The following is a 576716-nucleotide window of genomic DNA, read 5'->3' as shown; positions in this document are numbered from 1 at the left end:
AGTTCTCTGGTATGTGGATGATATAGCAAATGCCAGGCACAAGCCACCAATAGTGGAACCAAGGATTACAGATCATCTGCACATTAATGAAATGGGAGTCCTTCATTAGATTGAACTCCACAATGTTGTCGTGTTGCTCCAGACATTGGAGAATACAGAGTAGTCCTGGAATCAAACCCAGGCTCTTCCAACCTTATTGCAAACATTGGACTGAATCATGCTATATTTTGACTAAATGTCAATTTCTTTGAGTTTCACAGAGGGTTTCTCTCCATGAGGCTCAGTGAGACTTTTCCCTGTTTCATTAACTAGGTAAAAACAATGACTGCAGATACTGGAAACCAGATTCTGGATTAGTGGGGCTGGAAGAGCACAGCAGTTCAGGCCGCATCCGTAGAGCAGTAAAATCAACGTTTCTGGCAAAAGCCCTTCATCAGGAATAAAGGCAGTGAGCCTGAAGGGTGGAGAGATAAGCAGGAGGAGGGTGGGGGTGGGGCTGGGGACAAAGTAGCATAGAGTACAATAGGTGAGTGGGGGAGGGGATGAAGGTGATAGGTCAGGGAGGAGAGGGTGGAGTGGGTAGGTGGAAAAGAAGCTAGGCAGGTCGGACAAGTCATGGGGAAAGTGCTGAGCTGGAAGTTTGGAACTGGGGTGAGGTGGGGGAAGGGGAAATGAGGAAACTGTTGAAGTCCACATTGATGCCCTGGGGTTGAAGTTTTCCGAGGAGGAAGATGAGGTGTTCTTCACTGTCTCCCCTGCCGTATGGTATCCCTCTCATCCAATGGCCATCTATGTTTTACCACCCTTTGCAGCTGCTCACTGCATATACTGGACTAGACTGGCAGTGCCACCTTTAAACTCTGGCTCAACATTTGGCGAAGCATCTGCTCCATCATTGCCCTGGTCAAGGAATGGGTGGCATGATATCAGCTATCTTCATCAATCAGGGATTTTCTTAATGGTATAATGACCAGTCCAGGAAGGCCCCTGGATCCTCGAATACAGCAGGTACACCAGAGTGCTCTAGTATGTAGACCCCCTGGCACATACCACAGTACCACCATGGAGTGTAGTTGTGGGTACAAAACTGAGAGATCCCACACAGGCCATGTGATCAAATGTCTGGATTGAGACCTTCATCCAGGACCTTCTGGCTCAAGTGATGTTGCTGCCAATGAGCTAAAAACTATCAACTGAAAGAGGAAAGAAGAATTGACAGGAACTCAGCGTTTTGGTATGAACAGAGAGAACCTTTTCATTCATTGGAACCAGTCATGTAAGAGTTCAAAGTGACTGCACCTCACAGCCCAGTGGAGAGGACAGTCTCTCACTCCTGCAAGAGTCAGCTCTTGAACCAGTGCCCAGCACAGATCCATCACAGTATCCCAGGACACACGGAGTCTGTGATAATGCTGCGCCTCACTCATCCCAAAAAGAATGGATTCAAGGGTGACCCTGATGACACTCCTCCATATAATAAGCCATGCTGCATCCCGAGCGCTATGTATGGCGTTTTTACGGTTCTGTGGGAAAGCCACCTACAGTACAGGTTCTACACTGGCTGAGTGAACAACACAGAACAGAGTATTGGGATTGTTTCAGATGCTGAACCCTTCCCAGCCCAGCCCCTTATTGGCCATGAAAGGTCCCATTGCATGAAGCACCGTCCATCATTATATCCAACAATGACCACTATCAAGCTACCTTGAACTCTAGATTTTGTTTCAATCAAATTCAAACTTTAATCATCTGTCATGGTGGGATTTGAACTCATGCTTTTAGAACAGTAACTTGTGGTTCTGGATTACTAGCCCAGCAACATACCATCATATAAAGGGGATTGGTTCCATGTCTTAGAGCAACCTTGGAAGCTGGCACGTATGGTTCAGCATTTGAATCCCACTCTCATTGTACATGCATTTCAGGTGCTCAATGACATGATTGGAAGCAAAGTGTAGCTGCGTTTTGATTGATACCTTTGCCCCCTCAGTGCCCTCTTGTCCAGCAGAAGTGGAGCACATGGTTTTTGCCCATCGGCATATTGCCGACTTTGCCTGCCCTGTTCCAGTTGCAGGTCACTTCCAGCTAATGACAAATGGTGGCAGAGGGCACAGCTCACAGAAGGCACTCCCAGCACTGGGCTCTGCCTGGTCACCACATTCTCCACCAGAACCTCCACATGCCTTTTTACCTTGCACTTCCTGGATAGCCCATCACAAATGATTTCTCCACATGTGGAAAAGCCCACCTAGATCAGCTGCTCCACCTCCAACTTTTCTCCATACCCCCAAGCACACTATGGACATGTACACTTCCCTCCATGGAGACCACTGTGGTGGTCTGTGCTAACTCAATTCCCAGACTAGCACCTTTACTCCTGGACAGTACAACTTTATAAAGAATGGATTAAGAGCAATCCAGACACTTGATCACACGATCCAAGCTTATCTTTCAATGCTGAAACTGCACTGTCAAAAGTACCATGTTACAAGTGAGATGATAAGGTCTAAAATAGAACAAAGAACTGTGAGGGCTAGAAATCTGAAACACTAAATAGAAACAGAAATTGCTGGAGAAACTCAGCAGGTCTGGCAGCTACTTTAGTCTGCAGAAGGGTCACTGGACTTGAAGCACTGACTTTACTTCCACCCCAGAGATGCTGCCAGACCTGCTGAGTTTCTCCAGCTATTTCGCTTTTTATTTGAGATAAACTAAGATTTGCCTGGTTGTATGTATAGTGGGTATGTAAACTGTCCCATGGCAAAACTTGAAGAAGACCATGATGTTCCCCTGAATTCTGGTTAACATTCCTTCCTAAAAGCCTATATAAGGAGGTGGTGGTATGATGGTATGTTGCTGGGCTAGTAATCCAGAACCACAAGCTAATGCTCGAACAGCATGAGTCCAAATCCCATCAGGACAGATGATTAAAGTTTGAATTTGACTGAAACAAAATCTAGAGTTCAAGCTAGCTTGATAGTGGCCATTGTTGAAAAAGCCCATTTAATTTACTTAATCCCTTTCAGGAAGGAAACCTGCTATCCATGCCTAGCCTAGCTTACATATGACTCCAGATCCACAGAAATGTTGCTGACTCCTAACCTCCCTTTAGGCAATACATGCTGAACTAACCAGTGACACCTCCATCTTGCGAATGAATAAAAATAGATCAATGATGGGTGTACTGGTCATTTTGCTGTGTGGGATCTTGCTTTGTATAATCTGATTATTTATTGCCCTTGTGTAGATAATAAGCAACTAATTCCAAATAGGCTCCTCCACCATTTCTACAATATGTATTAACATGCAGACTTGGCAATATAATCACAGTGTGTAAGGTGTATGGATCTGCATGGAACGGGCATGGTTTAACTACATGGGACATTGTTTATATTCATGTGCACACCATTTAAAACGTAGGAAGATATCCCCACTTGCAACATCAGCCACGTGCAGGTAGACTGAGTGAAGGGTTGGAATGAGGTGGTGATGTAGGGGACCAGTTACTGCTCATGTTTCATGCCAGTGGAGTTGACAAGGAAAAATCAAGTCATTGAGAAAGTGTTCAACATCGTGGGTATCTCAAAGAGAGCCGCAATAATGGTGACAGTGGAATGCACTGGTTCGGAAATGTTTTGATTGAAGTGACGCCACCAATCTCACATTTTGTCCATTGAATATTTTGGTGCAGGGCTCACTTGCTACTTTTATTAGCGATTGTTAACAGCACAGCTGGCTAAGTGCTGAAATACTCAAAAAAAACCCAGATTTTGCTGAAGAAACTCAGCACCTGTGAAGAGAAAACAGAGTTAATGTCTCGAGTCCAGTGATCCTTCTTCAGAACTGCTAGCAGTTAGGAAAATGTGGTATTTATGCTGACGATGTGGTGGTTGGGGAAGGGAAAATAGTCAATGGAGAGGTGGAGACGGAACCCAGAGAAAGGAAAAGAAAGGCAGACAAGGTCAGTATCCACAGTACTTTGTTGTATTTTAATTTGTACATGCTGGTTTATTTCATAGTTTCATACACAGTTTGGGGAATGATGGGGAAATATCGGAAGGATTAACAGGATCAACCATTCATGAACGGTCAGATGCTCGGCAAAATTATTTTGCTAAATCCTCCTGGTGCTTGCAAATTGAACTTAGGCAGCTGAATAATGGTGAAGTTATCAGCAATAACAAAAAAAGGCCACAGTTGGTTGATGGAGCACATTACTGGTCCAACATCCAAGGATCCTGCCTGAGCCATACAATTTTGATTCCTCGTGTGTTGTATATATGCAAACACAGCCTGTATTGAATACAGTGTGAAGTTCAGTGTTCAATGTGGGTCTGGGGTAACCAGGGACTCAGAACGCTGCAGGCACTCCCGTCTCAGAGATCAGGTGGTCTCACAGTTGTTGTGGCCCCTCCACCATATTAATGCAGACCCTGCTCCTGGATCATAGAGTCACAGAGGTGTTACAGTGTAGCAGGAAATCCATTCAGGCCATTATGTCTGCACTGGGCTCTTCAAATGACCATCATTACCTCTGGGCAACTTCCTCATACCCTTGTACATTTTTTCTATCTAATATCCTTCTGAATGCCCCAATTGAAATGTCTCCATCATACATCCAGGCAGTGCTGAAACAGTGGTTAAAAACAATGACTGCAGATGCTGGAAACCAGATTCTGGATTAGTGGTGCTGGAAGAGCACAGTAGTTCAGGCAGCATCCAAGTAGCTTCGAAATCAACGTTTCGGGCAAAAGCCCTTTATTTCTGATGAAGGGCTTTTGCCCGAAACGTCGATTTCGAAGCTACTTGGATGCTGCCTGAACTGCTGTGCTCTTCCAGCACCACTAATCCAGAGTGCTGAAACAGTGATGATGGAGGTTCATCCCTTGTTGTCCATTCCACCCTGACTCACTGTGCAGTGAAATGTGCTCCACCCACACTGCAGGCTCTGCCACTAATGATTGCTCTGAGATCTAAAATCCCTCCTACACAAGAACATAGAATCTAGGAGCAGGAGTAGGCCATCCGGCCCTTCGAGCCTGCTCCACCATTCAGTAAGATCATGGCTGATCCTCTCATGACCTCAGCTCCACTCACCCATCCTCTCTCTATAACCCTTAATTCCTTTACTGTTCAAAAAAAATTATCTATCAAACCTTTGAACGTATTCAGTGAGGAAGTCTCAACTACTTCACTGGGCAGGGAATTCCATAGATTTACAACTCTCTGGGTAAAGAAGTTTCTTCTCAATTCAGTCCTAAATCTGCTCCCCCTAATTTTGAGGCTATGCCCACTTGTCCTAGCTTCACCTGCCAGTGGAAACATCCTCTCTACTTCTATCTTACCTGTTCTCTTCATATTTTTATGTTTCAAAACGATCACACACACTCACACACACACACACACACACACACACACAACGTCCAATTCTTCTAAATTCCAATGAATATAATCCCAGTCTACTCAGTCTCTCCTCATAAGCCAACCCCCTCAACTCTGGAATCAACCTAGTGAACCTCCTCTGCACCCCCTCTAGTACCAGTACATCCTTTCTCAAGTAAGGGGACCATAACTGCATGCAGTACTCCAGGTGTGACCTCACCAGCACCCTGTACAGCTGCAACATAACCTCTCTGCTTTTAGACTCAATCCCTTTAGCAATGAAGGACAAAATTCTATTTGCCTTCCTGATTACCTGCTGCACTTGCAGACCAACTCTCTGTGATTCATGCATGGGTACCTCCAAGTCCCTCTGCACAGCAGCATGCTGCAATGTTTAACCATTCAAGTAATAGTCCTGCTTACTGTTATTCCTACCAAAATGGATGAGTTCACATTTATTAACATTGTATTCAATCTGCTAGATCTTTGCTCACTCACTTAAACAATCTATGCCCCTTTGCAAAGTTTCAGTCCTCTGCACACTTTGCTCTATCACTCATCTTAGTGTCATCTGCAAACTTTGACACTCTACACTCCAAATTGTCTATGTAAAATGTGAATAATTGAGGTCTCAACACTGGTTCCTGAGGCACACCACTAGTAACTGATTGTCAACCAGAAAAGCACTCATTTATCCCCAGTCTTTGCTTCCTGTTAGTTAACCAACCCTCTGTGCTCTTGTTCTTTCTATTCCTACTTTAGGTCTTTTGCAGTGAGAGTGTTGAGCCCAGCCACTGGTGGGATGCTGGGACTGAAGGAGAGGAAGATGGATATAAGGGGAGTAAGACTGATGGAAATCTGAGAAGCAGCAGCAGGCAGCTGTGATGGATAAGGAGCACTCAGCTCTGGGGGAGATCGTAGACACAGGGCCCCTCACGATATGTGGGGTGCACAGGCAGTCCACAGTTTACTAGCTCCTGCTTTACTTCCTGGCGATGAGTGAGGTTTAGGCCCTTATGTCCTGGGACACAGTGATGGGACTGTGCCGATTGCTGGAATGGACCCTGGGGGCTGCAGGAGTGGGAGGCCATCCTCTTTCAGTATCTGTCAAGGTCACTGTGGCACTGAACATCCATGGGTGGGGGTGAGGGGTGACTCTGGTATAGTGCAGACGGAGTATACTGCTCCATCCCATTGAGGAACCAGGGCAGCAAGAGCGGTCTCTTGAGGAGGAAGATGAGGACATTGAGGAGAAAGCTGTATTTATCCAGGACAAAGCCGAGCCAATAAGAAGTGGCACAGTGGTTAGCACTGCTGCCTCACAGCGCCGGAGACCCGGGTTCAATTCCCGCCTCAGGCGACTGTGTGGAGTTTGCACGTTCTCCCCGTGTCTGCGTGGGTTTCCTCCGGGTGCTCCGGTTTCCTCCCACAGTCCAAAGATGTGCAGGTCAGGTGAATTGGCCATGCTAAATTGCCCGTAGTGTTAGGTAAGGGGTCGATGTCGATGTCGATGTAGATGTAGGGGTATGGGTGGGTACGCTTCGGCGGGGCGGTGTGGACTTGTTGGGCCGAAGGGCCTGTTTCCACACTGTAAGTAATCTAATCTAATCTAATCTAATCTAAAACTGGGTGCAGCAGACAATCGTGGACGTGATGCTGAAACCTGATTTGCAATTTCAGGACAAAGATGAGCCTTTGTTTGCTCTGTTTCTGTTCCTGTCCGCTGCCTGTAAAGACATGTTTGTATCTGTCTGAACGGTTTCCTGGATGTGATGTCCCCCTCCTGGACAATGACAGGCTGTGGCTTTCACTGGGGACAGAGCAGTGCTGACATGGAGAGGGTGTTCAGGCAGGAGGTAGTGACAGGCAGGGTGAAACAGTGGTTAAACAGCGACTCCGGGTGAGAGAATCGGGTTATTTGTGTGGGAGGGAGTGTTGGCTCTGCTGGTTCTGTGTTTGGCTGTGTCATTACACTATCGGTGAAGGGCATTACCGAATTGCCGACAATTATCCAGCTGCATAGCAACCTCTTTAAGATGCTCAGTGTTTAGTGGATAGAGACAAAAAAAAACTGCAGATGCTAGAATCCAAAGTGGACAGGTAGGAGGCTGGAAGAACACAGCAAGCCAGGCAACATCAGGAGGGGGGAGAAGGGTTATACCCAAATCGTTGACTTCTCCCCCTCCTGATGCTGCCTGGCTTACTGTGTTCTTCCAGCCTCCTGCCTGTCCACAGTGTTTAGTCGATAGCCACTCAGCTACAGGTTCTTCTGGCAATGTCTTGTGCCAAGATGGAGCAGGAATTGGATGTGAGTCGCCATGGCAGTGTGGTTGCCATGGCAATGTAGTATGTCGTGCGTTTGGTAAGATATGGTGAGGGAACTCATTCAGCCTGGTGGCAAAAATCGTCCCAAATCTCAACCCAATTTGGATTTAGCCAAACAGAAAAGTAAAATTCAGCCCAATGACTCCTTCAACAATCTTGCTAAACAAAGCCCAAGTAATTTCCCCAAACATCTACTGGAGTCTTGTCGTTTTGTATCAGACAGAGGCCAACATGGAGGGTTGTTGGCTTGTATTATGTACAAGATGTTGCGAACATTGCAGGTCGTTAATGACGTTAATGACTAATGTTGATTTCAAATGACCTGAGGTCAGGGTAGTAGCTGTGATTCGATCTTGCTGAGCAGATGCTCCTACTTTGACATTTTAACAGAGTAGGCCGGTGCTGAATGTTTTGTTGCCTTGTTCCCCCTTACTGTGTTGTCCAATTTGCAGCATAAGGCCTGTGGTTTGAAAACCACACTTATGACATTGTTAGTTAATCTGCTTATTCTTCAGTTCGATTTGTTGGTTGCCTCAGTGGTTTTATCAACACATTGACTAGAATCACTGAAGGTATCTATGAATGGCCCTCCCACTCTGATGATGTAGTGAGATGCTATATCAATGCGAGCTTGTGCTTTGAGACCAGGATGAGTAGATGATGAAGATGTAGAGGGACTTTGGATAAGAATATAGGAGGCATGGTTGGTAAGTTTGTGGATGATATCAAAATTAGTGGAATTGTGTTCAGCGAAGAAGGTTATCTAAGAGTACAAAGAGACCTTGTACAAATGGCCAATGGACTGAGAAGTGGTTACAGACAAAAAAAAGACTGCGAATGCTGGAATCCAAAGTAGACAGGCAGGAGGCTGGAAGAACACAGCAAGCCAGGCAACATCAGGAGGGGGGAGGGGCTGAGAAGTGAGTTGGGAGCTGGGAGGAGAGGTTATTAGAAATTGGAGAATTCAATGTTGAGTTCTCCTGTCTATAGGCTGCCCAGGTGGAAGATGAGGTGATGTTCCTCCAATTTGCAGTTTGGTTCGTTGTGGCAATGGAGGAGGCAAAGGATGGTCATGTCAGAAAGGGAGTTGGAAGGGGAATTAAAATGGGCGGTGACTGGGAGGTCCAGTCGGCTACTGTGGGGCCGGGCGGCGATGCTCAGCGAACTGTTCCCTAAGTTTATTTTTGGTGACAGGCAGGAAGCTGGAAGAATACAGCAAGCCAGGCTGAGAAGTGGCAGATGGAGTTTAATTTAGATAAAAACAAGGTGTTACACTTTGATAGGTAAAACCAGGGCAGAACTTACACAGTTAGTGGTAGGACCCTGGGGAGTGTTGTTGACCGAGGGATACAGGTGCGTACTCCCTTGAAAGCGGCATCACAAGTGGACAGGTCAGTGAAGCAGGTATTTGTTATGCTTGCCTTTTTGGTCAGCACATTGAGTATAGGAGTTGGAATGTACTAAGGTACTAGTAAGGCCATTTTTAGAATGTTGTCTACAATTCTGGTCTCCCTGCTGTCAGAAGATGTTGATAAACTAGAAAGGGTGCAGTAAAAATCTACAAGAATTTTGCAAAACTGGAGAGTTTGAGTTGTAAGGAGATGTTGGATAGGCTGGGATTATTTTCCCTGGAGCATCGGAGGCCGAGGAGTGACCTTGTAGAGGTTTATAAAATCATGAGGGGCATAGATAGGATGAATAGCCAAGGTCTTATTCTGAGGGTAGGGGAGTCCAAAACCAGAGAGCATAGTTTTAAAGCAAGACGGGAAAGATTTAAAAGGGACCCGAGGGACAACTTTTTCATACAGAGGGTGGTGCATGTATGGAATGAGCTGCCAGAGCTGCCACAGGTGGGTACAATACAACATTTAAAAGTCATTTGGCAAGCACATGAATAGGAAAGGTTTAGAGGGATTTCGACCAACCACAGGCAAATAGGACTAGTTCAGTTTAGGAAACCTGGTCAGCAAGGAAGAATTGGACCCAAGAGTCAGTTTCCATGCTGGGTGACACTGGCTGTATGAAGGTGATAGCATTAGTCTGCATATACTGCATTTAGTCCGGAGTAACTACAGTGTCTCTGAGTTGAACAAGATTGCTACAGTTGACAGCACTCTCACTAGTAAGTTAGAAGCTCCAACACATTGATGGACCTCCGATTCAATCAGTACAGGCCTTGACCTGGAATGAGAATCTAAGACTCTTGTCTTTGTTATTGCATATGAATTTTACACATTACGTAACATTTTCCAAGTAGGCACCTTTCAGAGCTCTATGAATGCACAACCAATGTGCCCAGAAATGTTATGTTTGGATCAGAGCTTCCATTCAATGCAGATTCTTGGAAATGACCTGTTTGAATGATTGGTCTCGGAACATTTATCAGCCATTTTGTAACTGGCTTGACGTTTCGTGGAGGACACACTCTGCTTTCTCTACCCCCAGAAGGCAGGGTCTCTTGCTGAGATAGGTATTGACCAATTGGGCAAGATGGCAGAGGCAATTTTCACACATGGACGTCAGCAGCCAGTGTTGACAGATTAGTTTACCACAGAGAGCATTTTACCGAAAAATAACTCTGCCCTGATCTGAACTTAATTCTCCAAATGATTTACTCCCCGGTGGTGAACAGGGGAATAGCTGAATGCCTACAGATCACAGTGACTCTCTTTCTCTTGGTTTGGCTGAAAAGGGTGGCTGGTAATCATCTCAGTTCATAAAAGAAACCCTGTAGTCCAATCAAGAGTTTGGTAACTGAGTTACTGAGGTAAGTTGAGCTAAACGTTAAAAGCTTAACAACTGGAATGGAACAACAAATCTCGGATCACGTGACCATGGACTTCAGGCAGCTGAAAATGGCAGCTGAGAAGCACTAAAATAGATGCCAGACTCTAAGACAGGAGTTTGCTCGAATGTAATTTTTTTTTGAAAGAAAGGGGTTGGGATGGGCAAGTTGGAGGGGCTATTGCTGCTCTTTGAGATGGTGTCTGTGTAACACAGCCACATAACATAGGAACTGCACAAATGGAGTGAATAAAGTGTCCCAGTTGTCCGGTGTCACTCAATTTTATCGGGGCACATAGAGCTCTTGCAGTGAAAATGTCTGCCTCAAGAGTTTGCAGAATGACATTGCTCACAGCCCACAGAGACAGTCTGCTTTCCCCCTCGCCTATAGTTATCATTCACACATCACAACAATTAGTTTTGACATATTTTCCATTTTTCACCTTCCTGGTTCCTTTAAATTTTATAAAGCACTTCTGTTTGCGGAACAACTATTTTTAGCCAGTGAGCTCTCGGAGTTGATGGGAACCATATACTCGCACACTGTAAAAGTTCAATCTGCAGCTTCTCCTACATATTCTTGAAACATTCCAGCTTTATTTGATGGTTTTTCCCTCTCGTGTGTTTTCCAACGTTTTTGAACTGTTTTAACTTTCATGGTTATAAAACAAGCTTTTCATGAAAGCTGCTTTATTCACAGTGTTATCTCTGTTAACACTATTCAGCGCTGGAGTTCTCCTCAGGTTTTATTTCAACTGAACAAACTCCATCTGTTATTATTCCATAAACAGGAATAAAATGACCCCTCAATAAAGGGATTAGATGTGTGAGCTGATAACATTTCAACACTGCAATTTCCTGAGATAAATGAAACACAAAAACCATTTTACAGTTAGCTCTCAGCCTCAAGACCACCTCCCTTGCCAAACTAAACAAGATGGGTCTATAACTGTGTGGAGTTCATTAGCTCTGTGAGCCAAAATAAATGCCAACACACAAATACAAGGTACCTTATTGCCGCCAAGGTCTCTCTGCCACACTCCTTTGTGTAATCTCTGCCAGTAACTACTACTTTACACTGGGCTCCAGCCTCGCTATCTTACCTGTCTTTCATCTTCTTCACATTGTCACAGCTCACGGGGGGGAGGCCATTGGAAATCAAGCCCTACTATTCTCAGAGTCAGCACAAAAACTCAAGTTAAAAAAAACACTAAATACCCAATTTACCTGGGTATGGCAGAAAGCATAGACCAGATTTGTGCATGAAATAAATATTACTATTTATTACAAATAATTAGATTCTAGCTGCAGGTAAATTAGGAATTGTTGTCAAATAACTCCACTGTTAAAATTCTAACCACCTTACATATTCCACTTTACACACACACGGACATGGACGCACACGGATACAGGCACACACATACATGCGGACACACACAGACACAGAGGCGCATGTACATACAGAGAAACACGCACACACACACAAACACGCCTCGTGGTTACCATTTATAGTATCTATTGAAATGATTCTTGTACTGGCCAGAATGCTGTTTCTCAGTCGTCCTTCTCTACATACTTCCTCTGGATTGCAAGAGGCAAAATGTGGCTGGTTCACTTATTAAAATGTCTCTGACTTTTAAATAAAATCCACAGGTTACAGCAACTGCTGAATGAAAGATTAGCTGTTTTTGTTTCAGGCTTAAAGTGGCTTTTCTTCAGGGACTGACAACAGCTGTTGAGCTGGTGGTGGTCTGAAGGCTTTTCTGCATCTTTTTCACAGCTCCAAGCTGTGTAGTACCCAAGAACCAATGATAGAATTGTTGGCACAGCTTGATTTCAAACACACAGTAATCCTTCAGCACTCCTTGTTTTCAAAACAATTCTTCCCTCAATTCAATCCACAATTAAAAATGCAGAAAACTATAATGAAATGGTCTTTGCAATTTCTTCACTGCATCATCGCCCAACCTTAACTATTCCTGCATGTCAATGAACCTTTGCGCTGTAGTAGATAACCCCACTCTTATCCCTATACAATGTTTATGACAGTCCAGGGTCTGTGAAGAGTGGCACAACTCAGAATGTCTTAGTACCTACTCACTTAGCAGGACTCATACACTTAATGGTAAGGTCCCAGGGAGTGTTGCTGAACAAAGAGACCTTGGAGTGCAGGTTCATAGCTCCTTGAAAGTGGAGTTGCAGGTAGATAGGATAGTGAAGAAGGCGTTTGGTATGCTTTCCTTAATTGGTCAGAGTATTGAGTACAGGAGTTGGGAGGTCATGTTGCGGCTGTATAAGACATTGGTTAGGGCACTGTTGGAATATTGTGTGCAATTCTGGTCTCCTGTATCAATCGGAAAGATGTTGTGAAACTTGAAAGCATTCAGAAAAGATTTACAAGGATGTTGCCAGGGTTGGAGGATTTGAGCTATGGGGAGAGGCTGGACAGGCTGGGGCTGTTTTCTCTGGAGCGTCAGAGGCTGAGGGGTGACCTTGTAGAGGTTTATAAAATTATGAGGGGCATGGATAGGATAAATAGACAAAGTCTTTTCCCTGGGGTGGTGGAGTCCAGAACTAGAGGGCATAGGTTTAGGGTGAGAGGGGAAAGATATAAAAGAGACCTAAGGGGCAACTTTTTCACGCAGAGGGTGGTGTGTGTATGGAATGAGCTGCCAGAGGAAGTAGTGGAGGCTGGTAAAATTACAACATTTAAAAGGCATTTGGATGGGTATATGAATAGGAAGGGTTTGGAGGGATATGGGCTGGGTGCTGGCAGGTGGGACTAGATTGGGTTGGGATAGCTGGTTGGCATGGACAGGTTGGACTGAAGGGTCTGTTTCCATGCTGTACATCTCTATGACTTTATGACTCTATGACTTAGAGCAGCCTTGAAGATATTGACACAGGTCTAGGCACTCATTACCAATTCCCAAGCTAAGTCTGTTAGGACACCAGAAGAGACATATACGCTGCTCCCTGATAATCCTCACCCAATGCTGGTGATCAGAGGTCTGGGAGCTTTGGAAACTTTGCAAACTATATTAAAGAAGCAGCATTAAGATCGGTCGATTGGCTCGAGGGCACCCAGCTCCATCGGAATGAATGATAGTTCAGATGAACTTTATGTCTTGCATTCCCCTGGTGTAAAGTATCTGTTCTAGTTTACCACAGGGAGAGTGCATGCCACATCCACAAAACACAATTTACAAAATTGCAAACAACCCAAGTAAGTCATTTTGGACATTTTACACAACGTCTTTAATTACTTGGTAATTGTGGCATCTTTCATGTGAGATGGCAATTTGAGATAATGCAAGAGGCAGCTGGTCCACTGATCAAGTTTATTTTGGCTAACACACAAAGACCTTTGAAAATTGAAGTCAACTCATACAAATTCCATAAGTAAAGAGAGTAAACTTAGGACAAATTGAAGATTTAAAAAATCATTAGGGTAAGCAACTCGGGTGTTCCTGCAAAACTCTGCATTGGAGCCAAGATGTATGGTATTTCTCCATCCATCTGCATCAGTCAGGAGTGGAACAAAAGCCTATTGCCTATAAAAGTGCTACTCAGGCTGGTTAATATCGAGTGTGCAATTGGTCCCATCATAAATACTGTATATACTGGAGTAATTGTTGATCTTATGTAAAAGTCAACCTTCCTATTTTTGACCAAAAAGTCTGGGGTTTTCCATATATCTCGTGTAAAAGTCGACCTTAACAGATCAACATTTGTGAGCCAGTCCTCTGGCCGTTGCGCTCTGCTCCGAGTTTCCAGCATTCCCATAATTCTTGTTGCTCTATTTGTTTGTTTAGAGTTCAATTGGGCTTCTGCTAATGATATAGTTCAAATTTTGACAGGCATGAATTTCAACCCCTCAAAAGAAGCATCCACGTAAATTTAGCCTTAAAAAATAATCAAAAAAATATTGATGATTACTCAGGTATATACGGTAATTAGTCTCCTCTAGAATCCCTACAGTTCCCACTCAATCTATTTTGATTGAACCCCTGTCCTCCCCTTCACATTTTTGGCTTTGCCCTTAAGGAACGGGCACGATTTGTCACTGGCCACTCTGGTGTTTATTTCCTGCTGGTGGGATCTGAATAAAGTTTTGTTTCGTCACTGTGCCCTACACCTACATGCACACGACATGGGTGCTCGGGGGAAATAAGTATAACTAGGAGGTTAGAATCTCTTCATTTGAGGACTGACTCCCGGAATCCCTGCAGTGGGGAAGCAGGCAATTTGGTCCACCAGGTCCAAACCAACTCTTTAAAATGCATCCCATTCCCTTTCCCAATCCACAAAACCTGCACACGTTTGGACTGTGGGAGGAAACCCACAGAGGCACAGGGGAATGTGCAAACTTCACACAGACAATCAGTCAAGGGTGGAATTGAACCCAGCTCCCTAGTGTTGCAAGGCAGCAGTGTTAACCACTGGGCTACCATGCTGCCTAATGGAGCAGATAATTATTTTGGGGCGGGGTAATTTCAGAAATATGTGGTAAGTGTAACATGGTTGGGAAGAAGAAGGTTATATTTATCATAGACTCACAGAATCCCTACATTATATTTTTATTTTCCGCATACTCTTGGCCACTGGGGGTGTTCTGTGTGGGTCAGCTGTAAGCTAATTGGTAGACATTGGCCATATACTAGAAAAAGAAAACAAAATGTATTTATGTAGCACCTTTCACAACCTCAGGGAAATCCAAAGATTCACAGTTCGGTAAGTCCTTGAGAAATGTAGAGAAACTGGCTATACCAATTACAGCAGGTAAATATTTTGAATGCAGTTAATGAGTCACTTCTGATAATTTAGGCAACCAGTACTTAGTGATTTTAACTAAGGGACCAGGACACAAAGGGGGTAACTTCCTTGCTCTACTTTGTACTGGTGATCTCTTATATCCACTGCAGAGAGCAGACAGGGATCTGGTTTGGTGCCCCATCTGGCTGATAGTGCAGTGACTGCCTGTGCAGAGTTTATATATATTCCCTGTGTCTACATGGGTTTCCTCTGTGTGCCCTGGTTTCTTCCACAGTCCAGGATGTGCAGGTTAGGTGGATTGGTCATGCTAAAATTGCCCATAGTGTCTAGGGAGCTGTAGGTTATGTGCATTAGCTGTGGGAAATCCAGGGAAAAGATAGGAAGGGTCTGGGTAGGATGTTCTTTGGAGGGTCAATGTGGACATGATGGACCAAATGGCCTGTTTCCACACTGTGAGATTCTATGATTCTAAGTACCAGGCCATCTAACCTCTTTTGGCAAAACAGCTGCTTCTGACCTGTGACAATGCAGTAGATAGAAAGTGAGGACTGCAGATGCTCCAGATAAGAGTCGAGAGTGTGGTGCTGGAAAAGCGCAGCAGGTCAGGCAGCAGCTGAGGAGCAGGAGAATCAACGTTTTGGGCATAAACCCTTAATCAGAAACAAGATGTCCGAACCGTCGATTCTCCTGCTCCTCAGATGTTGCCTGACCTGCTGTGCTTTTCCAGCACCACACTCTCGACTGTGACAATATAGCAGCCTGTCAGTACATCCTCAGAAAGCTAGTCTGTGGAGAAGAACACCTTCCACCTCTCCTCATTGCCTTGAAACATCTGGGAGAAACACTATGGGGTGGTTTGCTACTGCTTTCCAAACACTAGCCCACTGTGATCCCATTTTGAGACTAAAATTGTGACTACTACTCTGTGAGAACTGAGAGTGAGGTTGTAGGGAGGGGAAAGACCTGTGTGACTGGTGAAAGGGCACAGAACTCGACCATGGCCATGGCTGCCTCAGAGAAAGGGGCTTTAGGAGGACTACCACTTTGGGAAGCCCTGTTTTATACCATTAGTTCCAGAGTTTGATAATCTCCTGTGTTCTGATCCCAGCTGATGTTAATATTGAACCTCAGAGAGAAACTTGGCTTCATCAAATGTAACTTTGTTTTTTATTTGAAAGGTGTTGGTCAATTTCTGAACACATTCAAACGTCTGCCACCATACTTTTAATACAAAGAGAAAAACCATTTATCAAACAAAAAAAAACTGTATCACACTCGACAAAAGATTTGGAAAGATTTTATTACTGACATCAGAAAATGTTTCAAACTCATGCTATTTCTTTTGTTCTAGCAGTCTCCTGCCAAACACTGCTACCGTGAGAGTTCCCAGTATTTTCACCAAGGTTTCTTGTAAAAGCAGGAATTGCCACATATCATTTTCTCCTAGTGAATTTATGCGCATTCACAAGATGTCTCTTCTTTCAAACTGCAAACTAAACTCACTTTTACTTTAACTTTAGAAAACACATACATTTGCTCTGAACTCAGGTCCCAACAGTCTTTCTTTAGAACATCCACACACTCGCTGACTGAATTCGAGATTTTTCTGTCTCACTGTGTCTCTGAACCATGGTCACTAAGCAACAGCATAGTACTTACTTGTGTCTTTAAAAGCGCACTGAATTGGTAAGCCCACTTTCTCATTGTATCAGAAAAATGCATGTAAAAGTAAACCTCCAGACTCCCTTGTACCAAGCTACCAGCCTTACAAAAAAATTGGAACAAAAATCATCTTTTCCCCTTAACACACACACAAAAAAAATCAATCTCAAAGATATCCATTGTTCTGAAACGCTCCCACACAAGAAAATGAAAGCATTTCTTATCTTCGACTACAATCTCATCACTTTACTTTCCACATACAGAATTTACTTCAGCAGTAGCAAAGCAATCACATCAAATACTCAAGGTTTTTTCCATCAAAAATATTCCTATACAAGCCCACAGAAAGATTTGTTTTCTTCTTCATTTGCACTTGGTAAAGCATGTGCTCTGACATTATCTCTTCTTGCTACATGAATGATTTTCAAATTGTAGCAATGGAGTAGCTTTTCTTTATTTGTCATTTCTACCCTATACAACTGATACAATAAAAATGAGACAGCATTCCTCCAGGACTGAGGGTGCTACATGGACTGCACAAACTACACAGTCATATGTGGCATAAAGTGCATAGGAAGTACGAAACACGCAAGTTACAGTGTAATGGAACAATGACAAATAGTAGACATTGTTCTAGCAGCAATTCGAAGTTGCGCAAAGAGTTTAAAATGGGAAAAAGTCTGATCATACAGTGTTAAGGAGCCTGATGGCTCAGGGGAAGAAACACTTGCACAGTCTGGCCATGAGAGACGGAATGCTCCGGTATGTTCTGCCAGGTGGCAGGAGGGAGAAGAGTTTGAGTGAGGGGTGTGAGGGGTGTGCGGGGTCTTCCACAATGCTGTTAGCCTTTCGGAGGCAGCGTGTGGTGTAAATGTCTGGAATGGAGGGGAGAGAGACCCCCCGATGATCCTCTCAGCTGTTCCCACTATCCGTTGTAGGGTCTTATGATCCGAGGTGGGGCAATTCCCGAACCAGTCAGTGATGCAGTAGCTCAGGGTACTCTCAGTGAACCCTCTGTCAAATGTGGTGAAGATGGGCTGGGAGGTGGGCTTCCCTCAGCCTGCTTAGAAGGTAGAGGTGCGGCTGGGCTTTCTTGACAGTGGAGCTGGTACTGAGGGTCCAGGTGAGATTCCCTACTAGGTGTATGCCAAGAAACGGTTGTAGCATTAAACTCTAACCAAACAGTCTCTAATTCTTGGTATCAACATTTGCTTGGAAAATGATCAGATTATGGTGCATGGAATTAACAGTCTCTGCAGAGTTATTGGATATTTTGAATTTCAAAATTTTTGTGGATCCAAAATCAAACCCAAAGTATTTCTCTCCACAGTTGAGTATATTTTTAGGCAAGATTTCAATATTTGAGAAAAGGAATTGACTGGCTATTCAATTCCTCTTTCATCGCCCTATAATAACATTGCTGGCATCATCAGCCAGTTGAAATGGTCTACCATAATTCGGCAATGCAACAACTTTAGTAGAGCCCAGTGCAGCTTTCAAGTTTTTAAAGCAACTGTGATACTCCCCTGTCCATTCAGCTTTCTTCTACTCTTTTATGACAGGCTTATCAGCGTAGCCGCTATAGTGCTGAAATACAGAATAAACATCAGATCAACATGAATGGATTCCAGAAAACTGTAAAATCTGTCATTTCGTCTCTGGCATAGAAAATCCAAACTGGACCTTCCTTTCTTCTTGAGGGCCTACTTGGCCTTGCCTCACCGCAAATCAAATACCCCAAATAAAAAGAAACCACTTGTGCTTTGGGCAAATTCATTTTTTCCCAAGTTGATGGCAAACTCGGATCCTTTAAACAATTAAACAATTTTTTCAGGTGTTGTACAGGTGTTCCTTCCAGGTTTGACTGGATACAGCCAAGTCATCAAGATATACAACACTGTTACATAATCTTTCAGTGACTTTGGCGGAACAATCTTTGAAAAATATTTTATCGTGCATTATCTATTCTGAATGGTTTGACTCTATATTGATGCAGTCCAGCTAGGGTTATAAAAGTGGCTATTGTTTTACATCAGTCAATGGAACTTACCAATATCCTTTTAATAAATCGATTCCTGTAATTCCTTTATTGGTCAGAGTATTGAGTACAAGAGTTGGGAGCTGAAAATGTGTTGCTGGAAAAGCGCAGCAGGTCAGGCAGCATCCAAGGAACAGGAGAATCGACGTTTTGGGAATAAGCCCTTCTTCAGGAATAAGGGCTGAAGAAGGGCTTATGCCCGAAACGTCGATTCTCCTGTTCCTTGGATGCTGCCTGACCTGCTGCGCTTTTCCAGCAACACATTTTCAGCTCTGATCTCCAGCATCTGCAGTCCTCACTTTCTCCTCCTCCAGGAGTTGGGAGGTCATGTTGCGGCTGTACAGGACATTGGTTGGGCCACTGTTGGAATGTTGCATACAATTCTGGTCTCCTTCCTATCGGAAAGATGTTGTGAAACTTGAAAGGGTTCAGAAAAGATTTACAAGGATATTGCCAGGGTTGAAGGATTTGAGCTATAGGGAGAGGCTGAATAGGCTGGGGCTGTTTTCCCTGGAGCATCAGAGGCTGAGGGGTGACCTTATAGAGATTTACAAAATTATGAGGGGCATGGATAGGATAAATAGGCAAAGACTTTTCCCTGGGGTGGTGGAGTCCAGAACTAGAGGGCATAGGTTTAGGGTGAGAGGGGAAAGATATAAAAGAGACCGAAGGGGCAACGTTTTCACACAGAGGGTGGTATGTGTATGGAATGAGCTGCCAGAGGCTGGTACAATTGCAACATTAAAGAGGCATCTGGATGGGTATATGAATAGGAGGGGTTTGGAGGAATATGTAGTTTTCTGCCTTGTGTCACTTTCCCTGTTGGAGTAAAAGAATAGCATTTGCTATCTTTGAATCTAATGAAATCTTCAAGGGTGTTTTGGAAAATAGAATCAACGCATTGGAAATCTCAATAGCGAATAATATGGGATTCAACAAGAAACCTGTTGGAATAGAAAGAAGTAGAATGTATGAGGATGTTCACTGATGATTATGCAATGTTCAGCACCATTCCAAACTCTGAGGATGAAATTTACCAGAACTGGACACTATCAGTTCACAACTCCAACAGTTCATTCAATATCACTTCTTAGATTCTTGCAATCTTCCCAAACTCCTTTCTCCCTTCCAATTCTGATTTGTGGCTAGTTCTGGAATGTTCCTTGTATCCTCTAGAGTAAGGTCAGTTGTAAAACATCTGCCAACTCTTTATTTTCCAAGTCTCCAGGCTCACTTTCCATAGTACCAACGCTCACTTTGTTCATCTCTCTTTATATATTTCTAGAAATTCTTACTGACGGTTTTGATATTTCTGACTAACCTTGCACAATTATATGCTTTTTCTTTAAGTTTATACTTGCAATGTTGGACCCATCCTTCAGAATTCTTTGTATTTGTTGGAATATGTCCAATCTATACTCGAAACCACCATCTTGATTGCCTGCCTCTATCTCTCTAATGACCGACCCTTTAACCTAATTTGCTGATTTACTTTAGCCAGCTCTGCTTTGAAGCCCTTATTTGTGTCTTTCTTTTTAAAAAAGTCTCAAACCCACTCCTCTCCCTCAAATGAGATATAAAATTCAATCACATATTGTTGCTGCTACCCAGGGCTGCCTTTACTGTGATACCTTTAAGCCTATCTTGTTGCTCAGTTACTCAGTTCAATAATCATCATGACCTTTATTTCTTCCTGTTGTTTTGAATGTCAATGGGAGATGGTTAGATTCTCTCCATTTTGAGATAGTCATTGCTTGCTAGTTGTGTGGCAGGCATGTGTCTTGCAATGTGTCAGGTTCATGCTTGAATGTTATCTGGGTCTTGCTGAATTTGGACATGAACTGCTTCAGTATCTGAAGAAGGGTGCTGAACATCGTACAATCATCAGTAAACATCCTCATGAATTCTACTGTCTTTTTTTTTAGATTAGATTACTTACAGTGTGGAAACAGGCCCTTCGGCCCAACAAGTCCACACCGCCCTGCCGAAGTGCAACCCACCCATACCCCTACATCTACCCCTTACCTAACACTACCGGCAATTTAGCAATGGCCAATTCACCTGACCTGCACATCTTTGGACTGTGGGAGGAAACCGGAGCACCCGGAGGAAACCCACGCAGACACGGGGAGAATGTGCAAACTCCACACAGTCAGTCGCTTGAGGCGGGAATTGAACCCGGGTCTCTGGCGCTGTGAGGCAAGAACAGGAAGGCAGATTACTACCTCAATGGTATCAAATTAGGTAAAGGGGCTGTTCAGAGAGATCTGGGTGTTCTTGTCCACCAGTCAATGAAGGCAAGCATGCAGGTACAGCAGGTCGTGAAGAAGGCTAATAGCATGCTGGCCTTCATAACAAGAGGGATTGAGTATAGAAGCAAAGAGGTGCTTCTGCAGCTGTACAGGGCCCTGGTGAGACCACACCTGGAGTACTGTGTACAGTTCTGGTCTCCAAATTTGAGGAAAGACATTCTGGCTATTGAGGGAGTGCAGCGTAGGTTCACGAGGTCAATTCCTGGAATGGCAGGATTGCCTTACACGGAAAGACTGAAGCGACTGGGCTTGTATACCCTTGAGTTTAGAAGACTGAGAGGGGATCTGATTGAAACGTATAGGCTTATGAAAGGACTGGACACTCTGGCAGGAGGGAACATATTTCCGTTGATGGGGGAGTGCCGAACCAGAGGACACAACTTAAAAATACGGGGTAGACCATTTAGGACAGAGATGAGGAGAAACTACTTCACCCAGAGAGTGGTGGCTGTGTGGAATGCTCTGCCCCAGAGGGCAGTGGAGGCCCAGTCTCTGGATTCTTTTAAGAAAGAATTGGATAGAGCTCTTAAAGATAGTGGAGTCAAGGGGTATGGAGATAAGGCTGGAACAGGATACTAATTAGGAATGATCAGCCATGATCATATTGAATGGCGGTGCAGGCTCGAAGGGCAGAATGGCCTACTCCTGCATCTATTGTCTATTGTCTATTGTCTATTGTCTATTGTCTATTGCTAACCACTGTGCCACCATGCCGCCCAGTTTATTCCCCCCAGTTTCCTTGTTGACTCCCATATTGCAATTTCCCTATATGGAACTGTCAGTGTGAAATATCTACCGGAACTGAACTTTGATACTTAATGCTCATCTAAATAAATCTCAAAGGTTATCAGAATACCATTTTAGAATTCTTCCATCACATAATCCCCCTCACTTTGTCAACATTTCCCTCTAAACTCTGCAATTTAAACCATTGATCCCACAACATTTCTTTTTCTTTTGCAATTTGCCCAAATATCTGATTAGTTTTCTTTATCATAATCCTAAATACCAATTGATAAACTTGAGGGACACTATCGTAAGCATACATTGCCTTCGTAGAAGTACCATAATCTGCAGCCTGTTCCTCTGCAGACTGGGTACACATTCCTAGCGGTAACTGTCAGAGCACTCGGAAACTTTAAGGTCCAAGCACCTTTTGTTGACTTCACAGCACTTCCTTCAAATGAAATGAAATACGTTTCAACTCCATCCTCTGCAATTTTAAGAACTGAACAAAACTTTTTACTTCAATCAAATATCTCAGCGGAATCAGAATCATCCTCAGAGCTCCTTTTGGTTTTTATCTTTCTAAGCTTTTCTCTACACAAGTCATGTTGTCTCTTTCTCTCTCTCTCTTGAAGTTTAGGCTTTGAAATTCCCTTTCCATTTTCTATTGCATTTTATTTGTCTTTTTCCACTCTCGATGATTCGAGTTTTTCTTTGTCATGTGTGGATATTTTTCTGTCTCAGCTCTGTTACTACCAGTTCAAAGATTTTCACTTCTCTTTCTTTTTCCTCCGGGTTAATGCATTTTTAAAAAAGAATTGGAAGCGAATCTTGTTTGATTTTATCTGTAATGTACTACTTTCAGGTTTTATTCCAAATACTAGTAATCACTTTAATCGTAACATCCTGCTTCAGTTCAGCCCTTGTCAACTATTTCAAACAATTCATTGTCCCATCTTCTTCTCCCAGAAAATTCTTAGCAACTGTCAAAGTCAATTTAAAAATTCCAACTCATTTAATATAATTCACAGTAGCTCGTGTTCCTATGCTTAGCACCTCCTCATATCTGTTACCATAAAGACTAACAGATTCCTCTTAAATTCAAGGTGTTTTGATTTCAGAAGATCCTTCCATTTTATTATACCAGCTGATGTTAGATTAGATTCCCTACAGTCCAACAAGTCCACACCGACCCTCCGCAGCGCAACCCACCCAGACTCATTCCTCTATTTACCCCTAACTAATTCACCTATGGGCAATTAAGCACAGCCAATTCACCTAGCCTGCACATCTTTGGACGATGGGAGGAAACCGGAGCACCCAGAGGAAACCCACGCAGACACAGGGAGAATGTGCAAACTCCACACAGTCACCCAAGGCTGGAATCGAACCCGAGTCCCTGGTGCTGTGAGGCAGCAGTGCTAACCACTGAGCCACCATGACAATGGAGGATAAACTAGAACAGAGGGATACAACAAACAAAGAACAGTACAACACAGGAACAGTTCCTTCAGGCCACCAAAACTGCTCTGACATATGATACCTCTCTAAACTAAAATCCTTTTGCCCCCACTTGGTGTTTATCCCTCCATTCCAGGAACCTGTCAAAATGCCTCTTAACTGTTGCTATTGCATCTTCCCACCACCTCTTCTGGCAGCATATTCCAGACACTTACCGCTGTCTATGTGAAAACTTTCCCTGTCATATTTCTTTTAAACTTATCACCTTTTACCGTGAACCAATGTCCCCAAGTAATCGACATTTCTACCCGTGAGTGAAACTCTGACTGTCTATAGTATCCATGCTCTTCATAATTTTGTAAACTCTTATCAGGTTGCCCCTCATCCTTCGACATTCACGTGAAAACAAACCAAGTTTGTCCAATCTCTCCTCATTGCTAACACTCTCCAAACTGTGCAACATTTTGTAAACTGTTTCTGTACCCTCTCCCAAGTCTCCAGATCCTTCTGGTAGTGTGGCAACCAGAACTATATCCCATATTCCAAATGTGGCCAAACTAAAGTTCTACACACGAAACAAAAAAACTTTCTTCAGTTCTGAAGAAGGGTCACTGAACTTGAAACATTAACTCTGCTTTCTCTCCACAAATGTTGCCAGACCTGCTGAGTTTTTCCAGCCATTTTTGTTTGTATTTCTAAAAGTTCTATTGAGTTGTAACAGAACTTACCAATTTTAATACTCTCTGCCCTGCGCGATGAAGGCTGTATGTCATCTTGACCATCTACTTCAGGGAACTACAGACCTTCGTCACTTCTTCAAGAACCACATTCAAGTTTGTGAGACATGATCTTCCCCATACAAAGCCGTACTATCACTAAAAACTCCATATTTCTCCAAATGTCAGTAAATCTTATGCCTGGGATCTTCTCCCATAATTTCTGTACTACTGACTTAAGCCTGTAACTTCCTGGATTTTCCCTGTTGCCTTTCTTAAACAGAGGACCATTGACTATTCTCCAGTCCTCTGGGACCTCTCCTGTGACTAAAGAGCATTCTGGGACAGATCCCATCAGGTCCTGGGGACATGTCTACCTTAATGCATTTCAAAACTCCAAACACCTCCTTTTTGAAACTGGCATCTCCCAGAATGTCAAATTACCCCTCCTGATACTCACCATCCACCAGGTCCTTCTCCTTTGTGAATACAGATGCAAAGTATTCATTATGGACCTCACTTACTTCTTCTGGTTTCACACTCCTTTGTCCTTGAGTGGACCTATCCTTTCCCTAGCTATTCTCTTGCTCCTGATTTATGTATAAAATGCATTGGAATTTTTCTTAATCCTGTTTGCAAAAGACTTTATGGTCTCTATTAGTCTTTGTAATTTCATGTTTGAGTTCTTTCCTGCTATCTATATATTCTTTGAGAGCTTTGTCTGTCTTCAGTTTCTTTAGCCTTACACATGCCTCCTTTTTCTTTTTGACTAAGATCTCACGTTCTCTTGTCATTCCAAGGTTCCTGAATCTTGCCATCCTTAACCTTAATTTTCACAGGATCATACTGGTCCTGAACTCTAATCAACTGGCCTTTAAAAGATTTCCACATGCCAGATGTGGAATTACCCTCAAACAGTCATCCCGCTCCACACTCCCCAGATCTTGCCTAACATTGTGGTGATTAGTCTTCCCAAGTTAGTACTTTCACCCAAGGATTACTCTTATGCTTATCCTAAATAACATCTAAATCACAGAATTGTGGTCACTGTTCCTGAAATGCCTTGATTTCATTGGTTAGGTTCATTCCCCAGTATGGTCTGGTCACTTCCCAAGTTGGAAAATTTATATATCGTTTTTAAAAAAAAAATCCTGGACACACCTAACAAATTCTCCAAATCCAAGACACTGGCACTGAAATTCTCAGTCAATATTGGGCAAGTTAAAATCACCCACCACAACAACTCTATTGTTTTGATCACTTTCCATATTTGATCCTCTATCTCCTGCTGGCTGTTGGGAGGCCTATCGTACAATCCCATCAAAGTGAATGCATTCTTTTTATTCCTGAGCTCTACCTATCTAGCCTTGCTGGCTGATCCCTCCAAGTTGTCCTTCCTGAGAATACCTGTGACATTCTCCCTAATCAGGAATGCAACTCCCCTACCTGGTTTACATCCCTCTCCAGCTCACCTGAAAAATTGAAATCATAGAACGTTAAGCTGTCAGTCTTGGCCCTCCCTCAACCAAGTCTCTGTTATAGTGACAACATCATCGTTATTTATCCCAGCTGGAAGTTCATCTGCCTGACCCAGCTTCATAGGCCCTAATTTTTCCTTAAAACTTGGAAGCCAGAATACATTTACAAGAGTCTGCCAGCGTACTTCTAACACAAATAATAAAATATGAATTAAGCAAGTGAAAGAAACAGCTATATTACACTCGACAAATTTGAAGCCATTACACTCAACAGTAAAGGATGAAATTCATACCAATCCTTTTATCCCAACAATATTCTTACCAACACCAAAACTCACTGCCTGTCACAGGCGGAACAATTACACAGCTGCCTTCAGGCGGATTTCTACACATTGACCAGCTCCTTTTCTTTCAGCTGGCATCTCTACCTAAGACACTCAAAACATACTGCAAACTAAACCCATTGTTACTTTAACTTCAGAGGAAACAAGGATTCCTGAACTCAAAGTCCATCTGCCTTTCTCAGACACACACACACACACACACACCCTTGTCCCAAGGGAACAGCATATAATATTTTTTAACACCTTTTAAGACTCTGAACTGAGTCATTAAGACATAATTAAAATGAATGTAAACAAACGTTCAGATTCCTCATCATTTCTCATAATGTGCCATTATTAAAGAAACGCTGCAAGGAAAGGACAGTGAACTACAGACCAGCGAGCCTGACGTCAGTGGTGGATAGGTTGTTGAAGGGGATTCTGAGAAACAGGATCTACATGCATTTGGAAAGAGAAGGACTGTTTAGGGATAGTCAGTATGGCTTTGTGTGTAGAAAGTCATGTTGCACAAACTTGGTTCAACTATTTGAAGAGATGATCAATGAGGCGAATGAAGGCAGAGCAGTAGACGTTGTCTACATGGACTTTAGCAAGACCTTTCACAAGGTTCTGCATGGTAGATTGGTTAGCAAGGTTAGATCACCTGAAATCCAGGGAGACCTGGCCAATTGAACACAAACATGGGCTTGATTGTAGTACAGAGAGGGAGATGGTACAGCGATTTTGTTCAGACTGGAGGCCTGTGACCAACGGTATGCTGTAAGGATTGGTGCTGGTTCACTGTGGTTCATCATTTGTATAAACGATCTGGATGAGAATAGAGGAAGTTTGATTAGTACATTTGTGGGACCCTGATCGACTGGACCAGTGAGCCGAAGAATGGTAGGTGGAGTTTAATTTAGGCAAATGTGAGGTGTGGCGTTTTGATAACCCTAACCTTAACTCTATTGCGGGGCCGAACTTACACAGATAATGGTCGGGCCTGGGGGGTATTGTCGAACAGAGGGACCTTGGGTGCAGGTCCGTAGTTCCTTGAAAGCAGTTTTGCGGACATGTCCCTGGGCGTGAAGCATTCATTCTGATTTTTCTCCACAGATGCTGTCAGTCCCACTGAGCTTTTCCAGGAATTTCCGTTTTTGTTGTTGATGATGAAGAAGGTGTTTGATATGCTTCTCTTCATCAGACAGAGCATTGTGTACAGGAGTTGGGATGTAATGTTACAGCTGTACAAGACATTGGTCAGCCCACATTTGGAGGGTTGAGTATAATTCTGCTTGCCCTGCTATAGAAAGGATGTCATTAAACTGGAAAGGGTTAAAAAAAAGGATTGACAAGGATGTTACCGAGACTGGAGGATTGAGTTATAAGAAGGGGCTGGGACTTTTTTCCCTGGACCATAGGAGGTTGAGGAGGTGGCCTTTTAGAGGTTTATAAAATCATGAGGGCATGTATAAGGTGAATAGCCAAGAACATTTTCCCCAGGGTGCGGAGACCAAAACTAGAGGGCATATGTTTAAGCTGAGAGGGGAAAGATATAAAAGGGACCAGAGGGGCAACGTTTTCACACAGAGGGTAGTACGTGTATGGAATGAGCTGCCAGAGGAAGTGGTGGAGGCTGGTACAATTACAACATTGAATAGGTAAATGGATAGGAATGGTTTAGACGGGTATGGACCAAATTCAGCCAAATGGGACTAGTTCAGTTTAAGAAAGCTGGTCTGCATGGAGTAGTTGGGCTGATGGGTCTATTTCCACGCTGTGTATTTCTATGGCTCACCACCAAATCAACTATAACATTTTAAAAATCTACAATTATCTGTCCCTCCTTACCCACAAGATAGCAGTTAAACTTAAGCTTATCTAACGCTCCCCCTCCACCATCTGTGAGAGAACCTTTGTGGATATCCTGAGGGTGAATGCTTGGGGTGAATGCATGGAGATAAGAGAAACACCAGCAAGGAATGCCCCAAGCTCAGCTCATGCTCTCTGTGCACTCTGAACGGAGACATCTGATTGCAAACAAGCAATGAAACTATTCTTGATGGAGGGGATATCGTATTGTTCCATTCCTCACTGCTGTTCTGTAACTCCCCCTGAACAACAATGCATGTGTGGGAAGTGGGTAATTGGTTATGATGCTTTCCATTGTTGTGCAATCCACCAAGATTTACTGCTAGGAATTGATGCACAGCAAGGATCGGTAATCGTTAGAAATTCTCAGAGTGTATGTCGGACTTAGGATGGATAAATTGTGAATATTAAGAGTACAAAAAACTGTACAGAAGTTCCTCAAAGCACAACACGGTACATGGAGACAAGTTTTATTGTTGCTGTTGTATCACCATAGTCTTACCAGACCATAGGGACTGCCCTCTTATTAGAAAGTTTGCAGTAACTTTCAATTTCAAAATACGTTGCCCTCAGTTTGTAGGCCAGACATGGATTGTATCTTGTATTAAGATTGTTATGACTGTACTGAGGCATCTAAAAGTGGAACGTGTTATACAGAGACAAGTTGAACTTTGCTGCACCCTCTGTAATTTTCAACTTGAAATTATTTATAATGTACATTGACAAACTTTATAAGGTATAATCATGAAATAAAAAGTGAGGAACAGTTACCGGCACAACAAAGAATATCTTTCACTGAGTTGACAGTCTTTTAGTCACAGTTGATGTTTGTGTCAGTGGGTGCCCCTGGGGACAGTTGGTAGATCCCAGTATGCTGTATCCCAGAGCTGAGAGTGTGCTGTTGGAAACACACAGCAGGTCAAGCAGCATCCAAGGAGCAGGAGAAAGGGCTTAAGCCCAATGAGGGACTTATGCCCAAGATGTCGATTCTCCTGCTCCTTGGATGCTGCCTGACTTGCTGTGCTTTTCCAGCACCACTCTCTCGACTTTGATCTCCAGCATCTGCAGTCCTCACTGTCTCCTATATATTCCAGAGCTGCACAGAATGAACATCCACATGAACCACTGCATTTCTCTGTAGATGTCCTTTTCAAAGGCACATTCCACAAGGAGGTGAAAGGCACTATTCATCTGCCTGAAACTTACTGGTCCTTCAGTGCACAGTGTAGTCCTTGACTGACCGTTGTAATCAGACATATTCCAAGGTCCATGACTATGTGCCAAGAGATACAATAAACTGCAGTCACCCAAGAGGTGCAATGGGGAAAGGTAGTTGCCTCAGGTCTTTTAACTTAGTGCACTGAGGGACTGGAAACTTTGTAGAACCTGTTAGGGTGTATAACTGACAAGGAACACACACTGTGAACATCAGAATATTGAAATGAGACAAAGAACTGTGGCTGATGGAGATCTGAAACAAAACCAGTAATTGCTGATGTGGTCTGGCAGCACCTGTGGACAGATGAAAACAAAACAAACGCTTTGAGTCCAGTGACCCGTTATCAGATAGTCATAGAGTCACACAGTGCGGAAAAGGCCCTCTAGCCCATTGAGTCTGCATCAACAATAACTACCACGAAAGATGCACTAATCCCAATTTCCTGCACTTGTTCCATATCTGTGAATGTTATATTTCAAGTGCTCATACATTTTAAAAGTTGCATGTTTTCCGGGCTCCACTACCTTCCCAGGCAGTATATTCCCACCCTCTGAATGAGAAAGGATTTTCTTTCTCCAAATCCCCCTGCATCTCCTGCCCCCTACCCTAAAACTATTCTCCCCTGTGATTGAACCTCTGTCTATTCACCCTGACCATACCCTTCATAATCTTATACACCTCAATCATGTCCCCCCCGAGTCTTCTCTGTTCTAAAGAAAACAATCCAAACCTCTCTCGTCTCTCCTAATAGCTCAACTGTTCCATCCCAGGCAACATCCTGGTGAAACTCCTTTGTACCTGCTCCACTGCTACCACAATCTTCCTGTATTGAGGTGACCAGAACTAGTGCTACCATAGATGATGAAGAGACACTGAACTTGTAACAGAGACTCTGTTTTTCTCTCAACAGATGTTGCCAGACCTGCTGAGTTTCTCCAGCAGTTTCTGTTTTGATTTGTGTCAGAATATTGAAACTGTATGACGGCACCTCTGAGTGGAACATACTGTATTGAGAAAACTGAGTCCTACTGCAATCTCTCTAATGGTCAGTTTGGAATAATTTGCCCTTGGGCTGTAAGCTTGATATGGAGGGTGTACCGTAAATATCAAGAGTATTGCAATTAGGATTGAAACAGGATGTATGCAAACAAATTGAAAAATAGAGTCCTATAAAATTCAAGTCGAAATTTTATTATGGTACTTATAGACATTTTAGAAATTGAGTAAATTTTGCAAGTGGAAAACTTTTAGCATCATATTCCACCATGAAGTAAGGCCTTACAGGAAGTCTTGTACCTCTTAAATTCTCACCTGAATGTTTAATACGTACGTAAACGGTACAGAACGAGGCTACTCTGTTTCATCCATTTAGTCATTCATTAAGGAGAAAGTGAGGACGGCAGATGCTGGAGATCAGAGTCGGGAGTGTGGCGCTAGAAAAGCACAGCAGGTCAGGCAGCATCCGAGGAGCAGGGGAATCGACGTTGCAGGCATAAGCTCTTCAGCAGGATTGAGGCCTGCTCCTCGTCCTCGGATGCTGCCTGACCTGCTGTGCTTTTCCAGCACCACACTCTCGACCGTGATTGTACCCATCAATGCACATGGTACTTACTTCTTGCATGGAACACTGTGATGCAGAGTTAAAATAAATAAACCTTCCAACTGCTGAGCAATCAATTCTTTCTGTGCCACACTAAAATAATCCTGACCACTACGGCAATAACACATGGTCTGACATACTAAAACACAAGCTAGATTTCAATTATTTCCCATTGTTGAAGTCTTTGTTTTGTTTTGGTTCCTCCAGACCATTCTGCTTTGTGAGTCGGTTTATTTTTGCTATTATCTCTGTAGGCTGTCATTGTGGAAGACAGTAAAAGGCCAAACATCTGCAGTTAAAATCACTGCACTCGACCTTAAATGCCATTGTGCATTTTGAACATTGGGTCTATTTTACTGTCTGTCGCCATAAGACCATAAGAAAAGAAGTCGGTTGTCCAACCTTTCATGCCTGCTGTACCACTCAATAGGATCCAACACTCCTCACATCCACTTTCCTGCCCTTTCCCCATAACCTTTAATTCCCCGACTGATCAATAATCCATCTATCTCTGTCTTAAATATACAGAAGGACACTACACCCATCATAGTTCTCTGCAGCAAGGAGTTCCAAAGACTCTCAACCTTCTGAGAGAAGAAACTCCTCCTCACCTCAGCCTTTATTCCAAGACCATGCCCTCTGGTCCAAGATTCTCCCATGAGGGGGAACATCATTTCAGCATTAACCCTGTCAAGCCCCTTAAGAGTCCCATATGTTTCAATGCGATCCATTTTGATTCTTTCAAACTCCAGTGAGTAGAGTCCCAATCTGTTTAGCCTTTGCTCCTAAGACACTCCCTCCAAACCAGGGATCATCCCAGTGAACCTTCTCTTAACTGCCTCCAATGAATTGATATACTTTAAATAGGGCGACCAAAACTGTCCACAGTACTCCAGATGCGGCACGGTGGCTCAGTGGTTAGCTCTGTTGCCTCACAGCCGCAGGGATTCCAGCCTTGGCTGACGGTTTATGTGGAGTTTGCACATTCTCCCAGAGTCTGTGTGGGTTTCCTCTGGGTGCTCCAGTTTTCTCCCACAGTCTAAAGATGTGTGGGTTAGATGAATTGGCCATGCTAAATTGCCCATACTGTTCAGGGATGTGTAGGTTAGGTGCATTAGTTGAAGGTAAGTATAGGATAATAGGGTAGGGAAATGGGTCTGGGTGGGTATCTCTTTGGAGGGTCGGTGTAGACTTGTTGGGCTGAAGGGCCTGTTTCTACACTGTAGGGATTCTAAAAAAATGATGTGGTCTCACCAGCACTTTGTACAGTGCAGCAAGACATCCTGACTCTTATACTCCAACCCCCTTGGAATAAGGGCCAACATTCCATTCAGTATCTCCCGCACCCTGTGTGCTAGCTTTCTATGCTTTGTGCACAAGTGCCCCAAGTCCCCTTCTGTTGCAGCTTTCTGCAGTTTTTCTCCATTTAAATAAGTGTTCTTTTGTTCTCCTTTCCAGATTTTTCCCACATTATACTCCATTTGCCAACATTTTGCTCACTTATTTAACCTATCAATATCTTTCTGTAATCTCTCTTGCAACTCATCTTTCCCCCTATTTTTTGCGTTGTCTGCAAATTTAGCTACAATATATGCACTTCCTTCCTCCAAGTCACTAATACATATTGGAAACAGTTGTAGTGCCAGCACTGATCCCTGTGGAACCCCACTGGTCACACATTGCCAAGCTGATTAAGAACCCCTCATCCCCACTTGCTGTTTGCTGCCCAAGTGCCAATTCTCTATCCACCCCAATCTCTACCTTCAACACCCAGGGCTCTAATGACTTAACTTTTGTGAGGTACCTTGTTGAATACCTTCTGGAAGTCCATATACAAAACATCTACTGGTTCCCATGTATCCTGTCTGGTTGAGACTTCCACATAAAAACTCTCACAAGTTAGTTCGACACCACATCCATTCCATGAAGTCATGCTGACTCTGCTTGATTAGGTTACAATTTTCCAAAAGGTTCTGCTTTTATTTCCTTAATAATTGATTTCAAAACTTTTGCAACTGTAGATGTTAGACTAATCGGCCTATAGTTAACTGCGCTTTGCCTGCCTCCCTCCCTCGTGAATAGAGCTCTCACCTTGGCAGTTTTCCAATCCTCTGGTACTTCTCCAGAATCCAATGACTTTTGGACAATTACAGCCAATGCACCCACTATCTCTGTTGGTACTTCTTTTAGGATCCTCAGATGCAGCCCTTTAGGACCTGTCAACGTATTTGCTCTTAGTTCCACTAGTTTATCTAATATTACTTCTATAGTAATTGTGATGATACTGAATTCCTCCGCTTTATTCTTCAGTATTAATAGGATATTTAAAGAATCTTACACTGTAAAGACTGATACAAAATATCTCTTTAACTCCTCTGCCATTTCCTTGCTCCCAAAACCATCTCCCCAGACTCATTTTCTCAGGGGCTATGTTCATTTTGACCTCCTCTCTGTTTTTATATATTTAGAAAAGCTCTTACAGTCAGCTTTTATATTCCTTGCCAGTTTGCCCTCGTAGTTTATTTTCTGTTTTTATTATCCTTTTAGGTCTCCTTTGCTGGATTCTGAATTTATTCCAGTCTTCAGGGCTATCACTAACTGTGATCTCCTTAAATACTTTCTTTTTCCAACTTAATACTTATCTTAACTTCCCTGGTTAGCCATTGTTGGTTTATTCCATTTTTGTAGAACCTTTCCTCTTCACTGGGATATATTTGTGCAGAGAGTTATAAATTACCTCCTTACATGTCTGCCACTGCTTGCTTACTGTCATTCCTGCTAATCCATCTACCCGGTTCACTTTAGCCAACCCTATCCTCATTTCATTGTAATTTCCTTTATTTAGATTAAACACTTGTTTCCGAACCACACTTCTCATGTAAGAGCTTTTCTAAATATATAAAAACAGAGAGGAGGTCAAAATGAACATAGCCCCTGAGAAAATGAATCTGGGGAGATGGTTTTGGGAGCAAGGAAATGGCAGAGGAGTTAAAGAGATATTTTGTATCAGTCTTTACAGTGTAAGATTCTTTAAATATCCTATTAATACTGAAGAATAAAGCGGAGGAATTCAGTATCATCACAATTACTATAGAAGTAATATTAGATAAACTAGTGGAACTAAGAGCAGATATGTTGCCAGGTCCTAAAGGGCTGCATCTGAGGATCCTAAAAGAAGTACTGACAGAGATAGTGGGTGTGTTGGCTGTAACCCTTCTCATCCTTGAACTGAATATTAAATTCTATCAATGTTATGATTGCCGGTTCCTCTCAGCTGGATCTATTTAGGAAAGCTAAATGGATCCAACTGAGAAATTGGGAAGAAAAGCCCAGGTTCCCAGTGCAAAACATGACCAAACTAGCAGTCATTGTTTTTACCACGCATTAAGGAACAGCCAACAGTCAACAATCCTAAGTGCCACTGTTTAATACCAAAAGGTTATTGCACAATGGGCAGATGACGTTAACAGAGATTGAGAGAACTCTTAGAAAATTTACAAAAAGAAGATTGAGGAAATGTTAAGGTGAAGAGCAGACGGTATGATCAGTCTTGATTTCAACTTCAAAGACACAGAAAGCAACAATACTGAAGTCAAACTTTGACTGAGCTGACATTTGCTGTGTGCTCAGTAGTGTCTCAGTCATGAATTTCGGCAGGAGATTTGAAGAGGGCAAGGTCTCAAACTCACATTCAGAAATACTAATGTGAAGCAGTGGTCTTACTGCAGACTTTCTTATGCTGAGAAATATTTTGGCAGGAAGTAAAACCCAGCCCTGAATGCACTCAAACCAAGGTAAACACAACCCTTCTCACATCATCACTGCCATTAGATGACAGATTAAAGAAAATTTATACCTTTCATTACTGTTTCCAATCCTCCTGTTTGTCACAATAGCAGTTCTGGCAGAAGATAAAAGCAACCTATTCATCTTTCAGCTTTCTAATTTACATCCATCAGATGAAACTGTAGCCAACATGTTACAGTTCATTTATAGACATCTCTGCTATGGTAAGGATCAACAACACTGCACAGTGTCCTGTGGCAAAGTGTCATTGGGAAGTGGCTTTGCAGGCTCCACATTCTCCAGCTCCCAGTCATTGAGCCATACAGCTCAGAAAGAGGACCTTCAGCCTATCATGTCTGCGCCAGGCATCAGTTTCCCTTTCTTTCTCCACTCCAGCCTGAGGATTAACAGCAATCGGGAACCTACTCTGCAATTTCTTTCTTAGAAATACTTGTGCGTTATTGCCTCTTTATACGTCTCAAAATGCACAATGTTCAATGCACTAGGATCCCACTAGCGTCAATCTGTGCATACAGCAATTAAACTAACTATTTGTTTTATTGGTATTGGCCAGCGCTTTCAGGAGGACTTTGTACTTTACATCAAACTATGCTCAAGGGCCTGAACTTCCTGCTGGGACAGAAGTCAGAAGTTGAGCTCAAGATTGCAACATATCGACATAGGTATGACTTTTATAGACTTAAAAACTACTATAAAGGGCAAAGTGGATTGGATCGTTACTAATTGTGTTAAAAACAGCGGACTATAAAAGTTAGATTGGGTGGAAGGGGAGGAAGAGGGATGACAGCAATACCTTCAGAGTGAGTCTCAGGAATGCAAGGTACGGTGGGCACTTGTGTCTGCTGTTTCACCATCCTGGCCTCCTGTCCCTGCCTCTGTTTCTTCACTACATATTATAATATCAAGCAATGGTAAAGGTGAAAGAGACTATTTTAATTCTTAAAAGGGATGTCAACTAGGACGAAAAGAGTTTCAACAGTTCCTATAGCAATGAATCTGTGCGGACTTCAGGTGATTATAAGGGTGCGCACATGTCTGAAAATCTGGTTATAATTTGAAGCCAGGCTTGGGGTCAATCGCAAGGAACCCACAGCCTGGTTTCTGTAATCTGAAGGGGTAGGCCCTTTAGCATTGAAACAGAAAGTGACAGCTCAAATAATTGAAAACAAAAATGGCAATTTGGAGGTGGTGCAAATGTTTAGGCCACAAGTCAATTTTGTGTCATGAGGAGACAGGCACCACACTGGGTGTACCAGGCTGAGATCTTTAATGGCTACTTCAATGGCAGACAAGGCTTCAGTGGAGTGCCTGATTCAATGGATGGTATTTCAAAACACATGCAGAGTTCCTCCAACACTGTGCTGACATGCCAGGCTGGACTATGGGCTCCATTTTGTGGAAGGGCACTTGAACCAACCCCATTTTGGCTCAAAGGCAAGGAAGTAACCAACTATTCCACGGCTGGCACACAACACACACACACACACAGAGACACAGACACACACACACACACACACACACACATAGATGAGGAAGCAGGTATGTAGCATTTGAAAGTGCTGCAGCTCTCTTAGCCATCACAATGTCTTTTAGCCTTAACCTTTAAATTGTTGACAGTTTGATGGAAATCCCTGCCTCCCTCTGCCACAGTCTGTGAACTGCAAATAATGGAAATAATTCCTAAAATTAGAATATATTGACATGGAAATAAACACTGATGGTACGGTAATAAAAATACTGTAACAACGAAATAAACATTAGTATTACGGCAATAAATCCACTTGATCAAGAATGCATTGAGATTTTTAATAAAATATTGCCATATAGCTGTGCTACACACAAAAAAAATTGGAAGCAATTTAAACTGAACATTCCCTCTGATTAGATTAGATTAGATTAGATTACTTACAGTGTGGAAACAGGCCCTTCGGCCCAACAAATCCACACCGCCCCGCTGAAGCGTATACCCCACCCATACCCCTACATCTACATCTACCCCTTACCTAACACTACGGGCAATTTAGCATGGCCAATTCACCTGGCCTGCACATCTTTGGAGTGTGGGAGGAAACCGGAGCACCCAGAGGAAACCCACGCAGACACGGGGAGAACGTGCAAACTCCACACAGTCAGTCGCCTGAGGTGGGAATTGAACCCAGGTCTCTGGCGCTGTGAGGCAGCAGTGCTAACCACTGTGCCACCGTGCTCTGACCTTAGTTACAGAAGGGAAGTTTAAATAAACTTCTTTTATTTACCTAGTTTATTCATTTTAATTATGATAAAATGAACAATATAAAACCTTCACCATCCAGGTTTCTTTTACCTCACTGGCCCCATTGTACATTATATTCAGAATGGGAACCTGTGCAGGGAGGCAGAAGAGCAGGAAACCAGGGCAAAAACAGAATGGGAATTTTAAAAAGTGTTAGCAGTGAATTCAAGGCTACAGTGCAAAATAATGCAAACAGCACAAAGAATGATTAGATTCCATATAGTGTGGAAACAGGCCCTTCAGCCCAACAAGTCCACACCGACCGCTGAAGAGTAACCCACCCAGACCCATTTCCCTCTAACTAATGCAACTAACACTATGGGCAATCTAACATGGCCAATTCACCTGACCTGCACATCTTTGGATTGTGGGAGGAAACCGGAGCACCCAGAGGAAACCCACGCAGACACGGGGAGAATGTGCAAACTCCACACAGTCAGTCACCTGAGGGTGGAATTGAACCTGGGACCCTGGTGCTGTGAGGCTGACCACCAAGCCACCATGCCATCCCTCCCACTACCTCTCGCATTGTTAAATGCAAAGTTAAAAACGCAAGCCTTAAGACATGTGTCTTAGTGCAGGGAATATTCACAGTAAAATGAATGAATTTGTCACATGAGAAGATATAAATAGTTATGATTTGGTTGGGATTACAGAGACATGACTACGGGGTGACCAGGGATGGGAACGGAAACTTCAGGGTATTCAGATTTTCAGAAGGATTGTCGAAAAGATAAAGGAAGTGGGGTAGCATTGCCGATTAAAGAAAACATTATAACAGTAGTGTGGAAGGATATTAGCTTCAGTGGAGTGAAAGCTGTATGGGTAGAGCTTCACAATACAAAGAGGCTAAAAACCATTGTGGCTGTTGTTTATAGACACCCAAAGTTTAGCAACTTTGGGGAAGGCATTAAACACCAAATCAGGGATGCAGCAATAAAGGTATGGGTGTAATTTTGGGCAACTTAAATCTGCATATAGATTTGTCAAATCAACTCAGCAACCACGTGATAGATGAGGAATTGTTGGAGTGTGTATGGGATAGCATTTTGGAGCAATACCCTGAGCAACCAATTAGAGAACTGGCCATTGTGGCCTGGTTATTGTGTAATGAGAAAGAAATAATTGGCCCTTTGGTGAAGAAGGACCATCACCTTTAACCCCTTTTTGTTATTAATTCACACCTGGCATACGGACATTATTGGCTGGACCATTTGAGAAGGTGAACTGCCTTCTTGCACCATTGCAGTTGGAGTGCTGTAGGTAGACCCACAATGCCATTAGGGACGGAATACCAGGATTTTGGCCCAACAGCTGTGAAGGAACAGCAATATATTTCAAAGTCAGGTGAATGGTTCACACGATGGAGTTCCAGTCTATCTGCTGTGCAAGACGGAAGTGGCCATGGATTAGATGATGCTTTTCTCGGAACTTTGCTGAATTTTCACAGTGCATCTTGGAGATTTCACCATCCCCATTTCTCTATTAATACTTATTTCCTCCCTCACTAGATCTCCTGTTTCCAACTTTTGGCATTTTACTTGTATCCTCCTTCATGAAGGCTGAATTAAACCCTAACAATTTAGGGTTTAGACAGCTGAAGTCAATGGTGGAGTGAGTATAGAGTGTGGGGGATGAATAAGAGGAAACAGTTGGAGCAATCGAGAGCTCTTGGAGACCATTAACATCCAACTAAAATGGATAAGAAAGATGAATAAGTATAAAGGCAAACTAGCAGTAGCTTCCTTTGTTGCATCATAGCTAAAACTATTAAACTGGGCAATCTTCATGCTCGTGGTCTGTGGCTTATCGTTCTCATTGGTGACTTCACTCAGTGAGCCATACTTGGGAGGTTGAATAGGACACTGCAGCACAAGCTTTCATTGTGGGGGTGGGGTCAGAACTGAGCACAAGATTTATACAGAGTGAGAGACGCTTCTCCAAACCAAGTGAGAGATGCAAAATCTGCAATCATGCATTTACAGAACTAATGACAAAATTAAATTAAAAGGGTTCATTATCAAGCAAGCATTCCAATTTGTGACCTAAATCAGTAGAAATTTCACAGCTGGATTTGCAGTCTCTCCATATTTGTAGAAGTGCTGTGTCTGTGTTGCTCCTTTAGGGGAACTCCAGGGGAACTCGCACTTACCAAGGTTTCCAGCTTATCCAGGATATAACCCGTCTTTCAGAATACCTTTCAGAAAAGAGATTACAGGTCTGGCAAAAAGAAAGGCTTTATTGGCAACTGATTTATTTAACTCTCTTACATTAATTCAACTGACTCCAATTTAATCCCATTTATTTCTATAACTGATGTAAGACTTGAAAAGAATTTAATGTCTTTTCCACCCCTAACCCCTTTAATCCCTAAACCATGGAATTTCTCCCTCCTCCTGATGACCTGGTCGATTCCCTAGCCTCGAGAAGCAGGTCATTTGCAATGGACCAACAAGGCTGTTCAATCACAGAAGGAACCATGACAAAGTCCCACTTAAGATCACATCTTTTGATTGTTCAGACATCTACCGTCAGGATGCCTCCCTCCTCAGATTTACCTCGAATATTTTTTAAAAAGTTGAAAACCCTTCACAAATCAATTTTAGAACACAGAGCAGGCAGCCAGCTGGCTAAGAGTTGTTTATTTGTTCACTGGGCTACACACATTGCTGGAGATCAGAGGCAAGATTAGAGTGGTGCTGGAAAAGCACAGCAGGTCAGGCAGTATCCGAGGAGCAGGAAAATCGACGTTCAGCACCACTCTAATCTTGACTCTGATCTCCAGTGTCTGCAGTCCTCACTTTCGCCTACTTGCATTGCTGGCTAGTTCGGTGGTTGTTGCCCAGCCTCACTTATCCTCGACAAGGTCGTACATTCTTGAACCGTTGCAAATGAAGTCACGTGTGTAAACCCACAGTGCTGTTAGGAAGTTCAAGGATTTTAACTCAACGTCCAGAAGCTCATGGAAGTCACCAGAGGGAAGGTAAGTGGGTGGTAGGTAGGCTGGCAAGTGGCCGAGGCTGGGTCAAGTCTGCGATGTCAGAAATCTAGTTACCCGGGAGATCATTCACACATTTCCTGGGTAACAATGCGGGTTACGTACAGTGGAGTCCTTTGTAGTTTCCATATTGAGCTCAGCTCTGGACACCTTCTCAGAAGGTTCTAGATACAGGATAATTGGCCTTCGGATACTGGAACTTCCTGAGCAATTCTCTTAGTCAGTGCAACGGAATACCAACCAGCTCCAGAGTCATGTACATTCTTGAAGACCCAGACGATCTGGGCGATGGTGTTAATTAATGCCAGTCAGCCTCCCCTGGCATGGAAATCAAACTGATACATTAGTGGGGGCCCATCTCTTCAGATTTTGTTGGGAGTTTATAAAAACATGAAAATAATTTTAAATTGTTAAGATACACCTTTTTGCTCTATCTTCACAAACTTTAGATTAGATTAGATTAGATTAGATTACTTACAGTGTGGAAACAGGCCCTTCGGCCCAACAAGTCCACACCGACCCGCCGAAGCGCAACCCACCCATACCCCTACATCTACCCCTTACCTCACACTACGGGCAATTTAGCATGGCCAATTCACCTGACCTGCACATCTTTGGACTGTGGGAGGAAACCGGAGCACCCGGAGGAAACCCACGCAGACACGGGGAGAATGTGCAAACTCCACACAGTCAGTCGCCTGAGGCGGGAATTGAACCCAGGTCTCTGGCGCTGTGAGGCTGTGCTAACCACTGTGCCACCGTGCTGCCCATTTAATCCCTTCGCTTTCTGTAGCTGATATAACATTAACTTCACTCAGGCCACCTTACACTTCCTTCTCCGTCATTTCTCTCTCTGAATCTTTCTGTCTGAAAGTTTGATGTTTGTCACCGCTGGTCTTGCGCACTCAGATACCAAATGCCTGGTTTCTCTGGCAGCAGTTATCAGCTCAGTCAATGCATGAAAATTAAGGAAAGGTCTGAAGCGCACAAACCAAGCCCAACTGCAGCTAGATGTGTTCTACGGTTAATTATGACCCATTGTCTCTTTGTTACGAGGGCAAAATCCACTCCGGGAACTGTTTATTATTGAGAGGAAATTACCACAGTGTTGACCACTTTCCCAGCACCAACAGTCCTACCTGCTGAATAAATGTATGGACCAGTCACTTTTAACAATGAAACTCTGAAGAGCTACATATTGTACAGGTAAGGGTTGCACTCGGTACGCAGGGTCACCCAAGCAACAGGCGCCATCAAGATACTCCGGTCAGAATTTCAGGAGTGGTGGTCACTTTGTTTCCCAAAATCGGAAGCTCATCTGTTGTGCAAGAACTGTACTGTGCAGTTGTTATTAAAGAGGATCAAGGTAGAAAATTAAAAAGACTTACTGGTAAGTATGCAAAGCCAATGAGTTCCATTCTCATAACATGAGGGACTTCACCAATTCTAGGAGTCAGGGTCAGCACGGTGCCTCAGTGGTTAACACTGCTGCCTCACAGCACGAGTGATCTGGGTTTGATTCCACTCTCGGGCAACTGTCTGTGTGGAGCTTGCACATTCCCCCCTGTGTCTGTGAGAGTTTCCTCTGGGTGCTCAAATTCCCTCCCACAGTCCAACAATATGCAGGCTGGGTGGAATGGCTATGCTAAATTGCCCATAGTGTCCCAGGATGTGACGTCTAGGTGGATTAGCCATGGGAAATGCAAGGTTACAGGGATCTGGGTGGGATGCTCTTTGGAGGGTCAATGTGGACTTCAAATGGGCTGAATGACCTCCTTCCACACTATGGAGACCTAGTACAGGGTGGCACAGTGGCTCAGGGGTTAACACTGCTGCCTCACAGTGTCAGGAACCCAGGTTAGAATCCAGCCTCAGGCCACTGTCGGTGTGGAGTTTGCACACACATCCAGTTGTCTGTGTGGGTTTCCTCCAGGTGCTCCGGTTTCCTCCCACAATCCAAAGATGTGCAAGTCAGGTGAATTGGCCATGCTAAATTGCCCGTAGTGTTAGGTGTGGGCATTAGTCAGGGATAAATGTAGGGGAATGGGTCTGGGTGGGATACTCTTCGGAGGATTGATATGGACTTGTTGGGCCGAAAGGCCTGTTTCCATTCTGCAGAGAATCTAATCTAATGTGTCATTGGTTTTGCGACCTGCCCAGCTTCATTCAAACTTGGAATCTGATCAAAGCTATGAACTGGAGAATCAGTGAGAGTGCAAGTAAGAGATTCTAGAAAGATCCAAGTATGAACTGAGATACTTCTCAGTAAAACAGAAGTTAAAAGCATTGCTACAAAATAATCGAAGCTGACCGAGACAGAGAGGTGTTTAATTTCATGAATAAAACCAGACAACCTGACTTGGATAGTGGGTAATGAGAAAAGACAGATGACAAGAGCACAGTGGGATTGTGAATGTCAGGCAAAGACAGCATCGAAATGCCACAGAGCTGTTCTCGTTATGAGCCAGTCGCAGGCAGAAACAGCCTCGGACTGGGTCCACTCTTCCCTTTAAATATGGCAATTCTTTTTAAAAATGAGGGACAATCTGCCGAGCAAGAACTGTACTTGTATGTCATTACAAAACAGAATCAAGTCGGCAACGTGAAAAGGCTTACTGGCAAATAGCAAACCCGATGAGTTCCATTCTCATAACATGAGCCAATTCACATGGACAGACAATTATACAGACTCCAGGCTGTGCATATTTTATCCATTTAATTGAAACTTTGCAAAGGCTAGACAACTTCAAGTAACCAAACCATTTATTTAAAATGAAACTCTCGACAATGGAATATACACAGAGAAGTGACTGCTAGTTCAGGCTGATTCATTCCTTCACTGTGTGACCAACGCCTCTCAAACAGTGTGGGAAATGAAGTCTGTTGTACCTTCAGCAACTACAGTGAACACTTCTCAAATTGAAAAAGTGTACCCATTGTTGAACTTTTAAATCAAATTCCATTAAAGTGGTAAACAAAAACAAAACAACAAAGAAGCCTGGATACTGGAAACCTCAAACTAAAACAGAAATTGCTGGAGAACATCAGCAGGACTGGCAGGGACTGTGGAGCTAAAGCAGGAATTAATGTTGCAGGTCGAGTGACCCTTCTGTGTTCTGAAGACATCAGTTCTGCTTTCACTCCACAGTTGCTGCCAGACCTGCTGAGGTTCTCCAGAAATTTCTGCTTTCATTCCATCAAAGTAGTCATGGTCTGAGCTAATATCGCTCACTGCACCAATGTTTCCAAATAATTTTGATTGGTAATAAATCATTAATCTTAAGAGTTTCTGAAGGAGACATATGAAAGAGTGTTATGTGAAGGCTCTGGTGTTAGCAGCTGTCACTGACTTGCATACCTGGCCCCAGGAAATATAAATAATCACAAAGTAAGGTGTTAAATGTGCTAGATTTACAGAAAACAATGCAGTCTTGTGAATCGTTTTAACATATTGAAATGTGTATTCCAGCTTAAACATGTGTAAGTTCCCTATTTACGGTCTTCTCTTTGTAAACTGGCCCCACTCCTCGACTCGACTGTCCAGGATTGTTGGAGGAGCCCTACCAAGAAAAGGGAAACTATTAGTAACTTTGTCAGAGAAAGAAAAATCACTCATAAAACTGAATACATTTTGGGATAACTTTAATCCAACCTAGACCTCAGGAAGCTGACAGGCTGTTAATTCCTGTTGGATGTACTGGCCAGGCAGCAGCAGAGAGCAACCCCATCCTGTCAGCCATTTACCAGGTGGGTTAGTTTCAACTTAATCCACTTTAATCTCAACTGATCTCTCTCATGGCTTTACCACCCCGCCTCCCCCCCCACCACCCCAACCCAAGTAAGATCCTGTCACATGATGACATCCTGTTCACATGAAGACCATTCTCAGTTACTTAAACAATGTGTGAAGATGGTAATGAGGCTCCAGGTTCATGTCCTGCTTGTCCCAGACAATGGGTCTGAACACACTTGATTAAAAATAGCAACCTTGAGAATTAATGTAATATCTCTGAGGAACCAAGAGACTCTTGTTCCAGTCCGACTTACTCCACAGCATCTCTGAACATGCTGATTGTATATTATCTTTAAATAAGGTGTATCTCTACCCTCCTTGCTGGAACTAGGCCAGCCTTCTGAGATATGTCACATTAAGAAGGCTCCAAGTGTTTTACACTCAATTATGCAGAAATGCATCTACAGTTGTGATGTAGGTGACCCTTGCAGCTAGATCTGACTCCAAATATAGATATGAGCAGACAGTTTAACTTCATTCAGTGCTAAGTGAGGAATGACAGGAGACTCTGTTAAAATGCTATTCTGCTTGACTAATATCATTGGGTCTTTACGGGAGTCTTGGTTTAACTCTTATCAGAAGTTAAACCAAAGGTGGCACAATGGCTCAGTGGTTAGCACTGCTTTCTCACAGCGCCAGGGACCCAGGTTCGATTCCAGCTTTGGGTGACTGTCTGTGTGGAGTTTGCATGCTCTCCCCTTGTCTGCGTGGGTTTCCTCCGGGCGCGCCTGTTTCCTCCCACAGTCCAAAGCTGGCCAGGTGAATTGGCCATGCTAAATTATCTCTTAGTGTTAGATGCATTAGTCAGAGGGGAATGGGTGGGTTACTCTTCGGAGAGTCGATGTGGACTTGTTTCCACAATGTGGGGAATCTAATCTAATCTAATCAGAACACTGTTACAACACCACTTCAGTACTATATCAGGTTGCCAGTTCTCCAGATGAGAAAATCTAACCATTTCTCTGACATTCAATGCATTACCCTCACTGAATCCTTCACCAACAACATCCTGGAGGTTACCATTGATCAGAGGTTGAACTAGACCAGCCACATAAATACTGCAGCTTTGAGGGTAAGTCAGAGGCAAGAAATTCTGGAGCAAGCAACCCGCCTTCTGATTCCTGAAAGCCTGTCTGCCATCTACAACGAACAAGTGTGATAGAATACTCCCTACACGCCAGAATGAACGTAACTCCGTAACTTAAGAAGCTGGCTACCATCTAGGCCAAAGCTGTCCATTTGACTGGTAGCACATCCACCATCTTGAATATTCACTTGCTTCACACAGCACAGTGCAAAAGTGCATGCAAGAAGCACTGCAAACATTCACCAACGCTCCTCCGGCAGCGCCTTCCAAACCCATGATCACTTCCATCTAGGACAAGGGTGGTAGACATTTCGGAACACCACCAGCTACAAAGTTCCTCTTTGAGCCACTCAGCATGCTGACTTGGAATTATATCATTGCTCCTTCACTGATGCTTGGTCAAGACCTTGAAGCTCCCTTCGTAACAGCACTGCGGGCATTTCTACACCCTAGGGACAGCTGCAGGTTAGGAAAAGAAATACAGCGGCTTCTTCTCCAGGAGGATTAGGACAGGCAGGAAGTGGTGAGCTGGCCAGCAAAACAGAGTGAAGTGCCCCAGGGATTAATGTTAGACCTCTCGGTCATGATCGTTATCTTGATAAAGAATGAACGTGCAAAAATACAGTCAAGAAAAGCAGAGAGCGTCATCTTGGCAAGCACAAACAAAAGAATTCAAGGAAGTTGCTGAAAACAGGAAGCAACTGGATTGGCAGTTCCTGAAGGCAGGAGCTGAACAAGTGGCCAATGTTACAACAAAGTAAGCCAGGTGTTAGAGTGGCTGAGACCCATGGGAGGATTCAGAACAGCTCAGCAGATCAGGCAGCATCCAAGGAACAGGAGAATTGATGTTTTGGGCTGATGCCCGCAACGTCGATTCTCCTGTTCCTTGGATGCTGCCTGACCTGCTGCGCTTTTCCAGCAACACATTTTCAGCTCTGATCTCCAGCATCTGCAGTCCTCACTTTCTCCTCGAGAATTCAGAACAAGTAAAGATCACTAAGGTAAGGCATGTATGGATTTGAAAGCAAATGGGTCTCAGGGAGCTGGAGCAAACATGGGGAGAGTACAGGAATTCGCATGGTTTGGTCATTGAAAACAGTTGCAATTAGCAGAGGATGGGAAACAACCAGGCAGCCAAGGAAGTGAGAGAGAAGAAGTTGCAACTGAATATGATCAATGCAGTATACTGTGATAAATGCATTGTGTTGCTCACTGGAAATAAAAATGAAGGAGAGGTTTATACAGCAAATTGTATCAAAGCAGCCGAAAGGAAAGTGAAAGGATTTAAGGAGCGATGATGGACTCAGCATTCACCACGTGCAGTACTGAAAACAGACTGAATGTTGAACTAGAAGGCAAAGATTATAGAGTGCAAGATAAATACTTTACTAACAAACTGCTCCGGGAGTGTATTTTTGCAAACACTCGCCTGGCAGGATTTCCTATTTTGTAAAATCTAGTTGCAGTTTGAGGCTGTCATACTGCACACTGACCTGGTCAGAAATACCTCCAGTAATGTGATCAGCCCTGAAGGAGAATTTACTATAGCCAATCCCCAGAACAGAAGAGTCACAAGACTGGGTCCTTGACTTGGAGAACAGAGATACAGAGAAAGGTTAGGAGAACATTGGATTCTCCAATTTTGAACACAGATGAATGAAGAGGGGCCTCAGGAGGTGTACAGATAGAAGGTGAAACAGGAAAAAAAAGAGAAATTTTGAGAACAGTTTAAAGGTAAACCATGTCTGTAGTTCAAACTGAATAAGTAGAAACTGGGGAATAAAAACAGCAGAGTTCGACACCTGAAATAACCTCTCAGTGGAAGTGAAAACACAAAAATCATTGACGTTTAATGAAAGCTCATAATTTATGATTGGGGAAACTTATGTTCAAAAACACAGCTATTTGGTTTTCATTTAAGTGACACTTGTTTTAAAATGGTCACAAACGTTTTTTTCCAAAGCAGGAAGCTATCGGGTGTAAAGAACTACAGGTGTGCTGTCGACTTTAAGGTTAGAGAGATGGATGCACAGCAGGGCATGGTCGTAGGAAACTATCAATACCAGAAGGACAGGCTCTTTTTGGCAGTGTCCAGGCCAGCAGAGTCAGTACGTCGTGTAAGCCACAGAGCTCGTAATATCTTTCTGCCCCTCAGTGCAAGGTCCGGGCACAGCAGTGACTTACACAACCAGATGGCATAGTGTAAGAAACCATTTACTGTGTACAGATACTCTGAGCGATTGCATGGCAGCCTGGAATGCTGGGTTGAAGCTGTTTCAGCTGCCTGAAGGGCTGAAAAAATATCCTGTCCTTTTCTTTCCTTCGAGTTCCGCGAGCTAGTATTATGTGTGTGGCTCGAGGAGAGACAGTATTGAAGGGAATCACATCCGGGATGTTTGAGAAGTTTAGTGAATTGAAAGGAAACATCTGTAATCTTGACAACCACCTGATGCTCCGAAAGCTAGTGTGCTTCCAATTAAACCTGTTGGACTATAACCTGGTGTTGTGTGATTTTTATATCTGTAATCTTGTTTGTTGGGTAAGGAATTTGAGAGTGAAGATATAAGTAACAATTCACTGGGGTTAAATCAACATAAAGATTGTTGTTTGGAAAAAGGATTGAACCTTTCCAAATTGTGCTTTTATGTATTACAATTATTTTATTCTATTCCTGTCAATATAAACTTTGAGGTTCTCTTATTAAAAGCAAATAGGTTCAGTGACTGACCAAATTGGAAAAATAAAACTTATGGTCTATCAAGACAGTTTTCACTTTGGGATCATAACCATGGTCCAGCAACAGGCAGACAGAAGGTTACAATGGATAGAGGAGCTAGCTGGACTGGGTGGCTTTCATCTGGGTTAGACCCAGAGGGTGGACAACCTTCAGCACCTGGCCCTCTAAAATAATAATGTCCATTATTGCCTGAGGGTTACTTTCTGATGCAGTCAACTTAGGGCTTTCAGATGATCCCATCTCTTCAGGGGTGTCGAGCAAGTTTACAGCAGACTTTAAGACAGCTTTTGTGCCTCCAAGCATGGAGATAGAATGAAGAAACACTGTGTCCATTGGCTAAACCAAATGGTCAGAACTTTTAATCTGCAGTCATATCAGCTTGAACTTTAAGTAGCTGTTTCTAAAATCAGAGACTAAGATGTGCTCAGGCCAGGCCAGTTTAATCTACAACACCAGCAGTAACGGGTCTTTGAGCATCCATAGCAGGCACTGACAGCTACACTGCACCTGCATCTAGATTTAATCAAATCTCACCCAACAACATGCATTGCTACACAGAAAATAAAATCACATTCATAACAAAGTAGGTTCACTTACTCTAGATGTGTCATCCCAGCACCCAATCTTGATCAGTGGCTCTCCATAATGTTTAGCACGTTATTCAAACACTCCAACCCCTGACTGATCTGCACTAACCCCACCATTCAATACTTGCTTTCTGATACTTGTCAAGTGTTGCAGAATTTGCAGTTTGGCTGAGAAAATACTCCAAGCCTGATCACAGTGGATGGAGTGCAGACGTCTACTCATTTGTGTGGAAATGTAATTGGTCATTTATCACGTACAACGGCCTTATATAATCTGCCAGTTAGCCAGCATTGAGCTACACGCCAGCTTCCAGCTGTAAATGTTCAAACCGTGTCAACTAGAAGACAGATTCCATAGATATTTCTCCATGGAACAGAATCTGCTTCAGGATTCAACTTGATGGAGTGATAAACTGCGGCTTAAACCAAGTAGGGTCAGAATTTATGGGCGATTTGTTTTTCTCTCCACTGATGTGTGAAGATCACAGGCTCTCCAGTTTCCAGTGTGTACTGACAGCACTCAGGGACAGCACCCCCAGTGGAAATCACTCGCTCGAGTCGCCACTGCGGTCTGTAACTGATATCCTAATCAACAAATCCCAACGTTCACACATGCTAAGTTATTACAGACATGCCAACTACAGCATGCTGACAGACCGAGGGATCAAGCTCACACTGATGCTTGTATAACTCCTGCTACATTACAAAACTGCTCAAGTATCGACAGGAGCTTTATTACTGCAAAACTAACTGGGCACCATTTTCATTTGTTTCTTCTCATTCACAACTTATGCTCCTATTTTAGCATTCCTTTTGATTTGGCTTCTAATGATTAAATCTTGACCATACCCTTTCTTCTAGCTCTTCGGTGCATCAAGCTCAATCAATATCTTTCCCCAATTTGAGCATCTAAGAGTTTTGAGGCTGTTGGTGACATCAAGTCGACCAGGCCTCTATTAAAAGCTCCCTTGGCAAATTAATTGGGGAGGCTCAGATTACAGCCAAAGGACTTTCTTTTTAGCAGATGAGGAGCAGCAATATTAAGGCTTTAACAATCAGGATTATTGTAGATTATTTTACAGAGATTCTATTGTTTGATTGGTAAGTTGCCCCATATTTTGAGCTTGCTGGTGTCCCATTACTGTGCTGCTTGATTTGACCAGAGATTAGATTAGATTAGATTCCCTACGGTGTAGAAACAGGCCCTTTGGCCCAACCAGTCCACACCGACCCTCTGAAGAGTAACCCACCCAGACCCATTTCCCTCTGACTAATGCATCTAACACTACAGGCAATTTAGCATGGCCAATTCACCTGACCTGCACATCTTTGGACTGTGGGAGGAAAGCGGAGTACTCGGAGGAAACCCACGCAGACACGGGGAGAACGTGCAAACTCCACACAGGCCGTCACCCGAGGCTGGAATCGAACCTGGGACCCTGGTGCTGTGAGGCTGCAGTGCTAACCACTGAGCCACCATGCTGACCCAAAGCCTGATGTTCAGCTAACTGCCAGCACAAGGCTGTTTCTGATCATTGACAGTGCTGTTCACCCTGACAAAATGAATGCTCGTCCCACCAGCATCCAGGACACAGTCGTCTCTGTAATGTGAAGATAGTTTGCTTGCCAAGAAAACGTAGTTGCTCGATTGGAAATGGATTCAAGTCAAGGTTATCTGTTTCAGCCCCTGACCTGAGGGGAGCCTCTCCTTTTGCCCAACTCCCTTTGATCAGTCATTCACTCAGTCGACAAACTCAGAATCATCTCATCGTTGGTAAATGAAACAAAGAATTAAGTTTACATTTGGCGGCTGACCCTTTGAATCCAGTCACACTACATGAGGAGAGAAGTCAGCTACAAGTAACTTCCATGTCTTGGCCAAAACTCTCATTAAAGTCACAAGGATGCTTTAAACCAGTTTTTTTGAATTACAGACCTGAAGGCAGTCCTCAACTGAATACATCGTCTGAATCGATCAAGTGTATGACAGCCAGCTACAGGTTATTCAACTTCACAACTGTTGTGGGAAAACGGAGAGGACGGGGTTGAGAGAACCACTTGAGAGAGTTCAGTCAGGTTAGCGCTGTCTCTGAAGTGCAGCAGCAAAAAAAAAGACTTGCACCTTTGATGAATGCAGGATCCCCTAAAGAGCTATACAGCCCAAGAAGCCATTTCAAAATGCAGTCATTGATGTTTCCATAAGATGCGAATATCACTGGCAAACAGCTCGCTGGGGCTCTGGAACCACGCGTCCATCAGACCAGGTATGACAGATTTCCTTTTCCCTAAAAGAACATCAGTGAATCAGATCGGTTTTTTGCAACAATTGATAGATTCATGTTCAGTTATGGAAATTCCAGATTTGTCAATGGAGTTTAAATCCCACCATTCGCAGTGGGGAGAATTTGGACATATAGCCCCCCAGAGGAATAGACTGGATTGTTAGCTCAGTGACACTGCCATCATTATCTCCCTCACAACATGGGAAATGGAATAGCCAAGTTACATACGGCAAGCTCCCACTAACAGCAATGAGACAAACACCAAACAGACCATCATTGATTTTTCTGATTTTGTTTAAAATAGCACAGCAGAATGTTTTACATTCACTTATAACGTTGGTTGAGGCCTCAGTTGAACTTCTCATCTGAAGTGGAGCATCATTCATCCTACACCTGTGCTCAGGTCCTGGGCTGGGAGTCGAACCCACAACCTCAGACTCCAAGGCAAGGAGTACTTATCAGAGAAAAATATTCAGTGCATAAAGAGTTTTAAATGCATACCAAATTAATATTGCCTTTGAGCCTTTAAAGGGAATGGTGTAACTTTATAGATATTGGATTGTTCTTATCTATTCACTCACTCCTGTTTAATTACACATTGCATGGTGTTTAATCCAGGAATGAGACCTGATGTTGCAGTCTGCTGCCCAGCTACGGTACAATGGGCCTGAGAGGCACACTTCAATCACTGTGGTTACAATAATTATTAGAAGTATTTTGTTTTATTATTACAGGCTCATTCTCAAACCGACATAAAGACTAATGAAGGATCTCACAATCATTCGGAGATGAAAGCCAATTAGTCGAACAGTGAGGGAGCTGGAAAGTATAAAATAAGAAAATGACATCGTCTTTAAAAAGTAACTTTCCAGATAAGGTACAAGTTCTCATACCTCCACTCGATCCCCAACTGGTCAGCACTTTGTTCTAACGTGCTTCATATTTATGCTCCATGGATGAGTGCCCCATCATTGATGACCAGGTACACGAGGTCAGTTTAACAGCCAGCTATATTTGAAGGCAGTTTGCTCAACAATATATCGGACGCTGGATCCTTTCCAAGATGGTGGTGGTAGGTGGTGTCCGCGCTCACTGGAGCCTGTGCACTCCAGGCCGGTGGCATCGTTTTCTCAATGTACTTTTCCTTTTTTCCTCCTCTTCCTCCTTTCTTCTTCATCTTTGAGATTGGAGCAGTGTCAACGGGGCGGTGGCTACAGCATCGGTGATGTGGAGACAGTGAGCACTGCAGACGCTGTATTGTCACAGTTGAGAGTGTGTGGAGCTGGAAAAGCACAACAGGTCAGGCAGCATCCAAGGAGCAGGACCAAGATTCTTGGCAACAGCAGCAGTAGGCCTGGAGCCTGGTCGCCCAGGGAGAGGGGCCCCAGACTCTTGGTGGCAGCACAGCCTAGAGTGGGAACTCCTGGCTGTGATGGTGCCCAGAACCCTGACACTTAGCAGTGGTGGCAAGGTGGCGGTGACATCAGAGCTGGCATCTCCTGGGGCAGTGGCATCATTGGGGAGTTCTGGAAACCCAGAGCACTTTCCAGAGCTCTGCAGCCTTGCTTAAAACTTCAGTTTGAACAAGAAGTGAACTCTTACTTCAGTAATTAAAAAAAAATCCTTTTTGGAACTGAAAAGGGTGCCTGATTGTGGCGAGTAAACACTTTTCAATGTATCTTCCAAGATAGATGTGATAATAAATAAATGATTCAAATACCCACATGTCTTGACAATCCTCAAGACCAAGGCCAGTGCCTCTTACCAGACCATGAGGAAAAGGTGAATTGGATTTATGGCGAGAGAATAGGAAGGAAACGCCTTCATCCCTTTCATTCATGATCCTGCCGACTGTTATAGTGAGGAGTGGGGCTTTCTCAGAGTCTGACTCAGTTCTCAGATCCATTCACAACTCTTCCTACAGAGAAGCAAGTCTTACCACAGGAGCTGACAGCCCACCTGGGACTGGTGGGAGGCAGGTAACATGGACTGAAATGACCCAGGCTTGCAAGTTAGGAGTGTGATGGAATACTCTTCACTCGCCTGGTTGAGTGCAGCTCCAACACTGTTCAAGAAACCCAACACCATCCAGGACAAAAGGCAGCCCACCTGACTGGTGTCCCACAGTGCCCGCAGTGTGTATTATCTACAAGATGCAGTGCAGCAACTCAAAAGTTCCTCTCCTCATGACCTCTACCACCTAGAACGACAGGTTGAGCAGATACCGGAGAGCATCTTCACTGACAAGCTCCCCTCCAAGCCTCACATCATCCTGACTTGGAACTATATCACCACCGCTCACTGTTAACAGATCAGAATCCTGGAACTCAGTTTCTAACATCACTGTGGATGCTCCGACACCAGATGGATTGTACAGGAACTCACGACCACTTTGTCAAGGGTAACTAGGGATGGACAATGATTGCAATGTTGCCAAAGTCATCTACACCAACAAGTAACACAGGAAGTGACCATGCATTTAACTATATATCCTCGAGTAATATTTGGCATTAAGTTTAAAAGTCTTGCCACCCACTTGCATGTGAAGTGAAGTTCTAACCCACTCCTTTGAAGGTGGCTATTCAGCTCGCGTCTGTGTGCAGGATAACAAAAACACTTTGTCGCCTTTTGCAGGAATTCCGGGGCTAGATTGGCAGGAACAGTATCTGACTGGGAAGTCTGTGACCAATTAATATACCACTGTCAACAGTTTGAAATAATTGCTTTGGCAGTGAGGAATTTAACCACTGCTGAAAGGAAGCAAAAAGCTCACACTTTTCATTTCGCACACGTCAGGTTTCAGACAGAAGAATAGGAGTTGGAAAGAAAGAAACCCATTTATCCAGCACGAGACAATGGTGCTGACTGGGTTAGGTGTCATTGATAGGAGGTGCAGCAGGAGCTGTTAACTTTCACACTAAGCAGACAACATCCTGAACCATCCGACACTACCTGCCTGCTCCTAGGAACATCATTAACAGGTAATCAGACAATGAGAGGCATTAGAGTTACATTTATATTCATGTATCACCTGATCTGTTACCTTTAGGGTTAATAAATTGACTTGATCGTTGCAGGAGTATAAAGTAAAAGACATTATAGCCAGTGAGGTACTTGCGAACTGAAGTCAGGGAAAGATTCACTATCCTTTCTCAAATAGTGCCATGGGATCTTTTCCATTTCCGATTTAATATTTCATCTTATGGCATTCCAAACAGTAATGTACTGCTCTCAAGAATCTGAAGCATGGCTTTCACCCACGGCCTCCTGACTCAGAGGTGAGTGTGTTACCACTGAGCACAGAATGGCAACTTAAGAAAGCTTTTGGAAAGATTTAAACGATCGAGACCCATGGCTGACCTAATCCTTCTACTTCCCCAGAATGACCCCAACAGGTATCTTGGTTGCTAGTCCCCACCTTCAGTGAGAATGAAGGCTACACAGTGCAGCTATTGAACTGAACCTCTCCTGTCAGCGATTAGAAAATTCACAAAAAAGCTGAGATGATGATTGGTGATCAGGGGCCTGGAGGCAGCAGGTAGTGGCAGAATTACACCCTGCACTTTATCCAGAAACTACCAGCTTCCATTAAAAAAAAGGATCTGTTCAATCCACTGGTGGCAACCAGCACTGAGGAATGGAGTACTGTGTGGGGTATAGTGCTGGCAGTGATGCCAGGTCAGAGTACCATGTGACTGAGGCAGGGGAATCAGACAAAGGCTAACATCAACCATCTGATGAAGGAGCAGCGCTTCGAAAGCTAGTGCGCTTCCAAATAAACCTGCTGGACTATAACCTAGTGTTGCATGATTTTTAACCTTGTCTACACTGCAGGCCAACATCGGCACCACCAAATCATAATATCAAGATCATCAATCATAGGCTCAGCCAGAGAGACCTGGCACATGTCGGGTCGAGAGAAGTTAGAATTATCGGCAGATTAGACTGCTGGATTGATAATGACCGGGAACAGGGACGTAAACGTGGTGACAAATGGAACATAGGTCTGTCTGTCTGTGGTAGTGGTGGAGGACACAGACAGAACAGTGACTCCTACAAGCCATGCAAACAGTCTGGGGCCACCGGCTGTGCGTGTGGAGCTCAAGGATTGATTAAAGTTGAAAAAAAAACTTCAACCCAGATGAATTGTGGAATAATACCACCATCCCCACCTCAAACTGAGCTGTGAATGTGTGGAACTGTAAACAAATCAGTCAAAGATCTCAAACAGGTAAAGTTTGAATTCAAAATAAGATCCATATCATTGCAGCTGAACCAGACAGAAACAAATACACCCACACGACAAGGCGGCCTTAGCTAGATGTATCTATGGATAAGGGCAGGAGTAGGTAACACAGCCCCTCGAGCTCAGTATTATGGCAGAGAGGCAAGGAAAACGCTGTAAGCCATAGGCAGTAGAAGCTGTGCCTGACTACACATAGTCTTTACAGGGTATTGAAGCAGGTTCAGGGTTTGACAGATTACAAAGAATGGGGTAAAGTCTATGATGGAAAACAGAGTAGTCAATATGCCGTATACTTGGCCCTTCCCTAAGGCTGTATTCAGTGCCCACTGGGAATGGGACAGAAATGGAAATCACTCAGTCTCTAATGCTATAGCAGGACAGCTCACCTTCACAAGTACAGTACCATCAGACAGGGTCCAATCAGGTCATATTGACAACAGGCAGTACCATCAGACAGGGTCCAATCAGGTCATATTGACAACAGGCAGTACCATCAGACAGGGTCCAATCAGGTCATATTGAGAACAGGCAGTACCAACAGGCAGGGTCCATCAGGTCATATTGACATGTACAAAGGTCACGCAGGAACACATTTAAAGCCTGCTGGGGGATTATCCTATTGAAACAGTGGGCCTTGTGATTTGGTGTCAGTTTTGAAACTAAAGTACTGATCTTGCAAATATTTGCAAGGCCCAGGTGATAGATAAATAACCAAATCCAGGGGGAGAAACCGTCAAACTTGTCAGTGAAGAAATTCCTCAGTGACTATTTTTTCAGTTTTATATTCAGGTGAACATTTGTGCAAGGAAGGAAAAAAGCACTTTTAAAGATTTCTAAAAGAATCTCTACATAAGTATGAACCAAAACTTTCACATGGTGTCATTCCTATATCCTTCAAAACTAGACCTTCATAACATAGCAACAGCCCCGTAACCACCGGTACTGTACCTCAGTAACAGGTAGACAGCCCCGTACCCACCGGTACTGTACCTCAGTAACAGATACACAGCCCCGTACCCACCGGTACTGTGCGTCAGTAACACAGAGACTGCCCTGTACCCACCGGTACTGTACCTCAGTAACAGATAGACAGCCCTGTACCCACTGGTACAGTACCTTTGTAACACAGAGACAGTCCTGTACCCACCGGTACTGTGCCTCAGTAAAAAAGAGACAGTCCTGTACACACTGGTACCGTACATCAGTAACACAGGGATGGCCCCGGACCCACCGGTATTATACCTCGGTAACACAGGGATCCGCAGCCACCAGTACTGTACCTCAGTCACAGTGGGACAGCCCTGTACCCACCGACACTGTTCCTCAGTAACACAGACACATCCCCGTACCCACCAGTACTGCACCTCAGTAACATAGAGACAGTCCGGCAGCTACCGGTACTGTACCTCAGTAACACAGAGACAGTCCTGTTCCCACCAGTACTGTACCTCAGTAACGCAGGGATAGCCCCGGACCCACAGGTATTATACCTCAGTAACACAGGGATCCGCAGCCACCAGTACTGTACCTCAGTAACAGATAGACAGCCCTGTACCCACCGGCACTGTTCCTCAGTAACATAGACACACCCCCGTACCCACCAGTACTGCACCTCAGTAACAGAGACAGTCCTGTTCCCACCAGTACTGTACCTCAGTAACACAGGGATAGCCCCGGACCCACAGGTATTATACCTCAGTATAACAGGGATCCGCAGCCACCAGTACTGTACCTCAGTAACAGATAGACAGCCCTGTACCCACCGACACTGTGCGTCAGTAACAAAGAGACAGTCCTGTACCCACCAGTACTGTACCTTAGTAACACACAGTCCTGTACCCACCGGTACGGTACCTGCATAACACAGAGACAGCCATGTACCAACCAGTACTGCACCTCAGTAACATTGGGACAGTCCTTACCCACCGGTACTGTGCCACAGTAACACAGAGGCAGCACCGTAGACACCGGTACTGTATCTCAGTAACACAGAGACAGCCCTGTACCCACCAGTACTGTACCTCAGTAACACAGGGATAGTCCCATACCCACCGGTAGTGTACCTCAGTAACACAGGGATCATCCTGTAGCCACCGGTACTGTTCCTCAGTAACATAGCAACAGTCCTGTACCTACTGGCACTGTACCCGAGTAACACAGAGACAGCCCAATACCCACCGGTACTGTGCCTCAGTAACACCGATACATTCCTGTACCCACCAATACTGTAAGAAAGTGATGACTGCAGATGCTGGAGAGTCAGAGTTGAAAAGTGTGGCACTGGATAACCACAGCAGGTCAGTCAGCATCGAAGGAGTGGAATAGGTGGGACAGGGGGATGAGATGGGTGTGGGTGGGGTTAGCGGGGGGTGAGGAGATGACAAAACTGATGAAGTTGATGTTGATGCTGTATGGCTGGAGGGTCCCATTGCACAAGATGAGGCGTTCCTCCTCCAGTCGTTGGGTGGCTAGGATTTGGCGATGGAGGAAGCTCAGGACGTGCCTGTCTTTAACGCAGCGGCAAGAGGAACTGAAGTCAGCCGCCAGGCGGTGGGGTTGATTGATGCATTTCTCCCAGAGATGTTCCCTGAAACATTCCACAAGTTGGCATCCTGTCTCCCCAGTGTACAGGAGACCACATCGAGAGCAACTGACACAGTAGATGAGATGTTTGGATTTTCTGGAAAATCACTGCTGGATGTGGAAGGATCCTTTGGGGCCTTGGGTGGAGGTGAGGGGGGAGGTGTGGGACCCTCCAACCACATGGCATCAATGTCAACTTCACCAGTTTACTCATCTCCCCTCCCCCGCCTCATTCCGATCGAACCTTCCAACTCGGCCCCGCCCTCTTGAACTATCCATTTGCCTTCCCACCAATCAGCTCCACCCTCCACTTCGGCCTAACACCTTCTACCTTTGCAGCTACCTCCCCCACCCCCTCCTATTTATCTCCCAGCCCCCTTGTTCCTCCACATTCCTGACAAAGGGCTTATGCCCAAAATGTCGACTCTCCTGCTTCTCGGATGCTGCCTGGCCTATTGAGCTTCTCCAGCTCCACACTTTTCAACTCCCACTGGTACTGTACCTTACGATAGCAACAGACCACCTGTGCCAAACAAAATGTTCACTTCCCCAAACAACGAGAACTCGGGCTGTCTGTCATTCCTTTCAGGTTCATTTCCAAAAAGACCTTTGGTTTATGGCTTTTTCGGAGTTTTTGGACACATGGCAATGGATACTGACTTGTACTACCTTCCAGAATTCTTCTTCCCAGAGTGCATCACCACATACTTCTCTGCACTGAATCTCAGCTGCCACCTACCCACCCACTCCACCAATGTGTCAATGCCCTTTTGGGAGTTCCACATTGCCCTCCTCACGGTTTATAATTGTTCCAAGCTCCGTGTCCCCTGCACGCTGAGATCCTGGCCATTTATTTTTGCTAGGGAAAGCAAGATTCCCACTACTGACTGCTGGGAAAACTCCACAACAAACCTTTCCCAAAGAAAAAGAAAAATCCATTGGCCATTACACTCCTACCTATCACTCTCTCAATTTACGTTTCTATTGTCTCTTTTATATAATGGTCTATAACTTTATCACAACCTGTCGTGTGGTACTGTATCAAACATCTTCTGGAAATCAAAGTACACCACATCAACAGTGTTACCCTCATCAAACCCTTGAAAATATTCCAGCAGGTTAATTAAATACAACTTCCCTTTAGAAATACATGCAGAATCTTCCTAATCAACCCACCTTTTCCCATGGGACTACTAAGTCTATCCTGAATAATTGCTTCTAGAAGCTTCCCCACAACTGACGTCAAACTGACAGATCTGTAATTGCTGGGATTCTTGCAGGTCTCTTGAGCAAGATCGTAACGATTGCAATTTTCCAATCGTCTAGCACTTCCCGAGTCCAGGGAAGACTGAAAGATCATTAGCCAGTGTCCTTGCAAATTCCAGCCTCACTTCCATCAAAATCCTTGGAGACATCCCATCTGGTCCTGGTCAACTTTAAGTACCAAGAGTCTGAAACCTGTCGGGGAAAGGCAGCCAGAGTCATCCAGAACCTGCAAACTTAATACATCTCTCTCTCTCTCTCTTCCTTGCTATTTTTCTCTCACTGCGTCTAATGTTCTGGGGATTAAAAGACAAAAGAACCACAAAAGCTCAAAGAAAAGACTCTGATGAAGAAAAAAAGACCTAATATCCAAACTAAATACCAACCCCCAATATCTAAAATAGAAATTACGAGATCAAAGTGCATTGTGCAGTTGTATAATACAATGTCTGTTAAGTTATTAACTAAGTGCATTGATTAGTCCCGATGTGGCCCAGAGTGCAGGAAATTCCCCAGTCAGCAGGAGCTCTAGAGATGGAGATTAGTCCCACCTTCTCCTCTCAGGCCCTTGATATTGACGACAGGTCATAGGTCAGTCCACTTCCATCCCATAACCCAGAGATCACCTGTGAAGGGTTACTGCTGCCTGTAAAATTGCAACACTCAGAACCTTCAGGGAGATCAGTGGCAACAAAACCACTTCCCATTCAGAGGCAGTGTAAAGAAGCCGTCACTAATTCCTGAAGCAGCACAGTGTCTGCTTTAAGCTCCAACTCCCATCCAAATCGGAGATGACTCACCTTAATCTTTCACTGCTGCAGGTTCCCAGGCAGCAAACATCCTGGTACACATCTCCTTCTCCTTCAAGCTCCACTCTCGGTAGCATCTAGAAAGGAGGGAAAGCAAACACATGGGGCAGATTCTTCAACACTGCAATTTACAGAAACATCGCCCTTCCCATTTGGCTGATGTTTTACCAGAACATGAAAATAATGTGGGTAACAGGCCTGGAATTGTAAAGGAAACCAACGTTACCCTGACCTTACCTGACAGTCTGAGTGGACAAATAAAACACTTGCATTTTCCAAATCTCTGCTTTGGTTGTAGTAGTAAAAGATTCAGAACAGACTGTAACAATTGCAGAACAGTATCTACATCCAGATCAAGTTTTGATACCCTGACACTAACTCTGTTCACAAAGTTAAAAATCACACAACACCAGGTTATAGTCCAACAGGTTTAATTGGCTCCTTCAGCTAGTGTGCTTCCAATTAAACCTGTTGGACTATAACCTGATGATTTTTAACTTTGTACACCCCAGTCCAACACCGGCATCTCCAAATCTGTTCACAATGTATACCTTCAACACTGTGCACTACCACCCCTGATGTCACAGTCTACTAGCCCCATCTAGTGCCGAAGCATGGGAATGCAAAGGTAAATTGCAGCAGTTCTCTGATTTACCATCACCAGTATCCCCTCAACCATACTGACTCATTCGCAATCTGCAAGGTCTTAACAACTTACAAAGTGCTGCTTCCTCCAGCTCATCAACTTCCAAAGTTTAAGGTTACAAACTCCCAAAGAGTTTCTGCAAAAGTAGTTCCTCACTCCCAGATTGTTAGTGTTCTGGCATTCCCTTCTCTTTCTGCATCAAATTGGTAACATAAACATTTCAGCATCTAAACAGACGTGTGGTAATCCATGTGTTTTACTGGAGACTCTAATTGTTCCCCAGCCCCAGCAAGTGTTCAATCCCCTTCTAACTCTCATCTCCCCCACCACTCCCCCTGCACCTCAAGAGACTAACCGAGAGGAGACCCCATTGCCATGTTAAAGCTCTTGGGACAAGAAATGGAACTAAATGAGCTATTGAGTCATACAGTACAGAAACAGACCCTTTGGTCTAACCAGTCAATATTGACCATAATCCCAAAGTAAACCAGTCTCACCTGCCTGCGCTTGGGCTCATATCCCTTTAAACATTTCTTATTCATTTACTGATCTAAACACTTTTTAAACATAGTAACTGTACCTGCATCCATCAACTCCTCTGGAAGTTCATTCCATACACAAAACGCACTGTGTTAAAAAAAAAATGCCTCTTGGCGTCTTTTAAAAATTTTTCTTCTCTCACTTCAAAGATATACCCCCTTGTCTTGAAATCCCCCACCCTAGGGAAAAAAACACATGCCAATCACCTTACGTATACCCCTCATGGTTTTATTAACTTCAATAAAGTCACCTCTTGGCCTCCTACACTCCAGTGAAAAGTCCCACCCTCTCCTCATATCTCAAACCCTCCAGGCCCACCAACCTCCTGGTAAACCCTCCAGGCCCACCAACCTCCTGGTAAACCCTCCAGGCCCACCAACCTCCTGGACCCTCTCCAATTTAATAATATCCTTCCTGTAGCAGGACGACCAGACTGCACCCAGTACTGGAGAAGGGGCCTCACCAACATCCCGTACAACCTCAACACGACATCCCAACTCCTATACTCAAAGGTCTGAGCAATGACGGCATGTCTGCTAAGTGACTCCTTAACCGTCCTGTCTACATGTGGTGCAAACTTCAAACAGGATGTACCTGAACTTCTAGGTCTCTCTGTTTGTACAACACTACCCAAAGCCCTACTTTAGCTGTATAAGTCCTGTCCTTACATTTACCAAAATGGAATACAGCGCATTTATCCAAATTAAACACCGTTTGCCACTTCTCAGCCCATTGACCCAATTGATCAAGATCTCTTTGTAATCCTAGATAACCTTCTTCAGTGAAGTCACTTTCTATGACTGTAAATGTGCATGGAAAAAACAGTGAATAATAATGGTGCCATCCTGTGATTGGGTCCCCCTAATGAGATTGGAAATGTCAGTGCTGAAAATGATCCGATACACATTGCCCGAGAGTGAAGCCTCTCGCTCAGTATGCATAAACTCATCATTTCCAACACCCCTTCACTTCAAACACACTGATTGTTTTGTCCCATTAAAACAGCCAGGAGAGGAGCGTGGGCATCAGGCGTCACCACCTACAGAGCCCAGAGGCTTTAACTCTGGGAAGGTTAGACTCCACTCACCTGTCCAGCTTCACCAGGGCACGGTTCACGTCAGGATTGAACGGCTCCAGTTTCTGTGCCCTCAGTAGGAAGTCCTTGGCTTTGTCATACTCCAGCAGCAGTATGCAGGCCTGGTATAGGGTGGCACCATAAAGAAAACTTGGTTAACCACTAGGAGGACTACTGTACCATGTCTTTTTCATTTTGTGGAGTTTTTAAACAACAGGGGACTGAAAATAAAAAAAAAAAAGAGGCTGCTTTAAAGCCAGCGTTTAAAAGGATGGCTGCAGCTTAGAAAGCAGATAACCTGACACCCACTCCAGGCAATGTGTAACTAACTGTTTAGGTATGCAATATGTGAAGCTTGAGTTGCAGATGACTGGGAGCCAACAGAGAGTACATAGACAGCTTTTGCTGTAACGAGTATCGATTTGTCTATGGACTAGTGATCAGTTATCAGTGGCATTGGCCTTTTCTATCTGCCAACAACAGTATGATTGGTTCTTTGGTACTGAACAGCTTGGAGTTGGGAACTAGTTACAGAGAGCAAAGTATTCCACTCCTGCTTCAGCTAGGTGACAGTCTCTCTGTTCTCTGCAGTCAAAACTCACTATAAACCTGAAAAAAAAACTGCTTTATCTTTCCTGGAGCAGTTTCTACAGACATTTTCAAATAAACCTGTTCAAAGATGTCATTATCCACCTCTGGAACAGGTGGGACTTGACCCCAGGATTCCTGGCTCAGAAGTAAGGACATATCAATGTACCATGAGAGCCTTGTAACAGTTGTTGCAAGCTGTAACTTTTAACTGATAAACCAGAGACTTGTTATAAAAGACACAGCCATCTTTAGTCTCTTACTAACCAGTGGAAGTGACCGGAGAAAGACAACGGAAACAACATGCGAAAGAGTCAGAAAAATCACCTCAACGACAGAACCTGGGTACAAAGACCAAAAGGACCACCTTTCCAACCTTTTCCCCTTTGTCCATACCAACTTATTGTCTGTCTGTCTGTCTCTGTGGGTAAGGGGGAATTTATAAGGAGAATTGGGTTTTAATTTGTCACGTTCTATGCTAACAGTTTTATGATTGTTTACCAACAGCTAGAGTCTAATTACTTTAAGAATTACTATTTATTAAATCAGGACAGAAACCTGGTCCATGATTTCTATTAACCTGGGTCTGAAAGTCAGGTGAAGTGGGAAACTTTACATACTTGATAAATCTTTGATCTTTGTGATGACCCTGGGAATAGCGCAGCTCAATTTACAGTGTGTTACCCAAGTGAGGTATAAAACTAAATTCACACTCGCTCACCCAGATCAGAGAATGGGTCTGTAAGTTCCTCCCAGCACACCAAGAGAAGCCACATGGGAAACAATACATGTACAAGATAAACTCACTCTTGAACTGGGAAGAAACTCTCTCTCTCTCTCTCTATACTCTCCCTACTTCCCTGATGGTGATGGTTGTTGCTGATCTATAATATAACCACACTTTATGCCAGCCTAGTTAGGTTGGTTTGGAGACAAGCAGATGAGTTTTTGACCTATTGTTTCCAAAGGTCTCCTTGACTGGGGATTGTCCGCAGCTCTGACCTGGGTCAGTCGTTCAAAATCAATCAATCAATCAGTTGAATAAGGGGAATTATGGAGCTACGAGGGAGGAGCTGGTCAAAGTTCAATGGTGCAATACCTTAGCAGGGATGACAGTGGAGGAACAATGGCAGATATTTCTGGGTATAATGCAGATGAAGGATCAGTTCATTCCAAAAAGGAAGAAAGATCCTAAGAAGAGGCATGGGTGGCCGTGGCTGACGAGGGAAGTTAAGAAACATATAAAGTCAAAAGAGAAAAAGTAGAACATAGCAAAGATAAGTGGGAAAACGGAGGACTGGGAAGCTTTTTAAGAACAACAGAGGATTACTAAGAAGGAAAGACACAGGGAAAAAAATGAGGTATGAAGGTAAATTGGCCAAAAATATAAAGGAGGATAGTAAAAGCTTTTTTAGGTATGTGAAAGACAAAAAAATGGTTAAGACTAAAATTGGGCCCTTGAAGACAGAAACAGGGGAATATATTACGGGGAACAAAGAAATGGCAGAAGAATTGAATTGGTACTTCACTATGTTCACTGGGGAAGACACAAGCAATCTCCCTGAGGTAACAGTGGCTGAAGGACCTGAACTGAAGGGAATTTATATTTGCCAGGAATTGGTGTTGGAGAGACTGTTAGGTCTGAAGGTTGATAAGTCCCCAGAGCCTGATGGTCTACATCCCAAGGTACTGAAGGAGGTGGCTCGAGAAATCGTGGATGTGTTGGTGATTATTTTCCAGAGTTCAATAGATTCAGGATCAGTTCCTGCAGATTGGAGGGTGGCTAATGTTGTACCACTTTTTAAGAAGGGAGCGAGAGAGAAAGCAGGAAATTATAGACCAGTTAGTCTGACCTCAGTGGTGGGAAAGATGCTCGAGTCAATTATAAAGGATGAAATTACGACACATCTGGATAGTAGTAACAGGATAGGTCAGAGTCAGCATGGATTTATGAAGGGAAATCATGCTTGACTAATCTTCTGGAATCTTTTGATGATGTAACTCTGAAGATGGACAAGGGAGATCCAATAGATGTAGTGTACCTGGACTTTCAGAAAGCTTTTGATAAAGTCCCACATAGGAGGTTAGTGAGCAAAATTAGGGCGCATGGTATTGGGGCAAAGTACTGACTTGGATTGAAAATTGGTTGGCTGACAGGAAACAAAGAGTAGTGATAAACGGCTTCATTTCAGTGACCAGTGGGGTACCACAGGGATCAGTACTGGGACCGCAGCCTTTTATAATATACATTAATGATATAGATGATGGTATTAATAGTAACATTAGCAAATTTGCTGATGATACAAAGCTGGGTAGCAGGTGAAATGTGAGGAAGATGTTAGGAGATTACAGGGTGACCTGGACAGGTTAGGTGAGTGGACAGATGCAGGGCAGATGCAGTTTAATGTGGATAAATGTATGGTTCTCCACTTTGGTGGCAAGAACAGGAAGGCAGATTACTACCTAAATGGAGTCAAGTTAGGTAAAGGGGCAGTACAGAGAGATCTGCGTGTTCTTGTACACCAGTCAATGAAGGTAAGCATGCAGGTACAGCAGGTAGTGAAGAAGGCTAATAGCATGCTGGCCTTCATAACAAGAGGGATTGAGTATAGAAGCAAAGAGGTTCTTCTGCAGCTGTACAGGGCCCTGGTGAGACCACACCTGGAGTATTGTGTGCAGTTCTGGTCTCCAAATTTGAGGAAAGACATTCTGGCTATTGAGGAACTGCAGCGTAGGTTCACGAGGTCAATTCCTGGAATGGCGGGACTACCTTACGCTGAAAGATTGGAGTGACTAGGCTTGTATACCCTTGAGTTTAGAAGACAGAGGGAATCTGATTGAGACATATAAGATTATTAAAGGATTGGACACTCTGAAGGCAGGAAGCATGTTTCCGCTGATGGGTGAGTCCCGAACCAGAGGACACAGTTTAAAAAAAAAAGGGGTAGGCCACTTAGAACAGAGTTGAGGAGAAACTTCTTCACCCAGAGAGTGGTGGGTGTATGGAATGTTCTGCCCCAAAAGGCTATGGAGGCCAAGTCTCTGGATACTTTCAAGAAAGAGTTGGATAGAGCTCTTAAGGATAGTGGAATCAAGGGTTATGGGGATAAGGCAGGAACAGGATACTGATAGAGGATGATCAGCCATGACCATAATGAATGGTGGTGCAGGCTCGAAGGGCAGAATGGCCTTCTCCTGCACCTATTGTCTATCAATTGAATTGAATCATGCCATTGCCAGAATTTCCCGTGTATAGAATCAGGAGCAGGACCTTTAGTGGATTTTTTCCCCTTGGGGATTTGGTTATGGTTCAGGAGGGCAGAGCAGCAGGGAACTGAAGCTGGGAGCTGCCTGGTCCCAAATACACTAAGCACTGCAGTCATCTCCTGAGACAGTGGGGTGCCAGAGCCCAAGCAAAACTATGCCAAGATATCATTCCCAGCATTCCTTGCAGCTTTTCTAAGGATGTTTAAAGTGGTCCAGGTTGCGAATCACTTGAGACCAAAAAAAAATCCTTGAAGCTCGGGAAAGTAACTAATATAATCAAAGACCCCTCCCACCCTGTTTACCCTCTCTGCCACTAAGTCCCATCAGGCAGAAGACATCAACATTTCAAAACACTTACCAACAGATTCAAGAACAGCTTGTTCCCCGTTGTTATCAGCCTTTTGAACGAACCTCTCATATTAAAGTTGATCTTTCTCAACACTATATTCTACATTCTATTACCCTGATTTACGTGAAGTATGATTTGTTAGGATAGCGCACAAAACAATACTTTTCACTGCACCTCAGCACGTGACAATAATCAATCAAATCAAAACATCTGCAGTCCAAGACAAAAAGCTATCCAAGTTTTCCAAGCAAGCTTAAAAATGGAAGGCATATTTGTGGATGATCTCGAAAACTCCCAGGATGGGTTATTGGACATGTCCAATCCCAGCGCCTTCTCCCAAAAGGATGTTCAGGCACTGCTGCACTTTGTGTCGATCCAAGTGTCTAGAATGAGTCCTTGACGAGAGGAAGATGTCTCGTATTTCCTGCTCTTATAACAGAAACGGTTCTGCTCCACAGCCTGAAGAACTCTCATATAGAATTCACATCAGTTAAAACAAACTAGTAACTTCTTCACATGGAACCATTTGGTCCTAAACGTTTTCTGTCCACTCACCTGGCCACATCTGAACAGAGCTTTGCGGTTCTTGCTGTCGATGCCGAGAGCCCTCTCCCCGTAAACCAGAGCCCGCCTGGGCGCATTCAACTTCAGACTGGCCAGAGACAGGTTCAGGTACAGCAATAATTTGGAGGAGTGAATTGCCTGAGTTTGCTCCTCACCAGTTTCGTGACAATGTGCAAACACCGAGAGAGCCTAAGGAGAAACAGCGAGCATGAGGAGAATGTGTCAGGGCCAGGGAAACGGGACACCACTCTTTAAAAACAGAATATCAAACTACCTCTACTTCCCAACAGATGCAACACCATAGAGAGAGGACCCTTGAAGAAGATAACGAGATCAATAATTTGTTTAGGAAAGAGAAGGGGATGCTCCAAATGAAGGTTGGAGCGATATTATTCCAACGTCCCACTCTCGCTGATGAGTCTCATCAGGAGACAGGGATCAGAGATCTGGGTGGAATTATGGAACCCTCTCAGGGCTTGGCCATGCAATAGTGGGCACGGTCATCTCCCCAGGGTACACAGCATGGCCTACATTGTCATGACAACAGATCAGAACCCTGAATCATATACGAACATGTTTTTTCCGTTAAATAAAGATTGCAAGGCAAGTGTGGCTCACAGTGCAAGTGCTGAAAGAAATCCTGTGAGAACCCCTGGAATATTGTACCTTGGGGCAGGTAAAGGAAGCTACAGAGAGAGAGAGAGCGTGCGAGAGACAGAGGCAGAGCGGGCGCACGAGGGAGAGGGCGCGAGTACAAGACGGACAGACAGACTGACCGACCGACCTCAAAAGCAGCAGAGGTGTAAGGCAAACTAATTACAAAGGAACCTCGATTATACGAAGGACACGGGCAGGGAGTATTTCGTTTGGATAATCGAGGTTCCTCTGTAACTCCTCTCAGCAGAAAAACGTCTATTCTGAGTTATATTCCAGGCTGGAGACACATGACAATTGAAATGTGTTATCCCTTTCAACTGCAGGGCTGTAACTGCAACAACAGCCCTGGCTGAGTGTATTTGTGGACTAATACACAATGAAAGTGAGGGATTGAGGGCAGCCACTAAACACCCCTGCACTGCAGGTCAAAAGGTAAAAGATACTCTGAGCCATCATCGAAAAGAAATAGGATAGAAGAATTTCGACTGACCTGCATCTTGAATTCAACTGCTTGCATGCCAACATGAGTGTTATTAGCATCACCCAACCAAACCGCCCCAACATCCTATCATCTATTCTTCAGATATCTGATTAACCTTTACCTTTGTTTTGTGGACTCACCTCTCACTTCTAATGTGTGTATCAATGTGCTTTTGTTAACTGAAGAATGCCTGGCAAAGTGGGCTCATTTTCAAACATAAGTTCATTTGGTCTGACAGTGAGGTATCCATAAGGGAAGAGATCCGTGCAAAACTGAACTAGCTGCAAGCCATCGAGGAAGTGGGTGAACAAAGAACAGGAGTGAGCCCATTTCTCTTCACCCACGAGCCCATGACAGGATCTGTATAGCACTGGGGATCCTCACTGGTCATAACATCCTTAACACAAACATGTATGTGCCGAATACCTTCAGCTCTACAAAACATTCCAAATATTTCCCAGGACTGGTATCAAGTCAGATGTGAGACAAAGCCACAGGACGGTGAACAACTGAAGGTTTGGCCCCGTTGAAAACTCTTCACAGTTGAAGAGGAGGGAGACCTTCCTTAAGGTTATGGGCAGCATGGTGGCTTAGTGGTTAGCACTGCTGCCTCACAACACCAGAGACCCGGGTTCAATTCCTGCTTTGGGCAACTGTCTGTGTCAGTTGGTTTCTGCATTGGTTTCCTCCAGGTGCTCCAGTTTCCTCCCACAAAGATGTGCAGGTCAATTTAGTCCATGCTAAATTGCCCGTAGTGTTAAGTGCATTAGTAAATGTAGTGGAATGGGTTTAGGTGGGTTGCTCTTCGGAGGGTCGGTGTGGCTTGTTGGGGTGAAGGGCCTGTTTCCACACTGTAAAGAATCTAATCTAATCTTAAACAAGGCTTGGACGGCCGAATGTATGACTATAAATGGTGGAGCAATTAAAACTGACAAAAGAGAACCGTGTTTGAGAAGCAGGGTGAGGGGTTGGATAAGAGAACCAGAGGGTGGTCTTTAAGGCAGCTTGCTGCTTCAGTTCAATTCCTGTGGTTCAAGCTGGTCCAAAAAATGGAGGCAGTGGCTTCCATTGATGATTATTTGAGTACTTTAAAGACAGACAGGTCCTGAGCTGCTCAATTCATAAATGGAGAGATTTATCTAGATATTGGTCAGGAAGATACACTCAACAGAATCAAAGGACAAAAGGATTAACTATAGATTGGTTGTTGCCATAACACTGTCAGGGTTTGAGTAAAGTTGTGGAAGATTGATTGGGATTGCCCTGCACAGAGCAAGCACTAACCCTGCCATCAGCTGGAGACAGAAAGCTCAAACTTGGATTATTCCGGAATGGCTAATCCTCCGGCCTATAAAAACCTGTTTGATAGGCTTGCAACAACTTGATATAGTACCTTTAACAATAGTATAAGACCCCACAGCATTTCATAGCAGCAGAATCAAATAAATTGTGACACTGAGCCAGACAGCCATTAGAGCAGGTGGCCACTGAGATGAATTTTGCCAGCAACTGAACAGAGAGCGCGGAATGAAGAAACTGCATACAGAGCTCAGGGTCTAGGACACTGAAGGCACAGTCACCAGTGGTTAGGGGATGTGATAGATAGAGCCCTGTAGAGGACTTGAGGAAGAGGCAAAAGACCATTAGACACAGGAGTGAAGGTAGGCCATTTGACCCATCAAAGAAATGATCTGTTCATTGTCTTGTAGGGCTGGAGGAGGTTGGTAGGAATATAATGCCCCCACCCCTGACCAGGGACAAAGATTCAGGAGACAGGCAGGATTCAGGCAAGTGCAAGACCTTTATTCAAGCAACAACTGGTTAATGTAGGGGAGAGGGCGAAAGACTTTACCAGAATCTGGCCTCGACATGAGAACCCAATCATTCCCTCAATCTACAGCTCAGGTCAAAAGTGAGATTAGTGACACACTCCGATTTTTAGTGAAATACTGCACTTTTATACATTTTGTGTTACAATAATCACTTACAACATGGTCACTATGTCCTTCCCTCTTAGTCCGTACACTCAATCTTGTGGAACACCTAATCAATGATGGCTGTTGCTATGGACAGCCCCATGGTGTTTAACAGACATTGTAATCGCCTGGAGAAAGTGAGGACTGCAGATACTGGAGAGTCAGAGTCATAATGTGTGGCACTGGGAAAAAGCACAGCAGGTCAGGCAGCATCCTAGGAGCAGGGGAGTCGAACTTTCCAGCATAGGTCCTTCACTCCTGATGAAGGGCTTACACCTGAAACGTTGACTTTCCTGCCCCACTGATGCTGCCTGACCTGCTGTACTTTTCCAGTGCCACCCTTTTCGATTGTAATCTCCAGGCCTTGAGATCCTATTAATTCACATTCCAAAGTTACTGGCTATACTCTTTTGGGACTTGCTTATCCCTGAAGATTGCTTGAATCCTGTTATTCATTGTATTCCCTATGCTCTCTCGACAAAATGCACCCATTCTTCTTATATTTTCCACTGTCCCAGTTATATATATCAAAAAAAACAAAGAAGTTGGTTTTAACTATGAGATTTGTAATATTAATATCTGTTGCAACATGTAAAGTTAGACAGTTGCTTCTACTGTTTGCACTTTGCAACTAACACGTTGCAAACAACTCATTTTGTTTAGGTCTACCAAGCAAATTTTTGGGGATAAAGAAAGCATTTCCTGGGACTAATTAACTTTCACATCTAGGTTTAAATATTTTTCTCAAAATGCTTCTATTATACATTGGTTATAGGTGTATCGATACTCATGTTGAAATCTTTGATTATCTGAAGAATCTTTAAGTAGACCCTATTTCTTCATATTATGAATAACTTCAAAGAAACAACTAATTACTACAAAATAACTTTAGCTGTTGTTTTCACAGCTACTTCAGAGTTAGGTTGACAGATTAACGAGCTGAGATTTACACCCTTTGTTCTAATTGTAGCTGTTCACCTAATGGAACAACATCCTTTCATTAATGAAGTTAGAATCGATCACTTGTCATATTTGAATGAGCTGATGACTATCCTGAGATATCCTTTGATCAATTGTTTCGGATGGTTGCTTGTAGGGCCTCCTGTTCACCTTGGAGTAGCAGTGTTCAAGGGTACCATTATGTTTCACTTAAATGACAGAGCAGGCTGTTTAATTCTACTGACACCTTGTCGGCCATTTTGTATCTTAATGCCGGAGCAGGCTGTTTCATTGGTTAACCATTGTCAGCCATTTTGTGTCTTTCAAACACAGGCTGCCCTTACAAGATTATAGAGATCAAGAAAACTAAAGCCACAGAAGCATTCAAAACTAGAAGAACAGCTTTAAAAATCAAGACATCATTCGGCCCAGAGCCACAGTAAACCAGTGAGCAGGGAACTCATAAATGGGCAAAGTGAATTTGGTGCAAGTTAGGATAATGTGCAGAGCTTTGGATGAGCTCAGTTGAAATGGGCAGGAGCACAGGGTGATTTCCACAAGCCCCAGTCAATACCAGGATACCACCTCAGCAGGGAAATACTAGGAATGGCCTCTCCAAGGGCATTACACCACTCATTCCTGCAAATACCGGAACACTGCGAAAGAGCCAGGCTATCGGCTAGTACTGAGAAACACATACACCCTCCCACCTTCCTGCTTTAAATACAGGAACTCATAGGAGGGATTCCATCAGCAAGCTTCCCAAACCCCCACAGATATATACTGACCCATCCCAGTAAACTGGATTCTCACCCTCCTCTAGCTTATCTCTCCACGCTTCAGGCTCACTGCCTTTATTCCTGATGAAGGGCTTTTGCCTGAAACATCGATTTCAAAGCTCCTTGGATGCTGCCTGAACTGCTGTGCTCTTCCAGCACCACTAATCCAGAATCCCAAGATCACCCACTGAGTAGTCAGCAGCAATGGAATTCCAACTGTCTCTCCAATTGGTCTCTCCCAGCCCTGCCCATTCAGTACCTTCTTGTACTGGTCCTTCGCATCCTCATACCGTTGCTGTTGGAAGAAATAATTCCCAAACTCTCGCTCCGTACTGGCCACTTTCAGAAGTTTCTCCACCGGGTAAATAATCTGCTCTTCCTACAGAAAAAAAAACATAATCCCATCAAACCAGGAACTAGCAGCTCCCACGCCTTTTACAACGCCTTAGCCCCACTCACTTTGAAACAAACACCTTCTTTATTTGAGATAGACGGGAGAATTGCACCCTAATGTGTCCTCACACTGAATCCTAAACAATGAGTGACACCATCAGAATCCTACATGTTTTCTACCTTATATTTCCTTTAGTAGTGTGAGAGCGAGACAGAGCCAGAGAGAGCTATGTATCCATGGGAGAGCTGCTCAGACCATATATTGATAAATACATATTAATTTATTAGTAATTTCATATATTTCTAGAAGGTTTATATTTATAGAGGGTTCTCCTCAGCACAGTTGTGTACACACTGATAAACTGAGACAGTGGCAGGCTTGTACACAACACTGTAGAGCTGGAGACTTCAGTATCAGAGACAAGGTGGCTTCCTGGAGATAGCCTGAAGTTACACAGAATGCAGGTGGAAGGGATAACTCTCCACGGGCAGGGATGGAGCTGCTTGACCTACAGTAAAGTGAATGAATCTGGCCCTTGTTTTCCACTGTCTATCTACTCCATTCAATCTTTAGAAATCTGGTCCAGCAAGGCTCCAGGTCCCTGTGCATTTTTTTTCCCCCTTCTCCTAACTCTCGCTGCCTTCCTCGCTTATGGCTTTCTGTCTGCCGGTGTCAGATTGAAATTTTGCAAGAGTGGTCAGTCTACAATGAGCACGCCCATGACCGGAAATGGCAGAGACCTGTCGCCAAAGTGCTGTGTTTTCCACACGTCGGACACAATCTGCTAACTTGTGTTTTTTTTTAAAAAAATCTAGCTTCAGATCTCTTCATACTGGCCAGACGGGTTGACAGGACTTTGGACCCGCTTCAATGCCAGCCTCAGGTGACTAACTGTGTGGAGTTTGCACATCCTCCCCGTGTCTACGTGGGTTTCCTCCAACAATCCAAAGATGTGCAAGTTAGGTCAATTGGCCATGCTATATTGCCCATAGTGTTCAGGGATGTGTAGGTTAGGTCAGTTTGCTATCTGAACCAGGCCCAGTGTTTTAAATCAGATTAAAGAGTGTTAAAATGCTTCAGTAATTTCAGCCCAATACATATACACACACAAAATCTGTCAAATTAATGATACCTTGAGCTAGTGTTACCTGACTCATGACAACAAATTACTTCCATCTGCTCTCACACCCAAAAGCCCTTTACCGCAGAACCTCAAATCTGCCATCACAGCTCTTTGATAATTCCCTGTCTTATGATGCTGTGGTAGTGTCCCTTCCTCTGAGACAGGAGGCCCGGCTTCAGGTCCCAAGAGATTCGCAATAACATCTCTGAACAGGTTGCATGAAAATATATATTGCTTCATCTGAGTGACTGGCTGAAGACTACAGAGGAACTCCCTGGCCTCACTGGAGATGTTCTGATTTATCTACCGATGAGAGTTGTGAGCGCACATAATGCGTTGCCAGTGGTGGCGGTGGAAGCAGTGTCACTTGGGACATTTAAGCGAATGCTGGACACGCACATGGATAGTAGCGAATTGAGGGATGTGTAAGTTAAGTTATTTTATTTTACATTAGGACTAACGCTCGGCACAACATCGTGTGCTGTACTTTTCTACGTTCTAATGGTGCGCGTGGTACTTAAATTGTAATTCATTTTCTAACATCATTAATGCATAACTCATTAATAACACATCATACAGGAACCTCCTCGAAGAACCTTAGAAATTCACAGCCTCCAGTTCTGAAATCCTTATTTCAGTATAGAAACTGACAATGCACAGATACTTATTCAGAACACGACAATATTATAGTCTCAGCCTTTACAATGCACTGCCCAGACCCCACACACACCCACACACACACACATACCCCCACCCAAACACACACCTAAAACACACACCCACATATCCCCAAAACACAAACCCACCCACACACACCCACCCATACCCCCCCAAAACACCCACCCATACCCCCCCAAAACACACAATGGAAATTGCGGTCTTTGAAGAAGGTGGCCTCCAATCGCCACCAGGTCAGAACCCCACTGGTCCTCACCTACCACCCCACCAACCTCCATATACATCGTATCATCCGTCGTCATTTCCGCCACCTCCAAACGGACCCCATCACCAGGGATATATTTCCCTCCCCTCCCCTATCAGCGTTCCAAAAAGACCAGTCCCTCTGTGACTCCCTCGTCAGGTCCACACCCCCCACCAACCCAACCTCCACTCCCGGCACCTTCCTCTGCAACTGCAAGAAATGCAAAACTTGTGGCTACACCTCCCCCCTTACTTCCCTCCAAGGCCCCAAGGGATCCTTCCATATCTGCCACAAGTTCACCTGCACCTCCACACGCATCATTTATTGCATCCGCTGCACCTGATGTGGCCTCCTTTATATTGGGGAGACAGGCTGCCTACTTGTGGAATGTTTCAGAGAACACCTCTGGGACACCCGGACCAACCAACCCAACCACCCCGTGGCTCAACACTTCAACTCCCCCTCCCACTCCACCAAGGACATGCAGGTCCTTGGACAACTCCATCGCCAGACCATAGCAACACGACGGCTGGAGGAAGAGCGCCTCATCTTCCGCCTAGGAACCCTCCAACCACAAGGAATGAACTCAGATTTCTCCAGTTTCCTCATTTCCCCTCCCCCCCACCTTGTCTCAGTCCCAAACCTCGAACTCAGCACCACCTTCCTAACCTGCAATCTTCTTCCTGACCTCTCCGTGCAACCCCCCCCTCCCACCAACTCCGGCCTATCACCCTCACCTTAACCTCCTTCCACCTATTGCATTTCCAACGCCCCATCCCCCAAGTCCCTCCTCCCTACCTTTTTTCTTAGACTGATTAGGGATGGTCAACATGGCTGTGTGTGGGGGAAATCATGTCTCACTGACTTGATTGAGTTTTTTTTTGAAAAGGTGACAAAGAGGATTAATGAAGGCAAAGCAATGGATGTTGTCTCACAGCTGGATGGGCTGCCCAAATGATGAATTTATGGTGGATTTAAAAAGATTGGACAATAACTAAGGCATGCTGGGGAAACTAAGGCAAGCCTTGCCCAAAGTGACTGTGCTAATAAACATGCTACAGAACTCAGACAGGCTGCAGCCATTAATAGACAATTTACAACCAACTTGGTAGCTGTAGACCCTATAGTACACACCCAAATCTGGTATTGTATGGAGTCAATGGAATGTCATGCGATTTGAAACATCGCAGGGTGTACCAGACACAGAGGCGTCTTACCCCCTTATTTGGAGATAGCTATGTGCACCCTGTACCTTCAGGAATGGAGGCCGAAGGACCACCCTGCCATTAAAATGCCAACGCCAGGTTGGGTCTGATGGATCAGGGAGATTGAGACCTGATCAATGTAATAGAGGACAGTCCAGACCCTCCCAAAAGGGCGTGAAGACCCTGGAGTATAAGAATCACCGCAACAGCATCCTTAGGAGCGGTAAATGGAGAGCAACTCCCGAGAAGAGAAGATACCCCTGAGACCATCGGGAGATGAAGGCCAGATGACATCACCACACAGAGTAAGCAGAAGTTCTAGTGTGTGATACGGTCATTCAGAGTTACGTTAAAGCACAGACAGGTTTGTAGAGTAAATTGTTAGCTTATAGTGCATTTTGTGATAGTATTAATTGTGTCAAATAAATGAATATTATTGCTTTTCATTCTTATTAAGAGTTGATTCTCAGTTCTGTTGCTAGATAGAAGAGTGAAAGCACACTGTGTGACAGGCACAATGGTCTCTGGCCTTCAGTAAGGCTTTTGACTCGGTTCCTCATGGTGGACTGGTTAGCAAGGTTAGATCACTTGGAATCCATTGAGAGTTGGATACAACACTGGCTTGGAGGTAGAAGGCAGAGGGTTGTTCATCAGACTAGAAACCAGTGGAGTGCCACAAGGATCGGTGCTGTCCACTGCTTTTCATTTATATAAACAATTTGGATGTGAATATAAGAGGCAATGGTTAGTAAGTTTGCACATGACACCAAAATTGATGGTGTAATGGACAATGAAGCAGGTTATCTCAGAGTACAATGGGATCTTGATCTTGATCAAATGGGCCAATGGGCTGAGGAATGGCAAATGGAGTTTAATTGAGATAAGTGTGAGGTGCTGCATTTTGGAAAGGCAAATCAGAGCAGGACGTACATGCTTAATGGTAAGGCCCTCGGGAGTGTTTCTGAACAAAGAGACCTTGGAGTGCAGGTTCATCGCTCCCTGAAAGTGGAGTTGCAGGTAGACAGGGTAGCGAAGGTGGTGTTTGGTAAGCTTTCCTTTATTGGTCAGAATATTGAGTACGGGAGGTGAGAGATCATCTTGTGGCTGGACAGACTTTTGTTAGGCCATTTTTGAAATACTGCATGCAATTCTGGTCCCCCTGCTATAGGAAAGATGTTAAATTTGAAAGGGCTCAGAAAAGATTTACAAGGATGTTGCCAGGGCTGGAGGATTTGAGCTATAGGGAGAGGATGAACAGTTTGGGGCTGTTTTCCCTGGAGCATCGGAGGCTGAGGGATGACCTTATAGAGATTTATAAAATCATGAGGGGCATTGATAGGGTAAATAGACAAGGTCTTTTCTCCAGGGTGGAGGAGTCCAAACTCAGAGGGCAAAGGTTTAAGGTGAGAGGGGAAAGATTTAAAAGGGACCCAAGGGGCAACATTTTCATAGAGGGTGGTGCGTGTATGGAATGAGCTGCCAGAGGATGTGGTGGAGGCTGGTACAATTACAACATTTAAAAGGCATCTGGATGGGTATATGAGTAGGAAGGGTTTGGAGGGATATGAGGCAAGTGCTGGCAAATGGGATTCGGTTAGGGTTGGATATCTGGTTGTCATGGACAATTGGATTGAAGGGTCTGTTTCTGTGCTGTACACCTCTGACTCGGTAACCCAGCAGAGTGGTTTGATCTCCAACAAATAAAAACAAGGTCAGACTGCAAATTCTTGGCTCCCACTTTTCGGGGCAACAGCCGAGCTCTCCTTGACCCAGAAGTAAAGTGCAGGTTGGATGGTAAAACCCTTAACAAGGTAAGGTGGAGATTGTACAAACTGGACGATTGGCAGAGTCCCTCACCTGTGACAGCATGAAGTATTCATCAGACTCCAAGGTGTCCACAACATGCAGGATCTCCAACTCAAACATGACCGTGGCGTTTGCAGGGATTCGCGGGGGACAGCCCATCTGGCCATACGCGTACTGCGGCTTGAACAGAAACCTGGCAAACTCGCCCTTCCTCATGGTCTGGATTGCCAGCTCCATACCCAGCAGAGTGATGTCTGGAAAAGACCAGCACAGCAGAATCGTGGCCAATCACCTTTCGGGGACAGGATGGGCGCATAACATGAACCGCAGAGACATCTCACAATCACTTTCACTAACGCATTTATAACACCCAGCGACAGACAAACAAACGCGATCACTCAGTGTTGTCGCCATAGAAACTCAGCAACCTCCAGAAACTTCTCCAAACTGGACTTTGTCCTCTCCCCAGCCCCAGAAATCAGTCATCTTCATCTCAGGCAGCACCTTGTGACAGACCATGCTCGTTTGGGTGGTTCAACATCAAATTCCCAGGAGTCTGTTACAATTCCTCCACAAAGACTTCGAGATGAACCATGAAGTGTTTTGGTTGGCTTCCTGGATCTTGTCATGTGTGGCCCACTCAATCTAACTCGATGTAACCAGTGCCTTGATGCTGGCCTGCAAGAGGACCCTGGTATTGGAGAGCCCATCTTGCCGGGTGGATTTGCTGGATTTTGGGGAGACATTGCTGGCGGTATTTCTCTGGGGATTCGTGTTGACTGCTGTACATGTCTTGGCAGTATAATGACAGGCAGGGAGTGTCTATGCCCCATAGCCCATGAGCTAGGTGCCACCAGATTACAGGCTTTGCTATCAAACTGCACTGCTTCTCAGACAGCCACAGGCTGAACTGGCACGGTGGGGACAATGTTGAACTCGATGGGCAGCTTTGACCTTCAATGAGAGAAGGTTCTCAAGGAATGAATACTGACCTATGTCAATAGACAATAGGTGCAGGAGTAGGCCATTCAGCCCTTCGAACCTGCACCGCCATTCAATATGATCATGGCTGATCATTCCTAATCAGTATCCTCTTCCTGCCTTATCTCCATAACCCTTGATTCCACCATCTTTGAGAGCTCTATCCAACTCTTTCTTCAATGAATCCAGAGACTGGGCCTCCACTGCCCTCTGGGGCAGAGCATTCCACACAGCCACCACTCTCTGGGTGAAGAAGTTTCTCCTCATTTCTGTCCTAAATGGTCTACCCCGTACTGTCGTCCAGTAGCTTGCCCTTGCTCAGAATGGAATGGAATGGAATTGGCAGCAGGAGGTTGGTCGGCCTCTGTCTTCCAAATGTCCAGCTCAGGGCCCACTGTCTACCAGGCCTCTGGGAATGCATCAACCACAGACTGAAGTTCAGCCTTAGGGACTGTACATGTAATCTTTGTCTGCAAACTGCAGCTCAATGCGATACATTGGGGTGCTGTTGGGGCTGGGCTGGAGGTGACACAACTTCAACAGTTTCCCACTTGCCCTTCAGTGGGAGGTGCTGTGTTGCAGCACTGAAGACAGACAAGAGCATTGGGGCGATGGTGAAGCCTTTGTGACTCCAGTCTGCAGAGGTACTGGGTGAAAATCACAGCTTGCATGTTGTCACGCAGCAGGCACAGGCTGGTGACAAAGTTTGAAGCCAACGCCCTAGGACTCCTCCCGCCTGACAGTGTCGGAGGTTCATTGCAAAGGTTGAAGGTTCCTGCTGCTCTCTGCACAGCCCAGTTCAGCCTCACAAAGGCGTTCCACTCAGTCAACCCACCACTGAGCCCAGAGTGATGACATTCTCAGTGACACAGTGTGCTGACACATCGCTTTCCAAATCCAGCACCAGTCACCATGACAACCACTGAACAGGAATGGAGATCTACTGTCGGATTGGGAAAGATTGGTGGAAGCTTCCAACATGAGGTGAGGGATATTACTTTTGTTCACTGACACCGAGTATATCACCATCCAGGAGGGAAATCCCATCTGGTTCACTAACACCCCACAGAGAAATCTGCTACCCTTACATGGTCTGGCCTACATGTGACTCCAGACCCACAGTAACGTGGCTGAACTTTAACGGCCCCCTGCACAATAAATGCTGGTCTAGCCAGTGATGCCCACATTTACACGAATGAATAAAAAAGAAAATACCACCCATTTTAGGCTCAAAAAATCAAACCAAACGTTTCCAAGTGAAAAAGAATGAAGTTCACTTGTGATGGCATTATTAAAAACTCCAGAAACTGGGTGGATCAGAGTCAAAGAAAAGTTGCTTCATTACATCTCAATGAAAAACAACACCCTAGTCAAATATGGCAGTATACTACACCAGTGTCACCTTTCTCTAATAGAAATACCAATTCAGTGCTAAATTAGGGAGATTACACCACCTCATATTACACAATGAACAGCTCTCAATAAGCTTTATTTCAGTCTAGGCTACTGTCTGATGCAGCATAAAAACTACTCCTCAGAATAAAGGCATTCTCTCTCAAGTCTGAAGGGTCAGTAGGTTCTAGATAGCCTGCACTTGCCTCATCATCACAGATATCTCCAATTCTCTCTCTCTCAGGAACACTGTGGGTTGGACACACAGACACATTGATGAGTTCTGTTCTCCAATGCAAGAGCTGACATTCTCACCTTCCATGTCTAGATGGTGCTGGTGCACCATGGACTTGCAAACAAACCAGAGTGCGACTGATCTCTCAGCCACTAAAATGTCAGTTTGTCAACAATTGCTACCCACTAATTAACACAGGAGATGTGGCACATTCGCTCAGAGGGAGTGAGATGTGGTTAGTGGAAAAGATGATGTATATCTTCAGCTTGGAGAATAGTTAGGGTGTCCAAACCCTAAACAGCCATCCTCACAGCAATACACAGCATCCCCATAAGGGGTTTCTACATCATGTCCAGGGGAATGACAGCCATGCAAGTGTCTTTTTTCAGGATTCGACAGAGTAGGGTCCAGCTGGTTCTTTCATTTTATGTTGGAGAGAAGCATATGGGCTCACCCAACAGAGCTTTACTCAATCTCCATTAACACCGGTTAACAGCTTCCTGGAACTGTTCCCTTGGTTGCACTGAATGAAAACAAGCAGCATTCACACAGACCATGGCTGTCCCGGTCAAAGTGCAGTCCCTTGGTTAGACCCACAAGCTCACCACCGTCGAGTCACTGCCATCTTACCGCAGGTTCACAATCCCCAGCGGAAACCTTTGCTCAGTGTTCACCTACAACAACATTGTATGTACCAGCAGGTGGCACTAAGCAATGCCTGCTGCGTGGCTGTGTGACAGACGTGCCACAGAATGCCAGTCTCCAGGTGCTTGGGGGTGGGGTAGGGGTTTGATGCAGCATAGGAGTGCTGTTCCCCTCAGGTTTACAGCTTCAAACCTGCCTAACCCCGGTAAAGAGTAAATCAGAACATACAAGAGCTGAACTGGAACGGACTCTCAGCAGAATCACCTTATGAATCTGTGCCAAGATACCATTGTAGCTAAGGTGGCACCCTAAGTGGTGATTTGTAGCCCTTTGACCATACCCATTTGAATACATGACCACAAAGCTAAATCTAATTCTTTAATCTCTACAGCCCTGACTGTGACAACTTTCATGAAGCTCTTAATAATAGTGATGAAAAGTGCTGAGGAACAGTGAATGGTACATCTAACCAACACTGGGTACTGCCGTGGATTGCAATGGTTTGTCTCTCGCTTGGGTAAACCCTGCAGCTTCTAGTCTCTGGAAGCCAAGGCAGCCCAGTCCCCTGCTGCTTTCTCTGTCTCTCTGAGGGGAGCAGAACCATGTAACATTATGCAAATCGTAAACAGAGGTGAAGCAAATGCACCAGGTGAAGGGGAAGGAGCGCTGTATGCTCTAACCCTGACGAACAGAAACACAGTCAGCAGCAAAACAAAAATTGCAGTGAGCCAACTGTATGCAGCTCAGCAATCAATGTTCACAGACACCAGAGTAGACCCAACTCACCTCGACCAAGCTTCATGAACCTTGGCACATCCCTCTGCAGGTTGGAATCGAAGGGTTTGTCCGTATATTCACTGTAGGCACTATAGTGAACTGCAGGAAACAAACAGAGTCAGGCTTTGGAAATGGGTCCCAACAGGATCTAGAAGGTTCCATCATAAACCTCAGTGACATCCATAACTAAATCCAACCCTGCCATCGCCTGGCCCATATGTAAAAACTCTCACAGGCTGTTCTTTCCTTCACTTGGATGTGAAAGCAGGGGGAGAGAGAATTCTGGAAAGTCTCTATCCTGGATGCCTTAACAAGGAAAGCACTACCACCTCCATGATTTACTGGGCACTCCTTCGAGGATGATATAGACTGCTCAGTCCTCATTGGGAGCAGGGAAGCAGGGTTTATTGATCTACACGTGGCTCATTGCCTTTACTGACTGAGCAAACATAAAAATGATGGAAGAACTAAACTGTGACAATAAACAATGGGTGATGAAAACCTGAGAAAGGAACAGAAAATACTGAGGTCAGTGTAGCTGTTTCCATTATTAAAAGGATGAGCTTGTATGATCAATGATGAACTGAATATGTGCAACTTTCATTTCGCTCAAGAAACTCAAATAAGTTTTTAAAAAACTCATTCACAGAGTGTGGGTGTTGCTGGCTAGACCAGCATTAATTCCCAATCCTAATTATCCAGAGGGCAGTTTAAGAGTTGACCACATTGCTGTGGGTCTGGAGTCACATGTAGGCCAGACCAGGAAAGGATGGTGGTTTCCTTCCCTGAAGGACATTAGTGAACCTTGGACATTAACACTCTTTTAAAGTTACTTAGATGAAGGCTGAAAAAGTATCGGTTCAGGAGGGTCTTTGGCCATTCCAACTGGTGCCAATGTAGACACCTATAATCTCTGCATCTGACTGCCTATCGTAAGATGCCCATAGATTTTGCCTCCATTAGCAGAGAGCTGTTATTGTAACATAATCTGCTTCACTGCTCTCTAACCCGGTCTGATCGGCTGGTGCAGATCAACAAACAGGAATTTGGAGGCCCCTCCTTATTGAGAAAGCAATTGCCCAGGTCACCCCACACACTCTTCACATGGCACAGGGCCTGACACTTAAACATGGACAATAAGAGGGGAACACAACTGGAAACAAAACTGTGCACAGAGGAACAAGCAATTTCTGCAGCAAAGGCAAGGTTCAACCATCTTGTTTCTGCTTAAAATGATCAAGATCCTCTTCGGAGAACTTCTGCCGCTAACAGGGGGCTCTCTCTGTGCTATTCTTCACCATCAAGACGGGCTTGCTCTGTGCCTCTGTCTAGATTAGAGTGTTGCTGGAAAAGCACAGCAGGCCAGGCAGCATCCGAGGAGCAGGAAAATCAACATTTTGGGCAAAAGCCCTTCATCAGGAATGGAGGCAGGAAGGCTGCAGGGTGGAGAGATAAATGAGAGGGGGATGGGGATGGGGAGAAAGTAGCAAAGAGTACAATAGGTGAATGGGGGTGGGGATGAAGGTGATAGGTCAGAGAGGAGGGTGGGGGAAGGTAGCAAAGAGTACAATGAGTGAATGGGGGTGGGGATGAAGGGGATAGGTGCCTCTGTCACCAACTCCCTCACTATCACTGAGCTCAGCGCTCCCACAAGGAATTGGAGACCGAATCAGGAATTATAGAGGATAAGAAATTTCTTCAATCAAAAAAAAAAAGAATGGGAGGTACTTCAGATTTCACCCTGGTTTCCATGGAGAAACTCCTCACTGTTGGAGGTTCATGGGATGATACACAAAAGGGTCAGAGTAGCTCCATGGTCAGCCCTACCAGACACTGAGGCAGTGGGTGGGATAACACTGCCTGAGCCACGTCGAAGGATCTCCTTCAGTACACCCCCATCACCGGTCACATCTTGCATTCTTTGAGACATGTGGTAGAAGGGACTCTGAAATCAAAAGACATTAAATATTGCTGAGATGTAGTGTCACACACCTGCAATACTCACAGCCAGGCTTACAATGAGCATTAGTCATAAAGTCACTGAATATTTACAGCATGGGGAAACCTCCTGCAGGCCTGCATACCATGTCGGTCTAATCCCATTTGTTAGCACTTGCCCTGTCTGTGATGGCATTTCAAGAGTTTATTCAAATTGTTCTAAAAATGTTTTGGAGGTTTCTTGCCTCCTCTGCCATTTCAGGCGGAGAGTTTCTGGATACCTACCACCATCTGGGTGAAAACTCTGGGAGAGGCCTCGAATCCCCTCGAAGCCTCTCACTCCTTGCCTTTAAAACAGCACCCTCTGGTTACCAACTCCTCCCCCATGCGTCCCCCTCAGCCTTCGCTGCTTTAAGGAAAGCAATCCCAGCCTCTCCTTTTCACAGTGGAGACACTCCACGCAAATCTTGGTGAACTTCCCCTGCACCTTCTCCAGTGGAATTTGCTGTTCCCAACACGGAAATGGAACACACACCTTGTGTAATAAACAGCTTACCCCCCTATTAATTCCCATCACCTCGAAAGGAGTGGAATCATTCTGGTGACTCAATCCATGGCAACCATGTTTCATATACGAGTATGGGCTTGCTATTTGACAATGGAGGCATCACAGCCCAGTTCAGGCCAAGCAGTACCCTCTCAATATCCCTACCCCACTTTAACAGGGAGTCAGCTGAATGTTGAGGATCAGGAGCCTACACCAATTCCTCAGCACAAAGTATTGAAGCCAATGACAGTGCTCCAGAGGGACTGGGCTGGTTAAGCAAACACAGGGAATGGTTTACCATCATGTTACATGGTTCAGTCCCCTCCTCCAAACCCTCAAATACTATACAAAGAACAAGATGATTATCACTCCCAGCACCATTTGGAAAGCAGGGTGCAACCATATGACAAACAGTGATAGAGACTGGTCCCTGCTCACAGCACCACAACACCAGCAGATCCAAGTTATAATGTTAGCCGCACTGTGTTCTAGCCAGAGATCGACTGCCAGCTCGGTTTTGAAGCAGAGAGTGCCTAGTAATGAAATAATCCAAATGACAGTGTATATAGTTACCAGCTGGCCACGCGAGCTGGGAGGAGGTCCATTCATTGTGTTAACACAGCCAAGGTCAGTCTCTGGTTGCTGTCAAACTCCGAAATGGAGAGAGCCCGGCCACTTGGTACCAAGTATCTAGCAGGTGAAAGTCTAGAAAGAAAACGAACATGAGTCACTATTGACCTTGTGTTTTGTATTTTTGGTGAATTCATGTGAAACTAGTTTCATTTTTGCTTAATCACTTGCAACTACAGGAACGATGTCCCTGGAGTATGTCACGTCAGTCAGATGAGAATGCTAAGCGATTACATTGAGATGCCTCAAGAGTTTTATGAATGGAACAAAGTCTTCAAATTCAGCAAGCGTGTGTCACATTCACAGATCAGTCCCAACCACTGCCCTCAATTACTCACTCTCCTGAAACACAGTCAGCTGCTTCAAGGCCCTGTACTCTGTATGGTCCTCCTGGTAACCTGCTTCACAACTTAAATGACTTCTTGGGTTTCTCCTGATTGTATTCTAATATTAATCAAACCCTTCACTACATTGAACAGAATCAGCTGTGACTATTCCCTTGTTCAAACAGAACACCTCAAGGTTTAATCTGTAGGTTAGCACACTATAACCTACATGTGGTCCCACCAGCAGAAATGGATTGCCCTTTACGACCCAAACAATCTGATAGATCTCAACTCTCCTTGGTTGTAAAATCTTGACTATAAGCCATTCATATTTCAAAATTACTCCTTCTATAAAGATTTGCATTTACATAGCACCTGCCAGAATTTCACAGCCATATCATTAGTACTTTAAGTCAGTGTTGCAATGTAGAAATTTAATTAATATTTATCACCCTAAACTAATGAAGAATGATAGTGGAGCACATTAGTACCCTGGCTGCAGTAAGTCTCAGGTAGACCGTGTCATGAAACAATTCTTAAAGCTTGAAACAGGACTCACTGACCCGCAATGTTTTATTAAAGGGAACTATACAAATCGGATGAACAAAACTCTCTGTTTGGGTAACTGCTGTGCAGAACACAATAAACCAAACTACATCGTTTTCAAATCAAATTCATGTCTCAAATAACAAAACCTCAGTACAACAAAGCCTGCCATTTTGATAGCATTACTTTGATTCTTAATCCCTGATGTAATTTCTGCAGGCAATTGCTTTCCATTTATCTACCCGATCTCAATCTCGCTCCCAGATATCCTTGTGTAAAACAGTGCAGATGCTAATACACTGCATGTAAACGCATTTTAATATCAAAATCTAATCTGGCCCAAGGTCTGTTGATGTAGATTCTTACATTACTGATGCTTGGCGTTTCATTTCTTACTGAAGGCAACCTCTTAATGTTTTACTTTAGGGCATTTTTGTAGCAGTAATCTTCATCTAAAAGCACTTCCTGACCTGCCAGGTAATGACACTGGATGTGTTCTTCATCTTATTGCATTTTGTACATTAAACTTTCATTTGAAAGTAAATGAATATGAGGGGTTATTGGCCAAAATTCTTCCCAAGGGGATACAGTGAGCTTTTAAGAGATGACTTTGGTTTGTCCCAAAGGTAACGCATTACATTTATGGTTTTCTGGACACAATCTATTTCTACCAGGCGGCATTATAATTGTTACATTGAATTCTCCATCTTAAAGCACAGCGCTTCTCATAATACAGCCCCAAAGTCATTTAGAGCCCACTGCCTATTCACCGGAAACCCTTTCAATAGTGTTTCTGTACCTCCCATGGGACACTGGCGAGTCATAACTCAGCGCTTGCTCTCTCTCTCTCTCCTCTCACGAGGAGATTGAATATCCCAGTAGCTACAGCAGATGTGAAAGGTCTCCTCTTCAACATGGACGTGTATTTCCACTGTCTTAGGGCAGCAAACAGCAAGCTCACTATCGAAGGAATCCCGAGCCCAAACCCACTCCCTTTCAGCATTCACCGCTACATCCTTTTGAGCGAGAAGGTGCTGACCAATCACTAAGTCAGTTTTAAGAGGACAGCACCGAGAAGGGACAACAGCAAATTCTGAAGGAGGGACATGGGACTCAAATCATTCAATCTATTTTCGCTCCACACGTGCTGCCAGCCCTGCTATGTTCCTTTAGCATTTTCTGTTTTTGTTCGGGTAAGGAATATGGTTATATAATCAGCTTTACTGTTATGCCTGTGCAGCAATATTTACCAGCTGCACTTAAAACATATTGAGCAGGATACAGTGTTTTATCTGATCCAGAGAATGAAAGGGTTTTGGGGTAGGATTCCCACTTGTTTCACACCTGAAGCAGCAAGAGTCTGACAAAAAGGAAAATAATTCCACAAATTCCACTTTTGGTATAAGAATACTCGCCCTGCGTTCAATTTTGGTCTCCTTATTATAGAGCAGAAATTGTGAAACTTGAGAGGGTTCAGAAAATATTTACAAGGACGTTGCCAGGGTTGGAGGGTTTGAGCTATAGGGAGAGGCTGAATAGGCTGGGGCTGTTTTCCCTGGACTGTTGAAGGCTGAGGGGTGACCTTACTCAGATTCATAACATCGGGAGGGGGCATGGATAGGATAAATAGACAAGGTCTTTTCCCTAGGGTAGGGGAGTCTAGTTTCCCCAGAGGGCATAGGTTTAAAGTGAGAGGGGAAAGGGACCTAAGGAGCAATCTTCTTCACACAGAGGGTGGTGCTTGTATGGAATGAGCTGCCAGAGAAAATGGTAGAGGTTGGTACAATTACAACAATTAAAAGAGATTTGGATGGGTATATGAATAGGAAGGGTTGAGGGGGACATGATCCAAATGCTAGGACTAGGTCAGATTGAGATATCTGGTTGGCATGGACGAGTTGGACTGAAGTGTCTGTTCTGTGCTATGCAGCTCTATGACTAAATGACCATCACAGAAACGTTTCTGTACCTGATGACAGGGCTCGACAGGGCTCAACAGGACAAAAGGTCTGCCCCATTTTGACCTCCAAGAGTGTTTCCGTAGCACACAGACTATTGATGGGGGCAGGAGAACTGCTGCGTAGCACACCAATCAACATAGCAGACTGGCCTCCACTTCCACAATTTTCTGAGCTGGCCTTCAGTTTTACAGAATGTGGAACTCTGTCCTGATTGTTCGTGGAGCCAAGTGATGAGCAGAATCACCCGCACTTGTTCCCAGGGAATCCGATAAATCCATGAAGGCATACAAGGGAAACAGGAGATGGGGAAAGAGTCAAAGAGTGGGACTATCTAAACAGGAAGTGCACACCTGATGGGTTGAACAGGTCTTCCTGCCCATCATATTCAGTGCTCCTATAATGTGTGCTGAAAGAATAGTTGGCACAGTGCTCCGGTCAGAGTGATGGCCTTTTGCAATCCTACCCACAAACAAACAAGAATTAACTAACTTGTCCTACACCTAGCAAGCGATATCAGGACAATACCAAAAACCAAACTTTAATAGATCAAAGTTTAACGATTACTTTTTGTTCCATTTATTTGCAAAGCAATCAATTTCCATTCAAATAAATTTTCACTTCAAAACGGCGTAGTTCTTCAGCGCCATTTCTTGCGAATCCTGGGGGACCCAGTGGCCCAGAGGCCAGTGTCATTGATCGCCCATTAATGACTCCAAACTTTCTGAACGTATTAATAGCCTGTCTCCAAAAGGTGAGACAGACGAGCTGTGTCAGGTCAAGAAGGTTACAGTGTAATCAATTCTCACCCAGACATTTGATCAATACATACACATGAAGATACATTAGCAGGCAAAGATGTTTAATATCTTCTCCTACTGTAACTGTCACTGTTTTCCCACTGCAGACAGCAACCACTCCCTGGCCTCCGAGTCAACCACACATCTCTGCGTGACACAATGGACAATCGGTCTTGGAAGAGGGTGGAATTGTGGAAAACAATATGGCGGAATAAGTGTAGACAAAGGATTTTCATTCACAACTGGGCTTGATGATGGCCTGAAAGTCCACATCCAACTTCAGTCAATGAGCTCAGAGGTTAGTTATAGTACTGTGGCAGCATAGACTAAGGATTAAAATAGAATCAGTGCGGTTCAGCACCAGCCTGCTGGGTAATTATTTAGCAAAGCAACATAGAATCTCAGTCAGTCATTAAACTTGGCGTGAGTATTCTAAAGGCCAAGACATTTGGGTTTTTGTTAAAGGTATCAAGGGATGTGTGGGTCAAAGACAGGAAAATGCAGCCAAGATGCAGATCTGAAACGATCCAATTGTATCAGACTCGAGGGACTGAATGGACGACTGATTCCTTTTGTTCTGAACTCCAGAGGAAAGAAACGAATAGCATATTCGGGGGATAGACCGTGTGTTCAGAAAAGATAAGAGCAGATTTAAAAATCAAGGAGGTAGTGCAGCCAAACATGTCAGGAAGGTAAATAAATTTGTTCTCCGAGGAAGATAAAAAGTGATCCATGTAACAACTCTGGGTAGGTGTTGCTAATATTAAAATACTCTAACAGAGGCATATGATCCACCACAATCACTTTATAAGGCTAGAAAGTTATCTAAGTTGGCAATTTCAACCTACCAACCGAGAGAAATGATTAAGTTGGTTAAGTGACCCACCAAGTTCCTTGGCCAAAGATATGCCACGTTCATCCTTATCTGGACTTGATATTGATGAACAGTGTACTGAAAATACAAGTCGTGACATCCCTGGTGACAGCTTTCACAGAATTATCAAATACAACATAAGCCAGGATTCAGAAAGACTGAAGACCAGGCGCTGGATATTGAACGCCATACTGAAAGACAGATCAATTCCAATAAAATGAAGGAACTCCGATGATTTGATTGGAGAAGTTGTTCAACTTCAGAGCAGAACAAGTGGGACCTCTTCAAAGAGACATACAATTATTCTCAAATATTTAAGGTATGTTTACAAGCAAGCTCAAACAGATATGGCCACAAATTAATCATACAACAAATTCAAAGGAAAAAGGAGATCTATAAATCCAGAAAGGAGATGAATAATAAATCCTTTACTATACATCAGTCAATATCAATTCAGAAACAGCAACATCCTTGAATTGATATCCCACGTGGTCATGAAAGAACTTGATTGTTGAATTGACTTTCGGAAAGGCATTTGGCAAAGTCTATTAAATTTAGTTCAGGAGGACAGATAAAGAATTAGCAGCTAGTTAGAAAGCAACAGATGTCTGTAAGAGGTATTGGATGGGAGATGAATAGGACGTTTCTGCTGGAGTAGTTGCTGGAACCACTCCTAATTCTGAGCGCTCATCAAATCTGTACATCAATCTCATCCAGCAGGGCTGTGCAATTGGACAAGGCAGTACAAATATTACAGAATGAGTCAGCCAAAAAAGGTTTCAAGTCGGCAGAGGAGGAACAGATGGGACTTAACAGAGACAAATGTAAAACACCACCCAAAGGGATGAGAAATGAGCAACCTATACCAACTGAAAGCTGCTGAAAGAGCAGAGTATGGAGAGATTAAAAAAAAGAACACTGTAACCTTAATGCTCAACCTGTCCAAGCTGCGTAGAGCAGCAATCAACAATCCAGCTCAATGCTGAATCGCCCAAAATAATAGAATACAAATCAAAAGGCACTTCCCACATAAATTGCACACTGTTCAGTCACTTCTCGAGCACCCATTTCCACAGAGCTTTGCACAATAATTGCGGATATATTATCAGGTGATGCCTAGAGGACCAACAATGGCACTACAGATCCATCAGGAAATCAAAAGGGAGACTGACACTGAACTGGTTACAACTCTTTGCATCTGACCCATTCGTGATGAGAGATGGCCATTTCATGCTCCTGCCAGTCACAGCACAATATTCAGTTTTCTAATGGGTCACCTTTCACCCTGGTTAGTGCAGCCCCCCCCTCCCTCCCCCAACCCTCCCCCATCCCCACACACACAATAGAAAAATCTTCAATATAACAAATGCATGCTTTTACAACTGCACTGTTCAACATATTCTATTATAATTTTGGTGCAAGATTTTCCAAGGGCTTTTCAAACCATTCAAACTTAAGCTGCTCCCATGTTGCTAGACAGCAAATTATAAGAGAGCAGTATTTATAAATGAGCTCTATTATAACACCCCTAGAGATATAAAGCATATCACAGCTCTGATTTGTAACAACCAATCAGCCTTCATGAAGCAGACAATGGCAATGAATACTTTCTCAGGGAATCCTTCCAAAAATGACCTTTTCCAAAATCCTGCATTTGCATTTCAATCAATACAGGAGATTAGCTGGAAACCTTTTGACGGAAAGCACAGTGAAGAAGTTTCTATATTGACAATGCTTCCTAATTAAGTGATATTACTTGGCATCATTTGTTGCTGCTGAACAATGAGTGGCAGATCACCATTTATTTCCTGTAGGATTACGATATTCTTGCAGGAAAATTTGATTAGCTCCAATCTCCTTTATAAATGCACCAGAAACACCCATTAGCAATTGTTTCTCCTAATTAAGTGACAGCAGACAAGCAAATGGGGGCAGAACTATTTCCGTCTTTGCAGCTGGTACCACTAGTCATTTTGGGAATATTCAGGTATTTGCTCCTGCATCATTCTGAAATCACCAAGTCCAACTCGGATAACAGGTGGCAGTGTACGCTCGGGGCTGGAACTGGATTCTGATGCTAAAAGAAAAATGTCAAGACTCAGAAATCTCAGTGCCCTCCTGGGAGACAAGACAGAGACAACCATTTTAGATTCCAATAAAAGCAAAATGCAGTGCACACTGGAAATCTGAAATAAAAACAGCAAGTGCTGGAGAAATTCAGCAGGTCTGGCAGCATTTGTGGGGAGAGAAACAGTTAAGGCTCGGAGTCTAATATGACTCTCCTTAAGTTCTGAAGGAGGGTCAGACTGATCTTGAAATTGTTCTCTCCACCAACGCTGCCCGACCTGCAAGTTTCCCCAAAACTTACTGTTTTTATTCCGATTTACGGGCAGTAAAATGGTCTTGATAGTTACCACCAGGTGAACATTTCACCTCAGCCAAATCTCCAGGATTGACCCAGCGATTCAGAACTAACCTCCTAGTCATTGCTGTGAATTATCCAGGAAAAGAAATGGTAAAGGCGTTGTAAAACAATTACATATTGGAGGTGTGCAACCTGGTGGTTCAAATGTCTAGAACATGCCCTAACTGGAAGGTTTAGATCACAGATCCTTTGGGATCCTGTCAATTGGTGGCTGTTTCTACTTTATCACAGATTTCAGGCAATTGGGAGTTTTTCTTTTAACTTTCCATTCCAATATGGAAAATCTGAAATGATCTCAGCAGTGAGTAACTTTCATAGACAGAGAAATATGGGGAGAAAAACATTAAGCTAGCTTTTGCCTGAAAAAAAATCTCTCAATTCCACTCCCCTCCCCTTGTCACACTGAGCTCAAACCAAGTCATAGAGATGTACAGCACAGAAACAGACCCTTCGGTCCAACCCGTCCATGCCAGCCAGATATCCCAACACAATCTAGTCCCACCTGCCAGCAACCGGCCCTCCAAACCCTTCCTATTCATATACCCATCCAGATGCCTTTTAAATGATGTAATTGTACCAGCCTCCACCACATCCTCTGGCAGCTCATTCCATACATATACCACCCTCTGTGAGAATAAGTTGCCCCATAGGTCTCTTTTATATCTTTTCCCTCTCACCCTAAACCTATGCCCTTTGGTTCTGAACTCCCCCACCCCAGGGAAAAAAAACTTTGTCCATTTACCCTATCCATGCCCCTCATGAGTTTATAAACCGTTAAGGTCACCCCTCAGCGTCTGATGCTCTAGGGAAAACAGCCCCAGCCTGTTCAGCCTCTCCCTGTAGCCCAAACCCTCTAACCCTGGCAACATCCTTGTAAATCTTTTCTGAACCCTTTCAAGTTTCACAACATCCTTCTGATAGGAAGGAGACCAGATTGCACGCAATATTCCAAGGGGCCTGTACAGCCGCAACATGACCTCCCAACTCTTGTACTCAATACTCTGACCAATAAAGGAAAGCATACCAAACACCTCCTTCACTATCCTATCTATCTGCGACTCCACTTTCAAGGAGCTATGAACCTGCACTCTAAAGTCTCTTTGTTCAGCAACACTCCCCAGGATCTTACCATTAAGTGTATGAGTCCTGATAAGATTTGCTTTCCCAAAATGCAGCACCTCACATTTATCGAAATTAAACTCCATCAGCCACTTCTCAACCCATTGGCCCATCTGATCAAGATCCTGTTGCAATCTGAGGTAAGCTTCTTCGCTGTCCAATTTTGGTGTCATCTGCAAACTTACTAACTATACCATTTATGCTCGCATCCAAATCATGTATGTAAATGACAAAAAGTAGTGCACCCAGCACCGATCCTTTGGTACTCCACTGGTCACAGGCCTCCAGTCTGAAAAACAACCCTCCACCACCACCCTTTGTCTTCTACCTTTGAGCCAGTTCCGTGTTCTCCCTGTATTCGGAGAGATCCAACCTTGCCAACCAGTCTCCCATGGGGAACCTTGTCGAATGCCTTACTGAAGTCCATACAGATCACATCTACTGCTCTGCCCTCATCAATCTTCTTTGTTACTTCTTCAAAAAACTCAATCAAGTTTGTGAGACATGATTTCCTACACACAAAGCCATGTTGACTACCCCTAATCAGTCCTTGCCTTTCTAAATACGTGTACATCCTGTCCCTCAGGATTCCCTCCAACAACTTGGCCACCACCGAGGTCAGGCTCACTGGTCTATAGATCTCTGGCTTGTCCTTACCGCCCTTCTTAAACAATGGCACCATGTTAGCCAACCTCCAGTCTTTCAGCACCTCACCGGTGACTATCGATGATACAAATATCTCAGCAAGAGGCCCAGCAATCACTTCCCTAGCTTCCCACAGAGTACTAGGGTACACCTGATCAGGTCCTGGGGATTTATCCACCTTTATGCATTTCAAGACATCTAGCACCTGTTCTGTAATATGGACATTTTTCAAGGTGTCACCATCTATTTCCCTACATTCTATACCTTCCATATCCTTCTCCACAGTAAATACTGATACAAAATAGTGGTGTACTATCTCCTGTGGCTCCACACAAAGGCTGCCTAGCTGATCTTTGAGGGGTCCTATTCTCTCCCTAGTTACCCTTTTGTCCTTAATGTATTTGTAAAAACCCTTTGGATTCTCCTTAACCTGCTTTACCAAAGCTATCTCATGTCCCCTTTTTGCTCTCCTGACTTCCCTCTTAAGCATATTCCTACTGCCTTTATATTCTGCTAAGGATTCACTCCATCTATCCTGTCTATACTGGACATATGCTTCATTCTTTTTCTTAACCAAGCCCTCAATTTCTTTAGTCATCCAGCATTCCCTATACCTACCAGCCTTCCCTTTCACCCTGACAGGAATATACTTTCTCTGGATTCTTGTTATCTCATTTCTGAAGGCTTCCCATTTTCCAGCCATCCCTTTACCTGCGAACATCTGCCCCCAATCAGCATGTGAAAGTTCTTGCCTAATACCGTCAAAATTGGCCTCTCTCCAATTTTGAACTTCAACTTTTAGATCTGGTCTATCCTTTCCCATCACTATTTTAAAACTAATAGAATTTTGGAATGCTCTCTTATCTTCTGGAAGACTCTGTCACAATCACTGCCTTCTCAGCGATGATTTTCTGAAGTGGATTGGAGGTTTTAAGAAACAAAAAGACCGAGCTCCTGATCTCTGGCTGCCCCCAGGCTGCACAGTGCACTGCAATTCTCTCCACTGTATCACACTGCAGTGGCAGACAGCCAATGGAGGAAGGATATTAATGATTCCTCTTGGCCTCTTCTACTCTGTGTACAGTACAGCTCTCAGCTGGAACCTGAACATACAATAAACATAACGTTTCTGCTTGATTATGCGGTATTTTTCAGAGCACATTTGACCAAAAGCAGTGTCAGGCAGTAGTGACCCCAAGAACAGACTTTGAACAAATGTAGACTGTTTAACTCTGGAAATGATCGGAGTCACGTCCAATCCCCACAAAAACCAGTTCCCACGGATGTATGCTTTCTATTCCATTCTGGGTTTGACATTCTGCTGAGTGTGGCAGGTGGGTTCAAGTAATAACCACGAAGGAGGTAAATGGCTCAGGAAGGAGGCCTACACTACATGAATATCATTAACTGTTTCTCGGACAGTAAACAGGGCTTCCAAAAAAACTTTGCCCCGCTCTGTCCCCCACTGAAAGCCTTAGAGTTTCCACCAGCTCTGATTGAGAACCGGAGGGGATGGTCACTGCGAGGGAGCAGCCGCCTGTTAGAGAGGGGGGGTAACCGCCTGTTTGGGGGGGCAAACCCACCTGCTTTGGGATGGGAGGGATACCCACTTGACTGAGGGGGTGACCCACCTGTTGGAGGGGGGTGGGGGCGAAGACCCACCCATTAAAGGTGAGGCAAAGCTACAAGGATTTACTTGGTGCTCCAGGGTGACGATTGGTGAGTCAGAGCTCACACGTCCACAATTTCAGCTCATGGTCCCACCTTAGGGTCCTGCCCTCACTTTGGAAAGCCCAGTTTTAGGAGCTACATACTTACAGGGACTGAACATAAATGTTAACAGTTTGTATTAACGTTGCAAATGATACCCATCACAGTAAGCATAACAGAGCAGGGCTCGGAGACAGTCTTCTTCAATCAATCAGAGATCAATCCTTTATGACCAGACAGGACATGTGCTTAGTAGTTGATAGAGTAATGGTACCATTTCTCAGCTATTTCTCTGCCCCACATCTCCCAAATCACTACCCCCATAAATGATGTACACCGCCTCCACCACCTACCCTGTCGGCCTCTGTTCTTCACAGGGAAAGTCCTCAGGAGAGTTTCACCAGCCTCTCGAAATATATGCACAGCTTTTTAGCTTCAGGTCTCTGAATCAAAACGAACAGTACTGAAGAGGAGGTGATAAACTGCCCATCTCTTGCGCTCAAAGAGATCAATGCCATGGTATTCCCATAGTCATGTTGGGACTATGAGAGCAGTATTGGTTCTCTGAGTGGTACAGCCAGGGACCATATCCTCAAGACAATGTGAGATACTGTCTGACTGTATCGCATCACTGCAGCCTGGCCTGAAACCTGAAAATACCAAAGGGGCCTCTGGTGTATCTGCTGGAGGCCACCAAGAGATCATCAGTAATGTTGATGTGATGATGTTGTTGGAGAAGCAGTGCCACAGGATAGAGATATCATGAGCAGACTCAGACTAGCCATCAACAGTGTGGATGTAATGGTGGGGGGTGCCCAAGTCCAGACAGACGAACAAAGGGGCCTTACCATACATGTGTGCCACAGGTTAGCAAGATCATAAAAGTTATTAACACAAGCCCCATGTTTTAATTTTGAAGGGACAGAATTTAGGGTAAAAACCCACTAAATTAAACAAAATCTATTATAACCTTGGTTAGACCATTGTACTATATGTAGTACCTCACCATATTATTCAAAAAAAAAGGGGATGAAGGAAATGAAAAGGATACATTTATAATAAGTGGGAGATTTCTAGGCCAGGTTCCTAGAGTGACATGGTGGCGCATTGGCTAGCACTGCTGCCTCACAGTACCAGATACCCAGGTTCGATTCCAGCCTTGGGTGAACGTCTGTGTGGAGTTTGCATGTTCCCCCTGTGTCTGCGTGGGTTTCCTGAGTGCTCTAGTTTCCTCCCACAGTCCAAAGATGTGCAGGTTGGGTGGATTGGCCATGGCAAATTTGCAGATGGGGTGGGGGTCTGGGCAAGATGCAATTCTAAAGGGTCAGTGCAGACTCAGTGGGCTGATGGCCCTTTCCCACTCTGTCGGGATTTGATGTGCATTGGCAAATTTTGAGCAGTTAAAAGGTTGTACAACTCCCCAACATCTTGGGCTAAACTTGCATCTGCTTCCCCTGGAGAGTTCATGGACATCCACAATAGAAGGTCAGCAGTCTGGAACTATTCCCTTCACCTGTGATGGTAGCAAACTGCATGAGCATCAAATGTAATCAGCATCTCTGGATTCTGGGTGGTATCATTGCAATTGCCATGGTATTCAACCATGTTGGCAGGTGTCCGAGGTCAGTTTTAACCATCAATGGAAGGCCTGAGATGTACAGTCAAAATTTCTTCAATACCCACTTTACTATGAATACTTCTTTCTCCATCACTGTTTGGATTAGCGGGAACCTCTGGATCGCAATGGAGACACAATGGCTTTGGAATTACTATTACCCAAAGTCCTGTGGATGACGGCTCTGCTATCATTGGAAGTTTGGGATCATGACATGCTTAGATCTCTGACAATATTAGCATTTGGTCAACTTCTTAAAAATCCATTTACGGGATAAGGGTGTCATTGACTCGCTGTTGCTCATCTAAGAAAGCGGTTAAGAATCAACCACATTGCTGTGGGTCTGGAGTCACTAGTAGTCCAGACTAGGTAAGGGTGGCTGTTTCCTTCCCTAAAAAGGACATTAGTAAACTAGATGGGTTTTTTTCCTAACAATGAGACTTTGACTGAATTCAAATGACACATTCTACCATGTTGATATTTGAAAACATATCCCCAGAACATTACCATGGTCTCTGGAATAACATTCTGGCGATAGTACCACTCACTGGCTTGTTTATTGTTGATGCTCAGTTTCTGATGCCTGATCTTATTTCAAACATTTCCTGATTGCTTCCTACATATTTACTTGGGCTAAGTGGAGTAAGGGTCTTCCCACCTGGTTCAACATATCCATAAATTGCTGGGAGCTGTGTAAGATGTCTAGGTAGTGGAAGTTTACCGATGGCTTTTGTCTTGAGAGAGTCTGCTGTGATCCATGGTGCCTAGAAAATGTGAGACAAACTGTTAATCATTAGCTTTGAAAATCCACATTGTTAAGCTTCAACTCAGCCTCTTGTTGCATTTCCAAGAGTCCAATGTTCTTTTGGTATGTTGTTCTTCAGTGGAACCAAGGAATAGGAACATTGTCTGTGTGATTTTCAGGTGACACCTTCCTTGCGTCCCGGGAGATTGGGCACAGCCTTGCTGGAAATTCTCCAATGCAGACAGGATTCCAAAATGCAGACTATTTTAACAATATCCAAAGGGGTTTAATGAAGGGTGGTTCAAAGTTTGGACTTATCTAGCAGGTGTTGTTAGAATCGATTTCTTGTATCCAACTTGGTGAAGATTGTGCTGTCCAAGGGTCTAGATATCATTGGTTGTATTTCTCATTGTATTGCCTTGTTCAAATGTATTAAGTTGATGTAAATTTCCATCGGTCTATTCATGTTGAGAATGGCACTGTAGCAGAATACTACAAGGGTAGCTCTGAGGGAGAAAGAGAGACCTTGCAAAGTGTGAACAAGCAGCAAGTTTTGGCATCAGTCTTCAGTGTGATCCAGTATACAGTGTTCAGTTTTCCTGTGCTTCTGAAGAGCTTTGATTTAAATTGATTTGCTCGTTTCAGTTTGTTGCCATCTTTCACTCAAGGCTTCAATGTCCTCCTTATGAAAAGGCTTCCCTGCTTAGGAGTGAGTATAACGGCTGCAGCTAGCAGTGTCGAGATCTTTGTGTCTTAACATTTCTGCAACGGACCTCTGACTTGGAGGTGGATTTTTCCCCAGCCCTTGATATTTGACAGGAAGGCTGCAGGCTAATTCTTCGCAGTAATTTATGTCCATCTGATAGAAGTGAGTCCAGCTCCTGTCTCGAATTTAGAGTCAGCACAGCATCTGTTGAGCTTGATGTTAACAGTCCAATATTGATTTTCATTCTCTGACTTTCTCGAGAGAAGCAATTTCTTATGTCATGGTTCCTTCAAAAAGCTTTTGTCTTGTGCTTCTTAAATAGAACCACAGGAACTGGAATAGGTCATTCAGCCCCTTGAGCCTGTTCCACTATTCAATGAGATCATGGCTGATCTGCAGCCTAACTCTATAGACCTGCCTTTGGCCCATACCCTTGAATAGCTGATTTTTAAAGATTACTTTAGATTAGAATCTCTAGTGTGTGGAAACAGGCCCCTCGGTCCAACAAGTCCACACCGACCCTCCGAAGAGTAACCCACCCAGACCCATTTCCCTCTGACGAATGCACCTTACACTATCGGCAATTCACCTGATCTTTGGACTGTGGGAAGAAACCGGAGCACCTGGAGGAAACCCACGCAGACATGGGGAGGATGTGCGAACTCCAACAGATAATTGCCTGAGGCTGGAATCGAACCTGAGTCCCTGGTGCTGTGAGGCAGTAGTTCTAACCACTGCACCACCATGCTGTCGATGTTTTGCTTCACAAAACATTACTGCACATTTAATAATTAATAATTGATCCTCAATCCACTGCCGTTTGTGAAAAAGAGTTCCAAACATCTACCACTTTGTGTGTAGAAATGCTTCCTAATCTCTCTCCTGGACAGTCTCATCCTAAATTTTAGAACTAGAAATGGACTTCCCAATCAGTGGAAATAGTTTATCTTTATCTATCCTGTCTTTTCCTGTTAACATCCTTCACATCACCTCCTAAGCTTCTAAATTCCACTGAAAACGGTTTGTATAATCACTCCTTATAACTTAACCCTTGAAGCCCAGGCATTATTCTTACATTGCCAAGGCCAATATACCTGTCCCAAGGTGTGACACACAGGACTGCTCACAGTACTCAGAGTGTGGTCTCACAAGGGTTTTGAATAACTGCAGTACAACTTCAACACCCTTGTACTCTAGATATGAGGGCCTGTATTCTTTTTAGCTTTCTTGAGTATTTACTGCCCTTACTCATTGCATTTTAAAGATCTATGCACCCAAACCGACAAGTCTCTGTGGACAGGCATTGTATTTATCTGCATACCTTTTAGACAGTGCATGGATTTATATTTTTTTCCAGTCCAAAATGGATAACCTCACACTTCCTTACACTGAACTCCATCTGCCACAATTTTACCCATTCACTTGGTCTGTCAATATCCCTTTGTAATTTTACACCATCATCTACCCGGTCTGCAATGCTGTCTAACTTGGCATCACCAGCAAATTTGGATTTATGATTTTTAATGCTATTAGTCAAATAGTTAATAAATAATGCTAAAAACCAGACTATTACATTTAAGAGACATTTGGTTAGGTATATGAATAGGAAGGGTTTGGAGGGATATGGGCCGGGTGCTGGCAGGTGGGACTAGATTGGGTTGGGATATCTGGTCGGCATGGACGGGTCGGACCGAAGGGTCTGTTTCCATGCTGTACATCTCTATGACTCTAATGTGAGCAATTGAGGTCACGAAAGGCAGTCATTTTAAAATAATAGATTGCTTCAATCCTGCATTTCCAGATGCTATTCTAAAATGACAGCTGTTATCACTGACACGGCTGGGCCTTCTCACCTTTGACCTCTTTGCACCATCACAGGGACCTTATAAAATGGCAGGTGGCACCTTTCCAAAGCACATCCACTGTCGCTGCTGCTTTTGAGGCAAATGACCAGAAAGGTCTTCCAGCCTCACCTGCCTTTGCTCAGCCAGTCAGAGGTCAGCTGCTTTCCAGAAAGTTCTTGGGTGGGGTAAGACAGAACTGATTGCTCACCTGAGTTGCAGTCCATATCTCCCAGGGTGCTGTCTCTGATAGTCACTGGGCTGTCCTAGCAATTTGCCCCCTTGAAGACTGTTTGCTTTGTTGGCCTCAACTCCCTTTGTCTGTAGCTCTGGGCATTCCTGGGTTACTCTTCCAGGTTTTTCTTGATGCTTACCACTGTATTTCTGGGTCTGGTCTCTGTTTGCCATCGTGAGAGAATATTGGGAGGATTTTCTAGGAGCTCCAGACACACAAGGGCTGAACACTGGGCTAATGCACAGTCTTAACATGTATTGGCTACACTGCCTTCTCCCAACAACTCTCAGTCCCATTTCATATGCCAGCATCATAGCTGCCAAGAATGTGCATCAGGAGCTATGGTGACAATATTGATACAATTAGTCCTTCGCTCCACACAATCTGCTGCTTTCCAAATTCCACAGTAAAGTGTGTGTTATCTCTTTCAAGTTGGCCCCATGGGCAACTCAGAGAGTGAGGACTGCAGATGCTAGAGAGTCAGAGTTGAAAAGTGTGGTACTGGATAAGCACAGCAGGTCAGGCAACCTCCAAGCAGCAGAAGAATTGATGTTTTGAGCATAAGCTCTTCGTCACAATGCTGGGGGTGGAGGGCAACTCATCGACATTATAAGCTTGAAAGCATGTGGCCCAATGGCTCAGTGTTAGCACTGCTGCCTCACGTTGTCAGGGACCCAGGTTCAATCCCAGCCTTGGGAGACTTTGTATGGAGTTTGCACATTCTCCCAGTGTCTGCGTGGGTTTCCTCTGGGTGCTCCAGTTTCCTCCCACAGTCCAAAGATGTGCAGGGTAGGTGGATTGGCCATGCTAAATTGCCAATAGAGTGCAGGGATGTGTGGGTTAGCCATGGGGAATGCAGGGTTATAGGGGAGGGGGACGGATCTGTGTAGGATGATATTTAGAGAGTTGGTGTGAGCTTTGAAAAGTCCAATGGAATTATGTATTTTGGGGCTGCAACCTCCAGCTCATATTTTGACTTAACAAACAATCAAGGTCTTTTTCAATGTATAATTTCAGTTACATCACACTGTAAACCTTTGCGATAAATTCTGTGTCTTACAATCTTATTCTCCACAACCACCTGATGAAGAAGTGGCGCTCCAAAAGCTAGTGCTTCCAAATAAACCTGTTGGACTATATCCTGGTGTTGTGTGATTTAATTCAACATTAGTCTGGATGTGCTAATGAGCAAATGTATATGCACTTCTTGGCTTGGATTCAAATATGAGTCAGCTTTGAAGGTCAGAGCCAAAGCACCAACTGCTCGTCACCTCTCCATTGCAGGTAATAAACTCTCTCACACCCTAAATGCTGCCAGCCAGCCACTGATGGAAGGAAGCAGAAAAAACAATTTCAGTCAACCTGCAAAGCCAAATCAACTGTAATCATTACACCTGTCTCCTTTTTACAAATTATCAATTTTTCTTTCTCTCTTCTCATTTTTAATAAGTATTTGCATTATTTCTCTTGTATTTAATAATTAATAAACTTTCTCTTCTGTTAACTCAGTCTCCTTTTATCTCATCCTTTGTAAATTAACCTTACTGAGACAAACCAAGGGGCAGCTGTATAAAGGAGGGGATGGTGCCAGTAAACCCCCCCACCTCCCAACACACCCTCACATGGGAACTTACTGATTTTAGGTATCTGGTCTGGGACTGTAATAACTCGTTCAGGGTCCAGTCAGAACAGTCCTTCATGTCGACAGTACACTGCAAAGCAATTCACTCGTAATGATTTGGAGATGCCTCACCTGATAATGGAGCAGCACTCCGAAAGCTAGTGCTTCTAAATAAACCTGTTGGACTATAACCTGGTGCTGTCTAATTTTTAACTCGATAAAGTAATTCGATATCACGCAAGTCAACAGAGGCAAGTTAGACAAATGACGAGCACATTCTGCTCTCCTAATCACACCTTGGGACCTCTCATTCAACTAGACAGAAGGGCCATGCCCTTCTGCCACTGGCATCACCTAGCTCGTACTGCACTTAGGTTAGACTCTCAAATCCTGGCATGAGGCTTAAAAGGCAACCATCTGAACCATCAGACAGAGCACTGTTAAAGTCAGGCTGACGTTAGTGGCTTTTTAAGTTTGCTCAGTAACATTGGTTAACATTAAGAGGAAAGGTTAAAAATCTCTTGCTTTAAAAGCATTGATATCAAATGCATAATTTTCCACTTTGTCCACACACTGAGCATCAAGTACAACCAAATCAGCCATGGGTTAGCTCTCAGATAATGGTACAACAAAGGCAGCCATTATCTGAGCACTTAGCCCCAGCACAGCAGAGTGCCCTCTGCCAATGCAATCTGACATTCTTGACTCTCATATTAAGTCAGGCTGGAAATTTGCATTGAATTCTTTCAGATGCAAGTACGGCCCACTGAAACCGGATCAACATGGAGTCAAACATATTTCATTTCAAATCTTGACAATCAGCAAGGAAAGGAGCTATAACTCAAATGTAAAATACAACATTAATTGACATACTAGTTGCTAGGATTAATACCCGAACCAAAAGACCATACATTCCGCAGCGCAGCCCTCGGCTGGTACAGCACACATTCCGCAACGCAGCCCTCGGCTGGCACTGCACACATTCCACAACACAGCCCTCGGCTGGCACAGCACACATTCCACAACACAGCCCTCGGCTGGCACTGCACACATTCCACAACACAGCCCTCGGCTGGCACTGCACACATTCCACAACACAGCCCTCAGCTAGCACGGCACTCCTTCATCAACACAGCACTTAGCTAGCACTGTACCTTGGTTACACTCTCAAATCTTGTTCAGAGAGTTGCTAGTTCAACCTCACACCCACAGGAGACAGCACTGTTGACATCAGGCTGATGTTACTGGGTTTTTAAGTTTGCTTGGTAATATATTTTTCAAAATTAATTCAAAGGATATAGATGTCACTAGCAAGGCCAGTATTTATTACCCATCCCTAATTGGCCAGAGGGTAAGTGAGAGTTAACCACATAACTGCACATCTGAAGTCACATGTAGGCCTGATTAGGTAAGAATGACAGATTTTCTCTCCTGAAGGGCTTTTCTGACAATAAACAATGCTTCATGATCATCAGTAATTTCTTAATCCCACACATTTTCTGTTGAATTCAAATTCCACCATCTGCCTTGGCAGAATTCAAACCCAAGTTCTCAGAATCTTAGTTGAGTTTTTGATTAACAGTGTAATGATAATACCACTAGGCCATTGTCTCCTCATTATTGGTCAATATTAGATGTTAACACAATTACCAGCATTTGCAGCCCAATTGGATTCAGGGTGGGGTCCTGCATATTGGTCACATGTCACTAAAATACTGCTTTTTAAAATCAGATTATGCCAGAATCCATCAGAACAGAAAAGTTATTATGAGTACACAGTGATACTGTGAACATCACTGAAACCAATTTGTCAGGACTTGCAGAATTGATATCTCAGCATCCAGGAAATGTATCTCCCCAGCTTGTTGTTATTACCATTAAGTTGTAGGCATCAAATAAAATAGTGAAAGGAGAAGTACACAATGGTTACCCTACATTTAATACCGCAGTCTGCCTGGCTTTTTCAGACAACCAGAAACTCACTGGAAGACTCTCAGAACCAGAGTTTCTCACATAGTAGGCTGCAGCTGGACAGAATCCTAACCACAGCCACCAGCAGCAGCCCCCCAATACACACAGGAGCTGACTGCAGCCTGTCAATCACAAACCTTGATGTTAAATACCACATCAGTGCAAACCTCCCTGCTAGCTTACTACCCAACACACTGACAGAGCTAATACATCAAACTACAAGACAGGATTTCCCTGCTTCCCACCTTCAGCTGCAGCCTGTGCATGTGACCACCTGCTCCATTTCCATTAGTCAGACAATTTGGGAGGTTGTATCAAAATGCAAATGAAACATATCTCCAACCAGAATGCAAACTATAATCTGAAATATTATTTCTTTCTTGGGCGGGGGACGCTATTAAAAGTTATTAAATAACCATGACCTTTGAACTGGAGGTCAAATGTGCATGACATAATGGTGCCTCTCAGAGGTGACTGTGAGTATTGCTGGTTCTCTGTTCAGTAAATGCACTGTATAGAATCATATATATTTATCACATAAGCACATTTTCTTTAAGTGAGAGCTTCCTTTCCTGCAGATCACAGAATTATTCCAGTGCAATTTGCACTGGCTGTCTGAGCATTTTAACTTTGTACCAATCAAAACTCAAAAAGGGATCATGCTGTAAGGTTGAGTGAAATAGGAGTTGATGGGAGGGGTGAGGGCAGTAACAAATTAAAAATACTATACATGAATGCACGAAGCATTAGAAATAAGATGGATGAGCTTGAGGCTCTTTTGGAAATTGGCAGATATGATATTGTGGGGATAACTGAGACGTGGCTTTAAGTGGACAGGGCCTGGGAAATGAATATTCAAGGCTACACGTGCTATCGTAAGGACAGACTGACGGGCAGAGGGGGTGGGGTGGCCATGTTGGTAAGGGATGATATTCAGTCCCTTGCATGGGGGGACCTAGAATCAGGGGATGTAGAGTCAGTGTGGATAGAGCTGAGAAATTCTAAGGGTAAAAAGACCCTCTTGGGAGTTATGTACAATAAGCTTCAATCTGCAATTTGAGAGGGAGAGGGTACAATCGGAAGTGACAATATTTCTGTTGAATAAAGGGAACTATGGAGCTATGAGGGAGGAGCTGGCCAAAGTTCAATAGTACAATACCTTAGCAGGTATGACAGTGGAAGAACAATGGCAGATATTTCTGGGTATAATGCAGAAGATGCAGGATCAGTTCATTCCAAAAAGGAAGAAAGATCCTAAGAAGAGGCTGGGTGGCCGTGGCTGACCAGGGAAGTTAGGAAACATATAAAGTCAAAAGAGAAAAAGTATAAAATAGCAAAGATAAGTGGGAAAACGGAGGACTGGGAAGCTTTTAAAGAACAACAGAGGATTACTAAGAACGAAATACACAGGGAAAAAAATGAGGTACGAAGGTAAACTGACCAAAAATATAAAGGAGGATAGTAAAAGCTTTTTTAGGTATGTGAAAGGCAAAACAATGGTTAAGACTAAAATTGGGCCCTTGAAGACAGAAACAGGGGAATATATTACGGGGAATAAAGAAATGGCAGAAGAATTGAATTGGTACTTCAGATCTGTGTTCACTGGGGAAGACACAAGCAATCTCCCTGAGGTAACAGTGGCTGAAGGACCTGAACTGAAGGGAATGTATATTTGCCAGGAATTGGTGTTGGAGAGACTGTTAGGTCTGAAGGTTGATAAGTCCCCAGGGCCTGATGGTCTACATCCCAGGGTACTGAAGGATGTGGCTTGAGATATCGTGGATGCGTTGGTGATTATTTTCCAGAGTTTGATAGATTCGTGATCAGTTCCTGCGGATTGGAGGGTGGCTAATGTTGTACCACTTTTTAAGAAAGGTGGGAGAGAGACAGCAGGAAATTATAGACCAGTTAGTCTGACCTCAGTGGTGGGAAAGATGCTGGAGTCTATTATAAAGGATGAATATTTGACACATCTGGATAGTAGTAATAGGATAGGACAGTGTCAGCATGGATTTATGAAGGGGAAATCATGCTTGACTAATCTTCTGGAATTCTTTGAGGATGTAACTCTGAAGATGGACGAGGGAGATCCAATAGATGTAGTGTACCTGGACTTTCAGAAAGCTTTTGATAAAGTCCCACAGAGGAGGTTAGTGAGCAAAATTAGGGCGCATGGTATTGGGGGCAAAGTACTAACTTGGATTGAAAGTTGGTTGGCTGACAGGAAACAAAGAGTAGTGATAAACGGCTCCATTTCGGAATGGCAGGCAGTGACCAGTGGGGTATCGCAGGCATCAGTACTGGGACTGCAGCTTTTTACAATATATATTAATGATATAGAAGATGGTATTAGTAATAACATTAGCAAATTTGCTGATGATACAAAGCTGGGTAGCAGGTGAAATGTGAGGAGGATGTTAGGAGATTACAGGGTGACCTGGACAGGTTAGGTGAGTGGTCAGATGCATGGCAGATGCAGTTTAATGTGGATAAATGTATGGTTATCCACTTTAGTGGCAAGAACAGGAAGGCAGATTACTACCTAAATGGAATCAATTTAGGTAACGGGGCAGTACAAAGAGATCTGGGAGTTCTTGTAGTCAATGAAGGTAAGCATGCAGGTACAACAGGTAGTGAAGAAGGCTAATAGCATACTGGCCTTCATAACAAGAGGGATTGAGTATAGAAGCAAAGAGGTTCTTCTGCAGCTGTACAGGGCGCTGGTGAGACCACACCTGGAGTATTGTGTGCAGTTCTGGTCCCCAAATTTGAGGAAAGACATTCTGGCTATTGAGGGAGTGCAGGTTCATGAGGTCAATTCCTGGAATGGCGGGATTACCTTATGCTGAAAGACTGGAGCGACTGGGCTTGTATACCCTTGAGTTTCAAAGACTGAGAGGGGATTTGATTGAGACATATGAGATTATTGAAGGATTGGACACTCTGGAGGCAGGAAACATGTTTCCGCTGATGGGTGAGTGTCGAACCAGAGGATACAGCTTAAAAATACGGGTAGACCATTTAGCACAGAGATGAGGAGAAACTTCTTCACCCAGAGAGTGGTGGCTGTGTGGAATGCTCTGCCCCAGAGGGCAGTGGAGGCCCAGTCTCTGGATTCATTTAAGGAAGAGTTGGATAGAGCTCTCAAGGATTGTGGAATCAAGGGTTATGGAGATAAGGCAGGAACAGGATACTGATTAAGGATGATCAGCCATGATCATATTGAATGGTGGTGCAGGCTTGAAGGTCGGAATGGCCTACTCCTGCACCTATTGTCTATTGTCTATTGTCTAATCTTCTGCCTTCTCCTGAACCCTGAGCATTATTTTTTAAAAATAGAAACATCCAATATGCCTCAATTGAATTATCTCCCCCTCACTTACTGGCAGTACAATCCATACCCTAAAGACTTAGACTCATAGAGATGTACAGTAGAGAAACAGACCCTTCAGTCCAACTCATCCATGCTGACCAGATATCCTCAATTAATCTAGTCCCATTTGCCAGCACTTGGCCCATATCCCTCCAAACCCTTTCTATTCATGTACCTTTTCAATGTTGTAATTGTACCAGCCTGTTCGAAGAGGGGTTTTCTCATCTTGCATTTGCTTCTTCAGCAAAATAATTGAAATCTGTGCTCTCTGGTTCGCAATTCCGTATCCACTCTCAGATTTTGAAACTTCCCATCAAATCTCCTCTTAGTCTTCAGCAGGAGCTCTCTCCTCCAGCGAGAGCTACTCATACAATCGTCGTCATAATGTTGCTATCAGTCAGTGATGCCAACACATTTACAGCTGGAGTAAGTCAGAGTGAAAATGAAGCGTAACTCAGCAAAGGGTGAGAAATGAATGGAGAATGAATCACAGGCTTACTTCACAGACTGGCTCCGAAGATTCCACAGACTCTCTATTCGCTCTGATGACGTCAACAATGCTCACTACCCAAACAAAAAAAAGGACAAAAAAAAACAGTAATGGACAAAGATGAACAAAATATTAAGGTTTAAGGTCACACCCTACACACAATTTGATCTCTGTTTTCCCATGAACCTTAGGCTGAAGAATAGGACAATGATCACACTGGAAATTAATGTCTGTTCAGTATTGGGTTGGATGGAGCTGGTAGTGTGTGTTGTAATCTCACAATGTTCAACAAGCCATTTACCTCACCTTTTAAGACATTTTATGCTATTGGCTGTGGTCAAACAAAATGAAAGATCAGTCAAAATTTTGTGCAGACCTAATATGGGTGTCGGAGCACAGAATGAAAATCGGATATGAAGATTTGTGTCCAGTGCTGCAGCTGAACTTTGATGAGCTACGCTGGGGATGGAGATGAGGTTAGATGATTTGTATAGGGGTGGAGATGGAGTTTGACGATTGGTTTTGGGATACAGGTAGGATTTGATGGTTTGTATTGGGGATATAAGTGGGTTTGAAGGGTAGGTATTAGGGGTTCAGATAGAATTTGATGGTCTCTATTAGGAGTACAAATAGAGTTTCCTGGTCTGTCTTGAGGTTCCTGGTAAGTTTTGATGATCTGTATTGGAGTTATAGATCTGGTTTGTTGGTCTGTACGGGGGTTATAGATGGATTTTTAAGATGTGCATTGAGGGTATTGAGGTGGGTTGATGATCTGTGTTGAGGTTACAATTAAAGTTTGATGGTCTGTATTGGGGATACAGATAGAGTTTGATTATCTGCTTTGGGCATATTGATAGGGTTTTATGTTCTGTATTTGGGGTGTAAATGGGGTTTGGGAGTCTGTATTACCAATCTCTTGCTTTCTCCCTAACCCTGCATATATTCTCAAATGGTACAAATAGGGCTTGAAGATCTGTTTGATTTTTGAAAAATTTTTAAAATGTTTGTCATTTTGCATACCACTACTTAGAGTTTCTCAGTAGCTTTTTAACTAACCACACTTACAAAATAGACACCAAGTTATAATCCCAGAGTTGTTGCCCATTTACATTACCGGCAACTTATTCTCAAGCTAAGAAAGTGCAGATTAACCCCGCAAAGATTGCTACATCATCTGTAGTACAATATCGTGACATTGAATTTCATACCAAAGTCCTTTGTACAGTACCACTGGGTGATTGGACTTTGGGCCTAGTTTAGGCTTGCTAGCACTGACTTGATATTTTCATCATATGAGATCCTCCTGCCAAATGCCCAGCCTCATCAATCCCTGGCACTAGCCACCCACTCGATGAGAGTGAGGACTGCAGATGCTAGAGATCAGAGTCAAGATTAGAGTGGTGCTGGAAAAGCACAGCAGGTCAGGCAGCATCTGAGGAACAGGAAAATCGATGTTTTGGGCAAAAACCCTTCATCAGGAATGGGGAAGTGGCAAGTGCCTGGACAGCTTTTGGCTAACTGCCTGGTCTTCTACACCCCTGGCATTAATCACCTATCTCACTCAATGCCAATTGCAATGCCAACAGGGTCTTCACTATTTCATAGTTATTCTTAACAGTCAACCAAACAATTATCTTGTTCTCATCTTCATTACATAACATGGAATCAGAGTATTAGAGTTTTTTTTAATGTCTCTATAATTGTTCTGCTAGTTTGCTTTCAGTGATGTCAAGAGATTAATCTTCAGGGTTCTTAAAGGTTGCCAGGACTAGTCCAGGCTTAGTATCTGTCAGGATAGAAAGTAACTTGAAAGGGCTCAGAAAAGATTTACAAGGATGTTGCCAGGTTTGGAGGATTTGAGCTATAGGGAGAGGCTGAACAGGCTGGGGCTGTTTACCCTGGAGCGTCGGAGGCTGAGGGGTGACCTTATAAAGGTGTATAAAATCATGAGGGGCATGGATAGGGTAAATACACAAGGTCTTTTCCCTGGGGTGGGTGAGCCCAGAACTATAGGACACAGGTTTAAGGTGAGAGGGGAAAAATTTAAAAAGGACCTAAGGGGTAACTTTTTCACACAGAGGGTGGTGTGCGTTTGGAATGAGTTGCCAGAAGAAGTGGTGGAGGCTGGTGCAATTGCAACATTTAAAAAGCATCTGGATGGGTATATGAATAGGAAGGGCTTAGAGGGATATGGGCCAGGTACTGGCAAATAGGATTAGATTAGATGAGAATATCTGGTCGGCAGGGACGAGTTTGACTGAAGGATCTGTCTCCGACTTGTATATCTCAATGCAATGTACTCAATGGAGACCATACAGTGCATGGCAAATTGAAAAAGCAAAATATATTTTCCAGTCTCTCATTGTCTCTCAATTATGAATGGTTGGTGCATGTGGAATTGTGACCCAGTGACAAGCTGTGTTATAAACAAGGCAAGTTAGGCTGAGTTGGACCAAAGGGTCTGTTTCCGTGCTGTAGATCTCTATGATTCTATGAGTGTAGTACTTGCAATGAGTTTAGGTTTCAGGCTGTAGTTAACAATTCTTGATCAAATTTACTTTATAAGTGAGCTACTACTAATGGCAATGATGCTGTTTTAAACTGAAAATAAAAAGCCACAGTGGAAATGTCTCTGAGATTCAAACCCTAACTGCACATTCCCACATTTCCCGGACTGAGTCATCAGTCCTTCAGCTGGCAATGTGAAGACTGGGATGTTATTGATGTTTTCTTCCTCATGTCACCAACCTCCATGTCTCTGCACTGAGCTCTGTGTTTACCACAGAAACCCATTAAGCGTGGGAAGGCCACTGCAAAAAGCTTTTTCACAAAGTGTGGGGAGTTTTGATTACTCGCTGAATACTTTGGAATGAGATTAACGAAAGCCCATTAGTGCTTTCAGTGCACTGAGAGTGTTGCAGCTAGTCGTGATTCTGCTTAAAAGTGAGAATCCCAGCACATGAACAAATGTTAGTTTTGACACATGAAGAGCTACAATGATCTGCTGTGAGGAAAGGTATCACATTACACAACAGTGCTGGGTAAAAGGAACATAACTGAGCTGATAGCACTCACTACTAGTTTGTGTGCCTCATGGCTTGTGGTTTAGGATTTGATTCAGCTCATTGGAGTGATGTCTATCCTTATCTCTGTGGTAGTCTGCAGCTTGTAATGATTTCCCCTTACCTTGAGTAACTGCTGTCTGATTCTAATCGATCCTGCAAACTTTTGTATTTACATTGATGTACGCAGAATTGTTTCCGCTAAGTGCATCGTACATTAATGCAGAGTATTGCATCATTTCTTCACAGTTGCTTGCACATGAGTGCAGATCATTGGAATCTCAAGATAGACATCGCCATTTTATTATCGTATTCATTCCTATTATACTGCATCTGCCCTTAGTTTCTCTCAATTTTTAATCCCCATCACTTAACTATTTACTTTCTGTCCTACACCCATGTTAAGATTTGAACCTCACAAGTGGAATCTCCATGGTGCTTTTCCAGCTCGTCGTGAACTTATTTCAGGTGGCACGGTGGCTCAGTGGTTAGCACTGCTGCCTCACAGCGCCAGGGACCTGGATTTGTTTCCAGCCTTGCACATTCTCCCCGTTTCTGTGCTGGTTTCCTCCCACCATCTAAAGATATGCAGTTAGGGTGAATTGGCCATGCTAAATTGCCCATAGTGTTCAGGGATGCGTAGGTTAGGTGCATTAGTCTGGGTTAAATAGAGGGTAGATGAATGGCACTGGGTGGGCTGCTCTTCGGAAGGTTGGTGTGGACTTGTTGGGCCGAAGAGCTTGTTTCCATGCTATAGGGATTCTAATTTTTGTTCTCATCGACGTTGATTGAGGGTAATGATCTTCAACAATTATCATAATGTGAAGTTCTTTTCTCATTATCTGAACGCTCATGAGAGTTGCTCTTGTTTATTCTTCCTGCTCTGAGTATTTAAATGCTTTTCAGTTTTTCTGAATTTTCCCATGAGAATTCAAACAACATTAGAATGTGGCTGATCTACCTGTTAGAGTTAACTTGGCTTTCTGACTCTCTCCATACTGTCAAACCTACTCCCAAAGCTAATAGAATCTTCATTTTTTGTGTGGAATTGTGCCATTTCTTCTGTATTCTGTTTTGATTGTTCTACACTATTCTTGAGGTGTGATATGTCATCCAAGGTTTAGTTGCAGCAATGGCATTTACTTTTGTACCTGTTTGCTCACAAACAAATCTGCCAAAAAACTATAAGTTGCTCAGGGATATTGCTCTGTGAAACTGAATCTCGATCATTATTCCTACTTATCAACACCTTCAATTGTTCTCACCTCTCTTTCAGCCCCATCAAAGAAGTTTCAGAAATGACAGCCAGACTACTAAGTCCCCTCGGAATCCTAGTAGCAAACAAACCCACCAACACTCTCAAACAAAAACTAGCAAACATAAAAGACCCAGTACAACCCATGGACAAAACCAACGTCATCTACAAAATTCCATGCAAAGACTGCCACAAACACTACGTAGGACAAACAGGAAGAAAGTTAGCCACCAGGATACACGAACACCAGCTAGCCACAAAAAGACACGACCCTCTCTCCCTCGTAGCCCTACATACGGATGAAAAAAACCACCAATTCGACTGGGACAACACATCTACCCGGGACAGGCTCAGCAAAGACATGCCAGAGAATTCCTAGAGGCCTGGCACTCCAACCACAACGCCATAAACAAACACATAGATCTAGATACCATCTATCAACCCCTCAGAAAACGAACAGGAAGTGACATCACCACAAACTCCAGGAGCCCCCATTCAGGAGAAAGATATAAATAGAAAGCAGGAGACAACAGCTTCGCTTCACTTGGAGGTCACCACTGATGATGTTACCGAGCCAGGAATGAAACGTCTGGATATCAAACCTACAGCTCAGCGAGCAAACCTACACCCTCATCATTGACCCATGGATAAAGGGGAGAACTAGTGATGTGATTTTTTTTTGTGAATGTCGCGATGTATTCATTCACAAAATGTGGACAACAGGCACGTGTGGAATGGATTTTGTTCACCATCTCAGCTGTTATACTGTGATGTCTGGTAACTTCTAACTTCCTAGAGTAGTAATCCACCGTGATTAAATTTGCTTTCCCTCAAATATCAAAGATGTCTCATCCTAACCTTTGCCATGGACAGTCTGGAACATCACAAGATAATAATGGCTCCATTGATGTCTAGCTATTGATTGCACTACTATGGCAAAGTGACATGAAATCTTCAATTTCTTTTGAAATTGCAGGTTACCATTACAAATTGGCATGAGCCTACACTCAGTTATTCCCAAGTGACCTCCAGGATTCTATAAAGAATTTCTGCCCACGTAGTTTTCCGGCTTAATGACCTGTGATTAAAGAAGAGAAAATCCTTTACAATGGTCAAATAGCTCCTTTGTTCACGGTAATTCCGAAAGACCTGATCATTCAACGTGTCAAAACTAATATGTTTTTGTGTGCTGAGGTTCTCACTTTTACTTCTTGCACTTCCTGATTTGGATACATTTGACATTTGACTTTTGTGCTGGTCTGATTTATTACAACTTCTTCTCAGAAGGCGGTAAAGAATTTGTTAAAAACTGATGAAATGTTTATACTTTGAAATATTAGGCAAATCTTCCGCTGCGACTTGAGTCAGTTTTTTGTTACGAAGGTGCTTCATATTCAATATTTCTTGGAGAACTTAAGCTTTGAAAGATCATGGAAAATGGATTTATTTCAAGTTTTATGGGAACACCGAGTGTTTCTTTAAAAGATGCCGTTGAACGCTCTGGGGACAAAGTAGTCTGGCTTCCTTCCAGCCTGCTCCAAAGCCTGTTGGGAATGTTTCTGTTGGACACCACCATGGGCAACCTGGAATTATAAACTAATTTCTCTTTTATTCCGAAATTCTCAATTGGTTTGATGTCCCATTGTCTTTCCGCAGAACATTGACTTTTTTCTGGAAAACCTCGTTGTACACGTGTATTTCGACTCAAAAAGACATTCCTTCAATTTTTGTTTGAGTAAGCTTCCATTTTGAAGTGACTGGATTATACAAAGAGGGAAATCTCACTAAAACTGTTCGAGGGCTTTGTCAAGGCTACAGCTGGAAGACCCCGTAAAATAGTTTTAGTCCCCTTTTCTAAAGAAAGACATACCGACATTGAAGGCAGTCCAGAGAAAGTTCACTTCGTTGATCTAGGGTATGGAGGAACTGTCTTCTGAGGAAAGGTTGAATATGTTAGGCCTATAGTCACTGTAACCTCGTAGAATGAGAGGTGACCTTATTGAAACCTATATGGTCTTTAGGGGGTTTAGTAGGTTAGATATAGAGATGCTGTTTCCTCTTGTGGGAGAGTCGAGGACCAGATGGTAGAACCTCAGAGTATGGGGTCACCCAGTTAGGACAGAGATGAGGAGGAATTATAGAGATGTACAGCACAGAAATAGATCCTTCGGTCCAACCCATCCATGCCGACCAGATATCCCAACTTAATCTAGCCCCACCTGCCAGCACCCGACCCATATCCCTCCAAACCCTTCCTATTCATATACCCAACCAGATGCCTTTTAAATGTTGCAATTGTGCCAGTCTCCACCATTTTCTCTGGCAGCTCATTCCATACACGTACCACCCTCTGTGTGAAAAAGTTGTCCCTTAGGTCTCTTTTATATCTTTCCCCTCTCACCCGAAACCCATGCCCTCTAGTTCTGGATTCCCCGACCCCAAGGAAAAGACTTTGCCTATTTACCCTATCCATGCCCCTTATAATTTTGTAAACGTCTATAAGGTCACCCCTCAGCCTCCGACACTTCAGGGAAAACAGCCCCAGCCTGTTCAGCCTCTCCCTGTAGCTCAGATCCTCCAACCCTGGCAACATCCTTGTAAGTCTTTTCTGAACCATTTCAAGTTTCACAACGTCTTTCCAATCGGAAGGAGACCAGAATTGCACGGAATATTCCAATAGTGGCCTAACCAATGTCCTGTACAGCCGCAACATGACCTCCTAACTCCTGTACTCAATACTCTGACCAATAAAGGAAAACATACCAAACGCCTTCTTCACTATTCTATCTACCTGTGACTCCACTTTCAAGGAGCTATGAACCTGTACTCTCTTAAAGAATAATGAATCTGTGGAATTCTTTACCCCTGAGGGCTGTCGAGGCTGTGTTGTTAAGTACTTGCAAGGCTGAGATAGATGTTTAATCAGGGGTTATGGGGAAAAAGGCAGAATTGTAGAGTTGAGGAGTACTAGATCAGCCATGATCTCATTGAATGGGGGAGCAGACTCAAGGGGCTGAATGACCTACTTCTGCTCCTCAGTCTTATGGTCTTAGAAAAATGGCAGCTATTTGGAAGAAAATAAGCCCCCACAAACAATATGATGATGACAAATAATCTGTTTTATGTGAATTTTCTTATATAGACTAGGTCAGCAGGGAGAACTATTCTTGATTTGGACTGGGGTGTACAACGTTACAAATCACACAACACCAGGTTATAGTCCAACCGGTTTAATTGGCAGCACTAGCTTTTGGAGCGCTGCTCCTTGGGTTTTTTGAGAACTAATCTATTTTCGTAGCATCATAGAATCTCTAGAGTATAGGAGCAGGCCATTCAGCCCATCAAATCCACATCAACCATCCAAAGAGCATTCCACCTAGACCCATCCCCCCAACCCTACTCCCTGCATTTCCCATGGCCAATCCACCTAACCTTTGAACTCCTTCAAAATAGTGCTATGGGATGCTCCACATTGCATTTGACGCCTTGTTTTAACATCTCATCTTAAAATTACACTTATGGTAGTATAGCCCACCTTCAGTACTCCACTGTTGACTGTGAACTTTGCACTCATGACCTGGACTTGAACTTCCTGAACCCACAGTCTTTCAACTCAGAAATAAGAATGCTCCGAATGAAGTTAAACTTTTAAAGAGAATGATGGATGAACAGGGGAGTGGGACTAAGTATTTGATTTTTTTCTGAGGGTTGGCACAGACGTATTGGGTTGAAGGACTCATTGTATGCGATAAAATTGTGTTACTCCCTGGAATCTACAATTGAGATGTTTTTCAGGCAAAATGCATTGTTGATCGAACCTCAGGTGATCTTTACAAAGAAGGCAATTTAAAAATTTGGATACGTTCATTCAGAGACATATATAATACACACTCATATATATTTATATAGTTGGCAGCTCTCCAGTTACAAACAGCACGTTGAAGTGACTTGGCAGTGCAAGTGCCTGGTACCATTAACAACTTCCCTTCAATTGCTTATTCAATCAGCCATGGAAATAGAGCACTTTGAACTCCAGAGAATGCAAGCTTTTGATCTTACAGTTGGAAGTTAATAATGTCAGCTTTTGAATAAAATATAGGACATTTATAATTGAATAGTGTTTGCAATACTCAGTACATCATTGTCATGATTGTTGCAGCACTGAAATCTTGTCCGTAGTACACTTGAAGTTTGTTAGTTATACTTCTCCTAGTCACACTCCATCCGTTTTTTGAACTAGCTTATTTCCCTAGCTTTTTAAAAAGGAAGTGAATGCAATATGAGCCTCCTTCTCTGGGATCTAGTCCACATGAGCTGATTCTGTAAGTTATTACCTCCTTTAAGAAACCTTCTTTATCCTCCAGGGAATGAGATTGAGCACTTGCTGCTAATGTCAATCCATAGAGATTACATATTTCTAAGGAATAATAACTGCTTGTTGTTCCTGTGCTTATTGGTCCCTGCCAGAGATTTTGAGCTGCTGTTCTTTCAGTTCAAAGGATGAGAAGCGCAAGGAGGCAGAGGTCAGGAACGAAATCGTGATTTGAGAGAAATGAAAGAGCAATTGCAACACAAAGTGGGGACTTGGATTTGACCCTAGAAAGCCTGTTCTCTCGGCTGGCCCAGGCATCTGTTTCCTTCATCTTGATTAAACTGAAGAATTTGACAGCCAACACGAGGAACAGACTGAACATTAAAATTTGGTTGTGTTTTTCCAATAAATTAAAGGACACAAGAATGAGGTAGAGAAGGAAGGAACAGAATGGTGCTTCCACGACTTTGTAACATCTCAAAGTGTTTTTAACCCAAGGAAGACCTTTTCTGGTGCAGCATTTATTGTATTGTCCTGAGGCAGCAGCTGATCTGCAGAGATAACGAACAATATTGGTTGAAAGGTAAATATTAATTTACTTTCTCCTGAGAGGACAGACCAAGTTTCACTTTCAGATTTTACCTGAAAGGTGATTCCTCAGACAGCACTTCACTCTGCCAGTACTGCACTGGAGGGTCAAGCGAATTTATATGCAACATCTCTGCTTTGGTTTGGTCTAATAAATTTCTGAGTCAATATGTGTATGACCACTGGCTAATACTTCAATCCATTCAGCCACAGAGAGGCTCACTCCTAGTTCTACAGGCACCTATCATTCTTCAGCACACACAGATGGCTGCTCTACATATGAATCGTTGGCAGTGAGTTTAGTCTATACCATTGAACTGTGAGCATTATGATAACCAAGATAGTTATCGTTCAACTTGCATATTCACATTTCCAACAAGGACCGCTAGACAGGGGACAAAACCCTCAGTCTGTCTTCTTTATAGCAGTTCTGAGATGAACTTTACTGTCAGTGCTGTTGGTCTGTCTGGCATTAGTCTCAACTGCAGTACTGGAACATCAGCCTAGATTTCTGTGTTCATCCCTTTCCACTGGGATTTGATTCTGCAACCTGTGAATTCAAAAGCCAGCGTGTTCATAACCGAGCCAAGGTCTTCACATTACTTTATCCTAGTGTGATTGGAGAAAAGCTTCACTTGCCTCCATGTTAACCTAGTGTACATTTTTCCCATTTCCATTTATCTGCAACCCTAGTTGGATTTACCTGCAAGCCCATTCAACTCTCACGTGGGGAGTGATGGTTCTTTTAGTGTAATGTGTGAATGTCCCTGAGATTCACGTTAAGATCCACAGTGGGTGCACCATAGCAGAAGGCAGCTCTTTAGGACATGTGCACTCTTTGGTGGAAGCTGAACTCAGGTGGAAGAGGGCAGCATATAAACAGCCAGTGTGAGTATAGGCCAAGCTGAATGACATGACTATAATTCTCTAGCTGTTGGACTTCAAACAGTTCCTGAGCTAACATTTTATATTTCCTATTGAATCCACAGGACACTGAATGAAAGTCATTGCAATCCCACAGGAGCACAGGCTGCTCTCTCATTAGTAAGGAGAGACAAGTGGAGTTTAACCTCAGGGTCTCCACAACTTTTGAGAGGGGTACAGTTGAGAAGCTGTTTATGACCGCAGTCACTACAGGAATTGAACTTGTGCTGCTGGTGTCACTGTCTGTCACAGATCAGCCACCCAGCCACTGAGCTAACCTTCTTGCGAAGTAACATAGTTAACCAAGACTTTCAGAAAGTCCAGATGGACAGAATTTACTGGGTTTCACTAATTCACCATCCGAGTGACCTCCTCAAAAACACTGTCAGTTTGCTAGGCTGAGCTTTTTTTTCCCCAGAAGTCATAATTTGACCACAGTCCCTTCCAAAATACTGGATATCAGGCTTATGGGCCTGTAGTTCTCTGGCTATGATTGGTCACTTTTGAAATAGAAAGGGACTACATACGTTCACTTACTGTCAGAGGGAACTGTCCCTGACTCTAGTTAGCTACTAAAGATATGGACAAACGTCTATCTGTCCAGCTCTTTAACCACTGTTGGATGGCCATTACCCAAAACTGAAGACCGAACAATTTTGAGCGTTCATAATCCATCCAAAATGACATTACCATCAATTTTAATATTATTGACCCTACCCAGCATAAAGCAGGACATATCTGGAATGCAACACCTTTTACAAGATAGTGGACTGATGCAAAATATACACTTACATAAAAGCGTTGGGAATAGGTGCAGGTGGAAGTCATTCGGCTCATTTGGCCTGCTTCATGATTCAATTAGATCTTGGTTGATCTTGTGTCAGTTTCCCACACTATCCCCTCATCCCATGATATCTTTAATGTCTAGAAATCTATTCATATTTATCTTGAATGTACTCAGACTGAGACACCGCTGCATCCCTGTGGTAGGGAATTCCATAGATTTGCCATTCTCTGAATGAAGAAATTCCTCCTCATCTCATTTAGTAACTCTGTCATTAAACATGAATCAGTTTGAATATTCAAATAATGGCCTTGTTAGGTTCTTAATGAACTCCTGATGTTTGACTTGGCTGAAAAGCTTTTTCTGCACCTTAAATAATTATGCACCATTATCTTTTCTAGACTTTCCTCTGTTGTTATGGCTATTTCTGTCTCAGTTATGTGAGTGACTCCTCCCTGTTCTCCTGTGAGCTAAGTGCCTTAAGTGTTCTATAGTGTCTGAAGTTGCTTCTGTGCACTTCTCATCAAGCATAGTGGCTTTGTTGTATTGCATGACCTTCAATCACTGGACCAGATGTGGATCCATCCTGTTTAAGAATGGTCATAAACAGCATTCACGAATTCACAACTGTTGCTTGCCTATCTAGTTGGACTTTGAAGATAATTTTTGCCAGAGGTTCATCAGTTCTGTTATCCCTCTTAAAATCTTGGACACGCTTTAGATTGAGAGCAGCCTTGGAATGACCAATATGATTAAGACTATTTATTACTGTGCCGAAATTCCATCAAATGTACAGTGACTATCGCACTAAAGTCACTGGTCACATTTTCCAACCTAATCTTTTAGGCAGATTCCTCAACCCTGGAATCATTCTGGCAAATCTCCTCTGTATCCTCTCAAGGACTTTCACATCCTTGATTCTGACTTCAAAGGTTTTGCTCAGCCAATTTGACTCTAGTCATGGGAGCTATAGGAACCATTCTCCTTGGCTTGTGTGTTGCCAGGAAGATTGCACAGAGACAACACAGGAGGAGGATTGCCTGAAGAAGGAAGCAGTGGGCTCACACCATAAACTCAGTGAGGCACTGTGTGTGTGTGTGTGTGTGTGTGTGTGTGTGTGTGTGCGTGCGTGTGTGTATATATTTGTGTGTGTGCGTGTGTGAATGCATGTATGTGTGCGTGTATGGCATGTGTGCATGTGTCTTGTGTATTTGCATGTATTTGTGTGTGTGCATGTCTGGATACATCCATGTACATGCATGCATTTGTGTGGCATATGTATGTATGGTCATGTGTGTATGCAGGTGTGTTTGTGCATGTGTATGCATGAATGTGCATGTATGTATGCATATGTCTGTACTTGCATGTGTGTACCTGGGCATGTGTGTGTGTATGTACGTTTGTGTTTGTGCATGTGCATGCATGTATCTATGCGTGCATGCTTATATATGTATGGAATTTGCATGTGTGTTTGTGTGTACATGATTGCATATGTGTGTGTGTGTCTATGTGTTTCGGCATGTATGTATGTGTATGTGTGAGAGAGAGTGAGACATGCTCAGTGAAATCTGCAAACTCCTGCAGTTAGACTGGTTCATGTCTGGAAAAGGGTGGTCCTAATGGCTGCTCCAAAAGTGCTCATAGTCATTAACTTCTTCTCTGTATGCTTAGCTCCTGCACAAAACAACTCCGCTAGCATCTCGCAGTTTGCTGTATAAGGGAGGTGGCTGACATTCTTTCTGCAGGAGAGGGGAGTACAGGGAATTCTCCCTCAGCAGAGAGAAGCTAGTGGAGTTTGCACGTGACCTTGCACAATATTTGTCTGTAGATACATAGACATGGGTGCCACTTATAAATTCGGTGTTGATGTGGGGCCAGATCCAGTGGTCACACTTCTCAATGTCTGGTAGCAGCTGTCTTTCTGCCTCTGTCATGATCCAGGCTGTTGTACCTTTGAACCACCCGGCCAGCTTATGGAGTAGCCGTGACATGGACTTGCTGGCTTCTGACTCCAGCCACATGTGACCAGTACATGGATCATGGCAGCCCGACTATCCTAATGACAGTCCAAAACGAGAGTCTGTAACAGAGAGATGGGAAGATATTGTACTGGTGTCGAATGGCATGCAATGCTCAATCAATGGTGCTGCTCCCAGCTGATCCTGGAGTAGCCGTGTAGTTATCCCCTGAGCGCAGGTCAAAGTTTATCCCAGCCTGCTGCACCTTGCACCAACTCACCTTCATAAGGACACAGCCCTTGCATTCAGGCATACGTTGAACAGCTTATTCTGGAAGAGGACGAGGGAGTGAAGAAAAGGAGCATGAAAGAAGATGCGATGGAGTCAGAGGCAGGGAGGAGACAATCAAAATATTCCCTTTCCAACTGGAATGTCTGTGCTTTGTCTCATCTGACTGCAGTCCCAGTGAGCACTACCCCAATTCCCCATTCTATAACACGACGATCGTTTTCTATCTGATTTGGTTTGATTTGATTTGTTGTAGTCATGTGTGCCGAAGTGCAGTGCAAAGTTTTGTACAGTCGGATCACAGTAAGCAGGGACATACAGATCATCGGGTCCTTAGACAGAATGAGGCATGCAGATTACACTGCACAGGACGTGGGCTCAGCAAGATCAACATTAATGAGATCAGCATTATTTGAAGTTAGAGAGTTCAATCATCAGTCTAATAAAGCAAGGAAGAAGCTGTTCTTGTACCTACTTGTGTGTGTGTGTTGAAACTTCTGTACCTTCTGCTTGATGGAAGAGGTTGTTTCGAGCATTTTCGGGGTGGGATGGGTCATTGATGATGTTGGCAGACTTTCCCCGGGAACAAGACATGTAACTGGAGCCCATGGATGAGAAGATGGCTTCAGTGATAGTCTGGGCTGTGCAGATAACATTCTGTAACTTCTTATGGCCGTGGGCAGGCGATTGTGCACCCGGACGGTATGCTTTCCATGGTGCCTCTGTAGAAGTTGGTGAGGGTCCTTGTGAACATGCCAAATTTCCTGCACCACTTGAGGAAGGCGCAACATTATGTGAGAAGTCCAGGACAGGTAGTCAGATATCATTGCTCCGAGAAACTTGACATTTTCAACCCTCTCAACCTCCGCTCTGCTGATGAGAATGGGTGTGTGTCCTTCTCCTTTCTTTCTGATGTCAATGGTCAGTTCTTTAATGTTGCTGACATTGAGAGATAGGTTTTTATCATTGCACCATGTCACCAAACCTTCTATCTCCTTCCTGTATTGTGACTCATTGTTGTTTGATAACCGTCCTATCACAGTGATGTCATCAGCAAACTTGTAGCTGCCGTTTGTTTGAAATTTGGCAACAGAGTCATGTGTGTACAGGGAGTATAGTAGGGGGCTGAGAATATATCCTTGGGGGGCTCCAGTGTTGAGTGTTATCATGGAGGAGGTGCAATTGTCTCTCCTCACTGGTTGCAGTCTATGGGTCAGGAAGCTGAGGATCCAGTTGTAGAGGGTGGTGCCAGTCTTAGATCTCGGAGCTTTGAGATCAGTCTGGAGGGGATAATGGTGATGAAAGCAGAGCTGTAGTCAATGAGCAGGAGTCTGATGTGGGTGTCATTGTTGTCCAGACGTCCCAGGGATGAGTGCAGGGTTAGGGAAATGGTGTCCGCTGTGGACTAGTTTTTACAGTAGGCAAATTGGAAGGGATTGAGACAGGTTGGGATACTGGAGTTGATGTGGACCATGACCAGCCTCTCAAACTGCTTCATGAATTTGGAGGTCAGAGCCACTGGGCCATAGTTATTCAGGCAGGTTGCACTTCTTCGGTACTGTTGGTGATCTTCTTGAAGCACATGGAGACTTCAACTTGTGGAGGGAAAGGTTTTAGGTAAATACTTCCACCAGCTGGCCTGCACAGGGTCGAAGTGCACTGCCAGGGACTCTGTCCAGGCCCGTCGCTTTCCTAGGGTTGACTACCAGGAAGTCTATGGAAGGAACAGCTGCACCCGGGGCTGTCCGGGCAGGTGGTACCGGGCTGCTGGTATGCTCATACCAAGCTTAGAAAGCATTGAGCACATCAGGGAGGGATAAACCTTTGTCCACTATTTTGCTCTGTTTTATTTTTGTATCCCATTATGTTATTTATGCCTGGCTACAGGCAGCGGGAGTCCATATGGTTGGTTTGGGCATCTAACTGCAGTGCCTCTTGGCCTCTCTAATGGCTTTGTGGAGGTCATATCTGGATTTTCTGCAGAGTCTGGGTCATCCGACTTGAACGCTGCATGCCTGGTCATTAGTAGTGACTGGATTTCCCGGTTCATCCAAGGTTTCCAGTTGGCGAACACTTGGGTTGACTACTTTGGCAAGCAGCCCTCCACGCATTTGCTAATGACGTTTGTGACAGTGGTGGGCATACTCGTCTGAGTACTTGAACAAGTCCGGTCCACCAATTCCAAGCAGTCCCGGACATGCAGTTTCACTGCCTCAGACCAACATTGTAGTTGCTCAGCTGCACAAAACAAAAATTGCTTGCTTTACCCCTGGCTCTCCGCTGCATTGAATTATTGATTGAACACGGCTTCTTCCCAGTCCCCACAAAACTCAGGGATTTTCCTAAACCTTAATTCCACCAATAAGCTGCACCTCCTAGCACCCTCAAATTCCCCTGATGCCTAACAGCTTTGAGGTATATTAGCAGCACCTTTTTGGGATGGACCCTGTTTTTTCTGCTCCTAAACACTTGACTGACCAACACCCTGAAGGTAACCACCTTCTCTTCTGACTGCCTCCATTCACTTGACTGTTCAGTAAAACCTTGAACTGCTTTGAGTGATGTATTTGAAACCTCTCGACAAGTCTTGTTCTTGTTCCAAGGCAAGCTAATATTTGGACAAATCAAATGTAGCAATCATTTGGAACTGAATATTTCAATTTCCACAGAGGTACATAACACAAATGGATATAAAAATGTATAAAAACGAATAGAATTAATCAGAGATCATTTAAATTTCTGAAGCACTGCATCCAGTTGCTGAGGGCTATTGAGTTGGTATTGACTCCAACAGCTAACTGCTCTCACTGCCTTTGCATTGCCTCTTGACCCCCTCTAAGGGTAGCATCTCTCTCCTCTTGTCCCCTCTCGCACAGCCTGTTGTCTTTGAGAACATTGTAGTTTGCTTTCTGTCATGGGGTGCCATTACTCAGTGCATATCCTGCTCAGCTGTCTTTGTCAGCCACTTTCAGCACCTGTTGAAGCCAGTGGGTACATCAACTTTAAGACGTTCAGCTTAGCTTTAATTAACCTTAACCCTAACCCTATTGCAGGCTGGTTCTGGCCTTGTTGAGGCCCCCTGCTGTGGTGTGCAGTCACTGAAATATATAGCAAAGTCGGCTATTACAATCCCTGCACCAGTCTTCCAGTATTGTCTGAATTTTGTCCGTCTATTTGTAGCTTTCCTCTTGGAAGTGTTACTCTCACTTTCTGAAACACATTTCCTTTCACCTGTTGCCTTGGATAAGCAGAATTTATCATAGTCCTGATGGCCCTGATGTCAATGTGATATGAACTATGTGGCTGTTATGTGGCTGTCAGGACCTTTGTATATCAGTCAAGTTGGATGACCCATTGATGTGGAGACCAAGTTTCTGGTGAACAACAGACATCTTCAGGACCACTTCACTTGTGTTCAGACTTAAATTTGGGTGAGCTACCTCACATCATTATACTGTGCAGGCAGGAGCAGCACTACTGTCCTTGTCAGACCAACACTGAAAAGGAAACCAGGAAATTAATCCCTGTTCCTCCTGTGTAAAATGGGGAACAATCTGTTGGTGCCGTACCAGAAATAAGTCTGGCCACATAGTGCAGGTTAGGACTTGCCTGTTCCAGAACTAGGCAAGTGTTGGTTTTCCCTGGTTTGCTGTGGTCTAACCGGCAGTGAGATAACCACCTCTACCATAGAGTCGGGTCCAACATCTCTTGGCTCCACTGTCCCACGTCAGGCTCCTAATAGCCCTCATTAGTCCCCTTCACATTCTCCTGTCCTGGGTCACAGGACTTTCCAGGGAGCTGCTTCTAGACTAAAATTGGAGGCAGGGTTACGGAGGTGTAACAGGGTTTCAGACCAGACTGCAGTTACACTGATGAGTCTCTTGTCTTCGCAGCTCCTAGAACAAACCTTTATGAATTTCTAACACAGTATTTTCTGCCACCTTCAACTTCTTTGTCAGCTTTTCTCTAAGCAAGTGTATATTTAGTCTGACTTCAGAGAAATAAAATCTTTGCTAAACATTGATACCTGCTTCAGGGGCACCCACAGCTGTCACTATTATTAAGTTGGAGACAGGGCAATGTGAGAAGCAACAGGTCAAATACGAAGACCATTACCAGGAGCAACTGTCACTATGGAAACTGAAAGGGTGTCTCGGCCATATCTACATTTCAAATAATGGAATAACACCCAATTGTTATAAACTCAGTCACCATATGTAACGCCATTTGTGAATAAAGATGGTGTCAGCCAGTGTGAGATCAGGCACAGTGGGGAAGGCTGCATTGCTAACAATAACAAGCTTATTTGAATGGTGCTACTAAGCTGCTTCTGAATCATTTAATGATTAAGAAAAACAAATTCCCATTGCACATTCCTCACTGTGTTAAACCCCACAATGCAAACCACATCAAAACTTAGAAATTGCTATGGAGATTTGAGTTTGAAGATGCTGGAGTTTGAAGCTGCTGACTGGTGTGCTGTTACCGAGGGGATGCTGGAGTTTAAAGGAGCTGACTGGTGTGCTGTTAATCACGGGGATGCTGGCATTTGATGGTGCTGACTGGTGTGCTGTTACCCTGGGGATGCTGGAGTTTGAAGATGCGGACTGGTGAGCTGTTACCCAGGGGATGCTGGAGTTTGAAGGTGCTGACTGGTGTGCTGTTACCGAGGAGATGCTGGTGTTTGAAGGTGCTGACTGGTGTGCTGTTAGCTTGGGGATGCTGGAGTTTGAAGGTGCTGACTGGTGTGCTGTTACCCTGGGGATGATGGTGTTTGAAGGTGCTGACTGGTGTGCTGTTACCGAGGAGATGCTGGAGTTTGAAGGTGCTGACTGGTGTGCTGTTAGCTTGGGGATGCTGGAGTTTGAAGGTGCTGACTGGTGTGCTGTTAGCTTGGGGATGCTGGAGTTTGAAGGTGCTGACTGGTGTGCTGTTACCCTGGGGATGATGGTGTTTGAAGGTGCTGACTGGTGTGCTGTTAGCTTGGGGATGCTGGTGTTTGAAGGTGCTGACTGGTGAGCTGTTACCCTGGGGATGATGGTGTTTGAAGGTGCTGACTGGTGTGCTGTTAGCTTGGGGATGCTGGAGTTTGAAGGTGCTGACTGGTGTGCTGTTACCCTGGGGATGATGGTGTTTGAAGGTGCTGACTGGTGTGCTGTTACCGAGGAGATGCTGGTGTTTGAAGGTGCTGACTGGTGTGCTGTTACCCTGGGGATATTGGAGTTTGAAGATGCTGACTGGTGTGCTGTTACTCAGGGGATGGTGGGGCTTGAAGGTGCTGACTGGTGTGATGTTACCTTGGGGATGCTGGGTTTTGAAGTTGCTGACTGGAGTGCGGTTACCCAGGGGATGCTGGGGTTTGAAGGTTCAGACTGGTACGATGTTCCCCTTGGGGATGATGGAGTTTGAAGGTGCTGACTGGTATGCTGTTACCGAGGAGATGTTGGTGTTTGAAGGAGCTAGCAGAGATTGATAGATTCTTGTTGTCTCGAGGATTTAAGGGCTATGGGGAGAATGCGGGTAAGTGGAGTTGAAATGTCCATCTGCCATGATTGAATGGTGGAGTGGACTCGATGGGCCGAATGGCCTTACTTCCACTCCTATGTCTTATGGTCTTATGGTCTTATAGCTGGTGCTGTTACCTTGGGGAAACAGGAGTTTGAAGCTGCTGACTGGTGTGCTGTTACCGAGGGGATGCTGGAGTTTGAAGGTGCTGACTGGTGAGCTGTTACTGAGGGGATGCTGGACTTTGAATGTGCTGACAGATAAGACTAAACAGTGATTAAGGAGAGATCGTCCTAATCCTGAGCATTTGAGAATTCAAGACTTCAGCCTTCATCCCATTGCACATTCCGACCTTGGAAATCAGAAGATTGTGAGTTCAAGTCCAAGGCTCGAGTCTTGAGCACATAATCTATGTGCAGTATTGTTGGTGTGCTGTTCTTAGGGATGAGATGCAAAAATGTAACTTCTCCTTTTTGAAGAAGAGCAGGGGAAATCTTCCTGATGTCATTCGGAACTGAGCTAGATCACCTCATCCTTACCTCAGAGCTGTTTGCTGGAGCTTGCGGTGTGAAAATATTTTCAATTACGGCAAGGACTGCACTTCAAGAGTGCACCTGTGGTTGTCAAACATGTTTGGATGTCCTGAGTGGTGCTATATAAATGTATCTGTCACCCTTTAACTTTTCTTGCTGACAGGAGTGGAAATGCCTCTTCAACCACTTCCCACTCAATTTACTTCGACCAACTTCCAGCCGAGTAAGTCCAATGGTATGTGAGCTTTCGTTGCAAGGGGCTTGTGTCAGGGGAATATTGAAGGCTTGCTACAATTGGACATGTTTTTAATGACACCACACCTGGAATACTCTGGACAGTACATTTTTATAATTCTGGTAGCATTGATACACTGATAATCAGGGTCACACTACTTTGTGACTGCTCCTAGAAATCTAAATGGTTTAGTTATTTGTCAAAATGGTCAGTTTGCTTCTGTATTAGAGTCATAGAGATGTATAGCATGGAAATAGAGCCTTCTGTCCATGGCAACCAGTTATCTCAAATTAATCCAGACCCATTTGCCAGCACTTGGCCCGTATCCCTCCAAACCCTTCCTATTCATATACCCATCCAGATGCCTTTTAAATGTTGTAATTGTACCAGCCTCCACCACTTGCTCTGGCAGCTCATTCCATACACGCACCAGCCTCTGTGTAAAAAAGTTGCCCTTTAGGTCCCTTTTATATCTTTCCCCTCTCACCCTAAACCTTTGCCCTCTAGTCTGGACTACCCCAGCTCAGGCAAAAGACCTTATGTATTTACCCTATCCATGCCCCTCATGATTTTACAAACCTCTATAATCTCAGCCTCCGATGCTCCAGGGAAAACAGCCTCAGATGGGCCAATGGATGGTGGAGATCGAAACTCAAAGGATAAAAATGGAAGACTTTTCTCATTCTTATTGAGTTAGGATCATAAACTTTTGCAGTAGAGTAGGAGGCCATTTAATCCATCGCTTCTGCACCACCTCTTAGAAGAGCTACCCAGCTAGTCCCACTCTCTAGCCCTATTTCGGTAGCACTCTATTGTCATCCTTTTCAAATATTTATCCAGCTCTCTTCTGAAACCCCCCTATGCAATCCTCCTCCAGCACTCTCCCAGGCAGCGCATTCCAAATCCTGAGTAAAGACGTTTCTTTTCATCTCACTCCAAGCTCGCTTGCTGACGATCTTGAAATTGTGACCCCTAGTTTCTAATGGAAACAGAATGTCCTTCTTTGCCCTGTCAAAATTGTTCATAATTTTGAACACCTCAATAAGGACACCTCTAAATTTTCTCCACTCCAAGGAGAATAAGCCCAATGGCTCAAGTCTTTCCTTATATCTAAAATCCCTCGTTCCTTGTATTGTTCTAGTAAATCTCCTTGGACGTCTCTCCAGAGCTTTAGCGTCCTTTCTTAAATAAAGTGCCCAAATTGGAACACAATACACTCTGACCAATGATCGGTAGAGGGGGAGCATCACTTCCTTGCTTTGATACTCTATTCCTCTTTCTATAAACCCAAGGATCCTGTAAGTCTTCTTAACAACTGTTTCACCCTGTCTGGCCACCTTCAGACAATCATGCAGTGAGCCCCAAGGTCCCTCTGCTCCAGTACTCTCCTCATAGTTGTACCATTGAGCCTGTATTATCTCTCCATGTTTGTTCAGTGAAAATGTATCACCTCACATTTCGTGACAATGAATTGTTATGGTTGCCAGCTGTAGAATTGATCTGAGTTCAGAGGGAAGTCATATAGAAAAATATTTGTTTGACTTCATCAGATTCTCACAATGCTAGAAAGAGATCTTTACAGTTGTTTCTGCTTCAGGACTTTCAGCTTACTTTTCAGGAGTGTCAGAGTTTGGCTTTCTCCATCTTAGAAGTCTTTCTTCAACTGACACCACAGGTAAGACTTGAAACAAGTCAGCATCTCCAGTCTGGAGGGTGTTGCTGGGCAATCTTCACCATAGGACCTCTCCAAAACAAGCATGTTCAACAATTAATATGAATAATTTGGGTGTGAACATAAGAGGTTTGGTTAATAAGTTTGCAGGTGGCACCAAAATTGGCGGCATCTGGGACAGCGAAGAAGGTTACCTCAGAGTACAATGGGATCTTGATCAGATGGGCCAATGGGCTGAGGAGTGGCGGATTGAGTTTAATTTAGATAAATGTGAGGTGCTGCATTTTGGGAAAGAAAATCAGTGCAGGACTTATACAGTTAATGTCAAGACTGTGTGGTGCTAGAAAATTCCTGATGAAGGGTTTATGCCTGAAATGTCAATTGTCCTGCTCCTCGGATGCTGTCTGACCTGCTGTGCTTTTCTAGCACCACACAGTCTCGACTCTGATCTCCAGCATCTGCAGTCCTCACTTTCTCCTTATGCACTTAGTGGTAAGATCCTTGGGAGTGTTGTTGAACAAAGAGACCTTGCAGTGCAGGTTCATAGCTCCTTGAGAATGGAGTCCCAGGTAGACAGGGTAGCAAAGAAAGCGTTTAGTATGCTTTCTTTTATTGGTCAGAGCATTGAGTGTCAGAGTTGGGAGGTCATGTTACAACTGTACAGGACATTGTTTCGGCCACTTCTGGAATACCCATGCAGTTTGGGTCTCTCTGTTACTGGAAGGATGTTGTGAAACTTGAAAGAGTTCACAAAAGATTTACAAGGATATTGCTGGAGGATTTGAGCTACAGGAGAGGCTGAATAGGCTGGGGCAATTTTCCTTGGAGCGTCGGAGGCTGAGGGGTGACCTTACAGAGGTTTATAAAATCATGAGGGGCGCGGATAGGGTAAATAGACAAGGTCTTTTCCCCAGGGTGAGAGTGTCTAGAACTAGAGGGCATGGATTTCAAGTGAGAGGGGAAATATTTGAATGGGATCTAAGGGGCAAAACCATACCAAGTGTTCTTGATTAACCCCTGCCTCTCCAAGTGCAGTGTTATTCTGTCCCTCAGAATTGCGTGCAATGGTTTCCTCTGACCCCCACTGAAATTAGGCTGACCAGCTTCCTTATGTATCCCTCTCTCCCTTCTTACATTCCGTTGTGCAGAGGAATGTGAGACAATTTCACCGAAATGTCAAAAAGAGCTTGACAATGTGGACTCTCGAATGTTGTTTCTGCTTGCTGGGGAATCCAGAACATGGGGACAAAGGCGTAAGACAAGAGGTTGTTGTTTTAAACTGAGGTGAGGAGAAATTTCTTCACACAAACGATTGCGAAACTTTGAAATTCTCTCGGGGGAGGCTCCGTTGTTGAATATATTTATGGCTGCGATAGACAGATTTTTGGTCGCTCAGGGAATTAAGGGACATGGGGTATGGGCGGGGGTGTGGAGTTGGAGTCCACGCTCAGCAATAATAAAACTGAATGGCAGAACAGGCCTGACAGGCTGCATGATCTATTCCTGTTCCTATTCCATGTGTTCAAATGAAGATGTCAACCAGACATTAGAATGTTTCTATTATCATCCCTTCTGATTAATGAGAAGAGGCAGCACAGACAGGATTTCAGCTTAAGGGGATGGCATTTGAAATTTTATAATAAATTATTTTGACACACCTTTTGCAAAGGCCAAGAAAATAATCTCTGCCTGTTTAATCATTGCCAGTGCATAGGACTTTACAAATCGCTTCATTTTAATGAATTTTATGTTTTCAAAACTGTCAGCCCACAGATCTGGACTCAACGGCTTATGTAACAAGAAAGTGTAGAATGAGCAAAGACTATTCAGCCCGTCATATCCCGTTCGTCCCCAGGCTGTGTCATGGATGTTAAATCCCAGAGGTTAATTGTTGTATGGACAGAATCCAGGCACACAGTTTTCAGAGATTTATTCTAACTCATACATTATCCATTTCCCACCCACTGATTACTTGTTCTTCATGTTATAGTGATTGTAACGAGGTCAGGCAGCTGGACCCCACAGAATATGGGTTCCCTGACAGGGGCTGTTAATCTGATCCAATCATTGAGCCCTGACACTCTGGTACCTGATGCTAATTGAGGCAGTACTGTGGTCAAGGACTGTTCATGTGTGAATGAAGGGTGACTTGGTGATTGAATACCAGCCTCTGTAGAGTTATTTCAGTTATGACAAGAGTGGGATCAATGATGTAACTACACAAAAGAGTCTACTAGCTGAAGCCTGACTAGATTTCAAACAGGCACGACAGTTGGCTTTATCATCAGACAATGTGACCAGTGGAGCGTATGCATTACAGAATATTCTGAAGGAAGTGGATACCCTCTCCAGTTCGACTGAGTTTGGGGGGCACCACTTGAGTGAAGACAATTGCTTAGCCTCACACAGGACATATCCTGATCAGAAAGCCTTTAGGCCAGCCCACAGCAAAACCCCAAAACAGAGCCAAACCTCGGCCAAACGGTTAAAACTTTCATCAGGAATTGGACTGGAGAGCCATTGTAGTTGGTGCCAGTGTGTGGCCACAAGCGAGCAAGAGTCCTGCTAGACCTAAACTGAGTAAGGTAACTCCATAGAGGTCGATATCCCATCACCAAGTCATTGTTTATTTAGACATGAACATTCCTTAACTATAGTTCTGCCTCAGATGGAGTTAGACATCAGAGTGTCAGCATCTCTGATATGCACCTATTCTTATCTGTCAGCCAAGACTCCCTGATTGGACCAGACTAACAGCCCCAATCAGGGAACTCATATCCTATGAGGGCCCCCTGACTGACCTCATTACAATCATTGCAATATCAGAAACACATTTGCCATGGTCCCAGATAACATGTTTTCTCAATAGATAGAGATGTCTGGTGATGGTTTAACCCCTTGGTCACCACACCTCAGGTGAGGGGAAAGGCTGAGAAAGAGAATCCTTTGTGGTAACCCCCACCTTGGAGCAGTGAAAATGATCCCATTAAAACAAATTATAACATCTCCAAACACACAACCTATTAACAATATAGGGCAATAAAGTATTGCACCTTCAGAATAACTAGAGTGACACTTTCTGAAGAAGCTGAGTTTAAAATGTAATTAAACTGCACCAAACCTTTTGGAAATGGGAAAGCAAACTGTATCATTGCATCATTCTGCATTCAAACTGGGATAAGATAATCTCCGAGTGGAAAGACAGTAGGTTTGCAGCAGAGATATTGAAGCCACACCCTGTGAGAATCATCTCAGTATGACTGATAAATTTATTCACCCAAATTTGCCATACGATCGGACAATACGTTTGTGAGGACTTACACTTTCTTTTTTTTTGAGATACTGAGAGCAAGTGTTCAGATTTTGTTGGAAACATCACAGAGAGCAAATCTTCAGAAACCTATTTGCAATCTGTCACTACAAAGTGAGCAGAACATTCTTACCCCGAGGTGTCCTTATTCACAATTCCTCCTGATAACTCCCACAGATTCAACTCTTCTTTTCCCTTTAATCATCAACAGGATTTTTTGCAATAATCTGTTTTGAATAACATTATCAGAATAGACTCGATTCCGCCAAGATGCATCTTCATTATCTTAAAATTAGAGTTTTTTTTAATAGTCTTAGGCAATTTCTAACTACTCATTCATGACTTGATTTGATATTAGAATTGACAGGGTCATTTATCCATTTTTGCTCCCATTCCTAATGGGAATTTGAAGAAATGGAAATTTGCTTCAATTTTCATCCACCTGTAACAATGAATTCTGGCCAGCCGTTTCCCAGTATATGTGTGCAATTTTAAACAGACTCTAACATTACCGAAGAGTGACAGTTCTGGAGTAAAACTGTTATTGAAACATGAGTCCTATAATTTCTGTTAAAATGAAAACAAAGTATCCTTGAGATATCTTGTTCCTGGTTTCTTTTCTCCTTATTTTCACTCTTTGCACTGAAATGTAATCATCCTTTTAAAATAATGCAACTTTTAAAAATAGCTCCTAGTTTAATTTAAAAAAAATGAAAATTGTCTCAATTTTCCTAAAGTACCAGTCTCTGTGTATTGAAAGTGGGCTGTGGCATATTTCAAAATTGACCTTCAATTTGCCAATAATCAGTCCAACCTGCTGGTGGCCCTGTCAGCTTTGATTCTTGGTGTCAAGTAACAACTTGGTTCTTTGTAGTGTTACCATTGACCCTTCATATGCATCGACTGATTGAGAGCTTCATTTAAATTTGGGATTGCATCACTGTAAAAGATGGCTGAATCCTCAGTACCACCTACCTATTGGGAACCCTGTTTGACCAACTATCACATTGACAGGTTGACAGCAACAAGAACGGCAGCTTTCTACTTTCCTTCATTCATTGGATGAGGGCATTATCCCACCCTAATTGCCCAGAGGGCAGTTAAGAGGCAACCATATTGTGGTGGGTCTGGAGGCACCAGGTAAAGATGGAAATAGCCCTTCCTAAAGGACATGAGTGATGGTTTTTTTCCAACAATCGACAATAGATTTATGGTCATCATTAGACTCTTAATTCTAGATTTCTTTTTATTGAATTCAAACTTCCCCATCTGCCATGGCAGCATTTGAACCTGGATCCCTTGAACATTCTCGGGATTTCTGGATTAACAGGCCAGCGACATACCACTGAGCTGTCGCCTCCCCCAGTGGGGATTGTGGATGCGATTCCCTCCAGGTTAACTAAACTAGAAAATCTGTCTCCATAATTTACTCAACGTGGAAGCTTAGAGGATTGTTTCCCACAAAATGGCTGTATCCATCCCTTATTGTCATGCTTCACTTCTTTACAGAGTGCATTTCTTTCAGTAGACTGACGACACAATTCAAACTGTGACTCTACATGTGAAATTGTCCAGCTTTTGTGGTCACCTTTAATTCCGCACATTCGGACTTCACATCAATGCACAATGTGGATTTCCCCTTGCCATTCTGCAGTGTAGTAAGTACTTGCTGTAGCCAAGTATTCTTTTGAGAGGTTGTTCCTTAATATGATGGTTATGAAATCATTAGCCAGCTGACAGGTACATTTCTGTCTCACTGTGTTAGCTGGTTTCATTCCAGCCTACATCATTGAGACCTGCATCTCACAGTTGAGTCCCTGCTGCAGATTTAACATGAGTCATTGACAAATATAACAATCCATGTATCTTCATGTGAAGACATAAGTCTTCATGTGCAAACAGTGCTTTAAGGGTTAATACAATAACTACTGTGCTGCCTGTGTCTGAGCTGGTCGGGCTGTAGCTATTAATCAAACACAATGCAAATTGACAGTTATATTTAAATAATGAATGGGAACATTAAAAAATGAAATTGATTACATTTTTGTAACACATTCTGAACTCACTCTCTGTCTTTCCCTCACAAGAAAACACCATTTCTGCCAGACGTCATGTAATGGATGAATTTGTTTCTCAGAGGCAAGAAAAATTCATCTCTGCTTCTTAATTTTGTTTTCCCTTTCTTTCCCCATTGCTTTATCTGTACTGTTATTTTTAGATTTTACTTATAGGTTCGCAGGAAAAAAAAACGCATTACTGTGTAAATAGCAACATCTATCACGGTACCCATAAGTTTTAAATCTTTGTGAAAAAAAATACCTATTATGGACATGGTTGACATTTGCAGATGTGGATTCTGAATTAGTTACCTCATTTTCATCGTAGCAACAGTTGCTCCATTTTGAAAGCTCTTCATTGGCTGTTAAGTGCTTGGAACACTTTGAGGATGTGAAAGGAGCAGCAGACAGCAGAGGTCAAAAGGAATCAAAATTATTGCCACCGTACCTGTAATTATTTACACCACACAGTGGATTGTTACAGCCAGACTCTGAGTAAAATTCTCTACAGTATCCTGCCTCTCTGCTGATTCACCAAACCGTGAGCTCCTGGCTGAGGAAGGATGAGCTGGTTTCCCTTCTTGGATTACCCCTGGTTGGTCACAACAAAGTTACTTTGAAAAAGATCCCTCACTTGTTGATGCCTGTCTGCCAGACCAAATGAGTTTATGTTTTAAAAGGAGGCTTTTTCCAGTTAATGGAAGGGTCAGGTTATTAGTTACAAAATGCACAAAGAAAGAATAACACAACACATATAGACAGCGGTTAGCAATTAGATGTGAATCCAAAAACCAATAGAACCTCAAAGATATACGGATCAATTTCCAAAGGTAGTTTATGTAGAGCAGATAGTTGACAGTTGGACAGTCAATTTCGGAATTCTTGGCTTTTGCAGGTTATAGAGTCACAGAGACACACAGCACGGAAATAGACCCTTGTATCCAGCCAGTCCATGCCGAACATAATCTCAAACTAAATTAGTCCCGTTTGTCTGCGCCTGGCCCACAGAACTTCAAAGATACCCAGATCAGTCTCCAAGGGTAGTTTATGAAGAGTTGACAGTTGGACAGTCAATTTCAGATTTCTTAGCTTTTGCAGCTTAAAGAGTCATAGAGTATTACAGCACAGATACAAACCCCACCGGACCAACTAGTCCATGCCGAACATAACCCCAAACTAAACTAGTCTCACCTGCCTGCTCCTGGCCCATATCCCTCCAAACCTTTCCTGTTCATGTAATGAGCCAAATGTCTTTTAAATGTTGTAATTGCACCCACATCCACCACTTCCTCTGGATGTTCATTCCACACATAAGCCACTTGCTTTGTAAAAAATTTGTCCCTCATGTCTTCTTAAAATCTCTCTCCTCTCACCTTAAAAATGTACCCCTAGTCCCCATCCTAGGGGAAAGACACCTCCCGTTAACCCTATCTATACCACCCGTCATGATCTTATAAATCTCTATGAGGTCACCTCCTACGCTCCAGTGAAAAAAAGTCTCAGCCTATCTAGCCTTTCTTTATAACTCAAACCTTCCATACCCAGCAACATTCTGGTAAGTCTCGACTGAATCCTCTTCAGCTTAATAATATCCTTCCTGTAACTGGGCAACCAGAACTGGTCAGAGTGCGCCAGTGAAATCCATTTGGAACTATTTCCTTTTGATGGTGGTTGATTGGCAGCACTCAAACAAAGTGAGTCCTTTTTGTGCCTGTTTCCTTCTGAATGGTTTGTTGGCCAGTTGGTTTTCCGACATTCAGAGTGAGGGACTTTGTTTGCTCGCAATGCAGGGGTCACAAGTACGACTCTCACAGTACACAAGCACATGAGCCCAGACCAGTGCACTTGGGTGCCTCAATTTACTGGCATGCATTCTTCCCCAATAACACGAACTAGGATTGTAGTCAGTTTTCAACTCCCACTTTTGTGTATTCTCGGGAGGGAGAAACACAAACATATCTGCAAGAGGTGGATTTCTGCTGACATGAGAAGGATAATCAACCCTCTTGCTATCTATTCCTGTCACATCTCTCTCTCTCTCTCTGTCCCCATGTGCAGTATTGTGTGAATCGAACATAGCAATTTGCCAGACACGAACTACATTTATGCCCATAGTCTCCTTTTTTCTATAGTGGTCTCTTCAAAAAAACACGACTTGGAAGAAAAACTTTAAAATGTCTGCATTACCTCAGGGTTCTGAAGCATCGTTGCACCATCGTCAAAGCATGGCAAAATGATAGACACAGAAGTGTACTGCTACAGGCCAGTAAACCCTGAACTACTGACGTTGATGAGACCAAGCTCATTGTGAAGAAGTTTGGGATGTGGAAAAAAAAGGTGGAGTAAGGGACTGCTGTTACTCCCATAATTTTAAGATTGTGGAAATGAGTGAATTAAAATAGGAGAGTGTGTGACAGGTATTGAGTTAACACGTTGCTGATGCAGGGTATTGTAACAGTCTGCATTGCAGTGAACCTGGTGCTCAGGTTGAGTGATGACCAAAGGTGAAGGACGTGAGGATTGTAGGTGATGGAGATCAGAGTCAAACGGTGTGGAACTGGAGACTCACAGCCGGTCAGGCAACATCTGAGGAACAGGAGAGTCGATGTTTTGGGAACATTCCTGATGTTCCTGAACAGTTTATGCTCGAAATGTCTACTCTCCTGCTCCTCGGATGCTGCCTGATCAGCTGTGCTTTTCCAGTGCTACACCTTTTAACTCTGATAACCAAAGCTGATCTATGACCTAGCAACATAGTTAGGATCTGAGTTAAACATGGCTGCATTGAACATCTGTGAATGAGAATACAGTAGTTGGTCATGCACCATCCCATGTGACATGTTGGTGATGGGGAATTACTCTCCTCTGTTCTTCGGGTTTGCTCCCATGGGAATTTTCTTCTCTTTATTCTTGACATGTAAGGTGAGAATTATGAGCCATGATTAAAAGCAGGTGTAGGTGAGCTGTTTCCTTGAACCACTGCAGTCCATGTGGTCTGGATTGTGCTGTCGGGAAGTGAGTGCAAACATTTTGACAGTGAAGGAATGGTGATATTATCCAAGCCAGGAGACTGTGTGGATTGGAGGAGTGCTTACAGATGGCAGTGTTTCCATGCATTGTTATCCCTGATCTTCTCAGTGGTAACGGGATGGGTAGGCACTGTTGAAGGGATCTTGGCGAGTTGTAGATTTATATCCTGTATATGGTATACACTGCTGTTGGCAGTGGAGGGAGGTGAACACTGTAGGTGATGGGGAGGATGTCAATTAGGTGAGCTGCTGTACCCCAGATGGTCTGCGGCTTTTTGTCAATCACTGGAGCAGGACAATGATACAGTTCTATCACCCTTAGCAACCACGCCAAGCAGAAAACCTGCATCAACTGTTGCTTACAGTCTCATTCTGTGTTTTATTATGTGCAGGGTTTGATCTCCCCTGATTTTCCTTCTCAGGGCTGTATTGCACTGTTTTATACTCTCAGTCTCCTTCCATAGCGTTCGGTCGCTAATACTTAGTTTCTTTTCCCGATCCCTCTCTGCCTCTGTCTCTCTTTCTTTCTCTGTTTCTCAGCCTCTCACATTTAATATTGTTGGATCGGTGGAGTCAGCACGGGGAGTGCTAGATTTTTAGCTCAATGTCACTTCATCAGGTCCAAAGCGCGAGCCCTGCTGTTTGCCCTGAGAAAATGTATTCCTCTCCTCTCAGCTTTTAATAACCAAGCAAATTAACTGCAGCTTAACCTTCTCTGGTCGGCACTTGCTTCTATTTACACCATACACCAAATGTACAGTGTAAGCAGTTGATGCTGTATTTGCTTTAGTTTCCTTCTGTCAGGGTCACACCTCTTCATTCAATACATCCAACAGAAGAAGTCATTTCGCCTTTTATATTCATCATTCATTGTATCGATTGAATCTTTTGCAAACAGCGAAATAAAATCTAATATATCAAACACCACACGGGTCACAAGCCACATGGACAGATATGTTTCATTGGAGATGGCACCCAGACACATGCAGACAGGTTCACCCCAATTCCAGGGTGAAGCCAGCTGTGGTGCCCAGCTCAGTGGTTAAACCAACACACCATTCAACCCAATACAGGACTACCATTCAGTTTAATGGCGAACTACTTTTAGTTCAAACCTCATGTTAGCTGTTACAACGTCAACTTGCAGTTCAACCCAGATCATTATCACCCACATCTGCACTCACAGGGATAGGCAGGTTCAGAATCGAATGGTTGTGAATCAAGCTCGAAGTTATGGTTCAAAGCTAGATGTTAGTCACACAATCTAATCCTGGATCTTAGTCGCACACTGATCCTGTGTCTCAGTCACACTCTGATCCCGTGTCTCAGTCACACACTGATCATGTGTCTCAGTCACACTCTGATCCCGTGTCTCAGTGACACACTGATCCCGTTTCTCAGTCACACTCTGATCCCGTGTCTCAGTCACACTCTGATCCCGTGTCTCAGTCACACTCTGACCCCGTGTCTCAGTCACACTCTGATCATGTGTCTCAGTCACACTCTGATCCCGTGTCTCAGTCACACTCTGATGCCATGTCTCAGTCACACACTGATCCCATGTCTCAGTCACACTCTGATCCCGTGTCTCAGTCACACTCTGATCCCATGTCTCAGTCACACACTGATCCCGTGTCTCAGTCACACTCTGATCATGTGTCTCAGTCACACTCTGATCCCATGTCTCAGTCACACACTGATCCCATGTCTCAGTCACACTCTGATCCCGTGTCTCAGTCACACTCTGATCCCATGTCTCAGTCACACACTGATCCCGTGTCTCAGTCACACTCTGATCCTGTGTCTCAGTCACACACTGATCCCATGTCTCAGTCACACTCTGATCCTGTGTCTCAGTCACACTCTGATCCCGTGTCTCAGTCACACTCTGATCCCGTGTCTCAGTCACACTCTGATCCCGTGTCTCAGTCACACACTGATTATGTGTCTCAGTCACACTCTGATCCCGCGTCTCAGTCACACTCTGATCCCGCGTCTCAGTCACACTCTGATCCTGTGTCTCAGTCTCACTCTGATCCAGTGTCTCAGTCACACTCTGATCCCGCGTCTCAGTCACACTCTGATCCCGTGTCTCAGTCACACTCTGATCCCGTGTCTCAGTCACACTGTGACCCCGTGTCTCAGTCACACACTGATCATGTGTCTCAGTCACACTCTGATCCCGCGTCTCACTCACAATCTGATCCCGTGTCTCAGTCATGGACTGATCCCGTGTCTCAGTCACACTCTGATCCCGTGTCTCAGTCACACTCTGATCCCGTGTCTCAGTCACACTCTGATCCCGTGTCTCAGTCACACACTGATCATGTGTCTCAGTCACACTCTGATCCCGCGTCTCAGTCACACTCTGATCCTGTGTCTCAGTCTCACTCTGATCCAGTGTCTCAGTCACACTCTGATCCCACGTCTCAGTCACACTCTGATCCCGCGTCTCAGTCACACTCTGATCCCGTGTCTCAGTCACACTCTGATCCCGTGTCTCAGTCACAATCTGATCCCGTGTCTCAGTCTCACTCTGATCCCGTGTCTCAGTCACACTCTGATCCCGTGTCTCAGTCACACTCTGATCCCGTGTCTCAGTCACACACTGATCATGTGTCTCAGTCACACTCTGATCCTGTGTCTCAGTCACAATCTGATCCTGTGTCTCAGTCACACTCTGATCCCGAGTCTCAGTCACACTCTGATCCTGTGTCTCAGTCACACTCTGATCCTGTGTCTCAGTCACACTCTGATCCCGTGTCTCAGTCACAATCTGATCCTGTGTCTCAGTCACACTCTGATCAAGTGTCTCACTCTCACTCTGATCCCGTGTCTCAGTCACACTCTGATCCCGTGTCTCAGTCACACTCTGATCCTGTGTCTCAGTCACACTCTGATCCCGTGTCTCAGTCACACTCTGATCCCGTGTCTCAGTCACACTCTGATCCCGTGTCTCAGTCACACTCTGATCCTGTGTCTCAGTCACACTCTGATCCTGTGTCTCAGTCACAATCTGATCCCGTGTCTCAGTCATGGACTGATCCCGTGTCTCAGTCACACTCTGATCCCGTGTCTCAGTCACACTCTGATCCCGTGTCTCAGTCACACTCTGATCCCGTGTCTCAGTCACACACTGATCATGTGTCTCAGTCACACTCTGATCCTGTGTCTCAGTCACAATCTGATCCTGTGTCCCAGTCACACTCTGATCCCGAGTCTCAGTCACACTCTGATCCTGTGTATCAGTCACACTCTGATCCTGTGTCTCAGTCACACTCTGATCCCGTGTCTCAGTCACAATCTGATCACGAGTCTCAGTCACACTCTGATCCCGTGTCTCAGTCACACACTGATCCCGTGTCTCAGTCACACTCTGATCCCGTGTCTCAGTCACACACTGATCCCGTGTCTCAGTCACACTCTGATCCCGTGTCTCAGTCACACTCTGATCCTGTGTCTCACTCACAATCTGATCCCGTGTCTCAGTCATGGACTGATCCCGTGTCTCAGTCACACTCTGATCCCATGTCTCAGTCACACTCTGACCCGTGTCTCAGTCACACTCTGATCCCGTGTCTCAGTCACACACTGATCATGTGTCTCAGTCACACTCTGATCCCGCGTCTCAGTCACACTCTGATCCTGTGTCTCAGTCTCACTCTGATCCAGTGTCTCAGTCACACTCTGATCCCGCGTCTCAGTCACACTCTGATCCCGTTTCTCAGTCACACTCTGATCCCGTGTCTCAGTCACACTCTGATCCCGTGTCTCAGTCACAATCTGATCCCGTGTCTCAGTCTCACTCTGATCCCATGTCTCAGTCACACTCTGATCCCGTGTCTCAGTCACACTCTGATCCCGTGTCTCAGTCACACACTGATCATGTGTCTCAGTCACACTCTGATCCTGTGTCTCAGTCACAATCTGATCCTGTGTCTCAGTCACACTCTGATCCCGAGTCTCAGTCACACTCTGATCCTGTGTCTCAGTCACACTCTGATCCTGTGTCTCAGTCACACTCTGATCCCGTGTCTCAGTCACAATCTGATCCTGTGTCTCAGTCACACTCTGATCAAGTGTCTCACTCTCACTCTGATCCCGTGTCTCAGTCACACTCTGATCCCGTGTCTCAGTCACACTCTGATCCTGTGTCTCAGTCACACTCTGATCCCGTGTCTCAGTCACACTCTGATCCCGTGTCTCAGTCACACTCTGATCCCGTGTCTCAGTCACACTCTGATCCTGTGTCTCAGTCACACTCTGATCCTGTGTCTCAGTCACAATCTGATCCCGTGTCTCAGTCATGGACTGATCCCGTGTCTCAGTCACACTCTGATCCCGTGTCTCAGTCACACTCTGATCCCGTGTCTAAGTCACACTCTGATCCCGTGTCTCAGTCACACTCTGATCCCGTGTCTCAGTCACACACTGATCATGTGTCTCAGTCACACTCTGATCCTGTATCTCAGTCACAATCTGATCCTGTGTCTCAGTCACACTCTGATCCCGAGTCTCAGTCACACTCTGATCCTGTGTATCAGTCACACTCTGATCCTGTGTCTCAGTCACACTCTGATCCCGTGTCTCAGTCACAATCTGATCACGAGTCTCAGTCACACTCTGATCCCGTGTCTCAGTCACACACTGATCCCGTGTCTCAGTCACACTCTGATCCCGTGTCTCAGTCAAACACTGATCCCGTGTCTCAGTCACACACTGATCCCGTGTCTCAGTCACACTCTGATCCCGTGTCTCAGTCACACTCTGATCCCGTGTCTCAGTCACACACTGATCATGTGTCTCAGTCACACTCTGATCCTGTGTCTCAGTCACAATCTGATCCTGTGTCTCAGTCACACTCTGATCCCGAGTCTCAGTCACACTCTGATCCTGTGTCTAAGTCACACTCTGATCCTGTGTCTCAGTCACACTCTGATCCCGTGTCTCAGTCACAATCTGATCCTGTGTCTCAGTCACACTCTGATCAAGTGTCTCACTCTCACTCTGATCCCGTGTCTCAGTCACACTCTGATCCCGTGTCTCAGTCACACTCTGACCCTGTGTCTCAGTCACACTCTGATCCCGTGTCTCAGTCACCCTCTGATCCCGTGTCTCAGTCACACTCTGATCCCGTGTCTCAGTCACACTCTGATCCCGTGTCTCAGTCACACTCTGATCCTGTGTCTCAGTCACACTCTGATCCTGTGTCTCAGTCACAATCTGATCCCGTGTCTCAGTCATGGACTGATCCCGTGTCTCAGTCACACTCTGATCCCGTGCCTCAGTCACACTCTGATCCCGTGTCTCAGTCACACTCTGATCCCGTGTCTCAGTCACAAACTGATCATGTGTCTCAGTCACACTCTGATCCTGTGTCTCAGTCACAATCTGATCCTGTGTCTCAGTCACACTCTAATCCCGAGTCTCAGTCACACTCTGATCCTGTGTATCAGTCACACTCTGATCCTGTGTCTCAGTCACACTCTGATCCCGTGTCTCAGTCACAATCTGATCACGAGTCTCAGTCACACTCTGATCCCGTGTCTCAGTCACACTCTGATCCCGTATCTCAGTCACACTCTGATCCCGTGTCTCAGTCACACACTGATCCCGTGTCTCAGTCACACACTGATCCCGTGTCTCAGTCACACTCTGATCCCGTGTCTCAGTCACACTCTGATCCCATGTCTCAGTCACACTCTGATCCCGCGTCTCAGTCACACACTGATCCCGTGTCTCAGTCACACACTGATCCTGTGTCTCAGTCACACTCTGATCCCGTGTCTCAGTCACACTCTGATCCCATGTCTCAGTCACACTCTGATCCCGCGTCTCAGTCACACACTGATCCCGTGTCTCAGTCACACACTGATCCTGTGTCTCAGTCACACTCTGATCCCGTGTCTCAGTCACACTCTGATCATGTGTCTCAGTCACACTCTGAAACCCGCGTCTCAGTCACACTCTGATCCTGTGTCTCAGTCACACTCTGATCCCGTGTCTCAGTCACAATCTGATCCCGTGTCTCAGTCATGGACTGATCCCGTGTCTCAGTCACACTCTGCTCCCGTGTCTCAGTCACACTCTGATCCCGTGTCTCAGTCACACACTGATCATGTGTCTCAGTCACACTCTGATCCTGTGTCTCAGTCACAATCTGATCCTGCGTCTCAGTCACACTCTGATCCCGAGTCTCAGTCACACTCTGATCCTGTGTCTCAGTCACACTCTGATCCCGTGTCTCAGTCACACTCTGATCCCGTGTCTCAGTCTCACTCTGATCCCGTGTCTCAGTCACTTACTGACCCCGTGTCTCAGTCACACACTGATCCCGTGTCTCAGTCTCACTCTGATCCTGTGTCTCAGTCATACACTGATCCCATGTCTCAGTCACACACTGACTCCGTGTCTCAGTCACACACTGACTCCGTGTCTCAGTCACACTCTGATCCCGCGTCTCAGTCACACTCTGATCCCGCGTCTCAGTCACACACTGATCCCGTGTCTCAGTCACACACTGATCCTGTGTCTCAGTCACACTCTGATCCCATGTCTCAGTCACACTCTGATCCCATGTCTCAGTGACACACTGATCCCGTTTCTGAGTCACACTCTGATCCCGTGTCTCAGTCACACTCTGATCCCGTGTTTCAGTCACACTCTGATCCCATGTCTCAGTCACACTCTGATCCCGTGTCTCAGTCACACACTGATCATGTGTCTCAGTCACACTCTGATCCCGTGTCTCAGTCACACTCTGATCCTGTTTCTCCGTCACACTCTGATCCCGTGTCTCAGTCACACTCTGATCATGTGTCTCAGTCACACTCTGATCCCGCGTCTCAGTCACACTCTGATCCTGTGTCTCAGTCACACTCTGATCCCGTGTCTCAGTCACAATCTGATCCCGTGTCTCAGTCTCACTCTGATCCCGTGTCTCAGTCACACTCTGATCCCGTGTCTCAGTCACACTCTGATCCTGTGTCTCAGTCACACTCTGATCCTGTGTCTCAGTCACACTCTGATCCCGTTTCTCAGTCACACTCTGATCCCGTGTCTCAGTCATACTCTGATCCTGTGTCTCAGTCACACTCTGATCCCGCGTCTCAGTCACACTCTGATCCCGCGTCTCAGTCACACTCTGATCCCGTGTCTCAGTCACACTCTGATCCCGCGTCTCACTCACAATCTGATCCCGTGTCTCAGTCATGGACTGATCCCGTGTCTCAGTCACACTCTGATCCCGTGTCTCAGTCACACTCTGATCCCGTGTCTCAGTCACACACTGATCCCGTGTCTCCGTCACTCACTGGTGCCATGTCTCAGTTACACACTGTTCCCTTGTCTCACTTACACACTGATCCCGTGTCGCAGTCACCCTCTGAACCTGTGTCCTAGTCACACACTGGTCCCGTGTCTCAGTCACACTCTGATCCCGTGTCTCAGTCACACTCTGATCCCGTGTCTCGGTCAAACACTGATCCCGTGTCTCAGTCACACTCTGATCCCGTGTCTCAGTCACACTCTGATCCCGTGTCTCAGTCTCACTCTGATCCCGTGTCTCAGTCACTCACTGACCCCGTGTCTCAGTCACACACTGATCCCGTGTCTCAGTCTCACTCTGATCCCGTGTCTCAGTCACACTCTGATCATGTGTCTCAGTCACACTCTGATCCCGCGTCTCAGTCACACTCTGATCCTGTGTCTCAGTCACACTCTGATCCCGTGTCTCAGTCACAATCTGATCCCGTGTCTCAGTCTCACTCTGATCCCGTGTCTCAGTCACACTCTGATCCCGTGTCTCAGTCACACTCTGATCCTGTGTCTCAGTCACACTCTGATCCTGTGTCTCAGTCACACTCCGATCCCGTGTCTCAGTCACAATCTGATCCTGTGTCTCAGTCACACTCTGATCCCGTGTCTCATTCACACTCTGATCCCGAGTCTCAGTCACACTCTGATCCCGTGTCTCAGTCACACTCTGATCCTGTGTCTCAGTCACACTCTGATCCCGTGTCTCAGTCACACTCTGATCCTGTGTCTCAGTCACACTCTGATCCCGCGTCTCAGTCACACTCTGATCCCGTGTCTCAGTCACACTCTGATCCCGTGTCTCAGTCACACTCTGATCCCGTGTCTCAGTCACACTCTGATCCCGTGTCTCAGTCACACTCTGATCCTGTGTCTCAGTCACACTCTGATCCCGTGTCTCAGTCACACTCTGATCCTGTGTCTCAGTCACACTCTGATCCCGCGTCTCAGTCACACTCTGATCCCGTGTCTCAGTCACACTCTGATCCCGTGTCTCAGTCACACTCTGATCCCGTGTCTCAGTCACACTCTGATCCCGTGTCTCAGTCACACTCTGATCCTGTGTCTCAGTCACACACTGATCCTGTGTCTCAGTCACAATCTGATCCTGTGTCTCAGTCACACTCTGATCCCGTGTCTCAGTCACACACTGATCATGTGTCTCAGTCACACACTGACTCCGTGTCTCAGTCACACACTGACTCCGTGTCTCAGTCACACTCTGATCCCGCGTCTCAGTCACACTCTGATCCCGTGTCTCAGTCACACTCTGATGCTGTGTCTCAGTCACACACTGATTCTGTGTCTCAGTTACACTCTGATCCTGTGTCTCAGTCACACTCTGATCCCGTGTCTCAGTCACACTCTGATCCCGTGTCTCGGTCAAACACTGATCCCGTGTCTCAGTCACACTCTGATCCCGTGTCTCAGTCACACTCTTATCCCGTGTCTCAGTCTCACTCTGATCCCGTGTCTCAGTCACACACTGATCCCGTGTCTCAGTCTCACTCTGATCCTGTGTCTCAGTCACACACTGATCCCGTGTCTCAGTCACACACTGACTCCGTGTCTCAGTCACACACTGACTCCGTGTCTCAGTCACACTCTGATCCCGCGTCTCAGTCACACTCTGATCCCGTGTCTCAGTCACACACTGATCATGTGTCTCAGTCACACACTGACCCCGTGTCTCAGTCACACTCTGATCCCGTGTCTCGGTCAAACACTGATCCCGTGTCTCAGTCACACTCTGATCCCGTGTCCCAGTCACACTCTGATCCCGTGTCTCAGTCTCACTCTGATCCTGTGTCTCAGTCACACACTGATCCCGTGTCTCAGTCACACACTGACTCCGTGTCTCAGTCACACATTGACTCCGTGTCTCAGTCACACTCTGATCCCGCGTCTCAGTCACACTCTGATCCCGTGTCTCAGTCACACACTGATCATGTGTCTCAGTCACACACTGACCCCGTGTCTCAGTCACACACTGATCCCGTGTCTCAGTCACACTCTGATCCCGTGTCTCAGTCACACACTGACCCCGTGTCTCAGTCACACTCTGATCCCGTGTCTCGGTCAAACACTGATCCCGTGTCTCAGTCACACTCTGATCCCGTGTCTCAGTCACACTCTGATCCCGTGTCTCAGTCTCACTCTGATCCTGTGTCTCAGTCACACACTGATCCCGTGTCTCAGTCACACACTGACTCCGTGTCTCAGTCACACATTGACTCCGTGTCTCAGTCACACTCTGATCCCGCGTCTCAGTCACACTCTGATCCCGTGTCTCAGTCACACACTGATCATGTGTCTCAGTCACACACTGACCCCGTGTCTCAGTCACACACTGATCATGTGTCTCAGTCACACACTGATCCCGTGTCTCAGTCACACTCTGATCCCGTGTCTCAGTCACACACTGATCATGTGTCTCAGTCACACACTGATCCCGTGTCTCAGTCACACACTGATCCCGTGTCTCAGTCACCCTCTGATCCCGTGTCTCAGTCACACTCTGATCCCGTGTCTCAGTCACACTCTGATCCTGTGTCTCAGTCACACTCTGATCCTGTGTCTCAGTCACAATCTGATCCCGTGTCTCAGTCATCTACTGATCCCGTGTCTCAGTCACACTCTGATCCCGTGCCTCAGTCACACTCTGATCCCGTGTCTCAGTCACACTCTGATCCCGTGTCTCAGTCACAAACTGATCATGTGTCTCAGTCACACTCTGATCCTGTGTCTCAGTCACAATCTGATCCTGTGTCTCAGTCACACTCTAATCCCGAGTCTCAGTCACACTCTGATCCTGTGTATCAGTCACACTCTGATCCTGTGTCTCAGTCACACTCTGATCCCGTGTCTCAGTCACAATCTGATCACGAGTCTCAGTCACACTCTGATCCCGTGTCTCAGTCACACTCTGATCCCGTATCTCAGTCACACTCTGATCCCGTGTCTCAGTCACACACTGATCCCGTGTCTCAGTCACACACTGATCCCGTGTCTCAGTCACACTCTGATCCCGTGTCTCAGTCACACTCTGATCCCATGTCTCAGTCACACTCTGATCCCGCGTCTCAGTCACACACTGATCCCGTGTCTCAGTCACACACTGATCCTGTGTCTCAGTCACACTCTGATCCCGTGTCTCAGTCACACTCTGATCCCATGTCTCAGTCACACTCTGATCCCGCGTCTCAGTCACACACTGATCCCGTGTCTCAGTCACACACTGATCCTGTGTCTCAGTCACACTCTGATCCCGTGTCTCAGTCACACTCTGATCATGTGTCTCAGTCACACTCTGAAACCCGCGTCTCAGTCACACTCTGATCCTGTGTCTCAGTCACACTCTGATCCCGTGTCTCAGTCACAATCTGATCCCGTGTCTCAGTCATGGACTGATCCCGTGTCTCAGTCACACTCTGATCCCGTGTCTCAGTCACACTCTGATCCCGTGTCTCAGTCACACACTGATCATGTGTCTCAGTCACACTCTGATCCTGTGTCTCAGTCACAATCTGATCCTGCGTCTCAGTCACACTCTGATCCCGAGTCTCAGTCACACTCTGATCCTGTGTCTCAGTCACACTCTGATCCCGTGTCTCAGTCACACTCTGATCCCGTGTCTCAGTCTCACTCTGATCCCGTGTCTCAGTCACTTACTGACCCCGTGTCTCAGTCACACACTGATCCCGTGTCTCAGTCTCACTCTGATCCTGTGTCTCAGTCATACACTGACCCATGTCTCAGTCACACACTGACTCCGTGTCTCAGTCACACACTGACTCCGTGTCTCAGTCACACTCTGATCCCGCGTCTCAGTCACACTCTGATCCCGCGTCTCAGTCACACACTGATCCCGTGTCTCAGTCACACACTGATCCTGTGTCTCAGTCACACTCTGATCCCATGTCTCAGTCACACTCTGATCCCATGTCTCAGTGACACACTGATCCCGTTTCTCAGTCACACTCTGATCCCGTGTCTCAGTCACACTCTGATTCCGTGTCTCAGTCACACTCTGATCCCATGTCTCAGTCACACTCTGATCCCGTGTCTCAGTCACACACTGATCATGTGTCTCAGTCACACTCTGATCCCGTGTCTCAGTCACACTCTGATCCTGTTTCTCCGTCACACTCTGATCCCGTGTCTCAGTCACACTCTGATCATGTGTCTCAGTCACACTCTGATCCCGCGTCTCAGTCACACTCTGATCCTGTGTCTCAGTCACACTCTGATCCCGTGTCTCAGTCACAATCTGATCCCGTGTCTCAGTCTCACTCTGATCCCGTGTCTCAGTCACACTCTGATCCCGTGTCTCAGTCACACTCTGATCCTGTGTCTCAGTCACACTCTGATCCTGTGTCTCAGTCACACTCTGATCCCGTGTCTCAGTCACAATCTGATCCTGTGTCTCAGTCACACTCTGATCCCGTGTCTCATTCACACTCTGATCCCGAGTCTCAGTCACACTCTGATCCCGTGTCTCAGTCACCCTCTGATCCTGTGTCTCAGTCACACTCTGATCCCGTGTCTCAGTCATACTCTGATCCTGTGTCTCAGTCACACTCTGATCCCGCGTCTCAGTCACACTCTGATCCCGCGTCTCAGTCACACTCTGATCCCGTGTCTCAGTCACACTCTGATCCCGCGTCTCAGTCACACTCTGATCCTGTGTCTCAGTCACACATTGATCCTGTGTCTCAGTCACAATCTGATCCTGTGTCTCAGTCACACTCTGATCCCGTGTCTCAGTCACACTCTGATCTTGTGTCTCAGTCTCACTCTGATCCCGTGTCTCACTCACAATCTGATCCCGTGTCTCAGTCATGGACTGATCCCGTGTCTCAGTCACACTCTGATCCCGTGTCTCAGTCACACTCTGATCCCGTGTCTCAGTCACACACTGATCCCGTGTCTCCGTCACTCACTGGTGCCATGTCTCAGTTACACACTGTTCCCTTGTCTCACTTACACACTGATCCCGTGTCGCAGTCACCCTCTGAACCTGTGTCCTAGTCACACACTGGTCCCGTGTCTCAGTCACACTCTGATCCCGTGTCTCAGTCACACTCTGATCCCGTGTCTCGGTCAAACACTGATCCCGTGTCTCAGTCACACTCTGATCCCGTGTCTCAGTCACACTCTGATCCCGTGTCTCAGTCTCACTCTGATCCCGTGTCTCAGTCACTCACTGACCCCGTGTCTCAGTCACACACTGATCCCGTGTCTCAGTCTCACTCTGATCCCGTGTCTCAGTCACACTCTGATCATGTGTCTCAGTCACACTCTGATCCCGCGTCTCAGTCACACTCTGATCCTGTGTCTCAGTCTCACTCTGATCCCGTGTCTCAGTCACACTCTGATCATGTGTCTCAGTCACACTCTGATCCCGCGTCTCAGTCACACTCTGATCCTGTGTCTCAGTCACACTCTGATCCTGTGTCTCAGTCACAATCTGATCCCGTGACTCAGTCTCACTCTGATCCCGTGTCTCAGTCACACTCTGATCCCGTGTCTCAGTCACACTCTGATCCTGTGTCTCAGTCACACTCTGATCCTGTGTCTCAGTCACACTCTGATCCCGTGTCTCATTCACACTCTGATCCCGAGTCTCAGTCACACTCTGATCCCGTGTCTCAGTCACACTCTGATCCCGTGTCTCAGTCACACTCTGATCCTGTGTCTCAGTCACACTCTGATCCTGTGTCTCAGTCACACTCTGATCCCGCGTCTCAGTCACACTCTGATCCCGTGTCTCAGTCACACTCTGATTCCGTGTCTCAGTCACACTCTGATCACGCGTCTCAGTCACACTCTGATCCTGTGTCTCAGTCACACACTGATCCTGTGTCTCAGTCACAATCTGATCCTGTGTCTCAGTCACACTCTGATCCCGTGTCTCAGTCACACACTGATCATGTGTCTCAGTCACACACTGACTCCGTGTCTCAGTCACACACTGACTCCGTGTCTCAGTCACACTCTGATCCCGCGTCTCAGTCACACTCTGATCCCGTGTCTCAGTCACACTCTGATCCTGTGTCTCAGTCACACACTGATTCTGTGTCTCAGTTACACTCTGATCCTGTGTCTCAGTCACACTCTGATCCCGTGTCTCAGTCACACTCTGATCCCGTGTCTCGGTCAAACACTGATCCCGTGTCTCAGTCACACTCTGATCCCGTGTCTCAGTCACACTCTGATCCCGTGTCTCAGTCTCACTCTGATCCCGTGTCTCAGTCACACACTGATCCCGTGTCTCAGTCTCACTCTGATCCTGTGTCTCAGTCACACACTGATCCCGTGTCTCAGTCACACACTGACTCCGTGTCTCAGTCACACACTGACTCCGTGTCTCAGTCACACTCTGATCCCGCGTCTCAGTCACACTCTGATCCCGTGTCTCAGTCACACACTGATCATGTGTCTCAGTCACACACTGACCCCGTGTCTCAGTCACACTCTGATCCCGTGTCTCGGTCAAACACTGATCCCGTGTCTCAGTCACACTCTGATCCCGTGTCTCAGTCACACTCTGATCCCGTGTCTCAGTCTCACTCTGATCCTGTGTCTCAGTCACACACTGATCCCGTGTCTCAGTCACACACTGACTCCGTGTCTCAGTCACACATTGACTCCGTGTCTCAGTCACACTCTGATCCCGCGTCTCAGTCACACTCTGATCCCGTGTCTCAGTCACACACTGATCATGTGTCTCAGTCACACACTGACCCCGTGTCTCAGTCACACACTGATCCCGTGTCTCAGTCACACTCTGATCCCGTGTCTCAGTCACACACTGACCCCGTGTCTCAGTCACACTCTGATCCCGTGTCTCGGTCAAACACTGATCCCGTGTCTCAGTCACACTCTGATCCCGTGTCTCAGTCACACTCTGATCCCGTGTCTCAGTCTCACTCTGATCCTGTGTCTCAGTCACACACTGATCCCGTGTCTCAGTCACACACTGACTCCGTGTCTCAGTCACACATTGACTCCGTGTCTCAGTCACACTCTGATCCCGCGTCTCAGTCACACTCTGATCCCGTGTCTCAGTCACACACTGATCATGTGTCTCAGTCACACACTGATCCCGTGTCTCAGTTACACTCTGATCCCGTGTCTCAGTCACACACTGATCATGTGTCTCAGTCACACACTGATCCCGTGTCTCAGTCACACTCTGATCCCGTGTCTCAGTCTCACTCTGATCCCGTGTCCTAGTCACACTCTGATCCTGTGTCTCAGTCACACACTGACTCCGTGTCTCAGTCACACACTGACTCCGTGTCTCAGTCACACTCTTATCCCGCGTCTCAGTCACACTCTGATCCCGTGTCTCAGTCACACTCTGATCCCGTGTCTCAGTCATACTCTGATTCTGTGTCTCAGTTACACTCTGATCCTGTGTCTCAGTCACACTCTGATCGCATGTCTCAGTCACTCTCTGAACCCGTGTCTTAGTAACACACTGACCCATGTCTCAGTCACACACTGATCCCATGTCTCAGTCACACACTGATCCCGTGTCTCAGGCATGGACTGATCCCGTGTCTCAGTCACACTCTGATCCCGTGTCTCAGTCACACACTGACTCCGTGTCTCAGTCACACTCTTATCCCGCGTCTCAGTCACACTCTGATCCCGTGTCTCAGTCACACTCTGATCCCGTGTCTCAGTCACACTCTGATTCTGTGTCTCAGTTACACTCTGATCCTGTGTCTCAGTCACACTCTGATCCCGTGTCTCAGTCACACTCTGATCCCGTGTCTCAGTCACACTATGATCCTGTGTCTCAGTCACACTCTGATCCTATGTCTCTGTCACACAGTGATCCCGTGTCTCAGTCACACACTGATCCCATGTCTCAGTCACACACTGATCCCGTGTCTCAGGCATGGACTGATCCCGTATCTCAGTCACACTCTGATCCCGTGTCTCAGTCACACTCTGATCCCGTGTCTCAGTCACACTATGATCCTGTGTCTCAGTCACACTCTGATCCTATGTCTCTGTCACACAGTGATCCTGTGTCTGAGTCACACACTGATCCTGTGTCTCAGTTATTGCATATCTCGAGATCTCATATATACTCTCCATCTCTCAGTTATACTCTGATCCTAGCTTTCAGATATGCCCTGGATGATTATTAATCTTGAACGTAAATTGATCCAAGATCCCAGTTTTACCCGCAAGCTAAATCCTTCTAATACAAAAGTGGTATCCTTGAATATCCCCCACATTTTCCTTTCAGAAGTGCGTCAATTTGTGTATCCATTCCACAGCAGTACTTCCTCTCAAATGAAACTGCACAATTTCCTCCAGTAAGTGGGTTTTAACGAAGGCAGCAAGCCTTTGACTGTGCTGGTACCTTTTCGATGTCTATTTGACCTATTCTGAAGGAGACTCCAAATTCTATTCATAGAATGTCTTGTATTCACAAAATTCTCAGCTCTTAAACCTGATGCAAATTTCCCGTGCATTCAGAAGTCTAGGGCAGCATGTACTTTTTGAAAATGTATATGTACACAAATGTGAATGTCCTTACTTTAACAGACATGGTAAACACCTTGTTTGGGGCAAAAGGATTGTCCGACAGAAATTTGCACAGATCGTGATTGTTCCTACCCGGATCCCTAAATCCCAATCTTTTATGATTTCATGAGTTATTGGTCTTGGTCCCTTGAGTTTCTGATTGATTGAGCTCTGTTCCATGGTGGTCCGTTATTGGATAAGGCATATTCCCCGTTGTTCTATTGCCACTATAATATCCACGCTTGGGTTCTGATTGTAGTGAGATTATTCAGTGCTGACATACGGAGAATGAAAGGATGTCACCATTCCTGGAAGACCAATCAGGAAATGCAGTCACTGTCATGTTTCATGTGGTGGGGCCCGGTAATAGACTCCCACAAGTCGCGACTAGAATGTTGACTTTGCAACTCACACCAACCTCTTCCCAAGTCCCCAAAAATTCCTATTTGTTCTTTTTAAGTGTGAGAAGAAGACACCAGTTAACTACTTAATGGGAAGAGTGATCATAACTAGGGACACAAAAATATTTGTAACAAGAAGATTAGACGACCCACTACCCCATTCATCAAAAAGAGTGGACCAGCCTCTCAAGTACAGCAGTCCAGTGAACAATAATCATTGCATCCTGCAAACATTTGTGTCCTGGATTTTTAAGTGTCTTCTCTGAATGTAGAAACAACAGATTATGGTTTGAGCACTGCACTCTGAAATTAGAATATCTCTCACACTTCCTCTTGGGATATGCACCAGCATTCAATCAGACTGGAAAGATGGGAGAATGTTTGCCTGGAACATAATTCCAACATGGATACCATGGGTTGAATGGCTTCTTCCTCTCTATATGGCTTCTTCCTGTTCATATTACAATTTGATTCATGTCTCATGGCGGCATGGTGGCACAGTGGTTAGCACTGCTGCCTCACAGCGCCAGAGACCCGGGTTCAATTCCCGCCTCAGGCGACTGACTTTGTGGAGTTTGCACAGTCTCCCCGTGTCTGTGTGGGTTTGCTCCGGTTTCCTCCCACAGTCCAAAAATGTCCAGGTCAGGTGAATTGGCCACGCTAAATTGCCCGTAGTGTTAGGTGTCGGGGAATGGGTCTGGGTGGGTTGTGCTTCGGTGGGTCAGTGTGGACTTGTTGGGCTGAAGGGCCTGTTTCCACACTGTAAGTAATCTAAAAAATATAATTGTTGAGTTCTGGGCACTGTGTGGACTTGGAAATTGCAACAAGCTGAATTCTAAGGTCTCTCAAAAGGCTTGTATTTTAAAATACTGCTGACTGGAGGTGATACACCAACAAAGATAGAGTAAGAAGATCTGACAAACAGCGAATTAGTGAATGAGTTGATAAATATACCCAGCAGTCTGCTTCACACAGGCGTTTGAATATTATCACATATTGGTGCAAATCATATGCAAATATCTTGTCCAATTAAATGTCATTATTTGTAGAAGAACTCGGGGTACACACAGTTAGGCACATCAACAACAGTTAATAAAGTATTGAACACCCGGCAGAACAAATGTTACACTGAAACTTAAATCTAGGCCAATGACAATCTTGATTCCATTGAAATAAAACACCCTTCACAATTAGTATGTCAAAAAGCATTGTTCTGCTGACGAACTGTTCCCTGTGAAATATCAGGGCAGTCTATCAGCCAGTCGTGCTTGCTCCCGAGAAGGAAAGCTAATTCAGTAAAACCGTCATCATAACAAAGGGATAATATTACAGACAGTCTTTCGATATTCTTCGCTTACAGAGAAAATCAGAGTGTACAGATGTCTGCAACATAACATAGACGTACTTGCTACACCCTAACCTCCCTAAAAGGAATGAAATCAAAGGCTTGCATACATATCATAGAATCGTAGATTGGTTACCTCACGGGAGGTTATTCAATCTGTCAAGTTGGTGTAATCTCTCTCTGTCGAGAGCAGTTTAGTTGCTTATTTGATTCCTTTTGGTAGTATATTCCGGAGTTTATAATGGAATTCAATGGAATACAAAGCTGCAGAAGGTTCATTTGGAAATTCCCCAATCTGTGCTGATGTTGATGTTATTGGCGTGTGCCAAAGTATTGAGCATGGACAGAATTCTAGACTTGACGGGAGTTAAATTGATGGATAAACATACACTACTACAACGATTATCAGAAGCACTAAAAAAAATTCCCTGGAAGGCTTTCCTTCCCAGCAGCGTTCACTGAACAAAGGGTGCAAGAGGCAATATAACAGATAATGGAGGACAAAATGGTGCAGGTTACAGGCCTCAATATGAAAGGAGAACTGCAACTAATAGAAACGAGGAGAGAAACAACATTGATAATTTTGAGAAGAAAATTTGGAATTTAAAACATGAAGGAGAACCAGAGAAATGCTCAGAGTGCAGTCAATTGGTGTTTCAGATGTGACTGAAAGTACCACTTTACCATCAGCTGTCCAAAGTGTTACAACATAAAATGAGAAACATACCAAGGAGTGGAACACTCGGCTGAAGCAGGTGGAGGTGGAAATTAAAGGGACGGCAATGTGTTACTCACAAGGTGTTTCGCACCAGCGGTGAATGTATTGGCAGCAGAGTCTTGCACTAGGGCATTGTTAGTCAGTGGATACACATCTATTGTGTATAGAGGGAGTCGGCTGGCTTAAATGCTACCTAGATTAGAGTAGTGCTGGAAAAGCACAGCAGGTCAGGTAGCATCCGAGGAGCAGGAAAAATTGACGTTTCGGGCAAAAGCCCTTCATCAGGAACTGAAATGTTGATTTTCCTGCTCCTCGGATGCTGCCTGACCTGCTGTGCTTTTCCAGCACCACTCTAATCTTGACTCTAATCTCCAGCATCTGCAGTACCCACGTCTACCTTAAATACTATCGAGACTCTTTGGGGAAGAAGGCTGGGGACAAAGTTAAAGCATTCGAGAGTTCCACTAGTTTCAGGTTTGGTGGTAGTTATATACTAAAATCCTTGTAAAGAATGGGCATTCTTGTAAAATATCCAGAATTAATCAGTTTATTTTCATGATGTAATACTCATTGAAATGCCCTGAATTGTGAGTAAGTGATTGATGAAGAAAGCACAAGTGAAGTAAACATGCAAAATGACAAGAGCTATTATGTTTGTATATTTTATCGCTTTTTAAAAGTTATATATCTTGTTTATTCAGAAAGATAAAAGGTAATCTGTTATCTTCCAAGATGTTCTGACAGCACATCTGTGACCTCATGGAACGAGGGAATGGATAATGGATATATTAATTATGGGTTAATTGTTTGGGTAAATATGAGGAGTTAGTACTCAATTGGATTCAGTGATGAATATTATCCAGGACAGTGGTAAGATATTCCTCAAAAGAATGCCGCACAATCTTCCACATCAACCTGGTGGCCAAGACTGGGCCTCATCTAACAGCCAGCAACTGGAAATCACACAGCCTTCTCTCACTGCACCGCAGTCTCAGCTTGGATTTTGTGGCCATGTTTCTGGAGCGAACACGTATTTCTTGGCCTAGAATCAAGAGCATTATCAATGAGCCCCAGTGATACAGTAACATGCCTGAGGTAAAGGGGAGCATCAGGTTTTCAGTGGCAGCATTAAGAGAGCAGCAGGGATGACAACAGAAAGTAAGTCTGTGCTGGAACCTTGGGTGCAGCTCCATTGAGCATCTGCTGGATGAATGTCCTTGTATTCCTCAGCTTGTGACACAGACAGCCTGGAGCTAACCCAGATGGAGCCTATATCATCTTCTAATGGGCAGTCAGGAATGGGCAATGAGTACCAGTCTTTTCCAAAGTATATCATGGAACTCAGTCCTTCTAAGCCATACCCCATGATGAATGAAGAATGCATTTCTATTAAACTAAGTCAGGTCCAGAAAGGGGCAAACTGAATCAATTTGTAAGGCTGGCTCATGATCTTTAGAGAGATGTGAGAGTGGGACTTTCACTGACTCAGGAGTTGCCAGCTACACTGGAAGAGTTTCAGGACTTCTCCACAATTCACTTCCCGAAGTGAAAATGGCCTCCTTGAGGTGGCTTGTCTTTGCACAATAAGTGAGGCCAGCGATGTACTAATCTTAATCGTTGTCCAGAAGCAACTACCCACTTGTGCAAGACACTGTAATCCATGAAGCTGCAGATGAGGAATCATTGCCCTCAGGAAAGATGCAGAAATATTTATTTTTAAGTGTGTAGATCAAAGATCTATGTGAACAGATGGTCAAACATTAAGAGTGCCTCATTCTATATTTTTGACTGATATTGTCTAGTTCCCATCTAATGTTACTTTCTCTCTTCACCGATCTCTGTGGCCTGATATCTGGATTTCCTTAATGAACTGAGACTGGGATTTGTCATGTGCAACCGAACGAGAAGCAAAATCAACACTGTCTGCAGCGTGACTCAGAATTGATGTACACGCAAAGGCTATTCCCCTACACTATTGTAATGTTCACTGTATCGAGCAAACCCATGTGTATCCTAATTCATTATTCCAATCTTCGTGGTACTTCTTCATATTCAGAAAAGTTTCTGTTGAAAATAACTTGAGATATTTTATCTGGCAGCTTTTCCAGGAATATAATTATCTTCATGAATAGTCACTTAGCTCCAGAGGGAGTCAAGGCTTTAAGATATTATCGGTATTATATGGGATTATAGCTAGTCACAGATTGTTAATAACAACAATAATAATAAATGAGCAAATGAAGGGCCTCTGGGATAGAAAAGAAATCCATTTGTGACAGAAAATTCCAGAACACTGTCAGAGCCATCACGTGACTAGTATTATGCCATAAAAAGGTAAGGTTGCTCTAGCCCTGCTCTCTCCGCAGAGAGAGGGAACTGGTGGGGTCTTAACCTGAGGGTCACTACACCTCAGATGAGGGGGGGCATGTTGAGGAGGAGAGTCCTTCATTGTAACCTTAGCTGGTGTGGGAAATGAACTGATACTGTTGGTATCCTGCAACAGCCATCCAGCCAACTGAGCTACGTTGCATGCTAATAGGGTTTAAGGAAAAGGTAACGTGGAAATGGAAAACTGGGATAGAGGAGAAGAAAGGCACAGAGCAGAGAACTGATAAAGGACTCCATGCTCACCTGATATGTAGGAAATACATTGTATGCAGGTTATTAATGGCCAAATATTTTAAGAGTGATCCCAGTTCCATGTTGGCACTCCAGAAGTTACGGCTGTTTTTGCATTTCTCGGGAGCTCTGTGGATGTCAGAGTGTGGAAAACTGGGAGAAACCTGTGGAAGGCCCACTTCTCACTGTGTCTTAAGTTCCTTATAACCTTTTACTTCTCAGGATGCTGTCCTATTCTGGGGAGGGGGGTGTGTGACAGGGATATTCCCACCCTTCAGCAAGGCAGATTAGAGTTACAACAGCTCAGCAACTTGAGACAGTGGGGGCCAGGAGGGTGAATGAAAAGTAGGTCCACAGAGGCACTTTGTTAATTGGCCCCTCATTCAATGTTGGTCTGAATTCGAGCACACTTGCTGGGTACTGGGAGGCTGAAGAAACACATTTTAAACCAAGCAAGAAAGAAAGGGAGCAATAGGTGGACCTGGAACCAAGTTAAATTTGAAAAAAGGTCAGTACTGACAGGGAAACAGGAACAATGGGATGAGCACAGAGGAGATGTGTGACATTTCTGGATAAAGTTTCCACAGGGACTCCATCAGTCAGAGATTGTTGCCCACACCTGAGCAATGAGGGAAGTGACCATTTCTCTGACAACTCTGTTGTTACACAGTGAACTCTGAAGGTGGGAAAGCAAAGCTATATCGACCAATCAGGACCCAGCAACAATGTCAAAATCCACCAAGGAAATCATGTATTGTTCTCAAAGTTACTGCTTTCCAATACATCTTTGCATGCCTGGTGTTTAAAAAGTGTCATTTCTTTTAGCAAAACACCAATATTACCCAGGGAAAGTCAGAAAAATCCTTTGACCAACTTTTTCTCTTGCCCTGGTTATTGAGGCCAGGTTCAGTCCTATAGCTGGGCGCCTTTCCCTCTTTGTCTCCACCTTTCTTGCTGGTGATTGGCAAACCAAATGTATGCAGGGTCCCCACTGCCTCTATCGTGGACTGCACAAGCCTAGCCCGTTATTTCTCAAAGCCATTTTGTGGAGGTGCAGCTCAGGCCTTTGACTGACTTCAAGCTAAAATTGCCATAATCCCATTCTCTCATTCAAAAGGTGACTGCTGATGGTTTAACCTGCAGGTCACCACAGCTCAGACAAGGGCTGAGTTTGAGAAAGCAAGACCTTGGATGGTGACCTCTGCTCGTTCAGGGATCGAGCCCCCATTGTTGACATCACTCTGCAACACAAGCCAGCTGTCCAGCCAGCTGAGCGATCCAACTCCCTCACTGCTAAGCAGGACGATCACTTGCCTTTTACTTCTCAACCTCTGGCCTTCCATATCTTCACTCCCAACTTGTTCTCCATTCACCATTCTGACAGCTCCCTGGATAGCCCGTTCAATAGTCTCAATGGGTTTGAACTGAAGCAGGTTGCTTAGCAAATGGCTGCAGATGTACTTCATATTTCTACGATGGGGTGGAGAGTACTCACCTCAGGTTGGATCCTATTGCTTTTGTTGTGTGGTTTTAGGGCCACATGTCCAACTTTAGCCGCAAGCCAGACTGGTTGAATAAGAGGCAAAGTTAGGAATTGCCTTCAGGCTTAAACTTCTGTAACCTCTGCTTCTTGCAAAATGAGACTGTATGCAACACAGGGTAATCTGAGAGAGCAGATAGGTGTTGGCAAAACTGGCATGGAACACGATGGGCCAAAGAGCCTCTTTTCATGCTGTACAACTCTATCACTCAATGCTACAAGCATATCTCTTAAATTATACTAATTGTACGACATAACACAGTGAGAGACGGGGTAGTAGGACAGTAAAAGCAACAAGGTGTTGGGTTGGCTATTTGTAACACCCCCTTATTGCATTCAATTAGAAGTTCATGAAATAAACTTCACAAAAGGTTTCAGTGATTTGTCATCAAGTGTTTAGTTTTTGAAGACTGGACACTTGATTTGTAAGTTTGAACTGAAAAAGCCAGCTAATGAGCGGGGAAAGTCTGTAGTGTCGGGAGATAGGAAAAGTAATGTTTTGACTTTGAAAATATTTAAAGGCCTGCAAATTACCTTTGAGATCAGTTGCTCCTTTTGACTTCATGCCTCAGTAAGAAACATATGTTTAGCTTACATTAAACAAGGCAGGCATTAAACAAAAAGGGCTTTTCTCTAGAAAGTGTTTCAGCCTTAACTTTTACAATACTGGTCAATAAATAGAGTAAAATCCAAAGAGCAATCATTGGAATAAGTGAATCCAACACCATATAAAGCCCTAGTGCCTACTTAAATCATAAAGAAAACAAAATCCTCAATTATGTCATTCCAGATAGCTCACTGTCTACTTAAAAACTTGAACTTTGCAGATTAATTCACTTTGCCAATATGGATCTGGCAAGTTTATTAATTGCCATCTTGCTAGTGCATTGGTAATGAGACTTGTTAAGGGAACTGTGCAGTGTGTTTTGATTTCCTTCCTCCCATACCCAGCTGAAGTTGTTTATTTCCTGCGAGGCCTGTAACAATTCTCCTGTCATCACTCAAATAGCCATTTGCAAAAAATAAACAGACCCCATCAGGCAGTATCTGACTATTCCTCAGATGTTACTCTGAAAACCATCATGAGTGCATTTCTCCCTGTTCCCAGGAGAGAGGGGAAAAAAAATAAAGGTTTGCATTTATATAGCCTCCTTCATGACCTCAGGATATTCCAAAGCACTTCACACTCAATGTAAGGGCATTAATCTCAATTGGATAATTTCTTTACTTAATGTCAACCTCCATGAGTGTACAGAAGAGTTGATGGACCGTACTTGAATAGGAACACAGTAACTAAAGCAAATGCTGGTCCTCTGGGGAGAGTCTGGGAACTGATAAGAAAAACAAAGGTATAGCAGAGACTTTGAACAGATCTTTTGCACCTGCCTTCATAGCAGAAGACTTCCCGGTGAAATTGGAAATCAGTAGGCATTAGGGAGGGATGAACTTAAAATGATCATTACTTAGAAAATTATTGTACCTGAAGTTTCCAGGATTAGGTGTCCTATATTGAGCGGCGTGGTGGCTCAGTGATTAGCACTGCTGCCTCACAGCACCAGGGACCTGGGTTCGATTCCAGCCTCGGGTGACTGTCTGTGTGAAGTTTGCACATTCTCCCCGTGTCTGCGTGGGTTTCCTCCCGCAGTCCAAAGATGTGCAGGTTAGGTGAGTTGGCCATGCTAGTGTTAGGTGCATTAGTCAGAGGGAAATGGGAATGGGTGGGCTACTCTTCAGAGGGTCGGTGTGGACTTGTTGGGCCAAAGGGCCTGTTTCCACACTGTAGGGAATCTAATCTGAGCACGACCTAAGGTGTTAAAAAAGTGTCAGCACAGATAATAGAAACACAGGTTGCAGCCTTCTAAAATTGCTTAGATCCTGAAAGGGTCCCAGTGAATTGGAAAACAGGAAATGTAACACTTTTATTCAAAAAAGACTGGAGGCAGAAAGCAGGGAAACCTTTGGCCAGTTGGTCGTCAGGAAGCGACTAGCGATGACCTTGTGGAGGTTTTATAAAATCATGAGGGGCAAGGGTAGGATGAATAGTCAAGGTCTTTTCCCCAGGGTAGGGGAGTCCAAAACTAAAGGGCATAGGTTTAAGTGCGAGGGGAAAGATTTAAAAGGGAATGAAGAGACAACTTTTACACAGAGAGTGGTGCAATAATGGAATGAGCTGCTAGAAGAGGTGATGGAAACTGGCATAATTATACCATTTAAAAGGCATTTGGATGGATATATGTACAGGGAGGGTTTCGAGGGATATGGACCATATACTGGCAAATGGGACTAGATTAATTTAGGATATCTGGTCAGCATGGATGAGTTGTTTCAGTGCTGTACATCTGTATGACTCTGTGAGGGTAGATAAGAAAGTAAGTTGTTAAAACAAGTTAGAGATTCAGGAAAGGGATAAAGACAGATAAAACAAATGTGTAAAAATTTGGCAAATGGAGTATAATATGGATAAGTGTGAACTCTTTCAATCTGCCAGGAGGAATATAAAAGCAGCATAATTTTACCTTGAGACAGATTGCACAACTCAGGGGCACAGAGAGATCTGGATGTCCTGGTACTTGAAACACATAACGATGGTATGCAGGTAGAGCAAACGATTAGGAAGGCAAAAGGAAATATAGTTGTTTATTGTAAGGGGAATGAGATACTTATACTGTGCACAGCCTTGTTGAAAGTATGTGTGGGGTATGGTGTACAGTGTTGGTCTTTTTGAAGAAATAATTGCTTTCGAAGCAGTTCAGAAAAGGGTCACTTGACTCATTCCTGAGATGAAAGGGTTTGCTTATGAAGAATGTTTGAATGAATTCATTCCAAATCCACTGGAATTCAGAAGAAAGCAAGGTGATCTTATTGAGCATGTAACATCTTGAGTAGACGGAGTAGATGAAGTAGACCAGAAACCACGAGGATGTTTCCAGTTGTGGGAGAGACTCGAATTAGAATTAGTTTAAGAATAAATGGTCTCTCTTTGTCAACAGAGATGTGACTTTTTTTCTCTCAATCATTAACATATGTTATCCTTTTTGCCTCAAAGTAATAAAGGCTTGGTTGTTAAATTTATTCAAGGCTTCTGTAGATCGATGTTTGACAGATGGGGGGGTCTGGAGTAATGGGGACAAACAAGGAAGGTAGAGTTGAGACCACCATCAGAGAAGCTATGATCTTTGTATGATGGAGCACAATTGAAGTACCAAATGGGCTATTCCTATGGGAGGTGGTAGATTGGTGCAATGGCATTGACCTAGTAATTAAAAACCCTACACACGGCATGAACGGGTTGGACCGAAGGGTCTGTTTCCATGCTGTACATCTCTATGACTCTATGACATTCTTCAGTCATGAGTTCAAATCCCACTAATGGTAGATGGTGAAATATGCATTCACCAAAGATATAGAATAAAAAGCTTGTCCAATGGTAACCATGTGACCACTGTTGATTTTCATTAAAAGTCCATCTGGTTCACTAACGTCCTTGAACAATGGAAATCTGCTATTTTTACGTGGCCAGGCCTAGACATGATTCTAGGCCCATAGCAATGTAGATGCCCTCTGAGCAATTCGGGATGGGCAATAAGTGCTGACCTAGCCAGAACCACCCACATTCCACGAACAATTAAGAAATAACACCTGCTCCTAAATCCAATGTTAGCTGTTTACCCATGAGGAACAATTAGCAATCATATTCCTTTAAGGATTTTAATATAATTCTTACATGAGACATTGCTGGCCATGCTGCTATCCCTAATGTGGACAGTTCAAATGAGCCACATTACTGTGGGTCTGGAGTCACACATGGGTCTGACTGGGTAGATGACAGCGGATTGATTTCCCTCAAGGAGACCAGTGAAACTGATGGCTTTTTAATCACACTTGATCATGATTTTATGCTGACCATTACCGGGACCAACTTTCAGTCCAGAGATTTTAATGAATTCAATTTCAATTCCACTACCTGGGTTGGGTGGCATGGTGGCACAGTGGTTAGCACTGCTGCCTCACAGCGCCAGAGAACCGGGTTCAATTCCCGCCTCAGGCGACTGTCTGTGTGGAGTTTGCACATTGTCTGCGTGGGTTTCCTCCAGGTGCTCCAGTTTCCTCCCACAGCCCAAAAATGTGCAGGTCAGGTGAATTGGCCGTGCTAAATTGCCCCTAGTGTTAGGTGAAGGGGTAAATGTAGGGGAATGGGTCTGGGTGGGTTGTTCTTTGGCGGGTCGGTGTGGACTTGTTGGGTCGAAGGGCTTGTTTCCACACTGTAAGTGATCTAATCTAATCTAAGCTGGGTCTAGAGCCTGCATTCCCAGACCATGAGGCTGCCCTGCTAGATTCTTAAACTGCACCATCATCTCCCCTAAACTACAGCTAATCCTAAACAGGCTTCCTTCTAGATCAGCTAAACCCATAATCTCTATTGCCTAAGGGCAGCTCAATGAAGATTCAAAGACAATAGAATAAATTTTAAAAGTCCTTTCCCCCAGTACAATGGTCAATAAACAGAAGGCACGGGTTAAAATGATTAGCAAATAAACCAGAGGTATGAAAAGAGAGAAAACACGAGGAAAATAAGCTTCATAAATCATAATTAGATTAGATTACATTACAGTGTGGAAACAGGCCCTTCGGCCCAACAAGTCCACACCGACCCGCCGAAGCGCAACCCACCCATACCCCTAACCTAACACTACGGGCAATTTAGCATGACCAATTCACCTGACCTGCACATCTTTGGACTGTGGGAGGAAACCCACGCAGACACGAGGAGAACGTGCAAACTCCACACAGTCAGTCGCCTGAGGCGGGAATTGAACCCGGGTCTCAGATGCTGCGAGGCAGCAGTGCTAACCACTGTGCCACCGTGCCGCCCACAAGTTGTTGGGATCGCGACAGCCATCGGTGATAAAGTGATTGATAGGAATAAAATAGTGACAATCAAAAAGGAACTGGATAAATGTTTGCTGGAGAATACATTGCTGGGTTATTGGTCTACGGATTTATAATGTTCTCTGTAAGAGCCTGTACACTACAATGGACTGTGTGGCCTTTTTTGTGCTTTATTTTATGATTGTGTGAGGGCAGGGATGTGTGGAAATCTGTCAGAACTGGAGCTACAGAGAGCTGAGCCCCTGAAGAGAATGATCTCTCCCTGGATTTACAAGGAAATACTTCAGCAGCTCAGTGAATGAGCAGAAATGACATCTCCCTCCATATCAGTGTTGGGAAAGATCTCGATTTTTAATTACAAGAAGCTTTCTGCTGATTTCCCTTCTGATTAAAAATCCCCTCTGTTGACATCTGTCTCTGGTAAATAGTGCCTTCTCCCTTTCTCTTTCCTTCACCGATTCTGTTTCCTGTTCTCAGCACCGCATTCGTGCCAACCTCATATGATTTCCTTAAGGAGATGCCACGTATGGGGATTGTTTTGAGGACCAGCGACAAACAAATCAGTACAAACAACTTAACTCTGTATCTCACTTCCTGCAGCAAGTGCAGCATCCATTTTAATGGCGGATTAGTGGTGCATCTTCTCACGGGTTCTCCTTTGTCAGTCCATACTGCAGTGAGGTCGAAGAGGTCTTGAGAGAAGGAGGGAAAAGTGGCATGAGCTGTCAGCTAATGACGGGCATAAATAATTCCAAACTGCAGCCTTCTTCCAACTCCCAGGAATTTGTTATTCTGGAAATAAACCACCTCAATCATAGAAGAAAACACATGTATGTTAACACTATGTTCGTCCAGAGAAAATAGAGGACTAATATTGACTGAATTCATTTAAACAAAGTTGTTAAAAAAAATCAATCCTTCTTCCTCAATGTTATTGTGCCATTGGAGGATATATTCAAGGACCATTGTACTGCAAAGTTAGGCCTGTAAAGATTGTTATAGTGATAAAGTAAATAATATTGTGTGTAAAAGGTTTTAAAATAGTCTTTTAACACACAAGTGTTGCATTGTAGAAGGAATGAGGGCTGTGGTAAGGATGAGAGATTGCTGTGATGGAAAAGGCACTATAGCACTATAGCGCGGACAACAATGCTAAGGTTTGGTAAAAACAATGATAGGAACTAACAGGAAGGTATCGAAACAGAAGGGGCTCCTCATCTCTGTTCACACACAAAAAACACACAAATTAGAAGCAGGAGCAGGTCTTGTATTCTCTCAAAACTACTCCACCAAAACTACTCAAAACTATTCGATTAACATTCCAGATAATCTGATTGAAGCCTCAATTCCACTTTCCTGCCTAACCCCTGTCACTCTTGACTCATTTATCAATCAAAATCTGTCGAACCCACATCTAAATATATTTAAAGTCCCAGCCTCCATTGATCTCTGTGGTAGAGAATATCACAGTGTGGTGCTGGAAAGGCACAGCTGGTCAGGCAGCATCCGAGGAGCAGGAGAATCAACCTTTCAGACATGAGGCCTTTGTCAGGAATGGGGCAGGGGGGTGGGGAAGAGATGCCCAAGGGGGCTAAGAGATAAATGGGGGGAGGTGGGGGGGGGGGGGGGGGGAAGGGGAAGGTAGTTGGGAATGTGATAAGTAAGTGGAGGTGTGGTGTGATGGTGTAGGTCGGAGAGGAGGCTGGAGTGGATAGGTGGGAAGGAACATGGACAGGTAGGACCATTCGAGAGGGCGGTGCCGAGTTGGAAGTTTGGATCTGGGATAAGTGGGGGAAGGGAAAATGGGGAAACTGATGAAATCCACATTGATCCCGTGTGGTTGCAGGGTCCCAAGATATCAGGTGGGTAGAGTTTGGTGGTGGAGGAGGCCTAGGACTTGCATGTCCTTAGTACAGTAGGAGGGGGAGTTAAAGTGTTCAGCCACAGGGCGGTGCGGTTGTTTAGTGTATGTGTCCCAGAGATGTCCTCTGAAACAATGTGCAAGTTGGCGTCCTGTCTCCCCAATGTACAAGAGACCACATCGAGAGCAATGGACACAGTAGATGACGTGTGTGGAATTACAGGTAAATCTCTGCCGGATGTGGAAGGATCCTTTGAGACCTTGGACGGAGGCGAGAATGGAGGCATGGGCACAGGTTTGCACTTCTTGTGGTGGCAAGGGAAGGTGCCAGGAGGGGAGGGTGTATTGGTGGGGGGTGGGGTTAGCGTGGACCTAACAGGGGAATCGCAGAGGGAATGGTCTCTGCGGAACGCAGATAGGGATGGGGAAGGAAATTTATCCCTGGTGGTGGGCTTTGTTTGTAGGTGGTGGAAATGGCGGAGGATGATGCGATGTATCTAGAGGTTGGTGGGGGTGGAAAGTGAGGACAGGGGGGTTCTGTCCTTATTGCGATTGGAGGGGTGGTACTGAGAGAAGCAAACAATTCTCATCTCCATTTTAAATGAGACACCCTTAATTATAAATGGGGTCCAAAGGACTAGGTTCCTCTACAAGGGGAAAGATCCTCTCAGCATTCACTCTGTCAAGATCTCTCAGGATTTTATGCTTTAATAAGATCACCTGTAATTCTTTTAAACTCCAATCTCCTCAACATTTCCTCATAAGATAACCTCTTCATTCCTGGAGCGAACCCTCTGCTTCTATTGTAATTGTATCCTTTCTCAAGTAAGGACACTAAATCTGTATACAGCTGCAAACTAACAAGTGCCTTGTACAGCTACAGCAATGCTTTTTCACTTGTATGCTCAATTCCCATATCGGTAGACACTAATGTTCCCTTTTCCCTTCTTATCACTTGCTACCTTTTTGTGATTCATGTACCAATTCAGCGCAATTGGCTGGTCGTGAGACGCCATGTCATGTTACATCCAACAAGAAGCAAGCATAAAGGAAATATTTTCACCTTGTGAGGAAGGCCTTATGCTGCCTTCATGGCCCGATGCAGTGAATAGACTCAAGGAAGCCATCTTTGGGGGGCGTCATTAAAACATTCCACAGTTAGGTGAAAGACTAGCTAAGACTGTGTTATGCAGGCTTTACACACTATGGGCTGGATCTTAAAGCATCCTCCACAGCTTTGGCCATTTGGAGATTTTTGGCAGAATCGACTGAGAAGTGTGATGAAGCATGTTGTGATTTCTGGAATAATTCTCTTTGTCTTTACAGAGCAGGGGTCCTTGGTGGGTGGACAGGTGCCTTGATTGAAAACGTGGGCCGGAGGTGCAGGCACCCCCTCCCACTCTACCTCCTGCAAAAATGCCATCCCTTATTCCCAATTCCTCCACCTCCACCACATCTGTTTCCAAGATGACCAATTCCACCATAGAAAATCCAAGATGGCATCCTTCTTCCAACATTGCAATTTCTCTTCCCACATGGTTGACAATGCCCTCCAGCACATCTCCTCCACTTCCTGCACCTCTGCCCTTGAGCCCCACCCTTCCCAATTTTAATAAGGACAGAACCTTCCTGGTCCTCACCTTCCACCTCACCAACCTCCAGATACACCGCATCATCCTCTGCCATTTCCACCACCTACAAACAGACCCTACCACTAAGTTTAGTTTTCCCTCCCATCCCTATCAGCATTCCGGAGAGACCATTCCCTCCATGATTCCCTCGTCGGATCCATACCATCCACCAGCCCACAGCCCACTCCTGGCACCTTTCCCTGCCACCACACGAAGTGCAAAACCTGTGCCCACACTACTCCCCTCACCTCCATCCAAGGCCCCAAAGGATCCTTCCACATCCGACAGAAATTTACCTGTACCTCCACCAATGTAATCTACGGCATCCATTGCTCCCAATGTGGTCTCCTTTACATCGGGGAGACAGGATGCCTACTTACAGATCATTTCAAAGAACATCTCTGGGACACCTGCACCAACCAACCTCACCACCCCGTGGCTGAACACTTCAACTCCCCTTCCCACTCCACCAAAGACATGCAGGTCCTGGGCCTCCTCCATCTCCAAACCTTTACCACCCAGCACCTGGAGGAAGAACGTCTCATATTCTGCCTTGGGCCTCTGCAACCACACAGGATCAATGTGGATTTCACCAGTTTCCTCATTTCCCCTCCCCCACCTCATTCCAGCCCCAAGTCTCCAACTTGGCACCGCCCTCTTGACCTGTCCATCACCTTTTCCAACTATCCACTCCACCCTCCTCTCTGACCTTTCACCTCCTCCCCCACCTTCATCTCCCTATTGCATTCTCAGTTACCTTCCCCCCAGCCCCACCCTCCTCCCATTTATCTCACAGCTCTCTGGCCCACAAGTCTCATTCCTGATAAAGGGCTTATGCCCTAAAACGTTAATTTTCCTGCTCCTCAGATGCTGCCTGACCTGCTGTGCTTTTCCAGCACCACACAGTCTTCACTTTCTCCTTCAGTACGTGACACCCTGTGAAAAAGGCTCTGATGCTCCACCGTATCCATGCCTTTCATAATTTTATATACTTCTAGGAGCTTGCCTTTAAGCTTCTGATGCTCTTGGGAAAACTGTTCAAATTTGTCCAAACTCTCCTTATAGCTTAATGCACTCCAATCCAGGCAACATCCCGATAAACCTCTTCTGCACCCCATCCAAAGCCTCCACATCCTCCCCTGTGTTAATACTGTAATTCTCCATCCCCCTCCCATTCTCTGGTGCCCCAAGTGCAGCAACTTCTATGTCTCTGATTAATGCTAACAGTGCTAACAATCTCAGAAAGTTGTAGGTTCAAAATCCACCCTTGAGAGTGGAGCACAGAATCTCAATGCACACTGTATTGCAGTCCTGAGGGAAAGCCATTACTTCAGGTGGAATGTTAATTCTGACGGGGAAGTTCTGAGGGCTGGAAATTGGTTCATGTCACTGTGCACCACTAGGCATCTAAGAGATGACCTTCAGGTGGGACTGCTCTGTACTTGGAAGATTTTTCGGAAGCTGGGCACTATCATGTGAAATTGGTGTTTGATCTTTGAATTTTCCGTTACGCTGTCCTAATGCCTATTTGAAGGGCCTGTTGCTCAAACCTCATGCATATTCCATTCTGTTGGAGGCTGGGGATCACACCCTCCTGCCTCCATGTCAGCCATTATCAATCTGGATTCACACCCTTCCTGTTCACTGACAGCCTTCACTCTCATCCCCAAACCTTGAACTGAGTTGTGACCGTGATTCTGTGGATTCTGCGGCAGAGTGCTGAGGTGGTGCCTAAAGTGCCCCCTTTTTGCGCTGTTATTGTCCAAGATCAGGGTGCTTCAGGTAACTCCTTTAGGCTCAGCCCTTTTGGGTTCTGGGGAGAAAGTAATGATTCCATCTGCATTTTTCCTTTCTGGTGCTTGCTATCTTCAGATTGCAGTGAAGCCATGCTCCTGGGAGTATAGATTTCTATTAAACCAGTAGCTGGAGGCAAAACCTTCCTCGTACGATACAGTTGAGTACTTGTCCCATTTGGCAGGGTTGCACATTCTAATAAATCCCTGAAACCAGCAAACTGCCCTTCAACTTGTACATCCTAATCTCGATACCAGTCCCCCGAGTCTGCTTGCTCCTCCTCGTGGGGTCACAGCCAGCATACACACTCATGTTTTTTTTTTAGTAAGCAATTCTCTGACAACATTACATCCCGTATAGGTGATACGAGAAAGATTTCATCAGTGTACACGCGACATTAGAACAGAAATAGCTGTGATTGATGGATTGAGAGAATTTCAGCTTTGCACTGCTCACGGCTCTTGTATTGCAAGTTATTAGTCAATGCTAAGCAGAGATGTAGGCCACGGAACACAAGACAAACCAACCTTGGCCTCCTCAGCTAAAATACCTGATGTCGAGAATAGCACTTTATGAGGAGAAGTTCTTTGTCTTTTCTCATGATATTTCAAACAATTAAATTGAACCAACATTCAGTTTGTTCAATTAGCTTTCGCTTTCTGAGGTAGACTCTAAGCTTCATCAATAACTGAAAAAGTATGTGTACACAGATCCCAAGGTCAGGTTGAGTCTCTCGTCAGTGCTAAGCCCTCAGCTGGATAGGATTGAGCTCAGCGTCTCTGGGCTAGTGGCAGAAGCCAATCAGTGTCATTGCTTTGGATTGTCTTCAGGAGCTGTTGCTAGTCAGGATTGATAGATTTATGGTGACTGTCAGTGATGCCTCCTGGCTCATCTCCACTTTCTAAAGGGACTCTTTCTGTTGTGATGCTCTGGCCTATTGCTGCTGTAACAGCAGTACAGTTCACTCAGAAATAACAGACCATAGAACATTGAACAGTACTGCACAGGAACAGGCCTTTCAACCCATTATCTCTGTGCTGACCATGATGCCAGTAAGACCATAAGACCAAAGGATATTGGAATAGAAATCATGCCATTCTGCCCATTGAGTCTGCTCCACCAATTAATCGTGGCCGATGAGTTTCTCAACCCGATTCTCCAGCTTTGTTACTGTAACCCTTGATCCCCTTGATACTCAAGCACCTATCTATCTCAGTCTTAAATGTACTCAATGACCTGGCCTCCACAGCCTTCTGTGGTAATGAATTCCACAGATTCCCCACTCTCTGGCTGAAGAAGTTTCTCCTTATCTCCATTCCATAAGGTCTTCCCTTTACTGTAAGACTGTGCCCTTGGGTCCTAGTCTCTCCTACCAATGGAAACATCTTCCCAATATTCACTCCATCCAGGCCATTCAGTGTTCTGTAAACTTCAATTAGATCCCCTTTCATCCGACTAAACTCCATCGAGTACAGACCCAGGGTCCTCTAACATTCCTCCTCTGTTAAGCTTTTCATTCCTGGGACCATTCTCGTGAACCAGCTCTGAACACACTCCAGGACCAATACATCTTTGCTGAGATATTGGGCCCAAAACTGCGCACAATACTCCAAATGCCATTCCAACCTACTTCCACGTACCTGCACAAGGCCCAGTATTCCCTGCCTATTAAACATTGCTGTCATATCTGCTTCTGTCACCTCCCCTGGCAGTATCTTCCTACCACTCTGTGTAAAAAAACGTATCTTGCACATCTCCCCTAAACCTTTCCCCTCTCACCTTAAGCATATGCCCTCTAGTACATGACATTTACACCCTGTGAAAGACTCTGACCCTATCCATGCCTCTTATAATTTTATATATTTCTATCAGCTTGCCTCTCAGCTTCCGGTGCTCTAGTGAAAACAATCCAAGTTTGTCCAACCTTGCCTTATAGCTGATGCACTCCAATCCAGGCAACATCCTTCTGCACCCCAACCAAAGCCTCCACATCCTCCCTGTGCAATTCTCCTTCCTGCTCTCATTCTCTGCTGTCCAAGTGCAGCAATTTCGATGTCTCTGATTAGCCTTGCCTCAATCTCAGAAAGTTGTTGGTTCAAAATCCACCTTTGAGAGTGGAGCACAGAATCTCAATGTACACTGTATTGCAGTCCTGAGGGAAAGCCATTACTTCAGGTGGAATGTTAATTTGCAATTCTCCCACGTAGATCTTAAAGATTGAATGACACAATTTCAATGAGGAGCAGTGGTGTTCTCGCAATAAATATATCTCACCCACCACCATTTACGAATGTAGATCATTGAATAAGGAGGTAAAATACTGTGAATGCTAGACATCTGAAATAAAAGCAGAAAGTTCTGGAAAAACTCAGCATGTCTGGCAGCACCTTTGGAGGGAGAAACTGCTTCAAATCCTGAATGGCTGCTCTTCAGAGAAGGAGTTCAATTTCAGATTATTTGATCACTGATTATGACTATGACTATTGATCTTTGTGGGAGCTGTGCACATTGCCTGGTGTGTTCTCTGTATTATCTAGTGACAGCACCTTGGGAATATTTCAAATATTTTTAATGTACTTTGGAACATTTGGGAGTTGTGAAAGGTGCTAAATCATTGCAGGATTTTGATCGTCCTTTGCAATCTGCGGAATCCATTTCTGGCTTTCCCCTGGATAACCCGCTCCCTTTAACAACATCAGACTTGAGTTCAACCCTCCGTGTTTTTTTCCAGCATTTTCACTGTTAATTCCAGGCCTGCGTTTGCAGATCTTCCTTCTCTGCTTTTCAAGGTCGTTCCCACAGCTGAGCCTCCAGTGGGGCAGGCTGTTTGTGATTCTATCGTTTTTTTTTCAGTATCTCTCTACAGTCTACCTGCAAGGACCCTGAGGTAAATGGCCTGTCACATTTCCTCACATTACAACAATACCTATATTTCACAAAAGTATTTCACTGCCGTCAGGGAGCTCCTGATGTTGAAGATAAAAACCATGCAAGTACAAGTTAGTTCTTCCTTCATTATATTATTGATTGTCTTTGTGTCAAGCTGATCACAGGCAAATCACCCATTACCGTCCCCTCTTGTGATCTACCATCTGCTGTTGGCTTGTTTTTTCCTTGCTCCCTTTCTCCCTTTGTTCAAATTCTATTCAAATAATTTGTCAGTTTCCAACTCTGAAGAGAGATATTGTGGGATATAATGACCTCCCTTTTGTCTCTTCCTTCATGCTAAGTGACTCTTTTCTTTCAGATTTCCGGCGTCAGCAGGTTTCCTCCAGCCGTCACTGGTATTGTTTGCGACGGCAGTTACATCAATGAAGCTGGGGAACAGAACTCACTGCATCCAGCAGGGACAACTTGGTGCCAGTCCACCATGGAGCAATGCCACTGCAAACAGGGGGCTCTGAACCTTTCAGTTTGGCCAATCGCCAGCACCGCTGTGGAAAGTGCCTGGATTTAAGCCCCAGGCCTCTGTGAATCTCCAGTATGAGGGTCACTCTCCTCCTCTGGCAGTATTGTTCACCAAGTTGCAGAACACACTCAGCTTGTACGCCTCAGTCAGACCCAGCATCTCGAGCTTGGCTGAATTCCAATGATTTTATAAAGGTGCATCTCTGGGAAACAGTTTTGGCTAAAGCGACAAAGAGCAGAAGAGGTCTGACCATGTTCTCACCAACAAAGGAGCAGCCGTGGTTAAAGTGTCCTGCAAGAGCCATAAAACACTTTCTCCTTAATGAATAGAACAGGATTAATATTCAGCTGGGCAGCTTTACGATGAAGGAGAGTATGCGTGCCAGAAACTATGATTATGTGTTAATACTCCTGCATTCATTTAAAGGCCCCTTTATCTGTGACCAGAGTGTTTGTTTCAGTGCCATGGCTGGGCTAGCCATCAGAATATATGTTTTGGAAGGAATTGGAAAGTTGGTAACAGAACTGTGTCAATCAGGAGAGGGATGGGGAAGGTATCAGGAGTGATGCTGTCAGAATGTGGGGCTGGGGGGGGGGGGGGGGTTCGGCTGTTGAGATTCCCTTTCTATAACCGTATGGTGCTGTTGTACAAAACGACCGGATGGATTTGTGCTTCATGGTGGTGAAACAAGTAAGTGTTGATCCAAGGGAAATCTGAGGAGTTTCTTAACGGGGCTTGTGTGATTTCTCTTCTTCGCTGTGATGGCACCTTAAAGTCCATGGGAAAGCTTAAATGTATCTGCCCCTGGAGCTTGTTGAGTATGAGTCCCCTTGGTAGCGGGAAATGGCCTGCTGGAACTCATCGCCTGAGCCCCTTCGGCCCTTTTAAGGGTGCAGTGGTCATGTCCTAGCCCAGGAGACCCGAGTTCAAGTCCTACCTGCATCAGGGGTCTACCATAACATCTACGAACAAAATTGATTCGCAAAATAGGTTGCATAAAAATTAAGAACGCAGACCTAGGAGGGGGCCCTCCTGTGACACAGTGGTAGTGTCCCTTGCCTTATACTGGGAAGCCTGGGCTCAAGTTCGACCTGCTCCAGAGGTATGTAGTAACATCTCTGAACAGGTTTATTAATAAGATAAATTAAATTAAGAAAAACTGACTGTGAAGCTGTAAACTTGTTATAAAGCAGACCCAGGAGGGACCAAGCTGTGGTACAGTGATAGCGTCCCTACCCCTAGGCTGGGAGGCCTGGGTTCAAGTCACACCAACTCCAAAGGTTTGTAATAACATCTCTGAACAAGATGATTAGAAAAATAGGTGAGTAACTTTTTAAAAAATAGGCTAAAGCAGATCCAGGGATGGATGGTCAAAACTGTCTGTCCCAGGCTGGGACTAGCCTATTGTGTGTAACATCAAGTGGCTCTCTCTTTATGTTCAACGATCAAGATGGTCATTTCCCGTAGAGCTTCCTGAGTATTACACTCACTGAGATAGAGCACAAAGAGGCAGGGGCGAACACAATGTTGAACATGGTCTCTACCACCCAGTGTCAGGAGCCAATGGCATTCTGTAACTGACACAGGAACAGAAAACCATTTTACCCCACACTAACTCCCACCAGCCCTTGTTTGTTGACTGAAATTTCCGATTTGCCATTTCCACCAGTTTAGCGTTCGTAGTCTTGTTAACAAATTTCTCTGTGACTCCACCACTTTCTATCTCTGCCATCCACTCCAATAATGTGGAATGCAGAGTTCCCTGTAGTCCTCCAATTCAGAGCTCTTGCCTAGCTCTGGTTTCCATTGCCCAGCCATTCTTCAGAGGACAAGGCACGAAGCTCTGGATTTCCCTCACCGTACCTCGCTGCCTCTCTACCTCTCTCACTCCTCTTTCTGGAAGCTGGTGAATTAGTCTTTGACCATTCTCTGTCCTAGTGTCTCTTTATGTGACCTGGGGTGGGGTGGGGGGAGCTATCCTGTGAATTGCCTTTGGATATTATAGAAGTTTCAGAGTGCTACATAAGTGCAAGTTATAGTTTTGATTGTTGGTGACCCATTTGCTCTCACCTGTGATGTACCATTACAGATTTGGTGAACTAATTAAGTTTGCATGAGCCACCTTCTTCATATTGACTGCGTTACTCCCCTTGGAGTCACCCCACCCCCTGCACCTCCTGCCATGCCATTTATTGAGTAAGTCTGCTGTACTGACTTGATACACGGTCTGTTAAACTGATAGGTTGTGATCACAAACCAGTTTATCGGTTTCCCATCTAATGATGGAATGTTTACCACACAATGGCAACCAGTTGGTTCACCGTGATCATGTAGAATCCCTGTCAAACAATTCTGCTGATCCTACTCCCCTGCCACTTCCCCACCGCCCTTTTTAGATAATTATCCAATTTACCCTTTGATTGGGTCAGCCTTGACCAAACTCTCAGGAAGTGCTTTCTAAATCCTAACCATCTGCTATGGAAAAACGTTTTGCTTCATATTGCCTCTGATTCTTTCGTTAATCTCCTGGAATCAGTGTCCTCTGGTCGTTGACCTTGCTGCCGATGGGAACAGCCTCTCCCTGTATATTTGTCTTGACCCCACATGATTTTGAAGACCTCCCATCAAATATACCTGAAGAAAACAATACTAGTTTTCCCAATCGATCCTTGTAACTGAAATCCCTCATCGCGAGAACGCTGTTGTAATTCTGTTCTGCAACTTCTTCGAAGCCTTCACAAGCTTCTTAAAGTACAAACCTCAGAAATGGACTCAGTACTCCAACTGGGTTCGGACAAATGTTTTATGAAGGCTCACTATAATGGCCCTGCTTTAGTACACAAAGTCCCGATCTCACAAGCCCAGGATTCTGAATGCCTTGTTAACCACTTACTCAACCATCCCTGCCATCTTCCAGGGATTGTGTGTCTCCAGGTTTAATATTAGCTCTGACAGAAAGCACTGCTAATGGCAGCTACCTGTGAGTTTGGGTACTTCAAAAGGTACTTTAGTACAGGGATAAGTACAGTGAAATCATCACCATCCACCATAATGGAAAGGAACATTGAAGAACATTCAGATAATTCAAAAGAAAAGCAGAAAATGCTGTGAATGCAGCACTGGTCTGAAAAAGCGTATGCCTGTTTCTCAGAATTGGAAAGTGGAGGATAAATAAGACATGCAACCTTCAGGTTAAAGTAAAATACCAGGAATACTGAACCTATCAGACTAATGTTCTGTGGAAAACGTTCTGTTTCAGGAGCAGAATGATTACTTCTGAGTCCTAATCTATGAGTTGAAGCGAGGCCATATGGTGTGAGCTTGTAATCCAGGTTGGTAATCGAATGGGGTGGGTGCAATATGTATGACAGCCCTGGCTAGTTGACTCTGATGCACTGGATTGGTTCTCACCTTTGAGATGGTAACTGGAGTCAGGAAGATCTACCTCTACAGGGTGGGGGAGGGATAGACTTGGGCTCATTGTTACCACAAACAGACAGAAATGGCCACAGGACCAACCGATAAAAAACATACTATTAAATCGTCACTTTAAAAAAAACCTGCTAGCACCTTAGAACTCTTATTCCTGAGGCACAGTGGCTCAGTGATTAGCACTGCTGCCTCACAGCATCAGGGACCCGGGTTCGATTCCAGACTCGGGCGACTGACTGTGTGAAGTTTGCACATTCTCCCCGTGTCTGCGTGGGTTTTCTCCGGGTGGACTGGTTTCCTCCCACAGTCCAAAGATGCGCAGGTCAGGTGAATTGGCTATGCTAAATTACCCGTAGTGTTAGGTGCATTTGTCAGAGGGAAATGGGTCTGGGTGGGTTACTCTTCAGAGGGTCGGTGTGGATTTGTTGGGCCGAAGGGCCTGTTTCCACACTGTAGGGAATCTAATCTAATCTAATCTAAATAGACAGTGAGACATTGAAAAAAGAGATCACAGAAAAAACAACTTATTACAGACACATAAAAATGTCTAGGAGAAAGTGAGGACTGCTGAACTGATTCCTGAAGAAGGGCTCCTGCTGCCTTGGATGCTGCCTGACCTGCTGCGCTTTTCCAGCAACACATTTTTCACATAAAAATGTCTGTAGACCAATGTGAATATTTCAGTCCTACTGTGTAAACAACCTTTCATTCACATCTTCCCCTTTATGGCTCTGGGTATCCAAACAGTCTCATTATGATATTTTAATGTCACAAGCCATCCAGAAGCAAATCCAGTTCCACAATAGCTGCAGATGGTCCAGGAGATGTCATAACGAAGTTGGCCAGTTTGAAAGTGTAGGGTGTAGAGTTGATACCCACACCAACACTACCCACACCCAACAGTGAGAGATGTGACGCTGGTGTTGGTTGGTTCAGTGCAGATGGTCGCAAGTCAGTGGTGTAGGAGTATCAGCCCAGCGGCAAAGATGGCACTTGAGGTTCAGCGACTCTGATGTTGGCTGGTTCTGGTGGAGATGGTGGCGAAGCGATGGTGGTACAGGCGTCGTTGATGGTGATGAACTGGCTCAGGACTGATAGACTCTCTTCAAACTACATCTTCTTCATTTTTCTTATTCTTAAATTATTCAAAATGGCGTCGCATCCTGGCAAGAAATGAAAGCTTTTCACTGTATTTTCTTTTGTATTCTTACCGGAAAATGCACGTGACAAGAAAATCATAAATCGAACCAAATCAAAAAGTAGTGATGCTGGGAACTGAATGACTTCCTAGGCTGTTTAAGGTTGGGGGGGGGGGGGGGGTGGTGGCTAAAAATCAATGATATAGGCCTGGGCCTCAGTGACAGAAATGGCAGATTTGCCCCGAGTGAACCGGAGGGATTTTTCGGACAATCAAAAGTGGCTTGGTATGACTGAGACTGGCTATTAATTCCCCATTTATTGACTGTATTTAAAATGCACCAGCAATGTTAGTGGCTTTTCAATCCATGTCCCCAGACTGGGCCTCTGGATTACAGGACCAGTGACATTACCCCAAGTCAGATGGAGTGAGAAAATTGATTCTGTTAACCATCAGCAGTCATTACGCTAAGTATCAAGAGCAAACTTGTTTCTCTGTCCATATTAGTGAGATTAATCAAACCTACACCTGACACCTCACTCAGATCAGGAGCAGGGTTGGCTCTAGTACTGTTATGATGGTTTCTACAGTTGAATGTGCAAGCTCTGGTTGCTGCATAGACGAGCGAATAACTGCTCAAGTATGATTATGATTATTGCCCCTTGGAGCGGATCCACAACAAAGTCCAGAGAAGAAGGTGAGAGACTTGACAGAAAACACAGATTGTTATCACGAGCTCCTGGGCGAGGAGGCTCAGAGATTTTCTCCACGTAGTGGTGTAAAGGTCACTCATCCTCAGACAGCAGTGATGAGATTGCCGGGAAGAAACAGGCAGTGCTCTGTAAAATGGTTGAGAGGTCACACAAACAAATCTCTCCTTTGTTCCGTCTCCTTATTCATTACTGACAGGTGGCACGGCACTATTGGAAGTGACCATCTGGCCGCCTCCATTAACGTCCCACAGTGCAGCACTAGAAGCAAATTAGTTTAGGGAGATTCAGTTAGATAAAGGCTTCCTACCAACCATCATTGCCACATGGTAACATACTGCTCACAGCTGTTGGTACTAGGTCTGAGAGGTCACTAGAGAGTCATGCTCCATCCAGGATTACAGATCTGAGCTGATCAGATTTCATGCTGACTTTAGGTGCTGGACCCTTGACAATGTACTTGTTTGCCCAACATTTTTTTGACAAGACCAAAGCCGTCCATTTTCAGCACTTGGGGTCAATTAATCAGCAAGCTGTATCGACCATCAGCCACCACCTGCCCTCCCAGGGAGGGTAGGGAATGGCATCAGGCCCCTGCTTCAAGTTTACCCCAGTACCACAGTGCAGATAGTGACGGGAACTTTAGGTCAGGACAATGGTACAGTTATAGACCTCGCAGACCACTTTTACACAACCATAATAATATAAAAACAAATAACTGCAGATGCTGGGGATCTGAATCTAACCAGAAATTGCTGGAGAAACTCAACAGGTCTGGTAGCATCTGCACAAAGAAAACAGAGTTGACATTTCAGGTCTGGTGACTCCACAGTGGGAAAAAGGTATTTATGTTGAAGCTAAAGTTTGGTGGTGGAGGGGAAGGGGAGAAGTGAGCAGATAGTTGGAGATGGTAACCTGGAGAGAGAGAGAGAGAGAGAAAAGGTGTAGGTAAACAAGGGGTTTTGGATAGCAGGCGAAGGACAGAAGGAAAGCTGAATAAGTGATAATAAGAGGTAAGAGTGAGAAAATGGGTTAGCCATGCTGAATATAACCCATAAAGAGTAACAATGGGCCCAGGTGTATTTAGGAATGGGTGACTGTGCCAAAAGGAATCAGGGTCAAACCAGGAGCAGGTGTAAGGGAGAGTAAACAGTCTGGAAGGTTGGAATCAGGTTGTAAAGCTATTGACCTCAGCATTGACGCCTAGAGGCTACAGGCTCCCCAGTGGAAAATGAGATGTCATACTTTGAGTTTGTGCTGAGGCTCACTGGAACACTGAAGCAGGGCTGTGACAGTAAGGTTGCCATGGGAATGGGGTTGGGGGGGAGGGGAGGGAGTGTGCGGGGATGGTGAGGGGTGCTGGGTGGCAGGCAACTGGACACTCGGTAGCAGAGCAGTCACCAAGTCTGTGTTTTTTCACCCTACTGTAGAGAAAACCACATTATGAACAGCAAATACAAGAAATACATTGAATGAAATGAAAATAAATCACTTCTTCACCTGGAAGTTATGTCTGGGGTTGTGGATGGTAGGGTTTCTATTTGATACAAAGTGCACGGTTGGAAGCACTTTAAGCAGTTGGAGCATGTATACCATGATGTATTTAATCCGCTCAGCTCTGGTGAGAACATTATTGACTGCAAAGAGCTGGTGTTAAATATCAAAGAGTAGAGGCTGGGCCAACTACTGATTTATCAATATACCAGTGACGACCACAGAACTATAAATCCAATGTTATTAATCGATCTCTGAAATTATAGCCGAGCCTTTCCCCAGAGCAATATTCACAAATCTCTGTTGCATTGTCCGACTCAGAAATTCTGTGCTTTGTGAGTTCCCGCTGCACCATCAATCAACCACAGCCAAGTGGGTACTTCACACGTTTTTATCTAAGTGTCGGTTTGGGTGGGGTACATGAAGGTTTTCTCACTGCAAGGTCTAATCAGATCTCACACTGTACCTGACCAACCCCATCTCATTCGTTACCTCCCCTGCTCCAATGGTACCCACTCACCCTATTCCCACCCTATTCTTATCACTTGCTGTATCTGGAACAATGCGCCATGGCTGGGATAGTCTAGAATAGACTGGCATCACTGGCTCCAGTGCCATCTTTAAAAGCTGGTCATGTACCCAGAAAGCAATATCAGTCTGGAGCTGGCAGCCTGTGCTAAACAGGAGGGCAATAGACCAGCAGTGTGAGCTGGTATCTCTAATTGAGAGGCAAGGCGTAAACAGGCTAGACAAGGTAAAGCAGTGTGGTGATGCTGTAAGTGTCCAGGTTGCTTTAAAGTAAATGGACAGTAAGAGCGAAAGTGAACAGCCCAGAGACGCAGCCTGGTCTAACCCAGGGGCTGGGAGCAAGTTCCTGTGAGCACAGTGCCCTTGCTGCAGCATTACAATGAGCCCTCCAAAGAGCAGCACTGAAATACAGAAGGACCTTGCAAGTGGATTGGACATGTGCCATGATGGCTCTTACAGCCTGGCACATGTTGGATGCCAATGTCTGTGGGGTGCATGTAGTCGGTGCCCATGGTGAAGGAAGAGATGACTGAGGTCAAGTAATTTGCAGCAATATTCATGGATCAGCCATATGTGTGAAAGACTTAACGCTGATTCTCATCCAGGATCTGAAAAGATTTCAAGTTTGTTTTGTTCATTTAAATTGCTAGATCATTCAGCAAACTCCCTGGGAATTTCAATGATTTCTCCCCCAGTTTTATCTTCGACTTGGCTGGGCTCAGCTTGGGTATGGCTCCGCCCACTGAGAGCAAAACCATTTGTATCCTGTCCAAAACCCAGTCAGGGCAGCTGCCATTGGTTTCTGCTTCAGCTCTGTCTTCAGCTCATCATTCCATCCAAGCCTATCTTTCACATTCTGCTCTTCTTCAATCCTCTCCCCCCCACCCCCCCAGAGCCCATCTCCACAATAGCATTGCACTTTGGAAAAACGCCAATAATATTAACAGATACTAATCAGCACAACTAATGCATCAAAACTCCCAATGTACTTCAGAGAACATAGAACACAGAACATATATTGTTTCCCTGGTGCCAGGATCAAGGATGTCTCAGAGAGGGTGCAGAATGTTCTCACGGGGGAGAGGGGCTAGCAGGAGGTCATTGTCCACATTGGAACCAACGACATTGGAAGGGAAAAGGATGAGATTCTGAAGGGAGATTACAGAGAGTTAGGCAGGAATTTAAAAAGGAGCTAGTGAGGGCAGGAATAGGAGGATAGAGCAGATGAATGCATGGCTGAGGAGCTGGTGTATGGGAGAAGGCTTCACATTTTTGGATCTTTGGAATCTCTTTTGGGGTAGAAGTGATCTGTACAAGAAGGACGGATTGCACCTAAATTGGAAGGGGACTAATAGACTGGCAGGGAGATTGGCTAGAACTGCTTGGGAGAATTTAAACTAGTAAGGTGGGGGGGTGGGAGGCCAGGGAGATAGTGAGGAAAGAGATCGATCTGAGACGGGTACAGCTGAGAACAGAAGTGAGTCAAACAGGCAGGGACAAGGTAGGATGAATAAATTAAACAGCATTTATTTCAATGCAAGGGGCCTAACAGAGAAGGCAGATGATCTCAGGGCATGGTTAGGAATATGGGACTGGGATATCATAGCAATTACGGAAACATGACTCAGGGATGGGCAGGATTGACAGCTTAATGTCCAAGATACAAATTCTACGGGAAGGATAGAAAGAGAGGAGGGTGAGTGGCATTTTTGATAAGGGATAGCATTACAGCTGTACTGAGGGAGGATATTCCCGGAAATATATCCAGGGAAGTTATTTGGGTGGAACTGAGAAATAAGAAAGGGATGATCACCTTATTGGGATTGTACTATAGACCCCTAATAGTCAGAAGGAAATTGAGAAACAAACTTGTAAGGAGATCTCAGCTATCTGTAAGAATAATAAGGTGGTTATGGTAGGGGATTTTAACTTTCCAAACATCGACTGGGACTGCCATAGTGTTAAAAGTTTAGATGCAGAGGAATTTCTTAAGTGTGTACAAGACAATGTTCTGATTCAGTAGGTGGATGTACCTACTAGAGAAGGTGCAAAACGTGACCTATTCTTGGGAAATAAGGCAGGGCAGGTGACTGAGGTGTCAGTGGGGGAGCACTTTGGGGCCAGCGACCATAATTCTATTTGTTTTAAAATAATCTGGAAAAGGATAGACCAGATCTAAAAGTTGAGGTTCGAAATTGAAGAAAGGCCAATTTTGATGGTATTAGGCAAGAACCTTCAAACGCTGATTGGAGGCAGATGTTCATAGGTAAAGGGACGGCTGGAAAATGGGAAGCCTTCAGAAATGAGATAACAAGAATCCAGAGAAAGTATATTCCTGTCAGGGTGAAAGGGAAGGCTGGTAGGTATAGGGAATGCTGGATGACTAAAGAAATTGAGGGTTTGGTTAAGAAAAAGAAGGAAGCCTATGTCAGGTATAGACAGGATAGATCGAGTGAATCCTTAGAAGATATAAAGGAAGTAGGAGGGCAAAAAGGGGACATGAGATAGCTTTGGCAAATAGAATTAAGGAGAATTCAAAGGGTTTTTACAAATATATTAAGGACAAAAGGGTAACTAGGGAGAGAATACGGCTCCTCAAAGATCAGCAAGGTGGCCTTTGTGTGGAGCCACAGAAAATGGGGGAGATACTAAATGAATATTTTGCATCAGTATTTACTGTGGAAAAGGATATGGAAATATAGAAGATATAGATATAGGGAAATAGATGGTGACATCTTGCAAAATGTCCAGATTACAGAGGAGGAAGTGCTGGATGTCTTGAAACGGTTAAAAGTGGATAAATCCCCAGGACCTGATCAGGTGTACCCAAGGACTCTGTGGGAAGCTAGAGAAGTGATTGCTGGGCCTCTTGCTGAGGTATTTGTATCATCGATTGTCACAGGTGAGATGCTGGAAGACTGGAGGTTGGCAAACGTGGTGCCACTGTTTAAGAAAGGTGGTAAAGACAAGCCAGGGAACTATTGACCGGTGAGCCTGACGTCAGTGTTGGGCAAGTTGTTGGAGGGAATCCTGAGGGACAGAATGTACATGTATTTGGAAAGGCAAGGACTGATTAGGGGTAGTCAACATGGCTTTGTGCATGGGAAATCATGTCTCACAAACTTGATTGAATTCTTTGAAGAAGTAACAAAGAAGATTGATGAGGGCAGAGCAGTAGATGTGATCTATATAGACTTCAGTGAAGTGTTCGACAAGGTTCCCCATGGGAGACTGATTAGCAAGGTTAGATCTTATGGGATACTAGGAGAACTAGCCATTTGGATACAGAACTGGCTCAAAGGTAGAAGACAGAGGGTGGTGGTGGAGGGTTGTTTTTCAGACTGGAGGCCTGTGACCAGTGGAGTGCCACAAGGATCGGTGCTGGGCCCTCTACTTTTTGTCATTTATATAAATGATTTGGATGCGAGCATAAGAGGTACAGTTAGTAAGTTTGCAGATGACACCAAAATTGGAGGTGTAGTGGACAGTGAAGAGGGCTACCTCAGATTACAACAGGATCTGGACCAGATGGGTCAATGGGCTGAGAAGTGGCAGATGGAGTTTAATTCAGATAAATGTGAGGTGCTGCATTTTGGGAAAGCAAATCTTAGCAGGACTTATGCACTTAATGGTAAGCTCCTAGGGAGTGTTGCTGAGCAAAGAAACCTTGGAGTGCAGGTTCATAGTTCCTTGAAAGTAGAGTCTCAGGTAGATAGGATAGTGAAGAAGGTGTTTGGTATGCTCTCCTTTATTGGTCAGAGTATTGAGTACAGGAGTTGGGAGGTCATGTTGTGGCTGTACAGGACATTGGTTAAGCCACTGTTGGAATATTGCATGCAATTCTGGTCTCCTTCTTATCAGAAAGATGTTGTGAAACTTGAAAGGGTTCTGAAAAGATTTACAAGGATGTTACCAGGATTGGAGGATTTGAGCTATAGGGAGAGGCTAAACAGGCTGGGGCTGTTTTCCCTGGAGCATCGGAGACTGAGGGGTGACCTTAAAGAGGTTTACAAAAGTATGAGGGTCGTGGATAGGGTAAATAGGCAAAGTCTTTTCCCTGGGGTCGGGGAGTCCAGAGCTAGAGGGCATAGGTTTAGGGTGAAAGGGGAAAGATATAAAAGAGACCTAAGGGGCAACTTTTTCATGCAGAGGGTCGTACGTGTATGGAATGAGCTGCTAGAGGATGTGGTGGAGGCTGGTGCAATTGCAACATTTAAAAGGCATTTGGATGGGTATATGAATAGGAAGGGTTTGGAGGGATATGGGCCGGGTGCTGGCAGGTGGGACTAGATTGGGTTGGGATATCCGGTCAGCATGGACAGGTTGGACCGAAGGGTCTGTTTCCATGCTATACAACTCTATGACTCTATGACTCTATATATTAATACAGCGCACAACAGGCCCTTCGGCCCTCGATGTTGCACCAACCTGTGATCTAATCTAAGCCCATCCCCCTACACTATCCCATCATCATCCATGTGCTTATCCAAGGATTGTTGAAATCTCCCTCATGTGGCTGAGTTAACTACATTGGCACGTGGGGCATTCCATGCCCTTACCACTCTCTGAGTAAAGAACCTGTCTCTAACATCCGTCTTAAATCTATCACCCCGCAATTTGCAGCAATGCCCCCTTGTACAAGCTGACGTCATCATCCTCGGAAAAAGACTTTCCCTGTCCACCCTATCTAATCCTCTGATCATCATGTATGTCTCTCAGAAGTATGTACTTCAGAAAAGCAATCAAACAACGTTTGACCCGAATATCTCTTGCTTGAGCCCTGTGCCTTGCTTTTTCTCAAATCCTAGCATTGTTTTGATCTTTATTTCCATTTTCCTCCCAATTCAGTACTGTGATCTTTGTTCACTGTGTGAAACATCTCAGGATATTTCACTGATGGAGCACAATGCAAACTTATTTTTCAATAGGTGCTATTGTCACATTCAAGTAATCATTCCTGGGTTTGTTCTTCAATGGGCCTTGCTACAAAGGTACAGTGTGACTCTCTCACTGCCTGTCCGATAACAGAAGAGCCTTGACAACACAGCAATGTTCTGTACCTAGAGTGGGGGGGTGGGGGGTGGGGGGGGGGGGGAAACATCCATTAAGACAGAGAGAGGGCGACAAAAGCACACAGTGTAACAACAAGACAGCGAATTACACAATAAGAGTCTGTTTGCTGCAGCGGGTCAATAAACGATTAGGAACATGAGCTGGTTCAAGTAATTGTGAGTACAAAGCCCCCTTGGCCAAGCCATTTTATTGTCTTGTCACTCACTCTTTATTGTAAAAAGATGGAAATCTCTCAGCCATGTTTGTCTTCGCTTTATTAAGTTTGCTTTATCTGCCAGGAAGCATACAGAATCTGAACCAAGGTTTCCCAAGTCATTACGGCCTGTGAGAATAGATTGCTCTGACGTGAATAAATAGGTTGACTTGCTCTAACATAACGCTGACCAGGACACACATTTTAATTACTGTTCTTGATGCCCTGTGTGAGGACTTTAACAGACCTATTTATTTTTCTTGTTGGATATTGTGGAATGCTGGATGTATATAATCAGGGTGAGTATTGAGAGTATGTTGCTCGGGTTAATATTTGGAACAACGTGATCAGGAATGGTGTTCTAGACCAAAGTGGTCAAGGTTGCTGTCCTAGAATGATGTGGTCAGGGTTGGTTTCTGAGAAGGATATGGTCAGAGTTATTGTTCTTGAACAATATGCTCAGGCTTGGTTTTCAGCAGCAATGTGATCAGTTCTAATATTCAGAAACAATATGCTCAAGGTCGGTATTCTGGAACAAACTGGCCCTGAATGACATTCTGGAACAGTGTGGTTAGGGTTGGTATTCTGGAAAAAGAAATGCAGAGAGTTTTGATGCTCTTGATAAATGTAGTGAGTGTTTATGTTCTGGAACAATGTGGAGAGTGTTGGTTTTCTGGAACAATGTGAAGAATGTAGGTGTTCTGGAACAATGTGGAGAGTGTAGGTGTGCTGCAACAATGAGGAGTGTGTTCATGTTCTGGAACATTGAGGGGTGTGTTGGTGTTCTGGAACAATGTGGAGAATGTTGGCATTCTGGAAAAATATGAAGAATGTAGGTGTTCTGAAACAATGAGGAGTGTGTTGGTGTTCTGGAACAATGAGGGATGCGTTGGTGTTCTGGAACAATGTAGAGCATGTAGATGTTCTGGAAAAAAGAGAAGTGTATTGATGTTCTAGAATAATGTGGAGAGGATAGGTGTTCTGAAACAATGAAGAATGTGTTGGTGTTCTGGAACAATGAGGAGTGTGTTGATGTTCTGGAATAATGTGGAGAGTGTGGGTGTTCTGGAACAATGAGGAGAGTCTCTTCTTCCTCAGGCAGCTGAGGAAATTTGGCATGATGGCGAATACCCTTACCAACTTTTATAAGTGCGCCATCAAGAGCATTCTGTCTGGATGTATCACTACCTGGTATGACAACTGTTACCATTCTAGATCGAAGACGGTTACAGAGAGTGGTGAACTCAGCCCGGACAATCATAAAGGCCAACCTCCCATCTATAGAATCCATCTACCAGGCCCGCTGTTAAGGAAAGGCCACCAGCATTCTCAAAGATCCATCCCACCCTGATAATGTATTTCTGCTATCTCTACCATCGGGGAGAAGGTACAGAAACCTGTACACACGCACTAGCCGGATTTGAAACAGTTTCTCCCCTACTGTTGTTAGAATACTGAATGGATTCACAAATTCTTAACATTCGCCTATACCTGTGTTTTTGTTTTTGCTGCTGTTTATCTATTATTTATTTATCTGTGCTACTTAACTAAGTGATCTCCCTGTATTGCTTGCAAAACAAAGCTTTTCACTGTGCCTCGGTACACATGACAATAAATTCAATTCAATGAGGAGAGTGTTGGTGTTTTGGAACAATGATTGGTGTGTTGGTGCTTTGTAACAATGAGGGGTGTGTTGGTGTTTTGGAACAATGAGGAGAGTGTAGGTGTTTTGGAACAATGAGGACAGTGTAGGTGTTTTGGAACAATGAGGAGAGTGTAGGTGTTTTGTAACAATGAGGGATGTGTTGGTGTTTTGGAACAATGAGGACAGTGTAGGTGTTTTGGAACAATGAGGAGAGTGTAGGTGTTTTGGAACAATGAGGAGAGTGTAGGTGTTCAGGGACAAGAGGAGTGTGTTGCTGTTCTGGAACAACGAGGGATGTGTTGGTGTTCAGGAACAATGAGGAGAGTGTAGGTGTTTTGGAACAATGTGGTAGCATTGGTCACCTGCAAGGCAGTGATGAATAGACTGAATCACCTATAATGAGTTATTAAAGTTTTTTTTGAGCATTCCTATGGCTTCTTTTGTCCATGCAAAGATCAGTTTGTGCTCAGGTGCTGTTCCAGATGCACCAGCAATGTTTGAATCCTTATTTTGCCCATAAGGGTGGCACAGTGGCTCAGTGGTTAGCACTGCTGCCTCACAGCGCCAGGGACCTGAGTTCGATTCCACCTTCGGGTGACTGTCTGTGTGGAGTTTGCACATCCTCCCCATGTCTGCGTGGGTTTCCTCCAGGTGCTCCGGTTTCCTCCCACAGTCCAAAGATGTGCATGCCAGGTGAATTGGCCATGCTAAATTGCCCGTAGTGTTAAGTGCATTAGTTGGACGGAAATGGGTCTGGATGGGATACTCTTCAGAGAGTTGGTGTGGACTTGTTGCGCCAAATGGCCTGTTTCCACACTGGAGGGATTCTAATCTAACCAAAACTGTTTGTTATGCCTAACAGATATTTATGTCATCAAGTGCAATGCGTGTCACATGCAAGTTTACTTTATCCTTACCTGATGCTCAGCCACAGCACAATACATCTATGTAGTTGATAATTTCACCTCACTGACTAACCTTGAGCAAAAAGAGCCCCACTTACTGTGAAATCCCCTACTGCTCGCCAGTTGAAATCAACTGCTCACAGTGCTAGAAAACTATAGCTCTGTCCTGCTTTTGTCCCTTTATTTGGTTCAAGAACTTAAATACTATGAAACAGAGTGAGACAGTCAATTAATCTGCAGAGTTTTGGGCTTCTCTACTCATGGCGCTCAGATTTCTGGACATTTTGATTGGTGGATTGGGAGTTTTAAAATGAATCTCTCTCCATATTCTTATCCCCTATCCTTAAGAAGATTGTGAGCTAATTTTTAACTATTTTAAAAATAATGTTTCTCCCATATTTCCAACTCCAAATTTCAGTTTGTGAAATAAGACATCAGGATAATTATAGAGAATCTTAGGTAGGGATGAGAATGAGAATACTTTGCAACACAGGCACACTCACAGACACACCAGGAGAGGCAGGAATCCAAATGTTTAGATAAATTATTCAATTAGCAACAACGTATGCTCTAAACTGTTAAACCAAGCCAGTTTACTGATGTCCTTGCTTTCAAATGGAATCCAAAGAGGAAAGTTGGAGTAGGCAGTGTGGAATGCCTTTGTTCATTGATGAGCTGACAATTCAAGAGCTCTTATGAAGTTTTTTTTGAACATTCCTTCAATGGTCTTCTGAATAATATTACTGAAATTTAAATTCTGCTTTACCACTTTGATGACTACTTGCAGAAAGCACACACACCACCTTTTGACCGTTTTATGTTGACCAGTTTGACCACTTTGACTCTGTTCATTTCTGTTCTTTCTGTGAATCCTTCTATTCTTTTCAGTCTGAGTTCAGTCCTTTCCACTGCTGAGGGCTTAACCTGGGTTATTCCTGTTGGCCATGGGACCCACTCCAGCCTTCTGCACCTTTACAGATCCTTATTGAAGTGATTCACTCTGACACCATTCTCCCCAACTCCCCAATCCCCAACTTCTCTTCTCCAGGAGTCACCTTTTCCTTTGTTGGGTCTATTTTTTTCAAGGTTATTTCATCTGGGTCTTCTACCAGACTCTAGTTTGACCACCCTCAAATCCTGTTGCTGCTTGGACTCTTTGTATTGCCTGTATGAGCTAGGCCTTTTGGGGTTACTATAACATGATCAGTTCCAAGTAGCAATCTAAGTATTGATGCTGGGAACACCAGAATGGTTGCTATGATTACGAGGGTGAAGACCAAGCCACACTGTAGCTGAACTCAGCAGATGGGCTCATTAATGTGCTCTCCACTCATTCCTCTGATGCAGGCTGTCAAAGCAGAGTCAGCTTTGGCACTCCCTTAAAACACAGGAAATTAGCTAAACTAACTTCACTAAGGTGAGGTGAGAGTCCCTTGACATTAAGATCACATTTGACCAAGTGTAACATCGAGGAACCTGAGCAAAATTGGAATCAGGGGGCAAACTCTCTGCTGGTTGGAGGCATACCTGGCACATAGGAAGATTGCTGAGGTTGTTTCAGCTCAGTTATCTCAGCAGGGGTTCCTCAGGCTAGTGACCAAAGTGTGAATGCTTACAGATGATTCATAGGATCCCTACAGTGTTGAAGCACACCATTTGGCCTATCCAGTCCACACTGACCCTGCAAAGAGCACCTCATCCAGGCACAGCCCCATCCCTGTGTTTCCCATGGCCAATCCACCTAGGCTACACATCTTTGGACTGTGGGAGGAAACCCACGCAGACACGGGGAGAATGTGCAAACTCCACACAAACAGTCACCCGAAACTGGAATCGAACCTGGGTCCCTGCTGCTGTGAGGCAGCAGTGCTAACCATTGAGCTACCATACTGCCCACAATGTTCAGCATCATTTATGACTCTTCAGATATTGAAGCAGTCCATGATAAAATGCAACAAGATCTGGATAATGTCCAGGCTTGGGCTGACAAGTGGCAAGTCACCATCGCTAATAAGAGACAATCGAATCGCCATCCCTTGACATTCAATGGCATTTCACTGAATCCCTCACAAGTGACAATCTGGGGGTTACCTTTGGCCTGCAACTCAACTGGACCTGCCACATAAAACAATGGTTACAACAGCAGGTCAAAGGCTAGAAATACTGTGGTGATAAACAGAACTCCTGACTCCTTCAAGTCTGTCCACCATCGACAAGCCACAAGTCAGGTGAGATGGAATAATCCCCAGTTGCCTGGATGAGTGTAGCTGCAACAACACTCAAGATAAGCAGCCTACTCAATTTGAGTCACATCCAAAGCACCTACTCCCTCCAGCACTGACTCTCAGTAGCAGCAGTGTGTACTCTTTACAAGGTGCACTTCAGAAATTCACCCAAAGATCCTTGGACAGCGGCTTCCAAGCTGACAACCACTTCCATCGAGAAGAACAAGAACAGCAGAAATATGGGAACACCGCCAGTTGCAGGTTCCCATCCAAATTACTCACCATCCTGGCTTGGAAATAGATTACTGTTCCTTCACTGTCGCTGGGTCAAAAACCTGCAAAACCATCCACAAGAGCATTTGGGGCCTACCCATTGCAGGTAGACAGCAACAGTTCCAAAAGGCAGCTCTACATTGTCTGAGGCCAACTAGAATCGGGCAATAAATACAGCTCAGCCAGTGATGCCCACATCCCCTGAGTGAATTAAACAAAAGCTCACCCTGGTATCTCTGGGTAAAGCAAGAGACTTGCTGTTTTCTTGGACAGGTCCATGGACAGTGTTCCCGTGAGAACAAAACTCCGGCAACTGTCAGCACATTTTTGTGGGTTGGTGCTGCTCCTCGGTTGCTGTCTGAACTGCTGTGCTCTTCCAGCACCACTAATCCAGTATCTGGTTTCCAGCATCTGCAGTCATTGTTTTTACCCAGACGTGGGAGAAACCCTGACTACATTCTGCAGCCAGGCTCCCTGTTGGTTCCACTCCTCGGTTGGGGTATCACATTCAGGACTGGTTTATGGTGGACTCTCATGATTCCTATCGCCTTTCTCCCTCCGGTATTCCAACAGGGAATTCCCCGCTGTATTGCAATGAAAACATACAGGTCTTCAGGTCTGTCCTCTGGAGCTCACTGTGGACATTTCACCCACCTCATTTATCTCCCCTGTCCCACATGTGGCTTCCTTTCCATCCATTCACCCCTCTTATCATTCACTGGCTATGTTTGGGGGGAGAGGAGGGCTTCTGAAAGGGTCGGCCTGAGTACTTCAGCTTATTGGTGCGATCCTAGCTATCAGCAGCCAGCAGTTTCTCTCATTGTGAGGTATCTCTCTGCTATGCTCAGTGCTTTCTTAGGTTGGAGGGGGATAGAAGATTTTTTTCAATTCCTCCAGCTGGCAATTTGCCTCATTTGTCAAAAGTGTAGATTAGTTTTACAGACTACGTGAACTCATCCAAAGTGATTTGCTTTCATCTTTTGAACTCCAGATAAGTCTGCGTGGGTTTCTTTCTGTCAACTCTTCTCTTGAATTACCTCATACACACTGGTGATGGCAGCTTTGGTCTGCTTTGTTCAGAGCTAGTGGACAACTCTGGGGTCAATGTGCAATCGGCCTGTTCAACTCCACCCCCCCCCCCCCCCCCCCCCACCCCCTTCCCCTCAGCTGCGCTTTCATAGAATCTCTACAGTGTGGAAACAGGCCCTTTGGCCCAACAAGTCCACATTGACCCTCCGAAGAGTGTCCCACCCATTCCCCTATTACTGTACATTTACCCCAACTCATGCATCTAACCTACACATCCCTGAACACTATGGGCAATTTAACATGGCCAATTCACCTGACCTGCACATCTTTGGACAGTGGGAGGAAACTGGAGCACCTGGAGGAAACCAACGCAGACACAGGGAGAAGGTACAAATTCCACAGAGTCGCCCGAGACTGGAATTGAACCCAAGTCCCTGGCGCTGTGAGGCAGCAGTGCTAACTACAAGGATCCTCATTTCTTGCACTATTGTAACTGTTCTGTCTGCTTTTCCAAGGTAGTGAAGAAGGACCTCACCCTTTTCAAATTTAAGAACAAACTGAGTGTATTAGAGGCTTTTAAAGCTTGACTCTGGAGGAGGAAGATTTCAACAGTTACTGAGTGGAGAGGAGTTTTCTCAACAGCCTCAATCTGTCACAGTTTTTACATAACTATAACTCCATTCCCAAATCTCAGAGCTGGAAAGCCCTTTATCTGTCTCCCTCTTTCTCTCCTTAAACTCTGCCATTATTTAAGACTTTCCGCCTCTTGTCGGGTGATGGGATGTTGATCTTGTTTCCAGTTCTAACTCTCCCCACTCTGGAATGGGACTCTGTCCTTAATACTCAGCCAGCTCTTTAAGGATTTCATTCCATTTTACTGTACTTTGCAGTTTCATTTACAATTCCATAGCTACAATCTTTAACTGGCCTGTTGTCAGAGTGACTAATATTTCAGTGATTAATCTGTCCTGTTCTATCAATGTTCTATCGTTTGAATGAAAATGTGCCATTTTCCAATGTTGGACTAAAAAGGTTTTGTTGCAGTTTGTTTGGTTTTACAAATTGTTTCAGCTCTCCAGTTTTCACCTTTGACTTCCAGTTAGTTTATTTCAGCTCATTTCAGACATTTGTCAAATCTATTGGCTCTGTCGTCATGGGTCTACCCCAAGCTTGAGGCTCCAATTGCTTTCACTATCAGACTGATAGTGAGTTTCAAAATGAACCTCTCTCCCAGTTTTCATGGCTTGTCCTTGAGCAGATTGTAACAGATTCCCCCTCATTTTTTAAAACAGTGGTGCCATGCATCCCCACTCTGTCAGTCTGTGGAGTCTGACTTTGTAGGGATCGCAAAAGCACTATGGCAATGTTTAACCAGCAGTGACTCCACACAATCTTAGACATGGGGAGATGGGGTGGGGGCGGGGAAGGATTGCAACATGGTTACATTTGCATATGTACAAGGAGAGAGAGAGAGATTGGAAAGGATAAACAGGTTACTCAAATAGCATTGAATTGAAATGAATTGAATTGAAGTAGCTCTATTGTCACGTGTATTCACTTATGATACCATCTTAGGTGCCTAGATACAGATTCATGAGTCCAAATGCATTGGAAAATATTAGACACATAAAGAAATAAAAAGTCTAACATTTCAGACCTTTAAAAGTGCAAACGCACAGAAAAAAATTAGAAAAATAAAGAAATAAAATGTTCAGAATAACAGTTCTTCCACGATAATATCATAAAAAAAGAAATTCAACAACATAATTACAAAAGATTGGGGAGATAAAGGTTTGTCTGTGTTTTTGCTTTGAAGATAGTGTCCAAACCAGGAATGAACAGCCTGGAATTCCTTGATTGATTGATTGATTGACTAGCCAGCATTTAAGGAGCTGAGGGCAATTTCTTCTCTTAAAAATTCCTTCAAAGATCTTTTGATGAATTTTGCTTGAATGTAGTTTTCCGCTTTGTTGTTTTGATGGAAGGAAGTTGACCACTTGCAGAGAGAATAAATACAGGCTTTAGACACCTTTGTAGCATTAAATTAGGGGTGTTTATAACATCAACAAGCATTGCGTGAAGCAACATTGAGCCATTAACTGTTTTTTTAAAATTGTTGTGGGAAAAGAATTTGCGTTCAGCCCTACAGGAGCCTGTAACCAAGCCTCCTTGCTGGTATTGGAGTGGGGAGGGATGATTAGATTAGATTACTTATAGTGTGGAAACAGACCCTTCGGCCCAACAAGTCCACACTGACCCTCCAAAGCGCAACCCATCCAGACCCATTCCCCTACACCTAATACTATGGGCAATTTAGCATGGCCAGTTCACCTAACCTGCACATTTTTGGACTGTGGGAGGAAACCGGAGCACCCGGAGGAAACCCACGCAGACACGGGGAGAATGTGCAAACTCCACACAGTCAGTCGCCTGAGGCGGGAATTGAACCCAGGTCCCTGGCGCTGTGAGGTAGCAGTGCTAACCACCGTGCCACTGTGCTGCCCACTGAGTGGGGATAGTTAGCATCAAGACAAGACATTACATCGTGCATAATAACTGCCTATAGACCATTTCAGAGGTTAAGTGAAATGTTATTAACATATCTTCTTACAGGATAACGTGCAGATATTTTGTGTTGCAGTTTTCCATGAAAACAATCAGTCTTTGTAAGTATGTAAGTTAGCTCACTGAGCTGGAAGGTTTGTTTTCAGATGTTTTGTCACCATCCTAGGTAATATCATCAGTGAGACTCTCCAGTGAAGTGCTGGTGGTATGTCCTGCCTCTCTATTGATAGATCTTGGTTTCTTAAGGTGGGTAATGTCATTTCTGTTTTTTTTTCAAGGGAAGGTAGATAGGATCTAAATCAATCTGTTTATTGATTCAGTCCTGGTTAGATTGCCATGCCTCAAAGATAAAAATCGCACGACACCAGGTTTTGTCCAACAGGTTTATTTGGAAGCACTAGCTTTTGGAGCGACGCTCCTTCATCAGGTGATTATGTCCACAACCACCTGACGAAGGAGCGTCGCTCCGAAAGCAAGTGCTTCCAAATAAACCTGTTGGACGACAAGCTGGTGTGGTGTGATTTTTAAACTTTGTACACCCCAACCCAACACCGACATCTCCACATCATGCCTGGAAGAATCAGTCTTTGGCGGCACGGTGCACAGTGGTTAGCACTGCTGCCTCACAGCGCCAGAGACCCGGGTTCAATTCCCGCCTCAGGCGACTGACTGTGTGGAGTTTGCACGTTCTCCCCGTGTCTGCGTGGGTTTCCTCCCACAGTCCAAAAGATGTGCAGGCCAGGTGAATTGGCCATTGCTAAATTGCCCGTAGTGTTAGGTAAGGGGTAGATGTAGATGTAGGGGTATGGGTGGGTTGCGCTTCGGCGGGGCGGTGTTGACTTGTTGGGCCGAAGGGCCTGTTTCCACACTGTAAGTAATCTAATCTAATCTAATCTTTGTGTCAGTTTATATTGTCATGATGTGGAGGAGCCCAGTGTTGGACTGGGGTGGACAAAACTAAAACTCACCCAACACCAGCTCACAGTCCAACAGGTTTATTTGGAAGCAAATAAATGGAAGCTGCAGGAGGCACTTACCTGACTGATTTTGATTCCTGAAGAAGCTTCTGGAAGGTCACTGTTACGGCCAGTGCAGTGATTACAGCAACCATTCTTTTTGGGATGGTTAATGGGTTATTAAAACAGCCAGTAATTAAGTATAGATGTGTATAATCATTTGCTTTCAATCAATTTACACCAGCATCAGAGATGTGAAGTTTGAATCCGTTAGAGTGTATTATTTCCCAAGATAGATTGACAACAAGGGTTTGGTTAGTCAAACAACTGACCCATGATTCCTTTCTGATTCCAGACACTTCATTCACAGCTGCACTGCACAGGCGCAGTGTCTGTTGGAGAAAGAAAGCAGATTGACGTCAATTATTGGAGCGCACTGGGAGAATGAGAAAGCAGATGTAAGGGTTGGCTCGAAGGATGTAACAGGGAGGGCATTCACCAGAAAGAACAGGCAGCTGTAAAACGGATAATTAAAAAGTCTCTCATTGGAATGGAGCTGAACATTGGGATTTCTGAAATGATATGAACAAATGAGAGACAGATCAAGGACAAATTCTAGGTATGAAAACAGGATGTCTCCTCAGACAGCAGAGTGCAATGTGTGAATGCAAACTGTTGAAACTGTGAGTTGAGAACAAACAGCAGCATCCTAAGTTTCATTTCATGTTCCTGAGGGACAGGAATGAGTTATTCAGTGGAGGAGGAATAAGGTATCACTAGGGTTGAGTGTGGAACATCAAATGCTACTTAGAATCAGCAATCATGAGGATATTTACATCACCTGAGGAGGCCATTCAGCCTATTAATTCCATGCTGACCTCTGACAGAGGGTTCAGTCAGTTTCAGTCGTCTCGTAACCCTGCCAGACGATTTTCTTCAAATGCCCATCCCATTTCTTTTTGAAACTATCGCTTATTTCCACATCCACAATCCCCAACGTTTCTGTTTAAAATCTTAAATGAGCATCTCCTCATCCTTGTACTATCAGTGAGTGGGAAGCAATTTCCCGTGTTGATTTGTTCCAGTCTCCCATAATATTGGAAACCTCCATCAAATCCGCCCATCAATCTCTGTTAATCCATGGAGATTAATCCCAGACTTTTCAACCTATCCTTGCAGCTAAAATCTCCCAGCCCTGGAACCATCTACTCTGAAACTTTTTGAAGACCTTTATAGCTTTCAAAAGTGCAGTAATGAAAACTGGGTACGTTAGTTTATACGTTTTTATCGAGAGAGGTTCGAGTTAATTAAGAGTCAGAACAGATATGTAAAAGTTAAAATCAACGAGGAATCAACAAGCCCTGCTGAAGGGCTTTTGCCCGAAATATCGATTTCGCTGCACCTTGGATACTGCCTGAACTGCTGTGCTCTTCCAGCACCACTAATCCAAAATCTGTAAAAGTTAAGTCAGGCTTAACTAACTTAATTGCATTTTGTGATGAAATAAGAGCCATCTTCATGAATGGAATGCAATAGGTGCATTTCATTTTTAAAAAGTGCTAAAGGTAAATTGCCTTGCAGTGCATGGATCACATTAAGTCAGTTGTGAAATCTAATGAAAAACTCACCCTTATTACAAGAGAAATTGAATCAAAAACTAGGGATGTTATGCTTCATTTATCCAAGGCATTGGTGTGATGATATCTCAGATATTGTACAATTTGGTCGCATTATTTAAGGAAGGGCGTAAATGCATTGGAGGTGCTTCACAGGAGGTTTCCTGGATTGATTCCTGGTGGAATGAGTGAGTTGTTTTATGAGGATAGTTTGGATAGACCGAGCTTGTTTCCACTGGAATTTAGAAGCTTAGAGGTTGACTTGAATGAAGTGTGTTGGATTCTGAATGGTCTTGACAAAGTGGATGTGGAAAGGTTATTTCTTCTCATGCATGAGTCCAGACTGATAGAGTACATGGAGTCCCCAGACTATGAATCGGTTCCTTTCCTGAGTCCATTCACAATTTAATTTGTACGCGATGTAGGAAAATATAAAACAGCCATTTGTAAGTATAGGAAATGTTTATATGTCAGATCTTTAACAGTACCTTCCTGACAATCTCCTCATTCTAATTGCATTTTCCAGCACTTGGCCAATTGCCCTATATGCCTTGGCTCCTAAATATTAAATGCTCTGAGGGTTTCTGCTTCTATCAACCTTATAGGCAGCGAGTTCCAGATTCCCACCACCCTCTGGCTGAAAAAGATCCCCTCTGGATACAGAACTGGCTGGCCAGAAGAAGACAGCGAGTGGTAGTGGATGGAAAGTATTCCATCTGGAGCTCAGTGACCAGTGGTGTCCCACAGGGATCTGTTCTTCGGCCTCTGCTCTTTGTAGATTTTATAAATGACTTGGATGAGGAAGTGGAAGGGTGGGTTAGTAAGTTTGCCGATGGCACAAAGGATGATGGTGTTGTAGATACTGTCAAGGGCAGTTGCAGGCTCCAACAAGACATCGACTAGATGCAGAGTTGGGCTGAGAAGAGGCAGATGGAATTCAACCTGGATAAATGCAAAGTGATTCAGTTGGAAGGGTGATTTTGAATGCTGAACCCAGGGTTAAAGACAGGATTCTTGGCAGTGTGGAGGAACAGTGGGGTCTTAGGGTCCACATGCATAGATCCCTCAAGGTAGCCACCCAAGTTGTCAGGGTTGTTAAGAAGGCGTATGGTGTTTTGGCTTTCATTAGCAGGGGATTGAGTTTAAGAGCCATGAGGTTTTGCTGCGGCTCTATAAAACCCTGGTTAGACCACACTTGGAATATTAGGTAAAAACAATGACTGCAGGTGCTGGAAACCAGATTCTGGATTCGTGGTGCTGGAAGAGCACAGCAGTTCAGGCCACATCCGAAGAGCAGTAAAATCAGGAATAAAGGCAGTGAGCCTGAAGCATGGAGAGATAAGCTAGAGGAGGGTGGGGGTGGGGAGAAAGTAGCATAGACTACAATGGGTAAGTGGGGGAGGGGATGAAGGTGATAGGTCGGAGGGGGGAGGGTGGAGTGGATAGGTGGAAAAGAAGATAGGCAGGTAGGACAAGTCATGAGGACAGTTATTGAGCTGGAAGTTTAGAACTAGGGTGAGGTGGGGGAAGGGGAAATGAGGAAACTGTTGAAGTCCACATTGATGCCCTGGGGTTGAAGTGTTCCGAGGCGGAAGATGAGGCGTTCTTCCTCCAGGCGTCTGGTGGTGAGGGAGCGGCGGTGAAGGAGGCCCAAGACCTCCATGTCCTCGGCAGAGTGGGAGGGGGAGTTGAAATGTTGGGCCACAGGGCGGTGTGGTTGATTGGTGCGGATGTCCCGGAGATGTTCCCTAAAGCGCTCTGCTAGGAGGCGTCCAGTCTCCCCAATGTAGAGGAGACCGCATTGGGAGCAACGGATACAATAAATGATATTGGTGGATGTGCAGGTAAAACTTTGATGGATTTGGAAGGCTCCTTTAGGGCCTTGGATGGAGGTGAGGGAGGAGGTGTGGGCACAAATTTTGCAATTCCTGTGGTGGCAGGGGAAGGTGCCAGGATGGGAGGGTGGGTTGTAGGGGGGCGTGGACCTGCCCAGGTAGTCATGGAGGGAACAGTCTTTGCGGAAGGTGGAAAGGGGTGGGGAAGGAAATATATCCCTGGTGGTGGGGTATTTTTGGAGGTGGCGTAAATGTCAGCAGATGATTTGGTTTATGCGAAAGTTGGTAGGGTGGAAGGTGAGCACCAGGGGCGTTCTGTCCTTGTTACGGTTGGAGGGGTGGGGTCTGAGGGCGGAGGTGCGGGATGTGGACGAGATGCTTTGGAGGGCATCTTTAACCACGTGGGAAGGGAAATTGCAGTCTCTAAAGAAGGAGGCCATCTGGTGTGTTCTGTGGTGGAACTGGTCCTCCTGGGAGCAGATACGGCAGAGGCAAAGGAGTTGGGAATATGGGATAGCATTTTTGCAAGAGATAGGGTGGGAAGTGGTGTAATCCATGTAGCTGTGGGAGTCGGTGGGTTTGTAAAAAATGTCAGTGTCAAGTCGGTCGTCATTAATGGAGATGGAGAGATCCAGGAAGGGGAGGCAGGTGTCAGAGATGGTCCAGGTAAATTTAAGGTCAGGGTGGAAGTTGATGAATTGCTCAACCTCCTCGCGGGAGCACGAAGTGGCGCCAATGCAGTCATTAATGTAGCGGAGGAAGAGGTGGGGAGTGGTGCTGGTGTAATTACGGAAGATCGACTGTTCTACGTAGACAACAAAGAGACTGGCATAGCTGGGGCCCATACGTGTGCCCATAGCTACCCCTTTGGACTGGAGGAAGTGGGAGGATTCGAAGGAGAAATTGTTAAGGGTGAGGACCAGTTCGGCCAAACGAATGAGAGTGTCAGTGGAAGGGTACTGTTGGGGACGTCGGGAGAGGAAAAAATGGAGGGCTTGGAGGCCCTGGTCATGGCAGATGGAGGTGTAGAGGGATTGGATATCCATGGTGAAGATGAGGCGTTGGGGGCTGGGGAAATGGAAGTCTTGGAGGAGATGGAGGGCGTGGGTGGTGTCTCGAATGTATGTGGGGAGTTCCTGGACTAGGGGGGATAGGACAGTGTCGAGGTAGGTAGAAAAAACCACTAATCCAGAATCCACACTTGGAGTATTGTCCAGTTCTGATCACCTCATTATCGAAAGGATGTGGATGCTTTACAGAGGGTGCAGAGGAGATTTACCAGGATGCTGTCTGGATTGGATGTCTTATGACGAGAGATTGAGTGAACTAGGGCTTTTACACTGGAGAGAAGAAGAAAGAGAGGTGACTTAATAGAGGTGTACACTTAATGAGAGGCAAAGATAGAGTAGATAGCCAGAGACTTTTCCCCAGGGCAGAAATGGCTGTCATCAGGTGTGAAAATTTTAAGGTGATTGGAAGAAGGTTTAAGGGAGATGTCAGAGGTAGGTTCTTTACACAGAGAGTGATGGGTGCGTGGAATGCACTGCCAGCGGGGGTAGTAGACTCAGATATATTAGGGACATTTAAGTGACTGCTGGACAAGCACATGGATGGCAGTGAATTGAGGGATGTGTAGGTTAGGTTGATTTTAAATTAAGATAAGTGCTCGGCACAACATTGTGGGCCGAAGGGCCTGTATTGTGCTGTACTGTTCTATGTTCTAAACCTTTTATCCCTTACCTTAAATCTATGTTCCCTGGTCATTAATCCTTCCACCATGTTAGCATTCACATACCTAAGTGTCAGTGCGTAGACCCATTGCTTTTTTGATACATGAATAATTTGGAAGTAGAAATAAAAAGTAAACATGCAAGATTTGGTAATGATGCTAAATTGGAATATAACCAACAACAAGGATGACATTAATCAATGGCAGCAGGACATATATGGGCTAGCTGAATAGGCAGTCAATGGCATTTAAGACAAAGAACTGGTAATTCATTTTAGCAGAGGGTTAGTGGAGGCATTATCGACTTAATAGCACTGTTCTACAAAGTGTGCAGCGACAGTAGGAGTTGTGGGTTAATGTGCATAGATCTTTGAAGTTGGTGGGATTTATGGAGAGAATGATAAAAGACATTTGGAATTTGGATTTTACAAACACATAACATTTGACTGAAACAAACAAACACAAACTGATGAAAGATAAAGAAACCTTCTGTACAGAGACTAATATTAAAAAAATAAGATTTGGGCCAAATAATTGTTAACTTTTGAAGAAAGAAAAGGACAGGAGAGGAAATGTGCCAGTTTTGTTTTTGATAGTATCACAGAGTCATAGAGATGTACAGCATGGAAACAGACCCTTTGGTCCAACCCATCCATGCCGATCAGATATCCTAACCTAATCGAGTCCCGATTCGGAGATGCCGGTGTTGGACTGGGGTGTACAAAGTTAAAAATCACACAACACCAGGTTATAGTCCAACAGGTTTAATTGGAAGCACACTAGCTTTCGGAGTGACGCTCCTTCATCAGGTGATTGTGGAGGGCTTGATCGTAACACAGAATTTATAGCAAAAATTTACAGTGTGATGTAACTGAAATTATACATTGAAGAATTGATTGTCTGTTAAGCCTTTCATCTGTTAGAATACAGTGATAGTTTCACTTCTTTCATGTGTAAATCACAAAAATCTTTTTTTAAAGTTGCATTCTCGGGTTAGCTGTTAACAATGGTGATAGCTAGACAATATGTTGAAGGTGTTTGCCCCCTGTGTTCTCTGTCTATGACCTGATGTTTAGATTGATTCCAATCCCCCACCCCAGACAGACAGACACACACACAGACAGACAAAGACCCACATGCACACATATATTTTGTGTGGTGAATTTGTATTTGCAGAGTTACATTGCACTTTGCTCAAAAACTACATACATTCATGTAGAACTCTGAGCTCAAAAACTGCATGAATTTATGTAAAACTCTGTTATCTCACTTTTTAGATTGGAATCAATCTAAACATCAGGTCATAGACAGAGAACACAGGGGGCTAACACCTTCAACATATTGTCTAGCTATCACCATTGTTAACAGCTAACCCGAGAATGCAACTTTTTAAAAAAAGGGTTTTGTGATTTACACATGAAAGAAGTGAAACTATCACTGTATTCTAACAGATGAAAGGCTTAACAGACAATCAATTCTTCAATGTATAAGTTCAGTTACATCTCACTGCAAATTTTTGCTATAAATCCTGTGTTACGATCGAGCCCTCCACAATCACCTGATGAAGGAGCGTCGCTCCGAAAGCTAGTGTGCTTCCAATTAAACCTGTTGGACTCAAACCTGGTGTTGTGTGATTTTTAACTATCTAGTCCCATTTACTAGCACTTGGCCCATATCCCTCTAAACCCTTCCTATTCATATACCCACCCAGATGCCTTTTAAATGCTGTAATTGTACCAGCCTCCACCACTTCCTCTGGCAGCTTATTCCATACATGTACCACCCTCTGTGTGAAAAAGTTGCCCCTTAGGTCCCTTTTAAATATTTCCCCTCTCACCCTAAACCTATGCCCTCTAGTTCTGCACTCACCCACCCCAGGGAAAAGACCTTGCTTCTTTACTCTATCCATGCCCCTTATGATTTTATAAACATCTATAAGGTCACCCCCCCTCCCCCCCTCCCCCCAACCTCCCCCAGCCTCTGATGCTCCAGGGAAAACAGCCCCAGCCCATTCAGCCTCTCCCTATAGCTCAAACCTTCCAACCCTGGCAACATCCTTGTAAATCTTTTCTGAACCCTTTCAAGTTTCACAACATCCTTCCTATAACTGGCATCCTGGTACACTTTGAGGGTTGGCACTCGACACATGCAGTTGTCACTCTGTTCTTGTTTACAAGCAGTGAGTTCCAGAGATATTGAGAGGGAGTCTTCTCGAAACTTGTCAGGAGAACTGCTGCATGAACGTCCCAGTGCTACTGCTGGGTTCGAAAACAGCTGGGGAAGCACGAGTTTGTGAGTCTTCTCTTTAGCAGGCTGCGCTCCACGTGACTTCTACAAACAAGATTCCAAACTTTGCACAATTCCTGGCAGCCCAGAAATCCACGTGTGGGTTCTCTGCCAACAAGTCCAAACAGTCCCACAGTCTGTGAGGAATCAGCTGTTTGCTCAGCTAATTGTCTCTTTCAGGAGATATCTTTGAACAGAAGTCAAAAATGACCCTTCAGTAACTTCTTCAAGGGGAAAACGAATCCAGGCATTGCTGTACTCTTTCAAATGAACACATTTTCTCAATCTTTTGAGAACTAGACCTCAAAGTAATGATAAGAATGGAAGCACCTTCATAACAGGAGCATCCTATTCCAGCCGGAGCCATGGAGTAGTTGCCTTTAACTGTTTAGTGCGAGCAATGGGGGGGGGGCTTTGCTTCAAACAATATGGTCTCCCATTAAATGTGTCTTGGGCCTGTATGTTGTGAATGGAAAATGAGCCTCTAATAGCTGCATCGGAAATAGAATCCTTTTTGTTTCATGTGGATAAATGAGATAAACAGACAGCTGCTCTCTGGAGATAGCCCTAAAGTTCAGCCGAAGGTGACTTGCCTTTGTTTACCAGCCTGCGTGCAGTCAGAATCTAATCAGATCAGGTTTGTTTCTCTAAGTCTCTAGTTGCTCAAAATTAGATAGCTGGAAGCCAGCCATACATGAGTAAACATAACTAATATTGACACAACAATTAAGGGCGTGTTATATCATACACAAAAAAAAAGGACATGATTTCTTTAATCAGCCTGTCTCGAATAAAGCCACATCGTCTTCAAATAAACAGAGCTAACGTTGAAAGGTTGCATTTATCTGTATCCACCTGGGTCAGATGGAATGGTGTTGCCTTTTATCTCACCTGCTCGTTTTCACTGAATGTTTGTGAGACAGAATTCCAGAGAATGGAACTGGGACGTGTGGGGGGTGGCAGTTAAATGGGAGTTAAGTGGAGCATTTTCCAATGAGGTACAATATGCTGCCATGGCTGGTTTGCAGCACAGAATGATGCCAACCACATGGGTTCAGTACCCACGCTGGCTCAGGACGCCATGAAAATCCCAGTTTGTTAGCCTTGCCCCTCGTCTAAGGTGTGGTAACCCTCAAGTGAACCTCGCCACCGATGATCTCTTCCTAATGAGAGAGCAGTCTATGGTCCTCTGGGACTATGGCACATTTGCCTTCAATCGTTCAGGATCTCATGAAAAGCCATTAGGGCAAAAGAACATTCAAGGGCTTGTTCACATCATTTGACATTTGGAAATCAAAATTGTGTCTCAGAGGGAGTTTGAGTTGGAATATTTTGTGCTGAGATGCAGAAGCATTACAGATGGTCTCTGTGTTTCATGTTGCATGCCATATCTGATTACTGTAGCTCTGGGAGGAGCTGATGAGTTCTGACATTTTTGATATTGATTGTTGGAACATGGTACAGCAGCAGCTGGAAAAGGTATGAGGGCCGTCACATTGAACGAAGGTGATGAGAAAAAGCCCAGCGGAGATCGGAAGCTGGATTTTTATCTAGTCCATGATCATGTTGAATCAATCACCAATCAGTCACCAGATTAGCAAACAGCCGCAATAGATTGTCAAAGACACTTGTATTTTTTTAATCAAGCTGTAGGTCTTAGTGATGGAACATTTAATATCTTCAACTTCTGCACTACCTTCCCTGATCGCTGACAGCACATCCTGTTGAGCATCTGCAGACCCTGTGTTCAGACCTCTAACCTCAGTCAGGGACAGACTCCACTCACTGCGAGATTAGAGTGGTGCTGGAAAAGTACAGCAGGTCAGGCAGCATCAGAGGAAGGGCTTTTGCCCGAAATGTCGATTTTCCTGCTCCTGCTGTGCTTTTCCAGCACCACTCTAATCATGACTCTGATCTCCAGCATCTGCAGTCCTCAGTTTTGTCGACACTCACTTCTAACCCCATATGCTTATGTAGGGACCACTTATAGATTAGTGGCTGTCATTGCCCCCTCCCTTGGGGGAAAGGCTCCAAGTCAGAGGAGCCGGAGTTTGTTATCTGAGCATTTAATGATGCAGAAGTATGGATCCACTGCCTCCTGGGATTCAGAGCATTGTATCAAACCTGCTCTTGCTCCAGCACTTGGATCTGCCTTGAGAAAATCTCATTCTCTATTTCCAACCTTCCCATCTGGCCCTCAAAAGCCACCACGCGATGCCTCCTCACATTCCTCCTTGGCTTCTGTCTCCATCCAAAACCGACAATCTACCTGAGATCCAGTGATCGTGTCCTCTTCTTCTGAGTTGTGTAGGTCATTCAGTTCCGCCTCTGTTGGGGGCTGCTTAACAATTCGATTGGTTGGAAGCTTTCAAGGATGGGATTTCAAGTTTGAGCCTCACTTTGCGAAGGCCGGCTGGGAAGCATTAGGCTCTGTGAGCTGGCCTTGTTTAATATCAGTCAGTTAAGGACCAACTTTCCTTCCAGGGCATGAGTAAGCAGTACAGCACAGCCTCATAAAATTCAGCCCAGTCATAAATCTCTGATGTTTCAGTGTTTAGCACAAGTCCATATCACTGCGCAGTCACAGAGGATACCATTTGTGATTGTTGCATACGAGGTGGGGAATTGCAGAGAACTTGCTGATGAATGGAAGCTGCAGCCAGGGCTGGGATCACGGTGAAAGAGGCTTGATATCATGGATAAAGGAGCAATTGGTCTGAACAAGCTGAGGAACAAAGAAGGGGGCAGGTGAAAAGGGATGAAAGAAAATATTCAGTGGGAGAGAAAAAATAATGGCTTGACGTTACCTTTGCAATTCTGGATGATCCTCTAGTGATGAGCATCTTTAGCAGAGGTGAGCGGGGTCGAATGTGTGACAACTCTAACCAGATTTGGGAACAAAAGGTTCCAACGGTTTGTTGCATCATATGTATTCAAGGGACAAAGGCGGCGATCTTGCTTCGATGAATGATCAGGGTGTGAGGGAAGAAGCATTTTGTGAGGGACAAGGGCATGGTACTGAGGTTGTCTTTGAACAAATGGATTTCAATGTAGCTTTGTCTAACCACTTGAATATTTTCATACAGGGCTCCAAGAGGAGCAGAGTAGGATCAATTTACTGCAGCCAGTAGAAATAGGAAAGAGCTGATCACCTTATTGGGATTGTATTATAGACCCCTCCAATAGTCAGTGGGAAAATGAGAAACAAATTTTTAAGGAGATCTCAGCTATCTGTAAGAATAATAAGGTGGTTATGGTAGGGGATTTTAACTTTCCAAACATAGACTGGGACTGCCATAGTGTTAAGGGTTTAGATGGAGAGGAATTTGTTAAGAGTGTACAAGACAATTTTCTGATTCAGTATGTGGATGTACCTACTAGAGAAGGTGCAAAACCTGACCTACTCTTGGGAAATAAGGCGGGGCAGGTGTCAGTGGGGGAGCATTTTGGGGCCAGTGACCATAATTCTATTAGATTTAAAATAGTGATGGAAAAGGATAGACCAGATCTAAAAGTTGAAGTTCTAAATTGGAGGAAGGATAATTTTGATGGTATTAGGCAAGAACTTTTGAAAGTTGATTGGGGGCAGATGTTCACAGGTAAAGGGATGGCTGGAAAATGGGAAGCCTTCAAAAATGAGATAATAAGAGTCCAGAGAAATTTCCTGTTAGGGTGAAAGGAAAGGCTGGTAGGTATAGGGAATGCTGGATGACGAAAGAAATTGAGGGATTGGTTAAGAAAAAGAAGGAAGCATATGTCAGGTATAGACAGGACAGATGGAGTGAATCCGTAGAGTACAAGGGCAGTAGGTGTATACTTAAGAGAGAAATCAGGAGGGCAAAAAGCGGACATGAGATAGCTTTGGCAAATAGAGTTAAGGAGAATCCAAAGGGTTTTTACAAATTCAATATGGACAAAAGGGTAACTATGGAGAGAATAGAACCCCTTAAAAATCAGCAAGGTGGCCTTTGTGTAGAGCTGCAAGAGATGGGGGTGATACTAAATGAGTATTTTGCATCAGTGTTTACTGTGGAAAAGGACATGGAAGATATTGAATGTAGGGAGATAGATGGTGACATCTTGAAAAATGTTCATATTATAAAGGAGGACGTGCTGGATGTCTTAAACTGTGTAAAAGTGGATAAATCCCCAGGCCTGATCAGGTATACCCTGGAACACTTTGAGAAGTGATTGCTGGGCCTCTTGCTGAGATATTTGTATCATCGATAGTCACAGGTGAGGTGCCGGAAGACTGGAGGTTGGCAAACGTGGTACCACTGTTTAAGAAAGGTGGTAAGGAAAAGTCAGGAAACTATAAACCAGTGAGCCTGACGTCAGTGGTGGGCAAGTTGTTGGAGGGAATCCTGAGGGATAGGATGGACATGTATTTGGAAAGGCAAGGACTGATTAGGGATAGTCAACATGGCTTTGTGCATGGGAAATCATGTCTCAAGAAATTGAGTGAATTCTTTGAAGAAGTAACAAAGAGGATTGATGGGGGCAGAGTGGTGGATGTGATCTATCTGGACTTCAGTAAGGCATTCAACAAGGTTCCTCATGGTAGACTGGTTAGCAAGGTTAGATCTCATGGAATACAGGGAGAACTGGCCATTTGGATACAGAGCTGGCTCAAAGGTAGAAGATGGAGGGTGGTGGTGGAGGGTTGTTTTTCAGATTGGAGGCCTGTGACCGGTGGAGTGCCACAAGGATCGGTGCTGAGTCCACTACTTTTCATCATTTACATAAATGTGCACATTGGAGGTATAGTTAGTAAGTTTGCTGATGACAACAAAATTGGAGGTGTTGTAGACAGCGAAGAATATCTTAAAGTACAACGGGATCTTGATCAATTAGGCCAATGGGCTGACGAGTGGCAGATGGAGTTTAATTTAGATCAATGAGAGGTGCTGAATTTTGGTAAAGCAAATCAGAGCAGGACTTATGTACTTAATGGTAAGGTCCTGGGGAGTGTTGATGAACAAAGAGACCTTAGAGTGCAGGTTCATAGCTCATTGAAAGTAGAGTCACAGATAGATGGGATAGTGAAGAAGGTGTTTGGTATGCTTCCTTTATTGGTCAGAGCATTGAGTACATGCATTGGGGAGGTCATGTTGTGGCTTTACAGGACATTGGTTAGGCTGCTTTTGGAATTCCGTGTGGAATTCTGGTCTCCCACCTATTGGAAGGATGTTGTAAAACTTGAAAGTTTTCAGAAAAAAATTAATAAGGATGTTGCCAGGGTTTGAGTTACAGGCAGAGATTGAATAAGCTGGGACTGTTTTCCCTGGAGCATTGGAGACTGAGGTGTGACCTTATAGAGGTTTATAAAATCATGAGGGGCATGGATAGGGTAAATAAACGTGGTCTTTTCCCTGGGGTGGGGGAATCCAGAACTAAAGGGCATGGTTTAAGGTGAGAGGGGAAAGATATAAAAGGGATCTAAGGGACAATCTTTTCACACAGGGGTGGTGTGTGTATGGAATGAGCTGCCAGAGGAAGTGGTGGAGGCTGGTACAACTACAGCTTTTAAAACACATCTGGATGGGTACATGAATAGGAAAGGCTTCAAGGGATAGCGGCCAAGTGCTGGCAAATGGAACTAGATTGGGTTGGGATATCTGGTTGGCATGGATGAGTTGGACCAAAGGGCCTGTTTCCGTGCTGTACATCTCTATCACTCTATGACTCTGAAAGCCAGCAAAGGGCATGATGGGTAAAAAATGGTTTATTTCTGCCTTGTACCATTGTGTGGTTCGAATTGCATTGAGATTTACAATTTCAATGAGACAAAGCTGATGATACTTGAACATTAAATCACAAAAGAAACTTGTGAAATTGCATCTGAGATTGTTCTTTCAAAGAATGCCTATTTTTGCTTAGCAATAGTAATTTGCATGAATACCACATTCCTTCTTGGTTAATATAGTTTAAAGTAGGCTGATGTAATGCATGCAGAGAATGGTCACATAACTGTAACCATAAGCCTTTTGAGAGGATCTTACTCATTACATTTATAGAACTTGATTCTCTTGTTTATCAATGTTCTTTGAAAAGTTCCAGATGCATTGATGAGCATATTGACAAACCAATCACAAGTAGACAATCAGTGGTTGGTGGGACCAAAATGAATGATGTTTTTGTTGTTATGAAAATATTGAAGGTGGATGACTTGATAAGTCATTAGCATTGTGATTGAAAATAGCCCAAATATTCCAGTGACCGGAATGTGGTCGGAGCAGCATTGATTGGAGATGTGCGTGGGGACCATGTGGAATCTCCAGTGCTCAGCAAAGTGAGTGTTTACCTGTGTTTGCAATTTTCTGAAAGCCCATTCAAGTCGGAGAATTTGGAGGGTTCTGCAGCTGAAGAGGGTATGACATAGGACACTAACCTGAAGAACTCTTGCAGTAAAGTCCTCAAACAGTGATGATTGACCTCAACACCCACCACCATCTTCCTTTTAGTCAGGCATGACTCTGCCCAGCAGAGAATTTTCCCTCAGTTCCCGTTTCAGCTTTACTCAGGCCATTTTATGCCACACTCAGTCAACTGCTCCTTTGATAGTAAGGACAGGAAGTGTCACCCCATCTCTGGAGAGCAGAGTGTTGTACCCATGCCTGGACCAATGATATGATGAGGGCAGGAGCTGAATAGCCCTTGCAGAACCCAAACTGAGTGCCAATCAACAGGTTATTGCTGAGCAAGTGCCACTTTGCTGTTAACACCCCCCTTTCATTACTTTGCTGATGATTGAGTGTGGACAAATGGGATAGTAATTGGCCAGCTGGATGTGTTCTGTTTTTTTTTCATAAGATTTTGTCTTTTGACGTACCTGGGCAATTTCCACACTGCTGGGTCGGTGCCAATGTTGTAGCTGTAAGGGAGCAGCTCGACTGAAGACACAGCTAGTTCTGGAGGACAAGTCTTCATTGCTGTTGTCAGAATACAGTCTGTGTCCATAACCTTCTGACATTTCCTGATGTCATGTGGGGTGAACTGAATTGATTGAAGACTAGCGCCTGTGATGCTGGGGACCTTGGGGAAGGCTGAGAAATATCATCCAGTTGGCGTTTCTGACTGTAGGTTGTTGCAAATGCTTCACCCTTACCTGTTGGGCTGGTGTGTCGGCCTCACTGCTCGCTGACAATGGGGAAATTTGTGGAGCCTTCTCTTATTGATCCTTATTTACTGGGCCACCGCCATTCCCAATTGGAAGTGGAAGGTCGACAAAACTTCTGTCTGATCCATTTATTGTGGAATCACTTGGCTCTGTTGCTGGCATGCTGCTTCCTTTGGTTGGTGTACAAACACATCTTGTAGCTACAGTAGGTTGGCACCTTATTCATATGTCAAAAAGTAACTTGGGCATAAGCCCTTCATCAGGAATGTGGTGGGGGAAAGGGGGCTGAGAGATCAATGGGAGGGTTCAGGGTGGGGCTAGGGGGAAGGTAGCTGGGAAGGTGATGGATAAATGCAGGAGGGAGTGATAGTGATAGGTCAGAGCGGATAGATGGGAAGAAAGATGGAGAGGTGGGACAGATCAAGAGGGCAGTGCCGAGTTGGAGGGTTGGATCTGGATTGAGGTGGGGGGAAGGGAGAGGAGAAAACTGGTGAAGTCGATGTTGATGCTGTGTGGTTGGAGGGTCCCAAGGCGGAGGATGAGGTGGTCTTCCTCCAGGTGTCGGGTGGCTAGGATTTGGCAGTGGAGGAGGCCCAGGACCTGCATGTCGTTAGCGCAGTGGGAGGGAGAATTGAAGTGTTCAGCCACAGGGCGGTGAGGTTCTTTAGTGCGTGTGTCCCAAAGATGTTCTCTGAAACGATCCGCAAGTTGGTGTCCTGTCTCCCCGATGGAGGTGAGGTGTTTGCATGTGCAAGAAAATCTCTATCAGATGTGGATGGATGTGCTGTTCCTGGCCTACCTTGCTGCACTCTTGTTTTGAATCAGAGTTAATCTCCCAATGGGACAGTAATAGAGTAAGGGACATTCAGGGCCACAACGTTGTAGTTGAATACAGTTCTTCCACAATTGATCATCCACAGTTAGATCTGGTCCATTTAGCGTGGTCGTAGTAACATCTGACACAGTGTAAGATATCCTCAACGTAAAGACTGGACTTTATCTCCAGAAGGCCAGTGAGGTGGTCACTCCTGCTAATACTGGCATAGACCGATGCATCTGTGACAGGTAGATTGGTGAATACCAAGTCAGGAATGCTTTTTCCCTCTTGTTGCTTCCCTCATCACCAGCTGCAGACTGAGTCCGGCAGTTAGGCCTTTTCGGACCCGACCAGCTCGTTCAGTCGTGCTGCTGCCAAGCCTCTCTTGGTTTTAGGAATGGAAGTCTTCCACAATATACCCAGAGTATGTTCTCGACCCTAATCACCCTCAGATGATAGGTCATAACCACCAGAAGGTTTCCTTATTCACATTTGATCTGATATCATGAAATATCACAACTGGAGACCGGTGTGTTCTTTGGGGAGGCAATGACCGAGTGCCATTGTCGTTGGATAGTTAATCCAGATGGGGACCTGGGGTCAAATCCCATCATAGCAGATGGTGAAAGTTAAATTCAGGAAAAAGAAACTCTGGAATTAAGAGTCTAATGAATACCATGAATTAATGTTGAGAAACTCATCTGCTTCACTAATCCTTTTTAGGAAAGGAAACTTAGCTGGTCTGGTGTCCATGTGACTCCAGAGCCACAGCATTGTGGTTGACTCTTAACTGCCCTCTGGGCAATTGGTGCTGGCCCAGTGAATGATGCTGAGTGAATTTTAAAAAGCCACGGTATTGAGAATCAATGTTGAAGATTTCCAAGGCAACTCTACACAGTATACCACTGTGCTGCCCCCACTGGTGGGTTTGCCCTACTGCGAGGAGAGGACATACATGGGAATGCTGATGGTGCTGGCAGGGACATTGTAAGGCATGAGTCTGTCAGACCCATGATATATCTGGGAGACATTTCAAATGGGAACTTTGGGACAGCAGACGTGGCATTTACATCCGACCAGTTTGGATTACATCTGAACCCAGTACAAATAGGATACAGAAGCAATGAGTTGCATTTCTGGAGTTAGAAGACAGGTCGTACGTTGGGAGGATTTATAGGAATTGGTAGGCTTTGCTTAGTCCTAAAAATGTGATCCCGGAGCCTGTAACGGAGATCCCGGAGCCTGTAACGGAGATCCCAGAGCCTGTAACGGAGATCCCGGAGCCTGTAACGGAGATCCTGCGGCCTGTAACCGAGATCCCGGAGCCTGTAACGGAGATCCTGCAGCCTGTAACCACGATCCCGGAGCCTGTAACGGAGATCCTGGAACCTGTAACCGAGATCCCGGAGCCTGTAACGGAGATCCTGCAGCCTGTAACCACGATCCCGGAGCCTGTAACCAAGATCCCGGAGCCTGTAACGGAGATCCTGGAACCTGTAACCGAGATCCCGGAGCCTGGAACCAAGATCCCAGACGATGTCAAGCTGGTGGCTCAAGGAGCAGCAGAGAAAAAACAAGAAGAGGGGGCTCGATGGACTCTATTGCAATAACATCTTGCATTATATTGAATGTTTCAAGATGGCACCCAGAGTGTGGGAACACCTTGTCTGTAATGCTCGACACAAAACTCTTCCTACTGTATCTTGATATACATGTGACAATAAATCTAAATCTAATCGAAAGCATCTGTGGCATTCACAGCAGCCAGGGAATGGGCAGCTTGGAGTTTAGTTACAGTCTCTCTATTTCATGGAATCTACCAGCAGGAGGCAGTGTTGCTGGAACGGATTCTTTAAAAGAGCTACCCCAACTCGTCCTTCTGCCCTGCTTTACTTTGCCGTACCCTTTTCCCTCCTGAAGTTTTAGACTCTGAATAGAACCATACAGGTGGCATGGGATAACCATGACTTTGGGAATATTGTGCAAAGGAGGGCAAAGCATGAAGGCTTCACAGACACAATGCATCTCAGGGATTTATGCCTGTCATTCATTCACTCATCTCTCATACGAGAGAAAATAAACAATAAAGAGTGGAAAAGAACTCACGGAGTGAATGCAGAGGAGTATAATTGTAAAGTTTCCTGACCACTTGATTCGTTTTGATGTGAGGGATGGTGGCAAGAGTAGTTTAATGCAGTCAAAAATCGGCCCTTGGGTAACGTCAGGAGAAAAAGTCTGATTAATACGGAAAATCGTTCATTCACCAGCCACAAAGAATCAGTCAGACCTCTCAGGGTGGCACAGTGGTGTCAGATTTGAGCAAAATGTTTCTGGAACTGAGCAGCCCTGGATATGTTCAAACTGTTCCAGCTTGTAACACAAACCAGGAGCTTCCCAATCCTGCTGCTTCTTTCAAGAGAAGCTCGTCAGGGCCTTTCGTGCTGAACTGCACTAAGTGTGGGCGATGGTCTGTCATTTACTCTGACGGGAGATGGGGAAGCCATTCTGCAGAAGTATCAGCTCAGACAGTTTGTGCTTCTGTACTTCCAACCTGCTTACCTTCGTGTGATTAACTGGTGATTATTACAGATCAGAGAAAGCAGCCAGTGTGGCTTGCAGACAAATGATCAGGTTGAAGGTGTTTTCATGCCTGTGGATTCTCAGTTCTCTGTGCAGTCTTGTACAGGCAGATGTCATCGAGTCATAGAGATGTACAGCATGGAAACAGACCCTTCGGTCCAACCTGTCCATGTTGACCAGATATCCCAATCCACTCTACTCCCACCTGTCAGCACCTGAAACATATCCCTCCAAACCCTTCCTATTCATATACCCATCCAAATGCCTCTTAAATGTTGCAATTGTGCCAGCCTCCACCACTTCCTCTGCCAGCTCATTCCATACACGTACCACCCTCTGCGTGAAAAAGTTGCCCCTTAGGTCTCTTTTATATCTTTCCCCTCTCACCCTAAATCTGTGCCCTCTAGTTCTGGACTCCCTGACCCCAGGGAAAAGACTTTGTCTATTTATCCAATCCATGCCCCTCATAATTTTGTAAACCTCTATAAGGTCACCCCTCAGCCTCCGACGCTCCAGGGAAAACAGCCCCAGCCTGTTCAGCCTCTCCCTATAGCTCAAATCCTCCAACCCTGGCAACATCCTTGTAAATCTTTTCTGAACCCTTTCAAGTTTGACAACATCTTTCCGATAGGAAGGAGACCAGAATTGCACACAATATTCCAAAAGTGCATTCTACATATTCATTTATAATTAGAGCAAGGTGTTAGATCATAATCTCTTATCACCACTGATAAATACTTGATCAAATCCAACTTTCCCCGTGAAATGATGTAATTTACAAGACAAAGTCCCTCAGCTTTAAACCTTTTGCAGCTTTTGCTGTAAAAGGCTCACTCCTGTGAAAATTTGAACTTTAAATCAATTTCTGGCTGTAGGCAGGTTTTTAATCCAAGATCAGACCGTTCCTGTTTTCCATCTCAATGGGAAAAATTCAGTCCCTCATTTTAAACTATTAAAACACACTGAGATACAAGAATTGTCGTGTCCCTGGCAGTTGGCTGCACATCTTAGACAGACCGAATTATCTTCAAACAATGGATTTATAATTAATGTCGTCCCGCAAATAGGCTTATTTACAATACTTGTATGATTTTCCACATAGCCTTAGCTCAGATCTTCACCAGGATCTTCTGTTTTCTCAGCACTTTAGCTTCACTCACAGACACAAGCAAATAAATAGAGACATGACTAATTAATCAAACACAGATCAAATCAACCATTAAACATTGCAGAAACTTTCCAGAATTCAAACAAGCAAGATTTCACTTTCATTTCTGCTTTATTCATTTGGGGATCAACATGAGAATTCCAGAATCTCTGGAGCTTATGGAGTTGAAAGATTGGTCTTTTAATGCCTTAAAATAGTTGACCTGTCAGCCTCTTTAAATATAAGGACATAACACAAGAACTAAGAGCAGGAGTAGTCACTTAGGGACCTCAAAAGGGTACTGCCATTTGGTATAACCATGGTTAATCTCCTCTTGACCTTAACCCCTGCTCTCCATTATCCTTTAACCCATCACTGACTAAATATCTCTCTATCTCCTCTTCAAATTTACTCAATATCCCAACATAAGTGCCTTATTTTAGGAAAGCTATTTGGTATAGGCAGGTGGGCTGAAGGGCCTGTTTCTGTGCTATAAATCTCTGTGACTTTATGACTCTATGCCAGTCTGGGGTAGTGAATTCCATAGATCCATGGCCCTTTGTGAGAAGTCAATTCTCCGGAATCTCTGCTTTCGATCTGCTACCCCTCATCCTAACCCTATGACCTCTCATTCTAGATCGACTCACATGAGGAAACATCCTCTCCACATCTGGTGCTATCACTATGGCTGGCCTGGTGGCTCAGTGGTTAGCACTGCTGCCTCACAGGGACCTGGGCTCAATTCCAGCCTTGGGTGACTACCAGTGTGGGTTTCCTCCTGGTGGTCTGGTTTCCTCCTGCAGCCTGAAGATGCACAAGTTAAATCGGTTGGCCAAGCTAAGTTGCCCATAGTGTATGGGTTAGGTGGATTAGCCATTGGAAATGCAGGGTTATAGAAGGTGGGTCCGATGGGATGCGTTTTGGAGGGGCAGTGTGGATTTGATGGATCGAATGGCCTGCTTCCACACTGTAGTGATTCTGTGACCTAATTTTTCAATCCTTTTTAGCACCATATATATCTCAATTAGCTTTCCTCTTGTTCTTATAAAATCTTCTTTCTCTGGCATGAACTCTAAACAGCTTTTGAACAAAATGAACAGACCTTATTTGGGATATGACTGGGATTCCTCATGTGATTAGGATTACCAGCAACAACTTGAAAATTGAGACATCACCCATCGCTGGTATTTTCCATCCAGTTAGTTAGCTATCTCCTTCCTGCATTTTCCCAAAAGACTATCATGTGGCCCCATTGAAAATTCAATTATTTGACATTTCTTTATACACTCAGTCATCTGTTCAACAGGAATGAGCAGGGCGGTTCAGTCTGCTTTTGATTCCATGTTGACTTTTTTTAACATTTTCTGCCTTCAGCTGACCTTTCCTTGTGTTGCATACAAGGCACAAACAAGTTGTCACATTTGACTGTCAGGGTATTAAATTTAATTTTGCGCAATAATATGGACAGGGCTTGTCGTAGGTCTGTCAGCAGGTCACTCAAAACGCGTAAAGGTTAAACATCTACAGCTCCGGGATTGCAGTCATTTGGAGAAGACGACAGAAAAAGACAGGAACTGGCTCCATTTGGAAAAGAACAGTAAATCTGTGCTGCTGAGGAAGGGACTTAGAGCCATTGACTTTGTGCAGTAAGCGTTCAGTAAGAGGTTCAAGGAGCTAGCAGCTACATAACTAACAGAGCAGTTGGATATCTCTATGCAGTTAGAACTGTGGCAGAGGTTATCAGAGTTGGTAGGCAGCGAAATGTTAGGTATAGTGTCCAGGAAAAGGCTGGGGGGCTGAGAGGCCGATGAAGAACTTTTATGCCATTAGTAGCTCAGTACAGCAGGGAGCCAGGTTGAAGGAGAGAAACAAGCAATATTTGCTATGTGTGAATATGACAGATTACAGCTCAGGAATCAAAACTGGGGTCATCAGAGGAGCCTCAAAGACTGCTCCTCTATGGACAGTCTCAAAGACTGCTCCTCGACCGACACTCGCAGAGAATGCTCTGCTGTGGAGTATATTTTGGAATGCAGTTTCTAGACTCCAGGGCCTGTAAGCCCAGGACAAGAAGGTGAACTGGAAGAACGTGAGCAGGCTTTGAGACAGTCCATAGAGGAGCAGTCTTTGAGACTGTCCATAGAGGAGCATCTTTGAGACTGTCCATAGAGGAACAGTCTTTGAGGGATTTTCAAGGCCTGGTCATTAAAAGTGAAGAATTGGAATCACTCGTGAAGTTTAAGGAAGATTTAGTGACCAATATTGTGACTAACATCCTGTAGAATTGTTGTGAAATTAATGAGTCCTGCCTTCATTCTATTTGTTGTTTGATGTAGCCTGTGAGTGTTCACCCATTATTTGTCTCATGGTATGTTTGAGATGTTGATGCATCAGTTAATCTATTCTTGTGCAGTCTAAACCTTCGATTCTCAATACAGTCATAGAAATCTTTGCATTTTGCTTTCAATAAACTTTTTCACTAATAAGGTAATTATTTTTTAGTTGATTAAAAATCCTGACAGTCTTGTTTTGAATTCTAAAGCATGTCCGGCCTAATTATGCAATGCCAGCATTCTAGTTATTTTTAGAATTTACCATCGTCAGTGGTGGATTTGGACAAGGAAGGAATCAAACAGCCATCTCACCTTAGAACCCTAGAATGATAGAATTCCTACAGTGTGGAAGCAGGCCATTTGGCCCATCAAGTCCACACTGACTCTCTCAAGAGCATCCCACCCAGACCCACCCTCCTATCCCACCCCTGGAACCCTGCATTCCCCATGACTTACCCACCTAGCCTGCACATCTCTGGACACTATGGAGCCGTTTAAAACAGCCAACCCACCTAACCTGCACATCTTTGTACTTGGTCACAACAGTCCCTCAATGCTCTTCTATAAGTGTGTTCAATCTGTGTTTGAGCACCTTTCCTTCCAGTGATATTAAATGCAGTGCTCAGATTTTATTCTCTCTCCCTTTTCCAATACAGGAACAATGTCTCTGGCACCATCCCCTTTCTATTGAATGTCTGTGTCTCTATTATCTTCAGTAAAAACTGACATACAATAGTTATTCAATATGCTTTGCACTTATCATTTAAGTTCTGAGACTCTTTACTTCACTGAATGTGTCCTCAGAGGTGACAAAAAGATCTTTCATCTTGCTGTGTGCTTCTGTTTAATAGTAATTTAAAATTAGCTTGAATTGAGCTTTGTTGCCTGAAACTATCTGTTAGAGACTATTGGGATTTAGTGTTTCTTATGCCTCTCCTGCCAAGCTCTGAAGACAAGGCAACATCATGCACCTTTGAGTCTAGGCAGCTTCAATGTTCGCCTTTTCCAAATCGCTTGTCCAGGCAGCCATGCAAGGGCAGTAGATAATCCCGTCTAAGCTCACTAAAGTTCCGAGGCTGCATTCCCATCATCCCTCATAGATGGATGGACGCTGTGTTTCGTTGTGAACTATTGCCTCCCCGGTGTATCAGGGCCACACTCACCTCCCATGGGAGAGTGACAGCTTCCCTGTGGAAGTTGCCTCCTTGCATTGGACACGGAGGCAGAATGTGGGGAGCATGGAGACATTAACAGATTGTTCAAGCCTGCTGTATCCACTCATCTCCACCTAAACAAATGCCAGCCAATTCCTAACAACCATTGCAGTGTGTGAGTGAAGTGCTGAGGCTGTCAGCTCCTGATTCATGGGAGGCTGCACTCCCAGTAAAACTGAAGTTATTTTGAGTCTGTTGACCAATGCAGTATGAGGAGCTTGCAGCCTCTTGCACACCATTAAACTAACACTAAGAGAATTTATAAACAGCTTGCATCATTCCGCTGCTACCTAATACTGTGAAGTCATCAGAACAATGCTGTAGAACAATTTGACTACAGCAATTAGATTCACTGCACAATAAAACCTGAATTCAGATCAAAGCAGCGCAATTAGATTATAATTGCAAGCAGCACAGTCAATAGCAGCTATTGTGGACAGCAATCCTTCACCAGTAAATAGAAAGTAGCGATTTAGATCGACTCTTTTATCCTGAATAATACTCAGCAAAACAACTGATCTACAGGTAAGTAGAAAACAATGCCTGACGAACAAGTGAGTTGGGAAAGTGAGTTGAAATCCTCTTGCCTCCCTCACTCCTTTTAGTAATTTTGTAGGCCATTTATTTTATAGCACCACACCTTGAGACTAAAGAATTATCCTCATGAATCAGAGATTGTATTAAATCCTTCCATGCCTGTCGGTATTATATCTTACTCCTCTGACTCTGCCTCTTGTGTATCTCCCTCCTTTTGGCCCATCATAAACATCAGTTCCCAAATCTCCATGCCATCACACCCACTACCCCTCCACCCATAACCCTTAAGTATTGTCACTTCTCCATCTTATTTTCTTTTCCTTTAAGACCATGCTTAGAACCTACCTATCCCCTAAAATGGTTTCGGTCACCGTTCCTACTTCAGCTTGGTTTCACTTTCACTCCAGGTTCTATGATGTGCTGTGTAACATTTTCTATGTCAAAGGCAATAACTGAATGCAAGGTGCTGTTGTTGCTGCAATCTTCTTGCCTAGAGTTTGTCTGGAACTGGGATGTTTTTGGGTATTTATATTGGTGAATGCGTTGCCTTGTTTGGTCGTGACTCACATGACTAAGATCCTGCATTTTATCTGTAGCCTGTGGCAAGCTCACATAGGGCAGTGTGGTGGTCGATTGTTTTACAAAATAATCTCAGGAGCCTTGAAATACAGGCCAATGATTGTTTTTTGAGCCGCTGTTGGGAGAGTCTACCCCAGGGAGGATTCCAAGGTCCTACCTCAATAAGGCTTCATCAGATGTTGTAGGTCATGTAGACAGTATGTTACTCGAATACCAAGATGGTCTGTTTTAGGTCTCACCAGTCCTTATCTCCAAGGTGCCATTCCATCTCCTGTCTGAAACCTAGGCTTTACTCCCAGCCGTGAATAAACCCCATTGCTTTGCCTTTCTCTGAGTGGGGCAGGATCATCCTCACACCCCATTTTGAAAAATCAGGCCTTAGGGTGAATGCTGGTTCAGTCATGTTGTATTCTCACTTCAACATCTCAACGTGTTGATGCGGTTCAGCTAATTTTTCTTTTAACCTGAGTATTTTTCTTGAATAAGAATAAATGAAAATGGATCTTAATGATCTGTATGACTATCGCTCATGAAGTTAACTAATACCCTTGACCTGATGGTAATTGCAACTGGAGCTTCATGGGGATTTACAGGTTAGTTCAGCTCCTCTCCAAAATGCCCCCGAGCAGCAGTGTGTGAGAAGAGGATGCCTTTGAGATAAAATTTATTGTGACAACCATTGTGCATGGGCTCACTCAAAAAGATTAGCCTCCTCAACATGGCAACGAAAGACTGCAATAGGATTGGAGTCCAGTAGGTGGCATCCCGCCTCAAGGAAGGGCACTTCAAAAGGAGCACATTAGGATTATGCAGCTTGAACCTGAATAAGGTTTATTTCAAATAACATTTGAGGAACATGAAGGAGGGCTGTCCAGTCTTTTTGTTCCAGCAGTGGTGAGAACTAGCTGCCTGAACCCTCCATGAGAATAATAAGTGGCTCCATGTTGATGAGCTCCCGTGAGGCTCAATGAAGGAAGATGCCTGAATGTTTGCACTCACTCTCTGGTTCCCAACTGTGCCTGTCATAGGAAAATAGAGTTCCGTCTTGGTTCCTCGGAAGAATGCATGTTGTTCCGCTTGTTGTGAAGGACATACCTAACTGAGAGAATGCAGAGTGTGATGGTAGGAAATGTGCCCAAGTCAGTTCCAAATCTTTTGTGTGTCAGCTGAGCTTCAAGCAGTAGACGCAATTGGAAGATTGTGGCTCAGATTCACTTCCAAAAAGACCACAGTGTGGAAGCAGGCTCTTCAGCCCACACCAACCCTCCAAACAGCATCCCACATAGATCCAACTCCCTACCATCATTGGATTGTGGGCAACACGGTGGTTCAGTTAGCACTGCTGCCTCACAGCACCAGGGACCTGGGTTCGATTCCAGCCTTGGGCGACTGTCTGTGTGGAGTTTACACATTCTCCCTGTGTCTGCATGAGTTTCCTCCAGGTGCACTGGTTTCCTCCCACAATCCAAAGATGTGCAGATTAGGTAGATTGGTCATGCCAAATTTCCCATCATGTTCAGGGATGTGTAGGTTAGGTGCATTAGTCAGGGGTAAATGTAGAGTAATTGGAGAATTTTGAAGGGTCGGTGTGGACTTGTTGGGCCGAATTCCACACAGTAGGGATTCTAAGGTACCTCTGAACTTCCCACGGCCAATCCACTTGGCCTGCACATCTTTGGACTGTGGGAGGAAACTGGTGTACCCGGAGAAAACCCACGCAGACATGGGGAGAATGTGCAAACTCCACACTGACAGTGGCCTGAGGGTGGATTTGAATGCAGGTCCTTGGTTCTGTGAGGCAGCAGTGCCAACCACTGAGCCACTGTGCTGTCCTAGAGTCAAGAACAAAACTAAAATAAATGTGCCACCCCTTTGCCTTCTTGGGTGGATATGAACAATCCAATGATATTCTTCTGAAGGTTTCCCAATTCCCAGGACATTATTTATCCTTCAATTTACATCTTAAAAACAGATTACCCTGCTACCCCCATATTGCTGTTTGTGAGAGTTTGCAGTGCACAGATTAGCTGCCACATTTACGACAGTGACTGCACTGAAAATGCTTCATTAACTGTGGAGCACGTTAACATGTCCAGTGGTGAGGCAAGGCACGAAACAAATGCAATTCTGTTTTTTCCGTCATGTGCTGAAATAAAACAGGGAGGATATCTGGGCTTTTCCAGGTCACCCAGGCAATCAGTGGAAGGGACAAAGACAGAAGATGTTGGGAAAACTCAGCAGGTCTGGCAGCATCTGTGAGGAAAACTGAGGAGGGGTCACCGGCCCCGAAACATTAACTCTGACTTCTCTGCACAGATGCTGCCAGACCTGCTGAGCTTCCCCAGCATCTTCTATCTCTGTTTCTGATTTACAGCATTCGCTGTTCTTTTGGTTTTTTAGTCATTGGAAGGGGGTGAGCTTAATTCTATTCCTCAATGACCTGTTCCTGCCCCGACTCCACTTTGGGAATGGTTTGAATTCCATTGATCCTGACTCAAATTCCGAACGTACCCGAAAACCCAAATCCTATCCTCACTCGGAGTAAAATTGCCCCGGCTTCCAGCGAGCAACCACATTTTGAACACGCGATAAATAATATATGCTCTCCATCAAAACGCCTTTCCATTTTCCACGCAGGATGACTTTTCTAACATGACAGGACGGTAATCATCTGTGAAGCACTGCTGATGCCTGAAATACAATTTCCTCATCATTTTCCCAGTTAACGTAATGTGAGGTTAAAACACAGTTCAGTAACCCTGTGTTTCCTTTTGCTTGATTTATGCACATTTAAAAGCATTGCCCAGCGCAGGGCCCTGCCTCTGCTCGCTCTGCTTGCAGGAACTGGACGCTCGGTAAAGGATCCCATTGCATTTGAAAGGCGAGCTACCCCATCTGAGACTATGGGTCCGTTATTTGATACTGAATTGCTAATTCCTTACATTTTGCGGAACCGGTGCCTTCACTTGCAAGGTTTGGGGGCGCACTGTCCTGTGGTGATGGGAGGGAACTCCGTGTGACTGGTGCAAATCTGAAATCTATAAAAATTAAGAATAGTGGGAATGAACAGCAGGCTTCCTCAGCAACTCCTCAACTTCAAGTGTCTTTGCTCCAGCCGATGAATTGACGGTGCAATTCCAACATGTTCTATCTTCATTTGTTGGGTAAATTCCCAGTCTGTTTCCTGTAATTATGTATATCAGTGTTCTATTATTACTCAGTGGGACAGCACAGAGACAGCCGAATCTAAGGAAAGTCTTATTCTCTGCCACCCGATACAATTTCTGTCTAATTGCTGCAGCTCTCAATTTCAACTGAGAAAAAAAAACTTATCCCTTCTTTAATAATACAGCAAAATATTGCAGATTTTGCTGATAAGTGTTTTTATAACACAGACCAAAGCAGTTAGAGATTCAGTTATTGAACCTTGGCAAGTAAGAATCGTTTTTTTTGTGTGTATCATAGTGATTTATCCAGAATCAATTATGGTGGGTCTCACAATCAGCTAATCCTTTAAAAGCTGTTTAAGAAACTTTGTTGATGGTAATTACTTCAGACGTACGTGCTGTGATTGTTCTTGCTTTGTGACAAAGATGTTTGACAGGACTAAATGCGCTCTTAAAGGGGCATTGCTCGCCTAATTTGGGGTGGCACGGTAGCTCAGTGGTTAGCACTGCTGCCTCACAGCGTCAGGGACCTGGGTTTGATTCCAGCCTCTGGTGACTGTCTGTGTGGAGTTTGCACATTGTCTGCATGGGTTTCCTCCAGGTGCTCCAGTTTCCTCCCCAGTCCAAAGGTGTGCAGGTTAGGTGAATTGGCCGTGCTAAATTGCCCATAATGTTAGGTTCATTGGTCAGAGGGAAATGGGTCTGGGTGGGTTAGTCTTTGGAGGGTCAGTGTGGACTGGTTGGGCTGAAGGGCCTTTTTCCACACTGTAGGGAATCTAATCTTGACATTGTACTCGTAATCTGACATGTTTCCATTCCCATAAAGGTTCCGTAATGCTCTCACTGTGCTGTTTGTCCTCAATGAACATGAATGGGTTGATTTCTCTCTGTTTTCAGGCATGGGTAGATTAGTGGCACTTGGACCAGAAACCATACAGGCCCATTCCTGTTGACACCCCATCCAGCATGATTGACGAGGAACCTGCCGTTCATTTGTACAGTTTCCCCATTGATTTTGTTCCTCATTCTCTGCCAGTCACAAATTCTCTCTTCACCTTAATTCAAAAGATGGGCTCCTCAATTTGGAATCTGACTGCTGACCCAGCCAGTGATCTTCCACACTCTCTGGGATTAGTTTAAAAGATTACATCTCCGGCCACTGCACTTAAACAAAAACTTCAGAGTCATCAGCAGCTGTGTTCATTGCTCACCGAATGCACAACAATCTCATCACCACACCCCGCACACCACACTCTGCTCACCACACCCCGCTCACCACACCGCGCTCACCACACCGCGCTCACCACACCCTGCTCATCACACCCCGCTCACCACACCCCGCTCACCACACCCTGCTCACCACACCCTGCTCACCACACCCTGCTCACCACACCCCGCACACCACACTCTGCTCACCACACCGCGCTCACCACACCCTGCTCACCACACCGCGCTCACCACACCCTGCTCATCACACCCTGCTCACCACACCCCGCTCACCACACCCTGCTCACCACACCCTGCTCACCATACCCCGCACACCACACTCTGCTCACCACACCGCGCTCACCACACCGCGCTCACCACACCCTGCTCATCACACCCCACTCACCACACCCCGCTCATCACACCCTGCTCACCACACCCTGCTCACCAAACCCCGCTCACCATACCCCGCTCACCACACCCTGCTCACCACACCCCGCTCACCACACCCTGCTCATCACACCCTGCTCAACACACTCTGCGCAACACACCCCACTCACCACACTCTGTTCACCACACCGTGATCACCACACCGCGCTCACCACACCGCGCTCACCACAACATGCGCACCACACCCTGCTCACCACACCCCGCTCACCACAACCTGCTCATCACACCCCGCTCACCACACTCTGCTCACCACACCCCGTTCACCACACCCCGTTCACCACACCCCACTCACCACACCCCGCACACCACTCCCTGCTCACCACACCCTGATCACCACACCCCGCTCACCACACCCTGCTCACCACACCCCGCTCACCACACCCCGCTCACCACACCCCGCTCACCACACCCCGCTCACCACACCCGGCTCACCACTCCCTGCTCACTACACCCCACTCACCACACCCTGCTGACCACACCGTGCTCTCCACACCCTGCTCACCACACCCTGCGCACCACACCCTGCTGACCACACCCTGCTGTCCAGACACTGCTCACCAGACACTGCTCACCACACCCCACTCACCACATACTGCTCACCACACCCCGCTCACCACGCCCTGCGCACCACACCCTGCTCACCACACCCCACTCACCACACCCCACTCACCACACCCTGCTCATCACACCCCGCTCACCACGCCCCGCTCACCACACCCTGCTCACCACACCCCACTCACCACACCCCGCACACCACTCCCTGCTCACCACACCCTAATCACCACACCCCGCTCACCACACCCTGCTCACCACACCCCGCTCACCACACCCCGCTCACCACACCCGGCTCACCACTCCCTGCTCACCACACCCCACTCACCACACCCTGCTGACCACACCGTGCTCTCCACACCCTGCTCACCACACCCTGCGCACCACACCCTGCTGACCAGACACTGCTCACCAGACACTGCTCACCACACCCCACTCACCACATACTGCTCACCACACCCCGCTCACCACGCCCTGCGCACCACACCCTGCTCACCACACCCCACTCACCACACCCCACTCACCACACCCTGCTCATCACACCCCGCTCACCACGCCCCGCTCACCACACCCTGCTCACCACACCCCGCTCATCACACCCTGCTCTTCACACCCCGCTCACCACACTCTGCTCACCACACCCTGTTCACCACACCCCGCTCACTGCACCCCACACACCACTCCCTGCTCACCACACCCCGCTCACCACACACCGCTCACCACACCCTGCTCACCACACCCTGCTCACCACTCCCCACTCACCACACCCCGCTCACCACACCTTGCTCACCACACCCCACTCACCACAACCTGCGCAGCACACCGTGCTCACCACACCCCGCTCACCACACCCTGCTGACCACACCGTGCTCTCCACACTCTGCGCACCACACCCTGCTCATCACACCCCGCTCACCACACACAGCTCACCACATCCCGCTCACCACATCCCGCTCACCACACCCGGCGCACCAAACGCTGCTCACCACATCCTGTTCACCACACCCCGCTCACCAGACACTGCTCACCACGCCCCACTCACCACATACTGCTCACCACACCCCACTCACCACACCCTGTGCACCACACCCTGCTCATCACACCCCGCTCACCACACCCTGCGCACCACTCACTGCTCACCACACCCTGCTCACCACACCCTGCTCACCACACCCTGCTGACCAGACACTGCTCACCACATCCTGTTCACCACACCCCGCTCATCACACCCCGCTCACCACACCCCACTCACCACATACTGCTCACCACACCCCGCTCACCACACCCCACTCACCACATACTGCTCACCACACCCCGCTCTCCACACCCTGCGCACCACACCCGACTCACCACACCCGGCTCATCACACCCCGCTCACCACACCCCGCTCACCACACCCCACTCACCACACCCTGCTCATCACACCCCGCTAACCACACCCTGCTAACCACACCTGCACACCACACCCCGCTCACCACACCCTGCGCACCACACCGTGCTCATCACACCCTGCTCACCACACCCCGCTCACCACACCCTGCTCACCACACCCCGCTCACCACACCCCGCTCACCACACCCTGCTCACCACCCACTGATCACCACACACCACTCACCACACCCTGCTCACCACACCCCGCTCATCACACCACGCTCACTACACCCTGCTCACCACACCCCGCTCACCACACCCCGCTCACCACCCACTGATCACCACACACCACTCACCAGACCCTGCTCACCACACCCTGCGCACCACACCCTGCTCACCACTCTCCACTCACCACACCCCACTCACCACACCCCACTCACTACACCCTGCGCAGCACACCGCGCTCACCACACCCCACTCACCACACCCTGCTGACCACACCGTGCTCTCCACACCCTGCGCACCACACCCTGCTCATCACATCCCGCTCACCACACACAGCTCACCACATTCCAATCACCACACCCGGCGCACCAAACCCTGCTCACCACATCCTGTTCACCACACCCCGCTCACCACACCCTGCTGACCACACCGTGGTCTCCACACCCCGCTCACCACACCCCACTCACCACACACAGCTCACCACATCCCACTCACCACACCCGGCGCACCAAACCCTGCTCACCACATCCTGTTCACCACACCCCGCTCACCACACACTGCTCACCACACCCTGCGCACTACACCTTGCTGACCTCACCCTGCTCACCAGACACTGCTCACCACACCCCACTCACCACATACTGCTCACCACACCCCGCTCACCACACCCTGCTCACCACACCTCCTCAACACGCCCTGCTCACCACACCCCGCTCACCACACACTGCTCATCACACCCTGAAAACCACGCCCCGCTCACCACACCCTGCTCAACGCACCATATACACCACACCCCGCTCCCCACACCCTGCTCACCACTCCTCGCTCACTACACCCTGCTCACCACACCCTGCTCAACAGAACCCGCTCACCACACCCAGCTCACCACACCCTGCTCACCACACCCTGCGCAGCACACCTTGCTCACCACACCCCGCTCACTACACCCTGCTGACCACACCGTGCCCTCCACACTCTGCTCATCACACCCTGCTCGCCACACACAGCTCACCACATCCCGCTCACCACACCCGGCGCACCAAACCCTGGTTCACCACATCCTGTTCACCACACCCCGCTCACCACACACTGCTCACCACACCCTGCGCACCACACCTTGCTGACCACACCCTGCTCACCAGACACTGCTCACCACACCCCACTCACCACATACTGCTCACCACACCCCACTCACCACACCCTGTGCACCAAACCCTGCTCATCACACCCCGCTCACCACACCCTGCACACCACACCCTGCTCACCACACCCTGCACACCACACCCTGCTGACCAGACACTGCTCACCACATACTGCTCACCACACCCTGCTCACCACATACTGCTCACCATACCCCGCTCTCCACACCCTGCGCACCACACCCTGCTCACCACACCCCACTCACCACACCCTGCTGATCACACCTCGCTCACCACACCCCGCTCACCACACCCTTCTCATCACACCCCGCTCACCATACCCTGCTCATCACACCCTGCTCACCACACCCTGCTCACCACACCCTGCGCAACACACCCTGCTGACCAGACACTGCTCACCACATACTGCTCACCACATACTGCTCACCACACCCCGCTCACCACACCCTGCGCACCACACCCTGCTCACCACACCCTGCTCACCACACCCTGCGCACCACACCCTGCTGACCAGACAATGCTCACCACATACTGCTCACCACACCCCACTCACCACTTACTGCTCAACACACCCCGCTCTCCACACCCCGCTCACCACACCCCGCTCACCACACCCGACTCACCACAGCCTGCTCATCACGCCCCGCTCACCACGCCCCGCTCACCACACCCTGCTCACCACACCCCGCTCACCACACCCGACTCACCACACCCTGCTCATCACGCCCCGCTCACCACGCCCCGCTCACCACACCCTGCTCACCACACCCCGCTCACCACACCCGACTCACCACACCCTGCTCATCACACCCCGCTCACCACACCCCGCTCACCACACTCTGCTCACCACACCCTGCTCACCACTCCCCACTCACCACAACCCGCTCACCACACCCCGCTCACCACACCCTGCTCACCACACCCTGCACACCACACCCTGCTCATCACACCCTGCTCACCACACCCTGCTCATCATACCCCGCTCACCACTCCCCACTCACCACACCCCGCTCCCCACACTCTGCTCACCACTCCCCACTCACCACACCCTGCTCACCACACCTTGCTCACCACACCCCGCTCACCACACCCCGCTCACCACACGCTGCTCACTACACCCTGCTCATCACACGCCGCTCACCACACCCCGCTCACCAGACACTGCTCACCACACCACACTCACCACATACTGCTCACCACACCCCGCTCACCACACCCTGCGCACCACACCCTGTGCACCACACCCTGCTGACCAGACACTGCTCACCACATACTTCTCACCACACCCCGCTCTCCACACCCCGCTCACCACACCCCGCTCTCCACACCCTGCGCACCACACTCTGCTCACCACACCCCGCTCACCACACCCCGCTCATCACACCCCGCTCACCACACCCCACTCACCACACCCTGCTCATCACACCCTGCTCACCACACCCTGCGCACCACAGCCTGCTCACCACATACTGCTCACCACACCCTGCTCACCACACCCCGCTCACCACACCCTGCGCACCACACCCTGCTCACCACACCCTGCTCACCACACCCAGCTCACCACACCCAGCGCACCACACCCTGCTCACCACATACTGCTCACCACACACTGCTCACCACACCCTGCGCACCACACCCTGCTGACCAGACACTGCTCACCACATACTGCTCACCACACCCCACTCACCACTTACTGCTCACCACACCCCGCTTTCCACACCCTGCTCATCACACCCCGCTCACCACACCCCGCTCACCACACCCTGCTCACCACACCCTGCTCACCACACCCCACTCACCACACTCTACTCACCACACCCTGCTCAGCACACCCCGCTCACCACACACCGCTCACCACACCCCGCTCACCACACTCTACTCACCACACCCTGCTCAGCACACCCCACTCACCACTCCCCACTCCCCACACCCCGCTCACCACACCCCGCTCACCACACACCGCTCACCACACCCCGCTCACCACAGCTTGCTCACCACACCCCGCTCACCACACACCGCTCACCACACCCCGCTCACCACAGCTTGCTCACCACACCCCGCTCACCACACCCCGCTCACCACACACTGCTCATCACACTCTGCTCACCACACCCTGCTCACCACTCCCCACTCACCACACCATGCTCACCACACCCTGCTCACCACTCTCCACTCACCACACCCCGCTCACCACACCCCGCTCACCACAGCTTGCTCACCACACCCCACTCACCACAACCTGCGCAGCACACCGTGCTCACCACACCCCGCTCACCACACCCTGCTGACCACACCGTGCTCTCCACACTCTGCGCACCACACCCTGCTCATCACACCCCGCTCACCACACACAGCTCACCACATCCCGCTCACCACATCCCGCTCACCACACCCGGCGCACCAAACGCTGCTCACCACATCCTGTTCACCACACCCCGCTCACCAGACACTGCTCACCACGCCCCACTCACCACATACTGCTCACCACACCCCACTCACCACACCCTGTGCACCACACCCTGCTCATCACACCCCGCTCACCACACCCTGCGCACCACTCACTGCTCACCACACCCTGCTCACCACACCCTGCTCACCACACCCTGCTGACCAGACACTGCTCACCACATCCTGTTCACCACACCCCGCTCATCACACCCCGCTCACCACACCCCACTCACCACATACTGCTCACCACACCCCGCTCACCACACCCCACTCACCACATACTGCTCACCACACCCCGCTCTCCACACCCTGCGCACCACACCCGACTCACCACACCCGGCTCATCACACCCCGCTCACCACACCCCGCTCACCACACCCCACTCACCACACCCTGCTCATCACACCCCGCTAACCACACCCTGCTAACCACACCTGCACACCACACCCCGCTCACCACACCCTGCGCACCACACCGTGCTCATCACACCCTGCTCACCACACCCCGCTCACCACACCCTGCTCACCACACCCCGCTCACCACACCCCGCTCACCACACCCTGCTCACCACCCACTGATCACCACACACCACTCACCACACCCTGCTCACCACACCCCGCTCATCACACCACGCTCACTACACCCTGCTCACCACACCCCGCTCACCACACCCCGCTCACCACCCACTGATCACCACACACCACTCACCAGACCCTGCTCACCACACCCTGCGCACCACACCCTGCTCACCACTCTCCACTCACCACACCCCACTCACCACACCCCACTCACTACACCCTGCGCAGCACACCGCGCTCACCACACCCCACTCACCACACCCTGCTGACCACACCGTGCTCTCCACACCCTGCGCACCACACCCTGCTCATCACATCCCGCTCACCACACACAGCTCACCACATTCCAATCACCACACCCGGCGCACCAAACCCTGCTCACCACATCCTGTTCACCACACCCCGCTCACCACACCCTGCTGACCACACCGTGGTCTCCACACCCCGCTCACCACACCCCACTCACCACACACAGCTCACCACATCCCACTCACCACACCCGGCGCACCAAACCCTGCTCACCACATCCTGTTCACCACACCCCGCTCACCACACACTGCTCACCACACCCTGCGCACTACACCTTGCTGACCTCACCCTGCTCACCAGACACTGCTCACCACACCCCACTCACCACATACTGCTCACCACACCCCGCTCACCACACCCTGCTCACCACACCTCCTCAACACGCCCTGCTCACCACACCCCGCTCACCACACACTGCTCATCACACCCTGAAAACCACGCCCCGCTCACCACACCCTGCTCAACGCACCATATACACCACACCCCGCTCCCCACACCCTGCTCACCACTCCTCGCTCACTACACCCTGCTCACCACACCCTGCTCAACAGAACCCGCTCACCACACCCAGCTCACCACACCCTGCTCACCACACCCTGCGCAGCACACCTTGCTCACCACACCCCGCTCACTACACCCTGCTGACCACACCGTGCCCTCCACACTCTGCTCATCACACCCTGCTCGCCACACACAGCTCACCACATCCCGCTCACCACACCCGGCGCACCAAACCCTGGTTCACCACATCCTGTTCACCACACCCCGCTCACCACACACTGCTCACCACACCCTGCGCACCACACCTTGCTGACCACACCCTGCTCACCAGACACTGCTCACCACACCCCACTCACCACATACTGCTCACCACACCCCACTCACCACACCCTGTGCACCAAACCCTGCTCATCACACCCCGCTCACCACACCCTGCACACCACACCCTGCTCACCACACCCTGCACACCACACCCTGCTGACCAGACACTGCTCACCACATACTGCTCACCACACCCTGCTCACCACATACTGCTCACCATACCCCGCTCTCCACACCCTGCGCACCACACCCTGCTCACCACACCCCACTCACCACACCCTGCTGATCACACCTCGCTCACCACACCCCGCTCACCACACCCTTCTCATCACACCCCGCTCACCATACCCTGCTCATCACACCCTGCTCACCACACCCTGCTCACCACACCCTGCGCAACACACCCTGCTGACCAGACACTGCTCACCACATACTGCTCACCACATACTGCTCACCACACCCCGCTCACCACACCCTGCGCACCACACCCTGCTCACCACACCCTGCTCACCACACCCTGCGCACCACACCCTGCTGACCAGACAATGCTCACCACATACTGCTCACCACACCCCACTCACCACTTACTGCTCAACACACCCCGCTCTCCACACCCCGCTCACCACACCCCGCTCACCACACCCCGCTCACCACACCCGACTCACCACAGCCTGCTCATCACGCCCCGCTCACCACGCCCCGCTCACCACACCCTGCTCACCACACCCCGCTCACCACACCCTGCTCACCACACCCTGCGCACCACACACTGCTCACCACTTACTGCTCAACACACCCCGCTCTCCACACCCCGCTCACCACACCCCGCTCACCACACCCGACTCACCACAGCCTGCTCATCACGCCCCGCTCACCACGCCCCGCTCACCACACCCTGCTCACCACACCCCGCTCACCACACCCGACTCACCACACCCTGCTCATCACGCCCCGCTCACCACGCCCCGCTCACCACACCCTGCTCACCACACCCCGCTCACCACACCCGACTCACCACACCCTGCTCATCACACCCCGCTCACCACACCCCGCTCACCACACTCTGCTCACCACACCCTGCTCACCACTCCCCACTCACCACAACCCGCTCACCACACCCCGCTCACCACACCCTGCTCACCACACCCTGCACACCACACCCTGCTCATCACACCCTGCTCACCACACCCTGCTCATCATACCCCGCTCACCACTCCCCACTCACCACACCCCGCTCCCCACACTCTGCTCACCACTCCCCACTCACCACACCCTGCTCACCACACCTTGCTCACCACACCCCGCTCACCACACCCCGCTCACCACACCCCACTCACCACACCCCACTCACCACACGCTGCTCACTACACCCTGCTCATCACACGCCGCTCACCACACCCCGCTCACCAGACACTGCTCACCACACCACACTCACCACATACTGCTCACCACACCCCGCTCACCACACCCTGCGCACCACACCCTGTGCACCACACCCTGCTGACCAGACACTGCTCACCACATACTTCTCACCACACCCCGCTCTCCACACCCCGCTCACCACACCCCGCTCTCCACACCCTGCGCACCACACTCTGCTCACCACACCCCGCTCACCACACCCCGCTCATCACACCCCGCTCACCACACCCCACTCACCACACCCTGCTCATCACACCCTGCTCACCACACCCTGCGCACCACAGCCTGCTCACCACATACTGCTCACCACACCCTGCTCACCACACCCCGCTCACCACACCCTGCGCACCACACCCTGCTCACCACACCCTGCTCACCACACCCAGCTCACCACACCCAGCGCACTACACCCTGCTCACCACATACTGCTCACCACACACTGCTCACCACACCCTGCGCACCACACCCTGCTGACCAGACACTGCTCACCACATACTGCTCACCACACCCCACTCACCACTTACTGCTCACCACACCCCGCTTTCCACACCCTGCTCATCACACCCCGCTCACCACACCCCGCTCACCACACCCTGCTCACCACACCCTGCTCACCACACCCCACTCACCACACTCTACTCACCACACCCTGCTCAGCACACCCCGCTCACCACACACCGCTCACCACACCCCGCTCACCACACTCTACTCACCACACCCTGCTCAGCACACCCCACTCACCACTCCCCACTCCCCACACCCCGCTCACCACACCCCGCTCACCACACACCGCTCACCACACCCCGCTCACCACAGCTTGCTCACCACACCCCGCTCACCACACACCGCTCACCACACCCCGCTCACCACAGCTTGCTCACCACACCCCGCTCACCACACCCCGCTCACCACACACTGCTCATCACACTCTGCTCACCACACCCTGCTCACCACTCCCCACTCACCACACCATGCTCACCACACCCTGCTCACCACTCTCCACTCACCACACCCCGCTCACCACACCCCGCTCACCACAGCTTGCTCACCACACCCCGCTCACCACACCCCACTCACTACACCCTGCGCAGCACACCGTGCTCACCACACCCCGCTCACCACACCCTGCTGACCACACCGTGCTCTCCACACCCTGCGCACCACACCCTGCTCATCACACCCCGCTCACCACACACTGCTCACCACATCCCGCTCACCACACCCCGCTCACCACACCCCACTCACCACACCCTGCTGACCACACCGTGCTCTCCACACCCTGCGCACCACACCCTGCTCATCACATCCCGCTCACCACACACAGCTCACCACATCCCAATCACCACACCCGGCGCACCAAACCCTGCTCACCACATCCTGTTCACCACACCCCGCTCACCACACACTGCTCACCACACCCTGCGCACTACACCTTGCTGACCTCACCCTGCTCACCAGACACTGCTCACCACACCCCACTCACCACATACTGCTCACCACACCCCGCTCACCACACCCTGCTCACCACACCTCCTCAACACGCCCTGTTCACCACACCCCGCTCACCACACACTGCTCATCACACCCTGAAAACCACGCCCCGCTCACCACACCCTGCTCAACACACCATATACACCACACCCCGCTCACCACACCCTGCTCAACACACCATATACACCACACCCCGCTCACCACACCCTGCTCACCACACCCTGCTCAACAGAACCCGCTCACCACACCCAGCTCACCACACCCTGCTCACCACACCCTGCGCAGCACACCGTGCTCACCACACCCCGCTCACTACACCCTGCTGACCACACCGTGCCCTCCACACTCTGCTCATCACACCCCGCTCGCCACACACAGCTCACCACATCCCGCTCACCACACCCGGCGCACCAAACCCTGGTTCACCACATCCTGTTCACCACACCCCGCTCACCACACACTGCTCACCACACCCTGCGCACCACACCTTGCTGACCACACCCTGCTCACCAGACACTGCTCACCACACCCCACTCACCACATACTGCTCACCACACCCCACTCACCACACCCTGTGCACCACACCCTGCTCATCACACCCCGCTCACCACACCCTGCGCACCACTCACTGCTCACCACACCCTGCTCACCACACCCTGCTCACCACACACTGCTCACCACACCCTGCGCACCACACCCTGCTGACCAGACACTGCTCACCACATACTGCTCACCACACCCTGCTCACCACATACTGCTCACCATACCCCGCTCTCCACACCCTCCGCACCACACCCTGCTCACCACACCCCGCTCACCACACCCGACTCACCACACCCTGCTCATCACACCCCGCTCACCACGCCCCGCTCACCACACCCTACTCACCACACCCTGCTGATCACACCCCGCTCACCACACCCCGCTCACCACACCCTTCTCACCACACCCTGCTCATCACACCCTGCTCACCACACCCTGCGCACCACACACTGCTCACCACATACTGCTCACCACATACTGCTCACCACATACTGCTCACCACACCCCGCTCACCACACCCTGCGCACCACACCCTGCTCACCACACCCTGCTCACCACACCCGGCGCACCACACCCTGCTGACCAGACACTGCTCACCACATACTGCTCACCACACCCCACTCACCACTTACTGCTCACCACACCCCGCTCTCCACACCCTGCGCACGACACCCTGCTCACCACACCCCGCTCACCACACCCGACTCACCACACCCTGCTCATCACACCCCGCTCACCACGCCCCGCTCACCACACCCCGCTCACCACACCCCGCTCACCACACCCCGCTCACCACTCCCCGCTCACCACATCCCGCTCACCACACCCTGCTCACCACTCCTCACTCACCACAACCCGCTCACCACACCCCGCTCACCTCACTCTGCACATCACACCCCGCTCACCACACCCTGCTCACCACGCCCCGCTCACCACACGCTGGTCCCCACACCCCGCTCACCACACCCGACTCACCACACCCTGCTCATCACGCCCCGCTCACCACGCCCCGCTCACCACACCCTGCTCACCACGCCCCGCTCACCACACCCTGCTCACCACACCCCGCTCACCACACCCGACTCACCACACCCTGCTCATCACGCCCCGCTCACCACGCCCCGCTCACCACACTCTGCTCACCACACCCCGCTCACCACACCCCGCTCACCACACTCTGCTCACCACACCCCGCTCACCACACCCCGCTCACCACTCCCCGCTCACCACATCCCGCTCACCACACCCTGCTCACCACTCCTCACTCACCACAACCCGCTCACCACACCCCGCTCACCTCACTCTGCACATCACACCCCGCTCACCACACTCTGCACATCACACCCCGCTCACCACACCCTGCTCATCACGCCCCGCTCACCACACCCCACTCACCACAACCCGCTCACCACACCCCGCTCACCACACCCTGCTCACCAGACCCTGCACACCACACCCTGCTCATCACACCCTGCTCACCACACCCTGCTCATCATACCCCGCTCACCACTCCCCACTCACCACACCCCGCTCCCCACACTCTGCTCACCACTCCCCACTCACCACACCCTGCTCACCACACCTTGCTCACCACACCCCGCTCACCACACCCCGCTCACCACACCCCACTCACCACACCCCGCTCACCACACGCTGCTCACTACACCCTGCTCATCACACGCCGCTCACCACACCCCGCTCACCAGACACTGCTCACCACACCACACTCACCACATACTGCTCACCACACCCCGCTTTCCACACCCTGCGCACCACACACTGCTCACCACTCCCCGCTCACCACGCCCCACTCACCACACCCTGCTCATGACACCCCGCTCACCACACCCCGCTCACCACACCCTGCTCACCACACCCTGCGCACCACACCCTGCTCACCACATACTGCTCACCACATACTGCTCACCACACCCCGCTCACCACACCCTGCTCAACACACACTGCTCACCACACCTTGCTCACCACACCCTGCTCATCACTCCCCGCTCACCACACCCTGCCCACCACATCCCGCTCACCACACCCTGCGCACCACACCCTGCTCACCACACCTTGCTCACCACACCCTGCTCATCACATCCCGCTCACCACACCCCGCTCACCGCACCCTGCTCACCACACCCCGCTCACCACACCCCGCTCACCACACCCTGCTCACCACACCCCGCTCACCACACCCTGCTCATCACACCCCGCTCACCACACCCCGCTCACCACACCCTGCTCACCACACCCTGCTCACCACACCCCACTCACCACACTCTACTCACCACACCCTGCTCAGCACACCCCGCTCACCACACACCGCTCACCACACCCCGCTCACCACACTCTACTCACCACACCCTGCTCAGCACACCCCACTCACCACTCCCCACTCCCCACACCCCGCTCACCACACCCCGCTCACCACACACCGCTCACCACACCCCGCTCACCACAGCTTGCTCACCACACCCCGCTCACCACACACCGCTCACCACACCCCGCTCACCACAGCTTGCTCACCACACCCCGCTCACCACACCCCGCTCACCACACACTGCTCATCACACTCTGCTCACCACACCCTGCTCACCACTCCCCACTCACCACACCATGCTCACCACACCCTGCTCACCACTCTCCACTCACCACACCCCGCTCACCACACCCCGCTCACCACAGCTTGCTCACCACACCCCGCTCACCACACCCCACTCACTACACCCTGCGCAGCACACCGTGCTCACCACACCCCGCTCACCACACCCTGCTGACCACACCGTGCTCTCCACACCCTGCGCACCACACCCTGCTCATCACACCCCGCTCACCACACACTGCTCACCACATCCCGCTCACCACACCCCGCTCACCACACCCCACTCACCACACCCTGCTGACCACACCGTGCTCTCCACACCCTGCGCACCACACCCTGCTCATCACATCCCGCTCACCACACACAGCTCACCACATCCCAATCACCACACCCGGCGCACCAAACCCTGCTCACCACATCCTGTTCACCACACCCCGCTCACCACACACTGCTCACCACACCCTGCGCACTACACCTTGCTGACCTCACCCTGCTCACCAGACACTGCTCACCACACCCCACTCACCACATACTGCTCACCACACCCCGCTCACCACACCCTGCTCACCACACCTCCTCAACACGCCCTGTTCACCACACCCCGCTCACCACACACTGCTCATCACACCCTGAAAACCACGCCCCGCTCACCACACCCTGCTCAACACACCATATACACCACACCCCGCTCACCACACCCTGCTCAACACACCATATACACCACACCCCGCTCACCACACCCTGCTCACCACACCCTGCTCAACAGAACCCGCTCACCACACCCAGCTCACCACACCCTGCTCACCACACCCTGCGCAGCACACCGTGCTCACCACACCCCGCTCACTACACCCTGCTGACCACACCGTGCCCTCCACACTCTGCTCATCACACCCCGCTCGCCACACACAGCTCACCACATCCCGCTCACCACACCCGGCGCACCAAACCCTGGTTCACCACATCCTGTTCACCACACCCCGCTCACCACACACTGCTCACCACACCCTGCGCACCACACCTTGCTGACCACACCCTGCTCACCAGACACTGCTCACCACACCCCACTCACCACATACTGCTCACCACACCCCACTCACCACACCCTGTGCACCACACCCTGCTCATCACACCCCGCTCACCACACCCTGCGCACCACTCACTGCTCACCACACCCTGCTCACCACACCCTGCTCACCACACACTGCTCACCACACCCTGCGCACCACACCCTGCTGACCAGACACTGCTCACCACATACTGCTCACCACACCCTGCTCACCACATACTGCTCACCATACCCCGCTCTCCACACCCTCCGCACCACACCCTGCTCACCACACCCCGCTCACCACACCCGACTCACCACACCCTGCTCATCACACCCCGCTCACCACGCCCCGCTCACCACACCCTACTCACCACACCCTGCTGATCACACCCCGCTCACCACACCCCGCTCACCACACCCTTCTCACCACACCCTGCTCATCACACCCTGCTCACCACACCCTGCGCACCACACACTGCTCACCACATACTGCTCACCACATACTGCTCACCACATACTGCTCACCACACCCCGCTCACCACACCCTGCGCACCACACCCTGCTCACCACACCCTGCTCACCACACCCGGCGCACCACACCCTGCTGACCAGACACTGCTCACCACATACTGCTCACCACACCCCACTCACCACTTACTGCTCACCACACCCCGCTCTCCACACCCTGCGCATGACACCCTGCTCACCACACCCCGCTCACCACACCCGACTCACCACACCCTGCTCATCACACCCCGCTCACCACGCCCCGCTCACCACACCCCGCTCACCACACCCCGCTCACCACACCCCGCTCACCACTCCCCGCTCACCACATCCCGCTCACCACACCCTGCTCACCACTCCTCACTCACCACAACCCGCTCACCACACCCCGCTCACCTCACTCTGCACATCACACCCCGCTCACCACACCCTGCTCACCACGCCCCGCTCACCACACGCTGGTCCCCACACCCCGCTCACCACACCCGACTCACCACACCCTGCTCATCACGCCCCGCTCACCACGCCCCGCTCACCACACCCTGCTCACCACGCCCCGCTCACCACACCCTGCTCACCACACCCCGCTCACCACACCCGACTCACCACACCCTGCTCATCACGCCCCGCTCACCACGCCCCGCTCACCACACCCTGCTCACCACACCCCGCTCACCACACCCCGCTCACCACACTCTGCTCACCACACCCTGCTCACCACTCCCCACTCACCACAACCCGCTCACCACACCCCGCTCACCACACCCTGCTCACCACACCCTGCACACCACACCCTGCTCATCACACCCTGCTCACCACACCCTGCTCATCATACCCCGCTCACCACTCCCCACTCACCACACCCCGCTCCCCACACTCTGCTCACCACTCCCCACTCACCACACCCTGCTCACCACACCTTGCTCACCACACCCCGCTCACCACACCCCGCTCACCACACCCCACTCACCACACCCCGCTCACCACACGCTGCTCACTACACCCTGCTCATCACACGCCGCTCACCACACCCCGCTCACCAGACACTGCTCACCACACCACACTCACCACATACTGCTCACCACACCCCGCTCACCACACCCTGCGCACCACACCCTGTGCACCACACCCTGCTGACCAGACACTGCTCACCACATACTTCTCACCACACCCCACTCTCCACACCCCGCTCACCACACCCCGCTCTCCACACCCTGCGCACCACACTCTGCTCACCACACCCCGCTCACCACACCCCGCTCATCACACCCCGCTCACCACACCCCACTCACCACAGCCTGCTCACCACATACTGCTCACCACACCCTGCTCACCACACCCCGCTCACCACACCCTGCGCACCACACCCTGCTCACCACACCCTGCTCACCACACCCAGCTCACCACACCCAGCGCACCACACCCTGCTCACCACATACTGCTCACCACACACTGCTCACCACACCCTGCGCACCACACCCTGCTGACCAGACACTGCTCACCACATACTGCTCACCACACCCCACTCACCACTTACTGCTCACCACACCCCGCTTTCCACACCCTGCGCACCACACACTGCTCACCACTCCCCGCTCACCACGCCCCACTCACCACACCCTGCTCATGACACCCCGCTCACCACACCCCGCTCACCACACCCTGCTCACCACACCCTGCGCACCACACCCTGCTCACCACATACTGCTCACCACACCCCGCTCACCACACCCTGCTCAACACACACTGCTCACCACACCTTGCTCACCACACCCTGCTCATCACTCCCCGCTCACCACACCCTGCCCACCACATCCCGCTCACCACACCCTGCGCACCACACCCTGCTCACCACACCTTGCTCACCACACCCTGCTCATCACATCCCGCTCACCACACCCCGCTCACCGCACCCTGCTCACCACACCCCGCTCACCACACCCCGCTCACCACACCCTGCTCACCACACCCCGCTCACCACACCCTGCTCATCACACCCCGCTCACCACACCCCGCTCACCACACCCTGCTCACCACACCCTGCTCACCACACCCCACTCACCACACTCTACTCACCACACCCTGCTCAGCACACCCCGCTCACCACAAACCGCTCACCACACCCCGCTCACCACACTCTACTCACCACACCCTGCTCAGCACACCCCACTCACCACTCCCCACTCCCCACACCCCGCTCACCACACCCCGCTCACCACACACCGCTCACCACACCCCGCTCACCACAGCTTGCTCACCACACCCCGCTCACCACACACCGCTCACCACACCCCGCTCACCACAGCTTGCTCACCACACCCCGCTCACCACACCCCGCTCACCACACACTGCTCATCACACTCTGCTCACCACACCCTGCTCACCACACCCTGCTCACCACTCCCCACTCACCACACCATGCTCACCACACCCTGCTCACCACTCTCCACTCACCACACCCCGCTCACCACACCCCGCTCACCACTCTCCACTCACCACACCCCGCTCACCACACCCCGCTCACCACAGCTTGCTCACCACACCCCGCTCACCACACCCCACTCACTACACCCTGCGCAGCACACCGTGCTCACCACACCCCGCTCACCACACCCTGCTGACCACACCGTGCTCTCCACACCCTGCGCACCACACCCTGCTCATCACACCCCGCTCACCACACACTGCTCACCACATCCCGCTCACCACACCCCGCTCACCACACCCCACTCACCACACCCTGCTGACCACACCGTGCTCTCCACACCCTGCGCACCACACCCTGCTCATCACATCCCGCTCACCACACACAGCTCACCACATCCCAATCACCACACCCGGCGCACCAAACCCTGCTCACCACATCCTGTTCACCACACCCCGCTCACCACACACTGCTCACCACACCCTGCGCACTACACCTTGCTGACCTCACCCTGCTCACCAGACACTGCTCACCACACCCCACTCACCACATACTGCTCACCACACCCCGCTCACCACACCCTGCTCACCACACCTCCTCAACACGCCCTGTTCACCACACCCCGCTCACCACACACTGCTCATCACACCTTGAAAACCACGCCCCGCTCACCACACCCTGCTCAACACACCATATACACCACACCCCGCTCACCACACCCTGCTCACCACACCCTGCTCAACAGAACCCGCTCACCACACCCAGCTCACCACACCCTGCTCACCACACCCTGCGCAGCACACCGTGCTCACCACACCCCGCTCACTACACCCTGCTGACCACACCGTGCCCTCCACACTCTGCTCATCACACCCCGCTCGCCACACACAGCTCACCACATCCCGCTCACCACACCCGGCGCACCAAACCCTGGTTCACCACATCCTGTTCACCACACCCCGCTCACCACACACTGCTCACCACACCCTGCGCACCACACCTTGCTGACCACACCCTGCTCACCAGACACTGCTCACCACACCCCACTCACCACATACTGCTCACCACACCCCACTCACCACACCCTGTGCACCACACCCTGCTCATCACACCCCGCTCACCACACCCTGCGCACCACTCACTGCTCACCACACCCTGCTCACCACACCCTGCTCACCACACACTGCTCACCACACCCTGCGCACCACACCCTGCTGACCAGACACTGCTCACCACATACTGCTCACCACACCCTGCTCACCACATACTGCTCACCATACCCCGCTCTCCACACCCTCCGCACCACACCCTGCTCACCACACCCCGCTCACCACACCCGACTCACCACACCCTGCTCATCACACCCCGCTCACCACGCCCCGCTCACCACACCCTACTCACCACACCCTGCTGATCACACCCCGCTCACCACACCCCGCTCACCACACCCTTCTCACCACACCCTGCTCATCACACCCTGCTCACCACACCCTGCGCACCACACACTGCTCACCACATACTGCTCACCACATACTGCTCACCACATACTGCTCACCACACCCCGCTCACCACACCCTGCGCACCACACCCTGCTCACCACACCCTGCTCACCACACCCGGCGCACCACACCCTGCTGACCAGACACTGCTCACCACATACTGCTCACCACACCCCACTCACCACTTACTGCTCACCACACCCCGCTCTCCACACCCTGCGCACGACACCCTGCTCACCACACCCCGCTCACCACACCCGACTCACCACACCCTGCTCATCACACCCCGCTCACCACGCCCCGCTCACCACACCCCGCTCACCACACCCCGCTCACCACACCCCGCTCACCACTCCCCGCTCACCACATCCCGCTCACCACACCCTGCTCACCACTCCTCACTCACCACAACCCGCTCACCACACCCCGCTCACCTCACTCTGCACATCACACCCCGCTCACCACACCCTGCTCACCACACCCTGCACACCACACCCTGCTCATCACACCCCGCTCACCACACTCTGCTCACTACACCCTGCTCATTACACCCTGCTCACCACACTCTGCTCACCACACCCTGCTCACCACACCCTGCTCATCATACCCCGCTCACCACTCCCCACTCACCACACCCCGCTCCCCACACTCTGCTCACCACTCCCCACTCACCACACCCCGCTCACCACACCCCGCTCACCACACCTTGCTCACCACACCCCGCTCACCACACCCCGCTCACCACACCCCACTCACCACACCCCGCTCACCATACGCTGCTCACCACACCCTGCTCATCACACCCCGCTCACCACACCCCGCTCACCAGACACTGCTCACCACACCACACTCACCACATACTGCTCACCACACCCCGGCACCACACCCTGCGCACCACACCCTGTGCACCACACCCTGCTGACCAGACACTGCTCACCACATACTTCTCACCACACCCCGCTCTCCACACCCTGCGCACCACACCCTGCTCACCACACCCCGCTCACCACACCCTGCTCATCACACCCTGCTCACCACGCCCCGCTCACCACAGCCCACTCACCACACCCTGCTCATCACACCCCGCTCACCACACCCCACTCACCACACCCTGCTCATCACACCCTGCTCACCACACCCTGCGCACCACAGCCTGCTCACCACATACTGCTCACCACACCCTGCTCACCACACCCCGCTCACCACACCCTGCGCACCACACCCTGCTCACCACAGCCCGCTCACCACACCCAGCTCACCACACCCTGCGCACCACACCCTGCTCACCACATACTGCTCACCACACACTGCTCACCACACCCTGCGCACCACACCCTGCTGACCAGACACTGCTCACCACATACTGCTCACCACACCCCACTCACCACTTACTGCTCACCACACCCCGCGTTCCACACCCTGCGCACCACACCCTGCTCACCACACCCCGCTCACCACACCCGACTCACCACACCCTGCTCATCACACCCCGCTCACCACGCCCCGCTCACCACACCCTGCTCATGACACCCCGCTCACCACACCCCACTCACCACACCCTGCTCACCACACCCTGCTCACCACACCCTGTTCATCACACCCCGCTCACCACACCCCGCTCACCACACCCTGCGCACCACACCGTGCTCACCACACCCCGCTCACCACACCCTGCTCATCAAACCCTGCTCACCACACTCTGCTCACCACACCCCGCTCACCACACCCTGCTCACCACACCCTGCGCACCACACCATGCTCACCACATACTGCTCACCACATACTGCTCACCCCACCCTGCGCACCACATACTGCTCACCAACCCCGCTCACCACACCCTGCGCACCACACCCTGCTCACCACACCCCGCTCACCACACCCTGCTCACCACACCCTGCGCACCACACCCTGCTCACCACATACTGCTCACCACACCCCGCTCACCACACCCTGCTCACCACACCCTGCGCACCACACCCTGCTCACCACATACTGCTCACCACATACTGCTCACCCCACGCTGCTCACCACACCCCGCTCACCACACCCTGCGCACCACACCCTGCTCACCACACCCCGCTCACCACACCCTGCTCACCACATCCTGCGCACCACACCCTGCTCACCACATACTGCTCACCACACCCCGCTCACCACACCCCGCTCACCACACCCTGCGCACCACACCGTGCTCACCACACCCCGCTCACCACACCCTGCTCATCACACCCTGCTCACCACACCCTGCGCACCACACCATGCTGACCACACCCTGCTGACCAGACACTGCTCACCACATACTGCTCACCACACCCCGCTCACCACACCCCACTCACCACATACTGCTCACCACACCCTGCTCACCACACCCCGCTCACCACACCCTGCTCATCACACCCTGCTCACCACACCCTGCTCACCACACCCCACTCACCACACCCTGCTCACCACACCCCGCTCACCACACCCCACTCACCACACCCTGCTCACCACACCCTGCTCTCCACTCCGCGCTCACCACACCCTGCTCATCACACCCTGCTCACCACACCCCACTCACCACACCCTGCTCACCACACCCCGCTCACCACACCCTGCTCACCACACCCTGCGCACCACACCCTGCGCACCACATACTGCTCACCACACCCCGCTCACCACACCCTGCTCACCACACCCTGCTCACCACACCCCGCTCACCACACCCCGCTCACCACACCCTGCTCACCACACCCCACTCACCACACCCTGCTCAACACACCCTGCCCACCACACCCTGCTGACCAGACACTGCTCACCACATACTGCTCACCACACCCCGCTTTCCACACCCTGCGCACCACACCCTGCTCACCACACCCCGCTCACCACACCCGACTCACCACACCCTGCTCATCACACCCCGCTCACCACGCCCCGCTCACCACACCCTGCTCATGACACCCCGCTCACCACACCCCACTCACCACACCCTGCTCATCACACACCGCTCACCATACCCTACTCATCACACCCTGCTCACCCCACCCTGCGCACCACATACTGCTCACCAACCCCGCTCACCACATCCTGCGCACCACACCCTGCTCACCACACCCCGCTCACCACACCCTGCTCACCACACCCTGCGCACCACACCCTGCTCACCACATACTGCTCACCACACCCCGCTCACCACACCCTGCTCACCACACCCTGCGCACCACACCCTGCTCACCACATACTGCTCACCACATACTGCTCACCCCACGCTGCTCACCACACCCCGCTCACCACACCCTGCGCACCACACCCTGCTCACCACACCCCGCTCACCACACCCTGCTCACCACATCCTGCGCACCACACCCTGCTCACCACATACTGCTCACCACACCCCGCTCACCACACCCCGCTCACCACACCCTGCGCACCACACCGTGCTCACCACACCCCGCTCACCACACCCTGCTCATCACACCCTGCTCTTCACAACCCGCTCACCACACTCTGCTCACCATACCCCGCTCACCACACCCTGCTCATCACACCCCGCTCACCACACCCTGCTCACCACACCCTGCTCACCACACCCTGCTCACCACACCCTGCTCACCACACCCTGCGCACCACACCCTGCGCACCACATACTGCTCACCACACCCCGCTCACCACACCCTGCTCACCACACCCTGCGCACCACACCATGCTTACCACACCTTGCTGACCAGACACTGCTCACCACACCCCACTCACCACATACTGCTCACCACACCCCGCTCACCACACCCTGCGCACCACACCCCGCTCACCACACCCCACTCACCACACCCTGCTCACCACACCCTGCTCACCACACCCCGCTCACCACACCCTGCTCATCACACCCTGCTCACCACACCCTGCTCACCACACCCCACTCACCACACCCTGCTCACCACACCCCGCTCACCACACCCCACTCACCACACCCTGCTCACCACTCCGCGCTCACCACTCCGCGCTCACCACACCCTGCTCACCACACCCTGCTCAACAGAACCCGCTCACCACACCCAGCTCACCACACCCTGCTCACCACACCCTGCGCAGCACACCGTGCTCACCACACCCCGCTCACTACACCCTGCTGACCACACCGTGCCCTCCACACTCTGCTCATCACACCCCGCTCGCCACACACAGCTCACCACATCCCGCTCACCACACCCGGCGCACCAAACCCTGGTTCACCACATCCTGTTCACCACACCCCGCTCACCACACACTGCTCACCACACCCTGCGCACCACACCTTGCTGACCACACCCTGCTCACCAGACACTGCTCACCACACCCCACTCACCACATACTGCTCACCACACCCCACTCACCACACCCTGTGCACCACACCCTGCTCATCACACCCCGCTCACCACACCCTGCGCACCACTCACTGCTCACCACACCCTGCTCACCACACCCTGCTCACCACACACTGCTCACCACACCCTGCGCACCACACCCTGCTGACCAGACACTGCTCACCACATACTGCTCACCACACCCTGCTCACCACATACTGCTCACCATACCCCGCTCTCCACACCCTCCGCACCACACCCTGCTCACCACACCCCGCTCACCACACCCGACTCACCACACCCTGCTCATCACACCCCGCTCACCACGCCCCGCTCACCACACCCTACTCACCACACCCTGCTGATCACACCCCGCTCACCACACCCCGCTCACCACACCCTTCTCACCACACCCTGCTCATCACACCCTGCTCACCACACCCTGCGCACCACACACTGCTCACCACATACTGCTCACCACATACTGCTCACCACATACTGCTCACCACACCCCGCTCACCACACCCTGCGCACCACACCCTGCTCACCACACCCTGCTCACCACACCCGGCGCACCACACCCTGCTGACCAGACACTGCTCACCACATACTGCTCACCACACCCCACTCACCACTTACTGCTCACCACACCCCGCTCTCCACACCCTGCGCACGACACCCTGCTCACCACACCCCGCTCACCACACCCGACTCACCACACCCTGCTCATCACACCCCGCTCACCACGCCCCGCTCACCACACCCCGCTCACCACACCCCGCTCACCACACCCCGCTCACCACTCCCCGCTCACCACATCCCGCTCACCACACCCTGCTCACCACTCCTCACTCACCACAACCCGCTCACCACACCCCGCTCACCTCACTCTGCACATCACACCCCGCTCACCACACCCTGCTCACCACACCCTGCACACCACACCCTGCTCATCACACCCCGCTCACCACACTCTGCTCACTACACCCTGCTCATTACACCCTGCTCACCACACTCTGCTCACCACACCCTGCTCACCACACCCTGCTCATCATACCCCGCTCACCACTCCCCACTCACCACACCCCGCTCCCCACACTCTGCTCACCACTCCCCACTCACCACACCCCGCTCACCACACCCCGCTCACCACACCTTGCTCACCACACCCCGCTCACCACACCCCGCTCACCACACCCCACTCACCACACCCCGCTCACCATACGCTGCTCACCACACCCTGCTCATCACACCCCGCTCACCACACCCCGCTCACCAGACACTGCTCACCACACCACACTCACCACATACTGCTCACCACACCCCGGCACCACACCCTGCGCACCACACCCTGTGCACCACACCCTGCTGACCAGACACTGCTCACCACATACTTCTCACCACACCCCGCTCTCCACACCCTGCGCACCACACCCTGCTCACCACACCCCGCTCACCACACCCTGCTCATCACACCCTGCTCACCACGCCCCGCTCACCACAGCCCACTCACCACACCCTGCTCATCACACCCCGCTCACCACACCCCACTCACCACACCCTGCTCATCACACCCTGCTCACCACACCCTGCGCACCACAGCCTGCTCACCACATACTGCTCACCACACCCTGCTCACCACACCCCGCTCACCACACCCTGCGCACCACACCCTGCTCACCACAGCCCGCTCACCACACCCAGCTCACCACACCCTGCGCACCACACCCTGCTCACCACATACTGCTCACCACACACTGCTCACCACACCCTGCGCACCACACCCTGCTGACCAGACACTGCTCACCACATACTGCTCACCACACCCCACTCACCACTTACTGCTCACCACACCCCGCGTTCCACACCCTGCGCACCACACCCTGCTCACCACACCCCGCTCACCACACCCGACTCACCACACCCTGCTCATCACACCCCGCTCACCACGCCCCGCTCACCACACCCTGCTCATGACACCCCGCTCACCACACCCCACTCACCACACCCTGCTCACCACACCCTGCTCACCACACCCTGCTCATCACACCCCGCTCACCACACCCCGCTCACCACACCCTGCGCACCACACCGTGCTCACCACACCCCGCTCACCACACCCTGCTCATCAAACCCTGCTCACCACACTCTGCTCACCACACCCCGCTCACCACACCCTGCTCACCACACCCTGCGCACCACACCATGCTCACCACATACTGCTCACCACATACTGCTCACCCCACCCTGCGCACCACATACTGCTCACCAACCCCGCTCACCACACCCTGCGCACCACACCCTGCTCACCACACCCCGCTCACCACACCCTGCTCACCACACCCTGCGCACCACACCCTGCTCACCACATACTGCTCACCACACCCCGCTCACCACACCCTGCTCACCACACCCTGCGCACCACACCCTGCTCACCACATACTGCTCACCACATACTGCTCACCCCACGCTGCTCACCACACCCCGCTCACCACACCCTGCGCACCACACCCTGCTCACCACACCCCGCTCACCACACCCTGCTCACCACATCCTGCGCACCACACCCTGCTCACCACATACTGCTCACCACACCCCGCTCACCACACCCCGCTCACCACACCCTGCGCACCACACCGTGCTCACCACACCCCGCTCACCACACCCTGCTCATCACACCCTGCTCACCACACCCTGCGCACCACACCATGCTGACCACACCCTGCTGACCAGACACTGCTCACCACATACTGCTCACCACACCCCGCTCACCACACCCCACTCACCACATACTGCTCACCACACCCTGCTCACCACACCCCGCTCACCACACCCTGCTCATCACACCCTGCTCACCACACCCTGCTCACCACACCCCACTCACCACACCCTGCTCACCACACCCCGCTCACCACACCCCACTCACCACACCCTGCTCACCACACCCTGCTCTCCACTCCGCGCTCACCACACCCTGCTCATCACACCCTGCTCACCACACCCCACTCACCACACCCTGCTCACCACACCCTGCTCACCACACCCCGCTCATCACACCCTGCTCACCACACCCTGCTCACCACACCCCGCTCACCACACCCTGCTCACCACACCCTGCGCACCACACCCTGCGCACCACATACTGCTCACCACACCCTGCTCACCACACCCTGCTCACCACACCCTGCTCACCACACCCCGCTCACCACACCCCGCTCACCACACCCTGCTCACCACACCCCACTCACCACACCCTGCTCAACACACCCTGCCCACCACACCCTGCTGACCAGACACTGCTCACCACATACTGCTCACCACACCCCGCTTTCCACACCCTGCGCACCACACCCTGCTCACCACACCCCGCTCACCACACCCGACTCACCACACCCTGCTCATCACACCCCGCTCACCACGCCCCGCTCACCACACCCTGCTCATGACACCCCGCTCACCACACCCCACTCACCACACCCTGCTCATCACACACCGCTCACCATACCCTACTCATCACACCCTGCTCACCCCACCCTGCGCACCACATACTGCTCACCAACCCCGCTCACCACATCCTGCGCACCACACCCTGCTCACCACACCCCGCTCACCACACCCTGCTCACCACACCCTGCGCACCACACCCTGCTCACCACATACTGCTCACCACACCCCGCTCACCACACCCTGCTCACCACACCCTGCGCACCACACCCTGCTCACCACATACTGCTCACCACATACTGCTCACCCCACGCTGCTCACCACACCCCGCTCACCACACCCTGCGCACCACACCCTGCTCACCACACCCCGCTCACCACACCCTGCTCACCACATCCTGCGCACCACACCCTGCTCACCACATACTGCTCACCACACCCCGCTCACCACACCCCGCTCACCACACCCTGCGCACCACACCGTGCTCACCACACCCCGCTCACCACACCCTGCTCATCACACCCTGCTCTTCACAACCCGCTCACCACACTCTGCTCACCATACCCCGCTCACCACACCCTGCTCATCACACCCCGCTCACCACACCCTGCTCACCACACCCTGCTCACCACACCCTGCTCACCACACCCTGCTCACCACACCCTGCGCACCACACCCTGCGCACCACATACTGCTCACCACACCCCGCTCACCACACCCTGCTCACCACACCCTGCGCACCACACCATGCTGACCACACCTTGCTGACCAGACACTGCTCACCACACCCCACTCACCACATACTGCTCACCACACCCCGCTCACCACACCCTGCGCACCACACCCCGCTCACCACACCCCACTCACCACACCCTGCTCACCACACCCTGCTCACCACACCCCGCTCACCACACCCTGCTCATCACACCCTGCTCACCACACCCTGCTCACCACACCCCACTCACCACACCCTGCTCACCACACCCCGCTCACCACACCCCACTCACCACACCCTGCTCACCACTCCGCGCTCACCACTCCGCGCTCACCACACCCTGCTCACCACACCCTGCTCAACAGAACCCGCTCACCACACCCAGCTCACCACACCCTGCTCACCACACCCTGCGCAGCACACCGTGCTCACCACACCCCGCTCACTACACCCTGCTGACCACACCGTGCCCTCCACACTCTGCTCATCACACCCCGCTCGCCACACACAGCTCACCACATCCCGCTCACCACACCCGGCGCACCAAACCCTGGTTCACCACATCCTGTTCACCACACCCCGCTCACCACACACTGCTCACCACACCCTGCGCACCACACCTTGCTGACCACACCCTGCTCACCAGACACTGCTCACCACACCCCACTCACCACATACTGCTCACCACACCCCACTCACCACACCCTGTGCACCACACCCTGCTCATCACACCCCGCTCACCACACCCTGCGCACCACTCACTGCTCACCACACCCTGCTCACCACACCCTGCTCACCACACACTGCTCACCACACCCTGCGCACCACACCCTGCTGACCAGACACTGCTCACCACATACTGCTCACCACACCCTGCTCACCACATACTGCTCACCATACCCCGCTCTCCACACCCTCCGCACCACACCCTGCTCACCACACCCCGCTCACCACACCCGACTCACCACACCCTGCTCATCACACCCCGCTCACCACGCCCCGCTCACCACACCCTACTCACCACACCCTGCTGATCACACCCCGCTCACCACACCCCGCTCACCACACCCTTCTCACCACACCCTGCTCATCACACCCTGCTCACCACACCCTGCGCACCACACACTGCTCACCACATACTGCTCACCACATACTGCTCACCACATACTGCTCACCACACCCCGCTCACCACACCCTGCGCACCACACCCTGCTCACCACACCCTGCTCACCACACCCGGCGCACCACACCCTGCTGACCAGACACTGCTCACCACATACTGCTCACCACACCCCACTCACCACTTACTGCTCACCACACCCCGCTCTCCACACCCTGCGCACGACACCCTGCTCACCACACCCCGCTCACCACACCCGACTCACCACACCCTGCTCATCACACCCCGCTCACCACGCCCCGCTCACCACACCCCGCTCACCACACCCCGCTCACCACACCCCGCTCACCACTCCCCGCTCACCACATCCCGCTCACCACACCCTGCTCACCACTCCTCACTCACCACAACCCGCTCACCACACCCCGCTCACCTCACTCTGCACATCACACCCCGCTCACCACACCCTGCTCACCACACCCTGCACACCACACCCTGCTCATCACACCCCGCTCACCACACTCTGCTCACTACACCCTGCTCATCACACCCTGCTCACCACACTCTGCTCACCACACCCTGCTCACCACACCCTGCTCATCATACCCCGCTCACCACTCCCCACTCACCACACCCCGCTCCCCACACTCTGCTCACCACTCCCCACTCACCACACCCCGCTCACCACACCCCGCTCACCACACCTTGCTCACCACACCCCGCTCACCACACCCCGCTCACCACACCCCACTCACCACACCCCGCTCACCACACGCTGCTCACCACACCCTGCTCATCACACCCCGCTCACCACACCCCGCTCACCAGACACTGCTCACCACACCACACTCACCACATACTGCTCACCACACCCCGGCACCACACCCTGCGCACCACACCCTGTGCACCACACCCTGCTGACCAGACACTGCTCACCACATACTTCTCACCACACCCCGCTCTCCACACCCTGCGCACCACACCCTGCTCACCACACCCCGCTCACCACACCCTGCTCATCACACCCTGCTCACCACGCCCCGCTCACCACAGCCCACTCACCACACCCTGCTCATCACACCCCGCTCACCACACCCCACTCACCACACCCAGCTCATCACACCCTGCTCACCACACCCTGCGCACCACAGCCTGCTCACCACATACTGCTCACCACACCCTGCTCACCACACCCCGCTCACCACACCCTGCGCACCACACCCTGCTCACCACAGCCCGCTCACCACACCCAGCTCACCACACCCTGCGCACCACACCCTGCTCACCACATACTGCTCACCACACACTGCTCACCACACCCTGCGCACCACACCCTGCTGACCAGACACTGCTCACCACATACTGCTCACCACACCCCACTCACCACTTACTGCTCACCACACCCCGCGTTCCACACCCTGCGCACCACACCCGACTCACCACACCCTGCTCATCACACCCCGCTCACCACGCCCCGCTCACCACACCCTGCTCATGACACCCCGCTCACCACACCCCACTCACCACACCCTGCTCACCACACCCTGCTCACCACACCCTGCTCATCACACCCCGCTCACCACACCCCGCTCACCACACCCTGCGCACCACACCGTGCTCACCACACCCCGCTCACCACACCCTGCTCATCAAACCCTGCTCACCACACTCTGCTCACCACACCCCGCTCACCACACCCTGCTCACCACACCCTGCGCACCACACCATGCTCACCACATACTGCTCACCACATACTGCTCACCCCACCCTGCGCACCACATACTGCTCACCAACCCCGCTCACCACACCCTGCGCACCACACCCTGCTCACCACACCCCGCTCACCACACCCTGCTCACCACACCCTGCGCACCACACCCTGCTCACCACATACTGCTCACCACACCCCGCTCACCACACCCTGCTCACCACACCCTGCGCACCACACCCTGCTCACCACATACTGCTCACCACATACTGCTCACCCCACGCTGCTCACCACACCCCGCTCACCACACCCTGCGCACCACACCCTGCTCACCACACCCCGCTCACCACACCCTGCTCACCACATCCTGCGCACCACACCCTGCTCACCACATACTGCTCACCACACCCCGCTCACCACACCCCGCTCACCACACCCTGCGCACCACACCGTGCTCACCACACCCCGCTCACCACACCCTGCTCATCACACCCTGCTCACCACACCCTGCGCACCACACCATGCTGACCACACCCTGCTGACCAGACACTGCTCACCACATACTGCTCACCACACCCCGCTCACCACACCCCACTCACCACATACTGCTCACCACACCCTGCTCACCACACCCCGCTCACCACACCCTGCTCATCACACCCTGCTCACCACACCCTGCTCACCACACCCCACTCACCACACCCTGCTCACCACACCCCGCTCACCACACCCCACTCACCACACCCTGCTCACCACACCCTGCTCTCCACTCCGCGCTCACCACACCCTGCTCATCACACCCTGCTCACCACACCCCACTCACCACACCCTGCTCACCACACCCTGCTCACCACACCCCGCTCATCACACCCTGCTCACCACACCCTGCTCACCACACCCCGCTCACCACACCCTGCTCACCACACCCTGCGCACCACACCCTGCGCACCACATACTGCTCACCACACCCCGCTCACCACACCCTGCTCACCACACCCTGCTCACCACACCCCGCTCACCACACCCCGCTCACCACACCCTGCTCACCACACCCCACTCACCACACCCTGCTCAACACACCCTGCCCACCACACCCTGCTGACCAGACACTGCTCACCACATACTGCTCACCACACCCCGCTTTCCACACCCTGCGCACCACACCCTGCTCACCACACCCCGCTCACCACACCCGACTCACCACACCCTGCTCATCACACCCCGCTCACCACGCCCCGCTCACTACACCCTGCTCATGACACCCCGCTCACCACACCCCACTCACCACACCCTGCTCATCACACACCGCTCACCATACCCTACTCATCACACCCTGCTCACCCCACCCTGCGCACCACATACTGCTCACCAACCCCGCTCACCACATCCTGCGCACCACACCCTGCTCACCACACCCCGCTCACCACACCCTGCTCACCACACCCTGCGCACCACACCCTGCTCACCACATACTGCTCACCACACCCCGCTCACCACACCCTGCTCACCACACCCTGCGCACCACACCCTGCTCACCACATACTGCTCACCACATACTGCTCACCCCACGCTGCTCACCACACCCCGCTCACCACACCCTGCGCACCACACCCTGCTCACCACACCCCGCTCACCACACCCTGCTCACCACATCCTGCGCACCACACCCTGCTCACCACATACTGCTCACCACACCCCGCTCACCACACCCCGCTCACCACACCCTGCGCACCACACCGTGCTCACCACACCCCGCTCACCACACCCTGCTCATCACACCCTGCTCTTCACAACCCGCTCACCACACTCTGCTCACCATACCCCGCTCACCACACCCTGCTCATCACACCCCGCTCACCACACCCTGCTCACCACACCCTGCTCACCACACCCTGCTCACCACACCCTGCTCACCACACCCTGCGCACCACACCCTGCGCACCACATACTGCTCACCACACCCCGCTCACCACACCCTGCTCACCACACCCTGCGCACCACACCATGCTGACCACACCTTGCTGACCAGACACTGCTCACCACACCCCACTCACCACATACTGCTCACCACACCCCGCTCACCACACCCTGCGCACCACACCCCGCTCACCACACCCCACTCACCACACCCTGCTCACCACACCCTGCTCACCACACCCCGCTCACCACACCCCGCTCATCACACCCTGCTCACCACACCCCGCTCACCACACCCCACTCACCACACCCTGCTCACCACTCCGCGCTCACCACTCCGCGCTCACCACACCCTGCTCATCACACCCTGCTCACCACACCCCACTCACCACACCCTGCTCACCACACCCTGTTCACCACACCCCGCTCATCACACCCTGCTCACCACACCCTGCTCACCACACCCTGCTCACCACACCCTGCGCACCACACCCTGCGCACCACATACTGCTCACCACACCCCGCTCACCACACCCTGCTCCCCACATCCTGCGCAGCACACCCTGCTCACCACACCCTGCTCACCACATCCTGCGCACCACACCCTGCTCACCATATACTGCTCACCACACCCCGCTCACCACAACCCGCTCACCACACCCTGCGCACCACACCGTGCTCACCACACCCCGCTCACCACACCCTGCTCATCACACCCTGCTCTTCACAACCCGCTCACCACACTCTGCTCACCATACTCCGCTCACCACTCACTGCTCACCACACCCTGCTCACCACACCCTGCTGACCACACCCCGCTCACCACACCCTGCTGACCACACCCTGCTGATCAGACACTGCTCACCAAACCCCACTCACCACATACTGCTCACCACTCCCCGCTCACCACACCCTGCGCACCACACCCCGCTCACCACACCCCGCTCACCACACCCCGCTCACCACACCCTGCTCATCACACCCCGCTCACCACACCCTGTTCATCACACCCCACTCACCACAGCCCACTCACCACACCCTGCTCATCACACCCCGCTCACCACACCCCGCTCACCACACCCCACTCACCACACCCCGCTCACCACACCCTGCTCACCACACCCTGCGCACCACACCCTGCGCACCACATACTGCTCACCACACCCCGCTCACCACACCCTGCTCACCACACCCTGCTCACCACACCCCACTCACCACACCCCGCTCATCACACTCCGCTCACCACACCCTGCTCACCACACCCTGCTCACCACACTCTGCTCACCACACCCTGCTCACCACACCCTGCTCACCACACCCCACTCACCACACCCCGCTCACCACACCCTGCTCACCACACCCCGCTCACCACACCCTGTCCATCACACCCTGCTCACCACACTCTGCTCACCACACCCTGCTCACCACACCCCACTCACCACACCACGCTCACCACTCCCTGTTCACCACACCCCGTTCACCGCACCCGGCTCACCGCACCCCGCACACCACTCCCTGCTCACCACAACCCGCTCACCACACACCGTTCACCACACTCTGCTCACCACACCCTGCTCACCACTCCCCACTCACCACACCCCGCTCTCCACACCCCGATCACCACACACAGCTCACCACACCCCGCTCACCACACCCCACTCACCACACCCTGCGCAGCACACCGTGCTCACCACACCCCGCTCACCACACCCTGCTGACCACACCCCGCTCACCACACACTGCTCACCACACCCCACTCACCACAGCTTGCTCACGACACACAGCTCACCACATCCCGCTCACCACACCCCGCTCACCACACCTTGCTCACCACACCCTGCTCACCACACCCCACTCACCACACCCTGCTGACCACACCGTGCTCTCCACACCCTGCGCACCACACCCCGCTCACCACACACAGCTCACCACATCCCACTCACCACACCCGGCGCACCAAACCCTGCTCACCACATCCTGTTCACCCCACCCCGCTCACCACACACTGCTCACCACACACTGCGCATTACACCTTGCTGACCTCACCCTGCTCACCAGACATTGCTCACCACACCCCACTCACCACATACTGCTCACCACACCCCGCTCACCACTCCCTGCTCACCACACCTCCTCAACACGCCCTGCTCACCACACCCCGCTCACCACACACTGCTCATCACACCCTGAAAACCACGCCCTGCTCACCACACCCTGCTCAACACACCATATATACCACACCCCGCTCACCACACCCTGCTCACCACTCCTCGCTCACTACACCCTGCTCACCACACCCTGCTCACCACACCCTGCTCACCACTCCCCGCTCACCACACCCTGCTCATCACACCCCGCTCACCACACCCCACTCACCACACCCTGCTCACCACACCCCACTCACCACACCCTGCTCACCACACCCTGCTCACCACACCCTGCTCACCACATACTGCTCACCACACCCCGCTCACCACACCCTGCTCACCACACCCTGCTCATCACACCCCGCTCACCACACCCTGTTCACCACACCCCGCTCACCACACCCCGCTCACCACACCCCGCTCACCACACCCTGCTCACCACACCCTGCTCTCCACACCCCACTCACCACACCCTGCTCACCACACCCCGCTCACCACACCCCACTCACCACACCTTGCTCACTACACCCCACTCACCACACCCTGCTCTTCACACCCCGCTCACCACACTCTGCTCACCACACCCTGCTCACCACACCCCGCTCACCACACCCTGCTCATCACACCCTGCTCCTCACAACCCGCTCACCACACCCCGCTCACCACACCCCGCTCACCACACCCTGCTCACCACACTCTGCTCACCACACCCCGCTCACCACACCCTGCTCACCACACCCTGCTCATCACACCCCGCTCACCACTCCCCGCTCACCACACCCCGTTCACCACACCCCACTCACCACACCCCGCACACCACTACCCGCTCACCACACCCTGCTCACCAAACCCTGCTCACCACACCCCGCTCCCCACACCCCGCTCACCACACCCTGCTCACCACTCCCCACTCACCACACCCCGCTCACCACACCCCGCTCACCACACCCCGCTCACCACACACTGCTCACCACACCCCTTTCACCACACCCCGCTCACCATACCCCGCACACCACTCCCTGCTCACCACACCCTGATCACCACACCCCGCTCACCACACCCTGCTCACCACACCCCGCTCACCACTCCCCGCTCACCACACCCTGCTCACCACACCCCACTCACCACACCCCACTCACCACACCCTGCTGACCACACCGTGCTCTCCACACCCTGCTCACCACACCCTGCGCACCACACCCTGCTGACCACACCCTGCTGACCAGACACTGCTCACCAGACACTGCTCACCACACCCCACTCACCACATACTGCTCACCACACCCCGCTCACCACGCCCTGCGCACCACACCCTGCTCACCACACCCTGCTCATCACACGCCGCTCACCACACCCCGCTCACCACACTCTGCTCACTACTCCCTGCCCACCACACCCTGCTCATCACACCCAGCTCACCACACTCTGCTCACCACACCCTTTTCACCACACCCTGCTCACCGCACCCCGCACACCACTCCCTGCTCCCCACACACCGCTCACCACACCCTGCTCACCACACCCTGTTCACCACTCCCCACTCACCACACCCCGCTCATCACACCCCGCTCACCACACACAGCTCACCACATCCCACTCACCACACCCGGCGCACCAAACCCTGCTCACCACATCCTGTTCACCACACCCCGCTCACCACACACTGCTCACCACACCCTGCGCACTACACCTTGCTGACCTCACCCTGCTCACCAGACACTGCTCACCACACCCCACTCACCACACCCTGCTCACCACACCCCGCTCACCACTCCCTGCTCACCACACCTCCTCAACACGCCCTGCTCACCACACCCCGCTCACCACACACTGCTCATCACACCCTGAAAACCACGCCCTGCTCACCACACCCTGCTCAACACACCATATATACCACACCCCGCTCACCACACCCTGCTCACCACACCCTGCTCACCACACCCTGCGGACCACACCCTGCTCACCACTCCCCGCTCACCACACCCTGCTCACCACACCCCGCTCACCACACCCTGCTCACCACTCCCCGCTCACCACACCCCGCTCACCACACACTGCTCACCACACCCTGCGCACCACACCTTGCTGACCACACCCTGCTCACCAGACACTGCTCACCACACCCCACTCACCACATACTGCTCACCACACCCCACTCACCACACCCTGTGCACCACACCCTGCTCATCACACCCCGCTCACCACACCCTGCGCACCACTCACTGCTCACCACACCCTGCTCACCACACCCTGCTCACCACACACTGCTCACCACACCCTGCGCACCACACCCTGCTGACCAGACACTGCTCACCACATACTGCTCACCACACCCTGCTCACCACATACTGCTCACCATACCCCGCTCTCCACACCCTCCGCACCACACCCTGCTCACCACACCCCGCTCACCACACCCGACTCACCACACCCTGCTCATCACACCCCGCTCACCACGCCCCGCTCACCACACCCTACTCACCACACCCTGCTGATCACACCCCGCTCACCACACCCCGCTCACCACACCCTTCTCACCACACCCTGCTCATCACACCCTGCTCACCACACCCTGCGCACCACACACTGCTCACCACATACTGCTCACCACATACTGCTCACCACATACTGCTCACCACACCCCGCTCACCACACCCTGCGCACCACACCCTGCTCACCACACCCTGCTCACCACACCCGGCGCACCACACCCTGCTGACCAGACACTGCTCACCACATACTGCTCACCACACCCCACTCACCACTTACTGCTCACCACACCCCGCTCTCCACACCCTGCGCACGACACCCTGCTCACCACACCCCGCTCACCACACCCGACTCACCACACCCTGCTCATCACACCCCGCTCACCACGCCCCGCTCACCACACCCCGCTCACCACACCCCGCTCACCACACCCCGCTCACCACTCCCCGCTCACCACATCCCGCTCACCACACCCTGCTCACCACTCCTCACTCACCACAACCCGCTCACCACACCCCGCTCACCTCACTCTGCACATCACACCCCGCTCACCACACCCTGCTCACCACACCCTGCACACCACACCCTGCTCATCACACCCCGCTCACCACACTCTGCTCACTACACCCTGCTCATCACACCCTGCTCACCACACTCTGCTCACCACACCCTGCTCACCACACCCTGCTCATCATACCCCGCTCACCACTCCCCACTCACCACACCCCGCTCCCCACACTCTGCTCACCACTCCCCACTCACCACACCCCGCTCACCACACCCCGCTCACCACACCTTGCTCACCACACCCCGCTCACCACACCCCGCTCACCACACCCCACTCACCACACCCCGCTCACCACACGCTGCTCACCACACCCTGCTCATCACACCCCGCTCACCACACCCCGCTCACCAGACACTGCTCACCACACCACACTCACCACATACTGCTCACCACACCCCGGCACCACACCCTGCGCACCACACCCTGTGCACCACACCCTGCTGACCAGACACTGCTCACCACATACTTCTCACCACACCCCGCTCTCCACACCCTGCGCACCACACCCTGCTCACCACACCCCGCTCACCACACCCTGCTCATCACACCCTGCTCACCACGCCCCGCTCACCACAGCCCACTCACCACACCCTGCTCATCACACCCCGCTCACCACACCCCACTCACCACACCCTGCTCATCACACCCTGCTCACCACACCCTGCGCACCACAGCCTGCTCACCACATACTGCTCACCACACCCTGCTCACCACACCCCGCTCACCACACCCTGCGCACCACACCCTGCTCACCACAGCCCGCTCACCACACCCAGCTCACCACACCCTGCGCACCACACCCTGCTCACCACATACTGCTCACCACACACTGCTCACCACACCCTGCGCACCACACCCTGCTGACCAGACACTGCTCACCACATACTGCTCACCACACGCCACTCACCACTTACTGCTCACCACACCCCGCGTTCCACACCCTGCGCACCACACCCTGCTCACCACACCCCGCTCACCACACCCGACTCACCACACCCTGCTCATCACACCCCGCTCACCACGCCCCGCTCACCACACCCTGCTCATGACACCCCGCTCACCACACCCCACTCACCACACCCTGCTCACCACACCCTGCTCACCACACCCTGCTCATCACACCCCGCTCACCACACCCCGCTCACCACACCCTGCGCACCACACCGTGCTCACCACACCCCGCTCACCACACCCTGCTCATCAAACCCTGCTCACCACACTCTGCTCACCACACCCCGCTCACCACACCCTGCTCACCACACCCTGCGCACCACACCATGCTCACCACATACTGCTCACCACATACTGCTCACCCCACCCTGCGCACCACATACTGCTCACCAACCCCGCTCACCACACCCTGCGCACCACACCCTGCTCACCACACCCCGCTCACCACACCCTGCTCACCACACCCTGCGCACCACACCCTGCTCACCACATACTGCTCACCACACCCCGCTCACCACACCCTGCTCACCACACCCTGCGCACCACACCCTGCTCACCACATACTGCTCACCACATACTGCTCACCCCACGCTGCTCACCACACCCCGCTCACCACACCCTGCGCACCACACCCTGCTCACCACACCCCGCTCACCACACCCTGCTCACCACATCCTGCGCACCACACCCTGCTCACCACATACTGCTCACCACACCCCGCTCACCACACCCCGCTCACCACACCCTGCGCACCACACCGTGCTCACCACACCCCGCTCACCACACCCTGCTCATCACACCCTGCTCACCACACCCTGCGCACCACACCATGCTGACCACACCCTGCTGACCAGACACTGCTCACCACATACTGCTCACCACACCCCGCTCACCACACCCCACTCACCACATACTGCTCACCACACCCTGCTCACCACACCCCGCTCACCACACCCTGCTCATCACACCCTGCTCACCACACCCTGCTCACCACACCCCACTCACCACACCCTGCTCACCACACCCCGCTCACCACACCCCACTCACCACACCCTGCTCACCACACCCTGCTCTCCACTCCGCGCTCACCACACCCTGCTCATCACACCCTGCTCACCACACCCCACTCACCACACCCTGCTCACCACACCCTGCTCACCACACCCCGCTCATCACACCCTGCTCACCACACCCTGCTCACCACACCCCGCTCACCACACCCTGCTCACCACACCCTGCGCACCACACCCTGCGCACCACATACTGCTCACCACACCCCGCTCACCACACCCTGCTCACCACACCCTGCTCACCACACCCCGCTCACCACACCCCGCTCACCACACCCTGCTCACCACACCCCACTCACCACACCCTGCTCAACACACCCTGCCCACCACACCCTGCTGACCAGACACTGCTCACCACATACTGCTCACCACACCCCGCTTTCCACACCCTGCGCACCACACCCTGCTCACCACACCCCGCTCACCACACCCGACTCACCACACCCTGCTCATCACACCCCGCTCACCACGCCCCGCTCACCACACCCTGCTCATGACACCCCGCTCACCACACCCCACTCACCACACCCTGCTCATCACACACCGCTCACCATACCCTACTCATCACACCCTGCTCACCCCACCCTGCGCACCACATACTGCTCACCAACCCCGCTCACCACATCCTGCGCACCACACCCTGCTCACCACACCCCGCTCACCACACCCTGCTCACCACACCCTGCGCACCACACCCTGCTCACCACATACTGCTCACCACACCCCGCTCACCACACCCTGCTCACCACACCCTGCGCACCACACCCTGCTCACCACATACTGCTCACCACATACTGCTCACCCCACGCTGCTCACCACACCCCGCTCCGCACACCCTGCGCACCACACCCTGCTCACCACACCCCGCTCACCACACCCTGCTCACCACATCCTGCGCACCACACCCTGCTCACCACATACTGCTCACCACACCCCGCTCACCACACCCCGCTCACCACACCCTGCGCACCACACCGTGCTCACCACACCCCGCTCACCACACCCTGCTCATCACACCCTGCTCTTCACAACCCGCTCACCACACTCTGCTCACCATACCCCGCTCACCACACCCTGCTCATCACACCCCGCTCACCACACCCTGCTCACCACACCCTGCACACCACACCCTGCTCACCACACCCTGCTCACCACACCCTGCGCACCACACCCTGCGCACCACATACTGCTCACCACACCCCGCTCACCACACCCTGCTCACCACACCCTGCGCACCACACCATGCTGACCACACCTTGCTGACCAGACACTGCTCACCACACCCCACTCACCACATACTGCTCACCACACCCCGCTCACCACACCCTGCGCACCACACCCCGCTCACCACACCCCACTCACCACACCCTGCTCACCACACCCTGCTCACCACACCCCGCTCACCACACCCTGCTCATCACACCCTGCTCACCACACCCTGCTCACCACACCCCACTCACCGCACCCTGCTCACCACACCCCGCTCACCACACCCCACTCACCACACCCTGCTCACCACTCCGCGCTCACCACTCCGCGCTCACCACACCCTGCTCATCACACCCTGCTCACCACACCCCACTCACCACACCCTGCTCACCACACCCTGCTCACCACACCCCGCTCATCACACCCTGCTCACCACACCCTGCTCACCACACCCTGCTCACCACACCCTGCTCACCACACCCTGCGCACCACACCCTGCGCACCACATACTGCTCACCACACCCCGCTCACCACACCCTGCTCCCCACATCCTGCGCAGCACACCCTGCTCACCACACCCCACTCACCACACCCTGCTCACCACATCCTGCGCACCACACCCTGCTCACCATATACTGTTCACCACACCCCGCTCACCACAACCCGCTCACCACACCCTGCGCACCACACCGTGCTCACCACACCCCGCTCACCACACCCTGCTCATCACACCCTGCTCTTCACAACCCGCTCACCACACTCTGCTCACCATACTCCGCTCACCACTCACTGCTCACCACACCCTGCTCACCACACCCTGCTGACCACACCCCGCTCACCACACCCTGCTGACCACACCCTGCTGATCAGACACTGCTCACCAAACCCCACTCACCACATACTGCTCACCACTCCCCGCTCACCACACCCTGCGCACCACACCCCGCTCACCACACCCCGCTCACCACACCCCGCTCACCACACCCTGCTCATCACACCCCGCTCACCACACCCTGTTCATCACACCCCACTCACCACAGCCCACTCACCACACCCTGCTCATCACACCCCGCTCACCACACCCCGCTCACCACACCCCACTCACCACACCCCGCTCACCACACCCTGCTCACCACACCCTGCGCACCACACCCTGCGCACCACATACTGCTCACCACACCCCGCTCACCACACCCTGCTCACCACACCCTGCTCACCACACCCCACTCACCACACCCCGCTCATCACACTCCGCTCACCACACCCTGCTCACCACACCCTGCTCACCACACTCTGCTCACCACACCCTGCTCACCACACCCTGCTCACCACACCCCACTCACCACACCCCGCTCACCACACCCTGCTCACCACACCCCGCTCACCACACCCTGTCCATCACACCCTGCTCACCACACTCTGCTCACCACACCCTGCTCACCACACCCCACTCACCACACCACGCTCACCACTCCCTGTTCACCACACCCCGTTCACCGCACCCGGCTCACCGCACCCCGCACACCACTCCCTGCTCACCACAACCCGCTCACCACACACCGTTCACCACACTCTGCTCACCACACCCTGCTCACCACTCCCCACTCACCACACCCCGCTCTCCACACCCCGATCACCACACACAGCTCACCACACCCCGCTCACCACACCCCACTCACCACACCCTGCGCAGCACACCGTGCTCACCACACCCCGCTCACCACACCCTGCTGACCACACCCCGCTCACCACACACTGCTCACCACACCCCACTCACCACAGCTTGCTCACGACACACAGCTCACCACATCCCGCTCACCACACCCCGCTCACCACACCTTGCTCACCACACCCCGCTCACCACACCCCACTCACCACACCCTGCTGACCACACCGTGCTCTCCACACCCTGCGCACCACACCCCGCTCACCACACACAGCTCACCACATCCCACTCACCACACCCGGCGCACCAAACCCTGCTCACCACATCCTGTTCACCCCACCCCGCTCACCACACACTGCTCACCACACACTGCGCATTACACCTTGCTGACCTCTCCCTGCTCACCAGACATTGCTCACCACACCCCACTCACCACATACTGCTCACCACACCCCGCTCACCACTCCCTGCTCACCACACCTCCTCAACACGCCCTGCTCACCACACCCCGCTCACCACACACTGCTCATCACACCCTGAAAACCACGCCCTGCTCACCACACCCTGCTCAACACACCATATATACCACACCCCGCTCACCACACCCTGCTCACCACTCCTCGCTCACTACACCCTGCTCACCACACCCTGCTCACCACACCCTGCTCACCACTCCCCGCTCACCACACCCTGCTCATCACACCCCGCTCACCACACCCCACTCACCACACCCTGCTCACCACACCCCACTCACCACACCCTGCTCACCACACCCTGCTCACCACACCCTGCTCACCACATACTGCTCACCACACCCCGCTCACCACACCCTGCTCACCACACCCTGCTCATCACACCCCGCTCACCACACCCTGTTCACCACACCCCGCTCACCACACCCCGCTCACCACACCCCGCTCACCACACCCTGCTCACCACACCCTGCTCTCCACACCCCACTCACCACACCCTGCTCACCACACCCCGCTCACCACACCCCACTCACCACACCTTGCTCACTACACCCCACTCACCACACCCTGCTCTTCACACCCCGCTCACCACACTCTGCTCACCACACCCTGCTCACCACACCCCGCTCACCACACCCTGCTCATCACACCCTGCTCCTCACAACCCGCTCACCACACCCCGCTCACCACACCCCGCTCACCACACCCTGCTCACCACACTCTGCTCACCACACCCCGCTCACCACACCCTGCTCACCACACCCTGCTCATCACACCCCGCTCACCACTCCCCGCTCACCACACCCCGTTCACCACACCCCACTCACCACACCCCGCACACCACTACCCGCTCACCACACCCTGCTCACCAAACCCTGCTCACCACACCCCGCTCCCCACACCCCGCTCACCACACCCTGCTCACCACTCCCCACTCACCACACCCCGCTCACCACACCCCGCTCACCACACCCCGCACACCACACACTGCTCACCACACCCCTTTCACCACACCCCGCTCACCATACCCCGCACACCACTCCCTGCTCACCACACCCTGATCACCACACCCCGCTCACCACACCCTGCTCACCACACCCCGCTCACCACTCCCCGCTCACCACACCCTGCTCACCACACCCCACTCACCACACCCCACTCACCACACCCTGCTGACCACACCGTGCTCTCCACACCCTGCTCACCACACCCTGCGCACCACACCCTGCTGACCACACCCTGCTGACCAGACACTGCTCACCAGACACTGCTCACCACACCCCACTCACCACATACTGCTCACCACACCCCGCTCACCACGCCCTGCGCACCACACCCTGCTCACCACACCCTGCTCACCACACCCCGCTCACCACACCCCGCTCACCACACCGCACTCACCACACCCTGCTCACCACACCCTGCTCATCACACGCCGCTCACCACACCCCGCTCACCACACTCTGCTCACTACTCCCTGCTCACCACACCCTGCTCATCACACCCAGCTCACCACACTCTGCTCACCACACCCTTTTCACCACACCCTGCTCACCGCACCCCGCACACCACTCCCTGCTCCCCACACACCGCTCACCACACCCTGCTCACCACACCCTGTTCACCACTCCCCACTCACCACACCCCGCTCATCACACCCCGCTCACCACACACAGCTCACCACATCCCACTCACCACACCCGGCGCACCAAACCCTGCTCACCACATCCTGTTCACCACACCCCGCTCACCACACACTGCTCACCACACCCTGCGCACTACACCTTGCTGACCTCACCCTGCTCACCAGACACTGCTCACCACACCCCACTCACCACACCCTGCTCACCACACCCCGCTCACCACTCCCTGCTCACCACACCTCCTCAACACGCCCTGCTCACCACACCCCGCTCACCACACACTGCTCATCACACCCTGAAAACCACGCCCTGCTCACCACACCCTGCTCAACACACCATATATACCACACCCCGCTCACCACACCCTGCTCACCACACCCTGCTCACCACACCCTGCGGACCACACCCTGCTCACCACTCCCCGCTCACCACACCCTGCTCACCACACCCCGCTCACCACACCCTGCTCACCACTCCCCGCTCACCACACCCCGCTCACCACACACTGCTCACCACACCCTGCGCACCACACCTTGCTGACCACACCCTGCTCACCAGACACTGCTCACCACACCCCACTCACCACATACTGCTCACCACACCCCACTCACCACACCCTGTGCACCACACCCTGCTCATCACACCCCGCTCACCACACCCTGCGCACCACTCACTGCTCACCACACCCTGCTCACCACACCCTGCTCACCACACACTGCTCACCACACCCTGCGCACCACACCCTGCTGACCAGACACTGCTCACCACATACTGCTCACCACACCCTGCTCACCACATACTGCTCACCATACCCCGCTCTCCACACCCTCCGCACCACACCCTGCTCACCACACCCCGCTCACCACACCCGACTCACCACACCCTGCTCATCACACCCCGCTCACCACGCCCCGCTCACCACACCCTACTCACCACACCCTGCTGATCACACCCCGCTCACCACACCCCGCTCACCACACCCTTCTCACCACACCCTGCTCATCACACCCTGCTCACCACACCCTGCGCACCACACACTGCTCACCACATACTGCTCACCACATACTGCTCACCACATACTGCTCACCACACCCCGCTCACCACACCCTGCGCACCACACCCTGCTCACCACACCCTGCTCACCACACCCGGCGCACCACACCCTGCTGACCAGACACTGCTCACCACATACTGCTCACCACACCCCACTCACCACTTACTGCTCACCACACCCCGCTCTCCACACCCTGCGCACGACACCCTGCTCACCACACCCCGCTCACCACACCCGACTCACCACACCCTGCTCATCACACCCCGCTCACCACGCCCCGCTCACCACACCCCGCTCACCACACCCCGCTCACCACACCCCGCTCACCACTCCCCGCTCACCACATCCCGCTCACCACACCCTGCTCACCACTCCTCACTCACCACAACCCGCTCACCACACCCCGCTCACCTCACTCTGCACATCACACCCCGCTCACCACACCCTGCTCACCACACCCTGCACACCACACCCTGCTCATCACACCCCGCTCACCACACTCTGCTCACTACACCCTGCTCATCACACCCTGCTCACCACACTCTGCTCACCACACCCTGCTCACCACACCCTGCTCATCACACCCTGCTCACCACTCCCCACTCACCACACCCCGCTCCCCACACTCTGCTCACCACTCCCCACTCACCACACCCCGCTCACCACACCCCGCTCACCACACCTTGCTCACCACACCCCGCTCACCACACCCCGCTCACCACACCCCACTCACCACACCCCGCTCACCACACGCTGCTCACCACACCCTGCTCATCACACCCCGCTCACCACACCCCGCTCACCAGACACTGCTCACCACACCACACTCACCACATACTGCTCACCACACCCCGGCACCACACCCTGCGCACCACACCCTGTGCACCACACCCTGCTGACCAGACACTGCTCACCACATACTTCTCACCACACCCCGCTCTCCACACCCTGCGCACCACACCCTGCTCACCACACCCCGCTCACCACACCCTGCTCATCACACCCTGCTCACCACGCCCCGCTCACCACAGCCCACTCACCACACCCTGCTCATCACACCCCGCTCACCACACCCCACTCACCACACCCTGCTCATCACACCCTGCTCACCACACCCTGCGCACCACAGCCTGCTCACCACATACTGCTCACCACACCCTGCTCACCACACCCCGCTCACCACACCCTGCGCACCACACCCTGCTCACCACAGCCCGCTCACCACACCCAGCTCACCACACCCTGCGCACCACACCCTGCTCACCACATACTGCTCACCACACACTGCTCACCACACCCTGCGCACCACACCCTGCTGACCAGACACTGCTCACCACATACTGCTCACCACACCCCACTCACCACTTACTGCTCACCACACCCCGCGTTCCACACCCTGCGCACCACACCCTGCTCACCACACCCCGCTCACCACACCCGACTCACCACACCCTGCTCATCACACCCCGCTCACCACGCCCCGCTCACCACACCCTGCTCATGACACCCCGCTCACCACACCCCACTCACCACACCCTGCTCACCACACCCTGCTCACCACACCCTGCTCATCACACCCCGCTCACCACACCCCGCTCACCACACCCTGCGCACCACACCGTGCTCACCACACCCCGCTCACCACACCCTGCTCATCAAACCCTGCTCACCACACTCTGCTCACCACACCCCGCTCACCACACCCTGCTCACCACACCCTGCGCACCACACCATGCTCACCACATACTGCTCACCACATACTGCTCACCCCACCCTGCGCACCACATACTGCTCACCAACCCCGCTCACCACACCCTGCGCACCACACCCTGCTCACCACACCCCGCTCACCACACCCTGCTCACCACACCCTGCGCACCACACCCTGCTCACCACATACTGCTCACCACACCCCGCTCACCACACCCTGCTCACCACACCCTGCGCACCACACCCTGCTCACCACATACTGCTCACCACATACTGCTCACCCCACGCTGCTCACCACACCCCGCTCACCACACCCTGCGCACCACACCCTGCTCACCACACCCCGCTCACCACACCCTGCTCACCACATCCTGCGCACCACACCCTGCTCACCACATACTGCTCACCACACCCCGCTCACCACACCCCGCTCACCACACCCTGCGCACCACACCGTGCTCACCACACCCCGCTCACCACACCCTGCTCATCACACCCTGCTCACCACACCCTGCGCACCACACCATGCTGACCACACCCTGCTGACCAGACACTGCTCACCACATACTGCTCACCACACCCTGCTCACCACACCCCACTCACCACATACTGCTCACCACACCCTGCTCACCACACCCCGCTCACCACACCCTGCTCATCACACCCTGCTCACCACACCCTGCTCACCACACCCCACTCACCACACCCTGCTCACCACACCCCGCTCACCACACCCCACTCACCACACCCTGCTCACCACACCCTGCTCTCCACTCCGCGCTCACCACACCCTGCTCATCACACCCTGCTCACCACACCCCACTCACCACACCCTGCTCACCACACCCTACTCACCACACCCCGCTCATCACACCCTGCTCACCACACCCTGCTCACCACACCCCGCTCACCACACCCTGCTCACCACACCCTGCGCACCACACCCTGCGCACCACATACTGCTCACCACACCCCGCTCACCACACCCTGCTCACCACACCCTGCTCACCACACCCCGCTCACCACACCCCGCTCACCACACCCTGCTCACCACACCCCACTCACCACACCCTGCTCAACACACCCTGCCCACCACACCCTGCTGACCAGACACTGCTCACCACATACTGCTCACCACACCCCGCTTTCCACACCCTGCGCACCACACCCTGCTCACCACACCCCGCTCACCACACCCGACTCACCACACCCTGCTCATCACACCCCGCTCACCACGCCCCGCTCACCACACCCTGCTCATGACACCCCGCTCACCACACCCCACTCACCACACCCTGCTCATCACACACCGCTCACCATACCCTACTCATCACACCCTGCTCACCCCACCCTGCGCACCACATACTGCTCACCAACCCCGCTCACCACATCCTGCGCACCACACCCTGCTCACCACACCCCGCTCACCACACCCTGCTCACCACACCCTGCGCACCACACCCTGCTCACCACATACTGCTCACCACACCCCGCTCACCACACCCTGCTCACCACACCCTGCGCACCACACCCTGCTCACCACATACTGCTCACCACATACTGCTCACCCCACGCTGCTCACCACACCCCGCTCACCACACCCTGCGCACCACACCCTGCTCACCACACCCCGCTCACCACACCCTGCTCACCACATCCTGCGCACCACACCCTGCTCACCACATACTGCTCACCACACCCCGCTCACCACACCCCGCTCACCACACCCTGCGCACCACACCGTGCTCACCACACCCCGCTCACCACACCCTGCTCATCACACCCTGCTCTTCACAACCCGCTCACCACACTCTGCTCACCATACCCCGCTCACCACACCCTGCTCATCACACCCCGCTCACCACACCCTGCTCACCACACCCTGCTCACCACACCCTGCTCACCACACCCTGCTCACCACACCCTGCGCACCACACCCTGCGCACCACATACTGCTCACCACACCCCGCTCACCACACCCTGCTCACCACACCCTGCGCACCACACCATGCTGACCACACCTTGCTGACCAGACACTGCTCACCACACCCCACTCACCACATACTGCTCACCACACCCCGCTCACCACACCCTGCGCACCACACCCCGCTCACCACACCCCACTCACCACACCCTGCTCACCACACCCTGCTCACCACACCCCGCTCACCACACCCTGCTCATCACACCCTGCTCACCACACCCTGCTCACCACACCCCACTCACCACACCCTGCTCACCACACCCCGCTCACCACACCCCACTCACCACACCCTGCTCACCACTCCGCGCTCACCACTCCGCGCTCACCACACCCTGCTCACCACACCCTGCTCAACAGAACCCGCTCACCACACCCTACGCACCACTCACTGCTCACCACACCCTGCTCACCACACCCTGCTCACCACACACTGCTCACCACACCCTGCGCACCACACCCTGCTGACCAGACACTGCTCACCACATACTGCTCACCACACCCTGCTCACCACATACTGCTCACCATACCCCGCTCTCCACACCCTCCGCACCACACCCTGCTCACCACACCCCGCTCACCACACCCGACTCACCACACCCTGCTCATCACACCCCGCTCACCACGCCCCGCTCACCACACCCTACTCACCACACCCTGCTGATCACACCCCGCTCACCACACCCCGCTCACCACACCCTTCTCACCACACCCTGCTCATCACACCCTGCTCACCACACCCTGCGCACCACACACTGCTCGCCACATACTGCTCACCACATACTGCTCACCACATACTGCTCACCACACCCCGCTCACCACACCCTGCGCACCACACCCTGCTCACCACACCCTGCTCACCACACCCGGCGCACCACACCCTGCTGACCAGACACTGCTCACCACATACTGCTCACCACACCCCACTCACCACTTACTGCTCACCACACCCCGCTCACCACATACTGCTCACCACACCCTGCTCACCACACCCCGCTCACCACACCCTGCTCATCACACCCTGCTCACCACACCCTGCTCACCACACCCCACTCACCACACCCTGCTCACCACACCCCGCTCACCACACCCCACTCACCACACCCTGCTCACCACACCCTGCTCTCCACTCCGCGCTCACCACACCCTGCTCATCACACCCTGCTCACCACACCCCACTCACCACACCCTGCTCACCACACCCTACTCACCACACCCCGCTCATCACACCCTGCTCACCACACCCTGCTCACCACACCCCGCTCACCACACCCTGCTCACCACACCCTGCGCACCACACCCTGCGCACCACATACTGCTCACCACACCCCGCTCACCACACCCTGCTCACCACACCCTGCTCACCACACCCCGCTCACCACACCCCGCTCACCACACCCTGCTCACCACACCCCACTCACCACACCCTGCTCAACACACCCTGCCCACCACACCCTGCTGACCAGACACTGCTCACCACATACTGCTCACCACACCCCGCTTTCCACACCCTGCGCACCACACCCTGCTCACCACACCCCGCTCACCACACCCGACTCACCACACCCTGCTCATCACACCCCGCTCACCACGCCCCGCTCACCACACCCTGCTCATGACACCCCGCTCACCACACCCCACTCACCACACCCTGCTCATCACACACCGCTCACCATACCCTACTCATCACACCCTGCTCACCCCACCCTGCGCACCACATACTGCTCACCAACCCCGCTCACCACATCCTGCGCACCACACCCTGCTCACCACACCCCGCTCACCACACCCTGCTCACCACACCCTGCGCACCACACCCTGCTCACCACATACTGCTCACCACACCCCGCTCACCACACCCTGCTCACCACACCCTGCGCACCACACCCTGCTCACCACATACTGCTCACCACATACTGCTCACCCCACGCTGCTCACCACACCCCGCTCACCACACCCTGCGCACCACACCCTGCTCACCACACCCCGCTCACCACACCCTGCTCACCACATCCTGCGCACCACACCCTGCTCACCACATACTGCTCACCACACCCCGCTCACCACACCCCGCTCACCACACCCTGCGCACCACACCGTGCTCACCACACCCCGCTCACCACACCCTGCTCATCACACCCTGCTCTTCACAACCCGCTCACCACACTCTGCTCACCATACCCCGCTCACCACACCCTGCTCATCACACCCCGCTCACCACACCCTGCTCACCACACCCTGCTCACCACACCCTGCTCACCACACCCTGCTCACCACACCCTGCGCACCACACCCTGCGCACCACATACTGCTCACCACACCCCGCTCACCACACCCTGCTCACCACACCCTGCGCACCACACCATGCTGACCACACCTTGCTGACCAGACACTGCTCACCACACCCCACTCACCACATACTGCTCACCACACCCCGCTCACCACACCCTGCGCACCACACCCCGCTCACCACACCCCACTCACCACACCCTGCTCACCACACCCTGCTCACCACACCCCGCTCACCACACCCTGCTCATCACACCCTGCTCACCACACCCTGCTCACCACACCCCACTCACCACACCCTGCTCACCACACCCCGCTCACCACACCCCACTCACCACACCCTGCTCACCACTCCGCGCTCACCACTCCGCGCTCACCACACCCTGCTCACCACACCCTGCTCAACAGAACCCGCTCACCACACCCTACGCACCACTCACTGCTCACCACACCCTGCTCACCACACCCTGCTCACCACACACTGCTCACCACACCCTGCGCACCACACCCTGCTGACCAGACACTGCTCACCACATACTGCTCACCACACCCTGCTCACCACATACTGCTCACCATACCCCGCTCTCCACACCCTCCGCACCACACCCTGCTCACCACACCCCGCTCACCACACCCGACTCACCACACCCTGCTCATCACACCCCGCTCACCACGCCCCGCTCACCACACCCTACTCACCACACCCTGCTGATCACACCCCGCTCACCACACCCCGCTCACCACACCCTTCTCACCACACCCTGCTCATCACACCCTGCTCACCACACCCTGCGCACCACACACTGCTCGCCACATACTGCTCACCACATACTGCTCACCACATACTGCTCACCACACCCCGCTCACCACACCCTGCGCACCACACCCTGCTCACCACACCCTGCTCACCACACCCGGCGCACCACACCCTGCTGACCAGACACTGCTCACCACATACTGCTCACCACACCCCACTCACCACTTACTGCTCACCACACCCCGCTCTCCACACCCTGCGCACGACACCCTGCTCACCACACCCCGCTCACCACACCCGACTCACCACACCCTGCTCATCACACCCCGCTCACCACGCCCCGCTCACCACACCCCGCTCACCACACCCCGCTCACCACACCCCGCTCACCACTCCCCGCTCACCACATCCCGCTCACCACACCCTGCTCACCACTCCTCACTCACCACAACCCGCTCACCACACCCCGCTCACCTCACTCTGCACATCACACCCCGCTCACCACACCCTGCTCACTACACCCTGCTCATCACACCCTGCTCACCACACTCTGCTCACCACACCCTGCTCACCACACCCTGCTCATCATACCCCGCTCACCACTCCCCACTCACCACACCCCGCTCCCCACACTCTGCTCACCACTCCCCACTCACCACACCCCGCTCACCACACCCCGCTCACCACACCTTGCTCACCACACCCCGCTCACCACACCCCGCTCACCACACCCCACTCACCACACCCCGCTCACCACACGCTGCTCACCACACCCTGCTCATCACACCCCGCTCACCACACCCCGCTCACCAGACACTGCTCACCACACCACACTCACCACATACTGCTCACCACACCCCGGCACCACACCCTGCGCACCACACCCTGTGCACCACACCCTGCTGACCAGACACTGCTCACCACATACTTCTCACCACACCCCGCTCTCCACACCCTGCGCACCACACCCTGCTCACCACACCCCGCTCACCACACCCTGCTCATCACACCCTGCTCACCACGCCCCGCTCACCACAGCCCACTCACCACACCCTGCTCATCACACCCCGCTCACCACACCCCACTCACCACACCCTGCTCATCACACCCTGCTCACCACACCCTGCGCACCACAGCCTGCTCACCACATACTGCTCACCACACCCTGCTCACCACACCCCGCTCACCACACCCTGCGCACCACACCCTGCTCACCACAGCCCGCTCACCACACCCAGCTCACCACACCCTGCGCACCACACCCTGCTCACCACATACTGCTCACCACACACTGCTCACCACACCCTGCGCACCACACCCTGCTGACCAGACACTGCTCACCACATACTGCTCACCACACCCCACTCACCACTTACTGCTCACCACACCCCGCTCACCACACCCTGCTCACCACACCCTGCGCACCACACCATGCTCACCACATACTGCTCACCACATACTGCTCACCCCACCCTGCGCACCACATACTGCTCACCAACCCCGCTCACCACACCCTGCGCACCACACCCTGCTCACCACACCCCGCTCACCACACCCTGCTCACCACACCCTGCGCACCACACCCTGCTCACCACATACTGCTCACCACACCCCGCTCACCACACCCTGCTCACCACACCCTGCGCACCACACCCTGCTCACCACATACTGCTCACCACATACTGCTCACCCCACGCTGCTCACCACACCCCGCTCACCACACCCTGCGCACCACACCCTGCTCACCACACCCCGCTCACCACACCATGCTCACCACATCCTGCGCACCACACCCTGCTCACCACATACTGCTCACCACACCCCGCTCACCACACCCCGCTCACCACACCCTGCGCACCACACCGTGCTCACCACACCCCGCTCACCACACCCTGCTCATCACACCCTGCTCACCACACCCTGCGCACCACACCATGCTGACCACACCCTGCTGACCAGACACTGCTCACCACATACTGCTCACCACACCCCGCTCACCACACCCCACTCACCACATACTGCTCACCACACCCTGCTCACCACACCCCGCTCACCACACCCTGCTCATCACACCCTGCTCACCACACCCAGCTCACCACACCCCACTCACCACACCCTGCTCACCACACCCCGCTCACCACACCCCACTCACCACACCCTGCTCACCACACCCTGCTCTCCACTCCGCGCTCACCACACCCTGCTCATCACACCCTGCTCACCACACCCCACTCACCACACCCTGCTCACCACACCCTGCTCACCACACCCCGCTCATCACACCCTGCTCACCACACCCTGCTCACCACACCCCGCTCACCACACCCTGCTCACCACACCCTGCGCACCACACCCTGCGCACCACATACTGCTCACCACACCCCGCTCACCACACCCTGCTCACCACACCCTGCTCACCACACCCCGCTCACCACACCCCGCTCACCACACCCTGCTCACCACACCCCACTCACCACACCCTGCTCAACACACCCTGCCCACCACACCCTGCTGACCAGACACTGCTCACCACATACTGCTCACCACACCCCGCTTTCCACACCCTGCGCACCACACCCTGCTCACCACACCCCGCTCACCACACCCGACTCACCACACCCTGCTCATCACACCCCGCTCACCACGCCCCGCTCACCACACCCTGCTCATGACACCCCGCTCACCACACCCCACTCACCACACCCTGCTCATCACACACCGCTCACCATACCCTACTCATCACACCCTGCTCACCCCACCCTGCGCACCACATACTGCTCACCAACCCCGCTCACCACATCCTGCGCACCACACCCTGCTCACCACACCCCGCTCACCACACCCTGCTCACCACACCCTGCGCACCACACCCTGCTCACCACATACTGCTCACCACACCCCGCTCACCACACCCTGCTCACCACACCCTGCGCACCACACCCTGCTCACCACATACTGCTCACCACATACTGCTCACCCCACGCTGCTCACCACACCCCGCTCACCACACCCTGCGCACCACACCCTGCTCACCACACCCCGCTCACCACACCCTGCTCACCACATCCTGCGCACCACACCCTGCTCACCACATACTGCTCACCACACCCCGCTCACCACACCCCGCTCACCACACCCTGCGCACCACACCGTGCTCACCACACCCCGCTCACCACACCCTGCTCATCACACCCTGCTCTTCACAACCCGCTCACCACACTCTGCTCACCATACCCCGCTCACCACACCCTGCTCATCACACCCCGCTCACCACACCCTGCTCACCACACCCTGCTCACCACACCCTGCTCACCACACCCTGCTCACCACACCCTGCGCACCACACCCTGCGCACCACATACTGCTCACCACACCCCGCTCACCACACCCTGCTCACCACACCCTGCGCACCACACCATGCTGACCACACCTTGCTGACCAGACACTGCTCACCACACCCCACTCACCACATACTGCTCACCACACCCCGCTCACCACACCCTGCGCACCACACCCCGCTCACCACACCCCACTCACCACACCCTGCTCACCACACCCTGCTCACCACACCCCGCTCACCACACCCTGCTCATCACACCCTGCTCACCACACCCTGCTCACCACACCCCACTCACCACACCCTGCTCACCACACCCCGCTCACCACACCCCACTCACCACACCCTGCTCACCACTCCGCGCTCACCACTCCGCGCTCACCACACCCTGCTCACCACACCCTGCTCAACAGAACCCGCTCACCACACCCAGCTCACCACACCCTGCTCACCACGCCCTGCGCAGCACACCGTGCTCACCACACCCCGCTCACTACACCCTGCTGACCACACCGTGCCCTCCACACTCTGCTCATCACACCCCGCTCGCCACACACAGCTCACCACATCCCGCTCACCACACCCGGCGCACCAAACCCTGGTTCACCACATCCTGTTCACCACACCCCGCTCACCACACACTGCTCACCACACCCTGCGCACCACACCTTGCTGACCACACCCTGCTCACCAGACACTGCTCACCACACCCCACTCACCACATACTGCTCACCACACCCCACTCACCACACCCTGTGCACCACACCCTGCTCATCACACCCCGCTCACCACACCCTGCGCACCACTCACTGCTCACCACACCCTGCTCACCACACCCTGCTCACCACACACTGCTCACCACACCCTGCGCACCACACCCTGCTGACCAGACACTGCTCACCACATACTGCTCACCACACCCTGCTCACCACATACTGCTCACCATACCCCGCTCTCCACACCCTCCGCACCACACCCTGCTCACCACACCCCGCTCACCACACCCGACTCACCACACCCTGCTCATCACACCCCGCTCACCACGCCCCGCTCACCACACCCTACTCACCACACCCTGCTGATCACACCCCGCTCACCACACCCCGCTCACCACACCCTTCTCACCACACCCTGCTCATCACACCCTGCTCACCACACCCTGCGCACCACACACTGCTCACCACATACTGCTCACCACATACTGCTCACCACATACTGCTCACCACACCCCGCTCACCACACCCTGCGCACCACACCCTGCTCACCACACCCTGCTCACCACACCCGGCGCACCACACCCTGCTGACCAGACACTGCTCACCACATACTGCTCACCACACCCCACTCACCACTTACTGCTCACCACACCCCGCTCTCCACACCCTGCGCACGACACCCTGCTCACCACACCCCGCTCACCACACCCGACTCACCACACCCTGCTCATCACACCCCGCTCACCACGCCCCGCTCACCACACCCCGCTCACCACACCCCGCTCACCACACCCCGCTCACCACTCCCCGCTCACCACATCCCGCTCACCACACCCTGCTCACCACTCCTCACTCACCACAACCCGCTCACCACACCCCGCTCACCTCACTCTGCACATCACACCCCGCTCACCACACCCTGCTCACCACACCCTGCACACCACACCCTGCTCATCACACCCCGCTCACCACACTCTGCTCACTACACCCTGCTCATCACACCCTGCTCACCACACTCTGCTCACCACACCCTGCTCACCACACCCTGCTCATCATACCCCGCTCACCACTCCCCACTCACCACACCCCGCTCCCCACACTCTGCTCACCACTCCCCACTCACCACACCCCGCTCACCACACCTTGCTCACCACACCCCGCTCACCACACCCCGCTCACCACACCCCACTCACCACACCCCGCTCACCACACGCTGCTCACCACACCCTGCTCATCACACCCCGCTCACCACACCCCGCTCACCAGACACTGCTCACCACACCACACTCACCACATACTGCTCACCACACCCCGGCACCACACCCTGCGCACCACACCCTGTGCACCACACCCTGCTGACCAGACACTGCTCACCACATACTTCTCACCACACCCCGCTCTCCACACCCTGCGCACCACACCCTGCTCACCACACCCCGCTCACCACACCCTGCTCATCACACCCTGCTCACCACGCCCCGCTCACCACAGCCCACTCACCACACCCTGCTCATCACACCCCGCTCACCACACCCCACTCACCACACCCTGCTCATCACACCCTGCTCACCACACCCTGCGCACCACAGCCTGCTCACCACATACTGCTCACCACACCCTGCTCACCACACCCCGCTCACCACACCCTGCGCACCACACCCTGCTCACCACAGCCCGCTCACCACACCCAGCTCACCACACCCTGCGCACCACACCCTGCTCACCACATACTGCTCACCACACACTGCTCACCACACCCTGCGCACCACACCCTGCTGACCAGACACTGCTCACCACATACTGCTCACCACACCCCACTCACCACTTACTGCTCACCACACCCCGCGTTCCACACCCTGCGCACCACACCCTGCTCACCACACCCCGCTCACCACACCCGACTCACCACACCCTGCTCATCACACCCCGCTCACCACGCCCCGCTCACCACACCCTGCTCATGACACCCCGCTCACCACACCCCACTCACCACACCCTGCTCACCACACCCTGCTCACCACACCCTGCTCATCACACCCCGCTCACCACACCCCGCTCACCACACCCTGCGCACCACACCGTGCTCACCACACCCCGCTCACCACACCCTGCTCATCAAACCCTGCTCACCACACTCTGCTCACCACACCCCGCTCACCACACCCTGCTCACCACACCCTGCGCACCACACCATGCTCACCACATACTGCTCACCACATACTGCTCACCCCACCCTGCGCACCACATACTGCTCACCAACCCCGCTCACCACACCCTGCGCACCACACCCTGCTCACCACACCCCGCTCACCACACCCTGCTCACCACACCCTGCGCACCACACCCTGCTCACCACATACTGCTCACCACACCCCGCTCACCACACCCTGCTCACCACACCCTGCGCACCACACCCTGCTCACCACATACTGCTCACCACATACTGCTCACCCCACGCTGCTCACCACACCCAGCCACCACACCCTGCGCACCACACCCTGCTCACCACACCCCGCTCACCACACCCTGCTCACCACATCCTGCGCACCACACCCTGCTCACCACATACTGCTCACCACACCCCGCTCACCACACCCCGCTCACCACACCCTGCGCACCACACCGTGCTCACCACACCCCGCTCACCACACCCTGCTCATCACACCCTGCTCACCACACCCTGCGCACCACACCATGCTGACCACACCCTGCTGACCAGACACTGCTCACCACATACTGCTCACCACACCCCGCTCACCACACCCCACTCACCACATACTGCTCACCACACCCTGCTCACCACACCCCGCTCACCACACCCTGCTCATCACACCCTGCTCACCACACCCTGCTCACCACACCCCACTCACCACACCCTGCTCACCACACCCCGCTCACCACACCCCACTCACCACACCCTGCTCACCACACCCTGCTCTCCACTCCGCGCTCACCACACCCTGCTCATCACACCCTGCTCACCACACCCCACTCACCACACCCTGCTCACCACACCCTGCTCACCACACCCCGCTCATCACACCCTGCTCACCACACCCTGCTCACCACACCCCGCTCACCACACCCTGCTCACCACACCCTGCGCACCACACCCTGCGCACCACATACTGCTCACCACACCCCGCTCACCACACCCTGCTCACCACACCCTGCTCACCACACCCCGCTCACCACACCCCGCTCACCACACCCTGCTCACCACACCCCACTCACCACACCCTGCTCAACACACCCTGCCCACCACACCCTGCTGACCAGACACTGCTCACCACATACTGCTCACCACACCCCGCTTTCCACACCCTGCGCACCACACCCTGCTCACCACACCCCGCTCACCACACCCGACTCACCACACCCTGCTCATCACACCCCGCTCACCACGCCCCGCTCACCACACCCTGCTCATGACACCCCGCTCACCACACCCCACTCACCACACCCTGCTCATCACACACCGCTCACCATACCCTACTCATCACACCCTGCTCACCCCACCCTGCGCACCACATACTGCTCACCAACCCCGCTCACCACATCCTGCGCACCACACCCTGCTCACCACACCCCGCTCACCACACCCTGCTCACCACACCCTGCGCACCACACCCTGCTCACCACATACTGCTCACCACACCCCGCTCACCACACCCTGCTCACCACACCCTGCGCACCACACCCTGCTCACCACATACTGCTCACCACATACTGCTCACCCCACGCTGCTCACCACACCCCGCTCACCACACCCTGCGCACCACACCCTGCTCACCACACCCCGCTCACCACACCCTGCTCACCACATCCTGCGCACCACACCCTGCTCACCACATACTGCTCACCACACCCCGCTCACCACACCCCGCTCACCACACCCTGCGCACCACACCGTGCTCACCACACCCCGCTCACCACACCCTGCTCATCACACCCTGCTCTTCACAACCCGCTCACCACACTCTGCTCACCATACCCCGCTCACCACACCCTGCTCATCACACCCCGCTCACCACACCCTGCTCACCACACCCCGCTCACCACACCCTGCGCACCACACCCTGCTCACCACACCCCGCTCACCACACCCTGCTCACCACATCCTGCGCACCACACCCTGCTCACCACATACTGCTCACCACACCCCGCTCACCACACCCCGCTCACCACACCCTGCGCACCACACCGTGCTCACCACACCCCGCTCACCACACCCTGCTCATCACACCCTGCTCTTCACAACCCGCTCACCACACTCTGCTCACCATACCCCGCTCACCACATACTGCTCACCACATACTGCTCACCACATACTGCTCACCACACCCCGCTCACCACACCCTGCGCACCACACCCTGCTCACCACACCCTGCTCACCACACCCGGCGCACCACACCCTGCTGACCAGACACTGCTCACCACATACTGCTCACCACACCCCACTCACCACTTACTGCTCACCACACCCCGCTCTCCACACCCTGCGCACGACACCCTGCTCACCACACCCTGCTCATCACACCCCGCTCACCACGCCCCGCTCACCACACCCCGCTCACCACACCCCGCTCACCACACCCCGCTCACCACTCCCCGCTCACCACATCCCGCTCACCACACCCTGCTCATCACACCCTGCTCTTCACAACCCGCTCACCACACTCTGCTCACCATACCCCGCTCACCACACCCTGCTCATCACACCCCGCTCACCACACCCTGCTCACCACACCCCGCTCACCACACCCTGCGCACCACACCCTGCTCACCACACCCCGCTCACCACACCCTGCTCACCACATCCTGCGCACCACACCCTGCTCACCACATACTGCTCACCACACCCCGCTCACCACACCCCGCTCACCACACCCTGCGCACCACACCGTGCTCACCACACCCCGCTCACCACACCCTGCTCATCACACCCTGCTCTTCACAACCCGCTCACCACACTCTGCTCACCATACCCCGCTCACCACATACTGCTCACCACATACTGCTCACCACATACTGCTCACCACACCCCGCTCACCACACCCTGCGCACCACACCCTGCTCACCACACCCTGCTCACCACACCCGGCGCACCACACCCTGCTGACCAGACACTGCTCACCACATACTGCTCACCACACCCCACTCACCACTTACTGCTCACCACACCCCGCTCTCCACACCCTGCGCACGACACCCTGCTCACCACACCCTGCTCATCACACCCCGCTCACCACGCCCCGCTCACCACACCCCGCTCACCACACCCCGCTCACCACACCCCGCTCACCACTCCCCGCTCACCACATCCCGCTCACCACACCCTGCTCACCACTCCTCACTCACCACAACCCGCTCACCACACCCCGCTCACCTCACTCTGCACATCACACCCCGCTCACCACACCCTGCTCACCACACCCTGCACACCACACCCTGCTCATCACACCCCGCTCACCACACTCTGCTCACTACACACTGCTCATCACACCCTGCTCACCACACTCTGCTCACCACACCCTGCTCACCACACCCTGCTCATCACACCCCGCTCACCACACTCTGCTCACTACACCCTGCTCATCACACCCTGCTCATCATACCCCGCTCACCACTCCCCACTCACCACACCCCGCTCCCCACACTCTGCTCACCACTCCCCACTCACCACACCCCGCTCACCACACCCCGCTCACCACACCTTGCTCACCACACCCCGCTCACCACACCCCGCTCACCACACCCCACTCACCACACCCCGCTCACCACACGCTGCTCACCACACCCTGCTCATCACACCCCGCTCACCACACCCCACTCACCAGACACTGCTCACCACACCACACTCACCACATACTGCTCACCACACCCCGGCACCACACCCTGCGCACCACACCCTGTGCACCACACCCTGCTGACCAGACACTGCTCACCACATACTTCTCACCACACCCCGCTCTCCACACCCTGCGCACCACACCCTGCTCACCACACCCCGCTCACCACACCCTGCTCATCACACCCTGCTCACCACGCCCCGCTCACCACAGCCCACTCACCACACCCTGCTCATCACACCCCGCTCACCACACCCCACTCACCACACCCTGCTCATCACACCCTGCTCACCACACCCTGCGCACCACAGCCTGCTCACCACATACTGCTCACCACACCCTGCTCACCACACCCCGCTCACCACACCCTGCGCACCACACCCTGCTCACCACAGCCCGCTCACCACACCCAGCTCACCACACCCTGCGCACCACACCCTGCTCACCACATACTGCTCACCACACACTGCTCACCACACCCTGCGCACCACACCCTGCTGACCAGACACTGCTCACCACATACTGCTCACCACACCCCACTCACCACTTACTGCTCACCACACCCCGCGTTCCACACCCTGCGCACCACACCCTGCTCACCACACCCCGCTCACCACACCCGACTCACCACACCCTGCTCATCACACCCCGCTCACCACGCCCCGCTCACCACACCCTGCTCATGACACCCCGCTCACCACACCCCACTCACCACACCCTGCTCACCACACCCTGCTCACCACACCCTGCTCATCACACCCCGCTCACCACACCCCGCTCACCACACCCTGTGCACCACACCGTGCTCACCACACCCCGCTCACCACACCCTGCTCATCAAACCCTGCTCACCACACTCTGCTCACCACACCCCGCTCACCACACCCTGCTCACCACACCCTGCGCACCACACCATGCTCACCACATACTGCTCACCACATACTGCTCACCCCACCCTGCGCACCACATACTGCTCACCAACCCCGCTCACCACACCCTGCGCACCACACCCTGCTCACCACACCCCGCTCACCACACCCTGCTCACCACACCCTGCGCACCACACCCTGCTCACCACATACTGCTCACCACACCCCGCTCACCACACCCTGCTCACCACACCCTGCGCACCACACCCTGCTCACCACATACTGCTCACCACATACTGCTCACCCCACGCTGCTCACCACACCCAGCCACCACACCCTGCGCACCACACCCTGCTCACCACACCCCGCTCACCACACCCTGCTCACCACATCCTGCGCACCACACCCTGCTCACCACATACTGCTCACCACACCCCGCTCACCACACCCCGCTCACCACACCCTGCGCACCACACCGTGCTCACCACACCCCGCTCACCACACCCTGCTCATCACACCCTGCTCACCACACCCTGCGCACCACACCATGCTGACCACACCCTGCTGACCAGACACTGCTCACCACATACTGCTCACCACACCCTGCTCACCACACCCCACTCACCACATACTGCTCACCACACCCTGCTCACCACACCCCGCTCACCACACCCTGCTCATCACACCCTGCTCACCACACCCTGCTCACCACACCCCACTCACCACACCCTGCTCACCACACCCCGCTCACCACACCCCACTCACCACACCCTGCTCACCACACCCTGCTCTCCACTCCGCGCTCACCACACCCTGCTCATCACACCCTGCTCACCACACCCCACTCACCACACCCTGCTCACCACACCCTGCTCACCACACCCCGCTCATCACACCCTGCTCACCACACCCTGCTCACCACACCCCGCTCACCACACCCTGCTCACCACACCCTGCGCACCACACCCTGCGCACCACATACTGCTCACCACACCCCGCTCACCACACCCTGCTCACCACACCCTGCTCACCACACCCCGCTCACCACACCCCGCTCACCACACCCTGCTCACCACACCCCACTCACCACACCCTGCTCAACACACCCTGCCCACCACACCCTGCTGACCAGACACTGCTCACCACATACTGCTCACCACACCCCGCTTTCCACACCCTGCGCACCACACCCTGCTCACCACACCCCGCTCACCACACCCGACTCACCACACCCTGCTCATCACACCCCGCTCACCACGCCCCGCTCACCACACCCTGCTCATGACACCCCGCTCACCACACCCCACTCACCACACCCTGCTCATCACACACCGCTCACCATACCCTACTCATCACACCCTGCTCACCCCACCCTGCGCACCACATACTGCTCACCAACCCCGCTCACCACATCCTGCGCACCACACCCTGCTCACCACACCCCGCTCACCACACCCTGCTCACCACACCCTGCGCACCACACCCTGCTCACCACATACTGCTCACCACACCCCGCTCACCACACCCTGCTCACCACACCCTGCGCACCACACCCTGCTCACCACATACTGCTCACCACATACTGCTCACCCCACGCTGCTCACCACACCCCGCTCACCACACCCTGCTCACCACACCCTGCTCACCACACCCCGCTCACCACACCCTGCTCACCACATCCTGCGCACCACACCCTGCTCACCACATACTGCTCACCACACCCCGCTCACCACACCCCGCTCACCACACCCTGCGCACCACACCGTGCTCACCACACCCCGCTCACCACACCCTGCTCATCACACCCTGCTCTTCACAACCCGCTCACCACACTCTGCTCACCATACCCCGCTCACCACACCCTGCTCATCACACCCCGCTCACCACACCCTGCTCACCACACCCTGCTCACCACACCCTGCTCACCACACCCTGCTCACCACACCCTGCGCACCACACCCTGCGCACCACATACTGCTCACCACACCCCGCTCACCACACCCTGCACACCACACCCTGCGCACCACACCATGCTGACCACACCTTGCTGACCAGACACTGCTCACCACACCCCACTCACCACATACTGCTCACCACACCCCGCTCACCACACCCTGCGCACCACACCCCGCTCACCACACCCCACTCACCACACCCTGCTCACCACACCCTGCTCACCACACCCCGCTCACCACACCCTGCTCATCACACCCTGCTCACCACACCCTGCTCACCACACCCCACTCACCACACCCTGCTCACCACACCCCGCTCACCACACCCCACTCACCACACCCTGCTCACCACTCCGCGCTCACCACTCCGCGCTCACCACACCCTGCTCATCACACCCTGCTCACCACACCCCACTCACCACACCCTGCTCACCACACCCTGCTCACCACACCCCGCTCATCACACCCTGCTCACCACACCCTGCTCACCACACCCTGCTCACCACACCCTGCTCACCACACCCTGCGCACCACACCCTGCGCACCACATACTGCTCACCACACCCCGCTCACCACACCCTGCTCACCACATCCTGCGCAGCACACCCTGCTCACCACACCCCACTCACCACACCCTGCTCACCACATCCTGCGCACCACACCCTGCTCACCATATACTGCTCACCACACCCCGCTCACCACAACCCGCTCACCACACCCTGCGCACCACACCGTGCTCACCACACCCCGCTCACCACACCCTGCTCATCACACCCTGCTCTTCACAACCCGCTCACCACACTCTGCTCACCATACTCCGCTCACCACTCACTGCTCACCACACCCTGCTCACCACACCCTGCTGACCACACCCCGCTCACCACACCCTGCTGACCACACCCTGCTGATCAGACACTGCTCACCAAACCCCACTCACCACATACTGCTCACCACTCCCCGCTCACCACACCCTGCGCACCACACCCCGCTCACCACACCCCGCTCACCACACCCCGCTCACCACACCCTGCTCATCACACCCCGCTCACCACACCCTGTTCATCACACCCCACTCACCACAGCCCACTCACCACACCCTGCTCATCACACCCCGCTCACCACACCCCGCTCACCACACCCCACTCACCACACCCCGCTCACCACACCCTGCTCACCACACCCTGCGCACCACACCCTGCGCACCACATACTGCTCACCACACCCCGCTCACCACACCCTGCTCACCACACCCTGCTCACCACACCCCACTCACCACACCCCGCTCATCACACTCCGCTCACCACACCCTGCTCACCACACCCTGCTCACCACACTCTGCTCACCACACCCTGCTCACCACACCCTGCTCACCACACCCCACTCACCACACCCCGCTCACCACACCCTGCTCACCACACCCCGCTCACCACACCCTGTCCATCACACCCTGCTCACCACACTCTGCTCACCACACCCTGCTCACCACACCCCACTCACCACACCACGCTCACCACTCCCTGTTCACCACACCCCGTTCACCGCACCCGGCTCACCGCACCCCGCACACCACTCCCTGCTCACCACAACCCGCTCACCACACACCGTTCACCACACTCTGCTCACCACACCCTGCTCACCACTCCCCACTCACCACACCCCGCTCTCCACACCCCGATCACCACACACAGCTCACCACACCCCGCTCACCACACCCCACTCACCACACCCTGCGCAGCACACCGTGCTCACCACACCCCGCTCACCACACCCTGCTGACCACACCCCGCTCACCACACACTGCTCACCACACCCCACTCACCACAGCTTGCTCACGACACACAGCTCACCACATCCCGCTCACCACACCCCGCTCACCACACCTTGCTCACCACACCCCGCTCACCACACCCCACTCACCACACCCTGCTGACCACACCGTGCTCTCCACACCCTGCGCACCACACCCCGCTCACCACACACAGCTCACCACATCCCACTCACCACACCCGGCGCACCAAACCCTGCTCACCACATCCTGTTCACCCCACCCCGCTCACCACACACTGCTCACCACACACTGCGCATTACACCTTGCTGACCTCTCCCTGCTCACCAGACATTGCTCACCACACCCCACTCACCATATACTGCTCACCACACCCCGCTCACCACTCCCTGCTCACCACACCTACTCAACACGCCCTGCTCACCACACCCCGCTCACCACACACTGCTCATCACACCCTGAAAACCACGCCCTGCTCACCACACCCTGCTCAACACACCATATATACCACACCCCGCTCACCACACCCTGCTCACCACTCCTCGCTCACTACACCCTGCTCACCACACCCTGCTCACCACACCCTGCTCACCACTCCCCGCTCACCACACCCTGCTCATCACACCCCGCTCACCACACCCCACTCACCACACCCTGCTCACCACACCCCACTCACCACACCCTGCTCACCACACCCTGCTCACCACACCCTGCTCACCACATACTGCTCACCACACCCCGCTCACCACACCCTGCTCACCACACCCTGCTCATCACACCCCGCTCACCACACCCTGTTCACCACACCCCGCTCACCACACCCCGCTCACCACACCCCGCTCACCACACCCTGCTCACCACACCCTGCTCTCCACACCCCACTCACCACACCCTGCTCACCACACCCCGCTCACCACACCCCACTCACCACACCTTGCTCACTACACCCCACTCACCACACCCTGCTCTTCACACCCCGCTCACCACACTCTGCTCACCACACCCTGCTCACCACACCCCGCTCACCACACCCTGCTCATCACACCCTGCTCCTCACAACCCGCTCACCACACCCCGCTCACCACACCCCGCTCACCACACCCTGCTCACCACACTCTGCTCACCACACCCCGCTCACCACACCCTGCTCACCACACCCTGCTCATCACACCCCGCTCACCACTCCCCGCTCACCACACCCCGTTCACCACACCCCACTCACCACACCCCGCACACCACTACCCGCTCACCACACCCTGCTCACCACACCCTGCTCACCACACCCTGCTCACCACACCCCACTCACCACACCCCGCTCATCACACTCCGCTCACCACACCCTGCTCACCACACCCTGCTCACCACACTCTGCTCACCACACCCTGCTCACCACACCCTGCTCACCACACCCCACTCACCACACCCCGCTCACCACACCCTGCTCACCACACCCCGCTCACCACACCCTGTCCATCACACCCTGCTCACCACACTCTGCTCACCACACCCTGCTCACCACACCCCACTCACCACACCACGCTCACCACTCCCTGTTCACCACACCCCGTTCACCGCACCCGGCTCACCGCACCCCGCACACCACTCCCTGCTCACCACAACCCGCTCACCACACACCGTTCACCACACTCTGCTCACCACACCCTGCTCACCACTCCCCACTCACCACACCCCGCTCTCCACACCCCGATCACCACACACAGCTCACCACACCCCGCTCACCACACCCCACTCACCACACCCTGCGCAGCACACCGTGCTCACCACACCCCGCTCACCACACCCTGCTGACCACACCCCGCTCACCACACACTGCTCACCACACCCCACTCACCACAGCTTGCTCACGACACACAGCTCACCACATCCCGCTCACCACACCCCGCTCACCACACCTTGCTCACCACACCCCGCTCACCACACCCCACTCACCACACCCTGCTGACCACACCATGCTCTCCACACCCTGCGCACCACACCCCGCTCACCACACACAGCTCACCACATCCCACTCACCACACCCGGCGCACCAAACCCTGCTCACCACATCCTGTTCACCCCACCCTGCTCACCACACCCTGCTCATCACACCCCGCTCACCACTCCCCGCTCACCACACCCCGTTCACCACACCCCACTTACCACACCCCGCACACCACTACCCGCTCACCACACCCTGCTCACCAAACCCTGCTCACCACACCCCGCTCCCCACACCCCGCTCACCACACCCTACTCACCACTCCCCACTCACCACACCCCGCTCACCACACCCCGCTCACCACACCCCGCTCACCACACACTGCTCACCACACCCCTTTCACCACACCCCGCTCACCATACCCCGCACACCACTCCCTGCTCACCACACCCTGATCACCACACCCTGTTCATCACACCCCACTCACCACAGCCCACTCACCACACCCTGCTCATCACACCCCGCTCACCACACCCCGCTCACCACACCCCACTCACCACACTCCGCTCACCACACCCTGCTCACCACACCCTGCGCACCACACCCTGCGCACCACATACTGCTCACCACACCCCGCTCACCACACCCTGCTCACCACACCCTGCTCACCACACCCCACTCACCACACCCCGCTCATCACACTCCGCTCACCACACCCTGCTCACCACACCCTGCTCACCACACTCTGCTCACCACACCCTGCTCACCACACCCTGCTCACCACACCCCACTCACCACACCCCGCTCACCACACCCTGCTCACCACACCCCGCTCACCACACCCTGTCCATCACACCCTGCTCACCACACTCTGCTCACCACACCCTGCTCACCACACCCCACTCACCACACCACGCTCACCACTCCCTGTTCACCACACCCCGTTCACCGCACCCGGCTCACCGCACCCCGCACACCACTCCCTGCTCACCACAACCCGCTCACCACACACCGTTCACCACACTCTGCTCACCACACCCTGCTCACCACTCCCCACTCACCACACCCCGCTCTCCACACCCCGATCACCACACACAGCTCACCACACCCCGCTCACCACACCCCACTCACCACACCCTGCGCAGCACACCGTGCTCACCACACCCCGCTCACCACACCCTGCTGACCACACCCCGCTCACCACACACTGCTCACCACACCCCACTCACCACAGCTTGCTCACGACACACAGCTCACCACATCCCGCTCACCACACCCCGCTCACCACACCTTGCTCACCACACCCCGCTCACCACACCCCACTCACCACACCCTGCTGACCACACCGTGCTCTCCACACCCTGCGCACCACACCCCGCTCACCACACACAGCTCACCACATCCCACTCACCACACCCGGCGCACCAAACCCTGCTCACCACATCCTGTTCACCCCACCCCGCTCACCACACACTGCTCACCACACACTGCGCATTACACCTTGCTGACCTCACCCTGCTCACCAGACATTGCTCACCACACCCCACTCACCACATACTGCTCACCACACCCCGCTCACCACTCCCTGCTCACCACACCTCCTCAACACGCCCTGCTCACCACACCCCGCTCACCACACACTGCTCATCACACCCTGAAAACCACGCCCTGCTCACCACACCCTGCTCAACACACCATATATACCACACCCCGCTCACCACACCCTGCTCACCACTCCTCGCTCACTACACCCTGCTCACCACACCCTGCTCACCACACCCTGCTCACCACTCCCCGCTCACCACACCCTGCTCATCACACCCCGCTCACCACACCCCACTCACCACACCCTGCTCACCACACCCCACTCACCACACCCTGCTCACCACACCCTGCTCACCACACCCTGCTCACCACATACTGCTCACCACACCCCGCTCACCACACCCTGCTCACCACACCCTGCTCATCACACCCCGCTCACCACACCCTGTTCACCACACCCCGCTCACCACACCCCGCTCACCACACCCCGCTCACCACACCCTGCTCACCACACCCTGCTCTCCACACCCCACTCACCACACCCTGCTCACCACACCCCGCTCACCACACCCCGCTCACCACACACTGCTCACCACACCCCACTCACCACAGCTTGCTCACGACACACAGCTCACCACATCCCGCTCACCACACCCCGCTCACCACACCTTGCTCACCACACCCCCGCTCACCACACCCCACTCACCACACCCTGCTGACCACACCATGCTCTCCACACCCTGCGCACCACACCCCGCTCACCACACACAGCTCACCACATCCCACTCACCACACCCGGCGCACCAAACCCTGCTCACCACATCCTGTTCACCCCACCCTGCTCACCACACCCTGCTCATCACACCCCGCTCACCACTCCCCGCTCACCACACCCCGTTCACCACACCCCACTCACCACACCCCGCACACCACTACCCGCTCACCACACCCTGCTCACCAAACCCTGCTCACCACACCCCGCTCCCCACACCCCGCTCACCACACCCTGCTCACCACTCCCCACTCACCACACCCCGCTCACCACACCCCGCTCACCACACCCCGCTCACCACACACTGCTCACCACACCCCTTTCACCACACCCCGCTCACCATACCCCGCACACCACTCCCTGCTCACCACACCCTGATCACCACACCCCGCTCACCACACCCTGCTCACCACACCCCGCTCACCACTCCCCGCTCACCACACCCTGCTCACCACACCCCACTCACCACACCCCACTCACCACACCCTGCTGACCACACCGTGCTCTCCACACCCTGCTCACCACACCCTGCGCACCACACCCTGCTGACCACACCCTGCTGACCAGACACTGCTCACCAGACACTGCTCACCACACCCCACTCACCACATACTGCTCACCACACCCCGCTCACCACGCCCTGCGCACCACACCCTGCTCACCACACCCTGCTCACCACACCCCGCTCACCACACCCCGCTCACCACACCGCACTCACCACACCCTGCTCACCACACCCTGCTCATCACACGCCGCTCACCACACCCCGCTCACCACACTCTGCTCACTACTCCCTGCTCACCACACCCTGCTCATCACACCCAGCTCACCACACTCTGCTCACCACACCCTTTTCACCACACCCTGCTCACCGCACCCCGCACACCACTCCCTGCTCCCCACACACCGCTCACCACACCCTGCTCACCACACCCTGTTCACCACTCCCCACTCACCACACCCCGCTCATCACACCCCGCTCACCACACACAGCTCACCACATCCCACTCACCACACCCGGCGCACCAAACCCTGCTCACCACATCCTGTTCACCACACCCCGCTCACCACACACTGCTCACCACACCCTGCGCACTACACCTTGCTGACCTCACCCTGCTCACCAGACACTGCTCACCACACCCCACTTACCACACCCTGCTCACCACACCCCGCTCACCACTCCCTGCTCACCACACCTCCTCAACACGCCCTGCTCACCACACCCCGCTCACCACACACTGCTCATCACACCCTGAAAACCACGCCCTGCTCACCACACCCTGCTCAACACACCATATATACCACACCCCGCTCACCACACCCTGCTCACCACACCCTGCTCACCACACCCTGTGGACCACACCCTGCTCACCACTCCCCGCTCACCACACCCTGCACACCACACCCCGCTCACCACACCCCGCTCACCACACCCTGCTCACCACTCCCCGCTCACCACACCCTGCTCACCACACCCTGCTCACCACACCCTGCGGACCACACCCTGCTCACCACTCCCCGCTCACCACACCCTGCTCACCACACCCCACTCACCACACCCCGCTCACCACACCCTGCTCACCACACCCTGCTCACCACACCCTGCGGATCACACCCTGCTCACCACACCCTGCTCACCACACTCTGCTCACCACACCTTGCTCACTACACCCCAGTCACCACACCCTGCTCAACACACCCTGAGCACCACACCCTGCTCACCAAACCCCGCTCACCATACCCCGCTCACCACACTCTGCTCACCACACTATGCTCACCACACGTGCTCACTACACCCCACTCACCACAGCCTGCTCAACACACCCTGAGCACCACACCCTGCTCACCAAACCCCGCTCACCACACCCCGCTCACCACACCCTCCTCTCCACACTATGCTCACCACACCTTGCTCACTACACCCCACTCACCACACCCTGCTCACCACACCCTGCTCTCCACACCCTGCTCACCACACCCTGCTCACCACACCCCGCTCACCACACCCTGCCACCACACCCTGCTCACTACACCCCACTCACCACACCCTGCTCACCACATCCCACTCACCACACCCCGCTCACCACACCCAGCCACCACACCCTGCTCACCACATCTTGCTCACCACACCCCGGTCACCACACCCCGCTCACCACAGTCTGCTCACCACAGTCTGCTCACCACACCCCACTCACCACACCCAGCCACCACACCCCGCTCACCACACCCTGCTCATCACACCCTGCTCACCACACCCCGCTTACCACTCCCTGCTCACCACATCCCGCTCACCACACCCTGCTCACCACTCCCCACTCACCACAACCCGTTCACCACACCCCGCTCACCACACCCCGCTCACCTCACGCTGCACATCACACCCCGCTCACCACACGCTGCTCACCACACCCTGCACACCACACCCTGCTCATCACACCCCGCTCACCACACTCTGATCACCACACCCTGCTCATCACACCCTGCTCACCACACTCTGCTCACCACACCCTGCTCACCACACCCTGCTCATCACACCCCGCTCACCACTCCCCACTCACCACACCCCGCTCCCCACACTCTGCTCACCACTCCCCACTCACCACACCCCGCTCACCACACCCCGCTCACCACACCTTGCTCACCACACCCCGCTCACCACACCCCGCTCACCACACCCCGCTCACCACACCCCACTCACCACACCCTGCTCATCACACGCCGCTCACCACACCCCGCTCACCAGACACTGCTCACCACACCACACTCACCACATACTGCTCACCACACCCTGCTCACCACACCCTGCGCACCATACCCTGTGCACCACACCCTGCTGACCAGACACTGCTCACCACATACTTCTCACCACACCCCGCTCTCCACACCCTGCGCACCACACCCTGCTCACCACACCCCACTCACCACATACTTCTCACCACACCCCGCTCTCCACACCCTGCTCACCACGCCCCGCTCACCACACCCCACTCACCACACCCTGCTCATCACACCCCGCTCACCACACCCCACTCACCACACCCTGCTCATCACACCCTGCTCACCACACCCTGCGCACCACAGCCTGCTCACCACATACTGCTCACCACAGCCTGCTCACCACGCCCCGCTCACCACACCCTGCGCACCACACCCTGCTCACCACAGCCCACTCAACACACCCAGCTCACCACACCCTGCGCACCACACCCTGCTCACCACATACTGCTCACCACACACCGCTCACCACACCCTGCGCACCACACCCTCCTCACCACACCCTGCTCAACACACCCTGCCCACCACACCCTGCTGACCAGACACTGCTCACCACATACTGCTCACCACACCCCACTCACCACTTACTGCTCACCACACCCCGCTCTCCACACCCCACTCACCACTTACTGCTCACCACATCCCGCTTTCCACACCCTGCGCACCACACCCTGCTCACCACACCCCGCTCACCACACCCGACTCACCACACCCTGCTCATCACACCCCGCTCACCACGCCCCGCTCACCACACCCTGCTCATGACACCCCGCTCACCACGCCCCACTCACCACACCCTGCTCATCACACCCCGCTCACCCCACCCTGCGCACCACATACTGCTCACCAACCCCGCTCACCACACCCTGCTCACCACACCCCGCTCACCACACCCTGCTCACCACACCCTGCGCACCACACCAAGCTCACCACATACTGCTCACCACACCCCGCTCACCACACCCTGCTGACCACACCCTGCGCACCACACCCTGCTCACCACATACTGCTCACCACATACTGCTCACCCAACGCTGCTCACCACACCCCGCTCACCACACCCAGCGCACCACACCCTGCTCACCACACCCCGCTCACCACACCCTGCTCACCACATCCTGCGCACCACACCCTGCTCACCACATACTGCTCACCACACCCCGCTCACCACACCCCGCTCACCACACCCTGCGCACCACACCGTGCTCACCACACCCCGCTCACCACACCCTGCTCATCACACCCTGCTCTTCACAACCCGCTCACCACACTCTGCTCACCATACCCCGCTCACCACACCCTGCTCATCACACCCCGGTCACCACACTCTGCTCACCACACCCCGCTCACCACAACCTGCTCACCACAACCTGCGCACCACACCATGCTGACCACACCCTGCTGACCAGACACTGCTCACCACACCCCACTCACCACATACTGCTCACCACACCCCGCTCACCACACCCCACTCACCACATACTGCTCACCACACCCCGCTCAGCACACCCTGCGCACCACACCCCGCTCACCACACCCCACTCACCACACCCTGCTCACCACACCCTGCTCACCACACCCCGCTCACCACACCCTGCTCATCACACCCTGCTCACCACACCCTGCTCACCACACCCCACTCACCACACCCTGCTCACCACACCCCGCTCACCACACCCCACTCACCACACCCTGCTCACCACACCCTGCTCACCACACCCCGCTCACCACACCATGCTCACCACACCCTGCTCACCACACCCCGCTCACCACACCCCGCTCACCACACCCTGCGCACCACACCCTGCGCACCACACCCTGCTCACCACACCCTGCTCACCACACCCCGCTCACCACACCCTGCTCATCACACCCTGCTCTTCACAACCCGCTCACCACACTCTGCTCACCATACCCCGCTCACCACTCACTGCTCACCACACCCTGCTCACCACACCCTGCTGACCACACCTCGCTCACCACACCCTGCTGACCACACCCTGCTGACCAGACACTGCTCACCACACCCCACTCACCACATACTGCTCACCACTCCCCGCTCACCACACCCTGCGCACCACACCCCGCTCACCACACCCCGCTCACCACACCCCGCTCACCACACCCCACTCACCACACCCTGCTCATCACACCTCGCTCACCACACCCTGTTCATCACACCCCACTAACCACAACCCACTCACCACACCCCACTCACCACACCCCGCTCACCACACCCTGCTCACCACACCCTGCGCACCACACCCTGCTCATCACACCCCGCTCACCACACCCCGCTCACCACACCCTGCTCACCACACCCCGCTCACCACACCCCACTCACCACACCCTGCTCATCACACCCCACTCACCACACCCCGCTCACCACACCCCACTCACCACACCCTGCTCATCACACCCCACTCACCACACCCCGCTCACCACACCCCGCTCACCACACCCTGCTCACCACACCCCGCTCACCACACCCCGCTCACCACACCCTGCTCATCACACCCCGCTCACCACACCCTGTTCATCACACCCCACTCACCGCACCCCACTCACCACACCCCACTCACCACACCCCGCTCACCACACCCTGCGCACCACACCCCGCTCACCACACCCTGCTCACCACACCCTGCTCACCACACCCCACTCACCACACACCGCTCACCACACCCCGCTCACCACACCCTGCGCACCACACCCCGCTCATCACACCCTGCTCACCACACCCTGCTCACCACACCCCACTCACCACACCCCGCTCACCACACCCCGCTCACCACACCCTGCTCATCACACTCCGCTCACCACGCCCTGCTCACCACACCCTGCTCACCACACTCTGCTCACCACACCCTGCTCACCACACCCTGCTCACCACACCCCACTCACCACACCCTGTTCACCACACCCCGCTCACCACACCCTGCTCATCACACCCTGCTCACCACACTCTGCTCACCCCAACCTGCTCACCACACCCCGCTCACCACACCCTGCTCACCACACCCTGCTCACCACTCCCCACTCACCACACCCCGCTCACCACTCCCTGCTCACCACACCCCGTTCACCACACCCCGCTCACCGCACCCCGCACACCACTCCCTGCTCACCACAACCCGCTCACCACACACCGCTCACCACACTCTGCTCACCACACCCTGCTCACCACTCCCCACTCACCACACCCCGCTCACCACACCCCGATCACCACACACAGCTCACCACACCCCGCTCACCACACCCCACTCACCACACCCTGCGCAGCACACCGTGCTCACCACACCCCGCTCACCACACCCTGCTGACCACACCGTGCTCTCCACACCCTGCGCACCACACCCTGCTCATCACACCCCGCTCACCACACACTGCTCACCACACCCCACTCACCACAGCTTGCTCACCACACACAGCTCACCACATCCCGCTCACCACACCCCACTCACTAAACCCTGCTGACCACACCGTGCTCTCCACACCCTGCGCACCACACCCCGCTCAACACACACAGCTCACCACATCCCACTCACCACACCCGGCGCACCAAACCCTGCTCACCACATCCTGTTCACCACACCCCGCTCACCACACACTGCTCACCACACCCTGCGCATTACACCTTGCTGACCTCACCCTGCTCACCAGACACTGCTCACCACACCCCACTCACCACATACTGCTCACCACACCCCGCTCAACAGAACCCGTTCACCACACCCCGCTCACCACACTCTGCTCACCACAGCCTGCTCACCACTCCCCGCTCACTACACCCTGCTCACCACACCCTGCTCATCACACCCTGCTCACCACAACCTGCTCACCACATACTGCTCACCACACCCCGCTCACCACACCCTGCTCACCACACCCTGCTCATCACACCCTGCTCACCACACCCTGTTCACCACACCCCGCTCACCACACCCTGCCCACCACACCCTGCTGACCAGACACTGCTCACCACATACTGCTCACCACACCCCGCTCACCACACCCTGCTCACCACACCCTGCTCACCACACCCCGCTCTCCACACCCCGCTCACCACACCCTGCTCACCACACCCCGCTCACCACACCCTGCTCATCACACCCCACTCACCACACCCTGCTGACCAGACACTGCTCACCACATACTGCTCACCACACCCCGCTCACCACACCCTGCTCACCACACCCTGCTCACCACACCCTGCTCACCACACCCCACTCACCACACCCTGCTCACCACACCCCGCTCACCACACCCTGCTCATCACACCCCACTCACCACACCCTGCTCACCACACCCTGCTCACCACACCCCACTCAACACACCCTGCTCACCACACCCCGCTCACCACACCCCACTCACCACACCTTGCTCACTACACCCCACTCACCACACCCTGCTCACCACACCCCGCTCACCACACCCCACTCACCACACCTTGCTCACTACACCCCACTCACCACACCCTGCTCACCACTCCCTGCTCTTCACACCCCGCTCACCACACTCTGTTCACCACACCCTGCTCACCACACCCCGCTCACCACACCCTGCTCATCACACCCTGCTCCTCACACCCCGCTCACCACACCCCGCTCACCACACCCAGCTCACCACACTCTGCTCACCATACCCCGCTCACCACACCCTGCTCACCACTCCCCACTCACCACACCCCGCTCACCACACACTGCTCACCACACCCCTTTCACCACACCCCGCTCACCACACCCCGCACACCACTCCCTGCTCACCACACCCTGATCACCACACCCCGCTCACCACACCCTGCTCACCACACCCCGCTCACCACTCCCCGCTCACCACACCCTGCTCACCACACCCTGCTCACCACACCCCACTCACCACACCCTGCTGACCACACCGTGCTCTCCACACCCTGCTCACCACACCCTGCGCACCACACCCTGCTGACCACACCCTGCTGACCAGACACTGCTCACCAGACACTGCTCACCACACCCCACTCACCACGCCCTGCGCACCACACCCTGCTCACCACACCCCGCTCACCACACCCTGCTCATCACACCCCACTCACCACACCCTGCGCACCACATACTGCTCACCACACCCTGCTCACCACACCCTGCGCACCACACCCTGCGCACCACATACTGCTCACCACACCCTGCTCACCACACCCCACTCACCACACCCCGCTCACCACACCCTGCTCACCACACCCCGCTCACCACACCCCACTCACCACACCCTGCTCATCACACGCCGCTCACCACACCCCGCTCACCACACTCTGCTCACTACTCCCTGCTCACCACACTCTGCTCATCACACCCCGCTCACCACACTCTGCTCACCACACCCTTTTCACCACACCCTGCTCACCGCACCCCGCACACCACTCCCTGCTCCCCACACACCGCTCACCACACCCTGCTCACCACACCCGGTTCACCACTCCCCACTCACCACACCCCGCTCACCACACCCTGCTCACCACACCCCACTCACCACACCCTGCTCATCACACCCCGCTCACCACACCCTGCTCACCACACCCTGCTCATCACACCCCGCTCACCACTCCCCACTCACCACACCCCGCTCCCCACACTCTGCTCACCACACCCCGTTCACCACACCCCGCTCACCGCACCCCACACACCACTCCCTGCTCCCCACACACCGCTCACCACACCCTGCTCACCACACCCGGTTCACCACTCCCCACTCACCACACCCCGCTCACCACACCCTGCTCATCACACCCCGCTCACCACTCCCCACTCACCACACCCCGCTCCCCACACCCTGCTCACCACACCCCGCTCACCACACCCCACTCACCACACCTTGCTCACCACACCCCACTCACCACACCCTGCTCATCACACGCCGCTCACCACACCCCGCTCACCACACCCGGTTCACCACTCCCCACTCACCACACCCCGCTCACCACACCCTGCTCACCACACTCTGCTCACCATACCCCGCTCACCCCACCCTGCTCACCACTCCCCACTCACCACACCCCGCTCACCACACACTGCTCACCACACCCCTTTCACCACACCCCGCTCACCACACCCCGCACACCACTCCCTGCTCACCACACCCTGATCACCACACCCCGCTCACCACACCCTGCTCACCACACCCCGCTCACCACTCCCCGCTCACCACACCCTGCTCACCACACCCTGCTCACCACACCCCACTCACCACACCCTGCTGACCACACCGTGCTCTCCACACCCTGCTCACCACACCCTGCGCACCACACCCTGCTGACCACACCCTGCTGACCAGACACTGCTCACCAGACACTGCTCACCACACCCCACTCACCACGCCCTGCGCACCACACCCTGCTCACCACACCCCGCTCACCACACCCTGCTCATCACACCCCACTCACCACACCCTGCGCACCACATACTGCTCACCACACCCTGCTCACCACACCCTGCGCACCACACCCTGCGCACCACATACTGCTCACCACACCCTGCTCACCACACCCCACTCACCACACCCTGCTCACCACACCCCGCTCACCACACCCCACTCACCACACCCTGCTCATCACACGCCGCTCACCACACCCCGCTCACCACACTCTGCTCACTACTCCCTGCTCACCACACTCTGCTCATCACACCCCGCTCACCACACTCTGCTCACCACACCCTTTTCACCACACCCTGCTCACCGCACCCCGCACACCACTCCCTGCTCCCCACACACCGCTCACCACACTCTGCTCACCACACCCGGTTCACCACTCCCCACTCACCACACCCCGCTCACCACACCCTGCTCACCACACCCCACTCACCACACCCTGCTCATCACACCCCGCTCACCACACCCCGCTCACCACACTCTGCTCACTACTCCCTGCTCACCACACTCTGCTCATCACACCCCGCTCACCACACTCTGCTCACCACACCCTTTTCACCACACCCTGCTCACCGCACCCCGCACACCACTCCCTGCTCCCCACACACCGCTCACCACACCCTGCTCACCACACCCGGTTCACCACTCCCCACTCACCACACCCCGCTCACCACACCCTGCTCACCACACCCCACTCACCACACCCTGCTCATCACACCCCGCTCACCACACCCTGCTCACCACACCCTGCTCATCACACCCCGCTCACCACTCCCCACTCACCACACCCCGCTCCCCACACTCTGCTCACCACACCCCGTTCACCACACCCCGCTCACCGCACCCCACACACCACTCCCTGCTCCCCACACACCGCTCACCACACCCTGCTCACCACACCCGGTTCACCACTCCCCACTCACCACACCCCGCTCACCACACCCTGCTCATCACACCCCGCTCACCACTCCCCACTCACCACACCCCGCTCCCCACACCCTGCTCACCACACCCCGCTCACCACACCCCACTCACCACACCTTGCTCACCACACCCCACTCACCACACCCTGCTCATCACACGCCGCTCACCACACCCCGCTCACCACACCCGGTTCACCACTCCCCACTCACCACACCCCGCTCACCACACCCTGCTCACCACACTCTGCTCACCATACCCCGCTCACCCCACCCTGCTCACCACTCCCCACTCACCACACCCCGCTCACCACACACTGCTCACCACACCCCTTTCACCACACCCCGCTCACCACACCCCGCACACCACTCCCTGCTCACCACACCCTGATCACCACACCCCGCTCACCACACCCTGCTCACCACACCCCGCTCACCACTCCCCGCTCACCACACCCTGCTCACCACACCCTGCTCACCACACCCCACTCACCACACCCTGCTGACCACACCGTGCTCTCCACACCCTGCTCACCACACCCTGCGCACCACACCCTGCTGACCACACCCTGCTGACCAGACACTGCTCACCAGACACTGCTCACCACACCCCACTCACCACGCCCTGCGCACCACACCCTGCTCACCACACCCCGCTCACCACACCCTGCTCATCACACCCCACTCACCACACCCTGCGCACCACATACTGCTCACCACACCCTGCTCACCACACCCTGCGCACCACACCCTGCGCACCACATACTGCTCACCACACCCTGCTCACCACACCCCACTCACCACACCCTGCTCACCACACCCCGCTCACCACACCCCACTCACCACACCCTGCTCATCACACGCCGCTCACCACACCCCGCTCACCACACTCTGCTCACTACTCCCTGCTCACCACACTCTGCTCATCACACCCCGCTCACCACACTCTGCTCACCACACCCTTTTCACCACACCCTGCTCACCGCACCCCGCACACCACTCCCTGCTCCCCACACACCGCTCACCACACTCTGCTCACCACACCCGGTTCACCACTCCCCACTCACCACACCCCGCTCACCACACCCTGCTCACCACACCCCACTCACCACACCCTGCTCATCACACCCCGCTCACCACACCCTGCTCACCACACCCTGCTCATCACACCCCGCTCACCACTCCCCACTCACCACACCCCGCTCCCCACACTCTGCTCACCACACCCCGTTCACCACACCCCGCTCACCGCACCCCACACACCACTCCCTGCTCACGACACCCCGCTCACCACACCCTGCGCACCACATACTGCTCACCACACCCTGCTCACCACACCCTGCGCACCACATACTGCTCACCACACCCTGCTCACCACACCCTGCGCACCACACCCTGCGCACCACATACTGCTCACCACACCCTGCTCACCACACCCCACTCACCACACCCTGCTCACCACACCCCGCTCACCACACCCCACTCACCACACCCTGCTCATCACACGCCGCTCACCACACCCCGCTCACCACACTCTGCTCACTACTCCCTGCTCACCACACTCTGCTCATCACACCCCGCTCACCACACTCTGCTCACCACACCCTTTTCACCACACCCTGCTCACCGCACCCCGCACACCACTCCCTGCTCCCCACACACCGCTCACCACACCCTGCTCACCACACCCGGTTCACCACTCCCCACTCACCACACCCCGCTCACCACACCCTGCTCACCACACCCCACTCACCACACCCTGCTCATCACACCCCGCTCACCACACCCTGCTCACCACACCCTGCTCATCACACCCCGCTCACCACTCCCCACTCACCACACCCCGCTCCCCACACTCTGCTCACCACACCCCGTTCACCACACCCCGCTCACCGCACCCCACACACCACTCCCTGCTCACGACACCCCGCTCACCACACCCTGCGCACCACATACTGCTCACCACACCCTGCTCACCACACCCTGCGCACCACACCCTGCGCACCACATACTGCTCACCACACCCTGCTCACCACACCCTGCTCACCACACCCTGCTCACCACACCCTGCGCACCACACCCTGCGCACCACATACTGCTCACCACACTCTGCTCACCACACCCTGCTCACCACTCCCCGCTCACCACACCCCGCTCACCACACCTTGCTCACCACACCCCGCTCACCACTCCCTGCTCACCACACCCCGTTCACCAAACCCTGCTCACCGCACCCTGCACACCACACCCTGCTCACCACAACCCGCTCACCACACACCGCTCACCACACTCTGCTCACCACACCCTGCTCACCACTCCCCAATCACCACACCCCGCTCACCACACACAGCTCACCACACCCCACTCACCACACCCCACTCACCACATCCTGCGCAGCACACCGTGCTCACCACACCCCGCTCGCCATACCCTGCTGACCACACCGTGCGCTACACACCCTGCGCACCACACACCGCTCACCACACTCTGCACACCACACCCCACTCACCACACCCCGCTCATCACACCCCGCTCACCACACACAGCTCACCACATCCCACTCACCACACCCGGCGCACCAAACCCTGCTCACCACATCCTGTTCACCACACCCCGCTCACCACACACTGCTCACCACACCCTGCGCACTACACCTTGCTGACCTCACCCTGCTCACCAGACACTGCTCACCACACCCCACTCACCACATACTGCTCACCACACCCCGCGCACCACACCCTGCTCACCACACCTCCTCAACACGCCCTGCTCACCACACCCCGCTCACCACACACTGCTCATCACACCCTGAAAACCACGCCCTGCTCACCACACCCTGCTCAACACACCATATACACCACACCCCGCTCACCACACTCTGCTCACCACACCCTGCTCAACAGAACCCGCTCACCACACCCCGCTCACCACACCCTGCTCACCACACCCTGCTCACCACACCCTGCGGACCACACCCTGCTCACCACTCCCCGCTCACCACACCCTGCTCACCACACCCCGCTCACCACACCCCGCTCACCACTCCCCGCTCACCACACCCTGCTCACCACACCCTGCTCACCACACCCTGCGGACCACACCCTGCTCACCACTCCCCGCTCACCACTCCCTGCTCACCACACCTCCTCAACACGCCCTGCTCACCACACCCCGCTCACCACACACTGCTCATCACACCCTGAAAACCACGCCCTGCTCACCACACCCTGCTCAACACACCATATATACCACACCCCGCTCACCACACCCTGCTCACCACACCCTGCTCACCACACCCTGCGGACCACACCCTGCTCACCACCCCCCGCTCACCACACCCTGCTCACCACACCCCGCTCACCACACCCTGCTCACCACTCCCCGCTCACCACACCCTGCTCACCACACCCTGCTCACCACACCCTGCGGACCACACCCTGCTCACCACTCCCCGCTCACCACACCCTGCTCACCACACCCCACTCACCACACCCCGCTCACCACACCCTGCTCACCACACCCTGCTCACCACACCCTGCGGATCACACCCTGCTCACCACACCCTGCTCACCACACTCTGCTCACCACACCTTGCTCACTACACCCCAGTCACCACACCCTGCTCAACACACCCTGAGCACCACACCCTGCTTACCAAACCCCGCTCACCATACCCCGCTCACCACACTCTGCTCACCACACTATGCTCACCACACGTGCTCACTACACCCCACTCACCACAGCCTGCTCAACACACCCTGAGCACCACACCCTGCTCACCAAACCCCGCTCACCACACCCCGCTCACCACACCCTCCTCTCCACACTATGCTCACCACACCTTGCTCACTACACCCCACTCACCACACCCTGCTCACCACACCCTGCTCTCCACACCCTGCTCACCACACCTTGCTCACCACACCCCGCTCACCACACCCTGCCACCACACCCTGCTCACTACACCCCACTCACCACACCCTGCTCACCACATCCCACTCACCACACCCCGCTCACCACACCCAGCCACCACACCCTGCTCACCACATCTTGCTCACCACACCCCGGTCACCACACCCCGCTCACCACACCCCGCTCACCACAGTCTGCTCACCACAGTCTGCTCACCACACCCCACTCACCACACCCAGCCACCACACCCCGCTCACCACACCCTGCTCATCACACCCTGCTCACCACACCCCGCTTACCACTCCCTGCTCACCACATCCCGCTCACCACACCCTGCTCACCACTCCCCACTCACCACAACCCGTTCACCACACCCCGCTCACCACACCCCGCTCACCTCACGCTGCACATCACACCCCGCTCACCACACGCTGCTCACCACACCCTGCACACCACACCCTGCTCATCACACCCCGCTCACCACACTCTGCTCACCACACCCTGCTCATCACACCCTGCTCACCACACTCTGCTCACCACACCCTGCTCACCACACCCTGCTCATCACACCCCGCTCACCACTCCCCACTCACCACACCCCGCTCCCCACACTCTGCTCACCACTCCCCACTCACCACACCCCGCTCACCACACCCCGCTCACCACACCTTGCTCACCACACCCCGCTCACCACACCCCGCTCACCACACCCCGCTCACCACACCCCACTCACCACACCCTGCTCATCACACGCCGCTCACCACACCCCGCTCACCAGACACTGCTCACCACACCACACTCACCACATACTGCTCACCACACCCTACTCACCACACCCTGCGCACCATACCCTGTGCACCACACCCTGCTGACCAGACACTGCTCACCACATACTTCTCACCACACCCCGCTCTCCACACCCTGCGCACCACACCCTGCTCACCACACCCCACTCACCACATACTTCTCACCACACCCCGCTCTCCACACCCTGCTCACCACGCCCCGCTCACCACACCCCACTCACCACACCCTGCTCATCACACCCCGCTCACCACACCCCACTCACCACACCCTGCTCATCACACCCTGCTCACCACACCCTGCGCACCACAGCCTGCTCACCACATACTGCTCACCACAGCCTGCTCACCACGCCCCGCTCACCACACCCTGCGCACCACACCCTGCTCACCACAGCCCGCTCAACACACCCAGCTCACCACACCCTGCGCACCACACCCTGCTCACCACATACTGCTCACCACACACCGCTCACCACACCCTGCGCACCACACCCTCCTCACCACACCCTGCTCAACACACCCTGCCCACCACACCCTGCTGACCAGACACTGCTCACCACATACTGCTCACCACACCCCACTCACCACTTACTGCTCACCACACCCCGCTCTCCACACCCCACTCACCACTTACTGCTCACCACACCCCGCTTTCCACACCCTGCGCACCACACCCTGCTCACCACACCCCGCTCACCACACCCGACTCACCACACCCTGCTCATCACACCCCGCTCACCACGCCCCGCTCACCACACCCTGCTCATGACACCCCGCTCACCACGCCCCACTCACCACACCCTGCTCATCACACCCCGCTCACCCCACCCTGCGCACCACATACTGCTCACCAACCCCGCTCACCACACCCTGCTCACCACACCCCGCTCACCACACCCTGCTCACCACACCCTGCGCACCACACCAAGCTCACCACATACTGCTCACCACACCCCGCTCACCACACCCTGCTGACCACACCCTGCGCACCACACCCTGCTCACCACATACTGCTCACCACATACTGCTCACCCAACGCTGCTCACCACACCCCGCTCACCACACCCAGCGCACCACACCCTGCTCACCACACCCCGCTCACCACACCCTGCTCACCACATCCTGCGCACCACACCCTGCTCACCACATACTGCTCACCACACCCCGCTCACCACACCCCGCTCACCACACCCTGCGCACCACACCGTGCTCACCACACCCCGCTCACCACACCCTGCTCATCACACCCTGCTCTTCACAACCCGCTCACCACACTCTGCTCACCATACCCCGCTCACCACACCCTGCTCATCACACCCCGGTCACCACACTCTGCTCACCACACCCCGCTCACCACAACCTGCTCACCACACCCTGCGCACCACACCATGCTGACCACACCCTGCTGACCAGACACTGCTCACCACACCCCACTCACCACATACTGCTCACCACACCCCGCTCACCACACCCCACTCACCACATACTGCTCACCACACCCCGCTCAGCACACCCTGCGCACCACACCCCGCTCACCACGCCCCACTCACCACACCCTGCTCACCACACCCTGCTCACCACACCCCGCTCACCACACCCTGCTCATCACACCCTGCTCACCACACCCTGCTCACCACACCCCACTCACCACACCCTGCTCACCACACCCCGCTCACCACACCCCACTCACCACACCCTGCTCACCACACCCTGCTCACCACACCCCGCTCACCACACCCTGCTCACCACACCCTGCTCACCACACCCCGCTCACCACACCCCGCTCACCACACCCTGCGCACCACACCCTGCGCACCACACCCTGCTCACCACACCCTGCTCACCACACCCCGCTCACCACACCCTGCTCATCACACCCTGCTCTTCACAACCCGCTCACCACACTCTGCTCACCATACCCCGCTCACCACTCACTGCTCACCACACCCTGCTCACCACACCCTGCTGACCACACCCCGCTCACCACACCCTGCTGACCACACCCTGCTGACCAGACACTGCTCACCACACCCCACTCACCACATACTGCTCACCACTCCCCGCTCACCACACCCCGCTCACCACACCCCGCTCACCACACCCTGCTGACCAGACACTGCTCACCACATACTGCTCACCACACCCCACTCACCACATACTGCTCACCACACCCTGCGCACCACACCCCGCTCACCACACCCCGCTCACCACACCCCGCTCACCACACCCCACTCACCACACCCTGCTCATCACACCTCGCTCACCACACCCTGTTCATCACACCCCACTAACCACACCCCACTCACCACACCCCACTCACCACACCCCGCTCACCACACCCTGCTCACCACACCCTGCGCACCACACCCTGCTCATCACACCCCGCTCACCACACCCCGCTCACCACACCCTGCTCACCACACCCCGCTCACCACACCCCACTCACCACACCCTGCTCATCACACCCCACTCACCACACCCCGCTCACCACACCCCACTCACCACACCCTGCTCATCACACCCCACTCACCACACCCCGCTCACCACACCCCGCTCACCACACCCTGCTCACCACACCCCGCTCACCACACCCCGCTCACCACACCCTGCTCATCACACCCCGCTCACCACACCCTGTTCATCACACCCCACTCACCACACCCCACTCACCACACCCCACTCACCACACCCCGCTCACCACACCCTGCGCACCACACCCCGCTCACCACACCCTGCTCACCACACCCTGCTCACCACACCCCACTCACCACACCCCGCTCACCACACCCCGCTCACCACACCCTGCGCACCACACCCCGCTCACCACACCCTGCTCACCACACCCTGCTCACCACACCCCACTCACCACACCCCGCTCACCACACCCCGCTCATCACACCCTGCTCATCACACTCCGCTCACCACGCCCTGCTCACCACACCCTGCTCACCACACTCTGCTCACCACACCCTGCTCACCACACCCTGCTCACCACACCCCACTCACCACACCCTGTTCACCACACCCCGCTCACCACACCCTGCTCATCACACCCTGCTCACCACACTCTGCTCACCCCAACCTGCTCACCACACCCCGCTCACCACACCCTGCTCACCACACCCTGCTCACCACTCCCCACTCACCACACCCCGCTCACCACTCCCTGCTCACCACACCCCGTTCACCACACCCCGCTCACCGCACCCCGCACACCACTCCCTGCTCACCACAACCCGCTCACCACACACCGCTCACCACACTCTGCTCACCACACCCTGCTCACCACTCCCCACTCACCACACCCCGCTCACCACACCCCGATCACCACACACAGCTCACCACACCCCGCTCACCACACCCCACTCACCACACCCTGCGCAGCACACCGTGCTCACCACACCCCGCTCACCACACCCTGCTGACCACACCGTGCTCTCCACACCCTGCGCACCACACCCTGCTCATCACACCCCGCTCACCACACACTGCTCACCACACCCCACTCACCACAGCTTGCTCACCACACACAGCTCACCACATCCCGCTCACCACACCCCACTCACTAAACCCTGCTGACCACACCGTGCTCTCCACACCCTGCGCACCACACCCCGCTCAACACACACAGCTCACCACATCCCACTCACCACACCCGGCGCACCAAACCCTGCTCACCACATCCTGTTCACCACACCCCGCTCACCACACACTGCTCACCACACCCTGCGCATTACACCTTGCTGACCTCACCCTGCTCACCAGACACTGCTCACCACACCCCACTCACCACATACTGCTCACCACACCCCGCTCAACAGAACCCGTTCACCACACCCCGCTCACCACACTCTGCTCACCACAGCCTGCTCACCACTCCCCGCTCACTACACCCTGCTCACCACACCCTGCTCACCACACCCTGCTCACCACTCCCCGCTCACCACACCCTGCTCATCACACCCCGCTCACCACACCCCACTCACCACACCCCGCTCACCACACCCTGCGCACCACACCCTGCTCACCACACCCTGCTCACCACACCCTGCTCACCACATACTGCTCACCACACCCCGCTCACCACACCCCGCTCACCACACCCTGCGCACCACACCCTGCTCACCACACCCTGCTCACCACAACCTGCTCACCACATACTGCTCACCACACCCTGCTCACCACACCCTGCTCACCACACCCTGCTCATCACACCCTGCTCACCACACCCTGTTCACCACACCCCGCTCACCACACCCCGCTCACCACACCCCACTCACCACACCCCGCTCACCACACCCTGCTCACCACACCCCGCTCTCCACACCCCGCTCACCACACCCTGCTCACCACACCCCGCTCACCACACCCTGCTCATCACACCCCACTCACCACACCCTGCTCACCACACCCTGCTCACCACACCCCACTCAACACACCCTGCTCACCACACCCCGCTCACCACACCCCACTCACCACACCTTGCTCACTACACCCCACTCACCACACCCTGCTCACCACACCCCGCTCACCACACCCCACTCACCACACCTTGCTCACTACACCCCACTCACCACACCCTGCTCACCACACCCTGCTCTTCACACCCCGCTCACCACACTCTGTTCACCACACCCTGCTCACCACACCCCGCTCACCACACCCTGCTCATCACACCCTGCTCCTCACACCCCGCTCACCACACCCCGCTCACCACACCCTGCTCACCACACTCTGCTCACCATACCCCGCTCACCCCACCCTGCTCACCACTCCCCACTCACCACACCCCGCTCACCACACACTGCTCACCACACCCCTTTCACCACACCCCGCTCACCACACCCCGCACACCACTCCCTGCTCACCACACCCTGATCACCACACCCCGCTCACCACACCCTGCTCACCACACCCCGCTCACCACTCCCCGCTCACCACACCCTGCTCACCACACCCTGCTCACCACACCCCACTCACCACACCCTGCTGACCACACCGTGCTCTCCACACCCTGCTCACCACACCCTGCGCACCACACCCTGCTGACCACACCCTGCTGACCAGACACTGCTCACCAGACACTGCTCACCACACCCCACTCACCACGCCCTGCGCACCACACCCTGCTCACCACACCCCGCTCACCACACCCTGCTCATCACACCCCACTCACCACACCCTGCGCACCACATACTGCTCACCACACCCTGCTCACCACACCCTGCGCACCACACCCTGCGCACCACATACTGCTCACCACACCCTGCTCACCACACCCCACTCACCACACCCTGCTCACCACACCCCGCTCACCACACCCCACTCACCACACCCTGCTCATCACACGCCGCTCACCACACCCCGCTCACCACACTCTGCTCACTACTCCCTGCTCACCACACTCTGCTCATCACACCCCGCTCACCACACTCTGCTCACCACACCCTTTTCACCACACCCTGCTCACCGCACCCCGCACACCACTCCCTGCTCCCCACACACCGCTCACCACACTCTGCTCACCACACCCGGTTCACCACTCCCCACTCACCACACCCCGCTCACCACACCCTGCTCACCACACCCCACTCACCACACCCTGCTCATCACACCCCGCTCACCACACCCTGCTCACCACACCCTGCTCATCACACCCCGCTCACCACTCCCCACTCACCACACCCCGCTCCCCACACTCTGCTCACCACACCCCGTTCACCACACCCCGCTCACCGCACCCCACACACCACTCCCTGCTCACGACACCCCGCTCACCACACCCTGCGCACCACATACTGCTCACCACACCCTGCTCACCACACCCTGCGCACCACACCCTGCGCACCACATACTGCTCACAACACCCTGCTCACCACACCCTGCTCATCACACCCCGCTCACCACTCCCCACACACCACTCCCTGCTCACCACACACCGCTCACCACACTCTGCTCACCACACCCTGCTCACCACTCCCCGCTCACCACACCCCGCTCACCACACCTTGCTCACCACACCCCGCTCACCACTCCCTGCTCACCACACCCCGTTCACCAAACCCTGCTCACCGCACCCTGCACACCACACCCTGCTCACCACAACCCGCTCACCACACACCGCTCACCACACTCTGCTCACCACACCCTGCTCACCACTCCCCAATCACCACACCCCGCTCACCACACACAGCTCACCACACCCCACTCACCACACCCCACTCACCACACCCTGCGCAGCACACCGTGCTCACCACACCCCGCTCGCCATACCCTGCTGACCACACCGTGCTCTACACACCCTGCGCACCACACACCGCTCACCACACTCTGCACACCACACCCCAGTCACCACACCCCGCTCATCACACCCCGCTCACCACACACAGCTCACCACATCCCACTCACCACACCCGGCGCACCAAACCCTGCTCACCACATCCTGTTCACCACACCCCGCTCACCACACACTGCTCACCACACCCTGCGCACTACACCTTGCTGACCTCACCCTGCTCACCAGACACTGCTCACCACACCCCACTCACCACATACTGCTCACCACACCCCGCGCACCACACCCTGCTCATCACACCTCCTCAACACGCCCTGCTCACCACACCCCGCTCACCACACACTGCTCATCACACCCTGAAAACCACGCCCTGCTCACCACACCCTGCTCAACACACCATATACACCACACCCCGCTCACCACACTCTGCTCACCACACCCTGCTCAACAGAACCCGCTCACCACACCCCGCTCACCACACCCTGCTCACCACACCCTGCTCACCACACCCTGCGGACCACACCCTGCTCACCACTCCCCGCTCACCACACCCTGCTCACCACACCCCGCTCACCACACCCCGCTCACCACTCCCCGCTCACCACACCCTGCTCAACACACCCTGCTCACCACACCCTGCGGACCACACCCTGCTCACCACTCCCCGCTCACCACTCCCTGCTCACCACACCTCCTCAACACGCCCTGCTCATCACACCCCGCTCACCACACTCTGCTCACCACACCCTTTTCACCACACCCTGCTCACCGCACCCCGCACACCACTCCCTGCTCCCCACACACCGCTCACCACACCCTGCTCACCACACCCGGTTCACCACTCCCCACTCACCACACCCCGCTCACCACACCCTGCTCACCACACCCCACTCACCACACCCTGCTCATCACACCCCGCTCACCACACACAGCTCACCACATCCCACTCACCACACCCGGCGCACCAAACCCTGCTCACCACATCCTGTTCACCACACCCCGCTCCCCACACTCTGCTCACCACACCCCGTTCACCACACCCCGCTCACCGCACCCCACACACCACTCCCTGCTCACGACACCCCGCTCACCACACCCTGCGCACCACATACTGCTCACCACACCCTGCTCACCACACCCTGCGCACCACACCCTGCGCACCACATACTGCTCACCACACCCTGCTCACCACACCCTGCGCACCACACCCTGCGCACCACATACTGCTCACCACACCCTGCTCACCACACCCTGCTCATCACACCCCGCTCACCACTCCCCACTCACCACACCCCGCTCCCCACACTCTGCTCACCACACCCCGTTCACCACATCCCGCTCACCGCACCCCACACACCACTCCCTGCTCACCACACCCTGCTCACCACTCCCCGCTCACCACACCCCGCTCACCACACCTTGCTCACCACACCCCGCTCACCACTCCCTGCTCACCTCACCCCGTTCACCAAACCCTGCTCACCGCACCCTGCACACCACACCCTGCTCACCACAACCCGCTCACCACACACCGCTCACCACACTCTGCTCACCACACCCTGCTCACCACTCCCCAATCACCACACCCCGCTCACCACACACAGCTCACCACACCCCACTCACCACACCCCACTCACCACACCCTGCGCAGCACACCGTGCTCACCACACCCCGCTCGCCATACCCTGCTGACCACACCGTGCTCTACACACCCTGCGCACCACACACCGCTCACCACACTCTGCACTCCACACCCCACTCACCACACCCCGCTCATCACACCCCGCTCACCACACACAGCTCACCACATCCCACTCACCACACCCGGCGCACCAAACCCTGCTCACCACATCCTGTTCACCACACCCCGCTCACCACACACTGCTCACCACACCCTGCGCACTACACCTTGCTGACCTCACCCTGCTCACCAGACACTGCTCACCACACCCCACTCACCACATACTGCTCACCACACCCCGCGCACCACACCCTGCTCACCACACCTCCTCAACACGCCCTGCTCACCACACCCCGCTCACCACACACTGCTCATCACACCCTGAAAACCACGCCCTGCTCACCACACCCTGCTCAACACACCATATACACCACACCCCGCTCACCACACTCTGCTCACCACACCCTGCTCAACAGAACCCGCTCACCACACCCCGCTCACCACACCCTGCTCACCACACCCTGCTCACCACACCCTGCGGACCACACCCTGCTCACCACTCCCCGCTCACCACACCCTGCTCACCACACCCCGCTCACCACACCCCGCTCACCACTCCCCGCTCACCACACCCTGCTCACCACACCCTGCTCACCACACCCTGCGGACCACACCCTGCTCACCACTCCCCGCTCACCACACCCTGCTCGCCACACCCCACTCACCACACCCCGCTCACCACACCCTGCTCACCACACCCTGCTCACCACACCCTGAGCACCACACCCTGCTCACCAAACCCCGCTCACCATACCCCGCTCACCACACTCTGCTCACCACACTATGCTCACCACACGTTGCTCACTACACCCCACTCACCACAGCCTGCTCAACACACCCTGAGCACCACACCCTGCTCACCAAACCCCGCTCACCACACCCCGCTCACCACACCCTCCTCTCCACACTATGCTCACCACACCTTGCTCACTACACCCCACTCACCACACCCTGCTCACCACACCCTGCTCACCACACCCTGCTCACCACACCCCGCTCACCACACCCTGCTCACCACATCCCACTCACCACACCCCACTCACCACACCCAGCCACCACACCCTGCTCACCACATCTTGCTCACCACTCCCCGGTCACCACACCCCGCTCACCACACCCCGCTCACCACAGTCTGCTCACCACACCCTGCTCACCACACCCCGCTCACCACACCCCGCTCACCACACCCTGCCCACCACTCCCCGCTCACCACACCCCACTCACCACACCCTGCTGACCACACCGTGCTCTCCACACCCTGCTCACCACACCCTGCTGACCAGACACTGCTCACCAGACACTGCTCACCACACCCCACTCACCACATACTGCTCACCACACCCCGCTCACCACGCGCTGCGCACCACACCCTGCTCACCACACCCTGCTCACCACACCCCGCTCACCACACCCCACTCCCCACACCCTGCTCACCACACCCTGCTCATCACACGCCGCTCAACACACCCCGCTCACCACACTCTGCTCACTACTCCCTGCTCACCACACCCTGCTCATCACACCCCGCTCACCACACTCTGCTCACCACACCCTTTTCACCACACCCTGCTCACCGCACCCCGCACACCACTCCCTGCGCACCACATACTGCTCACCACACCCTGCTCACCACACCCCGCTCACGACACTCTGCTCACCACACCCCGTTCACCACACCCCGCTCACCGCACCCCACACACCACTCCCTGCTCACCACACACCGCTCACCACACTCTGCTCACCACAACCTGCTCACCACTCCCCGCTCACCACAACCCGCTCACCACACACCGCTCACCACACTCTGCTCACCACACCCTGCTCACCACTCCCCACTCACCACACACAGCTCACCACACCCCGCTCACCACACCCCACTCACCACACCCTGCGCAGCACACCGTGCTCACCACACCCCGCTCAGCACACCCTGCTGACCACACCCCACTCATCACACCCCGCTCACCACACACAGCTCACCACACGATGCTCACCACACGTTGCTCACTACACCCCACTCACCACACCCTGCTCACCAAACCCCGCTCACCACACCCCACTCACCACACTCTCCTCTCCACACTATGCTCACCACACCTTGCTCACTACACCCCACTCACCACACCCTGCTCACCACACCCTGCTCACCACACCCTGCTCACCACACCCCACTCACCACACCCCGCTCACCACACCCTGCCACCACACCCTGCTCACCACATGCTGCTAACCACACCCTGCTCACCACACCCCACTCACCACACCCCGCTCACCACACCCAGCCACCACACCCTGCTCACCACATCCTGCTCACCACACCCCGCTCACCACACCCCGCTCACCACACCCCGCTCACCACAGTCTGCTCACCACAGTCTGCTCACCACACCCTGCTCACCACTCCCCACTCACCACACCCCGCTCACCACACCCCGCTCACCACACACAGCTCACCACACCCCGCTCACCACACCCCACTCACCACACCCTGCGCAGCACACCGTGCTCACCACACCCCGCTCAGCACACCCTGCTGACCACACCCCACTCATCACACCCCGCTCACCACACACAGCTCACCACACGATGCTCACCACACGTTGCTCACTACACCCCACTCACCACACCCTGCTCACCAAACCCCGCTCACCACACCCCACTCACCACACTCTCCTCTCCACACTATGCTCACCACACCTTGCTCACTACACCCCACTCACCACACCCTGCTCACCACACCCTGCTCACCACACCCTGCTCACCACACCCCACTCACCACACCCCGCTCACCACACCCTGCCACCACACCCTGCTCACCACATGCTGCTAACCACACCCTGCTCACCACACCCCACTCACCACACCCCGCTCACCACACCCAGCCACCACACCCTGCTCACCACACCCCGCTCACCACACCCCGCTCACCACACCCCGCTCACCACACCCCGCTCACCACAGTCTGCTCACCACAGTCTGCTCACCACACCCCGCTCACGACACCCAGCCACCACACCCCGCTCACCACACCCTGCTCATCACACCCTGCTCACCACACCCTGCTCACCACACCCTGCGGACCACACCCCGCTCACCACACCCTGCTCACCACACCCTGCTCACCACACCCTGCTCACCACACCCTGCTCATCACACCCTGCTCACCACACCCTGCTCACCACACCCTGCTCATCACACCCCGCTCACCACACCCCGCTCACCACACCCCGCTCACCACACCCTGCTCACCACACCCTGCTCACCACACCCCGCTCACCACACCCTGCTCACCACACCCTGCTCACCACACCGCGCTCACCACACCCTGCTCATCACACCCCGCTCACCACACCCCGCTCACCACTCACGACTCACCACACCCCGCTCACCACACCCCGCTCACCACACCCCGCTCACCACAACCTGCTCAACACACCCTATTCAACACACCCTGCTCACCACACCCCGCTCAACACACCCTGCTCACCACACCCTGCTCAACACACCCTGCTCACCACACCCTGCTCAACACACACTGCTCACCACTCACCGCTCACCACACCCTGCTCACCACACCCAGCCACCACACCCTGCTCACCACACCCTGCTCACCACACCCTGCTCACCACACCCTGCTCAACACACACGGCTCACCACACACCGCTCACCACACCCTGCACACCACACCCCGCTCACCATACTCTGCTCACCACACCCAGCTCACCACACCCTGCTCACCACACCCCACTCACCACACCCTGCTCATCACACCCCGCTCACCACACCCCACTCAACACACCCTTCTCATCACACCCCGCTCACCACACCCCGCTCACCACACCCCACTCAACACACCCTTCTCATCACACCCCGCTCACCACACCCCGCCACCACGCCCTGCTCACCACACCAAGCTCACCACACCCCGCCACCACACCCTGCTCACCACACCTAGCTCTCCACACCCCGCTCACCACACCCGGTTCACCATATCCCGCTCACCACACCCCACTCAGCACACCCCGCTCATCACACTCTGCTCACCACACCCTGCTCACCACACCCGGCTCACCACACCCTGCTCATCACACCCTGCTCACCACACCCTGCTCACCACACCCCACTCACCACATCCTGCTCACCACACGCCGCTCACCACACCCCGCTCACCACACCCTGCTCATCACACCCCGCTCACCACACCCCGCTCATCACACCCTGCTCACCACACCCTGCTCACCAAACCCCGCTCACCACACCCTGCTCACCACACCCCACTCACCACACCCCGCTCACCACACCCCGCTCACCACACCCTTCTCATCACACCCTGCTCACCACACCCTGCTCACCACACCCCACTCACCACACCCTGCTCACCACACCCCGCTCATCACACCCTGCTCACCACACCCTGCTCACCACTCCCCAATCACCACACCCCGCTCACCACACACAGCTCACCACACCCCACTCACCACACCCTGCGCAGCACACCGTGCTCACCACACCCCGCTCGCCATACCCTGCTGACCACACCGTGCTCTACACACCCTGCGCACCACACACCGCTCACCACACTCTGCACACCACACCCCACTCACCACACCCCGCTCATCACACCCCGCTCACCACACACAGCTCACCACATCCCACTCACCACACCCGGCGCACCAAACCCTGCTCACCACATCCTGTTCACCACACCCCGCTCACCACACACTGCTCACCACACCCTGCGCACTACACCTTGCTGACCTCACCCTGCTCACCAGACACTGCTCACCACACCCCACTCACCACATACTGCTCACCACACCCCGCGCACCACACCCTGCTCACCACACCTCCTCAACACGCCCTGCTCACCACACCCCGCTCACCACACACTGCTCATCACACCCTGAAAACCACGCCCTGCTCACCACACCCTGCTCAACACACCATATACACCACACCCCGCTCACCACACTCTGCTCACCACACCCTGCTCAACAGAACCCGCTCACCACACCCCGCTCACCACACCCTGCTCACCACACCCTGCTCACCACACCCTGCGGACCACACCCTGCTCACCACTCCCCGCTCACCACACCCTGCTCACCACACCCCGCTCACCACACCCCGCTCACCACTCCCCGCTCACCACACCCTGCTCACCACACCCTGCTCACCACACCCTGCGGACCACACCCTGCTCACCACTCCCCGCTCACCACACCCTGCTCGCCACACCCCACTCACCACACCCCGCTCACCACACCCTGCTCACCACACCCTGCTCACCACACCCTGAGCACCACACCCTGCTCACCAAACCCCGCTCACCATACCCCGCTCACCACACTCTGCTCACCACACTATGCTCACCACACGTTGCTCACTACACCCCACTCACCACAGCCTGCTCAACACACCCTGAGCACCACACCCTGCTCACCAAACCCCGCTCACCACACCCCGCTCACCACACCCTCCTCTCCACACTATGCTCACCACACCTTGCTCACTACACCCCACTCACCACACCCTGCTCACCACACCCTGCTCACCACACCCTGCTCACCACACCCCGCTCACCACACCCTGCCACCACACCCTGCTCACTACACCCCACTCACCACACCCTGCTCACCACATCCCACTCACCACACCCCACTCACCACACCCTGCCCACCACACCCTGCTCACCACATCTTGCTCACCACTCCCCGGTCACCACACCCCGCTCACCACACCCCGCTCACCACAGTCTGCTCACCACACCCTGCTCACCACACCCCGCTCACCACACCCCGCTCACCACACCCTGCCCACCACTCCCCGCTCACCACACCCCACTCACCACACCCTGCTGACCACACCGTGCTCTCCACACCCTGCTCACCACACCCTGCTGACCAGACACTGCTCACCAGACACTGCTCACCACACCCCACTCACCACATACTGCTCACCACACCCCGCTCACCACGCGCTGCGCACCACACCCTGCTCACCACACCCTGCTCACCACACCCCGCTCACCACACCCCACTCCCCACACCCTGCTCACCACACCCTGCTCATCACACGCCGCTCAACACACCCCGCTCACCACACTCTGCTCACTACTCCCTGCTCACCACACCCTGCTCATCACACCCCGCTCACCACACTCTGCTCACCACACCCTTTTCACCACACCCTGCTCACCGCACCCCGCACACCACTCCCTGCGCACCACATACTGCTCACCACACCCTGCTCACCACACCCCGCTCACGACACTCTGCTCACCACACCCCGTTCACCACACCCCGCTCACCGCACCCCACACACCACTCCTGTGCTCACCACACACCGCTCACCACACTCTGCTCACCACAACCTGCTCACCACTCCCCGCTCACCACAACCCGCTCACCACACACCGCTCACCACACTCTGCTCACCACACCCTGCTCACCACTCCCCACTCACCACACCCCGCTCACCACACCCCGCTCACCACACACAGCTCACCACACCCCGCTCACCACACCCCACTCACCACACCCTGCGCAGCACACCGTGCTCACCACACCCCGCTCAGCACACCCTGCTGACCACACCCCACTCATCACACCCCGCTCACCACACACAGCTCACCACACGATGCTCACCACACGTTGCTCACTACACCCCACTCACCACACCCTGCTCACCAAACCCCGCTCACCACACCCCACTCACCACACTCTCCTCTCCACACTATGCTCACCACACCTTGCTCACTACACCCCACTCACCACACCCTGCTCACCACACCCTGCTCACCACACCCTGCTCACCACACCCCACTCACCACACCCCGCTCACCACACCCTGCCACCACACCCTGCTCACCACATGCTGCTAACCACACCCTGCTCACCACACCCCACTCACCACACCCCGCTCACCACACCCAGCCACCACACCCCACTCACCACATACTGCTCACCACACCCCGCTCACCACGCGCTGCGCACCACACCCTGCTCACCACACCCTGCTCACCACACCCAGCTCACCACACCCCACTCCCCACACCCTGCTCACCACACCCTGCTCATCACACGCCGCTCAACACACCCCGCTCACCACACTCTGCTCACTACTCCCTGCTCACCACACCCTGCTCATCACACCCCGCTCACCACACTCTGCTCACCACACCCTTTTCACCACACCCTGCTCACCGCACCCCGCACACCACTCCCTGCGCACCACATACTGCTCACCACACCCTGCTCACCACACCCCGCTCACGACACTCTGCTCACCACACCCCGTTCACCACACCCCGCTCACCGCACCCCACACACCACTCCCTGCTCACCACACACCGCTCACCACACTCTGCTCACCACAACCTGCTCACCACTCCCCACTCACCACAACCCGCTCACCACACACCGCTCACCACACTCTGCTCACCACACCCTGCTCACCACTCCCCACTCACCACACCCCGCTCACCACACCCCGCTCACCACACACAGCTCACCACACCCCGCTCACCACACCCCACTCACCACACCCTGCGCAGCACACCGTGCTCACCACACCCCGCTCAGCACACCCTGCTGACCACACCCCACTCATCACACCCCGCTCACCACACACAGCTCACCACACGATGCTCACCACACGTTGCTCACTACACCCCACTCACCACACCCTGCTCACCAAACCCCGCTCACCACACCCCACTCACCACACTCTCCTCTCCACACTATGCTCACCACACCTTGCTCACTACACCCCACTCACCACACCCTGCTCACCACACCCTGCTCACCACACCCTGCTCACCACACCCCACTCACCACACCCCGCTCACCACACCCTGCCACCACACCCTGCTCACCACATGCTGCTAACCACACCCTGCTCACCACACCCCACTCACCACACCCCGCTCACCACACCCAGCCACCACACCCTGCTCACCACATCCTGCTCACCACACCCCGCTCACCACACCCCGCTCACCACACCCCGCTTACCACAGTCTGCTCACCACAGTCTGCTCACCACACCCCGCTCACGACACCCAGCCACCACACCCCGCTCACCACACCCTGCTCATCACACCCTGCTCACCACACCCTGCTCACCACACCCTGCGGACCACACCCCGCTCACCACACCCTGCTCACCACACCCTGCTCACCACACCCTGCTCACCACACCCCGCTCACCACACCCTGCTCACCACACCCTGCTCACCACACCGCGCTCACCACACCCTGCTCATCACACCCCGCTCACCACACCCCGCTCACCACTCACGATTCACCACACCCCGCTCACCACACCCCGCTCACCACACCCCGCTCACCACAACCTGCTCAACACACCCTATTCAACACACCCTGCTCACCACACCCCGCTCAACACACCCTGCTCACCACACCCTGCTCAACACACCCTGCTCACCACACCCTGCTCAACACACACTGCTCACCACTCACCGCTCACCACACCCTGCTCACCACACCCAGCCACCACACCCTGCTCACCACACCCTGCTCACCACACCCTGCTCACCACACCCTGCTCAACACACACGGCTCACCACACACCGCTCACCACACCCTGCACACCACACCCCGCTCACCATACTCTGCTCACCACACCCAGCTCACCACACCCTGCTCACCACACCCCACTCACCACACCCTGCTCATCACACCCCGCTCACCACACCCCACTCAACACACCCTTCTCATCACACCCCGCTCACCACACCCCGCTCACCACACCCCACTCAACACACCCTTCTCATCACACCCCGCTCACCACACCCCGCCACCACGCCCTGCTCACCACACCAAGCTCACCACACCCCGCCACCACACCCTGCTCACCACACCTAGCTCTCCACACCCCGCTCACCACACCCGGTTCACCATATCCCGCTCACCACACCCCACTCAGCACACCCCGCTCATCACACTCTGCTCACCACACCCTGCTCACCACACCCGGCTCACCACACCCTGCTCATCACACCCTGCTCACCACACCCTGCTCACCACACCCCACTCACCACATCCTGCTCACCACACGCCGCTCACCACACCCCGCTCACCACACCCTGCTCATCACACCCCGCTCACCACACCCCGCTCATCACACCCTGCTCACCACACCCTGCTCACCAAACCCCGCTCACCACACCCTGCTCACCACACCCCACTCACCACACCCCGCTCACCACACCCCGCTCACCACACCCTTCTCATCACACCCTGCTCACCACACCCTGCTCACCACACCCCACTCACCACACCCTGCTCACCACACCCCGCTCATCACACCCTGCTCACCACACCCTGCTCACCACACTCCGCTCACCACACCCTGCTCATCACACCCCGCTCACCACACCCCGCTCACCACACCCTGCTCACCACACCCTGCTCACCACACCCCACTCACCACACCCTGCTCACCACACCCTGCTCACCTCACCCTGCTGACCACACCCTGCTCACCACACCCCACTCACCACACCCCGCTCACCAAATCCTGCCACCACAACCCGGTCATCACACCCCGCTCACCACACCCTGCTCACCACACCCCACTCACCACACCCCGCTCACCACATCCTGCCACCACACCCCGCTCACCACACCCTGCCACCACACCCCACTCACCACACCCCGCTCACCACACCCCGTTCACCACACCCCACTCACCACAGTCTGCTCACCACACCCCGCTCATCACACCCTGCTCACCACACCCTGCTCACCACACTCCGCTCACCACACCCCACTCACCACACCCCGCTCACCACACCCCACTCACCACGCCCTGCTCACCACACCCTGCTCACCACACCCCGCTCACCACACCCTGCTCAACACTCACCACACCCCGCTCACCACACCCTGCTCACCACACACCGCTCACCACACACCGCTCACCACACCCTGCTCACCATACCCTGCTCACTACACCCTGCTCTCCACACCCCGCTCACCACACCCTGCTCACCACACCCCGCTCACCACACTCCGCTCACCACACCCCACTCACCACACCCTGCTCACTACACCCTGCTCTCCACACCCCGCTCACCACACCCTGCTCACTACACCCCACTCACCACACCCTGCTCAACACACACTGCTCACCACACCCTGCTCATCACACCCCGCTCACCACACCCTGCTCACCACACCCTGCTCACCACACCCTGCTCACCAAACCCCGCTCACCACTCCAAGCTCACCACACCCCGCCACCACACCCTGCTCACCACACCCTGCTCACCACACCCCGCTCACCACTCCCTGCTCACCACACCCTGCCACCACACCCCACTCACCACACCCTGCTCACCACACCCTGCTCACCACACCCCGCTCACCACACCCTGCTCAACACTCACCACACCCCGCTCACCACACCCTGCTCACCACACACCGCTCACCACACACCGCTCACCACACCCTGCTCACCATACCCTGCTCACTACACCCTGCTCTCCACACCCCGCTCACCACACCCTGCTCACCACACCCCGCTCACCACACTCCGCTCACCACACCCCACTCACCACACCCTGCTCACTACACCCTGCTCTCCACACCCCGCTCACCACACCCTGCTCACTACACCCCACTCACCACACCCTGCTCAACACACACTGCTCACCACACCCTGCTCATCACACCCCGCTCACCACACCCTGCTCACCACACTCCGCTCACCACACCCCACTCACCACACCCCGCTCACCACACCCCACTCACCACACCCCGCCACCACACCCTGCTCACCACACCTAGCTCTCCACACCCCGCTCACCACACCCGGTTCACCATATCCCGCTCACCACACCCCACTCAGCACACCCCGCTCATCACACTCTGCTCACCACACCCTGCTCACCACACCCGGCTCACCACACCCTGCTCATCACACCCTGCTCACCACACCCTGCTCACCACACCCCACTCACCACATCCTGCTCACCACACGCCGCTCACCACACCCCGCTCACCACACCCTGCTCATCACACCCCGCTCACCACACCCCGCTCATCACACCCTGCTCACCACACCCTGCTCACCAAACCCCGCTCACCACACCCTGCTCACCACACCCCACTCACCACACCCCGCTCACCACACCCCGCTCACCACACCCTTCTCATCAGACCCTGCTCACCACACCCTGCTCACCACACCCCACTCACCACACCCTGCTCACCACACCCCACTCACCACATCCTGCTCACCACACGCCGCTCACCACACCCCGCTCACCACACCCTGCTCATCACACCCCGCTCACCACACCCCGCTCATCACACCCTGCTCACCACACCCTGCTCACCAAACCCCGCTCACCACACCGTGCTCACCACACCCCACTCACCACACCCCGCTCACCACACCCCGCTCACCACACCCTTCTCATCACACCCTGCTCACCACACCCTGCTCACCACACCCCACTCACCACACCCTGCTCACCACACCCCGCTCATCACACCCTGCTCACCACACCCTGCTCACCACACTCCGCTCACCACACCCTGCTCATCACACCCCGCTCACCACACCCCGCTCACCACACCCTGCTCACCACACCCTGCTCACCACACCCCACTCACCACACCCTGCTCACCACACCCTGCTCACCTCACCCTGCTGACCACACCCTGCTCACCACACCCCACTCACCACACCCCGCTCACCAAATCCTGCCACCACAACCCGGTCATCACACCCCGCTCACCACACCCTGCTCACCACACCCCACTCACCACACCCCGCTCACCACATCCTGCCACCACACCCCGCTCACCACACCCTGCCACCACACCCCACTCACCACACCCCGCTCACCACACCCCGTTCACCACACCCCACTCACCACAGTCTGCTCACCACACCCCGCTCATCACACCCTGCTCACCACACCCTGCTCACCACACTCCGCTCACCACACCCCACTCACCACACCCCGCTCACCACACCCCACTCACCACGCCCTGCTCACCACACCCTGCTCACCACACCCCGCTCACCACACCCTGCTCAACACTCACCACACCCCGCTCACCACACCCTGCTCACCACACACCGCTCACCACACACCGCTCACCACACCCTGCTCACCATACCCTGCTCACTACACCCTGCTCTCCACACCCCGCTCACCACACCCTGCTCACCACACCCCGCTCACCACACTCCGCTCACCACACCCCACTCACCACACCCTGCTCACTACACCCTGCTCTCCACACCCCGCTCACCACACCCTGCTCACTACACCCCACTCACCACACCCTGCTCAACACACACTGCTCACCACACCCTGCTCATCACACCCCGCTCACCACACCCTGCTCACCACACCCTGCTCACCACACCCTGCTCACCAAACCCCGCTCACCACTCCAAGCTCACCACACCCCGCCACCACACCCTGCTCACCACACCCTGCTCACCACACCCCGCTCACCACTCCCTGCTCACCACACCCTGCCACCACACCCCACTCACCACACCCTGCTCACCACACCCTGCTCACCACACCCCGCTCACCACACCCTGCTCAACACTCACCACACCCCGCTCACCACACCCTGCTCACCACACACCGCTCACCACACACCGCTCACCACACCCTGCTCACCATACCCTGCTCACTACACCCTGCTCTCCACACCCCGCTCACCACACCCTGCTCACCACACCCCGCTCACCACACTCCGCTCACCACACCCCACTCACCACACCCTGCTCACTACACCCTGCTCTCCACACCCCGCTCACCACACCCTGCTCACTACACCCCACTCACCACACCCTGCTCAACACACACTGCTCACCACACCCTGCTCATCACACCCCGCTCACCACACCCTGCTCACCACACTCCGCTCACCACACCCCACTCACCACACCCCGCTCACCACACCCCACTCACCACACCCCGCCACCACACCCTGCTCACCACACCTAGCTCTCCACACCCCGCTCACCACACCCGGTTCACCATATCCCGCTCACCACACCCCACTCAGCACACCCCGCTCATCACACTCTGCTCACCACACCCTGCTCACCACACCCGGCTCACCACACCCTGCTCATCACACCCTGCTCACCACACCCTGCTCACCACACCCCACTCACCACATCCTGCTCACCACACGCCGCTCACCACACCCCGCTCACCACACCCTGCTCATCACACCCCGCTCACCACACCCCGCTCATCACACCCTGCTCACCACACCCTGCTCACCAAACCCCGCTCACCACACCCTGCTCACCACACCCCACTCACCACACCCCGCTCACCACACCCCGCTCACCACACCCTTCTCATCAGACCCTGCTCACCACACCCTGCTCACCACACCCCACTCACCACACCCTGCTCACCACACCCCGCTCATCACACCCTGCTCACCACACCCTGCTCACCACACTCCGCTCACCACACCCTGCTCATCACACCCCGCTCACCACACCCCGCTCACCACACCCTGCTCACCACACCCTGCTCACCACACCCCACTCACCACACCCTGCTCACCACACCCTGCTCACCTCACCCTGCTGACCACACCCTGCTCACCACACCCCACTCACCACACCCCGCTCACCACATCCTGCCACCACACCCCGCTCATCACACCCCGCTCACCACACCCCGCTCACCACACCCTGCTCACCACATGCTGCTAACGACACCCTGCTCACCACACCCCACTCACCACACCCCGCTCACCACACCCAGCCACCACACCCTGCTCACCACATCCTGCTCACCACACCCCGCTCAGCACACCCCACTCACCACACCCCGCTCACCACAGTCTGCTCACCACAGTCTGCTCACCACACCCCGCTCACCACACCCTGCTCACCACACCCTGCGGACCACACCCCGCTCACCACACCCTGCTCATCACACCCTGCTCATCACACCCTGCTCACCACACCCTGCTCACCACACCCTGCTCACCACACCCCGCTCACCACACCCTGCTCACCACACCCCGCTCACCACACCCCGCTCACCACACCCTGCTCAACACACCCTGCTCAACACACACTGCTCACCACACCCTGCTCACCACACCCCGCTCACCACACCCCGCTCACCACACCACGCTCACCACACCCCTCTCACCACACCCTGCTCAACACACCCTATTCAACACACCCTGCTCACCACACCCTGCTCACCACACCCTGCTCACCACACCCTGCTCAACACACACGGCTCACCACACACCGCTCACCACACCCTGCTCACCACACCCCGCTCACCATACTCTGCTCACCACACCCAGCTCACCACACCCTGCTCACCACACCCCGCTCACCACACCCTGCTCATCACACCCCGCTCACCACACCCCACTCACCACACCCCGCTCACCACACCCTCCTCTCCACACTATGCTCACCACACCTTGCTCACCACACCCCACTCACCACACCCCGCTCACCACACCCTGCTCACCACACCCTGCTCACCACACCCCACTCACCACACCCTGCTCACCACACCCTGCTCACCTCACCCTGCTGACCACACCCTGCTCACCACACCCCACTCACCACACCCCACTCACCACATCCTGCCACCACACCCCGCTCATCACACCCCGCTCACCACACCCCGCTCACCACACCCTGCTCACCACATGCTGCTAACGACACCCTGCTCACCACACCCCACTCACCACACCCCGCTCACCACACCCAGCCACCACACCCTGCTCACCACATCCTGCTCACCACACCCCGCTCAGCACACCCCACTCACCACACCCCGCTCACCACAGTCTGCTCACCACAGTCTGCTCACCACACCCCGCTCACCACACCCTGCTCACCACACCCTGCGGACCACACCCCGCTCACCACACCCTGCTCATCACACCCTGCTCATCACACCCTGCTCACCACACCCTGCTCACCACACCCTGCTCACCACACCCCGCTCACCACACCCTGCTCACCACACCCCGCTCACCACACCCCGCTCACCACACCCTGCTCAACACACCCTGCTCAACACACACTGCTCACCACACCCTGCTCACCACACCCCGCTCACCACACCCCGCTCACCACACCACGCTCACCACACCCCGCTCACCACACCCTGCTCAACACACCCTATTCAACACACCCTGCTCACCACACCCTGCTCACCACACCCTGCTCACCACACCCTGCTCACCACACCCTGCTCAACACACACGGCTCACCACACACCGCTCACCACACCCTGCTCACCACACCCCGCTCACCATACTCTGCTCACCACACCCAGCTCACCACACCCTGCTCACCACACCCCGCTCACCACACCCTGCTCATCACACCCCGCTCACCACACCCCACTCACCACACCCCGCTCACCACACCCTCCTCTCCACACTATGCTCACCACACCTTGCTCACCACACCCCACTCACCACACCCTGCTCACCACACCCTGCTCACCACACCCTGCTCATCACACCCTGCTCACCACACCCTGCTCACCACACCCTGCTCACCACACCCCGCTCACCACACCCTGCTCACCACACCCCGCTCACCACACCCCGCTCACCACACCCTGCTCACCACACCCCGCTAACCACATCCTGCTCAACACACCCTGCTCAACACACACTGCTCACCACACCCTGCTCACCACACCCCGCTCACCACACCCCGCTCACCACACCACGCTCACCACACCCCGCTCACCACACCCTATTCAACACACCCTGCTCACCACACCCTGCTCACCACACCCTGCTCACCACACCCTGCTCAACACACACGGCTCACCACACACCGCTCACCACACCCTGCTCACCACACCCCGCTCACCATACTCTGCTCACCACACCCAGCTCACCACACCCTGCTCACCACACCCCACTCACCACACCCTGCTCATCACACCCCGCTCACCACACCCCACTCACCACACCCCGCTCACCACACCCCGCTCACCACACCCTCCTCTCCACACTATGCTCACCACACCTTGCTCACTACACCCCACTCACCACACCCTGCTCACCACACCCTGCTCACCACACCCCACTCACCACACCCTGCTCACCACACCCTGCTCACCACACCCTGCTCACCACACCCCGCTCACCACACCCTGCCACCACACCCTGCTCACTACACCCCACTCACCACACCCTGCTCAACACACCCTGCTCAACACACACTGCTCACCACACCCTGCTCACAACACCCTGCTCACCACACCCCACTCACCACACCCCGCTCACCACTCCAAGCTCACCACACCCCGCCACCACACCCTGCTCACCACACCCTGCTCACCACACCCCACTCACCACACCCCACTCACCACACCCCGCTCACCACACCCCGCTCACCACACCCCACTCACCACAGTCTGCTCACCACACCCCGCTCATCACACCCCGCTCACCACACCCCACTCACCACACCCTGCTCATCACACCCCGCTCACCACACCCTGCTCACAACACCCTGCTCACCACACCCCACTCACCACACCCTGCTCACCACACCCTGCTCACCACACCCTGCTCAACACACCCCACTCACCACACCCCGCTCACCACACCCTGCCACCACACCCCACTCACCACACCCCGCTCACCACACCCCGTTCACCACACCCCACTCACCACAGTCTGCTCACCACACCCCGCTCATCACACCCTGCTCACCACCTCCTGCTCACCACACTCCGCTCACCACACCCCACTCACCACACCCCGCTCACCACACCCCACTCACCACACCCTGCTCACCACACCCTGCTCACCACACCCCGCTCACCACACCCTGCTCAACACTCACCACACCCCGCTCACCATACCCTGCTCACCACACACCGCTCACCACACACCGCTCACCACACCCTGCTCACCATACCCTGCTCACTACACCCTGCTCTCCACACCCCGCTCACCACACCCTGCTCACCACACCCCGCTCACCACACTCCGCTCACCACACCCCACTCACCACACCCTGCTCACTACACCCTGCTCTCCACACCCCGCTCACCACACCCTGCTCACTACACCCCACTCACCACACCCTGCTCAACACACACTGCTCACCACACCCTGCTCATCACACCCCGCTCACCACACCCTGCTCACCACACCCTGCTCACCACACCCTGCTCACCAAACCCCACTCACCACTCCAAGCTCACCACACCCCGCCAACACATCCTGCTCACCACACCCTGCTCACCACACCCCGCACACCACTCCCTGCTCACCACACCCTGCCACCACACCCCACTCACCACACCCTGCTCACCACACCCTGCTCACCACACCCCGCTCACCACACCCTGCTCAACACTCACCACACCCCGCTCACCACACCCTGCTCACCACACACCGCTCACCACACACCGCTCACCACACCCTGCTCACCATACCCTGCTCACTACACCCTGCTCTCCACACCCCGCTCACCACACCCTGCTCACCACACCCCGCTCACCACACTCCGCTCACCACACCCCACTCACCACACCCTGCTCACTACACCCTGCTCTCCACACCCCGCTCACCACACCCTGCTCACTACACCCCACTCACCACACCCTGCTCAACACACACTGCTCACCACACCCTGCTCATCACACCCCGCTCACCACACCCTGCTCACCACACCCTGCTCACCACACCCTGCTCACCAAACCCCGCTCACCACTCCAAGCTCACCACACCCCGCCACCACACCCTGCTCACCACACCCTGCTCACCACACCCCGCACACCACTCCCTGCTCACCACACCCTGCCACCACACCCCACTCACCACACCCTGCTCACCACACCCTGCTCACCACACCCCGCTCACCACACCCTGCTCAACACTCACCACACCCCGCTCACCACACCCTGCTCACCACACACCGCTCACCACACACCGCTCACCACACACCGCTCACCACACCCTGCTCACCACACCCTGCTCACTACACCCTGCTCTCCACACCCCGCTCACCATACCATGCTCACCACACCCTGCTCACCACACCCCACTCACCACACCCTGCTCACCACACCCTGCTCACCACACCCTGCTCACCACACCCCGCTCACCACACCCTGCCACCACACCCTGCTCACTACACCCCACTCACCACACCCTGCTCAACACACCCTGCTCAACACACACTGCTCACCACACCCTGCTCACAACACCCTGCTCACCACACCCCACTCACCACACCCCGCTCACCACTCCAAGCTCACCACACCCCGCCACCACACCCTGCTCACCACACCCCGCTCACCACACCCCGCTCACCACACCCCACTCACCACAGTCTGCTCACCACACCCCGCTCATCACACCCCGCTCACCACACCCCACTCACCACACCCTGCTCATCACACCCCGCTCACCACACCCTGCTCACAACACCCTGCTCACCACACCCCACTCACCACACCCTGCTCATCACACCCCGCCACCACACCCTGCTCACCACACCCTGCTCACCACACCCCACTCACCACACCCCGCTCACCACACCCTGCCACCACACCCCACTCACCACACCCCGCTCACCACACCCCGCTCACCACACCCCACTCACCACAGTCTGCTCACCACACCCCGCTCATCACACCCTGCTCACCACACCCTGCTCACCACACTCCGCTCACCACACCCCACTCACCACACCCCGCTCACCACACCCCACTCACCACACCCTGCTCACCACACCCTGCTCACCACACCCCGCTCACCACACCCTGCTCAACACTCACCACACCCCGCTCACCACACCCTGCTCACCACACACCGCTCACCACACACCGCTCACCACACCCTGCTCACCATACCCTGCTCACTACACCCTGCTCTCCACACCCCGCTCACCACACCCTGCTCACCACACCCCGCTCACCACACTCCGCTCACCACACCCCACTCACCACACCCTGCTCACTACACCCTGCTCTCCACACCCCGCTCACCACACCCTGCTCACTACACCCCACTCACCACACCCTGCTCAACACACACTGCTCACCACACCCTGCTCATCACACCCCGCTCACCACACCCTGCTCACCACACCCTGCTCACCACACCCTGCTCACCAAACCCCGCTCACCACTCCAAGCTCACCACACCCCGCCACCACACCCTGCTCACCACACCCTGCTCACCACACCCCGCACACCACTCCCTGCTCACCACACCCTGCCACCACACCCCACTCACCACACCCTGCTCACCACACCCTGCTCACCACACCCCGCTCACCACACCCTGCTCAACACTCACCACACCCCGCTCACCACACCCTGCTCACCACACACCGCTCACCACACACCGCTCACCACACCCTGCTCACCATACCCTGCTCACTACACCCTGCTCTCCACACCCCGCTCACCACACCCTGCTCACCACACCCCGCTCACCACACTCCGCTCACCACACCCCACTCACCACACCCTGCTCACTACACCCTGCTCTCCACACCCCGCTCACCACACCCTGCGCACTACACCCCACTCACCACACCCTGCTCAACACACACTGCTCACCACACCCTGCTCATCACACCCCGCTCACCACACCCTGCTCACCACACCCTGCTCACCACACCCTGCTCACCAAACCCCGCTCACCACTCCAAGCTCACCACACCCCGCCACCACACCCTGCTCACCACACCCTGCTCACCACACCCCGCCACCACACCCTGCTCACCACACCCTGCTCACCACACCCCGCTCACCACACTCCGCTCACCACACCCCACTCACCACACCCTGCTCACTACACCCTGCTCTCCACACCCCGCTCACCACACCCTGCTCACTACACCCCACTCACCACACCCTGCTCAACACACACTGCTCACCACACCCTGCTCATCACACCCCGCTCACCACACCCTGCTCACCACACCCTGCTCACCACACCCTGCTCACCAAACCCCGCTCACCACTCCAAGCTCACCACACCCCGCCACCACACCCTGCTCACCACACCCTTCCACCACACCCCACTCACCACACCCTGCTCACCACACCCTGCTCACCACACCCCGCTCACCACACCCTGCTCAACACTCACCACACCCCGCTCACCACACCCTGCTCACCACACACCGCTCACCACACACCGCTCACCACACCCTGCTCACCACACCCTGCTCACTACACCCTGCTCTCCACACCCCGCTCACCATACCATGCTCACTACACCCTGCTCAGCACATCTCCTCAACACACTCTGCTCACCATATCCCGCTCACCACATCCTCCTCAACACATCCTGCTCTCCACACCCTGCTCACCACACCTCGCTCACCAACCCCTGCTCACCACACCCCGCTCACCAGACCCTGCTCACCACACCCTGCTCACCACGCCCTGCTCACCACACCGTGTTCACCACACCCCGCTCACCACACCCTGCTCACCACACACCGCTCACCGCACTCTGCTCACCACACCCTGCTCACCACACCCTGCTCAACACACACTGCTCACCACACACCGCTCACCACACCCTGCTCACCACACACCGCTCACCACACCTCGCTCACCAACCCCTGCTCACCACACCCCGCTCACCAGACCCTGCTCACCACACCCTGCTCACCACGCCCTGCTCACCACACCGTGTTCACCACACCCCGCTCACCACACCCTGCTCACCACACCCTGCTCACCACACCCTGCTCACCACACCCTGCTCACCACGCCCTGCTCACCACACCGTGTTCACCACACACCGCTCACCGCACCCTGCTCACCACACCCTGCTCACCACACCCTGCTCACAACACCATTCTCACCACACCCTGCTCACCACACCATGCTCACCACACCCCACTCACCACACACCGCTCACCGCACCCTGCTCACCACACCCTGCTCACCACACCCTGCTCACCACACCATGCTCACCACACCCCACTCACCACACCCTGCTCACCCCGCCCTGCTCACCACGCCCTGCTCACCACACCCTGCTCACCACACACCGCTCACCGCACCCTGCTCACCACACCCTGCTCACCACACCCTGCTCACCACACCGTGTTCACCACACCCCGCTCACCACACCCTGCTCACCACACCCTGCTCACCACACCCTGCTCACCACACCATGTTCACCACACCCGTCTCACCACACCCTGCTCACCACACCCCGCTCACCACACCTCGCTCACCAACCCATGCTCACCACACCCCGCTCACCAGACCCTGCTCACCACGCCCTGCTCACCACGCCCTGCTCACCACACCGTGTTCACCACACCCCGCTCACCACACCCTGCTCACCACACCCTGCTCACCACACACCGCTAACCGCACCCTGCTCACCACACCCTGCTCACCACACCCTGCTCACCACACCATGCTCACCACACCCTGCTCACCACACCATGCTCACCACACCCCACTCACCACACCCTGCTCACCACGCCCTGCTCACCACGCCCTGCTCACCACACCCTGCTCACCACACACCGCTCACCGCACCCTGCTCACCACACCCTGCTCACCACACCCTGCTCACCACACCGTGTTCACCACACCCCGCTCACCGCACCCTGCTCACCACACCCTGCTCACCACACCGTGTTCACCACACCCCGCTCACCACACCCTGCTCACCACGCCCTGCTCACCACACCCTGCTCACCACACTGTGTTCACCACACCTCGCTCACCACACCCTGCTCACCACACCCTGCTCACCACGCCCTGCTCCCTTTGCCATCCACTGTGCCACTCACCATCTGCCCAATTCCAGCTCACCACCTGTTCAATGCCCCATCACCAACGTGCCTATCAGACCTGCACCATCCATTCTATTCCCCAGCCAACCCCAGCTCTGTGTGTGACTGTGCTTCACTCTGTACTGCTCTGTACACCCTCTCTCCTCACTGGGGAGTGCGAGGTCGTCTGGGTGTAAGTGGGGAGGGCGTGGGAGATAGTGAGAGGCGAAGAATAGGACAGCCAAAAGATGCAATCCTTTAATTTGATAGAAGGAAATAGTAAAGCCTCAGTACATCTGTGTAAAGTGAGAAAAAATCAACACATTTTTCTGGTGCTCCAGCCATTCGAATATCTTTCCACTGGCCAGTGTAATGGAAACCCCATTTGTCAATGCAGGCACTGAGTGCAGCCTCGCTGCCTGTGATGCCCATGCTCTGTGAGCGTACGTGTGGTGTGTGTGTGATTCTCCCGTTAGGATCTTCTGCACATCACTGACCAGCTTTACGAAGGCAGTTTCACAGGAACAGGCTGCTATGGTGTCTCCCACCTCAACTGGATTCAAACAGGAATCGAAGACCTGGATTTTTTTTTAATGCCAGAAACTTGAGTGGAAGTGGGTTCCGTAGAGTTTACTGTTGGAGTCCCAGTTTCAAATACGTTGTCGGAAAGTATTCACCATTGTTTCCCCACCCCAACACTTTGCTTCCTGGCCCATTCTTCCTTTGTCATTATCGGGACAACAAGACTGCCTGTGATTGGTTGATGCAAGTGGCCGTTTCTGAACGCCAGCAACATGCGATACTTTGTTGAGGGTTGACCACAGCACAATGACAGTTTCAGGGCAGGGTCAGACAGCCACCAAGAGTCAAGCATGTTGGTTGGCCCAGTGTCACAGAACTAAAGCTGCTCCTTAAAAACACACCGTGTCCCTCTCACTCCCACATTGCTAGATTGTCCAGAGTGAGGTGGGTGGTGCTACCTCAATGAAGGACGTAAGCCAACCCAGGAGAATGGATTATGATCAGGGTCAAAGTGGCAGGCAGGAGTCTCTCTCCTATCCATCTCCACTGCTGGAAGAGGGACCTGTAACATCTGACTTCAAACTCAGGAGCAATAAAGCTGCATCTGTTCAGGTGTCTTCACATTGCTCAAGATTATGGATGAGCCAATTTGCTGATGCAGGCACCAAGTGCAGCTGCACATCAAGCATCTGGCACAAGGCGAAAAAAGAACAGATGTTCTTCAAAGTTCTCAACCATAAGCCAGTGAGAATTAAACTCGAAATAACCTCACTAATTTCAATTAGACTTTCTTTAAAGAGATAGCATTCCACCACCACAGCAGAATGATACAATGTGCATTAGCTGAGGTCAAATTCCTACCCTTAAATCATAAAGGACGTTCATTTTTAACCTGAAAACTGCCCGGAGATTGTAGGATGTAATCGTATTCAGGTTTTGGGATGTATACATGCCATAGTCTGTCTCTAACCTTGCTGTAACTGACCTAGTGCTGACCCTGAACCTGGTGGGATGCTCAACTAGTCACCTGTCCTTCCCCAGCCTGTCCCACGCTGAACCTTGAAAACATTCTGAAAACAAAAGAATGACAACAGAGATCTCCCCTCACATCGGCAGCTTAAAGTCTTACATCCTAGCTCCAGTCAGTTCGTAACTGCACAGCCTGAAGACCAATTATTTTGTAGTAAAACACTGGGAAATTGGGCTATAATAGTTTAAGACCTATACAAAAACAAAGACACTGCAAAAAATGCAATAGTGTTATCAGCAACCATTTGTGCCTGGACTTATTACATCTTCAAGCCAGGAGAATGAAAAATCAATGCAGCTTCTGGTTTTGGCTTACCATTCCCATTGACTGATTGGCTTTTGGAGGAATCTTTAAGGTGTTCAATTATCAACTTGTCTGCTCGGGTTGGAAGGCCTGTAGTTTGTTTTCACTCCTGACAGGAGGTATCATTACCTCTTGACCCGTCGATATGCTGCTTGCTGAACCAAATCCAGCTTAGCATACAGACTTGTACTTAGTGCAGATTGAATTGCAGGCCAGTGTGATGAACGCCAGAAGGAGGATTATTAAGCTCTTGGTGTATAAGGCAGCTGGGGACAGAGTAACAAAGACACATACGTAGTATTACAAAGGGAACGGGCTGGTTGGACCGAAGGGTCTGCTGTACCAAGGATAATGAATGCGCAGGGATACAAAGGACAGAGGACAAACCAAAAAGGACTACTTAAGGATGGACTGAACAGTAACAAGGCTCAGTACAATGGGACAACAGAATATGTAGGCCAGGAATTAAAACATGAATGGCTTTTTATGAGGTTTGCCTGATTTGTGGCTGGTGCCAAGTTTGAGTAATCACTGTGTGTTGCAAAAGCTCCTGAACTGCTTCAAATATGAACAGGTTCCCAAAGATCCCCAGCCAATATTGACACACTGCCTTTTAATATTGACATTCTCCTGTTAATATTAACATGCTCTTATACAGCCCCTGGTATGACTGACAGGTGCTCATGCCTGGGATTAGAGGTATGTTCAGAAGCTGAACGATGCTTTCGAAATGGCAATGCTTTCTCTCCTCGTTCTCTTTTCGCACAAGGATGTTCAAATGCGTGTCCCTTTAACAGCTCCTCCCAATGTGTCAGCTGGCCAGTACTGTCCATTCTGCTGAGTGGATCTGTCATGTGTTGACCCCTTTGAGTTTGACATGAAAATGGTACTGGAGTCCTGTTGGATGTTGATAGCACGGTTTAATGCTTTACTGGAGCTTAAGAATGAAGTAGAGAGTGACGAAAAGATGTGAATTTTTTTTTTGGAGAAAAAATCATGCAAGTATAGAACTTTTACGATCTGTAAAACAAATGCTTCGAGGCCATTTGAAATGGGTGAAACGATGAGACTTCGAGTTGGTGAAAGCATTGGCATTCCCTGTGTTTGGTTTCTATCACCATCAATGGATGGTATGGGATCAACAAAGTGACCACAGCATTTCAATGGAGGTCTGAAGTGAATGTCATGTAGGCTGGAGTAGAGGCATAGAGTCATACAGCATGGAAGCAGACCCTTCAGTCCTACAGTCCATGCTGACTATGTTCTCAAACTAAACTAGCCGCACCTGCCCATATCCCTCCAAATCTTTCCCATTCAGAACCTTATCCAAAAGTCTTTTAAATGTTGTAACTGTACCCTACATCCACCACAACAACTGCTGGTTCATTCCACACATGAACTACTCCTTGTGGAAAATAGTTTTCCCTCATGTCCTTTTTAAATCTTTCTCCTCTCACTCTAAAAATATGTCCTCTAGTTTGGAACTCTCCTACCCTAGGGAAAAGACCTTTGCTATTTACCTTATCTATGTCCCTCATGATTTTATAAACCTCCATAAGGGTTACCCCTCAACCTTTTACACGCTAGTGAAAAAAAGTACCAGCCTAGTTTTATAACTCAAACCCTCCCATTCCTGGCAATATCCTGGTAAATCTTTCCTGAGCCCTCTGCAGTTTAATAATATCCTCCCTATAACAGTGCAACCAGAACTACATACACTACTCCATAAGAGGCCTCACCAATGTCTTGTACAAACCAACTGTTATACTCAAAGCTAATGCAAGATGAAATCCATGGTAAAAACAGAGAACAAAAGAAAATGGACAGATTTGCAAACAATTTCCTAATTTAACCACCACCTTCACAAAGCTATAGAGAGACAGACAATAATTATTGGCCTTGGCACACACAATTTAAAACAAAAACTCTCAAAGGTTAACATGGCCTTGGATACCAGCAAAAACAAAGCATTAATGAAGCAACATAATGATATCCAGTACACAAGGACCTGCGTTTGATTCCACCCCTCGAGCAACTGTCTGTGTGGAGTTTGCACATTCTCCCCGTGTCTGCGTGAGTTTTCCCCGGGTGCTCCGTTTTCTTCCCACAGTCCAAAGATGTGCAGGTTAAGGTGAATTGGCCATGCTAAATTGCCCGTAGTGTTCAGGGATGTATAGGTTAGGTGCATTAATCAGGAGGAAATGTAGGGGAATGGGTCTGGGTGGGTTACTCTTTGGAGGGTCGATGGGGACTTGTTGGGCTGAAGGGCCTGTTTCCACACTGTAGGGATTCTATGATTCGATGGTATTCGTTAAAGTTGGCAGAGATCACCATCAGACAAGTTTGAAAATGTATGTTTGCAAAGTACTTTGTGAGAAAGTTATATTTTGTATACTCAGGGAGGCTTCACTCAAGCCCTCCGTATTCTTTGGTGATATGGGAGTCAGTGAAGGTCCTCTGTCCCCACCACGTACATAATCCACTTTCCAATCCTCAGTCAGCCTGCCCTTTCAAACAACCACACAACAAGCAGATTCGCCCTAATGTCCCCATAGGCCCCGACATGATTGTGATTGAAAAGTAATACAGTTTCATTGTAAGCAGCTGCGATTTAGAGTTACAAAGGAATGGGCTGAATGACCTAAAACAAAGTACAAAGCCCTTTGGCCCTCCAAGCCTGAGTTGATCCAAATGTACTGTCTAAACCTGTCCCCCAACTCCTAAGCATCTGTATCCCTCTACTCCCCACCTCCTCATACATCTGTCCAGACACATCTTAAATGAATCTACCGTGCCTACCTCTACCATCTCTGCTGGCAACGCGTTCCAAATGCCCACCACTCTCTGTGTGAAGTACTTGCCATGTGTATCCACCTTAAACCTTCCACCTCTCACCTTGAAAACATGATGTCTCATTATTGAATCCTTCACCCTGGGAAAAGCTTGTCTCTATCCACCCTGTTAATTCCCTTCATGATTTTGTAAACCTCAATCAGGTCCCCCCTCAATCTCCTTTTTTCTCATGAAAACAAACCTAACCTACTCAACCTCTCTTCATTGCTAGCACCTTCCATACCAGGCAACATCCTCATAAACCTTCTCTGCACCCTCTCCGAAGCGTCCACATCTTTTCGGTAATGTGGCAACAGAACTGTACACAGTATTCTAAATGCAGCTGAACCAATGTCCTGTATAATTTTAACATGACCTCCCAGCTCTTATACTCAATACCCCGTCCAATGAAGGCAAGCATACTATATGCTTTCTTGACCACTCTATCCACCTGTGCAGCAACTTTCAGGGTACGATGGACCTGAACTCCCAGATCTCTCTACCCATCAGCTTTTCCCAAGGCTCTTCCGTTCATTGTATAATTCGCTCTAGAATTAGTATTGCCGAAATGCATCACCTCACATTTGTCTGGATTGAAAACCATCTGCCACTTTTCTGCCCAATTCTCTAGTCTATCTATATCCTCCTGTATTCTCTGACAATCCCTTATGCTTTCTGGTACTCCACCAATCTTCGTGTCATCTGCAAACTTGCCGATCATACCAACAGTGCCCTCTTCTAGATCATTTATATATATTACAAACAACAGTGGCCCCAATACTGACCCCTGTGGAACACCACTGGTCACCTTTCTCCATTTCAGGAAACTCCCTTCAACTACTACTCTCTGTCTCCTGTTACTCAACCAGTTCTTTATCCACCTAGCTAGAACACCCTGCATACCATATAACTTCACTTTCTCCATTAGTCTATCATGAGGAACCTTATCAAACGCCTTACCAAAGTCCATGTATTTGACATCAACAGCCCTTCTTTCATCTATCAACTTGGTCACTTCCTCGAAGAACTCCATTAAGTTGTTTAGGCACGATCCCCCCCCTCCCCCCCACCCCCCCACAAAACCATGTTGCCTCTCACTGATAAGCCCATTCTTTTCTAAATATAAATAGATCTATCCCTCTGTACCTTCTCCAGCAACTTTCCCACCACTGATGTCAGGCTCACTACTCTTCTTGTACAGGGGGACAACATGAGCAACCTTCCAGTCCTCCGGCACTTCACCTGTATTTAAGGATGCCACAATGATATCTGTCAGCGCCCCAGCTATTTCCTCTCTCGCCTCTCTCAGCAACCTGGGATAGATCCCATCCGGTCCTGAGGATTTGTCTACCTTAATAACCTCTAACATACCCAACACATCTTCCCTATTTATGTCAACATGATCCAGACTAATCAAACTTCTATCTCTAATCTCAACATTCATCATGTTCCTCTCCTCAGTGAACACTGATGCAAAGTAATCATTCAGAATCTCACCCATTCTCTCAGGTTTGACACACAACCTTCCTTCGTTATCCTTTAGTGGGCCAATCCTTTCTCTAGTTACCCGCTTGCTTCTTATATAAGAATAAATCTACCAGTGTTCCTATATCAAATAGCTTTATATATGTGCAATTCTTGTCTAACTCAGCATTTTTTGGTGGGGGCTGAGGTGGGTGGGGAGCAGGACGTGGACATAGTAGGAGACTAGGTCAAAGTTTGGGAAACCTCCAATTGGGGAGACTATCATAAAACTGTTGGCGGATGATAAAACATCTAATCACGCAGGTAAGCTGTGGCATCAGAAATATTATTGCCAGAAGATTCAATTTCAGCGATGGACTAAATCAAACACAGCATTAGACATTACGGCGAAAGCAGTTCACGAGGCATTGGGCCTCTTTTGGAGGGTATTCTACAATGGAAGCTGAACAAGGAAATGCATTTCTGTGCTCAACTGGAAGCAGAGCAAAAGATAAATGAAACATCAGACAACTTCAAAGAACTATTGAGAATCTTTGACAATTATTTAAACGTAGACCTAATACAATTCTTTAAAGGACAGGAATTAATAAAGCAGTCCAATAATCAGAAGAATCCATAAACAGTATCATGAATGATCACGGGCTAATGGAGAAACCTTGAGAGATGTGATTTTTGTGACTTAAAGCCAGAATTCACAAGGGACTGGATTGTTGTAGGTATTATTGGTGAGTCTTATCACAGTCTAAGGAAGGTTTGCTTTTAGAGAAAATCTAAGGATAGAAGCCAGCCACCTATTCAGGCTGTGCAGCTGAGAAACCTCACAGACATGAACAGTGCCCAGATTCTAACATCAAATGCTTTTATTTTAAGAGCATAGGTAACTTATATAAAATTTGCTGAAGTTGGACATATCTACAGAAAAGTAATATAGCCAAGAACTAACCAGGCAAAACAGTCTCCAGTCAAAGGTCAACCCTAAATTTTACCACAGGAAAATAACAAAACCAGGCCAAACATTTTGGCAGGCATTTACATCTATGAATTTCAAATTATTTGCAAAATTATTACCAGATAGGAAGGTATGGTTGACTAAACATTGTTTACAAATAATTAAATACACAGTCCAAGGTGTTGCATTTAATGTTGAAGGTATGTTACAAACAGTTCTCGTGCATAGTACATATTAACTACACAAAAATCATTACGCACTTCATTATAACAAGAATTATAACCACTGAATATTCACCTCAACCTCACTCAAAAGGTAGAAGTTCGACATCAAAAAATCAAGCCATGAAAAGAATATGTTTTGGGCTCCCTAAGCTCAAGGCAGAACTGAACAAACAAGAAAATTCCCTGAGCTTGCTGATGCTGGATGAAAAAGCAAAGTCTTTACCAGGCACCAGATGAGAAGCTGTGAGTATAGTGGCTTGGCAGCAAGGTTTTGCACTGCTGTGGGAACTGAATGGCTTCAGATTCCAAGCGGTAACGTGATTCAAGATGAAGTGCAAGGTAAGAGACAGTAATTGAACTGTCTATACCACGAGAGAGAATGAATCTTGATAGACAGACAATTGAAGCAGCTGCAGTGAATTAAGGTTGACTCATGGAATAAGGTATAGCTCTCTCCTCCAGATTCAAGTCTCTCATTAAAAAGGTGAGTTGATTGGGAAAGGAAAGGTCAATCAAAATGTTCACCCTCCTCACCTTCCAATCAAACGCATCAAGGAGCCCTCATAAAACTTACATCAGTTGGAACCTGGGAGAAAATCCCACTATTTGGCATCTTAATTTAGACAAGTGAAGATGGTCATGATTATTGGAAGTCAGACATCTCTGCTGGAGTTCCTCGTGGTAATGAACTTGGCCAAACCAGCTGCTTCATCAATTAACTTCCTTTAGCATATTCACCAATGATTGCACAATGTTTAGCACCATTTCTGACTTCTCAGATACTGAAGTAATACATACCCAAATGCAACAGGACCTGGAGAAGCTCCAGTTTGGGCTGACAAATAGCAAAAAACATTTGCACCACCCAGGTGCCAGGCAATAATCATCTCCAACTCAAGAGAATCGAACCAACATCCTTTGATATATAATGGCATTGCCATTGCTGAACCTCAACAATCTGAAGGTCACCATTGACCTGAAGCTGAACTGGACTTTCAATGCTCACACTGTGGCTACAAGAGCAAGTCAGTGACTAGGAATTCTGCAGTGAATAGTACACCTCCTGACTACCCAAAGCCCCTCCACTATCCACAAGGCATGGGTCAGGAGTGTGACAGAATGCTTCCCAATTGTCTGAATGGATGCAGCTCTAACAACACTCAAAAAGCTAGACACAATCAAGGATACAGCATGGTTGGGACCACATTCACAACCATCCAATCACTCCACCACCAATGCTTAGTAACAGCAGTGTGTACCCTTTACAAAATGCTTAGCAGAAATTTACCAAGGCTTCCCAGACAGCAGTTCCCAAACCCATTGCTACTACCATCAAGGGCAGCTGACACTTAGGAACATAATCATTTGCAAGTTCCCCTCCAAGCCACTCACCATCCTGGAAACATATTACCGTCTTTTCATTGTCACTGGGTCAAAGTCCTGAAACTCCACTGCCATTGTGAGTGTACCATTGCCAAATGTAACAGTTCAAGAAGGCAGCTCACCACAAGTGACAAGGACAAGTAGGAATGAACAATAAATGGTGGGCCAGCCAGTGATGTTTGTGACTTCTGAATACATTAATAAAAAACAGTCCAGCCTGTCTTTCCACCAGGACATGGTGGAACAGATGAAATGCTACCTTAAAATGAGGTGCTGATACTTGGAAGCATTTGATGGAGGAAAATGACTTTGCAGTACATTCCAAACAGACTGTGCCACATAATCTTAACAGACTGTGTTATGCACAACTGCAGCAGGCAATGAGTGTGTATAAGCATCTTTTGGATATTTAATGAATGAAATAATCTGAGACTCTGTTCAGTGCAGACTCAACAGGAATAGGAATGGGATGGGTAGCTTGTGACTTTCAGAGCAGTAGCCCATATGAAAGAAATTCTTAAAATTGATGAATTGCTGACTAAAATTGACTAGGTCTCTCACTGGAAATTTAAGGACCATTGAATCAAAAATACTTACTGCACTTCATCTCTCTTACTTGACATGTTAATAATATCATTAATATAATAGTAATGAAAAAATAACAAACATCAGAAATAACTGTATGTTGATCATAAAAGTACTTTAATAAATCTTAATATTACCTCTGATAATTTCAGTTATTAAATATACAGCACAGACTAATAATTCAGCTTGGCACAATTCTAGTTGTTAAAGTGAACCATTAATTGTCTCACTTCTGCGTCCATTATCTGCAAACTGTTGAAAAAGTGATTGGAATCATATCGCCCATCCTCCCTCCCTGTTGGTTTCATTAGAATGATTACTGCCATGTTCACTCACGTGTAATTGGATTTACCTGTAAGATTCCATTGCTGTTAATAAAACCAGGCAGAATGGTGCCAGTTTCAACCTTCATGTCTAACTTACACATTAAGAACAATACTTGAATGTAAAATGTTGCAGGAAGAGTTCATTGCTGATATTGCTATGTATTCCTGTGTGAATACAACTCATTAACTTCGTGGATTAAACCTCCGCATATTCATTTAAGCTTATATGTTATGTTATATTAAAGTAGCAACTTCAATCATGCTGACTTTAGTCTGCAAGTGTAGATAAAAAGCCTGGACTAAGTGAGGCCTCTTGCTCCATTAGCATATGCCATGTAATTATTTGGAATGTGCAATGCCCCTAATCTTAATTGGATCATTCTCCTCTCAATAATTGCCTAAATTGCTGTTTGTAATTCATCATTTAAATGATTTATCCCAATTATTAATGCTGACCAAAGATTGACATTGTTAATTCAGCATTTAAAGTAGAGGTGACAACAGTGGGGTTTTTTTTCGAAAGCTTTTCTTGAGCACAGCAAGCACTCCTAGAGCTCCAAAATGTCTCCTTCCATGTGTAATTCTGTGGTCAATCCTGCCACACTGGTGGGCAGTAGCAATCAACATCTTCCAGATGTATGAAGAGAAAACAAACAAACAAGATGCCATTTGGTGTGCAACTCTGTTGCCCACTCGGAGTCCCACGATAGAACGAAATGTTCCAGCTAAGACCATTTCTTGTCCATCTGGGCATTTGTTCAGCTTCAGACACAATCCCATGGCAGTTTCTACAAGCTTACCATGCTTCCTATACTTGCTGCAAGTTGCAAGAATCCACAGGGAGTGGTGTCGCACATGCTGGGATGCTCTTCAGAATTAGTGCAGATATGAAGGTCGAATTGGTCTCAGTTTGCACAGTTGGGATTCTATGATTCTATTCTGTGAACTGTAACCCCAATATTCCCATTCAGTAATATTCTCACATCTTATCTCCCCAGTGTCAGTGTTGTATTAGCAGTGTCCTCTTCCCAAGCCAATGCAACTGCTAATCACACCAAACCAGCTCCACTGGGGTTTGGGGGAGCTGGGGGGAGACATATTGTTTTTAAGCAAACTCCTCCTTAGAATTTGGTTGCTACAGGATACGACCAAGGGGAGACAACAGAACTATGTTAGCGGTGTCCTCAAAGCGTGCCTCAAGGATCAACATCCCTGTCAACTCAGTGGAGCCCCTAGTTAGTGACCAGTTGAAATGGAGAAGGCTAACTCAGGAAGGCAGCAAAGCATTTCAGCAAGAATATGCATGGAGGTAAAGTCAAAGCTTCCAAGACTGTGACCCTCTGCTTCCTGACCTTTCCTCTGCCCTGCATGTGTTGGCAGCTGCAGATCATCACTGGAACTCTGAGATCTATAGCTCAGAGAAACATCAGTCATCTCACAGAGCCCATCAAAATAGAATGGAGTTTATCCTTAATCCCAAGGGACAGCCGAAGCACATAGAACATAGAACATTTCAGCGCATACATGCCCTTCAGCCCTTGATGTTGCGCCAACCTGTGAAACCAATCTGAAGCTTATCTAACCTACACTATTCCATTTTGGTCCATATTTCTATCTAATGACCATTTAAATACCCTTGAAGTTGGCGAGTCTACTATTGTTGTAGTCAGTGCATTCCATGTCCCTACTACTGTCTGAAGGCAATATATTTGCTCCCAGTGCCTTTTGACTATTTCTTTTCAGGATGTCCTTTTATCCCCGGATATAGGACTCATTTTCTATCTCCACCACTAAGGCCTCTAGCATCTGTTGCTTATGAGGATGATCCAAAGTAACCTTATGTCGCTAGAGAAGAGGACAGCTATGAGAGTCTGGGAGACAGCATGTTGGAAAGAAATGAAACAAGGAGAGTTAATAACTGATGCTAACATGGAAAAGACAGAAATAATTGAAGCAAGGTGTAGGAATATAACAGAGAGGTTAAACAGTAAGCTAATACTGTGAAGAGTACATGTACAAGTGACAAACACAACAATGATAGATTTGAATGTTGCAAGATTGGGTCATATTTAGTCATTTTCTCAACCCAGGGTGTTCTGTTGAATTGAAAATTGCATATTAGACATTATCTTTAACAACATTGCTTAAGAAACACATTAAATGTGGTACTTCACGATTACTGCTGGGAACTAAAAACACCAATTTAGTCAATTACTGAAGTGGATCATATTAACTTTCGCTAGTCTGTTCACTTCCTGATAATATTATACTACCAGCCATCACAATCTGATCAGTTTCTGTTCCACTAGCAGATAACAGGACAGCATTGAAAATGTATTTTATCAGATTAAAACCAGGTCTGCAATACAACATTTAGAGTGCAATATTTAATTGTGATTTATCAAGAAAGAACATGTAGGATTACATGAAATGACAGACTATGCAGCATAGAAACAGGCCATTAGGCCCCTCGTACCTGTACTACTGCTTATGCTCCACTCAAGACTCCTACCTTTCCTCATGTAAAGTTACCATAGCAACCATCTATTACCTTGCCTCCCACATGCTTGCCTAAAAGCATTTAGAGTAGTCTTTTTAACTACTCCCTCCCATAGCTTCTCACCACTCTTGATGAAGACATTTCTTCTGAAATCCCTATTTCTTACACATTACTGGCCTCCAGCTACGCTCGTCCTCAAAGTGAAAACCGTCCATTATCTGAAAATCTTGCCAATTTTAAAGATCTCTATTACATTAACTTTTTCAAGGAAAAAGAGACCCAGTCTGTTCATCTTCTCCTGACATATCCACCCCCACGCTTCCGCTGTCATCCTCGTATGAACATGATTGATGTTTATTATATTGATACTTAACGTTTCCCTGAACATGAAGCGAGCTAATTGTGCCGATCGCAGTGAACGATTTTAAAGAAGCTCCAATTGAAAGAGTCCTTTTGTGCAGAAAATAAAACTCTCGCTTTCCCATCGGATTCAAAATGCATTTTCACCTACGTGAAGAAAGCTGATTTCAAAGGGTGACAGAAAAAGCTGTTGTGCCGTTTTGGAGGAGAAAGGGGAAAAAAAGAAGAGAGTTTCTAAGGCACTAATGACAGAGTGATGCAGGTCCTCAGCTTGACGGGGGTGCAGGCCCAGCGTTGTCATGGCGCTGGGGAATGTGGAATATTCCGGACCTCCCTCGGTAGGAGTCCTGAGGTATCTGCTTGTAATTCTGTCCTCAGAGGCTGGCTTGTGAGTGTTACCTCCTTCAGGTTGGAACATTTAGACTGAGTAAAATCTTACGGTTGCCTCGCTCCGGTAATTGAAATTCGCCTTTTGTTACAACTACAAAACCACTAAAGCCTTCAAAAGACATCAGCAATCGGGGCGTTTTCTTCAGAGACTTCTTCACAAAGAGCACATTTTGCAACTTGCCATATAAACTGCGAAACCTTGGTGTACCGGACCATGTGCATCGTGGAGCCTAAATTAAACTTAACGAATTAATAGAATCACTGACAAGAATCAAAATGGAAAAAGATGTGTCTCAAAATGGGACAATATAAGGCCTTGAGAAGAATTGGCTTTACTTGACAGACCTCAGAGACTTTTTGGAAGAGACAATAAATTGTCAGTGAGCCATTGTAACTAGCAGAATTTCAAACAAGGCCTTCGATAAAAACACCACATAAAGACAGTTTTACAACCTGCTGTTATCATATAGCAAGAGTGAAATATGAATATGGATTTGCAAATAGCCAAGAAATGGAGCCTGGTGATAATTAAAAGGGCAGTTACACTGTGGCAGGGTAAGATATTGAGTGGGGGGTGGAGCGCTTCAGGAATTGTTGCTATAATCCATCGAGCTCCTGCTGTCTGTATTGGCCCCAAATCACAGGCTCAGGACAAGGTTACTAAATTCACATGGCAAGACTGAGAACTTATAGTTTACACATGGGTTGACCAGCAGCAATAGAAATTCAATACAGGCAATCAATTGTAATTAAAAAAAAAATCTAAAGAGAAGGGTTGGTTGTGAATGAGCTGTGGATCCGCTGGAGTGAATACAGTATACACTACACAATGCCTGCAAGAGTGAGCATGAGAAATTGTTCAACGAAGAACGTGGTTTATTTAACACTTCAGTATGAGCAGCTGATTGCTACTTATCTCAGATTGAGTTGTGTCTATTTGAATGAAATTCTGGTGCAGGAAGCCTCAATAATTATGAAGCAAAGATCTTTAATGCAGCATTAGACAATGCTGGCGCAATAGCAAGAATATTTCTAGGCAGGAGATTGCAGTGCACTGATAGGTCAAGGAGAATGTCTGATTGAGTGAGTTTGCTGCTCATAGTAGATATCAGAAAATTGCAAACATCACGATCCCAGCAATAACATCCCTCAACTTGACGAGTACAATTGAAACCAGAAACATGTTACATCTGGAAACCAACTTCGCCACCGATAGTGGGTTTTGAGCAGTGGTGTAGTGTGACATCACCTGAATAGTAATCCAGAAACCGAGGCAAATATTCTGGGCTGGAAACCCACCTTGTGAAGTTTGAAAACAATAAAAAGAGGTCTTTAATTAAAAGCTAGACATATGGTGACTGTGTAACTACTGTTGATAATTGTGAAAAGCTCTCTGATTCATCAAAGTCCTTCCAGGATGGAAATCTGCCATCCTTACCTGGTCTGGCCACTTTACCACATGTCCTCTCTCTTGAATGATGGCTACAAACATCCAAGATGAGTTTACTGGTATTTTGTCTCCAATTAATTTCAAGGTAAGACAGGAATACTGTGAGCTTTGTTGCTGTGGATGAGGGGCATAGCAAATAAAGACAAGGCAATGGTGGGGTGCTGTGAACATTGAGTTGGCTGCAAAGTGAGTAAATGCTAAGAGAGCAATCAAGCAGCTCTGAGAGGCACCCTGCTCATCACCGATGGGGTGAGGGTATCACTGGCTAAGCCAGCCTTTATTGCCTGTCCCTAATTGCCCTTGAGATAGTGGTGATGAGCTGCCTTCTTGAACCACCATGGCCCATGTACTGTGGGGTGACCCACAATGCCCTGAGAAAGGGAACTCCAAGATATTGCTCCAGCGACCATGAAGGAATGGTGTTATATTTACGAGTCAGGATGGTGAGTGACTTGGAGAGGAACTTGTCACTGATGGGTGTTCCCATGTATCCGCTGCCCTTGTTCTTCTCGATGGAAGTGTCATTGGTTTGGAAGGTCCTGTCTGAGGATCTTTGGTGAATGTCTGCAGTGCATCTTGTAGATAGTGCACACTGCTGCTACTGAGTGTCGGCTTTTCGACTGAGTGAATGTTGTGCCAATCAAATGGGTCGCTTTGTCCTGGATGGTGTCAAGCTTCTTGAGTGTTGTTGGAACTGACCTCAACCAGGCAAATGGGGAGTATTCTGTCACACTCCTGACAAGTGCCTTGTAGATGGTGTACAGACCTCTTGGGGACTCAGAAGGTGAGTTGTAAGATTCCCAGACTCTGACCTGATCTTGTAGCCACTGTACATATATGGTTAGTACAGTTCAGCTTGCGGTCAATGGTAACCTCAAGGATGTTGATAGAAGGGGATTCAATGAAGGTGATACCATTGAATGTCAAGGAGTGGTGAATAGATTCTTACTGGAGATGGCCACTACCTGGCACTTGTGTGAATGAATGTCGAACAGTAGCAGCGGATATTGTTCAGATCTTGCTGCATTTGGATGTAGTCTGCTTCAATACCTGCGGAGTCGTGAGTGGTGCTGAACATTATACAGTCATCAGTGAACATCTCCATCTCTTTCTTTAAGACAGAGAGAAGCCGTTGGAGATGATTGAGCCGAGGACACTATTCTGAGGAACTCCTGCAGAGATGTCCTGGAGCAGAGATGACTAACTCTCAACTATTCAACTACCTTCTTTGGTGCCAGGTATAACACAAGCCAGTGGAGAGTTCATCCCTGATTCAGATTGACACCAGTTTTGTTAAACCTCCTTGGTGCCATACTCACAGAAGTGTGGTCTTGATGTCATACTCACCTTCCCCCAGAGAGAATGTGACAGATAATCCTTGCATGATGTGGAGCAGGAGGAGAAGGAATGTGATGAAGAACATGGAAGAATGGCCAGAGTCATCCAAGGATGAATTAGAGTACATTGAGTCGGGAAAACATCACATTCTGCACGATAGAGTGTGGCAATGGCAAGTCCAACAAGTAAGTCAGGACTGTATTGGCAGCTGGTTCCAGTAGACCAGAGCTGGGTGCAGTGGTCACTCACCGAGAGTAAATTCCTTGATACTCGAAGGATGGGCTATCTGTTTCTGGCGTGAGAGGCGAATCCAGCATCTCTTCTTTGCTTCTGTTGTTGCACAACAAAAGTGACTGTAATTCGAGAAACGGATTTTTAGATTTTAAAGGCATCACAAGGGACATGGGGAGAAACAGGAATACTAGGAGAAAGTGAGGACTGCAGATGCTGGAGATCAGAACTGAAAAGTGTGTTGCTGGAAAAGCGCAGCAGGTCAGGCAGCATCCAAGGAATACACCATGGAGAAAGAGGATCAACTGTGATCCTACTGATTGATGGAGCATGCTCAAAGGGGTGAACACTTTTGAACCATTCGAACATTTTCTTGCTCCCACGTTGAATGATAACAAACAGCTGGGATACACTGGGCTTTGCTGAAGGAGGGTTAGCAGTGACTTTCAGAGGGTTGCAAGATGAGATGTGGCTAAGGACAGGGGGTTGGAAATTAAGATGCTGCTAAAAGGACAGGAATTCTGGGTCTGGCGTGGTTCCTAAGCACTGGGACATTTGAGGTTGTGTATTGTATGTACAACAAAGGGCCAGCCACCTATGTTAGCTGAGAAGCATTGGTTTCTGGTTGATCTCCCACCACGAGCACGGTGAACGGCAACTCCAGACTGCCAATGCTTGCTGGGTACACAGCTGGGCTTCAAGAATGGTACGGTGTCAGGGATAATCCAACAGTGGAAAATACATTAGCCTATAGGAATTGTGAAAATGGTAATGAATGGGCACCACAGGGCTGTGGTGCATACATAACGAGGCATGTTTGGGACAATAGTGTGAGAAAACTCGCTACACCTCATCGAGAAACTCTCCTTGAAAATCGTCACAACTGACTTTTGGCTTATTTCTGGTAAGATTCAGCCCAAAGTCAGTCCTAACCCTGACTGAAACAGAGCAACACACAAGCTTCAATGTTACATTAGACTACCAATCAACGCTTCTGTGAGTTTCTGTCAGCTCCTCTTCATAAGTCTTGTTGATTACTTGAAGAGCCCACAAGCATCTTGACAGTAAACTCAGTGATGCAGATGATGGGATTAGTCACGGGACACAATTTTGGAATTAATTATAAATTAAAAAAGAACAGTCATGTGTTGCAAACTAATAGCTCTCTGGTTGTAGATGCAAATTTAATGTTTTCCATGTAATTTAAGGGAGAACTATAACTTTATCCTCATAAGGGAAGGAGGCGAGTACTAGGCTGGTCAGAGAACAAGGTTGACACCTGTTACAACCACAGCTATCAGAATGTACCATTGCTCTCAACATAGACTAAAAATACTTCTCCCAGTTTCTTAAATGATCAGTTAAATACATGTTGCTCCACTATAACGTACGTTTCGTTAACACAAACTCACTGTAACGCGATTGACGATTTGGGGACACTGTTTCGAAAGCGCAAACTTTTAAAATGTGTTGGCTGTAACATGGTGACATCACCAACACTTTAAGCACTGTTTCTATACCATGGGGTTACACAATAGTGCAGCCATCCCATTATAGAAGAACTCCCTGTACCATGCATATCAGGTTTTAAAGGAAAGGATCTAGCTCACGGTTTTTTAAATAGACACAATTGCTGATTTATTATGGGAACAAGACTGATTCAATGAAGATGCATTCTTTAGTTAACATACACAGTCAGTATTGTAGGAGCATACATGCTTGTCTCTCTAAGTACCCTGAAAGCATGTATACAAATACATTTCAGGGAAATAAAAATCAGCATGGAGTTTCTTTCTGAAAAAAAAAACACTTTGGCTAATGGCTTATTCCTGAAGGCAAATTAATAAGAAGTGGAATGCTTGGATGGAAGGATCTCTTTCTCTCCTCTCCTTCTCTCTGTGACTTTATGACTGTAAATCTATCTCTCTGATGTCCTGGAATGCACAATCAAGTTCCAGTTCACACACGACTGTCTCAGGCACCTTCGCACACAGCTCTCTCAGGAAACAAAATCTTGAGAAGTTCTTTCAATCCCTCTTTCAGAAGGACAAGCAAGTTTCACCCAGAAGTTCAGTAAGAGCTTAGGGTAGCAGAGTGGCTCAGTGCTTAACACCACTGCCTTACACTGCTAGGGACCTGGGTTCAATTCCAGCCTGGGGGGGTGATTGCCTGTGTGAAGTTTACAGGCTGCCCACATGTCTGCACAGGTACCTGCTAGGTGCTGTGGTTTCCTCCTGCAGTTTGAAGCCATGCAGGTTAGGTGGATTGTCCATGGGAAGTATTGGATTACAAGTGTATGGTGTGGGGTGGGATGCTTTTGGGAAGGTTGGTGGAATGATCTCTTTCTACACTGTGGAATTCTATGAGAGGGTTTCATTTCAGAAATAGGAGTCTCAGCTGGGGTAGCCTTCCCCCATGAGCTCCTTGTCTCCTATCTGAAGACCAGATGCCAACACATTTCGTCTGGACCAGTCACTCTTATAACAGACTGGGTGTACAGCAAAACAAGCAATTCTCATCAGAGGTATCATTTCTCGGATTCCTTGTTAAAAACAAAACCTTCAAAGTCCACAGTGACCTTTCAACAACCCTTTCTAAATAAAGCACCTCGGTATTTCCAGAACATTTGAAATAAATCCATTTTTCACAATCCTTCAATCTGCAAGTCATCCAAGAAAGATGAAGTGCCTTATCACAAGGGAAATACAATAGAAAAAAAATAGGATGTTTTATTGCAGTTATGCACAGCCTTGTTGAAACGCAATGTGGAATACTATGACAATAATTGCAAAGAACATTGGATGGTAGAAATTTGAAATGAAAACAGAGAGTGCAAGAGAAACCCAACAGGTCTAGCAGCATCAGTGGAAAGAATAGCAGCTAGCATTTCAAGTCCAGTGAATCTTCATTGGAATAAGATGTACAGTTTTAGTTTCCTTTTATAATTTCTTTAGATGAAGTTCAGAGAAGGTTCATTTGTATCATTCCAGGGGTCAAGGACTTAACTTATGAAGAAATGGTGAACAGATTGGGTCTATACCCACTGAGTTTAATAGAATTAAAGATGATAACGTATTAGGATGACCCAGGGGTCCTTTAATGAATGTAGAAAGCATCAAATTCCAGGACATCCAACTTCATTTCTGGGTTTACGATCTTTAGGAATACACTCCTGACCTTGCTAATTCGATAGCAGGAGTAGGCGTGTTCCAGTCTGCCACCATTTTCACAGAATTGGGTTGACATTGGAAAGAGTCATATTTCACATACTTCAGACTTTTGTGAACCACGACCTGCACGGCAGCACTTTCTGAAATGTAAATTTAGAAGGTTCTCCTGCCCGTACCTTCATGCCAGGCTATGTTCCCCCAACCAACTGCTATAGAGTCATAGAGTCATACAGCATGGACAAACCCTTCAGCCCAACTCACCTATGCTGACCAGGTTTCTTCAACTGACTTAGTCCCATTGGCCTGCATTTGGTCCATATCCTATTAAACCTATCCTTTTCACGTACTTGTCTGAATGTCTTTAAAATATTATAACTCCTTACCTATTGCCCTTCAATACAATAAATAATGCTACATTGGCAGAAGGATTTGTAGACAAACTTTCAAAAGACAGCTATTTCCAGATAGAATTCTATTCTGTTAAAGTAAAAATGTCTTCTCCCTACAGCGTAAGAAAAGTGTCAACAATCCAGAATTGTTAGTACACCCATGGTTGATATGGCAGACATCTGGAACATCTTGGCCTTTTTTAAATAACATTGGGAAAGTGACTGCGCAAGTTGGAAAACCAGAGCTGCCAATTGACCAGGGATTCAGATGTTGCAACAGATTTGAAGCTAAAATTATGGAGCAAGGCTTGGCTGGGCTGGCCTCTTAGGTTTGGGTTGTGTGAAGGGGCAGGATGTTAGAAGCTCAGACAGGTGTGCAGCTCTCATTGACCGTCGCGCCTTCCCAATGTCCAGTCCTTCAGTTAGGCAGAGGTGAGGACTGCAGATGCTGGAGATTAGAGTCAATTCCTGATGAAGGGCTTTTGCCCGAAATGTCGATTTTTCCTGTTCCTCAGATGCTGCCTGACGTGCTGTGCTTTTCCTGCATCACTCAATACTTGACCCCCGTCCTCCAGTTAGTCAATGGTTGACCAAGGGTCAACTGTGATGCCCCACTCAGTTAAATATCTTGAAGCCACACGACCAGAATTTACACGGGTTTTGTAATGGAGCCCTGCTTGTACCTGCTGAGCAAATTCGCTTTCCTTGAGCTGATTTCATAACCATTGGGCATTCCAAACGCCTTCCACAGCCAATGAAGCTGTGCTAGCCAAATCCATCAGCTGATATGTGCATCAAGATTCCCCAGAGAACCCTTTGATAAATGACCAGTTTTCAATGCGTTGATAGTTCAGGCATAAATGTTGGCCAGGACACAAGATCTCTCTCTTTCCTATGTTCCAACCCATTGATGGCATCTATTAGTGGGAAGCCTTATTTGTAAACCAAAACATATGTAAACTTGAATAACCTTAAACAAAACTAAGACCTGCAGACACTGGAAATCTAAACAAAACCAGAAATTGCTGGAGGAACTCTGCAGGTCTGTCCACATCTGTGGAGAGAAAATAGGGGTAATGTTTTGAGTTGAGTGCCTTTTTTTCAGAACCAATTGTAAAGAAGGCTCATTGGACTCAAACATAAACTCTGTTTTTTCTCCACAAGTACCATAGATGGCATGGTAGCTCAGTGGTTAGCACTGGTGCCTCACAGCAGCAGGGACCCAGGTTCAATTCCAACCTCAGGCGACTGTCTGGTGATTGCATGTTCACTGTGTAGGTTTCCTCCCACAATCCAAAGATGTGCAGGTTAGGTGGGTTGGCCATGGGCAAATGTTAGAGGGCCAAATCTGGGTAGGATACTCTTTGGAAGGTTGGCGTGGGCTTGATGGGCTGAATGGCCTGCTTCCACACTGTTGGCATTCTGTTATCAGTCCTGCTGAGTGTCTCCAACATGTTCTGTTAAAGTAAATTTGATTGTTTGGGGATTCCAGATTTAGATCTCCTACATTGTCTGCTGTTTGCCCTTGTTGGAGTCTGGTTTTACCTGCCACTGAGTAGGGCAGAGATGACAGAGCTCTTGGCACTGTCCCCTCCTACATCTGACGGCTTGGGTAGGGGGAATGACTGAGATTGATTGACAGTGACAACAATACAGATAGACAATCAAAAAGATTTGTGTCTCATTGTGCTCTAAGCTTCAGCCTGTCCTTGCACATCATTCATCTATCTTCTCATTTAGTTCTGAAGTCCATCCATCATTAACTAAAGGCAGCATGTTATGTGTGAACATACCACTTTGTTCCTCACAGTTTTTGTGTGAATGCTTCGGTCAGCAACAATTTTATGACTCGAGTTTATGACTGAAATGAAACTGCAGCAGAGCAAAAACAAATGATTCAGAACTGTTGGGGCTCTGGAGATAGAAATTTATCGGTCTACAAAACACGACATTTCGAACGTTTGCTAAACACCCTTCATTGGATGTGAATTGAACTCTGTGATGAAATAACATAGCTTTGAAGGAGAATCTCGAAAGGATTTTAGCTTTCAAGGCCTGACTACTACTTGAGACATTTGGAGATATTTTCGTCTGAATTTTAACCCATCCCTGTTTACTTTTAGCATGTTCTACTTGCTGGCTTTTCATGGCCATTTCAACATTGTTTACTCAAACATTTTTGTTATGTAGTTGGGATTTGGGATTGCTTTGTTTCCACTACTCCATTTGAGTCTGTGGTCATTTATGCAAAAAAACTCTTTATTTACAGTTAAAGATACGCATACATTTAACACTCACATGAGGTTAGAACTCTTACCTTCTTCTACTGCTCTCTATCTAGGCAGAAGACTCTGCCATTATCATTACAGTGTCATCATCATATATGCTTCTGATTTTTTTTAGATTAGATTAGATTCCCTACAATGCGGAAACAGGCTACTCGGCCCAAAAGGTCCATACTGACCCTTCAAAGAGTAACCCGCCCAGAGCCATTCATCTACTAATGCATCTAACACTATGGGCAATTTAGCATGGCCAATTCGCCTGACCTGCACATCTTTGGACTGTGGGAGGAAACTGGAGCACCCGGAGGAAACCCACGCAGACACGGGGAGAATGTGCAAACTCCCTGTCGAGGCTGGAATTGTAAGCCATTACACAACAGAAAATCATCCTGCACTCCTATTACAGCTGCAGCTATTTTAACTTCAAAGCTTGTTGATACTTTGTTAAGATCCGACTGGTCTCATGGAGAAGAGTTGAGGAGAAATGTCTTCACCCAGACAGTGGTGAGCCTGTGGTATTCTCTGCCTTAGAAAGCAGTTGAGGCCAAAACACGGAATGTTTTCAAGAAGGAGGTAAGCATAGTTTCTCAGGATCAAAGGTCATGGGGTGAAAGCAGGTAGAGGATATTGAGTTGGAAGATCAGCCATGTTCATATTGAATGGTGGAGTAGGCTCAAAGGTCCAATGGCCTACTCCCAATCCTATATTTTACTTTTGCTATGTCAGTGATAGCCATTTTATCTGAAACCAGCAGCAGATCTATTTGGGGCATCATTGACTCTCCAAAACAGGCGAAAGGAAATGATATTTGTAAGGATACCTTCTCGGCCCAAAAAGGAGCTAGAATGATCTACCCCACAATACCCTAACAAACCATCATTAGTTCACCCCAGAGCACCCTCCAACCATGGCATTGTGATGGACACCACTTTCCTCATACCATCCTGACTGAACTTCCTTTCTTACACTCCTGACTCATCCCTCCACTGACTGCTTTGATGCCTGCCACCAAATCCTTATTTCTGACCAGCTGCTGGCACACGTGGGGAAATCTCCTGGAAGGTTTATGCAAAAGGGGGAAACTGTTAAAGTTGGTCAGCCCTCTATTTCCATGAACTTCGATGAAGATGCCAATTGCTTTGTGGCGCAGGGAACACTGCATCTACTCCATTAACAGCCAGAGCTGAGCCAAGGTCCTGAAACCCTCCTCACATTGTGGTGAGTGTTGAAACCACCTGATACATACCTGGCTGTGCCAATCTGCCATCATCACCTGGTGCTTGTAATCAGATGGCATGTATCATTCTGAAGGTGCCAGTCCTAAGCCTCAGAGCTTGAAGATAGTTCAGTTCATCAGTGCTTGTTTCGAGTTGGAAGATAATGAACTCAAGTCGCACTCTTGAGACTTGAAAACATAATCCAAGTTGAAAATCCTGTTTGCAGTAAATGGCAGGCACAGTGTTTCATATAAGATGCTAAATACAGTCTTTGCTCACTCCCTCCATTGACACAAAGTTCCTATGGCACAAATTTGTCGAGGAGTGGGGGAGATTTTCCAGGTATTTTGATTGATATTTATCCACATCACTAGATTGTCAGATCATTATCACATTTCTGATGGCGGGAAGTTTCTGTGTCCAAATTGGCTGCCATTTTTCCAACATTCTGATGGTGACGGCTGTGAAGGGACTGCCCCAGTTTTAAAATACTTTGGGACATTCTGATGTCCTGAATGGTTACAGTATTTCTTTATTCATTTTTAGCGATATGGGATTAACAAGCCCAAAATCACCACTCCACTCCTCTTGACTTTTTCTTTGCAAGAGTGACCCTAAAATGTATGGAGTCACGTTCCACCTCGTGTGCCCATTACTCCACCATCCTCTCTGAAGGTTAAAGCTTTCAGACACAGGCAGAATTCAGTGCATGAGATACTGTTCATGTGATTTCAGATTATTGCCCATCTGTTGCTAATTTTAACTCCCACCAAATGTCAATGATGACAATGATGTCTGTCGTTACATGGTGTGGCTTTACTTAGTGTTTTACAGCTTGACTTCAACAGAGTGATAAAAGTTTACCACTAGTGAAGTCAGAAGCATGAATTTACCCAATTAATTTTGACTAAGCAGTAATGCCTGAATTTCTCTACTTCAGCACAATCTACAAGTATTTCTCTGACGCTCTGCTACCTTATAAATTTGAGATGATGCATTTTGAAAGTAGGATCAAGACCAGGGAGCACTGAGTGGATGGAAAGACACTCGGAAGCTCAGAGGAAGAGAGGGATCTTGGGGTTCTTGTGTACAGATCACTGAAAGCAGCAGGACAGAGTAATAGGTGGTTAAGAAGGAATAAGGGGCACTTGCCTTTATCAGTCCTGGCATAGATCACCAGAGCAGGGAGGTCATGTGGGAGCTGGGCAAAGCTTTGGTTTGGCCACAGTTGGAATGGTATGTGCAGTTCCAGTTACCACACTGTAGAAAGGATGTGTTTGCGTCTGAGGAGGTGCAGAGGCGATTCACCAGGATATTGCCTGAAATGGAGCATCCAAGCTATGTCAAGAGGCTGGATAAGCTGAAGTAGTTTTCTGTGGAGCAGAGGAGGCTGAAGGGGGACCTGATGGAGGCAGATAATTCTGAAGGGCATAGACAGGATGGTTACAAAGGAGCTATTCCCCTTAGTTGAAAGGGCAATAACAAGGAGGCATCTTTTAAGGTGAAAAGCAGAAGGTTTAAAGGGTACATGAGGTTTGTTTTTCATCCAGAGGGTGGTATGAGTCTGGAATGCACTGTTTGGGAAGATACTTGAGATGGGACGAGCCTCACAACCTTTAATGAGGACCTGGCTGGGCACTTGAAGAGTCCGAACATTCAAGGCTATGGGCCTAACGATGGAAAGTGGGACTAGCATAGATTTAGTATGGTACAGACTCATTGGGCCAAAGTGCCTCTTTTGTACTGTATGATTCTATTGGATTCACATCATGGAATAATCCCTCCGACCAAGTCCTGGCTGCAGTGTGTGCCATCCACAGGTCACTATGGATGTAGACTCCTTCAGCAGTTCTACTCAAACCCATGACCTCTAGCACACAAAGACAGCAGGGACAGAGGACACCACCTCTGAGTCCTCTCCAAACCAAGCATCATCCTGACTAAGAAACTTATCATCATTCTTTCACTGTTTCTGGGTTAAAGCCTCTGGAAGTCTCGACCTGTCAGTACTACAGTGATGCTTACACCATATAGATGCAATGGTTTATGTAGGTAGCTCACTATCACCTTCACAGGGGCAATTAGGGACAAGGAATAAATGCTCTTTTGCCTGCAATCACGACTTGAGAATGACTTATTTTCAAAGTCTTTCTCAGTAAGATGGTCAAGAGAAATGCATCATGTAGTTGAAAATATTTGAGGAACATTGACTCCAGTTCTGTTCACAAAAGACACTTGGACTGCACATGGATAGGAAATGTTTAGACGTTTCTGGGCCAAATGCAGGCAAATGGGTCTAAGTTCAGTTTCAGAAACCTGGCCAGCATGAAGGGGTGAGGCTGGAAAGCTCGAGGTCTCTCAAAATCTATTGCCTCAAATACATCCAGTAAGTCTGTCAGGTCCTGTTGCGTGTTATCTGCTGACAATGCCCACTTTCCAACATTCACCCTTTAAGACTAACTTGTTGCAATGTGGAGACAGACATTGTCTTCCCAAAAAGAATAATCTTCAAATTATAGGAAGAAAGCATCCAATCTTTCCCAATGCTTCTGCCACCCTGACAGTGTACTGCCTGCTTTTCCCCACGTTTCACCAGTCTCTCACTTCCAAAGAGTCGCTAACTGGGACACCCTGGTGTTAAAACACTCCTAGAGTCATGAACATGCTGCATATGTCTTCAATTGTTTCTTCCTTTTCCAGTTCCTGCAGGCCATAGCCTCTCTTGAGGTCAACATTGATCTCTGTCTGGTGATTGATCTCAGTCGGGGTAGAGTTTCTAAGGTTACACTGTCAGTAAATAAGGGAGGTCACCTGGGTGGGTGTAATTTACCTCCAGAGAAGCTTGACCCATTCAGTCTGTTTCTCCACTTCGTTTTTCAACAGAAGAGAAATAAAATCCCCCTGCGTCGGTGTTGCAGAATCGGAAAAAAAGAAATTGAATTTGGCAAAGGTCAGTCACAAAGAAGCTGACTGAGAAACAAAGGAATAACTGGGGGTGGGGGAAGGGAACAAAAATCAACTAGAAAGGCCGGCTAAGAAACCAATCTACAAATGGAATTGCACAGGCTCTGAGCTCGTTTTCATTTCTTTGTCAGCTCTTTGGATTTTTGCTGGCAAAATCCTGAGAGCCCCTCCCCCTTCCCTTCCCCCTCCCTCCAGGTTGCTGGCTAACACACACATCAAAATGTAAATAGCTCTCCTGGTCTGGGCGCAGTTGTTCAAGCAGAACGTGGCCCTTGAGAAACACAGTGCAATTGTTCGAGTTGAAGATTTGCTGACCGTTTAATCTTAAAGAACTCCAGTAAATCTCTCATATTGCTCTGACTGAGAGATCAATAATGGATTGCTGAATACCAAAACCCTGTGTCAACTCAAAATGACTTCAGTACATCCATCAGACAATCTCAGCCCAAATGGATTTCGACACAGGCCTTTCTTTTTAATTTACACTGTGTTCAAACCTCCTCAATCCTTTTTTTTTGATAGATGCCTTGTAATCAGAGATCCAGCATCTTCGTGGCTTTCATCTTGTTCCCTTTTGCCATCCAGTTTTCCGGATTTTTCTATTGCGGAAACCTGCCCACCTCACATCCAACCTTGGAATGGAAGGGAGGGGAAGTAATTTTTGAGAAGCTTTGTAGCTCAGGTTGATGAGAAGTATGTAAGTTAGCTCGCTGAGCTGGAAGGCAGAGGGAGTCATGTGGAATGTGAAACAGGAAGCTGAAAGTCAGATAACCCCTTCACGTCATTGGCAAACTCTGTCCAAACTGTCAGGCACTGGGAAACGACGTAAGAGGAGTGTCCTGGGTCCTTTAGGTTTGTGGCAGTGATGTGTCTGCTTAGCTCTAATGATCTCTCTACAGAGACACAATGAAGAATTACTGGAACAGTAAAAGGCCATTTGGCCCAGCAAGCTCAGTCTGTTCGGACCAATGAATGTAGCAACCCATCTTCTGATTCAAAACTATGCACACAAATTCTGAACAAGCACTTACACTGAATTGAGCTCCGCTGAAAAGGTACAACATATTTACTTTTCTTCACGACCCACTTCCCCGCCCTGCCCCCAGATTGAAACATATATAGATAACAATTTCTAGACAGAAAAGTTATTGATGATTAATGAGCCATAATTACCCCCTCCCCCAGAGGTTTGTGCCATCATTGAGTCACCGAGGGTGGGTCCGGAGCTGTGGGGGAGTTTTGCAATGTGGGCGTGTGGCTGATCAGGCACAATGCATGGCAACCAGTTAATGAAATGCTCACGGAAGACAGAGAGTTGGCAGCGATGCTGTCACCTCTCAGTATTGAAGTTCTGGCTGCCACATCTCCAGGGTAACCACAGCGGGAATGGGTTCCTGCCTGGCAGGACCATCAAGTCTGGACGGGTGACTGGGGGTACCCTTCACTCTACTGCTACCACCTGCTGATTTAGGTCCAATCTCTACCTGCCAGCCCTACCCACTTTGGGTCAGTCGCGTCCTGATTGCTCTCACACTGACACTGTTTACCTAACCACAATGGTGCCTCTCCTGTGGGCCTACAAAACTCCTGTGAAGGTATAAGAGTTCCTACTATGTGTAACTTCACCCATGAAGATGACCTTGCCTGCTACAAGCTACCTTTAACAAGCTGCCTGGCTGCAGATTCATGTTTCCTGGTCATACACATGCAGTTGCTGAGAGGATGAGAGGATGGTTCAGTGGGAATGTATGACATGACCATACATTATAAATAGGCTCCTATCACCTGCTGTTGACAGTCACAACTCTCCATCAATCGGCCGCAATCTGAAATTCCTGACTTCTCCAAGCCATCAGAAAGCTGACATTCCACATCTCACACAGTTAAGTATATCTGACCACCTTGTTCCCGTAGCATCATGGGGTTCCAGTGATTGGGGCCAACCCAGCTGCTCCTCAGAGATTCACCTGGAGATTTTCAAGCTGTGGGACTCAGGTGGTGAGCAAAAAAGGATGGAGTTTATCATTGAACAGCCGAGCACCACAGCACTTCCACAGTGTCTATCACAGGGACTGTACACTGTCTATCACAGAGCCTGTACAGTGTCTATCACAGAGCCTGTACAGTGTCAAACACAGCGCCTGTATACTGTCTATCACAGAGCCTGTACAGTGTCTATCACAGACACTGTGCAATGTCTGTCACAGGGACTGTAAAGTGTGTATCACAGGGACAGTACAGTGTCTATCACAGAGACTGTACAGTGTCTATCACAGAGCCTGTACAGTATGTATCACAGAGACTGTACAGTGTGTATGACAGAGACTGTACAGTGTCTATCACAGAGACTGTACAGTGTCTATCACAGAGACTGTACCGTGTCTATCACAGAGACTGTACGATGTCTATCACAGAGACTGTACAATGTCTATCACAGGGCCTGTACAATGTCTATCACAGAGACTGTACAATGTCTATCACAGAGACTGTACAATGTCTATCACAGGGACTGTACAGTGTGTATCACAGGGCCTGTACAGGATCTATCACAGAGACTGTACAGTGTCTATCACAGAGCCTGTACAATATGTATCACAGAGACTGTACAGTGTGTATGACAGAGACTGTACAGTGTCTATCACAGAGACTGTACAGTGTGTATCACAGGGACTGTACAGTGTCTATCACAGGGACTGTACACTGTCTACCACAGGGCCTCTACAATGTCTATCACAGGGCCTGTACTGTGTCTATCACAGGGCCTGTACACTGTCTACCACAGGGCCTCTACAATGTCTATCACAGGGCCTGTACAGTGTCTATCACAGGGACTGTACAGTGTCTATCACAGGGACAGTACAGTGTCTATCACAGGGACTGTACAGTATCTATCACAGGGACTGTACAGTGTGTATCACAGGGACTGTACAGTGTCTATCACAGGGCTTGTACAGTGTCTATCACAGGGACAGTACAGTGTCTATCACAGAGACTGTACCGTGTCTATCACAGAGACTGTACAGTGTCTATCACAGAGCCTGTACAGTGTCTATCACAGGGACTGTACAGTGTCTATCACAGTGACAGTACAGTGTCTATCACAGAGACTGTACAATGTCTATCACAGGGCCTGTACAATGTCTATCACAGAGACTGTACAATGTCTATCACAGGGACTGTACAGTGTGTATCACAGAGACTGTACAGTGTGTATGACAGAGACTGTACAGTGTCTATCACAGAGACTGTACAGTGTGTATCACAGGGACTGTACAGTGTCTATCACAGGGACTGTACACTGTCTACCACAGGGCCTCTACAATGTCTATCACAGGGCCTGTACAGTGTCTATCACAGAGACTGTACAGTGTCTATCACAGAGACTGTACAATGTCTATCACAGGGACTGTACAATGTGTATCACAGGGCCTGTACAGTGTCTATCACAGGGACTGTACAGTGTCTATCACAGGGACAGTACAGTGTCTATCACAGAGACTGTACAATGTCTATCACAGGGACTGTACAATGTCTATCACAGAGACTGTACAATGTCTATCACAGGGACTGTACAGTGTGTATCACAGGGCCCGTACAGTGTCTATCACAGAGCCTGTACAGTGTCTATCACAGGGACTGTACTGTGTGTATCTTGGGGCTGTGCAGACAATCCGTGTTCTCTTACCTATGCTGAACTGAGTTGGAAATAAGCTCCCAGAATAAAGCTCAGTGACACTTACCAATAGGGGAGACAGACAAGTCAAGTGGCAAATGAGTGAAATTGACAATCACCAGAAAATAATAATCTTCCTGGCATTTTAATGCTCTTTGGAAATAATAACTAAATCCAATAATGTCTTGCAAACCCCCCATGAGAAAGATGTACAAGGTTCTAGCCACAATCAATGTTACAATCTGCTGTTGAGACACCTTTCCCTGCTTTGGCAGTAGATTCACACTGCAATAAGCAGACTGAAGCTAATCCAAGACTATGTCTCTGAAATGCCATAAAAGGTGTTCCCAGTGACATGGAGATATGTCAGAACTCCAAATTACATTTTTCAAAATGAGCTTTTTTAAAAAATGGGCTGCTACAGACAAAAAAATCTAAAATATATGAATTTGTTGCTGCTGAGGAAGGTCCTCTGTGGGACCTGTGGAACGTATACCCTGCAGAATGTCAGTAAAACTTAAAATAGCGACTGTAACAGGAAGAGGTAAGAAGACGGCTGTCCATCTCACCCCCTTCTCAGCAGAAACGGATCCCTTGCAGTTTTTCTTTTGTGTTTTGCCTTCCTATGAATATACAAAACAAAATTAAAATCTGCTTTTAACTCCAATCTGAATGTGGTACTGGGAGAAAGTGCACTGGGGAAGAAGATGTGCTAGTGAGCTGAGGTTTTAGAAGTTAATTGTCAAGCAATCACTGTACTAGTCACCTGTGCATTACAGGTAAAAACAGCTTCTCACTCTGAGTGATGGACGTCAACTAGCCAGTAAGGTGGTCACAAGTTGACAAGACAAGGTTGATTCTCTCACTACATGCAGCCAGCCAAACACTGGTCTAAAAAATTAGGATAAAAGGACTTCAACTCAAGCCAAAAATCCTAAATTAATAGTTGAATTCTTTACATTCCACTGAGTAGTCTGCATGAACCATCCAGAGACACTGATACCTTTGACCTTTTATTTGTTTTTGGACTCACTGCTTATTCCTAATTTTTGTTTCCATGCACCACATTATTAATTCTGTTCACATTTAGAAATGAATAATCTCATTCTTTTGTTAATTAAGGAAAGTGTGATTGAACTTGTTCCTTTTAAAATATAAATGTATTTGGTCAAGGGGGCCTTTCTAAACTAACCTTGTTACAACCAATTGAGGGTCTGGGTGAATATAAAAGGGAGCCATTTCATTGCTTCTTACCAAGAGGTGAATGATATCTGTTTGGAATTGTAATAACTCGGGGAAACTCACTGGGGTTTAATGCTGACACCAACCACATCGTTCTTCAATCGCAAGTGTTCCTCTTGAAGATCAGGCTCATCTCAAGCTGGTTAATAGCTGAGACTAATATTTCCAATTATAACTTACCCAAATTCAGTTAGAAACTAAAACTAGTAGATTAGGCATTGCTATGTCATTGGGCCTCATTAATAAATATATTTTGGCGATGGAATGTTGGTACATAAAAGTTGGCACAAATTTCAGGGTCCCAATATTTTACATTTGCCACTATATCACTGGGATGCAACATTTCATTCTAATTTTGATATCACAATTTCCCTGTTTCTTTTAACCTAAATTCAGCAGGAGATTGTAACTCTTGATGGTGCCGATATTTATCTACCAGCACTGATTGTGAAGCATCACTGATTTATCGATTGATGACTGATTAATGGTAAAACTGATTGCTAGACAAGCTATTGAGTTACTGCTGTGGGGATTGGAGCAAGGTTTGCCTTGCACCATGACCGTTATTCTCTTTACTATTGGAACTAACTAGTATTTGGGGCTATACGTGTCCATGTGGGGCATGCTGGGAGTTGACATGATACTCTTCTTCTTTGGAATTGAACCCTCATTAAACTATTGAAGGAAGTAAATCCTGCTATTGCTTGGTTGACAAGCCCAGCCCTGTCTCAGAGATTGACCCCACTAAGAGTTACAGGAATAGCCAGGTGAATTGCTACAATGAGATACACAACTCAGTCAGAATGATTATCAAGAGAATTTTTGAGATCTTAAAAGAGTCCTTTCGCTGACGTGAAATATTAAGAGAAGGTTCAACGCAAGCCCCAGCATCTCACTGTCATAGACTGCTCCATCTCAGTATCCAAAAACTTCTCTGACTTGAGCGTTCCTCAGCATGTAGACTTGCCTGCAGTGTAGCCAGACTTCCATAGAAGAGACATTTTGAGATTGTTTACTCAGAGGAATCCTCTGTAATAGCTGCCCCGGAGTATCAAAGAACACAAAACAATGTCGGTTCTTCTCTGTCTATAGTTGATCATTTTCCATGCTTCCTTTATTTCAAATTAAGGACTAATCCCTTAGCCCCATATTGTTCTTTGATCATAACAGCACATTAGATTTCTTTGCTGTTCCATGACCATACCAATGGTAATTACCGAGTTGAATAACCAACATGAGGCATGTGCACCCTCTCTGGTTGTGGCTGGTCTCTGTGAAGAACAATGTATGACAAATAAAACATATTCCCCTTTCATAAAAGAAGCTCTGAGGTGAAGCCATGCCAAGATTCTATTTCCATGGATCTTGGTTCTCTTAGTCACACCACGTTGTGGTCATATTCTAGTGCTTCACCTGTGTGGAACCTCAGGATAGTATTACTTGAGCCTGGGATGTACCTTTGATACATGTGAATCATATCCCAGTTGTAATCTTCCCCACTGCTTCTTCCAGCTGCTGGCTGCTCTTTGAAATCTTTCCTAGGTAGTTTGGTGCCAACTTCCCACAGCCTGCTTCTAGAGTGAGGCACATGTCTGGCGAAGGGAGCTGCCCTGAGCAATATTGACATTGTATGGATTTCCCTCGTCCTCCCTCACCTGCTGGGGAGAGAGATCTGCTGTACAATCCCTTGAGCTCATTCTTCAGTTCAGACAGGCAGTGATTACTTCGTACATCAGCTCCATTGACCTGACTTTGAACAACTTATTGAGTATTTAACGTGGACAAATCTTCCAAGCTGCTTCTCAGGGACGTCATCAAACTAAATGTGGCACCAAGTAAAACAGATAATGGGAGGGGTGACCAAACACACTGCCATGGAGGTGGTTTTAACAAGTATCTTAAAGGCAGCAACTATCTATCAGTCTCAGGTTTAGATAAACCAATTGATCCAGATGATACTGTCTTTTGCTACAGAGAATTTCTGATCTTCATTTTCCTTTAGGCAAAACATTTATCCCCAAATTCACTTCTAACTCCAGATGTTAGTTTTTGTTCCTTTATTCTTGAGTCCTACACCAGAGGGAATATTTCTGTATCTAACCCTACTACCATTTCAAATATTTCAGGGAGGTTGTTTTATTTAAAGAGGAGAAGGAATTATCCACTCACCTCATCAAACCTGCTCCGTCACTTAATAAGACCATGGTTTTCAACCACCTACATTCAACGGAACATCACCAATGTTTACATACCCCATCTTCATTATTTAACTCAGTAAAACGTGACATAACTTTGGTGAATTTGGACTGCATACCTTCCATGCCCAAGGAATCTTTCTGAGGTTCCTGAATCTGAATGTATAGATCCAGAGGAGATCTAACCAATGTCCTACAGAAATGAAGAATTGCCTCTTCACTTTTGTATTCTAATAGGCTTTGTATGAAAAAGATAAACATTCCATTAGCCTTTTTGTTGACTTTTATAGTTGTTAGATTTGAACGATTTCTGTTTATGAAAACAGAGCGAGGTCTTTCCACAGATCTCAAACTTACAATGTGAAGAAAATATTCCAGCCAATCCTTGTCAGATCCAACATAGAACATCGAGCATTACAGTACAGTCCAGGCCTTCAGCCCTTGAGGTTGCACTAACCTGTGAAATCAATCTGAAGCCCATCTAACCTACACTATTACATATGTCTGTCCAATGACCATTTAACTGCCCTTAAAGTTGGCGAGTCTATGATTGTTGCAGTAAGTGCGTTCCAGACCCTACTACTCTCTGAGTAAAGAAACCATCTCTGACATCTGTCCAATATCCATCACCCCTCAGTTTAAAGCTACACCCCCTGTGCTAGCCATTACCACCTGAGGAAAAAGGCTCTCACTATCCACCCTATCTAACCCTCTAATTATTTTATATCTCAATTAAGTCACCTTCTTCTAACAAACACAGACTCAAGTCCCTCAGCCTTTCCTCATAAGACCTTCCCTCCATACCAGGCAATGTGCTGGTAAATCTCCTCTGAACCCTTTCCAAAGCTTCCCCATCCTTCCTGTAATGCGGTGACCAGAACTGTACGCAATACTCCAAGTGCGGTCGCACCTGAGTTTTGTCCAACTGCAGCATGATCTCATGGTTCTGAAACTCAGTCCCTCTACTAATAAAAACTGACGCACCGTATGCCTTCTTAACACCCATATCGACCTGGGTGGCAACTTTCAGGGATCTATGTACATGGACAAATTGACTAACATGAACGACCTCACTTCTGAACATACTGAACTCTATCGGTTATGATTTAGTCTCAATTTTTCCAATTCGTCTATCTCCCTTTGCTGCCATGTCCACAACTTAGTATGTCCCTTAACCTAATCTCTATCCTATCATTTGTGTCATTAGTAAATGAGGTAGTAGGCTGAGGCCTCAGTAAAGTTACATTGGACACTTAATAATACAGCAGGCTGAGGAAGTGGTTAAGGCCTGAGGCCGAGCTGTTGGTGTGTACTGGGCTTTTGGTGTGTGTATCTATTCTAGGCTTGAGAACGAATCAATGTCTTTCATGTTCTGAATGTCAAACTGATGGAAAATTGTGGGTCATCCAAGATAGGATGTTAGAAAAGAAATTTGACAACGCAGAGGCAGTGGAGTGAGGGGATGATGAGAGTAGAGCCATGTATAAAATACAATCTAATTTCTTCTTAGAGAATGAAGGTGATTAATTTATGTCTGCAGTGCCTTTACATATTTTTACACACTCACACAGACACATGTGCACACGCACACACTCATGTACACATAAATGTACACACATATACACACATGCATGCACACACATACTCCAAGTGGGACCCATCTTGGTGGTGGGGAAACTGCCAGGAACAGTTATTCAGGATATAATTAACAGTTACATGACAAAATACTTAGGAAGAACCAGCATGGATTTGTTCAGGAAAAGCCACATCTGACTAACTTCACGGAGTTATCTGAAGAGGTGATAGAGAGGGTTGATGAGGGTCACACTGTCAATGTAGCACACGTCGATTTCTAAAAAGTGTTCAATACAGTACCACAAGAACAGACTTATGAGGAAAGTTCTGAGCCATGGCATAAAAGGGACTTTAGCAGCATGGATCCAAAATTAGCATTCGGATAGCACACATCATCCAATAGTGCTTCTAATGGGTAATAGGTATTTCTCAGGCTGGTGGAAGTGGTATTCCCAGGGGATGGATATTGGGACCTTTGCATTTCCTGAGATACATAAATGATCTAGATCCCGGTGTGTAGGGAACAATTTAAACATTTGTGGATAATTCAAAACCTGGCAGTGTTATAAACTGTGAAGAGGGTAATTAGAATGTCAAAGGAACACAGACGAGATGGTGGAGTGTGCAGACGGTATAAAATCAAGGGTACTATTCTAAAGGCTGTGAGAGGGATGGGGACATGGGTGTGTATGCACATAAATCATAACAAGTGGCAGATCAAGTAGAGACCAGTATTAATAACCGCTGCATTCTAGGATTCATAAGTAAGATGCCTAAAGTACAGGAACAATGAGGTAGTAGTGAACTTATATGAGATGCTTGTTAGTCCTCAGCTGGAACGTTGTGTACAATTCTGGGTGCCACACTTGAGAAAGGATCAGAAAACATGAGAGACAATACGTAAGAGCTTTACTAACACGGTTCCAGGAATGAGAAACCTTAGCAGTGATGATCGATTGGAGAAGTAGCACCATTCTCCTTGAAGAGGAGAAGGCTGACAGGAGATTGGGTTGAAGTTCGCAAAATTGTGAAGAGGCTGGACAGAGCAGAGAGGGAGAAACATTTCCTGCTCATAAAAAGATCAAGAACCAAAAAGATTGTTTTAAATGTGGTTTGCAAAACTAAATGAACGTGCAAAGGGAGGGGAACATTTTTACAAAGCAAGTAGTTAGTATGGAGCATGCACTGACTGGAAGAGTGAGAGAGGCAGGTTTAACTGAGGCATTCAAAAGGGTGTGAGATGATTATTAAAATCGAAACAATCTGCAAGGGTATGGAGAAAAGGTCAGGAGATTGACAACAATCAAAATGCTCAGGAGCTGGTGCAGACACGATGGGCCCAGTGACCTCCATCTGCTCTATACCAGTTACTTATATGCTCCATGTAGCTTAGAGGGAATATCAGCTACATTGCATCAGCTCACAAAGCTGGCCAAATGGAAGCAAGATGCATCAGGTCGAGGAGAGAAACTGGGAGGTACGCGCAGACATTTACCTAACATTTTCACGGTTGATATTCGAGTTAGCCTCTTGCAACTACCTGAAGTCTCCAATTCTGACCCAGAGCCTGTGAGTTTTGTGGAGTGTTCAGAGATTCTGGGGAATTGCCATTTGGAAGTTTGAGACTCTCAGGCAATTCCCGCAGAGGTGAGACAGTCCGGACTTGCACAGCTGTACGGTTTGGCCCCCAGCTATCTGGAGACTGGAAGGTTTGGGCCATTATTGTCACAATTCTCATGTCTGGACTGTACAGTAATCTAACAAAGATGTACATTCTATTCTACAGAACAGGGGTTGGCTTTGAGACACACGGTATCTTTGAGAGAGATATATAACCCTCAGGCACAAGTGGTTACAATTAGCCTTTATAAAATCTGTTACTGGTGAAGCTAAAATTCTATTTTTGACCTTCTGAGAACCTACATTATTTAGACTTCATGTTTTACATTTTCTAAACTAAATAATCATTATTTGCTGTAAAGAAAATTAATTTTTCACCATCTATAGCCCCTAATATATATACTTAGCATTGTGTTAAATTACTACTATTTGATTTGCTATAGTTTTAGTTTTGTGCTCTGTATAATCTCTCTTGTCTCATCTCCAGCTCCTGTAGACGTTTGCCACTGCAGCTCTCTCACTACGATTCCAGTCCTCTGGGTCTTAACCACAGGCTTCACAGACTGTAATTAGAATAAACTCTGCCAACCAACATATTCCATGTGAATTCTATCCTCCTGTGGCTTTCTGTTGTAATTAATTACTAAAGATCTTCATCACTCTCTCATTTTTAAATGCTTCATGTTTTGATGTGTCCCTCCCCATGGTTTGTCAGCAGCTGTGGGTCTATTTCCTGCTGCCTTCTTGGTTAGACATGCCTGTAGTTAAATCTGACATCTTCTTCAGAGATGCAGGTGGGTAATGTGAGCCACCCAAGTGCTGAAAGTTTCTTGGCATGTCACCAGTTATGTGCAATCTTATTATGTCCCTCGATTCTTAAAATTAAGGAACATTAAGCTGGAAATGTCTGGGAGAAAGACCATTGCGCTTTAGTTAATTCCTCTTTGCATTGTAAAACATAAGCGAAGGCCCATTTTAAAATAGGCAGCTTAAATCCACCACCAATACCGGAGAGCAAGGACTTGGAGTGAACTTGTACAAAATACCTGTCATTTGATGCCAAAACTCTGTTGGAACTCATAGTGAAACAGCGTGGGTATTAACACTGTTGATATCAGTCTGTCCAAGTCAGTAGGTTGCAAGCTCAAGTCTCCACTCCAGAGATGGAAGAATAAAATTGAGGCAGTCATTATGATCTGTCCCCGTGGGAGGATTTCCTGATTGCAACTGATATCCTTGAAGTACAGTATTAAACTGAGGCCTTGTCTTCACTCTGACACAATTGTAAAAACAAATTCCATGGCATTATTCAGAGGAAGAGCAGTACGTTCACCGCGGAGTGAACAGTCCTATGGTCTCCAGGACTTTGGTGACCACTATTAATCGCGAAACCAAAATCATGTTACTTTTTTGAGTTAACTTGTATGTAAATTGGCCGTCAATTACAAGTGACTATATTTCAGAAGTGACCATGATGATGGAAAGTATAGAACATAGAACATTACAGCACAGTACAGGCCCTTCATCCCCCAATGTCACACCAACTCCATCTAACCGACACTATTCCATTCTGGTCCATATGCACTCTGAGGCATTCTGGTGCAGGTAGCAAAGGTCTTACAGAATTATGTCTTTGTGTTGTTCAAGAGTTGTTATATGCAGCATTTCTCCAGCATTCCTACTGGATTTCCATCAACATTACAACAGGAAATAGGAGGAAATCTGTTGAAATTCCTCAGCTATTGACACAACACACGACAATAATTTAGAAGTTAATAGTGGCGCATTTTACCATTGGTGCATAATGTAAAGCATGTGGTGTTGACCATCTATTAACTAACTTTTTCCCAGTTCTTATTTTCCATCTTGTTAGATAGCTTTTAAAAAAAAATACAATATGTTCATGTGCATTTCACTCAGAACAATAAGTCAGCACAACTATTTGCACACACCACAGAGATCTTAACCAACAATTTGAAATTTATTGATGATATTTTGATACTAATGGTGATATTTTGGAAGAATTATTCATTTCAACCATCAATTTTTCCCAATGATGGGCTCCGTCTTTCGGTAAACAGCTGATATTTTCCAGCTAATACCATCCTTGCACTTTGATAAGCTTCTACTGTGTTCATTTTAAATTCGCCAAACCTTCCATCCTCATGGGAAAACTTAGGGACGAGGCTCATTTTTTTTCTCTCTGCCTTGGGGTTTTGCGGTAATTTGAACCTCACATCTGAAGGTGAACGATCACAATCTGTGTTGCATCTATCTATAATTGAGGGAATTGATTCGATGCTTTAAGCATTGCAGTCGGATAGTATATGATGAACGAAGGCTGACCAGAAATTGAGAAAATTCATCTTCGTGCTTAAGGGAATGAATATCAATAAATGGGATTCAAACTTTCACAGTGATGTTCAGATCCCCCAAGATATTGCTCACAATAAGTCAGAGTCTGTACTGTTATATAAGGACTGGAGTGTTATACTGTCTTTGGGCAGCACGGTGACTCAGTGGTTAGCACTGCTGCCTCACAGCGCCAGAGACCCGGGTTCAATTCTGCCTTGGGTGACTGTCTGTGTGGAGTTTGCACATTCTTCCCGTGTCTGCGTGGGTTTCCTCTGGGTGCTCCAGTTTCCTCCCGTGGTCCGAAGATGTGCAGGCCTGGTGAGTTAGGTGCATTAGTCAGGGGTAAATAGAGGGAATGGGTCTGGGTGGGTTACTCTTTGGAGGGTCAGTGTGGACTTGTTGGACTGAACGGCCTATTTCTACACTGCAGGGAATCAAATCTAATTGAGGTCAGAATATTCTGCTGCTCGGGTGCAGCTTTGTGTAATTGTCATTGCCCAGAGGAAAATTACAGTAGGGACCAAACTTGAGGTCTATTACATGCCGTTATAGATAGCAACAAGAAGCAGGCCCTGCAATGCTGGATGACTTGCCTGTCTCCTTCCTTGGGGAGGTCATTGAATACCTACAGTGTGGATGCAGGCCATTCAGACCATCAAATCCACACCAATCCTCCAAAGGGCATCCTACACAGACCCACTCCACTACCCTATCTCACTACATTTCCCATGGCTAATCCACCTAAACTGCACAACTACGGGCAATTTCCCATGGCTATTCCACCCTAACCAAAACATCTTTGGGATGTGGGAGGAACCCAGAGGAAAAACATGCAGACACAGGGAAGACATGCAAACTTCACACAGACAGTCACTCGAGAGTGGAATCAAGCCTGGGTATCTGGCGCTGTGAGGCAGCAGTGCTAACCACTGAGTCACCGTGCCACCTGTTCAGTTGGTTGGACAGTTGGTGAGTGACCCCAACAGCATGGGCTCAATTCCTACGCTGGCTGAGGTTACCATGAGGTAACTTTTCGCCTGAGCTGTGGTGACCCTCAGGTGGAACTAGCACCAGTTGTTCCTCCCTGGTAAACACACAACAAGAACAGGGCAAGGATTTAAGCCTAGCTAATACAAACCGAAAGTGCTGGAGAAACTCAACAGGTCTGGTCGTGTCTGTGGAGAGAGGCTAATGGCACTTCATGCAGGGTGGTGTGAAAATAAATTATCATCATGCTCGTAACACTGAGATATAATGCTTGAGGCAGAGGGGAAGATGTTTTAAGTCTGCTTCCAATAACTGCTAACACATCAGTCGAACTTCATTTGGCAGCTATGTAGTCTGGAAGACAATGAGTTTGAGGAGGATGCTATATGAATGCAAGTTATTTTTCTTTACTGGGATCTGGATTTTCCGATCCTGCAGGATTCCCACGGACACTTTGATCAGGGTGGACGTTTCAGTGATTTGGATACTGCTGCCTATTTGGGGGAGGTGACACAAGGAGTGGGCAAGGTTTCTGGTCAGCTTTAATAATGGGAGAAAGTGAGCACTGCAGCTGCTGGCGATCAGAGTCAAAGAGTGTGAGGCTGGAGAAGTACAGCCCGTCAGGCAGCATCCGAGGAGCCGGATAGTCGATGTTTCAAGCATAAGCTCTTCATCAGGAATGACTTATGCTCGAAACAATTGATTCTCCTGCTCCTTTGATGCTGCCTGATCTGCTGTGTTTTTCCAGCACCACACTCTTGGTTCCAATTCAATAATGTGCTTATAGATGGGGGGAAGGAAATTGACAGCTGTGTCTCTCATGCCCATCGGGCAACCTCAGGGCTTAGACTGAAAAGAGAAAAATTATCTAAGATACTTCTGTTGCCTCCCTTCCCAATCAGGCAACTGACTGTAAAGTGACCAGTTAATTCTTCAATGCCCATCTCTGCCACCTTGACAATAATGGATACCCGGGGATGGTGCTTAACTCCCTCACCCTCCGTACAGTGGAGCTGGTAATGGAAGGAGAGCACCTCCATAGCCTGTCTCCCCCCACCTCACCATTCTGTTGCCTATCCCTGGGCCAATAGTGAGGAGCTAACGGCCTCCAAAACACAATCATTCCCTGACGGCAGCATTTAAGCACTGATGAAAATCTTATGATGTTGTGAAGTGGCGTGGAACCAGGGGCCAATGTGCCCACAGGTCATGCCTGCTGATGACAACCAGCTTGCAGTCAAACTGAACAGACCCCCCCTGAGGGTGGTCTCGAAATCGGAGTCAACGGGAATCGAAATTCCTTCCAAGCCTTCGGCTGTCAGAAAACAGCTAACCCCTCTCTGCAGTAGGGCCTTGGAATCTGGCATTGTCAATTGATACCCAAAATATATTAAGTGTAGAGAAAGGATTTTATTCCCATGGTCTGGGAAATCCTTTCAAAATCTGCCTTTCCTGCCAGGCGTATATGGAGTCCATGTATAATCAGCAAACATTCAATCACTCATCTGATTCAATGTGATTTAGGGAGTAGAGGAAACATTTTTCTGAAGATCTCTCTCACGTATAAGGTCTGCTGGAAATATATTGGATTATTCAAGGGATGTGATGTGCTCTGGGTTATCTAACCTACTTAAAGATCCCCACTTTGTTCTGGACTTAACCAAGTGTGCTGACAGAAGATTCTAGAATTAATTTCAGAACCAGAGGTAACAAGCAAGATAAGATTCCTGCTCCTTATCCCTGATAGCAATCCCACTGATGGCCTGTCTTCCCTCCCACATGCGTTTTCAGTTCCCACTCCCACTGTCCACCCTGTCCCCACTCCCACTCTCCTCCCTAACCCCTCTCCCACTCTCCTCCCTGACCCCACTCCCACTCTCCTCCCTAACCCCTCTCCCACTCTCCTCCCTGACCCCACTCCCACTCTCCTCCCTGACCCATTCCCACTGTCCACCCTGTCCCCACTCCCACTCTCCTCCCTGACCCCTCTCCCACTCTCCTCCCTAACCCCTCTCCCACTCTCCACCCTGTCCCCACTCCCACTCTCCTCCCTAACCCCACTCCCACTGTCCACCCTGTCCCCACTCCCACTCTCCTCCCTGACCCCACTCCCACTCTCCTCCCTGACCCATTCCCACTGTCCACCCTGTCCCCACTCCCACTGTCCTCCCTGACCCCACTCCCACTGTACTCCCTGACCCCACTCCCACTGTACTCCCTGTCCCCACTCCCACTGTCCTCCCTGACGCACTCCCACTGTACTCCCTGACCCCACTCCCACTGTCCTCCCTGTCCTCACTCCCACTGTCCTCCCTGTCTTCACTCCCACTGTCCTCCCTGTCTTCACTCCCACTGTCCTCCCTGTCTTCACTCCCACTCTCCTCCCTGACCCCACTCCCACTGTCCTCCCTGTCTTCACTCCCACTGTCCTCCCTGTCTTCACTCCCACTCTCCTCCCTGACCCCACTCCCACTGTCCTCCCTGACCCCACTCCCACTGTCCTCCCTGTCCTCACTCCCACTGTCCTCCCTGTCTTCACTCCCACTGTCCTCCCTGTCTTCACTCCCACTGTCCTCCCTGTCTTCACTCCCACTCTCCTCCCTGTCCCCACTCCCACTCTCCTCCCTGACCCCACTCCCACTGTCCTCCCTGTCTTCACTCCCACTGTCCTCCCTGTCTTCACTCCCACTCTCCTCCCTGACCCCACTCCCACTGTCCTCCCTGACCCCACTCCCACTGTCCTCCCTGTCCTCACTCCCACTGTCCTCCCTGTCTTCACTCCCACTGTCCTCCCTGTCTTCACTCCCACTCTCCTCCCTGACCCCACTCCCACTGTCCTCCCTGTCTTCACTCCCACTCTCCTCCCTGTCCCCACTCCCACTCTCCTCCCTGACCCCACTCCCACTGTATTCCCTGACTCACTCCCACTGTCCTCCCTGTCTTCACTCCCACTGTTCTCCCTGTCCTCACTCCCACTCTCCTCCCTGACCCCACTCCCACTGTACTCCCTGACCCCACTCCCACTGTCCTCCCTGTCCTCACTCCCACTGTTCTCCCTGTCCTCACTCCCACTGGGATTCCTGACCTTACTACCACTGAGATTCTTTACCTCAATCCCACAGGGATCTTTGATTTCCGAAAGTCTACCCTCACTCTTACTCACAGCTCACCCAACATTCCCTGACATTCTACCTTCAGTTCCACTGCCAACCTTGACATTTAATTTTGAATGTGCCAGAAGGAGTCCGCTAGATTCAACGCTGTTGGTGAAAACCTGTTTCTCTATTTCAAAGGAATGGAGTATAAATGTAGGGAGATTTTGCTAAAATTGTACGAGGCATTAGTCAGATTACTGCTCGAATATTGTGAACAGTTTTGTGCCCCTTATCTCCAGAAAGATATCCTGGCATTGGAGGCTGTCTAGTAACGGTTGATTCCATGTATGGATTTACTGTATTTTAAGATGTTGAATAAATTGAGCTTGAACTCATTGGAATAAAGAAGAATGAAAGGTGAAACATATCGGATTCTGAGGCCTTCACAGGAAGAGATTGTTTCTCCTTGTGAGAGAATCTCAGACCAGAGTGCATAACCTCAGAATAAGGGGCTGTACATATAAGGCAGAGAGAAGGAGCAATTGTGTATCTGTGGAATTCTTTATCAGTAAGAGCTGATCAGACTTGATCATTAAATATATTCAAGGCTGAAACAAAATGGTGTTAAACATTAAAGCTTTAAAGGGTTCTGGGGAAAGTGGAGTTAAGGGTTTAGGGTGGTATGGTGGCTCAGTGATAATACCACGACCTCACAGCACCAGGGACTTGGGTTCAGGTCCACCCTCAGGTGAGAGTCTGTGCGGAGTTTGCACATTCTGTTTTCCTTCCACAGTCCAAAGATGTGCAAGCTGGATGGATTGGTGATAGTGTTCAGGGATATGTAGGCTAGATGGGTTAGCCATGGGAAATGCCAGGTTACAGGAATGGGTCTGGGTGGGATGCTCTTCAGAGGGTTGTATGGACCAGTTGGGCCAAACGGCCTTTTTCCACACGATAGAGATTTTATTATCCAGTCAAATATGATCTCATTGTATAGCAGAGAGGACTCAATGGGCTGAAGGGCCAATGTCTGTTTCAGTGTCTAATGGCCTTATGTTCTTAGTGAGCTGTGATGTTTGTTGCCAATTTGTGCTAGGCTCCCATCCCAAAGTTCATTATCCATTTAATCAGCAGAGCGTCAATGTTGCTGTGATTAAGGTGACAGGAGGCATCAAAGCAACATTAGTGGCCTTCTGTGCATAATGACTCAATTAATATTTTACAGCGTGTTTCTGACTAAACAGTATCTGCACTGTACCTTGGCTTATTATTATGAATGCAATTCTTTTTGTCTAAGAACTGTCAGGTTCTCAAAGCTGTGGTCCAAAGTACATTCGCCTTCCGAGCAAGATCAACACAAATCAATGCTTCACCTCACAACTGCTGCTGACCGGAGTCAGGTGAGAGGATAGTTTCAGGTGATTAACTCAAGAGTAAATAATGAAATTGAACCAATTAACACCACAAACTCTTGGTCGAAGCTGAGTGTTTGAAACACCACAAACTCTGGTAGAAGCTGAGGGTTTGAACTAATTTGTTTGTCCATTAGAGCTTAATTAAGTCAGTAATAAGGCATTAGTGTTTGTGAATCTGTGTTGCACTGTGTTACAGCAGAGTTAAGAGGACACTGACCCTGAAGCTTATGACAATACATTGAAACTGTGCAGAGCTGTCGGCTAAGAAAATCAATACATCTGTTTGCACAGTGTTGTTTGCTGTGAAGACATTGTGAATCAATGTTTGGTTAAATTGTCTCCGTTCTCCCATTTCTCTCTCCTTCAGTCCTCAAGCAATTGCCAGTGTATGGTTTCATGGGAAATTTACTTCTTCCAATTTTCCCAGTGTGGACAGAACTATTCAATAATGGAAGGCAGGAGAGAGCAACTGCCTTAATCACTGTCCGCATGTACACATAGAGCTGGGCTGATTGGGTGGTGAGTTTGAATGGTTCAGAGGGATTGAATGGTGCTGGCAAGAGTGAGAAATATTGAGTTTGAGGTCACTTCATTAAGCAGGATGCAAACTTGCAATTTCCTGACATGAGTTTAGATGAAGAGAATAACTCAGCATTGTGCCTGTGCTATGTTGAGCATTAAACTGGCCTGTGGCAGCTTCATTGTTGTAAGAAATTTGTATGCTATGAATACACATGAATGTGAACTCGTTTTCAATAATGTCCTACCCTCGGGATAAAGTGTATGTGAATCTCAAAGCACCTTGTTCAAAGGCAGCGTGTAGCAGTTGTTTTTGTGCAGTTATGTTAATAGTCAGAAGTTTCCTTTTATATCTTGACAACACACAGTGGCATAGTGGTTAGCACTGCTGCCTCACAGCACCAGAGACCTGGGTTCAATTCCCGCCTCAGGCGACTGACTGTGTGGAGTTTGCACATTCTCTCCGTATCTGCGTGGGTTTCCTCCGGGTGCTCCGGTTTCCTCCCACACTCCAAACATGTGCAGGTCAGGTGGATTGGCCATGCTAAATTGCCCATAGTGTTAGGTGCAGGGGTAAATGTAGGGGAATGGGTCTGGGTGGATTGCGCTTCGGCGGGTCAGTGTGGACTTGTTGGGCTGAAGGGCCTGTTTCCACACAGTAAGTAATCTAATCAACATAGGGGAGAGCAGCATTTGGTTGCAGGGCCAGTGAGAGTGAGTCAATGGTCTGGAGTGGTGGGGGGTGATGGGAACAGTCAGGCAAGGTAAGAAAAAGGGGCAGCTAAAGGGTAGTGCCGGTCCTGTCCTGTCCTCATGTGGGTCCATCTCAGAGTGTTGTGGCAGAATTCCAAAGAGGGACTTGAGTTCAGCAGCAACTTTTCAACTACTCCTGGGCAGAGTAATCCTGGATAATGGGCCAGATTTTTCATTAATCTATTTAATGAATAAAGGGAGCTCTGCCTTTCTGATGGTGCTCAGGGCTCCCTCAGAAACCTTGGAAGCATACCATCATTCTGACAGTTCCTTCAGCATGCAAACCTATCAGAGCAAGGCAAAACGTGCCCCTGTTTCATAGCAGTCAGCTGCCACATACTGAACAGTCTGTGTCCTGACAGCTACTTTGATAACTACGTAAAGGTCAGTGTGAGATTAGAGTGCTGGGATAGGGTGCCCGGTGGGCTCGGTGACAGGTGTAGGGTGCCAGGTTAGTAAAGTGCAAGTTATCTAGATTGGCAGCTCCCGATCGGCAAAAATGCCAGTGGTTGGATGCTAGATAAGAAGGGGACCAGATGAGAAGGGGGCCAGATGAGAAGGGTGCTGAGGTCCCAGCTGGGGCAAGGGGCCAGCAGTGAGATGCCAGATAAGTAGGCAATCAAGTGCCAGGTGGGCAGGATACCAAGTGGAAAGCTGGTAGGATGCCAACTAGTCGGATTCCAGGGTACAAGGTATTTTGCTGCAGTACAATCAGCATGGGTCACGGTGGGGAGGAGAAATCAGGTCTGATGGTGGATGGGAGCAGTGAATGTCATGTCTGGGGCTTTTGGGTCTGCCCTTGTCATGCATGGGAGGTTGGGTCAGGCTGGTGAAGGGGAGTGGGAGGGAGAAGAGGTTGCGTCCTAGTTGGTAGGTTCGGTCGAATCCAACAGGACGATTTCAGGTCAGTGTTTGAAGGGTGGAAGAGGGCTGGGAGAGGCTAGTTAAGGGTGTGTGAGGTCAATATGGGGTCAGTTGAATATATATTCAGGAGTTAGACTATATATTTCCTATTCAAGCTTTCCCGAGTAACTGTATTACTTAATTTCATTGGAACTCTCTGAAATCTGTGATGTAACGGGAGGTGAATAAAGGTGTATGTGAGGGGGTTTTACCTGTGTTTCTGTAAGGATGTGTGAGTATATGCAGTGAGAACAATCCTTCCCTTTTTTGAGTTGCAACCCTCTAGCACTGAGGGCCAAAACTCCATACAGGTTCTCAATTATTTGCTGCAGCCCCATGCTAACTTGATGTTTCAGGTACAGGAATGCCCAGGTTCCACACGTGCACATGTTTGGAATCTCCCTCCAATTAAGTAGTAGTCATCCTTTCATTCTTACTACCTCACACCTCTCTACATTAAACTCCACATTGCCAAGTTTTTGCTTACTCACTCACCTTATTAATAGACAATAGGTGCAGGAGTAGACCATTCTGCCCTATCGATATACCCTTGCAAGATCTTTGTCCTCATCACAACGTGCCCTCTCATTTATTTTTGCATCATCAACAAAGTTGGATATATTACACTCTGTTGTTCCTCTAAGCTATTAATATTGTAAATAATTGAGATCCTAGAACTTATCCTCATCATATTTCATGAGTTACGTCTTGCCAATCTGAAAGAAATTCCTATCTTCTGTGTGTTAACCAATCCTCAATCAACCCAACTACATTACCCCTAATAGTGTGAGCCCTTTCATGTACAATAATCTTTTATGTAACTCCTTATCAAAAATCCAAATGCAATATGTTTACCAGTTCCCCTATATCAATTCCACTTGTTATATTCTCAAAGAACTCATAGAAAAGTGGCCAACCATGATTTCCCTCTCACAAATCCACGATGACTCTGTTCTGTTATATTAAGCATTTCTAAATACCCTGCATTCTCAATAAAGGATGCTAGCAATTTCTAATTTCCCAAATGACAGTTGTTAGACAAAGTGGCGTATAATTTCCTGCATTTCCTTCCTCCCTCCTTGACCAAGGGCATCAGATTGACAGTTTTCCAATCTGCTGGAACCCTCCTGGAATCCAACGAGTTCTGAATATTATGATGAATACCTTTATATTCTCTGCTGCAACTTCCTGTAAAACCTTTGGGCTCAGGCCATTAAGTCCTGGCAACTTAATTGTCTTTGGTCGCAATAGTCTGCCAAATGCTTAGTCCCTTGTAATAGAGGCAGCAAGAAGATTTTCCCTCCCATTAGCACCTTATTTATTTGTTATCCCTGGGATGTTTATAATCTCCTCCACCATGAAGAAAATGTTGGCTGAAATAACCTACCATTTCTCTGTTCTACAATATCACTTCCTCCCCAGGCCCCAGGCTTGCTATAGTTACTTTCTTTATGTTTCAATACTCACAGAAGCTTGTTCTTTTTTATTTCTCTCTTTTGTTTTGCAAATTTACTAACATATGCAATTCTTTCCTGCTTGTAAGCTTTTTTAAGACAATGCTTTTGGGTCCGAGGAGATTTCCAATCCTCTGGCCAATCACTAGTTTTCATAGGTTGCACACTCTCCTCGAGTATCTTTATTAAATACGGGTGGTTCATCCCTGCCCCTCTTTTTTGACCAAATTTTTTTTTATATGAGCATGATGAAACATCTGTCTAACTGTCTGACACTCTGCATGCATTCACTTTCCCATTCGTTCTATTTTCCCAGCAGTCTTCCTTCATACCTCAGTAATTGTCCTTATTTAAGTTGAGCACACTGGTTTGAGACCTAAATTGGTTTCTCTCAAACAAAATTTGAAATTCTACCATGTTCTGATCACTATCCACGTGAGAATCCTTACCTCCGAGATCTCAACTTCATCCTCTCTCATTACACATTACGAGACCTGATATAACTTGTTCATGGGTAGGTTTTGCAAAATTCTGCTCTAAGAAGCAATCCCTGAAACACTCCACACATTTGTCTTCCATGTTACTTTCGCTCAGCTAATTTGATCAGTCAATTTCCAGATAAAAATCACCCAGGGAAATTGTCCAACCTTTCTTACCCTTCCCTATTATTTCCTGATTTATACTTTATCCTTAACTCATCTACCATAACTCCCTGATGTATGCCCACAACCTCAAGTCTCCTCCTCCTCGGATGCTGCCTGACCTGCTGTGTTTTCCCAGCACCATGCTCTCGACGCTGATTTCCAGCATCTGCAGTCCTCCCTTTCTCCTACCACGACTCCCTGGTCTGGTACCATTGTTGCTGCAGGAAAGAGCATGGCCCATTCTCTGAATGTAGTGATGAGGGTAACCTAGCCTGACCATCCTAAACAGCAGAACTGATATCAGACTATTGCGTTGACTCACTCCCTTGCTGGGATGAAGACTGTCTCCCTTGGTCTGACGACTAGAGTTTGTGACGTGGCCATTTGGTTGATGCACATGCAGTGTGTTTGCTGTGTGCATGATATACATGTGAGATTAATGTAGCAAAGTGCTATACAGCAACACCATTCCCTTGACTGATCAGTGCTGCCATCTGTGACAGGCTTCCTGGCTTTCTGTCCATGCCTTTAATATCTGGCTGAGGGGACAAAGTTCTAACAGGCAACAAAAGGCTGAGATCCTGTCAAGGTCTCTGCGGCACAGAGTGAGTGAGTGCTGACAGCAACTCGAGATTAGATTCCCTAGAGTATGGAAACAGGCTCTTTGGCCCAACAAGCCCACACCGACCTTCCGAAGAGTAACCCACCCAGACCCATTCCCCTACCCTATACTTACCCCTGATTAACAGACCTAAAACTACAGGCAGTTTAGCACGGTCAATTCACCTGCCCTGGACACCTTTGGACTGTGAGAGGAAACCAGAGCACCCGGAGGCAACCCACGTAGAAGATGTGCAAATTCCACACAGACAGTTGCCTGAGGCAGGAATCGACCCAGGTCCCTGGTGCTGTGAGGCAGCAATGCTAACCACTGAGCCGCCATGCCACCCCACAGATGTACTGTGGCTCAGCGTGTGAGCTGGGTTCCCAACCACCCCAGTAAAGTATCCAAGCAGTAATGTTACAAAGAGAGCAAGCAGTGCACACCAACATTGTAAAAGGGACCCATATTGTCGAAGGACTGAAGGTATATCATGAGATTGGCTGGAGCCCATGGAGTGTGCTCTCAGATATTACAGAAAGCTGCTGGACACAGAGGTGTTGAAGAGCGAGTGAAGGGTACCCTCAGCAGAATGACACACCGCACATAGAGTCATCGAGATGTACAGCATGGAAACAGACCCTTTGGTCCAACCCATCCATGCCGACCAGATATCCCAACCCAATCTAGTCCCACCTGCCAACACCTGGCCCATATTCCTCCAAACCCTTCCTATTCATATACCCATCCAGATGCCTCTTAAATGTTGCCATTAAATGTCTCTGCCATTTCCTCTGGCAGCTCATTCCACATACATACCACCCTCTGCGTGAAAAAGTTGTCCCGTAGGTCTCTTTTATATCTTTCCCCGCTCACCCTAAACCTATGCCCTCTCGTTCTGGACTCCCATAAGACCATAAGACCATAAGACATAGGAGTGGAAGTAAGGCCATTCGGCCCATCGAGTCCACTCCGCCATTCAATCATGGCTGATGCGCATTTCAGCTCCACTTGCCAGCATTCTCCCCGTAGCCCTTAATTCCTCTAGACAACAAGAACCCAACCCCAGGGAAAAGACTTTGCCTATTTACCCTAACCATGCTCCTCATAATTTTGTAAACCTCTATAAGGTCACCCCTCAGCCTCCGACGCTCCAGGGAAAACAGCCCCAGCCTGTTCAGCCTCTCCCTATAGCTCAAATCCTCCAACCCTGGCAACATCCTTGTAAATCTTTTCTGAACCCTTTCAAGTTTCCCAACATCTTTCCAATAGGAAGGAGACCAGAATTGCATGCAATATTCCAACAGTGGCCTAACCAATGTCCTGTACAGCCACAACATGACCTCCCAACACCTATACTCAATATTCTGACCAATAAAGGAAAGCATACCAAATGCCTTCTTCACTAACCTATCTACCTGCGACTCCACTTTCAAGACCTCCAAACATCTCCAAACTCGGAGACCTCCATCTTGGCTTCCCCCTCTGGAACTGGATCCTCGGCTTCCAGACCCACAGACTGGATCAGCAAGAATAGGTGACAACACCTCCTCCACCATAATCCTCAACACAGGTGCCCCACAACACTGCATACTTACCCCCTTACTATACTCCTTATACAATCAGAGCTGGGTGGCCAAGTTCTGCCCCAACTCCATTCGCAAGTTTGCTGACGGCACCACTGTAGGGTGGATGTCAGACAACAGCCAAGACAGAATCGAGGAAAGAGATTGGGTGCTGGGTGGCATGGTGTAAAGACAGCAATCTCTTCATCAACATCAGCAAAACAAAGTAGCTGGTCATTGACTTCAGGAAGCAGAGTGGAGGGTGTGCCCCTGTCTATATCAATGGAGCTGAGATGGAGTTGGTTGGGAGCACCAAGTGCCTGGGATGATGATCACCTTATATCTGTTCTGTGCACCGACGTTGATGTGATGATCAAAAAGGCACAACAACATCTCCACTTCCTCAGGGGTCTTGGGAAATTCAGAATGTCCACAAGGACTCTTAGCAATTTTTACAGATGCAACACAAGAAGCAACCAATCCGAATGCATCACACACTGGTATGGCAACTACTCTTCCCAAGTTGGCAAGAAGCTACAGAAAATCATAAGGCACAGCCCAGTCCATCACACAAATCAGCCTCCCATCCATTGACTTCACGTGCACTTCCTGCTGCCTTGGGAAAGCAGCCAATATAACCAAAGACCCCTCCCACCCTCTTCTGTTGGGCAAAAGATGTAATGGTTTGAATGTACGTATGAACAGGTTCAAGAACAGCTTCTTCCCTGCTGTTATCAGATTGGCCTCTGAGATGTTAATTCTGACCTCTCTCTCTCTGCACCTTTTCTGAGGCTGTAACACTGTATTCTGCATTCTGTTTGTCTACCCTGATGTGCTTTGAATGGGATTATCTGCCTGTATAGCGCACAAAACAACACTTTTAACTATATTGTGGTAGAGCTATATAGCACAGAAACAGAACCTTTGGTCCAACCCATCCATTCTGACCAGATATTCTAAACTAATCTAGTCCCATTTGCTTGTACTTGGCCCATTTCCATCTAAACCCTTCCTAATCAGGTCACCAGTCCCCAGATGCCTTTTAAATGTTGTAATTGTACCAGCCTCCACCACCTTCTCTGGCAGCTCATTCCATACACACATCACCCACCCTCTGTGTGAAACATTTGCCCCTGAGGTCCCTTTCAAACCTTTCCCCTTTTACCCAAAACCCTTTAGTTTTGGACTCCTCTACCCCAGGGAAAAGACCTTGTCGATTTATCCTATCCATGATTTTACAAACCTCTATAAAGGTCACCCCTCAGCCTCCGACGCTCCAGGGAAAATAGCCCCAGCCTATTTAACCTCTCCCTATGGCTCAAACCTCCAACTCTGACAACATCCTTACAAATCTTTTCCGAACCCTTTCAAACTTAACAACATCCTTCCTATGGCTGGGAGACCAGAATTGAATGAAGTATTCCAAAAGCAGCCTAACCAATGTCCTGTACAGCAGCAACATGACCTCCCAACTCCTATATTCAACGCACTGACCAATAAAGGCATGTGTACAAAATGCCTTCTTCACTACCCTGTCTACCTGCAACTCCAATTTCAAGGAGCTATGAAACTGCACTCCAAGGTCCCTTTGTTCAGAAACACTCCCAAGGACCTTACCATTAAGTGTTTATGTCCTGCTGTGATTTACCTTTCCAAAATGTAGCATCTCAACAGCAATAAATCAATCAGTCAATCCCTGACTATAATGTGCCTGAGGTGTAGTCTGTGCAGACAGTACAGAGTCACCAAAGAGCACAACTGCACACTGAGGTGTAAGTAACAGCCGGAGCTGTTGAGAAACTGTGTCGAAAACAGAAGTATGACTCGAGATAGTCATGATGTGGAGGATCTGGTGCTGGACTGGGGTGGGCAAAGTTAACAATCACACAACACCAGGTTCTAGTCTAACAGGCTTATTTGGAAGTGCAAGTTTTCGAAGCACTGCTCCTCTGTCAGCTAGCTCATAGAGCAGGATCATAGGACACAGGATTTATAACAAAAGATCATTGTGTCATACATTGGTGCGATATATTGAACAAGCCTAGACTGCTGTTAAATCTTTCATCTTTTGGAATGGGTTGCAGGTTTTGATTCATCAGTATGTAAGTGCATATTAATATATTAATATATGTTAATGAATCATAACCTGCAAATTTGCATTTACAGAATTGTATTTGCAGATACATTATATTTTGTTCAAAAAGCACACAATCTGTCGGCAGTCAATATTTTTTTCTAATCCATGTAACATATTATTAGTTCCTACTTTGGTAATAGAACCAGTCTGACTCAAGATTGGGGTACAGACAACCTCACACCTTTAATGCATTGTCTGAGCTGAGATGTCACCTTTTTTTGAGAAAATCTTAAGTTATCTCGGGAATGTGACTTGAAAGAAGTTCTGGGATTTACAGGTTAATGTATCAATACCTGCAACCCATTCTAAAAGATGGAATACTTAACAGCAATCTAGGTTTGTTCAATATATCATATCAGTGTATGACACTGTGATCTTGTACTATAAATTCTGTGTCTTATGATCCTGCTCTACTAGCTACCTGACAGAGGAGCAGCGCTCCAAAAGCTTGTACTTCCAAGTAAACCTGTTAAACTACATAACCTGGTGTCATGTGATTCTTAACATAGTTAGTCAGTCAGACTAGGTCAGTAAGGGGGTAAAAACCCAGCTACAATCCGGCAGAGACGTTGCATTCCAGCTGTAATCTCAGTCTCTAAAGGAAAATGTTGAACCTATCTTGCATGTTGGGAAGCTAAAAAAAAAATTCAGAAAGTAAAGAATTGCTCACAGCTCAAATATCCGTTGTTGAGTCAGGAATACGCACCACATGATATATAGGCAAAATATTTCAGAAGGCATTTGACAAGATTAGATTACCTATAGTGTGGAAACAGGCCCTTCGGCCCAACAAGTCCACATCAACCCTCCGAAGAATAACCCACCACACTATATTTACCCCTGACTAATCCAACGGGCAATTTAGCTTGGCCAATTAACCTAACCTGTCCATCTTTGGAGTAAACCCACGCAGACAAGGGGAGAATGTGCAAACTCCACACAGACAGTTGCCCGAGGATGGGAATTGAACCCAGGTCCCTGGCGCGGTGAAGCAGCAGTGCCACCATGCTGCCCAATTAAAATGGACCGTTAAATTAAATATACCACAGTCGTTAGCATCAGAAGCAAAGTGAAGCATTTTAAATCAAAGGCGGAAAAAGATTTAAATGAGAAAAGTGATTTGGAGATGAGTGTGAGTTTAGAGTTGCTATTTTTGGGGAAGATGGCACAAATCATTCCAATAAGGAAGAAAAGGGTTCAAATGCTCCATATTCTTCAAGAGAGTGACCATTTTCCCAAGAAAAGCAGAAAGGGAGGAAATTCTGTAATTTACTTCCTAAGAACAGGAAGATTGTACTAATATTTCAGAAACAAAATAAGAAATATTTCACAGAATTTAAAAGCTTTGAAATATTTAAAAGGATTTTATAAGCTGTTTTAAAAGAATATTGCTACAGTACAAAATTTTAAAACTCTAAACAATTTTTAGAAAATACAAGTGCTTTATAAGGAAGTGAATTTTGGAGCTGGAAGCAAAGAATCACAAGGTAACAACCAGTAAATACAATTCAAAGCTTTATTCGAAGAATTTGCTACAGTCATAAAATGATGCAGAATTAAAAGAGACAAATATAAAGACAAAGGCTCCAAAGGCACTGGCCAGCTTCACAATAATTTCACAGAGAACAGTATTCTGAGTACAAGAGAATAAGATGATAGAACTGAAAACAGATCTGACAAAGAGTTATCTAGACTCAAAATGTTAGCTTGAGCTCTTTTTCATGCGTGCTGTATGACTTATGGTGATCTCCGGCATTTTTGTTTTTGGCACAGTTTCCAGTAATACCTGCAGTAATTTGCTGCTCCAAGATAATAGAACACCATCCTCCCAAGCAGACTCAACAGACCTGGTCCTCACAGAACACAACAGTGGAATTCATGGAGAAAAATGTTTTCAGGATAGACTTGTCTTAGAGTTGAATACTAAATCAGAAGCAAAGCAAGTTAATATGCCACTAATCGCCAAAAAATACAAGATAGAGGCACTTGATGATGTTATAATAGCTTTTGACACTCACGATAACAAGAACAAATAAACTTCTGGAAGAGACAAGATTTATCTGAAGAATTCACCTTCCAGGAGAAACTATTGACAATTTCAGTAATGACTTCGACAAATTAATCAAAACCTATAAATATGTAATCAGAGTTCTTAAGAGACAGAATTGCTGTTGAAATCTTTGATTATCTTTATCAGATCTTTCACACTCCAAGAAAGTTTAGCTTTGGAAAAAAAACTATTCGATTTATGTTAAAGTCATAGAATCATAGCAATGTACAGCTTGGAAACAGACCCTTCGGTCCAACACATCCATACCAACCAGATGTCCTAAATTAATCCAGTCCCATTGTCCAATACCCGGCCCATATCCCTCCAAACCCTTCCTATTCATATACCCATCCAGCTGCCTTTTAAATGGTGTAATTGTACCAGCCTCCATCACTTCCTCTGGCAGCTCATTCCATACAGATACCACCCTCTGCGTGAAAAAGTTGCCCCTTAGGTCCATTTTGAATCTTGCCCCTCTCACCTCAAACCTATGCCCTCCAGTTTTGCACACCCTACCCGGGGAAAAGACCTTGTCTATTTATCCCATCGTTATTTTATAAACCTCTATAAGGTCACCCCTCAGCCTCTGATGCTCCAGGGAAAATAGCCCCAGCCTATTCAGACTCTCCCTATAGCTCAAATCCTCCAATCCTGCCAATGTCCTCGTGAATCTTATCTGAATCCTTTCAAGTTTCACAACAATCTTTCTATAGCAAAGAGGCCAGAATTGCACACAATGTTCCAAAAGTGGCCTAACCAATGTCCTATACAGCCACAACATGACCTCTGAACTCCTGTACTCAATACTTTGATCAAGAAAGAAAAGCATACTAAAGATCTTCTTCATTATCCTATCAACCTGAGACTCCACTTTCAAGAAACTATGATCCTGCACTCCAAGATGTCTTTGTTCAGCAATACTCCCTAGGACCTTACCGTTGTGTGTATCAGTCATGTCCTGATTTGCCTTTCCAAAATGCAGCAACTCCATCTGCCACTCCTCAGCCCATTGGCCCATCTAATGAATATCCCATTGTAATCTGAGGTAACCTTCTTCGCTGTCCACTGCACGACCAATTTTGGTGTCATCTGCAAACTTATTAATTATACCTCCTGTGTTTAAATCCAAATCATTTATATAAATGATGAAAAGTAGTGAATGCAGCACTGATCCTTTTGGCACACCACTAGTCACAGGCCTCCAGTCTGAAAAACAACTCTCCACCACCACCCTCTGTCTTCTACCTTCAAGCCAGTTCTGTATTCAAATGGCTAGTTGAAAAACTGAAGTCTCTGAGCATTAGTCTGATGTAGGTGTCCTTCTTCTCCAGGTAGGTGAGGGCCAGATGGAGGGTGGTGGAAATGGCATCACTTGTTGAGTGGTTTGGTCAATATGTGAACTGCAGGGTGCCCAGTGAGGGGAGCAGCAGGGTCTTAATATGCCTCATGATGAGCGTCTTGAAACATTCCATTATGATGGGTGTTAGTGCAATGGGCGCTAGTTGTTGAGACAGGACGCTGAAGACTTCTTTGGCACGGGGACAATGGCAGTCGTCTTGAAGCATATTGGAACTTTGGCGCAGCTCAGGGAGATGTTGAAGATGTCAGTGGGAACGTCCACCAGTGCGTCAGAGCATCCTCTGAACCCCTCTGCCTTCCGTGGATTGACACTGCATAGCATTTTCCTCATGTCAGCCATGGTAAGACACAGCATCTGGTCTTTGGGTGGGGGTGACAGGGAACCTCTCACTACCATCTCATTTCATGCCTCAAGCTGTTCAACTCATTGGGAGGCATTACCAGCACAAGCAGGCGATGGCCCTATGGTTGGTGATGGCCCGGATGCCCTTCCACATGCTCCGCCTATCGCTGCTGTCCTGAAAGTGGCTGTGTATTCTCTGTGCATCTGCACGCTTTGACTCTTTGATGGCCTGGGTCAGGTTGGCCCTCGCTGTTGTTAGAGTCGCCTTGTCATATACTCTGAAGGCAGAATCTTGGGTCCTCTGCAGCGCACACACCTTTATGGTTATCCACAGCTTCTGGTTGGGATGAGTAAGTGATGGTCTTGGTCACAATAACCTTGTCAATACATTAGATTCCCTACAGTGTGGAAACCAGTCCACACCAACCGTCCAAAGAGTAACCCACCTCCTCTGACTAATGCACCTAACACTATGCAAGGTTTGTGAAGGTTTGTAGCTCAGGTTGAGATTTAGGGTGTAGGTTTGCTCACTGAGCTGTAGGTTTGATATCCAGACATTTCATTACCTGGCTAGGTAACATCATCAGTGGTGACCTCCAAGTGAAGCGAAGCTTCTATTTATATCTTTCTCCTGGATGGGGTTCCTGGGGTTTGTGGTGATGTCATTTCCTGTTTGTTTTCTGAGGGGTTGATAGATGGTATCTCGATCTGTGTGTTTGTTTATGGCGTTGTTGTTGGAGTGCCAGGCCTCTAGGAATTCTCTGGCATGTCTTTGCTTCGCCTGTCCCAGGATAGATGTGTTGTCCCAGTCGAATTGGTGATTTTTTTCCTCTGTGTGTAGGGCTATGTGGGAGAGAGGGTCGTGTCTTTTTGTGGCTAGCTGGTGTTCGTGTATCCTGGTGGCTAACTTTCTTCCTGTTTCTCCTACGTAGTGTTTGTGGCAGTCCTTGCATGGAATTTTGTAGATGATGTTAGTTTTGTCCATGGGTTGTACTGAATCTTTTAAGTTTGTTAGTTTTTGTTTGAGAGTGTTGGTGGGTTTGTGTGCTACGAGGATCCCGAGTGGTCTTAGTAGACTGGCTGTCATTTCTGAAACTTCTTTGATGTATGGTAAGGTGGTTAGGGTTTCTGGCTGTGTTTGGTCTACTTGTCGTGGTTTGTTCCTGAGGAATCTGCGCACTGTGTTTTTTGAGTATCCGTTCTTCTTGAATATGTTGTATAGGTGGTTCTCCGCTGTTTTCCGAAGTTCATCTGTGCTGCAGTGTGTGGTGGCTCGTTGGAATAGTGTTCTGATACAGCTTCATTTGTGTGTGTTGGGATGGTTGCTGGTGTAGTTAAGTATTTGGTCAGTGTTTGTCAGTTTTCTGTATACGCAGGTTTGTAGTTCTCTGTTGTCTGTTCTTTCGACTGTGACATCCAGGAATGCGAGTTTGTTATTGGTTTCTTCCTCCTTGGTGAACTTTATGCCTGTGAGGGTGTTGTTGATGATGTTAAATGTCTCTTCTATCTTGTTTCATTTTGTGATGACAAAGGTGTCATCTACGTAGTGGGCCCAGATTTTTGGTTTGATGGTCGGTAGGGCTGTTAGTTCTAGTCTTTACATTACCACTTCTGCTATGAATCCTGATAGCGGAGATCCCATGGGTGTGCCGTTGGTTTGTTTGTAGACTATGTTGTTGAAAGTGAAGTGGGTGGTGAGGCACAGGTCCACTAGCTTCATGATATTTTCGTTGGTAATGTGATTGATGGTGGTTGGGGGTGTGTGTGATGGTCTCTTCTAAAAGTGTGGTAAGTGTTTCCTTTGCCAGGTCCATGTTGATGGAGGTGACCAGTGCTGTTACGTCAAATGAGATCATTGCTTGGTCTTCTTCTATTTTGGTGGTTTTGATGATTTTTAGGAATTCCTGGGTGGAGTGGATGGAGTGCTGTGACTCTTCTACTAGGTATTTCAGTCTTGTGTGTAGTTCTTTGGCCAGTCTGTAAGTTGGTGTTCCGGGTAGTGAGACTATGGGTCTGAGGGGGGGCTCCTGGTTTATGGATTTTTGGTAGTCCGTAGAATTGTGGGATGTTGGTTCTGTCAGGTTTCATTTTCTGGAATTCCGTCTTGTTTAATTGTCCGGAATTGTGTAATTTTCTTTGGAGATATGTAATTTTGTTTCCTAGTTGTGGGGTTGGGTCTAGCGCCACCTGTTGGTAGGTGTTGGTGTCTGTGAGTAGTGCATTGGCTTTCTCTGTGTAGTCCCTGCTGTTCAGGATGACTGTGAGCCGACCTTTGTCTGCAGGTAATAGAATGATGTTTTTGTCTTTTTTGAGGTTTTCTAGGGCTTTCTTTTCTTGTGTGTTCAGTTTGTTTCCTTCCCTCTTTCGGCTCAGAGTAGGTGTGACTGTCTGTCTGTTCGTTGTGTTTCTTCCGTGAGTTTGTTGAAGCTAGTGGACCTGTGCCTCACCACCTACTTCACCTTCAACAACATAATCTACAAACAAACCAACAGCACACCCATGGGATCTCCACTATCAGGATTCATAGCAGAAGCAGTAATGCAAAGACTAGAACAAACAGCCCTACCAACCATCAAACCAAAAATCTGGGTCCGCTACATAGATGACACCTTTGTCATCACAAAATGAAAGAAGATAGAAGAGACATTTAACATCATCAACAACACCCTCACAGGCATAAAGTTCACCAAGGAGGAAGAAACCGACAACAAACTCGCATTCCTGGATGTCACAGTCGAAAGAAAGGACAACGGAGAACTACAAACCTGCGTATACAGAAAACTGACAAACACTGACCAAATACTTAACTGCACCAGCAACCATCCCAACACACACAAACGAAGCTGTATCAGAACACTATTCCAATGAGCCACCACACACTGCAGCACAGACGAACTTCAGAAAACAGAGGAGAACCACCTTATACAACGTATTCAAGAAGAACATATTCTCAAAAAATACAGTGCGCAGATTCCTCAAGAACCACGACAAGCAGACCAAACACAGCCAGAAACCCTAACCACCTTACCATACATCAAAGAAGTTTCAGAAATGACAGCCAGACTACTGAGACCTCTCGGAATCCTAGTAGCGCACAAACCCACCAACACTCTCAAACAAAAACTAACAAACTTAAAAGACCCAGTACAACCCATGGACAAAACCAATGTCATCTACAAAATTCCATGCAAGGACTGCCACAAACACTATGTAGGACAAACAGTAAGAAAGTTGTCCACCAAGATACATGAACACCGGCTAGCCACAAAAAGACATGACTCTCTCTCCCTCATAGCCCTACACACGGAGGAAAAAAACCACCATTTCAACTGGGACAATACTTCTATCCTGGGACAAGCAAAGACATGCCAGAGGATTCCTAGAGGCCTGGCACTCCAACCACAAGACCATAAACAAACACATAGATCTAGATACCATCTATCAACCCCTCAGAAAACGAACAGGAAATTACATCACCACAAACCCCAGGAGCCCCCATCCAGGAGAAGGATATAAATAGAAAACAGGAGACAACAGCTTCGCTTCACTTGGAGGTCACCACTGATGATGTTACCGAGCCAGGTAATGAAACGTCTGGATATCAAACCTACAGCTCAGTGAGCAAACCTACACCCTAAGCCTAACACTATGGACAATTTAGCATAACCAATTCACCTGACCTTTGGACTGTGGGAGGGAACCGGAGCACCCAGAGGAAACACACACAGACACTGGGAGAATGTGCAAACTCCACACAGTCAGTCGCCCGAGGCTGGAATATGAACCTGGGACCGTGGCACTGTGAGGCAGCAGTGCTAACCACTGTGCCACCGTGCCGCCTTGACTTCCTAATGTAGCAAAGCACTGACACCGTGTACTTTTCTAAATTGATGGCATTGCCATTGGTTAGAACCGTCCTGAAGAGTGGAAATGGCTGCTGCTGACCAGGTTTCCACCTGCTTCCAAATCCGTTTGACATGTCTGAGCGGTCTGTGTGCTGGGATTAGCACAACAGATGTGGTCTGAGCAGCCGGGGGGGCTCTGCCCTGTATGTGTTGAGATGTTTGTGTGAACCGGATCCAGTGTGTTCTCCCCTCTCATCGCGAAGTCCACATGCTGATGGAATTTAGGGAGCACATGGTTGAAGTCTCCAGCAACAATAAACAGGCCATCAGGATGTGCATTCTGCAGTTCACTAATAGCCCCATAGAGTTCAGAATGCTTCCTTAGCATGAGCACTGGGAGGAATATACACCCCAATTATAAGGACGGAGGTGTTGAGTAGACACACAGAGCCCCACCCTGTGCCTTACTGCACAGAGCTGCATTTCTGTCGGTGAAACAAGGTGAGCCCATCTAGCTGGATGGTGTTGACTAGAACTCCATCGCTGAGCCATGTTTCTGTGAAAGCAAGGATGCAGCACTGTCTGAACTCATGCCGAGACACCTGCCACAGTCGGATGTTGTCCAGGGAGCAGAGATTGGAGAGCAGAGTGGATGGGAGAGCTAGTCAGCTAGGGTTTGTTTTAAGCCTAGCATGAACTCCTGCACCGTTACCATGCGTCCACCCCCTCGCACACCGCTTCTGATGTCTCAACACCCAGCTACTGGCATCAGGCAAGGCTGAACACCGGGGGCCTGGTCTCTGCAGCAAACTGAGAACTGGTCCACCCTCATGCACCTCCACCTCCTCGCACACAGTTTTTGACGTCTCAAGACTCGGTCCCCGGCATCAAGAGAGGCCGAGGACTGGGCGGGGGGGGGCCTGGTCTCCGCAGCAAACCAAGATTGTGTAACTCCTTCAGCCGCTCTCTTTTCGGGTACATTTTCAGTTGGTTCCTGGACTGTAACAGTGTCTGCAAACACCAGGTTTCCTGTCTCTCCTGATCCTCCTGGAATTAAGTAGCTCTCGGTCAGGAGAGGCCACTGTGAGCTGCTGCTACTCAACCATCTTGTAGGGGAATAGCCCACTGGAGAGGGGAGAGAGCTGAGCTGGGTGGTGGCAAGTTCAACATTTGGCCCCTGATCCCTGATGAAGAGAGATTCCTAGCATGTGTCAAAAATGGCTGGGATCAATCCTGTGGAGAGACACGAAAACGCCCCATGTCCTGGCAACCAAGGAAGAAGTATTGTTTGTTCTTGGGCTACTCTCCCTGTGCCATCACTGTGAACGTATTCCTGTTATGCCAGAACTGTTACCCCTTGGTTATGATGCACTTTCTCTTTTGTCACCTGTAGACATCAGTGACGTCAACACAATCTTGGTAGTCAAGAGGCTGAGCTGAAAATGTGTTGCTGGAAAAGCGCAGCAGGTCAGGCAGCATCCAAGGAACCAGGAGAATCAACGTTTCGGGCATAAGCCCTTCTTCAGGAAAGATTCCTGAAGAAGCACTTATGCCCGAAACGTCGATTCTCCTGGTTCCTTGGATGCTGCCTGACCTGCTGCGCTTTTCCAGCAACACGTCGATTCTCCTGGTTCCTTGGATGCTGCCTGACCTGCTGCGCTTTTCCAGCAACACAGTTTCAGCTCTGATCTCCAGCATCTGCAGTCCTCACTTTCTCCAGTCAAGAGGCTGAGGAAGAAAGCATGGATGCCGCAGTCTCCTGCATCCTTCACCAACTCTGATACTGACATCTTGATGGGTATTTTAACTAGATTAGAGTCAGGAGCCCAGGATGGTGAACACCTCACTGCCACATCTCCACAGCTGGCTGAGAAAGAAATGCCCCAAGCAGCTGGCACTTGGAGGACTACCAGAGACCAGGCACCCACAAGGGCCCTGTGGTGTTGGCCAATTGTGGCTCCGTTGAAATGGACTGGCAGACATAGGGGCAGCAGGCAGGTTTCTGAGGCACTGACATGACCATTGCAGAATGGCAGCAAAGCAGGTAAGACTCTGTTGCCTTAGGGGTGCCAGTGTCTGGCTGCCTCTATGGACAGGTTGGCAGCTGCAGTGGAGAGTCAGATCTAGCACACCGATGGACCAAGACCTGTACTCCATCGCTCTCATTAGTTCTCAGAAGCAACAGCAGGACAACTGGGGGTGAGGGCCCTTGTCCTCTCTCCGGATACCCTTTCTTGATAAGGACTTAGCATGGCGTCAACATGGACACAGCTAGAGGAGGAATCACATACAGATGCTCCAGAAGTCTTAGAACATTGTGGAGGTGACCAGGTCACAATCAGCCTGGGGATTGTCCAAGGCCAATGGGTTCCAGTATACAGCAGCTTCTGTCCACTCCAGCTACAGACTCTCAGACGCATAGTGGCAGAGAAATGAGGACCATCTGAATTCACTGGTGACAGTTCATTGTAAATACATGATCATATTGGTTAAAAACGTTCACTTTTCTTAAGAAACTGTGTAAGCAAATGTTGGTCTGGTCACAACTACAAACCTTGAAGATACAAAAACGAGTCACCCTTGGCATTATGGGAGACTCGATGGACCAAGGTGTGAGGTGAGCAGCTCCTCCATTAAATGCATGCTCTGGGAACTTGGAAGGTGATTACTACCTTGGCAACTGAGGTGAATCTTACAGCCATGAGTGGGATTGATTCCTGATTCTGCGTGATTCGGTCAAGAGTACTTGGAATCAGGATTTGGCCTTCACACAATATGTTAACGTCTAAAGGTCACATGCAGCATTGTAGTGCTCATAGGTGTCCTTCAGGCACATCACATGGGTGTTCATGTTGCCATTCAAAATTGTTCAAAATTTAACTCCTCTCCCTCAGAGAATGAAGCACATGTGCAGTCAGGTAACTGCTCTGCCTTTCATGTCAGGAATTATCACAGTCTACTTTTGCACAGGAATGCCACACATGGACACCAGTCTGGGGGAGCTCTGTCACTGACAATTCAACAAGCTCACTTCATATTGGAGAATACTCACAGGAAGAGGAGATTCTAAAACCCTATAGGCCATCGTTTGATGCCACACTAAAACAGCAGTTTGAGAAATTTATACAATTTACATGGTGGCGATCATCTGTTAGTGCCCAACAAGACTTCCAGACTTACAGCTGTGATCCCTTGCACCAAAGGGTGCAAGCGCCTAGAAATGACTGCTGGTGAAGTCGGTGGACAGTCACAGGCACATTTGTGTGAAAATGCTGGTGTGCACCTGAACAGACCACAGCTAGGTGATTTTAAATGGATTAATAACTCTGTTAAGTGTGATACAAGAATTATTTTATGAAGACTTTACAAAATAAGATCGGGAATAACTAACAATGACTATTGAGCCCAGCCTTCAGAATTCTGCCTACCTGTCCTTGACGATAAAGAATCCTTTTGAAAAACCTACAATCTGGCTGACTATCTGAATATTTTTCACAGCTCTATAGCTTCTTTAAGATCGATACTGTACAGTCTCTAAGCCAAATCCTTTTATATCTTCTTATTTTGTGTTTGTGAGAAAGAACATTTGGCAAGCATATAAAAATAAAATAAGTAAATTGAGTCGAGTTAACTGAGACATCAAGGGTCAGAGTGAAGTAAATAGGGCTACATGGATTGAGCTGGAGGAGGTTAGCACACATATATGAAATAGATCTCACATCGGTGAATTATAGGCTGGGTTGCCTTGGGAGTTAGATATTGGATTTTATGAAGGAGCAATAGTTAATGTATTTAGCATTTTGGCTCCTGGCTGAGAGCACAGGTAATTCAATTATACACAGCTCTAGGGACCAACTGTAACAGCAAAGAGACAGATTACTCAGGCAGGTGATTACTGAATGGAATCAAGAGATTTTGTGCTGCTTTGTTGCACCATTGGGTAAGTTTGGGAAAAAAAAATGAAACCTGCAGTGGAACTTAGAGGTGAAATGTAAATGTCAAATTACAGACTCTTCAATTACATCTTCAAAAGAGATGCTGAGACTGAAACAAACCTGCAATTAACGTAAAACTTAGTGATTAATTAAAATCATTAAATGAGTGAACATGTTCCGAATTAATGAATGTAAATCTCAATGTAATGATTAATTAAACATATACAAGTGCCTTAACCTTAAATTAGTAATTTATTTCATCTCTACTCGAAACATCTTATTTTTGATCAGGGTTAAATTTGATTTGAAAATTAAACTGCCAGTCCTGAGTTTGACATAGAATTGAGAGAGTTACTAACACCTCACTTTTCTAAAGATGGTTGATTAGGCCAATATGCACAGAATTGAAATACCTTTTAAGGTACTTCTGGAAGAAAATAATTATCTGCCAGTAACCTACTTATGGCAAATTTCTGCTTGTGAAGCTGCTTTACCCCAAAACGAACAAGAGAACCACAGTGCAATCTGACCAGCATCCTGTCCGTTCTGCGTATTGTGCTAAATTACCTGCTAGTGGTTCTTTCTGTGGTAGTGTTTCATTATGGAGTCAAATTTGATGTTGGTAGCAGATATTGGGAAACCAATTAGCTTCCTATTTCCAGACCTGTTTCAGCCCATCTCCCTCAATTAAAAGCCAACATGGATTTCACCAGTTGGGAAGCAATCTGCCACAGGTAGTTTGTTCAGTTGTTTTACTGCTGTTCAATTAGCAAGCTGTGGTGATTAATGAGCAGAGAGGTATAATGAGTAATGTGGCTCACATACTGAGCCACCAGCACTTGCAGCGTAGTGGGGCTTGTGTGCAATGATGTGCTTTTACTGGAATAGACAAGGCCAGCTCACTTATGGTACTGCCTGGTAATTTCGGCTGGTTTCTCATGGTGCACTGCGAGTGCGAGAGCAGCAGCAACCAGTTAAAGGGGAAGGAGGTCTGTAATCTGATAGACTTCTTACAGGTGGTGGCCTCCAAAAAGGGAGTGGAACAGAATAAGGGCAGCAAGGTGACAAGACCTCCTGCTTTTGTCATTGCATCTTTAACATTAAGGAAGGATATTATTACATTGGAGAGAGTTCAGAAAAGATGTACCAGGATGTTATTGGGACTGGAGAGTTCGAGTCACAAGGAGAGGCTGGATAGGCTGGGTCCTTTTTCCCTGGAGCACCGGAGGTTGAGGGGTGACCTTATAGAGGTTTATAAAATCATGAGGAGCATAGATAGGGTAAATAGACAAAGTCTTTTCCCTAACGTGTGAGAGTTCAAAACTACAGGGCATATTTTTAAGATGAGAGGAAAAAGATTTAAAAGGGACCTGAGGGGCAATTTTTTCACACAGAGGGTGGTTCGTATATGGACTGAACTGCCAGAGGAAGTGGTAGATGCAGATACAGTTACAACATTAAAAAACCATTTGGACAGGTACATGAATAAGAACATTTCAGAGGGATATAGACCAAATTCAGGCAAGTGGAACTAATTTAGTTTGGAAAACTTCGATGGCATTGATGAGTTGGATGGAAGAATCTGTTTCCATGTTGGATGACTCCATGAGTCAAAAAGTGTGGTGCTGGAAAAGCACAGTCAGCCAGGCAGCATCCGAAGAGCAGGAGAGTTGATGGTTCAAGCATGAGCTCCTCATTATGGCCCTTCTCCTGCTCCTTGGATGCTGCCTGACCTGCTGCGCTTTTCCAGTACCACGCTTTTTGATCTCCAGCATCTGCAGTCCTCACTTTCTCCCTTGGGTGACTCTGTGACTCTACAACTTCTATTTTAATGTTCTACTTGATATTGTCATAACTGTACCTGATAGCCCTTCTGGAATTGGGGAGTTGCAGGCCATCTGATCTCATCACATTTTCTGCCTTTTTTTTTTCAACAGGCAGAGAGAAATGTGATTTAACATCTCACGTAAGAGATAGTACCTTAGACAATGCAGCACTCCTGGAGTACTGCAATGCGATGTCAGCCTCGCTGACATTATCAAGACTTTGTTCAGGGGATGCAGGTGTAATTGTTAAATTAGCATTCATGGCTCATCCTTCATTGCCCTCGAAAAGATATTTATGAGATGTTTCTTGAACTGCTGTAGTCCATGGGTTTAGAGACACCAACAATATTCTTAGGCAGGGAGTTACAAGAACTTGCCCCAGTAACAGTAAAGGAGTGACAATGTAGTTACAAGTCTGGACACTGTATGGATTGGAGGGTAATTTACAGGCAGTGGTGTTCCCATGTAACTGCCATCCTTGTCCTTCTAGATAGTCTTGGGTATGGAAGGTGTTGTCAGAGGACCCTTGGTGAACTATTGTAGTGCATCTTGTAAACATATCCATTCACCCTAATATTCCAGTAATAATACCATTGTTTTATACTCCAGAACTAACCAGGTTCTTAGCCAAGCTGTTCCAGTACAGCTACGATACTGACATATCTCCAACAATGTGGAACCTTGCTTGTATATGTCCAGCACACAAAAAGCTAGATAAATCCAACAAGACTAAAATTATCCTGTTAGTCTACTCTACATCAAAGTGATGCAAGGGATTATCAATGGTGCTAACAAGCAGCTTTTGCAAAGGAATGGCCTTCTCACTGATGTAATGCAACCTGTGAGGGTATATATGCTGCCACTGTGCACCTGAGGTAAATGGACTGAACGTCAAAGATGGTCGATGTAATGCTAATCAAATGGGCTGCTTTTTCCTGGATGCTGTCAAGCTTCTCGAGTGTTGTTGGAGCTGTGCCTCCAGGTAAGTGAAGAATATTCCATCACACACCTCACTTGTGCCTTGTAGATACTGGACAGACTTTGGGGAGTCAGGAGATGAGTTACTCACTGCATGTTTCCTTGCCTCTAACCTGTCCACAGTATTTATAAGGCTAGTCCAGGTGAATTTCTGGTCATTGGTAATTCCCCAGGATGTTGACATTGGGGGATTTAGCAATGATAATGCCATTGAATATCAAGGGACAATGGTTGAGGAGTTGTGAATCATGCTGAACTGATGAATATTTCCATTTCTGACCTTATGATGGAGGGGACATTATTGATGAAGCTGCTGAAGATGGTTGGGCCTAGGACACTACGCTGAGGAACCCCTGCACAGATGTCCTTGAGCTGAGATGACTGACCTCCAACAACCATGACCATCTTCCTATGTGTCAGGTACAATTCCCACCAACAGTGAGTTTGCCCCCTGATACCCATTGATTCCAGCTTTGCAAGTGTTCCTTGATGCCACACTTGGTCAAATGCAGCCTTGATATCAAGGACAGCCAATCTCACCACATCTCTGGATCCCAGCTCTTGGGTCCATGTTTGGACCGAGTCTGTAATAAAGTCAGGAGCTGAGTGGCCCTAATGCAACACAACTTGAGCTTCAGTGAGTGGGTTATTCCTTTGCAAGTGCTGCTTGATGGCACTTGGTAAACCTTTCCATCATTTTGATGATGATGAACGGTTGACTGTTTGGATGGGATTGGGCAGGATGGATTTGTCCTACATTTTGTGTACAGGACATAGGTGAGCAATCTTCCACATTGTTGTATGGATGCCCTCATTGCAGGGGCCTTGAAAAACTTGGCTAGGGGCTTGGCAGTTCTGGATACAAAGCTTTGATACTATAACTAACTGTTCTCAAGGCCCTTGGCCTTCTGTCACATCTTGTGCTTTCAGTTATGTCTTGATGTCACATGGAGTGATGCGAATTGGTTGAAGACTGGCATCTGTGATGCTATGATCTCAGGAGGATGCTGAGATGGATCACTGAAATAAAAACTGAAAGAACTGCGGATGCTGTAAATCAAAAACAAAAACAGAAGTTTTTGGAAAAGCTCAGCAGGTCTGGCAGCAACTGTGGAGAGAAATCAGAGTTAACGTTTTGGGTCCAGTGACCCTTCCTCGGAATGAGATGGATCACTTACCTGGCAATTCATGCAGAAGGTGGAAGCAAATACTTTACCTTGTGTTTTGTCCTGATGTGCTGGGATTTCCTGTCATTGAGGATAGGGACATTAAAGACGTTTCTACCTTGTTGTTGTTTAATTCTCCAGCGCCATTCACAATGAGATGTGCCAGGGCTGCTAAGTTTCAATCTGGTTTGTTGGTTTTGTGATTGCAGGGCCTTGTTTCTTACGAGTTGCTTCTGCTGACTGGCAGACAAGTATTCCTGTGTTGTAGCTTCACTACACTGACAGCTCGTTTTTCATTGTGCTGTAATGCTCTCCTGTACTCATCGAACCAAGGTTGATCTGCTGGCTTGATGCTAATGGTAGAGTGGGGAATATACCAGGCAGATTGTGCTGGAATATAATTCTGCTGCTGCTGGGCCAGACCACCTCATGGATGCTCAGCCTTGAGTTGCTGGGTCTGGTTGAAGTAGATCCATTTCGCTCCTTAATAGTGCCATACAATGTGATAGAGGAATTGTTCAATGTGAAGACAGGGCTTGTTCTCCACAAGGACTGGCTGATTGTCCCTCTGACTGATATTGATCATGATTACATCCAAGAAGGTAGATTGGCGATGAGGAGTTAACGTAGATTGGTCCCTCTTGTTGGTTCCCTCAGTACTTGCTGCAGACCCAGACAAACAGGTTTGTTCTTTCAGACTTGGCCAACTCAGTCACTGCCTTTGCTTTTAAGTTCCCCATCCAGAGCGGGATGTGGAGGTAGTTTAGGGTTAAGTAGATGGTAATCAGCAGGAGGTTTCTGTGGCTGGTGTATCCTGATACCATGAGATTACATACGTTCTGGTCAGTGTTGAGAGCAACTCCCTCCTGATTGTATACCCACTGTACCACCACCTGCGCTCTACTTGTCTTGCTGTTGGAACAGGACATTCCCAGCCAGGATGACAGTGTTGGCTGGATTATTGTCTGGAAGATGTGATTCCATGAGTATGAATATGGCTATGTGAGACTGTTGCTTGACTAGCCTGTGAGGCCTTCACCTCATCTTGGCTACTGGGAGTGGGGTGGAGAAATGAGGCTCAAAGAGAACTGAGCAGGGCAAACTGCTCAATGAGTGAAGAGCTGTCAAAAAATGGGAGGGTTCAGGCAATCCAAAATAAGTGACAATTGCAGAGGGTCTGCCCACAATTGTCTAATCCACCTCAGGTATTGGGATTGAGAGGATTACAAATGTTCCAGACCCTATTTAAAAAAGGGGAAAGAGTATACCGTAAATGATCACTCATCAGAATACTCTATATCGTACAGTAATCCACTCATTGATGTGGTACCAGACATTACTATCCCTTTTTACATACACACTATATCATTGACCCATCAGGACCATTCTATAGAGCTATAAATTACTCACCCATTAGGGCCCTTTATGTGACACATCAAATCATTGACATATCAGTGCCCTTCATATAGTAAATTAATTTCAATGGTTCTTAATACAATACATGTACAGTGAATCGCTGACCCATCAAGACCTTGTTTATGGGGCAGTAAATCACCAACCTCACATTCTAATAGTTTAACATCTTCGCATGTTAACTTACCTGTACGGCTTTATTCAGAAAACGAGTGGAGATACTGATCTAACCTCTGCCTTTACTGTCGACAGGCTGAATGGGAATTTGAAGGAGGTACAGCAGGTCGCAGCAGAGAGGGACTGACAGTGGCTTGTATTCGGCTACATGCCACTGAAAAGTCTGTTTTCTATGTCAAATGTTACATCAGGATTTTTCGAAGAGTGTGCATTTTCAACTGCATTTTTATTACTGAAATACGCTGTCAGCTTTTATGTTGATGTTAGTCTGGTCTTCTGTTTAGGAGAATGGTTTATAATGAAGAAGATTGCTCGACTAAAATTATGCTGACTGGAAATTTATGAAATTGCCAGTAAGTTCCACTACATTACGCTGTGTTGGCCAACGACAGATTCTCAACAGTGAATATAGAATTCCTGATAGCTTTTCCTTCTGTAATTTTCCAATTATTTCCAAAACTAAATGTTGGAGGGAAAATGCTGTTTTAATTGAAACCTATCAAACCTACTCATCCACTGTGAATTTTTTCAAGTTAAGCTTCTTGTCTCATTGGTAAGAGGTTTTGATTAACCATCTAGGGGGGAAGGACCTCACTCCAGTAACCAGGATACTGCCATTGTGAGACTGTCTGCCAAGTTTGCTCTGATTAGAGACAAAAAGACTGCAGATGCTGGACTCCAAGGTAGACAAGCAGGAGGTTGGACGATCACAGCAAGCCAGGCAGCACCAGGAGGTGGAGAAGTCGACGTTTCAGGTGTAACCCTTCTTCAAACTTGCTCTGATAACAGCAGTGATCATACAACAAAGTAACTCAGTTGGCTAGATTTTAAACCCAGCCCAGTGCCAGGTCAGCATATAAGCTATAACATGTGAGCAGTCCAAACCTTCTCTCACACTTTGGACCCAATTAGTGACTCCTTAAGAACCCCAGCAGCAGACAGTAGAAGATAGGCGAGAGTGAGATGGCTGCATTTTCTTAATGAAAGGACAGGAAGGTGAGGGAGCCATATCCTTTCAGTACTGCCCAGTGTGTATCAAGGGGGCTGGCCCCTACCAAAGATTATACTCTATGTTCCACTTACATCCCCCTTGTTTTCCCTTGGATTGTCCCTCCCTGCCCATGGTGCACCAGGGTTTTGGGATGCTCTGAGAAATATGATAGAAGGGAGATGATGGCCTAATGATATTATCACCAGACGAGTAACCTGGAGATCCGGGTAGTATTCTGAGGACCTGGGGTCAAATTGCCCCACAGAAGGTGGTGAAATGTGAATCATAGAATCCCTACGATGTAAAGCCGGCCATTCAGCCCCGCTGAGTCCACAACAACCTTCCAAAGAACATCCCACTCGGACCCAACCCCCTACCCTACCTCTGTAACCTTGCAATTTACATGGCCAATCAACCTAACTTACACATCTTTGGACTGTGGGGGGAAACCAGAGCACCCAGAGGAAACCCACACAGACACGGGGAGAATGTGCAAACTCTACACAGTTGCTGGAATCGAACCAGGGTACCTGGCATCGTGAGGCAGCAATACTAACCACTGAGCCACTGTGCCGCCCTTTTTATTGAATTCAATAAAAATCTAGAATTAAAAAGTCTAATGATGACCATGAATCCATTTTTGATTGTTGAAAGAACCCAGCTAGTTCAATAATGTCCTTCAGGGAAGGAAATTGCCATCCTTACCTGGTCAGGCCTACATGTGACTCCAGACCCACAGCAATGGGGTTAACTCTCACCTGTCCTCTGGGCAATTAAAGATGGGCAATGAAGGCTGGCCTGGCCAGTGACACCTAGATCCTATAATGAATGACAGAAAAATGTAACTGACTTTTAAGTAACCAGACTCAAGAAACAAAATTACATTAAGCAACATCAGCTGTCCGCTGGGACCCATTCCTTTTAATGGACTCTGTGCAGTGCCCAGAGGTAGGAGAGATCTAGGTGGAATATCCATTGCAATTCCAAATGCAGCTGAGCAAAAAGAAACCATTCCAAAGAGTTGAGTGTAATTTTATAATCCGTCTATATTAGCTGCTCGCATCCCACACAGTCTGCTGGTTTTCAGTTTTCTGACCTTGTGCTCAGTCAAGGAGTCCGACAGCAGGTAAGGAACTCAGAATTTACCTGAACTAGTTTGTCAGTGACGTTTTGAGCCAGCCATTGTATTTACTGTTAACTTCCAGGATTGCCAAGCAATCACAACAGGAGTTTAGGCATGGCGATGAACTCATATTAGGCTTTCTTAGTTCCACTATTTAAAGAGACTTTGCTAGGATGAGCCTTAATGCATTGTAGAGCTAATTGGACAGAGACAGAACTTGAAGGAATTAATGCACGTTGTTCAAGGTAGCACCACATTGCATTTCTGGTTGTCTTGAGGTTATGTTACCGACTGTAAAAGCCCACAGGGAGATTCTGCTTGCTGGTGGTGGGAACAAACTGCCTGTTATAGATGAATGGAATGAGCAAGTGAATCCTTGGGCCACATTAACAAAGAACCACATATAATGGAGGACAACAATTCATCTACTCATATCCCGTGTGGTGCTGGTAATCTAACATTTCATTAGTTGCATTAACTATTTTGGAGACATATGCATTTAAAAGCCTAAGGCTTGAATCTTACTGTTTTTGTTAAGGAAGTTGCATTAAGCTATTTAGATGGTTTCTCGCTGTGCGATTTCTCACTTTATCTTAACAAACTCACTTTACTAACCACCTACCCCACCCCATCGCATCCCCAACTAGCAATTCTAGCCCATCTTACTCGCACTGCTCCCCAAACAAATCGCCAGTCATCGGATTTTGCTGAGGAAGGTTTGTTTACACAGCTGTCCAGAAGAATGTAAGCTTGAACATTTTGATAGATAAATGAGCTTCTGAAAATGATAATATGTTTAAAGTGACAGTTCAAATAATGTTTATTTATTTTTACAGATTCATGAACTCTGAAGAGGATTTTTTTGTTGCTATTCAAATAATGTTTATTTATTTTATAGTTTTATGAGCTTTTCAAAGACTTAAAAATATAGTTATAGAGTTCATGATTTCCGTTGTCATTACAATGGCATTTGAGTAAGATAGATGTAGCTGGATGAAGGAATGAGCAGGGAGTGAATGTTGAGGGTTAGCCTCAGATTGATCTGCAGAGCCAGGCTGGTGTCTCTGTGAATGGTTTCAGGCCTTTTAAAATGGTTTCCATGGCATTGGCCTGTCTCCGTCTCTGGTTCAGACCATCTGTCAGTGGGGCTGACTCCAGTCTGTCCCCACATGCACTAGATACAAGTCCTACTGACTGGCACTCTATGGTCGGATCACAGCATTGAATAAAGGCCTGAACATGAAAATCACACCAATGTGTTTATATCTGCAATATTGCGTTGATAATGCTAACCTTATCCACTTCAAATATCTCGTCCATTAACAATGGCTGACATTCCAGTACAACCTGGAGAAAATATTGCATAGTCAGGGGCAACACCTTATGGCTAGATACTAAATTGAGAGATTTCTGAATGAATACATTCCCATCAATCTTGTTTTAATATTTTACTGCAGTAAAGAAACACACAAGTTCAGTTTTGAATCATGTTAAATAACTTATGGCACTGTTAGAAATAAGCACGTGGGATTTCCTGGTGTCTGGTCATAAGTTATCACTCAGCAACATGCTGAAACATATTATTTTATATTATTGCTGTTGCTATGCAATGAATTGGAGGTTGCATTTGCCTTTAGCAGAGGCAACACCTTGAAAGGACTACACTGATTTTACAGAAAGTGCTCTGTTTCTTCCTTCATATTCCACAACCAGGCTTCTTTCTGGATTCCTTGAAAAAAAAATTAACATGTGTGTAGTGATTGTAATGAGGTCGACCAGATGGGCCTCATAGAATTTGAGTTCTCTGATTGGGACTGTTAATCTGGTCCAGTCAGGGAACCCTAGCTGACAGATGCAAACAGGAGTGCTAGAGATTCTGTTCACTCTGAGAGCTGGCTCTGAGGGAGCTAGATCAGTGTCCAGGACTCTGCACATGTTAAAAAAAAGGGTGACTGGGTGATGGGATATCGTCTTTAGTGGTAACGAGAGAAAAATACACTCCTGAAGAAATTTGCTCGCAACAGCTGTCTTTGAGTTGTGGTAAGCATTTCAGGCATCACGCCTTTATTTGGGAAGCTTGACTTATTTAATCCTGTCATCGAAGACTAGGCCCAGAATGTGGAAAGAATGTGTTATTTTTTTCTGGGCAAATGATATTGGGGAAGGTGAAAAGCAGTGAGTAATTCTCCTGACAGCTTGTGGACCTGCAGCTTCCTTGGTTATTAGGAGCTTGACTTTCCCTGAGGCACCCCCAGATTCTAAAAACGTTCAAGAGTTGATAGATGTAGTTAAGGAATAGTACCACCCAAGCCTCCTCTAATTCTGAGATGCTGTTTGGTTTTACTCAGAAGTTCGAGTATCAGAGAATCCATATCAAGTTTTTTGATGAGGTTAAGATGATTGGCAGAAGCATGTGACTTTTTTTTTAACCTTTAACGAGACACTGAGAGACCATTTGGCATGTGGGATCAATGATGTAACCATGCAAAAGCCTACTAGCTGAAGCCCAAGTGAACTTCAAACAAGCACTGCAGCTGGCTTTATCATGGGACAATGTGGCAAATGGAGTGAATGAGTTGCAGGGTATTCTGATGCAAGTGGATACCCTCGCCAGTCACACTGAGCTTGGGAAATACTACTTGAGTGAAAGTAATTTCACAGTCTCACTCAGGACCAATCCTGAACACAGAGAATTTAACAAGTTTTGAGATGATTTGTAGCTCAGGTTGAGGTTCTGGATGTAGGTTTGCTCACTGAGCTGGAAGGTTCTTTTCCAGACGTTTCATCACCCTACTAGGCAACATCTTCAGTGGCCCTCAGGCATAGCACTGTACATGATTCCTGCTTTCTATTTATATGTTTGGGTTTCTTTGGTTTGGTGTTGTCACTTCCTAGAGAGAATCTAGGTCAGCTCACAGCAAAACCCCAAACAAAGCCAAGCCATGGCCAAGCAGTTAACATTTTCTTCAGGATCTGGGTCAGCAAGCTATTGTAGTTGCTATGAGTATGCAGACTCAAGAAAGCAAAAAAGTCCAACTAGACTTAAATTGAGTAAGAGAACTCATAGGTGCCCAGGAGAGTGTACACCCTGGAACCACCTACATCTGATTTGGAACAGTTAAATTGCTTAGCAACATCCAAATCAGAACCAAACAAAGTAAGTGACGAGTTAAATGGCTGGTTCTAATGGAGGTCAATACTGGTGTGGCCATTTCAGTGATCACAAAACCAATCTTTAACATAATTCACTCTGAACTGCAACCTTTACACTTGCGCAAGACCTTGGCTCGACTGAGAACCTATACTGGGGAGCCCTTACAGATTATGGGGACGGCTTCAGTTCCAGTCTGTTATGAGAAGCAGCTAGTCCAGTTACCACTGATGGTAACCAAATGCTTGGGCCCAAGCTTGACGGAATGAAATAGGTTGAGAAAGATTCAACTTCACTGGCTCAATGTTTTTCAATTAGAAAATGGCTGCCTCAGTGAAGTCCTAATTTAACACCTGGAAGCTTTTCAGGAAGATCTAGAGACTATCAAAGGGCTCAAGGCCATCTTGCATAGAGACAATTCCACAATTCTACAAGGCCCGCCCAGTGCCATTTTCCTTATGGGCAAAGGTAGAGGCAGAAATCAGGAGGATGGAACGTGAAGGAATCATCAAACCAGTACAATTTGCAGAATGGATAGCACCAGACATACTGATTGTGAAGCCTAATGAATTGGCTTGTCATTTTGGGGACTTTAAACAACCAGTAAAACACTTTTCCCAGCTGTATAAATAAATACCCAGTCCCTCACATTGACGATTTAAACCCAAATCTGGCAGGGGGGTGCTGGCCTTCATGAAAGCTGGACATGAGCCACGTTTACTTGCAATTGCGGTGAGGTGAGGATTCCCAGAAACACGCTTTGATTGATATCCATGAGGATTTGTACCAATATACGAGACTGTCATTCGGGATATCATCAGCCTGTCCAATTTTTTAGTGGACAATGAAAAGCATTTTACAAGGTCTGTCCCAGATCACTACTTATCGAGATGATGGGCCAATAACAGGGAAGGCAAATAAGGAGCACTTAAAGAACTTGAATGTGGTCCTTAGACATTTCTCCTAGGCAGGCATGCACCTTACAAGGGAACAATGAATACTCCAGGCACCTTGATTGACTTTATTGGGCTACAGAGTCAACAAGAGTGGGTCACACACTTCAGAAGATAAAATGAAGGCAATCACAGGTGCCCCAGCTCCCACTTGAGATTAGGTCAGTCCTTGGGATGGTGAATTATTACGGAAAGTTCGCACATGACCTGGCCTCCATCCTGGCATCTTTGCATTAACTCTTTAAAAAAAAGGATCAGCTTTGGAAATTGGCACGTGGCATAGACAGAGCTTCCAGGGAAGTGAAGAAACAGCTATCATCCTCTAAGGTGTTGGCACACTGTGATCCCAAATGGGATTTGGGATTGACATGTGATGCCTCCCTGAATGGCATTGGAGTGGTATTAGCACATAGGTGGCCCAATGGAGAGGAATGCCCAATAGTGTAGGCATCCAGGACTTTGGCTATTGTAGAGTGTAACGCAGATAGTGAAGGGGTGTTTGGTGGTCATATTTGGAGTCAGCAAGTTCCATCAACACCTTTATGGATGTAAATTTGTCATAATAACAGACCACAAAGCCCTGCTGGGTCTACTTAAAGAGGTCAAAGTAGTGTCACCCATAGTTTCAGGCCCCATTCAGCAATGGGCTCTAATACCAAGTGCATGTTGGAACACCATCTCAGAGGTCAAGTAGTGAATGTGAATGCATTGAGCCACCTCCCACTGGCTAAGACACCCCCAGTGGTACCGTCACTGGAAGACTCCATAATGGGTTTAAATTTTCTGGACACACTTTCAGTCACAGCTGACAATATCTGACTTTGGACACAGAAGGATCCAGTCCTGGCATACCTAAAACAGCTGGTGGTGATGGGGGAAACCAAAGGGCCATCACAACCAGAACTGAAACCTTCTTGGGCCTGGAGAGATGAGATCATATTAGAGGATGGCATTATTATTATGGGGAGCAAGAGAGATTGTCCCATAGAACATCGAACATAGAACAGTACAGCACAGTCCAGGACCTTCAGCCCTCGATGTTGTGCCAGCCTTTTACCCTACTCTAAGATCAAACAAACCTGCATACCTTAGTGTACTATCTTCCATGTGTCCATCCAAGTGTCACTTAAATGTCTCTAATGTATCTGACCCTACTACCTTAAAATTATGCCCTCTCATGATAGACATTTCTGCTATGGGAAAAACTCTCTGGCTATCCACTCTATCTATGTCTCTCATCATCTTGTACACCTCTATCAAGTCACTTCTCACCCTTCTTCACTCCAATGTGAAAAGCCTTAGCTCTCTCTAGCTTTCTTCCTAAGACATGCCCTCCAGTCCAGGAAGCATCCTGGTCCCCTGCACCTTCTCTAAAGCTTCCACATGTTTCCTACAATGAGGTGACTGGAACTGAACACAATATTCCAAGTGTGGTCTAACCAGGGCTCAATAGAGCTGCAGCATAACCTCGCAGCTCTTAAACTCAACCCCCCTGCTAATGAAAACCCACACAACATATTCCTTCTTGACAACTCCATCAAATTGGGTGGCAACTTTGAGTGATGTATGGATATGTACCCCAAGATCACTCTGTTCCTCCACACTGCCAAGAATCCTGCCTTTAATCCTATATTCTACATTCAAATTTGACCTTCCAAAGTGAATGACTTCACACTTATCCAGATTGAACTCTGTTTGCCATTTCTCAGCCCAGTTCTGCATCCTGTCAATACCTCGTTGCAACCCATAACAGCCCTCTAGACTATTGACAACTCCATCAACCTTTGTGTCATTGGCAAACTTACTAACCCACCCTTTTATCTCCTCATTCAAGTCATTTATAAAATCACAAAGAACAGAGGTCCCAGAACCGGTCCCTGTGGAACACCACTGGTCACCGAGCTCCAGGCTGAATACTTTCTATCTACCACTACCCTCTGTCTTCTATGGGCCAGCTAATTCTGTATCCAGACAGCCAGATTTCCCTGTATCCCATGCTTCTTTACTTTCTGAATGAGCCTACCATGGGGAACCCTATCAAACACCTTGCTAAAGTCCATGTACACCGCATCTACTTCTCTACATTTACCAATGTGTTTTGCCACATCCTCAAAAGATTTCAATAAGTTTTGTGAGGAATGACCTGCCCCTCACAAAGCCATGCTGACTATCTCTACTCAAATTACAAGTAATCATAAATCTTATCTTTCTGAATCCTCTCCAACAATTTGCCCACCACAGACGTAAGACTGACTGGTCTGTAATTCTCAGAATTACCCCTATTTCCTTCCTTGATCAATGGCATAACATTTGTCACCCTCCAATCATCTGGTACTACTCCAGTGGATAGTGAGGACACAAAGATCATCACCAAAGGTGCAGCAATCTCTTCCCTTACTTCCCGTAGTAACCTTGGGTATATCCCGTCCAGCCCAGGGGACTTATCTATTCTTATATTTTTTGAAATTTTCAGCACATCCTTCTTCCTAGCATTAACCTGTTTGAGCATATCAGTTTGTTTCACACTGTCCTCACAAACGTTAAGGTCCCTCTCAGTAGGGAATAGTGAAGCAAAGTATTCATTAAGGATCTCCCCTACGTCCTCCAACTCCAGGCACAAGTTCCCTCCACTATCCCTGATCGGCCCAACCTTCACTCTGGCCACCCTTTTGTTCCTCACAAATATGTAGAATGCCTTGGGGTTTTCCTTAATGCTTCTACTAAGGCATTTTCATGCCCCCCCCAACCAGCTCTCCCAAGTCCATTCTTCAGTTCCTTCCTGGTTACTTTGTAACCCTCTAAAGCGCTATCTGATCCTTGCCTCCCAAATCTTAAGTAAGCTTCCCTCTTCCTGTTGACGAGATGTTCCCCATCCCTTGTCACCCAAGGTTCCTTCACCCTACCATCCCTTCCTTGTCCCAGTGGGACAAACCTATCCAGCACTATCTGCAGGTTCTTCCTAAACAACCTCTGTTGTGCTTTTCCCTGAGAACATCTGTTCCCAATTTAGGTGACCCAGTTCATACATAATAGCATTGTAATGGCCCCTCCCCCAATTAAATACTTCCCCATACAGTCTGCTCCATGACTATAGTAAAGGTCATGGAGTTGTGATCACTATCACCAAAATGTCCTCCCACTGAGAGATCTGACACCTGACTTGGCTTGTTGCCAAGCACCAAATCCATATGGCCTCCCCTCTCGTCGGCCTATCTACATATTGCATTAGGACCCCTTCCTGGACACACCTGATAAAAACTGCTCCATCCAAACTATTTGAACTAAGGAGATTCCAATCAATATTAGTGAAGTTAAAGTCACCCAGGACAACAACCCTGTTACTTCTGCACCTTTCAAACATCTCCCTCCAAACCTGCTCCTCTGTGTCTCTGTTGCTATTGGAGGATGTGAAGAAAACTCCCAATAAAGTGGCTGCTCCTTTCCTGTTTCTGACTTCCACCCATACTGACTCTGTAGATAAACCCTCCTCAACTACTTCCCTTTCTGCAGCTGTGATACTAGCCCTGATTAACAATGCCACTCCTCCACCTCTTTTACCTTCCTCCCTATTCCTTTTGAACCATCTAAACCCCAGAGCATCCAATAATCATTCCTACCCCTGTGATATCCAAGTCTCTGTCATGGCCACAACATCATGATTCCAAGTACTGATCCATGCTCTGAGTTTGTCACCTTTATTCCTGATCCTTCTTGCATTAAAATAGACTCACTTCAACCCATCACACTGACTGAACTTTTGCCCTATCAAATGCCTATCCCTCCTCACAGACTCCCTGCACACTGTATCTGGCTGTTCACTACCTATTCCATCGTCTGATCCGTAGCTCAGGTTCCCAACCCCCTGTAATCTAGTTTAAACCCTCCCGAAGAGCTCTAGCAAACCTCCCGGCCAGGATAATGGTGCCTCTCCAGTTCAGGTGCAACCTGTCCTTCTTGTACAGGCCCCACTTTCCCCAGAAGGTATCCCAATGATCCATATATCTGAAGCCATCCATCCTACACCAGCCCTGCAGCCACACGTTCATCTGCACTTACTCCCTATTCCTCGCCTCACTAGCATGTGGCATCGGTAGCAACCCTGAGATTACTACTCTATTCGTCCTGCCTTCCAGCTTCCAACCTAACTCCCTACATTCTCGTTTCAGATCCTCCTCCCTTTCCCTACCTGTATCATTGGTACCGATGTGTGCCACGACTTCTGACTGCTCTCCCTTCCCCTTAAGGATCCTGTAGACTCGATCCGGGACATCTCTGAGCCAGGCATCCGGGAGGCAACATCCTATCTGGGAGTCTTGTTCACAATCACAGAATCTCCTGTCTGTTCCTCTCACTATCACTCTCCTATCACTTTCATTCTCCTATTCTCCCCCCTTCAATTCTGAGCCACAGAGGCAGGCTCAGTGGCAGAGCCCTGGCTGCTGTGGCTTTCCCCTGGTAGGTCATTCCTCTCCCAACAGTATCCAAAATGGTAAACTTATTATTGAGGGAAATGGCCACAGGGAGTCCCTGTACTGTCTGCCTATTCCCTTTCCCTTTCCTGATGGTCACCTAGCTATTTTTAATCCAGTAACTTAGGTGTGACTGCCTCCCTCTAACTTCTCTCTATCTCTCCCTCAGCCTCTAGAATGATCCAAAGCTCATCCGGCTCCAGCTCCACTTCCTTAGCGCGGTCTGTGAGGAGCAGGAGTTGGGTGCACTTCCCACAGGTGAAGCCACTAAGGACACCAGTGGTGATCCTTATCTCCCACATCGTGTTTGAGAAGCATACAACAGCCCTAACCTCCATCCCCTCTTCTCTAAATTGCCAAGAGAGGTTGAGTAAATGAAAAAAAAATAAAGAGCTTTACCTTACCAACCCGCCACACACAGCTTTTTTCTGGTTAGAGGTGGAGTTTGGATGGAAGACACTACACGTGCAGTGTCTCGGATTTAGCCACAGCCTGAATATATCAATCCACGTACCCAGGGGGCCCACTGACCATGTCCACTCCTGCTGAGCCTTTGCCCTGCTCATTCATGAGGTAAGTATTTACGATGGAAATCGACCTTCCCAGCAGCCCCCCTGGTCCGCCCTCTCACCAATCCTGCTGCTGCAAATGGACGCCGCTGAGTCAGGAGGTAAGTATTTAAGAGCAAAGGTCACCACCAGATACTGGCTGAACTCCACCAAGGTCAAGCAGGGGTTTCCAAAATAAAGAGGCTAGTGAGAGGTGATGTCTGGTGGCCAGGATTGGATGCAGACATGGCTGCGTTGGTGGGCCAATGCCCAGGGTGCCAACAGGGACAAACATTATCGCCAGTAGTTCCCTCACGTTCATGGGAATGGCCAGATTGACCCTGGACTCGCTTACACGTCAACCATGCAGGTCCTTTCATGGGCTCAATGTTCTTCGCCATTGTGGACACTCCCTCAAAATGGCCGCCCAGGCATAGAATTCATTTGTCAAACACAGGGATGATGATAGAAAATCTGTGAGCATCTTTTGAATTACATGGAGTGCCGGAAGTGTTGGTCACAGTTAACAGGCCACCGTTTACCAGCAGGGAATTTGAGGTAATTCCGAAAGTTGCTATTCATCACCTATGAAGAAACAGCCTGCAGCTTCACTAGGTACTAAACTCTAATGGTTCCGATTTGATTATAAGCCCACCCCTCATGAAACAACAGGGACAGCTCCAGCTAACTTGCTAATGGGGAGAAGACTCCATACCGGGTTAAATCCTCCCTGACCTGGGTGAGGGGAGGGTGAAACAGTGTCAGGAATGCCAGTGCTGGGCACAACACTCCACTAGGGTGAGAGAGGCAGTTTACTTCAGGGGCTGAAGCTCAGTGTAGGAACGACGGGGAATGGCCCTGGACGGGTAAGAGGCACAGTCGATGCGAGGTCAGGTCCAGTGACGTATAAAGGTTTGGGTCGATGAGTCGGTCCTGAACAAACACAAAATGAAAACTGCAAACTCGCAAAGGATGCAGGAGCAAAATACACCTGACTCCTCGATTGCCTTTCCAATTGTTTCGGACCCCCCGTGGGGTCTCCCTCTCTGTCAGAAGTTGAAGATACCTCAGAATCTGAGATGGACCCGGGGGAATTCTCTGCCTTGATGCCTTTGCCGACTGAAGAGGAGAATGAATTTTTTCTGAAACCCTCCGGGCGCAAGAGATGAGCTATTGTGTGTTATGCACAGCCTGTACCAGAGATAGAGTTGGAGGAACCTGGCCCGATGCTAAAAACCCCCAAAGGAGCTCCTAACAAAAAAAATCAGCGTCCATCCTCGAACTCAGAGGGAGAGGGATGGAGTGATTGTAACAAGGTCAGCCAGCTGGACCTATGGAATTTGAGGTCCCTGATTGGGGCTGTTAATCAGGTCTAATCAGGGCACCCTGGCTGACAGGTGAAAAACAGGAATGTCAGAGGTTCTGTTCCCTCTAAAAGTTGGCTCTGTGCTAGCTGGGTCAGTGTGATGTACTGTGCACGTGTAAATAAAGGGTGATTGGGGGAGTGATCCTGACGGTTAAGTGTCCCTAAGCTGGCGGCAGAAGTGTAGAGGGGAGGAACACAGGAAGTTCATCTTTCACACTACGGAGGCACCTCTGTGAGACCACTTACATTCAGAATGGCAACACAATGAAATATAATGTGTAAAGTCCATTGTAATCTTGTTCCCTGAAGGGATGCCTAATACTTTAATAGGAAATGTGAGAATACACTATCAGTAAATGGAACGGGGGAGTTTGGAATCCCTGAGCTGTCTCTTCCACAACTGAGTATCAGCTTATCACAATCCAACAGCTGGCTTTGTGTCAGCCTGAACTGGAAGTTTTCACTTCACCTCACAGCTGTGGCTATCGTCTGATATTCTCAAATGGATTTAATGTTGCTGAAGTGTTAACAAACCTCCAAGCATGAAGGATAAAGGAACATTTCTCGGTATTATTGATATGCTCAGTATGAATTCCAAATGGCCTAGCAGATTAGATTTGATTTTGTGTGTGTGTGTGTGTGTGTGTGTGTGTGTGTGTGTGTGTGTGTGTGTGTGTGTCTGTCTGTATCCGTGTGTGTGTGCATGCCCATGTATGCGCCTGTGTGGGTATGTGTGAGAGAGCGTGTGCATGTGTGTGTGTATGAGAAAGAGAGAGTATGAGCGTGTGAAGATAATCTAATTTTATGCCTTACCTTCACTTTGGAATGTGTCTCTTCCCTTGCTGCCTGACCTGACTCTGGTTTCTTGAAAACCTCTTCAAAGCTCTTTGATTCAGTCATGTCTTCGGTCACCCTCGCCTTTCTAGCTGCTGTTGCTGGTTGCCTGTTTATTTCTGTGATGGAGCTTGGGATGCTGACTATTTCAGAGCTTTTGCATTAATCAAAGACTTAGACCCATCGATAAAGCTTTCAGTCAACAGGATCATTCCTGGTGGAATGGTGGAAAATGGTACTTTCCAGAATGAAGGAACAAAACAGTCCATTAACAATCTCAACAGCATGAATGTGCCAATTTCCATCTCTCTACCCTTGCTGCACAGCTCAACTATGCAATATCATTGTTCTCATGTCAGAACACTACAACTGAATAAATCATTACTTCAGAAACAAAGACCTGCTGTTTTATTGTACTTTTCACAAACACAGGTCAGCTCAAAGTTTACACTTCAAAAATACTTCATTGATTGTATCCCATGTTGCAATGTAGAAAATAGAGCAGGAAATTGTACATAGCAATTCCCATAAACAGCAGTGTCATAATGATCAGCTAATCAGTTCTTGATGTTATATGAGAGATAAATACTGGCCAAGACACAGGGGATAACTCACAGTGCCTCTCTAAGAGAGTTAGAGACAAAAAATAACTGCAGCTGCTGGAATCCAAGGGAGACAAGCAGGAGGCTGGGAGAACACAGCAAAGCAGGCAGCATCAGGAGGCAGAGAAGTCCACCCTTCTTCAGGACTGCCTGAAAGAGTGTGTCATTGGATAGCTACTTTGCAAGGTAGACAGGGACTAGGTTTAACATGTCGCCCATAAGACAGTGCTCTGATAGTGCAACACTCCTTGAGTAATGCACTGGAGTATCAACCTTAATTTTACTCTCAAGTCTCTGGGTTGGACGCACACCCTTCCATCAAAATGATCAGAAATCAGAAATATTGCCACAGTGTCAGAGAATTGTTCCAACAGGGACCATTTGTAAATTGCTTTCTAAAATATAAGTTTAAGAAGCAGAGAGCACAGTGTCATAGAAAGGTAAAAAATTTGAAGCTTATATAGTTCATAAAGTCATAGAGTCATAGAAATGCACAGCATGGAATCTGACCCTTTAGTCCACTTTGTCCATGCTGACCGGATATCATAACCTAATTTCCCATTTGCCAGCACCCGGCCCATATCCCTCTAAACCCTTCTTATTCATGTATCCATCCAGATGCCTTTTAAATGTTGTAATTGTACCAGCCTCCACCATTTCCTCTGGCAGCTCATTCCATACACACGCCACCCTCTGTATGAAAACGTTGCCCCTTAGATCCCTTTTATATCTTTCCCCTCTTACCCTAACCCATGCCCTCTAGTTCTGGACTCCCCAACCCCAGAGAAAAGACTTTGTCTATTTATCCTATCCCTGCCCCTCATGATTTTATAAACCTCTATAACATCACCCCTCAGCCTCTGACGCTCCAGGGAAAACAATTCCAGCCTTTTCAACCTCTCCCTATAGCTCAAATCCTCCAATCCTGGCAACATCCTTGTAAATCTTTTCTGAACCCTTTCAAGTTTCACATCATCCTTCCCATAGGAGGGAAACCAGAATTGCACACAATATTCCAACAGTGGCCTAACCAATGTCCTGCACAGCCTCAACATGACCTCCCAACTCCTGTACTCAATACTCTGACCAATAAAGGAAAGCATACCAAACGCCTTCTTCACTATCCTATCTACCTGTGATTCCACTTTCAAGGAGCTATGAACCTGCACTCCAAGGTCTCTGTTCAGCAACACTCCCCAGAACCTTGCCATTAAATGAAGAAGTCCTGCCCTGATCTGCCTTGGTTTGTTATTTTTGAAGCTGAGACCATGGTTGTTTAATTGATATCTTGTACGCTCAGCAATAGCAACATCTGTGGAATCTTTTAGTTCTTAGAAATGAATGCTCCTCTGATTTGTTTTATCACTGGTGCTTGCATTTGAGGTGATGCAAAGGAATTTATGGGAAGAGAGAGAGTCTTCCAGTGACTGATTTATTTTTCATAGAATCCCTAAACTGTGGAAGCAGGCCATTTGGCCCATCAAGTCTACACCGATCTTCCCCACTCCTGTAACCTTACATTTCCCACGGCGACTTTAACTAACCTGCACGTCTTTGGATTGTGGGTGGAAACTGGAGCACCCAGAAGATGTGCAAACTTCACATAGACAGTCATCTGATGCTGGAATTGAACCTGCATCCTGGTGCTGTGAGGCAGCAGTGCTAACCACTGAGACACCCTATGTTTCTTTGTCTCAACTCATTATTTGTCTTTCCAATTTTTTTTTGTACCATGAGTCTTACACACTGCTCAATTCATCATATTCCAATCATTAATTAGATTAGAATCTCTACAGTGTGGAAACAGGCCCTTCAGCCCAACCAGTCCACACTGACCCTCCGAAGAGTAACCCACCCAGACCCATTTCTCAGCCAGGCAGCCACTGACATACGGTTCAGTTGTGTAGTCCCAATCAATTCTGTCCTCATCATCTTTCCAAGCTGAAACTGTACTTGCTAGTTTTAGTCTCCCTCACATGAGGAAACCTCTTCCTGATATCCACCTTATCAAGTTCGTTTGGGATCTTACATGTTACAATATGATCACCTCTCGTCCTTCTAAAAACTCCAATGAGTAAAATCCCAACCTTTTCACATTTCTTCACCAAATAAACCCTTTGCTCCTGTTGTGAACTGAGTGAACCTTCTCTGATGTTTGCTCAGGACTGTTCTGTTTTTTACTTTCCAAGTTCGGACAAGGAATGAGGAGTTAGGTGCAGCACCTGAGGCACTAAGAACAAGCCTCAGTCCCTACAGTGGTGGACTGGAGAAATGGTGGTTATTTCCAGTTGAAAACAACTCACTTTGGGTTATTTGTCTTCGGAGAGCCACTGAAACTGTCTATTGATCTTAGTATCTCACGATAAATCATGTGGAGCTCGAGACAAAGTAAGACAATATTGACGCTTTAATCAGACTGACAGTTCCCCAGTGTTACAGGGAGAGAAATCTCCATCTCCAAAATCAATGTTCAGACTTTGTAACAAATGATCTCTGTCTGAGATCCTGGCTGCTGATGGATGTCTCATGGACCCCATAATGTTCCTTGGTCACTGAGGAGGGTAACTATTATATTGCTTTGGGAAGGCTCTGTTATTGGCAGTCCCACAAATTTATAGTGGATAACTTTTGTTGTTTCTATATTTGAGTTGAAGTGGATGGATGCGATGATCATTATAGGGTCGGACAGGAAGAGAAGAATGTAGGAATCCCATATACGGTGTGATTCTACATCAGACAACATGGATTATTCGTCTTATGTTTGATCTTTCCCTGAATATGTGGGCTCCTGTGTCAATATAGCCATCTGAAGAACTTGCAACATATGTGAGATTATGTAAAAGAATCTCAACTCATTATTTATCTTTCCAATTTTTTTTGTACCATGAGTCTTACACACTGCTCAATTCATCATATTCCAATGATTAATTAGATTAGATTCCCTACAGTATGGAAACAGGCCCTTCGGCCCAACCAGTCCACACCGACCCTCCGAAGAGTAACCCACCCAGACCCATTTCCCTCTGACTAATGCACCTAACACTAAGGGCAATTTAGCATGACCAATTCACCTGACCTGCACATCTTTGGATTGTGGGAGGAAACCGGAGCAACCCCACGCAGACACGGGGGAATGTGCAAACTCCACTTAGACAGTCGCCCGAGGCTGGAATCGAACCTGGGACCCTGGTGCTGTGAGGCAGCAGTGCTAACCACTGAGCCACCGTGCCACCCCAATTCCTGATGGCATTGACTTATTTTGGGGCTTGGTACAAAAATCAAGGCTGTCACTCAATTGCAGCACTGAGAGAATGAGGTGCCATCTTCTCAGGGAGCCTTTCAGACCAGTCTCTGTCTTTCCTAAATTACATGAGTGTCTACGCTTCAGAAAGCATTTCATTGGCTCAACAGACCATTGCGATAGCCCTCAATAAATGGAGATATTGCTTCTTCTGAAATCTGCTTCAAATACCATGGTTAGTGAGTCAAATGTATAATTCAGGCATTGAGAATTTGCAGCTTATTCCAAAATGAGAAACAGAACAGCCAATTGTAATCTTGTCCTTACTCTGCCAATATGAATAAAACTTCAAACACGACTCACGTATGAGGACTCAGAGAAGTGGGTCTTCTCTGATGAGCACCTTAACTGTCCCTCAATACCCTCCCTCACTGTCACTGATCCTCCAGATCATGGAGAAAGTTTCCAAAACATTTTAAATCACTGGGATCAGGGAAAAAAAAAATAATTCTGGAAAGTCATAAAGCCAAGAGTTGTCATTGCACAATAACATCAGAATGAATCTGTTTTCAGTTTTTAAGCATGATTCTTGTGCTAATTTATAATGAGTTACAGCACTTCACTCATCCACAAAGACCAGTTTGATTGCCTTCAGGCTCATCAGTCTTTTCTCTTTCTCTTTTTTTTGTCACTGAGGCTTTGAGGCGACAGCTGAATAGCAGCAACAGACGGGCACCATCCAGTGCAATTAGTGTCTTCAACATTTATTGGAAGCTTCGTAATGAATTCTCAGCTCGAAACATATGTTCTCCTTCCTGCCTTGACATTAGTGTGACTGCTTCAGGCAGCTTGATGCTGGATCACTTTCACCAATGTGCTTGTCTCCTGCAGGTGTGGGTCATATTTACAAATGGAAAGCTCCGACAGCACTGGAGTCCAGTATAGTATGACAGATGTCTCATAGGTGAAAATGTGTTGCTGGAAAAGCGCAGCATCCAAGGAACAGGAGAATCGACGTTTCGGGCATAAGCCCTTCTTCAGATGTCTCATAGGCTCTTGGAACAGCCGCAGTTCCTTTCCCTTATTGTGTTTCTGTAAATGTTCATTAGTCCTTAATGGAAGATTACCGTGGGATTGGAGGAGCATCAGGACGAACAGAATTAATCAGACTGAGATAGGAACTACTCCTGGGTTTTGAATTCTGACCTAAACAAAGCTATTGGAGTAAAATTTCTATTCTTATCTCTAAAGTCTTCATGTACTGAAGGGGATAATTGAGACGACATTGAGGTCCATTTGATCTAAAACCAAGAATATGGGCAGAAACTAAACCACTAACACAGCCCTCAAACAAGCTAGCAAGTCAAGTAACTCAGTAGCTGTGTTGAAAGTGTAAAGGAATACAGGCTGGCTATTAAAATTCAGTCAGACCTAACCCTTCCTGAATCACACTCTGCTGATAGGAAAATAGGAGTCCAAACTGGATCCCAAATTCCGATATTTTATTTTCTGTATGTCAAGTTTCATCCCAAAAGGTTTTTATTTTTGATGCCCTGAAATGTTTTATTAATGGAAATCTATCAACCTTGGAAGTATGACAGGACACAACTTCAACTTATAGACTTCCGAGCAGTTGGCATCCAAATTTGAGGTGTTGAATGTTGAATTGGAAGTACAGAGAAGAGCTACATTGAAAATATTATCACTTAGTCCCATGACATGGTGGTCAGTCTGAAATTGATAAGTAATATGCACTGTACTTAGCTCCCATGGAACAGTATCTATGTACAGTTTTATCTTTAATAAAACGCCCACCTTATCATTTCACCAACTCTTGTTTGTAATTTGTACATTTATGCTGCAGAAAAGAAGAATGTAACAAGAGAGTGCTCAGCAATGAATGGGATTGAGGAGAGTTAGTGACCATAGGAGTTAGACAACTTGGGGGGAGGATGACTGGGGAAGAGATATGGGAGGTTGCAGATTAGTGGAGACTGAGATAAACAATATGACCTTTGGGGAGAAATTAGACATCAATGAGGAAGTCAGACACCTAGTGAGTTGGACATGGGGGAAGGAAGGTTTTGGAGATCAGAGAGGGATGTTAAGGATGCCTACATTCTATATTCTCAATCTGCCTCTATTAAATCTGGAGTGAATGTGTTAGATTGAGTTTGGGTTCCAAATTTTCCAGATCCCTGTTTTGGGGATTGAAAATTACCAACGAGCAACAATATTACATGTTTATTGGTGACTGTATGAAAAATCACATATTGACATAAATTTTAGCATAACATTTAAACAACATCCAAAGTGTTCCCTGTTGTACTGAAAGATCATCGATCTGAAAACTGTTTCTTTCCACAAATGCAGCCCGCCTTGTTGAATATTTCCAGCATTTTCTGCCTTTTATTTCAAATATTCAGCATCTTGAGTACTTTGATTGGTTTGACTAAATTAGCATGCAGCGGGGGAAAACTGGAAACAGGGCTGAAGGAAGAAACATTCTCTTTTTGGTATTTTTAAAGTGAACTGACTGAGCTGATGTAAGACAGGTGAAATTCAACAAATGTTGTGGTGCAGGAACAGATCCGTAGGTGAGAAGTTGTTAGGAATTGGATTGATGAGGAACAGGCTTTGGAGACTGCACAACTTAGATAAGGTGGGGCTTGGTTAGCTGTTAGAAAATCTGAAAACTTTAATATTTGTAAGGTTGACAACACGAGGCTTCGTGTGAGAGAAAATTGCTGAAAGAATTCAAAAGAAGGATGTCACTTCTGGGTGGATTTTGAACCATTTGGTTTAACCAAAGAACTCAGAATATGTTTGGGCATTGTGTCTCTAAGAGACGTTTCATAGCATGTTTGGTGCAGTCAATATAGCAATCCAAGTCTGAGAAGGAAAATTAAAAACCAATCAGGAGGTAGGCTCATGTTTGAGTGCTGGAGTGAGATACTGCAATGAATAGGAACTGGCCACTTTAGGTGATCTTGTTACTCAGTGTAAAAATACTATTCAAATATTATTGAAGCGTTTATTTGCTGGAAAAAATAACAGAGCCGTCTTTTGAAAAACCTAAATCTGCAAACATTTGAAATCTATGCCTATTAGAAAACACAAATTGTAGGTGAAAACAAACTAGCCCTATTAAAGCAGAATGACTTTTTAAGTGAGCCATCAATTTGTGCCCTGATGATTCATGGGTCAAAATGGACTATGAGCAGGACTGAGTATTTGAAAACAATAAGGGATTGCATTGTGCTCTTTCTGTTGATTGACTGAGCACATTCAGAGCAGCTATGCTCAGCAACTACAGGTCAGAGAGTTAAGGTTAACATGGATTGGGCCCTCTGCCCTCTATCCTCTACAAATGCAGTTCGATTTTTAGGGCGCAGAGTTGCTGAACGTGCCTGAATATTTTACATCTTTTCTCTCTCTCTCTCAGCAGACTATCGATTATTGGAAGAAAATAATCTTTAAATTATCTAATGGATAATAGAGTTTTCAAGGAGTCAATTTTGACCATTGAAGCCTGAAATACAGACAGTAACATGAACATGGTACACATTTCTTCCATGGATTTTCTATCCAACCAAGAACTTCTGCAGAATGTTGTGTTTCTATGCTACTTTTTATACATGATCTAAAATTATAGGTAACCAGATAATCTATATTCTAGTTCACTTGAAACACTTGCAGACTCCACAAAAATAATTGATGTTAAATCCAAAGAATAAGAACGTTATGTGACATTTTGCTTTCCAAAACAGTAACTCCAGACTTCTGGAGTTGCCGTTCATTGTTATACATCCCAAAAGGCCCATTCAGTTCGCAGAGGAATTATTTCATCGTCTAACACCACAGCTCATCTTGGGACTCTTCTTCTACCCTCTCCCAATTCACCTGCCTCCAGTTTCCATCAATCCCTGTGACATTCTGTATGACTGTCTCCCCCAGTATCACAACTGGGCAATTGACTCTCTCTCCCATGATGAAACAGTGCTGTAGTTGTCATATCACTGGACTAGTAATATCCTCGGCATATGGTTTTAAATCCCACCATGACAGATGGTGACATTTAAATGCAATAAAAACATTTGGAAATTAGAAATCAAGCCAATTAGTGACCATACAACTGGTGTTGATTGTTCTAAAAATCCAATTTGGTTCAGAGATGGAAATCTGTCAGCCTCACCAGGCTTGGCTTATATGTGACTCCAGACCTACTGTGATGTAGTTGACTTTTAACTGCCCTCCGAAATGGCCGAGCAAGGCTCTCCATTTTATCAAAATCACTACAAAGTTCAAAAGGAAATGAAATCAGACAGACCATCCGATATCGACTTAGAGCTGGAAACAGCAAAGCAGGTCTATAGACCCTGCCTGGTCATCCTTACTAACAACTGGGAGGTGAGTGCCAAACTTAGGAGAACTGTCCTACAGACTAATAAATTAATCCCTGGGTATGTTTTGTCCCTCTGGTAGGGCAATGCCTCCAGATGTGACGGTCCAGTGATATACAGTTGGGAAGGAGTTGCCTGAGGAGTACCCAACATCCAGACCCCATAAGGTCTCATAGCATCAGGTCAAACATGGACAAAAAAACCTCCTGCTGATTACCCGTCACCCCCTCTGCCGTCTACTTAGCTCAGCTCATGAAACATCCTTCAGCCACGTTGACCATCACTTGGAGAAGGCACTAATGAGGGAATAACAGCATGTTCTGTTGGTGGGGAACATCAATGTACAGCAGCAGGAGCAGTTTGGTAGCACCAGTAATCTTCCAATTGGTTGAATCCGAAAGGATAAAGCTGCTAGACTGGGTTTGTCCTGAGGGAACCAACAAGAGAGAAAACAAACTTGACTTCATCCTCACCAATTTGCTTGCTGCAAATGCATCTGCCATGACAGTATCAGTAAAAAAGTGACCATCACATAGGCCTTGTCTGTATACTGCCCATTGTATTGTGTGGCACTATTGTCTGTATACTGCCCATTGTATTGTGTGGCACTATTGTCTGTATACTGCCCATTGTATTGTGTGGCACTATTGTCTGTATACTGCCCATTGTATTGTGTGGCACTATTGTCTGTATACTGCCCATTGTATTGTGTGGCACTATTGTCTGTATACTACCCATTGTATTGTGTGGCACTATTGTCTGTATACTGCCCATTGTATTGTGTGGCACTATTGTCTGTATACTGCCCATTGTATTGTGTGGCACTATTGTCTGTATACTGCCCATTGTATTGTGTGGCACTACCAATGTGTTAAATGGGCAGACTTTGAACAGCTCTAACAACTCAAAATGAAGTACTTTCCAGCCATAGCAGAATATTTTTCTTCAAATACCATCTGTAACCACATGACTCAGCATCTCATCTCTTTCGAGTGATATCATCAAAGCAGGGGATCAACCTTATTCAATGAAGGAGGGCGTGTCGGGAGCAGAACCATGAATACCGAAAAATGAGGCATCAGCCTGGTGAAGCTACAGGAAGGACTATCTGTGTACTGAATGGGTGTGCTACAACAGGACTGAGCAATCCCAAAACCAACTGATCAGATCTTTACAATCTTGCCACATCCACTTCTAAATGATGGTGGACAATTCAACAGGAAGAAGAGGTTTCACAAATATCCTCATCCTCAACGATGGGGAAGCTTAACACCTCAGTACAAAAGTCAAGATTAGAGTGGTGCTGGAAAAGCACAGCCGGTCATGCCGCATCCGAGAAGCAGGAAAATCGACATTTTGGGCAAAAAGCCTTTCATCAAGAATGAGGCTGGGAGATAAAGAGGAGGGGCGTGGGGCGAGAGGGAAGGTATCTGAGACTGCATTAGGTGGATGGAGGTGGAGGTGAAGGTGATAGGTCGGAGAGGAGGGTGGAGCAGATAGGTGGGAAGGAAGATGTCATGAGGACAGGTCATGGGGAAGGTTGGAACTGGGGTGAGGTGGGGGGAGGGGAAATGAGGAAACTGGTGAAGTCCACATTGATGCTGTAGGTTTGAAGTGTTCTGAGGTGGGAGATGAGGTGTTCTTCCTCCAGGCGTCGGGTGGTGAGGGAGTGGCGGTGGAGGAGGCCCAGGACCTGCATGTCTTCGGCAGAGTGGGAGGGGGAGTTGAAATATTCGGCCACGGGGCGGTGAGGTTGATTGGATTGGGTGTCCCAGAGATGTTCTCAAAAGCGCTCTGCGAGAAGGTGTCCAGTCTCCCCAATGTAGAGGAGACCGCATCGGGAGCAGCAGATACAATAAATGATATTAGTGGATGTGCAGGCGAAACTTTGACGGATGTGGAAGCCTCCTCTGGGGCCTTGGATGGAGGTGAGGGAGGAGGTGTGGATGAAGGTTTTACAATTCCTACAGTGGCAGGGGAAGGTGCCAGGAGGGGAGGGTGGGTTGTTAGGTGATGTGGACCTGATTAAGTAGTCGCGGAAGGAACGGTCTCTGCGGAAAGCAGATAAGGGTGGGAGGAAAATATATCCTTGATGGTGGGGTCCATTTGTAAGTGGCAGAAATGTTGGCGGATGATGTGATTTATGTGGAGGTTGGTGAGATGGAAGTTGAGGACCAGGGGTGTTCTGTCCTTGTTACGGTTGGAGGGGTGGGGTTCAAGGGCGGAGGTGCGGGACATGGATGAGATATGTTGGAGGCCATCTTCAACCAGGTGGGAAGAGAAATTGTGGTCGTTGAAGAAGGAGGCCATCTGGTGGGATCTGTGGTGGAACCGGTCCTCCTGGGAGCAGATGCAGCAGAAGTGGATGAATTGAGAATCAGTACAAACACAAGGCCGAAGCGCCTGTAACAATTCTTAGCTAGAAGTACTGATCCACCTTAATCTCCCATGAAACCCTGAGCTTCTCAGATGCCAACCAACAGACAATTTCATTCATTCCATAAGATATTAAGAAATATAAATGATTTGGGTGTAAGCATAGGAGGTATGATTAGTAAGCTTGCAGATGACCCCAAAATTGGAGGTTTAGTGGACAGCAAAGAAGGTTACCTTAAATTACATTGGAATCTTGATCAGATGGGCCAATGGGACGAGGCGTGCATTAAGTATAGGAGTTGGAGGTATTGTTGTGGCTGTACAGGACATTGGTTAGGCCACAATTGGAATATGGTGTGCAATTTTGGTTTCCCTGCTGTAAGAAATATGTTGTAAAACTTAAAATGGTTCAGAAAAGATTTACAGAAATGTTGCCAAGGTTGGACAGTTTGAGCTATACAGCAAAGACTATGGGCCCTGACACCATTCCAACAATATTCCTGAAGACCCGTGCTCCAGAGTGAGTTGTGCTTCGGGCTAAACTGTTGTAATACAGATATAGCACCGTCACTCCCTGACAATGTGATGGTATTTGAGCAGGTGTGGCCTAATGAAGCCCGAGAGAAAGTGCAGTCAATGAGAATCGGGGCGGGGCGGGGGGGGGACCGGAGCTCTCCACTGACTTGAATCATGCCTGCCACAATAGAAGGTGGTCTTCGTTGTTGGAGGTCGATTATTTCAGTCACAGGACCTGACCACAGGAGTTCCTCAGGGTAATGTCCTCAGCCCAACTATCTTCAACCGCTTCACCAACAACCTTACTTCCATCGTAAAAACGTGGCAGCTGGGAGCTGAAGCAGGTGATACAGTCCCTTGAATCTGCAGCACCAAAAATACGGTCATGGCTCATCTCATCTTGGCCTCAAATTCACTTTCCTGTCATTCTCCTTAACCCTTCGACCCATTTTTAATTAAAAATCCATCTATCTCCTCAGATTTGCTCAACGTGGGTCAGAAGTGGGGCCGTTCACCAATCATTCCCCAATGTTTAGAGCTGTTCCGGACTCCTCAGATGCTGTGCTGGCCTGTGTCCAAACGCATTAAGACCTTGGCAACATTCAGACTTGGACTGATCAGGGGCAAATATTATAGAATCGCAGTGAAAGAGGCCATTTGGCCCCATCAAGTCAGCACCAGCCTTGTGAAGAGCATCCAACTCTCTACCCTGTCCCCGTAACGTCACAGTTAACCATGGCTAATCCACCTAGCATGCACATCTGTTGGTGCATGGACAATTTAGCATGGCCAATCAAACTAACTTGCACATTTTTGAATTGTGAGAGGAAACCAGAGCACAGACATGAGGATATGCAAAGTCCACACAGACAGTCAACCAAGGCTGGAATTGAACTCAGGTTCCTGGCGTTATGAGGCAGCAGTGCTAACCGCTGAGCCACTGTGCTGCACTGTATTATGTGCCAGCCATTGTCCATGGTAACGAAGAGAGAATGCAACCATTGCATTCAATGACAGAGACTGGGAATTCAGAAGTGAATAATAGACCCCTGACTCATCAAAACGTGTTGACTGTTTACAAGGCACAAGTCAGCAGTCTGGTGGAATATTGTTCACTTGCTTCAATGGGTGCAGTTCCAACAACACTCAAAGAAGCTGAATACCATCCGAGAGAAAGGAGCCTGCTTAATTGGCGCCCTATGTACCACCTTCACCATTCACTCCCTTCACCACTGACGCACCGTGGCAGCAGTGGGCACTTCTTTGCTAACACAATCCAAACCCATGCACTCTACTATTTAGAAGGTAAAGTCAGAAGGTGCATGGGATCAGCAACACCCCCCCCCCCTTTAAATTCCCCTCCAAGCCACAAAACGCCCTGATTTGGAAACATGTTGCAGTTCCTTCAATGTTGGGCAATCAAAGTCCTGGAGCTCCTTCGTGAACTGTGCTGTGGTGTCCTTACAAGCCAAGGGCTTCAGCGATTCAAGACGACAGCTCACTGCCACCTGCCAAGGGCAACTAAGGATGGACAGTAAATGCTGACCCAGGCAGCGGAACCCACACCCCATGAATGAATTTAAAAAAAATCTCCTGCTATCATTGATGTGGGCTTTCTCTCTTCAATATTCTGTGGACTGTTACTGACTGCCTTCAGTTTCTGGAGTTAGCGTGTTAGTTTGATATTAAGTGCTGTGAGGATCTGTTACAGTTATTTACTGGACCCAGCTGCCAGAATTCTACTTCTATTATGTCCCATTCACTGGTTAAATGTCCAGCTCCTTTCCACTTCTCCAGATCCTGCTGGTACAACCACATTGGGCCGAATGGCCTGCTTCCCTGCTGTATTGTTCTGTCATTCACAACCAAAGGGGGAAATCAGGAGGGCTTCAATTGTGAAAATAAACATAGTCCCTGCCTCCCATTCCTGCATTATGTTTTAGTTGTATACTTCTTTGTCTGTTCCCACTCTCACGTATGATTTGTTCATCCTGTATGTCGCCATTAAACTATTGAAATCACTTTTGGTACTGTATGAGTGAGGGTCATCCTGCCAGCTGGGGTGTTTGGCCTTAGCTGACTCCTCAGACAGGGAGAAAGTGAGGACTGCAGATGCTGGAGATCAGAGCCGAGATTCTGGTGCTGGAAAAGCACAGCAGGTCAGGCAACAGCCGAGGAGCAGGACATTTCGGGCATAAGGTGTCCTTGAGCCTCATTCCTGATGAAAGGCTTATACCCGAAACGTCGATTCTCCTGCTCCTCGGCTGCTGGCTGACTGGCTGTGCGTTTCCAGCACCACACTCTCGGCTCTGATTCTCAAACAGAGATTGGCTGGACTGACCAAACGTCAGTTGGGAGATTTGGGGATACCTGTACAGAGATAACGAAGAATTGTTAGCAATCATCTCGGTTGTGATATCACTTTCATGGGGATATACTAATGAGGTAGAATATGAAACTAGCACACATTGCCCAATCTAACCTGGAAGTATGTAGTGTAAAGGAGTGCACTGTGCTTCCCGAAAATCATTGTTCTACAGTTAATCTGCCTGCTGAGTAATCTGGTAATACATCTTCCAATACAGAAAACCTACATCCAGTCAGCAAAGCTGGTATGAGGGAGGCAAACACATGATCACAACAATTTCCATATCGTCAAGACAAGCTCTTGCTTAATGACTTTGTGCATGAATAGGCTGGACTGTGAAAGAAAGTTCAGCCTTGTATAAATCTTAAACTGAGGACATGTTTCCAAGGAGACAATCCTGGTCAAAGGGTTGAATTTGTACTGATCACCTTGGCTTCTGGACAGCTCGACTGACATCAGTGTACTCTGCCACTGGCTTCTAGTTTCATTCCTCAAGCTGTGGGTTGATACAGTTGAAAGTCTGCTTCTTGCCCATCATTTGGACACTCAAGGGGTGGACTGTGCTGCATTTTCCAGGGAAGGGACACCTCATCTTCTGAAAATCAGGCAGTTCCAAGGACACCAGTGGGCCTTCCCCTGGATTGAGCCCCCTGCCCTGGGGGATGGGTAGTGAGAGATCTTGTTTGCTAGGAGGAGTCAGCCAATCAGAAGTCAGCAGCTACTGCGTATGACATTGTCATAATGGAGGCTGTGCCTGATTCTGGAACAGTAACCACAGAGCCCAAGGATCTGTGTGGGCTGCTGGGTAAGTGGTACCTGGTGTGGAAAACGTTGGGGGAGAGGGGTAGATTTTTGGGAAGGTCACATGACTGCATGCCTGTTTGTAGCTAGGTTTGTTCCTTTGGGTGGAGGATCATCAGTAGTCTGTAATTGACCACTTAAGGACCAGCCCATGTGAGAAGGTCAATCATGGACCTACTTACCCTGAGCTTCATTCCAGTGAAACCAGGAAGGGGGCTGGGATCAGTGACACCACCACTCCAGCGAATTAAATACCCTTCCCACCTCCTACCCTGACACTCCTCAATGCAGAGGACTCTACCTTTCTGAGCAGACACCCACCTTAATGGAAGAGGAAATGGTTCCTGAACTGCTCGATGACAGCGAGATTTCAATGGCAAGGTCATTGACTGCTGAAAAGGGTCAGATTTCTTTCTTCGATTGTCAATAATTAGGCTTTGAAAACTTGGAAAGAAAGATCACATAAAAGTGGCTCCACTAAATCAATGTAAGAATACATTGGCTCCAATTTTCACCATGCATCAATTCCAGCTCACCACCCTCCATATTTCCCAACACCATTTGTCCATCAGGTCCCTGCTGGTGTTGCCCAGAGATGCCAATAAATGCCAGTAATATTCTATCTCTGAATTTCCTGGTTTTACACCAGCACTGCGCTGAGAAAACATTAAAGCTAGAGACATCAGCAGCTTTGAGTCTGAACTGAGCTTAATGTTTCCGTAATAGCTATAAGAGTTGGCAACAGTGGTTTAGGAATGTTTTTCTTTGTTATTCAGAATACATGGACTTGGGTTTGCTTCTGACTAACAGCTGGCTTGGAAAACTGCTGGAAATTTTCCACTGTTCCTCATTCTGTAGTGAGAAACCCCCAGCAGCAGGTATGACCTTCCCTACATGGAACACAATATGGACCAGATGTTGGCTGCACTCAAGATGAAGCAGTCCATATATAGTCTGAACAGTAATCCTTGCATTTTAAAAAAGTGTCATAAAATGGGAATTAAAAAAGAACTGACATTAATCTGGGTCTGAAGATACGGGAATTTTCTTGCAGATTGTGCAGTCCCAGATCATCCTGCTGCCACCATTTCTTCTCTCTACCTCCTTCCCAGCTGATCAGCTCCCTCCTTCCACTTCTTTTTTCTCACTATCAATTGGCTCTTCCTCTCCCAGAAGTAATTTGAGGATCATTGCTAGTGACACAAATTGAACTCTGTTTTGCTGGTGGCCCTGCCTGGGGACTACATCAAAACATGACTGACTGACTGAGACCTGAAGTCCACTCTCCGATACTGTTTTGGTCACCCATTCTGTCGTGGGGCTGGTTCCAAATTTTAGGCCCTTTTTAATTGCTACATTGGCAATCCTGTTGTTAAAAACAGCATAAACATCTCGCTTGTTGTGGGCAGTGGTGTGGGAGATCCTCCAACCCTTCAATAAAAAAAGACTTCTACCTCACAAAAGAGTTGGTTATATCTTGGAAATGGCGGTAATCTAATTTCATTGACAGCAACATGGTTTGTGTTAGTGTCAGTTCATACTTTCTACAAGGCAGAGTAATCCAAACATGCTGACGTTACTTAGGCGCAGGCCCAAAGCTCAAACACAGTACAGATGTTCACCGAGGGACTCGGTAATAACCCTTCATTATAAGATGTGAAAGCCACATTGTCAAGAGCAGATCCCATCGGCATGCTGTCAAATCCTCCACATGCTACTGAAACATGTAGGTAGGAAATTAATGGCATCTCTCTGTCAGGAAAATGTTGATGGCGAGAATGACTGCACTACCATCTGTGCTTTCTGTCATGTGGCGCAGTGTTGATTAGTGTTAACCTAAGCGTGTGATAAAGTGAACACTCCCTGTGGAGATGTGCTAATGAAATAAAGGAAGATTTCTATTGTGAACTCGCTGGGCATTCAGAATATTGGAACATCGTAGACTTAAGCCGTAAAATGGTTAATGTGCTGATTTGCCTCTTAACCAAAGGCAGCAAGAACAATTTCATGAATTAACTTACTTACCCTTTTAGGAGTGACTCCTTTTTCTCAGTGAAATGCAAAGGGTTCCACCAACACTCAAAGTGGTGCATCTTTTGAGATTGGATACGAGATATTGTATTTTTGCTGTTCTAGGCCCTGCCACTATATGACTACATGGTGCCACATCTATTCAGTCTGTAAGTATGACCCTGCACTGCTGGTAGCTTGCTACTTTAAATCTCAGTCTTACTGACATCTCTATCCTTTGCCTGCTGTACTTATTCACTGCAGCTCAACACAAGCTTGAGGAACAGCATCTCTTCTTTTGATTAGACACTTTAAGAGAGAAAGCCATCTTGACTTAACATTAACTGTAAACTCTACTACCACCTCACCCTTTGAACTTTGTCTCCTTTTATCTGCAATTATCTACTTTAAGCTTAAATAAAACAAAGAACTGTTAGAGATCTGAAACAAGCCAAACAGAAATTGCTAGAGAAACTCAGCAGGTCTGACAATATCTTTGATTTGATTTGATTTGATTTATTGTTGTCACATTTACCTCAGTACAGTGAAAAGTTTTGTATTGTGAGCAGTACAGGCAGATCATAACGTACGAGGACATACAGATCATACAGATGGTTTAGACAGAGTAAGGCATACCAGATTATCGTTACACAGGAAATGCACAAAAGCAAGATTAACATTAGATTGAAATTTGAGAGGTCCATCCATCCGTCTAATCACGGTAGGGAAGAAGCTGTTCTTGAACCTGTTGGGGCGTGCTTCTGTACCTTCTGCTGATGGAAGAGGTTGGAAGAGAGTATTATCGGGATGGGAGGGTCTTTGATGATGTTGGCAGCCTTTCTGCGGCTACGGGAAGTGCAGATGGAGCCTATGGATGAGAGGTTGGCTTCTGTGATAGTCTGAGTTGTGTTCACAACCTTCTGTACGTTTCTTACAGTCCTGGGTGGAGCAGTTACCTTACCAGGCCACGACACACCCAGATAGAATGCTTTCTGTGGTGCATCTGCAGAAGTTGGTGAGGGACCTTATGGACATGCTGAATTTCCTTAGCCGCCTGAGGAAGAAGAGGCATTGTTGTGCCTTCTTGACTGTCACATCTACATGGGAGATCCAGGATAGATTGTTGGTTAACGTCGGTCCTAGAAACCTGATGCTTTTGACTGTCTCTACCTCAGCTCCATTGATGTAGATAGAAGCACGTCCTCCTTTATTCCTGAGTCAATGATGAAGGGTCCTGTCCAAACTTTAACTCCCCTTCTCCTTGATACTGTTTGACCTGCTGTGCTTTCCCCAGCTCCACATTTTATCAACTCTGACTTTCCAGCAACTCAGTCCTCACTATCTCCAAGTTTCTGTACGATGGCAAAGCTTAGAGGTTAGAATTCAGGGCAGGAGGACAGTGTGACTGAAAAAAGAGGTAAAAACAATTTCGCCTCGGAACACTTCAACCCCAGGGCATCAATGTGGACTTCAACAGTTTCCTCATTTCCCCTTCCCCCACCTCACCCTAGTTCTAAACTTCCAGCTCAGTTACTGTCCCCATAACTTGTCTGGACCTGTCCTACCTGCCTAAATTCTTTTCCACCTATCCACTCCACCCTCTCCTCCTTGACCTATCACCTTCATCCCCTCCCCCACTCACCCATTGTACTCTATGCTACTTTCTCCCCACCCCCACCCTCCTCTAGCTTATCTCTCCACGCTTCAGGCTCACTGCCTTTATTCCTGATCAAGGGCTTTTGCCCGAAACGTTGATTTCGAAGCTCCTTGGATGCTGCCTGAACTGCTGTGCTCTTCCAGCACCACTAATCCAGACAGTGTGGCTGGAAGAGGGATAGAGTTTGATGTGGAACACTACAAATCCTCCTTCTACAGAAGTGACGTGTTAAACATAAAAGAAAAAATGTTCACTGCTCCAGTCTGGCCAGTCACTTCCATGATTTAGGAATGGTGGGTTTGATGCCCACAGCCCTTGGTCACCCGTGCTTTAACATGTCATCTTTAGGATACAACTTCACCACTTAAGTGAGGTCCCCTCTCCACCTCTTGGGAGTGGTCCACCTTCAAGTGGTTTCAGACCTGTTCAGGTCATACTGGAGAAATCATGTGTACACTTTGATTTTGTCTTAGTCAGGTAACCTCTGATATTGTTCCTACAGTTCAGAAAGAGCAGCTATTGAAGCTCCCATATTGCTGGATCCCATAACTTGAATTGAAGGACTGGTTGTGATACCAATGGCACACAACTTGGACACAGTTCCATAAATTGTTGTCCACCTTGTGTCTCTAATGAAAAATAATGCATACCCACAATGTCACTGGCTGCTTAGAAGTCCATGAATTTATGTCAATCTGTTAACAGATTTCTGAGCACAGCTTCAGAGTAGCTGCTCAAACTCATTGCATCAAAATGCTGTTTTCTGAGGATTTCTTTTCAGCTCTTTCTTGCTATGACTCTATGTCACATAAAGTCATACTTTTTTGTGACCCACTTTATTGTCTTTTAATTACGTGGCTGTCCTGTTCAAAGCTGTATTCTCACTAGATCTCAATCTCACTGCTGCGCTTGAACAAGCGCGTTATCTCTAACACTCTTATCAATCCCTAATGTTAAAGTGAAGGAGACAGTTTAATAATCCTTACAATAAGGCCGATTTCTCTTGCTGTGCCAGCACAGTTTAAAAATCAACTTGCAGGCTCTTGCTGGTTTTAGCAAGCCTGTGTCTTGACTGAATTTCCCATCATGCCTTTCTGTTCTCAAACCCACAATGCAGTTTTTCAGTCAGGGTGCTATTTCTTCTTCAATGTTCAATTCCACAGCCATGAGTCAAATCCAATGTCAGGACTCTGCCACAATGGGTTTGCATTCAATAATCTGAAATAAGGAACGCAGCAGTTTCATGGTCCAAAGCAATTAATACAAGAGTAAATAAAGCATTGGATTACGACATGGAATGGGGACACAGTTCAATTAACTTTCCTTTCGACATTTAAACCCTGCTCCTTCTAAACTGTACTTGCTGTAGTTCAATATTTTCTTTTAAATATTGCGGCGATGTCAAATAACAGGCATTGTAAAAAAGAATTCTCCACTGTGGTGAAATGTCACTTCCCTTTCTTGATTTGATAAAAATGTACAATTTTTAAGGGGTTTGTTAAATGATGTAATCAACATTTACCTTACGAGGTGATTAAAATGAGCTTGATGGCAAGTACGTGGTGAAAGGTAGAGAAAGGTAGACCAAATTAATTTAAGAAATAAGGATGTAATAAAGATTTCCCACTAGAAGTGTTTCCAAGCACACATCGCGCGATTCCCCAAAGTGTTCACAGGCAGCTTTTAACAGTGACATTCATTCTCTTTTATTGCTTCAATTACTGATTGTACTAAGGTAAAAACTGCTGGAGAGAATTTCTTTAAACTTCACAACAAATTTTATGGCTGATCGAAGTGTGTATTGATGATGCTCAGAAATCAAGCCCATCATTATAGGCAAAATCAGCAGGACCTATTCTGAACTGCATATTGGGTGGAGTCATCCACCATAACACCCAGTCAATGTTAATGCTTCACAACACCCCAAAACTCACCCTACTGTCAGTAACAAGTATAATTCAGTACACAAAGATATGTAGGTTAACCTATAGATTTAGATCTTGCGTTATCACTTTTCACTTTCCCAAAATGCTTTACAGCAGATAATTTGTGCATATCCAGCTTCCACCACTAACAATCTGGCAAATAAACAAGTTGTGTGCTTTACTGATGCTGGTTGAGGGATAGATATTTGCCAGGACACGAGGATAACTCCCTTAGTTTCCTTGGAATACTACTGAAGGTTTTTGATTTCTGCCTGAGATGGAAAACAAGATGTTGTTTTAATCTATAGTTTGAAAGGTATCAGTGTTAAGAGCACAGACCTCCCTGAGTTTTACACCAGAGTGACAGACTAGGTTCTGTGCTGTTTTCTTTGGAGTGGGAGCATATATACACGAATTTGTGAAATGGAAGTAGGAGCCACTCATGGAGAAGGGTGATCTTGAGTGACACATCCCTACTTTAATAATTCCCAGTCTTCCACATTGATTGGAATATGTGTACTATCACATACAGCATGTGAGTCTCTTCATTATAATAGGAAAGTTAGGAGAGGGACCACTAAATTCTTCAATATTATGAAATGCTGGGTTGAGACATATTGTATCTATTGTTGAATATGGTAGTATTAGGAAGGAGCAATATTAGATCATTAGAATTGATCAGGAGATTAGAAACATGTTTATGTAGAAGATGATTAGAAGTTAGAATGTTTGGCTATGGTGTAGAACATGAGTCCTTTTTAAAAGGAGTGCGTTCGCTGCTGGGCAATGATGTATAAAGAGTTTGAGTAGTTGTGAGGAACTTACAAGTGACAATGTCAAATATTGCTTTACAATGTTTCTTTGAAGTAGCTTGGAACCACTTCTTACATGAGGATGGCAATATAAATACAAGTTTTGTTGTTGTATTATTGAATTAATTGTCTAGAAAAGCAAAGTCTAATCCCAATCTGCTCCCACACCACAAAACCTGTCCTCATTGATTAAGATCATCGGCAGGATCCTGGAAAATGTGGACCATTTTCCGAAACGTGGAAGTCTCCTCTCCACCAAGGCAGAGTTAGGTGGAGAAATTCGGTATCGCCTCCAATGTGTTGGCTCAGAATTCAGCCAACTGAAGAAAAGATTATTTGAGGAGCAGGATTTCAAATGTAATATGAAGGACCTGGTTAACCGGGCAGCAGTGATCTCTGTGCCCCTATCTGCTTCAGAGACTTGGACATTCAATAGCAGACACCTCAACATGCTGGAGAAATTCCACAAGTGGTGCCTTTTCATTACCCAACTCCGGTGACAAAAAAAATGTGATCCAACAGCAATGTCCCCTTCCAATGTGACTTTACCCCAAATAAAGAGCATAATTGTTATGATGGTGATGATAAATCCACTGTTGTAACGTGTCATAATATGAGGTGATGCCTGGGGACCAACCACTGGTAACTTGTGGTTGAGGTACAATGCTGCTTCCAATCCTCCATTCTATGTGAGTCTATAGGGCTGCTCAACAGGCTGTGGTAGACAATTGACCATAACTAAGTCTCACAGAAAATGCTTTTATCCTTGATCGCAGGATGTCATTTATCACCACTGTATCATAGTATGCAACCCAAGGGTTGCAAAGTGTCAGTCTCCATCTTCATTGGGACTACGTGGTTCATGACACACTAATGGAAACTTGTTACTGCTTTTATAAATGAGCAACCAAACATCACCACAGAGATTGAAGTGCTGTGACTGTAATATGTATGTATGCAGAGCTACAATACAACTTTCATTCATCCATTACCTATGTCTAGTTCTTCTGTTATGGGATGTAAATTAAGCACTGTCTCATAGGTACAAATACCTACTTGAAAGTAACAATATGGTTACCAATCGTAGTCAAAGATTATGGTGGCGAGCAATGATCACCGTTCATAAACCAACCCGAGATCTCAGACCCTCGTTAAGCCCACTGAAGGTCAGCTAAATGACAGTCCTAGACTTGGTTTAATGTCACCATTTGGAACAAGGGCAGGGGTGGGAATGAAGTGAACCTGGGGGGGAGGAGTTGTACCAGCAGAGATTCTCATCAAGAGTCTGAAGGTTAAGGTCCAGGCTGAGGCCAGTCAAACAGCAGCTCAAACCCGACCAGAACTTACCAAATACCAAAAATATTGATGAAAGTAAGGTCAATGCAAAGCAGAGAGCGGATTGGTAGGTAGTCGAGATGTTGTTTTCACCACTTTGAAGCTGCATTAAGGAATGGTGAGAGTTCCCGTTTATTAAAATCTAAATTTACATACTTCTCTATTGGCTTAAATTTAAGGTAATATTATCTTAGCTTAAGTTATGGCAATGCAGCTCAATCCTAGATGTTGCACAACCTGCAGTATGAAGGAAAATCTTCCACACTCTGAGCAGTTTGGCTGGCCACATCTGCAGAAAGTGCCATTGGTTTGATTGGATTAAGTGCCAGGTTTCGGAGCTGAAGTGTCTGCTGGAGGCGCGGTGGGTGGACCCACAAGGTTACGAGGTATATAGAGAACTTGTTGTTATTATGGTCAGCCCACAGCCTAATGAAGTCCAATCGGAGAGGGAATGGGCAACAATCAGTCAGAAGAGGGGCAGGTACATTGTCAGGAAAGCCTCAGAGTGTAAATCATTCCAAATCTGATTTTCCTGTTTGAAAAACGATGGAAGTGACAGTTTCTTGGGGGAATGCAAGCAGGGCATAATTACACAAGTGATGGGGAGAGGGAGAGGAAGAACTGTAAAGGTAGGAGACTCAATAGTGAGCATTTCTAAGGATGGTTTCTTTAACTCCGTAGATCAAGCATGTTCCTTAATGGTTTCAGGGCATTCTGAAGAGGGATGGCGGTGGCATGGGGAAATGGAGCTGTACAAGTCCAATGCAACTGGTGGCACGGTGGCTCAGTGGTTTGCACTGCTGCCTCCCAGCACCAGGGACCCAGATTCGAATCCAGCCTCAGTCTGTGTGCCATTTGCACATTCTCACTGTGTCTGCGTGGGTTTCCTCTGGGTGCTCTGGTTTTCTCCCACAGTCCAAAGATGTGCAGGTCAGGTGGATTGGTCTCACCAAATTGCCCATAGTGTCCAGGGATGTGTGGGTTAGATGGATTAGCCATGGGCATTGCAGGGTCACAGGGATAGAGTATGAGGTGAGTCTGGGTGCGTTGCTCTTTGGAGAGTCAGTGTGGACTTAATGGGCTGAATGGCCCGTTTCCCCTCTATAGAGATTCTATGATTGTAACTGAAATGGGACCAATGTCCTTGGGGAGAAGGTGGCTAGTGCTATTGGTGAGGTTAGAATAATGGGCAGAGGATAGGATACAGAGTGAAAATGCAGTAGTGGGTGATGATAGGCAATGTAGAACAAAGAAGCAAGTCAATCTGGAAGACAAAACATATATAGTCAAATTTAATCAGAGAATCACAGTATTATTACAGCACAGAAGGAGGCCACAAAGCCATTGTGTCTGTTTTTCAAATGAGCCTCACTCCTTCCTGCCCATCTTCTGCTTTTCCCCTATCCCCTTGCTAACTCAGCTTGCTTATAATGTATACTTCTAAATGCTCTTCCGTTATGATAGACTCTAACATTTCCCCAATGACAGATGTTAAGCTAACTAACTTACAATTATACATTCTTCAACCCCCTCCCATTTTGAACAAGAATGTTATGTTGGAAGCTTTTCAATCCCTGAGGACTTTTCCAGATTTAAGCATTCTTGGAAGATTATTGCCAGTATCCACTATTTCTTCCTTTAATGCTCTGCAATGGAAAAATAAAACATGGAGGTGTTGAGAAGTATTTCGGAAGAACAGAGGAGGCTACCGGCCACAGTAACCATTGCTGTCAGAGGGTTATCCAGCACAGCAACACATTCCTCCCTGTGGCACTGTGGGGGCATTTTTGTATCTGAATCTGAAGATAATGGGCTCAAATGCCACTCCAGAGATTGAACTGCAAACATCTGTCACAATCTCTGTCTTTCAAATGAGACATTCCACTCTGTCTGACTTTCCATCTTGATGGTAAAAACTCCATACTGATTCTTTGCCGATGCATTTAAGCAAGTCTTTCCTTTTTGGGTGCAAAGCCCTGTTTTGGGGACAATATCACACCAGTTAAATAAACTGGGCTGGGAGTCATGCTGGTGTTTCTGTATATTGTCATGACTTCTTAAAATTATTTATCAAACTTTTAACTTTGTACTCGAACTCTGTTAACATTGAAATGGTTAACGCTGATTAGAGCTAAGAACCAGAATGATACAAGTGCATTGTTTAATAAATAGTTAGAATGCAACAGCAGTTGTATTAAATTATACTGTCACTATTGATTGTATGCAGACAGTACATGGTTCTGGGAGAATCAGTGACTGTGGAGAGGGGTCAGCAGCACACTGATGTTATAAATGCTAATGCATTTTGTTCAATTTTCTTTCAGGTTTCCTAATTCCATCAAGATATGGGGGTGTCCGAACCTATGAAGATATTACAGGCTGGATAGAAGCTGATGAACACAGCAATCAAGAAACGCCATGAAATGTGGCTCAAATACTGTTGAGAGTTATTGTGAATTCTATTATAGCAAGAGATTGCATTGGTCCAAAGCTGTAAAATTTATTTTGTTGTATTCTATCCTCCAGAGCTTCAGAAAATGAAAAAAAAATCAGCTCCTAGTCAGTTTGACAAAGCTACAAGCATGTGAGTACAGACAGATTGGCTTGTATTGTCACTGGGGGACAGTGATTTCTGTATCAGTAAGCTGTCTCAAAGACGGTGCTGGTTTGATCGGTTGATGATGTGTACGGCCAGGCTTGTTTATGCCCTAGCTTTAAATTTGCAGCATTATGGATTAAGTGCTCAGTGTGTCCTCTTGGTGAACTCTCGGATGCTCTCAGCTAGGTTTTAGTTGCATTGTGGACACCAGTCCACTGGGAGCTGTGTCTGAGTGGAGCCAGCGTGATATAATGTGGAAATGTGTGATGGCCAGTCAAAAAAGGAGGGAGTTCCCGAATAAGGAAGGAATCACATCCCACGCCTCAAAGACTGAAATGAGAGCAATCAAACTCACTGTCTCATTGGACAGTTAATCAGAATAAGATCTCCAAACCGTGTGGTTTAAAGGAAAGGTTTACTTTTATTGTTCCATCAGGTTTTCTGTGAGTGAGAAGAAATTTCCATTCCCAAAACTCGGCTGATTCTATATCCATGCCTCAGTAATAAAAGGACACAGTATAGAGATGTGACCTTACCTATGATACCATGACCGAAGATGATTAAAGCACGTGCCTCTTAAACAGGAGGTTTTAACTTCAATTGTGCCTTAAGGGTTTAGTCTTGATAATACTGGGAGTGATAACAACCCAAAGGCCTTGGCTAATGCTCCCTGCACATAGATTTAAATTGCACCACTGCAGCAGATAGAATTTAAATGAATAAAGCAGCAATTAATATTGATCATAAAACAAATGTCCATTGCTGTAAAAACCCGTCTGGTTCAATAATTTTTTTACGGAAGCAAATCAGCCATATCCAGCCTGGCCCACATGGTCAACTGTTCTCATGAAATGTTCGAGGAGAAAGTGAGGACTGCAGATGCTGGAGATCAGAGCTGAAAATGTGTTGCTGGAAAAGCGCAGCAGGTCAGGCAGCATCCAAGGAACAGGAGAATCGACGTTTCAGATTCTCCTGTTCTTTGGATGCTGCCTGGCCTGCTGCGCTTTTCCAGCAACACATGTTCTCATGAAATGGCCTCGCAAGTCATTCAATCATTGAAATGAAACTTGGGTGGAAAACCCATAATCCACGTAAACACTGAACACTGAGCATGTTCAGGGATGGGCATGGGGCAGAACCTTTTATTAAACTGTATTCAATCTATCCATAGCAAGCAGATCCACCTGCCCAATGACCTTTTAGTGAGACCTCCTACACACTGATATCTTACACCCCCATATCACCCCTTAGTAAGATCATCAGCTATCCTCTTGATAGCTGCTTTCCTTATATTGTACTTTTCACCAAATATTCATTCCATCCTTGAAGGCTCACGTTTTGCTTTGTCAACCTGCAATCCACTCCTTCCCTGCCCTGTTTCTCAGAGTGAGGGTTCAATCATTGGCCATGCTTTCCATCCAGTTGAAGAACAGGTAGGATGATCAAAATCCATGTACTTTACATTTGGGAATGGGGTGAAGATTATTCATTCCTTTTCCCTTGGGGAGCTGCCCCACAGGGGAATGATGTCTTCTGCTTGCTGTGGTTGGCTGCACCATTTCTTGTGTTCCCTTGGTTGTGTTTTGGCTGAATGTGGCCTGGTATCTTCAGGTCTGGTTTCCGTTTGAGGGCTAGGAGCCATCTTCCAAAATCCCTGATCTCATACCATGTGTTATGTCCTTGATGGAGTTGATCTGTGCAGACATCCCTGCTGTGAGTTCCCTTAATATTATTAGAGCTGCTTCTGTCATACTGTCAGGTGTGGTGATCTGCCCTAGTCTGTCGCTTGGTGAATTGATGGGATTGTTAAGTCTCTGAGGGGTTCTTTGTCCCTGGACCTCCCAAGGTCTGACCTTGCCTGGGGGCATCAGTCTCCCGGGGAGATTGTTTGATATTCTTCCCCAAAGTGACAATAGACAATAGACAATAGGTGCAGGAGTAGGCCATTCTGCCCTTCAAGCCTACACCACCATTCAATATGATCATGGCTCATCATCCTTAATCAGTATCCTGTTCCTGCCTTATCTCCATAACCCTTGATTCCACTATCCTTGAGAACTCTATCCAACTCTTTCTTAAATGAATCCAGAGACTGGGCCTCTACTGCCCTCCGGGGCAGAGCATTCCACACAGCCACCACTCTCTGGGTGAAGAAGTTTCTCCTCATCTCTGTCCCAAATGGTCTACCCCGTATTTTTAAGCTGTGTCCTCTGGTTCGGCACTCACCCATCAGCGGAAACATGTTTCCTGCGTACAGAGTGTCCAATCCTTTAATAATCTTATATGTCTCAATCAGATCCCCTCTCAGTCTTCTAAACTCAAGGGTATACAAGCCCAGTCTCTCCAGTCTTTCAGCGTAAGGTAGTCCCGCCATTCCAGGAATTGACCTTGTGAACCTACGCTGCACTCCGTCAAGAGCCAGAATGTCTTTCCTCAAATTTGGAGACCAGAACTGCACACAATATTCCAGGTGTGGTCTCACCAGGGCCCTGTACAACTGCAGAAGAACCTCTTTGCTTCTATACTCAATCCCTCTTGTTATGAAGGCCAGCATGCTATTAGTCTTTTTCACTACCTGCTGTACCTGCATGCTTACCTTCATTGACTGGTGTACAAGAACACCCAGATCTCTTTGTACTGCCCCTTTACCTAAATTGAAACCATTTAGGTAGTAATCTGCCTTCCTGTTCTTGCCACCAAAGTGGATAACCATACATTTATCCACATTAAACTGCATCTGCCATGCATCTGACCACTCACCTAACCTGTCCAGGTCACCCTGTAACCTCCTAACATCCTCATCACATTTCACCCTGCCACCCAGCTTAGTATCATCAGCAAATTTACTAATGTTATTACTAATACCATCTTCTATATCATTAACATATATTGTAAAAAGCTGCGGTCCCAGTACTGATCCCTGTGGTACCCCACTGGTCACTGCCTGCCATTCCAAAATGGAGCCGTTTATCACTACTTTGTTTCCTGTCAGCCAGCCAACTTTCAATCCAAGTTAGTACTTTGCCCCCAGTACCATGCGCCCTAATTTTGCTCACTAGTGAGTTGAAGGGAGAGTGCTCCCCAGTTTCCTTTTGATTGGAACATAAAAACATAGGAACAGGGATAGGCCATTCAGACCCTCGAGATCTGACCCTAAAGAAAAAAAAAATGGAGTGCTAGTTATTTAAGGAACTTTCAAGTAAAGACTGTTGTACTCCCTAGTAGCTGCCTGCAGAATAGACCAACTGTGGCTGAGAAGCAGAGACCAGCGATTCCTGCTCAATATAAAGGTGTCTATCAGAGAGAAACCTCAGAGAAGGGAGATGTTTTAAACAAAAGACTAACTACAATGGGAAAGGCAGTTATTTCATTGAACAAAGCATAATTTTTAAGAGTTGAATTAATTAACAATAACTAAGGTCCCTTGATATTCCCTTTTCACTTTCAACAGCTACCTCTCAATGTGCTTCAGAAATATTTTACTGAGCTTCAGAGAATGACATCTGTTAAAGCTTGCCAGCAGCCCTTCAAACCAGCGACTTCACTGAGACTCACATTTAACTCCATTTCATCTCCCCCCCACAGATGCTCAGAGAAAACTTGCCTCAGTTTGAGATCAACATGGACTGGAGATTGGAATTGAGTCCTCAGCTGGTGAAGACTTGGGTCTCTGTTCGGTGGGAATCCCTGTCAGACCATGCCATGGAATATTGGAATACCAGTATCCGCATCGCTGAACTACTTAACATTAGAAATATATAACAGAGCAAATTATCCCAACATGCAAAGGAGTATTTGGTATTCAATTTACATAATGCATGAACTAGTAAATGACCTTCATCAATAAAGCAGGAGCTTGAAATGATGTCTTACTGAACCAGTAAGACAGTAATTCTTGTTAACATTTCTTGACTGCCCACATGACAGCTCTGTGTCACTTGAGCAATATGATAGTCTTTGAGGCTTCTGAAATTTCAGAATGTTTTTACTTTCATGTTTAAATCTGGATGAGCCATTTCAAATATTGATATTTTTGATAACTGCTGTGTATTTGGCTTTGTTCTTTCATATTTTGGGGAAAGATACTTATCCCAGTCAGAAATCAGAGGCTGTTCTCAATATTCCCTGTCTTTATTCCAAACCTTTGAGAGGCAGGTTAACAAACCACTGGAGAAAGTAAACCGTGGAAAATTATTGATGTGAAAACATTTTGTGAGCTCTTAACAAGCTCATTTCAAATTCCTTAGTGCTATTTAATAGAGGTGTTAATCTGTGTAGAAAATTGTTACAATGTCTCTTAAAAGAATATTTAAAGAAGAATTAACAAAAGGAATTTAATGATGTTACTGCCTGTACTTTCTGGGTGGCGGTGATAGATTTTCATTCAGGGGTCAGAGATGCAAACACTGAAGACTCCAGTTCTTCTGTGGGACTAACCATTACATAATGGCCTTTCAAATACTAGGCCCAGATTTCAACACAACCAAGACCTTATGTAATGACAGGATCGCACCATCCTGTTCTGAACAGACGCAATCACGTCTACACCACCACCATCACCTTCCCCCAACCCCAACCTCCCCCACAGCTCCATGAAGATTTAGCAGTGTTCCAGTTAATCACTCCCTCTGCATAATCCCCCCAAGTCCATGTGCAGCAGCAACGTCTAGAACTGGAAGTCAGAACTGCAAAGATTATGGATGTTTCCTCTAAGTAGCTTACAACCACGCAGCTTTGAGGGAACACAGGAGATTAGTTGATTCCATCTGAACTGCACTCATTAAATTCTTGGCTGAACATAAGAACAAGGGAAATGGGACAGCATTGCTCTACTATTCAAGATAATTAGCCAATTGAACTCTCAAATTGATTTCCTACTTGATCACATATCTGTTGATTCCTCTACTCTCCAATCACAGTCTTAAATATTCTCAATAAATTGTCATCATCAACTCTATTTTGATTTAATCCCTGCCCTCACCTTCACTGTTTGATCAAACAGCATTGCTTGTCACTGGCCACTTGGGTATTTCCTTCCTTCCTCGGGTGGTGGAATATAAATAAAGATTTATATACTCATTGTCTTTCAGACAAAATAAAACAGGAGTGTAGGGGCACTGCTTGTCACTGGCTAAAAAAAATTGTCATCATTTATATTCTAGAGTAGAGAATTCCAGAGATTTTTAACACTGTGAGCAAAGAGATTTCTCCATATCAGAGTCCCAAATGGATAACCCCTCATTCTGAGAGTGTGGTCCCAACTTCTGAACTAAAAGATCTCAATTTTCTTTGTAACAATACAAAAAGAGGATATCTAGCCGGGGATCTAACTCTTCCTGAGATGCATGAATGACCTGGAGCTTGATGCATGGGGTATAATTTTAAAACCTGCATATAATATGAATGTTGGAAGCACTGTGAACTGCAAGGTGGGCAATGTAGTACTTGAAAAAGACATTGACAAGTTGATGGAGTGGTGGGCATGTGGCAGATGAGGTTCAGTGCAAAGAAGTGTGAGGTGATAGACTTTGGTAGCAAAATGAAGGGGGAACAACATAGAACAAAGGCTACAATTGCTAATGGGGATGCAGTAGCAGAGTGAGCAGGGTGTATATATAAATACATCATTGAAGTTAGCAGGACAGATTCAGAAAGCAATTAATAAAACAACCTAATATTTATTGATAGGGATATAGAGAACATGAGCAAGGTTATATCAAACTTGTAGATGTCATATATATGGACTTCAGTAAGACATTTGATAAGGTTCTCCATGGTAGGCTGATGAAGAACGCGAAGTCTCTTGGGTTCCAGGGTGTTCTAGCTAGATAGAGAGAGAACTGGTTGGACAACAGGAGACAGAGAGTAGTAGTGGAAGGGAGCTTCTCAAAATGCAGAGCTGTGACCAGTATATCCCACAGGGATCCATGCTGGGACCACTGTTTGTGATATACATAAATGATTTGGAGGAAGATGTAGGTTGCCTCATTAGCAAGTTTGCAGATGACACTAAGATTGGTGGAGTAGCAAATAGTGAAGGGGACAGTCAGTGAATACAGCCGAATATGGATAGTTTGGAGAGTTGGGCAGAGAAATGGCAGTTGGAGTTCAATCTGACAAATGCAAGGTGATGCATTTTGGAAGATCCAATTCACGAGCAAACTATACAGTAAATGGAAAAGCCCGAAGGGAAAATTGATGTACAGAGAGATCTGGGTGTTCAGGTCCATTGTATCCTGAAGGTGGACCGCAGGTCAGTTAAGTGGTCAAGAAGGCATATGGCATGCTTTCCTTCATCAGACGGGTATTGAGTACAAGAGTTGGCAGGTCATGTTACAATTGTATAAGACTTTGGTTCGGCCACATTTGGAATACTACGTACAGTTCTGGTCACCACATTACCAAAAGGATGTGGATGCTTTGGAGAGGGTGCAGAGGAGGTTCACCAGGATGTTGCCTGGTATGGAGGTTGCTAGCTATGAGGTGAGGTCGAGTAGATTAGGATTATTTTCATTAGAAAGAAGGAGGTTGAGGGGGATCTGAGAGAGGCCTGCAAAACCATGAGAGTTGTAGACAGGGTGGATAGCAAAAAACTTTTTCCCAGAGTGGAGGACTCAATTACTAGGGGTCACGAGTTCAAAGTGAGAGGGGAAAAGTTTAGGGGAGATAGAGACCCAGGTTAGATTCTAGCCTCAGGCAACTGTCTGTGTGGAGTTTACACATTCTCCCAGTGTCTGCGTGGGTTTCCTTTGGGTGCTCTGGTTTCCTCCCACAATCGAAAGATGTGCAGGTCAGGTGAATTGGCGTGGAAAGTTCTTCATGCAGCGGGCGGTGGGTGCCTGGAACGCATTGCTATTGGAGGTGGTAGGGGTGGGAACGACAGCGTCATTTAAGATATATTTAGACAGATACATGAATGGTCAGGGAGCAGAGGGATACGGATCCCTAGAAAATAAGCAACAGGTTTAGATCGAGGATTTGGATCAGCACAGGCTTGTAGGGCCGAATGACCTGTTCCTGCGTTGTAATTTTCTTTGTTCTTTGGTCTTGTTTAAGACACCAGTCTGCCCTCAGCTGGAGTATTGTGTCTAATTCTGGATACCACTTTAGGAAGTACATGAAGGTAATGTAGAAAAGATTTAAAGAAAGTTTGCATCAATGAAGAAATTTGGTTCTGACAAAAGATTAGAGAAGTTGGGACTTTTTCCTTTGGAGAAGAGAAGCCCTTTATTGGTCAGAGTATTGAGTACAGGAGTTGAGAGGTCATGTTGTGGCTGGACAGAACATTAGTCAGGACACTGTTGGAATATTGCGTGCAATTCTGGTCTCCTTCCTATCGGAAAGATGTTGTGAATCTTGAAAGGGTTCAGAAAAGATTGACAAGGATGTTGCAAAGAGTTGGAGGATTTGCGCTAAAGGGAGAGGCTGAATAGGCTGGGGTTGTTGTCCCTGGAGCGTCAGAGGCTGAGGGGTGACGTTATAGAGGTTTATAAAATCACGAGGGGCATCGATAGGGTAAATAGACAAGATCTTTTCCCTGGGGTCGGGGAGTCCAGAACTAGAGGGCATAGGTTTACGGTGAGAGGGGAAAAATTTAAAAGGGACCTAAGGGGCAACTTTTTCACTCAGAGGGTGATGCATGTATGGAATGAGCTGCCAGAGAAAATGGTGGAAGCTGGTGCAATTACAACATTTAAAAGACATCTGGATGGGTATATGAATAGGAAGGGTTTAGTGGAATATGGGCCAAGCACTGCCAAATGGGACCCAATTAGGTTGGGATATCTGGTCGGCATGGATGAGTTAGACTGTAGGGTCTGTTTCCTCATCCTGTACATCTCTATAACTCTATGACTCTCAGTCTGAGGTGAGATTTGAGAGGTGTTCAAAATCATGAGAGATCTAGACAGTGCAACTCAGGAGGTAGATTGTCCTGGATCCCCAGTCGGCAAGGCAAGTCATCAGGCCAGTGGTGGACCAATATCTTTAAGTGACCATTAATTAACCACATAAGGGCCTTAACTGCTGACCTGTGGACAAGGTCATTCCATGGTCTTTCTCACCCAGTAGTTAATTCTTCCACCAGTGTCAACATGCCTAATTAATTACCCCACTCACTATTTCACTCACTATTTCAAGAGATGTGAAACATGTACCACCTGGAGCGAATAATATGAGAATAGATAAATACAGGGGGAGGAGGAAGTTGAGTTGAACCAGACATGTGACAGAGTGCAATGCGATCCTTTCCCCATGTGACTGTTGATAACTCGGCTGTATGCTCAACGATGAGGTTTCTGGGGCTGGTTTGGCAGGGAAGCTCCCATCTTGGAGCAGCGCTGACAATTAGCTTGAGGACCTGTTACTTAGGAAACTGTGATCGCCAGCCCTGGCAGCAGTGACATTAGTCAACATCATGACAATGAGCCCTGTTGACATTTGAATTGTAATTGGCCCAGACAGGCAGGAGCGAAAGGAAAGAGCAAAAAGCTTGTATCTGACCAAGTTGCCAATCAAGTACCTGGTGAGCTAATAATTAATTTGATTGATTTGAAAAGAATTTTCTGTTTCTCTTTCACTCTCAATGGCTGTTTCTTCCTATTTTACACAGCTTGATATAGCTCAGAGCTGACGGTGGCCTTTTTGTGTGATGCAAGTTGATAAGAGTGTGGGAGAGGGGACGGATTTAATTCACCCAGGAGGTGTGATTAAAATGGTGTCAGGCTTGTATACAGTGATTGGGACTTCCTTCCCCACCTTGTTTATTTGGATTTCATAGCATCTGTGTGTTCCTACTTGTTTCTATCACCACGTAACGGTTTGCAACTCACCCTTCTCAATCCTCCATGATGTTTTGTTGCTGCTTTTCCAGTTCAACCAGTTTGACCATAAAACGGATGAAGGACATGATATTGAGGAGACCACTGTATCTCCCATGTTAAGGGGCTCCTCAGTCACATCCTGCTTCCCTGCAGCCTGTAAATACCAGGAGAGGAACACTGGCATCAGCAAAATATGATATGGGTGTTTACTCCATGTTGCTGTCCTGGTTGATTTGGAACAGCCAGTGCTTTTTCATCAATCCCATATTTCCTTTAACTTGCAGCCAAAAAAAAAGATTGTAGTGACTTGCCATCAGGGTCAAGAATCATACATTGATGCACTAATCCCAAAATTGAGAAATTTTGCACTCATTTCTTCTCAAACCCATACATAAAAAAATCATCAGCATAATTCTTTCTCACTTATTTCACAGCTGTACAGATGTCACCTCATGCACCTTTGTCCAAAAGGTATTTCTATCTTTCAATTTGTTGCACATGTTATGGTTTGGAGTATGTAGTCTGAAACAGTGTCAGTACAAGGTCTGGCATACACCAACCTCTGTTAGGTAATGAGCTGCTCAAATAGTCATTTGGAGCACGAGTATTCTTCAAAAAAGACATGTTGTTGGAACTGTGCATCCTGTAATCAGGACAATTCACAAGAATAAAAATGTAAAGGGAAAACAACTTTTTATACTGTACAATGTTTCAGATTGTCAACATAATGGTCAGCGCACTTGGGATTATTTAGCAAGTGTGAGCAGAACAATTTGTTTACTTGTGAGGTTGGAATTCTTTGCTAGAGTCAACCCATTGACACAAAGGTTGTTAATCTAAGAGCTGCTAACACACTGGAAAGAGAGCAGCCACAAGAGGAAGGAGGCTCCAGCCATTGCTTCTTGCCTACAGTGTGACCTGAAACATTCACATCAGTGCCAACCCTGTTGAATGCTCAATGCCACACCTATGGGTAAGCTATGCCATTTTCAGGTGGGATGATGCTTGAAACAGTGACAGGAGATTTCAATCTACACCCAGCAGAGTTGAGAATGGACCCCACTGGTCTACAAATCTCCAAGACATTGTTATTACTGAGGTTCAAGGGAGATTTTCTTGCAACAACTGATTGCTGAACAATAGCAAGTAGGTCACTTTCCAAGGAAAAGACTTGCTTCGGTCCAAATTGGATAACTATTGTTCAAGTTTCAGAAGTTGTAAGTCGGAAAAAATCCAACTCTAATGTGAGATTGCACTCTCTCAGCACTCCAGGCTTCTTTCAACTAAAAGTAACCAGATCAAACTATTGAGCTTTCAGAGATCTCATGGTTATGGGTATGTTCGCCGAGCTTGGAATTGACCCCTGTTTTGACCCCTGTTTGGAGCCTCCTGTGAAATGGCTGCTATACTGTATCTTCTGGGATTTATTTGGTTCCATTCCTATTGGTTCCTGTTGTTTGTTGTACTAGCTGGTATATTGGATCGAGGTCAAGGCACTCAGTCACAGACTCCATCAACAAGCACATTGACCTATACCTAATATACCGGCCACTACAACAAACAACCTGAACCAGCCGGAATGGAACCAAATATATTCCAGAAGATACAGTACAGCAGCCGTGTCACAGGAGGCTCCAAAGCACTGTAGATGTCACCTAGACAGGGGATGAAACATCTGCAAATTTGCTGCCCAGCTCGGGGAACATACCCAGAGCCACAACAACCAGCACCCTAGTTACAAATCTTTACATAAACCTTTCAGAGATCTGAAATGCCTTCGTGAAGCTTAAAGTCTAACATCACTAGGAGCTTAAACAGATCAAAGTTCAACAAGAGAACGATCAGCTTGATGGCATTGTACTATAGGCCCCTCCCCTAGCCGTGAGGCGGAAATTGAGAAACAAATATTTCGGGAGATCTCAGATATATGTAAGCATAATAAGGTTGTAATAATGGGGGAATTTTAATTTTCCAAACATTGACTGGGGCTACAATAATATTAAAGGTTTGGATGGTGACGAATTTGTCAAAAGTGTTCAAGAAAAGTTTCTTTATCAATATGTGGATGTTCCTACTAGAAAGGGAGCAAAATTAGACCTTCTTTTGGGCAATAAGACAGGGCAGGTGACTGAAGTAAAAGTGGGGGAATAATTTAAGTCTCATGATCTATTAGTTTCAAACTGGCTATGGAAAAGGGTAAGCCTTCCACCAAGGTTAAAGGTTTTAATTGGAGTAAGGCAAATTTTAATGGTATGGAACAAGAACTTTCAAAAGTTGACTGGCGTAGACTGTTCACAGGTAAAGGGTGTCTGAGAAGTGGGAGATGTTCAAGAGTGTGATGATGAGAGCTCCGAGGCATTAGGTTCTGATAAGACCGGTAAAATTAAGGAACAATGGATGAATAAAGGTATTGAGGCTCTCGTCAAGAATAATAGAGAATCTTATTTTAGATATTGACAACTTAGTTCAATTGAATCTCTTAATCAATATAAAGAGTGTAGGAGCATTCTTAAGATAGAAATCAGAAGGCAGTGAGGGGATATGAGGTAGCACTGGAGATGAGGGTAAGGAGAATCCAGAGAGATTCTACAAATACATTAAGAGCAAGGTGGTAACAAGAGAGATGTAAGGGCCTCTTAAGGATCAAGGAGGTCATCTTTGTGTTAAACTCCAGGAGATGAGAGAGATACTAAATGAATATTTTGTGTCAGTTTTTACTGTGGAGAAAGAAAGTCTCGAAAATGCAGAGAAATGAACTTTGATGTTTTAAAGATTGTTCACTTTACAGGAGAGGAAGTTCGGGAGGATTTAGAGAACGTAAAGGTGGATAAGTCTCTGGGACCTAATCTAATGTATCCCAGAACGTTGTGGGGAGTAAGGGAGGAAATTATAAGACCTCTTGCAGTAATATTCGCATCAACTCTCACTACGGGTGAGGTGCCTGATGTCTGGAGGGGGGCTAATGTTGTACCTTTGTTTAAGAAAGGTTGTAAGGAGAAACCAGGGATCTATAGACCTCTGAGCCCAATTTCAGTTGTGGGTGAATTTTTGGAGGTGATTATAAAAGATTGGATTTATGTACATTTAGAGGCAAAAAGTGATTAAGAATAGTCAGCATGGTTTTATGTGAGGAAAATTGTGTCTCACAAACGTAATCGAGTTTTCTGAGGAAGTTACCAAAACAATAGATGTTGGCAGATCAGTAAATGCTGTTTATTTGGATTTTAGCAAAGTCTTTGACAAGGTTCTGCATGGTAGACTAATTAGCAAAGTTAGGGCACATGGGATTCAGGGTAGGTTTGCCAATTGAGTACATAATTCGCTTAATGGCAGGAGACAGAGGGTGGTGGTGAGGGTCGTTTCTCAGACTGGAGATCTGTTCCCAGAGCTGTGCCCCAGCGATTGGTTCTGGATCCTCTTTTGCTTGTCATTTGGGTCAATGATTTGGATGAGAAGATAGAAAGCATGGTTAATAAGTTTGCGGACAACACCAAAGTGGATGGTATAGTAGACAGTAAAGAAGGTTTTCGAAGGTTATAAAGGGATATTGATCAAAGAGTCAATGATCTGAAAAATGGCAGATGCAGTTCAATCTGGATAAATGTGAGGTATTGCATTTTCATACAACAAACGAGGGTAGAGCTCATATGATTAATGGGGCCTTGGGTAGTGCTGTAGAACATAGAGATCGAGGGGGTCAGGTACATAATTCTTTCAAGCTTGCATCACATGTAGACAGGGTGGTTAAAAAGGCATTTGGCAAACTTGCTTTCAGTGCTCAGTCCTTTCAGTATAGAAGGTGGGACGTCATGTTCAGGTTATAGAGGACTTTGGCGAAACCTCTTCTGGAATACTGCTACCGGTTCTGGTTACCCAGTTATAGGAAAGATATTATGAAGCTGGAGAGAATTCAGATGACATTTGGCAGGATGTTGCTGGGTATGGAAGGTTTGAGTTGGAAAGAAAGGCTGGATAGGCTGGGACTTATTTCACTGGTGCATAGGAGGTTGAGAGGTAATCTGAAAGAAGTTTATGAAATAATGAGAGGAATGGACAGAGTTAATGGTAGCTGTCTTTTCCCTGGAATGTGTGTGTTCAAGACTAAGTGGCATATTTTTAAGGTGAAAGGAGAGAGATTTAAAAAAGAAACAAGAGGCAAATATTTTATACGGAGGGTGGTTTGCAAGTGGAATGAACTTTCTGAGAAAGTGATGGACGTGGGTGGAACGTGCAACATAAAAAGGAGGAAGACAGATTAAAAAAAAGTGATCATGTGGAAAATGAAACAAATGGAGAAATAAACCGGCACAGCTGCCTGACCCAGCAGTGAACATGCACAGCAGTCCGACCCATCAGGAAACCTGCACAGTGGCCTGGCCCAGCAGTGAACCTATACAGCTGCCTGACCCAGCAGCGAATCTGCACAGCTGCCAGATGCTGCAGTGAACCTGCACAGCTGCCTGACACAGCTGGTAAACTGCACAGGTGCCAGACCCAGCAGTGAACCTGCACAGCTGCCTGACCCAGCAGTGAACCTGCACAGCTGCCTGACCCAGCAGTGAACCTGCACAGCTGCCTGACCCAGCAGTGAATCTGCACAGCTGCCTGACCCAGCAGTGAACCTGCACAACTGCCTGACTCAGCAGTGAACGTGCACAGCTGCCTGACTCAGCAGTGAAACCGCACAGCTGCCTGTCCCAGCAGTGAAACTGCACAGCTGCCTGACTCAATAGAGTACCTGCACAGCAGTCTGACTCAGCAGTGAACGTGCACAGCTGCCTGACTCAGCAGTGAAACTGCACAGCTGCCTGACCCAGCAGTGAAACTGCACAGCTGCCTGACTCAGCAGTGAAACTGCACAGCTGCCTGTCCCAGCAGTGAATCTGCACAGCTGCCTGACCCAGCAGTGAAACTGCACAGCTGCCAATCCCAGCAGGGAATCTGCACAGCTGCCTGACTCAATAGAGTACCTGCACAGCAGTCTGACCCAGCAGTGAACCTGCACAGTTGCCTGACCCCGCAGTGAACATGCACAGCGGCCTGACAAAGAAGTGGAACTGCACAGCTGCCTGACCCAGCAGCGAATCTGCATAGCTGGCTGATCCAGCAGTGAACCTGCACAGCTGTCTGACCCAGCAGTGAACCTGGTAAAATCAATGACTGCAGATGCTGGAAACCAGATTCTGGATTAGTGGTGCTGGAAGAGCACAGCAGTTCAGGCAGCATCCAAGTAGCTTCGAAATCGACGTTTCGGGCAAAAGGAATCTATGAGCTGGAAACGTCGATGCTGCCTGAACTGCTCTGCTCTTCCAGCACCACTAATGTCGAACCAGCAGTGAACCTGCTCAGCTGCCTGACCAAGCAGTGAACCTGCACAGCTGCCTGACCCAGAAGTGAACCTGCACAGCTGTCTGACCCAGCAGTGAACCTGCACAGCTGCCTGACCCAGCAGTGAACGTGCATAGCTGCTTGACCCAGCAGTGAACCTGCACAACTCTCCGAACCAGCAGTGAACCTGCACAGCTGTCTGACTGAGCAGTGAAACTGCAAGGCTGCCTGACCCAGCAGTGAACCTGTACGGCTGCCTGATCCAGCAGTGAACCTGCACAGCTGACTGATCCAATAGTGAAGCTGCATAGCTGCCTGACCCAGCAGTGAACCTGCACAGCTGCCTGACCAAGCAGTGAACCTGCACAACTGACTGATCCAATAGTGAAGCTGCACAACTGCCTGACTCAGCAGTGAACCTGCACAGCTGCCTGATCCAATATTGAAGCTGCGCATCTGCCCAACTCAGCAGTGGACCTGCAAAGCTGCCTGACCCAGCAGTGAACCTGCACAGCAGTCCGACCCATCAGGGAACCTGCACAGTGGCCTGGCCCAGCAGTGAACCTGTACAGCTGCCTGACCCAGCAGCGAATCTGCACAGCTGCCAGATGCTGCAGTGAACCTGCACAGCTGTCAGACCCAGCAGTGAACCTGCACAGGTGCCTGACCCAGCAGGGAACCTGCACAGCTGCCTGAACCAGCAGTGAATGTGCACAGCTGCCTGACACAGCTGGTAAACTGCACAGGTGCCAGACCCAGCAGTGAACCTGCACAGCTGCCTGACCCAGCAGTGAACCTGCACAGCTGCCTGACCCAGAAGTGAACCTGCACAGCTGTCTGACCCAGCAGTGAACCTGCACAGCTGCCTGACCCAGCAGTGAACGTGCATAGCTGCGTGACCCAGCAGTGAACCTGCACAACTCTCCGAACCAGCAGTGAACCTGCACAGCTGTCTGACCGAGCAGTGAAACTGCAAGGCTGCCCGACCCAGCAGTGAACCTACACAGCTGTCTGACCAAGCAGTGAAGCTGCACAGCTGCCTGATCCAGCAGTGAACCTGCACAGCTGCCTGACTCAGCAGTGAACCTGCACAACTGACTGATCCAATAGTGAAGCTGCACAACTGCCTGACTCAGCAGTGAACCTGCACAGCTGCCTGATCCAATATTGAAGCTGCGCATCTGCCCAACCCAGCAGTGGACCTGCAGAGCTGCCTGTCCTCGCAGTGAACGTGCAAAGCTGCCTGACCCAGCAGTGAACCTGCACAGCTGCCTGACCCAGCAGTGAACCTGCACAGCTGCCTGACCCAGAAGTAAACCTGCACAGCTGTCTGACCCAGCAGTGAACCTGCACAGCTGCCTGACCCAGCAGTGAACGTGCATAGCTGCGTGACCCAGCAGTGAACCTGCACAACTCTCCGAACCAGCAGTGAACCTGCACAGCTGTCTGACCGAGCAGTGAAACTGCAAGGCTGCCTGACCCAGCAGTGAACCTACACAGCTGTCTGACCAAGCAGTGAAGCTGCACAGCTGCCTGATCCAGCAGTGAACCTGCACAGCTGCCTGACCAAGCAGTGAACCTGCACAACTGACTGATCCAATAGTGAAGCTGCACAACTGCCTGACTCAGCAGTGAACCTGCACAGCTGCCTGATCCAATATTGAAGCTGCGCATCTGCCCAACCCAGCAGTGGACCTGCAGAGCTGCCTGTCCTAGCAGTGAACGTGCAAAGCTGCCTGACCCAGCAGTGAACCTGCACAGCTGCCTGACCCAGCAGTGAACCTGGTAAAAACAATGACTGCAGATGCTGGAAACCAGATTCTGGATTAGTGGTGCTGGCAGAGCACAGCAGTTCAGGCAGCATCCAAGTAGCTTCGAAATCGACGTTTCGGGCAAAAGCCCTTCATCAGGAATCTATGAGCTGGAAACGTCGATGCTGCCTGAACTGCTGTGCTCTTCCAGCACCACTAATGTAGAACCAGCAGTGAACCTGCACAGCTGCCTGACTCAGACATGTACCTGCACAGTTCCGTGACCCAAAGGGAAACCGGAAGAGATGCCTGTCCCAGCAGAGAATGTGCAAAGCTGCCTGACCCATCAGGGAAACTGCACAGCTGCCTGACCCAGCAGTAAACCTGGCAAAAACAATGACTGCAGATGCTGAAAATCAAATACTGGATTAGTGGTGCTGGAAGAGCACAGCAGTTCAGGCAGCATCCAACGAGCAGCGAAATCAACGTTTCGGGCAAAAGCCCCTCCTGATGAAGGGCTTTTGCCCGAAACGTTGATTTTGCTGCTCGTTGGATGCTGCCTGAACTGCTGTGCTCTTCCAGCACCACTAATCCAGCAGTAAACCTGCACAGCTGCCTGACAGACGAGTGAACCTGCACAGCTGCCTGTCCCAGCAGTAAATCTGCAGAGCTGCCTGACACAGCAGTGAACCTGCACAGCTGCCTGACCCATCAGGGAACCTGCGCAGCTGTCTGATCCAGCAGTAAACCTGCACAGCTGCCTGACCCATCAAGGAACCTGCACAGCTGCCTGACCCAGCAGTGAACCTGCACAGCTGCCTGACCCAGCAGTGAACCTGCACAGCTGCCTGACCAATCAGGGAATCTGCACAGCTGCCTGACCCAGCAGTGAATGTGCACAGCTGCCTGATCCAGCGGTGAACCTGCACAGCTGCCTGACCCAGCAGTGAACCTGCACAGCTGCCTGACCCAGCAGTGAACCTGCACAGCTGTCGGACCCATCAGGGAACCTGCACAGCTGCCTGACCCAGCAGGGAATGTGCACAGCTGCCTGAAACAACTGGTAAACTGCACAGCTGCCTGACCCAGCAGCGAATCTGCACAGCTGTCGGACCCATCAGGGAACCTGCACAGCTGTCTGACCCAGCTGTGAACCTGCACATCTGCCTGGCCCAGCAGTGAGCGTGCATAGCTGGCTGATCCAGCAGTGAACCTGCACAGCTGTCTGACCCAGCAGTGAACCTGGTAAAATCAATGACTGCAGATGCTGGAAACCAGATTCTGGATTAGTGGTGCTGGAAGAGCACAGCAGTTCAGGCAGCATCCAAGTAGCTTCGAAATCGACGTTTCGGGCAAAAGGAATCTATGAGCTGGAAACGTCGATGCTGCCTGAACTGCTCTGCTCTTCCAGCACCACTAATGTCGAACCAGCAGTGAACCTGCTCAGCTGCCTGACCAAGTAGTGAACCTGCACAGCTGCCTGATCCAGCAGTGAAACTGCACAGCTGTCTGACCCAGTAGTGAACCTGCACAGCTGCCTGACTCAGCAGTGAACCTGCACAGCTGCCTGATCCAGCAGTGAACCTGCACAGCTGTCTGTCCCAGCAGTGAAACTGCACAGCTGACTGACCCAGCAGTGAACCAGCACAACTGCCTGACCCAGCAGTGAACCTGCACAACTGCCTGACCCAGAAGTGAATCTGTACAACTGCTTGACCCAGCAGTGAACCTGCACAGCTAACTGACCCAGCAGTGAACCTGCACAGCTAACTGACCCAGCAGTGAACCTGCTCAACTGCTGGACCCAGCAGTGAAACTGCACAGCTGACTGATCCAGCAATGAACCTGCACAGCTGCCTGACATAGCTGATAAAATGCACAGCTGCCTGTCCCAGCAGTGAACCTCACAGCTGTCTGACCCAGCAGTGAACCTGCACAGCTGCCTGACCCATCAGGGATCCTGCACAGCTGCCTGACCCATCAGGGAACCTGCACAGCTGCCTGATCCAGCAGTGAATCTACACAGCTGCCTGACCCAGCAGTGAACCTGCACAGCTGCCATACCCAGCAGTGAACCTGCACAGTTGCCTGATCCAGCAGTGTATGTGCACAGATGCCTGAACCCCAGCAGGGAATCTGCACAGCTGCCTGACCCAGCAGTGAACCTACACAGCTGCCTGACCCAACAGTGAACCTGCACAGTTGCCTGATCCAGCAGTGAATGTGCGCAGATGCCTGACCCAGCAGTTAACCTGCACAGCTGCCTGATGCAGCAGTGAACCTGCACAGCTGCTTGACCCAGCAATGAACCTTCACAGATGCTTGATAAAGCAGTGAACCTGCACAGCTGCCTGACCCATCAGGGATCCTGCACAGCTGCCTGACCCAGAAGTGAATCTGCACAACTGCCTGACCTAGCAATGAACCTGCACAGCTTCCTGACCCAACAGTGAACCTGCACAGCTGCCTGACCCAGCAGTGAACCTACACAGCTGCCTGACCCAGCAGTGAATCTGCACAGCTGCCTGACCCAGCAGTGAACCTGCACAACTGCCTGACTGAGCAGTGAATCTGCACAGCTGCCTGACCCAGCAGTGAATGTGCACAGCTGCCTGACCCAGCAGTGAACCTGCACAACTGCCTGACTCAGCAGTGAACGTGCACAGCTGCCTGACTCAGCAGTGAAACTGCACAGCTGCCTGTCCCAGCAGTGAAACTGCACAGCTGCCTGACTCAATAGAGTACCTGCACAGCAGTCTGACTCAGCAGTGAACGTGCACAGCTGCCTGACTCAGCAGTGAAACTGCACAGCTGCCTGACCCAGCAGTGAATCTGCACAGCTGCCTGACCCAGCAGTGAAACTGCACAGCTGCCTGACTCAGCAGTGAAACTGCACAGCTGCCTGTCCCAGCAGTGAAACTGCACAGCTGCCTGACTCAGCAGTGAAACTGCACAGCTGCCTGTCCCAGCAGTGAAACTGCACAGCAGTCTGACCCAGCAGTGAACCTGCACAGTTGCCTGACCCCGCAGTGAACATGCACAGCGGCCTGACAAAGAAGTGGAACTGCACAGCTGCCTGACCCAGCAGCGAATCTGCATAGCAGGCTGATCCAGCAGTGAACCTGCACAGCTGTCTGACCCAGCAGTGAACCTGGTAAAATCAATGACTGCAGATGCTGGAAACCAGATTCTGGATTAGTGGTGCTGGAAGAGCACAGCAGTTCAGGCAGCATCCAAGTAGCTTCGAAATCGACGTTTCGGGCAAAAGGAATCTATGAGCTGGAAACGTCGATGCTGCCTGAACTGCTCTGCTCTTCCAGCACCACTAATGTCGAACCAGCAGTGAACCTGCTCAGCTGCCTGACCAAGCAGTGAACCTGCACAGCTGCCTGATCCAGCAGTGAAACTGCACAGCTGTCTGACCCAGTAGTGAACCTGCACAGCTGCCTGACTCAGCAGTGAACCTGCACAGCTGCCTGATCCAGCAGTGAACCTGCACAGCTGTCTGTCCCAGCAGTATAACTGCACAGCTGACTGACCCAGCAGTGAACCAGCACAACTGCCTGACCCAGCAGTGAACCTGCACAACTGCCTGACCCAGAAGTGAATCTGTACAACTGCTTGACCCAGCAATAAACTTGCACAGCTGCCTGACCCAGCAGTGAACCTGCACAGCTAACTGACCCAGCAGTGAACCTGCTCAACTGCTGGACCCAGCAGTGAAACTGCACAGCTGACTGATCCAGCAATGAACCTGCACAGCTGCCTGACATAGCTGATAAAATGCACAGCTGCCTGTCCCAGCAGTGAACCTCACAGCTGTCTGACCCAGCAGTGAACCTGCACAGCTGCCTGACCCATCAGGGATCCTGCACAGCTGCCTGACCCATCAGGGAACCTGCACAGCTGCCTGATCCAGCAGTGAATCTACACAGCTGCCTGACCCAGCAGTGAACCTGCACAGCTGCCTGACCCAGCAGTGAACCTACACAGCTGCCTGACCCAGCAGTGAAACTGCACAGCTGCCTGACCCAACAGTGAACCTGCACAGCTGCCTGACCCAGCAGTGAATGTGCGCAGATGCCTGACCCAGCAGTGAACCTGCACAGCTGCCTGATGCAGCAGTGAACCTGCACAGCTGCTTGACCCAGCAATGAACCTTCACAGATGCTTGATAAAGCAGTGAACCTGCACAGCTGCCTGACCCAGAAATGAATCTGTACAACTGCCTGACCTAGCAATGAACCTGCACAGCTTCCTGACCCAACAGTGAACCTGCACAGCTGCCTGACCCAGCAGTGAACCTACACAGCTGCCTGAACCAGCAGTGAATCTGCACAGCTGCCTGACCCAGCAGAGAACCTACACAACTGCTTGACTGAGCAGTGAATCTGCACAGCTGCCTGACCCAGCTGTGAACCTGCACAGCTGCCTGACCCAGCAGTGAATCTGCACAGCTGCCTGACCCAGCAGTGAACCTGCACAACTGCCTGACTCAGCAGTGAACGTGCACAGCTGCCTGACTCAGCAGTGAAACTGCACAGCTGCCTGACCCAGCAGTGAATCTGCACAGCTGCCTGACCCAGCAGTGAAACTGCACAGCTGCCTGACTCAGCAGTGAACGTGCACAGCTGCCTGACTCAGCAGTGAAACTGCACAGCAGCCTGACCCAGCAGTGAATCTGCACAGCTGCCTGACCCAGCAGTGAAACTGCACAGCTGCCTGTCCCAGCAGTGAATCTGCACAGCTGCCTGACTCAATAGAGTACCTGCACAGCAGTGTGACCCAGCAGTGAACCTGCACAGGTGCCTGACCCCGCAGTGAACATGCACAGCTGCCAGACAAAGAAGTGGAACTGCACAACTGCCTGACCCAGTAGTGAACCGGCATAGCTGCCTGACCCCTTGGTGAACGTGCACAGCTGTTTGGCATAGCAGTGAACATGCACAGCTGTCTGACAAAGCAGTGGAACGGCACAACTGCCTGACCCTGCAGTGAACCTGCACAGCTGCCTGACCCCGCAGTGAATGCACAGCTGTCTGACATAGCAGTGAACATGCACAGCTGCCTTACCCATCAGGAATCCTGCACAGCTGCCTGACCCATCAGGGAACCTGCATAGCTGCCTGATCCAGCAGTGAACCTGCATAGCTGCCTGATCCAGCAGTGAACCTGCACAGCTGCTTGACCCATCAATGAAACTGCACAGCTGCCTGACACAGCAGTGAACCTGCACAGCTGCCTGACCCAGCAGTGAACCTGCACAGCTGCCTGACCCTGCAGTGAACCTGCACAGCTGCCTGACCCAGCAGTGAACCAGCACAGCTGCCTGAACCAGCAGTGAACCTGCACAGCTGCCTGATCCAGCAGTGAACCTGCACAGCTGCTTGACCCATCAATGAAACTGCACAGCTGCCTGACACAGCAGTGAACCTGCACAGCTGCCTGACCCAGCAGTGAACCTGCACAGCTGCCTGACCCTGCAGTGAACCTGCACAGCTGCCTGACCCAGCAGTGAACCAGCACAGCTGCCTGAACCAGCAGTGAACCTGCACAGCTGCCTGATCCAGCATTGAAACTGCACAGCTGCTTGACCCATCAATGAAACTGCACAGCTGCCTGACTTAGCAATGAACCTGCACAGCTGCCGCACCCAGCAGTGAACCTGCACAGCTGCCTGACCCTGCAGTGAACCTGCACAGCTGCCTGACCCAGCAGTGAACCAGCACAGCTGCCTGAACCAGCAGTGAACCTGCATAGCTGCCTGACAGCAGTGAATCTGCACAGCTGCCTACCCAGCAGTGAACCTGCACAGCTGCCTGAACCAGCAGTGAACCTGCACAGCTGCCGGATCCAGCAGTGAACCTGCACAGCTGCTTGACCCATCAATGAAACTGCACAGCTGCCTGACCCAGCAGTGAACCTGCACAGCTGCCTGACCCAGAGGTGAATCTGTACAACTGCTTGACCCAGCAATAAACTTGCACATCTGCCTGACTCAGCGCTGAACGTGCACAGCTGCCTGACTCAGCACTGAACGTGCACAGCTGCCTGACCCAGCAGTGAACCTGCACAGCTGCCTGACCCAGCAGTGAAACTGCAAAGCTGCCTGACCCAGCAGTGAACCTGCACAGCTGCCTGACCCAGCAGTGAACATGCACAGCTGCCGGACCCAGCAGTGAAACTGCACAGCTGCCTGACCCAGCAGTGAACCAGCACAGCTGCCTGACCCAGCAGTGAACCTGCACAGCTGCCTGACACAGCAGTGAACGTGGAAAGCTGCCTGACCCAGCAATGAACCTGCACATCTGCCTGACCCATCAGGGAACCTGCACAGCTGCCTGACCCAGCAATGAACCTGCACATCTGCCTGACCCATCAGGGAACCTGCACAGCTGCCTGACCCAGCAGTGAACATGCACACCTGCCTGACCCAGCAGTGAACCTGCACAGCTGTCTGACCCAACAGTGAACCTGCACATCTGCCTGGCCCAGCAGTGAACGTGCATAGCAGACTGATCCAGCAGTGAAGCTGCACAGCTGCCTGACCCAGCAGTGGTCCTGCAAAGCTGTCTGACCCAGCAGTGATCCTGCACGGCTGCCTGATGAAGCAGTGAACCTGCACATCAGTCTGACCCAGCAGTGAACCTGGACAGCTGCCTGACTCAGCAGTGAACCTGCACAGCTGTCTGATCCAGCAGTGAACCTGCACAGCTGCCTGACCTAGCAATGAACCTGCATAGCTGTCTGATCTAGCAGTGAATCTGCACAGCTGCCTGATCCAGCAGTGAACCTGCACAGCTGACTGACTCAGACATGAACCGGCACAGCTTCATGGCCCATAGGGAAACCGGAAGAGATGACTGTCCCAGCAGTGAATGTGCAAAGCTGCCTGACCCAGCAGGGAACCTGCACAGCTGCCTGATCCAGCAGTGAACCTACACAACTGCCTGACCCAGCAGTGAACCTGCACAGCTGTCTAACCCAGCAGTGATCCTGCACGGCTGCCTGATGAAGCAGTGAACCTGCACATCAGTCTGAACCAGCAGTGAACCTGGACAGCTGCCTGACTCAGCAGTGAACCTGCACAGCTGTCTGATCCAGCAGTGAACCTGCACAGCTGCCTGACCTAGCAATGAACCTGCATAGCTGTCTGATCTAGCAGTGAATCTGCACAGCTGCCTGATCCAGCAGTGAACCTGCACAGCTGACTGACTCAGACATGAACCGGCACAGCTTCGTGGCCCAAAGGGAAACCGGAAGAGATGCCTGTCCCAGCAGTGAATGTGCAAAGCTGCCTGACCCAGCAGTGAACCTGCACAGCTGCCTAATCCAGCAGTGAACCTGCACAGCTGCCTGACTCAGCAGTGAACCTGCTCAGCTGCCTGTCCCCGCAGTGAACGAGCAAAGCTGCATGACCCAGCAGTGAACCTGCACAGCTGTCTGACTCAGCAGTGAACGTGCAAAGCTGCCTGACCCAGCAGTGAACCTGCACAGCTGCCTGATCCAGCAGTGAACCTGCACAGCTGCCTGACTCAGCAGTGAAACTGTACGGCTGCCTGATCCAGCAGTGAACCTGCACAGCTGCCTGACTCAGCAGTGAAACTGTACGGCTGCCTGACCCAGCAGTGAACCTGCTCAGCTGCCTGATCCAATAGTGAACCTGCACAGCTGCCTGACCCAGCAGTGAATCTGCACAGCTGCCTGTCCGCGCAGTGAACGTGCAAAGCTGCATGATCCAGCAGTGAACCTGCACAGCTGCTTGACCCATCAATGAAACTGCACAGCTGCCTGACCCTGCAGTGAACCTGCACAGCTGCCTGACCCTGCAGTGAACCTGCACAGCTGCCTGACCCAGCAGTGAACCAGCACAGCTGCCTGAACCAGCAGTGAATCTGCACAGCTGCCTGATCCAGCAGTGAACCTGCACAGCTGCTTGACCCATCAATGAAAATGCACAGCTGCCGCACCCAGCAGTGAACCTACACAGCTGCCTGACCCTGCAGTGAACCTGCACAGCTGCCTGACCCAGCAGTGAACCAGCACAGCTGCCTGACCCAGCAGTGAACCTGCATAGCTGCCTGACAGCAGTGAACCTGCACAGCTGCCTGACCCAGCAGTGAACCTGCACAGCTGCCTGACCCAGCAGTGAACCTGCACAGCTGCCTGACCCAGCAGTGAACCAGCACAGATGCCTGACTCAGCAGTGAACCTGCTCAGCTGCCTGATCCAATAGTGAACCTGCTCAGCTGCCTGTCCCCGCAGTGAACGAGCAAAGCTGCATGACCCAGCAGTGAACCTGCACAGCTGCCTGATCCAGCAGTGAACCTGCACAGCTGCCTGACTCAGCAGTGAAACTGTACGGCTGCCTGATCCAGCAGTGAACCTGCACAGCTGCCTGACTCAGCAGTGAAACTGTACGGCTGCCTGACCCAGCAGTGAACCTGCTCAGCTGCCTGATCCAATAGTGAACCTGCACAGCTGCCTGACCCAGCAGTGAATCTGCACAGCTGCCTGTCCCCGCAGTGAACGTGCAAAGCTGCATGATCCAGCAGTGAACCTGCACAGCTGCTTGACCCATCAATGAAACTGCACAGCTGCCTGACACAGCAGTGAACCTGCACAGCTGCCTGACCCTGCAGTGAACCTGCACAGCTGCCTGACCCTGCAGTGAACCTGCACAGCTGCCTGACCCAGCAGTGAACCAGCACAGCTGCCTGAACCAGCAGTGAACCTGCACAGCTGCCTGATCCAGCAGTAAACCTGCACAGCTGCTTGACCCATCAATGAAACTGCACAGCTGCCGCACCCAGCAGTGAACCTACACAGCTGCCTGACCCTGCAGTGAACCTGCACAGCTGCCTGACCCAGCAGTGAACCAGCACAGCTGCCTGACCCAGCAGTGAACCTGCATAGCTGCCTGACAGTAGTCAACCTGCACAGCTGCCTGACCCAGCAGTGAACCTGCACAGCTGCCTGACCCAGCAGTGAACATGCACAGCTGCCTGAACCAGCAGTGAACCTGCACAGCTGCTTGACCCAGCAGTGAACCTGCACAACTGCCTGACCCAGAGGTGAATCTGTACAACTGCTTGACCCAGCAATAAACTTGCACATCTGCCTGACTCAGCGCTGAACGTGCACAGCTGCCTGACTCAGCACTGAACGTGCACAGCTGCCTGACCCAGCAGTGAACCTGCACAGCTGCCTGACCCAGCAGTGAAACTGCACAGCTGCTGGACCCAGCAGTGAAACTGCACAGCTGCCGGACCCAGCAGTGAAACTGCACAGCTGCCTGACCCAGCAGTGAACCAGCACAGCTGCCTGACCCAGCAGTGAACCTGCACATCTGCCTGACACAGCAGTGAACGTGGAAAGCTGCCTGACCCAGCAATGAACCTGCACAGCTGCCTGACCCATCAGGGAACCTGCACAGCTGCCTGACCCAGCAGTGAACATGCACACCTGCCTGACCCAGCAGTGAACCTGCACAGCCGCCTGTCCCCGCAGTGAACGAGCAAAGCTGCTTGACCCAGCAATGAACCTGCACAGCTGTCTGACCCAGCAGTGATCCTGCACGGTTGCCTGATGAAGCAGTGAACCTGCACATCTGTCTGACCCAGCAGTGAATGTGCACAGCTGCCTGATCCAGCGGTGAACCTGCACAGCTGCCTGACCCAGCAGTGAACCTACACAACTGCCTGACCCAGCAGCGAACCTGCACAGCTGTCTGACCCAGCAATGAACCTGCACAGCTGTCTGACCCAGCAGTGATCCTGCATGGCTGCCTAATGAAGCAGTGAACCTGCACAGCTGTCTGACCCAGCAGTGAACCTGCACAGCTGCCTGACCCAGCAGCGAACCTGCACTACTGTCTGACCCAGCAGTGAACCTGCACAGCTGTCTGACCCAGCAGTGAACCTGGACAGCTGCCTGACTCAGCAGTGAACCTGCACAGCTGTCTGATCCAGCAGTGAACCTGCACAGCTGCCTGACCTCGCAATGAACCTGCATAGCTGTCTGATCTAGCAGTGAATCTGCACAGCTGCCTGATCCAGCAGTGAACCTGCACAGCTGCCTGACTCAGACATGAACCGGCACAGCTTCGTGGCCCATAGGGAAACCGGAAGAGATGCCTGTCCCAGCAGTGAATGTGCAAAGCTGCCTGACCCAGCAGTGAACCTGCACAGCTGCCTGATCCAGCAGTGAACCTGCACAGCTGCCTGACCCAGCAGTGAACCTGCTCAGCTGCCTGTCCCCGCAGTGAACGAGCAAAGCTGCATGACCCAGCAGTGAACCTGCACAGCTGTCTGACCCAGCAGTGAATGTGCAAAGCTGCCTGACCCAGCAGTGAACCTGCACAGCTGCCTGATCCAGCAGTGAACCTGCACAGCTGCCTGACTCAGCAGTGAAACTGTACGGCTGCCTGATCCCGCAGTGAACCTGCACAGCTGCCTGACTCAGCAGTGAAACTGTACGGCTGCCTGACCCAGCAGTGAACCTGCTCAGCTGCCTGTCCCCGCAGTGAACGAGCAAAGCTGCATGACCCAGCAGTGAACCTGCACAGCTGTCTGACCCAGCAGTGAACCTGCACAGCTGCCTGACCCAGCAGTGAACGTGCATAGCTGCGTGACCCAGCAGTGAACCTGCACAACTCTCCGAACCAGCAGTGAACCTGCACAGCTGTCTGACCGAGCAGTGAAACTGCAAGGCTGCCTGACCCAGCAGTGAACCTACACAGCTGTCTGACCAAGCAGTGAAGCTGCACAGCTGCCTGATCCAGCAGTGAACCTGCACAGCTGCCTGACCAAGCAGTGAACCTGCACAACTGACTGATCCAATAGTGAAGCTGCACAACTGCCTGACTCAGCAGTGAACCTGCACAGCTGCCTGATCCAATATTGAAGCTGCGCATCTGCCCAACCCAGCAGTGGACCTGCAGAGCTGCCTGTCCTAGCAGTGAACGTACAAAGCTGCCTGACCCAGCAGTGAACCTGCACAGCTGCCTGACCCAGCAGTGAACCTGGTAAAAACAATGACTGCAGATGCTGGAAACCAGATTCTGGATTAGTGGTGCTGGCAGAGCACAGCAGTTCAGGCAGCATCCAAGTAGCTTCGAAATCGACGTTTCGGGCAAAAGCCCTTCATCAGGAATCTATGAGCTGGAAACGTCGATGCTGCCTGAACTGCTGTGCTCTTCCAGCACCACTAATGTAGAACCAGCAGTGAACCTGCACAGCTGCCTGACTCAGACATGTACCTGCACAGTTCCGTGACCCAAAGGGAAACCGGAAGAGATGCCTGTCCCAGCAGAGAATGTGCAAAGCTGCCTGACCCATCAGGGAAACTGCACAGCTGCCTGACCCAGCAGTAAACCTGGCAAAAACAATGACTGCAGATGCTGAAAATCAAATACTGGATTAGTGGTGCTGGAAGAGCACAGCAGTTCAGGCAGCATCCAACGAGCAGCGAAATCAACGTTTCGGGCAAAAGCCCCTCCTGATGAAGGGCTTTTGCCCGAAACGTTGATTTTGCTGCTCGTTGGATGCTGCCTGAACTGCTGTGCTCTTCCAGCACCACTAATCCAGCAGTAAACCTGCACAGCTGCCTGACAGACGAGTGAACCTGCACAGCTGCCTGTCCCAGCAGTAAATCTGCAGAGCTGCCTGACACAGCAGTGAACCTGCACAGCTGCCTGACCCATCAGGGAACCTGCGCAGCTGTCTGATCCAGCAGTAAACCTGCACAGCTGCCTGACCCATCAAGGAACCTGCACAGCTGCCTGACCCAGCAGTGAACCTGCACAGCTGCCTGACCCAGCAGTGAACCTGCACAGCTGCCTGACCAATCAGGGAATCTGCACAGCTGCCTGACCCAGCAGTGAATGTGCACAGCTGCCTGATCCAGCGGTGAACCTGCACAGCTGCCTGACCCAGCAGTGAACCTGCACAGCTGCCTGACCCAGCAGTGAACCTGCACAGCTGTCGGACCCATCAGGGAACCTGCACAGCTGCCTGACCCAGCAGGGAATGTGCACAGCTGCCTGAAACAACTGGTAAACTGCACAGCTGCCTGACCCAGCAGCGAATCTGCACAGCTGTCGGACCCATCAGGGAACCTGCACAGCTGTCTGACCCAGCTGTGAACCTGCACATCTGCCTGGCCCAGCAGTGAGCGTGCATAGCTGGCTGATCCAGCAGTGAACCTGCACAGCTGTCTGACCCAGCAGTGAACCTGGTAAAATCAATGACTGCAGATGCTGGAAACCAGATTCTGGATTAGTGGTGCTGGAAGAGCACAGCAGTTCAGGCAGCATCCAAGTAGCTTCGAAATCGACGTTTCGGGCAAAAGGAATCTATGAGCTGGAAACGTCGATGCTGCCTGAACTGCTCTGCTCTTCCAGCACCACTAATGTCGAACCAGCAGTGAACCTGCTCAGCTGCCTGACCAAGTAGTGAACCTGCACAGCTGCCTGATCCAGCAGTGAAACTACACAGCTGTCTGACCCAGTAGTGAACCTGCACAGCTGCCTGACTCAGCAGTGAACCTGCACAGCTGCCTGATCCAGCAGTGAACATGCACAGCTGTCTGTCCCAGCAGTGAAACTGCACAGCTGACTGACCCAGCAGTGAACCAGCACAACTGCCTGACCCAGCAGTGAACCTGCACAACTGCCTGACCCAGAAGTGAATCTGTACAACAGCTTGACCCAGCAATAAACTTGCACAGCTGCCTGACCCAGCAGTGAACCTGCACAGCTAACTGACCCAGCAGTGAACCTGCTCAACTGCTGGACCCAGCAGTGAAACTGCACAGCTGACTGATCCAGCAATGAACCTGCACAGCTGCCTGACATAGCTGATAAAATGCACAGCTGCCTGTCCCAGCAGTGAACCTCACAGCTGTCTGACCCAGCAGTGAACCTGCACACCTGCCTGACCCATCAGGGATCCTGCACAGCTGCCTGACCCATCAGGGAACCTGCACAGCTGCCTGATCCAGCAGTGAATCTACACAGCTGCCTGACCCAGCAGTGAACCTGCACAGCTGCCTGACCCAGCAGTGAACCTGCACAGTTGCCTGATCCAGCAGTGTATGTGCACAGATGCCTGATCCCCAGCAGGGAATCTGCACAGCTGCCTGACCCAGCAGTGAACCTACACAGCTGCCTGACCCAGCAGTGAACCTGCACAGCTGCCTGACCCAACAGTGAACCTGCACAGTTGCCTGATCCAGCAGTGAATGTGCGCAGATGCCTGACCCAGCAGTTAACCTGCACAGCTGCCTGATGCAGCAGTGAACCTGCACAGCTGCTTGACCCAGCAATGAACCTTCACAGATGCTTGATAAAGCAGTGAACCTGCACAGCTGCCTGCCCCATCAGGGATCCTGCACAGCTGCCTGACCCAGAAGTGAATCTGCACAACTGCCTGACCTAGCAATGAACCTGCACAGCTTCCTGACCAAACAGTGAACCTGCACAGCTGCCTGACCCAGCAGTGAACCTACACAGCTGCCTGACCCAGCAGTGAATCTGCACAGCTGCCTGACCCAGCAGTGAACCTGCACAACTGCCTGACTGAGCAGTGAATCTGCACAGCTGCCTGACCCAGCTGTGAAGCTGCACAGCTGCCTGACCCAGCAGTGAATCTGCACAGCTGCCTGACCCAGCAGTGAACGTGCACAGCTGCCTGACTCAGCAGTGAACGTGCACAGCTGCCTGACCCAGCAGTGAAACTGCACAGCTGCCTGTCCCAGCAGTGAATCTGCACAGCTGCCTGACCCAGCAGTGAAACTGCACCGCTGCCTGTCCCAGCAGGGAATCTGCACAGCTGCCTGACTCAATAGAGTACCTGCACAGCAGTCTGACCCAGCAGTGAACCTGCACAGTTGCCTGACCCCGCAGTGAACATGCACAGCGGCCTGACAAAGAAGTGGAACTGCACAGCTGCCTGACCCAGCAGCGAATCTGCATAGCTGGCTGATCCAGCAGTGAACCTGCACAGCTGTCTGACCCAGCAGTGAACCTGGTAAAATCAATGACTGCAGATGCTGGAAACCAGATTCTGGATTAGTGGTGCTGGAAGAGCACAGCAGTTCAGGCAGCATCCAAGTAGCTTCGAAATTGACGTTTCGGGCAAAAGGAATCTATGAGCTGGAAACGTCGATGCTGCCTGAACTGCTCTGCTCTTCCAGCACCACTAATGTCGAACCAGCAGTGAACCTGCTCAGCTGCCTGACCAAGCAGTGAACCTGCACAGCTGCCTGATCCAGCAGTGAAACTGCACAGCTGTCTGACCCAGTAGTGAACCTGCACAGCTGCCTGACTCAGCAGTGAACCTGCACAGCTGCCTGATCCAGCAGTGAACCTGCACAGCTGTCTGTCCCAGCAGTGAAACTGCACAGCTGACTGACCCAGCAGTGAACCAGCACAACTGCCTGACCCAGCAGTGAACCTGCACAACTGCCTGACCCAGAAGTGAATCTGTACAACTGCTTGACCCAGCCATAAACTTGCACAGCTGCCTGACCCAGCAGTGAACCTGCACAGCTAACTGACCCAGCAGTGAACCTGCTCAACTGCTGGACCCAGCAGTGAAACTGCACAGCTGACTGATCCAGCAATGAACCTGCACAGACGCCTGACATAGCTGATAAAATGCACAGCTGCCTGTCCCAGCAGTGAACCTCACAGCTGTCTGACCCAGCAGTGAACCTGCACAGCTGCCTGACCCATCAGGGATCCTGCACAGCTGCCTGACCCATCAGGGAACCTGCACAGCTGCCTGATCCAGCAGTGAATCTACACAGCTGCCTGACCCAGCAGGGAATCTGCACAGCTGCCTGACCCAGCAGTGAACCTACACAGCTGCCTGACCCAGCAGTGAACGTGCACAGCTGTTTGGCATAGCAGTGAACATGCACAGCTGTCTGACAAAGCAGTGGAACGGCACAACTGCCTGACCCTGCAGTGAACCTGCACAGCTGCCTGACCCCGCAGTGAATGCACAGCTGTCTGACATAGCAGTGAACATGCACAGCTGCCTTACCCATCAGGAATCCTGCACAGCTGCCTGACCCATCAGGGAACCTGCATAGCTGCCTGATCCAGCAGTGAAACAGCATAGCTGCCTGATCCAGCAGTGAACCTGCACAGCTGCTTGACCCATCAATGAAACTGCACATCTGCCTGACACAGCAGTGAACCTGCACAGCTGCCTGACCCAGCAGTGAACCTGCACAGCTGCCTGACCCTGCAGTGAACCTGCACAGCTGCCTGACCCAGCAGTGAACCAGCACAGCTGCCTGAACCAGCAGTGAACCTGCACAGCTGCCTGATCCAGCAGTGAACCTGCACAGCTGCTTGACCCATCAATGAAACTGCACAGCTGCCTGACACAGCAGTGAACCTGCACAGCTGCCTGACCCAGCAGTGAACCTGCACAGCTGCCTGATCCAGCAGTGAACCTGCACAACTGCCTGACCCAGCAGTGAACCAGCACAGCTGCCTGAACCAGCAGTGAACCTGCACAGCTGCCTGATCCAGCAGTGAACCTGCACAGCTGCTTGACCCATCAATGAAACTGCACAGCTGCCTGACTTAGCAATGAACCTGCACAGCTGCCGCACCCAGCAGTGAACCTGCACAGCTGCCTGACCCTGCAGTGAACCTGCACAGCTGCCTGACCCAGCAGTGAACCAGCACAGCTGCCTGAACCAGCAGTGAACCTGCATAGCTGCCTGACAGCAGTGAATCTGCACAGCTGCCTACCCAGCAGTGAACCTGCACAGCTGCCTGACCCAGCAGTGAACCAGCACAGCTGCCTGAACCAGCAGTGAACCAGCACGGCTGCCTGACCCAGCAGTGAACCTGCACAGCTGCCTGACCCAGAGGTGAATCTGTACAACTGCTTGACCCAGCAATAAACTTGCACATCTGCCTGACTCAGCGCTGAACGTGCACAGCTGCCTGACTCAGCACTGAACGTGCACAGCTGCCTGACCCAGCGGTGAACCTGCACAGCTGCCTGACCCAGCAGTGAAACTGCACAGCTGCCTGACCCAGCAGTGAACCTGCACAACTGCCTGACCCAGCAGTGAACGTGCACAGCTGCCGGACCCAGCAGTGAAACTGCACAGCTGCCTGACCCAGCAGTGAACCAGCACAGCTGCCTGACCCAGCAGTGAACCTGCACAGCTGCCTGACACAGCAGTGAACGTGGAAAGCTGCCTGACCCAGCAATGAACCTGCACATCTGCCTGACCCATCAGGGAACCTGCACAGCTGCCTGACCCAGCAATGAACCTGCACATCTGCCTGACCCATCAGGGAACCTGCACAGCTGCCTGACCCAGCAGTGAACATGCACACCTGCCTGACCCAGCAGTGAACCTGCACAGCTGTCTGACCCAACAGTGAACCTGCACATCTGCCTGGCCCAGCAGTGAACGTGCATAGCAGACTGATCCAGCAGTGAAGCTGCACAGCTTCCTGACCCAGCAGTGGTCCTGCAAAGCTGCTTGACCCAGCAATGAACCTGCACAGCTGTCTGACCCAGCAGTGATCCTGCACGGCTGCCTGATGAAGCAGTGAACCTGCACATCAGTCTGACCCAGCAGTGAACCTGGACAGCTGCCTGACTCAGCAGTGAACCTGCACAGCTGTCTGATCCAGCAGTGAACCTGCACAGCTGCCTGACCTAGCAATGAACCTGCATAGCTGTCTGATCTAGCAGTGAATCTGCACAGCTGCCTGATCCAGCAGTGAACCTGCACAGCTGACTGACTCAGACATGAACCGGCACAGCTTCATGGCCCATAGGGAAAGCGGAAGAGATGACTGTCCCAGCAGTGAATGTGCAAAGCTGCCTGACCCAGCAGGGAACCTGCACAGCTGCCTGATCCAGCAGTGAACCTACACAACTGCCTGACCCAGCAGTGAACCTGCACAGCTGTCTAACCCAGCAGTGATCCTGCACGGGTGCCTGATGAAGCAGTGAACCTGCACATCAGTCTGAACCAGCAGTGAACCTGGACAGCTGCCTGACTCAGCAGTGAACCTGCACAGCTGTCTGATCCAGCAGTGAACCTGCACAGCTGCCTGACCTAGCAATGAACCTGCATAGCTGTCTGATCTAGCAGTGAATCTGCACAGCTGCCTGATCCAGCAGTGAACCTGCACAGCTGCCTGACTCAGACATGAACCGGCACAGCTTCGTGGCCCAAAGGGAAACCGGAAGAGATGCCTGTCCCAGCAGTGAATGTGCAAAGCTGCCTGACCCAGCAGTGAACCTGCACAGCTGCCTAATCCAGCAGTGAACCTGCACAGCTGCCTGACTCAGCAGTGAACCTGCTCAGCTGCCTGTCCCCGCAGTGAACGAGCAAAGCTGCATGACCCAGCAGTGAACCTGCACAGCTGTCTGACTCAGCAGTGAACGTGCAAAGCTGCCTGACCCAGCAGTGAACCTGCACAGCTGCCTGATCCAGCAGTGAACCTGCACAGCTGCCTGACTCAGCAGTGAAACTGTACGGCTGCCTGATCCAGCAGTGAACCTGCACAGCTGCCTGACTCAGCAGTGAAACTGTACGGCTGCCTGACCCAGCAGTGAACCTGCTCAGCTGCCTGATCCAATAGTGAACCTGCACAGCTGCCTGACCCAGCAGTGAATCTGCACAGCTGCCTGTCCGCGCAGTGAACGTGCAAAGCTGCATGATCCAGCAGTGAACCTGCACAGCTGCTTGACCCATCAATGAAACTGCACAGCTGCCTGACCCTGCAGTGAACCTGCACAGCTGCCTGACCCTGCAGTGAACCTGCACAGCTGCCTGACCCAGCAGTGAACCAGCACAGCTGCCTGAACCAGCAGTGAATCTGCACAGCTGCCTGATCCAGCAGTGAACCTGCACAGCTGCTTGACCCATCAATGAAACTGCACAGCTGCCGCACCCAGCAGTGAACCTACACAGCTGCCTGACCCTGCAGTGAACCTGCACAGCTGCCTGACCCAGCAGTGAACCAGCACAGCTGCCTGACCCAGCAGTGAACCTGCATAGCTGCCTGACAGCAGTGAACCTGCACAGCTGCCTGACCCAGCAGTGAACCTGCACAGCTGCCTGACCCAGCAGTGAACCTGCACAGCTGCCTGACCCAGCAGTGAACCAGCACAGCTGCCTGAACCAGCAGTGAACCTGCACAGCTGCCTGACCCAGCAGTGAACCTGCACAGCTGCCTGACCCAGCAGTGAACCTGCACAACTGCCTGACCCAGAGGTGAATCTGTACAACTGCTTGACCCAGCAATAAACTTGCACATCTGCCTGACTCAGCGCTGAACGTGCACAGCTGCCTGACTCAGCACTGAACGTGCACAGCTGCCTGACCCAGCAGTGAACCTGCACAGCTGCCTGACCCAGCAGTGAAACTGCACAGGTGCCGGACCCAGCAGTGAAACTGCACAGCTGCCGGACCCAGCAGTGAAACTGCACAGCTGCCTGACCCAGCAGTGAACCAGCACAGCTGCCTGACCCAGCAGTGAACCTGCACATCTGCCTGACACAGCAGTGAACGTGGAAAGCTGCCTGACCCAGCAATGAACCTGCACAGCTGCCTGACCCATCAGGGAACCTGCACAGCTGCCTGACCCAGCAGTGAACATGCACACCTGCCTGACCCAGCAGTGAACCTGCACAGCCGCCTGTCCCCGCAGTGAACGAGCAAAGCTGCTTGACCCAGCAATGAACCTGCACAGCTGTCTGACCCAGCAGTGATCCTGCACGGTTGCCTGATGAAGCAGTGAACCTGCACATCTGTCTGACCCAGCAGTGAATGTGCACAGCTGCCTGATCCAGCGGTGAACCTGCACAGCTGCCTGACCCAGCAGTGAACCTACACAACTGCCTGACCCAGCAGCGAACCTGCACAGCTGTCTGACCCAGCAATGAACCTGCACAGCTGTCTGACCCAGCAGTGATCCTGCATGGCTGCCTGATGAAGCAGTGAACCTGCACAGCTGTCTGACCCAGCAGTGAACCTGCACAGCTGCCTGACCCAGCAGCGAACCTGCACTACTGTCTGACCCAGCAGTGAACCTGCACAGCTGTCTGACCCAGCAGTGATCCTGCACGGCTGCCTGATGAAGCAGTGAACCTGCACATCAGTCTGACCCAGCAGTGAACCTGGACAGCTGCCTGACTCAGCAGTGAACCTGCACAGCTGTCTGATCCAGCAGTGAACCTGCACAGCTGCCTGACCTCGCAATGAACCTGCATAGCTGTCTGATCTAGCAGTGAATCTGCACAGCTGCCTGATCCAGCAGTGAACCTGCACAGCTGCCTGACTCAGACATGAACCGGCACAGCTTCGTGGCCCATAGGGAAACCGGAAGAGATGCCTGTCCCAGCAGTGAATGTGCAAAGCTGCCTGACCCAGCAGTGAACCTGCACAGCTGCCTGATCCAGCAGTGAACCTGCACAGCTGCCTGACCCAGCAGTGAACCTGCTCAGCTGCCTGTCCCCGCAGTGAACGAGCAAAGCTGCATGACCCAGCAGTGAACCTGCACAGCTGTCTGACCCAGCAGTGAATGTGCAAAGCTGCCTGACCCAGCAGTGAACCTGCACAGCTGCCTGATCCAGCAGTGAACCTGCACAGCTGCCTGACTCAGCAGTGAAACTGTACGGCTGCCTGATCCAGCAGTGAACCTGCACAGCTGCCTGACTCAGCAGTGAAACTGTACGGCTGCCTGACCCAGCAGTGAACCTGCTCAGCTGCCTGATCCAATAGTGAACCTGCACAGCTGCCTGACCCAGCAGTGAATCTGCACAGCTGCCTGTCCCCGCAGTGAACGTGCAAAGCTGCATGACCCAGCAGTGAACCTGCACAGCTGACTGACCCAGCAGTGAACTTGCACAGCTGTCTGACCCAGCAGTGAACTTGCACAGCTGTCTGACCCAACAGTGAATCAGCACAGCGGCCTGACTCAGCTGTGAACCTGCACAACTGCTGGACCCAGCAGTGAAACTGCACAGTTGACTGATCCAGTAATGAACCTGCACAGCTGCCTGACATAGCTGATAAAATGCACAGCTGCCTGTCTCAGCAGTGAACCGCACAGCTGTCTGAACCATCAGGGATCCTGCACACCTGCCTGAATCATCAGGGAACCTGCACTGCTGCCTGATCCAGCAGTGAAGCTGCACAGCTGCCTGACCCAGCAGTGGACCTGAAGAAATGCCTGTCCCAGCAGTGAACCTGCACAGCTGCCTGACTCAGCAGTGAATCTGTACAACTGACTGATCCAGCAGTGAACCTGCACAGCTGCCTGATCCAGCAGTGAACCTGCACAGCTGACTGACCCAGCAGTGAAGGTGCATGGCTGCCTGACGCAGCAATAAAAGTGCACAGCTGCCTGACCCAGCAGTGAACCTGCACAGCTGCCTAACCCAGCAGTGAATCAGCACAGCTGCCTGGCCCAGCAGTGAACCTGCACAGCTGCCTAACCCAGCAGTGAAACTGCACAGCTGCCTGACCCAGCAGTGAACCTGCACAGCTGCCTGACCCAGCAGTGAACCTACACAGCTGCCTGACCCAGCAGTGAACCTGCACAACTGCCTGACCCAGAATTGAATCTGTACAACTGCTTGACCCAGCAATAAACTTGCACAGCTGCCTGACCCAGCAGTGAACCTGCACAGCTGCCTGACTCAGCAGTGAACCTGCACAGCTGTCTGACCCAACAGTGAACGTGCACAGCTACCTGACCCGGCAATAAATGTGCACAGCTGCCTGACCCAGCAGTGAACCTGCACAGCTGCCTGACCCAACAGTGAACGTGCACAGCTACCTGACCCAGCAATAAACGTGCACAGCTGCCTGACCCAGCAGTGAACCTGCACAGCTGACTGACCCAGCAGTGAATGTGCATAGCTGCCTGACGCAGCAATAAAAGTGCACAGCTGCCTGACCCAGCAGTGAAACTGCACAGCTGACTGATCCAGCAATGAACCTGCACAGCTGCCTGACATAGCTGATAAAATACACAGCTGCTTGTCCCAGCAGTGAACCTCACAGCTGTCTGATCTGCCGTGAACCTGCTCAGCTGCCTGACCTAGCAATGAACCTGCATAGCTGTCTGACCCAGCAGTGAACCTGCACAGCTGTCTGACCCAGCAGTGAACCTGCACAGCTGTCTGACCCAGCAGTGAACCTGCACAGCTGCCTGACTCAGCAGTGAACCTGCACAGCTGCCTGACCCAGAAGTGAATCAGCACAGCTGCTGACCCATCCGGGATACTGCACAGATGCCTGACCCATCAATGAACCTGCTCAGCTGCCTGACCAAGAAGTGAATCTGCACAACTGCCTGATCCAGCAGTGAACGTGCACAGCTGCCTGACCCAACTGTGAATGTGCACAACTGCGTGACCCAGCTATGAACCTGCACAACTGCGTGACCAAGCATTGAACCTGCAAAGCTGCCTGACCCAGCAGTGAATGTGCACGGCTGTCTGATCCAGCAGTGAACCTGCATGACTGCCTGTCCCAGCAGGGAACCTGCACAGCTGCCTGATTCAACTGTAAACCTGCAGAATTGCCTTACCTGGCAGTGAATCTGCACAGCTGCCAGACCCAGCAGTGAACCTGCACAGCTGCCTGACACAGCAGTGAACCTGCACAGCTGCCTGGCCCAGCAGTGAACCTGCACAGCTGCCTGACCCAGTGGTGAATCTGTACAACTGCTTGACCCAGCAATAAACTTGCACAGCTGCCTGACTCAGCAGTGAACGTGCACAGCTGCCTGACCCAGCAGTGAACCTGCACATCTGCCTGGCCCAGCAGTGAACGTGCATAGCTGACTGATCCAGCAGTGAAGATGCACTGCTGCCTGACCCAGCAGTGGTCCTGCAAAGCTGCCTGACCCAGCAGTGAACCTACACAACTGCCTGACCCAACAGTGAACCTGCACAGCTGTCTGACCCAGCAGTGATCCTGCACTGCTGCCTGACGAAGCAGTGAACCTGCACATCTGTCTGACCCAGCAGTGAACCTACACAACTGCCTGACCCAACAGTGAACCTGCACAGCTGTCTGACCCAGCAGTGATCCTGCACTGCTGCCTGACGAAGCAGTGAACCTGCACATCTGTCTGACCCAGCAGTGAACCTGGACAGCTGCCTGACTCAGCAGTGAACCTGCACAGCTGTCTGATCCAGCAGTGAACCTGCACAGCTGCCTGATCCAGCAGTGAAACTGCACAGCTGACTGATCCAGCAATGAACCTGCACAGCTGCCTGACATAGCTGATAAAATACACAGCTGCCTGTCCCAGCAGTGAACCTCACAGCTGTCTGACCCAGCAGTGAACCTGCACAGCTGCCTGACCCATCAGGGTTCCTGCACAGCTGCCTGACCCATCAGGGAACCTGCACTGCTGCCTGATCCAGCAGTGAAGCTGCACAGCTACCTGACCCAGCGGTGGACCTGAAGAAATGCCTGTCCCAGCAGTGAACCTGCACAGCTGTCTGACCCAGCAGTGAATCTGCACAGCAGCCAGACCCAGCAGTGAACCTGCACAGCTGCCTGACACAGCAGTGAACCTGCACAGCTGCCTGGCCCAGCAGTGAAACTGCACAGCTGCCTGACCCAGAGGTGAATCTGTACAACTGCTTGACCCAGCAATAAACTTGCACAGCTGCCTGACTCAGCAGTGAACGTGCACAGCTGCCTGACCCAGCAGTGAACCTGCACATCTGCCTGGCCCAGCAGTGAACGTGCATAGCTGACTGATCCAGCAGTGAAGATACACTGCTGCCTGACCCAGCAGTGGTCCTGCAAAGCTGCCTGACCCAGCAGTGAACCTACACAACTGCCTGACCCAACAGTGAACCTGCACAGCTGTCTGACCCAGCAGTGATCCTGCACTGCTGCCTGACGAAGCAGTGAACCTGCACATCTGTCTGACCCAGCAGTGAACCTGGACAGCTGCCTGACTCAGCAGTGAACCTGCACAGCTGTCTGATCCAGCAGTGAACCTGCACAGCTGCCTGACCTAGCAATGAACCTGCATAGCTGTCTGACCTAGCAGTGAACCTGCACAGCTGCCTGATCCAGCAGTGAAACTGCACAGCTGACTGATCCAGCAATGAACCTGCACAGCTGCCTGACATAGCTGATAAAATACACAGCTGCCTGTCCCAGCTGTGAACCTCACAGCTGTCTGACCCAGCAGTGAACCTGCACAGCTGCCTGACCCATCAGGGTTCCTGCACAGCTGCCTGACCCATCAGGGAACCTGCACTGCTGCCTGATCCAGCAGTGAAGCTGCACAGCTACCTGACCCAGCGGTGGACCTGAAGAAATGCCTGTCCCAGCAGTGAAACTGCACAGCTGTCTGACCCAGCAGTGAACCTGCACAGTTGCCTGATCCAGCAGTGAATGTGCGCAGATGCCTAACCCCCAGCAGGGAATCTGCACAGCTGCCTGACCCAGCAGTGAACATGCACAGTTGCCTGATCCAGCAGTGAATGTGCGCAGATGCCGAACCCCCAGCAGGGAATCTGCACAGCTGCCTGACCCAGCAGTGAATCTACACAGCTGCCTGACCCAGCAGTGAACCTGCACAGCTGCCTGACCCAGCAGTGAATCTACACAGCTGCCTGACCCAGCAGTGAACCTGCACAGCTGCCTGACCCAGCAGTGAACCTGCACAGTTACCTGATCCAGCAGTGAATGTGCGCAGATGCCTGACCCCCAGCAGGGAATCTGCACAGCTGCCTGACCCAGCAGTGAACCTACACAGCTGCCTGACCCAGCAGTAAACCTGCATAGCTGCCTGACCCAGCAGTGAACCAGCACAGCTGCCTGACCCAGCAGTGAACCTGCACAGTTACCTGATACAGCAGTGAATGTGCGCAGCTGCCTGATGCTGCAGTGAACCTGCACAGCTGTCTGACCCAGCAGTGATCCTGCACGGCTGCCTGATGAAGCAGTGAACCTGCACAGCTGTCTGACCCAGCAGTGATCCTGCACGGCTGCCTGATGAAGCAGTGAACCTGCACAACTGCCTGACCCAGAGGTGAATCTGTACAACTGCTTGACCCAGCAATAAACTTGCACATCTGCCTGACTCAGCGCTGAACGTGCACAGCTGCCTGACTCACCACTGAACGTGCACAGCTGCCTGACCCAGCAGTGAACCTGCACAGCTGCCTGACCCAGCAGTGAAACTGCACAGCTGCCTGACCCAGAGGTGAATCTGTACAACTGCTTGACCCAGCAATAAACTTGCACAGCTGCCTGACTCAGCAGTGAACGTGCACAGCTGCCTGACCCAGCAGTGAACCTGCACATCTGCCTGGCCCAGCAGTGAACGTGCATAGCTGACTGATCCAGCAGTGAAGATGCACTGCTGCCTGACCCAGCAGTGGTCCTGCAAAGCTGCCTGACCCAGCAGTGAACCTACACAACTGCCTGACCCAACAGTGAACCTGCACAGCAGTCTGACCCAGCAGTGATCCTGCACTGCTGCCTGACGAAGCAGTGAACCTGCACATCTGTCTGACCCAGCAGTGAACCTGGACAGCTGCCTGACTCAGCAGTGAACCTGCACAGCTGTCTGATCCAGCAGTGAACCTGCACAGCTGCCTGACCTAGCAATGAACCTGCATAGCTGTCTGACCTAGCAGTGAACCTGCACAGCTGCCTGATCCAGCAGTGAAACTGCACAGCTGACTGATCCAGCAATGAACCTGCACAGCTGCCTGACATAGCTGATAAAATACACAGCTGCCTGTCCCAGCAGTGAACCTCACAGCTGTCTGACCCAGCAGTGAACCTGCACAGCTGTCTGACCCAGCAGTGATCCTGCACGGCTGCCTGATGAAGCAGTGAACCTGCACATCAGTCTGACCCAGCAGTGAACCTGGACAGCTGCCTGACTCAGCAGTGAACCTGCACAACTGCCTGACCCAGAGGTGAATCTGTACAACTGCTTGACCCAGCAATAAACTTGCACATCTGCCTGACTCAGCGCTGAACGTGCACAGCTGCCTGACTCAGCACTGAACGTGCACAGCTGCCTGACCCAGCAGTGAACCTGCACAGCTGCCTGACCCAGCAGTGAAACTGCACAGCTACCTGACCCAGCAGTGAAACTGCACAGCATGCCGGACCCAGCAGTGAAACTGCACAGCTGCCTGACCCAGCAGTGAACCAGCACAGCTGCCTGACCCAGCAGTGAACCTGCACAGCTGCCTGACACAGCAATGAACGTGGAAAGCTGCCTGACCCAGCAATGAACCTGCACAGCTGCCTGACCCATCAGGGAACCTGCACAGCTGCCTGACCCAGCAGTGAACATGCACACCTGCCTGACCCAGCAGTGAACCTGCACAGCTGTCTGACCCAACAGTGAACCTGCACATCTGCCTGGCCCAGCAGTGAACGTGCATAGCAGACTGATCCAGCAGTGAAGCTGCACAGCTGCCTAACTCAGCAGTGAATCTGTACAACTGACTGATCCAGCAGTGAACCTGCACAGCTGCCTGATCCAGCAGTGAACCTGCACAGCTGACTGACTCAGCAGTGAACGTGCACAGCTGCCTGACCCAACAGTGAACGTGCACAGCTACCTGACCCAGCAATAAACGTGCACAGCTGCCTGACCCAGCAGTGAACCTGCACAGCTGACTGACCCAGCAGTGAATGTGCATAGCTGCCTGACGCAGCAATAAAAGTGCACAGCTGCCTGACCCAGCAGTGAAACTGCACAGTTGACTGATCCAGCAATGAACCTGCACAGCTGCCTGACATAGCTGATAAAATACACAGCTGCTTGTCCCAGCAGTGAACCTCACAGCTGTCTGATCTGCCGTGAACCTGCACAGCTGCCTGACCTAGCAATGAACCTGCATAGCTGTCTGACCCAGCAGTGAACCTGCACAGCTGTCTGACCCAGCAGTGAACCTGCACAGCTGCCTGACTCAGCAGTGAACCTGCACAGCTGCCTGACCCAGCAGTGAATCAGCACAGCTGCCTGGCCCAGCAGTGAAACTGCACAGCTGCCTGACCCAGCAGTGAACCTGCACAGCTGCCTGACCCAGCAGTGAACCTACACAGCTGCCTGACCCAGCAGTGAACCTGCACAACTGCCTGACCCAGAGGTGAATCTGTACAACTGCTTGACCCAGCAATAAACTTGCACATCTGCCTGCACAGCTGTCTGACCCAGCAATGAACCTGCACAGCTGTCTGACCCAGCAGTGATCCTGCACGGCTGCCTGATGAAGCAGTGAACCTGCACAGCTGTCTGACCCAGCAGTGAACCTGCACAGCTGCCTGACCCAGCAGCGAACCTGCACTACTGTCTGACCCAGCAGTGAACGTGCACAGCTGTCTGACCCAACAGTGAACGTGCACAGCTACCTGACCCAGCAATAAACGTGCACAGCTGCCTGACCCAGCAGTGAACCTGCACAGCTGACTGACCCAGCAGTGAAACTGCACAGCTGCTGACCCATCCGGGATACTGCACAGATGCCTGACCCATCAATGAACCTGCTCAGCTGCCTGACCAAGAAGTGAATCTGCACAACTGCCTGATCCAGCAGTGAACGTGCACAGCTGCCTGACCCAACTGTGAATGTGCACAACTGCGTGACCCAGCTATGAACCTGCACAGCTGCCTGACATAGCTGATAAAATACACAGCTGCTTGTCCCAGCAGTGAACCTGCACAGCTGTCTGACCCAGCAGTGAACCTGCACAGCTGCTGACCCATCCGGGATACTGCACAGATGCCTGACCCATCAATGAACCTGCTCAGCTGCCTGACCAAGAAGTGAATCTGCACAACTGCCTGATCCAGCAGTGAACGTGCACAGCTGCCTGACCCAACTGTGAATGTGCACAACTGCGTGACCCAGCTATGAACCTGCACAACTGCGTAACCAAGCATTGAACCTGCAAAGCTGCCTGACCCAGCAGTGAATGTGCACGGCTGTCTGATCCAGCAGTGAACCTGCATGACTGCCTGTCCCAGCAGGGAACCTGCACAGCTGCCTGATTCAACTGTAAACCTGCAGAATTGCCTTACCTGGCAGTGAATCTGCACAGCTGCCAGACCCAGCAGTGAACCTGCACAGCTGCCTGACACAGCAGTGAACCTGCACAGCTGCCTGGCCCAGCAGTGAACCTGCACAGCTGCCTGACCCAGTGGTGAATCTGTACAACTGCTTGACCCAGCAATAAACTTGCACAGCTGCCTGACTCAGCAGTGAACGTGCACAGCTGCCTGACCCAGCAGTGAACCTGCACATCTGCCTGGCCCAGCAGTGAACGTGCATAGCTGACTGATCCAGCAGTGAAGATGCACTGCTGCCTGACCCAGCAGTGGTCCTGCAAAGCTGCCTGACCCAGCAGTGAACCTACACAACTGCCTGACCCAACAGTGAACCTGCACAGCTGTCTGACCCAGCAGTGATCCTGCACTGCTGCCTGACGAAGCAGTGAACCTGCACATCTGTCTGACCCAGCAGTGAACCTACACAACTGCCTGACCCAACAGTGAACCTGCACAGCTGTCTGACCCAGCAGTGATCCTGCACTGCTGCCTGACGAAGCAGTGAACCTGCACATCTGTCTGACCCAGCAGTGAACCTGGACAGCTGCCTGACTCAGCAGTGAACCTGCACAGCTGTCTGATCCAGCAGTGAACCTGCACAGCTGCCTGATCCAGCAGTGAAACTGCACAGCTGACTGATCCAGCAATGAACCTGCACAGCTGCCTGACATAGCTGATAAAATACACAGCTGCCTGTCCCAGCTGTGAACCTCACAGCTGTCTGACCCAGCAGTGAACCTGCACAGCTGCCTGACCCATCAGGGTTCCTGCACAGCTGCCTGACCCATCAGGGAACCTGCACTGCTGCCTGATCCAGCAGTGAAGCTGCACAGCTACCTGACCCAGCGGTGGACCTGAAGAAATGCCTGTCCCAGCAGTGAACCTGCACAGCTGTCTGACCCAGCAGTGAATCTGCACAGCAGCCAGACCCAGCAGTGAACCTGCACAGCTGCCTGACACAGCAGTGAACCTGCACAGCTGCCTGGCCCAGCAGTGAAACTGCACAGCTGCCTGACCCAGAGGTGAATCTGTACAACTGCTTGACCCAGCAATAAACTTGCACAGCTGCCTGACTCAGCAGTGAACGTGCACAGCTGCCTGACCCAGCAGTGAACCTGCACATCTGCCTGGCCCAGCAGTGAACGTGCATAGCTGACTGATCCAGCAGTGAAGATGCACTGCTGCCTGACCCAGCAGTGGTCCTGCAAAGCTGCCTGACCCAGCAGTGAACCTACACAACTGCCTGACCCAACAGTGAACCTGCACAGCTGTCTGACCCAGCAGTGATCCTGCACTGCTGCCTGACGAAGCAGTGAACCTGCACATCTGTCTGACCCAGCAGTGAACCTACACAACTGCCTGACCCAACAGTGAACCTGCACAGCTGTCTGACCCAGCAGTGATCCTGCACTGCTGCCTGACGAAGCAGTGAACCTGCACATCTGTCTGACCCAGCAGTGAACCTGGATAGCTGCCTGACTCAGCAGTGAACCTGCACAGCTGTCTGATCCAGCAGTGAACCTGCACAGCTGCCTGATCCAGCAGTGAAACTGCACAGCTGACTGATCCAGCAATGAACCTGCACAGCTGCCTGACATAGCTGATAAAATACACAGCTGCCTGTCCCAGCTGTGAACCTCACAGCTGTCTGACCCAGCAGTGAACCTGCACAGCTGCCTGACCCATCAGGGTTCCTGCACAGCTGCCTGACCCATCAGGGAACCTGCACTGCTGCCTGATCCAGCAGTGAAGCTGCACAGCTACCTGACCCAGCGGTGGACCTGAAGAAATGCCTGTCCCAGCAGTGAACCTGCACAGCTGTCTGACCCAGCAGTGAATCTGCACAGCTGCCAGACCCAGCAGTGAACCTGCACAGCTGCCTGACACAGCAGTGAACCTGCACAGCTGCCTGGCCCAGCAGTGAAACTGCACAGCTGCCTGACCCAGAGGTGAATCTGTACAACTGCTTGACCCAGCAATAAACTTGCACAGCTGCCTGACTCAGCAGTGAACGTGCACAGCTGCCTGACCCAGCAGTGAACCTGCACATCTGCCTGGCCCAGCAGTGAACGTGCATAGCTGACTGATCCAGCAGTGAAGATGCACTGCTGCCTGACCCAGCAGTGGTCCTGCAAAGCTGCCTGACCCAGCAGTGAACCTACACAACTGCCTGACCCAACAGTGAACCTGCACAGCTGTCTGACCCAGCAGTGATCCTGCACTGCTGCCTGACGAAGCAGTGAACCTGCACATCTGTCTGACCCAGCAGTGAACCTGGACAGCTGCCTGACTCAGCAGTGAACCTGCACAGCTGTCTGATCCAGCAGTGAACCTGCACAGCTGCCTGACCTAGCAATGAACCTGCATAGCTGTCTGACCTAGCAGTGAACCTGCACAGCTGCCTGATCCAGCAGTGAAACTGCACAGCTGACTGATCCAGCAATGAACCTGCACAGCTGCCTGACATAGCTGATAAAATACACAGCTGCCTGTCCCAGCTGTGAACCTCACAGCTGTCTGACCCAGCAGTGAACCTGCACAGCTGCCTGACCCATCAGGGTTCCTGCACAGCTGCCTGACCCATCAGGGAACCTGCACTGCTGCCTGATCCAGCAGTGAAGCTGCACAGCTACCTGACCCAGCGGTGGACCTGAAGAAATGCCTGTCCCAGCAGTGAAACTGCACAGCTGTCTGACCCAGCAGTGAACCTGCACAGTTGCCTGATCCAGCAGTGAATGTGCGCAGATGCCTAACCCCCAGCAGGGAATCTGCACAGCTGCCTGACCCAGCAGTGAACATGCACAGTTGCCTGATCCAGCAGTGAATGTGCGCAGATGCCGAACCCCCAGCAGGGAATCTGCACAGCTGCCTGACCCAGCAGTGAATCTACACAGCTGCCTGACCCAGCAGTAATCCTGCACTGCTGCCTGACGAAGCAGTGAACCTGCACATCTGTCTGACCCAGCAGTGAACCTGGACAGCTGCCTGACTCAGCAGTGAACCTGCACAGCTGTCTGATCCAGCAGTGAACCTGCACAGCTGCCTGACCTAGCAATGAACCTGCATAGCTGTCTGACCTAGCAGTGAACCTGCACAGCTGCCTGATCCAGCAGTGAAACTGCACAGCTGCCTGACTCAGCAATGAACCTGCACAGCTGCCTGACATAGCTGATACAATACACAGCTGCCTGTCCCAGCAGTGAACCTCACAGCTGTCTGACCCAGCAGTGAACCTGCACAGCTGCCTGACCCATCAGGGTTCCTGCACAGCTGCCTGACCCATCAGGGAACCTGCACTGCTGCCTGATCCAGCAGTGAAGCTGCACAGCTACCTGACCCAGCGGTGGACCTGAAGAAATGCCTGTCCCAGCAGTGAAACTGCACAGCTGTCTGACCCAGCAGTGAACCTGCACAGTTGCCTGATCCAGCAGTGAATGTGCGCAGATGCCTAACCCCCAGCAGGGAATCTGCACAGCTGCCTGACCCAGCAGTGAACATGCACAGTTGCCTGATCCAGCAGTGAATGTGCGCAGATGCCGAACCCCCAGCAGGGAATCTGCACAGCTGCCTGACCCAGCAGTGAATCTACACAGCTGCCTGACCCAGCAGTGAACCTGCACAGCTGCCTGACCCAGCAGTGAATCTACACAGCTGCCTGACCCAGCAGTGAACCTGCACAGCTGCCTGACCCAGCAGTGAACCTGCACAGTTACCTGATCCAGCAGTGAATGTGCGCAGATGCCTGACCCCCAGCAGGGAATCTGCACAGCTGCCTGACCCAGCAGTGAACCTACACAGCTGCCTGACCCAGCAGTAAACCTGCATAGCTGCCTGACCCAGCAGTGAACCAGCACAGCTGCCTGACCCAGCAGTGAACCTGCACAGTTACCTGATACAGCAGTGAATGTGCGCAGCTGCCTGATGCTGCAGTGAACCTGCACAGCTGTCTGACCCAGCAGTGATCCTGCACGGCTGCCTGATGAAGCAGTGAACCTGCACAGCTGTCTGACCCAGCAGTGATCCTGCACGGCTGCCTGATGAAGCAGTGAACCTGCACAACTGCCTGACCCAGAGGTGAATCTGTACAACTGCTTGACCCAGCAATAAACTTGCACATCTGCCTGACTCAGCGCTGAACGTGCACAGCTGCCTGACTCAGCACTGAACGTGCACAGCTGCCTGACCCAGCAGTGAACCTGCAAAGCTGCCTGACCCAGCAGTGAACCTACACAACTGCCTGACCCAACAGTGAACCTGCACAGCAGTCTGACCCAGCAGTGATCCTGCACTGCTGCCTGACGAAGCAGTGAACCTGCACATCTGTCTGACCCAGCAGTGAACCTGGACAGCTGCCTGACTCAGCAGTGAACCTGCACAGCTGTCTGATCCAGCAGTGAACCTGCACAGCTGCCTGACCTAGCAATGAACCTGCATAGCTGTCTGACCTAGCAGTGAACCTGCACAGCTGCCTGATCCAGCAGTGAAACTGCACAGCTGACTGATCCAGCAATGAACCTGCACAGCTGCCTGACATAGCTGATAAAATACACAGCTGCCTGTCCCAGCAGTGAACCTCACAGCTGTCTGACCCAGCAGTGAACCTGCACAGCTGTCTGACCCAGCAGTGATCCTGCACGGCTGCCTGATGAAGCAGTGAACCTGCACATCAGTCTGACCCAGCAGTGAACCTGGACAGCTGCCTGACTCAGCAGTGAACCTGCACAACTGCCTGACCCAGAGGTGAATCTGTACAACTGCTTGACCCAGCAATAAACTTGCACATCTGCCTGACTCAGCGCTGAACGTGCACAGCTGCCTGACTCAGCACTGAACGTGCACAGCTGCCTGACCCAGCAGTGAACCTGCACAGCTGCCTGACCCAGCAGTGAAACTGCACAGCTACCTGACCCAGCAGTGAAACTGCACAGCATGCCGGACCCAGCAGTGAAACTGCACAGCTGCCTGACCCAGCAGTGAACCAGCACAGCTGCCTGACCCAGCAGTGAACCTGCACAGCTGCCTGACACAGCAATGAACGTGGAAAGCTGCCTGACCCAGCAATGAACCTGCACAGCTGCCTGACCCATCAGGGAACCTGCACAGCTACCTGACCCAGCAGTGAACATGCACACCTGCCTGACCCAGCAGTGAACCTGCACAGCTGTCTGACCCAACAGTGAACCTGCACATCTGCCTGGCCCAGCAGTGAACGTGCATAGCAGACTGATCCAGCAGTGAAGCTGCACAGCTGCCTAACTCAGCAGTGAATCTGTACAACTGACTGATCCAGCAGTGAACCTGCACAGCTGCCTGATCCAGCAGTGAACCTGCACAGCTGACTGACTCAGCAGTGAACGTGCACAGCTGTCTGACCCAACAGTGAACGTGCACAGCTACCTGACCCAGCAATAAACGTGCACAGCTGCCTGACCCAGCAGTGAACCTGCACAGCTGACTGACCCAGCAGTGAATGTGCATAGCTGCCTGACGCAGCAATAAAAGTGCACAGCTGCCTGACCCAGCAGTGAAACTGCACAGTTGACTGATCCAGCAATGAACCTGCACAGCTGCCTGACATAGCTGATAAAATACACAGCTGCTTGTCCCAGCAGTGAACCTCACAGCTGTCTGATCTGCCGTGAACCTGCACAGCTGCCTGACCTAGCAATGAACCTGCATAGCTGTCTGACCTAGCAGTGAACCTGCACAGCTGCCTGATCCAGCAGTGAAACTGCACAGTTGACTGATCCAGCAATGAACCTGCACAGCTGCCTGACATAGCTGATAAAATACACAGCTGCCTGGCCCAGCAGTGAACCTGCACAGCTGTCTGACCCAGCAGTGAACCTGCACAGCTGCCTGACTCAGCAGTGAACCTGCACAGCTGCCTGACCCAGCAGTGAATCAGCACAGCTGCCTGGCCCAGCAGTGAACCTGCACAGCTGCCTGACCTAGCAATGAACCTGCATAGCTGTCTGACCCAGCAGTGAACCTGCACAGCTGTCTGACCCAGCAGTGAACCTGCACAGCTGCCTGACTCAGCAGTGAACCTGCACAGCTGCCTGACCCAGCAGTGAATCAGCACAGCTGCCTGGCCCAGCAGTGAACCTGCACAGCTGCCTGACCCAGCAGTGAACCTACACAGCTGCCTGACCCAGCAGTGAACCTGCACAACTGCCTGACCCAGAGGTGAATCTGTACAACTGCTTGACCCAGCAATAAACTTGCACATCTGCCTGCACAGCTGTCTGACCCAGCAATGAACCTGCACAGCTATCTGACCCAGCAGTGATCCTGCACGGCTGCCTGATGAAGCAGTGAACCTGCACAGCTGTCTGACCCAGCAGTGAACCTGCACAGCTGTCTGATCCAGCAGTGAACGTGCACAGCTGCCTGACCCAACTGTGAATGTGCACAACTGCGTGACCCAGCTATGAACCTGCACAGCTGCCTGACATAGCTGATAAAATACACAGCTGCTTGTCCCAGCAGTGAACCTGCACAGCTGCTGACCCATCCGGGATACTGCACAGATGCCTGACCCATCAATGAACCTGCTCAGCTGCCTGACCAAGAAGTGAATCTGCACAACTGCCTGATCCAGCAGTGAACGTGCACAGCTGCCTGACCCAACTGTGAATGTGCACAACTGCGTGACCCAGCTATGAACCTGCACAACTGTGTAACCAAGCATTGAACCTGCAAAGCTGCCTGACCCAGCAGTGAATGTGCACGGCTGTCTGATCCAGCAGTGAACCTGCATGACTGCCTGTCCCAGCAGGGAACCTGCACAGCTGCCTGATTCAACTGTAAACCTGCAGAATTGCCTTACCTGGCAGTGAATCTGCACAGCTGCCAGACCCAGCAGTGAACCTGCACAGCTGCCTGACACAGCAGTGAACCTGCACAGCTGCCTGGCCCAGCAGTGAACCTGCACAGCTGCCTGACAGCAGTGAATCTGCACAGCTGACTGACCCAGCAGTGAACCTCCACAGCTGCCTGACCCAGCAGTGAACCAGCACAGCTGCCTGACCCAGCAGTGAACCTGCACAGCTGCCTGACAGCAGTGAATCTGCACAGCTGCATGAGCCAGCAGTGAACCTGCACAGCCGCCTGACTCAGCAGTGAACCTGCACGGCTGCCTGACCCAGCAGTGAACCTGCACAACTGCCTGACCCAGAGGTGAATCTGTACAACTGCTTGACCCAGCAATAAACTTGCACAGCTGCCTGACTCAGCAGTGAACGTGCACAGCTGCCTGACCCAGCAGTGAACCTGCACATCTGCCTGGCCCAGCAGTGAACGTGCATAGCTGACTGATCCAGCAGTGAAGATGCACTGCTGCCTGACCCAGCAGTGGTCCTGCAAAGCTGCCTGACCCAGCAGTGAACCTACACAACTGCCTGACCCAACAGTGAACCTGCACAGCTGTCTGACCCAGCAGTGATCCTGCACTGCTGCCTGACGAAGCAGTGAACCTGCACATCTGTCTGACCCAGCAGTGAACCTGGACAGCTGCCTGACTCAGCAGTGAACCTGCACAGCTGTCTGATCCAGCAGTGAACCTGCACAGCTGCCTGACCTAGCAATGAACCTGCATAGCTGTCTGACCTAGCAGTGAACCTGCACAGCTGCCTGATCCAGCAGTGAAACTGCACAGCTGACTGATCCAGCAATGAACCTGCACAGCTGCCTGACATAGCTGATAAAATACACAGCTGCCTGTCCCAGCAGTGAACCTCACAGCTGTCTGACCCAGCAGTGAACCTGCACAGCTGCCTGACCCATCAGGGTTCCTGCACAGCTGCCTGACCCATCAGGGAACCTGCACTGCTGCCTGATCCAGCAGTGAAGCTGCACAGCTACCTGACCCAGCGGTGGACCTGAAGAAATGCCTGTCCCAGCAGTGAACCTGCACAGCTGTCTGACCCAGCAGTGAACCTGCACAGTTGCCTGATCCAGCAGTGAATGTGCGCAGATGCCTAACCCCCAGCAGGGAATCTGCACAGCTGCCTGACCCAGCAGTGAACATGCACAGTTGCCTGATCCAGCAGTGAATGTGCGCAGACGCCTAACCCCCAGCAGGGAATCTGCACAGCTGCCTGACCCAGCAGTGAATCTACACAGCTGCCTGACCCAGCAGTGAACCTGCACAGCTGCCTGACCCAGCAGTGAACCTGCACAGTTACCTGATCCAGCAGTGAATGTGCGCAGATGCCTGACCCCCAGCAGGGAATCTGCACAGCTGCCTGACCCAGCAGTGAACCTACACAGCTGCCTGACCCAGCAGTAAACCTGCATAGCTGCCTGACCCAGCAGTGAACCAGCACAGCTGCCTGACCCAGCAGTGAACCTGCACAGTTACCTGATACAGCAGTGAATGTGCGCAGCTGCCTGATGCTGCAGTGAACCTGCACAGCTGTCTGACCCAGCAGTGATCCTGCACGGCTGCCTGATGAAGCAGTGAACCTGCACAGCTGTCTGACCCAGCAGTGAACCTGCACAGCTGCCTGACCCAGCAGCGAACCTGCACTACTGTCTGACCCAGCAGTGAACCTGCACAGCTGTCTGACCCAGCAGTGATCCTGCACAGCTGCCTGATGAAGCAGTGAACCTGCACATCAGTCTGACCCAGCAGTGAACCTGGACAGCTGCCTGACTCAGCAGTGAACCTGCACAACTGCCTGACCCAGAGGTGAATCTGTACAACTGCTTGACCCAGCAATAAACTTGCACATCTGCCTGACTCAGCGCTGAACGTGCACAGCTGCCTGACTCAGCACTGAACGTGCACAGCTGCCTGACCCAGCAGTGAACCTGCACAGCTGCCTGACCCAGCAGTGAACATGCACACCTGCCTGACCCAGCAGTGAACCTGCACAGCTGTCTGACCCAACAGTGAACCTGCACATCTGCCTGGCCCAGCAGTGAACGTGCATAGCAAACTGATCCAGCAGTGAAGCTGCACAGCTGCCTGACCCAGCAGTGGTCCTGCAAAGCTGCTTGACCCAGCAATGAACCTGCACAGCTGTCTGACCCAGCAGTGATCCTGCACGGCTGCCTGATGAAGCAGTGAACCTGCACATCTGTCTGACCCAGCAGTGAATGTGCACAGCTGCCTGATCCAGCGGTGAACCTGCACAGCTGCCTGACCCAGCAGTGAACCTACACAACTGCCTGACCCAGCAGCGAACCTGCACAGCTGTCTGACCCAGCAATGAACCTGCACAGCTGTCTGACCCAGCAGTGATCCTGCACGGCTGCCTGATGAAGCAGTGAACCTGCACAGCTGTCTGACCCAGCAGTGAACCTGCACAGCTGCCTGACCCAGCAGCGAACCTGCACTACTGTCTGACCCAGCAGTGAACGTGCACAGCTGTCTGACCCAACAGTGAACGTGCACAGCTACCTGACCCAGCAGTGATCCAGCACAGCTGCCTGACCCAGCAGTGAACCTGCACAGCTGACTGACCCAGCAGTGAATGTGCATAGCTGCCTGACGCAGCAATAAAAGTGCACAGCTGCCTGACCCAGCAGTGAAACTGCACAGCTGACTGATCCAGCAATGAACCTGCACAGCTGCCTGACATAGCTGATAAAATACACAGCTGCCTGACCCAGCAGTGAACCTGCACAGCTGTCTGATCTGCCGTGAACCTGCACAGCTGCCTGACCTAGCAATGAACCTGCATAGCTGTCTGACCCAGCAGTGAACCTGCACAGCTGGCTGACCCAGCAGTGAATCTGCACAGCTGCCTGACCCAGCAGTGAACCTGCACAGCTGCCTGACCCATCAGGGAACCTGTACTGCTGCCTGATCCAGCAGTGAACCTGCACAGCTGCCTGACCAAGCAGTGAACCTGCACAGCTGCCTGACCCAGCAGCGAACCCGTCCAGCAGCCTGACACAGCTGATAAACTGCACAGCTGTCTGACCTAGCAGTGAACCTGCACAGCTGTCTGACCCAGCAGTGAACCTGCACAGCTGTCTGACCCAGCAGTGAACCTGCACAGCTGCTTGACCCATCAATGAAACTGCACAGCTTCCTATCCCAGAGATGAACCTGCACAGCTGCCTGACCAAGAAGTTAATCTGCACAACTGCCTGACTTAGCAATGAACCTGCACAGCTGCCTGATCCACCAGAGAACCTGCACAGCTGCCTGACCCAACTGTGAACCTGAACGGCTGCCTGATGAAGCAGTGAACCTGCACAGCTGCCTGACAGCAGTGAATCTGCACAGCTGTCTGATCCACCAGTGAACCTGCACAGCTGTCTGACCCAGCAGTGAACCTGCACAGCTGCTTGACCCATCCGGGAGACAGCACAGCTGCCTGACCCATCAATGAACCTGCTCAACTGCCTGACCAAGAAGTGAATCTGCACAACTGCCTGATCCAGTAGTGAACGTGCACAGCTGCCTGACCCAACTGTGAATGTGCACAACTGCGTGACCAAGCATTGAACCTGCAAAGCTGCCGGACCCATCAGTGAACCTGCACAGCTGCCTGACCCAGCAGTGAACCTGCACAGCTGCCTGACCCAGCAGTGAACCTGCACAGCTGCCTGACACAGCAGTGAACCTGCACAGCTGCCTGACCCAGCAGTGAACCTGCACAGCTGCCTGACACAGCAGTGAACCTGCACAGCTGCCTGACCCAGCAGAGAACCTGCACAGCTGCCTGACCCAGCAGTGAACCTGCACAGCTGCCTGACAGCAGTGAATCTGCACTGGTGCCTGACCCAGCAGTGAACCTGCACAGCTGCCTGACCCAGCGGTGAACCTGCACAGCTGCCTGACAGCAGTGAATCTGCACAGCTGCCTGACCCAGCAGTGAAGCTGCACAGCTGCCTGACCCAGCAGTGAGCCTGCACAACTGCCTGACCCAGCAGTGAACCAGCACAGCTGCCTGACCCAGCAGTGATCCAGCACAGCTGCCTGACCCAGCAGTGAACCTGCACAGCTGCCTGACCCTGCTGTGAACCTGCACAGCTGCATGACCGTGCAGTGAACCTGCACAGCTGCCTGACCCAGCAGTGAACCTGCACAACTGCCTGACCCAGAGGTGAATCTGTGCAACCGCTTGACCCAGCAATAAACTTGCACAGCTGCCTGACTCAGCAGTGAACGTGCAGAGCTGCCTGACCCAGCAGTGAACCTGCACAACTGCCTGACCCAACAGTGAACCAGCACAGCTGCCTGACCCAGCAGTGAACCTGCACAGCTGCCTGACGCAGCAGTGAACCTGCACAGCTGCCTGACCCAGCAGTGAAACTGCACAGCTGCCTGATGAAGCAGTGAACCTGCACAGCTCTCTGACCCAGCAGTGAACCTGCACAGCTGCCTGACCCAGCAGCGAACCTGCACTACTGTCTGACCCAGCAGTGAACCTGCACAGCTGTCTGACCCAGCAGTGATCCTGCACGGCTGCCTGATGAAGCAGTGAACCTGCACATCAGTCTGACCCAGCAGTGAACCTGGACAGCTGCCTGACTCAGCAGTGAACCTGCACAACTGCCTGACCCAGAGGTGAATCTGTACAACTGCTTGACCCAGCAATAAACTTGCACATCTGCCTGACTCAGCGCTGAACGTGCACAGCTGCCTGACTCAGCAGTGAAACTGCACAGCTGCCTGACCCAGCAGTGAACCTGCACAGCTGCCTGACATAGCTGATAAAATACACAGCTGCCTGTCCCAGCAGTGAACCTCACAGCTGTCTGACCCAGCAGTGAACCTGCACAGCTGCCTGACCCATCAGGGTTCCTGCACAGCTGCCTGACCCATCAGGGAACCTGCACTGCTGCCTGATCCAGCAGTGAAGCTGCACAGCTACCTGACCCAGCGGTGGACCTGAAGAAATGCCTGTCCCAGCAGTGAACCTGCACAGCTGTCTGACCCAGCAGTGAACCTGCACAGTTGCCTGATCCAGCAGTGAATGTGCGCAGATGCCTAACCCCCAGCAGGGAATCTGCACAGCTGCCTGACCCAGCAGTGAACATGCACAGTTGCCTGATCCAGCAGTGAATGTGCGCAGACGCCTAACCCCCAGCAGGGAATCTGCACAGCTGCCTGACCCAGCAGTGAATCTACACAGCTGCCTGACCCAGCAGTGAACCTGCACAGCTGCCTGACCCAGCAGTGAACCTGCACAGTTACCTGATCCAGCAGTGAATGTGCGCAGATGCCTGACCCCCAGCAGGGAATCTGCACAGCTGCCTGACCCAGCAGTGAACCTACACAGCTGCCTGACCCAGCAGTAAACCTGCATAGCTGCCTGACCCAGCAGTGAACCAGCACAGCTGCCTGACCCAGCAGTGAACCTGCACAGTTACCTGATACAGCAGTGAATGTGCGCAGCTGCCTGATGCTGCAGTGAACCTGCACAGCTGTCTGACCCAGCAGTGATCCTGCACGGCTGCCTGATGAAGCAGTGAACCTGCACAGCTGTCTGACCCAGCAGTGAACCTGCACAGCTGCCTGACCCAGCAGCGAACCTGCACTACTGTCTGACCCAGCAGTGAACCTGCACAGCTGTCTGACCCAGCAGTGATCCTGCACGGCTGCCTGATGAAGCAGTGAACCTGCACATCAGTCTGACCCAGCAGTGAACCTGGACAGCTGCCTGACTCAGCAGTGAACCTGCACAACTGCCTGACCCAGAGGTGAATCTGTACAACTGCTTGACCCAGCAATAAACTTGCACATCTGCCTGACTCAGCGCTGAACGTGCACAGCTGCCTGACTCAGCACTGAACGTGCACAGCTGCCTGACCCAGCAGTGAACCTGCACAGCTGCCTGACCCAGCAGTGAAACTGCACAGCTGCCTGACCCAGCAGTGAAACTGCACAGCTGCCAGACCCAGCAGTGAAACTGCACAGCTGCCTGACCCAGCAGTGAACCAGCACAGCTGCCTGACCCAGCAGTGAACCTGCACAGCTGCCTGACACAGCAGTGAATGTGGAAAGCTGCCTGACCCAGCAATGAACCTGCACAGCTGCCTGACCCATCAGGGAACCTGCACAGCTGCCTGACCCAGCAGTGAACATGCACACCTGCCTGACCCAGCAGTGAACCTGCACAGCTGTCTGACCCAACAGTGAACCTGCACATCTGCCTGGCCCAGCAGTGAACGTGCATAGCAAACTGATCCAGCAGTGAAGCTGCACAGCTGCCTGACCCAGCAGTGGTCCTGCAAAGCTGCTTGACCCAGCAATGAACCTGCACAGCTGTTTGACCCAGCAGTGATCCTGCACGGCTGCCTGATGAAGCAGTGAACCTGCACATCTGTCTGACCCAGCAGTGAATGTGCACAGCTGCCTGATCCAGCGGTGAACCTGCACAGCTGCCTGACCCAGCAGTGAACCTACACAACTGCCTGACCCAGCAGCGAACCTGCACAGCTGTCTGACCCAGCAATGAACCTGCACAGCTGTCTGACCCAGCAGTGATCCTGCACGGCTGCCTGATGAAGCAGTGAACCTGCACAGCTGTCTGACCCAGCAGTGAACCTGCACAGCTGCCTGACCCAGCAGCGAACCTGCACTACTGTCTGACCCAGCAGTGAACGTGCACAGCTGTCTGACCCAACAGTGAACGTGCACAGCTACCTGACCCAGCAGTGATCCAGCACAGCTGCCTGACCCAGCAGGGAACCTGCACAGCTAACTGACCCAGCAGTGAACCTGCACAGCTGCCTGACCCAGCAGTGAAACTGCACAGCTGACTGATCCAGCAATGAACCTGCACAGCTGCCTGACATAGCTGATAAAATACACAGCTGCCTGACCCAGCAGTGAACCTGCACAGCTGTCTGATCTGCCGTGAACCTGCACAGCTGCCTGACCTAGCAATGAACCTGCATAGCTGTCTGACCCAGCAGTGAACCTGCACAGCTGCCTGACCCAGCAGTGAATCTGCACAGCTGCCTGATCCAGCAGTGAACCTGCACAACTGCCTGACTGAGCAGTGAATCTGCACAGCTGCCTGACCCAGCTGTGAATCTGCACAGCTGCCTGATCCAGCAGTGAACCTGCACAGCTGCCTGACCCATCAGGGAACCTGTACTGCTGCCTGATCCAGCAGTGAACCTGCACAGCTGCCTGACCAAGCAGTGAACCTGCACAGCTGCCTGACACAGCAGCGAACCCGTCCAGCTGCCTGACACAGCTGATAAACTGCACAGCTGTCTGACCTAGCAGTGAACCTGCACAGCTGTCTGACCCAGCAGTGAACCTGCACAGCTGTCTGACCCAGCAGTGAACCTGCACAGCTGTCTGACCCAGCAGTGAACCTGCACAGCTGCTTGACCCATCAATGAAACTGCACAGCTTCCTATCCCAGAGATGAACCTGCACAGCTGCCTGACCAAGAAGTTAATCTGCACAACTGCCTGACTTAGCAATGAACCTGCACAGCTGCCTGATCCACCAGAGAACCTGCACAGCTGCCTGACCCAACTGTGAACCTGAACGGCTGCCTGACGAAGCAGTGAACCTGCACAGCTGCCTGACCCAGCAGTGATACTGCACAGCTGCCTGACAGCAGTGAATCTGCACAGCTGCCTGATCCACCAGTGAACCTGCACAGCTGTCTGACCCAGCAGTGAACCTGCACAGCTGCTTGACCCATCCGGGAGACAGCACAGCTGCCTGACCCATCAATGAACCTGCTCAACTGCCTGACCAAGAAGTGAATCTGCACAACTGCCTGATCCAGTAGTGAACGTGCACAGCTGCCTGACCCAACTGTGAATGTGCACAACTGCGTGACCAAGCATTGAACCTGCAAAGCTGCCGGACCCATCAGTGAACCTGCACAGCTGCCTGACCCAGCAGTGAACCTGCACAGCTGCCTGACCCAGCAGTGAACCTGCACAGCTGCCTGACACAGCAGTGAACCTGCACAGCTGCCTGACCCAGCAGTGAACCTGCACAGCTGCCTGACACAGCAGTGAACCTGCACAGCTGCCTGACCCAGCAGTGAACCTGCACAGCTGCCTGACCCAGCAGTGAACCTGGACAGCTGCCTGACTCAGCAGTGAACCTGCACAACTGCCTGACCCAGAGGTGAATCTGTACAACTGCTTGACCCAGCAATAAACTTGCACATCTGCCTGACTCAGCGCTGAACGTGCACAGCTGCCTGACTCAGCACTGAACGTGCACAGCTGCCTGACCCAGCAGTGAACCTGCACAGCTGCCTGACCCAGCAGTGAAACTGCACAGCTGCCTGACCCAGCAGTGAAACTGCACAGCTGCCAGACCCAGCAGTGAAACTGCACAGCTGCCTGACCCAGCAGTGAACCAGCACAGCTGCCTGACCCAGCAGTGAACCTGCACAGCTGCCTGACACAGCAGTGAATGTGGAAAGCTGCCTGACCCAGCAATGAACCTGCACAGCTGCCTGACCCATCAGGGAACCTGCACAGCTGCCTGACCCAGCAGTGAACATGCACACCTGCCTGACCCAGCAGTGAACCTGCACAGCTGTCTGACCCAACAGTGAACCTGCACATCTGCCTGGCCCAGCAGTGAACGTGCATAGCAAACTGATCCAGCAGTGAAGCTGCACAGCTGCCTGACCCAGCAGTGGTCCTGCAAAGCTGCTTGACCCAGCAATGAACCTGCACAGCTGTTTGACCCAGCAGTGATCCTGCACGGCTGCCTGATGAAGCAGTGAACCTGCACATCTGTCTGACCCAGCAGTGAATGTGCACAGCTGCCTGATCCAGCGGTGAACCTGCACAGCTGCCTGACCCAGCAGTGAACCTACACAACTGCCTGACCCAGCAGCGAACCTGCACAGCTGTCTGACCCAGCAATGAACCTGCACAGCTGTCTGACCCAGCAGTGATCCTGCACGGCTGCCTGATGAAGCAGTGAACCTGCACAGCTGTCTGACCCAGCAGTGAACCTGCACAGCTGCCTGACCCAGCAGCGAACCTGCACTACTGTCTGACCCAGCAGTGAACGTGCACAGCTGTCTGACCCAACAGTGAACGTGCACAGCTACCTGACCCAGCAGTGATCCAGCACAGCTGCCTGACCCAGCAGGGAACCTGCACAGCTAACTGACCCAGCAGTGAACCTGCACAGCTGCCTGACCCAGCAGTGAAACTGCACAGCTGACTGATCCAGCAATGAACCTGCACAGCTGCCTGACATAGCTGATAAAATACACAGCTGCCTGACCCAGCAGTGAACCTGCACAGCTGTCTGATCTGCCGTGAACCTGCACAGCTGCCTGACCTAGCAATGAACCTGCATAGCTGTCTGACCCAGCAGTGAACCTGCACAGCTGCCTGACCCAGCAGTGAATCTGCACAGCTGCCTGATCCAGCAGTGAACCTGCACAACTGCCTGACTGAGCAGTGAATCTGCACAGCTGCCTGACCCAGCTGTGAATCTGCACAGCTGCCTGATCCAGCAGTGAACCTGCACAGCTGCCTGACCCATCAGGGAACCTGTACTGCTGCCTGATCCAGCAGTGAACCTGCACAGCTGCCTGACCAAGCAGTGAACCTGCACAGCTGCCTGACACAGCAGCGAACCCGTCCAGCTGCCTGACACAGCTGATAAACTGCACAGCTGTCTGACCTAGCAGTGAACCTGCACAGCTGTCTGACCCAGCAGTGAACCTGCACAGCTGTCTGACCCAGCAGTGAACCTGCACAGCTGTCTGACCCAGCAGTGAACCTGCACAGCTGCTTGACCCATCAATGAAACTGCACAGCTTCCTATCCCAGAGATGAACCTGCACAGCTGCCTGACCAAGAAGTTAATCTGCACAACTGCCTGACTTAGCAATGAACCTGCACAGCTGCCTGATCCACCAGAGAACCTGCACAGCTGCCTGACCCAACTGTGAACCTGAACGGCTGCCTGACGAAGCAGTGAACCTGCACAGCTGCCTGACCCAGCAGTGATACTGCACAGCTGCCTGACAGCAGTGAATCTGCACAGCTGCCTGATCCACCAGTGAACCTGCACAGCTGTCTGACCCAGCAGTGAACCTGCACAGCTGCTTGACCCATCCGGGAGACAGCACAGCTGCCTGACCCATCAATGAACCTGCTCAACTGCCTGACCAAGAAGTGAATCTGCACAACTGCCTGATCCAGTAGTGAACGTGCACAGCTGCCTGACCCAACTGTGAATGTGCACAACTGCGTGACCAAGCATTGAACCTGCAAAGCTGCCGGACCCATCAGTGAACCTGCACAGCTGCCTGACCCAGCAGTGAACCTGCACAGCTGCCTGACCCAGCAGTGAACCTGCACAGCTGCCTGACACAGCAGTGAACCTGCACAGCTGCCTGACCCAGCAGTGAACCTGCACAGCTGCCTGACACAGCAGTGAACCTGCACAGCTGCCTGACCCAGCAGTGAACCTGCACAGCTGCCTGACCCAGCAGTGAACCTGCACAGCTGCCTGACAGCAGTGAATCTGCACTGGTGCCTGACCCAGCAGTGAACCTGCACAGCTGCCTGACCCAGCGGTGAACCTGCACAGCTGCCTGACAGCAGTGAATCTGCACAGCTGCCTGACCCAGCAGTGAAGCTGCACAGCTGCCTGACCCAGCAGTGAGCCTGCACAGCTGCCTGACCCAGCAGTGAACCAGCACAGCTGCCTGACCCAGCAGTGATCCAGCACAGCTGCCTGACCCAGCAGTGAACCTGCACAGCTGCCTGACCCTGCTGTGAACCTGCACAGCTGCATGACCGTGCAGTGAACCTGCACAGCTGCCTGACCCAGCAGTGAACCTGCACAACTGCCTGACCCAGAGGTGAATCTGTGCAACTGCTTGACCCAGCAATAAACTTGCACAGCTGCCTGACTCAGCAGTGAACGTGCAGAGCTGCCTGACCCAGCAGTGAACCTGCACAACTGCCTGACCCAACAGTGAACCAGCACAGCTGCCTGACCCAGCAGTGAACCTGCACAGCTGCCTGACCCAGCAGTGAACCTGCACAGCTGCCTGACCCAGCAGTGAAACTGCACAGCTGCCTGATGAAGCAGTGAACCTGCACAGCTCTCTGACCCAGCAGTGAACCTGCACAGCTGCCTGACCCAGCAGCGAACCTGCACTACTGTCTGACCCAGCAGTGAACCTGCACAGCTGTCTGACCCAGCAGTGATCCTGCACGGCTGCCTGATGAAGCAGTGAACCTGCACATCAGTCTGACCCAGCAGTGAACCTGGACAGCTGCCTGACTCAGCAGTGAACCTGCACAACTGCCTGACCCAGAGGTGAATCTGTACAACTGCTTGACCCAGCAATAAACTTGCACATCTGCCTGACTCAGCGCTGAACGTGCACAGCTGCCTGACTCAGCACTGAACGTGCACAGCTGCCTGACCCAGCAGTGAACCTGCACAGCTGCCTGACCCAGCAGTGAAACTGCACAGCTGCCTGACCCAGCAGTGAAACTGCACAGCTGCCGGAACCAGCAGTGAAACTGCACAGCTGCCTGACCCAGCAGTGAACCTGCACAGCTGCCTGACACAGCAATGAACGTGGAAAGCTGCCTGACCCAGCAATGAACCTGCACAGCTGCCTGACCCATCAGGGAACCTGCACACCTGCCTGACCCAGCAGTGAACCTGCACAGCTGTCTGACCCAACAGTGAACCTGCACATCTGCCTGGCCCAGCAGTGAACGTGCATAGCAGACTGATCCAGCAGTGAAGCTGCACAGCTGCCTGACTCAGCAGTGAATCTGTACAACTGACTGATCCAGCAGTGAACCTGCACAGCTGACTGACTCAGCAGTGAACGTGCACAGCTGTCTGACCCAACAGTGAACGTGCACAGCTACCTGACCCAGCAATAAACGTGCACAGCTGCCTGACCCAGCAGTGAACCTGCACAGCTGACTGACCCAGCAGTGAACCTGCACAGCTGCCTGACCTAGCAATGAACCTGCATAGCTGTCTGACCCAGCAGTGAACCTGCACAGCTGTCTGACCCAGCAGTGAACCTGCACAGCTGCCTGACTCAGCAGTGAACCTGCACAGCTGCCTGGCCCAGCAGTGAAACTGCACAGCTGCCTGACCCAGCAGTGAACCTGCACAGCTGCCTGACCCAGCAGTGAACCTACACAGCTGCCTGACCCAGCAGTGAACCTGCACAACTGCCTGACCCAACTGTGAATGTGTACAACTGCTTGACCCAGCAATAAACTTGCACATCTGCCTGCACAGCTGTCTGACCCAGCAATGAACCTGCACAGCTGTCTGACCCAGCAGTGATCCTGCACGGCTGCCTGATGAAGCAGTGAACCTGCACAGCTGTCTGACCCAGCAGTGAACCTGCACAGCTGCCTGACCCAGCAGCGAACCTGCACTACTGTCTGACCCAGCAGTGAACGTGCACAGCTGTCTGACCCAACAGTGAACGTGCACAGCTACCTGACCCAGCAATAAACGTGCACAGCTGCCTGACCCAGCAATGAACCTGCACAGCTGACTGATCCAGCAGTGAACCTGCACAACTGCCTGACTGAGCAGTGAATCTGCACAGCTGCCGGACCCAGCAGTGGTCCTGCAAAGCTGCCTGACCCAGCAATGAACCTGCACAGCTGTCTGACCCAGCAGTGATCCTGCACGGCTGCCTGATGAAGCAGTGAACCTGCACATCTGTCTGACCCAGCAGTGAATGTGCACAGCTGCCTGATCCAGCGGTGAACCTGCACAGCTGCCTGACCCAGCAGTGAACCTACACAACTGCCTGACCCAGCAGCGAACCTGCACAGCTGTCTGACCCAGCAATGAACCTGCACATCTGTCTGACCCAGCAGTGAATGTGCACAGCTGCCTGATCCAGCGGTGAACCTGCACAGCTGCCTGACCCAGCAGTGAACCTACACAACTGCCTGACCCAGCAGCGAACCTGCACAGCTGTCTGACCCAGCAATGAACCTGCACAGCTGTCTGACCCAGCAGTGATGCTGCACGGCTGCCTGATGAAGCAGTGAACCTGCACAGCTGTCTGACCCAGCAGTGAACCTGCACAGCTGCCTGACCCAGCAGCGAACCTGCACTACTGTCTGACCCAGCAGTGAACGTGCACAGCTGTCTGACCCAACAGTGAACGTGCACAGCTACCTGACCCAGCAATAAACGTGCACAGCTGCCTGACCCAGCAGTGAACCTGCACAGCTGACTGACCCAGCAGTGAATGTGCATAGCTGCCTGACGCAGCAATAAAAGTGCACAGCTGCCTGACCCAGCAGTGAAACTGCACAGCTGACTGATCCAGCAATGAACCTGCACAGCTGCCTGACATAGCTGATAAAATACACAGCTGCTTGTCCCAGCAGTGAACCTCACAGCTGTCTGACCCAGCAGTGAACCTGCACAGCTGTCTGATCTGCCGTGAACCTGAACAGCTGGCTGACCCAGCAGTGAATCTGCACAGCTGCCTGACCCAGCAGTGAACCTGCACAGCTGCCTGACCCATCAGGGAACCTGTACTGCTGCCTGATCCAGCAGTGAACCTGCACAGCTGCCTGACCAAGCAGTGAACCTGCACAGCTGCCTGACCCAGCAGCGAACCCGTCCAGCAGCCTGACACAGCTGATAAACTGCACAGCTGTCTGACCTAGCAGTGAACCTGCACAGCTGTCTGACCCAGCAGTGAACCTGCACAGCTGTCTGACCCAGCAGTGAACCTGCACAGCTGCTTGACCCATCAATGAAACTGCACAGCTTCCTATCCCAGAGATGAACCTGCACAGCTGCCTGACCAAGAAGTTAATCTGCACAACTGCCTGACTTAGCAATGAACCTGCACAGTTGCCTGATCCACCAGAGAACCTGCACAGCTGCCTGACCCAACTGTGAACCTGCACGGCTGCCTGACGAAGCAGTGAACCTGCACAGCTGCCTGACCCAGCAGTGATACTGCACAGCTGCCTGACAGCAGTGAATCTGCACAGCTGCCTGATCCACCAGTGAACCTGCACAGCTGTCTGACCCAGCAGTGAACCTGCACAGCTGCTTGACCCATCCGGGAGACAGCACAGCTGCCTGACCCATCAATGAACCTGCTCAACTGCCTGACCAAGAAGTGAATCTGCACAACTGCCTGATCCAGTAGTGAACGTGCACAGCTGCCTGACCCAACTGTGAATGTGCACAACTGCGTGACCAAGCATTGAATCTGCAAAGCTGCCGGACCCATCAGTGAACCTGCACAGCTGCCTGACCCAGCAGTGAACCTGCACAGCTGCCTGACCCAGCAGTGAACCTGCACAGCTGCCTGACACAGCAGTGAACCTGCACAGCTGCCTGACCCAGCAGTGAACCTGCACAGCTGCCTGACACAGCAGTGAACCTGCACAGCTGCCTGACCCAGCAGAGAACCTGCACAGCTGCCTGACCCAGCAGTGAACCTGCACAGCTGCCTGACAGCAGTGAATCCGCACTGCTGCCTGACCCAGCAGTGAACCTGCACAGCTGCCTGACCCAGCGGTGAACCTGCACAGCTGCCTGACAGCAGTGAATCTGCACAGCTGCCTGACCCAGCAGTGAACCTGCACAGCTGCCTGACCCAGCAGTGAACCTGCACAGCTGCCTGACCCAGCAGTGAACCAGCACAGCTGCCTGACCCAGCAGTGATCCAGCACAGCTGCCTGACCCAGCAGTGAACCTGCACAGCTGCCTGACCCTGCTGTGAACCTGCACAGCTGCATGACCGTGCAGTGAGCCTGCACAGCTGCCTGACCCAGCAGTGAACCTGCACAACTGCCTGACCCAGAGGTGAATCTGTGCAACTGCTTGACCCAGCAATAAACTTGCACAGCTGCCTGACTCAGCAGTGAACGTGCACAGCTGCCTGACCCAGCAGTGAACCTGCACAACTGCCTGACCCAACAGTGAACCAGCACAGCTGCCTGACCCAGCAGTGAACCTGCACAGCTGCCTGACCCAGCAGTGAACCTGCACAGCTGCCTGACCCAGCAGTGAAACTGCACAGCTGCCTGACACAGCAGTGAACCTGCACAGCTGCCTGACCCAGCAGTGAACCTGCACAGCTGCCTGACCCAGCAGAGAACCTGCACAGCTGCCTGACCCAGCAGTGAACCTGCACAGCTGCCTGACCCAGAGGTGAATCTGTGCAACTGCTTGACCCAGCAATAAACTTGCACAGCTGCCTGACTCAGCAGTGAACGTGCACAGCTGCCTGACCCAGCAGTGAACCTGCACAACTGCCTGACCCAACAGTGAACCAGCACAGCTGCCTGACCCAGCAGTGAACCTGCACAGCTGCCTGACCCAGCAGTGAACCTGCACAGCTGCCTGACCCAGCAGTGAAACTGCACAGCTGCCTGACACAGCAGTGAACCTGCACAGCTGCCTGACCCAGCAGTGAACCTGCACAGCTGCCTGACCCAGCAGAGAACCTGCACAGCTGCCTGACCCAGCAGTGAACCTGCACAGCTGCCTGACAGCAGTGAATCTGCACTGCTGCCTGACCCAGCAGTGAACCTGCACAGCTGCCTGACCCAGCGGTGAACCTGCACAGCTGCCTGACAGCAGTGAATCTGCACAGCTGCCTGACCCAGCAGTGAACCTGCACAGCTGCCTGACCCAGCAGTGAACCAGCACAGCTGCCTGACCCAGCAGTGATCCAGCACAGCTGCCTGACCCAGCAGTGAACCTGCACAGCTGCCTGACCCTGCTGTGAACCTGCACAGCTGCATAACCGTGCAGTGAACCTGCACAGCTGCCTGACCCAGCAGTGAACCTGCACAACTGCCTGACCCAGAGGTGAATCTGTACAACTGCTTGACCCGGCAATAAACTTGCACAGCTGCCTGACTCAGCAGTGAACGTGCACAGCTGCCTGACCCAGCAGTGAACCTGCACAACTGCCTGACCCAGCAGTGAACCAGCACAGCTGCCTGACCCAGCAGTGAACCTGCACAGCTGCCTGACCCAGCAGTGAACCTGCACAGCGGCGTGACAGCAGTGAACCTGCACAGCTGCCTGACCCAGCAGTGAACCTGCACAACTGCCTGACCCAGAAGTGAATCTGTACAACTGCTTTACCCAGCAATAAACTTGCACAGCTGCCTGACCCAGCAGTGAACCTGCACAGCTGCCTGACTCAGCAGTGAACGTGCACAGCTGCCTGACCCAGCACTGAACTTGCACAGCTGTCTGACCCAACATTGAACGTACACAGCTACCTGACCCAGCAATGAACCTGCACAACTGCCTGACCCAGTAGTGAACCTGCACAACTGCTGGGCCCAGCAGTGAAACTGCACAGCTGACTGACCCAGCAGTGAATGTGCACAGCTGCCTGAACCAGCAGTGAAGCTGCATGACTGCCTGTCCCAGCAGTGAACTTGCACATCTGCCTGAACCAGCAGTGAAACTGCACAGCTGACTGACACAGCAGTGAATCTGCGCAGCTGCTTGACCCGGCCGTGAACCTGCACAGCTGACTGACCCAGCAGTGAATGTGCACAGCTGCCTGAACCAGCAGTGAACCTGCATGACTGCCTGTCCCAGCAGTGAACTTGCACATCTGCCTGAACCAGCAGTGAAACTGCACAGCTGACTGACACAGCAGTGAATCTGCGCAGCTGCTTGACCCGGCCGTGAACCTGCACAGCTTCCTGACACAGCAGTGAACCTGCACAGCTGCCAGACCCAGCAGTGAACCTGCACAGCTGTCTGACCCAACAGTGAACGTGCACAGCTACCTGACCCAGCAGTGAACCTGCACAGCTGCCTGACCCAGCAATAAACGTGCACAGCTGCCTGACCCAGCAGTGAACCTGCACAGCTGCCTGACATAGCTGATAAAATACACAGCTGCTTGTCCCAGCAGTGAACCTGCACAGCTGCTGACCCATCCGGGATACTGCACAGATGCCTGACCCATCAATGAACCTGCTCAGCTGCCTGACCAAGAAGTGAATCTGCACAACTGCCTGATCCAGCAGTGAACGTGCTCAGCTGCCTGACCCAACTGTGAATGTGCACAACTGCGTGACCCAGCTATGAACCTGCACAACTGCGTGACCAAGCATTGAACCTGCAAAGCTGCCTGACCCAGCAGTGAATGTGCACGGCTGTCTGATCCAGCAGTGAACCTGCATGACTGCCTGTCCCAGCAGGGAACCTGCACAGCTGCCTGATTCAACTGTAAACCTGCAGAATTGCCTTACCTGGCAGTGAATCTGCACAGCTGCCAGACCCAGCAGTGAACCTGCACAGCTGCCTGACACAGCAGTGAACCTGCACAGCTGCCTGGCCCAGCAGTGAACCTGCACAGCTGCCTGACAGCAGTGAATCTGCACAGCTGCCTGACCCAGCAGTGAACCTGCACAGCTGCCTGACCCAGCAGTGAACCAGCACAGCTGCCTGACCCAGCAGTGAACCTGCACAGCTGCCTGACAGCAGTGAATCTGCACAGCTGCATGAGCCAGCAGTGAACCTGCACAGCCGCCTGACTCAGCAGTGAACCTGCACGGCTGCCTGACCCAGCAGTGAACCTGCACAACTGCCTGACCCAGAGGTGAATCTGTACAACTGCTTGACCCAGCAATAAACTTGCACAGCTGCCTGACTCAGCAGTGAACGTGCACAGCTGCCTGACCCAGCAGTGAACGTGCATAGCTGACTGATCCAGCAGTGAAGATGCACTGCTGCCTGACCCAGCAGTGGTCCTGCAAAGCTGCCTGACCCAGCAGTGAACCTACACAACTGCCTGACCCAACAGTGAACCTGCACAGCTGTCTGACCCAGCAGTGATCCTGCACTGCTGCCTGACGAAGCAGTGAACCTGCACATCTGTCTGACCCAGCAGTGAACCTGGACAGCTGCCTGACTCAGCAGTAAACCTGCACAGCTGTCTGATCCAGCAGTGAACCTGCACAGCTGCCTGACCTAGCAATGAACCTGCATAGCTGTCTGACCTAGCAGTGAACCTGCACAGCTGCCTGATCCAGCAGTGAAACTGCACAGCTGACTGATCCAGCAATGAACCTGCACAGCTGCCTGACATAGCTGATAAAATACACAGCTGCCTGTCCCAGCAGTGAACCTCACAGCTGTCTGACCCAGCAGTGAACCTGCACAGCTGCCTGACCCATCAGGGTTCCTGCACAGCTGCCTGACCCATCAGGGAACCTGCACTGCTGCCTGATCCAGCAGTGAAGCTGCACAGCTACCTGACCCAGCGGTGGACCTGAAGAAATGCCTGTCCCAGCAGTGAACCTGCACAGCTGTCTGACCCAGCAGTGAACCTGCACAGTTGCCTGATCCAGCAGTGAATGTGCGCAGATGCCTAACCCCCAGCAGGGAATCTGCACAGCTGCCTGACCCAGCAGTGAACATGCACAGTTGCCTGATCCAGCAGTGAATGTGCGCAAATGCCTAACCCCCAGCAGGGAATCTGCACAGCTGCCTGACCCAGCAGTGAATCTACACAGCTGCCTGACCCAGCAGTGAACCTGCACAGCTGCCTGACCCAGCAGTGAACCTGCACAGTTACCTGATCCAGCAGTGAATGTGCGCAGATGCCTGACCCCCAGCAGGGAATCTGCACAGCTGCCTGACCCAGCAGTGAACCTACACAGCTGCCTGACCCAGCAGTAAACCTGCATAGCTGCCTGACCCAGCAGTGAACCAGCACAGCTGCCTGACCCAGCAGTGAACCTGCACAGTTACCTGATACAGCAGTGAATGTGCGCAGCTGCCTGATGCTGCAGTGAACCTGCACAGCTGTCTGACCCAGCAGTGATCCTGCACGGCTGCCTGATGAAGCAGTGAACCTGCACAGCTGTCTGACCCAGCAGTGAACCTGCACAGCTGCCTGACCCAGCAGCGAACCTGCACTACTGTCTGACCCAGCAGTGAACCTGCACAGCTGTCTGACCCAGCAGTGATCCTGCACGGCTGCCTGATGAAGCAGTGAACCTGCACATCAGTCTGACCCAGCAGTGAACCTGGACAGCTGCCTGACTCAGCAGTGAACCTGCACAACTGCCTGACCCAGAGGTGAATCTGTACAACTGCTTGACCCAGCAATAAACTTGCACATCTGCCTGACTCAGCGCTGAACGTGCACAGCTGCCTGACTCAGCACTGAACGTGCACAGCTGCCTGACCCAGCAGTGAACCTGCTCAGCTGCCTGACCCAGCAGTGAAACTGCACAGCTGCCTGACCCAGCAGTGAAACTGCACAGCTGCCAGACCCAGCAGTGAAACTGCACAGCTGCCTGACCCAGCAGTGAACCAGCACAGCTGCCTGACCCAGCAGTGAACCTGCACAGCTGCCTGACACAGCAGTGAACGTGGAAAGCTGCCTGACCCAGCAATGAACCTGCACAGCTGCCTGACCCATCAGGGAACCTGCACAGCTGCCTGACCCAGCAGTGAACATGCACACCTGCCTGACCCAGCAGTGAACCTGCACAGCTGTCTGACCCAACAGTGAACCTGCACATCTGCCTGGCCCAGCAGTGAACGTGCATAGCAAACTGATCCAGCAGTGAAGCTGCACAGCTCCCTGACCCAGCAGTGGTCCTGCAAAGCTGCTTGACCCAGCAATGAACCTGCACAGCTGTCTGACCCAGCAGTGATCCTGCACGGCTGCCTGATGAAGCAGTGAACCTGCACATCTGTCTGACCCAGCAGTGAATGTGCACAGCTGCCTGATCCAGCGGTGAACCTGCACAGCTGCCTGACCCAGCAGTGAACCTTCACAACTGCCTGACCCAGCAGCGAACCTGCACAGCTGTCTGACCCAGCAATGAACCTGCACAGCTGTCTGACCCAGCAGTGATCCTGCACGGCTGCCTGATGAAGCAGTGAACCTGCACAGCTGTCTGACCCAGCAGTGAACCTGCACAGCTGCCTGACCCAGCAGCGAACCTGCACTACTGTCTGACCCAGCAGTGAACGTGCACAGCTGTCTGACCCAACAGTGAACGTGCACAGCTACCTGACCCAGCAATAAACGTGCACAGCTGCCTGACCCAGCAGTGAACCTGCACAGCTGACTGACCCAGCAGTGAATGTGCATAGCTGCCTGACGCAGCAATAAAAGTGCACAGCTGCCTGACCCAGCAGTGAAACTGCACAGCTGTCTGACCCAGCAGTGAACCTGCACAGCTGTCTGACCCAGCAGTGAACCTGCACAGCTGCCTGACCCAGCAGTGAATCTGCACAGCTGCCTGATCCAGCAGTGAACCTGCACAGCTGTCTGACCCAGCAGTGAACCGGCACAGCTGCTTGACCCATCCGGGAGACAGCACAGCTGCCTGACCCATCAATGAACCTGCTCAACTGCCTGACCAAGAAGTGAATCTGCACAACTGCCTGATCCAGTAGTGAACGTGCACAGCTGCCTGACCCAACTGTGAATGTGCACAACTGCGTGACCAAGCATTGAACCTGCAAAGCTGCCGGACCCATCAGTGAACCTGCACAGCTGCCTGACCCAGCAGTGAACCTGCACAGCTGCCTGACCCAGCAGTGAACCTGCACAGCTGCCTGACACAGCAGTGAACCTGCACAGCTGCCTGACCCAGCAGTGAACCTGCACAGCTGCCTGACACAGCAGTGAACCTGCACAGCTGCCTGACAGCAGTGAATCTGCACTGCTGCCTGACCCAGCAGTGAACCTGCACAGCTGCCTGACCCAGCGGTGAACCTGCACAGCTGCCTGACAGCAGTGAATCTGCACAGCTGCCTGACCCAGCAGTGAACCTGCACAGCTGCCTGACCCAGCAGTGAACCTGCACAGCTGCCTGACCCAGCAGTGAACCAGCACAGCTGCCTGACCCAGCAGTGATCCAGCACAGCTGCCTGACCCAGCAGTGAACCTGCACAGCTGCCTGACCCTGCTGTGAACCTGCACAGCTGCATGACCGTGCAGTGAACCTGCACAGCTGCCTGACCCAGCAGTGAACCTGCACAACTGCCTGACCCAGAGGTGAATCTGTGCAACTGCTTGACCCAGCAATAAACTTGCACAGCTGCCTGACTCAGCAGTGAACGTGCACAGCTGCCTGACCCAGCAGTGAACCTGCACAACTGCCTGACCCAATAGTGAACCAGAACAGCTGCCTGACCCAGCAGTGAACCTGCACAGCTGCCTGACCCAGCAGTGAACCTGCACAGCTGCCTGACCCAGCAGTGAAACTGCACAGCTGCCTGACACAGCAGTGAACCTGCACAGCTGCCTGACCCAGCAGTGAACCTGCACAGCTGCCTGACCCAGCAGAGAACCTGCACAGCTGCCTGACCCAGCAGTGAACCTGCACAGCTGCCTGACAGCAGTGAATCTGCACTGCTGCCTGACCCAGCAGTGAACCTGCACAGCTGCCTGACCCAGCGGTGAACCTGCACAGCTGCCTGACAGCAGTGAACCTGCACAGCTGCCTGACCCAGCAGTGAACCTGGACAACTGCCTGACCCAGAGGTGAATCTGTACAACTGCTTGACCCAGCAATAAACTTGCACAGCTGCCTGACTCAGCAGTGAACGTGCACAGCTGCCTGACCCAGCAGTGAACCTGCACAACTGCCTGACACAGCAGTGAACCTGCACAGCTGCCTGACCCAGCAGTGAACCTGCACAGCTGCCTGACACAGCAGTGAACCTGCACAGCTGCCTGACAGCAGTGAATCTGCACTGCTGCCTGACCCAGCAGTGAACCTGCACAGCTGCCTGACCCAGCGGTGAACCTGCACAGCTGCCTGACAGCAGTGAATCTGCACAGCTGCCTGACCCAGCAGTGAACCTGCACAGCTGCCTGACCCAGCAGTGAACCTGCACAGCTGCCTGACCCAGCAGTGAACCAGCACAGCTGCCTGACCCAGCAGTGATCCAGCACAGCTGCCTGACCCAGCAGTGAACCTGCACAGCTGCCTGACCCTGCTGTGAACCTGCACAGCTGCATGACCGTGCAGTGAACCTGCACAGCTGCCTGACCCAGCAGTGAACCTGCACAACTGCCTGACCCAGAGGTGAATCTGTGCAACTGCTTGACCCAGCAATAAACGTGCACAGCTGCCTGACCCAGCAGTGAACCTGCACAACTGCCTGACCCAATAGTGAACCAGAACAGCTGCCTGACCCAGCAGTGAACCTGCACAGCTGCCTGACCCAGCAGTGAACCTGCACAGCTGCCTGACCCAGCAGTGAAACTGCACAGCTGCCTGACACAGCAGTGAACCTGCACAGCTGCCTGACCCAGCAGTGAACCTGCACAGCTGCCTGACCCAGCAGAGAACCTGCACAGCTGCCTTACCCAGCAGTGAACCTGCACAGCTGCCTGACAGCAGTGAATCTGCACAGCTGCCTGACCCAGCAGTGAACCTGCACAGCTGCCTGACCCAGCGGTGAACCTGCACAGCTGCCTGACAGCAGTGAATCTACACAGCTGCCTGACCCAGCAGTGAACCTGCACAGCTGCCTGACCCAGCAGTGAACCAGCACAGCTGCCTGACCCAGCAGTGATCCAGCACAGCTGCCTGACCCAGCAGTGAACCTGCACAGCTGCCTGACCCTGCTGTGAACCTGCACAGCTGCATAACCGTGCAGTGAACCTGCACAGCTGCCTGACCCAGCAGTGAACCTGGACAACTGCCTGACCCAGAGGTGAATCTGTACAACTGCTTGACCCAGCAATAAACTTGCACAGCTGCCTGACTCAGCAGTGAACGTGCACAGCTGCCTGACCCAGCAGTGAACCTGCACAACTGCCTGACCCAGCAGTGAACCAGCACAGCTGCCTGACCCAGCAGTGAACCTGCACAGCTGCCTGACCCAGCAGTGAACCTGCACAGCGGCCTGACAGCACTGAACCTGCACAGCTGCCTGACCCAGCAGTGAACCTGCACAACTGCCTGACCCAGAAGTGAATCTGTACAACTACTTTACCCAGCAATAAACTTGCACAGCTGCCTGACCCAGCAGTGAACCTGCACAGCGGCCTGACAGCAGTGAACGTGCACAGCTGCCTGACCCAGCACTGAACTTGCACAGCTGTCTGACCCAACATTGAACGTACACAGCTACCTGACCCAGCAGTGAACCTACACAGCTGCCTGACCCAGTAGTGAACCTGCACAACTGCTGGACCCAGCAGTGAAACTGCACAGGTGCCTGACCCAGAGCAGTGAACCTGCATGACTGCCTGTCCCAGCAGTGAACTTGCACAGCTGCCTGATAAACAGTTAAACTGCACAGCTGTCTGACCAAACAGTGAACATGCACAGCTGTCTGACCCAGCAGTGAACCTGCACAGCTGCCTGACCCAGCAGTGAACCTGCACAGCTGCCTGACAGCAGTGAATCTGCACAGCTGCCTGACAGCAGTGAATCTGCACAGCTGCCTGACCCAGCAGTGAACCTGCACAGCTGCCTGACTCAGCAGTGAACTTGCACAGCTGTCTGACCCAACAGTGAACGTACACAGCTACCTGACCCAGCAGTGAACCTGCACAACTGCCTGACCCAGTAGTGAACCTACACAACTGCTGGACCCAGCAGTGAACCTGCACAGCTGTCTGACCCAACAGTGAATGCGCACAGCTGCCTGAACCAGCAGTGAACCTGCATGACTGCCTGTCCAAGCAGTGAACTTGCACAGCTGCCTGAACCAGCAGTGAAACTGCACAGCTGACTGACACAGCAGTGAATCTGCACAGCTGCTTGACCCGGCCGTGAACCTGCACAGCTGCCTGACACAGCAGTGAACCTGCACAGCTGCCTGATCCAGCAGTGAACCTGCACAGCTGCCAGACCCAGCAGTGAACTTGCACAGCTGTCTGACCCAACAGTGAACGTGCACAGCTACCTGACCCAGCAGTGAACCTGCACAGCTGCCTGTCCCAGCAGTGAACTTGCACAGCTGCCTGAACCAGCAGTGAAATAGCACAGCTGCCAGACCCAGCAGTGATCCTGCACAGGTGCCTGACCCAGCAGTGAACCTGCACAGCTGTCTGACCCAGCAGTGAATCTGCACAGCTGCCAGACCCAGCAGTGAACCTGCACAGCTGCCAGACCCAGCAGTGAACCTGCACAGCTGCCTGACCCAGCAGTGAATCTGCACAACTGCCTGACCCTGCAGTGAACCTGCACAGCTGCCAGACCCAGCAGTGAACCTGCACAGCTGCCAGACCCAGCCGTGAATGTGCACGGCTGTCTGTCCCAGCAGTGAACCTGCACAGCTGCCTGATCCACCAGTGAACCTGCACAGCTGTCTGACCCAGCAGTGAACCTGCACAGCTGCCTGACCCATCAATGAACCTGCACAGCTGCCTGACCCATCAATGAACCTGCACACCTGTCTGATCCAGCAGTGAACCTGCACAGCTGCCTGATCCAACTGTGAATGTGCACAACTGCGTTACCCAGCTATGAACCTGACAGCAGTGAACCTGCACAGCTGTCTGACCCAACAGTGAACGCGCACAGCTGCCTGACCCAGCAGTGAACCTGCACAGCTGCCTGACTCAGCAGTGAATGTGCACAGCTGCCTGACCCAGCACTGAACTTGCACAGCTGTCTGACCCAACAGTGAACGTGCACAGCTACCTGACCCAGCAGTGAACCTGCACAACTGCCTGACCCAGTAGTGAACCTGCACAACTGCTGGACCCAGCAGTGAATCTGCACAGCTGACTGACCCAGCAGTGAATGTGCACAGCTGCCTGACCCAGAGCAGTGAACCTGCACAACTGCCTGACCCAGTGGTAAACCTGCACAACTGCTGGTCCCAGCAGTGAAACTGCACAGCTGACTGACACAGCAGTGAATCTGCACCGCTGCTAGACACAGCAGTGATCCTGCACAGGTGCCTGACCATGCAGTGAACCTGCACAGCTGCTTGACCCGGCCGTGAACCTGCACAGCTGCCTGACACAGCAGTGAACCTGCACAGCTGCCAGACCCAGCAGTGAACCTGCACAGCTGTCTGACCCAACAGTGAATGCGCACAGCTGCCTGACCCAGTAGTGAACCTGCACAACTGCTGGACCCAGCAGTGAAACTGCACAGCTGTCTGACCCAACAGTGAATCAGCAGTGAAACTGCACAGCTGCCAGACCCAGCAGTGATCCTGCACAGGTTCCTGACCCCGCAGTGAACCTGCACAGCTGTCTGACCCAGCAGTGAATCTGCGCAACTGCCTGACCCTGCAGTGAACCTGCACAGCTGCCTGACCCAGCAGTGAACCTGCACAGCTGCCTGATCCAGCAGTGAACTTGCACAGCTGTCTGACCCAACAGTGAACGTGCACAGCTACCTGACCCAGCAGTGAACCTACACAGCTGCCTGACCCAGTAGTGAACCTGCACAACTGCTGGACCCAGCAGTGAAACTGCACAGGTGCCTGACCCAGAGCAGTGAACCTGCATGACTGCCTGTCCCAGCAGTGAACTTGCACAGCTGCCTGAACCAGCAGTGAAACTGCACAGCTGCCAGACCCAGCAGTGATCCTGCACAGGTGCCTGACCCCGCAGTGAACCTGCACCGCTGCCAGACCCAGCAGTGATCCTGCACAGGTGCCAGACCCAGCAGTGAACCTGCACAGCTGCCTGACAAAGCAATGAAACTGCACAACTGCCAGACCCAGCAGTGAATGTGCACGGCTGTCTGTCCCAGCAGTGAACCTGCACAGCTGCCTGATCCACCAGTGAACCTGCACAGCTGTCTGACCCAGCAGTGAACCTGCACAGCTGCTTGACCCATCAGGGATACTGCACAGCTGCCTGACCCATCAATGAACCTGCACACCTGTCTGATCCAGCAGTGAACCTGCACAGCTGCCTGATCCAACTGTAAACCGACACAACTGCCTGGACGAGCAGTGAATGTGCACTGTTGCCTGACCCTGACGTGAACCTGCACAGCTGCCTGACCCAGCAGTTAAATTGCACAGCTGCCTGACCCAGCAGTGAACCTGCACAGCTGCCTGATCCACCAGTGAACCTGCACAGCTGTCTGACCCAGCAGTGAACCTGCACAGCTGCTTGACCCATCAGGGATACTGCACAGCTGCCTGACCCATCAATGAACCTGCACACCTGTCTGATCCAGCAGTGAACCTGCACAGCTGCCTGATCCAACTGTAAACCGACACAACTGCCTGGACGAGCAGTGAATGTGCACTGTTGCCTGACCCTGACGTGAACCTGCACAGCTGCCTGACCCAGCAGTTAAATTGCACAGCTGCCTGACCCAGCAGTGAACCTGCACAGCTGCCTGACCCAGCAGTGAATGTGCACGGCTGTCTGACCAAGCAGTGAAGCTGCACAGTTGCCTGACCCAGCGGTGAACCTGCACAGCTGTCTGACCCAGCAGTGAACCTGAACAGCTGCTGACCCATCCGGGAGACAGCACAGCTGCCTGACCCATCAATGAACCTGCTCAACTGCCTGACCAAGAAGTGAATCTGCACAACTGCCTGATCCAGTAGTGAACGTGCACAGCTGCCTGACCCAACTGTGAATGTGCACAACTGCGTGACCAAGCATTGAATCTGCAAAGCTGCCGGACCCATCAGTGAACCTGCACAGCTGCCTGACCCAGCAGTGAACCTGCACAGCTGCCTGACCCAGCAGTGAACCTGCACAGCTGCCTGACACAGCAGTGAACCTGCACAGCTGCCTGACCCGGCAGTGAACCTGCACAGCTGCCTGACACAGCAGTGAACCTGCACAGCTGCCTGACCCAGCAGAGAACCTGCACAGCTGCCTGACCCAGCAGTGAACCTGCACAGCTGCCTGACAGCAGTGAATCCGCACTGCTGCCTGACCCAGCAGTGAACCTGCACAGCTGCCTGACCCAGCGGTGAACCTGCACAGCTGCCTGACAGCAGTGAATCTGCACAGCTGCCTGACCCAGCAGTGAACCTGCACAGCTGCCTGACCCAGCAGTGAACCTGCACAGCTGCCTGACCCAGCAGTGAACCAGCACAGCTGCCTGACCCAGCAGTGATCCAGCACAGCTGCCTGACCCAGCAGTGAACCTGCACAGCTGCCTGACCCTGCTGTGAACCTGCACAGCTGCATGACCGTGCAGTGAGCCTGCACAGCTGCCTGACCCAGCAGTGAACCTGCACAACTGCCTGACCCAGAGGTGAATCTGTGCAACTGCTTGACCCAGCAATAAACTTTCACAGCTGCCTGACTCAGCAGTGAACGTGCACAGCTGCCTGACCCAGCAGTGAACCTGCACAACTGCCTGACCCAACAGTGAACCAGCACAGCTGCCTGACCCAGCAGTGAACCTGCACAGCTGCCTGACCCAGCAGTGAACCTGCACAGCTGCCTGACCCAGCAGTGAAACTGCACAGCTGCCTGACACAGCAGTGAACCTGCACAGCTGCCTGACCCAGCAGTGAACCTGCACAGCTGCCTGACCCAGCAGAGAACCTGCACAGCTGCCTGACCCAGCAGTGAACCTGCACAGCTGCCTGACAGCAGTGAATCTGCACTGCTGCCTGACCCAGCAGTGAACCTGCACAGCTGCCTGACCCAGCGGTGAACCTGCACAGCTGCCTGACAGCAGTGAATCTGCACAGCTGCCTGACCCAGCAGTGAACCTGCACAGCTGCCTGACCCAGCAGTGAACCAGCACAGCTGCCTGACCCAGCAGTGATCCAGCACAGCTGCCTGACCCAGCAGTGAACCTGCACAGCTGCCTGACCCTGCTGTGAACCTGCACAGCTGCATAACCGTGCAGTGAACCTGCACAGCTGCCTGACCCAGCAGTGAACCTGCACAACTGCCTGACCCAGAGGTGAATCTGTACAACTGCTTGACCCGGCAATAAACTTGCACAGCTGCCTGACTCAGCAGTGAACGTGCACAGCTGCCTGACCCAGCAGTGAACCTGCACAACTGCCTGACCCAGCAGTGAACCAGCACAGCTGCCTGACCCAGCAGTGAACCTGCACAGCTGCCTGACCCAGCAGTGAACCTGCACAGCGGCGTGACAGCAGTGAACCTGCACAGCTGCCTGACCCAGCAGTGAACCTGCACAACTGCCTGACCCAGAAGTGAATCTGTACAACTGCTTTACCCAGCAATAAACTTGCACAGCTGCCTGACCCAGCAGTGAACGTGCACAGCTGCCTGACCCAGCACTGAACTTGCACAGCTGTCTGACCCAACATTGAACGTACACAGCTACCTGACCCAGCAATGAACCTGCACAACTGCCTGACCCAGTAGTGAACCTGCACAACTGCTGGGCCCAGCAGTGAAACTGCACAGCTGACTGACCCAGCAGTGAATGTGCACAGCTGCCTGAACCAGCAGTGAACCTGCATGACTGCCTGTCCCAGCAGTGAACTTGCACATCTGCCTGAACCAGCAGTGAAACTGCACAGCTGACTGACACAGCAGTGAATCTGCGCAGCTGCTTGACCCGGCCGTGAACCTGCACAGCTTCCTGACACAGCAGTGAACCTGCACAGCTGCCAGACCCAGCAGTGAACCTGCACAGCTGTCTGACCCAACAGTGAACGTGCACAGCTACCTGACCCAGCAATAAACGTGCACAGCTGCCTGACCCAGCAGTGAACCTGCACAGCTGCCTGACATAGCTGATAAAATACACAGCTGCTTGTCCCAGCAGTGAACCTGCACAGCTGCTGACCCATCCGGGATACTGCACAGATGCCTGACCCATCAATGAACCTGCTCAGCTGCCTGACCAAGAAGTGAATCTGCACAACTGCCTGATCCAGCAGTGAACGTGCTCAGCTGCCTGACCCAACTGTGAATGTGCACAGCTGCCTGACCCAGCAGTGAACCTGCACAGCTGCCTGACCCAGCAGTGAAACTGCACAGCTGCCTGACACAGCAGTGAACCTGCACAGCTGCCTGACCCAGCAGTGAACCTGCACAGCTGCCTGACCCAGCAGAGAACCTGGACAGCTGCCTGACTCAGCAGTGAACCTGCACAACTGCCTGACCCAGAGGTGAATCTGTACAACTGCTTGACCCAGCAATAAACTTGCACATCTGCCTGACTCAGCGCTGAACGTGCACAGCTGCCTGACTCAGCACTGAACGTGCACAGCTGCCTGACCCAGCAGTGAACCTGCACAGCTGCCTGACCCAGCAGTGAAACTGCACAGCTGCCTGACCCAGCAGTGAAACTGCACAGCTGCCAGACCCAGCAGTGAAACTGCACAGCTGCCTGACCCAGCAGTGAACCAGCACAGCTGCCTGACCCAGCAGTGAACCTGCACAGCTGCCTGACACAGCAGTGAACGTGGAAAGCTGCCTGACCCAGCAATGAACCTGCACAGCTGCCTGACCCATCAGGGAACCTGCACAGCTGCCTGACCCAGCAGTGAACATGCACACCTGCCTGACCCAGCAGTGAACCTGCACAGCTGTCTGACCCAACAGTGAACCTGCACATCTGCCTGGCCCAGCAGTGAACGTGCATAGCAAACTGATCCAGCAGTGAAGCTGCACAGCTGCCTGACCCAGCAGTGGTCCTGCAAAGCTGCTTGACCCAGCAATGAACCTGCACAGCTGTCTGACCCAGCAGTGATCCTGCACGGCTGCCTGATGAAGCAGTGAACCTGCACATCTGTCTGACCCAGCAGTGAATGTGCACAGCTGCCTGATCCAGCGGTGAACCTGCACAGCTGCCTGACCCAGCAGTGAACCTTCACAACTGCCTGACCCAGCAGCGAACCTGCACAGCTGTCTGACCCAGCAATGAACCTGCACAGCTGTCTGACCCAGCAGTGATCCTGCACGGCTGCCTGATGAAGCAGTGAACCTGCACAGCTGTCTGACCCAGCAGTGAACCTGCACAGCTGCCTGACCCAGCAGCGAACCTGCACTACTGTCTGACCCAGCAGTGAACGTGCACAGCTGTCTGACCCAACAGTGAACGTGCACAGCTACCTGACCCAGCAATAAACGTGCACAGCTGCCTGACCCAGCAGTGAACCTGCACAGCTGACTGACCCAGCAGTGAATGAGCATAGCTGCCTGACGCAGCAATAAAAGTGCACAGCTGCCTGACCCAGCAGTGAAACTGCACAGCTGACTGATCCAGCAATGAACCTGCACAGCTGCCTGACCTAGCAATGAACCTGCATAGCTGTCTGACCCAGCAGTGAACCTGCACAGCTGCCTGACCCAGCAGTGAATCTGCACAGCTGCCTGATCCAGCAGTGAACCTGCACAGCTGTCTGACCCAGCAGTGAACCGGCACAGCTGCTTGACCCATCCGGGAGACAGCACAGCTGCCTGACCCATCAATGAACCTGCTCAACTGCCTGACCAAGAAGTGAATCTGCACAACTGCCTGATCCAGTAGTGAACGTGCACAGCTGCCTGACCCAACTGTGAATGTGCACAACTGCGTGACCAAGCATTGAACCTGCAAAGCTGCCGGACCCATCAGTGAACCTGCACAGCTGCCTGACCCAGCAGTGAACCTGCACAGCTGCCTGACCCAGCAGTGAACCTGCACAGCTGCCTGACACAGCAGTGAACCTGCACAGCTGCCTGACCCAGCAGTGAACCTGCACAGCTGCCTGACACAGCAGTGAACCTGCACAGCTGCCTGACAGCAGTGAATCTGCACTGCTGCCTGACCCAGCAGTGAACCTGCACAGCTGCCTGACCCAGCGGTGAACCTGCACAGCTGCCTGACAGCAGTGAATCTGCACAGCTGCCTGACCCAGCAGTGAACCTGCACAGCTGCCTGACCCAGCAGTGAACCTGCACAGCTGCCTGACCCAGCAGTGAACCAGCACAGCTGCCTGACCCAGCAGTGATCCAGCACAGCTGCCTGACCCAGCAGTGAACCTGCACAGCTGCCTGACCCTGCTGTGAACCTGCACAGCTGCATGACCGTGCAGTGAACCTGCACAGCTGCCTGACCCAGCAGTGAACCTGCACAACTGCCTGACCCAGAGGTGAATCTGTGCAACTGCTTGACCCAGCAATAAACTTGCACAGCTGCCTGACTCAGCAGTGAACGTGCACAGCTGCCTGACCCAGCAGTGAACCTGCACAACTGCCTGACCCAATAGTGAACCAGAACAGCTGCCTGACCCAGCAGTGAACCTGCAAGGCTGCCTGACCCAGCAGTGAACCTGCACAGCTGCCTGACCCAGCAGTGAAACTGCACAGCTGCCTGACACAGCAGTGAACCTGCACAGCTGCCTGACCCAGCAGTGAACCTGCACAGCTGCCTGACCCAGCAGAGAACCTGCACAGCTGCCTGACCCAGCAGTGAACCTGCACAGCTGCCTGACAGCAGTGAATCTGCACTGCTGCCTGACCCAGCAGTGAACCTGCACAGCTGCCTGACCCAGCGGTGAACCTGCACAGCTGCCTGACAGCAGTGAACCTGCACAGCTGCCTGACCCAGCAGTGAACCTGGACAACTGCCTGACCCAGAGGTGAATCTGTACAACTGCTTGACCCAGCAATAAACTTGCACAGCTGCCTGACTCAGCAGTGAACGTGCACAGCTGCCTGACCCAGCAGTGAACCTGCACAACTGCCTGACCCAGCAGTGAACCTGCACAGCTGCCTGACCCAGCAGTGAACCTGCACAGCTGCCTGACACAGCAGTGAACCTGCACAGCTGCCTGACAGCAGTGAATCTGCACTGCTGCCTGACCCAGCAGTGAACCTGCACAGCTGCCTGACCCAGCGGTGAACCTGCACAGCTGCCTGACAGCAGTGAATCTGCACAGCTGCCTGACCCAGCAGTGAACCTGCACAGCTGCCTGACCCAGCAGTGAACCTGCACAGCTGCCTGACCCAGCAGTGAACCAGCACAGCTGCCTGACCCAGCAGTGATCCAGCACAGCTGCCTGACCCAGCAGTGAACCTGCACAGCTGCCTGACCCTGCTGTGAACCTGCACAGCTGCATGACCGTGCAGTGAACCTGCACAGCTGCCTGACCCAGCAGTGAACCTGCACAACTGCCTGACCCAGAGGTGAATCTGTGCAACTGCTTGACCCAGCAATAAACTTGCACAGCTGCCTGACTCAGCAGTGAACGTGCACAGCTGCCTGACCCAGCAGTGAACCTGCACAACTGCCTGACCCAATAGTGAACCAGAACAGCTGCCTGACCCAGCAGTGAACCTGCACAGCTGCCTGACCCAGCAGTGAACCTGCACAGCTGCCTGACCCAGCAGTGAAACTGCACAGCTGCCTGACACAGCAGTGAACCTGCACAGCTGCCTGACCCAGCAGTGAACCTGCACAGCTGCCTGACCCAGCAGAGAACCTGCACAGCTGCCTGACCCAGCAGTGAACCTGCACAGCTGCCTGACAGCAGTGAATCTGCACAGCTGCCTGACCCAGCAGTGAACCTGCACAGCTGCCTGACCCAGCGGTGAACCTGCACAGCTGCCTGACAGCAGTGAATCTACACAGCTGCCTGACCCAGCAGTGAACCTGCACAGCTGCCTGACCCAGCAGTGAACCAGCACAGCTGCCTGACCCAGCAGTGATCCAGCACAGCTGCCTGACCCAGCAGTGAACCTGCACAGCTGCCTGACCCTGCTGTGAACCTGCACAGCTGCATAACCGTGCAGTGAACCTGCACAGCTGCCTGACCCAGCAGTGAACCTGGACAACTGCCTGACCCAGAGGTGAATCTGTACAACTGCTTGACCCAGCAATAAACTTGCACAGCTGCCTGACTCAGCAGTGAACGTGCACAGCTGCCTGACCCAGCAGTGAACCTGCACAACTGCCTGACCCAGCAGTGAACCAGCACAGCTGCCTGACCCAGCAGTGAACCTGCACAGCTGCCTGACCCAGCAGTGAACCTGCACAGCGGCCTGACAGCACTGAACCTGCACAGCTGCCTGACCCAGCAGTGAACCTGCACAACTGCCTGACCCAGAAGTGAATCTGTACAACTACTTTACCCAGCAATAAACTTGCACAGCTGCCTGACCCAGCAGTGAACCTGCACAGCGGCCTGACAGCAGTGAACGTGCACAGCTGCCTGACCCAGCACTGAACTTGCACAGCTGTCTGACCCAACATTGAACGTACACAGCTACCTGACCCAGCAGTGAACCTGCACAGCTGCCTGACCCAGCAGTGAACCTGCACAGCGGCCTGACAGCAGTGAACGTGCACAGCTGCCTGACCCAGCACTGAAACTGCACAGCTGCCAGACCCAGCAGTGATCCTGCACAGGTGCCTGACCCCGCAGTGAACCTGCACCGCTGCCAGACCCAGCAGTGATCCTGCACAGGTGCCAGACCCAGCAGTGAACCTGCACAGCTGCCTGACAAAGCAATGAAACTGCACAACTGCCAGACCCAGCAGTGAATGTGCACGGCTGTCTGTCCCAGCAGTGAACCTGCACAGCTGCCTGATCCACCAGTGAACCTGCACAGCTGTCTGACCCAGCAGTGAACCTGCACAGCTGCTTGACCCATCAGGGATACTGCACAGCTGCCTGACCCATCAATGAACCTGCACAGCTGCCTGACCCATAAATGAACCTGCACACCTGTCTGATCCAGCAGTGAACCTGCACAGCTGCCTGATCCAACTGTAAACCGACACAACTGCCTGGACGAGCAGTGAATGTGCACTGTTGCCTGACCCTGACGTGAACCTGCACAGCTGCCTGACCCAGCAGTTAAATTGCACAGCTGCCTGACCCAGCAGTGAACCTGCACAGCTGCCTGACCCAGCAGTGAATGTGCACGGCTGTCTGACCAAGCAGTGAAGCTGCACAGTTGCCTGACCCAGCGGTGAACCTGCACAGCTGCCTGACCCAGAAGTGAATATGCACAACTGCCTGACTTAGCAATGAACGTGCACAGCTGCGTGACCCAGCAGTGAACCTGCACAACTGCTGGACCCAGCAGTGAAACTGCACAGCTGACCGACTCAGCAGTGAACCTGCACAGCTGCCAGACCCAGCAGTGAACCTGCACAGCTGCCTGACCCAGCAGTGAATGTGCACGGCTGTCTGACCAAGCAGTGAAGCTGCACAGCTGCCTGACCCAGTAGTGAACCTGCACAACTGCTGGACCCAGCAGTGAAACTGCACAGCTGTCTGACCCAACAGTGAAACAGCAGTGAAACTGCACAGCTGCCAGACCCAGCAGTGATCCTGCACAGGTTCCTGACCCCGCAGTGAACCTGCACCGCTGCCAGACCCAGCAGTGATCCTGCACAGGAGCCTGACCCAACAGTGAACCTGCACAGCTGTCTGACCCAGCAGTGAATCTGCGCAACTGCCTGACCCTGCAGTGAACCTGCACAGCTGCCTGACCCAGCAGTGAACCTGCACAGCTGCCAGACCCAGCAGTGAACTTGCACAGCTGTCTGACCCAACAGTGAACGTGCACAGCTACCTGACCCAGCAGTGAACCTGCACAGCTGCCTGACCCAGTAGTGAACCTGCACAACTGCTGGACCCAGCAGTGAAACTGCACAGGTGCCTGACCCAGAGCAGTGAACCTGCATGACTGCCTGTCCCAGCAGTGAACTTGCACAGCTGCCTGAACCAGCAGTGAAACTGCACATTTGCCAGACCCAGCAGTGATCCTGCACAGGTGCCTGACACAGCAGTGAACCTGCACAGGTGCCTGACCCAGCAGTGAACCTGCACAGCTGTCTGACCCAGCAGTGAATCTGCATAACTGCCTGACCCTGCAGTGAACCTGCACAGCTGCCAGACCCAGCAGTGAACCTGCACAGCTGCCAGACCCAGCAGTGAACCTGCACAGCTGCCTGATCCAGCAGTGAACCTGCACAGCTGCCAGACCCAGCAGTGAACCTGCACAGCTGCCTGACAAAGCAATGAAACTGCACAACTGCCAGACCCAGCAGTGAATGTGCACGGCTGTCTATCCCAGCAGTGAACCTGCACAGCTGCCTGATCCACCAGTGAACCTGCACAGCTGTCTGACCCAGCAGTGAACCTGCACAGCTGCGTGACCCATCAGGGATACTGTACAGCTGCCTGACCCATCAATGAACCTGCACACCTGTCTGATCCAGCAGTGAACCTGCACAGCTGCCTGATCCAACTGTAAACCGACACAACTGCCTGGACGAGCAGTGAATGTGCACTGTTGCCTGACCCTGACGTGAACCTGCACAGCTGCCTGACCCAGCAGTTAAATTGCACAGCTGCCTGACCCAGCAGTGAACCTGCACAGCTGCCTGACCCAGCAGTGAACCTGCACAGACGCCTGATCTAGCAGTGAACTTGCACTGATGTCTGACCCAGCAGTGAAATTGCACAGCTGCCTGACCCAGCCATGAACCTGCACAGCTGCTTGTCCCAGCAGTGAATCTGCAGAGCTGCCTGACCCAGCTGTGAACCTGCACAGTTGCCTGGCCCAGCAGTGAATCTGCACAGCTGCCTGACCCAGCTGTAAACCTGCATAGCTGCCTGACCCAGCAGTAAACCTGCACAGTTGTCTGACCCAGCAGTGAACCTGGTAAAAACAATGACTGCAGATGCTGCAAACCAGATTCTGGATTAGTGGTGCTGGAAGAGCACAGCAGTTCAGGCAGAAGCTCCTTCGATGCTGCCTGAATTGCTGTGCTCTTCCAGCACCACTAATCCAGAAGTGAACCTGCACAACTGCCTGACCCAGCAGTGATATTGCACAGCTGCCTGATCCAGCGGTGAACCTGCACAGCTGCCTGATCCAGCAGTGAACCTGCACTGCTGCCTGTCCCAGCTGTGAATCTGCATAGCTGCCTGATCCAGCAGTGAACATGCATAGCTGCCTGTCCCAGCAGTGAACCTGCACAGCTGCCTGACTCAGCAGTGAACCAACACAGCTGCCTGAACCAGCAGTGAACCTGCACAACTGCCTGACCCAGCAGTGAACCTGCACAACTGCCTGACCCAGCAGTGATATTGCACAGCTGCCTGATCCAGCGGTGAACCTGCACAGCTGCCTGATCCAGCAGTGAACCTGCACTGCTGCCTGTCCCAGCTGTGAATCTGCATAGCTGCCTGATCCAGCAGTGAACATGCATAGCTGCCTGATCCAGCAGTGAACCTGCACTGCTGCCTGTCCCAGCTGTGAATCTGCATAGCTGCCTGATCCAGCAGTGAACATGCATAGCTGCCTGTCCCAGCAGTGAACCTGCACAGCTGCCTGACCCAGCAGTGAACCAACACAGCTGCCTGAACCAGCAGTGAACCTGCACAACTGCCTGACCCAGCAGTGAACCTGCACAGCTGCCTGACCCAGCAGTGAACCTGCACAGCTGCCTGATCCTGCAAGGAACCTGCACAGCTGCCTGACTCAGCAGTGAACGTGCACAGCTGTCTGACCCAGCAGGGAACCTGCGCAGCTGCCTGAACCAGCAGTGAAGCTGCACAGCTGCCTGACCCAGCAGTGAACCTGCACAGCTGTCTGATCCAGCAATGAACCTGCACAGCTGCCTGGCCCAGCAGTGAACCTGCACAGCTGCCTGAACAAGCAGTGAACATGCACAGCTGTCTGACCCAGCAGTGAACGTGCATAGCTGGCTGACCCAGATAAAAACCTGCACAGCTGCCTGGCCTAGCAGGGAACCTGCACAGCTGCCTAAAACAGCAGTGAACGTGCACTTCTGACTGACCTAGCAGTGAACACTGCACAGCTGCTTGAACCTGCAGTGAAATTGCACAGCTGCCTGACCCAGCCATGAATCTGCACAGCTGCCTGACCCAGCAGTGAACCTGCACAGCTGCCTGACCCAGCAGTGAACCTGCACAGCTGCCTGACCCAGGAGTGAACCTGCACAACTGCTGGACCCAGCAGTGAAACTGCACAGCTGACTGACCCAGCAGTGAATGTGCACAGCTGCCTGACCCAGAGCAGTGAACCTGCACAACTGCCTGACCCAGTAGTGAACCTGCACAACTGCTGAACCCAGCAGTGAAACTGCACAGCTGACTGACACAGCAGTGAATCTGCACCGCTGCTAGACACAGCAGTGATCCTGCTCTGGTGCCTGACCATGCAGTGAACCTGCACAACTGCCTGACCCAGCAGTGAACCTGCACAGCTGCCTGACCCAGCAGTGAACCTGCACAGCTGCCTGATCCTGCAAGGAACCTGCACAGCTGCCTGACTCAGCAGTGAACGTGCACAGCTGTCTGACCCAGCAGGGAACCTGCGCAGCTGCCTGAACCAGCAGTGAAGCTGCACAGCTGCCTGACCCAGCAGTGAACCTGCACAGCTGTCTGATCCAGCAATGAACCTGCACAGCTGCCTGGCCCAGCAGTGAACCTGCACAGCTGCCTGAACAAGCAGTGAACATGCACAGCTGTCTGACCCAGCAGTGAACGTGCATAGCTGGCTGACCCAGATAAAAACCTGCACAGCTGCCTGGCCTAGCAGGGAACCTGCACAGCTGCCTAAAACAGCAGTGAACGTGCACTTCTGACTGACCTAGCAGTGAACACTGCACAGCTGCTTGAACCTGCAGTGAAATTGCACAGCTGCCTGACCCAGCCATGAATCTGCACAGCTGCCTGACCCAGCAGTGAACCTGCACAGCTGCCTGACCCAGCAGTGAACCTGCACAGCTGCCTGACCCAGGAGTGAACCTGCACAACTGCTGGACCCAGCAGTGAAACTGCACAGCTGACTGACCCAGCAGTGAATGTGCACAGCTGCCTGACCCAGAGCAGTGAACCTGCACAACTGCCTGACCCAGTAGTGAACCTGCACAACTGCTGAACCCAGCAGTGAAACTGCACAGCTGACTGACACAGCAGTGAATCTGCACCGCTGCTAGACACAGCAGTGATCCTGCTCTGGTGCCTGACCATGCAGTGAACCTGCACAGCTGCCTGACCCAGCAGTGAACCTGCACAGCTGCCTGACCCAGCAGTTAATTTGCACAACTGCCTGACCCAGCAGTGAATGTGGACAGCTGCCTGACCCAGCAGTGAACCTGCACATCTGCCTGACCCAGCAGTGAACCTGCACATCTGCCTGACCCAGCAGTGAACCTGCATAGCTGCCTGACCCAGCAGTGAACTTGCACAGCTGCCTGACCCAGCAGTGAACCTGCACAGCTGCCTGACCTAGCAGTGAACTTGCACAGCTGTCTGACCTAGCAGTGAACCTGGTAAAAACAATGACTGCAGATGCTGGAAGCCAGATTCTGGATTAGTGGTGCTGGAAGAGCACAGCAGTTCAGGCAGAAGCTCCTTTGATGCTGCCTGAACTGCTGTGCTCTTCCAGCACCCCTAATCCAGAGGTGAACCTGCAAAACTGCCTGACCCAGCAGTGATATTGCACAGCTGCCTGATCCAGCGGTGAACCTGCATAGCTGCCTGACCCAGTAGTGAACCTGCACAGCTGCCTGATGCAGAGGTGAACCTGCACAGCTGCCTCTGTCTTGCCTTCACGTATCTCTGGCATGTTTGATATGAACTGCCAGAGGAAGTGGTGTAGGCTGGTACATTTACAACATATAATGGGCACCTGGATTGGCACACGAATCGTAATGGTTCAGTGGGATATGGGCCATGCTGGTGAATGGATGAATTTAGGATATGTGATTGGCATGGACAGGTTGGGCTCAAGTGTTTGTTTCCCCATGCTGTACATCTCTATATCTCTAATAATGAGAGGGTCTAACTGTCTGAAAGGGACTGCTGATCTAAACACCCAATTGTTAAGGTTCACATGATGCAATGTAGGAATAAAGAGTTAAAAGAATATAGTTAGATATCAATAGTATAAAGGCAAGTTAGAAAAGAACTTGGGGGGCTGTGGAGTAAAGGGTTAGACAATTATTTTTGTCTAGAAATAGCTAATGAGCATGTAAGGATGGAGTTATGCCATAATTACATCAGATCACATGGTTCTGGGACCTGACACTAGTTGAACAGTGTCCTCTCTTATCATACCTTTCATATAATTATGTTCAATAAATCTTGTTAATATTCGCTAACAAGAGTGTAGACCTCAGCTTACTACAGTCATTGGAATAAAAGTTTACATGTGGGTAAATTTCAGTTCCTTTTTGTTTCATCCCTACTGACTAATGAGGAGATGAAACCTGAAAACCATGATGGAGCCAGAATTTCTTTCACAGTCACACAAAGAAGAGAAGACCTTCATTAAAACTATGGGTCAAGATGGCGTATGCTAGTGGCTGCAGTTCCACAATCCTCTCTGTGCTGTTTTCAAAGATGGAAAGCATAAAGCACAGCTCGGAAATCACACAGCCGGATTGGCGATGAAAGGCAAAAAATAAAAGAGAGAAACAGAAGTACAAAACGAGAGTGAGGCATTGGAAAAATGCACATAAATATTACGAGTTCATCCAAAGTAGCCTCAGGCAGAGTTGGCTGGCTGTTATTGACCCTGTTTACATTTAAATTGAAGTTCCATATATCCACTCACCACACAGAGGCCAGGATGCAGGATTTCTTCAATCTTGAGTTTTTTAATAAGCACATCAGTCCTGAGAGGAAGTGCCTGGGAAAACTGCAGTTGCTTTTTTTGGTGGGGGGAATAGTACGTGGTCTGAAGGGACAACTGCTGATCTAATATAACACAAGATAAATAGCATCTACCAAAGGTAGAGTGTTGGAAATGAAATACATGCCTGATAGAGTAACAACATGAAATACTGCCCCAATTAAATGCTGGCCGGGCTGTAGGGACAAGAAAGTGAACCATTTGAGACTTTCCCACCAATGTGGATAACACTGGGCTGATAATTACAACAGATTACTCTGTGATTCTACATTAGAGAGATATAACATCGTTTTCCTTCATCTGTGAGGATTTTGAGTTAGTGCAAATCTCCTGCCTTTTCCCCATGTAAATTGCATCAGTTTAAATAATCACCTTATTCTCTTCTGAATGCCTTAGTTGAACCTGCCTCTACCATACTTCCAGGCAGCGCATTCCACACCCTAACCACTCACTGTCTTCAAAATGTTTTTGTCTCATTTCACTTTGCTTCTTTTGAAAAACATTTTAAACCCATTGGTTCTCAATCTTTGTACAAACAGGAATGTTTCTCCCAATCCAGATATTTGAAGACTTCTTGAAAATGTCTTCTTGGCTTTCTTTCTAATGAAAGCAGCATCATCCTCTCCAATCTATCTTCAATAGCAAAAGATTTTCATATTAGAAGCCATTCTTGGAAATCTCTTCTGCACGCTCTGCAATGCTTTCACATGAACACAACACTGGCTAAGGTCTAAGTAGTGACATAAGTAAGTTCAGCATAACCTCCTTCTTCTAGTATTCTATGACCCTATTAATGGAGCCTCGAATATTGATTGCTTTATTAGCAGATCTCTCTCCCAGTTCTTCCAACTTTAATGGCATGTACACTCAGGTATCTGCTCACCCTTGTTAATAGCACCCTTTATTTAATACTGTCTCTCCTTGTGCTTTTTGTAATAAAATACAGTCCCCTGCATTGAACTTCATCTGCTACCCATCTATCATTCCATCAACCTGCCTATGTTTATTACACTGCAGTCCTCGTGTTTTACAATGCTGCTAAGTTTTGTGTTATCTGCAAACTTTGAAATTGTCCCCTACCCACCAAGATCTAGATCATTAATATGTATCAGGATAAGTGAGGGTTAGATAGGGTGGACAGGGAGAGCCTTTTTCCAAGTATGGTGACGGTGAGCACAAAGGGGCATAGCTTTAAATTGAGGGGTGATAGATATAGGACAGATGTCAGAGGTAGTTTCTTTACTCAGAGAGTAGTAAGGGTATGGAATGTTTTGCCTGCAACGGTAGTAGATTTGCCAACGTTAAGTACATTTAAGTCGTCATTGAACAAGCATATGGACGTACATGGAATAGTGTAGGTGGGATGGGTTTCAGATTAGTATGACAGGTCGCTGCAACATCGAGGGCCAAAGGGCTTGTACTGCACTGTAATGTTCTATGTTCTATGTTCTAATACCAATTTCTGGAAAACTCTACTCCAAAGCTTCTTTTAACCTGAAGTACACCCAGTAACCAGTTTCCCATTACTTAGCCGATTTTATATGTTATACTGCTGATCTTTTATGACATAAGCTGTAACTCTTCTCAGAGCTCTGTTATGTATCTTTGTATCAGACACCTTCTGGAAATCCATGTGCACCACAGCAATAACGTGCCCTCATTACCCGCTCTGAGAGAATCATAGAATCCCTACAGTATGGAAGCAGGCCATTCGGCCCATTGAGTCTACATCCACTCTCTGAGAGCATCCCACCCAGACCTGTTCCCTTACCCTATCTCTGCTTTTCCCATGGTTAATTTCCTAGCCTGCATCCCTGGAAACTACGGACAATTTAGCAAGGCCAATCCATCTAACCTGTACATCTTTGGACGGTGGGATTAAACTGTAGCACCTGGAGGAACCCCACGCTGATGCAGGGAGAATGTGCACTCTCCCATAAATGGTTATCCAAGGTTGGAGCTGAAAATGTGTTGCTGGAAAAGCGCAGCAGGTCAGGCAGCATCCAAGGAACAGGAGAATCGACGTTTCAGGCATCAGCCCTTCTTCAGGAATGCTGATGCCGGAAACGTCGATTCTCCTGCTCCTTGGATGCTGCCTGACCTGCTGCGCTTTTCCAGCAACACATTTTCAGCTCTGATCTCCAGCATCTGCAGTCCTCACTTTCTCCTATCTAAGGTTGGAACCAAACCCTCTGTTCTGATGCAGCAGTGCTAATGACTGAGTTACTGCACTGCCCTTACCTCTTCAAAAACTCCAGAATGTTAGTCAGGTATGACTTTTCCTTAACAAATGAATGCTGGCTTTTCCAAATTAACCCACATTTCCATACAATTATTAATTCTCTTCTTAATATTTATTTTCAGCAGTTACCCTGCTGCCAAAGTTATACTAACCAGCTTGCATTGCTGGGTCTACCTTGACAATCTTTTTTGAATAAGTACATAATGTTTGCAATTCTCCAATCCTTCAGCACCACCCTTGAGTCTAGAGAAGATTGAAAATTTATTACCTGTGGACCTGCAATTTGCACTCTCACCTCCTTCATCACCCTTACACATACTCCATCCAGTCCTGATACCTTTCAATTGTGTCAACTATTTAATCAATACTACCCCTCTAATGTTTTTAAATACTTCTAGTGACTGAATTTCCTTCTCCGTCACCATGGCCTGTGCAACACCAGCCTTGTAGAGAAAAACTGGTGCAAGGTATCCATTTAACACCTCAGACATGTCTCTTGACTTCACCTGACAAAGAGGCAACACTCCGAAAGCTTATGATTTCAAATAAACCTGTTGGGCTATAACCTGGTGCCACCTGCCTTCTGACCTTGCCCACCCCAACCCAACACTGGCACCTGCACATCATGTTTTGCCTTCATATGTAAATCCCATTTACACTCCTTAATTAGCCATACTCCTCCCTTTTCCCAGTTCGTACTCTTTGTCTTGGACATTTTGGTGGCTGCCAGTCTTTTCTAATAATTTCTTGTTGATTTTTGTTACATTTTTACCTCCCTTCTGTATTCAGCTTGATTCTCAATTATATTTTCGACTTGACACAAGCCATATGCACACTTCTTTAGCTCTTTTGTCATCAGGAGTTATAGATAAGTTTACTCAATCCTTCCATTCTGAAGGAATATATCTTGGCCCTGTCTAAACTCTCTCCCCTTTGAAAGTAACTTAATGTTCAGCCACAGTTTTTCCCACCAGACTGTAGCGCCAGCCTACTGGCCTCGCCCATGTCTCGCCTTGTTAAAGTTAACCTCTTGCCAACCGATTTCTCTTACACTAAACTGACCATTGTAATTCTCTACCGCTGTCTTAAACTTAAAGACTCAATGGTCATTGTCCCTAAATATTCCCCTATTGATGTAGCTGGTCCAACACCTTTCGAAGCACCAGGTCAAGCAGTTCCTCCCTGCTTATTGGATCAGGCATATTCTCCTGCACAAAATCCTCCTGAACACGGTTTAAGAATGCCCTTACCCCTAACAGTCCCACTATCCCAAACTATATACAAGTAATTAAAGTCCACCACTATGAATACTCTAGGATGTTTGCAGCTCTCTGCAGCTTGTTGCAGATTTGTTCTTCCAGACTTTTCCCACTAGTTAGTGGTTTATACATTACATTGGTCAATTCAACTAACTCCCTTTTTGCTCCTTAGCTGACACTGTCCTTGAATGGGAGAAAGTGGGGACTGCAGCTGTCAGAGAGTCAGAGTCAAAATGGGTGGTGCTGGAAAAGCACAGCAGGTCAGGCAGCATCTGAGGAGCAGGAGATGTTTCAGGCATAAGCCCTTCATCAGGAATGTAGGGGTGGAGGGGGCTGAGAAATAAACAGAAGTCTGTTATGTATCCTTATGTCAAACACCTTCTGGAAATCGATGTGCACCACCTTGCCTTCATTGCCTGCTCTTACAGAATCATAGAATCCCGACAGTGTGGAAGCAGGCCATTCGGCCCATCGAGTCCACCTCCACTCTCCAAAGAGCATTCCGCCCAGTCCCGTCCCCTTACCCTATCCTTGCTTTTCCCATGGCTAATCCCTCTAGCCTCCTCCCACCTCATCTCAGATCCAGCTCTCCAACTCAGCACCACCCTCTTAAACAGGCCATACTTGTCCATCTTCCTTCCCACCTCTTTGCCCCACCGTCCCCTCTGACCTATCATCATCACTCCCCACCTGCATCTACCTATCGCCTTCCCAACTACCTTCCCTCCAGCCCCACCCCCCCATTTAACTCTCAGCCTCCTTCCGCTCCCCCCACCACTTCCCCTAACCTCCCATTCCTGATGAAGGGCTTATGCCCGAAACGTTGACTCTCCTGCTCCTCGGATGCTGCCTGCCCTGCTGTGCTTTTCCAGCACCCTACTTTTCAGCACTCTCCTTGAATGCTTTGGAATGTTCTTTTTCTCCAGCACTGCAATGCCATCTTTAATCAAAATCATGATGCCTCCTTCTTTTTACCTTTCTCTGTATTTGTTGTAACCAGGAATGTTTTGGGTTCCTGGTTACAAGAAATACAGAGAAAGGTAACCAGGATTTGAAATTGGACTTTCAGAACATGACCTGGATCTCTGGGTTAACAGTCCACTGACAATACCACAAAACCATCACCTCCTTTGCAATGCACTTGCTACTTTAAAGGTTCTGTTTGCTCATTTTCTACCTTGCTCCCATAATTCTGATTTCAGGATCACATCCTTCTTCCTAAAACTGTCACTCCTCCCAATGTAGGCCATGGCCTCTCGCTGTCAACTCTCCCCCTAAAGCTTGTTCTGCGGCTGTTCTGTGACATTCTTGAATCCCAGTCCAACACTGGCCCCTCCACATCCATCTTGAATCCAGCAGCAGGGAGACAGCAGACCATATTGATGATGACAGAAACTCCAGTCTATTTCCCTAAATAAAGAATCCCCTATCAGTTGTTCCCTTCCATCCTTCCACCTTCCTTCCTATATAGCTGGGCCTCTGTGTTGTCCCAGCCTTGGTTCTTGCGGGATTCCTCCTCGGAAGCTTTGACATCTCGGAATATCCAGACTGGAAAACTGGTGAGTGAATGGGACCCCTGGGGAATCCTGCCCTACCTTCCTGTTTCTCTTGACCTCTCTGACGGTCACTCATTTCCTAGCTAGCTGCTTCCCCCTCCCCTTCACGATTTTTAGTTCCACTGAACGTCCACGGGTATAGGTAAGGAATCAGCACAGACTGATTCTGCCTCTGTCCAGAAAATAGTCAGGTACCAATAACAGCTGGGAATGCGACTGAATAAATTTCTTCTTATCACAGTCCCTGAGATATCCTGAGATCTTATTTTAGACTCTCTGACCAGGGAAACAGCTTCTCAGCATCTCTGCAGCCGCACTCTCCAAGGGCTGTATGCATTTCAATGAGATCACCTCTCACTGTCATAAACAAGGTAACACAGGTCTATCCACTGGAAGGGGAATACCAATGAGACTCAACTCCTAAAATCAGCAAGGCTGGCCTGCCATTTCCACAAGGGCCAGACACTCTCATTGCTGATCTGCTGCTGAAAATGAAAAGCAGGCCTTGTAATTTCTGATTGGCTTTGTTTGAACTGACTCCTTCCCACTGGGTGTGAAAGTCTCTCTTGCATGGCCATGTCTGCTTTATTTCAGCCAGAGTATCAAAGGTGAAAAGCATGATGAGAGCCATAGAGATCCACAGCACAGAAAAAGGCCTTTCGGCCCATTGCATCTGCGCCAGCCAAAAGCAGCCACTTAGCTGCAGGCTGAACCTCACCCTGAGATATACAACTCCCGGCGATCAGGAGGAGGAACTTTTCTCATCCTTCTTAACCCTGGGACAATGAGATCAATTGTCATGCACCGTTCGAGACTTCAGACCAGTGAGAGGACCAAACGTGTGTGAGTACCTCATTCACCATCACACAATAGTGAAACTTGGGCTGTAATTTCTCATCAAACAGTCGTGCCTTTTGCCAGTAAGTGTTCTGGTCATGTAGAAAGGTCACACCTTTTAACAGAACTACTCAATGTATTATTCCCCTGTACTTTCGAAAAGGCTTGGGTGAGCTTCCCCTGTTTGCTGTGTTTTCAGACAGGGTATTGTTAGGCCCCTGTATGAGGAAACATGGACAAGCTCCCTTTTCATATCCACCCACCTCCTCTATTGATGACAACAAGGTTAATTTTAAAAGTCTCTCTCCTCTTTTTGCCAGACCCGAAATAAACTTACGTGAATTAAACGGAGCCAATTTAACATGGGTCATTTGAATAAACAGAAAGGATGAGTTTATCGAAGGGGATAGAATAGTAACGCTTCACAGATCAGAAAAAAAAGAGGTGAATCCAAAAAGGTAAGTCACAAAAAGATGGAGGAAAGGGCTCTGAATTATTCAGATAGCTGTAATGGAGGTAATTGGCAGCAACGGTGGAGGGTTACTAACAGCCAGTCAAAAGCAGAAAAAGAGTGTATGGTCTTGATGCTAATGAGTAATGGCTGCTACTGGACTGACCTAAGTTAGGGTATTATGTAGTACCAGTTTCTGGAGAGCTCAGTCTTGGTGCTTCAGGATTACTGCACTTGATGTTATGCACTCAAACTACACTAGTTCACTGTACAACCACATCATAGATTCTGACAAATAAAAAAACTGTTTCAATTTTTCTTGTTTCGACAAAGAAAGGAAATGTGTATTGCTCACAGCGCCACATACAGTTGCTTTATGTAAACTGTAAAGTAAAATACAGTAAACTCTGTTTACCTTCATTACATCCAATAAAAATCCTTCAGGTTGTAAGTCATAAGCCAGTCAGCACACTTGCTGTGTTTACTAGAAGCCAAAACAATACAAATAGAATTATTGTGGGCACATTCTGAAACCTATTTCATTCAGATTACCCCATTCTTCAAAGATGTTCAAAGACTTTTAAAAAACCTGTAAATGGTTGTGAAGTCTTAAATTACATTAAGTTTACCTTGGATTGGTTTGCAGCTTGCTCCTGGAAAGATTAATATGCTTGGTAATGTGGAAGAGAGTAGTGAGTAACAATGACTTGTTGCAGATGCTGGAATCTGCTGTTGTGTGCTGCAATCTGTAAATTCTAAGAATGTGGGTTTTTAGGGGCTTACTATGGCCTGATAGAGAAGCAGTTAGCTCAGTTGGTTGGATTGCTGGTTTCCCATATAGAATGATGCTAATGGATTCTGTTCAATTCCTACACCAGCTGGGGTTGTTATGAAGTTTTCTCCTTCTCACCCTTTGCTTCACTATTCTTTCTACTTAAAAATGAGTGCAGAAGACGATTTACTTGATCAGCTTTGGACTTAGCATCCAGTTGAGAAGGAAGTCTCTATTTCAAACATTATTTTCTCTATGATGTCCAATTTTGTGTTCGATTTGGCCTATCTCTGAAATTTATGGCTTATGTGGAAGTATCTTATGTGATGGTTGATGTTGAAGTATGCCCAGGCAGTTCTTAGCCCATGTTAGGTGAAATCATAACCAGTGTGGGGCAGAGAATGCCCTTTTGAGGAAGCCTAGCTTGGAGCATATGTAGAGCCATGGCTCAAGAAATTACTGTAATGTTTGACTTTTTAACCTCATTTCTTTATTTTTTCTACATTTATGTTAAGAAGGCTGCAGTGCTCAACTTTTCACATGTATTTCTTTATTTCTCAATTTATGTACTAAGATTTTGTACCTAAGTACTTTATACCTGAGATAGCACAATATGTGGTGTATTGTACAGTTTATACTGTACTCCTGTATGAGAATTCTGTGGCATTAAGAGGTTATTTTGTCCTTTCTTTTGAAGAGATGTTGGAGGCAGAGATACTGAGCTGTCTACCAAGATCACTAGAGTAAACAGCTTGTGAGGCCTTGGTGTTTTTTTTTAAAGTTGGAACAATATAAGCAACCTGGATGGGTGTGGCCAGCTCTTACAGACCAGGATTCCTAGTTTTCCTCAGCTTTTAAGTTTAGCTTTAAGCAGTTGGTGCTATGGACTTGAAGATGTAAAGCTATCTTTTCCCTCTCTCAGTTACAGCTGGAATCTGGAGTCTCTCTCTGCTGTTGTGTGACCTGTGAGATGAATTTACTTTTCTGAATCTGCCTTTTTGCCAAAAGGTATGTTTACGGGATATTTAAATATTGGAGCAGTTACTGTTTAGTAGTAAAATAATGTATTATGCTGTTAAGTTTTCCAGTAGAATTTTGTTATTCCGAATTCCTCATTCTTTTGTTGGATTTTTTAGCGATAGTGTTTGAATAAATGGTGCTTTGCTTAATGTCGAGTAATTTGACCAATTAAGTTGCATCAGAAGTGCAGCATGTTACATCTAAAGCACAGCACGTCACATCAGCCTTTAAAGTTAGGGTCTGGGCTACCTTCTTAAAATGTTTTGAGGGGGTCTGGTCTGACCCCAAACACTTGTACCTAGTAGTTGAATACACACAACAATAAAACCTAATTCAAAGGCTAAATCTAATCTACATTTAAAATGTTTAAAGTGGTAGGTATCTTATCATTTTTAAAGGTTTTTATTTTGCAGCTGTGGAGATTCTCCTACCCTTTGCTGTTGCACTTTTGGAGGTGTTTCCCTCTTTTGTAGTTTTAATGAAAGATTCTCACCTTTCTTCCCTGAGGGAAAAAAAATATGCCAGACCAGAATTGCTCATTTTGTTCTGAAATAGTTCAGCTCTTATCTCTTTAAATGACTGGCTTCATGATTTTCCTTGTTCGCTACTCCCAGATTATGTGAGATTCTCTCTTGGTCACATGTTTTTCTAGCCTTGCCTCCTTACATCCCTGACGTCTGATGGCTGATCTGAATTGTAGCTTATTTTTTAATTAGTGGAGACTTGAATATGGTGACTTAAAGTCAGAAGTCATGAGGAATGAACTGATGTGAGCATTATTGATGAATCCTTGAGGTTTCTTCATTGTACCAGGGATTTTTAATTTCGACTCACACAATCTGTAATATCTTTGTGCTGAACACTGAACTCAGGCTCAGAACCATTCTCCCAGGCTGTTGCTTTGCAAAGAGTCTGCACCTTTGCTTTGGCACTGCAGATACCTTCTGCTCCAGTGCATCTTTCAATCGGTGACAGTAAATGGGATGGCACAAAGTAGAAATGAAGCATTCAAAGATCCAGGTGTCAGAACAAGATTTTAGATTCTTTAAAGAATTTGCTTAACTTACTGGGTTCTTTCTTTATTCATTATTGGCAGGGCTCCTGCCTTTCTGTTATGCCCCTGAACAATTGAGCCAAAGAAAGAATTTCATTGAATTCCATCTTTTTGAATTCATTGTTCTTTTTCTGTGTTGTGGTCTGAAGTTTTCGTCAGTGTTGAGGGTTGCCCTGGAGCATTTTGGGGTTTTTTTTGTCCTCAGAAAACAGCAATATTTTTGTTCCTTGATGTCTTTAGAGTTACCAGCATGTTTGGCTCACTGGAGCTGCCTTTGCTCGATTAAATTGGTAGATTCCACACTGAACACCATTCTGTTTGGCCAATATCTTCTAAGTATATGGGTTCTTCAGGGCATCCGTGGCCTGTTGAGTGCAACAGTAATAACCCACAGTTCAAATTGAACAAAACAATGTTTATCTTGTCACAAATTCACAAAGCAATTACTATTTTTGGTTATTTATCACATTGAGAAGATAAAACTCCTCAGATGTAATGCTATCACGTCAACTATTTACAAAACAGTAACATCAAATGGCAGTAAGAAAAGATAAAAAATGAATTAAAACAGCACCTATAAGATCATAAGAACTCGAAGCTGGAGTAGGCTGTCTGACCCCTGGAACCTGCCCCACTGTTCAATAAGATCACAGCTGGTCTTTCTGGTAGATTCACCCCCACTTACCCGTCTGCTCACTGTAACCCTTCATTCTTTTACTGTTCAAAAATCCATCTATCTTTGCCTTAAACATATTCAATGAGGCAGCCTCAACTGCTTCACTGGGCAGGGAAGATCTATCAGGGCTTTACATCTCAAAAGATCTTAAAGATGATTAGGTGCTTTCTAGGATAAATAAGATGCAGTTTATTGCATATCTGTGACTAGTTACGCCTTAGAATAGCCCTATAGTATTACACAGACTGTCGAGTGAATCTAATCTTGGGTTGCCTCCCACAAGATCCGACGTTTCTCTGTCACCCAAGTCCTTATAACACAATTGCAGTGGATGGTGCTTATGGTATTCAATTAAATAGTAATCCTTTCGGACCCACACATAACACATGCCACGTTCTATTAGCTCAGAAGGAAACAGCAGAAAACAACTGGCTCATATGGGTCAATTGATTTGGCCACTGATAGGATGGTGAGCAACTTAAAAAAACCTTTGCAGCATCCTGGTGTTAAGGAAATGTCCAGGAAAGCTACATGATTGATGGAAATTAATCGGAAGTACAACTCATTCTAAAATAAAGGCAATATTCAATGAAGTTGTTTCGTTGGTCCATTTGATTGTAGACATGACAGAACGGAAGAGCCCTGTCAATGAGAAGAGTATTATTGATTAAAGAAAGATTTCAGTAAATTAAGCAAATGCTGAAATGAATCCAAAATCTTGCAAGATCTTTGAATGCTCCATTTCTGGCTTGCAGTATCCTATTTACTGGCACAAATTAACTTAGATTATAGAAGGATTGAAGGAAACTTTATGATAAATAAAAGATATCATAATTATTTTTACTTTGCACTGAATATAAGAATCCTCAAATAAAATGCAGTCACAGCTATTATTTGCAAAATAATAGCGGCAACATATTGTAAAAAAACACTTTTATTGCACCTATGAAAACCTTGCATATCAAAGGACTTTATAGGCAGTGAAGTACCTTTCTGAATAATGTAGGAAGTGACATACAGCATGTGTACAGAAAGCTCCCACAAACAACAATGTGATAAATGAGTAAGCCATTTCTTTCAAACGCGTTGATGCAGGGATAAGTATTGATCACATGGTACAGGAGAGAATGAGGAGAAAGTGAAGGCTGCAGATGCTGGGGAGTCAGTGTCAGGAAAGGCTGGTGCTGGGAAAGAGCAGCAGCACACGCAGCATCCGGGAGGCACGAGAGTCAATGTTTTGGGCAATTCCTGATGAAGAGCTTATGCCCTAAGTGGTCTACTCTCCTACTTCTTGGATACAGCCTGCCCTGCTGTGCTTTCCCAGCACCACCCTTTTCGACAAGAGAGAATGACTCAGTTTGTCTTTGTAATGAGTGTGATGGGATCTTCTGCATATTCATGAGTAAGGAGATGGGGCTTGTCTTAACATCTCCTCCTAAAGTCAGTTCATTGATAATATAATCTTCTACTACTTGTCCCACTGCTGGAGAGGGTCAATGTTGAAGATGCTGTATAAGGTGCTGATCAAATGGGTTGCATTATCCTGCATGGTATCAAGCTTCTTCAGTGTAACTTATCCAGGTAAATGGAGAGTATTCCAACTGACTTAGTTCCTACAGATGATGGTTTTGGCTTTGGGGAGCCAGGAAGCCAGTTACTCATCACAGAATGTCTAGTTTCTGAGCTGCTTTTCTAACCACAGGAGTTGTACAACTAATCGAGTTCAATGTCTTGTCAATGCTAGCTCCCAGGATGTTGATAATTGGGGAATTGGTGATGGTGATATCTTTGAATGTCAAGTATGGATGGTTGGTTTCACTGTTGTTGGAGAAGGTCATTGCCTGGAGCTGATGTGAATGTTACTTTCTACTTATCTACCCAGGCCGAAATATAATCCAGGTCCTCCTGTAACTGAACTGAGGAATCTGAGTATCTAAGGAATCGCAAATTCTGTTAAACATTGTATCATCATCAGTGAACAGCCCCACTTCTGATCTTATGATGGAGGGAAGGTCATTCTTGAAGCAGCTGGAGGTGGTTGAGCCTCAGGCATTACCCTGAGAAACCCATACAGTCCTTGGACTGAGGTGATTGAACTCTAATAACTACAGCCATCCCCTTTTAAGCTGCGTATGCCTCCAGCAAGCAGAGAGGTTAGCCCTTGATTCCCATTGACTGCAGTTTTGTTAGGGCTCCTTGATGCTGCACTCAGTTAGATGCAACCTTGACATCAAGGACACTTACTTGCACTGCAATTCTGCAGTTTGACTCTTCAGTCCACATTTGGATCAAGATTGAAATGTGGTCAAAAGCTGAGTATCCTAGTGAAGCCAAAGCTGCACATCACTGAGCAGTTTATTGCTGAGCAAGATTCAACAAAAAGAAGAGATGGCAAAAGATCCTCCCGAGTCCAAAGTCATCTCCTGCAGATATGTTTGCATTTTACCTTTCCAGCAAACTCCAAAACAGGGGTTAGAACCTGACTATGAGCCCTGGTATGTGAGTTATCGTGGTGTGATGTCCTATTACGTCAGCTAGTCTGCTGTGAAGGCCACAGTTTCAGAGAAGCCATTAAACACCCTGTACTACAGTTAAGGAGAGGGGTATGACACTCTGAGTGACACCAGTCAGTCAATGTAGGAAGGAACCAGAGCAAGAGTCAATCTCCAAGAATCTCAGAAACAACTGTTTAACTCTCACTGGCAGTGTAGTCAGTTCCAGGCAATGGAACAGCCACACATTTTACTCTTCACAAACAACTGTGACCAATCTGTGTTGTTTTAACAGTAATGATCTCTTTTTGAACTGACTTATCATTTCCGATCGGTGTAACTGTGCAATGTCTTATTATTTCTTCTCATTTTTAATAATTAATAAACTCACTCTTCTGTTATACCAAGTCAGCCTGGGTAAATCAGCTATTTTTGGAATAGGTTTTATTTGGGTCTAGGAGGAAAATATCCACAAGAGAGGGGATCCTTTTTCAGTTAGTTCTGCTATGCAGAAAAAAAAACTTCAGAGTGTGAGATCTGTCTTGAGATAAACAGTCTACAGATGCGTTCATGTCTTGACTTGAGTTTACAAACAGAGGTTGGGTCCAAAGTCAGTTGCAAACTGACGACATCATTGTGTGGAAACATGTCTCAACTCCATCATCAAGAATAATTAATCAGAAATAATGTCTGAGTCTGCTGGTGATTGTGGCCATTGTATCAATGTGATGTCCCACTTACTGTTTCTCTGTCCGCAAGGGAGGAGAGCATTTCAGGTGTACATTTATTAGTTTAAATGGGTTACTACCTCCGCTAAAATAACACAGTGAGTGCATAACAATTCAACAACTGAACTCTGTTTAATCAACCATATCTAGCCTTTGGTTCACTCTTCAGGATAAACATCTATTATGAAAATTCTGATTACAGTAGAGAAATTATAGCAGATTGATTCACACATCCATCCTAGCATCAGAATGGCATCACCATTCATTCAGAAATACCTGCCTTGCACTCTCCTGTCACACCCCATCTGTTTCTTCTGTCATTCCTTACAATGGTACTGTTGGGGCACATTAGATCCAATGTTAAATTAGAATTAGTAGATTCAAAGCCAATACAGCAAGAAACCAAAACACAAGAGACTAAGAAACCATAGTTCAGGAACACGAGAGATCAGGACATGAGGGATCAATCGTAATGACAGGTTTTTCATTTTTTTCCACTGGCACTATGACTGAGGCTACAGTTCTCAGGAATACCACCCTCTTTTGGGAAGATTCATGACCGCAAAGCCTGACGTTAAAGTGAAAATTGGAAGATGACCAGCCTGGTGGGAGGGAAAGAATGGTGATAATTGGTGTTTAAACTGTAGTGAATATCAACTAATCATCCGAAAATTAAATTACAAAAACTAGAGCTTGCTTGTAACTGGCCACATCAGGTTTAAATGTCTGCAGAACAGATTGCATGGGAGGATGTGAAATATAACACCACCTGTTAATGAGACAGGAAGACATTAGGGAGAAAATCTGTTTGCACACTGACCTTAAGGATTCAGAGATCATTCTTTAGTCAAAGTTAGCAGTGTCTCAATCACTTTGAAAACACTGTGCTTACTGGCTTATTTCCCCCAAATCCCATTCCTGACTTCCATATTAGCTGACATTGATCACTGACCCATTTCCTCAGATACTGGCCCCTCCCTTTTATATATGCCATTATTATCCTTCTTATCAAAAGAGTTGCTTTTTAAACTTTTGTCGTTGTAAATTATCACCCCCATTTGCACTCTGCTTTTCTCTTAAGTCCTTAAATATGATTGTTGCCTCCAAACTCATTGCCCACATTTCAGACAATTACCTATTTCCATACTGTCTGATGAGGTTTCTGCTCCCAACAGAGGACTGAAATGATCCTTGTCAAAGTCACCAATGATATTCCATGTGACTGGGACTGGGAAACATTGCTTCTTGACCCAAGCTTTCAAGTTGGTTGACTACATCCTCCTCCTCCACTGCCTCTCCATTGTCCTTGCCTAATCTCACCTGTTCAATTGTTGAGTCACTTGCAATATTTTCTATTCCCACTCTCACACTGTTACCTCTGACATCCCTGGAGGATCTATCCTTAGCCCCTTCTATTTCTCATCTATGTGTTGCGTTCTGCAACATAATCAACAAGCATGTATAAATGTTTACATATGCCCATGTCCATGCTGACATTACTCAGCTCCACCTATGATCCCTCTGAAGGGCCACACCACTTATTAGGTATTTAGCATTGAATGAACAAAGATTTTCTCAAACTCACCATTGGGAAGAGTGAACCATTTCTTTACTGTCTACCACTGACTGCATTCCTCATCACTCATTCTATCCCTCCCCCTGGGAACCATCTGGAGCTGAGTCAGACCAATTAAACTTGACATTGTATCTGACTGTGATACTGGCCAAATATCTGCTCTACAGCACACTTCTGTCCTTGTATCCTGTCTCAACTCATCTGCTGTTAAGATCTTCATTCATGGTTTTGTTGCTGATAACTAAGATGCTCCTTGTTTTCCACCCACCTTCCATGCTAAATAGAAGCGTAGAATCATGGATTCCCTACAGTGTGGAACCAGGCCGTTCAGCCCATCGAGTCCACACTAACCCTCTAAAGAGCATCCCACCCAGATCCATTCCCCTCCCCAACCCCTCGAAAATTTTCTGTGGGGGTAATCCACCTATTCTGCACATCCCTGGACACCATGGCCAATTTAGCATGATTAATCGACCTAACTTGCACATCTTTCGACTGTGGGAGGAAACCGGAGCACCCAGAGGAAACCCACACAGACATAAGGCAGACGCGCGAACTCCACACAGATAATTGCCTGAGTGTGGAATCAAACCTGGGTCCCTAGCGCTATGAGGCAGCAGTGCTAACCACTAATCCACTTCTTCAATGGAAGAATCACTGGACTTAAAATGCTGACTTTCCTTCTCTCTGCACAGGTACGATCTGCTGAGTTTTTCCAGCACCTTTTGTTAAAGCTTTGTTGTATCTGATCTTGTGCTATTTCCCATTGATCCATCAGCTGTGTGTTCTCTGACCCACATTCCTTCCAGGTTGATAATGTTTGCATACTGGCTCTTAACCTGAACCAATAAAAGTAATATGATGGTGCGTGACCAAAACCTGGATGTTGTGCTGTATGCTAGGAGAGGGGAGAGACCTGAAGTAGGGATTTTGGTTTGGAACTCTGAGCCACGAGATCTAAATGACTGAAGACATTCCTGTTAACAGTGGGATAAAGAAAGAATGAGTCATAGATAAAAAGCGAGTGTGCTGAACGTCTAGACAAGATCAGAGAGACAAGGAGAAGAATAGCCATGAAAGGTTTTTAAATTGAAGATGCGAATTTTACATTTGAAATGTTGGAGGATTTGAGGCCAATTTAGTTCAGAAAGGACAAGGATCATAGAAGACTAGATTTTGATGCAGAGTAGGATATAGTGACAGAGTTTTGGATGCATAATACTGAGGATGCTAGAGATCTGAAATAAAAACTCAAAACGCTGCACAAACTCAGTGGGTCTGGCAGCATCTGTGGAGAGAGAAACAGAGTTAACATTCTGAGCCCAAAATGACTTCTCTTTGGAATGGCAGAGAAGTGGAGAGGTGATGGGTTTTATAAAGGCGGCTGCGGAACAAGGGCAGGCAGGCCAACGGAACAGGAGGGAAAGTCAGGGAGAGGTTAAAGAATGAGGGAGATTAGAAGTCAAAAGTTGCCATCGAGAAAAAGAAGTGATGATGGAAATAGAGAAGATACAAAGCATGAGTGCAAGGCAAGTGTCCATGGCAGAATGTAAGGCAAAAAGTGACTGAACCATGAGTGAAGTCTTAAACATCAGAAAGGGTGAGGAAATCCACATGTTATGTGCTAGTGAGGGTGACAAAGATGGTAGTCTTTCGGATAAGGTGCATGTGAGTGCATGGAATGCATTGCCAGCTGTGGTGGTGGAAGCAGAGTCATTGGGGACATTTAAGCGACTGCTGGACCTGCACATGGAGAGCAGTGAGTTGAGGGGTGTGTAGGTTAAGTTACTATATTTTACATTAGGATTAAATCTCGGCACAACATCGTGGGCCAAAGGGTCTGTTCTCTGCAGTACTTTGCTATGTTCTATGTGAGGTTATAAGCAGGGCTTGGGCTTCAATCAGATGCCAGAGTCTGATTTGGCCTGAAATGGTAGTGAGGAATGAGATGAAATCGATGTAAGAGTTTGAAGCTTGGTGACAAAAATGATAGCTTCAGTAAATATTGCAGTGGGGGTAAATTACAGAGCGGTTTATCCAAGCATAAGTGTTGGATAAACAATCTGATTGCCTAGTTAAAGGAAGATTCTCCCCTTGTCTGCGCAGGTTTCCTCCGGTTGCTCCAGTTTCCCCCACAGTCCAAAGCGATACAGGTTAGTTGGATTGGTCCTGGGGATTGCAGGGTTATAGGATGGGGATGCTCGAACTGGGATGATCTTCGGAAACTCAGTTTGGGCTATGGGCCAAATGGCCTGTTTCCACACTGTAGGGATTCTATGATTCTAACTGTGTGTCATCAGAATACATTGGACAGGCCCCAAGTCTGAGAATAATATCAAACAAGACAGCAAAAAGGACAGTCAAACTCTGTCAACTGGCACAATACCATAGTCTGGCTAACTATGGAGAATCCTCAGTCAGTTAAGTACTGGAAGGTTTGTTTGATCTTCAGGTTTTCAAGTTAATTTATAATCAGATTCCAGTCACATTTATATGCCATTGTGGTATAGAAAGAGAATTCAAAATATGCAGAATTGAGGCTGGGATTTATCAAAAATGATGGATTTATTTCTTTTAATGCTTTTTCCTTCATTTTGATGGTTCTGATAACCTGCAGAGTGAGTAAGACACAGCACTGTTTTATTAATCAATACTGCAGTCTAACATCCAGAAACTTGGTAGTAGCATGCTATTATTTTGTTTCTCTTTCTCACCTTCTGGTTCTCCTTGATCAAGCGTTTTGATGTAGTTGGTTATTCCCTCCGCTGTTGCACACGATCATTAATATCAATCAGAGGAGAAGTAACAATTTTTATAACCAAGAGGCTGTTGACTCTCATTCCTCAGGGAAACTGAAGAAGAATCGTGAAAAATGCAGGTTGGCAAGTGTCAAATCGAATTACTGTGCACAGTAACTGTCATTGTAATTGCTTTCAAGTGGTACCAGGTTGATATTTAAACAATGAATACTAAACAAGGATATTAATCAGAAAGAATAAATCATGTTGTAAGGGGGGACTGTTCACTTTCTTTTATCCCAATGTAGCTAGCTTTTGTGGTTTTATTCAACTCCATGTAAGGGGAGGTGATGGCCTAATAGTATCATTGCTGGACTGTTGACCCCAAGACCCAGATAATGTTTTGGGAACTCAAGTGCAAATCCTGCCACTGCAGATGGTGGAACTTGAATTCAATAAATATCTGGAATTATGAATGTAATGATGACCATGAAACCATTGCCAATTGTTGGGGAAAACCCAGCTGGTTCACTAATGCTGTTTTGGGAAGGAAATTGCCATCCTTACCTGGTCTGGCCTATATGTGACTCCAGACCCACAGCAATGTGGTTGAACTCCAACTGCCCTCTGGGAAATTAAGGATGGACTCTAAATGCTGCCTAACAAGTGACACCCTCATCCCATGAATGAATAAAAAAAGCTCCATATGCAAGATACCTGTACCTCACCAGTAATCCACTCAACCAAATGCAGTGTACATTCTGTACATTTCTGGTCCTTGCATTCCCATGAGGTGAAAACAATCTCTTAAACATTCTTGCAACTGTGATACTCTTCATCTCTCATGCTTTTATCGACTGGAGGTTAAAACCCAAACTTGTCATCACCTCTCTGATTTATCTTATCTCCTTCTCCACTCTTCAACCTTGGCCTTGGCTTTTCACATGTCATTCTCAATTATTGCTTAAAAACAATCAGTTCTACACAACCAAGTCTCTTCACGCCACAATGCATTCAACATCCTGAGGTGGCCAGAAAGAGGAGACGGGGAGAAACTGTTCCCATTGATGGTGGGATCAAGGACTAGGGGGTACATTGATAAAGCAACCAATGATGACATGAATGTAGAAACATTAGAAATCAGAATAGGAACAGGCAGAGTGGCCCCTTGAACCTATCCTGATTTTCAATAAGGTCATGGCTGGTCTGATTTTGTGGTATTGACTTCATGTTCCTGCCTGACTCCTCTTGATTCCCCTGCAGATCCAAAAATCTGCCTCTTACTCAGTTTTGTATCCATTTAATGACTGCTGTCTGGATAGAGAATCTCAAAGATTAATGAGCCTCCAAGTGAAGGAATTCCTCCCTATCTCCATCTAACATGGGAGACACATTACTTTAAAACTGTGAGCCCCACCCATTTCCCAAGGAAGTCATTCGCACAGCATTTATCTTGTAAAGCACCTTTTAAAATCTTCAATGTTTTAAGGAAATCCCATTCCACTTTTCTAAACCTCAATGAGCACAAGTTGAAACAGCTCAATTGTTTCTCATAAAACAAACGCCTTCATCAGAGAAATCAAGGCCCTGAGTGGGCCTTGCCTGACCTGCATCCAATGTAAGGAGACAGTGAGGGCTGCAGATGCTGGAGGTCAGAGTTGAGAGTGTGGTGCTGGAAAAGTGCAACAGGTCAGGCAGCATCCGAGGAGCAGGAGAGTCGATGTTTCGGGCCAGGGCCTGAATGATTCCTGATGAAGAGCTTCCTGATGAAACGTTGATTCTCCTGCTCCTTGGATGCTGCCTGAACTGCTGTGCTTTTCCAGCACCACACTCTCAACCCTGTATGCAATGTAAGTATATCTCCCATTGAATGAGGTGACCGAGCTCTTGTACTTTTGATGTGCCAATGACCCGTACAGTTCCAGCAAGACTTCCCTCTTTTTATACTCCAGTCCCCTTGCAATAAAGACTAACATTCCATTTAAACTTCTAAATGCTTGCTGTACGTGACTTTTTTGTGATCCGTTTATGAGTACACCCAAATCTGTCTGTACAACAGCATTCCGAAGTCTCTCTCCATTTAAATAAGATGCTGCTTTCCTATTTTTAGTGACAAAATGGGCAACTTTACATTTTCCCACATTATATTCCATCTAACAAATGTTTGCCCACTCACGTCACCTGACTATGTCCCTTCACTGACTCTTTCTGTCCTCCTCACAACTTGCTTTCATACCAATCTTTGCCATCAACACATTTGGTTACATACAGAGTCCCTTCATGCAAGTCAATCCTACAGATCATAAACTGTTGAGGCCCTAGCACTGATCCCAATGGCAATCCACAAGTTTCAGTTTGCCAATCTGAAAATGGACCATTTATTTCAATGTTCTACTTCCTGTTAGTATTAGCCAATCATCTAGCCATACGAATACATAAGCCTCAATATTATGACCTCCTATCTTGTGCAGTAACTTTTAACATTGCACCATATCGTATGTCTTTTTTGAAATCCAGATATATCACAGCTACTGACTTTCCTTTATCCACCCTAATTGTTACATCTTCGAAGGATGTAACCAAATTTGTCAACATGCACTCTTTTACAGAAGACCAGATTGACTCTGCCTGATTGCATTATGATTTTCTAAACAGTTGGTTCCTGATTTCTTAATAGCAGATTCCAATACCATTCGAACGACAGATATTAGGTTAACTGGCTTATAGTTTTCTGCTTTCTATTTTCCTCCTGTTTTAAAAAGGTCTTATATTTGTGTATTTGCAACATTCTGGACCCTTCCACAATCCAGGGAATTTTGGAAGATTACAAACATCGCAGCCATTATCTTTGCCACCCTAGACCATATAATGCAAGCTGTCTGGTCCTGGGGTGTTGTTTAGCTTCAGATGTATCAGTCTCCCTGAAGGGAAAATGATGGTTTTTAAGGTCTCCCTCCATTTTATCCCTTGACATTTTATAAGCAAAACCTCCTTTCACAGCTAGTGTTAAGGATATGGGATATATTGTTTGAGAGTTTGGTGCAGACAAATTTAATCTAGGTGTTCAAATGAGAATTAAGCAATTAGGAACGTAGAAATGTACCTGATCTGTCCTATATGTGACTCCACAGTAACACGGTTGCATCTGAAATGGCCTAGAAAATCATTGAGGTATACCTGACCTCCAAGAGGTCAAATAAAATAATGAAACTACTTGGATCACCCCAGGCAATGAAGATACTACAGCACAATAATATGGGTCCAGCGGGTGGTGTAAATGCAACATGATGTCTTAACTCTTACATTCAATGCTGGAAAAGCACAGCCAGTCAGGCAGTATCCGAGGAGCAGGTGAATCAATGTTTTGAGCATAAGCTTTCCATCAGACATCCTGCTCCTGCTCCTCAGACGCTGCCTGACGGGCTGTACTTTTCCAGCACCACATTCTTTGACTCTGATCTCCAGCATCTGCAGTGCTCACTTTCTCCCTCTTACATCCGATGTTCTGGCCAATGAAGGCAAACGTGCTAAACACCTTCTTCACCACCATGCCTACCTACAACTCCACTTTCTATGGAGAACTATGTATGTGCACCCCTAGCTATCTTTGTTTGTGAACACTTCCCTGGGTGCAACCATTAAGTGCATAAGCCCTGCTCTGATTTGCTTTCCCAAAATGCAGCACCTCACATTTATCTAAATTAAACTCCATCTGCCACTCCTCGGCCCATTGGCCCATCTGTTCAAGCACCCGTTGTATTCTGAGATAACCTTCTTTACTGTCCACTACACCTCCTATTTAGGTGTCATCTGCAAACTTTCTAACCAGACCTCCTATGTTCACATCTAAATCATTTATATAAATGACAAAAAGCAGAGGACCCAGCTTTGATCCTTATAGCACTCCACTGGTCACAGGCCTCCAGTCTGAAAAGCAACCCTCCACCACCACCCTCTGTCTCCTACCTTTGAGCCAATTTTGCATCCTTTAGGGTAGCTCCTTCTGGATCCTATGTGATCTAACCTTACTAATCTGTCTACCATGTGGCGAAGTCGATATGGACAACAACTACTTCTCTGGTCTCATCGATCTTCTTTGTCATGTCTTCAAAAAACTCAATCAAGTTAGTGACACATGATTTCCCATGCACAAAGCTATGTTGACTATCTCTAATCAGTACTTGCCTTTCTAAAATCATTCAAATCCTGTCCCTCAGAATGCCCTCTAACAACTTACTCAGCCCTGAAGTAAAGCTCACTGGTCTGTAGTTTCTTGGCTTTTCCTTTCCATCTTTCTTCAATAGTGGCACCTCATTAGCCATCCTCCAGTATTCTGGCTCCTCACCCCACAGCTATCAATGATGCAAGTATCTCAGCAAGAGGCCCAGCAATCTCCTCTTGAGTTGTTCCATAGCTTTTTGCAGTCTTTCTCCACTTAAACAATATTCAGCTCCTCTATTCTTCTCCACATGATATTCCAACTGCCAAATGTTTGCCCACTCACGTAACATGTTTATATCAACTGACAGGCTTTTAATGTGATCTGAGCCACTTGCCTTCCCATTATTTTTGTGTCATCTGCAAACTTGGTGATAGTATATTCACCTCTGTCCAATCCATTAGTTTATATATTGTAAATAATAATGGCTCCAGCACTGATCCCTGTGGCATACCACTAATTACAGCATGCCCCTGTTATCCCAACTCTCTGTCTCCTATTAGCTAGCCGCTCCTCTATACATGCTAATGCTCTACACCCAAAGCCAATGGATTCTTTTATTCAGTAATGTGGCGTGCAGTACCTTATTGAATCAGCAGTGTTTGATTTAGTATTCTGGTACTTTCATTATTTGGTATATTGAAACACCATGATTAAGCAACCCCAAAAACAAAAAGTTCTCTCCATCACCATCTCATTCATGAGCATCACTGATACCTTGCTTTGAGAACTCTATTAACCCATGTACGCTGGCAGTAATCCTACCATCTGTCAATGTGTGGGCGACTGTTCTTGATTAGTGATTCCAAACTATGAGGTGGTAACTGTTTCTAAATGCTCAGTGGCAGCCCTTGGGGCATGAGAAAGCTCTGAAAGAAATTAATCGAAGAACTATTGACGCCTGCCATCTTTATACTTTGGATGTTTCGTTATTCATGCTCACGGTGTGGGTGTTACTAACATCGGCAACATTTACTGACCATCACTAACTCCCCTTAGAAGGTTTACCTCTCATTGTTTGGTCATTTCTGAAACAGTAAGAGTCAAACACATTGGAGTGAGGTTGGAGGTACAGGTCAGTCTGACAGCTCAGGGATGACATGTTCATTCTCCAAAGAGCAGTGAAACATTCTTGTTTTAAAAGCAATCCAACAATTTTATGGTCACACTGACACATCGAGCTGAATCCTTCTAGTTTTTAGGTAAGTCTGAATTTTTAGCGAGGGTTCCACCTTGACGCCTCATGGTTTTCTTCATTAGGTATCTGACCAAATGTCGAAGTGTGTGTTGCTGGAAAAGCTCAGCTGGTCATGCATCATCTGAGGAGTAGGACAGTCAACATTTCGAGCATCAGCTCTTCACCAGGAATGAGGCCTGTGGGCCAATGGGGCTGAGACATAAAAGGGAGAGGGATGGGGCTGAGGGGAAGGTAACTTGAATGTGGTAGGGAGATGAAGGTGGGGTGAAGGTGATAGGTCAGAGAAGAGGGTGAAGCAGATAGGTGGGAAGGAAGGTGGACAGATAGGACAGGTCAAGAGGGCAGTTCTGAGTTGGAAGGTTGGATCTGAGAGAATGTCGGGGGGGAGGGGGACTGGGAAAACTGGTGCAATCCACATTGATCCCATGTGATTGGAGGCTTTCTTCTTCCAGGTGTCGAGAGGCTAGAGTTTGGCAGAGGAGGAGGCCCAGAAAATCCGTGTCCTTGGCAGAACGGGAGGGGGAGTTAAAGTGTTCAGCTACAGGGCAGTGGGGTTGTTTAGTGTGTGTGTCCCAGAGAGGTTCTCTGAAACATTCCGCAAGTTGGTGTCCTGTCTCCCTGATGTAGAGGGGACCACATTGAGAACAACGGACATAGTAGGTGACCTATGTGGAATTACAGGTAAATCTCTGTTGGATGTGGAAGGATCCTTTGGGGCCTTGGACGGAGGTGAGGTGTGGGTGCAGGATTTGCACTTTCTGTAGTGGCAGGGGAAGGTGCCGGGAGTGGAAGGTGGGTTGGTGGGGGTCATGGACCTGACAAGGGAGTTACAGAGGGAATGGTCTCTCTGGAACGCAGGAAGGGGGGGGCAGGAGGAATCTGTTTGTAGGTGTTGGAAATGGCGGAGGATCCCTTTTATCTTACCAAATGTGCCGTCACTAATTACCTGACTTACCCCATGGTGTTGTTCTTATCTGCTACTAATCCCGCCTCACCACATGACTTTCCCAGCGTGACTCGTCATTCGTTGACTATCAGCAGGAAGGCCAGAAGTTTAAAAGGCCTCTGTTCACCCAGATGATCACTGGTGTTCTGAAGCTGCTGTGTTTGATCACAGATTAATTGTAAACACTCAGAAAAACTGGAGGATGACACTGTGATTCTCTGACAGGGGCCTGTAGGTACAATTCCGGGGTGTGGAGTAAAGGAGAGGAGTCCTCTCTCCTGAAAACCTGCTGAGGACTCATGTTCCAGACTCTGCCAGCCTGGTCAGAGGATGCCACTTGGGTCAATGACATCGCCACAGGGCAGCAGTGCTGCAGGAAAATCAATGACCATCATAGAACATAGAACATAGAACATAGAGAAGTACAGCACAGAACAGGCCCTTAGGCCCACGATGTTGTGCCAAGATTTAATTCTGATGTAAAATATAGTAACTTAACCTATGCACCCCTCAACTCACTGCTATCCATGTACATGTCCAGCAGTCACTTAAATGTCCCTAATGACTTTGCTTCCACCACCACAGCTGGCAACGCATTCACAACTCTCTGCATAAAGAACCTACCTCTGACGTCTCCTTTGTACCTTCCTCCTAATATCTTCAAACTATGACTCCTCGTACCAGTCAATCCTGCCCTGGGGAAAGGTCTCTGGCTATTAACTCTATCTATTCCTCTCATTACTTTGTACACCTCGATCAGGTCTCCTCTCTTCTTCCTTCTCTCTAGAGAGAAAGGTCCAAGCTTATTCAACCTTTCTTCATAAGCCCTCCAGTCTAGGCAGCATCCTGGTAAACCCTCTCCAAAGCCTCTATATCTTTCATATGGTAGGGTGACCAGAACTGGACACAATATTCCAAGTGTGGTCTCACCAGGGACTTGTAGAAGTGCAGCAAAACCTCGCGGCTCTTAAACTCAATTCCCCTGTTAATGAAAGCCAAAACATCATATGCTTTCTTAACAACCCTATCCGATTGGGTGACAACTTTGAGGGACCTATGTGCCTGCACACCCAGATACCTCTGTTCCTCCACTCTGCCAAGAAGCCTGTCTTTACTCCTATATTCAGCATTCGAGTCCGACCTTCCAAAATGCATCACTTCACATTTATCCAGGTTGAACTCCATCTGCCATTTCTCAGCCCAGCTCTGCATCCTGTCTTTATCACGCTGCAGCCTGCAGTAGCCCTCGATACTATCGACGACACCTCCAACCTTTGTGTCATCTGCAAATTTACTAACCTACCCCTCAACCTCCTCATCCAAGTCATTTATTAAAAACTACAAAGAGCAGAGGCCCAAGAACAGATCCCTGCAGGACCCCACTCAACACTGACTTCCAGGTAGAATATTTTCCATCAACAATCACTCTCTGCCTTCTGTCAGCCAGCCAATTCTGAATCCAGATAGTCAAATCTCCCTGTATACCATACTTCCTGACTTTTTGAATGAGCCTACTATGGGGAACCTTATCAAATGCCTTGCTGAAGTCCATATTCACCACATCCACTGCTTTACTGCCATCGACCTGTCTTGACCTCCTCAAAGAACTCAATAAGATTTGTAAGGCATGATCTGCTCCTCACAAAGCTATGCTGACTGCCTTTAATCACACTATACTTTCAAAAATAGTCATAAATCCTATCCCTCAGAATTCTTTCCACAACTTTGCTGACTATAGACGTAAGATTGACAGGTCTGTAATTGCCAGGGATTTCCCTATTACCCTTTCTTGAAAAGTGGAACAACATTTGCCTCCCTCCAATCCTCCGGTATGACTCCCGTGGAGAGTGAGGAGGCAAAGATCCTCACCAGTGGCTTAGCAACCTCCTTTCTCACTTCCCGGAGCACCCTGGGATAAATCTGGTCTGGGCCTGGGGACTTAACAATTTTAATGTTTTCCAAAATTTCTAGCACATCAACCTCATCAATCTTGATCTGTTCAAGCCTGTACCCCAGCTCCTCAATGTTTTCATTTACAACAAATTCCCTTTCCTTGGTGAAAACTGAATCAAAAAACTCATTTAGAGCTTCCCCTATCCACTCAGACTCCACGCACAAGTTCCCTCCGCTATCCCTGATCGGCCCTACCTTCTCCCTGATCATTCTCTTATTCCTCTCATGAGTAAAATGCCTTTGGGTTCTCCCTAATCCTATTTGCCAAGCCTTTTTCGTGCCCCCTCCTGGCTCTCCTCAGCCCATTTCTGAGCTCCTTTCTAGCAAGCCTGTAATCCTCTAAAGCTGTGCTAGATCCTTGCTTCCTCCACCTTACGTAAGTTGCCTTCTTCCTTTTGATGAGAAGTTCCTCTGTTCTCGTTATCCAAGGTTCCTTAACCTTGCCCCTTCTTACCTGTCTCAGAGGAATAAATTCATGCATCACTCGCAATAACTGCTCCTTAAACAGTTTCCACATGTCTGCTGTGCCCTTTCTGTGGAACAATTGCTCCCAGTCTGTACTTCCCAACTCCTGTCTGATAGTGTCATAATTTCCTTTTCACCAATTAAAAGTCTTCCTTCAGTAACTGCTCCTTTCACTCTCCAAGGTTATTATGCTAAATGTGAGGCAGTTGTGATCACTGTCACCAAAGTGCTCTCCCACCATGAGATATGACACCTGTCCTGGCTCGTTGCCGAACACCAAATCCAAAATAGCCTCTCCCCTCATCAGTCCGTCTACATACTGAGTAAGGAAACCCTCCTGAAAACACCTGACAAAAACGGCTCTATCCAAACCATCTGCACTTCCAAGGTTCCAGTCGATATTGGGAAAGTTGAAATCACCCATAACAAGAACCCTGCTACTTTTGCATTTTTCCCGAATCTGCCTGCATATGAGTTCTTCAATCTCTCTACTGCTATTAGGGGGCCTGTAGAAAACCCCCAATGAGATGGCTGTTCCCTTGCTGTCCCTAACTTCCACCCATACTGACTCAGTAGGCAAACCTTCCTAGACAACCTTCGTTTCTGTAGCTGTGATGCACTCTCTGATTAGAATGCTACACCCCCTCCTCTTTTTCCATCCTTCCTGTTCTTTTTATACATTCTAAACCCTGGAGCGTCAAGCAACCATTCCTGTCCCTATGAAACCCACATCTCTGTAATGGCCACAACATTGTAGCCCCAAGTACTGATCACTGCTGTACCAGGTAAATGCCACACTTTTCTCTCTGCCACTTCCCATTCACTCAATCTCTGCTCCAGCCCCACAGCCCACGCAGGCTCATGCTCTGCCACTCTCGTTACTGCCAGCAACACTTTCCCTGACTCACTCTCCCCCATTCCAACCTCCCTCTAGCCCTCAGCCCTGCCTCACTACCACCCTGAGACATCTCATTACCCTTCACCTACCTGCATCAACTCTAAGAGCTGTGCCACCCACAGGCATAATACTCAATCCCTTCCCTTCTCATTATGGGAAAAGGTAGCCCATAACAGGGCACAGACAGTGGGTGGTGAGGTGCCTGACCTTAGACTCAGTGTCTTACTCACCCTCTGTCTGTAATCTGCACATGTCCAACAGCCGTCCACTTCAGACCTCTGTCCCCAACTTTAATCACTCTACCTTCATTGAACTTTATTTTCAATGTCCAAAAGTGCTCTTACACACAACTGAATGTTTCTTCATTATTACTGAATGACCCGTGGTACATTTTAGATTAGATTAGATTCCCCACAGTGTGGAAACAGGCCCTTCAGCCCACCAAGCCCACACCAACCCTCCGAAGAGTAACTCACCCACACCCATTCCCTTACCCTATATTTCCCTCTGACTAACCTAACACTATGGGCAATTGAGCATTAGGCCAATTCACCTGACCTGCACATCTTTGGACTGTGGGAGGAAACCGGAGCACCCGGGAGAAACCCTCCCACACAGACATGGGGAGAATGTGCAAACTCCACACAGACAATTGCCCGAGGCAGGAATTGAACCCGGGTCCCTGATGCTGTGAGGTTACAGTGCTAACCACTGAACCACCATGCCACCCCTAATTTCACCCATTATCCACCACCACTGAGTCAACCGTGTTCCCAATTCGTCAAAGTACATATAATAAAGAGCAAAGGCAATGCTGAACTCTGACAGTGAGGGAGAACTGGTGGGGGGAGGGGCGAGGCTGAATGGAAATGGAGTTGGACGGGGAGGTAAAGCACTCTGGCCCCTGGGGTGCCAATCTTTCCCTATAACCACTGAGAGTAACAGTGGACACCCACTTCATTCCAGTAAAGGTGAACCATGTGTTCTCAGATGGGAATGATTACCATCTCACTGAGCTTTGTGGACTCGTAAACAGCCAATATTGGTCCATAAAGATTTCTGAAACAAAGTGAAAAAATGCTAACGACATACCACTGCTGAGGTAAAATGTAATTTGTTGTCTTTCAAGTCACTCCTTCCTTACAGCTGTGACTCAGTGCTAACATCAAGTCATACAGCATGGACACAGACCCTTTGGTACAACCAATCCGTGCCAAACATAATCCCAAACTACACTAGTCCCATCTGCCTGCTCCTGGCCCTTATCCCTGTGAATCTTTCCTATCCCTGAATTTATCCAAATGTCTTAAACATTGTAACTGTACGTGCAGCCACCACTTTCTCTGGCAGTTCATTCCAAACACGAACCACCCTCTGTGTAAAAAACGTTGCCCCTCATGACCTTTTTAAATCTTTCTCATCTCACCTTAAAAATATGACCCCCTTAGTTTGGAACTCTTCCAGCCTGGGGAAAAATCCTTTGTCAATCTCTTTATCTACGCCCCTCATGATTTTATAAACCTCAGTAAGATCACTCCTCAACCTCTGATGCTCCAGTGAAAGAAATCCTCGTCTTTCCATTCCCAGCAACATCCTGGTAAACCCCTTTCTGTGGTGAGAGTGGTGGCTTGATGAATTCCTTATTGCTTCAGCCCCTCATTTTACCTCAATTTGGTGGAAAACACACACTATTCTTTCTCTGTTCTCTTGACCTTGGATGTGATGCTCTTCAAAATTCTTAATTCACCACAGAAAATCTGCTAACCTCTCTCTTAATAATCCATGATTCATATCTATTCGGTAACAATGTGCTTCTAGCCTTAACAACGGAGTAGGAATTAAAGGTAGAGCATTTTGAAGGTCTTAATGCTAACTCAGCAAAAGGAGTACTTAATTATCATTTTACTGTCACCTCCAGTTCCACTCACTGAGCTCAATCTGATAAGTGTGGTACTCAGACAAGTTCAACAGAATTGAAGGAGGCAATGAATTGACAATTAAAAGAATTATGATGGTGATCAGGGGAGTGCAGCTTAATCATTCACCATCTGAACAGGAATCATAAATTACAGAGCACTGTAGCTTGTATTTGCATTTCTCTGGTTAGACTCACTTGGCACAGTTTGTAGTTAAAGATTTTTGTTTCACTTGATTTTGTTTATTCATCTTCTACTGCTTTTTTAAAACATATTTCTTTTACACTTATTACTCACGTACATTTGCTCTGTCTGTTGTTACAGTCATTTGTACCACTGCAATGGTTTATTAGAGAGGAGTTATCATGGATCAGGTGAATCATCATCACACTGCTTACAATGGAACTGAATTCTCACTGTCATTTTGCTGATAAAATTAAAATTAAGAGCATTCAGCAAGAATGTGAAAAAAAGTCCATCCACTTAAAGCCTCGTGTTGAAACTCCTGAGATCAGTCAAACTTCAGAACCAAAGTTAAGATTAATTAATAGCACATGATTATTGCCTATTCAGTTTGTATGCAGATGGTATTATATGTCTCTGGAGCAGTTGGAACTTAAACCTTGGCCACCTGGCTCAGAGGTAGGGACACTACAACTGCCACCACTGCAACGTAAGAGTCTATTAACTGCACATATTAAGGACAAGTTAATTAGCAGCACCCGACAAAGGATTAATGAACTATTTATTGAAAATGTCATATCTTACAGAAGTCTAATGGGTGGCATGGTGGCTCAGTGGTTAGCACTGCTGTCTCACAGTGCCAGGGATCCAAGTTTGAGTCCAGCCTTGGGCGACTGTCTGTGTGGAGTTTGCACATTCTCCCCGTGTCTGCATGAGTTTCCTCCGGGTGCTCTGGTTTCCTCCCACAATCCAAAGATGTGCAGGTTAGGTGAATTGGTCATGTTAAATTGCCCATAGTGTTAGGTGCATTAGTCAGGGTAAATATAGGGTAGGGAAATGGGTCTGGGTTGGTTACTCTTCGAAGGGTCAGTATGGACTTGTTGGGCCAAATGGCCTGTTTCCACACTATAGGGAATCTATTCTAATCTAAAAGAGATACTGGACTACTCCAGCAAACAAAAACAAAATAAATGAAAGTGTTCCAGTTTTATATGAGGTCGATTAATAGCAAAATAAAAGATTAAAGAACAAAGGAAACTTCTCTGTTCTCTATGACACAAGACCAGATCAAATCTTTCTTTCATATGGTCTTCTCAGTCACATGATAGATCTTTTGTTAACATTGTATGTATGTTATTAACATATCTGTATAAATGGTCTAACATTGTGAAAGGATATACACAAAGGCTGCACAATTAGAATGCCTAATACACAGCGCAATCTTAAAACCTGTGGTCAAATACAGAGTAAAACCTGTATTTCTAGGAAGCTCCCAACTCCTGTGGTCTGGTGGTCGGTGGTGATGGTAGCAGTTATACCTTGATTTAAAGGTGTGGTATGGGCAGGGCTGTGTATTTCGGCCATGAGTCTTCAAGTAACTCACCAGACTGATTCTCACCCCACAGATGTTTCAGCACATGTGATTGTGTCCCATAAGTTAGCGGATCCATAAATTTGGCTTTTCGGCTTGCACTTCCCTTCTGTGCTACTGCATTCCCATTATTAAGGCATCTGCAAGCCAAGCATGTTGCAGTTTGATTGACAGGTTGTCATCATTTTGAATGATTGATCGCAAGCTCCTCCTGATTATTAATGTCAAAGCTGCCAAGGAGAGCCTTAGAGTGTGTTTGAAGGATATAAGTTTTTGGCGTCTCCTGAACAGCGTTACCTTAAATTTGTTTACAACCTGCTCGGGCCTCCGAATTCCGTGCGTGGTAATGAATTCCAGAATCGGAAGTCACTGCCACATTCGGAATGCCAATGCTGATCGTCATGTGCAGAACACAGCAGTGGCTATGTGCATGTACAGCAATGTAGCTTAGAAGGATCATTGGTCATGGAATGCTGGGTGTTGAGAAAACAGGACTTGGCAATGAAGATGTTATTTAGTTACTGAATACAGTTATCCAGTCCATTATAATTGATCTTGCAGGCATTTTACCTATGTGCTCACTTCAAGAAGGACACTAACACTTGTTCTACAATCTTACCAAAGAATCTGGAGGATGTGACAGAGACACTGATGATGGAATTTCTCTTGTGTCTTACACAGGTCTGACTGCAGTACAGGAGCATGGTGCCAACACACCCCTGTGAACTAGGAATGCTGTTTACTTGCAGAGGGCTTTGTTATCAAACAATCACTGCTGTAGTATGTAGAAGGTGGTTTGGTGTTGGATCACCTTGTCAATGATGGCCTTTGGAGAGCTGGAGGGGTTTACGTATGAGCTGTGCTAAATGGATTTTCCAGAGTCTCTCCATCAACAAATATGGGAGGTGGAATTTGTGGCTGATGGAGATTAGGTTGATATATGTGTATGATTTTGGCATTTTTCAAGGACCGCCCAAATTGGATGCAGAATTGAAGAAATTGTGAGTGTAAATCTGATGTAGAGTAAGAATGACAGTGTGATTGCTCACAGGCTGTTATTAATTGGTGGTGAGCATCATCTTAGCATAAAAGTAACTAAGGTTAAAGAGTTTTCCATCTCAGTGGTAATTCATACCCACATCAAAGGCCATTCAATCTTGAATAAGATAAATAGTCACTGTCAGGTAAATTGTAAACGGTATGGAGGCTATGACTTGCCTTGTTTGTCAAGGCAATGTGAAAGGTTTGGAACAGGGTGGCTTAAGATGGTGTCTACAGCATTTTCTTTTGTCTGGGGTATTAATATTCCAAGCTTGAGTCACACGTACATAACAATTGCCATTCAATGAGTAAATTGATGGGGATTCAATTGTTGCAATGAATGGCTCTAGATTTTCATCTCCAGTACTTTGTCAATCTAATGGCTGACCCTAACCCTAAGTGGCTCTGGAGGGTGCAGCAGTTCCTTGTGAGTTGATCCTGTGCCAAACCAGTTTTTTTGTTTTAACATTTGGGGGATGTTGGCTTTGCTGATTGGCCCAATGTTAATTGTCCATTTCCAATAGCCTTTAGGAAGGTGGCACTGAGCTGCCTTTCTAAACTACTGACATCCTCAGGGTGTACGTTCACCCTAAATCCTGTTCAGGAGGGCAGAGACGGTGAGTGAATGGAGCTATATTTCCCAGTCTGGATGGTGACATAAATCCCTAGCACTTCATAATCTTTCTGCATAAATCACACCCCTAACACGCTCTCACTACCCTCAGTGTTTGAAAAATCTCCGATATTTCTTAGTGAACAGAATTGGATTCTCATGATATAGACAGAGGAAAATGCTACATTTTTTGAACGCACCTTTCTTTGATTTATCTTCCAACATTGTGGTTATAGAGTCTTGCACTCTATTGGCTGCTGCATGTGAGTTGAGCATATTGAGTATTAACTTTACCAAGACTGAAAAATCACTTCCAAATGCAGCTGTAGCTATTTTCATTCCTGGAGAATATGTCTCCCCATCTTTCATTCTGTCTGTAGAATGCTTCACGTTTGTCAGTACTGATCGCCAGCTTCTTTTATCTGGCCCTTATTATGCCTTTTGTTTCATTTGCTTTATGATTTTTTTCACCACCCTCTTCAATTCTGCTGCTTCTCTTCGTTTGATCTTTCTACATATTTGTCTAGCTTACCTTAAGTTTCTGAATCCAGGGCTCCTTGACAGAAATCATTAAACAGCCATGGCCTTAGCATCGACCTCTGGGCTCTTCAGGAACTCCTTACGTGGATCCAAACCTCTGCCAAAGTCAGTGCTTCAGGAGACGACGGGCTTAAATCGCAGGATATTATGAGAAGGTGCAAAACAGTTCAACTGCATTTGCTGAAGGGGAAACATGAGGGTGAATGACAGAATGGCCATAACTAACCCTGAAACCCTAATCACAAATGGTAGTGTGCATGTTAGAAATCTTAAGAGAATTTTGAGGATGTAATGGCTTTAGTTTAAAGCACCGCATCGTTAGTGAATGGACAAGCCACTTCTCACCGACTGACTCTCTTTACATTGAGTTCAATGGGCAAGGAAAATCAGCTGGAATTTCAAGCAGCCTCTCAACTTGCTGTTCGCCAAAATCAATTTAACTCCTTGATCATCAAATGAAACGAAGGTTAAAGGGCCCACGGGACGCTAGACCGCAGTGTATGACGGCCTCCTCAGTCTGTTTACGGCGAGGCAGAATTACGTATCGAGCTAAGAATGAATTCCCCAGCGTGAAACAACAAATCCAGCTTAAAACTCCAGCTCCTCAAATAAAGCAATTGGAAGATTGTAGCACTCCAACATAAACGTGTTTGCACCATTGTGCCAGCACTGAAATTAACTTTCGCCTGTGTACTGTAGCTATCATGGAAAATCTGTCACAAAGTTATTGAGTTTTCTTCCTGATTAAAAGCTTTTATCGATTTTGAAGTAACACAGTAGGCACAGTGAAGTGAAACATAGGCTGACAATACAGGGTGAATTAAATACATTAAATAAAAAACACTCGAAAGGAGACTTCAGCGGAATGCACAATGTTTTGTGTGGGCGGGGAAGCTGTGCTAACTGAGCTGTACACTATATTCATTGTGCAGATTTCTTAGGGAAGGGAAAGTGAGACAAATACTGACATGTGACAGATTGTTGGTGGCCTATTTCAGTTGTTGCATGCCTTCACCTGAAATACTTCTTCCACTAGCAATTCCTCACTCTGCAAAAACCCAAGTAGATACCCTCAACTTGCGGGAAAGAGATGTTCCATGTCCAGAACTCAGGAGAGGACAACTTGGTCATGTTTCAAACATAGATTCATGGTCACACAATTCCACAAGTAAAAACCTGCTGCTTCTTCACTGTGTAATATTTGTCTGGTTTCCCCATCTTTTTTGTAGGAATCTTTAAAATAGAAAGGACAGTAGAGGAGAAGAAGACAATTTTGTGTGATGATATTGAGTAATCATGACAGTTAGAATAGAATGTAGATGCTTTCATCTTGGTCTGTCAGTTCATTGTATTGGGTCAATATAGTTCTTTAATTGCTGTGGTATACTTGCCTTGGCATGAGAGTGCTAACAGATTTCTGCCATCACATTGTGACAAAGCCCAGGAGGAGGTGCACACTGTGATCATTTGTTCCTTGTTTATACCCTTTCCATGTATTTAAGCAGCAGCAGATTAATGGAACTACATTTTAAAACTTAATTACATGACCTTGTGGGATCAGCATTAATTAAACTTGCAAATGAAGTTAATTGGAGATGTTCCCAGATGAAAGGCAATTTTGAAGAGTGTGACTGCAAAACTGAGACAGTGTGAAATTGTCAGCGCGTCTCTATAAGAAGGAAGGAAAATGATGCCGACTTGGGGCACAATACAAGAGAGGAGGCAGAGTGTTCCTCAGCAAAAGTTCAAATGGCTAGTGAGGTATATTTACGATATTAGCACCCAAGAGTTTTATGACATTGCCCATCTTCGAACATAACTGGACTGTTGACGAGTTTCCATTATAAATGTACACTGATATCACACATAAATGGGTAGACTCAAGTTCATATCTCACCCAAGTTTTATTTTGTTTGAAGATACAAGTTAGAGCACCAAGTTTTGATCTGCTCCAGTCAGTTAAGGATTTACCCCACTGTCAGATTCTGAGTGTATGGAGAATATCAACAGTGTGCACCACTAACACAATGCATGAAGTAAGATGTTAACTCTATCTTTATCCTAAGAATAGTGATGGCTTCCATTGAATTCTATGCACCGCGTTTTGAATCTGTGTCAGCGATATTTTTTAATCCTTGATCCACCTGTGGATTTGTGCTGAAATGTGTAGACCTTCTTCATTCAACTTGTTGACTGTTTTGGACTCTTGCACACATGCTCAGTGACTGCATTATTGGTGAAAGCAAAATGTTCACTTCCTTAGCTGTGGTGTTTATGGATTATTCCTGAGTCAGTATGCTGTCTGTTACAGTTACTGTGGATTCCTCCCAGGAAGGTAACAAAACATCAACTATTCTGCTAGAACTTGCCTCTTCTGATTCACCGCAGTATCTAAGATCTGAGTTGAATCTGCCATGGCTCTTTGTTCACCATACTGTGTTGCACTACAAGTTACAAATCGATGAATTGGCTCATCTGGGGTACACTTCACTGGTGATCTTATTGCTTGTTATTTCTTCACAAGCATTGCTGCCTCTACATTGCTGATAGCAGTGCAAGACCTTTGTACAAATCCAGTATGGTCAAAGGCTCCCATTTCATTGACACTGTGAAACAAATTTGCTGTGCCAAAATTATGAACCTCAATGAATTCTCTCTTTTGTTTAGGACCCACCATCATTCTAGGGAGCCCTATGAAATCTTTTAATGGTTATCCTTACATCATAAGAACATAAGAACTAGGAGCAGGAGTAGGCCCTCTGGCCCTTTGAGCCTGCTCTACCATTCGGAAGGATCATGGCTGATCTTTTCATGGCCTCAGCTCCAGTTCCCTGCCCACTCACCATAACCCCTAACTCCTTTACTGTTCAAAAATCCATCTTTGCCTTAAAAACATCCAACGAGGTAGCCTCAACTGCTTCCCTGGGCAGGGAATTCCACAGACTCACAACCCCCTGGGTGAAGAAGTTCCTCCTCAGCTCAGTCCTGAATCTGCTCCCCTTTATTTTGAGGCGATGTTCCCGAGTTTTATCCACGATGTTCACCCACCAATGGAAACAATAATTTATTCCTTGAACAGCTGTTCTTTGGATCTCAATAATTTGACTTCTTCTGCCATTTCCGGAAGTTTGAGGTCAAGACACGCCTACCCAAAGTGGGAATTATTGATTGTAAAGTCTGTACAGGTTTCCTACCATTTTCCAGTTGCTGGTTTGGAAAGTTGCTTGTTGTTCCTCCATCGAAGCCTAGGGGATTGTGATTCTCCATAACCCACTCCACCTCCTCCTTGTAACCCATGCACTCCTGTTGTTTCTCTACTTTAAAAGTTGTGTTGGTCTTGCCATAATCATTGTCCCCAATTGCCTCCAATCCCCAGAATTGACTTCCCCAACTTCTCTATCACTGATACCGACCTTGGCTGTCAATGAAGAGGTCTCCTGGAATGACCGTGGCCTACTCCCATGCCCAACTTGGAAGGCCAGCCCTGATGGAGGAGTGACCCCTCCTGATTGATCACTGTGTAGTTTCCTGTCTGACTTACCGCTAATCCCAGGACTGGTTACATCGGGGCTGTAGGACAGACCAAGGCCCTCATCTGGAACCCTAACCTGACCCTGAGTGTCCCAAGAAACTGACTGACCATCCCCAAGGCTCTTGGCTGAGACCACATGCTGCCCTTGATTGACTGTAACTTGACCCCTTGACTGATGACAGCCCTCCTCGACCTGACCTCGAACTACCCCCTTTAGACTTTGAGACATGGCCATTTGACTTATGGACATGCTGTGCATTTATACAAGAGCATGTGGTGTACGTGTGACATTGATATAGCCTGGAGCTGTGCAGGGAATTGTCCATCCTCCCCCCCAACCCCCCCACCCCCCAGTGACTGATCGTTGCTGACAACCATGTCGAGCTGCCTGGTCTTGTGTAATGTTCTGTTTACATCCAGTGACTGCAGATAGACAGCATTCATTATTAATGAGGAATTCAGGTAAAACGGCCAAGTTCAATAACATCACTGAACATAATCTGGAACAGAGTACTGTCGATATCCGAAATTGTGCAGTCTCTTTATTGATTGGAATGAATGCATACACATCATCCAGAAACAGGTGAGTTATCTTTTTTTTAAAAAAAAAGACACTCTGCTTGTTTTATTTGAAATTGTGACTAATTTGCATGAGCAATTCAGCTCCGACGTCAGGCTGTACAGGGTTTGCTTTATAAACGCTGCCTCAGTAAATGAACTGGTTGGAATGATTTGATATTGTTGCTTTGCAAGTGGTTCACGGTAAATAAAATTTTAACTCAGTTTCCCCAGGGATAGGGTTCATCTGCTTCCCTTCAGGAGCTTCCTGTTCCTGGCTACATGTAATGGGTACCTCATCGATCCTGATGAAAATCTACACAGCCACGCCGTGGAATTCAATATCCCAGAAAGGACGGAAGATCCCAATACTTGAATAACCCGTGCCCATTGCTTCTGATGCAGGCAGCATGCCAACTTGGAGCTGGTGACGTTGTACCAAGACAAGAATGAGTGAACTGCCCTGATAGAGAGCTGCCTGTATCTACAGGAGACCCAGCATGTGAGGAGCTAGCACCAGTGAAACCAGAAGATGCTCTGCAGGTCTGGCAGCATCTATAGAGAATGATGAAGGTAGGGCTGCAGTCAGACTTGTTAAGAATGTTTTGTGTTGATTTCAGAATCCCAGCATCAGCAGCATTTAGCTATTGTACCTGTTAAAGAAGACATGCCCTTCTTAAAGCCGGGTTGTATCACGTTAAGGGAGAAGGGCATTATGGCTGTAACGTGTGCTTAAAATCAAGTTGGATCTGGTTCTGAAGAAGACGCTATCAATGTTGAACCTAAGAAAGTGTTGCTTCCAAGATGTTACAAAGCTACGCTGATGGACTCAGCTGAGGAGATGCATGAGAAATGAATTGTGCCCCTCTTTGTAACAGACTGGGAGCTCCACCTGGCAAACTCACAGAAGGCAATGGGATTTAGGAGTAGCATTCGATGCCTGGAATCAGGCCAAAGGGGCTGTATACAGTGTGACAAACGTCTACTGAGTGGTCAGGATCTCATCGCTCAAATTCCGACAATCAGGATTCATAGCTTCTCCTCAGCTTCACTCATTGAGGCCTGCTCCATGCCTCTGCACAAGATCTCACAACTTTCACACACACCCAATTATTCAGTTACAACAACCAGAGTAGCCCCGCTCACTGGCTCCATTCGCTTTTGTCAGACAAGGTCAGAGACAATGGGATGTAGCAGTTACTGAGTGGGTCAGACCTGGCTGCATGGCCTTATGCCCCAAGGGAGGGGATGGAGCTTGACATCGATGAAGCAGCCATTTCTGACATGTTCAAGTAGCAATGCTGTAATTATTGATGATGACAGCATCCTTCGACTGAATCCTCCTTCTTATACCTCAGTTCTCCTTCACCCCACAATCTCTTCTGCTTTTGGGGAGCTGCAGAAGGTGGAAGCATAGACCTCTTCCTTTACCTCTTCTCCCCTCACTGGAATAGCTTCTCCCCAGGGACTTGCCCAGCTCTGGCTTGGGATCACTGCATCACCCTCAGACTCTACTGTAAAATGGTGCTATTTCTGGGTTTCACTTTGGGCTCTTGACAATGGTTTGCCTTCAGGTCCATGGGCAGGTTCACCACTTGCTACCATGTAAGAAGCTGGGCTGCACACTCCACTTTCACAGCACATCTGACTGTAGCTGCCTTCACCATTCTCCTCGCAGATGCTAGCAGACCCCGATCAGCATTATCTAGTACCTTCTGCTTTAAGGTTTGTTTTAACTGGTGCATGTTTCTCACCTCCTGCAGCTGCCTGACAGTGTGGTTTACACTGGCTGCTCTCTCTCCCATCCTGGTTCAATGTCACTAGCTGCAAGTTGAACTTCAACAATTTTATTGATGCAAATATTGACAAGGAATGGTGAGAGAGTTCATGCTCTTGTAGCCTTACAGAGACATGCTCCAATTCTACGTGATCTGACATCCCTACAACATAGTTCTTTCTGCTCACTCTCAGTAGCCATACTTGGAGTAAGGATATAACTAACCCTCGCTCTACAATCGGTTGCTTGCACTGATGTCCTCACATAAAGGAGCATCAAGGTGACAGAAAAACCCGGATGGAGGGGAAGTCTCTCTGCAGGACTCTTTTTGGATGCTGCTGTGCCCTTTCATCCCTGTGGCTCCATCGTAGAGGAGAATGGCCATTTAGTAGGAGTGTCCCTCAAATGAACTCACTCCTTCCTCCCTTGATGGTGGAATAGGCCACCCAATGGTATGAAAATACTGGTGCCATTGTACAGTTGTCCCTAAGTGCTTCCACGTCTCTGTGCAAAGGACTGTTTAATCTGAACCAAGCCGAGGCCAGGAAGGTTCCCCGTATGTGTGACTGCAGTACGGAACGTTCCAGGCTTGTTCTTCCCGATATTCCCTTAGCCTCTAAACCCTTCTCCACAGGGCCAAGATCATTCAGCACAGCAACTCTGTTTTCCTCTCTCACCAAATGCTGCCAGACATCCAGTGTTTCCAGCTGGGTTGGTGTTTATATCATATTTGTGACTCCCCACCCCCCTGGCCTTGGCAGACCCATTGTCCCTATCACAGCACGAGCTGAGCTCCTGATCCCATATCCTCTCCACTGTTTCCCTCCAGTTTTCTCGGCCATACTAACTGTCTAACATGTGCACTGGGTCACAGCCGCCAGATTTAAGATTCAGCTGCTTGACATTAAAATCTCTCTGTAGACTTATACAGCTCAATGTTTATAACTTATCCATCTCTAAATCTCTCCCTTTTTCATTTTAAACTCCTGGTCCTTCTGACATGGCCCCCTATAATGGTTGGAACAGGGGTCTGGTGGATATGTTTAATATGAGATCCCTGATTGGGGCTGTTAACCTGGGTCAGTCAGGGAGTCCTGGCTGACAGATATAAACAGGAATCTCCTCACTCTGGGGACTGGCTCTGAGCTGGCTTCTCAGAGTCGATGTACTGTGCATGTTTTAATAAAGGGTGACTTGGTGATGGCATACTGGCCTCCATAGAGTTTTTTAAGCCTCCTGTGTATCACTGTGACCCTGCAACACTGACTCTCTGTTCCAGTCAACCACCTCAGTCCCTCCTCAATCGCAATATCTCCCTCTCCTTTCAAGCACCTCTTTGACCATACTCTCGGTCTCTTTCTTTGACCCAACATTTTGCTATGTAACTTCCTGGAGTCCTTTATATTCAAAAAGTGATATCAGTTCAAGTTATTTTTGGGACTGTTTCTCGTGGTAGAAAAATAAACCACTCTGCCTGCCCACTGCTTTTTTTTACAGAAACCATGTTTGTTCTTGGTGAAACGCAGCATACCCATAATACCTCAACCTGACCACAACCAGCTCAGGAGCTAAACGACAAAACAAGACATGATCTAAACAGCTTGCAAACTGAAGGAATACACTCCTTAGATGATGTGATAACAGAGTTCCTACCTCACAATAGCATCACCACTCCTGCAGCGCCCAGGGCCTCCTCGGTTCCCTCAGGTACTGAAGCCCCACAAAGCCTACCAAGGCTGAGTGACACCCAGATACCTGATGAGAATGCACACCACCCTGCAGACTCACTGAAACCAGGAAACTGGATATTAGCACCTGCTTTAGCAGAGAAACGGAACCTCCTGTTTCAATTATTATCTAATTGCTACAACCAGACAGCCAATTGTTTTCCCTAGTTCATACTGTCTTGCAATTAACACTACACGACTGTAACACTACTGTAAGACATTACAAACTGTCTGTGTCTGCAGCTCAGGGAAGAGAATCCTTGACTTCACTGTGCAGATTCTATACCAGTCCTGTCAATTTCTCTTCCCGCCACATCATGAGGAATAAGCCTGTGTTTGTCAATTTCACAAGCTCTGTGTGTGGCCTCTAGTTGCAGAAGGACAATTCTCAGACAGTTTCAAAACGCTGATTTGGAATTTTGGAAT

General features: G+C 49.8%; 1 protein-coding gene and 2 long non-coding RNA genes across 3 annotated transcripts; 1 reads left to right on the top strand and 2 right to left on the bottom strand.

The window, feature by feature from the left end:
• Window positions 1-43189: 43189 nt before the first annotated feature.
• Window positions 43190-94439, bottom strand: fkbp6 (FKBP prolyl isomerase 6). Its single transcript, XM_072589445.1, has 10 exons — window positions 94351-94439; window positions 83538-83669; window positions 82307-82424; window positions 80489-80578; window positions 76501-76703; window positions 71259-71378; window positions 66159-66356; window positions 61412-61521; window positions 59130-59215; window positions 43190-43311 (listed from the first exon to the last, which is right to left on the bottom strand). The coding sequence occupies exons 2-9, from the start codon at window positions 83571-83573 to the stop codon at window positions 59131-59133; spliced, it is 960 nt and encodes a 319-aa protein (XP_072445546.1). The 5' UTR covers window positions 83574-83669; window positions 94351-94439; the 3' UTR covers window positions 43190-43311; window position 59130.
• A 90200-nt stretch (window positions 94440-184639) lies between these two features.
• On the top strand, window positions 184640-450802 carry LOC140491239 (uncharacterized). Its single transcript, XR_011963245.1, has 3 exons — window positions 184640-184708; window positions 446195-446454; window positions 450055-450802. It is a non-coding gene; the product is annotated as an uncharacterized lncRNA (long non-coding RNA).
• Window positions 450803-542717: 91915 nt separating this feature from the next.
• LOC140491364 (uncharacterized) lies at window positions 542718-569195 on the bottom strand. Its single transcript, XR_011963297.1, has 3 exons — window positions 568689-569195; window positions 553329-553466; window positions 542718-545507 (listed from the first exon to the last, which is right to left on the bottom strand). It is a non-coding gene; the product is annotated as an uncharacterized lncRNA (long non-coding RNA).
• Between the last annotated feature and the right edge of the window lie 7521 nt (window positions 569196-576716).

This window comes from Chiloscyllium punctatum, chromosome 19, assembly GCF_047496795.1.
Source record: "Chiloscyllium punctatum isolate Juve2018m chromosome 19, sChiPun1.3, whole genome shotgun sequence".
Classification (NCBI taxonomy): domain Eukaryota; kingdom Metazoa; phylum Chordata; class Chondrichthyes; order Orectolobiformes; family Hemiscylliidae; genus Chiloscyllium; species Chiloscyllium punctatum.
Note: the sequence above shows the minus strand (reverse complement) of the source record. Positions and strands in the feature narration are given on the sequence as shown.

Bases quoted from the DNA above. Each gene is read 5' to 3' on its own strand.
- fkbp6 (XM_072589445.1), bottom strand. From the start codon at position 83,573: ATGAATGGACCTCCTCCCAGCTCGCGTGGCCAGCTG. The intron at 66,357-71,258 runs GTACTGAATGGG...GTTTCTCCTTAG, and splicing joins CGAAGGACCAGTACAAGAAG to GCTCTCTCGGTGTTTGCACA. The intron at 61,522-66,158 runs GTGAGTGGACAG...ACCCTATACCAG, and splicing joins CTCTGTTCAGATGTGGCCAG to GCCTGCATACTGCTGCTGGA.